Below are 451,860 nucleotides of genomic sequence, written 5' to 3' on the forward strand. Positions count from 1 at the left end.
TTTCTTTATATTATTAATATGTTCTTTAGCTCCAGTAGAAAAATAACAGTTGGTCATAACAATATATTCAAGAGGGAGGTTTACACGTTTGAAAATATAGCCAACTTGCCTTTTTTTTTGAAATTGACATTACACCAATTGGGTTGTTGTAGTGGCCATGATGAAAGTAACATCACAAGTTGATGAAAGTGGCGATCTTCACAAATCAGCTGATTTCGTAGCCGCGAGTTCCAACATTCAAATCCTAGTAAAGACGGTTAGTTTAATACAGATTTGAATACTAGATCGCGGATACCGGTGTTCTTTGGTGGTTGGATTTCAATTAACCACACGTCTCAGAAATGGTCTACCTAAAACTGAACTAGACTACACTATCCTCAGAAGTAATACCCGACTGTGATTCCCAGAAGCTAAATTGGATAAAAAGAAGAAAAAAAAGGAATTGAAATCAAGTTGTATACAGAGTGTATAAAAAAGTTCTCCCGGGATTTTCATAACATATTCTACACCTTACATTTATGGAAAATTTCATATAAATGTACGCCCTAAAATGCTTCGTTTGCGAGTATCGGCTAATGACAGATTTCACTCAGACTTCAGCAACCCCGGTGAATACTGGTCAGGTCATACTGAAATTTTTTGGACATTGATTAGGGGGCAGAATTAGTGATTTCAATGGTTTTTTATCTTAAAAATTAAATAAAATACGTAGGTATTTTATTTAATTTTACAAATCTGGGATGAAATTCAATAAATTAGGGTAAAAAACCCGTTTTTATGTTTAACGTACATTAACTTTGTTAAATGTGTAATACATCTAAAACCTATAAATAAAACTTGTAGAGAACTTAATTCTGAACAAAATGGTGTAAGATAATTCGAATAAACAAAGAAAGTTTAGGAAAAATTAGAATTTTATTTAGAAGTAATTTTATTCAGAAGATCATACCTATCAGTTTATAATAAACATTCAAAAACAAGCCTGCCAGTTTCAAAACATTTCTTGGCTCGCTTTTGAAGCTCTTCATAGTTCTTCAGGGCTATCCTTAAGTTACTAGGCAGCATCTATAATGCGAACAAGTAATTCCTCATTAGAATGCATTTTTGTTTTATATACAATATTTTTCATGCATCCCGAGACGCAAAAATCTAAAAGGTGTTAGATCAGGTGATCTTGGTGGTAAGGAATCTGAACCTCCACGACCGCTCCATTTTTCAGGGAAATGATGGATACATTATCCATTACGTTTATTTATTTTATCAATTTTTTTCTAACACAAGTATTTAAAAGACTATTTATATATCTTTGCAGATTTCATCAAATGTAGGATCATCATCACAGAGGGAGTACAGCACTTATAGTTAAGATTTCATCATATGATCATCGGGTTCAGAAATTAAGGAACCAAATCGTCGAATAACATGTGTTTAGTTGTTTCATATGACAATCGCAAATTTCATCAAATTATAATTATTTTTGTTACCTTCATCAGTTTGTAAATATCAATGGTCTTAAAGATTAACTAAAAAGCTGCTTACAATGTACTTAATATAAAAATATAAAAAACTTAAAAAGATGCATTAATTTAATAATACAGTGTAAATTCAAGTGAGTTGTATTACAGTAATATTATTTATATTTAAAATATTGATTCTTTTGAATACTTTTGTCGATGTATTGAAGAACTTACAATTATTTCTGATCGTAACGTTTATTTTTTTGTAATGCTGTATGGTTTAAAATATTGTCGATGTTCTGACCAAGGTTTTTCCATGGTTTCCCTTGGTTGTAAGGCAAATGCCAGAACAGTTCATTTTGCTTCCATGGTTTGTGCTTAGATTGTTTTGTGAGAACATATAGTTTAATCAGAATAATCAACCAATATTAATTTTCTTATAACAAAGATTTGTTTGTAAATATTTAATAATAATAGACATGTTATAAAACCATACAAGTATTAAGTGAATTCCTTTATCATCCCCTACTACACCTTTATTTAATTACCTTTTCTTCTATTTGAGTAGGTACTCAAATAAAATATAATATAGCACAAATATTTAAAACTTATCTCCATTGCCTATGAAATCTAAAAGCAAATGGGGAGGGCAGAGCTTTCGTCATTTCAACATTGTTGTGAGAACACCAAACAACTTTGTTAAAAGTCGCCATTGTTCATACAGTACAGTAGCACCACATGAAACATTAATGACTGTGTTGTTTTATTTAAAACCTTTTTTTTGTTTTCAGCCATTTGACTGGTTTGATGCAGCTCTCCAAGATTTCCTATCTAGTGCCAGTCATTCCTTTTTGGTATAATCCCTACATCCTACATCCCTAACAATTTGTTTTACATATTCCAAACGTTGCCTGCCTGCAAAACTTTTCCTTTCTACCTGTCCCTTCAATATTAAAGCAACTATTCCAGGATGCCTTAATATGTGACCTGTAACTCTGTCTCTTCTTTTAACTATATTTTTCCCCAATATTAAAATTCTTCTACCTCCATAATCTTTTCTCTTCCTACTTTTATATTCAGTGATCCATCTACATTATTTCTACACCAGTTTATATAATCTACCTATCGCTTCCTTACCTTCACTGTGCAGGTATTCCATTTATTCCAGGAGCCTTTCTGCCAATCAAATCTTTTAATGCTCTGTTAAGTTCAGATCTTAGTACTGTTTCTCCCAACTTCCTCTTTTTCCTATATAACACCACTTTCTAATTCATTTCCTCCATATAACTCTTCAATATATTCCACCCACCTATCGACTTTACCTTTCGTATTATAAATCGGTGTACCATATTTGTTTAACACATTAGATTTTAATTTATGTACCCCAAACTTTTCCTTAACTTTCCTGTATGCTCCGTCTATTTTACCAATGTTCATTCTCTTTCCACTTCTGAACACTTAATCCTATAATAATAATTTATAATTTGCTTCTCAGATACTCCGATTGTCCAAGTTTCACTTCCATATAAAGCGACACTCCAAACATACACTTTCAAAAATCTTTTCCTGACATTTAAATTAATTTTTGATGTAAACAAATTATATTTCTTACTGAAGGCTCGTTTAGCTTGTGCTATTCGGCATTTTATATCGCTCCTGCTTCGTCCATCTTTAGTAATTTTACTTCCCAAATAACAAAATTCTTTTACCTCCATAATCTTTTCTCCTCCTATTTTCACATTCAGCCATCTTTGTTATTTCTACTACATTTCATTACTTTTGTTTTGTTCTTGTTTATTTTCATGCGATAGTTCTTGCGTAGGACTTCATCTATGCCGTTCATTGTTTCTTCTAAATCCTTTTTACTCTCGGCTAGAATTACTATATCATCAGCAAATCATAGCATCTTTATCTTTTCACCTTGTACTGTTACTCCGAATCTAAATTGTTCTTTAACATCATTAACTGCTAGTTCCATGTAAGCAACTAGAAAAAAAGAACTGTGCAGTTATTGAATTACATACAAACTAACTTTTAAAAAGTTTGGAAATATTACTCAGCTGATATTTGAAGGGAAACAATTTACAGATTGGTCAATCATGAAGTACAATAATATTGTACTTGTTTCAATTAATTTGTCTTTGTTCAATTAATTTGCCTGTTTTGATTATTAAATAATTATCATTAGATAATGAAGAAATCCATATATATCTATAAATAAAAAGAGCATAACCTGACTGACTGATTGATTTAATCAACACTGAGCAAAAAATACTGAAGATAAATAAATTGATGAAAATTTGTATGCACATTCTTCTTATGGTGTAAGTGCACATACAAAAGGATTTTCTGAAATTTCAATTTTAAGGGTTAAAATGGAGTAACAATAAAATTATATATTTTACTCTTTTTGATTTTTGGGTGGTGGTGGTGGGAGGCAACTCAAAAATTTCAAACAAGACCAATGGTTGTTTGATATATCACTAACTTGATGAGAAAAGAAAAATGATACAATTAAAACTAAATTCTGATCGCTCAATCCAAAATGCTGGCCAACAATGTGTTTGTTTCAGAAAGCTAAAACTAAGATTGTATGCTACTGTTTAATATTTTTTGTTATTTGAGGTATGCTATTCTCTCTTTGGAAATCTTCTCTGATAAGAGAGGCTAACTCAGTAAGCCCCGATTTAAAGTATTCAGCCTTCAGGTGTGGCTCAAAAAGTTTAAATGGAGCATATGATCATGTGCTAACTTGTTTTAAAGGTCTTTGCAACATAAGCAAAAAAGTATAAAAAAAATTAAATTCCGACTATTTAAAACAAAATGATGACAACCACAAATGTAACTTTAAATAAAAAATTGAAAAAATTAATTATTAAAATTTTCAAATACTTCTGTTAATTAAAACTTTCAGCCTTGAGTTTAAAAATAATTAATTTATACATTTTTTAACATTAAAAATCTATTTCATAAGAAAATTTTAATCACGTAAGTTAAAAAAGTAAACAAATGTCAAAAAATTAAGAAAATGTAAAAAAGATTAAAGAAATCAAAATAAAAAAAAGCTTAATTTATATAAAAAAGTTTAACCTGACTTAGAAACCTGGTTCTGTTTTTAACATTAAAAAACCTAAATCTATGAAAAAACTCTTTGATAATAATAAATAATGGTTTGATATATAATATTTCTCATCTCATTAAGCTCTTTAAAATGATATTCTAATAACCTCTGGTTTCGTTTGACATTTTTGAATTTCTCCCTCTCCCCGCCACTCAAAAATAAGAAAATAAAATATATATTCAGTGAAGTAGCCCTTTGGTACTAAGATGAACACCGTAAATTGGATCCAGTTATTTCAATTATAAAAAAAGTTAGAGGGGGGTGTGTAAGTTACTTTTCAGCCACCTGGTATAAAATAATAATTAAAAGTAAGTAAAGTTGATAATGAATAAATATCAACAATAATTATTTAACACAGCTCTTTTTTTGGATTATGCAAGTAAATTAGTAGAAAGTAGAAATGTATATCACATTTTAAATAAAATTGTAACAAGTACATCTTGTTAACCTTATAATTGTTAATATACTGTTCTGAGATGATTCTGGGCTTAGATTAAAACCTATGTGGGTTGGTATTTTATTTATAATTAAATGCCAATATTACTGACATATAATGATCACTCGGCTGTACTTGAAAGTGTCTCAGTTAAAAATTTATTTATTAAAAACATGTCATACATACAGAAAAACTCTTAACTCTATTTGCATGATGATGAAGACTAGTTTCAAAGAAAATGGGAATTATATATTTTACCTTGCAACATAGTACGAATTAATAATTAGAACTGTTAAAAGATTAAGTCTAAAAACTTGAATTAAATTTTAAATTCTTGAACATTTCATCAGACATAAAAATTATATAATTAGAAAATATAATTGATTTATTTACAAAAAAATACATATCCATCAATACTGGTAAAATTATTTTGTTATTAATTTACTGTTCTATCAATATCAAGATCATCATTTTTTATCTCATTTTCAGTAACTTTAGATCTCCTTTTTTTGAGGCGAACACACCGTGGGCAAGATTGTTTAACAACCCAGCATGATTTATGATACACCCATTTACATTCAGGACAACTATATGCAAATGAATCAAATGGGTAAACAACATTTTTATCACCACACAATTCACAAAGATAGCCTTGAGCACTACATATCTGAAACACATATAATAACAAAATGTAAACTTTGGCATATAACTTTAGAATATTTTTAAAAGTAGGACTATATAATTTTTTTAGTTTCTTTTAATTTTAGCATTATTTGTACTTAAACCATGTAATATATATATATATTTTAACAATGTTATGTTTAACACTGTTTTATGAAAAATGGTAGATGAGATGGAACAACCTACTTAAAGAGAGACAAGAGAAACGATTGCACTCAAATTGATACTTGTCCTGTACTGGTAGTGGGTATTCATCTTGTCCACATTTCTTTCTTTGATGAAAGATCAGAACTACCTTCAGCAATATATTCAAGTTAATTGGTGTGTGCTGACAGTAAAAACTAAAATTTATCTTATTTCTTAAAACATGCCAAAAAGGAGATATTTCAATACAATCTGAATGTACATAATTTTTCTTTATGCATGAATTGCATAATAGATACTCTTCATCAAATGATAAACAAAGTATAATGATATTTTTATCTCTTTATCCAAGCATATCCCAGGACAAGAAGATCCTCTACCATTAAGAACCAACAGCATCCCTGGATAGCAGATATGCAAATGGAGAAATGACCATTTTGGTTAACAGCATAGGATGTGGAAGGCAAGGAAAACCATTACACAGAAGAATTTAATAGAAATTCCAGAAGAGCATTGTATGAATCTCTGGGTATAAGATTCCAGAGATAAAGTTTCCTCTCATTTGGAACCCTAGGAGGGGTATATATATCAAGGTGGTGTGTTAAATGGAAAAAGGAAGAAATGGGATGATGTGTACATCATCCAACACGAAATGTGCATACATGTTACAAGGAGAAAAACTGGAAAATGTCAAACAGGAGACAGAAAAGAATAATTAAGTTAAATTAAGTCAGGCAAGGGTGATGATTGTCGTCTACTCTGTTTAACCTACATCTAGAGAAATTGGAGAATGCTTTGATGGGGAAAGAGTGAGTATAGGTGGAAGGAAAGGAGATTGTCTATAATTACTGATGATATGATTCTGCTAGCATATAGAAAGAAGAAAGTAATTTGAGATGTTTGAAGACCTTGACAAATAGTGTGAAGAATATGGAATAAGAATACAATCAAAGTATGGTAATAGGAAAATGGAGATATAGTGAAAGGGTAAATATTAAATTGAATGGCAAGGATGAGTTTTATAACAAGGGTAAGAATTATAGTAATAATTGTGAAGGAATGTTTAAACAGAAGGAGAAGGTAATTCTGCACACCATTAAACAAAATAATTAAGGAAGAAACTAGCAAAGTGCATACAGTGAAACATAAGATTAAGGAAAGAGTAAAAATAAGGTAGGAGGATAACATAAGAAATAAAAATTCTGCAAAGGATCAAGGAAGGATGATAAATGCTTAAAAATATAAGATGAAAGATGATTTGGCTACGACAATGGTTTAAAAGAAAATGACTGCTGAAGAATACAGTCGAGGGAATGGTGAATGAAAATAAGAAGAAAGTATCAAAAGGTAGATTCAATTAAAATTAGAGAAAGACAAGATAACACTAAGACACTGGGACAAAATCATGAAGCATGGAGGGCTATAAAGCAATGACCAGAAGGCAGAACACAATTTACTGATTTGTATTTTGTAAAGTTACTCCGATGATCCTGTTGCAATTTTTTTCCATCTAACTTAGTGTGTGATTTTTTAAATGAATTACAATGTAAACGATTTGAAAGTATTTTTCAATTTTTTTTTTTATCATTGCTGGATTTATACATTTGGTACTTGTGCTTTAAATGGCATGCATATTATTTTACATAATCTAACCAAACATCTAACACATCAAAAATTGACATCTAACCTCAACTAATCAACAGTAATGTTTTGATTATTTAAATAATAAATTCTATGTACTGACGAATCATACATATATCAACATAACCTATGATCGCTTCACTCAATAACTTCATCTAAGTAACGTTAAATATTTGTATATTTTTTAGAATAATTACTTCAAATTATTTAAATTACCTTTAAGACTAACATTAGATTAATAAAAAAATACATAATAATAAGAAAATTATGTAAAATAATATGCGTGCCAATTAATGCACAGGTATCATACATTTAATTCTACATAGGATTTATAGATTGTAATGATAAACATATATAGGCTGGAATTACAACACACATACTTTTCTGGTATTCACAGTTTTTTCAATAAACATTCAAGACAGTTACTAGAAATGTTTAGAATAAAAACATTTTGAAGATCCTTAATTCATGCTCAGTAGTGTCTATTTATACAATTTTTCTAAATTACTTATCTTATTATTATCAAGAAAAGCTTTCTTGATAACTTTTTATACAGACAGTACTTTTTTAGGCCTTTCTGTTAAAATACATAAAATCAACTTAAAAAAAAGACATTAAAAGTAAAATTGGTACTTTCAATTTTTCTTTTAACTTCTGACTTTAACTTGATCTGACATTTTTTGCATTGATTTTAAATGAATTATAGTTATGAAAAAATGATTTTTTAACAGGACAAATTTTCTTTGAATATTATTCTTAATATATTAGTAAATAATAAAAAATGCCTGAACTAATTAAATAAAAAATTGTGCAATAGCCTACAGGTGGTAAAAAATTTGAAAAATATAATAAATTTTGTTACACAAATATGGATCACTTTTTATAAATTTACCAAGTTTTAGGTATTCCTACAAAGAGCGTATATTTTGAAAATACCAAAAATGTAATTTTTTTAGGTGATCCATAACTACTCAGAAATATAATGTATTCAGAATTAGCTCATACGTTTTTTTACTGATGTATTCTTTATAATAAATGCATTAAGTTAAACAAAATTGTGGCAAATGGTTTTGAGAAATTCAGTCTTGAAATTATATAACATAATGATAACAACTATAATGAAAAAAAATCATATTGACTTAATCTGGTTGATTGAAATTTATTGATGAGTAAATTATCAATAAAAAAAATTGTATGAAATTAAAAATTTGTGTGCAACCTTATAATTTATATAAATTTTTAGAATTAATCTACTGAAGATTCATGAAAATTGTCCCCATGAAACAAATGATTAAATATATATTAACTCATACCCTGTATAACACACACACTTTTCATATTTTTTTTGCTGTAAATTTATAAAATTTTGGCATATTAATTCATAACTTGTTACAATACATGTGTGTATATATATATATATATATATATATATATATATATATATATATTTATATATATATATATTAAAATGGTTCATATTTTTCTTTCGTTGTGTAAATTTATAAAGTTTGGGCATACTTATACTTACTTTACAATCTTTTTTAATATGTTTTTCAATTTTATCTCTAATTGCTTTCATTTTAATAATAAGTGTTGTATTTTTAATCTCAATTAAATCTTGAATACTATAATGTTCATTGTCTTTAAGCAAGTAATGTTTTGTTTTGACTAATGACCATGGCAGATCTTGTTGCAGAGCATCTTTGCATTGAACCAAATACTGTTTCATTAACATTAAATCCTCCCTAATTTTCTGAAAGTTAAAAATTAAACAATAAGAAAAATTAAAATTATTTGAATAAACTACAATTACATACTAAAATCAATCAAAAGTGTTCTGAATCTTTACTAAGTAAATAACTCTTTCACACAGTCATAAAAATAAACAAAATTTACAAAAAAAAATTTACTTTTCAACATTTTTACAAGAAATAAACTTCTACAAAGAAAGTTACAAATTTTAGATTCGTTTCTACAATTGAAATTGCTAATAAAAAAAAAATTAACTATGTAAATAAATGCATGCACTTGTATTTCTTTCCCATAAAAAAGGATAGTGTGTGGGTTTGTTATACGTGCTCACATTTTTATTTTAGCTGCTACTTTTGTAAAGTGAATCAATCGTAGTAGTGCATGCAGCACATGAATGATTTATTACTTCTCAAGCGATTCATTAGTTCAAACAATTTATACTTCTTGAACAATTCATTTATTTGATTGTTCTTGATACGAACGTTTTATCTGAAATTGTATTTGTGTTTTTGGGGATAAAAAAGAAAAACAACGGGGGTTAGAGCTGTGATAAAAAATCATAAAAATGTTCAGGATTTTGAAGCTTTTTGTGGTAAAAAGTTTTGTTATTGTTAGCATGCTAAATTCATGAATGTTATTTAGTTACAATTGGCAAAACATTTAACAAAATCATGTGTAATGAAACGTAACTATTTAACGGTGGCCCGCTTTTTTCTAGTGTCTAAATTCACATGTATTATTCACCTAACATAAAGAACTCGATTCCTAATAACATAAGATGAAGTGATCACGGGGAAAATACAAAAGTAAATAAAATCACAGCAAAGTATAATTTATTTTATTTTTAAATCAATCGCCTAAAGATTTGTATAGAAATATATGATTAAAGATTAATCAAGTAATACTTAATCAAAAATTTTTTATACTTTTTACTTTCTTGTATGAAGTAAAGGAAGATTGTGAAAAAATTTTGGTTTTCTTTTTTTAACGGAAATATCCATTTTGACTAGTTTCGGCATGATGTTTGTATGTACATATGTATCTCGCATAACTCAAAAATGATTAAGCATAGGATATTGAAATTTTGGATTTAGGACTGCTGAAACATGTAATTGTGCACCTCCCATTTTGATTGCAATTGACTGAACCAAAAGTGTCAGAAAATGCCTAAAATCCAAAAAAATTGGATTTTGGACTTTTTTCTTAACTCTAATAAGTCCTCATTGAGAGCTTTTCAATGATATATAATAAGTCATACTTACTTTCATAGGTTCCAGAGTTATAGCCAAATAAAATTTTAATTAGTGAACTATTTGTATCTTAGGGGAAGGCACATCGATTTGAATCAGACATCATTTCCTTTTTTTTTAAATTTAAATAAATCGATTTTTAATAATTATTAATCTCTCACTGTAAAAAATTTTTATGATGAATAATAATTCAATAATAACAAAAAAAAGAAAATATGAAAAAATTTCAGAAGTTTTTAATGAAATAAAATTTTATGTACTTTTCATTTTAAAAAAATGTGTTAATGTAATTTAATAGGCAGAAAGAAGTCATGTGCTGTCCACATCAGATTTTTTTTAACTAGCATATCTTGAATCTTTTCTAGTGGTTGACATTGTAGTTTCACTAGAGCTTATGTATGATTTAAAAGTTCTCTGGTTACATTAAATTTCTTAAAAATTTGTCATACATAGTGGCTTTATGGAACCAACATAAAATTAACTAATGAAGTTGATTCGGGCAAAATATTTCTGAAAACGCAGACGTAACATGCTTTTAATCTTCCACAATTCTGTCATCTACTGGTGATACACTCACTGGGGTCTGTATGCTGCTCAGGGCATCATTGAATGTAAATGTACCAGAAAGTGGTACATAATTTGCTTTACCATAGGCAAGGAGTGCATTGCAGATGGTAGAAAATGTAATTTCTGAAACTAGCATGTATTACCACGGCACACGATTAGTTAAATAATAAAAAATATGCAAGTTTTTTAACAGCCATAAACTTAAGTAAAATTGTAGTAGTAGAAGAGCATATATTCTACACTGGTTGAATAATGTATTGGAAAGATTAAAAATAATATTGACAATGAAAAATTTTTACTTCCAATAAAATAAAATTAGTAACTTCTCAATAACTTACTTTCATTTGACTTAATTCTTCAACAAAACCAATCAGACTAGAGTTTATTTTAATAATCGGCCTATTGCGTGCCAGACGTAATAATTGATAAGAAGCCCTTGATACAGGACGAGGTTCAAAATCCCAATTATGTAAAACACGTGCAGGTATTATGGTTTTATTGTTCCAGTGACATGACTGACAATAATATAACCCAGTATAATCACAAAGACGTGGTTCCTGGGCTTCACTTACTCTTGGCGTTGTTACACATCCTTTTAATGCTGAAAAAAAAAATCATTATTCAAATTCTGATGAAAGTTTAAATAAACAAACTATCTTTTTTAAATGGGATAATACACATACATATTTTAAATTCTTTAAATATAAAGTATTTATATTTAACAGTACAAAGGAATAATATGAATCTTAAAAGGATTAATTTCAATTCAATAGAATTATATATATATATGTTTTATATGAAATAAAAATCACAAAACACAGAAATTAGATAAGTTAAACTTACCATACTAATTTCACAGTATTGATTTTCGTGGGATCCCACATCTTCAATTGGTATTGAGTTCTGTAATTACATTAATATAAATCTTATAAAGCATATGCAAATTTTGCTGTCCAGTACTGTAATGATGTAATCTTTAATACTTAGTATTTACCTTTGTTCTATTGTCATTATTGCCAACTATTAGTTTATAATTTTATTATGTTTTTATTAAAATCACAATTTTCATTAAAATCATATGAACTGACAGTTCATCAATTTATATTTTTGTTTATCACTAATACACAAAATACTTGCCTTTAAAATTACTTGAGTATGAGAATAATTGTTATTTACAAATAGGAGATAACAATATAATAATACAATTGTTATAACAATATAATAAAAATAACAGGATCGCTTTAGTCAACCCATTATCCCATTTATTAACCCATTATTATAAATGGTTCTGAGTGTTCGCCTCTGAATTTCACTTTCGATTTAATGTTTGTGAGGGTCAGTTTTATTATGTTTATTAATTTGGGATGTATTCCAAGGTGTCTTAGAATTTTTAACAGAGATTCCCTGTGGATGCAATCGTATGTTTTCTTGGTCTACAAATGTTATCACCATGTCTCTGCTTCTTTCTCTGTTGTTATCCATTACTAGCTTGAAACTCATGGTCTGGTCTGGACAGCTCCTCCAGAGACTGAAACCTCCCTGGCTCCTAGTTCTTTCTAATTGTAAACCAATCATGTTGAGGATGATTCTTGAAAGAATTTTGTATGTTGTGTCTAGGCATGAGATCCCCCTGTAAATGTTACGGTCTGTTTTTTCTGCAGCAGGTGAATGAGGGCTGTCATCCAGTGTTCTAGTAGTTCTACTTTGATCCAGATGTTGACAAGCTTGTTGATGAAGGGTGATTTTTGCTGGTCTTCCTGCATGTTTCCAGACCTCTACCTCTGATCTTCTCCTGGCATTTTGTAATTCTTCATCTCACCCAGTGCTTGGTAGACTTATTTTATTGTGGAAGGGTTGATGTTTTCTGGTGGTGTTGTTATTATGGCCTGGTGTCCAACTTTAGGAGTTCCATTGGTTCTTTGCAATTTAGGAGTTTGTTGAAATATTTAGCCAGGATTTCTACATTTTCTTTATTGTTATGAGCCAGACTTATGGTTTTCATGCTTCATTAGTGGGGTTGGGAGTTGTTTTTTAAGGTTTTTGTGGTAGTTAACTACTTTTTGAAAAATTAAACGTCATGAATTCTTCTATTGATTTCAGTGTATCTTTATAGTGTTGTCTTTCAATTTTCCTTAGGATTCAGTTCTTTTATTTGTTTTACTAGATTTTGGAAGGATGTTTCTGATTTTTGGGATTGGTCTAATAGCCATGCTTGATGTCTCTTCTCTACTGTTTCATTGGATTTGCTGTTCCACCATTGATGCGTTTTACTGCGGGGGGGGGGGATTCTTTTATGATTTGTTTAAATTGTTGACTAGGTCTTTGAGTTTGTCTGTGTTTATTATTTTTCCACTTCTTTTATTTATTCTTTATTCTATCTTTCTTTTATTTTTTTGTTATTTTTTCTTGATTAATTGATTAGGGTCTATTTTTCTTTTTGTTTTAAGGGACTGGTTTTGTTGCTTCCTTTGGGGAATTAATTTAATTTTAATTTGACTACGTAGTGATCTGAGCCTGTCTACTCCTCAGAGGACTTTATGTTGTAGATCTCTTTGTAGTGGTGTTTGTTCATAAGACATGATCTAGTTGCCATTCTCCTTTAGTGTAGTTGGGGTGTTTCCAGGTTTAGGTTTTCTCTTGAAGTATGTGGATTTTGAGATTAGAATGTGGTTTCTGCAGTGATCGATGAGACTGCCCGTTTTCATCTGTTCTCTTTAGGGTTGGTCATTTTCCGTTGATTGTGTGGTTTCTCTTTCTCTGTCTGCGATAAGTTGTTTAATGTGATTTTTGTGGATGTTACTTAAGGTCTGATTGAGTAGGTTCCAGAACTTTTCTGTTTCTTTACAATCTTTTAGAGGTTTTATGGACATGAGCATTTATTATCATGTAAATTTTATTTGATGTTTTTAGGGTAAGTGTTGGGATTCATGGGGACTGTAATTTGGATTCTTGTACAAAATTATTGTTTTGAGGCTGACCAAAAAACCTGTTCCAAACTGTGGGACACTTTTCATCACTCTCTTCCCTGGTATACTTTTAGAGTATACTTTTAAGTATAGGCTTTAGAGCCTATTCCCTTGAGATTCTGTAACATCTAGGTCAATGTTTCTTATTTCTTGCAGTCACATGATGAGAATTTTGTGATGGTCCATTAAGTCGGTAATTATTTTTAGTTAACCATTACCATTCTGTATGTGTGAGTTTACATTGTGCATGGGAATGTAAGTGATTTCAGTTTGATTTTGTACTGTTCTTATTCATGTGTACAATGTTAGGACATTCTACTGCTTCAGATTGCATTTTATCTTTTATGTGGAAGCCCACCGTATCTGAGTGCTGCCTTCTCTAAACTCTGGTATATATTGGTCCAGCCAGTGCAGTATTCCTTAAAAGACCTTTCATGGTTGACTGTTAAGGGGTTACCTGTGGTGGTACTAAGTCCTGAGTTACAACTCTAGATGTGATCTAGTTAGGTGATAGAGGGGAATAACTTGACGATAGATGAAGTTTGTTTAGGATATATCCATTTGTTCTGGATATATCGAGGTGCACCTCATGGAGGCTTGATTTGACTTTTGATAGTTATTTTGAAGAAAAGTTAAAAAGTTTGATCCTTAAGATTTCACCCTACAAATATATAAAACACATCTCCATAAACATCAGTTTATGGAAAACCCACAATAAATAATATTACAATACATTTAAATTTTTACCACTCATGGTAACAAAAGATCATGTATAAAAGATATAGAAGATTACATATAAAAATATGATATTCAGAGATATTTGTTATATAAAAAACTACAAAAATAAATAAAAAGATAAATACATGAAAAACCAAACTAATTAATGGTTTTGATGATGAAATTACAGAAGAGGGTTATAAAAAGCAGAATAAAAAATACTATGATAATTATACTAAAATAAAACAATAAAAAATAACACGAAGATTAATAATACTTAATACTTAAAATAGAACTATATAAAAAAAATAATAGAAAAAATTATTAATGTATGTGATAAAAGTAAAAATAAAAATGCATATAAACCAAATAATCATATTACAAAATATCTGTAGAGTATCAATAATAAAAATAATAGAGGGGAATATACAAAATTAAATCCATCGAATGTAATAATATCAATAATGGTAAAACTAATAGATCATTAAAAAGATTAACACAACATTACACAAAAACAAAGAGGTATAACTAAAGTAGCTGACTATTTGTTAGAATACAAAATAGTAACTGATAATCTGCAAAATAATAATTAATAATCTGCAAAAATAATTTAGAGATTTTAGAAGTATGTGTAATAATGATAAAAAAATGTTACACTTATAAATAAAAACCGAAATATAAAATGATGAACCATCAATATCACATTCGAAAACTATGATTTAATTAAAAAAATAATAACATTACAATCTAACAGTTGCCAATAATGAAAATAGAACAAAACTACTATGTTTTAAAGATTACGTTCATCATTCCAGTACTGCCCAGAAAATTTGCATATACGTTCATAATAGTATTCAAAATTTTTTAAAGATTTATAATTATAGAATTCAATACCAACTGAAGATACAGGGGATCCACTGAAAATCGATTCTTGTAAATTAATATGTTAAGTTTAACTTATCTAGTTACTGGGTTTTGGTGGTTTATATTGCATATAATATTAACATTTTAATACTATGGTTAATATGTTAAGCTAGTTCAGTAGCTGAAGTACTCCACCTTCTAGATTGAGAAAAAAAATTTCTAATCATTAATTTTGAGAAATTAAACCAGACTTGATTGAATGTTAACAAAGGATGAAAAAACAAAATTCCTATCATATAACAACAATAATTGATATAAAATTAAAACTATTGAAGAATACTAATTGACTACTACACATTTTTTGACAAAAAAACATTATCTACAAAGAGTGGACTAATACATGTTCCACAATATACAACATCATTGTTGGCTGAAATATATATACAAAAATTTGAAGTAGATTACAGTTATCATTCACATGCACAACACATTCTTGTAGATGTGAGACATGTGGATATTAATTAAACAAAAATGTTTAATACATATGTGATAAACCATTTGAAATACAAATTCATGGAAAAAAAATATATATATAAGAGGTCTGTTCAGAAGATAACCGAATTTAATTTTTTTAATCTTCATTATTAATTTTACAGATTATTGGTCCTTGTCTCCTTTAAAGTAATTCTTCCCTATTCATACACTTTTCTCAGCAGTGTTTCCACTTCATGAAACAGTCCTGGATTGCTTCATTTGAAATCATCTTTAAGGAACATGATGAATTTGCTTTAATGTAATTAACAGCCTAAAAATGGCATCCTTTCATCACCGATTTTAATTTTGGAAACACAAAAAAAATCACTAGGAGTCAGGTCTGGTGAGTAGGGAGACTGAGGGAGGGTAGTCACTTGATTTTTGGCACAAAACTAATGAATTGACAAAGCTGAGTGTGGGGGCGCATTGTTGTGGTGGTGGAACCATGAGTTGTCTCATTGCTACTCTAGTCTCTTTTTGTGGATTTTTTCACGTAACTGTTGTAAAACACCTTAATAGTACACATGGTACACTATTTCACCTTAAGGCAAGAATTCAAAATACACAATTCCATTAAAATCGAAAAAAACAGAGAGCATCACTTTGACATCGGATCGAGACTAATGTGCTTTCTTGGGGCATTCAAATCCTTTGCCAATCCATTGTGATGATTGAACTTTATATACGATCCTCCAGAGCATCAACTATGTAAGCTTGTTTCAAAAGTTGAAAAGTTTCTGTGAAAGTTTTCTCTAGTTTCTCAAAAAATTTTACGTTGCATTGTTGCTCCAGAAAATTGCATATTACAAAAATTGCTATTCACAGTTAAACAGGTTGCACTCAATTAACAATAACACAAAAATTAACAATAACACAAAAACTAAACGAGATATCAAAAATCTAAGAGAACATGTAGTTATAGAGGAGGTTATGTGGAAGACAATATCACCAACCATACGTTACTAAACATCTGCTGGGCATGCAATTAAAAACGTTCAGTTATTTTCTGAACAGACCTCGTATACAGAATTTAGTACATTTAAAATTATATTTACACTAAACACATCATAAAATATTTCAACAAAATAAAAAATCTTTGTGTGAAGCTAGCATTCCTCACTGAACTAATTTAAGGAATATTTAGTTTAATTATATTTATTGTTATCATGTACTCTACATTTATTTTTATTAACTCTTTTACTATGGGTGGTAAACAATATCATACAAGTTCACAGAGCATCATCAACAGCCTAGTTCACAGTTTCAAGATTACTTTGTTCTCAAAATCTTTACTTGACCATTACCAGTTAAAAAAGTATAAAAAAATATATGTAAGTTTTCACATAAAAGTATCAGCAAAACATTGACCAATTCATATTATTATATTTATAAAATATGACGAATATGATATTAATAAAAATAATAGCTAACGTAAGTTAATATTCAATATCATGTAAAAATATTTTACATAAATGATAAAAAAGTTTACATAAAAATATTTGGAAATTTTATTAAGTTCTGAAATTTATTATGGATATTCTATATTTTCCTTATTGTTTTTTTCAAAATTTTCAAGACTGCATTTTTTCTTCTGTTCAAGAAACACTAAAAAATAGTAAAATGAATGTTAATGTAAAATAAAACATTAGATGACACCATATATGCCAATAAATAAAATTCTTTATTCTGATAGGTACATAATAATAATTATACAGATTGCATCAAGAATGGGTAGATATGCTACTTTATGGATTAAAAAGAATTTGACTGGATAAGTCAATGAAAACTATGGTTAAAAACTTGATCAGAGAAATTCATAAAATATAAAGCTGAAATATTCTTTATATTCTTTAATATATTGCTTTAATATATATTCTTTTATATTCTTTAATATATATTGCTTTATATTCTTGTATATAAAGCTGAAAGTTTGTCTGTTTGTGTGTTCTCACATCATGTGAGAACCAACCAACCTATCGCTTTCAAATTTGCAGGATACTTTCATTCCACGGTAGGTTTTAAGCCCCCTTGCGAATGAAGTTAAGAATTAAAGATAAATATTAAAGAAAAAAAAAATTAATCCTTTTACTTCATTAGGTCACTGTGGAAACAGAAATAAGTTACAATTTTTTCATCATCAAAGGTTTATGTATTTTACTTACCACAGTTACTACTATTCTGCCTTTTGTAATTTAGTTCCTTTTTCAGGTTTCTATATAGCCTGAATACTTTAATTGTTATTTATCAGTGTTATTTTCTATAAACAAGAGGGTAATGAACACTTGGGGGGTCCAGGGGACAAAGCCCTCCGACTAGATGGTAACAATGAGTGAAGTACACTCTGCAGGAATAGTGAAAAAAGCAAGCTTTGTAGTCCTGGGTTGGCTTGGGGATTTGCATAGGTCCCAGGATTCCAGGGAGGCCATCTCCTAGCTAGATGGAGGGCAAGCAAACCGAGCTCCGACCATCTGGTTAATTACAGAAAAAAAGAGATGTGATTAAAATCCAATTTAACTACAAACACTACAAAGCTAAATAAATATAATAAATATATAACAAAATAATTCGCTTCAGAAGGCATTAATGAAAATTATTTTATGACAAATTTATATACATAATGAGTGGAATACAGAATATAGAATTTTTATTTTTAATTAATATTATTAAAAAAATTGACAAAGTAATATTTTTTCTGTAATAGGAAATCTTTCAATTTTACTTGTGGGAAGATTTTTTAAAAATGATTCAGTAATTTATTAAAAATAAAACTTAAGAATCAGAAGTCATTTAGTTAGTATGGACCTGAATGAAGATTACATTTAAAAATCATTCGATTTCTGAATTTCTATTTTAAAAAGAAAAAAAAATTGCTATATAAAATCACAAGGGGGTAAATATTTTTATCAATAAAAATTAAATTATTGTTAGAAATCAGACCAGTTTTGCTTCATAATGCTAATGTACTGCATGAACTATTTATTATATCTAGCAATTATTTTACACAAAAGACATCACACAAAATTGCATATACACACAATCTCTTAACAAATTAATAAATGCTTTTTTATTTTAAAAAACAAGAAAAGGTGTATGTAACATACAGTTATTTCTCATATTATCTAACTAATGAATTAAATCACCAATTTTCTGAATTACTTAACTCTAAAAAATTATTTTTCTTTTTGACACATATACATATTTGAAATGATGTAGCTATCAGATAGTAAAATCTATGCAATTTATAACTCTTGAAGAAAAAATGCAGTTGATAATAAGGGCAGAAAGAAAGAAGAGGGTTGAATCTGTTGACATTCGCAGCAAATGCATACGAGTAATCTTACATAATGCAAGATGTTGAGTCTATCCAACATTTATATTTTATCAAGCTTCAGATGATAAAGGCTCATTTTACTTTTAAATCTAATATGTTAAAAAATCGGAATTTGTCCAGACATTAAAACATGTTTCATTTTGAATTTTAAGACAACTACACATGGTTATGCATTTTGTATGGCAGTTAGCTGAATTTAAGAAAAACAAGATTGTTTTAATAAGTTGGATAATTTAGGTGTGGTAAGTAGAGTATTGGTTTGTATTTTAGTTCAAATACTTTTAACTCTGACAGTTTAATTACAAGTAGCATGCACCAGACTTACTAAGCAAAGCGAGGAGTGAAGGGATTTCCAAACATACTACCAACCAAACATCCAAACAAACACCACCAAAACATACACCAACCAAACATACTATCACAAATCGTAATGCAGAGTCCTTTGAAACTGCAGGTTATATTTAGATCTACAAGTGACACCAATACTCTGTTCACTGCATGGACTAGTTACTAGTATAGTGAACATCATTATTCTCAGAGAAAGTAACCAAGACTAATGCTATCATACTTACGATACTTTATGGGTCTCATGCCCATAAGAAAGAATGAAAGCTATAGGGTAAAGCAACAAACCTTTTTACTACATAGATAGAATAAACTTTACATTTTACTACCTGATGAGAAGGAAATTGGACTAGTGAAACACTGCACACGCCTTCTGAAAACTGAAACCAACAACATGATTAAAATAACTTAGATTTATTAAATCATTATTTATCAGTAATACAAAATTTCATTCCTCAGTCAGAAACAAACATTTAAAAAAATAAATATAAAAAATAAAATGTATTTCAACATTAGAATTAAAAAGTTATAGATCTTTCAGATCTATAAAAGTTCAAAATATAGATCTTTCATTCCATATCCCACGTATAAGTTTCAAACTTACATGAGTTAATTGTAAATAAAAATATCTGCTTAAAAGAACTAGTGTCTGGTCTTATAAATACTGAACAACTGAACATAAAATTATTTTAAATATATGAAATTGAGCACCAAACAGCAAAAACACTTCTATCAATATAAGACAGAAGCTTTTAATATTATACAAGGTTAAAAAAGAAGATATAAATTTTAATTACAATTTAGAGCAGGATGCATATACAGAATGTTCAGGCTAAAGGTATCCAAAAGTCCTCACGTCTAAAAGTCCAAAAGTCATCAAGTCTATATTTAGAAAAGTAATAATCATAATCTCTAAAAAGCAGGCTCAATCAAGCATGTGCAGGCAAGTTGACTCACAATGCAATTGTAATCAGTAATAGTCTGTCGAGATGTGGATCCCACAACAGAAGGTTCAGTGCGTGCTTCGGTTAGTGGAGTTTCATACAGTTATGCATGTTCAATGGCATGTACAAGCTGAATGGAATATTAATCTTCCTAATCCAAGACTATTTGTCAGAGGGGATAGACTTGTCAGAGACTGGAATTTTGGTTTCACAAACTGGAAATTATCCAAAAGTTTCAGTAAGCAATTATCATGTATGCGATGCATTCACTGCCAGTCCTGGAAATTGAATTAGGCGAGCTAGTTACGAACTGCAAATTCCTAATTCCACTGTTTACATCACTGTTCATAAGCGACTCCATTTGTGAATGTACAAGTGAAAACTGCTTTATCATATTAACCAAATGATCGCCGCCTACAATATCATTTTGCTGAAGAGGTAATGAACCATGTCAAAAATAATCCTAATCATCTTGTTACATTGTTATTTCAACTGTGGTTACATACAATAATGAACAAATTAATCCGAACAAAGGGAATTTTTGTTTTGTTATAGGAATTTTCATTCTGTGACAGACTGCTTGCTGTTTGGTGTTTCAGGTTATGTTGTTAGTTCATACACAAACGGAATTAATGGTTTTTGTGCTTTTATAGGTCACTGTCAGTTAATTTTTTGTGACCTAGTGAATTTCTGTTATAAGTTTGTTATTCATTTCTAGTTAATATAATGGATGTAAACACATGAAAGCGGTAAAAAATTGTTGGTTCCAACACACACAAATGACCCAAAGACAGATTGCCAGTGAGTGAAGTGTGGGGTTAGGTACTGTAAATGAATTTGTGAAAAGGTTTAGGGAAACAGGCTCCGTCTCTCCAAAGAAAAAAGGAAAATGTGGATAGAAAAAGAAAGCCATGCCAACACAGGATCGATTACTATAAGAAAGCAAAATTAATCCATGATTGTCAGCTGTTGACCTTAATAGGGACTTGAGAGCCAGTGGGACTAATCTTTCTGATATGAAAGTTTGCAGAAGATTGTTCGGAAACCTATAATGCAGCAGTAACTGAAAAAGGTTATGAAGACCAAAAGAATTCTCCTGCCTCTCCAAATTAAGCATGGGCTAATAAAAAAACTTTGTTATACTATGGACAGAAAAGGTAATGATTTCAAGTACTTAAAAGAACTATTTTATCCAATTAAGTAATGCAAAATTAAAAGAGGCATCATTATTGCACCTCAAATAAGGAAATTTTTCAGAGTTCCCGTTTTTAAAGAAAAATTAAATGATAAAGAAATGGCAGCTTGGAACTGTTTTGTTAAGTGTAGTGAAGGGATTTCTAGGTAATAATAAATATGAGAACTATAAAACCCTTATAGATGAACTCTTAAAAGCCTATGAATTACTAGAATGTCACAAGTCCTTAAAAATGTATTTTTTGTACTCACTTGAACTTTTTGTGGAAAATTTGGATGTAGTAAGTGACAAACAAGGAGAGAGATTTAACCACGACATCAGGACAATAGAAACACAATATCAGGGGTGCTGGGACTCATCTATGATGGGCGACTACTGCTAGTTAATATGTCATATTTTTAGTCAAACCCCCCAACCCCTGCAACAAACAAATTATGTGTTATAGTATTTTGCATATTATTTTTAAATTTAGGGCCACAAAATATTTTAAATACAGCTTTTTTCATAACTTAAAGAAATTAAAATTTGTTGACTAGTGTAATCGACGTGCAAAGGGTCACGTTAACAGAAGACAAGAAACTGATAGAGAGTAAAGTTGCCAAATTTAAGGATCTGTTTACAGTTTCTTAAATATAAATGTACAGATGTAATTGTGAAGAAGTCATATAAAAGGGATTGGGTGATAAGAGATTTCTTAACACTATAATAATATAAAGGGATAGGATAGGAAAGGTAAATTTGTAGATATTTTGGATTAAAATGTTGTGAGTTTAAAAGTAAAAGAAGACAAAGGCATTTTTTAAAGTTTTATTATCAAAAAATATTATTTTTAGTTCAAATGAAACATTCCTAGAAGATGAAGAGCTGGATCAGTTAAAACATCTTTTCCTAAGTTTTATTTTGTTTATAGGACAATACATTAGGAAGCAGAGTATGGGACAGATGATTGAGGTGATTTAAAAATAATCCAAATTTAAAAAAATATGTAATTATGAGAAAATTGGTCGGGGAGTAATGTTTCAGTACTCCATCTTATAGTAATATTTTTATTTTGTCCCAGTATATTTAAGCTGCAGTTCATTATGGGAAGAGGACTGGAGACGTTTGTGAGAAGTATTTGAAATACTAGATGGTAAGCAAGTAATTTTAACTGGGGATTTCAACGGCAAATTAGCACCTCCATAGGTCCATTCCAATACAGTAGTGGTCTTTGAATACAGTGTATTCAAGGGAATAAGAAGATTACTGATATTAGGTGTTCAAACGATGTATTGTATGAGGGAGAGGCTAGGCAATTTGTATGTTGATGTGTGCAATGATTTTAGTTATATTAAATGGTAGTATGATACAAAAAATGGGAAGAGCATTTAATATTAAAAGAAACGCAAATAACAAGAAATCTCTATCAGGAACACAAAACTGAGACATTATCAAATAACGATTAGACCCGAAATACCTTATGCAACAGATACATTTTAACTAAATGGAATTTGAAATCTTGAAAAATTAGAAAAGGTTGAAAGGATAATTCTGAGGAAAGTACTAGAACCTAGAAGTAACAGTGAATCTGAATTCAAATTTCTAATAAAGAACTATATTTAACATCTGTCAGTTTTTAACTGACAGATGTTTTGAAGAAAAGAAGAATACAATCCTACGGATATATACACAAGATGGGTGACAAACAGATTAACTAAACAAATCTTTGACTTGCAAAGAAGTTACAAATCCAAGCCCACACAGTTTTGGGAAATACAAAAAGGCATTGAAAACATTAGAATCAACACAGACATAATAAATGACAGGATGCTTTTTAGATGGGTAATACAGAGAGAAAAAATTCAACCAGTGGAAGGAAATGGAAACAAGAAGAGAAGGAATGATATTCTCAAAGGATGAAAAAGTATGGGCACAAAGGAAGCACAATCAAAGTTGATTTATCACACCCTCTAAAAGGGTTATTTAAAAAAAAAAAACACAAGGATGTAGTAATTCAGATAAAATGGGGCAATATATTTTTAGAAGGCACAAGGATTTCAATAATCAATTACTGTAGTATGTGCCCATGTAAGTTAAGAGTGTGAATATGATTTTACAGTAAGGATTTTCCTTGGCTACACACTGATATGAGATAAATATATCAATTTTTAATGAAAGTGTATCCAAAATCATGTGTCAAAACTAAAGAAGTAAAATATATGCAGAGTACGACTGCAATGAATAATGATAAATGACACTGAGGTTTTGGAAAATTATGTAAATAAAGCTTTAAATGTAACAGTAACTAGTAGGTAGTAGTAGGTGACTAGTGTATGAATCAATGGGAGATTGTATAATTACAAGTAGTAATGCAATTAAAAAAACTGATAACTTGACTAGCAATGTTGCAAGGCAATAAAATTATGCTTTAAACTAATGAACATTTTTAGGGTAAATTCAAATAGGAAAGTAGAATATTTAAATGTAAATAAAATGTATTATCAGGTAATGAATAATATATACAAGCTATAACAGTAAAATTTCATTTTCAAATTGAAAATGTAAGCTTTAGGAGAAAGTACTTGAAAACTGGCTGAATATATAAGTATCAATTACAGAAAATTTAAGGAGAAACATATTCCACAAGAATAAATCAATAAAATATTAACAGAATTTTCTCTAAGCATCTACTAGGGAAAAAAGAAAAAAATCGAATGTTAAATCATTTAAACACCAAAAAACAGTTGTTTAAGAAATAAATTAAAATGTATATACCCATAGAAGGAAGAATAAAATTAAATTAGAAAGAATTCTAAAACTGAGAAAGGTATTTTAGAAAGGTTCTAAAACTCCAACATCAGTAATGGTTTATAGTACTATATTACATCAACAAAGCATTTAAAACTTGCTGCTGCTCCCTAAAAAAATCAATGGAATCAGAAATCTACTAGACCACAGAATTATGGGTATACAATGAGAATGGTAACCCCGATACCCTACACAGGTATCTTAACATACCCACCAGTTTGGTCTAGAGGTGAATGCATCTTCGCAAATCAGCTGATTTCAAAGTTAAGAGTTCTAAGATTCAAATCCTAGTAAAGGCAGTTACTTTTGTACGGATTTGAATACTGATGTTCTTTTGTGGTTGGGTTTCAATTTATCACACATCTCAGGAATGGTCAGCCTGAGACTGTACAAGACTACACTTCATTTACACTCATACATATCCTCTGAAGTAATACATTATGTGGTTTCAGAGGCTAAACAGAAAAAGAAAGAAAGGTATCTTAACATGGCATCCTCTAAATCAAAGGATGAGATTATAAAATGCCAATGGCTAAAGTGATGTTTAATAAACTGATTCCTGTAGACAACCAAATTAAAGAATTCCACTGCAGTTTCAATTTTTTTGTGGGTAATAAATACAGCACTCACTCTAAATTAAAATAAACTCACAATTAAAAATAAACAGCAGAATACAAACCATGACATATATGTGTTCTGCATTCAGCACATGCATATCCTTGATTGTCTAAACCAATTTCTGGACAAATTGCCTCTTCAAACTTACGATCTTCAGAAACTTTAAGGTGTGGACAAACTCTAGAAGTTTGAAGTAGGCAACGTACATGGGTTCTGTACTGACAATCTACAACAAATACAAAAATTAGCTTTATTTTGAAATGCTAACTTGAAATAATTTTAAGTTAAGAATTTTTGTCAATAGTGACTGGTATTAAACATAACCAGTAATCTATGAATAAGCAAGTTGACCTCATCCTCTATTGACTCATCCTGAATTGAATGTTACTGAGCTCTACAAAAAAATTGAATAATGTGAAAATTTTAAAAAATTTCAAGTAAAACTCAAAATTAATTTATTGATTAAGGCAGATCGACAAAGGCTTAGCCAGTATTGCAAAATCTTGTGTGGACACCACATGACTTCCTTGTAAGCCAATTAAATTACATATACAAATTTTTGAAAGTACATAAAATTTTATTTCACTAATAACTTCTGATTTTTTTTCATATATTTTTTTTTATTGTTATTATTGAATTATTATTTATTTATACATTTTTTTTATGATCACAGGTTAATAATAAATCAATATATTTAAATTAAAAAAAAAAAGAAGGAAATGAGGTCGAATTCGAACCAATGTGCCTCCCTGTGTAAGATCCAAATATTTCATTAATTAAAATTTTATTTGGCTATAACTCTGGAACCAATGAAAATATGTACCACTAATGTTATACCATTGAGAGACTCTCAATGAGGGCTTATTACTGCAGTTAAGAAAAAGTCCAAAATCCATTTTTTTTTGGATTTGGTTTTTTGGACATTTTTGGTCAAGTCGACTGCAATCAAAAGGGGAGGTGCACAACTAGATGTTACAACAGTTCTAAATCCAAAATTTCAACATTCTGTAGCTAATCCTTTTTGAGTTATCAGATACTCATATACATACATATATAACAATGAAACTAGTCAAAATGGATTTGGGGATGGTCAAAATGGGTATTTCTGTTGAAATCTGAAATTTTTCATGATCACAATACTTCCTTTACTTCACACAAGGAAGTAAAAAAGAATCCTACTATACTAGCAATATCACAAGTACTATTTTTAGGATCAGATTAAGATTAATTATATGAAAAGACACAATGCTGACAGTAGCAGAAGATGGTCTCAGAGACAAACATTATCTTTAAATATTGAGAGTTAAACATGGAACAAATACTTAATGTGGTGCTGCTACAAGAGATAGGGAATGGTGCTGATGTCAGAAGACTGTTGCATCAGGAATATAGAGCAAGTTCAAATGAGTTATGGTGATGGAAACCATTAATTCTACCTTAAGAAAATTAATAGTAATAGTTATTATTTTATAACAGAAAATTTTACAAAAGATCATTAAACATATGTTACTGCATCAAAAAACAAAAAGTAACGAAATGACATCAGTCATTTTTTTTCTAATGTGGGGAAAAATAACAAAATGCTTTGAATGGAATACAGGTTTTAACATGTCAAAATATTTTTATTTAATCATGGGCAGGCCCAGCGACTAGGCATTGTGATTCTAGAGGAATAGCTAATATTTTTTAAGTATACTATAACTTAGATATCAAAAATATTAACATATTGATATAAATCTTTGGAAAGTCATGTACTAATCTTTTCTGATCCTGTCATAAAAAGAAAGATTCATTCTCGTTAAGAGAAATGGCAATAAATCTCTTTATTCAACTAAAAGAAAAAAAAAAATTCTACTGGATAAAATTCTACTAGATAATTCTACGTTCAAACTGCTGGAATAAAGTATGCATTTAAAAAAGTCTGCCACAATAGAACAAGAGTACATTTTACCATTTAATATGTTCTTTGAGACTTTTATCAGTTGAAAAATTAGTGATTAAGCATGAAAACAGAAAGGTGAAAAAGTAAATATTCTGAAAAGAGAAATTAGAATTAGGCAGGTTCATTCTGAAAAAGAAACCTAAAAAGATCAGTGTGAGAGTAATTATTCAATTTAGATTGAAAATTTAAACCAAGAAAATAACTTTGTTGAATTCCATTGTAATTCAACAAATTTTCAAACATTTTATTGCATCAATATTTTTAATTTTGATGATATCTGGTATATGATAACTATCCACCTTGTAGTGACCAAAAAATATTTTTCTATATTTAAAAAAAAAAGTTTTTCTTTAGTAATAGACTATTCTCTAACTTGACAACAGGTAAAAGCAGGCATTTTCGTCACTTTTTCCACGAGTTGTAGCATTCTTAATTCACATCATACAGAGGGTCAAAAGAGCTTTTTGGAAAGGGTAAAGCTGGAACTTCAACTTAGTGTATTCAAAATTCATTTTATTGTATAACCAAATCTTGTAATCTTTACTGAAGTTACATTTACAAATTGTTGTTTTATCAAATTTTGGGTCCAAACTAAATAATGAAGGGCTTAAGGTAACAGACCTGTTTTTTACCTTTTAACTCTTAGATACTAGTAGTACTTTAAAAAAAAAAAATTGGACTGTTACCAGTGTCCTTCATTAAAAAAATGACCACCAAGTCGTACGATTTTGAAAATGTCTCATTTTTGGGACCCAAAAACCACATGTAGGGCAGGTGGCAAAAATCTGACATTTTTACAGCAGTAATTATGTTTTATGCACTTTAAAACCGTATAAAATTTATTTTGTTACTCAAACGGGTTGACGAGTAATGAAGCCATCAAAACCGATAAACACACCATTCCTTCTAACCGTGAACAATGTATACAAAATACAGCTGGTATTTTTTTTTTCAAATAATAATGTAGGCCTACTATACAAAATATTTTCATATATCTATAATGAGATAGCTTATAATCTAGATAGTTTGTTACTTAAAGTATGACTCACACACAAACTCATGTTTAAACACAAAAGTAAATTGACATGCATGGACATGAATGTTTGTATAATCCTGAATGTAAACATTGTAGAAGGCTCAGTTACTGTTTTGATTTCAATGTGATATGTTGTATTGTTACTAGTGTTAATACTGTGGTTAGGTAATGTACACTTCTTTATAAAAGTAATTTTATTATCAAAGAACTTCTCTTTTATGCAATATCTTTTATCTGCAATTTGTAGTTTTATAATTAATACTAACTGTATTATTATTATAAGAACCCTTGCAATTTATAAAAAAACGGATTATGGAGTATTCAATTGGCATTTACACTAAACAGTATGGCACAAATTGACTTACAATAGATCTTCAGTATTGCATGTTATTTTAAAGTTTACTGCAAATTACATTGATAACTTTAAGAAGTGGATATACTGAAACAAAAAAATATCTGTACTTTTCATAAAACTGAATATTCAGATAAATATTTTCATATTAATGGGAAAAGCTGTTCTGAATCCAATTAGCTGTCACACTAAACCAGTTAAGAAACCTCTTCAAGAAATATCTTTGAAACTTTTAACAAGCAATCCAAATTTAAAATTAATTCCAGGCAGAGCACTATGTACAAAATGCTTAAACAAAATACAAAAACCACAAGATGATGCAGAAAGCGAACCGAAATGTCAAGATATGTTTGAAAAATCTTGGAATCTTGATAATCTAGATGATGAGGTAAGAGTCTATGTTATGGAAAGTTATAAGAGAGTGGAGAGGACAATGTGTGCAGTTGCCATCTTACTTCCAAATATCAGGGGGCCTGGAGAACTCAGGAGGAGGTTGTTATCAACTGTGGTGTATTCTTCCCACTTATATGAGGCAGAGATCTGGGCAGATATTCTGAGGTATAAAAGGTATATGGGAATACTTACTGCACTGCATAGAAGATGCTGCCTCCGGATTTTGGCAGCTTATCATACAATCTCAAGAGAGGCTGCAGAGATGCTGGCGGGTGTTATGCCAATTGACCATTGTTAACAGAAGGAAGCGTAGAGAATTAAGGATGCATCCTTCTTTGGAGAAGAAGAGATTGATTGTGGTCAATTTACAAGAGTTGATGAATACTTGGCAAGAACGATGGGATGCAGAAGAGAAAGGTCGGTGGACTTACCATCTGATTGGGAATGTAAGGAGTTGGTGCAGTAGGACTCATGGATCAATTGATTATTATAGTCTTATACAATTCCTGGTTGGGCATGGAGGTTGTATCTTTTTAAATTCGTTCTTGACCATTCAGATTGCTGTCTGGCCTGCAATGTGGAGGAAACTCCGTACCAGGTCTTGTTCTGTTGTATGAGGTTCCAGGATGCATGGAAGTGCATGCTGGATGCCCTGGGTTAGGTGGACATGTTCAGACCTGAGGATTTTCAGCAGATAATGCCTCAGGGTGTGAAGCAGTGGAATATTATTGCAAATTATAACAGAAAAGTTTTAGAAGAACTTTGTAACACAGAAAAAACTAGTAGAGATTGTGAGCATTGGTGCGACCTGCAAGGGAATGAGGTGTCAGAGAGTGCCAGGTTGGACAGGTCTGCTGTGGCTGAGTCCCTTGGGGGCCCTCTTGTGCATGAGGGGGGGGGGTCGCTTTGGTGCGGTGAGATCGTGGACACTCTGCTCCCGGTGCCTGAGGGCATTGCTCAGTGATTACGGCTGACGGTCGTGTGGGTAAGTAGTTGAGTTGTGTGTGCGTTAGATGGAGGGTGTGTTTGTGTACTCTGGGTGAGATTGTGGAAATTTAATTAACTGTTGAGTGTGCTTTGGTGGATAAGTGATGTCCAGTGGCCATGTCTTCATGATTGTTGTGCGCTTGTCTTGTGTTGGATTGATTGTATAAATGTAAAAATGTGTCTGGTACGTCTTAGTACCTATTAGGTGTGCTATTTTTGTGGATGTTTTCTTCCTTTAGGTATTTGTGGTGTGTAGTGTCTGGTATGGATGATGTTTGCATGTGGAGACAGAATGTGTGTGTGGGTGCTTACCCTCCCACCTGAAGTATTGCTTTATTAGCAGTTTCCCAGGAGATACTGACAGTAGTGTGCAGGAATACATACGCATTTTCTGTAACAGGTTGCAGAATATGTTAGCGAGTCTGACACTGCTTTGGCGCTCATAAATGGGGTTCCTCTACTTAAAAAAAAAAAAGGTAGAGAATATGAAGAATTAATCATTAAAATAAAGGTTAAAATGAAAACAGTTATATCAACCCAGGAAAAAATTAATATTTCAAGTTTATCAACAAGCAGCTGGAGCATTCAAAAAATTCAAATTGAGTCTAGTGTTAGTCAGTATTTAGCCCGTCAATCCAAACAATTAGTTAAAACAAGTGGAATTTTGCAACAAATCGGCAAAAAGAAACCCAGTCACGTAGTTGTGAAAATCTTATTAAATGTGTATAAGATTTTTACAGGAATGATGAGCACAGCCGAATGATGCCAGACAAGAAGGATTGTGTCTCTGTAAGACAAGCTGACGGGAAGAAAATTAATATTCAAAAAAGGCTTATCTTATGTAACTTAGAAGAATTGTACATTGTCTTCAAAGAAAAACATAATTTAAAAATTGGTTTTTCAAAATTTGCTGATTTGACCAATATTTTATGTTCTGGCTGGTGGGTCACACACACACACACACACACAGAGTGCGTGTGTGTGACCACCAAAATGTAAAACTTATGTTATCTGCTCTAAAAATCAAGTTTAATTATAAAATTCTCCTTTCAACCATGGTATGTAATATAGAAAATGAAACGTACATGGTGTCACAGTGTGAAAAATGTCTAGGCACTAATGAAGTGTTCAGATTACTGCAAGAGAGCTGGCATAATATTGATTCTGAAATTATCTTCAAGCTGTGGGTTTCTGTTCACCATTGTGAACTACCTACTCAAATTCTTCCATTCCAAGGGTGCTTAGACAAACTTACTCGCTTAGACAAATTTAAATAATCTAAGTTATGTCAGTTAAGTTTGTTATCAAAAAGTGCAAGATTTATTCATAACTTCCAATAGCAGGAGTAAAGAAATGTAAAAGTAAATTGAACAACTTGTTAATGTAATTGAATTGTTTATCATTTTGCAATTATTATTTATCGTTCTGTAATTGACTATTTATTAATTTTCAATTTATTCATTCAAATGAGTTTAGTTGTAATTTTTATAATCTGAAAAAATACATAACATCAGTATTTTTGGATACATTTTTTATGGTTAGAAGGAAGGGTGTTTTTAGCGGTTTTGTTGGTGTCATTACTCGTCAACCCCTTTGAGGAACAAAATCAGATTTTTGCCACTTCTCCCACATGTGGTTTTTGGGTATCAAAAATGAGACATTTTCAAAATCTTACAGTTTGGCGGTCATTTTTTTTAATGAAGGACATTTGGTAACAGTTCAATTTGATTTAAAAGCACTACTAGTATCTAAGAGTTAAAAGGTAAAAAACAGGTCTGTTACCTTAAGCCCTTCATTATTTAGTTTGGACCCAAAATTTGATAAAACAACAATTTGTAAATGTAACTTCAGTAAAGATTACAAGATTTGGTTATACAACAAAATAAATTCTGAGTACACTAAGAACTCTTTCCAAAAAGCTCTTTTTGACCCTCTGTAAGATGTAAAATAAGAGTGCAACAGCTCGTGAAAAAAGTGATGAAAATGGTTGTTTTTACCTGTTGGCTATTTAGAAAATAGTCAAGAAAAAATTTTTTAAACAGTATAAAAAAATATTTTTTGGCCACTACAAGGTAGGTAGTTATCACATATCAAATATCATCAAAATTAAAAATAATAATGCACTGATCATTTGTTGAATTAAAATGGAATACCCCCTTTCTGACTATTCAAGAAAAAGTAAACATAATCAGCTTATTTACCTAAAACAGAAAATTATTTTAGTGATTAATGTACAAGATTGATGAGTGACAGAAATAATAAACTTAATTAAAAATGATGTAATCTTGCTGACCTTTCAAAGGAATAAATGTGGCAGGCTTTGTTTAAAGGAAAGTATAATAAAAGGTGTTCAAAAATTGTATGAAGATGACTGAAACTAATTGAACACATCCTGATAAGAAGTACTGTTTCTAAATTAGGAAGGAATTAAGAAAATAAAGCAAAAGTGAGACTTATCTTGTGTAATTTTGAAAGACAGAACTCTATGAAAAATTTAAAAAAACATTTCCTAGTATGAAAATTGGCTTTTTGTAACATTTAGATAATTATGGCCAAAGTTGTGTGTTCTTCAACCACATATAAAAAGTTCTTTTAAAACTTTATACAATATCAACATAACCTAATGCTCGGTTTGGTTGCTAACCTTGTCTAATTAACATTAAATATACAAATTATATACAACTTTTAATAACAAATATGATATTAAAACTAAATACAATTAAGATATTGTAATTAGGTAGATTTCACAAGAAAACTACCTATTGTAATGGGTACCAAGATTCGACTTCTGGAAAATTTTGACATATCTTCGCGTTTCATATCTCACAGACCCCAAAAATCACTGTCAGTTCAAAAGTTTGTATATATATATATATATATATATATATATACACTTTCTTGTGAACACGATAACTGTCATAATTTTGTGCCAATCACTTTCAAATTGATACATAAAATATAACGACCCAATATCTCAGTTGAGTTTGTTAATGGTCAAAATTGAACCATGGGGGTGGAAATAGGGAAGCTTTTTTGAAAAAACAAAATATTGTTGTAACTTTCTTATTAAGTAAAATACTGAACTCGTTTAAAGTCCTGCTATTCTTTGGATAAGGGCCTAAAAATTATCTAAGTAAAGTGTTTTGACATCAATAACCACTGGCTCAGGGGGTGGAAAAATGGGGTATTGAAGACAAAAAACCATACCTCCCTTAATAGGCACAACATCAAATCGGTTTAAAATGGCTGTTAGTCTTCTAAACATTACCTAAAACTTTTATCTGAAACAATTTTTGATATGACCAACCCTTACGGCAGGGGATGACCAAAATGTAGCTGGAATTGTAAGAAGATGGGGCTTGTCGTATGCTATACAGCTGAAACTTTTTTCACATGCAACCATTGTCATATTGAGTAAATTTTAAGTTTTTCTTAACTTTAAGGTGGAAATCTTTTTTATCCCCTACTTAGCACCGGTGAAATCTACCTCCACTTTCTGGTGTGCCAAAAGAGATTTTTTTTTATGGCAGACTATAGTCAAGTTAATGGTAGACTGTAAACATGATGGTAGACTATGTACCAAAGTAGTATCCTTGTTTGCCTAACTAAACATTTTTTCTATAATTTGTAGAAATCTTAATCAAAAAGTTTTTTATGTAATAAATTTTTGAATGTCAAGTCAAATCACATTCTGTGGAGTCATGGAAGAAAATTGGAAAATGTACAAGGCTTAGCTGAAAAATTTTGCACACTAGCGTGCTACACGAAGACAGAAGGTACTATCAAGTTGGGTGTGGCAGCATATGATAGCTAAAATCCCCTTCAACAAACCTGCGATAATGCGTTGAAATCAGTTAGCAGTTTGTTTTCAATAGCATAAAATGGAGTCTAGTATGGCCAATATGTCAACATGGTTAAAAAAGTGTCCAATGATCAAATTTTTAACAGCAGAAAATGTGACTCCTACAAATATTTTTCATCGTTTAACAAGCGGTTTATGGTAGTGAAACTGTTGACAGGCATAGGTGGCATAGGTGGGTGTTGAAATTTTGCGAATGTGAAATTAGTAAAGCAACAATTGAGGACACACCTTGCAGTGGATGATCAGTTCCTGTGACTGACGAGAAACGTCGAAAGGAGGTGGATGATTTGCTTCAAAGTGACTGGCGAATAAGCAACGCATCGCTATTCAGTTAGACATATCTAAAGAATGAGTAGTCCATATTATCGAGCAATTGGGTTACTGTAAAATCTGTTCAAGATGAGTACTGCGCAAACTCTCTGATGGCTCCCTGCAAGGTGAAGTTAGAGCCTATTCCGCATCCGTCATACTCACCAGATTTGGCCCTGTGCGACTTCCATTTCTTCCCTCATCTCAAAGGTAATCATTACACCACTGACGATGAGATGAAGGAAGCTGTGGCCACTTGGATCCAAGAAAGACCGCCAGGAGTTTTCAGTGATGGAATGCAAAAACTTATCACACATCGGGAAAAGCGTATCAGTGTAAATGGAGATTGTATTGATAAATAAATACTGCATTTGTAGCTAAGGTAATGTATTCATTTTTTATTTCATTCCAACATCTCTTTTCTTTCACATGCTATGCATACACGTGCAAAATTTATCAGCCGAGCCTCGTATCTTGGTGAAAATATACCGTCAGCAAGTTGTATACACGAGTGAAAAATATTTTTATAAGATTTAAAGATCATTTTTACAATGAAACATACCAGTCCAAGAGTACATCCATAGAGAAACTAAAACTGTTACTTTTAAGTTATTCAAGACCTTCAAGGTGTTAAAAATATTACAGGTGCCCTTGGGGGAATGAGAAGATAAAAACCACAATTCAAAACCAAAGAAATATACTTGAAAAATGATTTGCAACAAAATCCTGTAATTAATTAATTATCCATAAATTACTGTATTTATCTTTTTTTTGAGCAGAAGGTTTGATGTGAGGCTTTTAAGTATTAATAATGAAGATTATTATAGTGATATTAAAAAAGTTATAATTAATATTTACCTGAACATTGATACCATGGTTGGACCACGGACCAAATATTATAGGAGCATCTGTCACATAACCTATTAGATCCAGATGTAGGTTGATAATATAATTTTAAATGATGTCCTAAGACTACTCTTGTTTCAGCTATTTCTTTTATTTCTTCAAATTCCTCGCTTTCTTTTTCTAATGCTTCTTGTAATTGATATCTAAGTTCAATTAATCTACGTACAAGCCATCTTCTTTCTTCAGAACATTCTGCACTCTCTAAAACTAATTCTTTACACTGATCAACAGCAACTGATAATTCTTCAGCTGTAAGTTGTGCCAGACCACCCTGTGCATGTCAATAATAAATATATAATCCACAAATATAAAAAAAGTAAAATTCAGACTTATAAAGCTAAATATCAGTAAACAATTAAATAAAAATGGCTTCTATCTTAAATATTTTTGTTATTTGTAAATTGATTCATCTTAAGACTTCGGAAATCTATTATAGTTACTGAATTGTGACCAGGAAATACCTTTCCCTTTATATAAGGAGTGTAATTATATTATGTTGTATTCTTGCATTAAAGAGTCAACTCGACCACAAAGGAGTACTGAGAAATATTGAAATAATAAAATTAATGGCTTTAATGAATTATAACTTAGTTACTAATAATCATTTCCATGTTGTGTACAATGTAACTAACTTACAAAATAAAATAAAAAAAAACAAAAAAACAAGGAATCATCTAAGACAAAATAAATATATATAATCGATTAAGAAATATATATACAATCAATGATGTTCAAAAAATGTTTAACATCAACAGAGCAATGACCTCTACATAATACATTTTTTTAACAGAGCAATGACCTATGTTACAGGATTTGTAATGAAATTTATATCAAGGTAGCATAAGTTTTAAAAACATGATTGGTGTTCAACCATCAATTTTCTGACAAAAGGAAATTGCCTAACCCTCTGAGCAACTCCCAGTACATAATTACACATTAATGTTAAACCATCATAATTTTTTCTTCTACTAATCTTTAACTGATAGAAATCATATATCTGATTCGTAAAATATGCTTGTATAGTATCACAGTAATTTTTTAGCCATTCAGGAAGTTGCAAAGGCCATCAATGCTTGCTTTTACAAATTAACTAAAGAATCTCATTTTGCTCCAAAGACGTATTATAAATTTAACTTATGAATTTGATTTCATCAGGACTTGTAACTTGATAGAATAATGAAAATATTTCAAGAATTTTAACTGGAATTATGCCAGGAGAGGTAGATCTGTCTTGGCTAACAAATCTTAATTTAAGACACAAAAAAATTCCAAAAAAGTAGTTTCTGATCACGTTGGAGGCTTAGAAAAAAAATGATATCACCGAAAAAAAAAAACCCAAACTGTATCATTATTTTAAGCATGGCAGAGTAAATGCTGCCCATCATCACAAACATAGAGCAATGACCTCTATTACAGAATTCGTAATGAAATTAACATTAAGGCAGCATAAGTTTTAAAAACATGATCTTTATTTATATAGTACCATGCAAATATATAATATTCTTTCTTTAAAAATTGGCAGCAACAATCTTTACAGTTTGACTCAATCTCACAGATTTTAGCGGAACACTTAATAAAAACCTGCAATTAGAAATTTTAATTCCATCAATTTTTTTTTCATTATATAAAGCAATCATGAACAGGGAGTACAATCATTGTTAAAGATTGATGCAATTTATGGATGAAAAAATTAGTTATGCCTAAATTCATGGAAAGTTCAAAGAACTGTCCAGATGTTTATTTATTTCATTATACAGTAGAACTGCTTGAAAGCAGTTTATTGAAATAAACTAGGAACTCTATTGATAACTATAGCTGTCCATTTTAAATCTGTGAAATAGGTTTAATAATCATGAAGTCCTTGTGGGATTGCAGTTATATATGATTGCAACAGTTTCTTGGAGAGCTCCATCAAACCAGTCAAATGACTGAAGACAAAGATAATGCTTGTAAAATATAAAGAGAAAGATACATTTGTAATAAATATAAACTACAACTACTATTCAAGTAGAGTATGTAATTTAAAAAATAAACCGCACAAAAACACGTAAAAATAAGAACACAACTTTCTACGTTCCAACCGTTGAAAAGTTTTGACAGATGTATTCACACTAAAACTTTTACGGACGAGATAATTAACAAGTAAATTATCTGCATTGACTACTAAAAAAAAATACGTTCACTTACTTCTGTTAAGGTTATATAATTTTTAGCATTAATTAATGTGATCGGTGGCGGTCCTGAATTACTACACACTTCATCTCCAGAGTTTGAAGAAACTGGACTGAGAATTTCTGGAGTGAGTAACAATTCATCCTCTCCGATGCTCACAGACTGCTTTCCTTGGGCGTTCATAGAGTTGTAATAATCGAACTTTGCGCGTAAAAAAATGAATCTACACAAGTGAGAAAATAATTCAAATATTTAAAAAATTGCTCACACTAACTGTTTATGAACGTAACCAATATTACCAGTAACTACTTTCCCGAAACCAACAAATACAAACAATAAAACAGGTTAACACGAGCGGTCATATAAAAAGTACTAATGAACAGGTTACGAACATATGAATCAAACCCATGACAATCAGTTGGTAATAATTACTTCATTCAACTGCATATGTTTTAATTTGTAGACAGCAATGGATATATCAACACATAATTTCAAAGAACGCACAGAAACTGCTCATAAGTGTATACATCTCTAATCCAGATGTTTTCATCAAGTTCATGCTGTTGATTATTATACTTATTTTCGGTATTATGTTGCACGGACAAAATAATGAGACTACTGAAACAACTTTAAAATACAGGAATAAATGCTTCTTAATTAAATATATTTGTGACATTTCAAAACGATGTATATATTTTTGTAATATTAATTACTATATTGAAGTATTTTTTTGAGACATACTTTATATTATTTTTTATCAGTTTTATATATTTTTTATCAGTTTTATTTGTCTATTTTTTACTTCGTTTTGTTGAAGTCGTTTACCAAACAAATAAAAAGAAGAATTTTATGGAACGCCAGAAATAAAACGCAATTGCTTAGGCTTTGAAAGATTGCAAAGCAATTTTGTCGTGTTTCTCAATACCTAATAAATTGATTATGACATATGGTCATAGCAAAAAATATTGCCTATTAAGTATCTTCATTTGTATATTTTTAAATAAATTTTATTGTAATTTAAATATAATATGTATAAGAATATGCTACTTATGTCATTTAGCACAGGGAAAAGCGCAAAACTATAAGATTTTATTTCATCTCAAGGGCAATGCACTGTGGGTACGATTTGTGTACAGCGCATGCGCACATCAGTTTACAGTTGGATTTTGGCAGAAAATGGCGTCAGCTAAGTTTTTGGAGGAAGCTCTTAGTAGTACAGACGTGGATGAATCGGCGGTGAACGCGTTAGTTGGTTCTCTCGAAGACCAGTTAGTGACTACGGCTCCTGCTGGGTCAAATCAACAAGGAACATCAGTTACAGTGAATCAAAATCATATGACTACCTCTATTTCTAATGGGGGCACAGTAACCACTCAGAAACATGGTGTATCTAACGGTGGGTCAGAATCTATGAATATTATTGTAAACAATGATGGAAGTAAAGTTATTCCTAGTGCATCGCATCAAAGTGGTAATTCAATATCTACTAGTGTAGTGAATACTGTGGTGGCATCGTTACAAGGTGGTGTACCTTCTAGTGGCTTTCTTAATCAAGTAACTTCTAATATAGGCTTAGTTCAGTCAAGTCTTACAAACTTAAATAAATCGCAGGAAAGTGTTAAATTGGTGTATCCGTCGAGTAGTCAAGCAGTAACTACTAGTGTAGGAGTTAATATAAACAATAGAGTTTCATATGCAAATCAAAGTTCAACTTCCCTCCCAAATGGAAATATAGGTCTTGCAGCACATACTGGTTTAAATGCTTCGTCGTCGAGTGTACAGAGCATTGTTACTCAAAGCTATTCTCAGGCCAGTAGCAATGTTAGTAAGCAAATAGGTGGTGTAGTTGGAATGGACCAAAATAAACCCACTGGGACAGCATTGGTGATAAAATCTAGTGGGAATAATCATGGACCTCAAGGCACACAATTAGCCACTGGGGTAGTGTCTGTTCCAATGACTGTTAATACTACTATGACACTTTCTGGATCTCATGTCAATACAGCTATCAGTACAAGTACAACTTCTACTGTGCCTGGTGTTGTTACATTAACAAAACCATTAAATCAGCCTGTAGGATCTCAACAGACTATTGTTGGTAATAATCCTACCACATTAATACCAACAAATGTACAGATTCTTAATGTTAACACACTTAGGGCAGGTACACCAGGACAGCCTGGTCAAAAAACGTTACCTCCTAGGGTTATGATAGGTGCTCCGCAGATGGTTGGTGCACGACCTGGCCAGCCGGGGGTGAGTATTTTAATATTTCCTTCAAATAAAGTTAAAATTATAGTTATAATTGTTATGTAGCTAGTAACTGTTATGATCACATTAGTTGTTGCACCTTTATTAATGCCAAGTTTTAATTTTTATTTCAAAGTAATTATTCGTAATGGTTATTTTAGAGTTGTGTTATTATAAAACTAGTTATATTAGTAGTTTGGTATTTTAAAATTAATGAATTTATATGGTGATTTTCTGTAGATTTAATCTGGTTCTTTGTTGACTAATCTTTATCATCATGAAGAAACTTAAAATATTTATACAATTTTTTTTTTAATCTTGAAATGATAACTTTTTCCGATCAGGATCGTAAAATACCATATTTAAAATTCTTTTTTCTTCAGAATTCTTAATTTTGCATTTAAAATTATTGTTTATTAATATTATCTGTGCTATTAATTACATTTATTCTTAATAATTGAATATTTTTAATTTAAGTTATATTTTGTTTTGTGGGTGCAAGGTTTTAAATTATTATCCAATTTGCTTAGTGTTTAGAATGGTTGTTGTGATTGGGTTTGAATTATAACAGTGATAAACATTATTGAAAACTATTGTAATATAAATTATTTTAACCTAGGGTAAAACTGGTGTTAGGTTTGCCTAAGTTGTGTGTATAGGTTATGTTATTTGAAAGGGTGACATTTGATAATATTCTGTTTATAGAATGGTCTATAATACTTCTAAATGACCGGAAAATACTTTTAAAACTAGTTATGGTTTTTTTACATATTTTTTCAAAATTTGTTGTACACAGCTAAATCTTAGTTGAGTTAATGATTATTCAGCTGGTCTAGAATTAATGAATGATTAACACTTAAAGATTTCTTTGTTGTTTAGATTATCTACCGTAATTTTTTTTTAAAGATTTTTAACTGTAATTTGCAAAAGAAAAAACAATAAATAAAAAGAATTAGAAATTCTGTTTCACTGATATATCATTTGAGGTTTAAGATTTTTGTGTTAGAAAAGTTAGGTTATGAATGTGTGAAAATTTATTCAATACAAATGTGACTGTTTATAATTTAAGTACGTAGTCAAGTTTGGTGTTACAGTTTTGATTTAATTTATATTTTTTCCTTTTATTTAACACATCCGTAATAAAATTAAGAAATACTTCTTATCATGACTGTATTCCTTATATTTTTTACAGCAGTAATTTTATTATCCAACAAATTAATAGCACTGGTGAATTTAGTCAACTTATAAATTAATATTAGTTTTGTTTTGTCTTTCTGTATGTTTTCAGGTGAAATAGAAGTAGGTAAAGATGTTTTTGACTTAGCTTATTGGTGTGGCCCTGTTATTATATAAGCTAATTGGCCAGTTTTGTGTACCTTACGTTTACTAATTTATTACTATATTGATCTGTGAACAGATCAGTAGTGGTCTATAAACAAAAATTTGAAATTTTTTTTTTTATTTCTCTGTCAATGAATGTAATAAACATGAAATATTTTAATTTACACGTTTGTGCTTCTGTTTTCAGTAAATTGTATCTAAATTTTTCTGATATTGTTATATCCCATTTTTGTTGCAGCTTCTTTATTTAAATCTTTTTTCCAGATTTTATTCTTTTTTTAAAACCATTTTCTGATTTGACACAACCCACTACTGTTGTGGAGATTTTTTTTCAATTTGTTTTTACTTACTGAAGTTTCATATAATTATTATTTTAGGAACTTATTTTTAAATGAGCACAATTTTGATATTTTTTTTACAACTTAAAAGTAATGAAAATGTTTGTATTTTTGGGTTTATAAAATTTTGTGTTGCTATACTTTTGAATTGTGTAGTGTATAAGTGAGGCTTTATTTTACACCCTATATCAAACAACAGTCTAAGCAAAATTGTAAAAGTTACAGTATGCAAGTTTAAAATGTAACGGAAAACTTAATTAATATCAAAAAATGTTTAATTGTTTGTCTAGTAATGACAGAAATCTTTATTTTGATAATACTTTTTTAAAGTTTTAATAATATTCTAACCTTACTAATATGAACTAGCATGATTGCTATCAGTTTTTGAGTATGGAATTATGTTTAAAATTTTATTAGTAGTGTTAGTAAATGAATATTTTGTGCATATCATAACTGTGCGTTGAATAGATCATGTCAAGAATGGTAGAGGTGCTATTTCACATTCAGCAAAAAGTGATTCCATTATCTGGAATGGTTAAGGGGAAGTTTGGAAAAAAAACATGATTAGACTAGCCTTGCTAAGTATATTATTTCTATAAAAGAAGATACTCAGTTTTAATTAAGTTCTTGATTATATCTTCTAATTAAATATTTTATTAAAAATAGAAAATTAATCATAATAGGGTGATTTGTTGTAGGCAAAAGTATGTTATACAACAAAGACATAAAATATTGTCCAATTTGGTGTTTTTATTTTGTTAAAATGTCAGAATTTTTATTTGATGTCAATTTGTTTTTTTAAAATCATATTTAAAAGTATCCAGAAACTGTTATTTATGGATATTATTTAAAAGAAAAAATGTATTATAATATTCATTACTGTTTTGGTTCAAAATATGCTGTCAGAATATTTATTCAAGCACTTATTGAAACTACAAATAAATCTGTAGTCTTAAAATTAGTTGTAAAACAAAATTGTTCTTACTTTTGATTTATATAAATGATCATGTGAATAAAATTTAAGATGTTACTGCTCCAAAATATGTAAATATATAAGAACACATTAATATAGATATCAGTTCATTACAATAGATAATGTAGAGCTTTGTATACTTACAACTCCATCTTAATATACAGTGTAAACAAACATGAATCAATAAATCATTGATTCATTGAAATAAAATAAATAATCAAATAAAATCAATGAAAGGTGGAGACACTACCACTCGCTGGCTTTGTGGCGCGAATGGTAGCATCTCCACTTTTCACCTGGAGGTCCTGGGTTCAAGTCCCGGTCAGGAATGACATTTTTCACTTCCTACAAATTTCCATTCGGGCTAAATGATGAGAGCAGTTAATGCCTGCACATCCATTAAAAAAAAAATTAATAAATAATTGATTCTTGAATATATAGATTTGTTTTTTTGCATACTTTTTCTCATCAGTACTTTTCAGCAATTATGCTGATAAAGCAAGTTTTTGTGGCAGAGGAGAAACTATAAACACAAGTGTACAGATTACAAAGTGTTATTGTAGTAGAAGGAACTGGAGTTGATGATTGAGAATATGAATGGGGATAATATGGGTAATATATAATATTATTTGGATATTAAAATGGATATGAATGAGAAAAGAGTTCAGAATGAAGATAAACATAGGAAAAATGAAAGTAATGGCAGTCAAGAAAGACTGCTTTATTAATATTTTTCTGAAGGAAAGAGTATAGAAGAGGTAAAGTTGTTTTAATACTTTAAAAATTTGATCATATAGAATAGAAGCTGTACAGAGTATGTAAGAACAAATTATTTATGAGAAAAGTTCTTCAGTAAAGATTTAATTTTACTTTTCATGGTAAAGCATCTTGGGTGGACTGAAAGGACTTGTGGTTTTGATGAGTTGCTATAGAGAAGAAGAGAGAAAGTTAAATGGACAAAGAAAGTGAGGAAATATCAAGATCAGGAGAGGTACAGAATTTGATGAAGATAATGAAGAAAGAGGAAAACATCTTGTATGGGGCTTATTACATGTAAAAATTGACTTTGAGAAAGAAAATAAGAGTGCTTATAGGGGTTAGGATAGGAGAAGGTAGAAGGAAATGAGAGAAGGAAGATGTTAAATACATGGAAAAATGTTGGAGATTAAGATCTAACCAGTTTCACCAAAAAAAAAAAAAAAAACGTTAAAATACAAAATGTATAATAATTATTATGTGTAATTTAATATTAAGCATATAATTATTACATAACCTCAAAATATAAATGCACATTCTACTTAATGGACTTTATTTTGATTCTTTGAAATGATATAATGATGTTTTCTGTATGGTATTAATTCAGTTCTTTTGTTTATTTGTTGATTAACTTCTTGCCAGGTCTATTTTGTATTGATTTATATAAACAGGTCAAAATAATGCTGAAGAATCTCTTAGAGACGTTTTAGTTCGAAAATATAGTAATCTGGATACTTTTTCAGAACTTGAGAGCCATTTTTTCAATTTTTTCTTTCAAATCACAACATGGGAGATTCCAAATTCTAAGTGCACGTATTTTACTTATAAGTTCACTGTTAACTTTAACAAATATTTTTATTTTATTGTCTTACTGATAAGAAGTAGAACGTAGTTATTAAACTTGCCAACAGTCATACTGGTTATAACCTTTCAACCATAGTGGCGTAGTTATAATACACATAGCTACATAAACTAAAATTTTAAAAATAATTATTAATTTTTTTGACAATTTGTAATTAATTATGTATGTTTAAAAATAAATTTTTTGTAACTATATTCAAGTTTGAGATAGATTGTACTCTGTAATGTGTCACTAAACGTAATATTTTTGGATTAAATAAATTATTGCTTTTTCTTACCCACTTTTAATTTTTTATGTAGGGTTTGCAGTCTACATTTTTACAACACATCTCAGAAAACCATTGATTCATTATTACAAAAGCGCATAGAATTTCATCAATTTAGTTAATTGTTAGTCAATTATTTCTTGTGTTTAAAACTAAAAAGAAGCTGTGCTATTCATAGCTTCTTCTTAAAATAGGTTAAAAAAAAATGTTCTATTCTGAACAGTGCTTACATGAAAGTGATGGAAAATAGTGATGAAACTCTTTTCATCTTATATGTTGCTGAAATTTGAATTTTGCATCTTTGTGTACAAGGGCATGTTTGAAACATTTTTTGTTTTACATCAGTGTGTCCTATAATAGTGAGCAGTTCAGTAGTGTTGTTCATTTAACTTAAAAGTAGGAACATACAAGGTGTGTAAATAAAGTAATGAGACTGGTTCAGAAAAACTTTTTATTTACAATCCAATTATACATGGATTCTATCACCTTCGAACTAGTTCCCTTGGAAAGCCACGCAACGCTTCAAACGGTTTTCCCACTCTTCATAGCAGTGTTGAAACTCAGAAACCGGAATGTCTGTCAGATGGTTGTTACATTTTTAAAAATGTTTTCTACTGTTCCAAAATAGTGTTCTTTAGGTGTATTTTAGAATCGGGAACAGAAAAAAGTCACAGGGACTGAAGTCAGGTGAATAAGGTGGTTGAGGAACTATAGGAATGTTTTTCTTTGCCAAAAACTCATTAATTGAGAGTGCAGTGTGACAAGGTGCATTGGTCATGATGCAGCATCCAGTTGTTTTTGATGGCTGGTTTCACATGGGCAACTCATTTTTGCAGTCTTTCAAGAATTTCTCAGAAAACATATTGATTTACAGTCTGTCCTGTAGGAAAAAACTCCTTACTGATGGTCATTACTAATGAAGAAACAAATTAGTATGGTTTTGATTTGCTCATTTTTGCTTTTTTGGGATGTGGTGAGTTTGAAATATGCCACTCCTTGCTTTGGTGTTTCTGGGCCATACTCAAATATCCAAAATTCCATCTTCAGTAATAACATTTTTTAGAAAATCAGAATCAGTTTTAATTCACTATAGAAGATCGCAGCACACTTACACACTGTTGTTTTTCTGTTCAACAGTGAGGTTTTTTGGGACCAACTTTGTACAAATTTTTTCATCTCCATTTCATTTGTCAAAATTTGATGCACTGTCGTATGGCTCAAATTCAATTATTCTGCAATCATTCTGACAGTTAATTGCCGGTTGTACTGTATCAAGTCTCTGAATCGCTCAACATTGTTGTTACTTTTTGACGTTAACGGTCTTCTAGAGCATGGATGATCCGCAACTGATACCCACCATCTGAAAATGCTTTAAACCACTTAAAAACTTGGGCTCATGACAGAGCGTCATCTCCATAGCCCATTTCAATTTTATAAAAATTTCAGTAGCATTCTCACCAAGTTGAACACAAAACTTGATTGCACAACATTGCTCATAATTAGTATCACTCATTTTTGTAATGCACAACAAACACTCGTTTCATGAAAGGTTTGTTTATGTCATGTGGCAACAGTAGACTAAAAATATTAATACCTAATATAAATCAGCTGTTCATATAACCATATGTTTACTATTAACTTTACAGTATTGCCACTTTGGCTGCCAAAAAAACTAGTGTCATTACTTTATTTACAGACCTCGTTTGTAGAAACTAGCCATTGCTTTCAAGTAGAGTAAATTTCAAAGCAGTGCCATGTAATAAATATAAAACTTATTATGGAAGTTAAATTCATTTGCCAAATGTTGTTTATTTTTGTAATTCATTATATTACTGCAACTTGTCGCAGGTTAAAAAAGTTTATGATTTTTATTCATAATATGTTATATATTCTTGAACAATATTTGTGATTGCTGTTGGTTAGGCTGTACGTTAGTTTTTATAATTATCTATCATATTATATTTTCTATCTGTTATATATTATATTTTCACTAACTGTATATTGTTTGTCACTTTAACAGCTTGGTTTTGCATTTTGCAAATAACAAAAATATTTCTATTATTATTTTATTAATAATAATAATGATGACAGTATGCATTATTATGTTTTGTTTTCCTTGTTAACTCAAGAAAAAATCATCACATGTGTTTTTAAATTATTTTACATCAGCTTTGTTACATAAAAAATAATAATTAGCCTATGTTAATCTTTTTTTGTTTGGCCTGTAGTGTTAAATTTTGTTTAATATCATTTCTTTATTTTTGATATGTTATAATATTCAAGATAGTATAGACTGTATGAAATTAAAATAATGTAATACTATTATATATCTTTTAGAAGTTACAGTTGTAAAGTTGAAACATAGTTTTCTATTTTTTATATGTTTTGTGATCCAAGGAGTTGGGAGTGTGGGATTATGTTTAATGGCATTAAGGCAATAATGGCTACTATGATCTGCACTTGTATAATGATTTTCTGTTAAATATTTTTTCAGATTTTTTTTTTTAATATTTTGTTTACAAAGTTTATAATTATTATTAATTTCTTTTAATAGTCGTTGCATTTTATAAAAAGTTATTTCTATTTTGTATCTGAAGATCTTAGGTTTATCAGTTTTTTTATTAGCAATTTATAGTTTATTTTTTTATTTCGTTTTAGAGATAGTGTTATTGAATTTATTTAATTATAAAATGAATTTAGAACCCAAAAAAGACCTACAATTAATATAATAAGAGTACATACAATTAATTGTTCCTTGCTGCTTGTGGTGTAGCTGATAAGAGGTTTAATTTTATGCTAATGAGTATTGTGCTTCAAATTTAAAAAAATTTTATATTTTTTTTATTGGAGACATTGTTGATATCTTATGTTAAATATGTTGCCTTCTAAAATAGTTGGAACTCACAAATAGAAACCTGAAAATCTTACAGAATAATTATATATCATTGAATACTGTACACTATTCATAGTTTAAATTTGCAGTTTATATTAATCAAAATAAAATACTTCAGTGTTTTCAATGTAGATCATCACAGTAATTATGTGTTGAAATAGTGTAGTATTCATTTTTAATATTACTCATCTGCAGAATGTTTTTTCGTTCTGCATTTTTTTTTTTACTTGGAATAATTTTTGTTTTTTTTCTTTAATTTTGTATGTGCCTTTTTATTTATTAAAATATAGGTACATTGATTTATGAATGTGTTTTAAGTATTAATTTGTAAATAATGCAAAGTAATTTTTAAAACTTGATATAAACTCTTTTTTTGTTTTTGACTCTATTACATAATTTGGATGTAATTAATGTTTTGTTTTTCATTTATAAGAATATTATAAGGTTTCTAAATCGTCAGTGTAAGGTTGTTCGAAAATGAGAATTAGAACAGGATATTATATATCCTGAGAGTTATAACAGGATAATCTGGTAAAGAGTTTTCTGCAACAATTTGATTGTTCAGTATCTGAAGCATTGTCATTAAATTTTATAATTGGGAAAATAGTTTTCATTATGCTTAAATATTTAGTGGCAGTATGCCAAAAAATTAACTATTCAAGCAGTGCATTTAGAAGTTGCTGTTGAAAATTAGATTTAGCTAGAAAAAATAAACCAAATAAGGAGAGTATCCATTGAATGTTATGAGATTGTGGAACAGTGTGTTCATTTTATAAGGAAGTACAAGAGACATTTGTTGTATAAGAAGTGTGGTGTACAAGAAATGGTAACAAACATGAGTTGATTTGAGTCTTTAATTATTGTTAAAGATGACACCGCAATAGGTTCATTAAAATACAGGACTAATTTTTAAGTGGAACAAACATCTGTTATTATTCCCCCAGCTCATTGATTGTGAAAATTTCAAAAGGTGGTTTCTAGAAAAGTTAATTCCCAATCTTCTAGATGATAGTGTGGGTTTTGTTTAGAAAATGCATGTTATTACACTCTGAAATAATTTAAAAAAGGAAAAATGAATCTAGCGTTGTTTTTATATGGTCTTGCACATTGTGTTTTGTGTTGTTTTTATTAGGAGATGAAGAGCACCTCATTCATTATATAATTATAGAAGCGGGTATTATATCATAACTAAAATGTCATATAAGTCAGAACTAACTTTGTTCCTTATCTTTGTCAATACTTTTGTTCCATATATGTTTGAAAATTAAATGTAAAAACAAGTGTTATTATCATAAAAATTTCAATGATGAATCTATTTTCATTTATTCTTATTATTAATACAGTAGTTCATTCAGTAAGACTATGTGTATGGTATTTTTTTTTTTTACCAAAGTTGTGTTGTAATTAAGGCAGGATTACAATCACTGGTGGATGCTATGTGCATGTGGGCTTTGCTTCATCTAAGTTTTTCCTTTAACCCACTAGGATGAAGTAGTGGTGAATGCGTCTTTGCAAATCAGCTGATTTTGAAGTTGAGAGTTCCAATGTTCAAATCCTAGTAAAGGCAGTTATTTTTATAAGGATTTGAATACCAGATCATGGATACTGGTGTTCTTTGGTGGTTGGGTTTCAGTTAACCACACATCTCAGAAATAGTCGACCTAAGACTGTACAAGACTACACTTTACTTACACTCATATCACTTCACTTACATATCATCCTCATTTATCCTCTGAAGTAATACCTGTTGGTAATTCCCAAAGGCTAAACAGGGAAAAAAGTTCTTTGCTTTACCATAGCATTATTGCTACCCATTAAAAATTTCCATAGTAGACAATTTAAAACTGTTGTAAGAAGAAAATGTGTTCTGGTTGATGAGATTTAGAATAGAAACATGAAATAAACATATTTTTAAACATTTTTGGATCTGGGATTAGAAAGGAGGTGGTTCTTAGTTTTACCTACTATGTTTTTTTTGCATGTTCAAGTATTATCCAGATGATTTTTTTATATTCTGGAGGAAATTCCTCTGGTGGCCCCCATTAAGTTTTTTCAGGTAAACTGGAAGATGTCTTTTTTCATACGGGGAAATTTTTTGTCAGCCTATCAATGTTAGGAAAAAAGTAGGTAATAATAGTTTCTCATGTACTATAAAATTGTAACTTTAAAAGTTAGTGCTAAATTAAAAACAAATTTTTACTAAAACAAATATTTACTTACCCTTAATTTGACACTAGTTTTTTAGGTGTTTATTTTTATTGTTTAATATTTGGCGAATATAGTACTGGGTTTTATTTATTTAGATTAATGATTTATTTTCTTCTTCATTTCACTTGGAATGTTCGCATGTAGAAGTTATTGCAGTACAGTAGGGTATAAAAAAATACAAGTTTTACAACCTGATTAGTTTCTTGTTTATAGTAATTAATTCTCTTAATTTAATTAGATTAACTTTTTTTTAATCATAGTGTGCTTTATATTGTTGAATTGTAACCTATTATAAGAAAGAGACTTTTATGTAATTATATTTATGTACATGTTTGTATACTCTGCATCTATAAATTGCTTTCCTTAAGTGACACTTGTGTGGTTCTGTTTTGCACTATTGTTGTTTGTTTTAATAATGCATTATATTTTTAGAAATATCTTTTGCTATCAGTTTCTTTTTTTGTTATATTTTAATTATTGCATAATATGTTAATATTACTATTTGTGAATGTTTTTGTTAGATTTTATTTTAGTGTACTAAATTGTGCTTATATGTACATTTGTTAAACTAACTGAATGTGTCTTTTTTAAAATATTAAGCTAGTTTTACCAATTTAATTGTACAATAAATAAAATTTGCAAGTATTGTTTATAATGTGGATAGTGTATATCAAAATTTAGTTGGCATTTATTAACTAATCTAATGCACTTTCAATTTTTATGAATAATTATGTTGTACTTTCTTGCCAATGTGTAGGTATTAAGTTATTTCTGTATAATACTTACTGTCCTAATTTTTACTTAATTGGTTATATTTGATCAGTGTATATATATATATATATATATATATAGATAGATAGATAGATAAAAGTGCACAATGATGTGTTTATTGTTTATGCATGGCGTTAATACATGAATTTTAATTTTATGATAAGCTTTGGTTCTTTTTTTTATTACCCTTATATAAACAGCATACAACCTGCATTTATATATACATGTTTTTAGAACTTAGTAAATTAAATTTTATATAAAAACATAGTTAAAACAAAAGTGGCTGTTAAATAAAATAGGTTTACTTTTATGCACTTATTCTTAAAATAAATAAATCAGCATTAACAACTGGTGAAGTGGAAAAAACATACAAGCTGATTGATATTTATTGCTGTTATTTGAGAAAATGTTGTTCTGAGATTGTTTAAAATGGTTATATTAATGCTGAAATTATACTTTACTGTATTAATGTATATCACTGTGAAGGTAGCATTTGTAATGTATTATTTCACAGCAACACTCAAGTTGCAAGAAACATCAGGATTGCTTTTTCTGAAAGCAATGATGTTTTCAGTCAATCACTAGTAAATGTAATGAATTGCTAATTGTTAGATAGAGTGTCACCTATATTTTAAACATATTCGTGATAAATGAAGTCTAAAATTATTCAAGAAGGTATTAATTTTACTTTTCATTTTTCCTAATAAGTCTAACATGAATCTTGTTATTTTTGAGAATTATTGCTGTTTTCAGGAGTGTATTATGTTTATTGTCTGTGATAGTCCTGTTACTTTTATACCACCTGATAAAAAAATTTAGATTTAGCATAGATTTAGAAGAGAATAGACTTTTCATCTCAGGTTAGGAATTAGTTGCATACTTTTGCATGTTGGATATGAAGTACCTGAAGTTAATATTAGTTGTGCATTGTATTGAACTATTTTTTATTATTGAACACTCCTTCATTATGTACTGCAGCCAATTAACTGGGAGATTGGCCACTCATAAATCTCCATTCATGGTTATCTTACGTTAAGAGTGTGAAAAAAAAGGCACAATATTTTCAACCCATGTGATTGTTTTTGTGTCACTAATTTATAGTAGTATTAAAATTTGAATTTTATTAACATTTTGATTGATTAATAATAATTAATTACCTTGCTTTATTTATGAAATTTGTAAATTTGCAATACAAAATGTTGTGTCTTTATAAGTTTTTGTGATTTATCTATTTTTATTTTACTTTGTGATGCTGAAAAAAAATTAAGGTTAGGTAAATGAAGCAAAATTATTTATTCAATTTCATAATTTTATTATTCAAAACCCTTGGGGATTAATTATATATTTTGTTATGAGATGTATGTAGTTTCATATATTTTGCTGATCACAAATAAATTACAACTTTTTTTACGTATTTTTTAATCATGTAGATATTTATTTGTTAAAAAAAAAGTAATATAATTAAGAAGAGTTAACTTTTAATTAAAAGTTAAATAAATTACTGAAATTTATTTTTATGAATTATTGTATAACTGGAAAATAAATTTCAGAATAAATAAAAACTGTTAAGTTTTGTTTTATTAATTGATTTTTACTTTTGAAAATTATTTGAAGTTGAAATATTAATGACTTAAAATGTATAACAAACACGTATGTTTGTTAAATACCTTGTAAGCAGGTGTATTAGACTATGGTTATGTCAAACATAAAATATTTCTTCTAATGCCGATATATTAATTTTTTCTTAAAGTTTTTCATATTATTTTTGTAAAGTAATTAATTGATTTTAGTTAGCTGTCACAAATCAAATTATCTGACTTAATTTTCTCATCAATGAAGAGGTGCAAAATATTCATTCAAATAATGTATTTTCTGATAATTCATTCCTTTTTTAACACTTATCTTTATCATCATTATTAATACACACATATTAATCTTTGATCTATGTTTGCAGTAGGATTATTAATTATATTAAGAAAATAAATTTTTACTGGTTGATGGGATAAAAATATGTTCAATATTTCTAGAGTTTTTAGAAAAAAAATTGGCCCTTTACAAAATATGAATAATACTGAATGTGGTGAATTGAGGTACTTATTAATTTAATTGTTTTATTGAAACTAATGGTGTTTGTCTTTTGCTGTATGATACTGCAAGATGCTGTAAACAGTAATTCAATAATCACACAACACAGTTTATCAGTAAACGTTTTAAAACCTAAAAAAAACCTGATTAATAATACAAAAAAGGTAAATAAATATCTTCAAACATGTTCAGTGGGAAGCAGCTATCATTTGATTAAAGTTACTGCTCATCAAATACTTTTTATTGTAAGAAAGAATAAAAAATAAAATGTTCAGTTAAGTCAATGAAGATTAGTATAATAAAACAATCTATCCATACAAAAGCTTACAAAAAAATCTTGAAGCCGATTCTCAAAAAGCAATTAATAACAGAGTATACTAATAAATAAATTACTAGTTATCATTTGGTAATTTAACTAGTAATATTCCCTCGTTGACTTTTTCATAGTAGTATAATCATCTTGATTATTGTGTGTAATTATCTTGCTGTTCATAAAACAAGCTGCTGGGTAATTATTTTCTTGCGATAATTATTGTTTATCGCTTGTTCTGGTTGAAATATTTTATTTTGTAGTAATTTTTGAGTTTTTTACAAATACCATTTAAACCTGCCCATCATCTTTTATTCTACAAATTTTGGTACATAGCTTATTGTGTTCCTAGCTGATGTAGTTAATAATTTTAAAATCCTTGGTACAAAATTGTTTAAATTCTGGTGAGTTTCATGTAAGCATTAAGTAGGTAAAAGTACAAAAAAATACAAGTTTTTACGTCAGTTTTTTAAAGAAAAATTTCAGTAATGAAATTAAATTAAACAACTAAAGGGAAAAGTGAATGGAAATAAAATAAAAGACCATCCTCAACATTTCATCATTATTAAGATTCAAACTTATCAGTCAAGTCAGCGAGCCAAGTGTAGAAAAAAATAATGCAATTTGTTTTGAAAGAACCTATGTATTATCCTACAGAAGCTGAGTTACAAATTAATAATCATTTGCTGAAACTCGTGCTTTGGTGAAGCCAAAATTCAGCTACAATAAAATTGTGGAAAACTTGGCATAGTGGATAAATTGGGTAGAGAAAGTACAGTGTTCTGCAAAACAGTGTAATATATTACAGATTTGCATGTATCAGCATGTTACGAAAGAAAAATTGATTTCTGTATATATTAATAGAAAACAGTGGGGTATTGATAGTATAGAGTTTGATAAGAGTGAAGAACTATGTACAGATACTGAACTGTATAGAACAGAACTATACATACTGTTAATTCTTTTTTTAATACTGATAAAAATGTATCACTCAACATGAGAACATGCATATGTACTTTTATGCATGTTACAGTGTATGACTTTGGCAACTCTTTATACTGACTTTAACATGTTAAATAAAATACACGGTCCTATCCATTCAATTTAACATCCAGTAGAGTTGTAATACATTGCAGGTGAACAGACATCTGTAAGTTTTTCTAGCAGAGTACACAGAGCTTTTTTAGCTTCTGTAATTTTTAAATGCTTTGTCTAAGATTGCTACTATGTTTTGTATATCACAAATGGTTCCACATATGTGCGACATATATTTTTTCTTTTATGGCCTTAGTAATTTTATGTTGCTCAAAAGTTTCTGAAATTTAAAGCTAAATGTCTAAAAGATAGTGTAAAATGCCACCTGCTGTATAGAACCAATAGCTGATTTTAATTTTTATAAAAAATAAGTATGGGGAAAAAAGGAAACTGTACATCATGTGCGTTTCCTTATAGGTAATCACTTGACTGAAGTATGGGATTGTCTAATTATAGTTTTATACTGTCAGTATCTTAATATTGTCTGCCATCTCAGTCTGTCTGTATGTCATCATAGTCGTACAGTCTGGCTGCATTATCTTGTATTTGTATAATGGATAGCAGCCTGGCAATCTGATGATGGGATGCTGCAAATGTATACTATCACATTAGGTCTATATTAAACAGTAAAGTACTCTGATATTGATATTATATCTTGTGAATTTTATTACCTCTGGGTTGATACTTCTCTTTCCTTTATTATTAATATCTTATTCATTAGATAAATTTTATGATTTTTTTATTAAAAAAATATTATGTTTGCTGTTTCCATGATGGAATGATGACTCTATGGATTGTCAAAAAATTATATTTTCTTCGCCAGGTTGAATTAAAAAGTACCCAATTAGTGAGTGAAGTGCCATCTGTGTAAAGCTAGCTCAGCTTTTTTAATTCTATATTCTAATAATATTGCTTTGCCAGAAGGGATGTTTCTATCTAATGGTTCCATTTAATTTAGCTATATTGTGGATTTTTTAGAATATCAAGCACTCTTTTTTACTGTACTCTGATAATATATTAGTGATATTACTTGTTATTAGCTACTGCAGTTTATTTCTTCTCTTTTTTATATTATCAGTGAGGTAGCTGTGATAAGAAAGGAATTATCAAGGACATAGTATGTTTAGTTGTTTTTCAGCTTGGGTGAAGAAGGAGCATCTATGGTAATAGAAGTACAATTTTTAAGTGTAGATCTTGAGATTTGAAAGAGATTCTTCAAAATATTTGTATAGAGCATTAAGGTAGTGAAATGTGGAATGGTTGGTAAACCATACAAGAAAAGAATTCTTTTTACAGTGGTGTTAAAAATTGCGTGACTTGATGCAGTAACAAACTGGTGAAATATGAATAGAGGAGAGAAATTTATATTAAAATTTTGTAAGAGAAAAAAAATTGTTAGTTTAAAATTAAACTCTAACGTGGTAGGGAAAAGGATTGTTGTGTGTGAAAAATAAGGTTATAAGTTAACACAAAGTAGAAAAGAATGGAGATTAACATTAAACTAATTAAATGATTGATGATGAAGATTCAATGAGTGCATGAACCATCACTTTTTTATTTGTTATAAAAATTAGAATTATTGCATTCATAAATATCCATGAGTATAAAATCTGTGTTCTTTTTATTCATTTAAATTGTTGTTACAGCAATATGTGTAAAACTGTGTTGAACAATAACTATCCCAAAATTTTAAATTATTTACCAACTTTTGGATATTCCGGAAGAAGATTGAAAATTGCTATAAACAATATAATTTTAATATAATATAAATAATCCGAGTTTATTAATTATGAATTCTTAGAATTTATTGTTTCTTTTCTTTCTTTTTTATATAGCAAATAACATTGCAAACTCTGCAAGGATTACAACCAGGTACTCAGGGGCATTTATTAGTAAAAACTGAAAATGGCCAGTATCAGTTACTACGTGTTGGACCGGCCACTACACCAACAGCAGCAATTGCACCAAACAATGCTGCAAATACTGCCTTTCGTGTCCAACCTGTCCCTGCTGTGGTAAGTTTAAATTTTATTGTATACAATCTTTTTTTATTTATAACTGTTTATTTTAATTTTAAATAGTTGACAGATGACAATAGGTTGTAATCGTACTTATAGTCAGCGATCGCTTTTGTTCATATTATGCAAAGTATTTCCACATTATTACCTTGAGCTGAATAATTTATCTGAAATTATGTTTATTTGAAGACTTTATCTGAAATTATGTTTATCTTCTTAATTAATTGGGTGTGTTTTGAGAAAATTTAAAATTATGTATAGCGATAGAGCAAGAAAATAGAATTTTTATTTACAGATAATTGCTTTTGAAAGAATAGGAAAGAATTGATTAAAAGAACTGTATTTTGAGAAAAAATATTTATTTATTATCTGAGATTTTTAACTTTTTATTTATTCCACTTCAGTAAATTATTAACAGTGCTGTATGTTATGCTTCTTTTTTTTCTTTTTTTTGCAGCCCATAGTTATTTCTAGGTGATTTCTTTGCTTACTTTGTTTTACATGTTGACAACCTGTAATCTGTTTTCCCGTTACTTACAAATGAACAACATTTTGTAAAAAATGCCCTTTACTTTTTTTTTACTATGTATATTTTATTTTAGGCATTATCTCTTTACATTATTTCTTTGTAATCCCAATGTTTTTCACTAGTCACTTCTCAATGTTCTAGAAGATTGCTTTTCCAATAAAGTCAGTGCCTTTGGATGTGCTAAATAATCTGGGCAGAAAGCTCTCCAAGTAGGAAAAATGCTGTCTGTTTATAAACTCTTTGAAACTGGGGAACAAGTCAAAGTCTGTTATATACCTGACTGGGGATTGTATGGTGTGCGAGGTAACATTTGCTGTTTGTACTTACTCATTAAATCTGTTGTAGCCTTTCCTGAATGCAAGCATATTTCATGCAGAATGATTGGCCCAACTCTGAGCAAGCACTTTTACAGGAAGTTGCTGTCTTCACATAAACCTCAGTCTATAATGGTGGTTCTCATCATAAGCTATGATTATTTGCTTGTTCTTGTCAAAGTTTTTAAGTTGAGGAAGGAGACTTCTCTATTTGTTTAATTGTGATTTCTACCAAGATCTCAAGGTCTCTTGAGATCTTCAATGAGAAGTTTTTGATGTGATGCTAAAGTGATTTTTGCCTTTTATTTTGCTGTCAAATAATGAGGAAGCAACGGTCTTTCTTTATAGCAAAATATTTTTCAGAATATTAGAATATTGTTATTGCTGGGATCTCAGAAGTACTATACAAGTTGTTCAATTCTCTTATTTTGATTTGTTTGGCCTTCCTAGCTTTAGGTCATTGATATATTTGATGTCCTTCATGGAATCTAGTCACCCAACAGGAATATTAACTATGGTGTACAGTCTGTTCATCATAAATTTCGTGCAAAGCATTTTCTGTCAGGAGTTTTTGTAAAATGTCACTCTATGTTTGATCTTCAACTGTCACAATACTCAGTGTGCTTACAGGTGCCTTTTGTAATACTCCCGATTTAAAGTGGCTTAATTTACAGGAGTAATAATGACTGCATTTGCTAATTTCTTAAGTCTTTGAATTTAACCATCATCTTCACTGTATTATGATATTGTGAACTTAGAAAATAAATGTCCCTTGTACTTGTCCATCTTCCTGTTGACTCACTGTAGGTCCACTGTTCCATCTGGGAAATCTTTTTTCAAACACTGTCCTCAGTATATTTCAAAAGCCTGTTATTTTCCTATTCATTCGAGTGTTAATCAAAACTTGCTTTCTCTAAATAAGAACTTTCTTCCATACCCTATCTGATCATTTAATTTTTGGTGTTTTTTTTTTTTTTGTAATTTTTGGTGTATTGACATGTCTGATGCATGTTCTTAGTAGACTACCATAACTACCATAACCAAAGATAAAAAAAAAATGAGAAAAAGTCAGTTAGTAACCTCTCATCTTATTTTTTTTTTTGTATATGATCAATTCATCATATAAATATGAAGCTTGTGCATGATATGGACACGATTATTATAATGGAAATTTTAAAGTTACATATGAAAATGTTAAACTTGATAAAGATTTAATCCCTGGAAACTTCCATATGTGAAGTGAATACTCTAGTTCTCTGCCAAACAGATTTGTTGCTTTTTAATAAATTTGTAGCTTTTTCTCTGTTAACATGGAGAATTTCTATGCGGCCGAGTTGTGTGGGTTGAAACCTCTCATCGGTAGACTTGAGACTGTTGAGAGAGATATATATGATGGTGGGGTGCCTCAAGCTGAAGGGGGAATCCTAGTAAAAACAGTTTAACAACTATAGACGACATTAAGATAGACCACTAGCATCACATTCACAACTGCACTAGGCAAGACTTTGTTACATACATTGTCATAGAGTTAGAAGGCAAGTATCCAGTGCTGGATAAAACTGTAACCCTTACAAAACTGTACCCTTCAGCTAAAAGAGTAACCATGAAAGAAAGTCCTCATGAAAGGTAACAGAAAACTGGCATGGGGTAACTTCCAAGAAGATCCATCATGATATTGCATTTGGCTAAACCAACTTTGGAGGGGGAACAACTGCGAGTGGGACCTCGGCTATCACCAGTGGAAGAGTGTATAATACTGCAGGTTGGAATGTAAGAGAGTTAAAGAATTTTGGCAAGTTTGCAGGGTCGAGAAAGAATGTCAGAAAATCCAGATTCCAGTGCTGGGACTAGGTAGAGACTATAGGTTGTCTCACATTGGAGAGAGAATGGCCACCTCAGTACATCTGAAGGAAATGTTTATTTCTCAGGTGATGAACTTATAGTATCAAGGGAATTGAAAGATGTGGTTTGTGAATAAAGACCAATTAACGACTGACTCCTTGTGAAAAACATAAAGATTAAACATAAAGTCAGTGAAGCTCAGTTTAATTCAGTTATATGCTCGAACATCAGCAGGTGAAAGAAATGATTGCAGGGAATGATTATTCCAATTCTGTTGGTAGATAAGACTGTTGGTAACCAATAAACACTTTAGGCAGCATCCTTGTAGGTTGTATATGTGGGTCTCACCGTGCACCAAATATCGCAACCAAATCAATTAAACCTTGATTTCAGAAATTGGATAAAGATGGATAGAGCAATGCAACAGCTTATATTGTGATGACCAAGCAGAGCTCACAGAGGTAGATTTAATGTCCTAGAGAGAACCAGAAATTTTCAAAGAAGAGGTGCAGAAAGCAATAAAGAAATTGGGAGACGAAGTCACCAGGCCAAGATAGCGTCACTGCAGAAATGATCAAAGCAGTTGATGAATTGGTTGTTATGACTATGCATCAGATCTGTAAATATGTATAGTTAACCAGCTAATGGCTTGATGAATGAGTAATCTTCTTTATATCGCCACATAAAAAAGGCCACACACTATTGTGAAAATTATAGAAATATTTCTCTGATCTCACATGTAAGTAAAATTTTGTTGTATGTACCCCATGAACATTTACAATACTATCTGGACAGAGAAATTCCTGCAGAGCAAGCTGGATTAGTCAAAGAAAAGAGCATGCGTGAGAAAATTCAAGTTCAACAGTTTTCTTGTAATATGCTTCCCAGATTATGTGAAGGTCTTCAACTTATGCTGATGGAATGATCTGTGGTGAATATTAAAGGAGATGGGTGTTCCTTCCTGATCATCTTATTACCCTTGTTTGGAACCTATATGTAAAGAACAGCATGGTACTTAGATTGAAAAATGACACAATAAAGGCCTTTTACCCATCAACAGGAATACAACAGAGATGTATTCTGTCTCTGATCTTATTCAGAATTTATGGTAAATGTAGCAGTACTACATATTTAGCAGTAGTATAAATTTAAAGGGAAAATGCTACTGCTGTATGTGAATAACCAAGGAAGTGGGCATTTTGGCATGTGAATTGTTCATTTCAACTTCTAGGATTATACATGGACCTTACTCAAAACACATGAATTTAGTTTAAAATTAGTTTAACAACTCATGAGATGTTTAAATGGCAGTGTCAGTCTAATCAGAGGTGCCTGATGTTCACCTGAGTAGCCTTATACTAATGCAGTAGTGAATGCAATAACCAGACCTTTCTGTTTAATGAAAATAATTCATTGTAAATTAATAAAAATTAGTTTTGATAGTATGTAGAAAAAATGTACTTTTGTAATGTTTGACGTATATGATTACAATAAATTAAAAAGTACCAAAGTTTTAATGTGAGAGCTGTTTTTTTTTTTTCAACTGTTGATCATGTATCTAACTAAATAAGAGATAGGAGGGAGCCAGGTCTGCACTTCATACGATTGTGCCAACCCTCTCCACCACAACCTCTGCCATTGTCGGCTCCATTATATCAATGTGAGTCGAGCTACAGGCAATTGAACATCAATTGCCGTTCACGATCATTGCTCCCGTGAAGTGTGATACATTTTCTGCAAACAGAAGGAAGTAGTGCTACTGAAATCCATCACAGAATGAGCCTAGTGTATGGTGAAAACTTATGGTAGTGTATGGGAATGGTGTATGAAATTTAAAGAAGGGCAAATGGATGTCCATAACGAAGGTAGGCAAGGACAAGGTCTGTTGCTACTGTACACCTGGTTGAGCTTGTTGATTTAGTTACAACAAACAGATGTTTACGAAAAGTGAATTTTCTGCAGAAATTTCAAGGGCTTCTCTGTACACAATTGTGACTAAAGACCTGGGATACTGAAAACTGTGTGCATGTTGGGTCCCAAAAATGTCAAGTGATGATTACAAAATGCAGCGAATGGCATCATTCTTATTGTTTCTCATGCATTATGATGATGAGTGAGAAGAGTTTTTAAAGTCTATTGTTCTTGGTGATGAGATTTGGATCCAGTGTGAGAATCCAGAAACCAAAGAATATTCTAAGCAGTGGATGTACACTTCTTCTCCAAACAAGCTGAAAAAGTTCAAACGGGCACTGAGCAACAGGAAAACGATGGCTACAGTTTTTTGGGATCATAAAGATGTCTTGTTTGTGGACTTTATGGAGCTGAGGATAACAGTAACAAAGGAAGTTTGTTGTGAATCTTTGTCGTCTCCACAGAGCGATCCAGAACAAACGAAGAGGTATGCCCTCATATAACTGCTTTTGATCCAGACCATGCATGGCTGCACTGTGCTGACATGTCATAAGACCTTCTCAAACAATTCAAGTGGGAAGGTTTCGACCATCCACCGAATAGTCCAGACTTAGCACCTAGTGATTTTCACCTCTTGAGAGTTGAAGGCATGGTTGGGTGGACAACACTTTGCCACCAACGAAGAACTTCAGGAGTCTGCCGTGTACATTACCTCACTGGCAGCAAACATCTCTTAAGTGGTCTTAATTTTTTATGAAGTGCTGCTGAAATTCATCGCAGAATAAGCCTAGTGTAAGGTGAAAACTTTATGAGTGTTGGTAGTGTATGGGAATGGTGTAGGAGATTTAAACAAGGGCGAACAGACATCCACGATGAAGTTGGGCAAGGTCACAAGTCAGTCTACAGAAGAATGCTGTGCATGGCATGAATAGAAAAGAGGATGAATAACTCAATTATGAACGAGTGGGTGTGCAGAAGAGTCTGCAATATGCTTCCAGCGCATCATCTGATTTTTTGGTCATATATTCTGTAGGCCCAGTGAAAATCTTTAGAAGCTAGTTGTACAGGGAAAAATCGTGGGCAGCAGGTCACGTGAAGAGGGCATTGGTAAGCTGGTGTCACGATATGACAAATTCCTCAATTGTTTTGGTGATTATGTAGAAAAATAAGTTAAAATACTACTCAACTTTTAGTAATAAAATCATTTTGTTAGTCATGTGTCTATTTTTAGAGCCCATCAGAGTTTAAAAAAAAAACGGCCTTTGTATTATGCAGAATAGCCTGAAAGACTTGCATAGCGTGCGTGAATAGGAGGTGGGCATATAAACAATTTAAGGTTTGCTGACAATACGACCCTTTTGCAGGCTCTGAAGTTGATATAAAGGAGGTCCTCAACTGAGTTCAGCAAGAAAGTGATGCTCTAGGGCTGAAATTAAACATTGGGAAACCAAAATTTATGATGTTAGACAGAGCCAACAATCTTCCAGTCAATGATCTGATGTGTGATTTTGAAAAGGTGGACCATTTTGTATATTTAGGATTCACAATAGATAAAGATGGGGGCTTGTCGGCCCAAATATGAAGAAGAATTATCTTTGTGAAGAGACTCTTATGAAGTTGACCGCTGTTTGGAAGGATAAGGCAATCAGAAGGAATACAAAGCTGAGATTGCTTTAGGTACTAGTCTTCTCTGTAGTCGTGTATGGCTTGAGATCTGGACCATCAAGGTAGAAGACTGGAGGAAAATTGAAGCATTCAGAATATGAACCTACAGAATGCTCTGCCTCGCATGAATGGAAAAGAGTATGAACAACTCTATTTTAAACTAGCTTGGTATGCAAAAGAGGTCTGCAATATGTTTCCAATGCATCATCTGCTTTTTCAGTATTTAGACCCGGTGAAAATCTTGAGAAGCTAAATTGTACAGGGAAAAATCGTGGGCAACAGGTCACATAGAAGAGCATCAAATAGATGGCTGGACCAAATTGAAGAGGTTACTGGAGAAATTTTAGGCACATTGATTTGAATGACAGAGGACTGTGAGCTACGGTGGGAAATTGTCAGCAGGATATGAATCACGTTATAATACATTAGAGGAAGGATCACTGATTATAAACACGGTGAGGTCTCATGAGCATTAAACAGGACTTTCTTATTGGCATACTGTACACATGATGAACTAAATGTTTACAAAGGCTATTAAATGGACCATCAGCTGACATACTAGATTTTATTCATCTAATGTAAAGTGGTCTTAATTTGTTCATTATGTAAATGACTTATTTTCAATTATTTGCAACAAGTAGAATATCAGGTTTGTAATAATATTCATTTAGTACATTTACTATGTAAATGATTAAATTATATGTTGTAATAACCTTTTCTATTATTATCCATAAGGTGTTTGAAATAAAGGCTTTTAAAAAGAAGTGAATTTATTTTGACAAGTTTCATGTTATAAATAAAACTGATTTAAAAACTGAACCTGGATTTATTTTATTTGTTGAGGCACCCTGTTAATTCATAATTTTATCAAACATTTCTATCAAGTTAACCCTCTATTTGTACAATTCATGAGTAAAATATCTAATAAAGCTTGGGGCTATGAAAGTAGTCAAAACTTTAGGTCAAAAACTGAGAATAGATTTTCATTACAAGGCCTATATCACCTTTCATAGCTGAAATAACTATATTTGTTAAAATGCACAATTGTAGTTATTTTGTCCTGCATAGGTGAAAATTGGAGTGCTTTAATATTACACACTCCCTTTAAAAAATTGTACAAGGTTAAACATTTTTATGAGGTTTTGAATGATATGTAGAGGTTCAGAAAAATAAGGATTTTGTTTGTGTGTTGTTGATACAATGACACAAGTTTGTGTCAACAACATATATTCAAATTGGTTAGATCATTTGAAATGCATTAGCTAAAATGTTTTTTGAACTTTGATAAAACATCTTTTATTGTCTTTTTTAGGATATATTATTTTGGTTAATAAATATCTTTTTCTAGGGAGGTACCGCAGCAGGGACGATACAAACCCAAGTACCAGCTTTGTCTGGAACCACCCAGAGTACTACAACACCTGCAAGTGTAAGTAGTATTGACATTGGAATAATGTAAATGTTAAATGTAAGTAATGATTCAATACTGTCATAAAAGGAAATTTGGTTTTTCTCATGATTTTTCCCTTTTCTTTTGGTGAGAAATGTATGCAAGTTTTTTTATCCAGAGAACTTTAGTAACACCTGTCATACATAACATTTGTGATGGAAAACGCTATCTACTATTGCATTTATATTCTATTGATTAATTCATTGTAATCTTTTTATTTCAGATAATTTTTATATATTTGGTAGTGTAATTTAAGATTGCTGCTGTAGTATTGATGTCAAGAAAGTAACAGTTACTTTATATAATCATTTATTCTGCAATCTAATAATCACTAGAAATTTCCTTTCCTGGCTAAGAAACTGTCTGTTCTGACTTTTATAAAAAGAAAGTAAAATTAGATTTATGATTTTCAGTGCATCAATTGTTAAATATATTGCTTAATTCTTTTGGTTGATTAAAAAAGATTGTTCTTGTTTTATTATTAAATTTAAATCTTGTCACTTTTCATTTCTTATTTCTCAATTATATCTCTTTCTGATTTTTTGAATCAAAATTATTTTCTTCTATTATTTTCCAGTTACTGTATTGACAGAAGTATTACACAAATTTAATCACTTAATGTAAAAAAGGCTGAGATTTGAATGATGCGTGAGAAGTTCTTTTAAACAGGGTTTTCAATATGGCATTATTAAATAAGTATATGAAATATTTTTATTTATATATATATATATATATATATATATATATATAGTTTTTTTTTTTTTTTTTAATAAAATCTGTTCTTATAAGTATTTTATTTTACTTATTTGTGTCTTTTGTGTGTTTTTAATATGAATAAAGTAATATTTATTTCTGATAAAATAACATAATTTAAAGCTTTTTTAAAATAAAAAAAAACTGTTTAGTTTTTTACTAAAACTAAATAGATGGAAAAAAGTATGTTTATAGAAAAGTATAATTATGTTAGGTAAGTATATATAATTTTGGAAATGAAAATTCAAAGAAACTTCTTTCCTATGCTAAAACAAATGAAAATCGCTTTGTAATGAATCTAATTTATATAAAGGTGATAAATTTGTTTCCACTTAAATAAAGCTATGACCGTATTAATATGATAGATAACCTCCATGGCAGAATGGTAGCATTTTGGCCTTTTATCTGGAGGTACTTGTAAGGCTTGGCAAATAATTTTCACACATCAGAAATTTCATTATTAAAAAGAAGTAATAATAATAATAATTAATAATAATAATAATAAGTGATTATAATTGGGATTGAGCTGGCAGTTATTGAAGAATAAGTAAATAAATATTTGTACTGAACATTGTAAAAAAATAAAAAATAATATCTAAACAACCAAAAAAAACTTTATTTTTAAACATACGTAAACATTGATTTTTTTAATTTAGTATGATTTTTACGCAACTGTGGAATATTGAAATGCATTATTGGTAGAAGGGGGAGAGAAAGAGCATACTTTATATACTTTATTTGCTGTAATTTTTATAGGTTTCTTCAAATAAATTGAAACCTAAGAGAAAGAAAAGCTTCAGTGTGATAAAAATTTAATTTTTTCCATTAAGAGGGTCATAAGATATTGTCATTCTGTGTTAACCTTTTTCTTTTATGCCCTAAGTACTAAAGGAATTAACATTAATATATTACAGTGAAGGAATTACTTTCTTCAATGTACATATCAATATTTTTGATATTTTCATTATTTAATTGTAGTAAAGTTATCATTTATATAGATAACATTATTATTTCTGAACACGCAGTTTTATTTTGTGATTGTGAAGTGAATAAATAATTTAATTTTTGTTTTTTGAGTATAATTATTGATTCTTTTGTTCAGTAATTAGTGCATTTTTATTGTTAAGTGTTAATTTTCAGGCCCAGGCTAGACACGGTATGGACACAACAAAAGAAAAGTGCCGGAAATTTCTCGCTAATCTTCTTGAATTATCTAGTAGAGAGCCTAAGGCTGTTGAAAGAAATGTTAGAACCTTAATTCAAGAGCTGGTTGATACCAAAGTTGAGCCTGAAGAGTTCTGTGATCGATTAGAAAGGCTCTTGAATGCTTCACCTCAACCATGTTTAATTGGTTTTCTAAAGGTACATGTTTATTTATCTTGTTGCTATATGAACTAGCTGAGTTTTCCTCTATCTTTTTGTCTGAAGTATATCATTTGGAGCCCCTCACAAAGTCAGAATGAGCTTTCAAGAGATAAAAAGATGCTGTCAGATCATTATTTGGTGTTCTATAAGTATGAATAATGTAGATCAATTTATTTAGACAATGAAATATTAATTATCTATGTGTTTATGTATTCTTTGTTAAAAGGAATAGCCACTTATTCCTAAAAAAAAAAAATACCCACTTTTATCAAACCAACACAACTAAACTGCCTTAGTGTAACTCAACACAATACCTTGACTTATGAAAAAGGGCCTTTATAGTTCTGTTGCTATATTATTTAATTATCAAAACCAATTAAAAAAAGTTTTCCCACTAATTTATTTATTTAAAATACCAAATATTACTATGATGATAAATGTCTAAATAATACTAATTAAAAATACTGTGAATTTTCTGTCTCTCCATCTCTTTATAAATATATGCTCAAATAATTTTCATTAGCTTTTTCTGAATTGTGATCTATTTTTTATGTCTATCTTTTTTCAATTTTGAGGAAATGCTAAGTTAAAAAAAAAAAATGACTGAGTGTTTTTGTTTCATTGATTTTTAATGGGCACATCAGAAACAAACCATTTACAATGGTACAATCAACAATTCTCATTTAAGCTATTTAACAGTAGTGTAAATTTAAAGGAATGATGCTACTGCTATATGTGAATAACTTGTTTCAACTTCACAAGGAAGTGGAGATTTTGGTTTGTGAATTATTCATTTCAACTTCTAAGATTAATACATGGACCTTTACACAAAACTCATATAACTCATGAATTTAGTTTAACAACTCATGAGATGTTTAAATGGCAGTGTCAGTCTAATCAGAGGTGCCTGATGTTCACCTGAGTAGCTCTATACTAATGCAGTAGTGAATGCAATAACTAGACCTTAATAAAAATAATTCACTGTAAATTGATAAAAATTAGTTTTGATAGTACGTTGAAAAAAATGTACTTTTGTAATGTTGGTCTTATATGACTACTGTAAATTAAAAAGTACCACAAGCTTAATATGAGCTGTTTTTTTAACCTCCAATCATGTATCTAAGTAAACAAGAGATAGGAGGAAGCCAGGTCTACACTTCGTGTGATTGTACCAACCCCCTACCACAACCTCTGTGCTACTGAAATCCATCACAGAATGAGCTTAATGTATGGTGAAAACTTTGAGTGATGGTAGTGTATGGGAATGGTGTAGGAAATTAAAAGAAGGGCGGACGGACCTTCATGACAAAGGTAGACAAGGACACAAGTTTGTTCCTACTGTACACCTGGTTGAGTGTTTTGATGATTTTATCCGCAACATACGGAGGTTTACGATAAGTGAACTTTCTGCAGAAATCCCAGAAATTTCAAGGGCTTCTCTGGACATAATTGTGACTAAAGAACTAGGATAATGGAAACTGTGTGCACGTTAGGTCCCAAAAATGTTAAATGATGATCACAAAATGCAGCGAATGGCATCATCCTTAATGTTTCTCATGTGTTACAATAGTGAGGGGAAGAATTTTTAAAGTCTATTGTTACTGGTGATGAGATTTGGATCCGGGTAACAATCCAGAAACCAAAGAACAGTCTAAGCAGTGGATGTACTTTTCTTCTCCAAACAAGCCAAAAAAGTTGAAACAGAAACTGAGCAATAAGAAAACAATGACTACAGTTTTTTGTTGACATAAAGTTGTTTTGTTGATGGCCTTCATGGTGCAGAGGATAACAGTAACAGAAGGAAGTTTGTCGCCTCCTCAGAGCGATCCAGAACAAATCGAGACGCATACTCTCATCCAGTCTGGTTTTGATCCACGACAGTGCATGACTACATTGTGCCAACATGCACAAGACCTTAAAGAATTCAAGTGGGAAGTTTTCGACTATCCACCATGTAGTCCAGACCTAGCACCTAGTGATTTTCATCTGAGAATTGAAGGCATGGTTGGGTGGATAACATTTTGCCACCAATGAAGAACTTCAGGAGGCTTGTCAAGATATACCTTACTTCAGTGGTATAACTTCTTTGAAGAGGGCATTGGAAAGCTGGTGTCACGATATGACAAAAGCCTTAATTGTTTCGGCGATTATGTAGAAAAATTAAAATTAGTTAGGAACTACTCAACTTCTAGTAATAAAATCATTTTGTTTTGTCAATGTGTCTTTTTTATAGCCCAGCAGAGGTTGAAAAAAAAACAGCCCTCTTATAACTAAACGTTTAGTAGATAAGGAGTTTGAAATCCTTCAAAATTTACGTTTGGGTATGTCAAACAACTTATTTTAGTTTTTTATTGTAATGTTGTATTGTAGAGAGAGTTAAGAAAATGAAAAACAATTGTAAGATTAGATTAGATTTTTTTTTTTGTGAAAAGCAGTTTGCTGTCAATTTGTTACAGTTTATCATCCAATTTTGAAGTTTTAAATAAAAATCTCCTTAAGTCTTATTCATATTTCATAAATGTAGAGTGAAAAGAATTATTCAAATCAGACCTGTATTTTATTTAAACATTTAATACATAAATATAAAAAAAAAATGTAGGCAGTTCTGCTTTCTTTATATAAATAGTCAAATTATTATGTATTTATTTTAATATTTCTACATTGGTTTTCCTTTTTTCTCTTTAGTAAAATTTTTCTATTTAACAACTGTTTTATATAAGTATAGTTTGATTTATGTGCTTTCTACTGTACTCGTGTATTTGTGTAGACAAGATAGGGACTGCTCCATGCTATATCCTCAATTATGTGGTGTAGTATATCTGTTTCATCAGTCCTGATTGGGGTTAACACATTTGAATGCTTTGTTGCAATTTATCACCTAAAACCATTTCTTAAATGTTTTAGTTGGTTTTTAAAAGTATGTCATTTATTTACATCTAAAAATTTTTTTGTATATTATTTCTTTCAAGTTGAATTTTTGTTTATATTTCTAATTAACTTTTTTAAATGAATCTTTACAATGTTGTGAATATTAAGAAAAAAATCAGCTAATATTGTTCAGTAAACTGAATTTAGGTAATATTTTTAATAATATTAAAAAAAAGGTGCCCTTTGTTATTAATTTAAGAGGAAATCTAAAAACTTATCAATTTTTAAGCTTTTTGAATGCATGTATTTTCAGTATCTGTTATAATTGACTTATGTCAGTAATGATTTATATTACTGTTATAAATTATTATAAATTTCTATAGGTAATTCTTTGCCATCAATCATTATAAGAACTGAATTAAATATTAGTTAACAATAATTAAGCTAACTGTTAAAATAGGTGAGCTAATTTAAATAAAGTTATGTTCAGAGTAAAACTATGTTCATCCATCCATAAGTGTTTGTTTATATTTATAGTATAATATTTTTCTGAATAATGGGTATGCTGTTCCTTATTTCTAATAATTCCACATTACTCCCTGTATTTGTTATTGTCCATGTGTAATAAGGTGATCAGTTGATAAATTATCAACTGATATATTATTAGATATATAAAAATTAATTTTGTGTGTGTGTGCGCATGCGCGTGTGTTCATGTTTATTTATAATCATTACAATTAACTCTATAAATGCCACTACAGTTTTTTATTTTACATTGTATTTTTTTAATGATTTAAATATTATATTAAATTGTTTATTATTTAAAATATACTGTATGATACATTAATAGTAGTAATGGCAACATCACTTAATTCATTCAAAATGTTTTGGGATTAAATCCTGGTCAGCCTTGGCATTTTTTGCACTCTTCAAAATTCATTTCTCATTATAAAAGAGAGAGTGGGGATTGGTAGCTGAAATTGGACATAAGCCTGTTGGAGTGTTAAATACATTATGCTATATGCTGCACTGTCTGGGCTCACCACTTGGCTTTTGTGGAGTGTTAAATAAATTTATATAAGCGATACAAGGGGCGGCTGAAATTTAATGTGCAGTGGAAGTATTGAGAGGAGAAAATGTTGGACAAAGTGACAGATGCTTGTTATCTTGTAATTTCATTCTCTTTTACGAACATTCCAAAACTAGTTGACCTGTATTCTTTCATTTTTTGTCGGTTGTCATTTTTATTGAGTTGAGTATGCCTGCTATATCAATGCTCCTAAAGTGATATCCAGTGAAGGAATTTTTAACATTGGAAAAGTGAATGCTAATGACATTATCATCTTTTAAAAGCTGTCTAGAGTGATGAAATTGTTGATTGAAGTACAGTGAATAGATGGGCAATAAACGTTTGTGCATCAGAAGAGCTGGTAAAGTAAATATCAAGGATGAGCCTTGCAGTGGTGGACCAGTTTCTGTGATCAATGAGAAGCACCAAAGGAGGTGGATGAATTGATTCAAAATGATTGTCTTGCATTACATAACACATCATCAATCAGTTAGGAATATCAAAAGAACAAGAAAACATTGTACAAATGGGCTATCAAAATCTATTTCACATGAGTGCCAAACTAACTCGGAAAAGAACAAACAGCACCAAAAGGAATGTGAACAGTCTGAGAGGAAACTTGGGTTCATTATTACAATCCAGAAGAAAAAAAACAGTACTTGGAATAGTGATACGATGGTTTTCAACAATTAAAAAATTTTAAAGTGTTAAGTTTGCAAAAAAATTTTGCTTGGCAGTTATGGAATTCTAAACATGTGTTCATGACTGCTGGGTTGTGTACATGACCTGGAAGCTGGTTTGACATTAAATTCTGTGATACATAGTGATTTAAAACACTGTAGGAGATGTGTGCAATGTTCTGCTATTCATAGAGCCAATAATTTTTCAACATGATAGTGCTCAACTGCATACAACATGTACAACCACTGTGGCTCTTGTGAAGTTAAAATTTGACCTTATGCTACACTCCATACCCAACAGATTTGGCATGTTACAATTAGATAAAAATATAAATAACTATTTAACTATGTTTAAAATTGTTCGTTCCATGAAAAGAGTTACCGGATCAAGGTTTGGAATTTCATGGGGAAATATGAGGGCGGAAGATCATTCTCACACTTTGAGTTTATGCAGTCTGGCAGGTAAAGAGGATAGAAGTATAAATACTCAGGGGAAGACTAGTTAAAAATCAGTTCTGCTAATCAGTCTAAGATGTTATGATATCAGTCCATGAGATGTGAGTTCTACGAAGTCATTCTAAGTGAGATGTTAAGATGTCAGTTTGCAAGACTAGAGTCTGCGGGTGTGAGTTCTGTGAGATTTCAGTCTGTGAGGAGATTCTGCAAGAGAGTATTTGCAAGTTCAGTGAAGAAGCAAATTTCTAGTGAATTAAATTCAACATGATTAAGGTGACGTTACAAGTAATTCTAGTACATGAAAACAAGAAATGGTTTGGTGAGTTACTATAAGTGAAAGAGATAATGTACTAAATCTCATTCATAAATTGTTAGGGTAGTTTTATTTGTCAACAGCAAAGGTATTTGCAGTTAAATAACTTTATACTTGTCTTATCTATTGTACTATTATTGTTAATAAAAGATAAGTGGTTAAAAGTGTTAAGACTAGTAGTCATGCTAATATCTTTTTTCAATGGGACTGAATTCTGCATTTCATTATTTATCTACCTGTGAATAAATCCTGACGATTACTGTAAATTCTGTTTTGTAGTATAATCACTATTATTATTATTTTTTTTATATTATTACTATTATTATTGTTGTTGTGATTACTATGATCATTCCCTTGTATTATTATTGCCATTCTACTTGTTATTGTTGTTTATTATTGTCACTTATTATTACAATTATTACTGTTATCATTATTATTGATTTGTATTGTTTTACTTATGTTCTTTAACTAATAAATTGTAATTCTATAAACATTTTCAATTGTAAATCTGTCAATATCCTGATTGAGCCGTGAACACGCAACAATATTTTTATTAAATTGAGAATTGAGAATTTTTTTGATTAGTTTGTTAAACAATAATGCCTATCACAATATTGGATGTGTTTATTATTTTCTACTAATTTTTTATGGCTATGTAAACTGGACATTAACTATTACAAGAAAAAAAAATAATCAAAGTAATCATTAAATATAAAGTTTTATGAATGGTTTTTGGGCTAGTTAAGATGTTGAACTTAGTGAATGATAAATAATAAAGAACTAAGAAATAATTGTATTGATTTGGATGTAACTACAGCTGTTGAGAAGATGATGTGGTTTGAACTTATACAGATAGGTCAGAAAACACATTGGTAACATAGCATTGAAGGGTGAATAGAACTTGACTGATAAGGCAGTTAAGAAGATTTGATAAGAAAGTGGCAAGATGAAAATTTGTATGGACAAAATAAAGGTACAGATCAAGAAAAGTGATGAATTGTATGTTATTTACCATTATAGCACATGTACTTGAAAAACAAACATATATACATTTACAGTTAATATATTTACGATAATTTATCTAAAAAAAAATTAGCCTAATAATTCAGAGATAAGCCTAAGAGAGTGTTTATTAATGAAAGATGGTTTTTTTGTTTTGATTTCAGAAAAGTTTACCACTTCTTCGCCAATCTATGGTTACTAATGAATTGATTATAGAAGGCATTAGGCCACCTCCTCGGACTGTGGTTTTTTCTATGGCTACTTCAACTCCTCCTTCTGTTGTTCAACCACAAATCCAACAGGTTTGTGTATAATATGTTAATTCATGTTTTTAAATCAGCAGTTACCTCATCTATCATTGCAATCATTTTTCTGATTAATATATATAGTTGTCATCTGTCTTAATGTGTCAGGAAGGGAAATATTTTTGAAATTGTTATAAATTGAGTGTGGCCAGTTGAGGGATTGCAATTAAATTGCTGTCAGTTCACTTTTTTTGCAATTTCAGTATGCTAGTAGCATTAACGTTTAATAATGCATGTTCACTATTAAAGTGATAATTGTATTGTTTCGTTAAGCACAGCATCCTCACATCAGCAGAGAGATTATAATGTCCAATTTTCTATCAATAGGTAATTTTGCAGCAAGTAGAGAACATTAGGGCTTGTTCAGAAATGAGGAAAAAATCATCCAGTTGGGTAGAAAAAGGACCATATATCACATAGTATTTACATCATCAGGCAAGCTGTCTTCAATAGTCAATGTTGTTCTACCTCCTGGAGTGATGGTGGATTAGGCATTCATTATGCTGGACAAAGTTTTCAGTCAGATTTTCATTTACACCCCCTATAAACTGGTAGTTTAGAAAATATTTTAATGTGGTAAGACTAACTGCTAATCAGTGTAAATATTTTTGGAACATTATAGACTTTGGAATTTTGATGGTTAACACAGTTAATTATAAGCAGAAGTGTGTACGTTTAACTGGTTTTGTAAATTAGCATAATTTTGTTGTATGCTGTTAAGTGCTGTAAACAAAAAAGTTATAGGTAACTGGACAAAAGATTCCAGTCACTGTTGAATTAGAAAATAAAAGTTCCATTTAATTTTACACATTCTTATTTTGTTTTGAATGTAATTGTCTCATTCTTTCAGATTAAACATTTAAGTTAAGATAGGCCTGTATTCCTTTGAGCAGAATGAACACTGTAACTATAAGTTTAATATTACATTTTCATTACTTGAATTTAATATTACTTGATTTCTTTGTACAGACCTTGCCAGAAAGAAATAGAAACAGTATTCTAACAAGGTAGTGTGACCATGCATACTGTCATACAAAAAATTGCATAGATATTGATGTGAATAATTTTTTTAAACATCTTTACTTTGCTGATATATTAAGATTATTGAACCATCAGAACAGAAATTGCAAATGGTTCACTTATAAATATTATTTTTTTTAATGTAATGCAGTATCATAAGAGAACTAATTATCAGAATTAAAAGATATTTTGTTTACCAATCATCATGAATAAAACGTTATCATAATAAAACAGAAAAAATTGTTTCTACTTTTAGTTTTGTCTGTGCCACTGATTTATGTAAATCAGTTATTCTGATAATTATCAAATGTAGCAGAATACTTAATGTCGTAAGTACGTAATAGAAATAACGTAAAAGTTTTAGAAAATTTTAGTAACAATGAATTACAAAAAAAAATTAATGTTACAAAATACAACACATGAATTTATGAATTGCCAAATTAAATATGAAAATGATGGTTTACTTAATTTGATAGCTCTGATAAAAGTAACTAGTGTAGTAAATTTTGTATTAATCTTATTGTTCTGCTAGTTATAATTAGATCAGGTTTCATTAAATGATATATATCTAGATGTTCACAATATTTTATATTTCTGCTAGGATTTTCATTTGAGTGTTACTTTGTTGTGCTTCCTGGTATTAGTAGTTGACATGTTTTGGAGTACCTTTATTCTCAAAAATACTTTTAGCACTGATTCTTCCCGAGTTGCAATCGTTGTATTAATAGCGATGTTAAGCTCTTCCCATTCCTCATCCCTATTTTCATGGCCTTTTTGCTTTGTCCCTGCTCTAACAGTTATACAATTTCTTGAAACTAATCCTTCTGATTCTTTATTTAAAAAATTAAAAATTTTTAAATATTACATCAGATTTAGTGTTTATTTGTTCATTATATTTATATGTCCTGTCCTTTTAATTTAAACTTGAATTTGTCTATGTTTTCTAGAATATTTAAGCGTTTTCTTTTTATTTATAATGTAATATTTTCATGGATATTATAATTTCAATGGGAATACCCCTTTTTCTATCAAATTTGTTGTATAAATTCAAGTAAGATCAAAGGTTCAAATTTTTTCTCCTATGTACGAGAAAAAAATTCAAATCAATGAACACATTTGATAGAAAAAGGACATGTGATAATACATATCATCATAGTGATTATAACAGAAAAAACAATCAAGTTTTTGACAAATAGATTAATATTAATCCTTTATTATTTGAGAAGAACATCAGAACCTCAATTTAACCTCGCTTACAAAACAAGACTAACAAAGGTGCAAGATAGAATTACAATAACAAAATTGAAAAGTATTTTAAAAGATAAAGAACCACAAAATAAATAAAAAAATTGTAGAGAATAACAAGTATAAAAATGCATATAATTTAAAACTCATATGATTAATTGCAAACAGAAAAAAATAGTACCTTAGACAACACATGCTTACAATTAGCTGATAACACAGCAAACCAAAACGCAGTAGGTCTGAAAAGTTCCTGAACTAAATTTCTGTAGTGATACAAGTAGCACCATCTCTTAATCAACCAAGGAACTATGTAGTACGATATCTGATGAGTGTGTGTACAAAATTTCATCATGCTTCGTTGCTGCTGTCTCAGGTTATATTCGGTTGCATACATGTGACCTTGTGCGAGCTCCTGATGGAACAGAGAAGCACGATAAAATTTTCTGTTTGACTTAAAAAATCGTTTGCTGAAACTTATTGTGATACAGCAAGCATTTGGTGATGAATTCCTATCTCATGCTACAACACACATGTGGCGGAAGCAGTTTAAAGACTAGAGAATTTTGCAAAAGTGTGCACGCTCCTGCTCGAACAACCTCATCTTACCCTTCAGGCCATATCAGAAGAGCTAAACATCAGTAGAGATGTGGTACGTACAATTCTAGCAGAAAAAACGAACCGTCAAATGGTTCGCTCTCGTTTCATTCCACATTTCTTGATCGAAGAACAAAAACAGCTGCATCTTTCTTGCGCTCAGGACTTTGTGAAACTGCCAGTAGCCACCCTAATTTTTTGCAAACAACTATAGTTGGGGATGAAAGCTGGTGCTTCATGTATGATCCTCATATGAAGCGTCAATTTGCTGCTTGGTTGAGTCTGGAGCACAAAGACTAGCGAAAGTCAGCAAAAATCAAAGAGTGAAAATGATGTTGACTGCGTTCTTCAACTCAAAGGCTTTGATTCATTATGAATTTGTCCCAGTTGATCAAACTGTGAATTCTAAATTCTATTTGGAAGTATTGAAATACCCGATGCGTTGCATTTGTCGAGTCTGGCCGTAGTATGGGATCTGGGCAGTTGAACTGTCTTATACAACTGTTCTGGCAAACATGGCAACAGTTTTAACATGTTATTACGCCACAAATTAAATCTTATCCCACCTGCCCTATTCACTCGACTTGGCTCCAGCAGACTATAACTTCTGTTCCTGAAACTCAAGTTGAAGATGAAAGGCCACTTTTTCTATGACATTGTGGCCATCCAAAGGACTTCTGAGCAGTTGAAAGCGATCCCACAAATTAATTTCTCCAGAGCATTTGACAAGGATCTACCAGCACCGCAACGAGTGTGTAACTAGAGAAGGGTTCTATGTAGAGGGCTGATGTGAGTAAATTTGTTTATCTTTAAATCTATATTTTTATTTAAATTAGTTAGGGAACTTTTCAGACATACTGTGCATTCAAATAAAAGTATAACATTTATGAGAGATAAATGCTGAATAATGAAAAAAAAGAAGACATTCTGCAAGCATTAAATGCAGAACTTGCCAAGAATAATAAACATTACAAAGATAAATTACAAACATCAAGCAGCAACACTTTTACTTTACAGGGCTTGTTTTTATTGGAAGAGCTGACACTTGAGTGAAATTTTTCACTTGCTGTAACTCAAAAACAAAGCATTTCCAGACCTGTTTCATTATTTTCACTCGTAAAACATGTCCTGAAAGTTTCTCAGTTTCTTCGTGGGATACCCCCTGTATATATAACGTACTATATTACAATATATGTTAGAGAAGAAATTCTGATTCCACTCAGTGGTGAAGTCTGCTTAATTAATTATAAATCCAGGCTACTGGTATGTGTTTGCAGTGAGGAGCAGCACTTACATGATAAAAGTGCAGTAAATAAGCAAAAATTTTATTTTTCTCTTAAATATGTAATGTTATTCAAACTTAAAGCATTAAACATTAACATTTTCAGTCCCATTTAACCTAGTTGTATATATTATTTAGTCTGTGTATTAACTGCTGGGCTATATTTGAGCAGGGGCTTGCAGCTCAGTGAATAATTTCTTTTGGTATTTTCTGAACTCTAGTGGAATTTGTTGAATCTGTAATAGAACAAGGAACATTTTATTACTGAAAAGTAATGGTTTGTTTTTGTTGATTTTCAATGGTTCCTGGCTAAAAATAATACCAGGACCAAACAGTGAAAAAAATAAAATAATTTTTACACATTAAGAAACATACACAATGATGTATATGTATTTAAAATTTTTTAAATCTTCAAAAAAATTCTCTTTCATATGATCTCAACAAGCCGGCTATAAATATATAAGAAAATTTATTATTTAATTGAGATCATTGCCAAAAAAAAAAAAAATCAATGGCTTTAAAAGCTTACCAACATGTTAAACAGTTGAAAATATTAACACAGTCTAATGATAGTATCTCCCAACATTATCTCTTGGCTGAGGGAGTCAAATTAAGTAGGGAGCTGAATGTTCGGATTACATTTAGATTAGCTTATTTTTTTACAGCTTTGATTTTGTGTTATCTATGTTAAACATAAACATAACATTTTGTTTATTGAGAACATCAAGAGCTGCAGTTCAAGATCAGTAAGTTGGTTAAATGTAATATTTTGTTGGTTTAATGTAATATTTTGGTTGTAACAAATAATATTGGATTTTTTGTGATTAATATATTTTTCTATTTCTACTGTAGCCTGCTAACCAAACAACTGTTGGGCTTAGTGCTGTTAGGCCGCAAGTGCAAATGACAACAACACCTCAGATGCGAGTTATTGCACATCCTGGTACAACACTAGGTTCAACCACTACACGACCTGCTCAACCTATCCAACATCGTATAGTAACTGTAAGTTTTTTGTCATTCATGATTATTAGTTTTTATTTATTTAAAAAAAAGTGATTTATTTATTCATCTATTGATGCCCAGTTATAATAATCTGCTTATTTTTAGAATATGAATTTCATAGTGTGTAAAGAATTTCAGCTCTGACTCAGATTTGAATCCAAAACTTTTTGAATGAATACAACCACTTGGCTATGATCTCAAAAGTGGTAATATGTTACGTGGTCTGGTTAAGTTTTTAATTTTACTAATGCTTTAACCCCTTACCTGTGATGATAATTTCTAACAGAGTAAGTTAACAATTTTAGTCAGTATTTTTAAAGAAATTGTTAAGAAAAGTGCTGTACTTGTATTTTATATTATTCTGTTTTTATTAATTTCTGTAGGTAGATCCATGTTATTTTTTCTGTACTTTTTTTTAAATTAAAAAATTACTTTGCTGTTCATTTGAAATGATTTTTAAATTAGTTAAATTAAGTTTTATAAATAATAATTTAACTAAAGTATACTATTTTTTTCTATCAACCGTTCCTTGTTGATTAACTATTAATCTTAAAGTTCATTAATCCTTGAATTTAACATAAAGAAGAGATCCAAATTTTCTGTTTTATAGCATATGTAGAAAAACAAATATAAGTAATTTATTGTAATTTTTAATTGTTGATTGAAATGTTTTTCATTCTATAAACAAAAGAAAATGAAAAAATTGAAACTATCATTTATGAAGCATGAGTTTTGGTGATGGAATTTAAGTTTACCTAAGATTTATATATATTTTTTTCTGGTCACGAATTGCTTCAACAACTATTTATTTATTTATTTTTATTATATTAATATAAATTTTAGGTGTACTATTAATAAATTTATTAAGCTTTATAAATCATATAAATATTAACTTTTAATTATTAGATAGATTGATATGTAGTCAAGCATGTTTAACTCAATATAGAACCTAGTCTATAGGAATTAAATATTCTCTCCTGCAGGAATGATTTAACCCCAGTATATTATATATTTAACCCAATATGATGTGTAGCAGCCAGATTACTTTTACTTTTGTATTAAATTCTTAAAAATATTTTTATTTATTTAAACTAATTACATTTATTATGTTATATTAAAACTAATTATTCCTTCATTTTCAATAGTTCACTTGAGAAATTGAGAAGCATGCATTTACAGTAAATCATCAATTCTGCTGTTTATTGTTTCTCAAAAACTTGTACGACAGTCAAGTATGAAAAATGTTATTGTTCATTATAAAAATATATAATAATAAATAAGAAGTTTCAAAATAATTTGTGGGACTAGTGTATATTTTCAGTAGAGAAATTGCAAAAATTCAGTTTCTTGCTAGTATTTATTTGTGTATTATATGTTTTATTATTTATTTATTTGTGTTTTTATAGTTAAAACTCGTGAAATTTTAAACGTTTGTTTCGTAACAGAATTAATAAATGTTATGGTTGGTATGATGATAACCTTCTTTGGGCAGGTGGAGCACTTCTCTTTTCCTATTCGATTTTCATTCTGTATACCTTAGCATTCATTTATGAATTTATAGAATTTTTTTCATCCTGTTGAATGAGAGAAGGTATTTTTCTAGTATGTAAATGAAAAATATCCATTCCAACTCTATGTTAGGGAGATGAAATGGGTAGGTTTAGTGATCAAAATTTTACTTGGATACTGTTTAGTTAGGTCAGACATGTTATGCTTTTATTATCGTGCAAAAAGTTTTATATTTATTAATAAAACAGATATAAAACAAAGTTTTATACTTGTTTATTATGTCTTAAGTTTGTTGTACTCTATGATTAATGACCAGATTTGCTGGATATTTTATAATTCACCATGAATAAATATCAGTGGGTGAGGCATAGATGTTTTGTATTGTAATTTTTATTGAATGGTTATTGTTGATCTTATTTAACCTAAAGCTGTGATTTAGAATTGTCAGATTTTGAAATATAAATAAAAGTATGTTAAAAATTAATAAATAAATGAAAACTCAACATTTTATGTAGAATTTCATATTATTAAATATTTTCTTATGGAAAAAAATCAGGATGTAAAAAATCTGCTTTGTATAATTTTTGTTTGGATTGATAAAAATAGTAGCAATACAAGATTTACTGAATATGCACATTAAGTAATTAGGTAAAAGTAGATTTTCTGTGTAATGTTTTTCCTAAACTTATGCAAGCCCCACAGTTAAAAAATATTGTTTTGAAACTTCTTAATTACTATGATCATGTATTTTAAATGTACAATGATTTTTTTTGAGTGACAATTATACTGAGAGTGGGAACTTTTCAGTTAAACATGCATGTATGTGTAAAGGGATCATGATGTAGTATTTAAGTGTAAATTTTGGAAAAAAGGGGTTAGAGTAAATGTTGATGTTAAATTATTATTTGCTGGACTAAAATTTTGTACAATTTATTTCATGTACATTATGAACCTTTAAAATATTGCAATTAAAGATATACTCTGGAATTATTATTTTGTTTTGGTCTGTTACTCTCAAATTGAACCAAGGAAGTAATTTATGCTTTAGACCTGAGCGAGATTGACTGTGTTTTTTTTAATTTTACTTCTCTTAAAAGTATGTTTCCATTAAAAAAAGTAACATATGCGCATGGAATAATTTGTATCAATTGCATTGCTATTTAATTACTTGAAGTGCTAATGCATGCATGTCAACTACTTTCTTTAATGATGCAAACCTTAATATAAAAACTTATCTAAAATTTAACTGAATTTTATCTTGAAAAAAATTTACCATCTTCTAGCCGAATATTAACTTCAGAAGTGCTAAGCATGAAATATACAAAGACTAACTTCTACGAAGGTTCAATTATATAAACTTGTATACAGGGAGTTTACAAAATCTTTCATAGAGTTTGCTAGAGATTTGTATTACTGACCTTTTGGATATAGAAATTGTTCAAGATTAAACTGCTATTAATGAGTTTTGTAGCAATTTTCTAACTTTAACTTATTCAGTAGTTTTGTTGGGTACACTTATCCTGAAAATTTGTAACAAGAAATAGACTGGTATATCTTGCTATGTAAATAAAATATAATTCATTGAAAAATGCTGCTCTAGGTCTCATGTTAAATGTTTTATTAGTGACTAGATGTTTTGTAATTTCAGTTGTCTTGCCTAATATTTACATCAATTCCAGTTATATAAAAGCTGTACTCTCTTTGTACATTGTGCACATTTTGTGACAAAAATGCACAATGATTTAACAGTGGTGATTGAGGTTATATTACTTTGAAATAATAGAACTATAATTGAAGCTAAATGAAAGTTACAGACACGAAATCAACTTCCTTTATTTTATTATTTTTATAAATAAAATAATGTGAGGTTTGTTTATTTCATTCAATTTGTGCATATATTAAAAACAACTTTAAAATTTAAAAATGTTATAATTAATTATCTTCAGTTGGAGATTGTATGTATGTAATTGTTGTAATTTTTCCCTGTAATGGAAATAGTTATTTAGGTTTACTAAGTTTAAACTGTGTTGGGTGATCAGTGTTACCTGTTTCTTTGAACTTTTAAAACCATGGAGATGTTAATTGATGTGTTGAACTGTGCATTTATTGAAACTTATGCTGAATACATTTACAGTGGACTTAATTGTACAAACTGTTAAATGATTAAATCATTAAATTAAAAAAGTTTTACTTTGATTCAGTATTGTTAAAATGAACTATAATTTCCCTTTACTGAAATCAAAAAATTACTTTCTTTGACTCATTGAGTGAAAAATTATTAGATGCTGTGAAAATTGTAGTTATTTTTGTTAAACGTTCTATTTTAACATCCTCACAAGTTCTCTGATTAGATGCTGTGTGTTAACTACACAGTAAATTTTCATCATGACTTGTACACTTATCCAGTACAGCGTTCTTCATTTCAATGTCTACACTGATCATATTGTATTAGAGGTAGATTACAAATGAGCTACCCATCTGCAAGCATGCAAATGTACATGTATGTGAGATAATTTTTTCTCTATAATAGTTGTAATAAGTATCCTGATCGAAGTAAATGATATAATTGTGGGTATATTGACTATTGCTTTTACACAATTTATATATTTTGATTCCAAATCTATTCCTTTTTGATGGAATAAATTGCCACCATGGAAGTTGTAGTAATCAATGGAGATTTTCTACAAAATCTATAGAACCATTTTCTCAGAAGTGCTGTGGTAGGAATCATTTTGATATGTTTTTTGTTACCCTGAAGTGAATTGAACTAAAAATTCCAAACTTAAGGAATTGTTTCTAATTCATAATTGATGAAAACTACAGTTTATATAAACTGTACTGATTACTTTCCTGACTAATTAGTTCCAGAACTTATCTATTAAAAAAAATAAATAAATAAAATTAAAAATATAAAGGACATCGACATTTTTCAGGCATCAAATTGGATTTCATTTATTGACATAAATGGAAATTGTTTCATAGAAGATTAGAGACTGAAAAAATATTCTGAGTAGGTTACAGTGGTTGCTGTAGATTTCATATTATCAATGCGTTCTGTGTTTTCAGAACCAGAGAGGATGCTCAAATCATCTTCTTACTCTGACCCCAAAACAAAATTTTGTCAACTTTCATCACTATCTTCTAACAGCAATTAAATATTGTTATCGGGAACAGCCTTCTTATAATCAAGGTGAAAAGAATTACTGCAAATTAATATTTCATTATCTATTACATCTAATCTACTATGTTACTGTCCCAAAACCTGAAAATAAATAACTAAAAGATAAAAACTAACTGATGATTATATAGAAAAAATAAACATTTTGGACAAAAGCTTTCTACAAAATGAAAATATTTACAACACAAATTTGATATAATTTGCCTACTAGTGGTATTGTATGGAAGAATGAACAAACAACAGCAAAACAAAATAATTTTGTCCATTCTCTCAAATTTACATCACTTTAATTATGAGAATGGATATAAATAATTATATATAATGATCGATAAAAATTTAACTCCTCACATATTTACATAAACAAAATTTTACTGATTAATCACGGTGGTATGACTTCATAAGAAATATACACTTGCCCGAATTTATAATAGTAAATAGTCAAAATAAAAATAAAGAAATGCTGCCTGGATACAAAGTCGTTAAATACTAAGGAATATATATACATACATCATAGAAAGTGAGTTTACTAGTTTAAATCATTAGAGTCTGATTTGTGAATTTGCTTGACTGATAAATTAGTCAAAGTCACTAAAAGAGGAATTCTGTAGTACAGTTTATCTAGTCAAAGTAACTGAAAAGGTTAATAAGTAATTATTTTGTTATATTCTTTTCAGTTTTTTTTTAAGAGATATTTTTAGTGGTAAACTTTACACAGGTTTTTTCTTTCAAAATCAGTAGAGAATTATTTGAATTTAAACTGGTTGATACAGTTAGTAATGTTTTAGGTTTAATAAAAAATTGTAAAAAAAACTTCTTTCATTTTTTACTAAACGTAATCGTTTTACTAATTGTTTTGTAAAAATTAATGAAGTTTCCAGTCTGGAGCAGTATTCTTAAGTAGTAATGTCTAGTTTACTAATGTAATGTTAATCACCATTGATGATTTATAAAAAAATAAGTTAAATTTAATGTTTCATTCTTTATTTCTCAGCTAATATTGTTATAAAATTTTGTTCTTAAAAAATAAATAAATAAAAATCTGTCGTGAGAAATTATTGATAAGTTCCAATCTTTAAAGTGTTATTTTCTGTTCGAATAGAGACTTCCTTATCTTTTTTATTGGAATGATTGTTTTTTTTTGTTAGATAGTTAACATGTGAAGGATTTAATGCATCAGGATTATTTTTAAGGTGCTCCAGAAGAAATCATTTTCTTCTGCCCTATTTCAGGCAGAAGAAAACAAATAAAGGCATTTAAGATTTGGGTGTGGTGCAGAATGATAAATGCCAGCTAGCAAGGCTGTGTAACGAATGAGGAAGTATTAAGGAGAATCATAGAGAACAAGAAAATGCTAAATATGATTGAATACAGGAAAAGGAACTGGTCAGGACATTGTATGAGAAGAATGTGTTTATTAATAGATATGGAGGTAGAAAGGCTTGGTGAGTAGAAGGAAAGGAAGAGGAAGGAAGAGATTTCAAATTATGGATGGTATTATGGAAAAGGGAAAATATGCTGAAACAAAGAGGTTAGCAAAGAATAGAATAAGGTTAAAAGCAGTGGCTGTGACAGGACCTGTCCTAATGGCAGAGCACTATGAATGAATGAATGAATTTCAGTGTATTTTTGGACTATTGTATTATAGTTTTAATAGGACATTGCATGCATGTTCTTCAAGTACTTTCTTGATTTAAGAATCATATATGTTATAGGGGGCTAGATTTTATTGTCAGATATCAAATAATGTTTTTAGGTGCTGAAAGAATGAATTTATAATTTTTTCTCTGTTACTTATTATTTCTTTTTTTATTTTTATTTCATAGTTTTGTTTTAATTTTATTTGTATTATGATTATTATTATTAAAAAAAAAATACTGTTAATGAGTTTTAATTTTCTTTTTCTTTTCTTTTTCATGCCCACAGAAGTACTTACAGGTAACCTTTTTTAAGTTTATTCTCATAATTATTTTTAAGTTTTTAACTTTTTTTTATATTTTATAATTGGTATTTTTTTTATTTTATTCTTTCTTATATTCACTTATTATTATAAAAACTAGAGCGATAGTGTGGTTGATTATTTACCTTTTTCTGGTTAATTTTTGTGGTCTTGTGTCTTGGTTTATTTATAGAATTTTCATTTCAATTTTCCCCTTATCATTTAATAATTTGATATCATTTGATCAATTTGAAAATATATTTCCTTTATTGTTCTACTTTTTTATTAACATTTAGTATAATAATTTTCAGTAATGATAATTTATATATGTATTATGAGATCCTTTCAAAAAGTAACTGAACTTTTATTATTCCGTTAGGGCTTGTCAGGAAGCTGTTGGTCCAAAGTCACCATTGAAGATAATCCCTTTTCTGTTAATATATTTGTCCAGAGCAGTTAAAAAGCTTCAGTTGTTAGAAATCTCAGTTCATATGCCTTTCTATTTTTTTCTTAATAAAGGGTCTGCAATGAAATTGAAACATTTAGTCATTACGTTGAGAATTAAACCACTCGAAGGACGTTTATTAAAATTATGAAGATTTATGATTAATAACATTGTTGAAGGTCTTTTTGGTTATAAAAGCTTTATTTTATTTGTAGGTATTGAATATAGGGGGTAATGTTATGAAGAAAGGTTTTGAGTAGGGTAATGTTATGAAAAACAATTAACATTTAAACTGTATGCATGATTTTTTATTAAATTCTTAGATAGTTGCTACAGCTCTTCAATTTTTTTTTGTATGCAAAAAAATATGTATGTACAGTAAATTTCACCTTTTATACATTGCATGTTCAGAAATTATTACTGCATGCAATATAATACAGTGAAACCTCTACAAAACATTAACCTCCAAAAAACTGAAATCTTTTCAAAACATATGCTTTCCCAAGCCCTGATATATTTTTATAGAAATTAATCTCTTCAAGACGGAAAACTCCTCAGTACAGAAACAGAAAGGAAACTTAGATTTTTTAATTTTACGTATTAATTTTGCCCCATAAGACTGAAAGGAAATTAAAAAAAAAGATTGTACATTCCCATGATTTGCAAATTATAAATCTAGTATGATAATTACTGTATTATAGTATAGTACTGTACTCTTGTTTATCTAATTATACGCAGTCACATTCTTGGCGCCAAACTTCGCATATAAACAATCATTAATAAAATTTGGTTGCGGACGACAGCTTATGTAAACAATCCATGTACACTTCTGAGAATAATTTTATTCAGTGCTTGAACACCATGGAGCAGTATAGTTTTCATTATGCCATAAAACTAAATTGTGGTAGTTTCCTCTGTTTGTTATCTGTTGAGAGTTTAAATACAGTAAATACATTTCTTTATTTTTAGTTTAATCTAACACTTTAAAAACTGTAACTTATTTTATTTTTAGTTTTGTGCTTTTTCTTCTTTTAAAATTTTGATCATAATTTATGACAGTTTAAAAAATAAAGATAAAATCAAGGAAGAATGGTTTAAAGGTGAAAGGAATGATAATCGTAGACAGCAGAATAAAAGCAAACATGAAGAAATAAATTCAATTTTATTTCAGCCTTAAGTGAATTTTATTCACACATGCAAGATCAAAAAAATCTTCCTATTTCAGGGCCTATCCTGCAACAACGGGTGAAAGAAATCGCAGATAAGTTAGGGGTTACTACATTAGCGCTTCTAATGGATGGCTAGAAAAATTTTGTGTGGGGCATTCTATTTCTTAGAATCAAATTTGAGGTGAGGCTAAAGTTGTAGACAAAGAAGTAGTTATTGACTGGAAAATAAAATTAAAGAAATAACCACAGATTACAAACCAAAAAATATCGGTAATTGTGATAAAACTGGTCTATTTTTTCAAATATGTCATTCAATTGCCACTAGAATAGTATGCAAATAAAAAATCTTGGACGATGTTTAACATAATGGAAAAATTGCTATATAATTTAATTGAAAGAATGATTAGTGAAAATAGAAATATTCTACTGTTTTTAGATAATGTGTCGTTCACTCTTGTGGAAATTATTCTAACATAAAACTTGTGTTGTTTCCTCCAAACACAACTAGTGTAACTCAAGCAATGGATTATGTGGTTATTAAAAGCATAAAAATTCATTATCAAAAACACATACTGCAGTTGCTAGTCACCAATATGGATTCATGTTCATCTGTTCAAGAACTGACGTATAAAATTATTGTTTTTGATGCACTAAGGTGGTTCTCTTCATCATACAAACAAATTACAAATAACTGTGTTAAATATGCGTTTAAAGAAGCTGGCCTCTCCATGGAAACCGATGATTATGTTCTTGATACATGTACTTTGCACATTTGTTTATTAAAGTTGAATTTCTGTTGCAAGAAAGTGGTCAAACATACCGATGTTTGACCACCATGGACCGCCATGCTGAAGACTACGTGGGTATTGATAGTAATTTGGTAACCAAAGAACGATTTCAGACTGTAGATGAACTTATTTTGTCTGAAACTAGCAAGATTAATGACAGTTCAGAAGAAGAAAGACAAGAAAAGGACACAGAAAACAAAATTAACAGTTTCAGAGAAGTATTGGGTATGGTTGGACAGCTGGAAGAATTTGTGATTTGTATTAACAGCAATGATTCGTGATAGAATATGTTAACTGCTAGAAATATTATTGAAAACGAAAGTTCCAAGAGTAAATTATTGAAACAAAACTGAACTTGATTATTTTAGAAACTGATTTTATTTTAGAATTAGTGTTAGATCATGTTATGCTTTAAGTGAAGTATATTTCTTCTAATTAAACGTAACTTTAAATAAAAAATTACTAACTTGTAAAAATAAAAAACATCCTCATTTAGAGTAACTGAAAATTTTTTGAAAATTAGTGGTTAATGTTCTCTACGAGCAGTATAATTTCCAGATTATTCCAAACCTTTATTCTTGTCTTCTTCATTTTACATTTGTATAATTCATAGCACAGGACCTCAAAATAAATTTGCTTGTTTTTTAAATACTGCAAGATGAAAACCTTTTCAAAATGGATTTCTTACGTGGTCCCGTCAGATTCCGTTTTGGGGAGGTTTTACTGTATTAAATTTTTCAAAAGTAGTTATGTTAATACCTTCAAAAATTAGCAGTTAGTTTTACCTAAGTCAATACAGGCACCATCTTGAATGTTAACATTGACAAATATATCCATTTAATTATACTTTTAAGTGAATATATATACTTTTTTATTGAAATACATTTTATAATATTGTATACACGTTTAAATTACAATTATTACAAACATTCATGTTTGTAATTGTTTAATACAATGCATGTTTGAAAAGTATGTACTACTACCTAATATGGCAACTAGAGAGACCTCAGTCATCTCTGTTCTCATGTTTGCTTGTTTGCTGAGCTCCTTCATGGATGAACTAGGAACATGGAAGAAGTAGTTCTTGTTTGTTTGGTGTATTTAAAATTTAAAAGTGATCTAAAACCCTACTGATTGTAAAAGATCTGTTACCCATTTTTTGAATGCAAGTGTGAAACAAAAAGAGTTTCATGATAGATTAATGAAGTTGACAGTGGAAATGCAGTGAATGATGAAATTGATTATACAAGTCTGCTTAATGAAGAACAATACTTTGGTGAGACATGGATTAGACAGCCATCACTTGTTAATCAATCATTTGTCCGCCTTGTAAATGAAAATATTTATGGTAATAGGCAGTTAATGATTTGATCACTTTCTTATGACTTTTGTAAATTTTCAAAAATTGTTCTTAATTAGATTGTGCTAATTAAAATATCAAGTTTGCTTGGACCGGGTACCAAAAAAATGCACTTAGAGGGACAAAAAACAAGTGAGCTCATTGTGTGATTTGATGAGGACACAGATGACCACACTTCATTCATTTGTAAGAGATGATTTATTTGTCCTAACAAATGTATCATTACCTACTTTAGCATGCAGATTAATCCGAACAGATGTTATTTATTAAAAAGTATTTTTATGTAGAAAAAAAAATCATACCTGTAAATTTGTAAATATCTAGTAATTAATATGTCCTCCTTTATTTTTAATCACTTCATTACACGATTTGGGGTTGATTCAACAAATGTGCTACATTTTTTTTTTTATATCTTCATCATGAAGTCATAGTGACATTATTGCTTTAATGAGGTCAATTTTTGTGGTACAATTCACTTTGAGAGTTATTTTTTGACTACTGCTAAAGATTTTAAATTGGGTTTAAGTCTGAGGAGTTCACTTTAATGTTTGTTCTTTGAAAAATGTTTTCATCTTTTTGGCAGTATGGCATGGCACCAAATTTGGTGCCTTGGGTGGTGGCCTTGTGGGAATTTATTTTTAAATTTTGTTACAACCCTTTCCTTCAGAATATTGATATATCCATCACTTTTCAACATATCTTCTACTATCTTTTTCCTGTTTAGCCTCCAGGAATCACCATTGGGTATTACTAAAGAGAATGATTGAGGTTGATATGCATGAGTATAAGTGAAGTGTAGTCTTGTACAGTCTCAGGTCAACCATTTCTGAGTATGTGGTTAATTGAAATCCAACCACCAAAGAATCCACAATCTAGTAATTCAAATATGTATAAAAGGAACTGCCTTTACTAGGATGTGAATGTTGGAACTCTTGACTTCAAAATCAGCTGATTTACGAAGACGTGCTCACCACTAGACCAACTCAGTGCGTTAACATACCATGTACTGGAAGTAATGAACTCTAGGTCATTCAAATGTGAAACGACCCCAAAATGTCTTTTTCTGAGGATGTTTAACTGATTGTTGAATATGAGCCGGTGATGTATTTTCATTTATGCTTTTCTAACATATGGAACCTTTTGCCCTTGAACATAAAAATGTGACCTGTTGGAAAACATAACATTTTTTCCAGTCTTTTTTTAGTCCAGTTAGCATGTGCTTTGGCCTACAAGAGTCTTTGTTTGCCCATTGCTGGAGTTAAAAGCTGCTTTTTAGCTGGCCGAAGAACTTTCTGTTCAGCTGCAAGAAGTTGGCATCTAACAGTTGTCACGTGTAAATCTGTTTCACTGGCTGCTAATTCTTTATTTAAGTGTACAGTAGATAATTTTACTTTTACTTTTTCTCACTAATAACCAATTCTGTGTTGGAATAGTTTTTCTTTTACAGCCACGTTTTCCTTCAAGATAAAAAGGAGAACCAGTTTCTTTAGATTGTTTTAAAGTGGAATTCATTGTCCCCAGTCCAACACCACACTCAGTAATGACTATTTGTCATTGTGTCATACTGGTATACTCAAAAGGAGAAACAATTTTTGAACATGAAACAAAAAACAAAAAACATGAAAATATGATTTGGTAATAAAAAATGAAGTACTTTTTGGAAAACACTATTTATAACATGAAAATTGCTAATAACAAAAGAACAACCTCACATTACACAGGAAATTTAAAAAAATGAATATGTTGAAGCAGTGTAGCTACAACGTAGAAATGAACAAAAAATTCTGTGCATTCGAATTAATTTGAAGAAATTTTTTTCTGATGAGCACCGTGATGCTAGCAGTGAAATAAGAGGCATGCAACATTGGTTGTCTTCATAGTTGGTCTTATAATGTCAAGAAGTTGTTAAGATATTGGTTTCATGTTTCATCAAGTCTTATTGCTGGTAGAAAGTACTTTGAAAAATATAGGGCGTTTGTAATGTGTAACGTATTTAGTAATTATAAAATTGATTAAAAATAGATTTTCATTATTTTTTAGTAATTTAATGGTTTTTACTTTCAGATCATATTTTGTATTTGTAAGCATTATAGCATACATTTTATATTATGTAGGTTTTCATTTTATAGAGAGTGTATTTTCATTGCATTTAATAAATATAATAGTAGTATTATTTTTCACATCACATGTGTTGCTAATGTTTAATTATCACTAAACAGAACATGTACTGCTGTACGTGTTGTAATCAAATATTAATGGTATAAGTAAAAAAAGAATACTATAATGAAAAAATTGTGAATTGTGCCTGTATTGAACAATGTGATATCCTATACCTATGGTTGTAGACATCATTTTTTTCTTTTTTAAATAACTCATTACTTAGAAGAATAATCAGATAATAAATAACTGTTATTACGCATGATTTTTAATTTTAACACAAATGTAACTAACGTAACTCATTTTACTTCAAATTGCTGTAAATTTAATATTTTACAATTACAGTTCAAATAATATATATTTTTTCTTAATTTGGAGATAAGGAATTCTGTTGTAGTCTGGGTCTTTCAGGTGGTGTGATATTTCAAATTGTGAACAGAATATTTATTTCTTCCCATTTTATTAGTTTTATCTGTCATTATTAGTATTTTGAAATTTGTAAGATATGATTAGTGTATATTTTAGTAGAGATAAAGTTTTTAAAGTAACGTATGGATAATTAATTGTATAAATATTTGGATTTGATTTAGTATTATTATTATTATTGTTGTTTAATTTATTAGATTTACTGAATGATTTTTTAGTTATACATTTTATGCTAACCTGATTAATGTGGTAACCATTATTACCAGTGTTTGTTGTTTGTATGTTGATGTCCATAAAATAAGACTGGGTTAAGAGAGATGAAAGAGGGTCTGAAATTATATTTTAACTATTCTGATCAGATTATAATGATAATTTATTATCCACATAAAGTTAGCAATAAGTATAATGTCTGTGACAGTTAAGTGATTATTTGCTGATTTGTTGACTCTAAATACATATTAAGTTGTAACAGAACATAAAAGAAAAGTATTATATTCATTGATATTTTATGCATTATATTCATCAGTTTAAATATTTTATTACAAAGGGTTATTAAATTTTTACAATTCTTTAGTCAGCCTAAATTGTATTTTTACTATTTATTTGGCTGGTATGTTACTTTTTAATGTAACTATATCTACTCAAAAGCTTTGAATCAATGACATGTTTGTAATTATTTCTTGTCATTTTCTAAAATTTAATTTTGATTTTAAAATTTTTATATATGTTGCTGCTAAGGTTTCTTTTCTCATCAAATTTTTTAGGAGTTATTCCAGTATTGTTTTTTCTTGCATACTTTCTCTACCAGTACACCACTAGCTTATCAGAGTTTCATAGTGTTTTATGAAGTAAAATGAAGCTACATCTTTCCTTAAGTAATGAGTAGTTATTAGTTGAGAAAGCATCTATTGAAGTTGCGCACATCTTAACTGTTACTTATCTACAATCAAAGCAGTCGCCCATCTGCATAAGTCCTAAAATGATAATGCTAATATAAAAACATCACAGTGTTTATACTGAAGTAAATAACACATTGTGTTTCTGTGTGAATTTTTCAGTGTTTAAACATGAATCTAGTGTTAACATTGAATTTAGTTAACATAATAAGCATCAAGGTAACACAAAAATAAAACTAATATTAACAATTATTTACAGCCATAACTTTAATATTTTGTGGTACATAACATTCATTATGTAAAATTTTATCAGTTGTCTACCTCAAAAGTAAAGTAAAATTTTCTATTACTAATATCTGGAAATCTTTATTGATGAAATAGAAAAGTTAAGTTCAGTCATTTTTTTTAAATTTCACTATTTGGAGTATGTATCTTGGAGATACATGATACATATAGAACATGATTTAGTCAGCTTTTCAAACCATTTAATAGAAATGGAAAATAACAGTGTAAAATATGATGACATGTCTGTAAATCTTTCACTTTTCAGCTAATGGTGGTGGTAATATCTAGATAAATAAGTCTGAAATTTTACTCAATTTTCAATAAAAAAAAACATTGGTTTTCAGTGAGAAAATATTCACTTTGGCCCAGTTCTTATTTAGTTACGTGAACATCAATACATACATACATATATATGTGTGTGTATATATATATATATATATATATATATATATATATATATATATATATATATATATACACATTAGTTTTGCCAATCTGATTAACAAATATCATATTCTGTTGGTGCATTCATCTATCCTTTTATATTTATGATTCTTTTCTCAATTCATTTATCTAAACTGTCTATAAACTGTCTTTATCTAAATTTGCCAGTTTATGTAAACTGGCAAATTACACAATTTATAATTTAGTTACAAAACTAAATGTCCATATCTGTTCAACCAAAATGTAAGCTATAAAACAGTAGTTATTATTCTGGTTTAATTTCAGAACTAGGTTGTAGTTGTAATATTATTCAAGGGCCTTGCAATAGTGCAGATTATAAATTAAAAAATTATACTTTTCATTTTAATGTTGTTAAGATTGTACCTTTTATTGTTTGTTCTAAAATCATTTGTTTATTATTGTTATTTGAAATGAATTTAAGTATGGTTTTAGTATTGTGTCATTTTACTTATTTGTGTGCTAATTATTCAATTTATTTTTTAATTTAAAAGAGTTTTGTTAAAATTCAATTTATGAGATACATGTAGTAGTCTTACATAGATACGTATCTCCATTATATGTAATTATTAAAAAAAATTATATTTAATGCAGTCTGTCTAATTTTGATTTCTTCTTTTTAATTAATATATTATATTAATCAATTGATTATAGCCAATGAGAATGCCACCACCTGTTACAAAAGTGATGACAGCAACGTCTGGGATGGGAACTGTTACAGCGAGCAATTTAAGGCCAACGATGGTCGGTGGAGGTGTTGCAGCAAGAATAACAACCCCTATTCGGCCGCCGGCTGGTGGAACCGCTATAATTAAAACGCCTACCGGTACACTAGCTGCCCAACTGAAACCTGGTCAGACATTAACTAAGGCCACTTTACCCACACGACCTTCCTCTCTATCTACAACTGCCATTGTTACGTCTGCATCACCAATTAATAAGACTCATACATCTTCCTTCCTTCTAAAAGCTGTCACTGCCAGTAAAGAAAAAGAAAAGAAATCTTATTCGTCTGCTGGTTATACGTAAGTATTATAGTAATGAAAAGTTTTTATTGTACTAATTTTAACCCCTTTCTAATAAATAAGCTTAATTCTTGCAGAACTCTGTTTGCTTGAGGAAATTTATAAAAAGGTGATATTAAAATAAAATAATTATTATAATTTATATTCTTATCAGATTTAATAAGTAACTATTATCTTTTGCACCAAAAATAAAAACTAGTGTTTGCTTGAGGGGTTAATTAGAAATAAAAAATTCCAGAATTTTATCACGTTAAAAGCAGAATGTTATCTATAAAAAAAAAAGCAAAAAAGATAGCACAATTTTAAATTAGTGTATTGATATAAAAGATAGTAAAAACTAGAATTATTCATGATGACCGTCATAGTAGTTAGTGTGTACTGATACTAAAACTATACAAGTAAAAAATCCCTTAATGAAGTGTAATCCAGAAGATATTGTGAACTCTACAGATGATTCTAAAATTTTTTGGAACATTGAAATTTTTTAACTGGAAAAGTTAGAATGACACGTTCAAATGCAATAAAATGCACACTAATCTATATTGAAATCTTGAAAAATGCATAAGAGAATATGCATTTAAACAATCAGTAAATATATATTATTTCTGAAAATTATGCAGTCAATAAAGGAAATTGTGACACCATATTCAAGCTGATATTTAAACCTAGTTCAATATTGATAGGGATTTTTTTTGTGGGAAGACCTTGACAGCAAATAATATAAAAACGAATATCTCAGCCTATTACAGACTAAACTGTATTCAGTTATTAACTTATTAACCCTACTGTGTTAATTAAGTTAGAAGAATAACTTTGAATTCCTTAATGAGGTGCTGTAGGGTGCTGAAAATAATATTAAATACAGTCACATACTTATCACTTTAAAGTAATCCCCTTTGGAGCTCAGATACAACCCAGCATTTGTGCTATAAAGGGAATGTATCCTGATAAGTGTTTTAGGTCAAGCACTACAAATAGTTCCACTCAGTTGTGTCAATCTTCTTGCCTTTAACTTGATTTTCAATTTGGGAAAGGGAAAGAAGTCATACAGAGCCAAGTCGGGTGAATACGGTGGATGAGAAACAGCTGCCATGTTATTTTTTGCCAAAAACTGTTGCATAATGTGCAAGGCTGCATAATGTGCAGCCTTGAAATGTTGCGTTGAAGAGCTTGACATTACTGTGCCATTTCTTCTCTGTCTTCTCATATGCCTAGGACATTATGCATAGGATAGCACAATAGAATTCTCCATTAATTGTTTGATCAGGAGGTATGATGTCCTTGTAGATAATCCAATCAATGTCAAAGAAACAATTCAACAAGAATTTGTTGTTGAATTTCACTTTATGGGTTTTTCCACCTGTGATGTTCTTAGAAAGGAAATTGGGGGCAGTTCATTGCAGATATTTGTGATGTTGTTTTTGTTTCATCACTCGCAGTTGAGGGACAAATTTTTCAGTAATCCATCTCACTTTAATTTCTTATGTCAAAATCTGCTGACATATATCATCACAGTACAATCCCACAATGGTTATTGATGTCCCCAATGGTCATTCTACAAACTTTCACGTCACATTCCAACTGACAGTGATATTTTCTGATATAATGCTGGCAGTTATTAATCTGGAACATTCATCATCAACAGATATTTGAGCTTAAACTTTATTAAACATTATTTTTCGTAAAAAAAAAAAAAAGCTAATGATGTAGTTTAAAAACTTAATTAATTTCTAAAAGATGAAATATGTAGAATGATGGGTGCAAATAGTAAATTGGTGTATTTTTTCAAAATTCATGTAAAAGTGGCATTAGTTACTGATTAATTAGTTAAAAAAAAAAAAACGGTATTATTTTAAGATAAATGATGAGATTTTGATGACCTTGAATCAATTATTAGCATCTTTAATGACTGTTATTTATGATCAGAAAAAATAAACAATAACATTCTTGGATTTTATTAGCACATTTTTAACTGATGGGTAAAGTAAATTGAAAGGAAAGTATATACTAATAGTGAAATTTTGAAGTTTAAGTTTAAATGCTATGAATAATATAATAAGTCATCATTTGGGTAGGATGATTTTCTAAAATTTAATAAAAAGTTGTTTATTTTTTTGTTTGTTTAGGGTCTCACCTAATTATTGCTGTAATTTTAAATGATGTGTTTCTAGAAAGCTTGAAAATATTGTTGTTAGCCTATTTTCAAAAAATATAGAAAAGTAATTTCCTAACAATTCCTGGCCCACATTTCTTTTATCTTTCTTCTTCAATTAGATTGAAAAGATACTGCTACATAGGATGTAAATTTTGTTTTGAATCACTGTTATATATAAATAATTTAATGATTTTCAGTATGGCTTTATTCCCAGCAAATGTTCAATGTTTGTGCTAAGATTTTTTGAAACTACCACCAAAATAAATTTCTTAAGTTTTAATAAAAATACAAATTAAAAAAAATCAGACTTAAATAAATCCTGAAGATTCTGATGTACACACTAAAATTGTTTGACTGCAGTTTTTAAAATAATCAAAATTCAGACATTTTTTTCCCAATATTTAGTAAAGAATTAACCTTTGCATTGAAAAAAAAAAAAAAAAAATATGAATATTTTTCATTTTATAACAAATTAACACTATGTAAAACACTGATCTCTATATAACTGGATAGAGTATCCCACATATTGGAATTGGTAAAGTTTGAAGCATAAACTAGTTCCACCGAATGAGTGGCTAGAACTAAATAAAATGAAATGGCGCATGTGCAGGTAAGTGTAAGAGTAAGGCTAAAATCACATTTTAAACTAATGCAGTAGAAGTGTTCTGATTTTGTATTTTGAACACTGATCTCTAACTAACTATATATCTGATAATTTTCTACAACTGCGTAAATTTCTGCTTGTGTTACAAAAATGACCATTCTTTGGTTATTCAACTAGAGTAAAATAAACATCCCTACCATCACGATTATAGTTGTGCAAACATACAGTGGTTTTATTTAGTTCCCAGCCACTCATTCTGCAGTGCTGGAGTATGCTTCAGTATTGGACGCTTAATTGTATATTACCCCATAAGGAATTTTATTTAAAAAATGTAAAACATTTAAACATCTTCATCCCTGTATTCAGTGAATAAGTTTCATGAGTTAACGTATAAATTCTAATTTAATTTGTAAGTTGATAATTTTTCTTTACAATGAGCCAGCTATTTTGCTATTTTATAAACGATAACTATTTTATATTAGTTTTTAATATATGTGTGACTTCATGTATATATAAATTTGTAACTTAATATATATATTTATTTACATTCAAAATGTAATACTTGATAATCAAAATCTATAATTCTGATTAGTAATATTGTTAATATACTTAATGCTATTGTTTTGTACAATAGTTTGTAACATTTTTAGGGGAGATGATGATATCAATGACGTTGCTGCAATGGGAGGTGTCAACCTTGCAGAAGAAACACAACGGATATTGGGTTCAACCGAATTTGTTGGTACACAAATTAGATCATGTAAAGATGATTTATATTTACATTCTGCACCCCTTGTACAGAAAATTAGTCAAATAGGTTAGTTGTATTTATTTTTATCAGCTTTTATGTGTTCATATCTATACTTGGCATTATTTATTGCATTTTTATTTATTCTTAATTAATGAAATATTGTAATCGTCATTTTTTCCTTGAGATCTGTAGAAAATTATGGGTTTTTTTTTTTTTTTTTCTCTCGGCACCCCTGATTCAATTTCAAACAAGTTATATGTTATTTCACAAACGTTTTTACTCACAACAGCTTGAAAATTAGTAAATTTATTTTTTTCAGTATAATATTTATTATATTATTAACAAATATATGAAGGTTGGATGGAATTTTATTCACAGTTTGATTAACAAACTTCTACCAACAATAAAGTGAGATTGTGAATTTATTAAATACATTCACTTTTTGGAACATAGTCTGAACATTTTTTCGTACTTAATTTAACTTTATTATGTATAGTAAAGGAAGTTTGTACTTTATTTTTATAAATGTACATTGTTAGTTTTTAAAGTAAAGTAATCAGTCATGAACATAAACATTGTAATTGGTTTTTAATCTTATTTGTGTTTATTAGTCTCTTCATTTATAATTTCTTCCTTCAATTTTTAGTAAAGGCTAATGAAATGTTTCTTTTTGTAATATCTTATTTGTATTTGAGAGTATTAAGAAACATTTTTCTACGTATAAGAGTAAAATACAGCTCAGTATTAGAGAAATAGTATTCTTTCAGCCCTTAGCTGTCTTCATTCTTGGTTTTTATTATTAAGAAAAATATAGAAGTTTATTATTAAGTTGATATATTTTAAATATGTATAGATTATATTATTGTGCATTAAAGTTTATTTTTAATTGTTATTTATTGAATAATAATTATATTAATAAAAAAATTCATTTAGATACAGGTGACTTCCAAATTATTTTAATTGCTAAAAAAATATTGTGTTAAATATTGTAAATATTGTATAATTGTGTTGAATATTATTTATTGAGAACATTTTTAATGCGAAATCTGTTGTCTTAATTGTTAGTTGTCATACTGTTTTGTTCAGCAGTTTTTCCTGCTTAATGTAGTTAAATTTCTTACTAAACCTACCTTGTCTTTTCTTTTCATTTTATTTTTATATTTTTATTACTTTTGTGATTGATATTAAATTTTAAGTTTATTAAATATTAATTTTTTTTATCCACATTTTAATTTTATTTTTACTAATGTTTTTTTGTTATAGCTTCTCGCCATGGCCTTGAAGAACCCCCTGCTGATGTGGCAGCTTTAGTTTCCCATGCCACTCAAGAAAGGTTAAAAACACTTGTAGAAAAATTGGCTGTGATAGCAGAACATAGAATAGATCTTAATAAGGTATTATAGTTATATTAAATTCTAGGGTACTTTTCAAGAAGATGCTTGCAGCCAATCTGTAGTTAAGTCAGTTGTAGTGGAAGTTAGTTAGTTGTTAGGTGACACCACTCAAAGGAAAAAAATAAATAAATTAAAATTATAATCCAACTTTATATAATAAATAAATATAATTTAATCAAACTTAACCTACACTCACTTCGATTGCTAGTCAAGGTTAGCGAGCACAAGCATAGGATAAGTTTGTTTTGATTATATTTATACTTTTAGATTTATTTATTATATAAATTTATTATACAGTGCACTTTCAATTTACGCGGGTGTTACGTTCTGGAAAATTTCTGCGTATAATGAAATTGCATAAATTGAGACTCACATGTAATGCAGAAATACAGATTAAGGTTCTTGTTAAGTTATACAATAAATGATATATGTAAATTACTCTGTGCTCAAAAAATACTGTATGTTATTTTACTATTTTTATTATTACAGTATCATTATATTATTTTAATGATATTACAGTACAATGTATGTATTTAAAGAGAAAAAAAAATGTACTGTTTATTTATTTTCTTCTTTTAGTGGCGCCATCTAACAACTGACCTATCGACAGATTGGCTGCGGACATCTTGAAAAGTACCAGTTCTAGCAGTACAGTAATATTTTTATTTAAAATTCTCCCCCCTCTGTGTATATATGTACGCACACGTGCATGTGCAGAATATGCATTTAGTATTATGAACTATTTTGGGACTTGTTTACAAGTTTCATAGCTTGTAAACTATCATGAAAATAGTTTACAGTAATTTATGAGATATTAAAAGTTTAATTTTTTTTTTTTTTTGTTATGTACATGTGTATTTTTATTTTTTGTTTGGCAGGCAGACCCTCAGTATGAGGTTAGCCAAGATGTTAGAGGGCAACTTAAGTTCCTAGAAGAATTAGATAGAGTTGAAAGAAAACGACATGAGGAGCAGGAGAGAGAACTACTGTTGCGAGCAGCAAAGAGTAGATCGAAGTCTGAAGATCCAGAACAAGCTAAATTAAAGGCTAAAGCCAAAGAGGTATGATTTTAATATAAATTAATTAAATCTATATTTAATTAATGCTTAAATTCAGAAGTGTGAAGGTTTCAGAAACTGAATAAGAATGCTTATGAAAGTGTTGGGGAAGCTATTTTTTATACTTCACAGCTGTTTACGACAGGTAAGACATTGTTCCATGTAGAGTTAGCAGGGCTCATTTCTACTAGTGTTACGTATAGTGTATGTTAAAGTGTGTGTGTAGATGCAGATTTTTGGCTCTAATGAAGATGAATGTGTAGGTGAAATGGTGTTATATATTATTATTCCCATAATTAATGTTGGAAGAATTATTGTTTGTGATAAAGAAAGGAGTTGGAGGGAGAGATGGGCCATCTGTTGTCAGAAATGAAGTGTATAGAATTAAAGAAAAACTTTTATTAATAATTGTTTAACAATGCTCAGAGAAATCATAGAATGGCTATGATCATGGCTATCAGAAACTATGTTCATTGGATGCTGGAAAAGCTAACATATAACTGCCCAAAATATCAAGCTGTGTTGCAGAAAAATTGCTGCAATTTGATTATTTAATGAGAATATTTGGGTTGTCCAACCTTCACATAAAGTTACTATCACTTGTTGAAAGAAGATTAATAGCAAAATCTTGTGATAATGATGACTTTAATGATAATGATAATGATGACTTATCTTGTGATAATCTCATCACTTTAAAAAAACGGAATTTTTTTAGGAAAAATAGTTCAGCATCTTGATAGTACAGGACTGTGTTGTTAGAAGAGTGGATCTTGCTTGGTCTATTAATAATGAGATCTATGTCAGTAGAGCTTAGTCTTTTGAATCAGACAAGTCAGGGTGAGGGACCAGTTTGAGAACTGCTCCACAGAAGTGTCTGTTTTCCATGTTAGGGGCAGTGTCTGCTCTCTTTCTTAAAAGCGACTGTAGTCAGTGTTTGTCCCACATTAGAGGTGGTGATGTTTAGGTGAAAAGCAATGGAATACCGTAGTCTAATGATTATCCGAGTATTAGCATCATGGCACAACATTCTGTTAAATAACATCTCATTCAGGTCTTTGGGGAAAAAGGAACATGAAAAGTTATGACGGTCAGCTGCTAGAAAGCAATTGGAAAGAAGTACTAAGCAGATAAAAATAAGCTTATGGAATGAAAAAACACTTAAGTTATAAAACACGGTTTTATAACTCAAAAATGAAGGAAGGCATTTATTGAGAAACAGTTTTTACCATAGTTTTTCTTGTAAATATTTACATAACTTATATATCACATGTCCGTCTTCCTATTTAAAAAAAAAAGTTTGATATAATATGGCAAATAAAAATTTCAAAAGCACCATAAAGTAGTAAATTTATAACTACATAGATCTGCACTTGTTTCAACCTCCTAGTATCCCTCAGTTTTGAAATTAAAGTAATTTCCATACGTCATTTAACCCTGTATATATATTTCCTAAGAAAATCAAACTATTTTCTAACTACTATTTTTGTTCTTTAACCTTTAGTTGAATTCACCTTTAGATCACTGCCTTACTATTATGGCAGTGAAAGCTATTATTTCAGTCCCACGGTGTTTTGCTGTAATAGTACGTTTATGTATTGCTATTAACTGCTGTTGTGTAAAATAGACTCAGTTTATTTATTAATATAGGAGAGTAGTATCATTAGATTGTAAAGTGTTACTCATAGACCTAATTTCTGTAACAATTGCCAAAAGAAACAGCTGTTTGGAACTTTCCTTTACTGTAGCCTGTTCCTCTCCCCACACTGCCATCATTCTGATTTCAACCGTGTCGTTCAATGTTGTTCAGTTTACTCTTACATTTCGCAATTTTTTTTTAAAAACATAGTATTTACAATATGTTTTCTTTCCTTAACACTTATAGCGCTATTCCTGTCATTTGATGAGACAGGTCAACTACTGAGAAATGCGGATCACGTCATTTGATGGACTTTGTATTTTCACGTTATTAAATGTAATATCATGTCAAAAGACGGAGTCTGTTTAGTTGTAATACATACTGTGTAGTTTTTAGTATGTAAATTCACTGTTAGATTGCATTTTTGTATTATGGATTTTCTCTTTATAGTTTCATTTTGAGTCGTGACTGAGATTGATGTTATCGTGTTTGTTTATTTTTTGTGAATTAGTGAGTTACCATTTTGTTTATGTTATGATATAAAAGTTACAATGGCTAATAGTGCTTATGATTATACAATTGATGCTTTTTATGATCTTTAAAGTGAAGATGAAGAAGATATTCCTTTTGATGATGTGGGTTTTGTAAATGAAGACGGCACTAATAGTACAGGTAAGAAAAGTAAATAACCTAAATTAATTTTGTTTTTCAGGTTGTTGTTAATAAATTTTTCTTTTACATATGAGTTCCTTTTAATTTGGATTATTTTGTTTCTATTTCAGTTTTTGTAAATAACATGAAAAAGCTTAGGCCCTCTTGTAGGAAAAAGGCAAAACATATAAAAGAATAACCAATATCTGTTTTACTTGTTTTGTAACTTTTCTGTTTAGTAACATGTCAAACTACTGTAGTAATAAATAACCTACATTTATAAATGAATAGCCTGCATTTATTTGCACTTGCCTACATCTATTTACTTATATTTTTTCAAGTTATGTTTTAGTAAGACAATTTGTAACTAACAAACAAATTATAAGCCATTCATATGAATTGTTTTGTTTTCATTCATAAAAATATTATTGTCTTATTTTTACATATTATTCCCAGAAAAATACTATGTCTCTCATTCATAAAGTATTATTGTCTTATGTTTATTTTTTTATTTTTTTCACAGATTCTGAATAAAGTGAAGTTGATCAGAACAGGACACAAGTTGTTGGAAGTGATGATGGTTGGCCAACTGTGGATAAGATATGCGATATTGATATTTTTTATGGTGATTATGGAAAATGGCTGATGTTCCTGAGTTGGACAGTGAGAGTTCGGTTTTGGAATTTTTTCATATTATAATTGGTAATGATTTGCTTCATTTTTTGAAGCAACAAACTAACTTCTGTGCGCAGCAGTAACGAAGGCAGTTAAAAGTTGCAGAAAAATTATCACCTGGCTGTAGGATGAATAGGTGGAAGACAGTCACTGTAGCTGAAATAAATAAATTTCTATCTGTATATTTCACATGTCCATCGATAGAAAGCCACAGATATTTGACCACTGGTCCAAAAATCCTGTGCTATCATGTAATTATTGCCCTAATCTTTTGAGTAGAAACAAATTTTGATTGATTATGGGTAATTTTCACATAATTCACAAAGCAATAATAGTACTTTTGTGTCTGAAGGTGAGCCGGACCATGATCCTTTACATAAAGTATGTTCATTACTTGATGCCTTATAGAAAAAATTTCAAAAACTTACCTTCCCAGAGAAAATATAACCATAGATGAAGGGATATGTAAATTTTGCGGTAGGCTATACTTTAAACAGTACATACCCAAAAACCCAGCAAATGTAGCATCAAACTGTTTATGTTATCAGAGTCTACTAGTGGTTATATCTGGGATTTTAATGTGTACAGTAGACAAAGTAATACTATAGTTGATTTGATTAAAAATCTGCCTGGCTCTTTGGCAAATAATGGACGCACTTTATACACAGATAGATTTTACACTAGTCCAGCATTAGCTATAGAGCTAGAAAAGCTAAAAACTGGTTTAGTGAGCACAACATAAAAAAAAACTGAAAAGGCGTACCACTTGCTGTAAAACAAAACACTAGACTGCAGCGTGGACAAGTGTTTCATAGGAAAGACAACATTCTTTCATTATGCTGGAAAGATAAGCGTAATGTGTTCATGATTTCTGTGAGACATAAGGCTGATATGTTTACATACAAAGACAGGTTTGGAAGGGAAGTAACCAAACGTGCTTGTGTAATTGCTTATAATAAAAATAAGTTTGTGGGCGATTTATCTGACTAGAGGATGTCAGATGGGGCTTATGAACATAGGTCCATCAAGTGGTGGTGGAAACTGGCTTTCCATATGATTCTAATATCTTTAGTCAATTCTTATATTTTGTATAACCATGTGACTAAGAAAAAACATAGTACAACCAGTTCATAATGAATTTGTGCTTGGAACTTGGTGTGTCCGAAGAAGAACCAAGCCAACCAAGCACATCTGGAACTCTGTTGAGTAGACTTGCTACAGGAAAACACTTTTTATAAACAAAATTCCTGTACCTCCAGGAAAAAAAGATGTCAAAGAATATGCAGTCTGCTCTGAAAAAAAGACAAAAGAATGTGGGAAGGCAACCAGAAAAGACATCATATCATTGCTGTGAATGTAAAGTGGCAGTATGCAAAGAGCTTTGTTTCAAACTGTTTAATTAAACAAAATTATCTATAATTTTATTTTTGTTTTCCAAACCAAATTAGTATATTTTATGATAGTGTAGTTTTAAAATAAATAAACATTAGTTTCTGTGACAGTGAAAGTGTAAAGAAATTGAGCTGCATGCCTAAAAATTCTGTTTTAATAATAAAAACATGCTTTAGAAAATACATTATATCTTTTTTCGTGGTATTACAACTGCATATTATATATATGCCAGTATGGTATAGTATATAGTATATGGTATAGTATATACCATATACTATATAAAAGTAGAAGTAGTAAGGATAATATCAGTCATGTAACTACCAATTATGTATCTTTTTTAGATTTAATTTGACAAAATTTCAAATATTGACATAAAAGGCTAGCGTTCTATCAACAAGTTCCTTTTTATTCCCGAGCATTCTAAGCGTTAATGTAACTTATCTTGTTTTTTAGTAATGTTATGTTTATGTAATGTTTTATTCTTCCAAATGTGGTTATAAAAACATTGTATTTATAACATGAATTTTCTTTCTTTATTTTATTTCTTTTTTTTTTTTGTGAATTTGAATGCACTTGATTTGTTGTTTTCAGTTTGTGTTTAGGGATATTTTTTGTAAAAAGTAAACAGTTCAAACGTGGTGGAAAATAGTATTTATGATTGATAATGAAGTAGCAAGGTTATATAGATGACTTAGCATCAGACTCCTATTTCTCTGATTCTGAACATTTACATATTGTTACATTAGATGAGACTGATGATATGGATGAATTTGGTAGTATAATACATAATGGTTCTGATGATGCAGTAGACCTGCAAGATGAAATTTTTAATAGAATGACTGATTTATTTTCTGAGGGTGAATTACAAGTTACTGATAGTAAAAACTTGGGATTTAAGTGTGCTGGCTTGTATAACTGTGAAGCTGGGTTGTGCATAGATCCATGTTTTGAGATCTATCGCTCTAACAAAACCTTTTAAGCTAACTGTGTATCTCCTTTTTCATTCTAAAACATTTATTAATCAGTATTCTAGAATGTTTACTATTCAAGTTTGAAATATTATATACATATCTTAAGTAGAAGTTAAAATAAAATAAATTCAATTAACATGCTTGTTTCTGTATTTTTATTTTAAAAACCCATTCTGATAGGGGGGTTACAGTTACCTGTATAACGAACACGTTAAAGGGTTAAATGATCATTGGACATTGACTTATCCCACCTTGTCATTCTGAGCTTTTTTTTTGGCAATGCACTACTGAAGAAACACCATTTCCATTTTTTCTGTAGTAAGACCAATATTGAGTTAGACTTTTATATTAGAAGAAGTCACAGAACTGTTATATATTGCCAAAAACAAATGAAATCTCAGACTTGTTTTCTAATTCCAGCATTCTAAATCATACAACTCAATAAAATTTGATCAGTGAATATAAGAATACATGGACCCTCCCAACCTGAAAGTTGACTGAAGGTTTAGCAATGTCACAGGCTTCAAAACTGAGCAAGAACTACTTTCATGATGCATTAATAATTTTCTTTCTTGTAATACATCTTGACAAAAATTTTGTGTACCATCATGTTACAATAACAGAGTTTAAAGTTATTGTGCTGTTTTTTCATATCCGATGTTGTAAGCTTGCGTGTAATCACTATATTCTTTCAATTAAAACTTTCTTTTTCTTATCCTCATAGACTACACTTTACTTTTAATTACTTTACTGATTTTAAGAACAAACTGAGTTGTTAAATTAAAAAATTAAAATTAGAAAAAAATTAAAGATATTTATCAATTATATTTTGTGAAATGTTTGTTTACAAAAAAACCTTAATTGCTTAAAAACTCTTTTCATAGAATTTTTTCTTTATTTTCTTAATTTTTTTAAATTTGTATTTTTGTTAATAGATGCAAAGAGCAGAAATGGAGGAATTAAGACAGAGAGAAGCCAATTTGACTGCATTACAGGCAATAGGCTCTCGTAAGAAACCAAAGCTTGATAACAGTGATATTGTTGGAAATTCAGGACAGGTACATATTATTTTATTTATTAGCATACTCTATTAATAGCATTGTTAATAATTCTTTTCTTTGAATGTTTGTATATATGTGGTATTGGTATTGTTCATTCAGATTTTTTTCATATAATTTTTTTGTTGTTTTGTCATTTAGATTTGTTTTCTTGCTTTTTTGTTTGTTAAAAAAGGAATTTTAAAGTTATCTTGACTCACTCGAAACAATTATCTAGGTAAATACTATAATTTAATGATATTGCCATTAAGTGTTAATCATTTAATTATTAATTGGGGGATTTATTGCTATGAATTTTTTAAACTCAATTTCAATTGTGTGTGCTGTAATCTGTTTCTAAATGTTACATTGTAACACACAGTATTGAATGTCTGAGTAAGTGGGGTTGTAGGATAAAATGTATTATTAACTCTGTATAAGTTTAAAACATACGTAGTAAAGTTTTTAAAACATATATAGTAAAGTTTGGTAAACATACATAGTAAAGTCTGGTAAACAGAAAAGGAACTATTGTCATCAAATTAAAATTTAACAAAATTTTTTATATATAAACATAGACTAAACATAAATTACAATAATTAATTAAGTTTTAACAAAACAACAGAACAACTACTTCCATCAAACACAAATGTAAATAACTAACATTCGATCCTATAAACATAAATTAAGCAGAATTAATTGTAGAATAAAGTAAAATTGAAGAAACAGGCTAAAAATTAAATTATAAACAGATATTCAGATATGCAGGAAGGTTCATTGGGAAAGAGAGATAATTCGGGAACTGATTCTAGAGCTTGAAATAGGGAAAAAAGTTCATACAAACATAAGTCGGAAAATGCTTTGTTTCAAGTTTGGCTAGGGAAAATGTTCACCCTAATTTCAGTTCCCCAGTGAAATGAGGTCATACTGAAATTTTTAAGGCATTATGTAAGGGGTAAACTTAAAGGTGTCTTATGTTATTTTGACCTGAAAAATTACAACAGGTCCGAGAATTGTACCTTCTGTGATTTCTATCATATCCAACATCAAAACAGAAAAATTTGGGCCAGAGGAGTGCTTGTTAATGCTACATACAAATTAATTTGAGTTAAAAAGGGTTAATTTTTTATTTTTAACCTGTACAATTAAAATGATTTTTTTTGAAAATTACCATGCAATTTTTATTAGTAAAAAGGGTAGTTTTTTAAATGAGAGCTTTTTTGTGCAATTAATTTTGTTACAGAAGATCAAGGTGAGAGAGTTCTTTGTGTATTTTGCATGTTAAATTTTCATTGTATGCATGAATGATTTATTGTTAATGATAGTGTACTGTATATGTATAATTTTTTATGCAATTCATCTGTGTACTGTATTAAATGCTTCCGAGTGAATTTTGTATGTATGTTGTGCTGTGCTTTGTTAGTTTTTTTATTTATTATTATTATTTTTTTTAATAGAAATTTTAACATTTTGTCAACTGATGTTAATGAACTACCATATTAATTATTTTTGTAATTGATTTGTTAATTGCAAATTGAATTTGCAATATTTTGTTTCTAACTATAGAGTTATAATTTTATACGTTAGTCAGCATTCTTAACAGAACCACTGCTGTTTTGTGGAGACAAAATGAAAGATCTAGACAGCAGGCTGCAATAAAAACTTGTTAAAAATCAAAGTGTGTAATTTGTTGCCTGAAGTTTCAAACAATGTTGTTGCCTCATCAGCTTTTTAGTCCTTTGTCAATTTCAATTCAACTACTAATTTTACTGTATATATACTTATAATCTTTGAGTGCTTCTCTCGCAGATAACATAGTTCCTATACTTACTGTTTTATACCTGGATGAAATTATTTTCAGAAGTTGTACAATTTTTCTGAAGTAGTCTATGAAAATGTGTAGCTTTAAACCACATATTCAAAGTTCAGTAATCTTAAATATCTCATAATGAACAACAGTAATAACTTACTGACATAACAAAGAAATTTTTTGATAAAATAATAAAACAGATCTTTTTCTGATCCAGTTTAAAATAAAATAAATACAAAATAAAATATTGCCAATTTATTTAACGTTTACATAAAATAAATGTTTATTAATCAATATTTAAGTAGAACATTCCTTTGTGATCTACATAAATATTTTTATGATTAATCAGAATGAGAAATAAGTTGTTGAATGTGTTATGAAAAATAGGCTGCGTTGCTGTCAAAAAACTGAGAACATTGCATCCGCATGGGTGTCTACCGCCAACAGGAGAGCGTTATAAGTCTATAACGCATATAGTTGCTGATATTGCTACTTTACATTGGCCATCATCACACATTTCTGTTAATAGTTCTGTCTTGACTTGACACTAGGAAAGAGCATCTCTCTCTCTCACGCGCGATTGATTGATTGTGAAGGAAGTGCTTAGAAATAGGCAGATGAAATGTGAAATGTGTGAAGGTTTAGTTTCTCCAAGACTTGGACCTGCTTACTCTAAAAATATAAATTTGTTTTGAATTTAAAAATTAAAAATAGCTACTCGGTTAAATATAACATTTGCAGACAGTGTTATATTACAATTTTTATTCTTTTATGATATTCAGCATTATAGAAATGATAGAAATTTTTTGAGGAAACTTGCATTTATATTCTCAGTTGAACAGAGGGTAGCAGTGGACCAACATTTGTACGATACAGAATAATATAAGAAAATTAAAAAAATAAATAGTAAAATTTTTAAAAAGATCTTAGGAAAAATAACTCATTGCAATCAGTTCGTGCACTGAAGAAAATTTTAGCTTCTCAAATTGTGAAAGGAAAGTGGTAGGGGTCATATCAAGTAAAGAAATGAAGCAGAAACATAAGGCTCAACATCCACACCAGGCAGCCATGCAACAGTCATCATAAAGAAAAATTGCAAGATCTGGTGAAACTGCATAATACGATCGACAATGATGAGATGTGACCGAAAGACTTTTTTAAAAAACTCATGAGTCCAATCCCATTAAGCATGATGTAGTAAAGTGTCAGGATTACAGGTTAATTAATTTGTCACATTCTGCAAATTGATTCAGTAAAAATATAGAGGATCAGACAAATAACATGAATTCAGGAAAGGAAAGAGGGTCAATGGGTGCAATTAGGCTTATAAGAATGTTGTTGCTTGTCACCAGTCTTGTTTAATATGTGTGTTGAAGATGTGATTAAAATGTTATAGAAATGAAGGAATTTTCATAGGAGGAAGAAGAAGAAGAATAAATTGTATAAGGTTTTGGACATCTTGTTTTTAAGAGATGAAACATAGCATATTCAACAGATTAAAAGATATTAATAAAATATAGAATAAAAATGAGCAATAAAAAGACTAAAGTAATGGGTTTAAGAATTGATCAAGAAAAACAGTACAGGTATTTGGGTAGAATGTTAATAGAAAATTGCAAAAGAAAAAAGAAAATAAAAACTTTAATAGCATGTATTAGTTTAATAGTTATTACATACTAAACGGAGCTAGACTTCAGAGAAAACGTCTTGTGAAGTATTGTGATTGGGAGTATACTCTGTATAGGTGTTAAACATGGATTGTAAGAAAAAGAGAAAAGAAAGGCTGGAGTCATTTGAAATGAAGAGGTTGAACAGAGAAAGTGAAAAATTTAATATCGTAATGAAGTGAGTTAAAAAGAATAAAATTTTTTATCAAATTGATTTGAAATAGAAAAGCTATTTGGCTAATTCATAATGTGAGAGGAAAAGGATTGATTAAAACAATATTGTAAGCTCTTGAGTAAGGAAGTAACTACCTTTAAATGTTTTCTTAACCCATTTTCTTTTACCTTATTAGTTTTAAATTATATTTAATTAATTATGTAGTTTGTTTATTTTTAAAGGCAGCCTGTAATTTATATATTCAGAGTATATTTTTAGTTTAATTTTTAATAGAAATATTTTTTTTTTGTCTGAGATTTTTGTTTATATCAATGGTGCTGATAAGATTTTTCTTTTAATGTGTTTATGCTATTTGATGCATTAGCCTCGTCGATAGTGTGCATTTTTCTTACACAATTTGTTACTCAGAAAGTTTCATGTGTGTTTGTTGCGTGTGTGGTATGCACATATTTTTTTTAGCTTGTAAGAATTTTATTATTTACTTTGTAAGTAAGCTTTTCTTTTTAATTTAGTTGTCCTTTTTCCTTCTTTTTTTCATTTATTTTTACTTTTTGTGTTTTAATAAAAAGAAAAGTAAAAAAAATTTGTCTATTTTTAAAAAATTGTTAATTATTTTAGAACTGCTGTATGCCATTAACCCTTATTATTTTTTTCTTAACCTTAGAACAGTTAGCCTTCTAATTACAATACATTTGATAATAGTAATATACATTCTTTGATGCAATACTTTATTGCTACGCTATAAATTTGTATCGAAACATAAGTAATTTAAGTAATCGGTTAACATTAGCTGTATTAAGCTTAATTTTCTGTAGCCCTATTTAATCACTGTTAACTTACTCAGTTCTGACCCATCTTGCAACAGTGTGTTCAGTATGGTCTCTTGTCACAGTTTAGTGTGATTCAGCCTAGTGTATTTTATTTTTGTTTGCACTATGAGTTCGAGATATTCATTTGAAGTCATTTGGTTCTCAATCTTTAGTATTGTGCAAACCCTTTTTAAGTGCCAACAGGGTAGCATTATTGGAATTCAGTAAAGCATAAATCATCCATTTTATCCTCTGAAACATTGAAGATTTCTAATTTCCTTTCAGGGATTGTACAAAAAGCCAAACTAGCAGCTGATATGCCTACTGGTTATCACCAGGCATGTTATTCCTCTTAAAAAGTAATGTACTGTTTGTTGTCTGTTACATTTTTTTAATGACTGCCAATTAATTTTGGATGTATGTCATGCAATTTAAATATTAATTCTCTCTCTTCATTTATATTTTAAGAATAAGTATTTTTAAAATTTTGTCAGAAATATGGATAGGTTTTCTTTTTACTAAAAATAAAACTATTAATACTGTTTTAAGGAGAATGTTTGGTTATTAATTCTCTTGTCTTATTATTTTGTGCAAGTATGCACTGTATATGATTTTATTTAAAACATGATAAAATTGGTATTGAACATTTAGACTTAATTTTTATAATTCATTTGTAAAAGATTATGAATTAATGTTTCTTAAGTATTATATTTACAATTTTTTTTTTTACATAAAACATTAAAAATATTTTGTTATTTCTTCCTCTCAGACTTTTTTTTCTCCTTAATTATTGATTTATTAAAAAAAAAAAACTGCTCTGGTTCTTATTCTTTATTCAATAATGGGCGTATTATCGTCCAGGATAGATTGTGATAGAGAAATATTTTGTGTTTCAGTCATCTAATGGTAATACATCAAATTCAAGTAATAGTCTCAATCGATATCAAGTAAGTATTATGATTTAAAAAAAGTTTTTTTTTTTAAGACGGTGGTTTTATAATTTTTGGTGTACTACTATCTTATAATTTTTTATTGCACATAAATAGGCTGTAAGTTTCTTTTTTCTTTCTTTTTTTTTAAAGGCTTAAAAATTTGAATGGTTGTTTACTTTTATTGAATTTACAAAATAGTTTATAATGAAGTAGTCTCACTTCAAGTAGTATGTCTATGAATAATATGTTGCAAGAATGATTGTGGACAATAATAGAACATTTATAAATGAACGTAAACACAATACATTTTAAGCTCAAAAAGACATTAACATTAAACCTCTCCACACACTTTTTTTAATAATGTAAAGGAATTTATATTTCACTAGTTTTGGTTAGAAATAAACAAAAGTAAAAAAAGTTAAAACTGTTTAATCAAAAAATTGTGTTTGCACGTAATCTGAATAGATTAAACAAAACGTTTGTAATAAAATTGTTGTAGATGTTATCAGTATACTAATCAACAAAGACTTCCTCTTTTCTCCATTTTTAATTTTGTGACTTGAAAAATAGATTTTATGTATAAGACGCTCAGTTTTTGAATAAAATGTAATTAGTTTAGCCCTCTCTCAGATTGGTACTGATGATATCTGTAGACATACATACATATATCTGATTTTTTCCTTTGCCTAGGTGACTGCATAATCGTTTTCTTACCATTCATTCTTAACTATTAATCACACCACAAAACTTAAGGACACACAACCTGATCATTTAGTTATTCCTTCTGAAGAAGATAATTTATTAACTTTATATTTATTTACATTGTTCTCTTTATAATAGATTGAATATCTATTGATATAATATCTATATTGATTTAATATCTGTTTTTCAGAGCTAAGGTACATCATATCTACAAAAATTATTTATACGAGGTAGCAAATAAATTTTGATGTAGAAATTTCTATGTTTTAACTGCTTAATATTGGGGTAAGGAATTGTCTTCTGTGGTGGTCTGTCTAATCATTCCCAAGTAAAAAACCTATATTAATAGTCAGCTTCAAGTTCATTAATGCCCTACTATAACAATGATGACCTACCAGATGTCTTTAGCCACAAATTTTTCTCAGATTAGGTCTTATATGTTTTGGAGCTAAGCTGCTGTAACCTGATGCTGTTATACTATATTTCCAGTAATCTGTTAACAGCTCAAAAACTGTAAGATTTTTTTTTCTGTTAGTCCTCTCGGAAACTTAACTTGTGGATTGAGCAAAGTGCTTAGCCAATTAAACTCCCTGTCAGTTTTAAACTGTTAGCTTTATGTTTGCTACACATATAGGCATTGATCTAGCAAATTGCACCCTAATAGCAGAATATATTAGTTTGTGATTAAGAAGATAAACATACCTCATATTTAAAAATTTTGTAATTGGCTTTTTAATCTAAATTTTCTTCTGAGGAGTTCTTTGCAAAAGTGCTAAATATTAAGAAAGAAAAAAATAATAAAGTAGTAAGTAAGTGGAAAAAATAGTTTTTATAAATTGCCGTTATTCATTCCGTAATGCTTGACTCTGCATACCTAGGGCTGCATAGCCATGCATACCTTATAAACTACTCTCAGCTTATCTAAATTTAGGATTTAATGCTTGAAATTACATGCTAGTTAATTCATGAATTTATATGAATTGGAAAACATATCTTTGCTGCCTTTCTGACTTTGAGATATTGAAAATACCTTGCATACGGTGTCCACCAGAAAATGTGTCACTATCTTCTCTAAGCCCTCACATTAGTGGCTCACAATTAAGAAGCATTGTAGCTTAAAAGACAACCTAATACTGTAGCAAATTGCTACATCAATAAGATTCATACCTGAATAATATCTGTTTCTTGTAATATGACAATAAACATGAGCTCTAACTCACAAGAAAGTTCATAAAAACACAGCTCTCCATACATTCAGTCATAGCTATGTAATACAATTTTTACCACACCATCTTCAAATTCTCCCATCTTCAAAGCATATCTCAAATTCTATTGAGTCCTTGTCTTGTATATTGTACCATTTAAAAAGTTTGCGCAGTGCCATTATATAACTAGTGCAATGCCTATTCTGTACCATTTTGTTTGTAAACGTTAGTGTTTTGTTTGTGGGTAGGTTACTGGACCATCAGAATTTTATAATTTGACATGAAATGGATTATATTTTTATCATAAAATATTTTTTACAATTATGTACTAATTTATCTTAAAATTTGTCTAATTTATTTTAAAATAGTTATTCCAACAACGTAGATTTTTTATTATAAAAATCAAACAAAACATTCTGTACATTTAAATATTTTAAATCAAAAGACATGAATGAATAAGAAGTAAGATATTTGTATTTGTTTTTTTAAAAATTGTAACACTTGTCAATAAATGTACACATCCGTTCAAAGGTAGACTTTTTTTCTTATTACTTTGTACATAAATTTTTTTTTTAAAATGTAGAATATGCTTTGTTTAATTTTCTATTTTTATTTGCTGTATTTTTTTAAAAAACAATTTTGGGTATACTATCAATAGAAACAATGAATTTTTAGACTAGGTGTTTTTTCCATTTGTAGACATGCATATATGATGCATTACAACATTTGGTTGTAATTTTTCTTTCTGTATCATAGTAGTGTAGGTTGTTTTTAATATATTTATTTATTTCTGCTTTACTACTACTGCTATTGTTATGTATTATTATTATTATGACTGTTATTGTTATTATTAGAGTATTTGAAAAATCTTGTCATGGTTTTTTGCATATTTATTAAATTTGTTTTTCTGTAGAAGTGAGCATGTGTATGGGAATGACTGTATTTTATATTATCATTAATCTGGAATGTACACATTTATATTAACAATATTAATAGAACTTCCTAACTGTTAACTTTTTTTACTAACATTTTATCAGATTAGATTACATATTGTGTAAACTGAATGATTTAAAAAGTATATAAAATAGTATATAAATAAATAAATAAAGTATATAAATAGTATTGTACTGCTCCACATTTTAAAGTGCTTTGAGCCTTCTGCTTTGGGGCTTTTAATTTTCTGTATTTCAATGTAAATTAAAACATGCTACATTGTAAATTTTAGCCATTAAAATGGATTTTCCTTTTGTAGAAAGTATCTCTAGTTTTATAAAAAGATACACACACACACACATGAAAATACATGCATGTGGCATGATAAGTTTTCCTCATGCCACTCCTGGAAATTATTTGAAGCAGAAAACTCATGTAGCCAAGTAGACAAAGAAATACTTCATTTTTTAGTTAACAGGTAGCAAAATATTTTGCCCTTATTTTGCTTCAAGTTTCAAATGAAAAATAATGTAATTAAAATTGAAATATATATATCTATCAATTATATATATAAATTGAAAAAAAAGTTATATATATAGTTTATTTATTTATTTTCTCTTAAAGTAATTTTTTTTTTCAATAAAACAATAAGCAACGGTTTCACAACTCACCAGTGAATCACTTCTAGAAGCAGGTTTATATGAACATTTTACTTCAAAGGTAAAACAATGTTATATTAATAAAATTCCTTGAACTTAATAAAGAGCTGACTTAAGAGGTTTTATGTGATATTTGATCTGGGAGATTTTAAATGTGTCCTAGAATTACATCAGCAATTTCCAAGAAAATTTTTTTAAGCTGTTTCTAGAAAGTCAACAAAAAACTAGTAAGACTAAGAAATTTAGCTGTTTTACATGTTTGGCATCTTGACAAACACGTCATGCTAAGCAATATGTCATGCCCCACCAGCTCCATACTTACACTATGTGTACTGATATCTCACCTACTGCTGTACTTTGGCTTTCAGTTGCACTCTTTATTTCATTATGTTGAATAATTTATTAATAATGTGATAACATACTCAATTGCAGTTGTCTGCTTCACTTAGTATTATGCCTGATCATGAAATCGTGGTAATGTCACGACTGAAGATACATTTGTATGTCTTATGTGTACATTTTGTGTAAATTGTGTAGAAAATAATGTTGAAAATTAAAGCAAGATAAACTTTAGAAAACAAAAGCAGCGATAGAGATGACTCAAGTTTAGGGATGATAGTAATGATTATGAAAACATCAAAATAGTTATTGAAGATTAAAGTCCTGATGGTGAAGCTATTGAAAATATCATTTGACACAAAACACTGGTCAACAGACTACTGTTGCTGCTGATGACTTAATCCATTCAAAATTTCCAGCTGCTATTTTATGACAGATGAAATATCAAGTTTGATAACTACCCTTTATGCTGGAAATCCTGGTTTTCATGTACTTAAGTGAAGTGAAAAAAAATTATTATTTTTTTCTTAATCGTTGTACTTAAAAGATATTATTATAGAAATTCAACTGTTTATTCAAATAGTTCAATATCACCACCACTTGGCCACAAGTAAAGCAGTTATACAAGTTTCTGATAAATCCAACAGTATCAAGTATGCACTATTGCAAATTAAGTTCTAACATTATAAAATATTTTTTCTTTTGTCAATAAAAGTACTTTAGAAAAACATAATTTTTTTATTTTTATAAATTTTACACTTCTAATTGCATTGTTCATGTAAAGCTTACAAAAAATCACCATTACTAAAATTTAGTATCTGGAAATGATAACTGATTTATAGGCATTTTGTGAAATGATTTCCCGGGCTTTTTTTTTTTTGTAAAATACATAAGAGTAATTTAAAACTTAGCAGTATATCTTAAAATATAATTTTTCTTAAATTCAAATTTATCAAATTCCAATGATTAATTCTTAATTATTTGATTGTTGAATATTAATTAATATTAAAAAACTTAAAGTAAGAACAAAATAGAACCTTAGGCATTTTTTTTTCATAAAAATACAAAAAAAAATTGTAAATTTCGTAAAACAACTTTTTTGGCATCACTGAATGTAATGTTCATGCCTATAGAGTTGTCTTCACAACTGCATTTTGTTCAGCTGTACTGAAATCTAAAAAAATTAAATAACAAAGTGTGACCCAAAAACATTACAGTTATTCATCTGATTTTGACTTATTTGAACTTAGGAAAAATATACTCTTAAAGATAGTTTCGTTTCTTTTTTTTTAATTTTCCAACCAAATATCATGTAAAACTAATTTTATTTCATATATTGTTTTTCAAGAATTTTAGTACAGTAATATTTTAATATGATTAATCAGTCTAACAATTTTCCCCCATTAACACTGGTTACATTACTGTTACTGGATATACTGGTTACATTACATTACTTCATTATGTGAATTTAGTATAATATTTCTTTTTAATTTTAATAAATTATTGTTATTCTTTACCAAATATATTGTCTTCCAGGTATTGTATAAATATTTACATAATCATTACAGTGTAACCCTTCTTGTAATATAAATCAAAATTGTTTTCAATTTATTAGCAACTTTTACTTACATAATACAGTTCAATAATTTACAATAAACAGATTAATTTTGAACATGTTGTAGGGGTAAATAATATTTTATAGAAATATACATATTTTAGAAATAGAAAATACAGTTTAATAAGATTTTTAGATATTATCGTAAAGAGAGATAAAAATATACTAAAATTAAGAGTTTATAGAGAATTCAGATTAACAAATTTAGAACCCAAACTCTTGAAAAATTAGAACCCAAACTCTTGAAAAATTATATGTGGTAAAAGTACCAGGTAATTCAAAAAGGACTTCACAGGTTTAAAATCATATAAAAATTTATTTAGATAACTTACATATTGTTGCTCGGCTGCAGTGTTGTGTGGAACTGATTTTTAATTTTTTGAAAAGGAAGAAATTGAAACTGTTGAAAGGGAAGAGGTAGTATGAAGCTGAAGACTTGTTAACTCATTTGACTGACATCAAAAGGTCACTATACAAGAAACAAGCATCTAAGTCTGATAATGGCTCTCTGCCAGATAACTTGTACTGATTGGCCCTAAGGGTCCTGACATCCTACATACAGAGAATTTACCAGACCTACACCCACAGAATCGATTTCAGATAAGAAGGACTTGAGCATAAGGAAGAGCAGTAGGTAGTAAGAATGGACAGTTTATCCTTGTAAGGATCTTAGTAGGAGACAAACAAACCACATCCAGGAAGAACTTAAGATAAAAACCCCCTCGCAGTAAGGGTACATTCCACTTGCGTTTCCTCAAGAGATCACGACATTTTCACCTAGCACATTATTGATCATTGATTTTGCATTGAAGAATTTTAAGTATTTCCTGCAACAAAAATTATTCCTGTTTTAGGGATTAAAGATCCTTGTACCTAAGTAATAGGTACAGCATTCTTAAGGTACCTTGTTTGTCCCATCCTAGAATTGTATGGTGTAAGGAAGTCTCCAGCACAACTACTACAGGGTTTGCTCTGAAAGTAATTGCATTGGCTATGACGTGTCACACAGGCGCAGTGGGTGGGGAAATCTTGTATTGGGGGAATGCAGTGGGTGTGAGTGGATGATGAATCTAATGAACCTCTGTGTAAGTGATATGTCATGAGAAAAATGCAGTTTGATTGAGTAACGGTATGCTATGAAATTTTGTGTGCAACTTGAAAAATCTGGGATGGAGACTTTTGACATATTTCAGACAGTGTTCAGGAACAAATATCTACAAAGAACACAGGTTTTTACTTGGCATATGGCCTTCAAAGAGGGAAAAGAGGATGTACAGGACGAAAACTGAAGGGTCGACCATCCACGACCAAAACAGACAAAAATGTGCAGCGTGTGCATGTTGTTTTGATTAATGATAAGACATATGGGCTGCAATTAATCATGAACGACCTAAACTTGCCGAAAACGCAAGTTATAAAATTGTGATGCATGAATTGGGCATGCAAAAAATTTGCGCCTAAATTTTTTACCAATCTCAACAGACATGAGTGTGACAGTGTCGCGAATTGTTGGATGTGTGGCAACAGACCCAGACTTTATGCACTGTGTGATCACAGTAGGTAAATTATGGATCTTTGATTGGCACATGCCACAGTCACCTCACCTGAAGAAGGCTCAGATGAGGAAGTTGAAGATCAAAACAATGCTTATTTTGTTCTATGATTTGAAAGGGGTCATTTGTAAAGAGTTTATCCCTGTGAAAGACAGTGAATGCAGCTTTTTCCGCCGAAGTGCTGGCAAGACTTCGAAAATGCATAACTTGCATCCTTCCCGAGATCTTTGACAGCTAGATCCTCCACCATGATAATACACTGAGCCACACTGGATTGATAATTAGGCAGTTTCTGACCAACAAGAAAGTGCCAAAACTGCTACAGCCTCGATCTGTCTCCCTACAACTTCTTTTTGTTCTTCAGTTGAAAAGTGATAGAAGGACATTGATTTGCAACCATTGAAGCTTTTCAAGAGGCCATGAAAAGGAACCGTGACAACATCCCGCAACAGGTGTTTGTGATGTCATTCTAACAATTTAATCATCACTGGGAGTGGTTTGTGGCTGGGCAAGGATCCTATTTAGAAAATTATTAAATGTATTTGTTTTGTCAGTATCAGTCTCGTTACTTTTAGGACAAACCCTATATGAGATATTGAGTATGAAACCAGCCTGCAATTAGTGGAAGATATACAAAGAGCTGGTATTTTCCATTTAGAAAAATTTATTAAATGTTTGAGAATTTAGTAATAGTTTATTCCTTAGCAATTAAATTTATGTTTGTAAATTGTATGATGTCTGTATCAGTAATTTTTTTTTATTACTAGTTTACTGGAATGTATTGTAATTATGTTATGTATCTTTAGACTATTTAAAAAGTTTTGTAGTATAACATTATTAGGTTGATCCTCCCATATGAAAGTTCTGGTAATGTGGCTGCCTTTTGCAACTGTAGAAGGATTAAGAGAATACAGATGAAAATTTTCATTTTTAACATCACAAAAAGTATACAAAAATAATGTTCTTTTCTTTTTTTTTTGTTCTTTTTCTTTTGGCTGTAGCTTTGTAATAAATGTATTTTTTGTGGAGAACACAATAATATTTAAACAAAATTTATCTCTGAAAAGTAAATATTTTTTAATATATTGTCCGTTATTATATTTGTTTAAAATGGTCAAAAGTACTTTATTAATCCTTTAGGTGAAAGATGTTTTTTTGAAATTTAGGTATTTCAGAGTGAAAGACACTATTCAAAAATTTCAGCACTTTTTTTTAGCATTCATTCCTTGAGTTACCAATAATTGTTTTCTAATTTGAAACTAAATACAAGATGAATGTAGAATGTAACCTTTGTTAATTTTCTGTCATGTTTTTTTTTTTTTTAAAGTTTAACAGATTCTTGTGCTTATCTAATTTTTTTCATCAGTAATTTCATTCTTGCATTTGTTATCTGTCATTTTTTCAAATAGTTGTAGTTTTAGTTGCATGAATCTTGTTCTTATTAGAGTGTTGAATTGTTTTTATTTAATTACATTTTTAACAAAATATAAGGCACATTTATATTAAGCTTTTTTTAAATTTAATTTTAGAGGTAAGGTATTGCATGACATTGTAAATGTTGAATTATCTTATTTGTAAATCTGTTGTTAGTTTATTTTTTCACAAACTGATAGTTTTTAATTATAAACAAAAGGATTGCTAAACATGGCCCTTTGTAAGATTGCAGACTGCTTCCTCTTAATCACATACAATCAGATGGTCCATTACCTGTGGAATGTTTCTGGAAAGTTCTACTTTAAGATATAAGAAGACTTTAAGAACAGAGAGAAGAGTTGACTAGTTTGGGATAGTTTTAAGAATTCAGTTTAGTTCAAAAAGTTGAACCTCTACATTTGTAATTTTACTCTGAATATGTGGTTGCATTCTGTTAAAATGTAGCTAGCTGGTATCAAACATATTGGCTGATTCCAGTGTTAGAAAAAAAAAGTTGTCCACATTCTTGCTAAACTTTTATTGGCAGCGACAGATGTATTTGTACAGTTTGAACAAAAACCTTTTTTTAAATTTTGACTAAAAGCTTTATTTTTTAATTTGGGAGTCATTTTGGGAAAATTTTTATTCAGAAAAATAATCATATTTTTAAAATAGTCTAAAAGTTCACAAAGTTCAGCTCCAGCTGAACTTTCTGTCACCTTACCTATAAACTTTTAACTTTAGCTTTGCTGCCTCATTTGTATAGAAGTCTATATCAAATTTTAAGACTTTTATCAGCCGATTCCTAGTTCTTAACAAGCATAACACACACATATGTGTGTATGAATAGACAGACTATATACTCCTTCCTTTTACCATTTCTTGAGTATTTAATGACTCTGATAATGCAAATGAAATTGAAAAAGTGGAAATGTGATTTTTGGCATGATAATACTTCCACCACTTCACGATTTAATTGGCTGTAATGTGGGAGGTGTATGATAGGTAGAAGTTTAAATTTAACTACTGCTGATTGATTAAGCTTGAAGATGACATTTACTCTAATGACATTACTTATTATGAGGTCTGTTCAGAAAGAGGGTTGTTTTCTGCAGTTGGGTGTAAATTTATTAAAAAAAAAAGCCGTATAAAAGAGAAATAAATGCTTTAATCATATTGTGATAAATTATTTGTTAAATTTTATTGATATCCTTTTTTAAAACCGGCTGTGTGTTTGTGTATTCTGAAAAAAATGAAAAATTATACATCTTAAAAAGGAAAGAAATTTTTATTCATTGAATTTTTCTTGTGCTTGTTTTTTTATGGAGGTTTTCCTTTATTTTAAGAAAAATTGTAATGAAAAATATGACAAAACGTCACTCAGCAGCTCTTAAACTGATAGCATTAAAAAGTGTGAACAGCACTTTATTCAATCTTATAACATAATTTTTACATATTCATTTGACCAGTTATTTGAGGTGGTTATCATCACAACCAGTCAAATGGCAAAAGAATTCTCCCTTAGTTTATTTAAAGGTGATATTTTATATTTGAATTGCCATTTTATCATTGTTATTCTTTTAATTATTTGCTTTCTCAAGAATGATAAGTCTTAGAATCGGTGAGATAGTTGCTGAATAGTAATTTGGCTTACAGATTTTGTGAATTGATGTAATAATTAATATGAATTAAAGACAGACAGTACTATAATAACAATTTTTTTTAAATTAGAAATAAAAAGTAGACTCCCTGCTTAAATTATTTTGGGAGTGAAGTTGTAAATCAACTTCATAACTTCAAGGCCATAGCATCACTCAAGCATTTTGTTGTAGACTTAATTGCATGAAGATACGTCTCCTTCTTCAGTGAATTTGTTTTAGGTAAAATTAAATTACACAAATTATACAATTCTGTATAATTTATAATGATTGCAGCCTCACTTTTATTTATCTGCAGTAGTGTATATATTCCCAGCATAGGTCTATTACATCAGTAGTGAATGTAACAATATACTGAGTATCCATATTCCTTTCTTGCATTAGGTGGTGTGTTAGAATGGTGTTCAGCATTTTAAACATCTGCACTTTTAGCTTAATTCAGCATTATAATATTATGTCATCTTACTTATGTTTTAAATCAAACCATGCTTTATTGATGTGACCATGAGGAACAAACCATTATATATTTATATGAGGGTAAAACCATTACATCACATGTTTGATCATTAGTGTGAAGCCTTTTGCCCTCATTTGCTGTACAAAACGTCTATGCATTGCTGGAGAGGTATTCTCAGCTGAGTTTATGGAGCAGCAGCTAGTTCCTTCTTTTTAAAACCCATTCTTTTTTTTATATATAAAATGTAAACTTAACACCATATATTCTAATTTAAAGCATTGTTCAGCCAAGTTGTGATCATTATAAGGCTTTTAAATTAAGGAGGAGAGATTCATTTTGTTAACATTTACTTCAGCTGCAATGATGCAGTTAAAATAATGCATGAACAGATAGGAAAACTTATGGAAAAGGAAGGTAAAAATTGTTGTAGAATAACAGTGGAATAATGGGGAATCGGAAAGCTGTGATAGGGGAAGGACAGTAAGAACAAGTAATGGAAAAGTACAGACTGGGAACACTGAATGAAGGGAGAGAAGGCATAGATAGTAATTGTATACTTCTAGTAGGATAGATAAAAATTGAAGGGAATTAAAAGATAAAAGAAAATAACTAAATGGAGACTATAAAAAATAATAATTGGAAAGGAGGCAGTAGAAGAGAAGTCAGCTTATATATTGAAGAAAAGAAATTCAGAAGGCATTACTGCAAATGAATTTTGTTTGAATATGAAAAGTAGCATAAAAATAGCAGGAAAAAATAGAGGTAGTTTCATTAAATTAAAAAAAAACTCATGGGTTGTCAGAGAGAGAATTAAAAAAAAAATAGAACACACAAGAGAATAGATGAACAGGAATGATGAAGAAGGCTCTACAAAAAATTGAGTCAAATTAAGAAGAGTAATACAAAAAGAAAACTAAACTGGCTTGCAGGTGCATGTTCATATGAAGGATTTAGAAAGAAAAGAAGAGTATGAACTAACATATAAAAAAGCATGAACAGTAAGAGAAGGTATTTGGAGGAAGAGTACAGGCGTTAAAGGAATTATCAGCAGAGTGTCAAATTTCTATCCAAAGAGGAAGACATACATAAAAAGTGGAAGAAATATTTCGAGGAACAAAGCCAAATGAGGTGTATATAAAATAAGGCTAAAATGAAAGCGAATGATGTTGGAGCAGCAATCCTAAAATCACAATCATTGAATAATTTTTAGAATGGAAAAGTTGTAGGAATAGAATGATTAAATGTCTTGGATCATTGCAAGACTAGAGGTCTATGATGGAAGCCATAGGCAGTTGCTGGGTCCTGAAATCAAAAGATATGAAAATGGACACTTATTTTGATAAGGTATTTTATTTTGTAAGAATGTTCTAGAGAATATAGGTATAAATTTATTTAATAACTATTACAATAATTTAACAATTTCATGCAAAATAATTTATTTTAAAATTTTTATTCATATTTCATAAAAAATAATCATATGAAGAATTTTATGTACGTAAATATATAATCATGAATGTTGGTAATTATTATTATCAGAGATCCTGAGGGTTACTTCATCGTTGTTAAAGTGATTATCTAATCATAAATATAAATATTTTTTTATTATAAATAATTTCAATAGTTAAACACTTTTTACAAATTGTGAAAGAATTGTTTAGGTGCCTGGGCTGGAAGAAATGTACAGGTTTAGTTTCTCAAAGACTTGGACCCACTTTACACTAGTTAACGTATACTTGTTAATTACAATGTTAATAAATGATATTAACAACTACCATAAATATTAATACAAAATAATTTTGTTAAGAATTAAGCTGATAAATTAAATGTAATGTATAACAATACTTTATTAAACTATTTCTATTCTTTTATGATATTAAACATTATGAATTACTGTAGATTGATGCATGATGTTTTCGTATGAAGAATATGAAGAACTGAATCTTTTAACAAATTATATGCTTATTGTTCTTGAGCATGGCTGTTCAATTTTCAGGAGTTGCTTGTCATGTATCATGTTCTAACTTGTTTCGGTTTTGGTACGATAGAATAAGATAATTTTGTTTTATTTATATTTTCACATGTAAGTCTGGAGCTTATGCATGAGAATTTAAGAAAATCTTTGCTTATGAAATCAAATTCTGATTGGGATTCAAACCTGGGACTTTTTGTGAAAGACTGAGGTAGAACATCCTGCCACAGAGATCAGCATTGCCTTTAATGTGTTTGTTACCGATTCAATTTGTAGATAATTTTCCCAAACCTAATCTAAAATCTAAAATCTATTAATTGATTGAATAATTTTAGTAAGGTTCTTACTGAATGTCATTGAAAATTTATTGAAGACAGGTTTGTGTGCTACTCTCGAAAATAATTTAAATTTTTTGTAGTTCTTATCAATTTTAAGGGGAAGGGGTGGCCTCTTGTCATTATATAGATTTTAGAAATATTTTACAGAAACCAATATACTTATAAATATATTTTTTACTAAATAGAGTCTGCACAATAAAATTATTTTCTTTTAATTTTTAGACTGTCTGATTCTACCATTTGTTCTCTTTAAGAAAAGTTTTTTTGCCATTAAATAGCTTTTATTTTTCTTCATGAAACTGCTGAGAATTAAGAAGTGCAATGTAATCTTTGCTATTGTTTTGTTTTTGGAACATTGCCTTGTAAAAATATTTTTTTAATTAATTTTAATGTTGATTGACAAACTATTTTCATACAATCATAAAAAATTATATTTTTCATATTATAACTTTTTTTTCAATTAAATCTGTTTTTTACATAAGTTTTATTTACAAAAATATTATGTTTTTAAAAATAGTTTTTTTATTGTTTATAAGTTATTTTTTTTTTACAGCTTCCTAGCCGCCCAAGATTAAAACGCGTTAACCTCAGAGACCTTATCTTCCTCCTAGAACAGGAGAAGGAAACATGTCGGAGTAACCTGCTGTATAGAGCGCACCTCAAGTGATGTCCAACGTTAGAATTGTGGCCTCTTCTCAAATTATTTACATCACCAGCTGCTTAGCCAAGGGACCAAGTCAGTTCAATCTTTAGTTATTACTATCAATAAGTAATAAATAATTTTATTATTTGTACTAAAATTAATCATTTTTTTCTTCTTTTCTGTAAATATTTTTTTCTTTGTGAGTAATGTACATATTTATCTTATATTATTTTATGTGTACGAATTTTAGTTTGGTTATATGATTATAGCTATTGTGGTTATATGATTATAGCTATTGTATCAGTAACACAAAATTACAGATTTTTCTTAGTTTTTTCTCTACTATTCAAGTTGTGACAGATGATTAAGCACATTTATTCTGTGTTCCATTAAAGACTTTTCACCTCTGGTATGATGGCTGCTGTTATGTTTAATCCAGATTTTCTTCAAGTAAACTATTCTTTGAGGATAAGCATTACACATCACTTCATTGCTTGTAAATTTATTATATGTGGTCTCTGAATTTTGTGGATGTCAAGAGGTTGGTCCGGATTAATCAATCTGCTTTTTTCATATGCCAATTTGAAATGTGAGATTGTATAAAAAATTTAGGTGTGGGTAGAATCAACACTTTTAAATACGTGAAAAATAGCCAACTAGGTTGATATACATGTTTTAATCCCATGGTCATTAAATTTAACTTAACAGATTTATTATGTCACATTTTTGAAGCCAGAATGATTTATATTACAAATAATATATTAAAGTGGATACACTAAACAACCATACATAAAACAGCAAAACATAAAAAGATTATGTATCAACTTTAGTTGAACCATTTAGCTAACTTGAAATTTTAATCAGACAGAATAACATTCAGATTATATTCATGACAACTAGTAATTGAAATGAAAATAAAATTTGATTTGGTTGTTTTAATTAAAAAATGTATATTTTTTAACAATCGATTCACAATTAAAATTTTTATTTAATATCTCTTAATATTTAATCATGTAAGTTTACTTTAAGGTAATTTGAAGTGTTATATTGGTGTAATAAAGTGGGTTGTCCATACTAATGGAAACACTTGAAAATTTAATGGAAATTTTTATACTTTATATTTTAATTGCATAAGTTTATACTATATAACTTTTATTTTAATATGAATTATGTCCACCTTTATATTTTTCTCTTTTTTTTGGCAAGGATTGAATTTATTTACCATTTTTCTTTAAATTTTTCATTCCAAAACTATATACAGATTGCATTTTTCATTCTTTTCTTCTTTGTTACAAATCTAGCTTCTTCATTTCTATCTTAAACAAAAAACCGAAAATTGGTCCATGAAGATATGAAGGTGAATTTCGTGCTCGGTCTAGTAAATTGATATTATTGTCACTCATGCACTGTTTTGCCATTTTTTAAGAATGGCAAGAAGCAAGATTTTATTGAAATACTCAATCTTTGTGTTTTAAAGGAGGCAGAACTCTTTTTCAAAATCACTATATATTTTCCTGTACTCATCATTTCTTATAGAAATATGACACTATATAGAAATAGAAACATGACACAAAGGTCCATCAACAGAACAACATCCCTAAAATATTTTTTTGGTAGATGTTTCATCAGCTAAACAATATTTGTGGTAGAAAGTGATTCTCCATCTGCCCTTGGAAGAACTAAACTAAACTAAACTTTATCTTCCATAGTGAAATTGTTTTGTCAGAGAAAATCACTTTCAGTTAACCTTCAAAGTTCAATTTATGTATTTTTTATGTAGATTTTTTCTCTTTATATATTTTGTTAGGAGCTGTTTTCTCATTAGATGTTGTACTTTTTTACCTTGTTCAGACAATTTTCATTGCCCAGTAGAATCATGAATTTCAACACTGAAGTTAGCCTTTTTCCTTTGTAGATCACAACTTGAGTTTTTAGTATTTACTTCACTAACGTGATCAGCAAGATATTTATCTCAGTTGTCTCTTTTTCTGCTACACTCTTTCCATTTCTTCATGAATTGACAGAACTGGTCTCTTTTTCAGATGTATATGGAATTGACGGTTTTGAAACTCATAGTTGTGTAAATGAGTATATCTTGCTATGATGAGTCACACTTGGTGTGACTGCTGCCATGGTCAATGATAAATTGCCTTTAAATATAATAATTGTTTTCCATTCTTTCTTTCAGTTGTGTCACTAAAGCAATGAATTCTTAAATAAATATCTCTAAAAATTATACTATGTTACTGATAAATATACTATACTATATTGATGTCATATTCATCAATTAAAATAATATTGAAAGTAACGAACATATCTGGTTTTTTGCACTGCATAGATTCAATAGTAATATAGTTATACAAATAGAATAACAACTCTAGAACTGTTAAAAATACTGATATGAAATTTCATAGTTGATAGAATGGACTAGCTCATATAAAAATTTAAATGCAATTAATTTAAATGCAATGTGGCTTTTTAATAACAGCTAATCAAAAGTCAAGGTTCTCACAAAAGAAAAAAACAGTTCGTTTTCATTCCAACTCCTCTGTTGATAACTTATTTTTAAAAATGAAAAAAAATTAAACTTTTATGTATGGACACACACACACACACACACACACACTTAAATTGTGAAAATCAAATGTATATTAAATCTTACTTGGTGTTGGGTATCCCAAATTGTGTGGTAAGGATTAATAGAACTGCTTACTGTACACAGTCTACTAGTATTAACCCATTTAAAATGGGAAAACATTCTTCATCTGGTTTAATCAGCAGTGAAGCAGAACTTGAGTATGATGATAGTGGAAAACAATCATATCAGCAGAAAAATTAATACATTATTAAAAAAAAAAATTCCTTATTAAGAATTCATTATGTGTTCTAGTAGACCATGTATATGGGCTGGAATTTGAGTGTAGTATTTGCCATTAGTGATAAAAAAATTTTTAGTTTTAAATAAATTTTAATAGTATTAACAATCATTTAAAAGTAGTTAAATATATTTATATGTTAAATATATGTATATCATATATATATATATGATATATATATATATTTATTTATAGTAAATATATTATTTACTTTTCTCTCTAATAAAATTATAGCGAGCTAGAAAAATGCAAAATTTTACTCTAGTTGTGGAATGTAAGTTGGCACTTGTTATTTTAATTATATTTTTTTATTCTGAAATCTTGATGTCCACATCAGGACTTACATGTTAGTTGTCCAAAAATGTTTGATTTGTTGATCTCTTTCATAATTGGAAAAATAATAATAATTAATTTTACAATTTGTCATCTGAGTCGAGGCTTTAAATAATTATGTAATAAAGTTTATAGAAATTTTCTAATCATCATTATCAATATGAAATGACAATTTCTATAATTGATAGTGTTCAAATTTTTTTGCTCCCACAAATTTACATACATTTACAAGGATGGTTTGAAAAATCCATGCAAAGGCTGATATTTAGCACCACTGGTGAATATTAAGGTTATTTTCAGTTAGTAGTATCTTTTGGAAGAATGCACACCAAGTTTCAACCTGATCAGTTAATTTCTCTGTGTTTGGCTTTTGTTTGAATCGAGAAAGTCAAGTGATTTCTTTATAGATTACTTTATGAAGGGCAAATCTCCTCAGGAAACTAAAAAAAAACTTTATAAATATTGTGGTGAATATGCCAGTGAATATGGTATAATATAATAAGTTGTTTCAAAATTTTCAGTGTAGTTATATGAGCACAAGTGATGCCGAATGTTGACACATACACAAGTAATACCTCATTGAGTTTACTACTCCAAACATAATTGATAAAATTCATGATAGGGTTGTTGGCATCTCGACTGAACAGGTGCATAATATTTTGCATCAATATGAACATGAAAAAGCTGGAGTTGTATTCCATTTTAATTAAAAATAACCCCAAAATAAACAATGAATGGCTTAGGGTAACAGGCCTGCTTTTTACCTTTTAACTCTTAGGTACTAGTAGTACTTATAAAAAAAAATTAGACTGTTACCAAGTGCCCTTCATAAAAAATAATGGCTGCCAAATCGGCAGGTTTTGAAAATGTAATATATTGGAAAAAAATGCTGGATCGGTCACACATATTCCAACAAGAAAACTCTTTGCTGGGGTTTAAGGTCTTTAAAGATAAGTTAACACTTTTTACTTGGTGGAAATGCTTCTGGAGATTGCAAAATTTAACCATTTCTAATATACCACAGCGAAACCCCAAGAGCTCTAAAGAATGTTACTAAAACATTGTGACCTGTCATTTGGAAATCTAACTGAAGAGCATGGATGACTCGAGAAATTTTTGAGGACTGGTTTTTTCATAATTTTTTTCAAGAAATAAAAAAATATTGCTTTGAAAATAATCATCTACCATTTTAGATTTTGCTGTTGAAAATGTACTACTGGGATATCCGCCTTGTGATAATGAAAATATAAAAATAATATTTCTTCCTTCGAATACAACATCTATTATTCAACCAGTGGATCAAGGTGTAATACATACATTTAAAACGTATTACCTACGAAATACATTTAGGCAAGCAGTTAGAGCTGTTGATAGACAGAACGGAAAATCATTAACCCAATTTTGGAAAGCGTACAACATTTATAAAGCTGTTCAAAATATTGGTGATGCCTGGAGTGAAGTTGCAATATTTACTATTAATAATGGAATAAGCTCATCTCCAATTGGTTGAGGAGAGTAGTACACCAACTGAAGAAGTTGGTGTAGTTATTCAAGATCTTGTTGAAATGACCAAAGAACTAAATCTAAATCTAGAGGAAGAGGATTTCATTAGTTTGATTAACAGTAATTTAGCGAAAATGAGCAATGATGTATTGATGGAACTTGAGGATGGGTGAAATGAAGATTCCTTTTCAGAAGAAAAGGAATTAATTGAACAACCCAAGCAATTTTAAACTGTGAAGATGGGTGAATATTTAAATGTGATCTGGGATGGATTAGCTGGTCTTGAAGCTCAAGACCCTGATTCTGAATGATCTGCGAAAGTTACAAAAGCAGTGAATAATGATATTGCATGCTACACTTTAATTTTTGAAGAAGAGAAAATGACTAAAAGACAATTAACACTGGACCAATATTTGAAATAGTTTGTCCATAAATATATTTGTATGTAGATTGTGTTATGTGCAATAAATAATATTTTCTTGAATTTATATGTATAGATCTATTTTACTTTCACCTATCCTTTGAAACTAAAACATATTTTTTGCCAAAAATGCTAAATTTTGTGCTTTCCTTACTTGCGCGATTTTTTGTCTTATGCGAAAACCTCTGGAACCAATTAATTATTTAATTCAACGACTTTATTAAGTTACAAAAATAGCAGAGTCAGTTACCAGTAAATTAAACTATTCATTTGATTTAAATATTTCTTAAAAGAAAACTAAACTGGTTTCTTAGAAGAAACCAGTTTAGTACCACAAAATTATGCTGATTTAGGTAGGGAATATGAAGAATTAATCATTAAAATCAAGTATAAAATGGAAACAGTTACATCAACCCTTTAAAAAATTAATATTTTAAGTTTATTACCAAGCAGCTGGAGCATTCAAAAAATTAAAAATGAGTTTAGTGTGTTAGTCAATATTTATCCTATCAATCCAAACAATTAGTTAAAACAAGTGGAATTTTGCCACAAATCGGCAAAAAGAAGAAATCCATTCACATAATTGTTGAAAATGTTATTAAATGTGTCCAAGATTTTTACCAGAATGATGAGGACAGCCGAATGATGCCAGGCAGGAAGGATTGTGTCTCTGTAAGACAAACTGACTGGAAGAAAATTAATATTCAAAAAGGTTATCTTATGTAACTTAAAAGAATTGCACACAGCATTTAAAAGAAAAACATAATTCAAAAATTGGTTTTTCAAAATTTGCTGATTTAAGACCTAAATTTTGTGTTATGGCTGGTGGGTCAGGTACTCACTCTGTGTGTGTGTGTGTGTTTTTTTTTTTTATATAGCGAAGGAAATTCCTTTATGAATCTCTGGCTTAGATGTTTTGCCTGGTTGGACTCAAACATTAACTTAAAGGTGACTTGTTAATGCTAATACCGACTAAAACCTCCGCTATCCTCTGAGCTCTGATCCCCCACGGTATCCGCCGTTAGGCATTACTTCGCGGGGGGGGGGGGAGGATTTAGCTACTGCTCTTCCTTCTGGTAGCTAAGATGTTATTACTTCTTTCTTCTAGATGTTGTGGTCCTTTGCTCTTTTTCTTTCGATGGAACGCAGGTCTGTAAGGACGTCTGTTGCAAACGTGCTTATTGCGTTCCATGCGGGTTTTGACGACAACATTGCTTCTATTAGTGTCTCAGGTTGGATACTTTGATGTAAGATGTTTTCGAGTTGATCACGCTGTGGATAAAATCGTGGGCACACAAAGAAAACATGCTCTGCATCTTCATTGACTCCTGGGCAGGACGGGCACTCTGGAGAATTATCGTGCTTGAAGCGGTGTAAGTATTCTCGAAAGCAGCCATGTCCTGATAACATCTGCGTTAGATAGTAGTTGACCTCACCGTGATTACGATTCAGCCAAAAGTCAATCCGTGGTATGAGACGGTGTGTCCACCTGCCTTTCACGGCAACATCCCACTGTAGCTGCCAACGTGCGATGCTTTTCTGTCGCTCTTCTGTCTTGAGTTCTTCAGCACTCAGTAAGGTTGACGTCTTCCGATGGTAAAGGTTGCGTCGTTCTTCAGCTAGAACTCTAAGAGGCAGAGTTCCGGAAATGACACAAACTGCTTCCTCAGACACTGTGCGGAAAGCGCTTGCGACTCGTAATGCACTCATACGATATATCGGTCCCGCCTTTCTCCACGAATCTTGCGTCTCTAGTGCGTCAGCCCAAATAGATATTCCGTAAGTGAGCACCGATGTTACTACTGATGACAATAGTAGCCTTCTGCTCTGCTTTGGGCCTCCGACGTTCGGCATCAATCGTGCGAGACTAGCTCTCACTACTGACGCTTTCGTACAGACGTGTTCTACTTGCTGCTTGAAGTTGAGTCGGGCATCAAGCATCACTCCAGATATCGTATATGAGGTTGTGATGTAATTTCTTGGTCACCGACTTTTAGCTTAATTGTTTCAACTTTTTTTCGGCTGGTAATAAGCACTGCTTCGGTCTTCTGCTTGGCCAGTTGAAGGTTAACTGTATCCATCCACTGGTTGATCTTCTCAAAAGTAATGTCAAACAGCTGTTGAATCTTGTCGAGGTGCTTGGCGACGATCACTGCGGCAACATCATCCGCATACGCTACCAGTTTGACACATCTTGGAAACTTCAATCTCAGGAGCCCGTCATACATGATATTCCACAAAAGTGGACCGAGAACAGAGCCCTGTGGCACACCACCGGTTATATCATACTCTTTCGGACCATTCTTTGTATCGTACTTCAGCACTCTATCTGTAAAATAGCTAATCACTAGTCTGCGAAGATATACTGGCACGTTTTTCTCGTCGAGAGCTTGGATGATGCAGTCCCAATTAGCGGAATTGAAAGCATTTCTGATGTCTAAGGCAGCAACCACGCAGTACTTCTTCGTTCCACCCTTCCATCTAGTTCCTGCGATCGCCTCCTTGGCCGTATTGACAACCAGGTTGATCGCATCCAGGGTTGATCGTCCTTTCCGGAATCCATACTGGTTATCTGCCAGGAGTGGGTCAACCACTGCATCTATTCGCTGATGGATGATACGCTCAAATATCTTACCCGCCGTATCTAGCATGCAGAGTGGTCTGTAAGATGACGGTTCTTCTGGCGGTTTCTTCCCTTTAGGTAACAGTACTAACCGTTGCTGTTTCCACTTACGAGGAAAAGTCCCCTCCTTGAGGCATGCGTTGTACGCGTCTAGAAATAATGCTAGTGGTGCCTTTATGATGGTTTTCAAGGCTATATTCGGGATTCCGTCCAATCCCGGCGCTTTATTATTTCCTACACGATTACAGGCCTTCAGCAACTCTTCTTCAGTGACAGGTGGAATGTCGTCTAGTTCGCCTGGCGTTAACTGATAATCGAGACTGTGTTGCTGTGGAAACAGCGCAGTGACGATTTTCTGAAGGAGCTGAGGACACGTAGGTGACGGCATTTGTTGTTTCTTCAGGTGGGTCATGACCACTTTATAAGGCCTGCCCCACACGTCTTTGTCCACCTCGTATATGAGCTCTTTCCAGCATCTTCCTTTGCTCTCTTTTATGGCCTTATTGAGCTCACGACGAGCTTTTTTATACTCTGCAATCAGCACTGCAGAGTTGGGTCGTTGATAGCCACGCTGAGATAATCTTCTTTTCCTATGACACTCTTTACGAAGGTTGCTGATGTGATCGTTCCACCAGTGTACCGCAGGTCTTGAATTGATAACACGTTTGCGAGGCATACTGGCATCACAAGCTTGTGTTACTCGCATCATCAGGGCCTTAGTATGTTCTTCTGCACATCCAGTCTCTATCGGATCACTATCGAGAGCTGTTATCAATACTTCCGGGTCTAGGGATTTCACCTTCCAACCAACGATGTTAGATGGCTTGTTAGGCCCTCTGAGTTTCTGGTCGTTAGACGTTTCCCAGAGTATAGCATGATGGTCACTGGCAGTGTAGATGTCTAGTACCTTCCAGTTGGAGTTACCTTTAGCAAGGCTGGCACTGACAAAAGTGAGGTCCACAATCGAGCTTGCGTCACCTTTGGTGTAGGTCGGCCTGTCACCACTGTTGAGCAAGACTACATCAAGTGTAGAAAAAGCTTCTAGTAGTTCTCTTCCTCGTGCATTAGTCTGCCTACTACCCCAGTCGACTGCCCAGGCGTTGAAGTCCCCGGCTATCGCCACTGGATGATGTTGCTTCGCGTCTTCGGTCAGGCGATCCAAGAAGTCAGTAAATTCAGCAATGGAGAGGCTAGGTGGTGCGTAGCAGCTGTAGAAGCGGATGCCATCTATTGATGCTGCTACGAAGCCGGCGCTGCCATTGCTGTCTACATTCTGGAAGGAGAGTTTACCACAGGACCAAATGACAGCTTTAGCGGTGATGTCTGTCTCCCATGGTTGCCCGGTGAGATGTTTATATGGCTCCGATAGAAACACAAGATCAACCTTCAATTCTCGTACTGTCTACATGAGCAAATCATGCGCAGCTTCACAGTGATTAATGTTAAGCTGCAGTATCTTCATGTTCGTTTATTTGTCAGCTTCTGGAGTGCTTCCTGGAAGACCGGGCACCGACTAGCGCCAGACCGGTGAGCAGTATCCTGAGAACCAGGTTTTTCCGCACATAAAACACATTTCACCTTATTTGGGCATTGAGCAGCTTGATGACCTGTTTGCCCACATTTGATGCAAAGCCCAGATCGGTTGACCTCGCTTTTACATTGAACAGTAGTGTGTCCAAAGTGCCAGCACTTATAGCATCGTAGTGGAGTCTTCACTGTTCTGATACGGCAATTCACCCAGCCAATTCGTATCTTGCCTCTCACTCCGAGTATCTTCTGCACTGTTGCTGCTGGTAATCGTACCAAAGCAGTCTGTGTGCCTCTGTAGGCCGGAAGAATTTTAATGACCTCTCCAGGTATTTCGTAGTCATCGCCAGCTGCCTCTTGTAAGGCCTTCTGGACATCGTTCTTGGTTGTTTCGTCGTCAGTGTCCCGGATTTCGAGCTGTTCCTCTGGACCTTTACAGATGACGTCGGCTTCTTCTTTCAGGATGCTCCTTATTGTCTTCATTAGAGCTTGTCCTTTGTCTGTGCTCTTCCTGGAGAGCGTAATGAGCTTGTTTCCATCATTCGTCTTTTGGACCTTGTCAACTACGTCCCAGGCCTGCTCTTGTGGAACATCATTTTTAATCCGACGCAGTATCTCAGCATATTTCGCCTTCTCAACAGGTCGGATAATCAAGGCGTCCGGCCTGGTGAATTTTCGCGGTTTTTTCCGCTTAGGCTCCGGCCGAGATTTGTGCGCCGGTTCTTTTGGTAACCGTTCTTTGGCTTGCTTCCTCTTTTCCTTTTTAGACAAGACTGCCTGCCAAGCATTTTCTCGTTTCTTTTCGGTGTTCTGGACTGTCGTTTTCTGCAGCGGGCTGGGTTTTAAGTCCTTCCTTTTCTTGACTTTATTATCAGTGTCTGGAGAAGTTCTTTCTTTCCTCTTCCCAGACGCAGTAAGACTCTTTCCGTTGTCTTCCGAAACTAATCCTCCATTAGCTTCGGCTCCGGTTATCTTTGTCAACTGGGTCACGTCACTGCTTTGGCATTTTTGCTCTGGCATGGCACGCGGAGATGTTTGGGTAGTTGAAACCATCATCTGCGGTGCTTTGCTGGCTAACTTATATGCCGTAGCAATGGACTTAACCAGTTTTCTGATTTCATGATGCACGTTCTTCTTGTCTTCAATGAAATCAACAAGCTTCTCGATTTTGCCACCGAGCCGCTCCATCGGCGACTGTTGGCCAGTGACGGTCGGTAGTGAATTGATTCTCCCTCTTGGAATAACGGCGGGTGCGATGGGTTTTTCACCCACTGGATGAGCGTCACCCGACTCTCCTTCCACTTCCATTGACACGGTTGTTGTACTCCCTGTAACATTTCCTGACAGCAAAGCCATGGGGTCTACTTTGCTGTGCAAACCAGCATCATCTAATTTTTGTCTGTTTTCGAAATTCTGCATACTTTAGTTTTAGTTTTACCAGCGCATCGTACGGAGAGGAGCGGGTTGTCATAACTAGGAACGGGTGTACCCTCGGAGATAATACTCCTACCCCAGTTCCCTGAGGCCCAGTCGACACTTAGCCAGTCCCGGAATTCATGGACGGACTGGACTCACTCGGTGCGGTGAAGATTCCGATCTCTAACACTCACTGCGTACTTCCTGATCAAGGCCCGAAGTGGCTGGCTCCAGATCTACTGCTATAACTTACACGTCGGCAGAGCAAGCTCACATCAGTCATAAACTTGCATCGACAACAGACATCGACACAGTCACGAACACTCCCAGTGTGTTATAACAGCGAACAATCTTCTTCTTAGCAGGTCATATGTTATGACCAACCCATTGTTGGGGAGTTTTGTACACGGGAGCTATTTTATTTCACCCCAACCCTATGCCCCCTAAGGGGCAGGGAGGGCTTCTCCAATCCACACGTGGAGACGCGCCTGTTAGCAGTTTCTCCTCTGCTACAGGAATTGCACACAGCCTTTAAAGAAAAACATAATTCAAAAATTGGTTTTTCAAAATTTGCTGATTTAAGACCTAAATTTTGTGTTGTGGCTGGTGGGTCAGGTTCTCACTGTGTGTGTGTGTGTGTGTGTGTGTGTGTGTGTGTGTGTGTGTGTGTGTGTGTGTGTGTGTGTGTGTGTGTGTGTGTGTGTGTGTGTGTGTGTGTGTGTGTGTGTGTGTGTGTGTGTGTGTGTGTGTGTGTGTGTGTGTGTGTGTGTGTGTGTGTGTGTGTGTGTGTGTGTGTGTGTGTGTGTGTGTGTGTGTGTGTGTGTGTGTGTGTGTGTGTGTGTGTGTGTGTGTGTGTGTGTGTGTGTGTGTGTGTGTGTGTGTGTGTGTGTGTGTGATCCACCAAAATTTAAAATTCATTTTTTCTGCTCTAAACATGAAATTTTATTATAAAATTCTACTTTCAACTGTGTTATGTGATATAGAAAATGAATTGTGCATGCTGCCACAGTGTGAAAAATGTCCAGGCACTACTGAAGAGCTCAGATTACTGTAAGAGAGCTGGGATGATTTTGATTCTGAAATTATCTTGAAACAGTGTGTTTCTGTTGACTGTTGTGAACTAACTACTCAAATTTTTCTATTTCAAGAGTACTTATATAAACTTACTGAAAATTTAAATAATCTCAAAATGCATCGTTTTGTTGCAAAGAAACAAGCTAATTTCCTCAACATTAAAAAGTAAAACTTGGAGGAGGGTGAATATATTATAATGGGAGTCTTCTCAAGATTTTCATTTTGTGGTACAGGATGAAATTCAGTCATATCACTGGTCAAAAAATTGTGCCACAGTACATCCGCTTCTCATATATTTTAAAAAAGAAGGAAAATTATAAAGCCAAAGCTACTGTGTAATTAGTGAGTACTTGAAGCACAATATCGTTCTCCTGCTTCCAAAAGCAAGTTATAAATAATGTAAAAACACTGTCACCACAAGTTAAACAATTTTTTTATTTTTATTTTTCTGATAGCTTCTCAGCCCAGAATAGAAACAAAAAAATGTCATAAATTTGTGCTACCATCAAGAAGATTTTGAAATTGCAGCTGAATGACATTTGTTTTGTCTCATACAATGGAAAAGGACCATGTGAAGGTATTGGTAGAACTGTAAAAAGGACTGTAACTAAAGCCGTCAAAGGACAGTCAACAATCATTCTAGAAATCATTGAGGGATAATCAAACATGGGTTCAACTGGAAAATATTTTAAAGATTCTCACACCTTCAGAGATTTTTCTATCAGCTGCTGGAAGAGGACACAACATTACACCAAAGCTGAATGAGTTATCAGTTCTATTCAATAAAAAAATGGCAGGAGCACTGTGTTATGTTAGTTAAGTTTATATCAAAAAGTGCAAGATTTATTCATAACTTCCATTAGCAGGAGTAAAACAAGGTAAAAGTGAATTGAACTTGTTAATATATTTGAATTATTTATCATTTTGTAATTATTATTTATCATTCTGTAGTTGACTAATTATTAATTATCAATTTATTCATTCTAATGAGTTTAGTTGTAATTTTTATATTCTGAACAAAATACATAACATCAGTATTTTTGGATACGTTGTTTATGATTAAGAAGGAAGGGTATTTTTAGTGGTTTTGTTGGCTTCATTACTCTCAACCCCTTTCAATAACAAAATAAATTTTATATGATTTTGAAGTACATAAAAAGTATTTACTGCTGTAAACATTTCAGATTTTTACCACCTGTCCCGCATGTGGTCTTTTGGCCCCAAAAATGAGACATTTTCAAAATTGTACGATTGGTGGCTATGTTTTTTAATGAAGGACACTCGGTAACAGTCCAATTTATTTTTATAAGTACTACTAATACCTAATAGTTGAAAGGTAAAAAACAGGCCTGTTATCTTTAGCCCGTCATTATTTATTTTGGGCCCAAAATTTGAAAAACAATTTGTAAATGTAACTTCAGTAAACATTACAAGATTTGGTTATGGAACAAAATGAATTTTGAGTACAGTAAGATGAAGTTCCATCTTTACTCTTTCCAAAAAGCTGCTTTTGATCCTCTCTATGATGCAGAATAAGAATGCTACAGCTCATGGAAAAAGTGTCGAAAATGGCTGTTTTTACCTGTTGGTGAGTTAGAATTTCTCAAGGAAACATTTTTTAAAAATATAAAAAATTTTTTTTTGCCTACCTCAGGGGGGGTAGTTACCATATACCACATACCATCAAAATCAAAAATAGTGATGCACTGATCATTTGTTGAATTAAAATGGAATACCCCAGCTATCAACAAGATGGGTGCTGCAATTACTCCCAGTTGACCAAAAGGAAATCGTGAGATATTCCATGAGCAGTTTCAAGCTCTTTCAGCAAAATCCACAGGATTTTAAGCATCATTTCATCTTTGTAAACGAAGGATGATCACCACTACACGCCTGAGATCAAGAAACAATCCAAACAATGGGTTGTTTGGATTGGCAGGGAGTCTGCACTAAGAAGGCGAAGGCTGTTCCTTTGGCCGAGAAGATTATGGCAACTGCCTTTTAGCATTTGCTAGGGGTAATCTTTATCTACTATTTAGAAAAAGGTTCAGTGATTACAGGCAAATACTATGCATTATTATTGAACTGTTTGAAAATTGGGATACTAAAGTGGCCCACAAAAAAGTCATTTTCCATCATGATAATGTATCTGCTTAATTCTCTGCAGTTGTGGCTATAAAATTGATAGAGTTTAATGTAAATTAGTTCTGCATGCCCCCTATTCTCCAGATTTGGCTCCTTTAGACTTCTGTTTGTTCCGCAACATGAAAAAATGGCTGACAGGAAGGAGATTTTATTCAAATAAGAAAGTGATTGTAGGAACAAATGCTAGTTTTGCAAAGTTGGAGCTGCCCTATTATATGGAAAGGATCAACAAATTGTAGCAGCATTGGATAAAATGTTTAATCTTAAAAGGAATCTACATTGAGAAATAAAAAAGGTTTATCTCAAAAAATTAAGTGGTTTTTATTTTTGTGTGGACTTTTCAGACCACGGCCATATATTGTGAGATAGTGAGGGGAAAATTGTGAAAGAAAATTCTTTCAGAAATTGGTGAATGTATGGCTGTGAAGAAGAATTCCTCATTCATGTCAGTATTGGCACAGATCTATTGAGTATGAATAATCATATTGGACAAAAGGTTAATTATATGATGTTCAGCATGTGTACTGTTATTTTCTGTAATATTAGCCATTTTCTTCTTTGTTAAAATTTCCAGCTACTACAGTAAAGTGTCATTTAGTGTAACTAATTAGGATCTTGGACGGTTCAATTTGATTGGATTCTTTTTTTTTTTTTAATAAAAACTAGAGATATAATAATAGTACATTAGAATTAATTTTGATAAAGCATGGTACGAGTTGTATTTGGGTATTTTTTATTGTTAACCAATGAAGATACAAATTTGAGGATTTAATTTGAAAATTGTTTATTGCTAATTACAAAAAGTTTTATTTTTTGATAAATTAAAAATTATTTAAAGTAATAGCTAATTTTCTCAATGAAATGAATCTGTATATGGTTTGTGTACTGAATCATTTCATTGATGCTTTATATGTACCGTCTAGTATAGGGTCATGTTGAAGTAATTTAGTAATTCAACCAAACATAAAATAACATAGCATCTCAAGACTATTGAACAGTATTGAATAAAGGTCTTGTATCTTTTTTATGTTCTTTTTCATTCATAAAAGAAATAGAATTGCTATTTCATTTTCAGAATTCATTATAATTCAACATTTGAGGTGTGAATCTTAAAAATAAGTACTTGTATTTTTATGATAAAAATTGGCTGCTAAAACTAGACCATTATCTTTCAGATTTGTAATAATTTTATTGTTCATTAATGTAATAATGACGACTGATTGTTTTAATTTGTTGAGTCATACATATGAAAAAAATTTAACTGAAAAGTTGTAATATTATTAAACTACTGTAGGAATGTTTTACCATAGGTGTTGAAATGATAAAAATATATGGTAAAAAACCATTAATTATATTTTACTTCAGAACATTTTACAATACCTCAGTGATAAATCATTGGAACTTTAGTCATCAGGTTGCCAGTTAAATCTAGCCCTGACCGGTTATCATTTTTAACTTGTGTAAAATCATTGCCGGTAAGACGGACATTTGTTCCATATGTATTCCCAGAAAACCATACATACATTCTTCAATAATAGAGAAATTCAATCTGGTGTATTGCTAATTGCACAACTCCCATATTTTCTTGGCTGTGTTGCCTCATCACGTTTATATTTAAATTCAGTTTTGATAAAATAATGCAAGTTTTTAAAATTCTGTTAATTTGTATTGGTTCTATAATTTTTTTTATTTATTAATTTTATTTGTTTGTTAATATAGCTGCAGCCTGCTGCTGCAGCTGCCATCACCATCGAGAAGTAAGAAGAATTGAAAGAGCACCTCCATACCATCAAGTATCACCACTACCTACTAAGCCAGAACTGAAAATCAGTCGCTGCATTGTTACATTATTGTAACAAAAAAAAATGTTATCTATTAAATAAATATTGTATGATAAAAAGTACAACTAAAATTGAAAATAAATAACTCCTGGAAGAGGTGAAAAACTGAAACTTTATCATTATAATTTATTATATTTATCTAGTGATAATAATAATTATTATTGACTTACTATGAAAATGTTATTATTATTTATAATATTTATAACATTATTGTAAATAAATTTTGTTACCTGATTATCTAGATGATGAATTAATTTATATTATTATTAATTTTGTTGTAGGAAATTCTGTTCTATTAATTTATTATTTAAATAATATCATTGTTCTGAATATTATTATTTTTTTTTTTATTTAAATAATATATTATACTTATTTTTAATTTTTCTTTTTATTACTATAAACAAAGAAGTTACATGTTCGATATTTTCTATTATCATTATTTTTTTTCTATTAAATATATAGTTTTTAATAAATAAATGAAGTTGTAATATTTTTTTATAATTTTAATTGGAAAATTATATTTTTTATCAGAGTTAATGTGTAGTATAGAAATTTATTATTGAAAAAGTTTTATTTTTTCAGTTTACATAAGTTGTCAACTTTTCAAATTTTTAAAATATACTAACGATTGTGTGTATTTTATGTAAAAAAAAAGCCTTACCAAAACAGAAAATTTAGAATTAAAAACTAATTCTTTTATAAAATTTGTCATATATCTTTTTGACTTTAATTTTTTTATAACACATATTGTTCCTAAATGGGCAGGACTTGTTGAGTGGAAATTTTTCTTTACGATAATGTTAATTACATCCACTTTTAATTTAAAATAAAAAAAAACAACTATATATTGTTTTTTTTTACAAACCAATATAATTAGCTAATTGTATAATATTAGCTGTATGATATAGAAATATAAATAATGAAAAAAAGTGTTTTCTATGTATTATAAAGATAAAAATTCAGTTTTATATTATTAGATTGTTTAATCAGAAGATAGAATTCATCTACATGTTTTATGAGTAGATTATGGCATAGAAATCTGCAACACTTAGGAAGGAGCCTTTACCTGTTCCTGCATCAAATCACAACTTCATTTATAAATTAAAATTTACATTACCATGTGTTATTTATTGCACTGGAAATATCTTACAGTTTACTGAAATTTTGGATTTCTTTTTGTGAGATTTATTAAAAACTATTCTGAAAAGATAATGATTTTTTTTCTTTTGTAGGTTTTGTTTTTATTTTTAGGAAAATTAGGCATTTAAAAATAGAAAAATAAATTTCTAGACTCCTTCAAGATTGCATTGTTTAAGAGAAAATTTTTGAGGATTGGTCAGATATTAGTACTTTTAATATTGGTGTATTGTGCTTTAAATTATTACTAGCTGTACGTACGTGTGTGCGTTCATATATATATAAACAAGCATTTTAGGAACTGAGAATTTTCATGATTAAACATTATCTAATCATAAACCAATGTTATGATGAAGTAATAGTTTTGAGTTTTCATATCAAAACTTTTAATAGATAACTATTTCAGTCATGCTAAGACATATTTTGTGGGAACACCATTTCATGGTGTCATGTTGGAGCATTGGCTGGAAATGTTGAAGTGATTACAGTACATCTTACATCCCAAAATATTCTCATATGAAACTAAGATTTATATAAAATAAAATCATCTTATATTTAGACAAACATATAACATCAATGCAATGAAGTTAATTATGGAAAATAATATGTGTGATAAAAAGAGAAATAAATTAACATAAGCCGTTGTATTTAATATACTATACATATTTAAAATACATCATCTCTGAAGTCAAAAAAATTTGTCTTATTTTATTATAATTATCATCATTTTCTTTATCACTTTGATAAATTCTATTATTTTTTCTTCAGCAAGTCTTGAATGATTTATATACATCTGCTAAAAAAAAAATGGAAAAAATAATTTGGTGTGCTGAATAATATAGATTATTGTAAATTAGTTAATCGAATTAACTATATTATTGTACAGAACTTAAAAAATAATATAAATTGAAAACAATACAGAACTTACCAGTGATATGTAAAAAAAGTTTCAGTTTTAAAAGAGGATATGTTCATTATTAAATGTCCAAATACGTAATGTATTAGGATATTCAGTTTACATGGTGTGATGCAGCTGTGTATGTGTTAATTGCAATTTTAATCTTAATCTACACAGTCGAACTAATTTAATTTTTCATATTGAAGAAGAAAATTGTATGTATTTTAATTTTGAAAAGTTGGCAAATATGATGTTTTAATTTAATTTCATTTTTATAATATTTGTATTTTAATTTCATAAAGAAAAAGTATTTTTCTTTTGTATAAAATTTTGGTGAAGATCAGTCCTGTATCAGAATATTTTATTTTTATTTGAATTATGGTCTTAATTTTTAAAAAAAACTTGATTCTCATGATTTTAATTGACTACTAAGCATAATGATTTATTATGAATAAATTGTTTTTATAAATGAGGTATTTAGAACAGTCATATATAATTTTAAATAAAGAAAAACATTTTAAATCTTATAATAATATTTTTTTTTTTTAATTTTATTGTTATTTCAATGGTTTACTTATATCTAAACTACTGTATCTTTTTCACTGAGTTATTTTGACTTTAATATTTATTTATTTCATGTTTTAATGAAAATATTACAAAAAGAGTACCAGAGTATAGTGCTTAAAAAGATTCATTGATTTGTTTTATGAACTGGGTGTTCCAATGATTGATTGATTTTAAACTTATTTAGTGAGAAAGTAGATTGCATGGAAAAAAGGATTTAGAAAGTTTTTTATTTGCAGTTTACTGTGCAGAATTCACTTTTTGAAAATAATAGTAAAATGGCTACATTGGCGACAAAAACATAAATCTATTCTGTAGAAAAATCATCTACGACACACTCCAGTAAATTAATAATTATTTATCTTGTCTCAGGAGTAGTACGTTCCTTTAGATGCTAGACATTTTGTGGTTTGGTAGATAAAAACGTTTGACTTTTAAGTATACCCAAAGACATTGCTGCTAGATTATTTTCTCCGAATCTTGAAATTACTTGCCCTGGGAAAGGTGTGTGCACTATTTCCATTGAATCTTGAGTTGTGTGTACCTTTCTCAGTCGTACGCAAACACACTATGTTCTGTAGTGTGCTCACTCCTGCAATAATAATAATAATATTTGATGGAAGGTCTCTATTCCCATATTCGCGGGACTGTGAAGGAACTGGATCAGTTTATATTCCAGTTCCCCATGCTTCCAGAAGAGCCATCTCTGGAGGAGTTCCAGGTTCAGTTAGCGGGTCCATCTACCCTCAGTTTGTTTCTGGAATACTTACCATGCACTTAATGCTTACAAAGTAATCAGTAATATTCCTAATAACATCAAATTTTTTAATTCACTTTTATTTGGTATTCCTTAATGGAATGTAACCATCTGAGCAAGCTAAACATTTAATTGAAATGCTCTCCGTACTTGCACTACACTTTTATACTGTATATAAATGTTTGCAAAGATGCCATGCGCTGCCATCCAGTTCACAATGTTGACTAGAACATTGACTTCATAAACTGTAAAGATTGTTGATTCCCATGATGCGTTAGTTCTTCACTGCACCTCATATATTCACAAATTGTGCTCTATTCAAATCCATCATAACTTCCTAAGCCACTTGATATTTTATAAGGTTATTGAAATACTGATAATTGTAATTACATTTAAAAAGACAGTCTGCTATTAAAGTATAGTCTATTATAACAAACTGATTTGATTATATAAATTACTATATTACTCTTCTCAAAATATATTCTGGTATTAAAAATTATTGTGCCCCCTCAGTTCAATAAATACTTAATAAGTTTTTTATTTAAAGAAAGAGAATAAAGACGCAGATTATTGACTTTCCTACTGTATCTGAAATTATAAAAGGAAAGGATTATATTTGGGACTTATATTACCAATTTATTTGATTATTTTATTTAATTTTTTAACTACTCTCATAAATTGAAAACAATAAATATATTAAGTTTAATATTAAACACTTCAGTTTTAATATTTTTTTTTAAAAAACACTTTATATGTAAAACTGTATGTCTGGAAAAAAAAAATTATAAGTTGATGTTAAATATAATTTATTGTATTTTTCCCTGCAAATTCTTTGTTATTTTTTAGATGATGCTGAATATTTATAGTAGTTTGTACAATAGTGCGTGCAATTAAATCAATAGGTAAAAGAATTACTTTTAGTTACTATTTTTGAATCACAATATGTAAAATAACTAATCACAAAGAGACTTATGATCGTGACTGTTACTATAGGTATGCAGATATTCTTTCTCAGCTGATAATACATTTAAAATCTGGTATTAATTCTTATTATATCGACAGTTTTAATCAAAACATTGCATTTCTAAATTCTTAAGTATTTGAGAAAATATTTGTTTAGAAATGTTTTTTTTTGCATTCATTAACTAAAATTTTATGTATAATTCCGATTAAAAAAATCATAATGTTTTGATAAAACATGATAAACAAACTGTTGAAATAAAGTGTGACTTAACAAACCCTCAAAATTAAAATTACCTTATTCCTTTTTTTGCAAATTCCACTGAATAATTTTTTTTAAGAAAGATAATAGTTTAAATGTATTATCTTTTGCGTCAGTACATTATATTAGTGTATATCACTTAAAATAATTTTAAAAAATCCTAATAGTTGGAAATTTCTGCATGAAGTGCAGACTATTATTAGAATTCTATTAAATATTTAATTATGTATGATGTAAAATTTTATTTGTGTTTATACTTTATAAAAGTCCTCTTTCATATTTCCATGTAAAGTTAGAGGACTTTGGATTGGTGTGTATTAAACTGTAACATAAGTGCAGGAACAACTTTCAAAAGGTATTCTCAAATATCTTAACAGTGTTTTAGTGACAGATTATTTTCTTCAACAAAGAGGTATGTTATTAGTATAAAAATACATTACATGCTGATCATATCGACTTGAAATCTGTGTGTTTTGGACTTTCTGCTGTAATTGACTTGAGTTAGCAATAGTCAGCTAGCAGTTTTAGATTTCCCTTCCCCTGATAGCGTGTTTTCATGGTGGATATCTCTTGGCCAACCTTCTCCATGTTTTGTCACTCACAGCGCCAAGATTATTGGGTAAAAATTCCAAATATGAATGTAAGAAATGAACTTTGAAAACCGTGTTACAAACAAATTCTTTATAGTTTTGAAGAAGCTCCCTTAGTTGATTTTTTTTTACAGTTAAGTGCTTTATGGTTTGCCAGGAGGTTGTTTACATTTTGAAATTAATTCCTGCAGCAACTTTTAACTTTACTCAAATTCTCTTCAAACGCAGGATTATTTATTTTTCTTATTTGTGGTGCAACAAATATGCCTTCCTTTATCTTAGCATTACCTATATTCACTTGGAAATTAGCCTTTCAGAAGCGAATCCTGTATTATGATTCATCGTTTAAGAAAGGTTTTATCAAGTTAGCTTATCATGAAGTAGTGGAAGATATTTTTTTAACTTGTTACTCCCCCTCCTCCCCTTTTTTTGCTAATGTCATTTTACATAATGGTTTTTCCTGTTCCTGTCCAATCACACAAGAAGTAACAAAATTTTGTGTATCCAGATTGTATTTAAAAAGTGCAATCGCTTGCAGATCTACAAAAACATGCCATAACTATTTGTGAATCCTATTGAATACAAGTTTCATATTTTCATGTGAGCTGCATAAGCTAAAGGGAGATTGATGGTATTTATTAACAATATGAAGTAGGACTGCTTTCAAACTAAGCTTTAAATAATATAGACTCTTCAAAACATAATTGATAACACCTGACCCAAACTATACCATCTGATTTATCGGCCTAGTTGCAATGAAAAAATATAAACTTTTTACTTAATGATCATTTTTATATTTGAAGCATGTTGAGTTATATTACCTTTACTGTTAAATAAAAGAGAAATTATGAAAAAAGCTGAGATCAGTGCATTAATTTAGATTTTTATTCAGAATCAGTGTGAAATATATTTGAATCTGTAATAAATAAGCTTTTAACAAAGTTATTATTAACCAGTATAATTCAAAGTTTTACGTAATCAACGTCAGCCACACTTCATTTTCCCATAAACATTTAGATAGATTTTATCATTTTGTGAAAGGCTTTAGCTGAAAATATATATATAAAAAAAAAGTTTCTTATCAATTTCTGGATGTGTAATATCATAATTTATTATTTCAAGTATTTAAATTATTAAATTAATCTTTATAATTACGAAATAATTTTATAATTAGGGAATTTATATTTACAGTTCATAATAAGCTGTTGATCTATAAATTGTAATTTATTTTTTATTTGCTTTTGAAGCTGTTTGACATATCATCCAATTATAATCTTTATCATAATAAATTGGACACAATTATTTTTAACTAGTAATCCTAAGTGATGAAAATTTTCTTGAGATTTTCTCATTGTTACTAGCTCTTTTTTTTTTTAAATGTGAACCATCAACGTGTTTGGCATACTAATGATTAGCATTTGTGTGGATTGTTGTTATTATAATTGAACAATAATAGATTTAATAATTAATAAATACTAATTATTATATTAAAAACCTGTATTTAAAAAATGCTACATTTTAAATATATTTCATATTTAAAATTTTGCTTAACTATATCTGATTAAAATGAATAAGTTAACATGTTCATGTTAGAAGAATTTTATGCTATAAAATTTATGTTATCTTACTTCAGGATATTTCCATAAATCAAAATTAAATTACAGATTAGAATTTGGGATGATCACCTTCATCTGCTTGTTTAGCTAGCATAAGAAGAGGTTCATTTTGAAGCTGTGCAGTAAATTAAAATTTGTATTTATGTTTTAATATTATGTACTATTTAAAGATTTCTTTTTCTAAAAAATTATATTTTTATGAACAGTGCAAATTAGGACTGCTTTCAAACTAAGCTTTAAATAGTATAGACTCTTCAAAGCAAAATAATTGATAATGCCTGACCCAAACTATACCATTTATTGGTTTAGATGCAGTGAATAAATTAAAAGTATCTACTTATGTTAATTTTTAAATTTGAAGTTGTAAACTATATTTTCTGAAAGATAGAAAGGAAGTTATAAGAAAAAGCTGAGAACACTAGATTAATTCAATCTTATATTCAGAATTAGCATGGAGAACTTCATTTGAATCTACAATGAAGGAGCTTTTAACAAAATTATTACATTTTTTTATATTTTTTCGGTTTAAATATATTCATTATTTAAAAAAGATTTTTTACTTTTTTTTTTAATGGTGTATGCTTGTTTAACTATATTAGTAAATGTTGTATATATTAATTGTAAATTTTTTTTAATATAACCGAGGAGTTCTTAGGAACCACATTTGTAAAAAATTGGATGTAAAGTCTATCAAAAAAATTATACATTTGTGTTAATTTAAAGACTGATTTTTTTCTTAATTTAAGTAAAATATCACAATTAAACTGGTTTAATTAATAGACTGTTGAGTAGATAGCTAGCTTTGATCGATTTCTTTAAAGTTATTATGTTTTATTTAGTTGAGGATCTGTAATTTTTGCTTTTATTTAAAAAATCCATTTATTAAGTTATTTTATTTTATATGCATCATAGTTCAATAGTCATATATGTATTAAACATATTCTCTTATCGCAGCAGACCTATTTGCATTAATAATGGAAAAAAATGTAGTTTTAAAAAGCTATAAAAAACTCATCTTTTCTTTATTGCTTGCTAAGTATATGCTATTTAAAGAAAAGTCCTGCAGGTTTTAGCAATATACTGTTTTTCATGGTAGTATAATTTTTAGTATTTCATGATTTTGTTGAGATGGTATAAAACGTTAGTATTTCAATAATTTTTAAGAATAGAGTTTTATATTTGTTAAAAAGTTTTTTTTAATTTTCTCAACAGTTGATTTTGATCATTTTTTTACAGTACATTTATGATTTTAATTTGTAATCGGTCGAAAGAAGAGTTGCAGAGGAAAGAATTTTAATTAAAACTGGCAGTATTATTGGCCATTTTTTTTGTGGAAGAGAGTATAGTAGTTTCAAATAAACATAAAACTTAGTATGTATTCTCTTGTTTGTGTAACTATGGAGTACTATAAAGTAACTATATACATCTTTAAAAGGTAGCCAAAATAATTACCAGTTTTAATGAAAACTTCATTTTTTCATAATCCCTTTTCATTCTATTTGTAAATATTAAAAACATATACTTGAGTTTTATATATATATATGCGTGCGCACGCACACACATACACATACATAGATACATCTACCTTTATTTTAAGCCAAAATAATTTTTATAAGAAATAATGTTAAAACCAAAATATTAAAAAATACCACAACAAATAAAAAAAAGGATTAAATATTTAAACCCTAATTTTTTGTTGTATTGTTTTGTGATGAAGTTAATAGAACATTGAAATATCATTACAGGGGGAAAAAGGTGAAATCTTAGTACTTGTTTTATGTAATTTACCATATTCATATAGGTTTTCTTCAAATAGATTGTAACTAAAAAATGCAGAAAATAACAAGATTTAGTAATGTAAAAAACATTTTACATAAAGTTCAAAGCTTTATCTTTCTTAAATACAAAAATCTCTTACTTCACAGAGTTTATATATAATTTTTTTTCAGATAGAAGTACAGTGTTTTCTTTAATGTAAATAATAATAATTGTTGAAATATTATGAATATATCATTATTATAAAAATGTACAGTGAAAAAACATTTATATACTTTTATACTAGATGTATACATAAAGAAATATTTGTGATGACTTTTAAGTACAAATCCCAAATAATGTTTTATTTATTATTTTTATTATAATTATTACCATTATCGGTGATTTGCAAATATAGATTGTTAATATAATATATTGTGTAAATGTATATATGTAAATAAATTTTTTTATTATAAGCAAGAATATACATACTAATAAGAAAATTATTTTCCAGTTTAATGTTTAATTAACCATTTTGTATGCAATATACAAATTTTCTGTATTTTTAAGGATTATTATTATGATATTTGGAAGAATTTTATTAATTTAAAAAAGTAATTAATTTGTAACATTATATAGCATTTTATAATAACTTTTGTTTAATATGTAGTTTATACCTTCCAATTATTAAATTTTACAAGAGTTTCCAAAAATTAATTGTATTTTATAACCTTTCAAAAATGATTGTGCTGTAATCCTTTACATCAATAATTATATGAAGTATTTAAACTGCAAAGTACTAGCCAAATTCTATCATTTATCCTAAAAAAAAATAATTCAACCCACTTTTTAGCAGTTTCTGAAAAGTGGTATGATTATTTTAGAAACATGACCTAATGGAAATTAAACATAATATTTTGGTTTTCACATGGCCTAAGTTTTTCAAAATTTTTGTTTCTTGAAAAATCACATCTTTGGTGAATCTGTCTTTTGACAAGTGTAAATTGAATGCCTTTTATTTTTTCTGTTCTGATCATTATCCTGTATTTATTAATATCTTCTTCCCTTCATAATGTTTATTAGACTCATAATGCTTCTTTCACCTCATCTTTCATCTATTTTCCTTATATTATCTCAGGATGTGCCCCAACCAAGATGTTTTTTTTTCCATTCTAGTCTTCATCAAATTCTGTTCATCTCCTATTTTTCTTGTTCTTTTTGTCTGTTTCACCTTCTCCATAATCACATATCAACACTAACAAAGAACGTTTTTTCTTTCTGATCATCCTTACATAAAAAAAAGAGCTGTGGAATGCTAACCACTTCAACAATGATTTGCCAGTTTGCATATGTCTGTTACTTATCATGTTTGGTTATGTTCAGTTATGCTAATTGGATTAACCAAATAAAAAAATGCTTGCTTTATAATTTGTTGCTTTTCAGGTATTTTATAATCGAAATTGATTTGTTTTTATGTGTTAATTTATTTAATTTCATAATGGTCTTCTACATTCATTAATTCCTTCAACTATTTTTAATTGAAAATAAAACTTGATGGATGGATGTTATTCACTACTTCATAATAAACTCCTATGAATGAAATTCATTTCAATGATAAGAATCAAATTTTAAAGTCAAATTTGTAGGGCATGCACTGTTTTTTAAGACATTTGTTATAATGTAAAGTTTAATAATAAAAGTTAAATTGTACATCATATTTTCTTGTTCTATTTTGCAATGATTACTTTATTTTTGCACAGACATTTTTCATTTGTTTAAAATAATTAGGAATATCATATTAAATGATTCTTTCATTTTTTCACATCTTTCTACTTAAAACTACAGTAAAAAATATGATTTGTTAAAATGATGGTGTCTGGTAGTCACAATTCTTTTAAAAGTTGTACATATCCTGAAAGTTTATCTTTCCTCTTTCATTGGAAGATTACACATATATATATGTATAATTTTAACAATGTACATTAATATCCAGAAACAGTTGAACTCTTCAAAATTTTCAGAATTATGGTTTCCTGCTCCAATAACCTTAGAAAAATTATTGTGTTTGTGATAATATAAAACATAATTAACTCTATACTCCATTGTACCTTCTGCAACAAAAAGTGCCATTCACTATGCTTCAGATTTTCAGAAGCAATTCAATAAATCTAGAAGATTTGTGCCTCTATTCAGTTTTTATTTATATAAAATGAAAAATTACAATATTTTCATAAAGGGTGATAATGTATTTAACAATTTATAATTAATAGTGATTTTAAGCTAACACATGTAATCCAGTACTTAGCCTAGAACAGTTATTATTTTTGTTTTAATTTATTATTATGTACTTTTTACATATCTTATAACACAAACATTTCCCTATATAAGTTAAATATATATATAAAAAACTCAGCGGTCAATATATATATGTATTTATTTATACATATTATTTCTTGTTAATTTTCATACACTTATTATAAATAAATATTTCAGTGAATAATTTGATTTGATGAAATTATGAAGAATATTAGCTAAGTTATAAGAAGTTCAATATAATTAAAAGTACACAGCATTTTGGTTGGTCAGTGTGTATATTTAGACAGCATTTTAACGGTATTGTTATTTTATGTACATGATCTCAAACAAATGTTGTTTTTTGATTTGTTTTCTTCATTCGTTTGGTTTAATGGTGTTTTTCCATTCTTTTCTGTTTCAGTTTTCAACGTAGGAAGACTTAAACAAAAATTTTAACATAATGACAGTTAAAAAAAATTATTTATTTGTAAGTGCTTTAGATATTTCAGATAAACAAAAACGTTTTTTTTTTAACAGAAATGATAAAAATAATTATATTCTTAAAATGTATGATAAAACTATATTTTTCATTTGGTCAGTATATTTTTATAAAAAAATATATGTATAAAAAAATCAGACAAAAAAATTTATATAATAATTTTTTTTTTAATTTAACAATAATAAAGATTTTTTTTTGTTTTCAATTTCTTTTATGACCTTCAAGAAAAGTATAAATACTGTAAAACATTTGTCTGTCATAAAGACAGGCCATTAAAAAAAAAAAAAAATAGTTTTAAGGTAAGATGTCAAGTTCCAAGTGTAAGACTGCAGCAATAGAATATAACACATTTATATTGTGTTATGCCTCACATAAGTATATTACAGCATACAATTGTTACATGCAACATATTGATGAATTTTTATTATGAGTTTCAGATATGAGCTACATGTTGACTGGGAAATTGTTAACTGAAATAGATGTGTTTTTATACCAGATTTCAGCTCATCAATAATTTAAAATAAGTTTTGAAACATTTAATGCTATTATATTCAGTAGATCATATTCTAATTAATAGGGAAAGAGGTGTGGTATTCAAACAACCCTACTTTCTTAAAAATGTGCATTTTTTCTCTATTACTTTTACTTTTTTTTTCATATTTATTTTTAATTTTCAAGTTTATTTCCTTAACACATTAATTTTCTCAAATATTTACATTTGAAAAAAGTTGAAGGAGAACCTTTTGCTTATCTATCACTCCTTCCCATTGCTACTGACCTAATATGGGGTATGATTTATTAAAATTTTAATTAGCTTATTTTAATTTTTTTTTACAAAATGTGCTGTTTATGCAGGCATTCAAAGCCAGTCAAAAATACCCATATTTTCAACTGAAGTTGACTCGGCTGTACAGTGTTGAATAATGGTTTCTCGCTATTGCATTCATTCATCCATCTGATAAATTTTATATAAAATTTATGAATGATAAGTTATTTTTATTGTCACATCCAAATAACTAATTCAGTATTTGAAGCAATAATTATAAACAAGTCATTGATATTATAAGATTTACTATGTTTAAAGTAATTGAAGCAATAATTATTAACTCATTGGTATTAAACATTTTATTATGTTTAAAATAATTTAACTCTATGTACGGACTATTTCAGTTACTTAATATTCTTTTTTTTTAGATTTATTGTTTTTGGTTGGCTTTATTTATGTTATTTATGCACTGAGACTTTTTTTATATGAGATAAATAGATTTAAGTTTTGCGTTTTGTAATATGGCCTTTAGAAGTTCATTAACTGAACCTAAAAACACCATGTGATAGTGTTGTCTACATTGGTTGATTGTTTGTTATAATTACTATGATCCTTATAAAGTTCTAAAAAAAAGCATAATCTAGCAAATGTCCATAATACATTTCTAGTAAATTTGGAATATGTTTCAATTTATTGTTTTAAAAGTTATAGAATTATTGTGGGAAAATAATTTGGGGAAGAATCCCCTGTATGCTGCAGGGGTCTTCCCTCTGTTAAATGGATTGGATTGAGGATATATTAGTTCCTCTTGTCCCCAGCATCTATCTACCAGGATTAGTTCTCCTGAAGATAAAGATAAGGAAAAAGGGCATGAGTGATGAAAATGGGCATTTTTTTATTCTCTAATTTATTGCTACACAAAAGAAACAAAATTACCCAAAGGAAATCTCAAGATTTCCTTGACTGACACCTATTCCGCCCATAATTCTTCAGATTGGGACACTTTACCCAAATGGAAGCACAGCACATTATTGTTGTGTATCAAGCCTAAATATATGCTGCAACAGAAATTGTTTTTTTTTTTCACGTAGATTGATGAGCCACTTGAAAAGAGGTAAAACATTTCTACAGGAACAATCTTATTTATTCCTAGAGTTTTGTGGAATTTTACAATACTCAGTTAAAACCATTCAGCCAGTCTTACACTCATTGAGATATTATGATTTTTAGTTAGTTTTAATATCTTATTGACTTTTGTGAATATAAATGATAAAAAATGGTTTTTGTGAATAAATCTTATTATGGTGTACAGGATAAAAAATATGTAAATTAAATAATCATAAACATTTTTGCTGGGTGAATGAAATAAGTCATAAATTTATATATGTACATATATTTTTTTTTGCGCATTTTCTTGCTCATGTCCATTTCACAAACAAAATTGTGGTTAAAGTTAACCATAAAATTTCTACACTGTATGTTTTAAATTTATAAAAAAAGCTCAAACTACATTTTAAATTTATGCTGTTATTTACTCGTACCAATTCTAACAGTTGTAGAAACTTGATTGAAGCTTGAAATCGGGGCTGTCCTCCTTTTGGTAATTAAAAAATGCGTAGGCAACAATGCTTAGATTGTAGGAATTTTCATATTAATTTGGAATCATAAAACCGGAATTTCACATGCTCTGGCTGACAGGTACTGTCTAGGGTACTTGTCTTTAATTTTAATTTTAATTTTCAAGGAATTTTTTTTTTAACCCTCCGGGATCATTGTTGGATATTGCTTCAGAGGATAGATGAATGATTTGTAACGTGTGTGAAAATGCCATGCTTGACTGTGATTCGTACCTGCGACCTATGGATGAAAGGCAGAGCCACTACCACTCACACCATGGAGTCCGGCCAAGGAAAAAGATTGAAGCAAAATAAATTTACAACTTTCATCAGAAACTTCAGAATTTCAAATAGGCTTTTTCAACTCCTTTGCAGAAACACTTTTTATTGCGTGCTCATTTGGAGCATAGTTTAGTTGGATTTTTTTAAAGAAGAATTAAAACATGTAAAATTTGAAAAGTTTTTGTACATAATCATTCAGAATTTTGATAAGAGGTTTCGTTCTGGCTAATAGATAAGAAGTGGTAACTGGTTAAATGCAGCATGAAAGATTCATCTTGTTTTGTAAAATTAGTATTTCACTCATCAACATCCAACATACATATAATTGAAGTGCTTACAGAGATTAATTTGGTAAAGATGAAAATCCTGATTAAAATTAATTATCAATTGATATTAATCTAGCTGTAAAAAAGTACTGAATTTCCCACAGGAATGCTAATAAAAATTAATAAACATAAGTATGGTACCTTCAGTTCCTATTGTAAGTTTCGCTCTTTTCCAAGCTTTTTTCTATTTTTTTTACCTTCCACTTATCCTTTTATCATTGATTTAATAAATTCTCCTCTCATTATATATTCCAGCTAGTAGCTTTACTACTCTTGAATTGTTATGGTTAAGGATCAAGTCTTGCTCTGTAATAACTGTTGCTATTAAATTTTTTTCCTAGCTATTGTTACTGTTGTCCTTAACTCATCGCTTTTCTTGTCTTTTGTTATTATATTACTACTTTACATGTTCAATTCTTTTGTGCAGATATTTATTGAATTATTCTTTCTATCCTCATTAATTTTTATGCCACATTATGATATGGTGACTTGATATATAATATCCTGTGTACTTTCTATCCTAATAATTTTGTATTCTAGCTAATGCACTGTTATAATGCGTATTAGAATAACATCACAATAAAATGTGATGAAACTAACTACACAAATTGCCATTTACACACTACTGGCAAATTAATGCATTAAAATTTAGTTAATTATTATTTCATTATATAAATTTAAAGATAATTTTTATCATTTTTAGTACTATCCATCTAAATTTTCTTAGTAAATTTTAAATTCTTTAATATAAACCAGCGATAACAATATTTTTTTCGCATTTCACAATTCTTTTATTTTTTTCTTTTCTCATGAATATATATTTAATTATAATTTATTTTTTTTATTAAAGTGGTCTTAACTTTTAACTTTTAAAGTTATTATCCACCTAAGGATCCCATCATTGAGCAAAAAACTGAATCCAATGTTTTTAACTTGTGATCAGCAGGAACCAATCCACTGAATTAGTCTATGACTGTTGGCATTTTATTTTCATACCAATCAGTGTTTCAAGACGCTGCTCCTTGATATATTCCACTTATCTCAAGGATTACAGTTATCTGTCTTATCTAAGACCGTAATATAATAATGGTATTTTTTTAACAATATAAATATTAACCTTTTCAAATCTCAATTTTTAATAATTTCCTTCTGTGTTTTATCAATTATTTTTGTACAGGATTAGATTTAAAAAAAAAAGAATAATCAAAATCCAGTACTGCTATGAGGTAATGGAGCTTTTAATTTCTTATTTAGAGCTTACGCATCATAATACAAAAAAAAATTACAGCTTTTTAACTTTAAATGAATTGCCTTTCCAGTAAGACAAATTTTGAATGGTATATTAGCTTTTTGCATATCAACCCAAAAAGTTAGTATTATTTCAATAGTTTATATATGGTTTATATGATTAGGATAGATAGAATATTTTATTTGTATAAGTTTCTTTTTTTTAGGGTTGCAAGTCAAGTTCTGTGAATACCGTAAGACACTGTTTATGACAGCAATTTTGAAGTAAAAGTAATTAACTAACGTATCAAAATTAATTTACTAGCGAGTAGTATATGAGCTCAGTTTAATTATTAAAAGCCAGTTTTTTGTAATGTGTTCTAGGAGTCCAGATAATAAATTTTCTAAAAATGACGTAAACATTTCATTTGTGTACTTTGGTCAGATTAATCTTTAATAAGAAAATTCTATTTAAGTGGTTTTTTAAGCTTCAAGTTGATCTAGACCGAGTGTATTCCCACCCAGTCCTGGATTATCTGGTTTATACAGTACTTAATGCTTCTGTACACTAACATGAACCACTGAAATTTTATTATAAGTAATTTACGTTTAATAAGATTTCAATTTACAAGTTGTAATATCATATACTAGATCTAATTTTTTAGAAAACAACTAGATGAGGTTTTTTGTTTATTTAATTTTAATTTACAAACAATATTATTAGTTTAAGAGGTTGAATTTTAAATTGTAGTACATTGCTTATTTTGAATATATATGTTTATTTATTTGCTACCAAAACATTCTAATGTGATGATTTTCATGCTTTGATGCTTTGGCTGTTTTGATCATCTTCTTCTTATCAAATCATATAAATTTTATAAAAACCATGTCATCTTATTTAACTACTGCCAGCCACGCTTAAATACATATAACTGTATAATTATGCATCTCTTAGTAGTCCGTAAAGGTTTTTTAAACATTTTGGAATTTTATCTAATTTTTAATTTAATATTACAACCTTAAATGTGCTTATATATTTTAATGAGGAAATTGAGTTGAATAAAATGGGTGGAATAATGGTAACTTACTATTGGGGATTGAACTAAAGAAATTTGGAACAAAAGAAAGTTTATTTTATATAATTATTGTAATCATGACTAAGAAATTTAAAATAAATATGTTGAGTGTTTGCGATACTGTTTTTAAAGATTATTTTTTAAAGATCATTTCTGTTAAGCAAATTTTTTTTTTTACTTAAGTTCAGGTAAACTGGATTGAACTCAACAAATAAACCTTTTACTTTTTCCGATGAAAATTTGTCATTTCTTTTAAAACTAGACAATAAACAACATAATTCCCATATTATTAATTTTTTTTTATAAGTGCTTCTTGTGGTAGGAAATATTTTTATACTGATACATGAAATTAAAGAAGTAAAAAAAGATAATGGATTCTTGTCAGTGAAATAAATGAATTTTACACAACTTTTTGTTTAAAGATATCAAATGACAAACCTCATTAACCAGAAATACTATATCATATTCGATTACGCAGCCAAATGAAAATTAGAAACTACACATAAATATTTTTTTACCAACAGGAATTGATTTATTATACATGGCTTTAACCATAAGAATTATATTCATTCTTATACCCTTAAACAGCTGCTGTGTACTTTTCTATTCAGAAAACTCTCTTTTTAGTAACTGAAAGTATAGATTACAGTATCTAAAACCAATTTATTTCAAATACTAAATTTTTTTAAGACATTTCTGATGCTGATTTCAATTATTTAAATTGGCAGAAACCTTATTATGAATAAAAAAATTTGTATTAATCAATGTTTTTGTAATTTTTTTCAACAACATATAGTTAACCATCTCTGTTGATTCTTGTTTTTCCTTTTTCTATGATATTATGTTTGTTCACTTCGAGGCAGATGAAAAAAGGTGGTCAATTCTTTTTTTTTTTTTACTCCAAATAGTTTAATCTTTGATTGTTGGTATATGTATGTGTGTTTATTTATATATGTAGTTTTCCTTAAATACTCCATTTATATAAAATTTAGCACTGATTATGAGAAATATTGTGGCAGCTGGTATGCATGTGTGTTTATTTGTATATATATATTTATAATTCTTTGAATATTCAAATAATTAATCGACATATTGACCACTGTGTTAATACATTTTTTTATATTATACGATATATAAACACCAAAACACAATAATTAGTTAAGTTAAACTTCCAATAACTAGTTTTTGTGGTATCCCGCATCTTCATTTATTATTAAATTCTATATGTATTGTATTAAAATGTATTCTTTTAATTTACTTGAAATTATATTTAAAATTTTGAATAATATAATGAGCATACATGTAAATTTTGCTGTCCAATACTGAAATTACATATTCAAAATTTAAAACATAATTTCAAATAAAATGACAATAAATTAAAAGAATATGTTTTTAACGTAATAGATATAGAATTTATTACCAACTCAAGATGTGGGATTCTGAAAACTAGTTATTGAAAATTAATATAAGTTTAACTTACCTAATTTCTGTGATTTGGTGGTTTATATTTCATATAATATTAAAATATATTTATATATAGTTTTCTTTAGATTCTCCTCTTTGTGTAAAATTAAAACAATTGTTCTGAAAAATATTATGGCAACTGAAATTGGGTTCTCAAGTTTTATTAATCCTTTCAAATATTATTTTCATTATTAAAAAAAATATATATAATAATATTATGTATTTTATATATATATATATAAAATTTGAATTTCACTTATTCTGTTAAATCTATGTTCAATTTTGGAAATTAAGAAATAAAATTATTATTATTACATTATATTTACTCTTAAATATTCATCTATACATTTCTTTAAAGTTCACTTTTGTTTGTTGTGAAGGTATTATATTCAGAATACAATTATTGTACAAACACAACGCCTCTGGAGTAAAACTGTTTTAATTGCATAGTATTTCAGTATTAGTCAAATGGAAAGCAAGTTTAAACAAAGGTACATTTAAAAGCCTTCCACAACATCTTCTAACTGGTTCGTAGACAAAAATCTATCTATATTAATAACAATCTTGATTCACACACAGAAACAAAGGAACACATCTTATTACATTTAAAATTACGGAATAGATCAATTTTCAACAAAAATAATGTGAAATAAATAAGTGGATAAAAAATAACAAAGATAATCCAAATGAACAGGCGAATTTCAGTCGAACATACTTTTTGACCACATTCTTAATGCATATTTATCTTATTAAAAAAAAAACCATTGGCAGTAACATCAGCTGACACTGATGTGAAAACAGCAGTATCAGTCACTGAGGATGGCCACAAAAATAGTCAAAAATATTTTGAAGTAAGATTTAAAAAAAATGTTTTTATTGCACAATTTGATGAGATCTTTCAAAGTTTTAAATTTCAAAATAATTCTTGTGTTTATTTCTTTATTTTAACTTATATTTCTTATAGTAAATAGTAGTTACAATTTATTTCTTTACTCTTTAATTTGATTAAATATTATGTTTTGCATACATTACTGGGAAAATAATTTGTTTTAAATTTATTTTTACAATATAGAATAATTATAGTTAACTTTTTTTTTCTCATATTGTTCCTATAATTGTAAGTAAAAATTCAAATTATCTAAAAATAAATAAAACAGGACTGATCTTTCTCCATTATTTGTATCTATGCATTTTAAATTATAATAAAGTTTAATGATAATAGTAATATTTATATTAATACATTACAGTCTTATTAAAATACTGCCTGTACTAATATTATATTATACTATTTTCTATTGCTGGATAATTTGATATGCTGGAGTCTGTGAGAGTTAATTTTTTTGTTTCAGTAAACTGAATGTATCTGGACCCGGTTTTAATTAGTTAAATTTTGTATTCATAGAACTTTACTAGTATTGTTTTAACCGAGAATTTTAAAATAACTATTATTAAAAATTTGGCATGACATATAAATTCATTAAAATCAAGAAAAAAGTATACATCTTAAGTTAAATTAAGTTTTTAAAATCCATAATGTTAACTTTTTAATTTAAAATATTGATGATAATTGTTAAATGTTTAATTTTATTTTTTAATTGTAGTTTTATGTGATCTTAAATCATAATGAAAAAGTAGATTTTTGTTAAAATTATTTTGTGTACTTCTATTATTTTTATTGCAGTATATTACAAATTATACAAATATTATAAAAAATATTTTTCAGTATTAATTTTTATTTAATATTGTAAAAATCAGTTTTTTTATTCTTAAAAAAACTTTATTTGCAAAAAATTTTTTGATTATTAATGTTTATTAATTTTGTAAGTATGATGAAAAGGAAGTATTTAACATAATGTTACATACAGTGGAGGAGGATAAATATATTCTTACAAAGCAGCCTTCGTAAAAAAAAAATTCTTTTGATTGTCTATATTTTGTTGATGAAAATCTTAAAATTAAATGACTTTTAAACAATTGTATATAACAATTTTATTATTTTGTAATAGAAAAAAATAAAATGTTAAAATTCAAAGTAGCTACATAAATCCATTTAGTTATTATTCCATTTAATTCAGTTTTATGTATTAAACATGGAGGACATATATTATATATTGAAAAATAAAAACCAGATTTTTTGTATTTAAATTTTTATAAAAAATATCTGAAATTTAAGGATTCCTTGTTAAAAGAAAAGTATTGTTAATATATTTGCATCCTTTACATTTCATGATACATTATTTACTTCCAGAAATAATACAAAAAAATTGTTTTGTAGAGAAGATTTAGGATTTATTTAACTGATAAATGAAAATATTTATGAAATACTTAGGTTTTAACACAGTTGTAAATTTAAAAGTAATTTAAAAATAAATTTGCTCCTACTTTAAAAATGTATTCTTATATTACATACTAAGAATAGGAATTACATTCTAACCATAAGAATGGTTGGAAAAGGATCTAAGACCCAAAGTTTATGCATACATAATTTATGAATGACAGATTTTGTTACAAAATAGGATATCTGAAATAAGATATATATAAAATTTTTGCTGCTAATAAAATGTTTCTGTTTGTATTTTTACATATTGCTAGACTGTAGGCACTACATATTTCAGGCAATTAATAAACCATTGTTTGACTGCACATAATAAAAAAAAAAAATTTTTTAATTAAAATATAAATTTTACTGGAATAATAATAATTTAAGATGCAATATTAGGTGTCTACGTAAGAAATAGCATGTTATGCTGTTTTTACTCCCTCCCTCTTTAAATAATAAGTCGTAGAAATTAAATATGGATTATTTAATTTACATAATCTTGCAAGATTTAAATGATATTTGAGTATTGAAATGATACTTCTCTCTCCAAATAAAATTTTAATTTTAGAATTTTTAATTATATAATAAAGAAAGAGCTAGGTTAAAATAACGATTATTGAAGTAATATTGTCATTAGACAATATGCTAAATCACATAAGAAAAAATAAAAATTAAAACTAAATTCATGCATAGACACGCACAAACACACATGTTTTATATTTATATGTACTATATGAAATATAAACCACCAAAACACTGTAATTAGATAAGTTAAACTTACCATATTATATTATACATGGTAAATTTTTAAACTTACCATATTAACTTATATAATTACTATGTGTTGATGGTTTATATTTCATATAATATTAAATTTTATTAACACAGTGGTCAGTATGTTAATGAATTATGTGATTTTAAAAAATAAAAAAATTATATATTAATATACAGTAGTGTGCAAATTAATCCGAACACAAATGTTATTTAATAAAAAGTAACCTTATTTAGAAAAAAATCATACAAGTACAATTTTTGTATATCAGTAATTAATATGTCCTCCTTTATTCTAAATCACTTCACGTTCATGATTTGGCATCAATTCAACAAGTGTACTACACATTTTTTTGATTTCTTCATGAAACCAGGATTACAGTAATAATCATCATGAAAAATTAACCTCATTACAGCAATAATATTGACATTATATTATTGCTGTAATGAGGTTAATTTTTGTGGTACAATTCATTTTTGAGAGTCGTTTTCGGACAATTGCCCAAAAATTTTCAATTTGATTTAAGTCTGGAAAGTTGCCTGGCCATGGGAACACTTTAATAACTTTTTGTTCTTTGAAAAATTTTTGCACTTTTTTAGTAGTATGGCATGATGTCAGATCTTGTTAAAATACTCTGTTGCTTTGTAGGAATTTGTTTTGAAGTTGTGTCACAACCCTTTCCTTCAGAATTTTGATTTATCCATCACTTTTTTACATATATATTGGAAGTAATGAACAAGGAACTTCAAAATGTGAAACAGCCCAAAAACACTTTTTTCGGGGGATGTTTAATTGATTGTTCGGTATAAGCCAGTGATGTATTTTCATCTGATTCTTTTTTAATGTATGGAACTTTTACTCCTGAACATGAAAATGTAACTTGTTGGAAAACAACATTTTTCAGTCTTCTTTGGTCCAGTTAGCATATGCTTTGGTCCACAAGAGCTTTTTTTTTCTATATATTACTGGTGTTAAAGTTGTTTTTAGCAGGCTGATGAAATTTCAACCCAGCTGTAAGAAGTCTGTAAACAGTTGTCATGTGTAAATCTGTTTCACTGGCTGCTAATTCTTGATTTAAATTCACAGCAGATAATTTTGGATCAAGTAACTTTTTCTCACTTAAACCTGATCCTGTGTTGGAGTAATTTTTTTACCACACTTACCTTTTTTTTTTGAGGTGAAAAATAACCAGTTTTTTTAAATTGTTTTAAAGTAGCATTCATTGTCCGTAGTCTAACACCACACTCACAAGCTACTTGTTGTGTCGTACTGGTATGCTCAGAGATTGAAACAATTTTTGAACACTTTCTTGGAGTTATCTCCATGATTACATATTATATTCAAGATGCACAGAACAAAAAATACAAAAATATGATTTTGTAATAAAAAATATAATAAACTTTCGCAAAACACTATTCATAACATAAAAATTTCTAAATAACCAAATAACAATAATCTCACATTACGCAGACAACTTAAAGAATGGGTATGGTCAAGTAATATAGCCACAACATAGATGTAAACAAAAAGTTTCCTCTGTTCGGATTAATTTGCACGCTACAGTATATAACTTAAACAAAAAATGTAAAAAAGATTTTGACTGTGAAAACTAATAATAAATAAATAACCACTAATTACAAAATGAATATTTCTATCTTAAGATATAAAATAAAAATTTTTGTGAAAACAGTGCGTACAATATCATTTAGATGGTCAAAGTTTAAAACAAGAGGTTAACTTCATGGCAATCTAAACCACTTAAAAAGTCTTAGTGTAATCTGAGTTTGAAATTTCACATAATCTGACTATTTTAAGGTAACTTTCGCTTTTAACTTTCTGTAAAACCAATCGTATAATTATTTATTCAAATTGTTATTTTTATTAACTCCAGTAGAAATCCTCTTTGTAATGTTTTAGTAGTATTGGTTGCTTATCTTACTGTCATCATTACTTTTACATTATTTGTATTAAATGTATACTTTTTTGTTAATATTAATTTCTCTATGTCTGTTGTGAATAATTGTGTAACATTTTATAAGAAAATTTAAATTTTGAGCAAGAACTTAAAACATAATTGTTCAATTAAAATTGTTTTAAATTGTACCCCCTTAGTGAATCACTTTTGTCAAAAACTATTTAAAGGTGACAAAAATGTTTTATTATGCGATTTGGTTTGATTTATTGTTAAAAAAAAGAAAGAAGTTTAAAGATTAAATTAATATCATCACCAACTGTCATGGACAAAAGCATAGCACATTATTTAACTACTAAAATTAGCATTTATTTATTGGTTGTTATTTATATAAATGATTATGTTTTGTACTTATAAATTAATTTTATCATAAACAGCCTTGCTGAGGAAAATGAGCAGAGGGACAAGTTTTGTATTAATTTTGCAAAAATAGAGAAAACCTTTTTTACATTTAGATAATAACTTCCCAGGAAATCAAGCATTATTACATATTACATGTAATATAAAGATTTTAATTTAATTAATTTTTTTGTTGTCATGTTGGGTACTGCCTTTAATAGTAATGTTAAGAAATGTATCAATGTATTCGGTTAATTGGTACATGCTTTTGATATAATTAATTTTTGTATTTTACAAAGAAACTTATAAAAGCTAACGTTCTGAAAGTCAATTAAAAATAGCTGATAATTTGTATATTTAATTGATATATAATCACATACTTTTCAGTTTATAATTTTTTCGATTAATGTAATTGTTTTATTTATTTACATTAAAATAACATGTTAAAAATCGATTGAGGTGTAATAATTATGTATAGTAAACTTTTATTAAAAATGTTACAAAATTAAATTTTATATATCAAATTATTTTCATACTATTCAATTTTAATTAATCAATTCTATTCTTCCAGAAATATTTAAATAATTCATGACATACCTTATTGAATAATATATACTGCAGTCTACTGTTATGGGTGTACCGGGTTGATATCTGTACTTTAATGAGATATTTATAAAAAAATCTTAGAAAGTAATAATTACTTTCTAATTATTGATACGTAATTTCTTACATAGAAAAAATTTGAAATGAGTAAAACAAATAAAAAGAATATTGTTAGTTTAATTTATTTGTTCATGATTTTAGATATTTAATAATAAGATTATTATAAAAAAGAACTTTATATCTTTATTTGTTAGAATAATAATTTCTAATCATTTACTTTTGTTGTAATTTGTTGTATAAATGTATAATGTATATATAGAAAATAATACATATAGATATATAAATAATAAGTATAAATATACATATATTTTTATTATTGTACAGTTTAATTTAATAATAAACTGAAATATTTTTAAATAGTTTGTTATTAGTGATTTACCAAAGTCATATTATTATTATTATATTTTTAATTAATATATATTGGTTCTTATTTGTTATATAGGCACCATTTCAATGAAAGTAATATATACTTTTAAATTGTTTTTACATATTTTGCGCTTAAGTATATAATTATTATTTTATCTTTATTTTAGTAAAAATCTGAAATTGTACACCAGCGTAGACTTAAAATTTTATTCTCCTACGAAAAGGCAACATTTTTGTTTTTATAATTTGGGTATTTTCTTTGAGACCTTAAAAAAATTGCTCAATCTTGTCATGAAACTGTAGTTCCTTGCTGAAAGTCAAACTATGATTTTTAGTTTTGCAGTCATTGATGCTAAAATGTAATTAGTTGAATGCCCAAAATAAAATTTTGGTCAAAATTTCACAAAAATTCTAAACTGACTAAAATTTTCATAGAGTGGTGCTCGGCATCAAAGTAGTTTCTTTAGTTTTTTAAAATAACTAAAAATAAAATAAATATTTAAACTCCAGGATCACACAGTGAAAATGAAGAAAATTTTACCCAATAGAATTTTTTTAAGTAAATGCAAGTTTTTTTGGTGAAATGCAACTAAAAAAATATATTTTATAAATATTGCATGCATCAGGATACTAGAAATTCTGATATTTATGGATATTTTTGTAGTTTAAAACATTCCATTAGTTTTATAAACATTAGAGTATGTAAATAAAAGTAATACCAATTATTTGAGAGGAAGGATTTGGCTTCCGATCCCATTTATATGTTTTTCGCCAAACCTGATATGTTTGTATCTGGGCTAACCATATCAGAGTAGGCCAAACTGATATATCCTAATATTTTTTTTAATTGCTTCAGCCTATTCCAAACCTGTTTGCCCTGAAATGTTAGGTTAACTTGAAGGATAAACTATTTTGACATATACCAATTTATTGTGTCTTAATTTTTTAGGCTTAATTGCGGTTTGACCTTATCATATCCTGATTTTTCAAATGTGGCAATGAGAATGGCAAAAAGCTTAATTTTTCTATTGAAAGACATTATTTATTCTGAAAAAAAAAATGTTAATTGTTATTATGTGAACAATTATGATAGCAGTTTGAATTACAAAGAATGTATTTTTTTGCAGATATATTGTTCTGTGATACACTTTGTAGCAAACAAATCCTTGTCCTGTCTGAGTAGAATATTTTGTTGCCATGGTTCACAAAGATATTGTCTATGTCTTTATATACATCACCTTCAACTAGAAATTTCTGCACCCACGTAAAATTAAATTTTGAAAAAAATTAATAAAATGTTTTTATCATCTATCAGTCATATGTCTGGCTGGCGTAGCAGTATCTGAGCATGCAAAACCATTTTAAGCTGGTTACATCATTTTATATCTGGATATATCATTTTATCTTAATAGTTTAATCCTAGATTGAATCTGTTTATCCAGTAAGATGTAGGGTATACTATTTTCACCTAGTCATATTTAGGATAAATTAGAATGAACTAGGCTGCTGGGCATATTTATTCATTAAGCGTGTTAGAATATATAAATTCTGATTTAGTCCTATCAGATTTGGTCATTACATATATATCAAATCTACATTTTTTTTTATTAAAAAACAACCTTGAGCTAAAATGAACTTTATACATAACATTTAGTAATTCAGAAATACATAAGTCTCCTCTGATTTTTATCACATAAAAATTTCCTATATATTTACAGTTCATAAATTTTCAATTTTATAGGTATTGTGAAAAAGTTGATCATAATTAGAGTTAAAAAAAAGTTGTTTGGAACTTTAAATTAAAATTGTATTATAAATACCAATGTTACAATTTTTGAAAAGTTTTCCGCATACAAAATGATCTAATAATAGAATATTAATAGCTACACTAAATGATTACTGAACTTAATTAAAAAACAAGAAAACACTAAAAGCCATTTACAGAAAAGTTACTTGATAATGTTAAATCATCGGTAGATTCAGGAAATAGTGAATATCAGAAAACAAATAAGAGACTGAAAAAAAAAAGTTAATTGACAAACAGTACTTCAAAAGAATGTAAAATGAGTATTTCTAATGGTGTTTTTTGAATAAGAATAAACAAATGCAGACAATTTTGGTAATTTGTCGAAAAGTCTACAAAGAATTTAATGAATGCAATAGAAAAATCTCACTTCAGAACATTAGAGAAGGAAGAGTGAAGGAAATATAGACAAAAGAAAACTCTCATCATACACTCCTGTAAAAAAAAAACAAGATAAAAATTTGGCAAATTGCAAAATGTTTTGAAAAAATCAGACCATTTTTTATAGTTTTCATATAAAAAGAGTATTTGGAATGAAAAAAGGATTCCCTTGCTTCTAGATGAAATAAAAATCCAACCTAGTATTCTGATGCAGAATTTTTATAAAAATTGATTTTTACAAAATAAAGCATTTAATAACTTAGATATTTAGTGGAAAATTTAAACAACGCAGTTTCATAAAAATTAGATCATTACGTATTTATTGTTTAATATATTATTTAAAATAACTAAAAAAATAAAAAAAGAATTTTTTGCAATTAAAAAAAATGTAAATGTAAATATGATCCAGGGAACTGAAATACAACTATACCCCTTTAAAACTGGCTTTATTTTATTTTTTTAGCAAAAAAAAGCCATCAGTTTTTTTTTTTGAAGCAGCATCAGAAATCATTCAAAACTTTTTGTTTATAGGTAATTGTGTGAAACAATTCAGTTGGTTTGGAATATGTATGGAATGTTACTTGAGAATTGGGCTGATTTACTTAACTTAGATTTGAATTCATATGTTCAGTTCTGGATGCTAGTCATTTAATTGCTAACACAATATAGAAGAAATGGAACATTATACCCATCTGTTCAAGTAAGTTTAATATAATTTTGACAAGTTACTGCCACTCAATTTATCAAGCTGAAAATATAACTTTGAACAATTATACAGTTACCATGTGTGTTAGCAGTTAAGAAAGTCTTAATTTGTCTTTTCAATTAAAATTGTTCAATGCTGATGATTTAATATGTAGATAATAGATTCCTTGATTAATTTTATGTTTTAAAGAAGAAGAAATTAAATTGTGCCTGCATATCGGCATACATTTCTAAGTTTATGTTATTTTAAAGATAAATCATAATACTTTGAATACTATTAATTTATGTGCAATATTTTATCTTATAGAATATAACTTACAGAGGTATTATTTTTACTTAAAGTAGAAAAAAATTGAAATGGCAACCTTAAAATGAACAAGTATCAATCAATTATTTTTTATGTGAAAGTGTGAATGTAGATGTGTGATAGAGCAGGAGAGATGTTATTAATAATTTAGTTTTATATATGCAGAGTATTTTATAGTTTATTAAAAAACATATATGCAGGGGGAAAAATTACTTTTTCTGTTTATCAGCCAGATAGTATATTTTTTATTAAAAAGTGCAAATCCACCTTACCAGCAATTAAAATATATTTATATCTTTTACATATCATGTCATTGAATAGTGTAATTTGTACTTCTTATGAAGTCTGCTGTCTGCATGTTATGAGAAAACAACATAAATAAAAGTTACAAAATTTTCCATTTGTTTGCTGTAAAATAGATATAGCTAAATTAAGATATGAATGAATCTTCACCACTTATGTCACTATATGAACTACACTTGGCCTCATTCATTTCTGAATACAAATGCCTTACTGAGTGGTTGTCTACCAAAAGGTTGGATAGACACCTTTCTGTATGCTTTTATTTTATTTTATTATTTTTATAATTTTTTTTTAATATAAATAATTCACCACATAACCTCAGACAGAGGCTTATGTGTAAGAATACGACATGAAATTACATAGTAGAAGGGAAAATCCTAGTTTGTTAGGGATTCTGCTAAGTCTATTCCCTAATATTCAGTTCACTTCCTTCCTGGGTTAAACCGTCTAATTTCAATGCATTCTTTGTCTGAAAAATCCAATTTGTTTTAAAGCCTTAAAGATATCCAATGAATTACCTATATATTAAACTCATATCTTTTTTGATGAGTTTGAAGTACTTTAAAACTTACTCGACTTTACAACTGTGAAAGATGTTAAAAAATTATAAAAATATGCCTTATAAATAAATAATTTTCTTATTACTTTCATCAAATTTGGCATTCTGGATTGATGGTTTTCCAATTAATAACTAACAACTAATTCAATAAGAAATGGTTGTTTTTCAAATTGTAATAACTGATATGTTCATTTTAGTTACTCGAATAAGGAAATGTACACGGTCATTTAAAATAATTGTTACTTCAATGTGAATTAAATGAATTTAACCATTTTTTTTAAAATAATATCTCATTTTGTAGGCATTAATTTATTATATTTTTCTGATTTTATAGCCTTGGTTTCACATTCAAAATAAAATATGTAAAACAGAACGGATTGTAGTAACCATTTTTTTTTTAGTAGGATATCCTGTTTTCACATCAGAGAACCTAAGTTGTATCTTCTAGCTTAGTTCTGATATTTCTTGAACTTTAGGATTATTTGTCTTTAAAAGTTATTTTAATTCAGCTGAAATATTAAATAATAATGTAATTAAATTCTAATTATTATTAAATTTATTCAACAGCTAATTATAATTACCTGTTGAATATTTATGTAATTAAATTATAATTATTCAACGGGTAGATTCCTTATAGTTTTTAAAAGTTATGGCATGCAGTTATCTCTTATTGGTATTAGAATCCTGCATACATCATGTTTGTTGAATCAAGCTGAATAAAACTAAAATGGAGAAGATATTTGGGTTAGCCAAATGGGAATGTAAACATTTTCAGATTGCATACTTTAAGTTGATGTAACCACTTTTAAAATTTGTAATCTGAAGTGTTGGAGAAATAACTATTAAATAAATGTGAATTTAAAAAATTTACTAAATTAAATTTTTTTAATAAGTTTATAGCTTAATGGCATCGCTTAGGTTAACTTCAGTATGTAAAAATGCATCAGAATCCAAGTCTTAATAAGCCTCATTTTATCCATTAAGAAATGGTATTACTTTTTTTGCCACTTCATTTTTTAGATAAATCAAGGCTAATTAAGTCAATAACTTGCATCAATTTTGCTTAATTTATCAAAAAAATAAAGTTGCAAAAACATCAATTTCTCAACAGATAAAAAGATGGCTTACAGTGAATCAGATCTCAAAACCTGCATACCAACTTACATTGTTATTTTAAGAGGTCTTGTTTAATGTTTATGTTAATATGATTACAATTTAGAAAAATTAAAAAAAACGAGTAATAAGAAAAGCAATGAAAATTTATTAAAGGGTTAATCCTCCTTATTTTGGTACAAGTTAGATCTTATCATAAGCATTCTGTTAAATTATTCTAAGTGCTGCTGCTATCTTTATTCTTGCTTGGAGATCCTGTAAGTGTTTAAAAAATAAATTTCAATGATAAAATAAACTATGTAGTTCATTTAAAAGTTATATTTCAATAACTATATAACAAATTTAGTTATTTTAAGTAGTTCTAGGGATTGATATCAAATCAGCAGTGATTTAATTTATTTAAAAAATTTAACTACAGTTAATTTGTTTAATTTCACTTAAGTTACCATTAGGAAATTGCCAATTCTTACAGCAGTTTAATGTACAAATTATTAAAAAGAAATCATCAATTTAATTTACATTTTCAATGTATTTGTATCAATGTACATGATATTTATTTATATAATCAGGGTATCTTACTACTGTTGTGTCAACTGATAAACGAAACTTTCTGTATGAAGAATGTCTTATACCTTTCTTAGTAAAGGTCATTTTTCCTTAGACAAGCAGAAAGATGTTAATTTTTCCCTCTTAATATCTAGGTCATATACATAAATAATATCCATGCCTTATATTCGATTAATAATAAATTACTATATCAGGATTAAACATATTTGTAAAAAGTAATTATTAGGATAATTTCAAGGTAATTAAATTAAAAATTTTATATCTATTGTAATAAAGAGGAGTTTCTACATAAATAACATTTATATGTCAGATTAATAATGATACATTTCTACATAAGATTAATAAAGGAGAATCTTTTTATAGTTTTCAAAATAAAAAAGAATTGAAACGATTACATAATGTTATAATTGAATTTATATAAATTCTGCATCTTATAAATCAGTTTTGTTATTAATTTTTATTTTTATAAAAAAAAATTAATAAAAAAAAAATAGCAATGAAATTTAAATGATGTTATTTGTATCTATACAAAACATGTGCATAAAATAAATATGAATTTAAAAAAAAAAGGTTTTTGAAAAAATTTATTGTTTAGTTGGTATTGAAACATAAATCACACTTAAAAATTAGTAATATAGAGTGACTGCTGCTTTTTGAAAAAGAAAAAAATGTTATAGTTATTAAAATTACAATAATATTTTATGACTGGACTATCTTTCTCAAAATATTGTTAAATATTTTAGTAAATGATTTATGTGTTCAGTTTTTTGTCTTCAGTCATTTGACTGGTTTGATACAGCTCTCCAAGATTCCCTATCTACTTAGCTCTCCAAGATTCCCTATCTACTTCCAGTTGTTTCATTTTGATATTCCCCCATACATCCTACATCCCTAACAATTTGTTTTAAATATTCCAAACGTTGCCTGCCTGTTCAATTTTTCCTATCTACCTGTTCCTTCAAAATCAAAGCGACTATTCCAAGATGCCTCAAGGTGTGGCTTATAAGGCTATCTCGTCTTTTAGCTATATTTTTCCAAATGCTTCTTTCTTCATCAGTTTGCCATAACACCTCTTCATTTGTCAGTTTATCCACCCATCTGATTTTTAACATTCTCCTTTAGCACCACATTTTTAAAGCTTCTAATTTTTTTCTTTTCAGGTACTCTGATTGTCCAAGTTTCACTTCCATATAAAGCTATACTCCACATATACTTTCAAAAATCTTTTCCTGAAGTTTAAATTAATTTTTGATGTAAACAAATTATATTTCTGACTGCAAACTCATTTCGCCTGTGCTATTTGGCATTTTATATCCCTCCTGCTTTATCCATCTTTAGTAATTCCACTTCCCAAAAAAAAAATTCTTTACCTCCATAGTCTTTTCTTATCCTATTTTATATTCAGTGGTCCATCTACTTTATTTTTACATTTCATTACTTTTGTTTTGTTTATTTTCTTGTTGTAGTTCTTGCGTAGGACTTCATCTATGCCATTCATTGTTTATTTTAAATATTTTTACTCTCAACTAGAATTACTATTTCATCAGCAAATCGTAGCATCTTTATCTTTTCACCTTGCACTGTTACTCCAGATCTAAACTGTTCTTTAACAGCATTAACTGCTAATTCCATGTAGATCAAAAAGTAACTTTTTGATCGTAACTTTTGGCGGTGATGGGGAACATCATTGTCACGCTCCCTTTCTTATTAATGCTTCTTTCTTATGCTCTTTGATTATTACTGTTGCTGTTTGGTTCCTGTAAATGTTAGCAATTATTCTTCTTCTATCTCTATACTTGAATCCTAAATTTTTAAAATGCTGAACATTTATTCCTGTCTTCATTATCAAATGCCTTTTCTAAGTCTATAAATGTCATAAACATTGGTTTGCTTTTTTTTAATCTTCCTTCTATTATTAATTTGTATGCTAAAATGCTTCCCTTGTCCCTATACTTTTCCTGAAACTAAATTGGTCTTCTCCTAACAACCATTCTCCTCTCAATTCTTCAGTTCAGAATTCTAGTTAAAATTTTTGATGCATGTGTAGTTAAGCTAATTGTTCTGTATGTGTTTAGTTATTAGGCTAATACTGGCTGGATGAAAAAATAAACAAAAAGATTTATTGAAAAACGTTTCAAATTAAAAAAATATATAATGTAGCATACATTATTTTTCAAATAAATCAGCAGTGGTATTGAAAAACAAATTTAGTTTGACACACATAAACCTATTTTTAAGATTCATTTAGAAATTTGGGTTTGATAACAGAAGCGTAATTTTCTGCTGTAAATTTTTATTTATTAATGTCTGATAAATTTTTTTAGATGAAGGAATTGTTATTACAAACAAAAAGTGGTTAAAACTAAGAAAAATTATAAATATGAATGTACTGAGCTTAATTTTTTATGTGAAGGTAAAAAAAAAAACATAGGTGTTTTCCTTGGAAATCATTTTGGGTGATAATAATTATGCCACAGTGATGGTATCTGCAAATACAGTCAGTCTTGATTAATTTAAAACATATATAATGAATGATTAGTTTGAATGATCTGCCTCTTAATTTTTTGGATTCGTATCAGTGCTATGATTTTTTATTGTATCAGTAAGTTTGAGTCAAATCTGTTTAGTAGCTATACTAGTCTGTACACTGGATCACGTGGATTCATTTGATGACTCTGCTCCCTGTTCTGCTGGAACCACATGGTCAGCAGGTATTGTTTTTGATTTTAGTAGTAATGATTAGGTATGTTCTGGTTTCTTGTTTATTTCTCCAGGTTCCTAGTAAAGCTGAATACTTTGCACAGTATTCAGGTTTTAGTTTCTGAAATTAGGTTTTTCTATGGAATTTATATTTTTAAAGATTGTATTATATTTTTTTTAAATTAAGTTTTTTGCATATTCTCTTTTAAATTTATTTTTTTAACAATTACGTGAATAAAATGTAATTTATTTTCCAATTTTTATCATCTATAGCAAAAATACCATGCTCTACCAAACTCATACCATTTCTTAATTTCAGATTTTTTTATTGTATTTATATTTTTAATTATTTCTTGATTGATTGATGCAATGAAGAATCATCACAGTATTTGCTATGATATTTTTGTCAATATTTCTAAATTGAAATTTTTTCCAATTTTCCATTATTTTTTTTTGTAGTTCTGAATTTATTTTTATAATTTTCTCTTTGATTATGTTTTTTCGTATGTAAATTTCTAGGTTTCCTTGCTTTAATAAAATTAAAAGTCAGTTTTACAATAACAAATATTCCCTGAAAGAAAATTTAATTACAGTATTATTCAATTTTATTGTTCTTTTGAATAAATTTTTTAAACAAATTTATTTCAGAAACCACTTGATTATAGTTAAAATTTAATTTTTTCTGCTTACTGAAGATCAATGGCAATCTGGATATGAACTGATGCAGGCCTGTAGAAGGGTATAGAGGTAGCTATGTATTTCTTATAATAGATGGCTTGTTACGTCTAATGGATCTTGATGTATATAACCCTTTTGGGGGGGATTGGAGTCATTAGAAAATGTTTACTCATTTTTTCCAATTAACACAGCCCTATTGTTCAGATTCATGAAAAAAATTTATTTAAGTTAGTGATATAAAATGAATGAAAAAATCAGAGCTAATGTATTAAAAGGAATCTACATTCTGTAATATTTAATTCTCATACTTTAAAGAATAAAAAATAAATTCTTTTGCGATAATTATAGTCAGCAGCATACAGTACTTGAACATCTGAACAACGTAAACTAAAATATGATGCACTGCAAAAATTAAACATTATGCGTACGAACATTCTTGTTATAGATGTAGGTGACATCTTTATTTTAAAAAAAATTTTAATATGATTAATAATTACACTGGTCTATAAGAAAAGTCCTTTTCAGTTACAGTTACTGAATGCAAGTACATTCAGTAAGGTATGTCCTAAAATATCTTTTGTGCTGATTTCAAATCTGCAGATCAAAACTGAATGGAGGAAAACAGAAAAACTTAATGGAGGAAAATAAAAAAAATAATAAAGAATTTAATAGATTAAATAATAGCTTTAAATCTCTAGTGTTTTTTTAGTGCATTCTATATTTTTAAGTTATCAATCATTACATTATTTTATTAAGTAATGTATTTGTATTAGTTAGGTTTTGGTGTATACATTATAATTTATATGCACCTTTATTGCTTAGCTCAGTTGTTAGCTATGTTTTTATAAAATTTGTTCAAACAAGTCAAGTTTTATGTGGCTTTGGGGGCACATGAGCTCCGCTAGATATGATTTTAGTAATTCTCAATTGGAGCCACAATCCACTTTATTTTATTCTTTGGCTAACCTCTTTTGTGTTTTTAGTTTCTTGCATTAATGGAGATAGTTTGGGGTTTAGGGGTGGCATAAGGTCTGATAATTGTATTGTTTGGGCATATTTTGAATGAATTATTCTGCATGCATGCCATTCATCAGAAGTTATTTTAGACTCAGGTCTTAGTTTTTGTTTAATAATAAGCAGCATTGTTTTTGTACTGCTATTTTGTAGTCAAACGAGGAAACACTTGTTTTTCTCCTTACAATAACCTCTGAAGACTCATTATTGTGATAGGAACTAGCCAATTTGATGGTTTAGATCAGTAAAACAAACTCTCATTTATTTCTACTGATAGACCAGGTTCTCAATCGGTAATCAATTCTTTAATATACTATGGGTCCATACCTCTTGCATTTAATTGGACCAATCACATTTATTATTGTGATTTCCAACTTTTCCTTATAAAATAAGATAAATGTGATGGAGGCTATTTGACTGACAATAATTGAACAAGATATTCTTATGAAAGGAAACCCATAAAAAATGTATTCTGATGAATCTGTTTGAATCATGATCCTTTCTCTTTCCAATGATCTGTAAATGTATGTGCAATATCACATGCCCTTAAACACATACTTGTAAGTTATGTAAAACCTTGTACTCTTGCAGAACATTATTTTTTACACAGTCAACAAATCATAAAATTCATAACGTCATACTTATATGTACTGAGAAAGAAAAATGAAATAATCTATTTGTGTGCTTAATATATAAGTTATTATAACTGCAAATAGTTTGATATTGGTGAACTAGTTAGACACCCACATCTCAGTAAGTCTTGAAATGTATAATAATTGTACTAGTGTTGTGTATTTAATCAGTGTTATTTCTTAAATTTTAAAATCAATTTTTCTCAACATCCTGAAGACACTTGGTTCTCTGCACTGAACGTCTCATGAATAATAAATGTACACACATGTATAGAATACAGAAATTTTGCAAAGTATAGAAATATGGAATCACTGCATCACTAAGCTTATACTGATGCAAATACCTGCCTAAAAGATTATATTTGTTTCATGTTTAACAACAAAAATCTAATCAATCATTTTATGAAATAACTCTGTAAATTAAGAATGTAAAAAATAAACTAATTTATTCATATCCATTTAAAAGCAACTCTGCATTAACTTTAGTGTGTTTCCTATTTCATTCCAACAGCAGCACAAAACTGGAGTAGATTATGTTTGATACTTATCAATAGCTTTTTACTTATGTTTCAATAGTGTAAGACCTTTTTGTTACTGTAAGTACAGAATAAGATGAAATAGTAGTAGAAAAGTTTTGCAAATTTTTAATTCCAAAATTATTACTAGATACAAATCACAATAAAATTAAGTGTTGCATTTTATAATAAAAATATTTTAATTTTGATGACTTTTTTTTATTACTCATTTAAACAAAAAATATTACCTAAAATAAAATTAATAGTTTAAATAAAAAAGAATTGGTATTTATATGTGTTTTACATTGCTCTTCATTAAGTTAAAATTTCTTTCTGATTAAAATTGATTGAAGTGGTTGTTAATTAAATGATTGTTAGTTTTATTAAAATATCTGTGAATTTTTTTGTTGTCAATTGTTAAAATTCTTTAACGAGGTTTTTTGCTTTGATTATTATTTTTATTATCAAGCCTCCAGTTTTTGAATTGTAGTATCTCTGACTTTTATACCAAAGAGAAGGATTCTGGATTCAATTCTTTGTCAGGCTTTGCAGTTTTCTCATAATATTAAATTCATCTCAAAACAATTCATCTATAATTGAATGTAAGCTTGTAGTTATGAGCATAAATAAATAAACAAATATGTATATATTCTATTTTATGTAACATTTCATTGCTCTCATTTGAAGATTCATGTAGAGTTAATTAAATTTTTGCAGAATAAATAAAATTTGATTAATTTTGTTTCAGTGGATCTTCAATCCCAGTTTTTTTCTAATGAAAAAGCTTATTATTTTGCAGATACTAAAATCAAAACACATGTAGTACAGATTTTTATTGGGATCACAAAATTAACAAATTTAGCAAAAAAATGAAAATAATGTAAAACACGTTTTGTGTATAAAACATTAAAAAAAAAAAAAATAGAGATAACTTTGTTATTAACAATGCAATTTTAAACCAAAGAAGTATTATTTAAGATAGGTATCAGTAATGATTAATGCTTATTGTATTGACAAAAAATGTTTGTGTTTACAAAAGATGTTCAAATATAATTAGGAATTTCACATCTAATTTATTTTAAGTACAAATGGGTACTGTTTCTCTGTATTATTTCCTGTCAAACCAATAGATTTTTTAATAATTCAGGAAGTTTTTTGATCAAGAAAGTATTTTGGTTGCATGTTGATCTATCCTTGCACATCTTTACTGACCTCACTTGAATAAAATTTTTTTCTTTCCCAAAAATCTTTTAACTGGGCTGAACAGATGATAGTATATTGGTGTTTAAAACACTTCATTTAAAACATCAGTTGAAAGAAGCATTGTCCTCATCAACTCTCCTCTTGAAACAAATTTCAAACTTTATTTTATCTTTTTAAATTTCAGAATAGTACTGAGTGGCGATACTTCTTGTTCTGCGAGAAAATCAAGCTACAATTTCAAAAGAAAATTACTATTCTCCCAGTTCGAAAACAAAACAATACTGTTGAACTTATTGATGATAGAGAAATAGTATTTTCTGGTTTCCAAGGTGGTGATGCAAATGATCAAAAGGTGAAGGCCTTTAAATTAAACAATTCATTGAATGTAACGTTGGATGCAGTATCTTAAACATACTTACTACGACTTGTCTGAAAAATAATGTACTTGCTGTTAGCGTATGTACCGCAAAAGAAAGGAAACTCACTATCTCTTGTGTTGCAACCGATGGACAGAAAGCATGCTATGAGACCAATTTTGTTTACGACTATGGTACACAAACTACATCAAAGAGAATATTTCATTAATATTTAGTAGAACACAACAACAAGTGTTTTATAGTATGTCTCCTGGGAAGAGATTTCACTTGTTAGAAAAAAATCCCGACGCGCTGTGGTTGCTACCTCTTAGGTGGTGTGGAAACGCAACTAGCCTATATAACCATCCACGTTTGTGTGATTATATCATTCTCGTTTTGGATTTAATTATTAAAATGACATAACAACTGATGTCCAAAGATTAATTAGCATTTGCTGACTAAAATCGCAAATTCTCGTAGCCAATGTGGTAGAGCAGGTCTTCACAAATACCTTACGATAGCTACTGTACTCAAAAAAGCGAGGTACATTTTAATGAAAGAGACTTATCCTATGGTTCATTCACAGGATTATGAAATATCAGGAACAATTCATCAGATGAATTAGTCTCTAAAATTAAATAGTCATTTTCAGGAATTGATACAACACTTACACAACACAAAATCTTACATACTCAAAACAAAAACACGTTATACCCCTACACAATAATGTAAAACTATTGTATGATAAAGATAATAGTTATTGGAATTGCTGGATGAAAAGTTTCCAAGGCCTGTATTATAATCTGATATTGGATCCGTCCATGTCAAATTATATTACAAATGGTGAGGAGAGTGTTTAATACAAATATATTTTATTTAATTTATAAAAATACATCTTTAAGACATTTATCTTTTTAAATTAGGCTTGGTACTTTGTGCGCTAGCAGAGGACTACAATAGCTGATGTGCTACCAATGTTTAAAATATTAAATAAAATAAATAATTAATATTTAAAGTTAAAAAATAGTTAGGTTAGCAACACCCTGAGGGAAAAAAGGGAATTTCCAAGATGGCGGACTGCGACACTACCGCTCCTGAGTTTACAAGCTGGAGAAAAAATGATGAAATGTGTAGACTTTATATAATGTAACAAAAAGGATTGGGGGAATGGGATGGTTTGATAAATATTAAGTACACAATCATGAAGGCGTGTGTTTGTGAACTGATAAATAATAACATTTAGTTTGACTGCTTTTCTGTAAGCGTTTCCTGTAATGATAGATAACGATGTATGATTTATTGAAAAAACAGGATGCGATAACAGTAGTAAGTTGTTATGATGAGTGGAGGCGTTTCATGTATAGACAGGGCAGAAAATAGTATATCGGTTTGGCGGGAAGGTTATATTCATCAGTCGCATGGTAACGCTCGCATTGTCAACATCTACGCTGCGTTGCAAATGTATACACGCGCACAATCGCGCAATCACTGCCTCCTGGTGCTGCGGCTATGACTACCAGGATTCCTACAGGTACGATTATGTTTTATTTAATTATCTTAAGACATTTTTCTTAAGATAACTACGCCATCTTGGACCTTGAATTCACCTTTACCCGTTTCCTCTTAAACAAAAATATTTCCCTTTCCAACCCAAAACAACCCCCTTTCCTAAAGACTCCACCCCAGAAAATTCACTTCCAGTCGCCAAATTTGATCCAACTACCACCATTTCGTAATCATCCTTTCTCTTTCCACAGTTAGTCCTAAACCCAAATCTCACTCCCACTTCCAGTCACCATCTTTGATTCAACCATTTTGGATACATCCCTTCCCTTTCCGCATTCCTAAATCCAGATTTAACTCCCGGATACACTCTCACTTCTGGCCGCCAACTTGGATATCACTTTTGGGCGCCGTACCCCTATTTCCGTACTACTCGTGAGGATTTTTTGTTCCTTACATTTTCCCATAATTTCCTATTCCGGTCCTGTAACCTCTCATCGAACAACAACTGTTGGAGGTGTGCCATAGACAGTATTACAAAGAACGAACGTTAAACGGACCTATCAGCCAGAGAAAAAGCTTCTAGTACTCTTCTGGATTCCTTCGTAAATATTTTCTCATACTTTCTTTTTAATTGGAAGGAATCCATTTCTCAGGATCCTTACATTGGTCTTATTGCAATATTAATTTACTTAAAAGATAAAATCATTATTTTATTAAAATTAAAGAAATATGCAAAAAAATTACAAGACGTATTTATCATATCATTCATAGTAATGATCCACATATCAGAATAAAAAAAAATTATAAATCTCGAGTACATGAAATAAAGATGAGCATTTCAGTTTGTCTATGAAGATTTCGCTATTTAATGGTGTCGGAAAGACTAAATCGGCATTTTATGTAATTAAATTACCTTTAATGTAGTCAAGTTGCACGTGTTATATTATTTTGTTTATTTTTGCTGTATAGGAATTCAGACTTCTGAATTTGATGCGACATTTCTGAGTCAAATTAGCGACAAATTTGCTGATACTGTTTAGCTCGCGATAGTCTGTGGCTGTAAAATGGTTATCTATAGCCCGGATTATCGCAGTACCAGGTTAACGTCTAAGCAGGTCGATTTTTTAGTGTAAAAATCTCATTTTCCTATGATCACGTACGGTGCCGGATGTAGAATTTCAGGGGTCATTCGGAACGTTTAGTTTATTTCTTTCTAATGCTTTGTAAAGTGTAAAATTAGTGAAAATTACACCGTCCTCATTTTTCCCATACTAGCCGCTATCAACTGCTATACTCGTAAATTACATCTGCTAAAGCTAATAAAACGATTGAGGATGCACGTTTCTAATTAAATATCAGCAGGGGCAACACATTTTCCATTTAGTTTCAAATCTTCCAAAACAGAAATATTTTTTCCATTCTTTTTTTACGGACGGAACATCACTTTTACTATTATGGTTTGACTACCTCTTTCACTACATAATTCATCTGATCGATAAATTAATAATATTGTTTGAAAAGAGTTTCCAGTAATGAAGAATCTATAAAAAAAATTCCCCAAAAAAAGAGCTTAGATGTTTATTATTATTTCATTATATTGTTATGTAATATGAAATAAAACCCAGTAAAAGCTTTATGTGATCCAAAGAATGCATAATTGCATATGTGCAATTTTTCTGATTGAAAATATCTAATGTATTATTGAATGTAATCACATTTTAATAGCGATCTTATGACTTATTATTGTGATAACAGCGATTAATATTATCAGTAATAGAAACATTAAGTACATTATCGAGAGAGATAATATAAGTAAAAGGAAATATTTATATCGGAAGATGTTTATATTATTCAAAATATACATAAAAGTATTAGTCTAGAAAATAACAGTCCACAATTCAGCATTTTATTGTCATTTAGTTGATGATGTGGCCTCATAACTTGAAGCTTGTGCTTGGGAATATAGAAATGGAATTTTGTAGCGTATGAAAAATGCCACGCCTAACCGATCAGGATTAGAACCCGGAATTTTCAGATGAAAAGCCGAGACGCATATATTGATACTTTTTTTTATAAAGTAAGCAAAAAACTCTTTTCGGCACGCCGGAAGGCGGAGGTAGATTTCACCGGGGCAAAATAGGGGTAGGCGAACTCGGATTGTACGAGCTCGTATCAAACATTACATTTTATGTTTTACGGACATTACGTTTTCTCATTAGACTACAAGCCCCCATTTTTAAAAAAAAACCCCATTTTTTCCAGCCCCTGAGCCAATGGTTGGCGATATCAAAAATCTTTGCGTAGATAAGGTTTAGGCCCTTATCCAAAGAATAGTGGGAACTTTAAACGAATTCGATATTCTACTAATTAAGAAAGTTATAGCGATATATTTTTTTCGAAAAAGCTCCCCCATTTTCACTCCCATGGTCCGATTTTGGCCGTTAATGAACTTAATCGAGATTTTAGGACGAGTTATTTTTAAGGAACAATTTAAAAGTGATTGGCGCAGAATTACGGCGGTTATCGTGTCCACAAAAAAGTGAAATACAAGGTCTGTAAATAAAGTAATGAGACTGGTTCAGAAAAACTTTTTATTTACAGTCCAATTATACATGGATTCTATCACCTTCGAAATAGTTTCTTGTGAAGCCACGCAACGCTTAAACGGTATTCCCTCTCTTCATAGCAGTGTTGGAACTCAAAAACGGAATATCCTTCAGATGGTCGGTTACATTTTTTTTATGTTTTCTACTGTTCAAAAATGGTGTCCTTTGAGGTGTTTTTTAAAGTTGGAAACAGGAAAACGTCGCAGGGACTCAAGTCAGGTGTATAAGGTGGTTGAGAACTACAGGAATGTTTTTCTTTGCCAAAAACTCATTAATTGGGAGTGCAATGTGACAAGGCCCTTAGTCATGATGCAGCATCCAGTTATCTTTTGTTGCGTTTTTTTCTGGATCGTACTCAAATATCCAAGATTAATCACTAGAATAAAATTTTTTAGAATATCAGAATCAGTTTCAATTCGCCCTAGAAGATCGCAGCACTTTTTCTGTTCAACAGTGAGGTTTTTTGGGACCAATTTTGCACAAACCTTTTTCATGTCCAATTCGTTTGTCAAAATTTGATGTACTGTGATATGGTTCAAATTCAATTGTTTTTCAATCATTGTGACAGTTAATCTCCGGTCGTACCGTATCAAGTCTCTGATTCGCTCAACATTGTCGTCACTTTTTGACGTTAACGATCTTTCAGAGCGTGGATCGTCCGCAACTAATTCCCGGCCATCTTAAAATGCTTTAAACAACCTAAAACTTGAGCTCATGACAGAGTGTCATCTCTAAACGCCCATTTCAACTTTGAAAAAGTTTCAGTAGCATTCTTACCGAGTTTAACACAAAATTTCTATCACTGATTTTTGTAAAGCACAAAAAAACTCGTTTCACGAAATTTTGTTAACGTTTCACGTGGCAACAATAGACTAAAAATATTATTACCTAATACAAATCAACTGTTCATGTAATCATATGTTTACTAGTAACTTTACAGCGACCCACCGGGTTGGTCTAGTGGTGAACGCGTCTTCCCAAATCAGCTGATTTGGAAGTCGAGAGTTCCAGCGTTCATGTCGTAGTAAAGGCAGTTTATACAGATTTGAATACTAGATCGTGGATACCGGTGTTCTTTGGCGGTTGGGTTTCAATTAACTACACATCTTAGCAATGGTCGAACTGAGACTGTACAACACTACATTTCACACATTCATACATATCATTCTCATACATCCTCTGAAGTAATACCTGAACAGTAATTGTAGAGGCTAAACAGGATAAAAAAAGAAAGTAACTTTACATTGTTGCCAGTTTGGCTGCCAAAAAAAAAACTAGTCTCATTACTTTATTTACAGATCTCGTATAAATATATATATATATATATAAACTTTTGAACTGACGGTGGTTTTGGGGTTTGGGGGACGTAAAACGCGAAGATATGTCGAAATTTTCCGGAAGTCGAATCATGGTACCCATTAGAATAGGTAACTTTCTTATGAAATTACCTAAAAGCACATAAATTATAGATAAGAAATAGCTATACAGCTTTTGGATTTGGATTTCTAGTCATAATTATGATATTCATGTCAATTTTTTCTCTTAGTTAACCGCTTTAAAAAAACAAAGAAAATTGAATTCAGGAATTGATTATTTCAAAAAAAGGGGAAAAGCAGCATTCTTATTAAAATTAAAATTTTACACAATCCTATTGTGTATAATATCCTTATATCCTTATATCCTTCATAAAAATGCTGTGCTTTTAGCTTTTAAAATTTCAGAAATCTCCTAATTATTTTCATTTGAAATCTTAAACTGAATGACGTAGTGGTTTTTTTTATTTTAAAGGTGCGAAATGTAGTGTAACAAGGACGTCCTACTTGATCGATTAAACCTTAAAGATCAAAACAATTGGTAGTGAATTAATGACCGATGACTTAAAGAATAGAGGCATCAGTACCTGATGTCTTTTGTTATTTCATTTTTTAAGCGGAACTCAGGTGATGGGGGGAAAAGTAGTAGGTACAAAATACCGATTCGATTAAAAACATATCACAAATACGTTTAGAGTGTGAAATGTATCACAAATCACTTTCGGCCTCTGTCTTCAAAAACAACTGCTCCGCGAGTTTCTGAGATCAAGAAAATCTGCGGCACTAACTCTGCATCATCCGTTTTAACGAAATTTTAATAAACCGAATTCATTACGATCAGAGATTACAAGTTCCATATCATATTGTCATTTAATCGATGTATTTTTCAGCTGCTCCTGTAAAAAATTTCTGCTCCAATTTCTTTCAGTTCTATTGTAATGAGAGTATATTTTTCTATTTTCTGTCTTTCTTTTAATATTAAATTATTGTCATTTGGTATAGCAAAATCTATTACGTACGTATGTTCTGATTTCTTGATTAATACGATGTCTGGTCAATTGCATGTAATTGTTTTATCTGTGAGTGTTGACCTTTTCCAGTATAACTTGTATTTTGCGTTCTCTAGTACGTTTTCAGGGGTGTAATTGCAGTATGGCATCTGCTATTATTATTATTCATTTTTGCCCGTAAGGACAGAGTATGAACTTGAATATTTCATGATTATGTGATCATACGATGTTTTCTCCTTCTTTTTCTCCCCCCCAAAATCTTTTCATCTTTCGACTGTATCCTGCTTCCTTTGGTCTGTTCACTTTGCTTCTGTTTTCTTCTTTCTTTCATTTCAAATTTCGTATTCATAATTTTTTTCTAACTTTTCTTCTTTATCCCATCATTTTTCTGTTGATCCCTGCTTGTCTTAGGTCCTCTTCTATATCGTGATGCCAATTGGTTTCCTGATTCACTACATCAAAGATCCTCTTCGTGAGTCTGTTGTTGCTCATTTGCTGTATGTGCTTGTAGAATGTAAGTCTGCGTTTTCTGATCATGCCTGTGAGTGTGTTTGTTAGTTCATATAATTCCCTGGTTGGTCTCTTCATCCAATTGCCGTCTTTATGTACTACTCCAAACATTTTTCCAAGTATTTTCCGTTTTAATTTTTTATGTTTCTGTGTTTCCTGGTGCTCCAGTTGTGGTAGTTTCTGATGTGTAAATGCCTCCGGTATCACAACTGTCCTGTAGTATCTGAGTTTCGCCTGATTACATATACTTCGTTTGTTATAATGCGACCGTGTGAGTCTGAATGCTCTCTGAAGTTTTTCAGTTCTTTCCATGTTGGATGCTTTGTTTGATCCTCCTATTTATATGGATTCCCCTACGTATTTGAATGTTTCGACTATCCTTATGTTTCCGTATTTTGTATGTGTGGTTTTTGTGTTGTTTATTATATTATTCTTAGTAATATTAATTTGTTTGATTATATCTCTATCGTTTTTATTTAATTTAGTTGTTTTTATTAGTATAATTATTGTTATTTTTAATTTTTTAATTTGTATTCTTTGTAATAGGAAACAAATTAATCTTCATTATTTTCTAGTTCCTTTAATTAGTGGTTCCCAACCGGTGAGCCGCTACACAATAGTGTGTCGCTCGGTCCGGTGGGGTATGTCACGAAATTTTAGAATTTAAAAATAAATTTTAAGCTATTCAGAAAGTCTCTATACAAATTAATTTAAACTTACCGTGAAACCTTCGATAAGGTAAAATTTATTTTGAGAGAGACTGTACCAGTCAATATATGTTACAATGCTGAATTTAATTTTCTTTCCTGCCGATAATTTTGAACGATGCAGAAATGCTTAATTTATTCTTTCCACTCGGTAATGAACCGAGTGTTCATCGTTGCCACGTTGGGAGATTTATTCCTAAGCGTAGGAATTTTTCAAGAAAGCCAAGTCTCGAAAATCAGTTTACACAAAATATGAAAGAATGTCTGAAGAAGTCAATAAAGAACACTTAAATGCGTTAGAAACTTCAGTAACAGTACGATTCCTACCGTGTCCATTTCAAAGTTAGAATAGGTCATTTCTCCATTTGGTACATCTGATGAGGTCAACATACAAAATGCCACTAATTTAACTGTCAGTGAAAAAAAAAATTGTTAAACTTGTCATTTGATTCTACCAAAAACAAAATTTGTAGACATTTCAGTACAGTCCTTTTGGATTTATGCAAGATTGCAAAGAGGGCCAAAAATATTTTGCTACCGTTTTCAAGGTCATACTAGCAACTTGTGCGAATCAGCATTTTCTACAATGAAAGCAGTGAAACCTAAACAGATGATTAGATGTTAGCCTGTCAACCATAATACTACGTGTTGACAAACTCTGTGGAACACTCCAAGCGCAGACTTCACATTAATTTTAGCAGTGAGTTATTAAAAAAAAAACAATATAAAATATATCTTTTTAATCAGACTTTATATAGATACGTTGGTATTTCAGGCACTTACCTTTGAATTTTGTATTTTTTTGACCCCGTTTGACATGCTGCTTTATTTAGAAAAAATACGCCCGCTTGCGTTTAACATTGGTCTACGTACACTGGATGTCTGATGCTTAGAATTAGATGATATTTATTATTATTATTACTACAGTTATCATCATCATCATTATTATTATTAATTAAAAACAAATAAGTGTGTCGCGACAACGTGGGCGTTCAGTGAAGTGTGTCGCCGGTTAAAAAAGGTTAGGAACCACTGCTTTAAATTATGTGTGTTAAATAAAAGATTTATTTATTTTCTTTCAATGAATACGGGTTTTCGCTCACTCTTTATATTTAGGATGGTTGCATTTAGCTTCTTCCTCATCCACAATTAAACCAAATATTGATTATTTGTATTTATTGAATTTCGGGATCGATTTATTTGTGTACGAAATATAAAACAGGTTACTTTTAATTTTAATTCAACAACTGGCCAGAAAAAAGGAAATATTTACGTGACGTTGCCAAATACTTGATGTATAGTGTGAATGTAGAGCATAACTCATGTTACACTGCCAATATGGTCCTTGACGGTGACGTCCGTCTAGAGTGAATCGAGTTTTAGACAGATAATCGATAGTAGTAGTAATAAAAATAAAAAAAATAAAAAATAAACAAATAATAATAATGTATTGTGGAGAACACAATATGTTTTAATTGTATAAAGGAAATTGACTATTATTTAGTGATTTATTTATATTATTAGATAAAATTGTAATCGAACTTAATGAATGATCAAATTAATCGATTTAATAATAATAATAATAATAATAATTGTTATTATTTTGTAGCACATCCCTATCCCCAATAACGTCGATTATATTAAACGTGTACACGTCATCCGATTATTTGAAAGAAGATTATGAATCAGCAGTTTAGAAATTGTATTACAATACTAACCGTCTTATTTGCATCGTTGTCAGTTTTAATTTATGTATACGTAGTTACATAACGTTGGTACAGTGCGTGGTTGAATTTGTGTTAAAGCTTTTTTATTCAGAGCGGCAATTATTTAGTTTTGCTATGGTAAATATTAGTCGAAATCGAAGTAATGTTAATAACACAAACTATATCAACAATAATGGACAGAACTACGTAAGTAAAGAAAAAAAAAAAATAAGTAGAAGTAGAAAAAATTTTATTCTTGACACGCTGAATTATCCGGTGATTTTCTACGTATCTGTTCTCTTTTATCCGGAAGGGAGCCCTTGAAAAAGATTCCCAAAAAGGTTTTGTACGAAATTTTTTTTCACATTTCATTTCCCTTAATTTCTTGTTCCTGACGATATGTTTTACTAAAATACAATTTCGGGCTAATAAATAAAATCTGTTCTCTTAAGATGAAGGAAACATCAACTTTTTAAAAAGTTTCCTTAAAAACGTTCGAAAATTCAATTTTTAGAAATACTTTTTTAAAACGCGTCTCGGTTGTAAACTGTGAAAACTCCTGTAACAAATTAAAAATAACGCGTACGAAGAAAGATTTTCTTTAAATTTTATTTATTTTTTGTTAAATTCTTTTTCGTTTGCTAATCCTAATAATTGAGTTAAGCATTGTGATTCAAACCGAGAGCTTGTCTCTATTTTAATGCGTAGTTTTTGTTAAGTAATAATATTAGCGTGAATAAATCATGTTCTGTTAAATATAGGAGGGACGTTTTATAATTTTTTCAAATAATAATGGGTGTTAAAAAATCATTTCGGTGTTAAAAAATCATTTGTACGTCCTAAAAACCATTTACCATAACCGATCCTGCCGGTAGAATGACGTGGAGGAGGACTTCCGTCAGCCTTTTGCTGACGAATGTTTACCGATATATCTATGTTTCAGCGACTCGAAAATTCACTTAGATTATGTTGAAACGGCGTTGAACAACTATTCGAAGCGATTGATTTTTTGATCAGCTATGAGCGAAAAGGGCGTCATTTTTGGTGATGGCTTTATAGTATGGAAATTTCATTTAAGGTATTTATGTTCGTTCGAATTGTTCGCGGTGTTAAGATATCTAGTGTTCGTTAATTCAAACATCTTCCAAATAGATATGAAATCTTTCTGTGATTTCTACGACGTCGTTATCTCACTTGGACGTCCGGCGTGCGGTAGGTATTTTGTACTGTCCGACCGCATTTGAAATTTCTGAAACAAAAATAAATTCCTGTTTCTGATAGTGCGTTTTTGTCGAAAAATGATTGAGCTTCGTGAAAATATCTTGAACCGTTAGATCTTTAAAAAAAAAAATACTTAATTACCGCACGAAACGTAGTTACATAACGTCGGTTACAGTGCGTGGTTGAATTCGTGTTAAAGCTTTTTTATTTAGAGCGGCAATTATTTAGTTTTGCTATGGTAAATATTAGTCGAAATCGAAGTAATGTTAATAACACAAATTATATCAACAATAATGGACAGAACTACGTAAGTAAAGAAAAAAAAATTGTAGAAGTGTATAATTAAAGCGTAAAAAGGTTTATTCTTGACAAGCTGAATTATCCGATGATTTTCTACGTATCTGTTCTCTTTTATCCGGAAGGGAGCCCTTGAAAAAAATTCTCAAAAAATTAATAATTATTCTTTGAATATTAACGATAGATTACGCATATTTTGGACGAAATTATTTTTTACGGGACTATGCCAAGAAGTCAGGCTGTGTTCTGATAATACGAGTGCTCTTATATTTATTCATTTATGTTCCTGTAACTACCTAATCGCTGAAACGATTTTGCATTGAACGTGATGGAGATCGGATACATAATCGAAATAGAAATTAACAGAATAGCACATGACTTCGGCCGTCATTTTAAAGCATAAAACTAACATTTATTTGAAACTTATCGAAGAAAATGGTTTAAAAGAGAATTTAAAAAAATTACGTATTGTTAACTATGTTATGTATGAAAAGTAACTGTGGTTTTTTTGAAAATAAGGTAAATGAAGTATTAAATAAATTTTAATTCGAAGGTCACTGAATAAATAAATGTTTATAAAGAAGAAATTTTAATTTAAATCGATACTATTTAGAGGAAAAGGATAGAACCAAGAATTACAGGTGACAAGTAAATTAATATCCGGGTCTATGATGTAAATATTATTTTTACATTAAAAAAAACTTTCGTAAAATAAGTTTCAAACTTCTTACTTATATCCTTTAAGTTCACCGAGTTCGTAATATAAAAAAATGAACTTAGAAAAACCACTTAAATGAATAAACAGACGTTTTCATAAAGTACGGCAATCCTTCACTTTTTAAGAGTTATATATAGAAAATTGAAATTTAATAAATGTTCTCATCTCAAACCGATTTATTTTTCGATATGAGAACCACTAAAATCCAAGAAGCCCCCTAGCTGGGGCAACTCAAAAATTTTAAATGGAATGGGTAGGTTTGTGACAACATTATTTTAAAACGACATATCATTTAGAAAAACCCGTTTTAACGTAAAAATCAGACTCACCGAATTCAAATGTTTTTTGATAAACTATCGTGAATTATTTTATAAAAAAAAAAAAAAATTGATCTATTTACTCTACAAAGTGCTACTATAGAGATTGTGTTTGTCATAATTTAATCTTATTAGCTTGGATTTAAAATTCCAATTTTACGTTATCGAACAAAAAAAAATATTGTTACGTAAAAATGTATTTTTTAAATATTTTTTGTAACATTTAAATTTATTTTAAAATACACTCTTAAAAATGTTTATTTCTTGAAATTTTATTTAAAACAAATCCAGTTAGTTTTTAAAATCAATAAACGGAGATCGAAAACGTAAAACGAATAAAATATATTTATTACAGAATTGAAAACCTACTAATGTTATTAGATCTAAGAGATATTCTCGTTTTACCTTAAAAATTAATTTCTAATCTATCGAAGTAATTATTATTTTAGGAGAATAATTTGTTGGCTACAATAACGTGTTTTCTATTGTTTAATTTTTTCCCTTATAGAACTAAACACGCAATCAACTACGCCTTTATTAGGAGTGTTTTACTTATTAATTCCAATGGATAATATTATAATTACATCGATTATTTTCTTATTTAGAATAAATTAAATCAATGTCATGAAGGTAATTTTAACTAACAGACTTGTTTCCCAACTCACGTGGCTGAGCTGATACATTCCTTCAAGCCACAATACCGTTGTTATGAGAAAAAGAAAAAAATAACAAAGGGTTGTATAACTTTCGCGCTTTGCGCTTGACAGATTGCTTTTTAAAATACGACATAAGGTTTTTAAATATTAATGATTTAATTACGCATTATTTAGAGTATAGTTGAGAAAAAGATCAAAATGTTCAGTAAAAAAATTTAGGTCCGATTATAGGACCGATTAAGGTAAAAACAATTTATTTTACCTTAATCAGTCCTATAATTGGACCAACATTTTTTTACACTATTTTTTTTTTCACCAACAATTTTTTTTACTATTAAATGTATAATTGAGAGAAAAATCAAAATTTGTAGTAAAACATTTTGGGTCCCATTTTATTACCTTGACCGAATCAATTTATCTCGAAATTATACTGACTTTAGAGTTTAATTACTAAAAACCAAAAGTTTTATTAAAAAAATATTTGGCTCCCATTTAACCCTCGACAACGAAAATCTTGAAAATTAAAATTTAAAAAGATTGATATTTTAAGTTCGGGTCCATAACAGCCTTCTTGCTTTTGCCGTTTAAAAATTTATTTATTGAAGTAATTATTAATTTAATAGCTTGATTTGATAAATTCTTATTCAATGTCAAAAAATAAATTATAATTTACTAAAAGAAAAATATGGCCCCCCCCTTACCCGATGAGTTTCAAGTCAGCCCGATTCTAGAATATATATAGCCATTTATGTCAAATTTAAACTATTTTGGTCATCGGGTTTTCGAGATATGAATCAAAATCTGTTTTGAAATAATGTTGAATATCCGCCCACTTCTAAATTCGTTCCATTCCTAAAAATTTGGAATTTTAAATATCTTAATTCATCAAATATCAGTGCTTTCATCTAATTAAAGCTCAATTTTCTACGACTACTGTGAAAAACATCAACAATGCAAAACGGCAAAAATCCATATTTCCTATTTTTTTAAATTTTGTCCAAAATTTAATGCAATCAATTCCCAATATATAGAAATTTGTGGAGCCATTTCTGAAGAATTTATGAAGAAAGTAAATCTGGAAGTATTAATGTGTGTATGTATGTATATATATATATATATATGTGTGTGTGTGTGTGTGTGTGTGTGTGTAAGTGTACAGACTAATATGACGTTTAGATTAACAGCTTATGTTAATATTACATTTTTCACTAATTATAAAAAAGGCGTACTGCAGCCGATTGGTTCAAGGCGTCAGTTAGTCGCAACTTCTCATGACTGACTGGGTTTCGACTCTTAGACAACGAATTTTTTTTTTCACTTCGAATATTATTTATTTATTTAATTCAGATTTATTTATGGAATATTTATTTATTTAATACAGATCACAATACATGTACGTATTAAATAAAAAAATTTCTGGAAATTTTTATATAGTCTTTATAAACTGATGGGCTGGCTATACTTTTTCGAATTCTACTTGTAAAACTAACAAAAAATATACTTAGGAAAAATGACAATTTCTCCTTCGTTCTCCCACTGTCCGCCATTTCTTTATTTTTATATAATCATTTATATCTCAAGTTCCGATAGTCGAATCACATTAATATTTGGTAAGCGTTTTGGTAATAAAGTTTTAAAATTATCAAAAAATCAGGACTTAAATACCTTCGAAAATTACAAAATGGCGATCATGTTTATTTTTCAATCCTTATATCTCCATAAGTATTAGTTTTATCAAAATTTGTGATATTAGTAAAATACTGAGTCTTTTATTTTTAACAAAATGACATTTTATTTTTGAAAATCGGTTAACAAGTAACCAAATTATGGCAGAAAATTGATGATAATGTGTCTGTTTTCATGTCCACCACTTTATGTTTAGTTCGATGAAATATTAATTGTTTATATTTATTGTTAATTCTATTATTATAAATTAGTATCAAATTAAGTAATAATTTTCTCACAATAATTGACCTAATAACTATGACACAAAACTACATCAATTTTCTCCCATAACTAGACTGCTTTTTAACCGATTTAAAAAAATAAAATGCCATTTTGTTCAAAATAAAAGGCTTAATATTTTAATAACAACATAAATTTTGATAAAACTAATATTTATGGAGATATAACGGATTGAAAAATAAACGTGGCCGCTGTTTTGTAATTTTCGAAGGTATTTAAGTCCTGATTTATTTCTAATTCTAAAACTTTATTACCAAGACACTTACCAATTATTAATATGATTCGTGTATCTGAACTTGAGATATAAATTATGATATAAAAATAACAAAATGGCGGTCAGGGAGAGTTCGAAGGAGAAATTGCCATTTTTCCTAAGGATATTTCTTTTAGTTTTACAAGTAGAATTCGAAAAAGAATAGCCAGCCTATCATTTTAGAAACACTCTGAATATACATTATTTTTTTTACTAAATGTTCTTGAAACGGTGAAATTTCCAAGTACTGTGATGCCAAGAATTTTGGCCAGTACCTTTATAACTATGTTGCTATAGCAGCAATAAAACTTTAGAAGGAAAGTTATAATTTCCATCAGAATGAAGGATTTAGAGATGAAACAGGAAATAAATAGACGAATTTATTTAAGTGCTTCTTTTAAGAGATAATATTCGGACAGTGGAATTAGAAAAGAGAGAATAACCCAAGACCGATTCTAATAGATATATTATATTGGTAATAATATATATGCTCTGAACCGTGGTTACTGATAAATGAAATGATGTAAGGATTAAGAAAACAATGAGAGAATAATGGAAAAGGTGATAACTTATTATTCAAAGTTAAAACATAAGAACAGAAATAACTAGCAGAAAATTGAGAGTTTATTTAGAATTTTTGTCAAAAGATGTAAATAGATGAATCATGTTACTAGCATGAAAGATTTACAAGAGTAGTTCATCGGCATCCTTGTGACGGGGAAGAAAGTATTGTAAATCTACCACCATCAACGGGGTCTCACCAAACGGTTTATAGTTCAGATATTTCCATTTGCCATATTATTCGGGGAATAAACGAGATTATTCATTTAGAAACACCTTGTCTGTTCTCAGCTGACTCTATCATTATTAAGGAAAGGCAGGTTTTGTATGCCATAACTTTGTAAAACCACTTCGATTTCTCATGGAATCGTGGAAGCCGACTGAAGGAAACTCTGTCCGGACGAGGCCTACAGCGAAGGCAAAAGCTGAGTTTAAAAATCACCGATGTAAATGTCTATCGAGGCATTTATATCGGTGGTTTCCCAACGAGGCCTGGCTTATTACTATGTAGAGTGCGAAAGACGACTCCCGTTAAAGCTCATGTTGGCTAGGAACGGTGGTGGGGGGTGGCAACCGGAAGCATCACAAAGCGGGTATCTTTTCCTACGGGGTTGAAATGAAGGAACCTCTCTCTTTTTCTGTTTAGCCTCAGGAACCACCGTACGATATTACTTTAGAGGATGAATGAGAATGATTTGTATGAATGTAAATGAAATGTAGTTTTTTATAGTCTCAGGTCGACCATTCCTGAGATGAGCGATTAATTGAGACCCAATCACCAAAGAACACCGGTATCCACGATCTAGTATTCAGGTCTGAAGAAACCTGAAGCAAGCCTTGCGTTTTATTCTAAATGGAGTCGTCTTGTACTACTACGTTTCCCTATAGAGTGAATCGTTCCTCCCTAAATCCTCGTTTTCCGTTGTAGGTCTGATATTTTTAATCTCGTACTGATGATGCCGGTGCCTGGGAGTCAATTATCCTTGATTGACTCTGATAGGAGTCTTTTTATGAACCGATCGAGGAACTTCTTCCTTAGCGATTGAAGTGAATCTGGATTTAAGTCCGATGACAAGCCCGATGATAGGGATTTAATCCTTATTAGAGTACGAGCACAATTAGGAGATAGAATGGTGATATTGTAAATTCTGGAGGAAAGGTCTAGATTAAAAATATTAACAAAAAACTGAAGAAAATGTATAGAAATCTCTTTGCAAATGATATCCGAAGGGCTTGAAAGAAAAAAAGTTGATCTGTTTGTAATTTATTTTTAGATGGAAGGCGAGTAGTATCTTACATCCTTGATCTGATGAACTAGTTATTGCTTTGATCGCCTGAAAGGATTGATATCTCTTTGTTTGACATGCTGAAAAAATCAAAATGGTGGATCCTTTTTCAACTTTTTTTTAAAGTAAGCGTAAGGGATTAAGCGGGATTATTCGTACTCTGTTTTTCACAGAAAGTGACTCATTAAATAAATACTGCATTTAATTAATCACAGTATTTTTTTTATGGGTTTATGGGAAAGTTTCTTTCTATGAGAGTAATGATATTCATAGTACTGTTAAACTCTGATGAGATCAAACTGATGAAACGATTCGTTTGTAAGGGTGAATAAACTAAATCACCTGAATTTTGTTGGATTTATCATAAAATATTGTATTCGGTTTGGTGTAAATAAGTAAAGGAAACCTTTTTATTATCAGTTCCCTTAATAAATTCGATAAGGGATGCCTGTTATTCGAGTAATGTTGCGTCATTTTTCGGGATTGACTTGTATTTCAGGTTATTTTTTTACTCTGTTATGTGTCAATTGAATTGAAAGTGCCTAACATACTGTTGGGTTACAGCAAGTAACATATTTACAAATATAACGTATACCTGAATAAAAAATTAAAGAATAAATGAATCTTTATTCTGCTCGGTATAGAATAATAAATTATGTACATCACGTTAGGAATGAGTAGAAATGGTGCCTCAAAGACAAAAAAACCATGCTTTTCTTCAAACAAAAATAAATAAATAACAAAAACAAACAAAACAATTCATACTAAAAAGTAAAAAACATTTTTTTTGTCAAGAAAAATAATTTTAAAAAGATTTTATATTTATTCATGAGTAAAAAGAAAAGCGTGAGGGCGTGCCCTCATAAAGAACCACCTTATAATTAGAGCGCGCCCCAAGCCTTACTTTTTAGTCATGCACAAATAGAAAATCTTTTTAAAACAAATTTTTTTCAAAGTAATTTTCTTGAAAAAAATATATTTTTTAAATTTTAATACAAATTGTTTTTTTTTTTTTTTTACTATTTATTTATTTTTCTTTGAAGAAAAGAAAGTTAAAAAATTTTTTTAAATTTATATTCTTCACAGAACAACGTGGTTTGAAATCATACTTGAACAAATTAAATTCCCTTAAGTTATAAAATTTCTTCGTAAAATGTTAATTTTACCTCTCTCTCTCTCTCTCTCTCTCTCTCTCTCTCTCTCTCTCTCTCTCTCTCTCTCTCTCCCCAGTTTATTCTGTACTATAACCAAAACAATTAGTTTTTATTAATATAAATGACACCAATTTTTTATAACTAAATCAGATGATTAGGGTACATAAATTTTAGAAGGTAAATTTTAAACTAGTTATATTGAAATCCACTTCAACAGCTACTTTTTTTATTCTTATTTTTTTTAACCTCCGGGACCACCTTTAGGTATTGCTTCAGAGGATGAGATGAATGACAATTTTTGTAGCGTGTGAAAATACCATGCCTGATCGGGATTCGAACCCAGGGCCTCCGGATAAAAGTCCGAGACGCTACCACTCGCGCCACGGAGGCTGGCTTCAACAGCAACTTGATCTACTCGTAATTTATATGAATTTTAGTACTAGATCGTGGATAGCGGTGCTCTTTGGTGGTTGAGTTTCAATTTACCATACATCTCAGGAACGGTCGACCTGAGTGTGGAGAAGACTACACTTCATTTACATTCATACACATCATCCTCATTCATCCTCTGAAGCAATACCTTACGGTGGTTCCGGAGGCTAAACACAAGAAGATAAGAAAGGTCTACTCATACTGAATCGACAGTCAAAATCAATCTGATCGATAGCTACATCTTACTGATTTAGCTCAAAATGTTCCCCGTATTTTATAAATGGACATATTCATATATATGTATATGTTTATTTATTTATATAAATATAATCTTTTTTGCCTAATGAATTAATTCCATTCATAAGCTTGAAGCTTGTCCGTGAAAATGTGGAAATGGAAGTTTATATTGCATAAAAAATGCCTGACTGGGATTCGAACGGAGGGAGGACCTGCGGATGAAAGGCGGAGTCGCTGTCATTTCGCTGCGAAGATTGGCAAATTTATTTCTATGAAATATAGAAATATTTGAAATTAACAATGGAAGATTATTGTATTGTCACCTGATTTACGTCGCTGTGTAAACTTTCACCATCGTATGACGACAGGAAATGAGTTTAATTAAGGATGCAAGATTTGAGGACTCGGTTGGATTTTGTTAATGAAAATCATTTAAAAAGAAATTTTTCCCAGCGTTTGCTTGGATGGATCTAGAAAAACCGTGACAAAATCTTAACGAGAACATTATCACAAAATACAAAATTAATTATAAAATTAAAAGTAGATTAATAAAAAAAGTTATTGAATTAATTATTTAAAATAAAAACACAAGAAGATACTAAATATAAAAAATAACTATAAAATAATTCACAATTCAGAAGGCGTTAATGAAAATTATTTGAGCAGATTTATGTAGACGTTGAAGAAGATGCAGAAATCCCGTTTTTTATTACTTTTTTTTAAATAGTATTATTTATAAATTAATCGATCCGCATTACTGTTGCAGGAGAAAAAAAAAGTTTAATTGTATTTTAAATAAATAGGTGGAAAAATGTTTTAAATAGTTTGGTAAATTTATAAAAAATAGCAAGGGCATATTACGTATCTTTCTCGTAAGCCGAACCGAACTATTGAGTTATAAGAAAGAAGTTCTGTTAGACTGGTTTGGGACAGGTGAAATTTTTTTTTTTGTAATAGATGTTTATTCTTTTTAGTAAAGATTGCAGATTTATAAAAATACTATTAAATTAACATTTTTAATTTCCTATGTATAGGTGTACTTGACTCATGTTTACGGTTTCCAAACAATATAATCTGACAGTTCATTTTTATATCTTGGAAACTCATTTTGACTTTCTGGAGTCCTAAGAGATAACACAACATTTATCTCCTAAATCTGAGTTCGTTATGAATCACCTGAACGACTCGTAATATACGTACGCGTGAAACATGAAATTATACAGGTTCTTTCTTTCTTTCTTTTTCCTGTTTAGCCTCCGGTAACTACCGTTTAGATAATACTTCAGAGTGTGATATGTATGAGTGTGAATGAAGTGAAGTCTTGTACATTCTCAGTTCGACCATACCTGAGATGTGTGGTTAATTGAAACCCAACCACCAAAGAACACCGGTATCCACGATCTAGTATTCAAGTCCGTGTAAAAATAGCTGGCTTTACTAGGACTTGAACGCTGGAACTCTCGACTTCCAGCGTTATACAGGTTGTCTCGTATTTAATGGAACAATGTAAAAATGTTTACACATATTTGATTAAATAAAGTAATTAAACAGATTAATGAATAATCGATTTAATTAACTATCGTAGATTCTTTAACATACCATAATGAAATGGGAATTTTGTAAAATTTTAAGCGTCTATAAAACGTACAGAAGATTAATTTGTCGTAACCTACTTCTAAACATACGTGCAAAGATTTGAAAAGAAATATTAACCGATATAAAAATAAACACAGGCCGCTATTCTCAAAAGTTGAATCGGATTAAGAATTCCTTGAAGGCAACGGAGATGTTATGTTTTGTATTGTTATAATACGTGTTAGATTGCTTTATCATCAGCTTAGCTGTCGCCAGTTGTTTTAAAAACGATTAATTAATAATCTAGTTCTTTGTAGTACAGTTATAATCTGCATTGTTTAATAAGAAATGCGGATCCTGCATCAGTTTATAGCGCAAATACATAACCTATAAGTACGCGCGTGTCTAGTGTTGATTAAGTATGGGAGTCTTTAAATAACTTTTGAACAGTTAAACATAGAAAGATGAAAGTTCGCAAATGGCCCTACCTCAAAACGATCTATTTTTCGGTACGAGATCACTACTAGAGGTGTACTAAAGATAATTTTGGGACATCCTAAACGTTTTAAACTAGCTATAAAAAACATTAAATGGCTGGTATATTAATCAGGGTTTTTATACCTTGTAGTTTACGTCCGTTATTTTATTTCTGAATGCCCTTAAAGTAATATCACAATCCTACCTTGACCATTTAAAATTTTTGAATTGCTCCCTTCCCATGGAGGCCCCGCTTAAGGTGTGACAATATCCTAGCAAAAAAAAGATCGTTTCGAGAGAAGCGAATTTGCCAGATTTCATTTTTACTACTGTTAAAAGTTAATTGTTGAAAAGTTAGTTTCGATACTAATATTCTGTGTTTAAATAAATAAATATACAAAAAGGCTTTGTCTGGATAAGCAAAACTTGATAGCTGACAAGTTGAGTGTGTTGTCATGTCATTAATCATATTTCTGGTCGTTTGAATTTTCCTAAATTTAATTCTTATATTTCATTATTTATTAAAAGAAGTTAAAATAAAAAGATCGCATCCCTTAACCGATTCTCAATTTTAGGGTTTTTATATTTACTTTTTTTAATAGGTTTATCTATAATTATTTCGGGATTAATATTGATCCAACTAGAACTGATATAATCAATCCGTCTTCTGCATATAGTGAGTTTATATATATATATGGTCTCAGGAGTGGTCGGCCTGAGTCTGTTCAAGACTACATATTTACCGGTCCTTCACACTTATACACTAGACTGCAAACAGATGCCTTGGCATCTCTGTAGAGTACTGTTGACATCATGTCACTGTGCTGTTACTATGTAACCTGGTATTACGTAGTATTAAATAAATATATTTCACCTCCAATTTATGGAACTTTACACTTTACCATTATTTTTTATGTCATCAATGAAATGATACATTTTTTCATATTTTTGTATTTATATTATTACATTATTTGTATTTTATATATAAAAAATCTGATATAGACATCACATGACTTGCTTGTACGCCTATTAAATTACATATACACATTTAAAAAAAATGAAAAATACATAAAATTTTATTTCATTAATAACGTCTATATTTTTTAATTTTTTTTACTGGATTATTATTTATTGTAGTTTTTTTACTAGTACAGAATAATAATTATTAATAAATCAATATATTTAAATTAAAAAATAAAGTTAAAAAAAGGAAATGAAGTCGGATTGGAACCGATGTGCCTTTCCCTGGTAAGATCCAAATATTTCATTAATTAAAATTTATTTGGCTATAACTCTGAAACCAATGAAAATAAGTACCACTTATGATATATCGTTAAGAAGCTCTCAAGGAGGGCCTATTACTGCATTTAAGAAAAAGTCCAAAATCCAATTTTTTTGGATTTTGGGCTTTTTGGACACTATTGGTCCAGTCGATTGCAATCAAAAAGGGAGGTGCACAACTAGATGTTACAACAGTTCTAAATCCAAAATTTCAACATCCTACTGTTAATCGTTTTTGAGTTATACGAGATACAAACGTACTCTACGTAGGCCTACGTGCAGTAGTCACGCCGAAACTAGTCAAAATGGATATTTGCGTTTAAATCTGAAAACCGAAATTTTTTGCGATCACAATACTTCCTTTACTTCGTACAAAGAAGTAAAAATGCAGTTTTTTACCTTTAAACTATTAAAATATTTTACGCTTAGAATTTATTTACTTATTTTTTTTTTTTACAGTTTTACAATTCAATGTATAACTTAGCATTTTAATAATGATCCTTGTGATTTTACTTATAAATGTACTAGTTTATGTTAATGAACTGAGTGATAACTGTTTGTAGTTGTATAACACTTATTATTATAAAAAAAAGAAGTATTACCAGTTTTTATAATGCTAAGTATACATTTACACATTCAACTGTAAGTATTACAAAATCATCTATTTGTTGATATTTCCTTTAACAATAGAAAATGCTGTCTTTTATCTTGATGGAAGTAACTGCATTTATTCGAAGCCAACATATATATATATTTTTTATTTTTTACTAAAAACACATAATTAATTATCACATATAATTTTAATTATCGTCTTATCATACACCTACCATCGGAATCTCTTACATATTTCGTCTCATCAATGTATCAGTATCATCAGGGATGAAAATATTCGCAATTACGTTTCCTCAGTCCACAAAAAACACATCACACCACAATACTACACATTAAAATTCTCGTATATACAGGTCCGGCAGAAATAACTCCCCGATTTGAAATGTAAATAAAATTAACATTACAACAAATTTATAAAAAAAATTAAATATATTTTGAAAGAACAGTGTTTGCTATTTATCCTCACATACCTTTATTAATTTAAAAAAAATTATGTTGTTCATATGCCGACCTTCACTATCTATACAGGTCTTTAACCTCTGCCTGAAATTCTGCATTACTTTTCTTGTCATTTCCAATGGTATTGTAGTAATCTGTTGATGGCTAGCAGCTTTTAAGTGATCGAAGCTTCTGTTTACAGATTTCAGCCTTTAGATCTCCCCAGACAAAAAATCGCATGCTGCAAGATCGGGTGACCGTGCAGGCCATGGGACATTTCCTCATTGTGAAATAAAGACGTCTAGAAAATATTTCTCCGAGGAAATTCATTGATTGTCTGCGTGTGAGCAGTGACCCGTCTTGTTTAAACCATCAATTTTCGGTTTGATTTCTGGGAGTTCATTAAGTCTTGGTAGCAAGAAGTCGCGTAAAATTATTATATAACGTTCGGAAGTTACTTTAACTGATTGTCTTTCTTCCTCAAAAAATTATGGCCCTATTATTACAAATTCAGCAACTACGCATCAAACTGTAACACGCTTAGAGTTCAGAGGCGCTTATGAAATTGTATAGGACTATTTTCTGCCCAGAATCGAAAGTTTCGTTTGTTAACACAACTCGATAAATGAAAATGGGCTTCGTAACTTGGTTGAACGATCGAGTTCACTGGAATATTTTCCAGAATAGCCTTGCAAGAAGCAATGCGGCTAATCCAGTCGCGTTCGTTTAGTTGCTGCACGACTATCATTTTGTAAGGATTTAACTGTAAGTCATCGTGAAAAATTCTCCTTACAGTCCGTTCAGAAATTTGTAACGCAGCAGCATGGAGCGACGTGGAGATTGTGTAACTGCTTGTCTCACTAATTGAATATTTTCGGGTATTCAAACGCTTCGTGGCTTCCCTGGTGGCTTCTTTTTCAAATCTGAACCGGTAGCTCTAAAACTGGACACCCATTACTGAATTGTCTTCTTATCGGGTACCGCGGCATGTCGACCTCGCCGAAAGTGTGAACGAATTAATCGCTGCGTGTTGATAACAAAATTACCGTTTTTAAAATACGTTTCAATAACGGTAGCGCAATGCTCATCATTCAACGCCATGGTTGTAACTGAAATGGCAAGACATCCGCTACAAAACTGTTTACCGACACCACGCCGTTTACTATTAGCGCTCCACCAACAGTAGTGGAAAATCGAGGAGTTATTTCAGCCGGACTATGTATTTACAAAAAGCACGCAAGCAAAATTGCCGTATTATCCGGTCTAAGTACCTGAACTTCTACATATCTAGTATATACATGATTTTATTAAAAAAATAAAAAATATGTACACATCGTATGATAAAAAATGCTGATAACAAAGTTAATATTTATTTATACTGAGTATCAAGAAAATAGCGTGTCAAATTTTGGAAAATGATTCAGTAAGTGAAAATAAACGAAAAGGTTTGTAAGACCAGTGTTCAATATTCTGACTCATTTCGTTATCAACCATTTTGTATTTTTTTCAAAAATGATTTATATATCGCAAATGGATTTAGATATTTCGGTCATATTTGGTACGCGTGTTTAAACTGACATACTAATAAATAAATTTGGATGTTTTAGCCGAGTCATATTTCAAAATGGTGCACATTCAGATATCTTAATCTTTAATATATCAGTAATTGTACGGTTTTTAACATTTTTGTTGTTAAGAATGATTTTACGAACAAAATGGCAATTCTCGCTCTCAAACTGCCCTCAAACTGATTGCGCACCACAGCTTTCAGTTCAGGCTCCGCAGAGATGCCACCGATGCGGATGCCCCGAGGGACATCTGCATCGGTAAAATTCACCCCGATAGTTGTTTTTAAGTTTATGCCTTCAGAAAGAAGACAACGGACACCTGCAGATACCACGTCGCCCTCAGGAACCACGCTAGAAGCCTAACCGCGGAATGAAGACCCCGCGCCTAGCACTAACTATTAATGAGCCAACTTACTGAATGTCTCAGATCCGAGCAAACAACCTCTATAACAAAACTTCCCACTAAAAAGTTAACACAGCGAAATTTAGTCCTAGTTCCCTTAAAAAACCCCGCTTATTACTCGAAATGAGTTTCCTAACTGACTCCGCTCCGGTCTGCCCGGGAGAGGAGAATGAACGCCTACTCCCACACAGCTCCATCGCGGAGTCCCGCGTGACATTCACCATCTTTCGTAGACCGCCGTCGAAACGCCGCTGCATACCACCGAAGCGGCACCCAGAGACACCCCGCCGACAGTGTCGTTAGCTCACAAAATGCCCCCGTCGAAGCGCGACCGCACCCCCCGGGACAAGGATAACCATGCCCATTGGCAGCGGCCGCAACTCCGACGACAGCTTTATTCCAACACAAAATAACACCAAATAGATCTAACCGAGGCATGCTGCCTTAAGCGCCTACCTTCGGCCAGTCAACTGCCCAGGCGGTCCCTAGCCACCCAGGTTCCTGTCACCTACTAAATCCCTTCGGCAGTCCTGCTCAGGGCGAGGAAGCGAAGGAAGCCAGCAACTATTGTCCAGTCTCTACGAGTCCTCCAGTTGACTCGTAGATCCAAAACAGAATTTACTCTCTCGAGTTCCCTAGTAACTCTGGTACGCTCAGCTTCGTACCGGGGACATATGTGTAGGACATGGTCCACGGTGTCATCGACCCTACAGTCCGGACAGAAACCGGAATCGACCAACCTAAACCTAGCCAATTTATCCCTAAAGGCACCATGTCCGGAGAGGAACTGCGTCGTGTGCCGATTGGGGGATACCCAGCTAACCGCTCGCAACTCTCTAACATTGGGGAATATACCATGCGTATAACGACCTGTAGAAGAATCGTTCCACCTATCTTGCCAAGAGTCAAAACCTTGGTCTTCAATCTCACGCATACGCCCTGAACGAGAGGACTACAGTTACTTTTTTACACTTGAAATATTTTTATTCATTTTATTTTCCCGCTAACGTGTGAGGCCACAACTTAGCAGTCACAACACAAGCTGTACAACAGCAGCTCCAGTTCTACCAACCTTTGAAATATTTTAATATTTGAATAATTAATATTTAATGAAAAAAAAAATTAGGTTGGCAATATTGAGAGAGAGAAGGGAAATTCCAAGATGGCGGGTGTCACGTATCCAAAATGCGACGATCCTATTGGTCCAACATCAAAGATTGCGGAAAAGCGGAGCTTGCAAGGGGGGAGGGTCGGAGATAAATTACTGCAATCCTATTAGCTCCTGGCTGATGGAAAGAGATAATACAAAATGGCCGTCGTCACGAGACTAAAACACTGCAATCCTATAGGTTTGTGACGTCTTACCGGTATTTTTGAACTGCTACCGTAAATTAAAAAAGTGTACAGAAATTATCGATAAAAGATCTAAATGGCAGAAAATATTACTCTTTGTTCTTACAACAATTTTAACAACGTTCTTGTTAGCAGATCGTTCTTGCAACATCTTTTAGGGTAAATTTCGTTGATAGATGAAATAAGATTTAAGCAAAAACTCTGAACTCGATATCTGAGCTTACTTCTTTTTTTGTTTTTTTGGGGCACACAACGAAGGTTCGTTATTACCGCCCGAAAGCAATGATTCTACGACAAACAAAATAATTCTATAACAACATAAGCTATGTCGAACTGATATATAAACAAATAACAGAAAAATAAAATTAACACACAAAACGCACAATAACACAGGAAAAAAGTAAAATACTAAAAAAACATATTACAATAATTATTAAACAATCGAATAAAGGTATACGGCTTTAAGAAACAACAAGATATTCAATAACATCCTCATATTGTTTCCTAGAATATCTCGTAGCTTAGCCCCTAATTTAAATTTCCGACGCAATGCCAGATAACATACACAGTCCGCAAGGATGTGGTGTATCGTTAGTTGTAGTCGAAGTGGACACAAACGGATGCATCGGTCTGATTCATTAGGTGTCCATGAGTAAGTTTAATTTACCCTATTTGCAGAAAAATGACCATTCTCCAAGGTGACACTACTCGACATAGAATCTCCAACATGAACACGGAAAGTTCGTTCATTTTAGAAATTCCTAATAAAGGGAAGCTGGAGAGCCCTTGGTGCCCCATTTTTTAAGGATGTTTAAAATACAAGTCGTCAGGCCGCGTCGTACGCCCTCCTGATGTCAAAGAAGATAGCGACGAATTGCTGGCGAAGCAGAAAAGCTTTAAAAAGCTCTGGATAGCTGTTTCCAGTAATACCAGATGGTCAATGGTTTCCTTGGCGGAAACCAAACTGTTCTGTAGATATAAGGGCATGTTTTTCTAAATACCATGTAAGACTGAGGTTCACCATTCTCTCAATTACCTTGTACAAAATGCTTGTCAAGGAAATTTAATTTTTTCTTTTTTTTTTGATTGACAGTTCGATTCTACATAATCGATACCTTTTTTTTTTACTTTTTTTTTAACCTCCGGGATCACCGTTAGCTATTGCTTCAGAGGATGAGATAAATGACAAGTAGCGTGTGAAAATGCCATGCCTGACCGGGATTCGAACCCGGGACCTCCGCATGAAAGGCCGAGGCGCTACCACTCGCGCCACGGAGGCCGGCATTGATAATACCTTGTTTCAGGAAACACACAGTAATTCACCTTGCCATAATGCAGCTATTGTCATTAAAGCTATTGATTTTCTTTTTACTTTGACTTATAATGAATCACAAATGAAATGAAAAAGTAACTCATAGTTTTTCGATAAAAGTATTCAATGTGATCACCGTTCGTCATTCGGCATATATCCAACCCCGTAGTAGAGTTTGTCGCATACTTTAAACGTTGACCAGTATGTCTGTAGTAATGGAAGCGACAACTGATTCTATCGTGAGCCTGAAATCGAATAGATTAGCTGGTAATGGGGGCATAAATACAAGATCCTTTATAAAAAATCAAAGAAAAAAATCATGTGGTGTCAGATCGGGTGACCTTTGGGCCACCGCAAACAAACATCGTCGGTCCATCGGCACGGACCCGAAGACAGAGCGTAATTTCATTCAACCGACCCTGTATAGAACTTTGCCAGTGAGGAGGCGCATATCTTGTTACCAAATAAAACTCTCTGGTTCATCTTGCAGTCAAGGAAAGAGCCATGTACAGAGCATATCCAAGTAATAAACATTTGTTACGCTCGCTTCAGTGTAAAAAAATGGGGCATAAACTTTCTGTCAGGATATCGCACAGAAAAATTTTAGTTTGGAAAATTCCTCTTTGTAAGAGTTCATTTTTAGAAAAAAAGGATAATAAACTTGTATTTTTTCACGAGTTGAAGAATTTGGCATTGCTTATTTTCAGATTAATTACTTTTATTTATTACTTACTTTTTTTTTTGCTAAATATTACCCGGGTTTGAAGAGGACTTTTTCAGTAATAAAAATCGTTTACTTAATACTGAATAATGAGTTGTAAAACATCTGTCTAGTGACAAAATGATCATATTAACTTTGAAATTAGGGCTCAGGAAAAAATGTATCAGAAAAAGTTTCAAATTCGTTTTATTTAAAATAAGAAGCTAAACGGAAATATGCATATCCGTTATTAAAAAAGGATTAATAAAAATATTAATATTTTTAAAAAATTGTTACAAAACACTCCACAAGAATTTTGGACTAAAACCAAGCGAAAATAAAAGCTTAATTAATTCATGTAACTCTTTGTTCACCTGTTATTATTTTTTCAGTTCTCGTTATTGCCTATTAATATGTTGTCAATATCTTGAATTTTATAACTATTTTGTCTTTGGTTGTTAGTCTTGAAATTTACGACGTAATTCTTAAATGGTGTAGTCTAAATTAAAAATAATTTAGAAGATGTTTTGTTTCGTTTTTTTTATTTAGTGAAAAAAAAAGTATTTAAAAGAAATACGCATAATTTCCTGATAAAAATAAACAAAAAATAAAAAAGTTGACATTGAAAATATTTTAGCAAATTGAACATTTTTGGAATCGTTTTATTTAATTATCTCTTGAATCAAAACAACTTATGACCGATTAATGTTTTTTTATAAAACTAATTTTTTGATTAGAAAAAACTAAAAGCAACTTTAAACATCGGCCGAGAAAGTGAAGAATACTATTTCAGTTCTTTAAATCTCAATTTTTCGAATAATAAAGTGGATTGTAATTTCTTCTACCTATATTAAAAAAAGAAGGCAGATGCTTACTGAGGGGGACATATCGATCGTACTTATATCCATACTCGTACGATGATCGTACTCTGACTCATTTCTTCATTGAGATCTTCAGCTGTATAGGATTGTTATAATATATCCTTTAGAACATAACCAGAAATATATCCAATAAAGGAGATTTAAAGTAGATATCTGCAAAAATTGAATCAAAATACGAAATCTATTTCTTCGCAGCAATTACAATTAGACTTATGTAAACTACCTTCTTGTCAATTAAATGCTCTGAAAAATTGATTCTTAAAAAATAAATTAATTTTAACCAAATAGCTAAAAATAACACCCGCCTCTTCAGTACTCGATATATGAAGTCATGTGTTAATGGTTTTCTCCTACTGTTGAATACTGCCTCTAGCCGCTGCATTTTACTACCGGAAAATTTAATTATAATCTTCGTAAACCCTTCATCTACTGACAAACGAAAATAGTGTGAGCGACATTTCCTTGAGATCCGTAGTAAAAAATGTCTGTCATCTTTAATTTCTATTCAATTTTCTCAATATAGTGAACCGGAATAGAGGAGCTATCTACAAAATACTATGTTTACTTCCTTGTACGAAGTATTGAAATTGCGAAAAATGTCGGTTTCACGATTTCAACGTGAATCCATTTTGATTATTTTCGGCGTATCGTCTGTACGTACGTACGTATTTATATCGCATAACTCAAAAACGATCAGCCGTAGAAGGTTGAAATTTTGTATCTAAGACTATTGTAACATCTAGTTGTACACCTCCCATTTGATTGCAATCGAATAGACCAAAAATGTCCAAAAAAAGCCCCAAAATCCAAAACACTTTAGATTTTGAACTTTTTCTTAACAAGCCCTTATTGAGAGCTTTTCAACGATAAATCATACTTGGCACTTATTTTCATTGGTTCCAGAGTTATAGCCAAATATTTTTTAATTAATATCTGTATCTTACAAGTGGAAGAAGGCACATCGATTGGAATTCGGCTTTATTTCCTTCTTTTTTTTAATTTCCTTTCGGTTTTCAGATTTCAACGGAAATATCCGTTTTGACCATCCCTGAATCCATTTTAACTTTTTTCGGCGTGACGTCTGTATGTTTTATCTCGCATAACTCAAAAACGATTAGCCGTAGGATGTGAAATTTTGGATTTACAACTGCTGTAACATCTAGTTGTGCACCTCCCCTTTTGATTGCAATAGACTGAACCAAAAGTAACCAAACAAGCCCAAAATCCAAAAAGATTTGGTTTTTTTACTTTTTCTTAGCAGTAATAAGCCCTCATTGAGACGCTTCAACGATATATCATAAGTGGTACTTATTTTCATTGGTTCCAGAGTTATACCCAAATAAAATTTTTATAATTGACTTATTTGGATCTTACAAGCGAAGGTACATCGGTTCGAATCAGACTTCATCTCCTTTTTTTTAACTCTTTTTTTTTTAATTTTAAGTATATTGTTTTATTAATAATTATTTACTTGTGATTGTAAAAAAGTTAATAACAATAAAAAAAAAAGAAAAAAAACCAATAATAATAAAAAAGAAAAAATATCAGAAGTTATTAATGAAATAAAATTTTATAATTCTAAAATTTCCATTAAAAAATGTTAAAAAGATTTCTTTAAAATTTAAAGGTTTCTTTAAAATTTCCATTAGTTTATTTCATTTTATCAGGAAGAATAAATTTTCCGTAACTGTAAAACATGCACTTATTTCTTTATCATGGTCTTTCTTTAGACTAGGATCCTTTGTTTTAATCATTTTTAAGATTTTTATGCGAGTAAGTTTAATATATTAAAAGATAATATATAGAATGAAAACTGAGAATTTCATTTCTGATGGTCAATATGACGTTCTATGTTTCTATTTTAAACAGTTAAGGTTGGTATCGGGAATATCTATTCTTTAATTAAATACTTAATCAAAATTTTGTTGAATGTTTAAATGAAGGTAAGACATAATGAAAAGTATTATCGATTATCGCAAGCTAACGGGTTTCGAAATTTATGTTTTATTTAAAAATTTACATCTGTATTGAATTGAATCTATTTTTAAATTCAAAGATATTAACGAGATATTTATTGCCAAGTTTGATTTAAGTAAAGTATTCGAAGCTAAATTACCTATTTTCAATGGTGGCATATAACAAATCAAATATTTTTCTCAAACACAAAAAATGTTTTTTAGATCTAGAATATCATAAAAAAAACAGGAGTGAGTTAAATCTACGCAAGAGTTTTCCGTGGTTATTCTGCCTGTAATTAATTAATTTTTTTCAAGAACTATGAGATTCAGGCGATTTGTATAAACAACAAAATTTGCATTACATCCAAATACATCAGCCTTTAAATTAGATTAGGATATTTTCTAGAAAACGAATTCGGAAATATTTTTTTAGCTATTGACTTGTTCTTCGTTTGTTGATTCTGTGGCTAATGTTTTCAAGATATTTATTGTCCTAGATGTTCTATATTATATATTCCAATCGCTGCCTTCTTTTTAGTTTTACTTTCTCCTCGTTCCTCTGTAATTTATAATACAGAAATAGAAAAATGCTATTAAGTGATTTTCAATCCAGTTCAGCATATAAAAATAATAGGTCTATAGATTTGTGAAATTGGATCATTAAAATGGGAAATCATTAAAAAAAGACTAAAAACAGGGACGGATACATTATTAATTTTCTCCTCTACTTTTTCCTGTGAGTTTTATTTTCCGAAGTGAATTTTATAAAAATTGGTAAAGAAATTTAATGACCGTTGAATCAGCGTTAAAATTATTAAAAGTAACGAAATATGAACCTGATATGAAAAGCATTCGCCATACGTTATACAACAGCAGATTTTTCATTAATAAATAATTGATTCGATTCGATTTAAATACGATTAACTGTACAAGTTATAAGTTCATCTTTATGAAATTGTAGTTAATTTTATTCCTGTGTCAGTAAAATTTTGCAACAATTAATATTCTATTACTGAAAATTGTTCAGCATGTCATAAACTTGAAAGATATTATTTTGAAAGTTTTTGTTCGCGTTAATAAATTGTTTTGTCACCATCGGTTACAATATTTTATCACCATTGAACTAAATTCCTTCATAAACTACTTTCATGCATTTCATATTAAAAACCTTGTTATGAAGGTCTCTTATTTATATACATATTTTTTAAGGTAAATTGTTTTGGTTCTTTGTATTAGTAAATTTGATGGAATGTAATAAAAAGTCAAAATAGATAAGCAAAAAATAAACTTATTTTGTCTTGAAACATAAATAAGGGATCTTTACATAAATATTTTTTTGATATTGTTTTTTTTTTTCACCACCATAAATATTTTATAAAAATAGTTAAAAAAAGTTGTATTAAGCTATTCCATTGTGTAAATTTCTCGTTGGTATTTACTGTACTGCCTTTATTGTTAAATGCAATTTTAATTAATTTATACAAAAGCTCCTAAATATATTTAAATTTATTAAGTATTTAATTGCTTGAAAAATAAATAAGTAAATAGGTAAAAACAATTTCAATCCATTTATTTAATTTTTTTATTTTAATTTACATATTAATCTGCCAGATGTTTTTAAACAGAACATCGTGTAGAAAAAATCAGCACTAACAAAATTAAAATGGGAGTTTCATATTTGTACTTACTGATGTTTTATACTAAAAAAATCTAATGTGGACACCACATGACTTCCTTGTAAGCCTATTAAATTACATATACAATTTTTTTTTTTAAATGAAAGGTATATAAAATTTTATTTTATTAATAACTTCGAATAATTTGTCATATTTTTTTTGTTATTATTGAAATATATATTGTACATTTTTTTTTACAATCACAGGTTAATAATTATTAATAAATAAATATATTTAAATTAAAAAAAAAGGAAATGAAGTTGGATCCCTTGTAAGATCCAAATATTTAATTAATGAAAATTTTATTTCAGTATATCTCTAAAATCAATGAAAATAAGTACTACTTATGACATATCGTTGAAAAGATTTCAATGAGGGCTTATTATTGCAGTTAAGAAAAAGTCCAAAATCTAAATGTTTTTGGATTTAGGGCCTTTTTAAACACTTTTGGTCCAGTCGATTGCAATCAAAAGAGGAGGTGCACAGCTAGATATTACAACAGTCCCAAATCCAAAATATCAACATCCTAAGGCTAGTCCTTTTCGAGTTATGTGAGATACATACGTACGAACAGACGTCACGCCGAAACTTGTGAAAATGGATTCAGGGATGGTCAAAATGGATATTTCCGTTGAAATCTGAAAACCGACATTTTTCGCCATTACTGTATTTCCTTTACTTATTACAAGGAAGTAATAATTATTTTTACAGACTTGGGTTATAATGCATAAAACATTTCAAAGAAAATTCTCTAATATTCGTATATACACCGTTTACATATTTTTACATAAAAAGATAAATCCGTGCATTCCTCTGATAATCAGTAACTAGTTGACCTCGTTCATTTTGTACTAAATTTTTAATAAGTTGACCTCTACAATAAAATTAAAATTAAAATAAAACTCAAAACGAAATTGTCGGTCGTAATCTTAAAACCAGGGAAAGATATAATCTTAAAATATATACAAGATCTTAGTACAGGATGCTGTGCAGTTGCAAAAGACAAACGTTAGGTTAAAAACTGGAGTAAAAGATAAAGAAAGGAGTAGCTATCGCGTAGTCGCTAGAAACAGACTGTAGTTGTGTAACATCAGAAATAGTCATGCCAAATAGGGAGATCCTTCCACTTTTGATTGTAGTGTGCGCTGAAAATTTCCCTTCCGTCGTATTACGCCTTCATTCTCTGTCAACAAAAAATATTCGTCCCAAATTTGAAATGAAAAATTTCATAAAACATCGTTTATACTTATGTTGCACATATCAGTAAGGAATCTTATAAAATTTCATAAAAATTTGAAAACACGTTTGGCGGTAACTGCCTGACAGTCACATAAATAGACATTAAAGAAATAGCAAACGATCAGGTAAAAATAGGATCTGTCTGCTCTCTCGAATATTTTTTTTATACGATACACAGCTTGTTCAGATCATTTTATTTTTTATGTGTAATATAATCAGTTTTCTGTGTTATTCAGTTAAAACAGAATATTAATGTAACATAATCATTTTCTATTTAACTCTCCGTCTCGTGTAACATGTTCACTTTTCATTTTTTAAATTTGATTTGTTTTCTTCGACAATAATAATTCTGTAAAGTCCTTAGTTTGCTTTTTTTACATATGCACATACATTGTCTTTACATATTACATACGCTTCTCGTATTTGCTCGTATACGATGCGTTGCTACTTAAGCCGTACATTCTAAAACACGGATCTAATTTAAAAAAAAAAAAATCTCTCTTTAAATTTCAATTTATTTTGCTTACTTGTATCAGTTGTAATTTTTAGGGTTTAAATGATAATCGATTAAGCAATACCCTTCATACTGTAACTTTAGGAATACTCCATTCTAAGCTGGCGTGTCCCGTAGATTTACCTGACTACAAATGAATGTCGCTGCACTTGTTCGATTGCCGCTTCAGAAAGATCTACCTTGACCTGGTGACCTATATGATACACAACCTGTGTATCAATGAAACGATTGTACCATTCAATAATAAAAAACTGTCTTTTAAATAGGTGCTTGCGATATTTGGTCATGAATTTGCCTCCAAACGGTAGTAGCCTATTTGGATTCATGAAACCTTAAACAATACTGATCGCACTCTGCACCGGTATACGACTTAATGATGACTGTGGAAAACTCATTCGCGTGTGCCACCTAGTGAGAACATCGGGAACTAACGGTGTTAGGCGGGAATGAAAATTGAAGATATACTGTTTTTAGTGATTTATCAAACAATTGTTTGAAAAAGTAAATAACTTACATAATTATGTAAGTTATTTACTTTTTTCACTATTAAAGGTTACTTTTCTATAATTAATTTAGAAATGTCATTTATAATCAAATAATGCTATCTGTTGATTAATATCTTACTTAAACGCGCTGTTTTATATCACAGCAGTACACACTAACATCGATATTAAATGTTTGAAAGATATAGTGTATAAAAAAAATCTAAAATAAAAAAATCGAGCCTACTGTGTAGTAACATCATACGATTATTTTAAAAAATTAAAACGATAATGATAAATCCAAAGTCGTGTATCTATTTTTAATCTTCATCTCTCTTTAAATCTTTTTCGGAAAAGATATGATGTCAAACTCCTGTCTGTGCAACCAAAGTCCAATCACAAATTTAAGTGAGACTAGGCTTTTTCAGTCCTTTTGTAGGAGTTGTTTGTTTCATGGACAGAAAGAAGTCTCCGACCTCTCTGAATAAAAATTTTTAAATGAGCTTTCATAGGCCGATTTATACATAAATCAAATGGTTGTTGTTAAGATATTATTACATACAAACATGTTCTGTTTTATCTTCTCAAAGAACTTTTTTTAGATAATGAATCATATATTCACAAAACTGCCTATCATTAACATACTTTAATTTTTAGAACAACAGGATCATGCTTCCGTACAGATTTTAAGCGGTCTAATAGTAACCCGTTATCCATCCATCCTTTTTCTTGGTTGGTAATTTTTCACGTTTCGGAAGGTTTTTCTTTTAAATACAGTAAATGGCGGAAGTTTTTTAATCACCTGCAAGTACTGTAAGCGTGATTTTATATTCCTGTTTTTCATAATCGCAAGTGCGTACGTGAAGAAAGAAAACGAAGGATGAATCATTTAAAGATGTTATTTTATTGTTTCTCGCAGGGTGGTAGAATGAAGAGGCAATTATAAGCGATATTAATAACGGGTGTGATTCATAATTATTGGGGCGTTCACAAACTGCGCACTCTCTTAATCTGTTTTTACATCTTGCTGAGTGCACCTATAGAGAACAACGCAACTAGCTCTCCAAGTCTACCGCTAGTTTCTTTATTACTTGTGAATAAAATTTATTAAGACGGTAGGTATGATTCACTGATGTCTATATAACTTGATAGAGGATCCCATATATTGGAATTGGTAAAATTTGAAGCATAAACTAGCGCCACTAAATGAGAGGTAGAACTAAATAAAATGAAATTGCGCATGCGCAGAGATAAGTGTAAGAGTAGGGATAAAACTACGTTTTAAACCGATGCAGTAGAAGTGTTCTGATTTGTATTTTCAACACTGATCTTTATATAACTATATATCTGATCTCTATACAGATTTTGTACAACTGTCCGTAAATTTCTGCTTGTGTTACATTCTTTTGATTTTCTGATTCGAGTATAATAAACATCCGTACCATCACGATTATAGTCGCGCAAGCGTACAACGGTTTTATTTAGTTCCCAGCCGCTCATCTAGGTCGTTGGAGAATCTTCAATATTGAACACTTAATTGTATTTTACGCCATAAGGATACTCTATCCAGTTATATAGCGATCAGTGGTTTGACTACTGTTTGAAAATTTTCGCAGTTATTTACTTTTCAAATAATAGAAAATTGTCATTATGTGTCTTTCTTTAGCTTAATGCATCTTGCCAAATAAATTTACAAAAACCTACCGAAATATATTTCAACTATTTAAAAACTAGTATTTAAATTTACATTTTAACTTAAATTCTACATATGTAGTAGTTGATTTCGAAACTAGTATTCAAAACTCATTATTATCATCAGTTTGGTCAGAAGTGCAGTTAATCGATTGTCGTTTTCATCTCGGCCAAATTTTTTATCAGAGTACAAAATTTCTGAAAGTGAAGTAGGGAAATGGTTGAGCTATTTATTCGGTTTATAATTTGTGGAACTTTTGAAGTATCTGCTTTTTCTATTTTCTATTTAGTAAGTGATCAACCACAAAACGGAAAGATATTCTGATTATTTGATTGGTAAATACAAATCGGATAATCCAGTGTTTCCATCAACAATATGGAGGAATAGCGATTAAGGGAAGTTTCAAAGCGACAGTAGTTTAAAAAGAACGAGCAACTGCTGCGAATCGTTTCAGTCACGATTTAATGAAAGGATTTACAAACTCCACCAATCTTTAAATAATTTTGTAAATATGCTTTTAGAATTACAACCAAATACGTATATCAAATTGAAAAGTATAAACGAACCTGTTAGAATTAAGGATTCTGTAATCAGGCGTCGAAATAACGACTTAAAAAACAAAATAAGTAAAAATCATGCAACGACTAGACTATAATATGTGAAATATTTTGTGTACTTTAATAGACAATTATTTTAAAGGTATGATTTAAATTTAAATCTTAAATTACATGAGTAAAATTTTATTATCATTTTAATGGTATCATTTGTATTATTATAATTTAGTATTGCGTTCATTTTTTAATTAGTGATTTTTATTATTACAATATTAGCTACATTAGTTTTATAGTAATATTACCTACAATATTACGCTAATCTAGAATTCAATGGATTTCTCATGTATTGAATTTTATACCCAAGTACTTGGTGCAATTTGAACAGTAGCCGTAATTTGTGGTCAATTTGAAATAAAAAAAAATTACCTATTCATCAAGACGGTTTATCTAAATAAACTTTATTTAACAACACCACGATGTGTGGTACAATACGGGTATTAATATCCACTTGGAAATCCTCGTTCATTCATGATGGTTTCAAAGAAAAAAGATGCGCGTCGTCGTAAATAAGATATTTCTGAAATATTCTACAGTTTTCAGGTTCATGTTTACCTGTTCTTTAAAATCTTTCAGTTTTTATTTTCGGTATATTTCGTGTTATTAGCATCAAGAGTATTTCATAACCGTAAACTTTATTTCATTTCTGAACAAAGTAATAAGAAGATAATAAATATTAATACCTGCATTTACCATTTTTACAATCTAAATTCTTTAATAAATAAATTACTAGCTTTAAAAAATGTTTCTCTATTTATGTTTTCTTTCCAGAATTATATTTAACGGTTTATAATAGATAGCTTTAAAAGTAATTTTTTATTTTGAAATACTATATTCATTTTGGTACATTTATCTTATATGTAAAGCTGAAAGTTTGTCTGTTTATTTGTTTGTTCTCGCATAACGCGAGAACCAACCGACCGATCCCTTTTAAATTTAGATACATTCGTGTTATCTCAGGGGAGGTTTTAAGCCGTACATTGAGGTCCTAATCTTCTTGGGGGTAAAGTCGTCAAATAAAGATATTCATTAAAGATGAAAAAAATTAATAATTATTATTTTATGTCACCTTGACAACAGAAATAATTTGTGAAGTTTTCCTCGTTAAAGGTTTTTGTACTTTAGTTACAATAGATACTATTATTCTGTCTTTTGTAATTTAGTTTCTTTTTCAGGTTTCTATAAAACATGAGGGTAACAAACACTAAGGGGTTTCAGAGGGCGGAGCTCTCTGGCTAGACGGGAATAGCGAGCGGAACGTCCAGGGGCCGGTTGGGCAAGTAAAGCAAGATTCAACCGGTTTGGGGGAGTCCCCTAAGATCCCGGAATTCCCCGGGAAGGGCCGGTTCCGGACCCAGGGGTCTAGGGGTGGACTCCCGACTGGCTAGCTAATATATAAATTATTAATTAATAAAATAGATCGTTGCAAGCTTTAAAGAAAGTTACAAATTAAAATAATTATGGAAGTTACTGAAAATAAAAGGTTATTAAATACAGTATTTAGATTTAACATTTTTTTACAAAACTTTACAAACTCAATAAATCTTTAAAAATCAGTCAATCTAATTACAAAAAAAGGATTTTAATTTTAAAAAATAAGGTTTTGCAATTTTTTAATTAAATAAAAAAGTCTGTAATATTATTGTTGTTATATTTAATAAATTAAAATGAACATGTGTTATGCTAGAAGAAATCCCTTTGGGGTTTTATTCGACAAATAACAATAATGATGATAATTTATTTTATCTTTTAAGAATCTCTCTTCATAGGACTTCAACATAGATTATTAAAATTAACGAGTCATCATTATTCGATTAAGTTAGAAGCTTATGCATTGTTCGATGAAGAAATAAAGCCAGAAGTAAAGCACGCATATCTGAACTGCGTACAATAGAATATCTAACTCGCTTTAGTACTGCGTATCTATCGGTAACAATTTAAAGTAATTTTTTTAACGAATTATTATAAACATTTTTTTATTGAATTTATTCATATGCTCTATACTTTCTTTTCAATATTTTTTTAAACCCTTTAAGGCCGTTAATAAACGAAAAGATGTGTCCGAGTTTTAATCGATCTTTAAAATAGATGGGACGATGTAACGCGTGAAATATCTGGATAAATAATTTCACTTCGGGATTTTTACTTCTGTATTTTTTTTGTTCGGAAAAGTATTACCTTTTTAAAGTAACAGGTTCAGAAGTCAATAATAGTATTAAAAAAGAAAAAAATAATTTGCATTCCTCGAACATTTAATTAAATCGTCGAAACGGTTGTCATCCTTTCATTACCGAGGAAGGTAAAAAAATTTAGTAACCTTGATTTTTTGTTTTCGGAATATTGAGGAAAGCAACAACAAGTAATCGAGCAAGTTGAAAATGGATAAGTCGTATAAATAATAAATATAAGCTGTATAGATATAAGTTTTATAGATAATAACCTGTTTTCAAGAACTTTAAAGGTTTAACCTCGATAAAGATATAAAAAGAATTAGATTCCACTTTGGAGGATTCTTTCCCTTCGTATTCGACAGTAAAAAAGTGGACTGAAATTAAACGTGGTCGTACATCCATTCTAGATGATGAATATTTGGATCGCCCAAACACCGCTACGAACGATGAAATCGTCACAAAATATCCACTCCCTTTTAAATGATAGCCGACTGAAAATATGAGAGCTTGCTGACACGGCAAATATCTCGATAAACCCTGTTCAGTACATTTACATAATATTTTGAGTGTGAAAAAGCTTTCCGCTTAATGAGTGCCGCATTTATTAACAGTCGACCAAAAACACATTCGACTAACGATTCTCGTGGGTGGTTGCACTTAATACACTCATTCCGCTGAGTTTCTTCGGAATTTAATAATAGTAGATGAAATATGGACTTACCATACATCAGAAACACATATACATCAGAGATATAAACATCTGATATACATTAGAGAGACCAAACAGCAGTCCAAACATAGTTGAGAGCAGTTGAAAGTGCGTCAAAAAAAAACGAAAACGGTTCCATGTACAGTAAAAGCATGTCTATACTATTTTTTTGGGATTCTCGTGGTGCACTGCTTATAGACTGCCTGGAAAACGCAGGACTCTCACCAGGGAATATTAGGCTTCACTACTGAATCGATTGAAGGGTACTATTCAGACTAACGTTCATATATAGCCCAAAAGAGTGTTCTTTCATCACTATAATGCGCTTGCAAACACGTCTCGAGCAGCTTTGTTGCTCCAAAGCTGTATGATCTACGCTTCAAAGTTCCAGATTCGCTCCTACGCTCCTTATTAGCCGGATATGGTTGCTAGCGATAACTTCTTCACAAACCCGAAAAACGGGTGGCTGGATGAAGATTCATTTCAAATGATGAGATCAAAGCTGAGCAACCGCTTATTTTCCAGACTTGCACCGATAGCATTACATAAAAGGGATTGAAAAGACGGAAAATTGTTGATCTAAATGTATAGAATTGCAAGGTACTACACTGAAAAAAAAAGATCTGAAAAATGTTGTTTTCTTCGTTAGCCCGAGAAATTTTCGAATTATCCTCATTTGATTGCCTAGTAAAGTGCGGTTTACATAGATGCTAAACACAAGTGGAACGGATTTATGAGTTACTAGATGATAGTTAAAAAATAATTTTATAAAATTTTTTATTACAGGTTGTTATCTAATTATAGGAGTTTACAAAGAACTAGAATTTAACTCGTATTTTTGTATCGCTCACGGTTTCTCGGAGTGACGTTCAATACGGTAATCGTTTTTAGTTGTTCAAATATGAATGTGCAACAAAGGGAATTTAAACAGGTTATAATTAATGCACCTCTACCTCAACAATATACAGGTCGTAGTTTAGTCAGTCTACACATATATAAAATCTTTTGAAAGTCGAATGTATCCCGTGGTAGTAATCCTGATTAGACTTAACAGAGCTTAATATTAACTTTTCTATTTCTCTCAATCGATTACAGAAACTGCAGTAAAATTTCTCCTAGAAATTTTATTTTCTCCTTTTAAATTTATTTAAAAAAATTTTTTTATTTTAGTTTCTCTCGTTTATTTACAAATAGGATGGCAGCGTCTGAATTATTTAAGTGATTCAGGAAACAAAAATAACGCGTACTATCAACAAATAATGCCTTGCCTTGCCTTATGTTTTCAGAAAATTTAAGTATACAGTGTGTATCACAAAATTCTCCCGGAACTTTCATAACCTATTCTATTCGTGAAAATAATGGAAAAAAGTTCATATAAAGAGATGTCCTAAAGCGCTCCGTTTGCGAGTTACGACTAGTGAAAGATTTCGCTCGGATTTCAGCTACCCCGGTGAAATAAGGTCGTATTGAAATTTTTAAGAAGTTAATTAAGAGATAAAATTAGTGATTTCTTGTGGTTTTTTATCTGAGAAATCGAATAAAATAGGTCCCAGAACCTTAGCTACAGTAGGGTTTCAGAAATCTGGGGTAAAAACCACTAAATTGGGGTAAAAAACCCTGTTTGTTATGTTTGACGTACAATAACTTTGTTAAACGGGTAATAAATACGTAAAATTTTTAAACAAAACTTTAGAGAATTTAATTCTGAACAAACTGGTGTAAGATCAGTTGAATAAAACAAACAAGCATTAAACGTACCAGTTTAAAATAAATGTTCAAAAATGAGCTCGCCATTTTTATCATATTTTTTGGCACGCTTCTGTAGTGCTTTTGTTGCTCTTTTTAGTTCTTCAGGGCTTAATTCAATTTAAACAATTTCAAACATTCATTTCAAACAAGTACATAGTTCAATTTTTATTAGTTTTATTATGCACAGGTGTGATAATTGTATTAAAGGAGTGCCCTCTTAAAAGGTAGAATACATATCGATCATGTTTACGTTTAACTACCTAACCTGGTCAAAGAATGTTATAATTTCTGCTGATATTTGAAGAAAAGAAGCTTTCAATTAGATATAGTAAAAACTGGATTACTAATGAGTTTATTTCCATCAGATTCTTTTATATCACTAAAACATGAAAAGGCCATATCGATGTGAACGTTACATAAGTATTTTCTAATTACATTATGTTGAAACATAATGTTTCAACTTCGTCAATGACATACCAGTATAAATATTTCAATCATGTAGAGGTCAGGAATTCCTTGCCGACAAAGGTCTTCATTTAACTAAGATTAATTATTACTCTTTCAGTTATGAAAAATTTGTCATTCTAAATTTTACAATCATTTTTGAAAATGTTTGTTTCTGAAAAGAGTATCGTGTCGCTCTACCAGGTGGCTCATGTCTGGGCCTCTCCTCAATAGGCTTCAATTACGTAAAATTTGACGAGCATATTTAATTATTATTATTCTGAAATAATTTTTGTAATCTGTTTATATAAAATTAAACTCTTGCTCGGCAAAAGAGCTTCCAAGAAAGATAGCATTTGTTTTGAAAGGTAAACAAAACCAACTTCTTGAATAGGATTAAGTTTTTAAATCTGTCTGAAGATATGATATATTTTTAAATAAAACAAACAATATTCATTATTATAGTATTAACATTTTTGTTAATTGTGGAGAGTAGAGGAAACATTAGTTCTTTTGATGCCAAGAAAGCAAATATGTTTTATTTTCGTAAATGATTATTTAATTTTTTAAGGTAAAATACGTCACGAAATAGAAAAGCACGTTTACAATATTCATTTTTTTTTTATTTAGAGAAAAGTAGACTCAATTGGGGCTAGGGAGTTTGAAATACCCCTTTACTCCCCTAGTTTTATATTTTAATATTATATTTTTCAATATTTTCTTATTGTAAAACACATTTTGGAGAAAAAATGAAACAAAACTGTACACTGAATTGTAGGAATGTTTTTATATTTCAAATTACGTTTGTCGAGGAACAATAAGAACAAAAACACGTCCACTAGATCTTCATCTGCATGATTTTAAAATTTTTTAAAGGTTGACTTTACACACAATACTTCAGTGTTTGTTAATTTACCGGTGGATGGGAGGATTTTAAAGGCCCAGCGGATAAAGGCGACTGGGGATTAAACACTTCCTTCTCCTTCATTGATTGTGTTTTTTTCTTTGAGGTTGAACGAACTGTAAAAACATAAAAAATGAGTAAAATTTGAATGTATATACTACTTCATTTTTTTAACAAAAATAAATTGGAAGAATATTGAGAGGGATACAGGAGTTGAAGAATGTTTTAACCCTTTTGGCGCCATGCTTCTGGTCTCATAGAATAAGATTTTAAAATATACATAAGATGAATTTGTGATTAAGCTTTTATTGGAATTACGCTATAAAGTTTTTGTATGCTTATAATAAACACATAAATGGAATAATGGAATACAGCAAATATTTTTACGTCAAAACGATCTATTTTTTGATATGAGACCACTATTTAAGTGTGTTGAAGACACCTTTTGAAACTAATTGTGAAAACGTTAAATAGCTGCCATTTTGGTTACAGTTACCCGATGTAATTTAGCTGGCTAAAATTTTTGTTTCTATGTTCTTTAAAATGGAGTGTATCCATTCAATATAAAATTGTTTTTTTGCCCTCCATAGAGGACTTGATTTCTTTGAAATGCAAGATTAAGAACCCCATAATATACAAAAAAATCTAATTCGGCAGAAACTTTCTATTTATTGCAAGGATGGTTTTTATGTTTTTCTTTTGTATTCTCGATTACCTGGTTGTCCGGTTATCAGGTCAATCTCTTTTCCGAAATTCAGTTATATCTAAGACGGTATGACCAATTTTAAAAATTCAGACGGCTTATTTTTTACCATGTTGGATGCATAAAAAATATGTATGCTGGATGATTCGGTTATCCGTTGATTTTCCGTAATTTACTTATACCTCTGGAACGTACGACCAGTTTTAAAAATTCAAACAACACATATGCTAGCAGTACAAGGGCTAACATTTGCATACAAAAGATATATTCTCGATAATCCGGTTATCCGGCCATTCTCTTATTCCGAAATTCAATAATATCTACGAGACAGTATGACCAATTTTAAAAATTCAAACAGCATATTGGCTAGCAGTACATCGGCTAACGTTTGCATACAAAAGATATACTCTCGATGATCCGGTTTTCCGGTTATCCGGTCATTATCTTATTCCGAAATTCAGTTATATCTTCGGAACGGTATGAGTAATTAATTATTTATCGATGTGTCAAATTAAACACACATGTTGACGATCGTTACTTAAAGTTATCAGTTATCATAGATTTTAAAATTTCTGTTTTTTTAAATAACTTTTAAATGAAACATCATATAAAAATGAAATTCAAGACAACTATACATCTCGATTTTTAGGAAATTTTGAAGTTTCCTTTCTACACCTAACTTTCTACACCTAATATTAGGCCGTAAACCGCGAAAATTTACTACGCAAACACTATTGAGTACAAATATTTTTAAAAAATTGAAGATGTCTCCTTGAAAATGTCTTGCATTTTTGGTTCCATATAAGTTTCGGATCGATAAATGGAACTGTAGCTAAAAAATCACTACAATTAGTTCATCGCGGCGAAGTGATAATAAAACATTAAACATTTTATGAAAGAATGTTTTGTGATCATTTAGAAACAAAAAAATAATATCAGTAAAATGTGTTAATACACCTTCTTTTTTTTAAATACGTTGAAATCGAAAATACTAAATACATCATTTAAAATCTATCAAAACCACGTTATATATCGTGAAAATAATTTATGTTTAGTGCTTTTTCAAGGTGCTAAACTTTAATTGTGTTTGATAATTTTATTGTGATTGTGATAGTTTGAATTTCATCAATATTCAAAATCAAATAATCATCGAATTGAAAAATTTGCTGGTATTTTACAAGTTGAACTTTTTTAAGTTTATTGTTTGCATTGCGGTGAAAAATGTATTATTTTAATTCAAATTTTCACTTGACCTTTTTTTCAATCAATTTTCTTGATCTTTTTTTTATTTAGAATTTGATATGTTTCTGCCACTTTCTTTATATAAAATTAAATTGGTATGAGAAAAAGCAGTATTGATAGGACAAATCGTAACCAGCAGTGAATTGTTAGACACTGTACTCGATTGAATGAAACATCGAGCTCCAGGCCCGTAATACAGCATGAAAGAGCATCACTTGATAGCGGAGAAGTGTTACAATAGAATCCAACTATAGTTTATTCAAATATTTTAGAATTGTCAGTAGAAAAAATAAATTGTATTTGTTCATTTTGTGAGGCTCATAAATTTAATTCAGAATCAAAAAGAATGCGTTGGCGGGGATGAGAAATTTTTACTGCCAGAGTTATCAGAATTACCTCCAGAGCTAGCATCTGGTCCAGTAGGTAGAGTCTCCTGGCTAGACGATCGGGTGGCCGAATCGAGCCCTGACCGGCGGGTAGTATAATATAAACTACTATAATAAGGGAAGAGCAACTATAATTAGTTAAAACATTTGATCCTTTTTTATCACATTTTTTGAAATTTTTAAGTAGCTTGAATTAAAAAAAATCGTTTATTTTTCTTAATGTCTTTGGAACGGGTGAACGTGTATTTGTGACATTTTTCTGTGGGGATTCGTGTATCGTGTGGATATTGACTTTTAATGAACCCTTTCACCCGCGACTATTCTTTCATGATAGGTGCATTTTGATGAATACTTCACCCGGGAACGTTTAAAGACTAACATCTTTTTCACTCTAGTTCTTACCTAGAAAGAAAAAAGCTTTCGATGAAAAGTTTACTCGGTAGTAACTGTAAAAAAATGTAAAAATTACCTCACAAATCTCCTCACACCCCAACGAGTCTAAATTATGAATTTAAACTTTCAGAGATTTAAATTTTTCGGTTTTTAAATGCAAAAATACATGAACAGGATGAAAAATTGTAAAGGCACAGCTCCTCTCATAGGTAGGGAGGAAGGTGAAAATAACATTGCTTTTACTTTTATAACTGTTTAGTTGTTTAAATATTGTAGGATTTTTTTATTATTTTTCATTAGTTATGGAAATTATTAGAAAATAAGTAAGTTCAGAGGTTAATAATATCTTTAAAATTTATTACCCGAGAAGAATTAATTTTTAATCTCTGTAGAAATACCAGTAAAGTTCAGCGGCATCGTTATCAGATATTTATATACATTTTCACATATGTCTTTCATGCAGTCCTTTTATACCTTCTTAGTGATTTATGTACTTTCCTTCTTTTTCAAATTTTTTTCACGTGATGTACTGCTTCGTAACACATTTGATTTTTCATTCTTAAATTAATTAATAAAGAAAATCTTTTTAAATACGAAATGTTCTAAATGGAATTTACTATTAAATAATTGATTAAAATTGTTTTCAAAAGGTTTGCCGAGTCTTTCTAATATAATTAACTTTTTTAGGGAGGATTTACTTGTTTTGTAGTCCTGTTCAGTGAAACGTTTAAGTACAGTAGTATAAATAGTAATTTTGTCAAACATTTATTTATATAATTTTATTAATTCCATTTTAAATAATATTAGAATTCGTTTACTAATAATCGATATGAGGATCTATTTAAAAAATTTTACTTTATGTAAATGGTATTCGGGTGTTCTCTTAGATACCTTATTTACATAAGTTCATTCGTTTCGAATAATTGACATACAAAAATTTTACACAGTGTATTACTTTTTTTCACGAAATACTTACAATGTTTGTTGTTCCGTAATTCATGTTTTCGCGATTTTAAATAGGTAAAGAGTTTTTCCAAATCAAAATAATTTTCTCGAAATATTATGAAATCTGTAAAGTTTTTTAAAAATTTAAGCTTTCTCCCTTGCCAATAAATGTTTTTGGTTTTATTGGAAAATCATGGATTTTAGCATAAAATTTCGGCGGACAAGAATAAAAAAAAAATCAAAAGAAGAAATAATTAAAAACGTTTCAGGAGAAATAAAAAATTTTTTTAAAAAACATTTCGACCAGGGTTCCTTTCCGGGTTAGCGTGTAAGAACTGATACCCGGAGGGATATGAGATAATTAGGCCAGTATACAGTATAAATAATTAACCCATTAAGAAGGTGTGGCTAAGTGAATAATATTTTAATTTTACAGTTTAATTAGTAATTACCTAGCAAATTTAAATTAGTGGATTTAATTAAGCAATTTTCCTGTTTTGTATACAAAAAAAAAACCATAAAAATAATAAAACAATTCTGAATAGCGGCTAAGTCACAAGTAGTTTTTTACAAATAGGTTTGTGTGAATACACTTCGGCCATCAACCTTGAATAAAACACGCAGTGATAAAAAAATTTCATTTACCAATTATAATGATTATTAGTACATTACCACCACTATCATTCTTATTATCGCTCGCTAACCGTATCCATAATTTCGTTTGCATATATTTTCAAACGGAAATCTTTTTTGAATATATTTATAAAGTAAATTTTCTTCTGAAAAATTACTAAGAATTAATATTTAGTTCATTAATTAGTATATTTTGGAAGTTCCCAGGATACCAACTTTTCTGATTTGAGGCCTATACGCAGCTGTTATTCTCTCGCCGTTTTTGTGAGTGTACTTAAAGCTTGTTGCATCGACGGATCGCCAGGTCGATATTTTTCGTTCATTACAACTCTCAACGAACGGTAGCCAGACAATACTATAGGAAACCGTTAACGTTAAATACAACCGGTTCGGTTAGGCCTCGAATTATCTTATCGATCTCCGAGAAAAGCTGCTAGTTCTCATTTGTAAAGATGAAGTTTAATCGGATTAAAAAACATTTTTTTTTTTTTTCAAACGATTTGTACGTAACATATACATTGTTAGTGATCATTTGGAAATACATTTTTGTAAAAGATTGACGTATTCAAGATTTCTATAAAACGCAACGCATAAGAAAACATATTTTTCACTGAGAGAAATTGACCCCTTGGTCAAAATTTCATAATTATTTTTTCTTATGTTGTTTCTGATAATAAGAAAAAAATAAAATTAAGAAAAAAAAGAAAACTTAATAATAAAAAAAAGAGAACATTCTCAATTTAATTCATACGTATGTGTATCTTTTTTTTGTAAATGTATGAATGAATTCAAAGATTATTTGTTTCAGAATGCAACACTTGTTTTTCAGGAAGCTTTTCTGTTGGGCCCTAATAAATTATTTTCTCTTTTTCCCCCATAATGAATTGTTTTACGTTACCTATTAAGTATTAGTAATTGCTCATGTTATAATTATGTAATATTTGGAGATATTTACAGAGAAATTATAAATGTAATCTGTCCAAACTTAACCTACGCTCGCTAGTCAAGGTTAGTGAGCGAACCGAGCATAGGTTAAGTTTGGTTAGATTATAATAATTATATGGTATTTGCAGAAAAATTATAAATATAATCTAGGCAAACTTAATCTCGCTCGCTAGTCAACGTTAGCGACCGAAGCGAGTGTAGGTTAAGTTTGTTGAGATTATATTCATAATTATAAACATGATAAATTATAACATGAGCGATTACTAATACGTGAATACGTAACGTAAAATAACTATTGTGGATGAAAACAGAAAATACCCTAAATTCCCTTCAAATAACCTAAATGGAAGATTTCTCAGGCGAAAAATTACATTATCGGTAAGAATAATCTGAAGATTATAATAATAATAAACCATTATTCAATCATAAATACCTACAAATTGTGAAAATTAATCATCTTAAACATTAAATTGTATATATACATATATATATATATATATATATATATATATTATATATATATATGTATATATATATAAACAAAACCAATTATTATTTAAAGCTCTTTTTAATGTTCATTAGGCCCATCTCATTAGGGCATAGCCTCTTCCAACCTATATATATTTTTATAATAAAGTTCTTTTTTTAACCCAAATTTGAATACTTTATTACTCTAATATATGTGACATTCATTCGTCAATCACAAGGTCCATCTAAGGGTAAATGCCTTCCTAACCGATCCCAAGAAAATCTGTTATATGCTGCTCTCTGCCAAAGAAATCCATCAAAATTAACAATACCATCTCTCCATATGGATTTAGACCCGCCCCCTCTTCTTTACATTGGTTACAGCGTACCAATCTGTAGTTCTCTTGGCCCACTTGTCTGGATCCATTCTGGCTGTATGGCCCACCCACTTCCATTTAAAATGAAGAATTATCGGTTTTAATTTCCTGAATCCAGTCCTTTCTCTGATACTGACCGCTATCTTCTTTTCCTTCTTTTTAATCCCCGACATACTTCTTTCCTTGGCATGTTTCGTCTTCTCCAATTTAGTAAGAATTCCCCTTGATATTGGCCAAAATTGGCATCCAAAGATTAAACAAGCAATAATACAGCTATCAAACTTTTTAACCTCATATCCTTTTTTACTTTTTAACCCTACTTTGAGAATGAATCTAAGCGTCCAATACTTCTTTCAACTTAAGGTAATTCTACTTTTAACTTCTGTCGTCTCTCTTTCGTTAAATGAAATCCGCTGCACAAGGTATACTGCTTCCTCTACCTACTCCAGTTTCTTTTCCTCTAACTTTATTTCTTGTTTTGCTCCACTACCATTAACACTGGTTTTTTCCCCACTTATCTTCAACCCTACTTCTTTTCCGGTATTATTTAATTACTCTATTAAATCTGCTAGTTTCTCAGCAGTATTTGCAATTAATATCATTTGATCAATAAAACCTAAATTATTCATTTTACCTTGCTATATTTATCCCGTTCTTGCTCCAGTCAATTTTCCGGCAAATTTGCTCCAAAATGGCATTGAAAAAGTCTGGCGACAAGGGTTTTTTGCCTTAAATCTCTCCTTAAGTGAAAATCATTATAATTACTTTTTTGTTCTCGAACAATTCTACAGTAATATATTCACTTCAAATCGAAACAATTCCCTCAACGAAAAGCAATCCCCGAAAAAGTCTGGCGACAATGGTTCATTACAGAACAAGAAAGTAATGATGCATTGCGTTCTTGTTCTAGAAAAATTCTATAGTAACTGTTTCCATACCACACTTCACAATCTTAATGAATGCCTGCTCTTTTAAACTTTCAATGAGAAAGTCATAATCGACAGAACCGATGGCTTTAGCGCAGTAAATTATAGCTAAATAAACATTTACATGATATTCGTTCGTTTTTTCTATTATTAGGTTGGTTTATAGCATATATATTATCTTGAGTAGGGGAACCTTTTCTAAATCCGACTGTTTCAATGGCTGATTCTTTGCTAGGCCTGGTCAAATTCTTTGTTGGACTATTTTTAAAAATATTTTTCCTACAGCCGGAAGAAGACTGATTGGCCTACAGTTTCTAATATCGGAAGTTGAACTTCTTTTTTATGGAGTAAAACGTTATCCTAGTAAGACCACTGCAAGGGTGCTGTTCTACTTTTTACTACATTACTGAAACGTCTGAGAACTGGAGGCAGAATATCCGTTGATATTTTCACTAATTCGTTTGTTATTTCATTAATATTTTGTTATTTAATTAATGGAAACTCATCAAATGTTTTGAAAGTCACACAGACAAATATCAATATTTTATAATGTGGATTATTTTGCGACATTTAATAATTCGATTTTTAGCTTTTCTGGACGGCCAAAGAATATTATGAGTGTGCGTACCTACCACAATTCCTGTGGAAATATTACACCGTATGATATAAAATAAAATTCTGTAGTAGTAAGTGCACCAGAATGGCGGAAACTGATTTTTTTGAACACCAACCCCTTTCCTTCATACCAGATCACATTTCGGATTATTGCAAAACTGAAGTACTTTAGCGAAATTAGTTTTATTTTATTGTAAAAGCGTTCTTTTTTTACCGACTTTTCGAGGAAAAATACGTTATTATTTATAGTCGCACGGGGAGAGTGAGGGGGGTAAAAAAAGTTTTCATTACGAGTACGAAAATATTCAATTAAATTGCGATTTATATATATATAAATTTTGATAAACTGTAGTAGTGTATTTAAAATTGTGCATTTGAAAATTTGATGAAGATTATTTGTGTTGTTTTTGAGTTATGCTCAATTTAATATTGAAAAACAATCTTATCCATTATCTGTAACCTTTGAATTAAATCGTGTACTTAAACTGGTGCTTTTATGAAAACTACGGCTTCATTTAAGTGTAAATCAAATATGCCAGATCGTAGCAAATACAGTTTTATTAGAAGTAGACTATTTTACCACAGATTTCTCTAAAATACTTTTTACTAAATTTTTAGTTTTATTTTAAATAGTATGCTAATTATTTTGCGTTTTTATCTGTTTTATTTTTATAATTTAAAAAATTATGAAGTTATACAATAAATTTTAAAACAATTAGCTTATATTTGATGTATACTTAAATGGAGCTGTAGTTTTCATGAAAGCATTGGTTTAAGAGCAGTAGTGCACAATAGCACAAAAAACCGTTAAAATTGTACCCAAAAACCCCGTTTCTGGCTCTTGCTCCGGTTCCTGTGAATCGATTCTCTTGAAAAAAATAGGGCTCTGTTCCCAATAGGTTTAATATAATAAATAATAAATATAAATAAATATAATATATATATATATATAATTATATATTAATATGTACAAGTATTATTAATAAAGATGTAAGGCAATGAGAACTAGTTTTTTTTAGGGGTTTTAAACTTTTTTTAAATACAAGCTAGACTTTTTTTAAAAAAAATACTGTCCTTATAAAAAGCTGAGCTAAGAAACAAGAAAATGATTCTAGAGAAATACATTAACATAATAATACGTTTAAAAGTTTGCAATCAAAGGTGAGCAAGCCTCTTTAGAATGCGAGATGAGCTTTTGAAAAAATTTTTTTTACTATTTTTTTCCGTTAAATTTCCTTGAATTTTCGATCAATAAATTACAACGATTAAAAATAAGCGATGGTTAGATACATAGTGATATCATTCATTCATAGTGTTCTACTATTAGGGCAGATTCTGTCACGGCTACTGCTCTTCACCTTACTCTATCCTTTGCTAACCTCTTTGTTTCAGCATATTTTCTCTTTTCCATAATTCCATCCGTCATTTAAATTCTCTTCTTTTGCTTCAATTCACCAAGCCTTTTATCGTATCCACTAATAAACAACTTCTTCTCATATAATATCCTAACCAGTTCCTTTTCCAATATTTAATCAAATTTAGCATTTTTTTTTCTTTTCTCTCCGATTCTCCTAAATACTTCATTTGTTACTTGGTTTTGCCATCTGACATTTATCATTCTGCGCTATTTATAGTGATCATGTGGCAAAAATAAGGCTCGCCAGGTGCACCTTAACAAGAAGAGATTATTTCTTACTTATTTCAATTCTAATATAGTTAAATTTATATTATTATGCCGATTATAAGGCCAATTTCATTTGTTAAATTGACGAAGGCGGTGGACACACATTTGACTCGAATCTAAGGCCTCTCTATATGTTACTCGACTATTTAATTTAGGATTCCCCACCATTTTTTTCTACTGCTGGGTAATATGATAAGCGTTGTCGCACCGGTCGAATTCACATCGTGTTGAAACGTCAATATGTCTTGCATTCGTGAAATTTTTTTTTAAATGTTTAATTTAAAATTTTCAGTTTTAATTTGTTCGTCTTAAAATCATCACTGGCGTGAAAGAGATCACTCGACAACAAATGAAATATTATATCTCAAGTTATGCGGAAATTATGTTAAAATTATTACGGTGTGTAGATTCGCCTCCTACTGCTCGCCTGACCGAAACCCGACAGATCGGTTCATTTGACCAACGTATCAAGTAATGTTCAGCGTCTTCTATTAGGTCGCATTCTCCCTAACCTACTTTATTTTTAAATGTTGTTACGTTTTAAACTTAATTTTAATAATAAAATTTAATAGTAATGCTATAATCGATGACAGCTGCTGGGAATAGAATCCGGTTCACTGACATAAGGTAATCCAGAGCGGAGTGTTGGAAGAAATGTCGGGTAACTTAGAAAATATATTTTTTTGTGTTCTAAAATACTTCATGCACTAAAATACGTTAAACGTATTATATATTAATTAAACAAAGGTAATTTGTCAAAGTCGCTAGGTAGCGGTAACTGGAGTTCGGGTAAGCTGATCGCTTTTCAAAATGTTTGTGTCTTCACAACTTTGAAGTGTCTTCGCCGATACAATCTACACTGTTGTTAATAACTCTGTGTTTAAGGTAATCTCATGAACGAAATGAAAAATTTCTGTGCATTTTTAAAACTTAGATCATCCTGAATATGATGATTTAAGCTGTCTATGTACTAAAAATATACATCCCCGAATTCCCTCTCTATTTTGCGCCCTTTGATACCAATTCATAATAATATGATCTATAATAAAAAAGCCAAAAAATAAAGTCCAATTATGAGAAAACCTTTTTTTGACTTCCAATGAATGCTCAATCGAAGTGGTTCAGTCTTCTTTTCAAGGACTTTTACTTATTCAGAAATTCAAAAATTAACAATTTGGTAATCTTCTTTTCAAAGAAGGCATGACTTCTGTGTCGAAAAGGGTTTATGCCAGCCCTGCATCTATCGACCTATTCTCAGTTACGGTATGTTAGAACCACAACAAAGAATGTGGGTGAAGTGTATTGGACTGCTGGACGTCGCATGGCCGAAATGGCCCTAGACAATCAAGGCGTAGGATAAAAAAAAAAAAAAAACGATTCTTTTCAAAGAATAATGCTTCTTGGGGACCGGTAAAAAAATTATTATATATATATATTAAAATATATATAAAAATTATATCTACTTTCAAATTAACATTATGATACACAAACATACAAAACTTCACTGATAAAAAAGACCAGAGGCTTAGCATAATTAAATTGAAATAAATTATTTTCCGCCTTCAAATTACGAAAAAAATTGTTTTTTAAAAGTTTTTTTGTTCAAACTTCTGCTTTCGGAGCGAGTAAAAACTCAGTCATGTCGGTCATCTCTGGACTTTCCTCAATTATGAAAATTCTGATAGGATTTGCGATCGAAATAGACTTAATAACATATTTACTTAATAATTTACTTATACAAAATTAAATTTACATGACTTACTCACATCGGTATGATTTCATGTCTTATTATAAAAAAAAACTCTGATGGTTGCAAATAATCCCATTATCATATCTTTCATTATTTTCATAGGTTAATCTTTTTTATGTCGAGTAACAGTTTTTATGCCTGTTTTAGTAACATTTTAATCATTTAAATTTAAATGTTTTATATATATAAAGTTGAAAGTTTCGACTTTGCAAAGACAATCCTGTTTCGTTTCGACCGCGATCCCTTTACAAATTTGTAGGATACATTCGTGCTATCTGAAGGAAGTTTCCCCTGGGAAACAACGGATTCCCATCGAGAACCTAGCTCCCTTTAAGTTGTCATTTAAATATATTCATTAAAGAAGAAAAAATTTAATTAATTTCTTTCACCATGACAACAAAAATAAGTTGTGAAGTTTCTTCTTCAAAGGTCTTGTTTACTTTAGTTGCCTTTTCTGTCTTTTGTAATTTAGTTTCTTTTTTTTAGGTTCCTATAAGGCTAAATACTTTTTATTTATCAGTATTATTCTCACAAGCATGAGGGTAACAAACACTGCGGCGGTCCCGGGGGCGAGGCTCCCTGGACTAAGGGAATGACAAACTCTGCGGCCTCGGGGTTCGCCTGCGCCGATTTGTGTCACGGGGGTCTCGGCTACCAACCGGCTAGTATATTCTATAATTTAACGTAAAATATCTATGAAGCCATTCCTCTAATATTCTTCAGATGATCCTTTCTGCGCATAACAAAAGTTATAGAAATATTTTGTACCTATTTTTTATTATAAATTTATTCAGGTAAAATATTTAACGCTCGTATGTATGAAAGTAATTAATTACACCTTCAGGGCCACTACTGGGTGGTTCCGTTAGTATATTACACACGTAATTACAGAAATACTCTCATTTATTTACATTTATATTCAAATAATTAAACTACAGATTTAATAATATAATTGTAGAAAGGTTTTTAAATATTTATAAACGGGAAGGATGTATGATTTTTTTATTATGGCGTCGGATAATTAGTAATTAATGGATAGTGAGTTTTGAAATTCTTTTTTCTGTATCTGTAAAAGCAAATTCGCGATTCAATGGGTATTTATGTACAGATTATTACGTGAATCAGTTATATACATTTTCCAGCGACAGCTACTTAATTAACAACTACTTTGTACAGTCTCCGTACGAATGAGTAGAGCGCTTTGTGTCTTGCTACTACATTTTATTGTTATTTTCTACTGTATAATTTATTTTATCTATTTTTAAATTTATACTCTGTACGTGTATGTGCGCGCGGAATTGCTATTTATTGTTTTGAAACATAGTTTTTTTGTTTACTTTATTCTATTTTGCATAATTATCATTTTTTTTGTAACAACTAAATTGTAGTGTAAGCAGCCACTAGATTTTATAACATCTTGTGTAACTTCTGTAATTTATTACAATATTTTCGAATGTGATTTTATTTTCTATTTTAATTATTTTCTTTAAAAGGCAAATAATGGTTCGGTTTTTTTTTTAGTGTTTATATCTAATGATGTAACAAAAGATTTTTACTTGTATCAGTGAAACACTACAAAACGTTTTACAAAAGTTCCGATGTGGATAATAAAACCTTAAGTATTTAAATATTAAATTATTTAAAGTTGTTTTCATTTCAAAGAATCTAATTTAAAAGAATAAAAATTAAATTTTTGAACCTTATTACTATTAATTCATCAATAATAAAGCTAAAAATGATTTTAAAGGCTACTAATAAGTCGAGCGCTCATCAATAAATAACAGTGTACGATCGGCCTACCTGCAAATAGTTTTAGCTAAACGGTGTAACTTTCACCGAGCTACTTTTCATAAAATTTAAATTATAGTTGCTGTTTTCCTTAAGGAAGCTAGATGGATACTCTTCTAGAGGGAAAGAAAAATATGTTTTGTGTATTTAAGAAGCCGATCGACGTAAATTTATGGAAAAGGGGACCTGCTGCTACCGCCGAGAATAAAAATTTCCTAATCTCCTCAAGGACCATACGGCAGAATTTCTCAACCACCGATCCGCAAGATAATGCTACTGCCAGTCCCTGAACAAACTGGCCCGCAAAAAAAAATTCAATAAAATGCTACTTCCCTTTGCAACCACGTATTTGTATGAAGCTGAATTCTCAACTATGACGTTTATTAAAACCAAAACAAGTAATCGTTTATCAATAAATTCATCTCTTCGATTAGGTTTAAGTAATTTACAACCCGACATTGAAATAACTGTGCAAAGTGAACAACAGATTTCTCACTAACTTTCATTATTTGCAATTAGTTTTTAATATGATTTTTTTCTAGTTTCTATTTTCAAATAAAACAACCTACATTTATTTTCTGATTCCCATTTAAATATTGTTTTGTTTTTTATAGATAGAAATGATATTAATTAATATTAAGTATATGTAAATTTAATTACTAATAAAATACAAAAATGTAAGTGTTTATTTTTTCACGTCAAAAAATCTAAGCTGAGGGTCTGCCAGTCCCTGTATATTTTTCTATAATTTTACCGGTCCGCTGTAAAAAAAAAAGTTGAGAAACACTGCTACAACAGGTAGATTCTCGCTCCCTGAATGGTACCTATCCATCGGATACGAGTCACCACCTTTCTCTTGTTACAATTTCGCTTACTTAAGCAGACCGTCCATCCGTTTTTCTATCCTTAATATTATCTTTTTCAATTTAAGTTTTGTAGATTTTGATCGGATCCCCAATCAGTCATTACTAAACATGACGGAACTTGTAGCGTGTATACACATATATGAGGATGCTAGTAGAACTACGGGGCTCTCCTCTTTGTTCGATGGCTATACAATAAGAAAAATAATCAATTTACCTCCTGATTGTTTAGAAACATTTATTAAAATACGATGACCGATCCCGAGTAAGCTAGCTAAATTATGCTTAATATTCTTCTGTATTCTTTCATACGACTGAAAACATTACAATTTTAATCTTTATAATTTTTGTAATTAAAAGATAAAAAAACAACATAAATATACACAAAATTAAAGCAATTTTTGAGCTCTGTAAGTTCCATAATCAAGTTAATCAAATTTCTAGTCAACATTTATTAAAATATGGACTCTCGCATAGAATTTCAAGTTTTTCCTTGATTATTTCGCTGTATTAAAATTGATATCTCCATTAATTCTTATCTCTTATGATTAAGTTCGGTAAGTATAGAAGTGTTGCTCTAACATTATTATAAAAAAAAATTCTATTTTAGTTTAGAGCCATCCTTTCAATAGAAATTTATTTCAAACTTCCTACTTACTATTTATCTACGATCCTTCAAAAGAAAGGAGAAGGTCAAACTGATCGATTTAGAATTCAGTAGGACGTTTCCATATGGCACAAAGTTCCTATAGAAACACCACTGGTAGCAGTGGTGTTTTCCTTGGGAAAGCCTTAGTTCTACGTAACGAGGCACTTTCGTAACTGAAGGAGAAGCGATTAGTTATAGTATGTATTTTATGAGACATATATATCTTGCATTAATAATATGTTTCTCTTACGGGTAAAGATACCTTGATTCCCAGAGAATTATGGCTGAAATGAATATTTACTGGCTTGGTTAAGGACCTTGAAGAACTTTTTTGAGCGAGGATATTCTTCTTATTTGGTGGGTTTTCTGTGGTAGATCGTTACATTCTTTCTATCTCTATTTCCTTTAATCTTGATTCTTTTCTCTCCCAAAAGAAAGTAAGGAACAGATAGTTTTCAGTGTATTTTTGGCTCAATACCCACTGAATTCGTGCTTAACATGTTGGAAATCTCTCTATGATTTTTCGAGGAATACTCTGTCAACGGAACTGTATGAGTCCTCTTTTTCTTATGATCGTGGTCGGTCGACCAAAAAGCCGGAAATTTTTTTTATTTTTCTGTTTAGCCTCCGGAATCACCTTTAAGGTATTAACTCAGAGGATTAATGAGGGAATATATATGAATGTAAATGAAGCGTAGTCCTGTACAGTCTCAGGTCGACCGTTCCTGATATGTGTGGTTAATTGAAACCCAACCACTAAAGAACTCCGATATTCACGATCTAGTATTCAAATCCATATAAAAGTAACTGTCTTTACTAGGATTTGAGCCTTAGAAAAAGCCGGAACCGAGTCTGAGATACTTAACCGGTGAAACCGAACGTCCGAATCTCTGTTAATACAAATACAAAATCAACCTGCGTTTTTATTACAAAAAAAAAAAAAATCGATATTAGAAACCACTTAGTTTTCATATTTAATCTCATTAAAAAATAATTCCAAGATTTTTGTAATTACAGAATAAAACTGATTAAACTCCTATCAGGCACTTCAACGAATACATATATTTTTAAACTAAATTTATACATAATTAATATCACTGCGCACAATAATTGGGCAACAATTTGTTATAGGAAACTCAAATAAATATATTAAACTATTTCAATATTATGTGAATATTTGTAAATTATCATTAAACCGTCAAGATGATTTATGACTGTTAAATAAACTAATTCAAGTAAATAAAATTCAGTTTTAACAATTGATGTTTTATTGATTGATATTGCTGTACATTTCACGTAAGGGAAGAGTGGTTCAATATAAACAATATGTCTAGCCGTTATATACTAATTAGCGTCAACTTGCTAATTTGTTGTAGGTCTTTGAACGTTTATTCACTTAACGGTTATAAATACATCAAGGGCGTAGCTGAAGTTATTAGAGTAAATGATAGATTCTTGTTTATTTTATACGGTCGTACAAGAAACTACTTTTACTATGTAAAAGTTGTAATACTACATAAATTCTGAAATATGGATGGATTTAAATTAGGACTAAGTCAGAATAAACTAATCAGTTCTCCATATTATTAATAAAAAGGTATGTTACTTATTTAATACACATCATCTTTTAAAGAGCTACCCCCTGCTCTCATGCGATCATGATGGTATTTAACCAATGAATTACAAATTTATGCCAGTTATGCAATATTACATACATATTCTTGATCGGTATAAGTGGAAATGAGATCTAGTTCCTGATCGGTTGCGTTTTTGGGAAAATGTTCAAAAAAATAAAAATCTATTGGATTTCTATATATTGTTTAAGAAAATGTTCAAAAAATGAAGGTTTTTCGTTTAAAAAAATTAAGTTGCCATATTATCGAAAAAAATGGCAGAGATTTAAAATATGCCATTTCGGTATGTTTAATGTATTCAAAAATCAAGGAGAAATTCCCAGAGTAAAGTTGTTGATAGCTTTTCTAGTTTACGAAACCCCGATGATGGCATACTTAAAATGAACACTTTACGCTTTTTTAAACTATTTTTATACTTTAGATTATTTTTTACTTCGTTGTACGAAGTAAAGAAAGTATTATAATCGCGAAAAATTTCGGTTTTCAGATTTCAACGGAAATATCCATTTTGACCATCCCTGAATCCATGTTGACTAGTTTCGGCGTGAAGTATGTACGTACATATGTGTGTGTGTGTGTACATATCTATCTCGCATAACTCAAACACGATTAGCGGTAGGAAGTTGAAATTTTGGATTTAGGACTGTTGTAACATCTAGTTGTTCACCTCTCCTTTTGATTGCAATTGATTGAGCCAAAAGTGTCCAAACAAGCCCAAAAATTCAAAAAAGTTTGGATTTTCGACTTTTTCTTAACTGCAGTAATAAGCCATCATTGAGTGCTTTTCAACGATGTATCATAAGTGGTACTTATTTTCATTGGTTCCAGAGTTATAGCCAAATAAAATTTTAATTAATGAACTATTTGGATCTTACAAGGAAATGGCACATCGGTTCGAATCAGACCTCATTTCCTTTTTTTAAACTTTTTTTTATTTAGATATATTGATTTATTAATAATTATTACCCCTGATTGAAAAAATATATATTGTTACAATAAATAGTAATTCAATAACAATTAAAAAATAAATCAGAAGTTATTAGTGAAATAAAATGGTATGTACTTTTACAAATGTGTATATGTAATTTAATAGGCGTACAAGGAAGTCATATGGTGTCCGAAACAGATTTTTTAGAACTGAAATTCCGAATACTCTGGCAGAATTTAAATCGTGAAACAATAACCAAATATGCTGCCGACTTCTGCAGCGCAGGAATATGGTCTCAGACTTTCATCCAAGGGTTCCGGATTCGAATCTCGGCCAGTTACAGTTATGCTTTTTATGAAAACATGTTATCTCTACAAATAAAAATGCTTACAGAAATATTAGAAACAATATATTGAATTTTTTTACGAATTTTTTTCATTAATCAAATATTATTGTGAAGTTGTGTAGAGGAGTTCATAATTTATCGGGTCGTACATTATTCACCCGAGTTAATTTAAAAGTAAAAAAAGGCGTTTGTTATATTTATAACCATAACTGCTAGAGGCGGTTTGATACAAATGATTCCTGAAATAGTAGAAACTTTCTCAAGAATAATCTTTTACATAATAATTATTTGAAAGCAGGTAATATTTTACCCTTCAAGTAACACCTTCACGTTGTTTATCATAAGGGATTGGATGTGTAATGAACATCATTCCTCACAGAGAATGAGACTATGACCGATGTGTTTTGCATTTGTGTTATTTTATATGCGTTATAAGGAGTAGGATAGTTATTGTTAACTACTTATATGTATCTTTTTCTGTAGGGAAATAAGGAATTATTTCTAATACGTAGGAAGAAAGTAAAGATTAGAGGAAGATAATTATTAGAATTCATAACGCAAAACAATTATATAATTATATTACATAATAATTATCTTATATATGCAGGATAGAATAGCAATTTTATGGTTGAAAAGTTAGTACAGTGCTGTATAGAAAGGAATCATAAAATGCATCAAATCAGTCAAGATAGTTATATGAAAAACAAACTGTAATTTCTGCAGGTAAGCATCTTTATAGCATAGTGGAAGGATAACAAATTATGACCACGTTTATAACGATCATCCAAAGATATGGACTTCATTGAACGAGTGAAACTATGAGATTTTGCAGAAGGTACTTCGCTATTATTTGGAACAAGGCATGTGCAATGATTTTTCCTAAAATATTCCATCTTTTTTTAGGTAGGGGAAAAGTAGTGATGGAGGGGAAATTTCCATCTCCAAGCCAGTTCTGCTTGAGACTAGAGTCACGAGTGGAGTTGTCTATTTTGTATTCTTGGCACTACCTTTTTCTAACGTCATACGTCGTTTATTCTGTCCCTCGGTGACTATGCCTTACTTCAGTAGTTCTCAAAGAGTGCGCCTCAGCGTCCTAGAAAGCCGCCACTTCCTCGTAGGGACGCAGCAAGATATTATACAATTTTCATAATTTTATTTCCATTTTTAATTCATTGTCATAAAATTTGTTCAGTTATATTTTTTTATGATCTAAAATGTGTTTTTATTTTTACCTAACCGTTGACCAAAAAATTATTGACTGTTTCGCATAGTGTACTAATGAAATTTAACAAAGGACACCTTGGGAAAATCTGGATTCAACAAGGACGTCGAGAATTGATAAACTTTGGAACCTTAGATAATTCTCACGTTTTAAATTATTTTTAAACCTTACTTTTGTCTTAGAGATCGTTATCTTACTACTACACAGCATCGTACCTTTCTCAGTCCACCGTTAAATATTTTTTTTTTATTTTATCTTATTTATTATTTTATTTATTAATTTATTTTTTTTTAATAAACTAATTTGATATAGCTTTACCATGAAACATCTAGTTAAAACAAATATATAAAGAATAAATAATTGAATGATATAATTACTTTAACTAGTTAAAATTTTCACAATCACCATTTATAACTTCGTTTTTAATTAATTTTATTTTTCATTTTATTAATTGAGAATCGCTTTAACCTTAATTTATTAAATTCAGTAACAAATTAGCATTTCTACTGTTCAAAGAACTATTAAAAAATGTATTCTAATGAGGAAGAAATGAAATTTTTACCTAATAATATTTGATCCTTGACGGTGATTGATCCCAAGACTGACTGATTTAGAAGTCAACATCTACAGTAACTGATAAATGTTGAAAAACGAAGTGTAGATATTGAAACGTACTTTATAGTCGTAATTTATAATAACATAAATTACACTAATCAAATTTGTGATTATTTACATTTATAGAAATTTACGTATAAAATTATTTACAGATCAGTTCACAATCTTACTAACTTCAAGGTAAATTATTGCATGTCTTCTAATGCGTATATTATTTGGCCTTCTGGCAATTCGAAGCGATTCTCATTTTACAATCTATTTTTAGTATTAATTTTATTTCAAAATAACTGAATTAACTAAATTTTTATGTTTATTATTACGACTTAAAGTACAGATTTACATATATTTTAATGAAATCATGATTGATAAATGGATAAGTGAACATATTCCTAACCCTTACCGGCGATCCTTCCTTCGGTTATCAGTACTAATTTATATTAGGAAGGCAAAAGGCGTTCAAAATTTCGAAAATTTATAATATATTTGCTTTAATTACTTTTTCCCTTGAATCTTCACGTTCCTAGTTGCTGGAGTTTATAAAAGAAGAAAATGTCTCCTCTGGTCAAAACCGTCAAAAAAACCGTCCTCTGGTCAACCGGTCAAAAAATGAGTCCTCTTCCGAATTCTTTAAACATTTTGAATTTATAAATTGAAATATTCCGGTAGAAAATTTCTCTTTCTATCTATGTGTACTGATCTTTATTTTTCTTTATATCTCAGGAACAGTTTAACATAATGATCATGAAATTTAGTATGGCACTTGTATATTAGAGGAATTTGTACAGAAAGTATTACCGGTTCCCGACATCTACTCCTACTCAGTCGATCTCAATCACGTGTCTTCTTCATCTGTTCGAGTTATCATTGCGCCCTTTACATTCATATTGTTTCTGTGCATGTTTAATATAAATAAGAAAATAGAGAATGCTTCCGCATGTGAAATGACATTCGATTTTTTAATTAAAGAAATATGCTACGGTGTTAAATTCTTCTTCAAATCGATGAAGTTACGATGGTTAGGTCATCCCAGTCATGGTCAGTACGGAGATGATATTGAAATTTTAATGCGGGGCGAGAGAGAAAACACGATGATGAACGAACCTATTCATTACCATCAGTCTGTCAGTCGACTGGTGCCTCGTGTTCACAAATTTAAAACAGAATTCAAACAGGATGGCGTCTGGTACTCGAGAAAATTTTGATTTGTCTGTTATACCGTTATCCATGATGATCTGTGGTCTCATGGTGTTGAGAAAAGAAAATAATTATTCGTGAAATTTAAGTGGTAAATTTTATGAGCGTAAACCATAAGCGAGCATTTAGCTTTACAGACCCGATCTGGTCCATAATGATTATTGTCTGTTTAGCAAACTGAAAAACATTTTAGGAGGAAAGCGTTTTAAGAGAAAGGAAAACTTGAATAAAACTACTTATCTCAATGAACTGGCGACGGACGAGTACAAAAACTCCTAGGACGGTACGATAAGTGTTTAGATATACACGGTGACTTTAAGGATAAGTAACTTAAAGTTAGTTTACGTTAAATCAAATTTTATTCAAAAATCGGTTGTCGGTTTTTTTCATTATAAAATGGGTACTACTTTCCGGGAGACTACATTCTGTTCTATTAAACTTCTATTATATTGATCTCCAGAAGATTAATGTTCTATTAAACTTTTAAAGAAATCAAGCGAGAGGTGGAGATATATTGAGTATAAATGTATCTCATGGGGGGGATTTCACTTACGAGAAATTTCTTCAACGTTTCATTTTAGGTTATAAAAAAATAATAATAAAAACACTCTGAAAATAAGATATCGAAATAAATTTTTAATAGCATTCTGATCATAAAAATTTCATTATAAAATGTTCGAAATATTTTTTCTTCTTTAGTTGAAATTGTTAAAATAATTACTTTTCTCTAAACAAAGATGGGGGACCTGGATATACGAAAGTGAGTTACGGGTACCTTTTTTTTCTTTTTCCTGTTCAGCCTCCGGGAATTACCGTTCAGGTATTACTTCAGAGGATGAATGAGGATTATATGCATGAGTGTAAATGAAGTGTACAGTTTCAGTTCGACCATTCTTGAGATGTGTGGTTAATTGAAACCCAATCACCAAAGAACACCGGTATCCACGATCTAGTACTCAAATCCGTATAAAAGTAACTGTCTACTAGGACTTGAACGCTGGAACTCTCGACTTCCGAATTAACTGATTTGGGAAGATTCTTTCACCACTAAACCAACCCGGTGGGTGAGTCATGAATCACGGGAACCTGTCGATTTTTAAAGTAAAATAAGTTGGCAACACTGGCGTGTAGGCGGGAATAGAAATAGCTGTGTCCTTCGTATCAGATCCCATTAAAGAAACAATAGAGCAGCGGACTGGTGTGCACCGCTCTGTTCGTTGTGAAAATATATTTTAAAAATATTCATAACTATTCGGTTGTGATTACAAACCCGGCCATTATTCTGTCGGTATTTCAGTATTCCACGTCTTATATTGTTCAATAAAATTCGTGTTCAGTACAATAAAATTGTAGATAACAAATTTCCGAATTACTGTATCTGCAATGAAAATGCAAATGAAATACTGTATCTGCAGGTCCTGTGTGTCCCGTGAGAACTCCTCCAAACATCAAAGAGTCAGGCAGGCAATAATGAGGAGTCCTCAGCGCTCAACCAGAAAACACGCTGCCAGCCCTTCGTTTATCAAAAGAATTTTACTCAAGGTTTTCAATTTTCATACGTATAAAATGATGGTGGTACAAGATCCAAATAAACATGACAAACCAAGTTGATTACGTTTTATGGAAATTTTATTTACTTCTTTACCAGTGAAATGTTCCTACTAATGAGTGACGAAGTACACTTCATTTATCGGGTACAGTGAACAGCAAAGGTTTCGTTACTGGTCTAATATGAATCCTTAGCAGCTTTATATGAGTCATTATCACTGTTCACTTGTAACTGTTTGGTGTGTTCTGGTAAGTTTAAGAATCATAGACCGTTATTTCTTCGAATAAGAAGATACTCATTCTTGACCGGTACACAATGATATTGCAAGGTTTACTTGCTCCTAACGTCATGGGATAGATTTGGGCTCCAGTAGAATGGAGCAATAGCCATCTCGAACCACTACCAGCATCAATGGTAGTGGTTCGAGAGATGTTTTCAGGCTACGTGCAAAAGGGGAGATGTCACATGGCCGGCATGTACTTCACATCGGTCAGTATGCGGCTATTTTCTCTAGGGGGGGTCTATAGAAATCATCACTAGACCTAACAGCATTAATGAACTCAAAGCTCCATACAAGAAGAAACCAGAGCAATCTCAGACAACATGGTGTTAGCAGTGATGCGAATTCAGCGTAAAAGACTTCAACAATGTATAGAAAGTGGTGGGGGTCATTTGTTTGTTATGTAAAAAATGAAGTCGCAAAAATAAATGGCATTATAGTATTTGCTATAATTACGTATTAAAGCATACTTTGTGGACAATCAAAAAATTACTTAAAAATGTTAAAACTAAATCCTCGCCATCTAGTTTTAAATTAAAATTTAGTATTGTTTTTTTTTGCATACAGTTTTTAAGCGTTTTATAGTTTCGAATTTATAACAATTATTTAAAACAATAAATAAGTATATTCTACTTAATCAAAAAACTGAACAAGTGTCATTTTTATAAAAACAATAGTATAATTCAATTATTCGATTCAATAGAGGAGTTAAGGTTATAAAATTACGATCCTAACAACACAGTTTAAATTTTTTTTAAATTTCGTAATCCAGAATATATTTTACGCTTAACAATTCAAAATATAACTACTTTCCACGGAACAGTTATTTTTGTATGATTTGTAGAATAAAATCTATTTAAGTGATGAAGTACGTTTTTTTATTGATGGATTTTCCAAAAAAAAATTATATAAATGTGTTTTTTAACTTTTAACTGGTGTTCCAAAAAAATCCTTGTCCAAACTAAGATATCTAAATATTATATTTGTATTTCGAAAGATTTTTTTTAAGTTCCCAGAAATAAAATTTAAAATAACTGGAAGGACACCAACAACCACGCCCCTCCAAAAATAAGAAATAATACTTTATTATTCTTAATGAATCTGCGTATAATGAAAATGTAAATATTATACTAAACAATTTTTAGTGGGCAAACCTTACCATGTTATTCATACCAAACCATACCATTAAAAGTATTCTATAATACAAGTCTAAGTAAGTTGTAGACAACGGATTTAACGAATAAAACAGTGTGTTGTCAAGTGCTTTAGTTACTATTGGTATTCCAACGACTCATCATGTCTAGGGCCAAGATTTAAACCGGTTTCTGAAAAGAATATAAGATGATGTTAAAATAGTAATAGAGAAAAGATTGATTATCAGTTTACATGTTGTGATGTTAATCTTATTAAAAAAATTCCCGGATGAATAATATACAAAAATATATTAGAAAAAACAAAGAAAATAAAAAAAATCCTTTCGGCACCCCGGAAGGCGGACATAGATTTCACCGTGCTAAGTAGGGAATAAAAAAGGTTTCCGTCTTAAAGTTAAGAAAAATTTCAGATTTACTCAATCGTTGCATGTTAAAAAAAAATTCATATGTTTAGCATACGACAGCCCCATCTTCGTACAATTCCAGCAATATTTTGGTCATCCCTTGCCGCAAGGGTTGGTCATATCAAAAATTGTTGTAGAGAAAGATTTTAGATAATGTTTAGAGGACTAACGATCACTTTAAACCGATTCGATACTGTGCCTGTTAAGGGTGGTATGATTTTTTTGTCTTCAAAACCCCCATTTTTTCCATCCGCTGAACCAGTGGTTGGTGATATCAAAAAAGTTACTTATATAAGTTTTAGACCCTTATTTAAAGAATAGTAGGAACTTTAGACGAAGTAGGTATTTTACTTAATAGGAAAGTTATAGCGATATTTTTATTTTTCGTAAAAGCCCTTCCCCCATTTTTACCCCTTGGTCCGATTTTGGCCGTTAACAAACTAGATCGTGATTTTGGGACTTGTTATTTTTAAGAAACAATTTGAAAGTGATTGCGCAAAATTACGGCAGTTATCGTGTCCACAAGAAAGTGAAATATATATGTATGTATATATAATATATATGCATATATATGTATGTATATATAATATATATGTATATATAAAATTTTGCGCTGATGGTGGTTTTGGGGTCTGGGAGATGTGAAACGCGAAGATATTTCGAAATTTTCCTGAATTCGAATCATGATACCCATTACAATAGATAGCTTTCTTATAAAATATACCTAAAAGCTCGATATATAGCTTTATGCGGCAAGGATGAGAATGAATTTATTTTGCCTACATTCTCATATTTAATTTACATCTACTTTTTGATAATTCAGCTGTTTATCGAAAGTGTACATAAATGAAATAAAGTAAAGAATAAAAATATATTTTAAAAATATGCTAAAAAGAAATAATTTTTACTTCCTTGTACGAAGTAAAGGAAGTATTGCAATCATGAAAAATTTCGGTTTTCAGATTTCAACGGAAATATTATTTTGACCATCCCTGAATCCATTTTGACTACTTTTGGCATGACGGCTGTTCGTACGTACGTATGGAAGTATGTATCTCGCATAACTGAAAAAAAATTAGCCATAGATGTTGAAATTTTGGATTTAGAACTGTTGTAACATCTAGTTGAGCACCTTTCCTTTTGATTGCAAACGACTGGACCAGAAGTGTCCAAAAAAGGCAAAAAATTCAAAAAATTTGGATTTTGGAAATTTTCTTAACTTCAGTAATAAGCTCTAATTGAGAGCTTTTCAACGACTTATCATAAGTGGTATTTATTTTCTTTCATTGGTCCCAGAGTTATACCCAAATAAAATTTTAATTAATGAAACGTTGGGTCGTACAAGGGGAAGGCACATCGGTTCGAATCCCAGTTCATTTCCTTGTTTTTTTTAATTTAAATATATTGATATATTAATAATTATTAACCTTTCTGATTGTAAAAAAATGTGTATATGTAATTTAATAGCCGTACAAGGAAGTCATGTGGTGTTCACATAAAACGTTTTTAGATCGGTACAAAAGGGGTTATAAGTTGAACAAAAACGGAATTGAAAACTTCTCAGTGGTAAATAAATAATGGAAAAAACGTAAAGGACCTTGAACCAAGTTTTGCGATTAAGAAAAATTAAAAATTCTCCCTAAATAACCTAAAATTAAATGAGAAGAAAATAAATATAAATTAAAAAAAAATAGCTTCTTAAAATCCACACTTATACATCGATATATCCTATTATCTCTACCGACACCTGCTAGTTTGATATAGACAATATTTATGATCGGGTTTTGTGCGTTTCGGAAGGTGTAACTATCCAACGTATTTTCTTTTATAGCACAGAATACAGTGTAGCGCACGGTAACGATGGAAACCGGTCTCGTCTGTAATTTAAAATTGTATGAATGAAAAAACTCTTAGGTTTTTATCGCAACTTACCGTAATTTTTTACTTGAGGAACTTTGTCAGTCACCGGCCGCACAGAAGTTAGCCGATCAGAATTAAATTTCTAAATACTTATCTAGTTGCATGTATTTTGTTTATAATAACATCGACCTCATTGGGGTTTTATCCGATGTATAATCTTTACACGCACATACTGAAAACATACAGAGAAATAATAACAAAGAAACATAACCTTTAGATTACTGAAGTCAAGCAATAACATTTATATAATTAACGATTTAGATTTATTATTAATTTGAATTCAGTAACTTTTAAATAAGACATCAAAGATTTCTTCTTTTTTTCTTTTTATAAACTTGTTTGTTTTTATAACTTGTATTGATTATTTAATTGACTTTATGAACATCACTTTGTTCAGAATTAAATTCTCTACATTTTTTTTTTTTAATTTTACGTATCTATTTCTCATGTAACAAAATTGAATTGACAAAAAAATTAATATCGATAATGTCGATCTGCAGCGGTGTAATTGCATCTTTGTCTTTCACGCGGAGGTTCCGGATTCGAATCCCGATCAGACATATTAACTTTTCACACCACTACAAAATTCATTATTTTCCATTTTAGTGATTATATCGAATGGATCATCAACCTGTGTTTTTCATTGTATGAATAGATAAATAAATAAAAGTCAATTATAAAATTAATTAACTCCTTTATCTGATTCGATAGGCAAGTAAACAACTAATACATTCATAACAAAGGAGGATAATAAATATTCATATTAATAAAAAAATTAAAAAAACTGAAAATATTTTTCTATTATTATTATTAATATACAGGAGGTAATTTTGAACATTTATTGTAATAGTAAGTTCTTAATATGTTTTAACTATTTTATTTTTGTCAAACGGCTTTATTTTTAGATATTCTCGGATGTTAGAATTAAAAGTATTATTCTTTCTGTTCAAAAATTGATGTATTTTTCAGTTACGTTTCGGATATTTTGATGTTAATAAAATTCGTTTTTTATAACTTCTTTTATTTACATAACTTTGTTCAGAATTAAATTCTCTACAATTTTTTTTTTTAATTTTACGTATCTATTTCCTATGTAACAAAATTATTGTACGTAAAACATAAAAAACGGGGTTTGCAACATAATTTTTTGCGTTTTATCCCAGTTTTCTCAAAAATCACTTCAGATACACTTCTGAAACCTTTCTTATTCAATTTTTCAGGTTAAAAACCATAAGAAATCATCAAGCTTAACCCTCGTTAATTTGGGTTCCTAGAATTTCAGTATGGCTTTATTTCACTTTTGCCCAGGAATCATGGCGAAATCTTTCACTAGCCGTAACTCGCTAACGAAGCACTTACATAAACATTTTACATGTTTATGTAAAAGTTTTTCATTATTTTCACTAGTAGAACTCGTCCTGAAATTCTTTTTGTTTTTTTCGTGAAACACGCTGTATAAACCATTTTGTTGATTATTAGGTTAATTGATAGCATAATAACCCAGTTCATAACAACGTTAAAAAAAAATCACAGACTATTTTATTTCCCAGTTTGTTTTCTGTTAACTTATGAGATACCATTTCTTTAGTATAGAAGTTTTTCTTTAATAATCTGAACGAAAATAAAGCAATTATTAAAAATACATAACTAAAATTTACATCAATGTGAAATGCGAAATCATTGCAAAAAACAACAGATATTCTGATTTATTGAAATGAATGTTGTTATTATTACTATAAAAATATATACGAATAGTAATTAACATCATAAAGTGAACTTTTTAACTAAAACACTGCGATAGGAAATTTGATATGCGGATGTAATATCTGACCTTAATATTAAACTAATTATAATACCTGAAAACTAATATTACTGTTGGGTTTTTTATCATTAAAGAAAAAAAAAATTTAATTCAGCATACATGTTTAATCACGGTAAGCAAAATTCACACTAAAATATTCTGTTACTGACCTTGTTTTTTTAGAAGTTTGCAATATAATACAATACAATAAAAGTAGACGAAATTCGAGAATTATTATCCTGTATAATTTATCGATTCTAATAAGAAAAAAAATGTTTGAAATATTTGTTAAAAGGTTGGTTATTTACTAAATGAAAGCGGATTATTTGTGAACCGAAGATTATTTTTTTAAATCTAATAGTGTTACTTATAGGGGGGTTACACGGCAAAAAAGTTATAATAGAAATAATATTTTTATAATCTTTTTTCCTGTCTTGCGTTACAAATTGACCAATTCATTTTTAGTAAACTGTGTTATTATTATTTTAATCAGGAGCTTAAAGATTACTTAAAATTTTCTCAGTAGATTTTACTCACTCCTTTGACAAAAATTTAATCTGCTGTACCATTCTCATTAAGGATGAATTTAATTAAAAACAATTTTGTTTAGATTAATATTGAAGTCGGTATCCTACAACTTTTTAATCTATAAAATATTTTTTTTTTTTAAGGTTTCATATAAAATGAGATTTTTAAACGCTTTCTCACTAATTATCCTCTGCATTTTAAAAAAGCTTTTTATTAAATTAAATAAAAGTTATTTTTATGAGCCATAATTAAACACAAAGAAAATGTTAAAAATTATCAGAATTAAAAGCTGACCGTAGATAAATCTCACATTACGATAGATTTTTACGAAACTTTTTCTTCTCGTACAAAGATTAAAAAATTATATTTACTGCTAATCAAACAACCGGCGTAAATAAAAGGGGGCAAAGATTTGTATATCTTTTTTGGTTTTGACCTTGACAGACTTTTATCTCAAATGCGCTATTGGGCTTTTAAATCTGAATGAAATAGTTACGCAATATTTAGAGTACAATTGCGAAAAAGATTAAAATGTACGGTAAAGTTGGGCTCGATTTTAGCACCTTGATCAAATGACGCTTAAATACTATGGAGTATTAAAACTATAATTGAGAAAAATATTAAAATTTTAAATAAAAATTTTGGATTACATTTGACTTTCTTGACAAAATGACTTTTTGTCATCAAAATTATATTGTATATAAAGTAAAATAGTTAAAAAATAAAATAAAAATCTTTAGTAAAAGATTTGGGTTCCATTTTATCCTCTAGCTCAACAGCCACTTCACATAACAGTTTTAATAACAGCCACAACTAGAAAAACAGATATCATAAAAAACCTTTACTTCTATTTCGGAACCCACGAGACCCCTTTTTTTTTAAAAAAAGTTCTCATGTCTCTACATTACCGCCAGGTGTTTTTCCACAAAATAAAAAATAAAGTTTAAAAATTTGATTGATTTTTAAGTACAGAAACCATCCAGCCTCTTGTTTTTTAGGGATTAAAAGTTTTTATTTTTTGGAGTAATTTACTCTAATAAATCGGCCCGATTTCGTTCAGTGTTATTTAACAACGTTAAAAAAATATAAATGTAAATATAAATATATAAATGTAAAAATATAAATATAAATGTAGTAGAAATAACAAAGATGGACCGCTGAATGTGAAAATAGGAGGAGAAAAGATTATGGAGGTAGAAGAATTTTGTTATTTGGGAAGTAAAATTACTAAAGATGGACGAAGCAGGACCGATATAAAATGCCGAATAGCACAAGCTAAACGAGCCTTCAGTAAGAAATATAATTTGTTTACATCAAAAATTAATTTAAATGTCAGGAAAAGATTTTTGAAAGTGTATGTTTGGAGTGTCGCTTTATATGGAAGTGAGACTTGGACAATCGGAGTATCTCAGAAGAAAAGATTAGAAGCTTTTGAAATGTGGTGCTATAGGAGAATGTTAAAAATCAGATGGGTGGCTAAAGTGACAAATGAAGAGGTATTGCGGCAAATAGATGAAGAAAGAAGCATTTGGAAAAATATAGTTAAAAGAAGAGACAGACTTATAGGCCACATATTAAGGCATCCTGGAATAGTCGCTTTAATATTGGAAGGACAGGTAGAAGGGAAAAATTGTGTAGGCAGGCCACGTTTGGAGTATGTAAAACAAATTGTTGGGGATGTAGGATGTAGAGGGTATACTGAAATGAAACGACTAGCACTAGATAGGGAATCTTGGAGAGCTGCATCAAACCAGTCAAATGACTGAAGACAAAAAAAAAAAAAAAAATATAATTTACTTAAAATAAAAACATACATATCGTGCCCATCGTCGGATGGGCTCCAAAATCAGTCAAGTGGAATATATATATATATAATATGTATATGCATATGTGGAATATATAAATATATGTATGTAAACCAAGTTTTGGCGATCTCGTGGCGTAGTGGTAACATGTCGGCCTTTCATCCGGAAGTCCCGGGTTCGAATCCCGGTCAGGCATGGTATCTTTCATAGACAACAAAATTCCATTTCCATATTCCACGTAAGCTTTCAAAGCTTCTGTATAGCTTCACCAATTAAAGAAAAAAAAATTATACTTATATATATATATATATATATATATATATAGAAACCAAATGTTTTTGCTAAATTTCTACTTTTTTGATCAACGTTTTTCGAGATATCAAGGAAAAATTGTTTAAAAATAATGTTGAATATCTCCCACTAATAAATCCGATTGACTTTAAACTTTGTTTAAATACCTTAAAAAATACTTTCATCGTAATAAACCCCAAAAAGTTTAAAAATTCAACTAATGAAAATTACCATTACCCCCATTTAATTTTTTTTAATGTTCCCAAATTTTAATGTCATCAATATAGAAATTATTTGAACTATTTATGAAGTATTTATTTTAAGCGAATCCGGAGATATTAGTAAAAAAAACAGACCAGCATTGGTAAAAGTATCTTCCTTAAATTATTTATTCTTATTTATACTTTTTGATAAATGGGTCTTGAAACGTCGTTATTTGGAAAAACTCCCATAACTAAACTTTTGGCCGATCATTATACTTTTCCTCCTTTATAGCTACGCAGCTGCAGAAGCAGTACAGGTATAGCCGAGAAAGTAAAAATTAAATGCAAAATAATAGGGGTTACAAGGAATAATAATTATTAATTTTTCTTAAGTTAAATTCACATCGTAATATTATTAAATCTTAATGTTTTACTTATTGATAAAGGTTAGTTACTTGTAATTTCTGTACTAGATTTTTTTATACAATAAATACAGTAACATCGACGCGTAACTTACACTTTCGACAAAGAGAGTGAATTTTGTCATGTTTAGTCATACTAATTCCATCCCCACCTATATTATATTCAACGAAGAATACCACACCCCACTTTTGTCTACTATGTTTTTACCACCTCTCTTTTACACACACATCTAGAGTATCCATTCATTGTATATCGGTGTACCATAACAACTAGCCGTCAACATCGCTGGACCAAGAAATACAACCGGTAAGAAATGAATTACTTTTCATTTCAATAACATTTTTTTCTTTATTAATTACTAATATTAATTAATAAATGACAATTGTTAAATGTTTATTTTCTAATTAAAAAAAATATATTAAATTTGAACACTATAACGCTATTTAAAGTAATATTTAACGAATGAAGTTATTTATTTTAGATTCAAATTTTTCTAAAACGGGGCTTTTTTAAAATATGTTTTCTGTGTTTTTTAATTCATTCATTAAAACCATGAGAAGCTATAATAATGCAATCAGAATTTACTGAAGCCTTTTTATTTTTGTTATTATTATTATTATTATTACATTTTTTATTTCTTGACATAAGTTAAATAAATAACGAAATTGAAAATGGAAAATTATATTTTATTTTCTTCAGCGTCTGTAATATTTTGAAGTCACAAAGTCATGTAAATATGTTAAGTGCCAGAACCAAATATTTATAAAATCACCCACAAAATCACCGAAACGCAGAACATATTTATTCTATAAATATCAACTTATATTCTGCTCATCATAGAAACTGAATGCAAAATAAACATCATTACTCTCATAAAAAGCAATTCAGATTAATGTTTCTTATACCTTGGGTATTTTACTTTAATAAAACCATAAGAAAAACGGCATGGTTAAGGTAATGCAAAAAATTAAAGGGGTTTTCCGTTGTGAAAAAATGCATCATACTTATTTTCTGTTCTCAATACGGGATAGTCATTTTCTATAATTAATAAATGGTAAATATTAGAAATTTTTAAAAGTTTTCAACTTGACTAATCTACATTTCTATTTTTCCCACTTTGAAACCTTGAGCTAATAAAACGATTTTGATTATTGGTTTTTTATTTCGTATATCAGATTCTACTAAAAATATGTTCGTATATCATTCTATATAAACTTCATGTAAAAAGCGCTTACTGAACTATTTAGTAAACAAGTCGAGGGTTTTTATTTGGACCCTCTGCTTCGGAAATTGTGGAAGTAGATGTTTCTATAAAAAATGGTTTCGCCAGTTAATATATCGCAAGGTACGGGCGGAGAGGCCATCGGGCGTGCCCCGGATCTTTGAACCTCCCTGGGCCCCTCCAGTTAGCCGCTGGAGGGGTCCATCCGGAGGAAATATGAACAATGGAAAGTTCTCTGTTACACTTACAATCATATTGACCCTGGCCGCCATATCGCCAGCTCTAAACATGATATAAATCCAGTTCCAAAACACGTTTTTAAATCTACATGATCTGCAGATGGCCAAAAAATACAGTCGGTACAGTGACTTGAAGATGGAAGTCAGGGAAAAAGAATGATCGCATTTCCAAGGAAACTACTTAGAGCCCCGTTAGCCATCTATATGTATTGCACTTATGTACAGCTAGCTGCTGCCGCTCTGGACGTGGAACAAAAATAGTATGTTTCGAACTTGGGGATTGTTATTATTACATATTACTACAATAATATTATAATTTTTGTTTGTTTGTATTGTTAGTGTTTTATTGTTTTTGGTTTGCCGTATTACCATGTCTTTTGTAGTTTGTAGTATAGTATCATATTTATATTCAGTTTAGTGTTATCACGTTCCCCAGTCATATACGTTTCCTTATAGTATTAGTGTGCATAGGAAAGTTTTATTTACTATTCTATGCACTTTCTTCACATTAGACTAGGATCACTCAGCTTCCCTATAATTAGAATTTCTTCATGAAGATTGGAATGGCTGTAAAGGGAAGTGAAGGCCACTAAAAAAATAATAAAACATTTATTATAATTATCATTACTATTATAAAATAGAGAAATATTTAGCATTACTCCTATGCAATAGAAAGATTGCGGATTCCATTCACTAGCAAACTATTACATCTATCGATATAAGATTTTCTTTGTAGTTTTCTACATCGATAAATGCCAAAATAGTAACTTCTGTTATAACGTAATTTGAAAGATTGCGGATTCCATTCACTAGCAAACTATTACATCTATCGATATAAGATTTTCTTTGTAGTTTTCTACATCGATAAATGCCAAAATAGTAACTTCTGTTATAACGTAATTTAGGCAAAGATAAAGAGAATTTGTAATTTACATGGCATAACATGAAGAATAAAATTTAAAACTTATATCCTCCAGATATATATGTAAAAGTATAAAAATTATTTAAGAAAATATAAATTAAAAAAAAGTAAAATCATTTTTAAGAAAAGCACCCATTGATCTTTAAATGTTGACTTAAAAATCGGTGTCATCTTAAACATTTTAATCCATATTTTATTATTTTTTTGTGTAATGTTTTTAATTCACCACATAATCTTCGAAGTTTGTGAATGAGAATATGAAATGGAAATTTTATAACTCTGAAAAATGCCATGCCTATCTGGAATTCGAACCCGGGACCTCCGGGTAAAAAGCTGAAACGCTACCACTTCGCTACGGAGATGCAAAGGCTTTAAATTTTAGTTTATTTTAATTTAATTTATTTTTATTTAAGATATAAATAGAACTAAAAAAAACTTGCTCACATAATAATACATTATTATTATTATTATTTGCAAGAAATAATGAAAATTAATAAAAATTATATTACCAAAATAAATATTATATATAATATTGTAAAATTATTGTTTATGCATATCCTGAAGGGGAAAATTCAGATTAAAAAGATTTTTTAATAGTGTTATTTAAAAACACAGTAACATTTTTTTTTGTATAAAAGAAAATTTAATAGTTTAATTACTTTATAAGAACAAAATTTGTTGTAAGTTTTCTTCACGCTATTATTACTTGATTTTCTGTTTACGTTACACTACTAGTAAGATCTATACGGGTTTTTTCTCAAAGGAGTGCTCAACTATTATGTTCAATTACTGTTGTCGTAAGGAGAGGAGTGATCCGTACTAATATATTTAAGATTATGAAATGTAAACAGAGAAATATTAAGAGCCGAATAGCATTATGATACGAAAATATCATTGAATTCTATTACTGTACATATAAAATACTGTAGCTTCAGAAAGCATCGATAGCGAATACCGCTATTCAAAATACAAGGTTTCTTTGTTTATCATCGCCCTCTCTCATAACTGCGATTGGGTTATTCCGTTTAACACTTTGTATGGAATAACGACCTAGAACAGCCGGCAAGTAATGGAACCAGCGGCGCCATTCTTTGAGGTACTCAGAAAAAAAAATCAAAATGTTCCTGGTTTTCCCTTTTAATCGAAACATAATAAAAGCGATCAATCGATACGATATGTAATCGCTTTCAATCCAGTCACGATACAAATTCGCCCAAGAATACCACACAACGCACTAACTGGCAAATACATCTTGTAGACGGCTCCCCGTCAGCAAACATGTGGCCATGATAGAGTCTTTTTATGTATATTATTTTCATAATGTACTTTTGCCTAACTGATATTATATTAAAAATTTACATTCACAACTAGATAAAAACAACTTTTGATAAAATAATTAAAATAACGAATAATTTTGTTTTAATAAAGTTTTATTAAATAAACATATACATTTAGTTAAAATGTAATATATAATAATTACAGTATGTAATACGGTTATAAATATTCTTATTGTGATTTTTATTTTACAAAAACTATAATTCCACTATTAGTACTGAACTCGACATAGAAAAAGTTTCCAAAGTAGATTTCAAACTGTATTTTCGTGAAACAAAATATTTTTCATTTAACAGCACATTAGTTTTCGTAAAGCCAATTTATACATAATCGTACTTTAAGAACGTTTACTAATCGATATGATTTAGATAAGATTAACGTCGGTGTAGAGTACATACGTAGTGGTGGTTGAGGTATGAAGCCTATGTGTCGTATTTACTCTAATCCATGTGCTTTAAACACGAGACAATATAAAGTGCTAAAAGAATTGTTTCGCGAATTTATTTATATTTTTCAGGGTTATCAAAAATTATATCGTTATAAATAATTATTATAATTTTATAACTTCAAAATAAAAACTAAGCGTGATTTAATGTAATCCATTTGTTTTTTTAAATTAAAAATTTATGTTTAAATGATCCGACATCTTGTTCATTATTAGTTATTAAAAACGATGATTTAATTATATTATATGTTAGTGTTATCAAATAAACGGCTATATTAGGATTATTTATAAATAAATGACGGATGATGTAATTACTAGTAAAGCTACCAAAAGTAACAATCGGTTCAGTAAAGAAGATAATTATATATGAATGTAAAAGGAGCAGAGATACTAACTGAAGTATCTTAGCCTATGACAGAAAGATATTTCTGATATCGATGTTACTTGGGACGTGATATATTATATTTATACATTAAAAAAAAAGTACAATTTAAGAAGCAAAACAAAGTTTCAGTCTCAAAAAAAGGAAAATTAAGTCTTTTGAGAAATTAAAAATCAGTATAATTACCACTTATTATTTGTTTAATAGTTATTTAAAATACGATCCGTTAAAAAAACAAGTAAAAACGAATTAAACAAAGTAATTAAAACACAAGTAAAAATAAGTAAAAACAAATTCTTTTATAGTGATCTGTCGTCTAAAATTGTGAAAAAAAAGTAATATTAATTAGTGTACAGGAAAGAGTTTAAACCGCACTCGCCAGTTTAATAATTCATAGAAAGCTATCTATGGTAACAACATTTATTCATACCAAAAAAGAAAAATTCTAGGATTAAACAAACTTTTTCGCTTAATCCGTCCATTTTAACCGAATCGGTTACAGAACCGTCTACTGAAGTAAAATCCTTACACCCCGTTCCGGTTATCCGATGGAAATAAAAAGAAATAACATTAAAATATATACCCTTTCTGGTAAGGGTTCAGATTCTGGCTAGACGGGCCGGCTAGTAATTTTTATATTGAGTACATATATCTACTTTTTTAGCTTCGTCATAACTAAATCACATGTTGACATGTTTTCGGATGTATTCCAATTTCAAAAATCACTGTACTAGCAGTAGTTTTGAAATATATTTAGAAATAAGTTTTAAATTTATTTTGAAACATTTATAGGCAAGTACAGCGATTTTTAAATGGAATATATACGAAACGCGTCAACAGGTGGCTTAGTTATGACAAAGTTGAAAAAAATAGATAAATGTACTCAATATAAAAAAAGACATAACATTAATTAAAATTTTTACACTTAATGAATTCAAGAAAAAAATGTTGATTAATGAAGATGATTTTTCGTTAGGAACCGCATTCTATTATTTAAATGTATCTATTCATTTAAAATGCCTTGTAGTCGGTATTCTTAGAAATATGTGTCATGCAATTTCAAAAGTTTGATTGCCGCAGGCTCAGGTTATTCGTTTGGTTACATTTATTTTGTTTCTCTCTTTTTTTATTTTACTAACATGAATCGTTTACATACATATATATTAACTATCTACGATTTTTTCTTATTTTTACGTTTTATTATTTCTACAGTTAACTTACGTCGAATAGACAATTTATTAATACGCATACATTTACCGAGGATGTATGAATTGTACGATACTGTAGAAACTATTATTTAATCAAAAGTATCATCATTATTATCGAAGAAACAATTCAATTCGGTAAGAATCAATTAACTGTTTTTGTGTGTCCTGTTGCACTGGATTCTATAGAGTGTATCACGAGTTCTCCCGAGACCTTCATAACCCATTCTACTCGTGAAAATAATGGAAAAAATTCATATAAATATATTTCCTAAAATGCTTAGTTTGCCAGTTACAGCTGGTGAAAGATTTCGCTCGGATTTCAGGTACCCCAGTGAAATGAGGTCGTACTGAAATTTTCAGAACATTGATTAAGAGACAGAATAGGTGGTTTCTTACGTTTTTTGACCTGAAAAATTGAATAAAATAGGTCTCAGAACCGTATATCCAGTAGTGTTTGATAAATCAAAACTAATAAATTAGGATAAAACCCTGTTTTTTTATGTTTGACGTACAATAACTTTGTTAAATGAGTAATAAACACGTTAAACTTTTAAACAAAACTTGTAGAAAATTTAATAAAATAAAGAAAAGTTAGAAAAATTTGAATTTATTTAGAATATTTAATTATTAATTACTTAGAATTTATTTATTAATTTATTTAGAAACAGCACATTAGAAAAGTATTTACATCAGGGAAGTACTTATTTAACAAAAACCAAATTCTTTTTTGGCGATGTGAAACTTTTGTAAAAACAAAATTTACTGTTAAAAAATTTTAAGAAACTGGAAATTCCACAACAAATATAAAATAAAAATAAATGAATAAAAATTACATAGTTAATAAGTTTCTTATTAATGATAGAAATACAATAAAATTATTTGAAAAATTATTATTTTAATTTTGGCAATAAAATAACAACAGCTGATCAACAATACGGAATACTGTATTAGTGTTTAAATCATCGTATAAGGAACAATAAGTATATCGAGTACTGTTAACTGAGCTGTAGTTAGCGAAGGTTTTCTGTGGTTTTTAGTTTGAACGTGATTGGTTTGCCATTGAACTAATGACGTATTTATTTACAACAGAGGAATAAACTGGTATGGTATTCATTTTGAGTGATGCTACAGTAGAATTTTAAATTCCTTTTTTCAAATTTCAGGATTCCAGATCCTAAAACAATTAGCGCGTCTTTTCGTAATCTTCGAAAAACAGGTTTATTATGTAGTATTTATACCAGCTACGAACGATCTGTCCAACATGACGCTGTTATTGATGAAATTATTATCTATGCAGTTCAGCGACGTCTTTCTAAGAGGATCAGAGTTTCGCATTCGATGGTTTGGGGGATACTAAAACGAAATAAGTTTTATCCTTATCATAAACAGGCAGTTCAACATCTAACCCAGGAGACTGTACGCTTCGCTTGGATTTCTGAAACTGGTGAAATACAAATCAAAAAATTTACAAGTATATTTTGTTTAGCGACGTGGCAAATTGCACTTGAGATTATGAAAGTCTCGGGAGAACGTCGTGATACATTCTGTGTAACAGTTAAAAAAAATTGTAATCAAAGAAAAGAAATTAAATAAGATTTTATCTTGAGTTGGCGACCGCGTGGTCTCGAAAAAAAGAGTACTTACAAATTTATGTAGTTTGTAGAAATTTATTGGTAAGAAATTGATTTATAATGTAGAAGCACTTATAAATACTTAAAATTTTGCATTAAATGTTTTTCAGATCTATTTTCCACCTTTTATTTTTAATTGAACACGTCGAGATTTTGGATATTACAGTTTACTGATCGATAAAAAATTTTAATTAATATCCATCGATCTGTAAAATATGTTTCTCCCTCTGATAAACGTAGCCATAAAAACCGTGTTTATATTTTTTTGTTTTCACACGTTATTTTCTTTTTAGCGAAGTTATGGACTACTAATGCGATTTTTAAAAGTTATTTTTCCACTAATGTGTAAATTATGAATTTATTTTTTCGTTCTTAATGCATAATTAAAAAATTTAACTCACGAGCTGTTTCATTTATCACTAGTTAAAACGTTATGATGTATTTTTAATTACTAATATTTTTCTTAAAAACAATACAGATATCATCAATACGAATTTAACCTAATAAAAATATTCCTAGAGAATATTTTAGTTATAAATGTATAAATTGTAAATGTATATATTTATCTTTATTTTTATCTATAAACTAATATGTTAGCGAATTTGGTGTAATTATATATTAATAGTAGATTACTCTATGAATAATAAACTATGCGTAGTATAATCTGGTGACTATTATGGTATAAGAATATTTGGTAAAAAAATATAATTAATCATTAAAATTATAAGTATGCTCAATGCAAAAATATATAAAATAACGTTTAAAAACTAACAATAAAAATAGCCTTCAAAAAATCATTAAAACTATAATATTTTTTCAATTATTTAAATACTAATTTTTTTCGCTAGAACCAAATTAAAAACAGAAAAAATTATCTTACCCTTAAAAATAATATAATTTGAGGCTGATTTTAAAAAGTATACATTTAAAAAATAATTAAAAATCATTATTTTGATTTTTTTGTTGTGTTTTTGAGATTAGATTTTTTTTTTAATTTTTTTAAATTGTAAAAAAATTGTCGAAGTCACTTATGAAAAATGTAAATTTAAAACTACATGCACTTTTCGCTTGATATAGACTCATCATCAATAGATGATGAGGGAAATTTGCAAAACTAAATGTGAATAGATACATTAAAATAAACATTAATGATAAGAAAAATTATTATTAATTAATCTAAACTATTATATAAAGAGGAAGAGATTTTTTTTTGTTCGGGATAAACAAAAAAACTACCCGATCTATCGATACTAAATTTTTACCCATGTTTCTTGGCATAACTAAGAAGATTTCCGGGTATATTTCATCAACGCAAAAAAATATATATGAAATAGTTGCCGGTTTAAGCAAAAACTTTAATGAATTGAATTAATGAACTGTGAACAGGGTTTGAATTGAATGATTCGAAACAATCAAATGAATAATATTACATAACAGTAGAATTAAATTTACATTAAATAAAGTAATCTATCTATACTATTATATAAAGAGGAAGAGGGTTTTTGTTTGTTCGGGATGAAAAAAACTACCCGATCAATCACAACTAAATTTTTATCCATGTTTCTTGATATAACTGAGAAGGATTTTGGATAAATTTCATCTCGAAAAATTTACAACAAAAAATGTATTAGTAGTGGAGATTTGCCGTTTGAAGCACAAACTTTAATCCATTTAATTAATGAATTTTGAACTGTGAATGTCTATCACTGTATGAGCTTGGTTTGAACTAAATGATTATGAATATCTAAAAATCAACTTCTAGATTTTTTGAAATTTCGAATTTCAAAGATTAAAATGGATTTTTGAATTTTTTTTTGTAATCTTGATGTTGTTTTAATTTTTCGGTAACAAATTAAGAAATAAACCTGATTTTTAGTCAGTGTAATCTTCATGTTAATAAACCAATTTCTAAGTTTTTGTAATTCGACCTTGAAAGGTGATGAAGAAAGGTAAAAAGAATTTTGAACAATGATTGTAAATTTTTCCAATTCCGACTATAGTAAACGAAATATTCAGTAGATTCGGGCTTGCAAATATTCTTCAGATAAATATTTAAAAACCATTTTAGGGTTTTTTTAATTCCGATTTTTTTGAGGGGTGAAAGGCATACGTGGCTCAAATAACATAGCCACTGCCACTGTTACTGCATGTGTGACTGCCTGCACCGGTTTCTGCTTACTTGACTAAAAAATATAAAATAAAAAGATTGACCGCTACGGAAAACGCAAGTAACCGTATAGTGCGGGCGAAGCTGCGACGGTTAGCTAGTTATTAATATTGTATTCGTTCACTTTTCAGATTTTGTTATCAATTTAATATATTTTGTTATCCATTTACGATTGTCAATTTACACTTATAAATAGCAATTAAAAATTTTTTGTATGTAATTTTTTCTACTTTTTATTTATACGATTCTGTTTCTGTAGTCCTTTCCTTGTATCGCAGTAATAATTTTGTATTACGTTTTAATAAGGCTGTTTCTGATGCGAGATTACCTGTTATTTTTATCTGAAGTTTCCCTGTAAATTTGTTGAATTTTATCTTGAACTTTGTATAACATCGGCTACATACTTTACAACAATTCAATTCGAAGAAATGATGATAAAAAAATTTCAAATAAATAATATACAAATTTCCCTTCAAAAGTTAATTTACTTAATATTTATGAGTCATCACTCAGTTGAGCGGTTTGATATTATTCTCCATTCCGTTCTGTTTTGCGGTAACTTTTTATCCTGAACAGAAATTATTACATTCTGCATAATCACTGATCTATTTAATTCATTCCAATTTCTGTCTTTCTCTATAGTTTTTACTTTTTACTCATCCCTTTATCACTGAATTACCTGGATTGACCCACCGACCTAATTCGTCTCTAAACGATTCTTCCACAAATTTCTCTCTTTACATATTCATTTTTAAGATTTCTTCATTTTGTTCTTCATTAAATTACCTAAAATTCAAAATTCTCCTATAACATCACGTATCAAAAGAGCTTACATTCCTTTCCTTTTTGATTTTCCTATTGCTCTTATTTCCCTATATATATTTCTTATTATATATTTCCCTATATATATTATTTTAAGAATTTCTTTCAAATTTGCAGATCTATTCTTATCATTATTATTACTTATTTAGCTGGGTTTTTTTTTGCCGTTAAGGCCATTTCCCGCATCCTACTCTCCGAGCCTTCTTATCCTGGGTCGCTTCGTCCAAGAAACCACGCTCCTCCGTACTCTTCACCACATCATGATCCCACACCCTCCATGGCCTTCCTCTCTTTCTTCTATTTGATGGCTGCCATTCTCAAACTTGACGAGGAAATCTGTCTGGACCCAACCTGCGCATATGGTCATAGTAGCCGTTTAACTGCTACATTCTCGATCAAAGATGATGTAACCTTCATAATTTCTTTTACTCTATCACTTCTGACTCTATGCATCAGTGTAACTTGGCAACATCTACGCCAGTACATCATTTCTACAGCCGTCAGTCTCTGTTTCATCATTTCACGTAGAGTCCGTAGCTCAGAGATATACGACACACTGCTTTCGACTAAAGTTTTTAAAAAAATATTATGTTTATTTTTCATTGATATATAGCAATTCTACAAAACTGATTTCAACCTTCTTACATTTCTCATCCTCTTTATAATCTTGTTCATAATATCCGTAGTATTTCATAATATCCTTAGTATTTCTTTCACCGTATGTTAATGTTATTCCAAAATATTTAAATTCATCAGAACGTTTCACAGTTCCTAACGACTTTTCTAAATCCTCTCATTTTCCTCCGCCCACCATGTATTGTGTCTTTTGTATATTAATTTCCAGTCCCCATTTCTTGTATTCAGTAATTAAGCTCACTATCACATACAAAATATCATCCTTATTTTCTGCCAAAATAAGCTGATCATCTGCAAACAATAAACTGTAAATATAATTTTCCTGCATCAGAACTCTCATTTGACCTCTTTTACGGGTCCAATATTTCAGAGACTTCTGCAAATAAACTTTTTAATTTGATTTATTTTGTGTTTTGCGTGACCAAAAGTCACAAAAAATAACACAATAATAGGAGAGTTCGTTCCATACTTTAACTAGCATGTAATGGAAGCGACAGGTTTTTCAGTACTCGAAAAGACCTGTAGGTAGCGGAGGCACATACACTAGATCCTTTATAAAACCATAAAGGAAAAAGATCAGATCGGATGGACCTATTAAAAATAGATATTATTACAAATAGATTATAAAATTAAATTATAATTGAAAAAGAGATAGTTATTATTGTATCGATTATTAAACTAGTCATATTTTAATCTTTGCCTACGAGTTTGAAACTTACGAAACTCGTAATAACTCACATCATAATAAAGATAAAAAATCCTAGGTGACCATATTTCACTCCCTGATCACCTTTTATTTTTATGTTAATGTATAGGATTTCATTTCATTATAAAAACATCTCTTCAGACAACGGTAGATAAACTGAAGAAACACACTCTCCTTTTGTCTAATTTTTGAACTATTTTATGCTATGTTAAATAATCAAAACGTTTTGAAAAAAAACCGTTTTATCCACCGAAAAAGTTCATCTTTTATCATTCACTTCACAGAATTTGGGCGTTATTAGACAACAAATTTATCGGTTATTTACTGTTTTCAGTGTAATAGTTTTTTCTGCTGGAAAGTTTTTTTAAAATTAAAATAATTAATAATATTCGTTTTAATTTTATTTGTTGAAAGAATATTACGTAAGTAAATCTAATAGTTTTAATTAATAAACGGGGATTATGAAATATATATTTTTTACTTCCTTGTACGAATAAAGGAAGTATTGTGATCGCGAAAAACTTCGTTTTTCAGATTTCAACGGAAATATCCATTTTGACCATCCCTGAATCCATTTTGACTAGTTTCGGCGTGACGTCTGTACGTACGTATGTATCTCTCATAACTAAAAAACGATTAGCTGTAGGATGTTGAAATTTTGGATTTAGAACTGTTGTAAAATCTTGTGCACCTCCCCTTTCTCCTTTTGATTGCAATCGACTGAACCAAACGTGTCCAAAAAAGTTCAAAATCCAAAAAAAATTGAATTTTTGACTTTTTCTTAACTGCAGTAATAGGCCCTCGTTCAGAGCTTTCCAACGGTTGTTGTAAGTGGTACTTATTTTCATTTCATTGGTTCCAGAGTTACAGCCAAATGAAATCTTAATTAATGAAATATTTGAATGTTAAAAGGGGAAGGCACATCGGTTCGAATAGGACTTCATCTCCTTTTTTTTTATTTGTTTATTTTAAATATATTGACTTATTAATAACTATTAACTTCTGTAAAAAAATAATTTACCATAAATAATAATTCAATAATATCAATAAAAATATGAAAAGTTATTAATGAAATAAAATTTTATGTACTTTTCATTTTAAAAAAGATGTGAATATGTAATTTAATTGGCGTTAAGAAAGTCATGAGGTGTTCCCATCAGATTTTTTAAATTTTAACTGAATCCATTATGCATCATAAAATTTGGTTAGTGACTTTGGCGTGTTACTGTGTGGTTAAAAAAGTACACAGAGTTTCAACTGAACATACATCTTGCTGCAAATAGTAAAATTTGAATTAAGTAAATAGTAAAATACAAGTTACTGCATTTTTATAATCCATTGCAATCAGATTGTTCTTGAACGAGAGAAATGCCTTTCGCGTGCCCCTTATTAATTCCTAAAATAGTTTCAAATTTATTCCATCACATGATTATTTTTGATTTCAGACTGTTATAATCAAATTCGTGTTATGATGAAAATTACAATGATACCTGATTTAACGCAAAGAGCCCGTATCAAACCTCAGAATGCGCTTTTTTTTTACAAAAAAAAAAGTCGGAGTTTTATAAATCAAATTGTTATTCGGGACAGTTAAAAATAAGGATCAGATGAATAACATTACAATATCAATTTTTTATCGCCGTCTTTTAGTTTCTTTACAGTTGTCCAAATTTTCCTTTTTCAAAAATTTCCTGAAAAACAGTGTTTTTTTCAATTTTCAGGTCAGTAAACAGAAAAGTTTTTTTAAAAAATACATTTTGCGCAGAAAAGTTTAATAATTTTTGTAATGTAACTACATTTTTTCTATGGTTTTTTTTTCATAGTAATACGACAAAGTAATCCGCGGTTATACGGCGTTTAGTGTAAACATTGGGGAGAGGAAAATAAACAGTAAATATTGCGTCATAATATTAAATATATTGTCGCGTATTCGCAGTTCGACAAGGAAACTGAGAAAATTCAAACGTAAAAATTTCTTATAAATACAATTTCTTACCCTAAAGACATATAAACAAAATAAATTATTTTTTTTTTTTTTGTGCAATGGGACAGCTACATAAAGCCTCTGTATATTACACAGTAGTACATAAAAACACATACGATAATTATAATAAAGTTACAATAATTATAAGTTAAGAATTTATATATAAATTAAAAAATCAAAATTTAAAATATAAACAATTCGAAATACAGTTTTTTTATAATAATACATTTTCAGATTAATATTAATTAGAATTCATAAAAATGAAAGTAATAATTGGTGTTTTAATTATGTTACACTATTTATTATTATTATATTAGTTTTTGTATGTATACAAAAGTACAGATAAACATGTACACATAATTCAGTATGTAATAATTACATTGTTAAAAATTCATAAGAAAATAAAAAATCACATAATTAAAAATACACGTAATTCAGAATACAATTTTAAATAATACATTTTATTAATAATAATAATAATAATAATAATAATAATAATAGTTATAAATTCAAAAACAACAAAAATAATAATTAGTTTTCATTATGGTAATTATTGAGTGATAACTTTAATAATAATTTTATTTATATCTAAGTAGAAGTACATCACAGTTTCACATTTACATCTAATCTCCTTCATCCAATTACATTTGTATTATAATTGAAATTTAATTGCCGGTAATTACACAACACTATCAATATATTAATATATGTGCAGGTAAAAATAATCAAAAAATAAATTTATATCACTATCAACTAAAATATTTATTTATTTATAAATAGAAAATAATTTTAATTTACATTACTTAATTATGGTCAAGCAGAAGAGGGTCTATGTCTGTTCTATAGAAATCCAGTTTTATAGCTTTATATATTTTTAATATCGTTTATCATAGCGGAGTATAACCTTCTCAGTTCAAAAACAAAATTCTTCCTTGATTGGAAAAGTCTATTTTATCGTATTTGTTTACAGAAGTTAAACTGCATCTATCTGCGGGTGAAATAACTTGCGTAGAGTATACAAGAGGACAAAAGTTTCTAATATTGCGTCCGGGTATTCGTAGCTGTATTTCTTTTTCCGTAGGATTACACCCATGTAATGCTTTATGGAAAAACAATAAATCAAAGAATTCTCTTCGACATACAAGAGATGGTAAATTATGAAGTGACTTAAGCTGTTGTTATAATAATAATAACAATATTAATAATAATAAAAATAATGATGATGACAGTACGTATTTATAACGAACAAAACAGTAATTCAAATAAAAGGAATGGATTTGTTTAATGACAGTTAAATTATAAAAACTAGAACTAAATCCAATTTACTAAAAACTTTATAATGACCACTAGAACCTGATACTGGGTTAACAAGATAACAGTAGAAAAGTCTAAAGTTCAGACAATTCAATTTTTGTAAATATTATTACTTTTATTGTTTATAAAATAACTACCTTATACTTTATGAATGAATACAATTCTGTCACTTTTACTACTGTTTACATAACTTATCGAACAACTTCTTGTATTTATCCATTGTCTACAAAGGAATGCGCGTGACGTACATTTTACTCGTTGTTACCTAACACTTACTGTTAACGCTGTCACCGCAACCGCGTCAAACTCGCGCTTGCAAAACTACGCATTGTGTGTCGTTAGTTATCACGACTGCGCCGAACTACTTTCTGAATTCTGATCCTCTGCCGTATTTATACTTCAACCTGACCTGCAGAACCAGAATACTTTGACCTGCAGAACCAGTACCCGATTCGTCGTTTTAGTCGTTGAAGCGTAATACATTTAATTTTTCCGCGCCTTTACGTTTGATTGAACAACTGATTTTGGAGGTGCCACTGTCTGTATTACAAAGAAAAAATTTTTAAACGGACCTTTTATTTTAAGAAAAGAATCCCTTTTAGTCACTTCTAGATTCTTTTTTCATTCTTATTTTCACTTTAATTCTTCTTAACCGGAAAAAAATTCGTTACCTTGGTCCGTTATACTGGTCCTGTTACAATATTATGTCGTGGAGTAACGCTCAAAAAACGATAACTGGCTAATCATTTTCTTGTTATTCAACAACTGATGCGATATAACGTATTGGTTATCATAATTCCATTTGCAGTTAAAAATTCGTCCGCGACACTATAATAATTGCGTATACTTCTATAAAAATTAATTATATGCTCATAAAAATAAACATATATGATCGTAATAAATAATGATGACCTTTAGCTATAAAACCTTCGGTTCAAAAAATTGAAATAGTTATGAGAACAAAATGAGGAAAGGCAAACTTGGAAAAAAAATTTCTTTTTTTAATATTACCATGAAAAATAAAATTTATTCCCCCCCCCCCCCAATAATACCATAAAATAAACAACGATTCTAAATAACGCTGATACTAAACCATTATATATCAAAACATTATTTTCATTCAATTAGGGGAGACAACCACTATTAATTCATCTTGCAAGTTTAATAAAAATAAGCGTTTTTATTCATATAAAATAATGAACAGCCATCCGATTTTTTTACTAATATGAATTCTTTGTTAAACACAAATAAATTTGTTAAAACACTCTTCTTTATTTGTTAATACATCAAGCATTAAAAAACAAATACATATTGAAAATAATGGGATAATATTTTTTTTTTACATATAATTTGTTTAAACAATGAAAAGACGTCAGTGAATAGTCTAATGTATTACGTCAATAAAAACTTAAATTTATTTTATTTCAGTCGATTAATATTAAATATCGATTTTAATCGGTAAAAAAGAAATCAGTGAGAATTGAATAATAATAGTTATTATTAAGTCGATATATTTAACAATTGGTTTTCAACTTTTAAGGCAGGTTTGCTAAGATTTCTCAAACCACATTAGTATATGACACAAATTTTTTCATATGCTTGATTATATTATTCTGGCAGAATTGCCAAGTTATTTTATGAATCTGTGTATTGAAAGTTAAAGATATTGTTTTACTTTGAACCGCCTTCGTAAAACGGTTTGCCTCATTACTAAATATTTATTATTCTTACGTACATTCCCGTCTGAAGTATAATATAATCTCTTGAGCTCTCTCAAAAAGACAGAACGAATTTCCAAAATAAAAAATTGGATGTCAGATCATTATTTGACGCCAGTAAGTATGAATCATGTTAGAGAATTACAAGTGTTAATTTATATTTACAAGAAAAAAGGCGGGCCTAAGGCCCGCCGCGAAAATGTTACATAGTTTATGTTTCATTACATATGACTTTGTTAAATGATTTTTCCAATTGTAACGAAGTAACATTCATGATGTACTAAAACAACAAAAACCTTTACAACGAAAAGTTTTAAAATCCTAAATAGTTTCAGTTATTTCTTGAGTTCTGATTTTTTAATACAACTCAAATCCTAATGTTTTCCTTTTTGTTATCCCCAACACACAAATATAATTTTAGATAAATCGTTCGAATCAAAGTAGTATAATAAATCGTTTGAACAAGTGAATCATTTGGGAAGTATAAATCGTTCGAACGAATGAATCCTTTGTTCGCTGTGCGCAGTCGCCCGTGCCCGACGCACCACCATTGATGCGCTCTGCGTCAATTCCAACTAAAATAAAAATGTGACCACATACAACCAACAAACAAACCCACGCACCATTCTTTATTTATGGAGAGTGATGAATTAAAAAAAAAAAAAATAGTCATTTATTCCTAAAAAAATCAAATCTATCAAACCCGGCAACAGAACTTTTTATAACAAAACGCAATACTTCCCGGTTTACGAGAATTGGCCTTAATACTTCTCCTTTGTCATTTTTAATAAATTAACGAACCGTTTAAAAAATCATCCCATCAATTTATTTAAAATTTTTCCCGTCAATTTTATTTAAAAACTTCTTTTTTTTTTTTACTAAAACAATCTTACTCTATTGATGAATTTTTAATAATACTAATTAAAAAATTAAAAAAAAGGAGAATTTCTATAATGTTGTACATATACAGATTTGTTTTATATAGACTTGTACAGAAGTAGGTTCTCAAATAATTTTCATTAACGCCTTCTGAATAGAGAATTATTCGTAGCTGTATTTTTACATTTAATAACTTCATGTAAACATATTTTAAGTAATTAATGAGGATTTTAATTACATCTATTTTTTATCTTATACTTAAAGTATTTTGTGATGCTGTTCAAAGTATTACCACACGATTCATCCAGGCAAATGCGGGAAATTCATTTTTTACCCGTTCCTGACTTTTTTTCGTTAATTTATGTTCTATGTACTGCGTTTCGAAGATTTATGTTTTATTTGAAAGTAATATTTTAAACACGATGAAATTCGGACTTTAGTATTATTATAATTTAAACTATATGTTGTCTTTTTTTTATTTTTGATGTTTGATGTAGATTATAACTACGTTATACCGCGTTTTATATGTTATATGAGTAAGTATAACTCTTATATTTGTACAAGTATATTTAGACGAGAATTGCTGTTGTGGTCGTACTTATGTAGGTCTTTCCAAAGTATTGATCTATATCATTTTTTCCCCTTTTATGTAATTTATAGCATCCGGTTTGGGGTGACACTGTGAGAGGAGAGAATGTTGGGTATATAATGATGTATGGGAACCATAATAATAATAAAAAGTATTATTATATACTTAATTCATAAATATTTTGAACTAATCAATTATACCTCTATTTAATATTACAACTCAATATAAATTAATTAATTAATTTTTTTTATAAAGATATTCGAATAAATATTAATTACAATATAAAAATTTAAAAAAGACTGGTTGTTAGAAAAATAATATTTTTAAAGTAATTTCACCTTGTCCGACATAATACAAACAACACTTAAATAAGATGAAATAATCCTGCACGGTTTAATGTAGCCAGGTATAAGTAATAAGAAAATTATGTATATATAAGACTATAAAGAGTTACAAGTCCTTGAGAAATATGAAAGGTATATATATATATATATATATATATATATATATACATAGTACGTATATATATGTACTTTCCAGTATTTTTTTTAATTTTTATTTTATGCAAGGGTTCAATATTTGGTCAACAACAGGCCAATAAATTTAATAAAAAATAATTATTTTGAATTTCGTTAACATTGATCCGGTTATTATTTTTCTTCCTTTTATATCCATGGTCCATCACAGTAAAATATTTCTTATAATCTTAAAAAAGCGATATCACTAAGTTAAAAATATTCTATTGTCACTATAATAAATAGAACGAATAATTAATTTTTTTACCCGAGTCAAATGTTAATTTAACAGAATAAATAAAATAATTTTTTTCGTTAGATATTATTAATAAGTTAATAGAATTATTAAAATTACATAAATGAAATTAATAAATAATAATAAATAAAATAAAAAATAAAAATATGAAATATAAATAAAAATAATTACGCTTAGAAATTAAATTAAATAATCTGTAAATTAATTGACAACGGACTGCTTCTAACGAATAAAATTTAGCTGTTTCTTGAGTTGTGATTTTTTAACACATGAAGCATTTCATTCAAAAGGGAGCGGAAGAGAGTCGGCTGCGCGCCGATCTATCTTTTGTAATTTAGTTTCTTTTTCAGGCTTCTTGTAAAGCCTAAATACTAATATTATTATTTATCAGTATTATTCTCATAACCATGAGGATAACGTGCAGTGCGGGGTTCCAGAGGTGAAGCTCTCTAGATAGATAGGAATTGCGGTCGAAGCAAGGCTCTGCAGGTGTCCAGGGCATCGGTCCCCCTGGCAACACGGGAATGACGAGATCTGCCACCACCACTTGAGTTGCCTCCGACTGCCACCACTTGAGTTGGCTCCGAGATTCAGCTTGGTTAACCTGAGCTCCGAGGGTCCAGGTTCTGGCTAGACGGGCCAGCTAATTATATATATATTTTTTTTTTTTAATTTATCAAAAAATACTAAGACTAGACAAAAAAAAAGTTGTGTAACTATCTCATCTTAAGATTAGTAGCTCGTCTTCATTTTTTTCTAATTTAAGGGTTAATCATATTTTACAAGGGTCGAAATAATTTTTAACCTTTATTATAAAGATAAAGGGTAAATTGTATATTTTTTTTTTATTAAAGTGATTTTTTTAACTCGCCCGACATATTTAAATTAGGACCCTTCATAATTAAATATAAAAAGCCCTGTAAGTGTTACTGTAGATTAAATTTGTGAACATTTTTCTTACTTTTTCTACAATTAATAAATGAATCCAAAATATTTATCATTACATAAAAATGAGATAAAATAGTAAAGGTTAAAATAATTTCCAGTTTTTATTATCGATAAAGGAATTTTTTGTTTTAAATTCAAAAACGTTCAACAAAGATTTGAAATGCCACTTTTTAATTTTTAGTATGTTTATTATTTTATTTTATTTATTTATTTATTTTTGAAGCCGGTTTACGCATATGAAGTTTTTTTCTTTCTGTAGACCATTTTTACGCCTATAACGAGAACTAAAACCAAGTAATCCCAATCTTGTTATAGTAAAAAAAAAAAAAAAAAAAAAAAAGAAAGTAGATTAAGTTGGAATATTTAAATAAATCACATCTTTACTTGCTCGGTAACTTTAGATCTCTATAAAAACCTGAAAAAATTTATATTTTTGAATGATCTAACATAAATATTATACATTACATATGCCGAATAAAAACAAGTTCTAAATAATAAAAATATTTTTTACACGTTGATACGAGATAAAATAACTGACTACGTGTCAGTTATTTGATCGACTCGTGTCAAGTCGGCTATAACCGTAAATGTTAAGGTTACTAATAAAATTAAAAAAAAATTAAAATTAATATTAAAAAGGTAATTTACCTTCTTCCATTATGATTTAATTTAATTAAATTTTTTTAAAATTCGTTGGATTTAAACATTAAAATTGAGTAGCTTATTTTAAAGAGGGAAGACTGTTGGGGAAAAAAGATTTGTTTGTTAAGTGCAATTATCTAAATACCAGTAGTTGTAGGTGATTGTAACACATGTCTCGAATCACTGTTGAAAATTATAACCGTTCTCAAGAATCAATAAACGTCCGGTGTCAAGCTTAATATAGAAACTGAGGAGTTTAACGGTTTTCCGTTTCGGTAAGACTTTGGATCTTTTTTCTATTTCGGTTTTAATTTTTGCGGCGAATATATTTGCTAGCTTAAGCTTTAATAGGTTAACTTTGTATTCTTAGTTAAATCATCAACATTTTACTATAGCTTCAAAGTTTTCTTTCAACGACGAACCGCATGCAAACACGCTTATTATACGTGCCTCTTGACCCGTAATGATAGTTTTTCTATGGCTGTGCTATAACGTTTGAATAATGCTGCTGGAACCTACGAGGGCTGTCCAGAAAATAACTTACATTTTGAAATAAAAAACCAACCAAATAAAATGGAGAAATTTTATTGTAAACATTTGAAAGAGACAATCTTAAACTATTTTTGTACATAGTCGCCATTTAAATTGAGGCACTTGTCATAACGATGCACAAGCTTTTTAATTCCTTGTCTGTAGAAATCTGCCGCCTTAGAATTTTGACACAAAACTTGTGGTAACCAAGCTTCCCCGATTCAGTTTCATGCAGTAAACTTCATGAAATGAAGGGAGAGTTCCGTAATAGTAATGCGGCGATTTTCACGAATTTTATCGTTGATTTTCATTGCCAATTCATCAGTCACAAGGTTAGTTCGACTTCTGTATAATCGACATAACACTTGTTTTCTACAATTCTGTAACGATTTTAAAAAAAAATAAGAACTGATTTTTACCAAAACAACATAAAATTAAGTGTAATAATTACCAGAAAAAATATTTAAAAAATTATAAACAGCAACTGCATTCAAATTTCACAGGACTACCAACCTGCATAACTTGAATGATTTCTGAATTAGGTTTCAAAAATCTCATTAAAATGGTAATAATTTACGTAAAGGAATTTCCTGTACAAATTATTAAAAAAATTTATCGAAATAATTTCATTTTTACTAAGGTTTACACTTGAAGATTTGTTTTAAATAAAAAAAGATACATTTTTATTTTATAAAAGTTAACAAAGATTATAAAGGAATTTCGTTTTGTTTGAAATCCGTATGATGTAAGATAAATAGTTGAGTTAATTAATTGAATTTTATAAATAAATAAAATAAGACAAATATTCTTACAATTCTTCAAATGCTTTTACATTGATTATAATGTTGATATACGATCACGAAAGTAACCTTTTGTAATTGATTTTTTCAAGGTTACATTCGGGTATGTCTAGACAATATTGTTCTTTTATAATCGATAAAAAAGGATTATTTATGTTATTACAAATGTTTCCTTTATGAAATCTTTGAAGCTGTGGTTTTCGTAATTTACATTTTTTAAATTATATTTTTATTAAACGAATAAAAATATAATTTTTATTAAATTATATTTTTATTTTTCAATAATTTATACATATTTTTAAAAATACAGTAATGCTATGCCAAAAATTTTGTTTTCAATACAATTTTAAATCGAATACTAATTTCCTTTTGATGAAATTTTGAGTGTCGACTGAAATTGTGCTCTGTAGTACGTAGTTAGCGAAATATGATAAACGATTTTATGATAAAAGAATTTGAAATATTTATGATAAATATGATAAAAGAATTTGAAAGAAAATTGTAGATTTTATTTGGGTTTTACTTTCGTTATGATCTTACAATCAGATCAGGAGATATTTTGAATTGAAAGTATCCGGCGGCAGATCTTTATTTATGTTTTTCTTGTCCCTATTTCGGACCTTCCACGCTCGATTATTTATGCGGTTTTTGAGAATTTTCAATGGTTTTAAAGATCTGGTATTACATATTCTTATTAGTTTTTATCGGATTGGGTCAACTAAATTTACGTTAATTTATTCAGGTTAAATGGAAAACCTTCTCCGTCTTATGAAATCAGTTTAAAACGTCCGTTAACAAGAGATAAAATATTAAAAATTAAAAAATACGACTGCCAAAATTATCACTGACAAACATTGCTTCTTAATACAGGATAATTAAAGAGCGTGCGAGTGACATAAGTATAATATTTTTTTTTTAAACCTTTTTAAATTTATTTAAACATATGTGTATATAAATAAGACACTGCCAAGGAAATAAATTAATAAAATTTACTACCGTGATTAATTCATTATTCAGTATCTTAGGAAACCTTAAAACACATACTACATCGTAGATACCGATGTTTTTTTTTTTAACCTCTGGGATCGCAGTTAGGTATTACTTCAGAGGATGAGATGAATGACAATTTTTGTAGCGTGTGAAAATGCCATGTCTAACCGGGATTCGAACCCGGGAAATCCGGATAAAAAGCCGAGACGCTACCATTCGCGCCACGGGTTCGGCTTTCTTTGGTGGTTTGGTTTCAATTAAGCAGATATCTCAGGAGTGATCGACCTGAGACTGTACGAGACTACACACCATTCACCTTCATACATATCCTCATTCATCCTCTCAACTAATACCTTACGGTATTTGCGTAAGCTAAAGAAAAAGAGAGAAGTTCTTAAAACACAATTATTTTTAACACAAATAAATCGATATTGAAAATACTATCGATTATCAATTTAGAATCGTATATATTTTTATTTTTTTTTTTTTTTTTTTTTGCTTTTAGTTATAAGTAAAAAAACATATAAACGTATTTATATAGCCTATGACACTACCGTAACGTAAGGATTTCAACGCGGGGTCACTTCCAAATCGTTTTAGTCGTTGAATTGCTTGATGGAACATACACCCTAAATAAATTACACTTTTTTTTTAGCAGTCGTGTAAAAATACATCTGATCTGGTTTAATTCGATAGAATGTCTAAATAAAACAATTAATTAAAAATAATTATTAGATAAAATAAAGAGGAAGTGATAAATAGTTGTTTTAATACAATATAAATTTGTGTACAATTATAATAAAAAAATGGCTATTTTCCACTCTAAATTAATTTCAAGAATAATTTATTTAGAACACGAAGGTTGTGTATAAGCGATGCAGTTTTTTACTAGTTTTTTGCATGAATTTAATCCAGATAACAAAAAGTGACTTTAATCACATAATTATATAGAGCTGTACTTTTTTATTATTTATTGCTTTTTTTATAGAACATTTACACATGTTTATCTTCTATTTTTTTATTATAATTTTTTTAGATATCTGTAGCAAAACCTCGACGGTTTTTTTAAACTTTTCTATCATTAAAATCTTTTTAAAATTTGTTTAAAAATTCGTTTCAACGCATACATCACCATCAGTTGTAATTAAAATACTAATTAAATCATTTTTTAAAAACGAATTGTAACCTTTTGGTTAACATTTACTAAACAATTAAACACATAAATCTATTTTTAAACATTTTTTTTATATGCAAAAAAAATGTTCATTATTTTTATAAGAATATAAAAAATATAATTAATTTAATTTTACTCAGTGAAGGTTATTACCCTTTCTTTAATATTTAATTTTATTAATTATTTATTATATAGAATGAATATTAGTCGTAAATAATACATGAGATTAATTTATTGTACGGTATTTATGAATGCCAATCTTACTTCCCTTATCTAAGATAGGTAGAAGAATGTGCAGTGATATTCTTTGTTTTAAATATTCTGTCGAACTAATAACAATTATTTTTATCAAAATTTATTTTTTTTACATTTTTAAAAATTTTTATACAAATTTTTAGTGTAAGTTTAACAAATTTTTTAGTAAATCATGAGAATATTTTGTATAAGGTTTATGTCCTTGGTATATGAAATTAAGAATTTTTTCAAATCTCTTTTTAGGATTTTCTGAATCAAATCAAAAGCAAATAAATTAAAAAAAAAAACAAATTGTGTAAATTTTTTACGCTTTCATTTTCAGTGACTGAGAATTTACAGAAAAAAATTCATATTTTAAATTAAAATTTTAACTCGGCAACAAAAGTCTACTTTAAAGTTTACACTGTTCCTGCTCGATTTAAAATAAAAATATTTTAAATCATTTACTTTCTTATGATTTTTTTATTTAAAAAATATCAAGTTGGCCGCAGTATTATTTGATTTTCCCCGTCATTTATGTTCAACTTAAAATTCAAATCCATTCCGACAGATAAAATTAAATATTAATTCGTAAAACCCTATCCTACCCTGATTGTGACTTGGTAATGCCGCGTGAGACTCCATGATTGGTTGGACCGGGTGGTGGTGCGGGGTTTGTCCCCGGCTCCTGCGCGGACCGGAATGAGGTTACGTTCCCCTTGTTAGGTGACTTAATATGATCGACTTATTTGGGTTTAGGTTTGAATGTCTATGTTGCGTAAAACATAACTTTGATTGGTACGAGTGTAGCACTGATTTAAATTTCAACTCGTTCGTTTTCTGAGTATTCTTAGTCACGAACGGTGCTGTCAAATTTGGACTAGGCGCGGAGTCCGGGCTTCCGCGGTTTCGGTCAGTTAGTTTGAGGAAAACATGTTAGGTTGGATGTGAAGATATCCGTTTGAGGCCTACGTGAAGGCAAAATTTGATTTGTATTTTACTGATGCAAATGTCTACCGAGGCATTTACATCGGTGGCATCCCGACCGAGGCCTGGCTGATGACTGTGAGATGTAATCAGTTAGAGGGTCTAAAGACGACCTCCGGTAAAGCCCCTCAGGGCTCGGAACAAAGGAATGGTGTGGCGACCGGTAACTTCAAAAGGTCTTCCCCCTACGGGGTTGGGATGTCCATCTTTGAAAATTTGTGTTTATCTGTGATATAAATGTTAAAGATGGATTTTCAGTAAATCATTTCAAGTAGCAAATTTTTTTTTAATAAAATTCAATTAAAGTTTTTAAATCTAGAATTTTAAATAGGAGCTTTAACCCATCTGAATAAAACCCTTTATTATCTATGTTTAAGCCTTATTTTTCTGGAATAAATAGTTTTCCATGATTTTTTTTAATTTTATTTTAATCAATGGGTTGTAAATATTATTTCAGATTTACGATTTTAATCGAAAAATTAAATTTCCTATATAGATTTTTTGAACTTTTTTTAGTTATTGCGTAGTAATAGATTAATAAATATCGCTAGCGCTAGATCCCGCTTCGCGAGATTTTTCGTCGCCTTTTTCGTTCATTGGTATTGGTAGCTACTTGGTGGTGAGGGCTGATCGGAAACGGATAATTTCTTTTAAAGTAAGTTAATTTTTTGTATAATTTAGTACCCTGGTACTTCTCTTCATACTTCATTCTCAGTATACTTTTCTTTTGGTTTTACCAAAAAATGTACTTAAAATGTTTTAAATATCTTGCGCTGGCATAGCCACTTCAGCTGTCTTCAGCTGTCCATGGCTGGTTCTGGTAAGAAGACTCCAACTTTTGTATCCAGTGTCTGTCCTTATGCCTTATTTACGGTCATACAGAAATCTGGGCGCACAGGAAATTTTCTCCTCTTGAATGAAAATGTAAAAGTTAAATCTGCTGGTGAAAGATTAATTTTAGGGAGCAGTAGTCATTGGCCATTTTTTTTTTCTGTTTAGGATCCGAAACCACCGTAAGGTATGTATAAAGTGTAGTCTTGTAAGTTTCAGGTTGATCATTTCTGAGATATGTGGTTAATTGAAACCCAGCCACCAAAGAATACCGGTATGCATGACCTATTATTCAAATCCGCATTAAAGCAGCCTTCTTTATTAGGATTAGAACCTTAGACCTCTCGATCTAAGGTTTCACCTTGTCTAAAAACAAGGTTCTACAACTTTTTCACAGATTCCTGCATAAAAGTTTTCACATCCATAAATACAGTATCAGATTACTCTAAAAAACAGTTTCCGTTATCTATAATAGGTATTTTAAGATATTCTTAAGACGCCATGTAAATTGTTCAAATGGCAAGCGCATACAGTATACTGATTAAAATAAGCTTAAACTGAGGAGCATTCTGATTCGTTAGCTGCACTTGCTCCTTAATGGTTACAAAATGATGACGTAATACTGTCCACCCTTCTCTCACTGCAATACTGTTGGGCTGAAGATGATGTAATCTTTATTTTTTCTTAAATTAAATTTTTTTAATTTTATTCAGTGGGAGATCAGCTGATTTACCAAGTTCACCACTAGACAACCTGGTTGGCTTACTCTATGCCCACTATTAACTATAGTTATTATTTCCAAGTTCAAAGCATTTTTGTACAATTTATGAACCATTAGTATTGCACCACTCAATAAAAATAAATACACACGGAAATGTTAAAAAGTATGCGATATCAAATGTAGATATTTAATTTCCTTTTCCCACGGCTGACCGTGAACTGTAATTAAAAAAGAAAGAAATAATACTTGAAGTCAACCCCACTTAAACAACAGTCTCAACTAAACGTGTCATTTAGTATACTTACCAAGCAGTGTTTTTTTCTACCTTAAAATATATGACAGAACATGGTTGGCAAATATGTGACAAAGTACCAGCAAAGAAAATTTTAATATCATCAGTCTGTAGATTTGGTTTCTAGCGCACTACTGAAAAACTAGTTTGTGTGATTTCGTAGCGTAGAATTCAAAATGTCGAGATTGAAAGAATATCAGAAATTGTATTAATAATGCGTTTTTTGGGATTATTTTTTAATTTTTACACTAGAAAGGTTTAAATAAAAAATAATTAAAAAAAAAAAAGTTTAGCAAATGTCACAAAAAATATTTTCCGGAATTATATTTATTTATTCCTGATAATAAATAAACATTTAATAACAGAAAATAGCAGAGTAATTCAGTCAAAAAATTGTTTTAAATAAAGGAAGGGTTTATACGATTATTTTCCTCCTTTCATAACCTTCACTCGATCACGAAATGTAATTTTCGATGAATATCTAAAGATAAAAGTTTAAAATTGTTATACTGAATTTTTATTGTTGATTTCCTGTTCCATTAAAATTATTAAATTATTACAGTATTACATGTATTACAGTACAGTAAAATTATTTGTACAGTATTAAACGATTACTCGAGTTATGATCGACTACCCAATTACCCTATAGAAGGTTATTCTCTAATCGTATCAATTTTAAGGAAATTAGAAATTCTAAAAAAGTTGTACAAATATCCTTTAGTTAAAAGCACCTTAACGATAATATTTTGGTCTATTTTAAGCAATAATAATAAATAAATTTTTTTTATACATTTTAGCTTGCTGGTACAGTTGACTGCTGTAGACAGTATAGACGTTTAATAGTTATAACAATCAGAATAGTTTCCGAACATGTCACTAAGAGTTCTGCATGTAAATCGGCTAGTATTTTTCAACAGTCACACAATTCCGTGCTTATTCTTAGCGTCCATTTACTTTACCTCTTCATACTTTCGGTAAATATTTCTCTGTTTCACATTTTATTCCAATCTTTAAATCTAATAATATTTACCTCAGGGACCGTACTTCTACTTCTTTACGGCAACTGTACTCTACGTACAGGTGGCGCAACCAATCTTGATGCTTGCTCCTTAATGGTTACAAAATGACGACGTAATACTGTACATCCCTCTCTCACTGCAATACTGATGGGCTGAAGAAGATGATGTAATCTTTATTTTTTACGAAAATAAGTTTTTTTATTTTATTCAGTGGGAGGAACCAAGTTTACCACTAGACAACCTGTTCCACGGCAGCGACAGCTGCAATTCGAATTATTCTACTATCCTTTTAGCATAACGATTGCTTTATTACCTAACAGCGAATGGGCCTTCTTTAAGATGTAATGTGATGTTAGTACTGGATTGCAGAACACATTTTTTTGAAATTTTAATCACCTTAATGTACAGCTAATATTTTGAACATTATAACATTTTAAAATTTAATCTGATTTAATTGTATATATATAAGTCAAATGTAATGGCTCACTGAAAGATTTTTAATTAATATCCGACCATTTTCTGCGAAAAAAGTATGTTATTATGCATTTTTCAAAATGGTAAACGTGACAAGTATTACAGAAGCGCTTACGTGTAGCTGGGAATTGTACAATAGTAGAACTACACATAAAATTTTATAACATGCAAATCAAAATGTATTACCTTCACTGAGTGCTGGTGTTCCATTTTATTTTCAAATAGATATTCAAAATTTAATGCAAATAACGATTAATTACACTAAATAATGAATGGGAAGTTACAGCAGAAACTAACTCTTTTTAAATGTTAGAACAAAATACAGTACCATAATTGAAGAAGGTGAACGCCATGCACTTCGCAAGAAATATCAGAATTTCCGGGGTTACTGTCATCAGAATCACCAACGTAGTCATCATATCATTTTCACTATCTTCTTGTAAAGAAATAATAAATGATTCCATAGTATTGTCAATAATGTGTTCTTGTCTCATACATTAGCTTCTGTTTCCTTAACTTTATCGCAACACACCTTCCAATTTTTTTCATTCATGTCGGCCACTAAATTTTCACATAGCCTTTGAACATCTTTGATATCAAAAGTTAGGTTTTGACTTGTCACATATCCTTTAACTTCTGACCAAACCATCTCGATAGGATTTAAATCCGGTTGATATAGAGGTAGACGGAGAACGTCATGCCCTTTCTTTTGTAAAAGTTCGTAAAACACGTAGACAGTAAACTTTTCCCTGTTTGCTTTTACCAATTCGTACAACTGTGGAAGAATCGAGGAAGAATGAAGAACAGAATGCTCCTGAAACAAATTTATCTTTTTTTTTAACTGGAGATTGGTGACTTTTCTAAAACAGCATTATGATAGGGTGAGTTATCAGAAATTACCACAGAATTATCGGAAAGGTTTGGAATTAACATCTCTTCTGATAATTTTAAATAATTTTCCGCTTTCATTTGACCTCTGTAATCGAACTCACCGGGTTGAACTAGCGGTGAACTCGTCATCACAATTCAGCTGATTTCGAAGTCGGGAATCCAAAGGTTCAAATCCTAGTAAAAGCGCTTACTTTTATACGGATTTGAATACTAAATCTTAGATTCGTTCTTTGGTAGTTGGGTTTCAATTAACCACACATCTCAGGAATGGCCGACCTGATAATGTACAACACTACACTTCATTTACATATGATCCTCTAAAGTAATACCGTACGGTGGTTCCGAAGGCTAAACAGTAAAAGATAGATCTCTGAAATCGCCAATTTTAAACTTGCTTGCCAAGTTAAATAAGGCGTTTGATATAAAACTATTTCTCCTCCGGCGTGCGCTATGTCTGCTACCTTTTGAAATAGGAACTTTCAGTCCGTCACCTGATTAACTACACCACGATTTATTTATAATGTAAGAAGATAATACATGATTCCTATCGGCCTATTTTCGGTTCAAATTTTTTTACAGCAGTCAGATACTGAATACGCTTAAACCTTATGTCGTGTCGCTCAGTGAGAACCTTCCTGTTATTTTCGGTTTTTCTCCCCAATTCTTTTATTATTTTTCTCAAACTCGTCTCTTTTCCTTAATAAACAATGGCATATTTAAGCGTTAACATTTTGTTTTTTACGGTAAACTTAAATTTACTTATAATTATAAAATTCTAAATATACATAACCGATGATTATAAAATTTCATACTTTTTTCAATCAAAACTCGGATAAAAAGAAACGGAATTTGTCTAAATGCTCTTTTAGGATTAACAAATACAGGACAACTATTTAATTAGATTATATTCAAGCATTCATTAACGTAGGCTTATGGGTAATTATTTATTTTTACATTCGCCTGGCTGTATTTGAAATCTATAAGAATATACCAAACAATATAGCTCTATTGTTTCTTAATATGATTATAAGAAGGGTGAACTCATTTCCTGAGTTAATATTTGGCTTGTTCGTGTATATTTCTACGATAAATCACGGTTGATTATAATCTATGTTTATATATGTCAGACAATTATAATCTTAGTTAATTATAATTAATATTTAGCTTTTGTCTGCTGAAGTAATTATAATACTTGTTAGGTTTACATTTTTATAGCATTTAAATATATACCAAACATTTCTTTTTACGGCAAAATACTTAATCATTTTTTAAGTATAAACAATAAAATTAAAACATATTTAAAAGTAATCAATCCGTAATACCACTCGGTAACATAAAATAATAAGTTGTATTTACAAGAACGCAATGTACTTCTGCGGGTGAAAATTAAACTGAATGTTTTCAGTTCGGATAACAGGCACCGTATTGTCGTAGTCCAAGCTTCAAGATACATTGCGGCAGCTGTACACTACCAACACTTAATCTTAAGTAGGCTTTTGATAAAATTATTTTTCGAGTTTCCTCTGTAGCTTATTTACTAAGTAACACTGTAAAGAGTTATAGTTCTTATTTTAATTGCAACAGTATAATAATACCAATGTTACAGTGGAACAATGGTGGAAGAATTTCTTCAACAGTTATCGACCGGTATTCCTTCATATAGCGCCTATAATATTCCTAATGCAGTAACATTATTTTTGACATCGGCTAAACGTTCCCTAATAAATCACCGTCGAATATGTCCTTCATTATTTGGCTTTGGTTGCATTAACTCGACTTCGTTGTAGAGCTTAATTTGTTAAATTCGGTTGAAAGTGATCAAGGTCTGCTGTTTAAAGAACTACTGATATCATTAACTGCAATAAACAAATTGATTTTTTTTCTGCTACTTAATACCGTACGAGTTTGATTTTATGATTAATTTTAAAATGAAAAAAATAATAACAACCGAGGTCAACAATTAATATTAATACAGGATGTTGATAATTAACTCACCAAATTTCATCCTACAGTTAAAACATGAATATTTTGTTAAAAGTTACTTTTTATAATTCATTGTCTTTGTTCGTTTTTTGCTACTTTAGTTTTAATTTTTAAATTACTGATTTTTAATATTCCGTTCTGAAAAAGCAGAGACAACTTCCGCTAAAGAATTTAACGAAATAATTAATAAAATAATTAATTATTAGGATAATAGTTTAGTTAATTCTGTCGATAAACCAGAACAACATCGTTTGATGAATGATAATAATCTGTAATTTATAAACTACAATCATTACGTACGACGTTTTTTGTTAACGATAATTTTATAGATCGTGTTGTTAGCAACGGAGACGAGTGAAGGAAAATTTTTTATATTTATTAGGAAATTATATTATAGATATAAATCTGTGAGTGGTAAAATATCGATGTAAAAAGATTATTGCGTGAACTAACCAAAACGCGGATATGTTATTATTTTTTTACTTTAACTTTATAAATGCCGGTTACATTTCAATAAAATAAAAAATCTGATGTGGACACCACATAACTTCCTTGTACGCCTATTAAATTACATATATATTTTTTTAAATGAAAAGTACATAAAATTTTATTTCATTAATAACTTCTGATTTTTTTCATATACATTTTTTTTTTTGTTGTTGTTGAATTATTATTTATTGTAAAACCTTTTTTACAATCAGAGGTTAATAATTATTAATAAATCGATATATTTAAATTTAAAAAAAAGTTAAAAAGGAGATGAAGTCGAATTCGAACCGATATGCCTTTCCCTTGCAAGATCCAAGTATTTCATTAATTAAAATTTTATTTGACTATAAAAGCCCTAAATCCAATTTTTTTGATTTTGGGCTTTTTTGGACACTTTTGGTCCAGTCGATTGCAATCAAAAGAGGAGCTGCATGAGTAGATATTACAACAGTCCTAAATTCAAAATTTCAACATCCTACGGCTAATCGTTTTTGAGTTATGCGAGATACATTCGTACAGAACTCACGCCGAAACTAGTCAAAATGGACTCAGGGATGGTCAAAATGGATATTTCCGTTGAAATCTGAAAACTGAAATTATTCGCAATCACAATAGTTCCTTTACTTCGTACAAGGATGTAAAAAAGACTCTTTTTTAAAAATATATTTTAAATATACAGTTTGTCCCACGAACAGGTATACGCTTTTGATTTAGTATCACTCTCCTATTCAACCCCCACTTACTCTATTGAAACTTTACAGACCTTTTAACGAAGGTTCTATGAAAATTTTAACCTTCTAGATTTTATAGAAACAAAATGGCGGTTTCCAAATTAATCATCAATTTCAGATAAACCACATTTTTTATTCATTACAAAATAGCTGGTAAACATGATTAACAAAGACAGATAATTAGTCATGGTTATGACTAACTATAACTTTTTTTATTCAATTTGAACAGCTGTTTAACATACATCATCTGTTTTTAATCATTTTTTTGCAACTATTTTGTAATAAATGAAAAATGTGGTATATCTGATATTGATTTTTTTTATTTGGAAGCTGCCATTTTGTTTCTATAAGTCCTAGAAGATTGAAATCTTTCGAACCTTCATTAAAAGGTCTGCAAAGTTTCAATAGAATCGGTGGGAAATGGGTGAGTGATACTGAATCAGAAGCGTATACCTCTTCGTGGGACATACAATATAAGTTACATTAAGGACACTTTAATTCGAATTTTTTAAGCGATGTTTTAAAAATTTTATTTATATAAGTTCGAAGATTTAAGCGATAATTGAAATTTGTTACTCAATGTTTTTAAATTAAAATAAAATTTTAGATTTCAAATGAAATTTCACCCTTCAGATATTTTTATCGAGATGTGATATTCCCCATCCTCACAAATTCCTCCACCTCCTACACAAATTTTTTTTAAAAATTTGATGACATCAAATGCCCATAAATAATTTCTAAAAAGAGGCCAAACTATACACACACGCGCGCGCGCACCCACACAAACACACTTTTTTACATAAGAATTATTGGCCAATTTTGACGTTGCATGATTCCCTGACCCAGAAGACGTGTGTGAATATATACATTTATTTTCCTAACTTGTACATTGTAGTCTCTTCAACTAGTGAACAATAGGCTACCACCCCATGACCCAATGATATGTATCACATGTAAATGAGATATAATCTTCTACAGAGTCAGGCCGATCATTCCTGAGTTGTGTGGTTAATTGAACACCAACCAGCAAATTACACTGGTATCCACTATCTAGAATTAAAATCCGTCTAAAAGCGACTAACGTTTAGTAGGATTTGAATCTTAGAACCTTCGACTTCGAAAAATAAGCTATTGAACAACTGATTTGCGATGTAAAGCAAATATATGTATACATATGCAGAAATAAACTTAACTGAGAATCTATTACACTTACCAGATTCACCATACAGACTCACTGATTACAAGCGGAGCAATAAAATGTTATGAAATATAAAAATCACTTTGAATTATGACTGAAACTTTTTTTTTTTTAATAATCTTCTTAATATAATTAATGTGTTGTTTTTCTTATTATTTTTTTTTAGATTTGTATTTTGTAATCAATTTTTATCCTTTTTATACATTTTGTATTTACATAAACTTTATGAGACTTTATAGTTAAGTAATTTTTTTATATCCCTATAAAAAATGGACCTATTATTGACAGATTAAATCAATTTATCAATAAGGGTAGTAATTTAAAATAACAGTTAAAATTCTATAATATAATGCCAGAAAATAGTTAAATTTAAAATTAAAAAAAAAAAAATACAAAAATATCTGTAGAATTATGAGGAAAATATCGAGTCAAATATTTTCATGGGGTTCACACATCGATTGAGATATATATTTTTATAAATGATTCGTATGTAATAATTTACAAAATAAAATTATTATATTATTATTTTCCTTTCACTATAAAATGTAATATATTATTATGTACAACTGACCTGAAAGTAAAGATAAATTTAATAGATTGGAAAAAAGGAATAACAATAATAAAGGAAACGGGATGATTAAGAAATAATCGATTAAAAAGTATAATTAAACTTAAATATAGTAGTAAAAGACGTAACTGTTATAAAATAAAATGATATAATTAAAGAAAGTAACACTTAAAAAAAAAGAGTTATCGTAATTCACTTTTTATGTAACTAATAAATTTAAAGTATTAAATAAAATTACTAGAAATGAAATTTTTTTAAATTTTATTAGAGGAAAATATTAAATAATTTCTGAGTGAGATATTGTCTCTTAACAGAATTAACATTAATTAACTGGTGGCTTTTTACTGTCATAATCATTATTACGGATTTGATATATATATATATATAAAGTACCGAGATTCCAGCGATATTAGTAATAATCAATTTCTATGAAAGCATTGTTCTTCACTATGTAGCCAGTCCTTACGGTGAAAAGGGAAAGGTATTACTGGTTGTAGGACCTCCATTTTTTTTAGCACAGTACAGAGTGTTCAACTTAAAAGAGGGCTAATCACTCAGTATACTCAATGGCATGTTTAGCTGAGATTACGGAGTTGCATAAACCGTGACTTTCCTACGGGAGTAACTATTATTCAAAATAGCAGTTCATCTCATCGCCGCCCAAGTTATCCATATAATTTCAACATGTTTTTTATAACACATAATAATAACATTATAATAGAAAAGTATAAAAATATCGATTAAGGAGATTTAAATGTAAAGGAAACGATTTGTTTATAAATCAGAATACTGTAATCAGACAATTAATTGTCGAACAACTTATAAATAAATACGTACTAAATATTAAGACGTAATACTTGCTAATAATAAAAATAAATACACACGGAAATATTAAACAATATGCGGTATCAAATATAAATATTTCATTTACTTTTTACACGGCTGACCGTGAATTGCAATTTTTACTTCCTTGTACGAAGTATTGTAATTGCGAAAAATTTCGGTTTTCAGATTTCAACGGAAATATCCATTTGACTATCCCTGAATCCATTTTGACTAGTTTCGGCGTAACATCTGTACGTACGTTCGTATTTATCTCGCATAACTCAAAAACGATTAACTGTAGAATTTAAAATTTTGGATTTAGGATTGTTGTGACATCTAGTTGTGCACCTTCTCTTTTGATTGCAATCGACTGAGCCAAAAATGCCCAAAATCCAGAATATTTGGATTTTAACTGCAGTAACTGCAGTAACAAGCTCTCATTGAGAGCTTTTCAACGATATACGAGGCGTGGTTATTAAATAACGAGACTAATGCTGTTACAGAAGAACTGCGCATGCACCAAATTCGTACGACCGACAGCTGTGTAGCATGAAGCCTTCTCTTTCGATTGTTGCCATTCCAGTTTCTGTAGACATATTAGTCCTGGCCGTGGCCAGACATCTATTGGATAACATCTGTTTTTTTTGTTTTGCCGAAAAATTGTGTTTTATTAGAGCAAAGAATTGTGAAATTTCATATGAAACTTAGAAAAACTGCTACTGAAACTTTTATTTAAAAAAAATGTATATGGCAATGAATGTTTATTTTGTGCACGGGTGTTTGAGTTATTTAAGCGTTTCCAAGGTGGCTGAGAAGACGTTGAAGATGATGTTCGCCCGGATCGCCCTTCCACGTCAAAAACGGATAAAAATATTGAAAAGACTGGTAATCTGATCCGATTTGACGTCGGTTAACTATTCTTGTCTTTATTCAAGATTCTTGCTCAATTCCGTGAAAAAATAAGAAAAAAACGACCCGAATTGTGGAAGAACAAGTCACGGGGTTTTCGTCAGGACAACGCACCGGCTCACACTGAATTATCTGTCAAGACGTTTCTAGCCAAATATAACATCCCAGAGTTCAGCCTTATTCGCCTAACCTGACACCATGTGACTTTTATCTGTCCGCAAGGTCAAATCTGCATTATAAGGAACAAATTTTAGACCGTTGAAACTGTGAAAGAAAAAGCGGCACGCGTCATGAAAAAGCTCACCGAAGAAGTGAGACACCGGTGGAGTCCAAATGCCGCATGTTAAATATTTGGGCGTCTGGTTTTCTCTCAACGGTCTATTCAATAAACACCTTCAAGAAGTCACAAACAAAGCAGAAAAGTCTATTAACTCACTCAGTCATTTGATTGGCTCTAAATGGGAACCAAGAGCAGAAAAATGTAGAGTATTAATGGCAGCGGCTAAAACTATGACCCTCTATGCTGTACCTACATGGTACGTCGCTTTCGATAAAAAAATAAATGAGCGAACGTTGATCTCATTGCAACGTCGGACCACTCTAAAGATTACGGCTGCGTGCAAAACGGTTTCGGCTGTTGCGGCAGAGGTACTGGCGGGAGTTTCTCACATCTGACTGATGGATTTGCAAAGAAAAAAAAGATACGAAGGAATGTCGAAGGAGGACACCAAGACGCTTTTATACCAAGAATGGCAGGAAGCGTGTGATGTGGTACGCTCGGGTGAATGGACTCGCCTGCTAATTCCCAGACTAGAGCTTTGGCTGGAAAGGGGTCATGGGGATGCCGGTTATTACGTTACCCAGTTCTTACGGTCATGGAGAATACGGAGCTACTTGCATAGATTTGGGCGAAGAGAACTGCCCGATTGTATATATTGTGGGTTGATAGACTAGCTCCATCATACTTACGTGTGTCACAGATGAAAAAGACTCAAGCAAAGACATGGCCTGGGGTGGATTGCTGCCGAAACTACTGTGGCATACATGTTACAAGGCACCGCGGAATAGGAATCAATTGAAACACTGGTTACGGAAATAATACAGAAGAAGGAAGTTGAATACCGAGAATGGCGAATGGTCTGAAAAAACATAAAAAAGACCGAGTCCCGGCGACTGGGGCGGGATCCGGGAACGGCATAGCTGAGCCCGACCTCTCAAAGCTTGAGGCAGGCAAACAAAGTTAATTAAAGACCAAGTCCCGGCTGGCGGGACGGGGACCCTGGTAACGGCATAGCAGGTCCTGGGTTCACCCCTATCCCGTCAGTTAGAGGCAGACTAATGATTGTAAAAGATCCAGAACCGTTGGCCTACCTGCCGTGCCGGACATACTGCCGGCGGGTGGCCCATTAGAGTTACAGGACACTCCTCTGAGTTGGGTTAGTATCCACATGCTTGATTGCAGGACCAACCCAGGGGAGCAGAAAAAAAAGATAAGAAGATCCGCTTCTCTTTTTTAAACCATAAAAGTTTGGTTTTCTACCGAAAAACTAAAGCCCTGAAAGGTATTTTCTTCAACTGCTTTTCTGTGGAACACTTTTTTGGTGATTTTAAACTTTAAGAGGGAAGGTCCATCCTTCTCATAATAAAAACCAACTTTTTCTCTGCTTTGGGTTTCATAAAAATTATGAAAAAAATTAATTTCAATTTTCAACTATACAATTTGAATTTTTGACCGTTTTTTTACGATCACAGGTGGTACTAACAAACGGTCTTTAGTGTATCCAAATTTCTTTTTAATACTCATTAAGTATATATTTTAACTTTAATTTTATGTTTCAAATAAAATTACTAAAGTAGAAATGATGACTAAAAAAAGTAGAAAATGAATATGAAAGAAAAGACTGAATCAAAATTAATAGGAATCAATCTTTAAGATTAGTAACCGATTTAAATAGAATTAATTTAATTTAACTTAGTTATTGTTATTGTGCTTAATACAGGTTAAGAAATATTTTATTTATTCACCTGCGATAGCCAAATAATTCCTTTTAATTTATGAAAGTAGACTGCTTACTTACCCACACACTCGCTTTTATAAACATGCTGTTTCTACGCATACACACAAATATTATATAACCGTAAAAATTATTTAAATATCTTAACAATTAAAGTTTTAATAAAAATATAAAATAAAAATCCGCTAGATAATAATTATAGAATTATAATGGAAATCAGTTTTTTAAGTATTAACCTTGAAGTAACCTTGAAAATGATAGTCTCAAAAAAAAGAGCGCTACCTTATATCTTTCCCTCAAAAGCAAACAATTTTTGTTTAAAAATAATTTTTTAATAAATAAATCAGTAACATTTTATTTAATTCATAGTGTGTATTTTCACTATATCTGTTGCAATTTTATTGAAAAAATAAAAAATTCCATTTTTTAAATGTTAATATAGTTTCGTTATTAATTATGAATTTAATATATAAATATTTCATTAACAGTTCGAATATTAGGCTGCTTTCACACTGATTACTATCGCACCACAGCATGTGGTACGTTAATCCTAGTGAAATGGTTCCAAAAATCTACACACACATTTATAAAGTAGGTTATTATGATAGAAGGAATAAAATTTATTTTTGTTTTGTAGTTATGAATTTTTTAGTTGCTTTTGTGATACTACTGACTCAAACTTCTGGTATTTCCCTTGTAAAATTCGACAATGTTCGAAAAAAAGAACTATAGGTTTATAATGAAAAAAATTATGTTACCCTCAAAGTGATCTTGAAAATATATTAATTAAAAGAATAAGTCGCACCCACATCTTAACAATTCACAGATTATTTGATGTGTTTTCTTGCGATTTTGTTTTCTTCGTGGTATACGACCACTAAATAACAGAATTATCCGTGCTGTACGAGACAGCTTTGTGCGTATTCCTACACTATCTTCCTTATTGGCCTCGATGGTCATTCTTCTTCTTTGAACATCTTTTTTTTATAGCGATGTTTTAATAGTCACCCAGATCGGTAGTTCGATGAACTTTTCGTAAGCGACCGGATATATTCTTGAAATTTATTGTTATCGAGCAGCTAGTACAGGAATGGATCTGATAAGGGTGTTAACAGGATTTATAATCGGCCCTGTAACAATAGAAATAAAGCATCAAATCCAGTAATTCTCGACAATTATAGCTGCGTTCAGCGTCCCTATCCGATTGCATGACCGGATCGGGCCATCTAATAGAACATAGTCTAGAAGAATACTGTAGAAAATATCAGCTAAATTATTGGTAGCAATTTAAATCTTTGATGTATGGATTAATTCCGAATATTGAGTGTTTTTCAACCAACGATCTTATCTTTAATCACGAGGAAACAAATGTTCATTCTCGTGTACATTCAAGCGTAAATCTTCTTCATAAATATTCCACCCCTGGATAAACCAAAACAGCGGGACAGACATCGTCTTCACGATATCTGTCCCGCAGAGATGTAGACAGAGAGATGTTCCACTTTGTTGTGGAAGAGACAGTATCAGCAGTGCCTTAACCGCCATCACAATATTAGCGAGTATAAATCCATTTATTTTTGTTAGGAATTGACGTAAACAAACCATTCCAGGATAAGGTCTGATAAGTAAAATCAATCTCAGTACATTCAAAAAGAAGTGTTATGTATTATACATTTATGATAAGTTAAATAAAGATAATCAACTTAAAATTAAACAATTTAATATTATGGATTATGTTAGTATTATAAACAAAGTATATATATATTTGTGTAATAATATTGGATGGACCGCGCTAACCACAAGAACACAATCCACCAGTAACTGTGCAGAGCACTTGTCTATATTTGTTCCAAACACTAACTGCGAATCCTTACGACAGTCGTGAACATATTTTTCTCTTGCAATTTTAAACCAAATAGACCGGAGTTATACACACTAACGAACGGAATCGCATGCATACAACTATTACCATTATTTTTTATTGGTATTACTATAAAGAAACACTTTTAAATTACTTCATTAACAGAAATGGTATTATTGTAACTGAGTATGTTAATAATTCTGACTGAAAATTACAGGTAATTTTCATGTAGACGACTAATTTAATTTACTTTTGCTTGTTAATAAAAATTCGTAAATAAGTAAGTATATAATTATTAATATTTTATAACATAAAAATTTTCGTTAACTAAGTTATCTACTCTTTATTATTCATTTAAACTGAAATACATATATATATATATATATATATATATATATATATATATTTGATTATGTAAGTAATTAAAGTAATTGCTAGCGTAGTATCAATTATAGTATTAACTTATAATACATTATTGATGATTACATAACAATCCCATTAAGTGAAAAAATGTAAGTAAACATATTTTTGTTAAATAATGTGCATATTTTGAACTTAGCAGTATAGAGTAGTAACTAATAATAATAATAATAACGATTATGCATTTATTATACGTTTTGTTCTAATTACTTGTATTTATTAAAAGAAAAAAATAAAGTTTACGATATAAGCCAAACTGACAAAAAATTAAGAAAACGGCGTTTTTTCTATTTGAAAAAATAAATAAAAGAGAAAAAAATTATAAAAAAACGTATCCCGTAGAAACTTCCAAACCTTTACTTTGTTGGCAGTTAAACTGGTTTAATAGAATTCTCTAGTAAAGGCACACCCTCCGCAGCTAGGCCCTCCGAGCGGATTGCCTTGGTCGGAGGCGTCTTGGAATGTATTATTATGTCCAAAATTGATTACCTTTTGTGTAAATTTTTTTTTTTTTTTAATGATGAAACTTGAACAAGGAAAACGCGAAATAAGGATTCGTTTTCCTTGTTCAGAAAACGTGAAATAAGGATTCGTCATCGTTCAGTTAAGCACCCGTCCTCATTAGGAAATAAGTTTTAGAGTGGGTTACCACCATCGCGCTTTCTAAAACCAAAATAACTTCAAAACAAAATATCCGTTTGGACTTTTCTTCAATAAACAAAAAATCACTGCTCTATTTATCAATCTGATATTTTTTCTTTTTTTACTGTTATTGTTAAATTATTATTTACGGTGAAACTTTTTTTTTTTACAATCAGAGGTAATAATTTTATTAACAAATCAATATATTTAAATTAAAAAAAAAGAAATGAAGTCGGATTCGAACCGATGTACATTCTCCTTGTAAGACCCAAATACGTCATTAATTAAAATGTTATTTGGCTATAACTCTGGAACCAATGAAAATAAGTACATTTATGATATATGGTTGAAAGGCTCTCAATGAGCGCTTATTACTGCAGTTAAGAAAAAGTCCAAAATCCAAATTGTCTGGGATTTTGGGCTTTTTCGGGCACTTTTGGTTCGGTTGATTGCAATCAAAAGTTGAGGTGCACAACTAGATGTTACAATAGTTCAATATTTCAACATCCTACGACTAGTCGTTTTTGTGTTATGCGAGATCTGCACGTACATACGTACGTGCAGACGTCACGCCGAAGCTAGTCAAAATGGATTCAGGAATTGGCAAAATGAATATTTCCGTTGAAATCTGAAAACGTAAATATTTTGCGATCACAATACATCCTTTACTTCGTACTAGGAAGTAAAAAATCTTATATATGATTCTAAATGAACAATCGATAATATTTTTAGTATCAATTTACTTTTATCGAAAATAGTTGTGTTTTAAGATCTGTTACGATATTGAATGAATGAATTACGGTAGTAATTTTTTTTGTTGTAATTATTATTACTATCTTATTTATTGTTTATAAGCATTTAAGAAAAATTCTTATGATTTTTTTTACGGGCAGTATGTTCAACATGTAAGCAAGTTCTTTATGTTTGCTTTTATTTGTTGGTACTGCTTCTTCTTACTCCTTTTTTATAAACATTTAAAAAAAAAAATGATTTTTTGATCAGCAGTAGTGTTCGATCATGTAAGTATGTTTTCAGGTAAGGGGGCGGACAGCCGGCCTTCGTTGCGCGAGTGGTAGCGTTTCGGCCTTTCATCAGGAGGTCCCGGGATCGAATCCCGGTCAGGCATAGCTATTCCACACCCTAAAAAAATTGTCATTCATCTCATCCTCTGAAGCAATACATAACGGTGGTCCTGGAGGTTAAAAAAAAAAGAAAAAGAAAAAAGGGGGACGAACACGCATACAAATGCTCTTTAGTAGGGTAGGTATTTAAATGTTAAAAAATATATATTTATATTTTATAAATATACTTAAATGAAATTATTAACAAATTATACACCTACATGAATGTTTGTCTCACAGTTTATTTGTGTAGTAAAATCAGACCCGTAATTAAATTTATAACATGTCTTGTGTGTGTGCCCTAATAACTCAAAAATTACTCAACCGATTTCGCTGAAAATCTTACAATTTATTATTATACTTTATTTATTATTTATTTGTCTCATAGTGTTTACATGTAATTAGTTCAATAATATTTAATAGTAAAATAATTTAATTACATAATATTTAATCGCATAATAACTGTGCGGAAATCGATATTGACATAGGTAACAATCGATATAGACGATTAAATTTAGTAAAAAATGTTTTAAGTTATTTATTTATTTATACTTCCCCGTCTAGAACTATAGCAGTAGAAGGGAAATTATTGTAATCGGTCCAATTTGGTGATATGCGGTTTCATCAGATCTTGACGTTTTGACACCTAATGATCCCAGAAAACCGTAAAACCGGATGGAAATTTTCCGGATGTTCGTATCTGTGTTGTGTGTGCTCGGTGTCGCACTCTAAATCGGTGTCATAGCTTATATCTCCAGAATTACTACACAGATTTTGACCAAACTGGGTCAGATTACTTCTATATACGGGGCCTCCGTATATAGAAATATAGAAACTTTTATTCAAAATAAATCGCAATTGAAATGTTCATATTTAGTTGCACTACGTATAGCCAAAACAAAAAATCGTAGAAACAACGGTAGAAAATTTAATTAAATTGATGTTAATTGATATTTGCAATGAAATGTTTGAACCCTCAGCTGCAAATCAGATCAGATCAATTCTTCTTTAATGATACATTTAGGCGTCTAATTGAAAATTTATCAGAAAATATTGAATACCAGTTAATAAAAAGTATTAAAGAATCACCCATGTTTGCCATCCAGATCGAGGAATCATGATGTTTGTAAAAAAGCTATTTTACTCTGCTACGTAGGGTATGTTGACTATTCTTCTAAACAAATTAAAGAAGAATTATTATTTTGCAAAAATTTAGATTCCCACACAAGTTCCGAAATTCTTGATTCATTGAACTCGTATATTAATAACCATTCCTTAAACTAATACCTTATAGCTATAGTTAATAAGCAATGAATTAAAAACGGCCATATTTTGGGACCAAAGATGAAATGAATGATAATTAATTATTGTGTTATTTAATGTGTCTTTACGATATATTTCTAAGTTTATTTTATCTATTTTATCATTATATATTTTTATATCTAAAAAGTTCAAACAATTATCATTTTCAAAAAAATCGCAAAAGGTCTCAAAAGATGGCCGTTTTTTATTCATTGTTATATAAAGCCGTAAAATACCTCGAACATGATAAAATTACCTTAAATAAAGAAATAGAAATAATTAAAAACATTGCCGTTGCTAACGGTTATAATGTCGGTATTATAAACATTATATAATAAAATTAATTTAATTACAATACAAAAGGATGAAATACACATAAAAAATGAACTTACACCTTTTAGTCAAACAATTTTAAAAAAATAATTAAAAAATGGCTTAACACCTGCATATTCTACTAATAACAAATTAATTAAATATATTAATAATAATTTTAATAAAAAATTATATGATAATGATTCCAAATTTGATAAACCGAGAATATACAGTTTCGTTTGTGAGGATTCTGACATGATATACGTTGGCATGACCAATCGCAAATTTTCCACACGTGCAAAAAAGCACATAAATAGCATTAAAAATAATAAACCACAAAACTCTAATTTTGCCAGACATAAATAGAATTCGGTCATACATACAATCATAACAATTTGATGAAAATCTTAGGTATTTCTTATAAATATATAATACCTCTAAGTTTGAAAAATATTATGTACAGTGTAATAATAAAAAATTAACTAATCAACAAATTTTTTTTAAAATGATATATTGTTTAAAAACATACTAAATATAAATATAAACTAATAATAATGTGGTTCCGTTTGATTTCATTTTAATCTACCAGAGTACGTGTATATTCCTTCAGTGTACTGGTAGGACCGGACAGTCATGACTGTTTTACATTTGATCTTTTAAATTGTTGACTTTAATGCAATAATTTTATCTCCTGATTTCAAGTAAGTAGAAAGATCTTGACTTTATATCAATGTACTGGTAAGGTGAATTTCATTAATTGTTAATATTATTTATTTAACATATCAGCTGTACCATGCTCGAGTAATTAAAAAAAAATTACTTTATTATTATTAATTGATCTGCTATTCTATTTGAATTGTATTTCTGTTAATCTTTTTCCTAATCCTATTTAATTTTATAAGTGTTTTTCGTCCTATAAACTGTATAAAGAATATAATTCATTTATCAAACAGTAATTTTGTGTACTTTACTTAATGAGTTTCGAGATATTTTGGATTTTTCACATCGCGAAATATTTTCAACTAGAGTTATATACTTTGCTCTTTATCATTCGCGCTATTAAAATTTTAGTTAAAAATAAAAGATTGGTAACATTAAAAAACAGTCATTATTTAAGAGGTACTTTAAACCACTTTTGAAATTAAATGTGAAAAATATTAAGTGGTTGCCATTTTGGTTTGGGTTGACGTAGCTTGAAGTTTTTTATGTTAATCTTTTTCAATATCCTTTAAAATGATATGGTACTAAACTCCCGTTTCCAATGAAAAGTTTTAAGATGTCCCATGGAGACCCTTAGCTACTTGGAGTGTGGTGTCTCATATCGAAAATAGATTATATCGAGGTAAGAGCGTATACTAAATTTTATTTTTTATGTTTAACGGTTGAACACTTATTTTCAATCGGGTTATCAGTCTTTGTTAATACCAATATATGTACATATTGATTACAAATAAAAAATTGTTTTCATTTCTGTTTTTTGTAAGTTAAAATCTGAGTGAAACATGAATAAAATAATTTTTTTAAGTTTCGTTTTATTGGTTAAAATTAACATTTTTTCCAATTTTTTTTTTTTTAATGCTCTTATTTACAGTCGCATCAACAATTACAGTCATTACCGACCAAAGTAACACTATCATGTAGTGATACATAAAACAACAAAAATAAACAATAAAGAAACAGAAACAATAAAGAATAAACATACACAACAATTCCAACTAAAACACATAAATCAGACAAAAACCACTAATTTTATTTGGAACACCTATTGAAATTTGAAAATTCAATAGATGTAATTAAATTTGTGGTTCAGTATGAGGAAATCTTTTAATCGGTTTTTATAATGGATTAAAAATATTATTTTTTTAAAAATTCTTTATGTAATTTTAAATTTTGTTTCATATCGGTGCCTTTTTTCTGGATCAGTGAAATGAATCAAGGAAAATTGGAAAATACTATTTTTCTAAAAGTCGTACGATTTATTGGACCCGATTATAAAATCTACACTAGGCCTTAATCAAAGTTTAATGCACAGATTGCTGTAATCTATACCCTTAGTTCCCCTTCTGTTAAAAGAAATAAAATAATAATTATTAAAAAAATATGCCAGCATAAATAAAACAGGAAATAAATAATAAAATATGTGCGTAATCACCGCAAAATAAAATTTATTTGTTTATACCACATATCTCTTTATAAAAAACTTAAAATCATCATTTTCGGTCATCTTTAATTTATTTATTGCTTTTAGAGGAAAAAAATACTTAAAATAGAAGGTAAAATAGAGTATTATATTTAAAATAACATCTTCATTAAAAATTATTAACGATTACAAAACAAAGTAAGAAGTATATTTGAATAAGAAAAAGTTATATTAACATTTTTTTTAGAATGCGATTTCATACTGTTTTTGTTAACTTTTAACTGATTTTTTTTTTGTCAAAAATTATTGTGAAGGTCTTTACATTTCAAAAGTTATATAACAATCCTTCACCTATTTGTGACTTTCTAATTACAAAATCTCATGTTATGTGAGTGTAATTTTCTTACATATACAATTTATTTTAACTATATATTTATTAATATTTCTGTTATTAGAAATAATTAATCATAAAACTAACCCGTTAAATTTAAATAATTATAACTATATTATTCCGCTTTTTTAGACGTAAAAATGACTAAGCCCACTTTATACTTACCGTTTTAAATGTTTGCCAATCACTTTTCAGCTTTAATAGCTTAATTTAATAATGGTGGTAAAAAATCTATGGTTTTTTTAATATTTCGATCGCTCTTCTTTTTACTTGCTCGATTTAATTTAATCAACAAAATATTTTCATTATACCAAAGAAAATATAAAAGAAAAGTACCGTTTTTACTCTTTAACCTGACTCGATTTATGATTATAGAGATTTATTTATTTTACTCGATTATTATTATTTATTTTTTTTACTCGATTTATTTATTTAAAAAAAAATTCTATAATTATCTTTCTATAATACGAGAAGTATATAATAAAAACTCTAAAACAAATAAGTTTTAGAGTTATAGCCACACCTAATAATCCAAATAGACTTAAGATTTCTGTACTTTAAACATCTCATATACTACCACCGCTGTACCGAATTAATATATAAACCATGTAAAATGTTGTTATTAAAACCTTATATACCAGGGTGTATTACGCATGGTCGGTCTGCCCATGGAGTTGAGCACAAGAAACGAACATACAACTACTTTTAATAAAATAGAAAACAAATTAAATTCTTTAGACTTTGAATACTTCACCTAAAGAGTTTATAAGAACGGATTTCAATAAAAAATAACCAAAAATCAAAACAAAGTTTAAAGTAAGTGAAAAAGAATACAAAATTACAAAATCCAGATTAAAAACACAGAGACATATGTGAATATATATTAGCATCACCGTCGCCGCATCGCCCGTTCTATATGAATACTTGTGTTTCTCGTTGCGGTCAGGATGATATTTTACAGATCAGATCTTCCCATTTACCCAGAGAGCTCTGCCCCCTGGATTCTCCTCCCCATTAAACTCATGCTTAGGAGAATAATTATGATAAATAGAAATTAACGTTTGTTCAATTTATAAAAAATATCAGTGTATTTAATTTCTTCAGAGCAAACGTTTGGTTAGTACAAGAACTGAAACTTGTCTGAAGAATACGGGTTTCAAAACAGTTAACCTCCATCTTAAAAATATTAGTTATCGCAGGTTACCTTTAATTCGTCGTTGTATAAATAAAAATGTATTTTTCCCGGTTCTTAGCGTTACCTGACAAACACCACTAGGAAATGACCGTACTTCGTTTGTGATTTTTTTTAAATACTTAATTTTATCTTTTTACTTTCTTGTACGGTAAAGGAAGTATTATGATTGCGAATAATTTCGGTTTTCAGATTTCAACAGAAATATCCATTTTGATCACCCCTGAATCCATTTCGGGGATTCATTTCGATTTATCCATTTCGGATTCATCCCTGAATCCATTTGACTAATTTCGGCGTGACGTCTGTACCTATGTACGTATGTATCTCGCATAACTCACAAACTATTAGCCGTAGGATGTTGAAATTTTTTATTAAGGATTGTTGTAACAGTTACATGTTTACAGTTACGGTTACATCTAGTTCTGCATCTCCCCTTTTTCTTGCAATCGCCTGAACCAAAAGTGTCCAAAAAAGCTCAGAATTCGCAACAATTAGGATTTTTTATTTTTTCTTAACTGCAGTAATAAGCCCTCATTGAGAGCTTTTCAACGATATATCATAAGCGTTAATTATTGCCACTGGTTGCAGAGTTATAGCCAAATAAAATTTTAATAATGAACTATTTGAATCTTACAAGGGGAAGGCACATTGGTTCGAATCCGACTTCATTCCCTACTGTTTTTTTTAACTTAAATGTATTAATTTAATAATATATTAACCTCCTCTGATTATAAAAAAATTTTACATTAAATAATAATTTTAATAGTAATAAAAAAATCAGAAGTTATTAGTGAAATAAAATTTTATATACTTTTAAAAATGTGTATATGTAATTTAATAGTACACGGAAGTTTTGTGATGTTCACATCAGATTTTTTAGTCAAGTAACCAGAGGCAGTAGCAGCCAGTCGAGTCGCACATACAATTGGTTGCGCCGTACACCGGCGCAAAAAAATAGCCGGATTTCTAAAAAATTCATAATCCATTTTTACCCTTTACGGATTTTTAAAAATCTAGAAATTAGTTTTTATCTATTCAAATGCAGATTACACACAAATGAAGATTACATCATGGTATGTCCGAAAATTTCGGACATCCCATAGTGTCTCCACATTCTTGCATGTATGTTCTCATAAATATTTCTCAGCATATTTGTCAGTTAAGATGATACGCCAATTTCATATAATTTGTAGCATAGCGGATACGGAGTAGCAAAGTCGGATGTTGTACATAGCGGTCTATTCAGTCAAAAGCTGAAGGCAGATTTACGAAGAAAGCGTACAACTTTTGTCTTGTATTACTACATTTGTTTTTTTATGATACTTGTCAAATTTAAAATGTTATCTGTAGTGGAATATATTTTCCGAAAACCAGCTTGAAATTCTTTCAAAATATTATGACGGTCAACCCAGTTTTCAAGTCCTTTTTTTAGATGAACAATTTTCTGATTGTTTTAAAGAATACTCAAATATCTCCCTGCAATTCGTTACCTGGCTCCTATCCTTGTTTTTAAAAATTGAATGTATATTTATTCTTTTAAAACTTTCCGGAGCATTACTCGAATCAAATACTCGATTATAAATGTTCAATAATTTTTATTTAAATTATTAGCAGCATTTTCTATAGATTCATATGAAATCCTGTCATCTGGAGCTTTATCTCTTTAACCTTTACCAGGATTTTATCCAAGTCCCGGATAATAAATGGAGCATCCATTACCTGAAGCTCGGGGTAAAGTATCCTGTCATTAGTCGAGTAATTTCTTTAAATATTGCAACCAGTAATGCATTGAAATATCTGCGGCCGAATAAAACTTTGGCTTCTTAAAACAGCGAACAAGTTCCCAGAAGTCTTTAGAGTTGATAGTTTTGAAATCATTAATATATTTATCTCGGTAATTTCTTCGCTTTCCCCGCATGTACATCAGTACATATGTACGGTCAGTCACATCTATTTATTGAGCTTTAACGGTAAGATATTTAGTTCTATATACTTTCAACTATTCGTAGTCTTTATCTTGTTTAATATTGCGCTCAAAATTAAACAGTTCCTGTCGAGCCGAGTTTCTTTGACTATTGAGAAATTTACTTACTGGTGCACAATCATAAATTATACGACTTAAATATTTTAAGTTTTCTTCATAATATCATTCCAACCGAGAATAGGACCGGCTGTGCTGTATTTCTATTCTCTTAAAAAAATATATAAATATTAAAATACGGTAAATACACCACTCACTTTGATAAATTTGAGAAATTAATAGAATCATTGTCTCATATATAGAAATATTTGAACCAAATTTATAATTTTAATTCATTAAGTCCTGAAATATTTATAAAAATAAAGACCAACATACATATATAGTTACTTCCTTCCGAAATTTCTCACGGGTCTTCTGTGTTCTTCAGTTAAGAGGGGGTAATGAAATGTCGAAATTTGTAAAAAAAAAACTACATCAAACATTTTGACCGATCATCATAATTTCCCTTGTATTTGAGCTTAAAAGCTTTTTATAGCTTTTTCCAGGAAATTAATTAATACATAATGATCGAATTAAGATCTTTATACCTTTTAACTTCATCGCTCAAAAAGCCATTAACGGAACAAATATAAAGAAACAAATTCTAATAATTGTCAGTGGAAACGCTTTTTGACATTTTGAAAAGAGCTCTTTTGGCAATATTATTTGCAGTTTTTATTATAGAGATATTTCTGCAATTTTAATAAGACTTCTCATTTTAGATTTCTGGTATAAAAAATGGTAATCCACCTAATTACAAGTAACGTGAAATTAATTTATTTTAAAAATAGATGTAACGTATTATAACTTATGCGCATATTAAAATTAATAATAAAGGAATGATATGTTTGCATAAGCAAAAAACATTTCGCAAGTTGTATTTTTAATTGTATATGATTACTGTTTTAGGATATTTATAACACATAGGCTTGTGTATTACACAATGATAATAATAAGCATATATATTTACACATACAGCACATAAATATTTCTCTTTTCTAGTAATTATTTTATAAAAAGAGAAATAAAAACGTTAACAATGCCAGTATTAAATAAGTAGGCAATTATATTAATATGGATTATAATAATCAGTAATTATTTTTACGACTACTGTTAACTCATAGAAATAAAGCCTGATTATTCTTGTATTATTTTTCAATTATTTTACATTTCCATTAAAGAAATTATAGTACAAACAAAGCTCTAATTTAAGCTTTTTTCTTAATTCTCTGTTGCTGTTTCAACAGTATAAAGGGAAAAAATATAGCGACAGGTAAAAACTTTGGATGTCAGGATTTTTACATACGTAAACGTTTCAAGATCCCATTTACCCAAAAATCTATAGAAAATTCCTGAAGATGAATGTACTTATGTAACTACTAGTATTTGTCCGTATTTTAATTAATATTTCCGGACTGGCTAAACATATTCTTCGAAGATGGCTTAAAATATTTTTATATTTGACGCCCTATATTGATGGTATAATATTTTAGACAAAATTAAAACAGGGAAGTGTATTTTTATGGAATTTTTATTTTTGTAGAATGTTCGTGGAAAATTGAATTTAGTATGTTGAAAGTACTTATTAAGTTATTTAAAATTCAGTATTTTAAGTCAGTCGGATTAAGGACTAGGCAAACATTCAACATTATTCCAAAAAAATTCTAGGGAATTGAAGTTCAATTCTTCCACTCGTAAATAACAGCCACAGTCCTTACTGCTGACCGAATGTCTGCACTCTTTGCGCAACCTTTTATAGTGGATATTTGACGCAGGGTGGAGTCTCCGCTTTCTGCGGACAATCTTCACACTTGTGACCCTCCTCGCCACGTTGCGCGCAGACTGACGCATACATACAGAACTTGGCCCTGTGGCCAAAACAACAGCACTTAAAGCCCCTTTGAACATCAGTGTACTCCCTGACCCGACAGGACATGAACCTCGACAGAAACAACCTACCCTCAGGCATAAACTTCTTGAAGAGACCAGCACCAAGTTCAAAAACACCGTGATACCTTTGGGCATCACGTTTTCCAGTCTTGAAGAGTAGTCTACACTCTTTCTTGAACGCGCCTAATCCAACTCAGTGTTCTACTCTCTAATAAGGAACAGAATATCCTCGTCAGATAGCCGTCGGTCAATGTCGTAGACAATGACCCGGGACCTACGCTTTCGCTTCGGGTCCACCTTGATCTCAAGCTTTTTCACCTCAGAAGACTCCGCGATGACTCGGACTGTCTCCTTGTCATTGGCAACCACTACTATACCCTTGCTGGTGTCTTTGATTTCCCTAATCTTGAAGTTCTTCCGCTTGCCACGAAGGACAACCGTGAAGTCCTCCTTGAGCAGTCTACTATTTTTAGTAGACCCCTCAACCTTATTGACAAATAATACCTCGGGCTGCGGCGAAGCTTCACTAGATTCACGTTTGCCCCGCACAACGTTGGCGTAACGCCTCAGCTGTGCAGAAGCAGGAACGTTTGGTGCCTGAACCTCTTTGACCTCCTTGGACCGGGAGGCCAACTTCTCGAAACCTTCCGCCAGAGCCGAAAGAACTCCCTTAACGTACCTAAGTCTAAACAAAATCCTGCTCCTCGTCCCTGCACTGACGCTGCGGGGGCTTTCTACGAAGTCCAAAAGGTTATCCAGACTCTGCTGAGCCGCAAGAAGAATCTGGATAGAACTGCCATGTCTACCCTTAGCCGGACGAAACTCTTCGACCAATGGGTTGCCTCTTTCTGCCCGGGTGGATGTCCCTACATCTATCTCGGAGAACTCGCCGTCTGACTCTGAGGAGGATGGGGAAAGTTCCGCCCTCCTATTCCTCTCGGACTTAACTAACATGGCTTCCTCGATCATGTCTGGATGTCATGCCGGACAGCCGGGGAACTTCTATATTCCCCTGGCACTCGGCTTCTCTTGACCGCTTCTGGATCGGTTACAAAATTACCACGGATTACGGCCCTCGTACTAAAAAGAACGCAAGCAGGACTAGGGAGTATTCCCTTGTTTGTCACGGGGACTGATAACCAGGAGTCGTTACCACCTTTCAGCCGCGATGAGGCGGGTACGCCTCGAATAAATAACACCTTTTTACTTCCATAAAAATTAGATAGGACATGTCTAAACTCAAATTGTGCTAACTGTAATTGCAGTCAAAACCCAAGAAGCCCTATACTGCTGGAGGGTACACACTCAACCAACAACTCGAAAATCAGACTCAGTCTTACAGAACTTTGGACGCACTCAAGGGGATCAAAGTATTACCAAGTAAGCCCAATTGTACTCTAAATATTGCATAATTAAGTGATTAATATTTAAAAACCTTCTGGTCAAACTGAAATAAAAATCTGTCAAGTTCAAAGCCGAGAAACTTATGTAACCCTTTGTCGACTTTTTTTTATTATAATTATCATAAATCTAATTAAAATTTCATATTGCAGAAAAAATATAGAAAGTAAAAAACTTTAATCCGTTAAGGAAATTGTAAAAAAATTAAACAAAACTTTTTTAATTGACATAAAGCGTATATTCCTTCATTTTTTGTTACTGATTTCCCAAAAAGAGGAAATTTTCAATTAAAAATCGTTTTTCTTTTTAAATGTTCATACCTTGTTTAGATCGTTATTCTACCTGGATGGTTCAACAAGCCAGTCTGTCGGGTTCCGAAATACTGGAGGTGATTCTACGTCACTAAATTTTTAATGAAATTTCTCTGATATAATTGAGTTTTATGATTGAACCCACGCTGTCTAAATTCCAGAAAATTGGAATTGTATTAACAACTTTAAACTTCATTTCAATCTCAATGAAGAAACGAACAGTTTAGGAAGGATAAAACAGTTTGGGTAAAATGGGAAGAAATTCCTTCGCTCAATTTAGTAATCGTGTTACAGAGAGAAACGAGTTTAGAACATTTCTAAGAATTGACAGTGAATGTACCAGTTACGTCATCAATATTTAAAAACCTTCTGACGAATTTAAAATAAAAATATGTTCGGTGCAAAGCCGATACCAACTTAGCGCTAATATTTATCGAAAGATAAAATACAAAATAAAAAAACAAACATTTTTTCGGTTGGATACTACAGTTTAAACTTTTCGTTTATTTTTTGTTTATTTATCTATATTATCCCAATATTTATGATAACATCTACTAACTGGCCGATGGTTTTGTGATGTCATCGTACTTCCTACAAATTTGAAGGCCGTATACTGACAAGAGTCAGTAACTGAACTATACGGCAATGAACGTGACCGGTGCTGACTGAATAATAATTATCTAAATTTACAATTTAAGATTGTACAACGTTTCGTGTCCTTTCTTCGATGGTTTAACTGCCTTTAATTGCATTAATAAAATCATACGATAAACAAATATATAATAAAATTAATAATAGTTATTAAAAAAATAAAATTCCTTGTCACCTTAACGGATATGTGACGGAACATATCCAAATGTGATCATTTTAAAATAGATAACATTGGTATTTCATGATTTTGCTGATTTTTATTATTCCTTTACTTGTAATTTAGGAGGAGTCAGGATACCTTATATTACCTTATAGGCCGGTCAACCGTTAAGACTTAACGTTCAGACAACGGACAGGAAACGATTTCTTCTAACCTGTTAACAGATAACATCGAGATAAGTACTTATCATACCAGGAATGGTTCTAACAGGGTCCGACAGAAATCTAAACAACCCGAATTGTAATTATATAAAAATTATTTTTTATGTAAATAAATAAAAAATGTAGGAATAAGATAGATCGGGAAATCCGACTATGTAGTGTAAGAAAACAAGACGGATGAAAATAAATATTTGATCAGCTAAAATTTTGATTTATTTACGTAAAAAAGTTGTAATTTTCTAAAATGTCATGAATACAACGCTAATTTTCAAGGTCACGTTTTATGTTATAGAAAATTTATATGTAGATTTTCTTGCCGAACTAGAAAGGAATATATCAGGAATTACGACTATTTTTATAAATGTAGAGATTTTTAATCTTGTTTATTAAGAATAAATGTCTAATTTATATGTAAATTACAATATCACAATTTGATCATAATTTCTAAAAAGTTATCGTTTTGGATTCTTCAACCAAAAAAGAACAAAAAAAAAAACATGAACCACACATACATTTCCAGAAACTTTTATTTATTTCTACCATCTCAAATACATTTATAATGTCCTTATCATCAAACTCAAGAACGATCAGATAATAAATATATATACCAACGCTCTTGAGAATTGGCAAGAAACCTTTCTTGTGTCTAAATAATTTAAATATTATTTTTTACCAACCTTGCGCATAATTTTTTTTGTTACTTTTTCTTACCATTTATACATGTATTTTTTTTTTTTTTGGCTTGATATCGCCACATAAGCTTCGAGCTTGTACGTGGGATATGGAAATGGAAGTTTGTAGCGTATGAAAAATTCCATGCCATAACAAGATTTGAACCCGGGACCTCCGGATGAAAGGCCGAGACGTTACCATTCCGCCACGGCATTCGGCAAATTCAACATTTTGAATTTGCGAATTTTAAAACAAAATAGCAATTCATATAAAATTAGAATGAAATATCTGATAAAGAACTAACAAATCGTCGGTTATTACTAATACATTCACTAATAATGTTAAAACAAATCGTCAGTTATTTTTAAACACATATAAATGTAACCAAGTCAGTTCTTGGTTACATATAAGTAACGAGGAAATAAATCGATTGATTCTATTGTAAACATTTATTTATAAGTGGGGAGTCTATCTAATAATAAGTAGCCATGGTGACTTAACTTGTAAAACATACCTATAAGGGACCGACTAGTTTATATAATATAAACAAACACGAACGAACGTGAACATATCTAAGCAATTTGATCCTTAATGAAAAATGTTTTTTACAAAACTCATGTTTTACACACACACACACACATATATATATATATATATATATATATATATATATATATATATATATATATATATATCTTTACTGATGAGTGTAGAACTTAATAATTTACTTCATTATATGGATAAAAAAAAAAATCCAGAGGTAATTTCATTCTGTATTGATTTTTAATCGCTCGTATATTTTTTTTTGTTTTGATAATTAATTCACCATATAAGCTGGAAGCTTGTGCATGGGAATATGAAATGAAAATTTTGTAGCGTATGAAAAATAACATCCTGATCAGGATTCGAACCCGGGACATCCGGATGAAAGACCGAGACGCTACCACTCTGCCATGGAGATCGGCCATTAAAGATCTACTCTATTGTTTAATAGTACTCATCATCCGTTTTGGGTGATTTTAGTCGCCCAAAATTAATCAATAATAACTTCAAAATTTTCTAATAATAGCTTCTTTAATCAGAAGTGGTTATTTGAAAACAATATCCTGTAAATATGTTTTTCTACGGCTGGATTATCGTAATGACAGTCATTATAAAACAGATTTTCATCATGATACAGGTGTTCAAACAATCAAAAGCCTACTCTTTTAACTGCTGACCAATCAGAAGCGGGTATTGTTTATCAGCTGTTTTTTTTACTTTGATTTTAATCCGATTTTGTAATTAGCAAGAAGAGGTTAATTGGCCGCCCTACGTGGCGCGAGTGGTAGCGTTTCGGCCTTTCGTCCGGAGGTCTCGGTCAAGTTGGCATTTTTACACACACTACAAATCATTCATTTCATCCTATGAAGCAATACCTAACGGTGGTCCCGGAGATTAAGCAAAAAAAAAAAGAAAAGGTTAATTTGATATACACCGATATGCAACTAAGTTTCTATATTACATTGTTTATCCTTTTGTTAATTATGTCAGATTCTGAAGAAGAAATGTCTGTTAATATCGACCAATATTGAAGAAAAGGGAGAATTTATAACATATTAAGCCAACTAATAACATATTGCCACAGAAATTCTCGTCAAGGCTCGTGTCGTAACTTACTTCGCACTCTTGCATTAATGACTATCATTGCAGACTCGTTGCACGAGTATTATTATTGCGATTTTTTTTTAATAATAAAGTGTATTTTCGTAAATTGAAATTAACTTTTTTTTTAAACAGCTGCCTTCTGAAAAAATTATACCGACGTGTAATCACGTAATAAACAAAACCAGATGTTGTAGAATTGCCTAGAGCTGTAATTTATAATTAAGTATTATTTTCATTTTCTTTCAAAAGTTATTCTACATATTTTTCAATTAGCGAGATAAAATATTTAATTTACATTTATTTCCAAACAATACTTCATCCGTGACGTAATGATTGTTTTTCGTTATTAAACATATAATGCAAATATTCATATATATATTTTATGAAATTACGGGATCAATTGCTATGATCATTATTCCAAATGGAAATATGTAAAATATAAAAAATGCCCTGCTTAACAAGTATTCGAAGCCAGGACCTCCAGATGAAGGCCTGAGATGCTATTACTCCGCCACGGAGATCGTCAATTTAGTCTAATAATAACAATAATAATAATAACATATTAATTTTTAGTTCCTTGTACGAAGTAAAGGAAGTGTTGTGATCGCGAATAATTTCGGTTTTCAGACTTCAACGGAAATATCCATTTTGATCATCCCTGAATCCATTTTTATTAGTTTCGGCGTGACGTCTGTATGTACGTACATATGTATCTCGCATAACTCAAAAACGATTAGCCATAGGATGTTGACATTTTGGATTTAGGACTGTAGCAACATCTAAATGTGCACCTTCCCTTTTGATTGCAATCGACTGGATCAAAAGTGTCCAATAAACCTTTTCTTAAGTGCAGTATTGTTGAATGTAGTATTCTAAATGATATATCGTCGAAAAGCCCTCATTGAGAGCTTTTCAACGATATGTCATAAGTGATACTTATCTTCATTAGTTCCAGAATTATAGCCAAATTAAATTTTAATTAATGAACTATTTGGATCATACAAGGGGAAGGCACATCGTTGCAAATCAGACGTAATATCCTTTTTTTTAATTTAAATATACTGATTATAATAATAATTAACCTCAGATTTAAAAAACTGTTTTACGATAAATAATAATAGAAAAAAGAGTTATGAATAAATATCAGGACTTATTAATGAAATAAAATTTTATGTACTTTTCATTTAAAAAAAAAAAATGTGTATATGTAATTTAATAGGCGTACAAGGATGTCGATGTCTATGTATCGCATACACCGATGTTTAGAAAATTCAAACTTTTATCTTATTCACGCTTTTATGTTTATAAATGTGCATCTTCGCTAAAAAAAAAAAATAAAACATAAAAAATAAAAAAACAATATCCATCTCTTTGAAGTTGGATAATCGAACTGTTTTCCAGTTAACTCAACAAAATACTTCGGCTTACTTGAAAGGGCCTTATTATGCTTCTGTTGATATTTTCAATAAATTACCAAACCACTTAGAAAATCTTGCATTTTTTTTAAATTACAAGATTTTGTTTACAGAAACAAGTAGTATTACACTGGCAATGAAGTTTTTAATAATACTTATTAAATAATTTGAATCTGCAAAATTAATTCTGCATCTCGGTGCAATATGTAATCAAATACTTTTTATAACCTGCATTTCAATTATTTTATAGTAATTTCTTTAATACGTGGTATCTTCATGTATTTACCGTAATATTATCTCCTGAGTTTATATTTTTAATCATTAATATGGACTTTAATCACACCTATTATTTTTTCATTTTATAATTTAGCGTTATTTTTTATGCTATTCTGATCAAGGTTTTACCACGGTATTTCAATCCAGACAGATGTGGGGAAGTTATTTTTTTTATTCGTGGAATAATATCTACCCGTTCTGGTGTGATTTATGTAATGTATCACGAACTTCGTTAGAACTTCGCCGGTAAGAGTCCGCAGAACAGGACGGCACGGCGAGGTCAACGAACTATGTTTACAGTTCTAAACATGACCTAACTTAAAAGTGAAATAAAAATGGGTAAAAAATAAAAAAAATAAGCATGAAAACATTATATTTCATTTCAATTAGATTTTTTAATAAAGAATACATTCAAAAAATACTTTGAATTTTGTTTAAAATACATCGAATCACATTTACAGAAATAATACAATTCTTATGATTATTTGTTGTTTAATAAATGAGATCGGGCCGGTAAGAGTTTTGTAACAAATTATTCTATTTTTTACTTATTACATGGAACACTTAAACATTGTTTATTATCTAATGTCTTTTACATATATTTAACATGTAATTTTTTTTTAAACAAAATTCTGAAGTAATAACTGATTTTTATAATAGAAATGTAGTGTCTTACCTTTTTTGATATCAGTATCACTTTCTTAAAAACAGTTTTATTTATATTACAGAAATTTTTGTTTTTTGAGCGGAAGAAATGATATCTGTGAGACTCTTACCGTACGGTTTACAATTTCGTTGTAATTTTTTTAGATTATTATATACCTGTGAGAATTTTATATTAATAAAGAAAATGAATATAAATTTTCTTTATATTCAGCCTACAGATTTTATTATGCTGTTCCTTGTTTATGTTTCGTAACAAAGCAATATTAGCCTGATTAATTAATTATGAGAAGAAATAAAAAAAACCAGATGTTTTAGATTACTAACATACAAGTGAATTACAATTAAAAAAAACATACACATTAGTAAAGACAATTATTCTGCTGTATTTAATTAATGGTTCAACCTTTGACTTTGTTTTTTTTTAGATAGTTCTACTACTTTTTTAAAATGATTTGTTGTTTTTATAATACATTTTACCTTCCAACAAAATATCAGTAGAAAATCCAACAGAACTGATTAAAATAAATTCACTTAAAAGTAAAAAAACTTGTTTAATTATTCCTTAAATTTTTAATTACTTGTTTGTAAGTCGTTCTAAGTTAAAATTTAAAGAATTGATTATTTCTAGTGCATTAGATCATTTAATAAAATTTTATATTTATACTTTTTATTTTTATTTAAGTATGAACAGACAAAAAAAGGTCGGCAAGGGTTTTTCCGGCTTCGACCTTTTGACAGATTTCAATTTCAAATACGCCATAGAGTTTTTTAAATTAGTATTAATGACTTTATGACTTTATTATTATTACTTAAAATCGATTTTGGTTAACGAATGTAGTAAACGATTTTAGAGAAAATCTTTAGAAATCGATTACTACAGCGTGTTTCTAAAAATAGGCAAAATTTCATAAGGTGATAAGGAGGGTCCCGTGTGATCCTTTGACCAATAATCCCTCATAATTCACAGTAGTACAGTAATATTAATTTTATGTAATACACATGTTTAAAGACATGAAATTAAAAAACGAAGTCTAAAAAATCTAGTTTTACCCACTTTAGGTTTACTTTTCTTAACATGGCACCGTTTGAAAATTCAGCTTTCCAACAATATAAAATGTTAAAACCTACCCAAGCGCTTTCGGGTCTTGATCCATCCTCAGGGATATTCATTTGATTAAATATAAAAATATATATACATATATATTTTTTTACAACGTACATTTAAAATTAAATAAAATAAAATTACCAAAAGTTTGTATTCATAACGATTGATCGTCATATACTAAAAGTACAACAACAATAATAATAATAATAATAATAATTAAGTGTTCTGCCCAAAGGCAGGTTTTCACAAGGCTTTCCTCCATTCTGCTCAATTCTGTGCCATCCGTTTCATTTTATAGTAACTGCCTTCCCTTTTTTATATTGTCTACCATTTTCATTCGCCTCCGACTTCTTGCTTTCCTCCCCGTTACAAATCCCACCAATGCCGTCACCAACAAGCAGTCACGTCTCAGCCAATGTCCCAACCAATTCCATTTGTTTCTTTTTATTATTTCAATAATCGCCCTCTCTTCTTCCACTCTACAAAGCACCTCCTCATTCCGAACTCTCTCCGTTCAGTTGATCTTTTCCATCCTCCTCTAAACCCACATTTCATAGGTCTCCAATCTTCTCTCCTCTCCCTTCCTAATAGTCCATGTCTCTGCCCCATAAAGAGCCACGCTCTATACAAAACATTCCGCGAGTTTGTTATTTACTATACTATTAAAAGTATAATATTATTAAATATAATATTATAAAAATATTAAATATTATTAAATATAATATTTTTAAAAGTATAGTAGCTTTAGTACTAACAGTCATATGTAAAAATATAAAAATGTCTTGCCGTAAAAAAATCTCAGTTGTTATGAACAATTGAGATTCTTTGTCAATAGATAACAACTGCGATTCTTTTACAGACAAGACATGTTTATACTTTACTTATGACTGTTAGTACTAAAACTACTATACTTTTAATGCATGACGATCAATTGCTACAAATATAAAATTTTGGTTATTTTATTTTATTTCATCTTAAATGTATGTTGTAAAAAAAAAAATTATATTTAATCATATGGATATCCCTGAGATTGGATGAAGATTGGAAAGTGCTTGGATAGGTTTTAACATTTTACATTGTTGGTAAGCTGAAACCTCATTATTTATATTTTACTCATTATGTCTGGGCTCTAGAATCCTTAAAATTAGCATCGTTTTATGATTTCCTTATAAGGAAACACTTAAATTAAATTTTTCTTTTTAATATAAAACCTGTTTAATAGGATATTAGAATAATATTAATGATATGTGAAATAGATTACCGCTCCACCCATTCTTCTATAGAGGTTTAAAACTTAATTCAATTAATCGTTAAGAATGTGCTGTACACGACAGAAGAAAAATCTATATTCACTGCATGTCGTGATACCATTATTGGGATGTGTAAGAACAATCTAATCTCGTTAATATTAAATAAAGTTACATGATTGTTGAATCTATTTTTTATCCAACGTAAAAATTTGTTTTTTACAGCCTTAGTAGTGTATGTAGTATAAGAAGTACTCCAAATTACACTATTATATTCTAAGGGATTGCATAATAAAGATTTAAATAATAAAGATAACATGTATTTATACATATTTTAAATCTTTCGCAATCCACTTAACAAGCCCAAGCTTTCTGGATTTAGCAAGGATGCTTTCAAGAGGTCTATTAAAATATAATCCTGAATCAAAACGAGCTCAAAATCCCTCACAACCACTTTCAATAACGTACAGATAGATTGAAGATTTATTTTCCTGGAATATGTACCCACCATAAATTTCCTTACATAATGTTATCTTAGATCATTTAGCACATGTTTAATATTTTTTTTGCAAATAAAGGTGTTCATACGGGTTACGGATTTGCTGGTATATTTTCACATCTTTGGCATAAATTTCAAATTTACAATCTAAAATACTTTTAATGTAATCAATAAACAGTAAAAAAAGGAGTACAACCAGAATTGAATCTGCGCACTCTTAAACCCGTTGTGAAAACTTCATTTGAAGTTGATCCTCCAAATTTTACAGAAAAATGCCTGCACGTTAAGTACGAAACCATTCATTTTGACAAATTTTCGTTAATACCAAGTTTTGATGGTGCTTTACTAAACCTATCCTAAACCTATCGGGTTGGTCTAGTGGTGAACTTGTCATCGAAAATCCGCTGATTTCAAAGTCGATGGTTCTAAGGCTGAAATCCTAGTAAAGGCAGTTCCTTATATGGATTTGAATACTAGATCGTGGATACCGGTGTTCTTTGGTGGTTGGGTTTCAATTAACCACACTTCTCAGGAATGGTCGACCTGACTGTACAAGACTACACTTCATTTATATTCATACATATCATCGTCTGAAGTTATACCTTACGGTGGTTCCGAAGGCTAAACAGAAAAAAATAGCTTCTTTACTAAAGCGTTAATAACAATATTTATTAATTTTCATAGTAACAACAGGCTTACGCCCTCTTACAGTTAAATTAATTTTGTAGCGTGTGAAAAATGTCTTGCCTGACCGGGATTCGAACCTGAAACCTCCGGATGATAACCCGAGACGCTAGCACTCCGCCACGGAGATTGGCAAGTAGTAATAAATACTTAGTAAAGATTATAACAAAAAGAAGTAAAAATATTTTCAAATCTTTAGTATATATTATATACTCGTTACACAATATGTATATAATTTTTTTTTCAAAAGTCGTATACTAAAGTTAGTTTGAGAATAAACTTTAACCAAATTTCTTCTACAATACAAAAGAAAAGTACGAAAAGCGGTCGATTTATTAAAGAATAAGGCTTCAACATACGTTAAAATTTTTTTTTATCGGTTAAAAAAATATTTAAAGTTAAAACAGTAATATGTTTTTAACATAGACATAGCCTTCTGTAAATAATAAATAGTGTCGGTAACTTTTATAAGGAATTTTATTCTTGTGTTAATTTACACTTAATGTTAAGTAAATATATGTATGTATACTACAAATGAAGATTCTTTAACAGAATAAGTTCGTTAATTGATTTTATGATCGTGTTTACTGAGAAAAGGATTTATAATGATATGCTTCTTAATTATCAATAAGAGAAGCGAAGTTTAATTTAAAATTTTTCTTTCGATTGAATGTTTGATTAAGAATTTGTTTAACCACTCCGAGGTTATTCATCATTACCGTACATCGCTCTTTTTTTTTCTTTTATCCTTATTTTATTTGATTAAAATCATATATGGAAAACAGAAATATCATTCTTTTTTATTAGTTTATTTTATACAGGTGCGGCATAAAACCTATTGTCTCGTGTTCGTGGCTCGATCAGAATATTGAGTATTGATAATTGAAAATGTTTATATAATTACAATATATTGGTTTAAAAACGTAAGTAAAACAGACAAATCAATAATAATAATAATAATGATAATGACAATGGTAATAATAATAGTAAACGACAATAATAATAATAAATGTCAATAGTGATAATAATAAACTGTGATTACATACAAATCAGAATTTAAAGTAATCGTCAGGATTTATTCACAGGTAGATAATATTGGAAACCAGAATTCAGTCCTATTGACTAAAGACATTACCATTACCGCCAGTCTTAACACATTTGACCAATAGTCTTGTATTAATAACAATAGTAAAATAGAAAAGACAAGTATAAAAGTTATACTGCATATACCTTTGCTGTTCACAAATAAAACTACCCTAACAATTTTTGAATGACATTTAGTGCATTATCTCTTTCACTTATAGTCTTACAGTAACTCACCGAACCATTTCTTGTTTTCGAGACTGTAATTACTTGTGATGTCACCTTAATCGCGTCGAACTCGGATAATCACTATCGTAGCACTCTCTGGTAGACTACTCACAGACTCAGATCTCGCAGATTGACATCATAATGTCTCGCTTAAACTGATCGTCAACTGGTCTTCCCCGGAGTATTTATACTTTTATCTTCCTTACCTGCATGACCAGACCCTAGTTGAGCGTGAGAGCCCATTAGGGCTAGGAAAGAGGGGGGTGTGGCAACCGGAAGCGTCACAAGGCCGATGTCTTGGCCATTAAATTTTCAACCCCTACGGGGTTGGGATGGGTACATTGCGTGCGAGAGAGATAGACTGATAGGACGGATGGAATAGTTACTCATTTCTTTACGAAAACATCTCGTATAGCTCCGTATACTTATATAGTATGCATTACACTGTAAGATATTTTCAGGATAGCTAATAGTGTCGTAAGCCAGCCGTCAGTTTATGTGCATAGCAATACTTCACCCGCTATACTTATTCATTATCTAACTTAGATAATTAACCCGTTGGTCCCCCCAACCTGTTTTGAAATCGCGTGCCTGGATGGAATTCAGGTTTCTTTGCTATTTGATGATGCATAAAACTTTTCTGTCCTTTAGACTCATGAGGATAGCAATATTACTATTATTTTCCTCAAAAAATATTGATCGAATAATCCAAAGTATTTTTTGGACACTATACAATGACTTCAGTATTGTGTACTGGTTTTGATGTGTTTCATTAGAATTGTTTGAGGCCCCTTACAGAAGTTTTGTTTAATCATATATCTACATAAATGAAAATGGGGTTTACATATTATGAATAACGTCTTCATGAGATTTAAAAGCCGTACGATAAATTCTACCGGCATTGTTTAATGCCTACGCGTATGATTTTAATAAGGAATTATTTGTGAATCCTTCGATCACCGGTGTTTGACAATCCGAGTAAAATCAAAATACGAGAGGGAGACCATTTGAGGGTACGTGTAGCCCCTACCGCGTTTAATTTTATCCATGTTCATACATTCCTTCGTTTACATTCCTCTTCAATTCTGAACTGGTTTCTTGAGGATTCTACTCCCAAACTTTAACGGCACGGACTGACGCCACAGTATCAATTCGATAGGTATTTAAGTAGCGTCAAAGTAGAGATTATGTAGCCGTAAAACTATGATAATTTTGTAGAGAATTTTAATCGTAAACCCAGGCTGTTTCTTATTGTTTATTAATGGCTTACCTCAAAATCTTGAGCCATTCTCTTCGCAGAAGATTGTATCAATATCTTAAGATAATTATTTAACAGAAATTGAAAATTCTACGAAAGTTTTAAGAATTATTCGCTGGATAGATTGTAACCATCTAAATTTAAAAATGGGTATGACCGTTACATTGGGCTTGTCAGATAGATATAACATTGCTAATCACGTGGATAGTTTTTCCATTGATGATAATGTTAGTATTTCTGTTGCCCATAAAACGAAGTCCGTGGGTTCTTTGTTAGATAGCAAGTTCTGTAAGATGATGAAATCGATATCGTTTACTACAAAATCACGGCGAACTGTTTTTCTTTTGAAGCGTTATAATAAAATTCCAAGGTTGTCAGCATTATTAAATATTTTTTATGGTTACGTGTATTTCATAAATGTATTTAAAATAGAATTTTTTTTCTTTTACAGAAAAAATATTATTTTGTAGATAAATCTTTAAATAATACTAATTGAAAAATTATTAAAAAAAACAGACCTTTCTGCTCTCCAATAAACCAAAAGTACATAAATATGTGTTTAATATAATTTTCAATAGCGGTTTCTAAATTATATTTACATTATTACTACAATCACATCTAATTTTTATCGTAAAGTTTATTATGTATTTTATTACGTACCTATCAGAAAGATTCAGATGTTTAAACTGCAAAATTAAAAAAAAAACTCATCTCTTTGTAATCTGAATGTACCTAAGAACGTTAGTAATAGATTTATTTGACAAAATTAAAAATTCAAATTTTTGGACGAAATCTCAAGATTAAAGATTTTTTTTTTTTTAATCTTTAAAAACTCTCAATTATGATTTTTTCAGTCTAGTATGTAACAAAAAATACTTTTGTCAATGTTTAATGGATACAACGTGTTACGTTTAATTGATATAATTTTTTGGGAATTAATTACAATAAACTGCGTGTCTTAACACTCTTGTACTAAATATTGAAATGTTGTTTGAGATCAAAATTGTTTTCCTTCTGTTGTTATGTTGTTACTACTTAACAATTATTATTAATAGTAAAATTAGTTTATTGTAATTTTCTAGGTTGGTTTTTTTTTTTAATAAACAACAAAACTTTAAAGAAAATTTTATGCTTAAGAATTTTCTTGAAAAAAAATATTAGGCGATTAAGAACAAACTTGTACAACCTAACTTAAAAAGGTTTTGTAAGAAAATTGTTACAAAATAGATACTCGTTAACTTATAGAGTAACCGAAAGAAAGCTGCGTAATTCTGTTATTATTTAAATCACTTCAGTAAAAAAAAATTATTTTGCCGTAAAAAACCATAAAAACTTGATCCAACTGTAATAAATTTTATAACTTAAAATGTTTAAGATAAATAAGTAGTGATTGTAAAATTCCTGTTTTATTAATAATCTAAAAACCTGTTAATCGGATCACTATGACAAAAAAAGAGTAAGATTCTCCATTTATATATTAAATAATAATCATATTTAAATAAAAATTACTGAAAAAAAAAATTAGATTTACATTTTAAAAAACGTGATCAAATCCAGTAACTACATAATTTATTTCTTATTAAAAATTTCATAAAAATGCCAAAATGGTATAAAAGGTATAAATAATTTTTCAAATATTTTTTTTTTCTAATTGAGGACTAAACATCAAGACACTAAATTTATTTTTAACTTTTAATACCTTAAACTGGTTCACCTTGAGTTTACATAATTTATTAAAAAAATGTTATGTATATAAAATTAATAAATCTAATGAACAGAGTCAGAAACTTGTATAACAAGAAAAACCTTTCAAGAAAAGCCAAACTGAGGCACTACACCACAGTCATCAAACCAGTAATACTCTATGGATCAGAAACACTCTCACTAAATACAGAATCAAAAAACCTTCCGAAAATAGAAAAGAAGGTACTATGAATAATATATTGACCGGTGAAAGCCGAAAAATGTTCACACAAAATTATATGAATACAGAGAAGACTATAAACAGACGAAAACTCAAATTCCATGGACACATAAAAAGTATGGAAGACAAAAGGTAGATCAAACAAATCTATACCAAAATGATAAACTCCAAAACCAACTAAATTTTCACCAGAACAACGAAAGAGCTATAAAAAACAAACACAACAACCCGTATGAATTACGCAACAAACCAGAACACAGTAAACAGCAGCACGTCAAAGAGAAAAAACAATTTCACAGAACAGAAGAAAGTCTACCGGAAAAAAGAAAGATGAAAACCAAGAAACCTCCAATTAATATTTGCTAGTTTATTTAGCAGGCTAGATCGCAAGAGAAAAAAAATCTGACTGCCAATTTATTTGACTTGGAATTAGAGTACATATTGTATACAGAATCTTCCGAGATGTGTTGGCCAAACTTAAAAGGCTGATTCAGAAATCGAGATAAACAAAAATATTTATTTGGAAAAATGCCTCCAATTAATTTTTACTTTCCAATCTAGCGCTATAGCACAGCTATAGATTTAGAAGGGAAAGTATTGTAATCGATCCAATTTGGACATATGTGGTTTTCACCGGATCTGTACGTTTTGACACCTAAGGAACCCAAAAAAACCGGATGGAAATTTCCTGAATGTTCGTATGCACGTGTGTGTTCGTTGTTGCGCTCTACTAATATCTTCAGAACTACTCTACCGATTTTGACCAAACTTGATTATTTCTATAAATGGAGCATTGATGCCATTAAATTTTCAACTTAAAATAAAAAAAAAATTACCTTTAAAATTCTAAAATGGCAGTCATTTAAATTTTTTAATCATTCATATTTTCGTAAATATTAGGTTTATCAAATTATTTTTCATTAAAAATAATGTTAAGCATTTTATTATGAACAAAGTGATACTTCATTTGTACAAATCAGATTACAAACAGCTGAAATACTCATACGGATAAATGATTAATAGAGCATTTTTATGTATCAGTTTTTATTTATTTTTATTTTGATGTCCTGAATTAATCTCTTAAGTTTGTTATTATCTCCCGGGATACGTCATAGATAATTTCAAGGTAAATGAATCGAAACAATATTTAGGAGGTTTTTGGTGTCAGCAGTCAGCTGGTTTATTACCTAATGCTATTTTCCTTTTCTTTCTCTTCTCTGCTAACCAAAACATTATTCCTCGATCTACATTCTTTTCCAGTCTTGTCTTCCTCTACAGTTTGAACCTTCGTCATCACCGAATTGACTAAACCTGGATACCTTAATTCATCGACCTACTGTCGGCGCACAATTTATATATTTGTCCAAGTTTGAAGCTTTATAAAATAGAAATTGTCCGACTGATATCAAAACAATTCACACTATATTTTAGACAATTTTTTTTTGGATTTGATGGAGTTGAACGGTAATCTTCTATTACTTTTTAAAAGTTTGTTATTGTGGTGAGAATCAAAAAGAAACCATTCTCTGGGCCTTCTGTCTCGTAGCTTGACGTTGATTGTTTGCCACTTAATATTTTATCTTCGTTCCTAATGGACATCGGGTATCGGCGTTGCTTTTATATATTTATTATAAATTTTTACTCTAATATATATTTTTCTTACTTTTATTAATTATGTCGCGTTTTGCATAATACAACAGCTGCCACTGGAAATTTGGAGAGCAGTTCACCCGATTGGTGGGGGGGGGGGCTTAATTTTAGAACAATGCGTGTTTTATAAAAGGGTATATGTGAATATAATGCTATATGCTGCACCTGTTTATACTCATCGAATAAGGTATTACTGTTATAGGAATATTTTGTTGAGAGGCCAGCGTCTCCTATTGTTATCCGTCATTATTGTCTGTAGAACTGTCTTTTGAGAGGCGGTCCTTGTTATTTCTACTATTGATAACCTTGCGAATGAGCGTCAATTACGTTATGATACCATGAAGGTAGGCCAATTTACCAATGGATTCATAATAGAAATAGACGTCCAAGATTCAATTTATGGCAGGACAATTAGACTGAATCGTCCGATGGCGTGGTACTTTCCTCATGTGAGAAGTATGCAAGTTGTTGGTGGATTTTGCCAAGTCGGCATATTACGCTGTTTCTTTCTGGCCTTAGTGTTTTGCGAGATAGATTAACCGGATTGGTTTGATTAATTCAGGCTTGTGTTTAGAGCCATTGATGATTTACGCCATGTCTTATATGTTTGCTCCAGGTACAAATACCACGTGCTGTCCGGTGTTCGATGCGGGTTTGGTCGTCATGACCAAATTTTAACATCTGTGGCGACTTACTAGGCGTTCCTGGATACTCTGTTTCCAGATGCTCCGGAGGGTGAAGCAGAAGTCGGCGTTAGGACGGGGGCTATGCCCTTTCCTAGCGTACGGGCTGTGGATCCCGTTGATATAGACTGAGTGGTTTCTCGAATTGCAGTGAAAAGGAACCGGCGATTGACCAACTTTGACCCGGCAACCGGTGCCCGAGTGCTCACTAACCACGCTAACTTGAACCGATATCTGTTTCGATTCCGCCTGGCAACTGATGATCTGTGTATCTGCGGGGAGATCCAATCAAATGAACACCTGATGTTTGCCTGCCCTTCTCTTGGCGGGGGGGGGGGGCAGAGACCGGGCCACCCTGGAACTTAGAGGTCAAGGGGAAAATTAGCCACTCACAAGCGGCGAGTCAATATGGCGACAACCGCATTGTCGGACCGCGTGGGAGTTCCTAGATGTTGTTGCTTTGTTCAACCGGCACTCGTAGTTTGCTTAAGGGAAAGACTCTTACCGCAGGGTAAAATTTAGCTTTTTCGTGGGAAGCTAACCCTGAGTACGGCTGACCAGCAGCCAATTATAGAGGCTCCAAAGGCTATAAAATGGTGGACAGATACTTGCTGGCATTCAACGACCTAGGCGTGGCAGCGAACTGCTGCCTAGACAAAATAAATTTTATTATGGATATCATACATTTTTTTTAGTAGTTGACGAAGTGCGCCTACTCATTTTAGTAAATATATGACACGTAGGCAGATGGTGTATAGGATCACGCTTAGTTCCCTCACGCTGTTAGCTAAGCTCTAGGAGTTATGTTAGGATACTGGTCGCTAAACTGTTCGAGGCTCAGTTGCCGTATGTGGCAAAGACATTCGGTCTTTTGCTTTAGGGTGATCGAATGGGTTGTTGGCGGCAGAAATGCCAAGCATGCCTAGCTAGGTACAAAGTGAACGTACAGAAATAGCCAGAGAGCTTGCGAGGATAAATTACGGTTTGATCTGCAAGTTAACTGGAAAACCGAAAGGGAATGGAACATAATTGTTGTTCCTTAGATTCTTAGACCTGCGGAGGATGACTGAGGAGTCTAATGCTGTTATAGATGTAAAGATAGAACAGCTACCCGGCTAGCTATTTATTTTTATAAATGTATAGATGGAATAGCTACCCGGGTAGCTAGGGGCCCGTCTGATTGCTTACTTCGCCAAGATAGGCGTTTTGGCATCGAGCCTCGGTTACATGAGATATTCGTTTTTAGGATGAGAATGAATTTGCTGAAAATGATGGAGCTGCGGTGTGGGAGGTCAATGCCAACAAACTCCGAAAGCGGACCAGAGCAGAAAAATATAGGGTATGTTTTCATTAGAAGCTTATTGAATTTAAATCAAGAGGACTTTGAATAAATTGAATTGTAGAAGAAATTTTTCCTTATTGCGATCAACACTCGTTTTGTAGGGTTGAGAATACTATTTTTAGTGTTTAAAAGAATCAGTCACATAATGCAGTCTAAATTAAATTAGATATGGGAAGTTTTTTGTGTGAAACTTCGTGTTAGAAGAAGGCAGGGAGATCGCGCTTTCGCGAAGCGTTTAATTTGATAGTTGAGAATTTAAGTTATGATAGGTGGTCGTAGTTGGATGAAGCCATACAAAGGCGATAATAATTTATGTAAATATACTGATGGAAATGTCTTCCGAGTCATTTGGATATGTGGCATCCAGAGATCAAACTGATGACTGTGATGTATTATCAGGTTTAAATATTCTAAAAGACAACCTCCGTTAAAGCCCATCAGGGTAGGAACGGAAGGGTTAATGTGGCGACCGGGATCATCACAAGGCGGGTGTCTTCACCTTTGGTTTGGGGGGGGGGGGGTTGAATGCCATTGGAAGTCCAAAGTGCTCATGAGAAAGTTCTTTTTAAATAGCCCTTTAATAACTTACCATTCAAGAAAAGTAGAATATATTTGTAAATGAAAAGGAAATAAAAGCCAAGCCAATATCTACTACCTGTAACTTGTAATAGAATTAGTTCGGCAACATCGTATCCGTAGGTGGACAACCAAGATAAAGAACTGACCTTCTCAACATGATTTCCCTCTTATAGCAGTTCACAAACGATCTACTTTTCCATAAAAATACTCTTAATAAAATTCAGGTTAGCAGGAACTTTTATAAAATATCATAAAATAATGACGAACATAAAAAACCTTGACCCTTGTTTCTATATCAAGATAATATCTTATCTTGATTTTATCTTCTATATGAAGATAAAATGGTTTTCATTGGTCCTTTAGTTTTGGGGTTAAAAACAAAATACTTTCTGCAAAATCTAGTACACCATTTTCCTTTTGATATATATATATTAATTCAATATATATTGATGCCCAAAACGATGAATTTATATTAATTTGTATTTACAATGTTTTAATAAATTAAAATCTACTTAAGTTTTCCCTCTACTGTGTGAAAATATGCCGCTTACGGTAGTCAAAGAATATAAATACAACCACACGTAAACGATCAAAACAATCTTCAAGCCATAAGTTGTTTTATCCTTGACCTACAGTAGCAATCAACTGTCATTTCGAGTAAGCGACCCTATTTTTAAAAGTCCATAACCCGTCAGGTTTCCAGGATTATACTAACGAACAGGTTTTCTTTTTTACGTATGAATATGGATAAGTTTTGTGCATGAAGATTTCATAATTAATTTTTTTTTAATTTTAAAGATAATGTCCTACTGGTTAAACGGAAATTAACAATGTTTAAAATAAACTACAGCAAATGAACTGAATAGGATATTAACAATTTTATTGTTTATGAGATGGCAACTGTCAATTACTTTGTTAAACTGTAGATATTAAATATTTTATTACCTGTAATATTTACGGGTATTTAACTTTCAAAGCAATTAAATTAATTAATTTTTAAAGCACAAGTAATTACTGATGTGTTTTTCCTGCAGTGAAGTGTTAGGTTTTGTGTAAGTTTATCGTTTAAAGACGATGAAATCTTGTAATACTTTAAAATATTTTGCAAAAATTGTTTACGTTTATATAATTTACGTAATACTTTCCTTGCATAGATATGATCTGCGTGGTATATGTATACATATCAAATTACCGTGTTCACCTTCTGCAATATTTTTATGATGTCATGATATATTATTATTATTTTTATCTTTTTTTACATCCAAATTGTTTGTAATTGGTAAATTTATTTGTACATGATGTCGTATTATGAGATCACATATAAATTTAGTTACCTAAATTAATAGGTAAAACATTTATCAAAACTTTTAGAATTTTGTTTTAAAAATATTGAACCTATTTACTCACTATAATATCTTGCGTTAAGTAATTTTTTAAATTTATTTTTCAGAACCTTAATAAAAAATTCAAAGATAAAGATTAATTTTTTCCGATAAAAAATAAAAATAACACAATTAAAAAAAAACAAAAATGTTATTTCAAAGTAAGGAAAGAAATTATTTTTCAATTTGACAGATAAATAATATTACCGGTACTTTTGTTTTGTGATGAAATTTAAATGCTACCGTAGAAGGATAAATATTTATATAAGCTAACGAAATTAAGTTTTAAATTAGCTGTAAAATGCACAATGAATGATCGATAAATAACGAATCGATACAAGATCGACATTAAGAAGTCTATTCATGAAGATTCAGAAGTTTATTGCAATAAATGACAAAAACCTTAATCCAAACAAGCACAAACAAACTAAAGCAAAAAAAAATTAAACCTGGTACACCTATAGTAAAAATTGTCTATCCATAAACGCAAAAATAAGATACTACAACAGAGTTATAAAACTAGTACCCGCATAAGCAGCAGAAGCACTCTTCCACCTGAACGAACAATCAAAGACCAACAAACTCCAGAAAATCAAAAGAATAAGTGAAAGAACCTGCATCAATAAAAAGTGCCAGAAAGACGGGCAGTGGTGAATCGTGTCCAACAAAGTCGTGTGCAATGAATTAGAACCCATCACTGATAACGTGCGTAAAAGGATACTATTTGGATATATCATGAGGGTGCAAGATTTGAGACAGGATGCAGATGGATCAGAGAAATAAGAGAGGGTCTGAAGGAAATTGGTCTTACACCAGAAGACACCACAGAAAAGATAAAATTAAAAGAAACAATCAAGGACAAAAACACTCACAAGAAAGAAACTCACAATACGAACCTTTTCATCACCAGAAAGGGTACAAAGATTGGAACGTATGAAAAAGAACTGAGACTGCAAGGCCCGAACAGTCTGTTAGAAGAAACTTGGATGGTGGACTACTATAGTGATCCTATGCGGTCATAAAAGGTAAAAAAAAATATAATAAGCGATAAATTATAGAAATATTTTTGTCTTTTCATAATCGAAAGAGAAAAGTATATAAGTCAATACCTACTTTCAATTGCATCCTAAGTGGTGTGTATATAGATTTAGCATGTATGCGGTTATGGAAGCGCTTAAACTTATTACCATTCCAAATAATTCCCCTTAAAATTCGAAATAAGTCCCAGGATTGTCAATACACTTCTGAAAACATTTCGGTTTATTATCCACGGCAGAAATTGTGGGGGTATTACCTTCAAAATATCATGGATTTTTTCCTCAAGTTCATCAAGAGTTCTTGGACGAGTCTTATAAACTTCTTCTTTGTCTGAACACTACAAGAAAAAGTCAGGTCAGGGCTTCTAACAGGCCACTCATTTGGTCCAAAATGCCCTATCCATCTTACTGAAAACTGAATGTCTAACCAGTCGCGAACAACAAGAACAAAGTATGGAGGTGCATGAGCTCTTGCATAAATATCAGCTCTGCACCGTTATCATATTGAGTAATAAATAGGTAACACAAAGTTCAAAAGCATATCCAATAGCGTTCACTGTTCTTTGTGTTCCATAAAAGATGAAAGGACCCACCACATCAGTCGATGTCATTCCACATTACATTGTTACTTGTGGATGTGACTGCTGTTTTTCAACAGTAGCACCTGGATCAGGTTCCAATAATGACAGATATGCCTATTATTAAAACCACCGATATGGAAAATTGTCTCATCAGTCCATAAAATGTTATCAAACAGATTAGGATTATCTTCCTTCCATTTTAGCATGATCTCTGAAAATTCCATACGGTGGTCGCAGCCTTCGGAAAAGAATTGCTGGACGTGATGGGGCTTCCAAGAATGGAAATTTAAATCTTTATTTAAAACAGTATAAACGGTATAGCGTGTTATCCCTATTTCTCTGGATGCCTCAAGAATTGACTTCGTAGGCCTCTTTCAAACATAGACCGTACTTCGGTATCATTTTCTTCAGACTGTGAAGTTGTTGGCTGAACAGTACGTGGTAAATCCAGTAGAGAACCTGTTGTCATTAATTTACGGTTGCAGGTTCTAATGGTTTTTGGATTAAGTGTTGCATTTCTACCTTTCTCAGCTCTCCCACCAACGCGGAACTTGAACCACTGATTTCCATATATCGTACCTTGATGCGATTTTCACTCTTTATCCTTTTCTAAGGACTGGAGTCATTTTCAATTACCTGAAACATAAATAGTAAGGAATAAGCTAGTTTTCTGTACGACTTAAAATCACTTTCCAATGAGATGTATTATCAACTTAAAAGTAGGAATTGATCAGACACGCTGTAAATCTCAAACGACTAAAAAGAAGATAGGCAAATTAAATCTTAGACATAGATATCCGAACTGAAAAAGAAAGAAAAATAAACTAAGAATAAATAATAAAATAAATGATAATTGATCTCATGGAAAAACGCCAACGACAGGGATCGTACACAGAACCTTGTGAGTTACATAATATAAAACAACCCCTACAAACCCAGGTAAAAAGCTATAATAGCAAGAAAAAATTTTTTAAATAATTTTTTTCTTAAGAAAAATAAAATAATAAATTAAATTACACTTGTAAATAATTTTAAATAATTAAAATTCACTTGAATAATGAATTGAAAGAATATGTTTTACGAGTGTAATTTAATTGTTTTCTTATAAGAAAAATAAAATAATATATTAACTTAGTCTTGTAAGTTGTTTTAAATAATTAAAATTCAATTAAGTAATGAATTGAAAAAAATAAATATTTTACGACCTGTAATAAAGTTGACGGTAAGATTACTAAAGTATTTTTAAAAACAATCTTAATTACGAATCTACTTTTCATTACATAGAATATTAATTTTTTAATAGTGTAATATTTTATTGTAATATACAATAATGTAGATTGAAATGGACTATTAATGCGTAACTTGTGTACATTGATGGGGGTAAAGAGCTAAATAGGCAAATGTACACTAGTACGTCAATCACATGATTTTTTACAAATATTTTTTTTCTCACTCGGATTATTGGTTACATCTCACAAGTAATTTCATATTCGCGTAGTAGTATCACCTAACGAATAAAATTAGTACTAATTCATCCCATTATTAAATAAATAAAAGCCATATAAAAATTATCTGTAAATATTCAAAATGTTATTAATATTTATGAATCAATTATTTTGTGAAACTTGTTTCATATTATTTCAACGGTTAATTTTAATTTTTTTTTACATTTGAGAATGAAATCGCTTTGTTTATTTGATAACATTCATATTATTAATACGTTGTATAATAAAATACAGTACTTCTTTTGTTATTGATTGCAGTTTATGATTTCAGCAGTCACTAATAGTTACAAGATAATAATAATAAAATATATAATAATGCACAAGAGTAATAAATAAGTTGGGGGGGGGGCGACTTGGTCAAGTCCGGTTCTCCCTGCTCAGTGATTAGAGGCCTGAGGCATTAAAAAGTATAGACCGAGATCCTGTCTCCGGGGAGGGGCCCGGGAATTACGTAGTCGGGTTCATATACCTCTTCTCAGCGATTAGAGGCAGGCGATAAAGAAGATCCATCTTGCGGGCTGAACTGCCATGCCGGTAGGTGGGGATGCCCTCTTAAGAGTTGAAGGACACTCCCTTGGGCTGAGCTTTACTTGATTGTATGTCCGGTCCAGGTGAGTAAGGGATAATGAAAAAATTGATATATATATATAAAATAAATGTAAATACGTACTTCAAAATTTATACATACTTAACAAAAAAAGGTCTGGCATCATTTCTATAATATATTTTAAATATTAGAAATTTACATAAATTATTACGAAATTAATAGTAGTTAAATATTTTTTTTTTAATTCGAATTTGCATAATGCTTCGAACTGTATGTTAGATTATTTTTAGAATTGTTGGATCAAAAAATTTATTTCTTCATGAAAATGCATAATTTCCTCTTTCGGGTAACATTTGTGGGTGAGTAAAAACAGTAAAAGTTAGAAAATTATACCAAACTCAGATTTACAGGTATTGGTACTTTGATTGAAATTTTCAATTATTATTCAATGATATTTTTGATAAAATGTTTCTATAAACGAAAAAATACGCTCAAGTAAAATTTACCATTGCGTCTAACCCTCTTTGACAAATAACACCTTTTGGATTATCTTACTTAAAAAAAATATGTGTAACCCAAAGGGTGTAGACGACCACAGAAGGAATCAGTTTCAGCCTTAAACCCATATACTCCGTACCTACTAACCATAATTATAAATGCCTTTTTTTTTGGTACTTCTTTTTCCTTACATTGTTAAACTACGTAGGCTAATTATCTTTCCGAAAACCGGATACACTTTTGAAATACATTGTTATCAGACAGGAATAGATCCGGTAAGGGCATCAACAAGATTTCCAAACATAATATTCAGAGATAGAAACAAACCAAAAAAATGGATATTTCCCACCTATAAAATTATAGTCAGAAATTATAGTTTCCCGATTGATGGTTCATCTGAAAAATTCTGCTTTAAAATCCCTGTTAAATTTTATTCCATTTCTTAAACATGTGATATATGACATCGCCGCAAATTTGGAATATTTCCGTACTATTCTCATCGCTTTGCGAAGTCGTAAGCATTATCTTGTGGGTTTATTAAAAAAAAACCTTTCTCCGGTAAAGCATCAGCTGTGGAAAACAAAAATGCAGGATTCACTTTCACGATCCCCACCTGAATTACATGAAGTATCATTGACAATTCCTACCTTTCCTAAATAACGATTAAATTTCCCTCGACCAGTCGTGAAAAATGCAGAGGGAAGGCGAGATCACCTGTGAAATCTTGCAGAACGATGAATATCATCATCGTGTTTGGAGATATCTTAGAAAAATCGTTTAATCTTTTTTTTATAGATCGTCCAGTTAAGCGACCAGATTCCTGATCCTGCTAAAACCACGTATCGATTTAGATTTCTCTGCTACTTGAAAACATAAAACCTTTTCAATTATTCTGGACGTGTCATTTTAATGTGACGATATCCCATCACGGTCCTCACAGAAAAATTTATTTATTTTGTCCTTCTTTATTGATTGCTTCTTCGATTTTGTATTACGGCCGTCATTTGCCAATTTCTTTAATTAAAATATTTATCCTGGCTTCACTAACCTGCAGTTTAATTCTGACATGTTTTTATATTCAATCACTTCATGAATAAAAATACATTTCATATCCTAAAATTTCTTGATTAACTAAAAGGACTGAGTCGGTATTAAATACTTTGTTAATTCTTATATGATGGCCTTCTGTTCTTAATTCTTTGTTCGTGGAATGTAAAGAACACAATATAAACTACTGAAAATATTTAAGAAATAATTTCCATTTTTAATTTAAAATAATTTCTATTCTACATTCGTGCGTAATTGCATATAAATTATTCTACGCTGTATTATTAATATACACTTTTCTATAATAGATCGAAAAATCGATTAGAATATGTAAATCACAAATGACAATAATAAATATATTTAGAAACAGTGTTTCCAAGTAAATATTGTGATAGTATTTACATTACACACTGGCATAATTCCAAACGAAACAGATAAAAATATTTTTTCAAAGAATAATTAATAAAAAATAATTTATTTTATATTTTATTTATTTTTTTTTTTTTTTTTTTTTATCTTTATTATCAAGAAATTTTAAGAAATATTTCTAAATTTAAGGAATACACTTGAGACGGAATTTTATACTGAAGTTGAATATTTTCTTGCGTTTCCCGGGATTGAACTTAGGAATGTACCGTTCCTTTAGGAACACTATATGGATTTCCGATGGCCTTCAACAAATAAAACAAATTATTTCAGTCGGTACTGTCGTTCGGCTGTAATGAAAAGTTCTGATCTCGAACAGATTGTTTGTGGAATTGATGTCCGCTGCTTGAAAAGAGCCTTAGCATCATCTTTCGAGTGGATTTGGAATTTTTATTTTTCTTGATGAAATCGTCGCATAATCTTGAAGTTTGTGCGATAAAATAATATTTAATAAAATAATATTAGAGTAGTTAAAAAACTAAATTTAAGATTAAATTTAAAAAATATAAAATAAGAAATTTCTTAGTTTAATCCATATGTAACTTTTATAGATTGCATTTTAAAATAAAAATTTGCTAACCAAGCAAGAAAATAGCCATGATAAATTTCATTTTAACGAAAAAAATTAATTAAAATAAAAAATATAAATAATTACATAATTAATTAACAAGTAAAATCAAGTTAACCCACCTGATTGGTCTAGTGGTGAACTCATCATCGCATATCAGCTGATTTCAAAATCGAGAGTTCTGAGTTTGAAATTCTAATAAAGGCGGTTACTTTTATACGGATTTGAATACTAGATCGTAGATACCGGTGTTCTTTGATGGTTGGGTTTCAGTTAACCACACACATCTCACGAACGGTCGATCTGAGACTGTACAAGACTATACTTCATTTAAATTATACATATCATCCTCTGAAGTAATCTTATGGTGGTTCCGGAGGCTAAACAAAAAAAAAGAAAAGAAAAAGAGAGAGATAATATCAAGCCGAATTTCTAGCTTCACCAAGATTTGTAACAACTTTAAATATTATTATTCAATATTTGATTTTTTATTATCAGTTTGTTTTATATATATATATATATATATATATACATACACACACACACACATATATATATATATATATCTGAGAAAATATCTCATTATTAGTAAAAGAATTTGAGTTTAATTTGACCTCTTGCTTGATAACCTTTTGTAACAGTTTTAATAAGATCAGCAACTTGATAAAAGAAGAGAAACAATTTAAAAATTCAACAAATCTTTTAATTCTTCAGGTTTAGTGGAACCCTCACTTATTAAAAGTTCCCTGTCATCTACATTAATACTAGACCAGAAAATAGGCAGGCCTATGGCCCGCCGCGAAAATGTTACATGGTTTACGTTTCATTACACATGATTTTTTTAAATGTTTTGCCAACTGTAACTAAATAACGTTCATGACAGCAACAAAAACTTTTACAATGAATAGCTTCAAAATATTGAGCATTTTTAGCTGTTTCTTGAGTTGGGATTTTTTAACATAGCTGTAACCCCAGTGTTTTCCTTTTTTTATCACAAAAATTGAAATAAAATTTTAGAAAAATCGTACCTATAAAGAAGTGTAAGTCATTTGAACGAATGAATCGTTGGTGCGCTGCGCGCAGTTGTGTATCTGCCCAGAACATCACGTGGTCCGCTCTGCGCCAATAACAGCTAAAATAATGATGTGCGCACATACATCAAACAAACCCAAGCATCATCATTTTTACTTCCTTGTACGAAGTAAAGGATGTATTGTGATCGCGAATAATTTTTTTCAGATTTCAACGGAAATATCCATTTTGACTAGTTTCGCCGTGATGACTATACGTACATACGTATGTATCTCGCATAACTCAAAAACGATTAGCCGTAGGTTGTTGAAACTTTGGATTTAGGACTGTTATAACATCTAGTTGTGCACCTCCCCTTTCGATTGCAATCGACTGAACCAAAAAGGTACAAAAAAGCCCAAAATTCCCCAAAATTTGGATTTTTGATTTTTTTCTTAACTGCAGTAATAAGAACTCATTTTCAAAGATATATCATAAGTGGTACTTATTTTCATTGGTTCCAGAGTTATAGCTAAATAAAATTTTAATTAATGAAATATTTGGTTCTTACAAGGGAAGGCACATCGGTTTGAATTAAGACCACCTTTTTTTTAAATTTGTTTTTAATTTATTTTTACAAACTTTTTTTTGATTTAATAATTATTAAACCGTGATTGTAAAAAATCGTTTACAGTAAATAATAATTCTATAATAATAACAATAAAATAATATATGAAAAAAATCCGAAGTTTAGTGAAATAAAATTTTATGTACTAAAAGTATGTAATTTAATAGGCATTATTACATATGTATATATGTAATAGATTTGGTGAAATATCTGATTAAATATTAATTGAAAATTATAATTTAGAATCGTTTAATTTTATTTAATTATTCAGGAATTTCTGTTTAATTTTTTTTTATTCTCCTTAGATTTCCCCGCCCCTTGGAGCCGGATCCGCGACTAAGCATAAGCTCAGCTCTAAGGGGTGCCGTCGCCTCAAACTAACTCGGAAGAGCACGAGGCCCCGCCCAGGCAGCCGAGATCCGGTCTTTCTTGCTTGCCATGCCTCAAAAGAGGTGATCCCAAAGGGTTCCCCTCACCCGGACTCCGGTCTTAACGCCTCGTCTCTAATGAAGAACCCCAAAGGGATACCCACCGGTACTTACTTCCCCCCCCCCCCCCCCCAACGGCACTGGAAGAGAGTCCCCACCTGATCATTGAAGATGAGACGCCAGAGCCTCCCACTCCTTCCGGATGAGGCAGGTACTACAGCGTAGCTGTGCACATATTCATGTCGCTGGTGCAGGTGGGGCCACCTTACATCCTCGACCCCCGGGTGCATGTCCGTGCGATCAACAGACAAACAGCGGGGTCTCTATTTGCAGTTCTTCCCTATGTAGCCGGCCGTACCGCAGGTAAAACAATGACCATTTCGGTCTGGACCAAGACAAAACTTGGCCCTATGCCCTGTACCCCAATACCGAAAGCAAAGGTCATCTGAGGCTCATTGAGTCACCTGGCAGGTCACCCAGCCAATGCGGATACGCCCGTCGGATAGTAGTTTCTCCGCAAGAAGAAGTGACACGGCCAAAGTAACCACCTGTATTGACCCGTAGGCCGGCCGCATAGACAGAATTTCCTTGGGCACTGACTTCCCAATGATCCAATCAGCTCACCCCGAAGATCCAGAAAAACAGACCGAGTGATCTCGTACCTCCTTCAACACTCGTGGAACTGATCTGCATAAGACCGAAGCCATCCCACGGTCACCAACCACGGTATTAATCACACTATAGTGTAGTCCGTCTGGTCACGATCAATTGTACCGCCGCTGTTTTCTCCAGATAAATCACGGGCAAAAGACTACACAGCCAGGACCTTACCTGCCTTCAGCCTTTCCGCGCGATCCAAGTCCCGGATCCGCGAGGCCTTGGGATAAATCGGCACGCGTCGCGAGTGATCGACACCAGCAGCCACATCTAAAATCCATGCGGACCCACTCCCTCCGCCAAATCAGTAATGTCCTGTATTAATGTGGAGGATTAGAAATCGTCTTCCGGCCAGCTCTTCAAGAAGCTGCTCAATATCTGTGTCCGCTACCCCACTGTCAACCACCCGGCGAAGCTCATCAAGTGTCCAGGACACGGGACACTCCAAGCCTCCATCCGGGATCTGTGACGCCACATCGCTGATTATATGGTAAGTTTGAGTAGCCTTCTTCGTTGTCGTCAGCCGGAAAAAAAGTCCCGCCCGTGATTCCTGAGATACCGTATCCAAAACAAGCACTGCCGTCCAGTCGGTAAGAACACTCTTTTATTTCTACCTTGGTAGTCACGTGTTGCTTAACCAAAGTGTTCAATTCCTTAACCTCACGCAAGAGAAGCATCAGATTATGTTGAAAGCATTTCTTCCGTGACGAAAGCGTTCTTACGGGTCCTGCAGCACCCATTTCCCCTTCTGGTACATCCTCCTCCATGTCATAGCCGTCCGTGAAGGACTCACACCCTTCCGAATCAAAGGGCTCACCCGACAAATAAAGATCACTCCAACTACCAGCCTTTGATTTTTTCATCTCTTCACCAGTAAGCGGGGAGCCACGTAGCCGTTGTCTCCCAGACGATTTCAAGTAACGTCGCCTTTCACCCACATTGCCATCGGATTTAGTTGGGAGAGACGGAAAGCCTTTCCCAAGGTCTCCGCTGGTCGAGACTACCAGATTGACAGTCTTCCGCCGCTGCCGAGTCGACTTGTTTCCCGCCTTCTTCCCAGAACACCTGGAGATTAAACGGCCCGCACGCCGCAACTCTTCCACAACCATGTCAGCAAAACTCTCAGCTCCACTACTATCAAAGATAACTTCCCGTATTTGGAAATAGGAAGCTCCTCTCCCAGCAGGTCGACTCCCCACAACTTGAGAAAACCCCTCTTCTTCCGGTGGGGTCATTTTCTTGGACCGATGCGAGTCGGCCATGATGACAACAGTAAATATTTTCTAAGTACAAATGTAAATATTGCAGCTCTGTCGGAGGGAATTTTTTTCAAAATTTCCCTCCGCTCAAACAGCTGATGATTATATGAAAGTATTCCAAACTCCAAAGTTTTTTTTTTTTTAACCTTTGAGACCACCGTTAGGTATTGCTTCAAAGGATGAGATGACCGATTTGTAGCGTGTGTGAAAATGCCATGCCTGCCCGAGTCGAACCCGGGATTTCCGGATGAAAGGCAGAGACGCTACTACTCGCGCCATGGAGGTTGGCTCCAAAGTTAAACTAAGTAAAATTATTCGACTAAGCTCCACTGGACGAATGTAAACTACAAGATAAGTCAAACAGCTGTGGTTACCAATAAATAATCCATAGCAACCGTAGGTAGAATATTAAATATAAACACAAAACACTAATTTAAATAAAATAGTTACAAAACATTAACTAAACACTAATGTTAATTAACAAAACAAAAATGAAACTTGACGCAATAAAACTCACGAAAAGCGAATAACACGCTCGGTTAAGTGTAGCCTAACACAACAAAACAAAAAACCATAATAAAAACTCAAAAGATTAAATAATAACTGAACAAAACTACTAAAAAGCACGAAAAATCGAAAAAGAAAGACTAAAACGTAAGAACAACAAAACTGGAACAGTAAACCGTAATGATAATCACAAATGCACGGAACATTAAAAACGCGACTTCATCCAAACAGAGCTAGACACCAATTCTTCTGTTTAATTTTATCTACGTTACAGTTAACTACAGAGTGACTGAAAAATAGACCCGCACAAGAACAACATATACACTGAGGCATACATGCCCGATCTTTAATAAATTGCAAAAAATTCTTATCTTTTAGTTCATTTCTCCTCTGATATTGTCGGGCAATATTCTTCCTAAGTCGGAGTTGATTATCATTTCATTTATTTGTTGTTTGTTGTCAATCATTTAATCGCTCTTTGGTTTGATATAATTTTTCTGATCTTAATTTGTGTACAAGTTCTCTAGTTTTTTTAATTTTCTCTCTCTTTATATTCTTCATTCTCTCTTAATCTTATCATTCTTTCCTTGGTCTTAACGTTTTCTTCTTCCTTTTTATAGTTATCATCTTCTCTAATCCTGTTATTCTTTCTTTGGTGTTAACATTTTCTTCCTCTTTATATTTATCATCTTCTCTTAATGTTTTTATTCTTTCTCTGGTTTTAATCTTTTCTTTCTCTTTATATTTATCATCTTCTTTTAATTGTTTTTATTCTTCCCCTATTCTTCTTGTTCTTTACATTTTCTTCCCCTTCATATTCATCTTCTTGTCGTTTTTTTTGAGTTATATATTTCTCACGTTATCTTTATTTTTCCTGTATGAAAGGAACACAAGATGCGAATAATACTGATCTAGTAAGACAAGTAATAAAGGGACTTTTACTCTATCCTAATATTTCATGTAAGATTGTTAAATTAATAATTGTATAAAGATTTAATGATAATAAAAACTGATATTTCAGCAATTGTGTTACTGTCCACTTTATTAAAGAATTGGAGGATCGTATATCACTTTCAACTGAAATAAGTTTAAATGAAGTGCAACAAATGTGTGTATGTAATTTAATAGGCGTACAAGGAAGTCGTGTAGTATCCACATCAGATTTTTTGTAAAGAGTGATAGATTTTCAATCTTCAAAATTAAAATTTAAAAATAAAATATTTCAAATTTGTCTCCCATTCAGCCCCACTCCTTTTTTTGTAGATTAAAAATCTATTTATTGGAGTAATGATTTATCTTAATAAGTGAGCTGGCCCAATTTGGTGCAACGTTATTCAGCAACACTAAAAAAAAAAAATATAGTTTACTAAAAATCAGATATACGGGTACCATGATATTTCTTGTGCTATTGTCGAAAATCAGGCCAAAGCCGGGATATATATAAATAGCCAAATATTTGTGCAAAATTTTCGAGTTATGAGGCAAAAACTGTTTAGTAAAAAGGTTGAGTATTTCTCGAATCGAATCACAGGTTTGGAATTTTAAACAAATTAATAAGTTCTTTCACTTTATTTAAAATTTTCCTTTCACTGAATTTTTTTCAAAAATTTAGTAGAATTAGTACTCTGTATGTAAAAGCCATCCTAGCAAATTTCAAGTTTCTCCACAGTCTATGGGAAACAAACATCCACAAGAGAGAGAGAGAGAGAGAGAATGAGCGTGCACGTACACACACACACACACACACACACACACACACTCACTCACACACAAAACACTCATATATATTTGTAAGTGTTTTTTGTCTGACCTCAAGATTTTGTGGTCCCTTTTATAAGAAAATACTACTTACATCTGGATGGGTAATTTTTGAAACATAACTATACTTTCCTTTTGTTGCGTTATATTGTTCCTTGTGTTGTGTTTGTTGCAGTAAAAAAAAAACGAGTTTTTACAGTAGAATCATTAATGTAAAACAGGGGCTTGGGCAATAATAAAAAATATATTTTAAATTTCATGTATAAAATGAATTTACATTATTAAAATGTTGATTATTTAACTAGTTCTTGATAAACAAGATAAACAATTAGGCAATCTATTTTCTTCAAAAATATTATCGATATTAATTGAACGCAAGGATAATAAAATTATTTAAACTGAAATGATGCTACTTTATTGCAGAAAAGTCGAATACGGATTAATAACAGAGAATGTATTGTTGTAGATGTTGACTGCTTAGACAAGAATTACGCAGGTTTATGTTGCAATGTAATTTTTTTTCAAGGCCATCATCAGACCCAGTATCTGCATTAATGTTTATTTTACACAACTCGTATTTTGAACTTCAGCCGTGAAGTGAAAGTAATATTTCTTCTTTTAAATCTTACATCTGACTTAACTCTACTATATATATTATTTCTATTTTCATCTGTATACTTGCAGACAAATTATTTTGCGAATATCCTTATAAAGGTTTTAATAAATTTACATTAAAATTTACGCATCTTAACTGTTTGTTTGTCTACTTGTAATCTTTTTAATATATATATATATATATTAAAAAGATATAAAGATAGTATATATATATATATATATATATATATATATACTACGCTCGCTTCGCTCGTTAACCTTCTCTCGCTAGTCAAGGTTAGCGAGCATAGGTTAAGTTTGGTTAAATTATATTTATAATTTCTTTGCAAATATCTCCAAACACCCACTGATTTGGAAGAAAAAATGTGCAAACAATTGGACATTTTCAAATTAGCCTAAAGTTATATGGATTCATTACAGTAAGCCTGAAAAATATCAGGCTGATTAGAAATTGCTAGATAATTTTCCAAATTGCCTGGCGCATTGCAAAATGACGGCGCTCTTTACAATAAGCTTGATTTTTCAATTCTCCTATGACATATATATGTGTATATTAAATAACTTATTTTATATGTTTTTGAAAAATAATTATAGGTTTTTACGAGAAAAGAAAATAAAACACATCAATTAAATAAAATTGAAAATAAATGCCTTAAATTATCATTTATAAGATTAAAAATTATTTTCTCTAATTATGTTCTTTGAATGATACCAGATACATTTTGAAAGTAAAGAGAAAACATTTTTTTAAATATTCAAAATAATATTATATATAAAGCAACTATAGTTAATTAAATTTTTGTGAGCTCGAAAGGCTAATAATCAGTACTCTGCCTTATTTTATAACTCGCAAACTGTTTATAAAAAAAAGATAAATTTATATAAAATATTTTTTAAAAATCATTTTTCTAGGATAATCCTGTAGAATGTTTTTGATTAACAACATGAATATTACAGATCGAGAATTTTTTATAAAGTGATTTTTTTATAAAAGGAATGCCATTTGTATAAGGGTCCACGGACAATTAGTACTATATATTAGTAACGCAGATAAATATTCAAAATATTTTCACTATTCTTAACATGTACTATTAATTTTTGTATATTTAATTTTTTTTTTTTTACAGGGTGATATGGAGCTCCAGTATACCCAGCCAATGGTGGCTGTATACGGGGCTTTTAAGAGATATTCTTCAAATACCGCCCCGCTACTTAAAGGTTACAGCATGACAGTACCAACTGGAACTATGTAAGTTTTGTTTTATGTATATTTTGATTTAATTAAAAGGAGAGTTCAAATAATTCTTAATTAGAAAATTTCACTGATATAACTTATTTAGTAAATGTAACGAGCTGATTTATGAGCATTATTCTCAATCGATCATAACTCAGTCGACTAGATAGGTCATTCTTTTTTATTAACCTCAATATAATTTCTACATTCTTCATCTTCAGTTATTTATAATGTATTAATTACGTAACGATTAGGGGAATAAAAGATTTTTTAAATTTATTGAAGCGAAGCTTCCTAACGCAGGTTTTGAGATGGGAGTAAACTCATAAAAAACAAGCGTCTCGTACTATTTATATACATCGATACTAACTACATATCGATACTAACACGCGTGTTCGGTAATCTCTCTCCCCCCCTTTCTCATTCTCTCTGTTTCCCTCTATTTATCTATCTCTCCCCCTCTTTCTCGTCCTTATACACGGCTTATGCGTATACGCGCGTTCTCTCTTTTATATAATATGTATATTTCACTGTTAGTTCATATTTAATAAAAAATAATTAAAAACGTTTTTAACCACCTTACCAACAAAAAGTTTATTTTCTCAAGAGCTTGCGGTTTTTCAAATTATCATCAGGAGATTAAGAAAAATATTATGATAAGTCAAAAATTAAAATGATAATACAGTCATGACTGTTTGAATATCAACAGTATACTGTTTTAGTAATAATTAAATACATAAATTGCTCTGGAGCTAAAACGGTTTATTTAATTAATGTGATATTTTTTCATTTTTCAACATAACATCACATACACTAGTCCCACCTCTGAATCATCTTAGTTATGTGTAAAGAAATTTTTGTCTTCATGTCGGAGCAAATTTAACATATTTTCTTTGACGTCGTCGTTGCCATTAAACTTCTTATTACGTAATGTCTCCTTGAGTGGACCGAAGAGTATACTTTCAGTATACTGTTGAGTATAGTATACTGTTTAGAGAATAGCAACTGTTGAATAGTATACTGTTTAGTTGACATTCAAACGATCATGACTGTATTATCATTTTAATTTTTTACTTATAATATTTTTTTAATCTCCTGATGATGGTTTGAAAAACAGAAAGATCTTGACAAAATACATATTTTTGAAGTTAAGATGGTTAAAAATATTTTTTAATTTTTTTATATTATTAAAATATCTCATCGGAAACCACGTTTAAGAAATTTAGTTCATATTTCTCATTAATAAAAAAAATTTATCATTTGTTTATATTGCGAATACGTTCTTTTGCACCATTAATAGTTCATATAATATTGTGTAACATGCTTCGCTTCCGTAGTGTGTCCACGCACCGACGCACTCGTTTTAATTTTTTTTATATATAAGACTTTTATTCAATCTAATGTCGGAGTACACGTTCAACTCAACAGAAGCCGTATTGTGGGGGAAAAAACTATTGTTATAGTGATTATTTTATAATTCTATAATCGACTTCATCGATCGACTAGCAGAAGAAGGGATAGAGTACAATCGGTTACAACAAAATGATTCGTACAGCCATATTTGATCTAACCGACATTATTTCGTGTTATTTTTTTTTTAAAGTTGGACTTTTCGAAGGTTTTTCAGCTCTTCCGATCACCGGATCTGAATTGATTTACTTCGTAGCTTTTTTTTTGCAATCGACAAAGCACAGGGAGTCACAATCGATAGGGAAGACTTAAATAAATGAATTCAAAGGATAATTGTAAATAAGTAATGTTTAATAAAATCAACTAATCGGAGTAATGTCCAGGCGTGTACATCATTTTTTTTTTATAAGTGCTTCTATAAATACGAAATCTATCAACGGTAATAAATATTCTTTATAAACTAATATCGTTCTCTGAAATCAAATACAAAGACTTTTCGTACGCAATTTAAATTAAAAATATAATAATAATTATATATACCTAGGGTCAAATGGAGAACATACTTTATTTTTTTTAAATTAAAGAATTAATTTAAGTATCCAAGATAAAGTATAAAAAAAATAAAGATTATACATTAAATAAACACGAAAAAAATAGAAATAACCGTTTAAACTATATTTAAATTAATAAAAATAAAATCTTCACGTGATCGCAAACTGCATTCAGACGCAATTAATAATGTTTAAAGTTGTCAGTATGTCAGTATATCGTGACTTATCTATCTTACTATAAAACAACGATTAAAGAGGTAGTATATTTATTGCATTATCCTGGTCAAGGTGAACTTCAATAAAAAAGCAGCCTACCTATATTTATACACACACAATCTTGCTCATTCATTTCATTTGATTTTTAAGCAAAAACTCATTTTACGACCGGTGTACTGACTGTAGATATTTGTTGACCTCCACCTTATTCATCCAACCAGTTCATTCACTTCTTTATTATAATTATTTTATCATTACCTATTATATATGCAGATTACCAGTTTATCTCTCCGTCTCTCAATCTTACATCAAAGTATTTATTGAACTTCTATATATAAATAATTAAAAATTTATTCGTATCAATGTCTTAAATATAGATGATAACGGAATCGAGTTTTAAGTTTTTATATCAACGAAGTTTGAAGGTACGAGCAATAACTGGAATTCTTAAAATCCCCATTCTTATTTAAATATTCATCAAATTAAGATTTCAGCGTCCCAATTTAATTTCAGTAGAATTAGAGGAAACCAACTCTGATTGAAATTCGTATATTTAAAACATTTGCGGGCGGAGGAAATTTTCTGGAATTTTTTTTTTTAAATATTATTTATATCAAAGAGGTAATATATCCTCAATCCAATCTACAATTTTTTCAAAAATTTAATAGGATCAATAGTTCACATATAACAATTATCTGACCAAATTTAAAGTTTTTACGTCAACTTGTTTCCAAGATATTAAGCGAAATAGAGAACGACACACATATTTTCATAAGTGAATTTTTGCCTGATTTTATGGTCAATATATATCCACATATATCATTCAATAATTAAAGACATAAATTGCTCTGGAGCTAAAACAGTTTATTTAATGAATGTGACATTTTTTCACTTTTCAACATAACATCAGTACAGTTGTCCCACCTCTGAATCAACTTAGTTATATGCAAACAAATTTTTGTGTTGATATCGGAAATTTAACATATTTTCTTTGACATCGTCATTGCCATTAAACTTCTTATTACGTAGTGTCTCCTTGTGTGTACCAAACAACTGGAAATCCGATGGGACCAACTCAGGTTGTATGGGGGGGAGAGGTAGTACTTACCGACTCAATTTGTCGATGGTTTCTCGAATTACCTGAGCTTGTGAGGCCGGACGTTATCGTAAAGTAGAATGATGCCTTTGCGCTGAGATCCAGGGCGTTTTTCAACACTAGCTGACTTCAGTTTGTTTGTAATCATGTCACAGTAGTATTAGCTGTTCAATGTTGACTGATCTTCTTGAAAATCGACAAAAACCGGGCCTTCTGCATCCTAAAAGATTGTTATCATGGATTTCCTTCGGATGGTCGGGTTGGGAATTTTTTCTCGACAGGTGAACCCGTTTGCTTCCACTCCGTGCTCTGTCTTTTTGATTCTAGTTCGTAATGATAAATCCACGTCATCACAAGTTAGAATACTGTGTAAAAAAAAAAAAAAAATCATCTTCCTGCTGATACCATTTTTCCATTCTAGCTGTTATCCGTGGTCTTTTTCGATGAGAAAGTCTATTTAATTTTTAAGCGTTGGAGTTGAAACTTCGACTGGGCTTGGAGAACGGTGCTCATCAGTCACTGAAATTCGACAATCTAAATTTTTCTACCTGCTTAAAAAATTTATACGGTTAATACAACTTTTGCCGTATTTTTTTGCACATTAGAGTAAATGTTAATCGGTTTTTCACATTCGGAAAGAAAAAATTGGAAAACTGCATGCTGTTCAACTAATTCGCAAACCTCAAGCGGACTCGTCGTTGTAAAATGAGATTTCGAGTTCATAAACAAAATCTTACTCAAACAGCTAATCAAAAGTCATCACAGGGTTACCAACTTACTGTTCTGAAAGTATCATAAGCCTCTTCCAAGTGTTTTTTCTCACACAACTATTGTGTCTTTAATTATTAAATGACCCTCGACGTAGAACTTCCTGGGTCATTTTTGATATGATAGAAATGTTTTCTATGATATGATATCTATTTCTATCATATTCCTGATTATATAATAACCAGGAAAGTAATGATTTTTTTCAACAATTACCGACATAAATTTGAATAATGAATCCAAGGGAAGGAGGCTAAACATCTAACATCTGAGTTTAGCCTACGAGTTAACCCTTAAAAATTTTAACGGAAAACATATTAACAATACATCCTGGTTCGGCGATCCATGAATATAGCAAGTTATATGTATACGAACCAGGAATATCTACGGCCCCAGAATCAAGAAAGCTGCACCTTATAATTGAATACTTTCATGATATAAGATATATCAATCAATTTGTTAAATGCTGTAATATGGCAGTTTTTACTTCGAAAGTAGAGTACTTTAGAACGCTTTTATCCTTCTGATCCTAAGGATTCTGATTCTAAGGATTTAAAAAATAACCGCAGATCTTCCTCTTTAGGTACGGGTCTTCAGTTACTTTCTTTTTTCTATTTAGCCTCCGGAACCACCGTAAGGTATTACTTCAGAGGATGCATAAGGATGATATGTATGAATGTAAATGAAGTGTAGTCTTGCACATTCTCGGATCGACCATTCCTGAGGTGTGTGATTAATTGAAACCCAACCATCAAAGAACAACGGTATCCATGATCTAGTATTCAAATCCTTATAAAAGTAACTGCCTTTACTAGGATTTGAACCTTAGAACTCTCGACTTCGAAACCAGATGATTTGCGATGACGAGGTAACCGCTAGAATGTATTTAATATTTAGTGATAAATTTAAATTCAAATTTCAGACTAATTAGTCACATCTACGTTATATTATAAGAGGTAAATTCCTTTTAATAATTCTTCAACATCAAAATACTATGATTTGACAACGGGTCATATTGTTTCTGAAAAAAATTATAAATTTCTCATGAATATGAAGATATTTAGGAAGGCGTTAGTTAATTTGATTATTCCCGTTATATAGTGAAATTTACGAAAAAGTTTTCAAAATTTTCTACGAAAATGCTTAATTTACTTTCCTCGTTTTATTTTTAGAACACTATTAATCTGAAATTATTTAAATGTAATGTTTTATTTTTTGTTTATCATATACAATATTTATTTGTTTGACTTATTAATTTTTTTTTCTTATTGTTAATTACTGTTATAACTATTGACGTGGGTTAGGTGTCTAATGAATTAAACTTAAATTCTATAGGCAGAATAATGAAATCAATAATACCGTTATATTGTATATGTTCGAATTTGTGTTTCACATATTCCAACTTTTGTTTTTTTTTATTCTTTTTCTTTTGTTTTAATCCACTAAACAACCTTTTAAAATCAAATTTGTTTATCCTTGATGACTTTCTTATAACCCATCGGCCTTGTCCTTCTTTTGTTATCCTACCACAATTTTCTCTACCTCCAATTATCTAATTATCTTAATTTCGTATAATTAAAAATTTTAATTAAAATTTAATTACGTATTTTATCCACTTTCCTAGTTTTCCTCATTATTTTGTAACACGGCATTAGTAAAATTTCTGTTCTTTGTTTCTATACCAACTTTATTGTTAATTTTTTCCTGCTATAAACAATTACCTGCTATAAACTATATAGGTATATTTTTAAAATTTTCTTTCTAATCCCTAAATTTATTTATTTACAAATAAAAGCTACACTTTTATAAATATTAAAAAGGTTTTAGATATTAAAATTTCCTGAAAAAGGAAATTCCATTGTTAGTAATGCAATTCTTCACACCTGCTAAAAAATTTTTTTTGTTTTAACCACTAAAATTTAAGCTTTGGTAATTTTATAGCCGGGAACACGATTGCTCAAATATATCTGAAATCACGCCCAAAGAGCTTAAAAATGGAAGTTCTTCTTCTCAATACGATTTTATCTTCCTTTTATATATATTTAACCTTTTACTTTCCCGTCTAGATAGCGCTATAGCAGAGCTATAGATCTATAAGGGTAAGTATTGTAATCGGTCTAATTTGGGCATATGCGGTTTTCAACGGATCTTAATGTTTTGACACCTAAGGAACCCAAAAAGCCGGATGGAAATTTTCCGGATGTTAATGTACGTATATACGTGTGTGTTCGGAGTCGCACTCTAAATCACCTTATATTTCCAGAAATACTGGACCGATAATAACCGAACTACATCAGATTACTTTTATGTATGGGGCATTGATCCCGTTAAATTTTCAACTTAAAAGTTCCAGAGGCTGTAGAGCAAGGTTACCTTCAGTATCTCGAGATTTCGCCTAATTAAGGTCTTATTTTCTTAGGCACATTCTTTAACAATTAAAAAATAATATTTAAAAAAAAATTTGTAAAATGGTACCCCCACCCCAAAAAAATCTCTAAATAAACTAGTAGCTAATTGGGTATACTGCGTCGTTAGTTCTCCCTCTCACCACAAGGAGCGTTAGTGTAACGCTGACGTGCAACTGTTGTAGACGTCTGCTATGTTGTGACATCACAGATATGCGGTAGAATTAAATAAATGAATAATATTTAAAGTGTAATAAAGTGACTCGATCTGGCTGGGTCTCGAACTCGATCGCCCGGTTGTCTCGGTACCTGGTACGTTAAACCTCGCAGCTCTACCAGTCTGCCAACCGTACAAGCGAAATTTGTTCTGTGTAAGTTAGTTTAGTTAGTGCCGATCGTCACCGCTAGTACCACCACACCCGCGCAAATTAAATACGGTATACGCGTGCGCTTTAGTTAGAATCATTGAATTACATAAAAGAAAAATATTATATTTAAAAAAAATGATAAATATTTTTAATTAAGTTGTGTATGTTTGTTGTGTAAGCCATGCATCAGAGACAACCCACAGTTGTCAGCTTTTTTCTATTAACACCTAAAAAAAGGAAAAATTTGCAACAAGAAAATCTATGTACTGGTCTCCTTCAAGCTCTACGTAATAGGAAAAAATACATAATCGTTGTAGTAGTATCCGAATGCGTTTGTATTAATAATATTTTACAAAAGATCCGTTTATAGTATTGACTACTGTAACCAGATTCACCAACTGAAATTCAAGAACAGCATAAATACTGTTAATCAAATGTCGTATAATTATTGTAATATTTATATTCATGTATACTGTAAACTATGACGCTACGCAGCAGATGTACGATTAGATTGATGTGATGTTACGGAAAATACATCCACATTGAGTGGATAAAAGTAAAGAAAATGGTTTTCAGAAGAAGTTTGTGGTTATGATATCCACAAACGGGCTGAGACATTTAAAAGGATTTTCACTGACTAGAAACAATCGATATACTTTTGATATACAGCATAGTTTTTTGGTGAGCAGAGTAGTACTGGAAGATTGTCACTCACTCTTAACTAAACAGCTGACCTCTGCGTACTTAACAAAGTACAAGAAATATATAATATTCAAATTCGTGCAAAATGTATATGGAAGCCGATAAACATTTCCTTATGGGTAGAATAGTATATTTTTCCGATTAGCATAATCTTAAACCCCTGATTATTTCTACTTCCTTTTACGAAGTAAAGGAAGTAGAAATCGCGAATAATTTCGGTTTTCAGATTTCAACGGAAATATCCATTTTGATCATCCCTGAATCCATTTTGACTAGTTTCAGCGTAACTTCTGTACGTACGTATGTATCTCGCATAACTCAAAAACGATTAGCCGTTGAATGTTGAAATTTTGGATTTAAGACTATTGTAACAGCTAGACGTGCACCTCCCCTTTTTTATTGCATCGACTGGACCAAAAGTGTCAAAAAAAGCCCAAAATCCAAAAATATTTGGATTTTTTACTTTTTCTTAACTACAGTAATCAGCCCTCATTGAGAGCTTTTCAATGATATGTCATAAGTGGTACTTATTTTCATTGGTTCCAGAGTTATAGCCAACAAAAAAGTTAATTAATGAAATATTTGGATCGTACAAGGGGAAGGCACATCGGTTCGAATCCGACTTCATTTCCTTTTTTTTTAATTTAAATATATTTTTAATTATTAACCTCTGATTGTAAAAAAAATGTGTATATGTAATTTAATAGACGTATAAGGAAGTCATGTAGTGTCCACGTCAGATTTTTTTTGTATTGTCATTCAATCAGAAATAGAATCCCGGAACTGTCTGTTCCTACCAAAAAAACATCAATATCAAAAGCTCTAGAACTAATCAGATCTTCAGCAAGGATTCAATCGGTGTCTGGTCGAAATTCACATACTCGGAAAAGAAAAGGTAAGGGCTAAGTTGGGGAAAAGGAGTCCTTGACAAAAAAAAAATAGTATCTTTGTATTATCCTTTAAATACAAAATTATTAAACTGTGTTTTTCTTTAGATTATATTACATTTAAAAAAAACGTTCTTAGACACACAGTATTTAATTAATTTTAAAGACTACTTGTTTATTACGTATATAATGTTTCGGGAAATGTAAAACAAGTAATTGAAATAATAGATTTGTTACTGGTTTTTAAAAAAAATAATAATATAATAAAATTCTATTCTAAATTATAAGAAATCAGATTTTTATTTGACTAATATCGATTTTATAAAAAATTATCAATGATATTTTTTTCATCGACTGGCCTTGATATATAAGCCCACGCTAACAAAAACTTAATATAAATTTTTTTTCGCTTTTAAAATATAACCTTGTATCCTTCTATAGAGAAGGATTATTGAACCAAAAATTGTGTGTAATAATAAAGATTCAATAGATTATTTTCTAATATAATGTAAAAAACTTGATTATTTTTAAATTAGGCTAATTGTCTTTTAAAAAAACGGAAATATATTATTTTTTTAGTTTTTAAAATGAAGAGGTAAGAAGCTAATTTATTTTAAGTAATGGATAAACAGTTTATAAATTCATACAAATGGTAGTTTTCTTATGTTATATTCGGTTTCCGTCTTTCTTAAGGAAACATAGTCCAAAAAGTTAAAAAACAAAAAAACACAAAATTAAAATATTATAACAAAGGATAAACCAAGATGTATTTGTAATCGACTTAAAAAAAAGACAATATGATTAATTCGTCTTTGTATCTACGTACCTACTTCTATATATCTATATATTCAAATCTTACCGGCAGCTAGACGCAATGACATCGATGATACTTTTAGAGAAAGTCCCGTTGATAGTTCTTTGGTAAGTTTTTCCGTATAATATAAATTGAAGGTTTTTTTTTTTAAAGAAAAAATATGATATCTATACAAACGATTTGAAGAATTTAAAAAAAAATGTTATCATTTCTTAATAACCGGATTATTATAGCTAATTATATACATACTTTTGTCGATATTTAAAGAATTTTTGCGTAAAAATCATTTGAAAACTTAAAATAAAATAATCATATTTTTCCTTCTTTTATTTCCTATATTTATTTTATTTCTTCTTTTTCCTTCTTTTATTTCCTTCATATATTTCCTTCTTTCCACTAATCTTTAATAAGAGCGATCATTTTACATATCATTTCTCCGAAATTTTTTTTTCATTTATTTTTGAGATTAAGATTTAAGTTTCCTGCAATCGGCTTCTCTTTTAATACACTCATTTGTTTGTGTATACTTACTCATATTCTAAATTAAAATAAAATATTTAAATAAAATAACTTTAAAAATTCCGACAGAGTTGCATAACTTTCCTCGCTTTGTCCTCGATGGATTTTTATCTTACGCTGCAGGGTTTTAAATATTAATGTCTTTTTTTATTATTACTTAAAATTGATCGAATCAATTATAAAATATAAAACGGAAAACGATTTTGGAAATCGATTTCTACAGTGTTTCTAAAAGTTCTGGTGATATTTTTCAAAGTAACAGAGGACGCCGTACGTAGCAATGTTTATTTCATGTAATTTTTGTTTCAGCCTAGACTTTAAAATATTGCCAGAAAGTTTTTACAAAAAAATATAAATCAATAATGACAATATGAAACTGAAACGAATTTTTTTCCTGCAATATTTTAAAAGATTAGCGGAAGACATAGACTTTGTGAAGATCTCGGTCAACACCCCGCCCCCCGTTCCATTCTTCTTTTTCTGTTTAGCCTCCGGGAATCACCGTCAGGTATTAACTTCAGAGGATGAATGAGGATGATATGTATGAGTGTCAATGAAGTCTTGTACAGTCTCAGATCGACCGTTTCTGAGATGTGTGGTTAATTGAAACCCAACTACCAAAGAACACCGGTATCCACGATCTAGTATTCAACTCCGTATAAAAATAACTGCTTTTAATAGGATTTGAACGTTGGAATTCTCGACTTCGAAATCGGATGATTTGCGAAGATGCGTTCACCACTAGACCAACCCGGTGGGTCTTCTACTCCGTTTCTACCCATAATGGGCTTTACCGGAGGTCGCCCGTCAAACCCTCTAAACCTGACAACACATCACAGTCATCAGTTTGGCTTCTGTTAGGACACCACCAATGACGTCGAGATTTACAAAACCCCCGCATCCAAGATTTCTATCGATCATCATACTTTCCCTAATAGCTATAGTTGCTGCAAAAGCTACATGCAGCAACTATTAACGAGAAATGCTATTAAATATTAAATAAAAAATAATAAAAATATAAAAACCTTGTCAAATTTTTTAATATTTCAACTTTTTGAATTCGGTGCTGAATTGAGAGTAAGTGAGAATAGTTGTTTCTTACTTTGGTATCTATTTTTAAAGAAAACTTTTTAAAAAATGACAAAAAATTTTGCATTTTTTTAAAATCAATTTAACTATTTTTATTTTTAGTTATGTTATCAGTACCCTGTTCTAAATAAAAGTCTTATTCCAACTGAATGGCGTTATTATTCTAAGATGTTATCGAAAGAATATTTATATTGTGGGGAAATATGTAAAGCAAATTTAATAATATTTCAATTTTAGATTTCAAAAATGTAAAATTAAATCTGATCAATCACATATTATTTTCTCCCTGTTACATGTTTTGCAGCGAGGAGGCCACAGTAGAGCACACCACATTTGAGTGTGAATAATGGCGAATCCAAGCAGGTATTGAAAGATTAAGACCCGAGAACTTGATATACTTCATGTTGGCCTCAGAAGATAACTGGAGGGCTTTTGACACGATTTCAATGAAAGTTTTACGCGCTAAGGACGTTGAGGGGAGATGTCGTGGCTTTTAGCGTAGGGAAGGGTGGACAGCCCCATCTGTGAGGGCCGAAATGCCCAGGTGTGCCGGTTCCGGGGAACGGGTGGGGATTCCGAGGAAGATTACTAGGACTGGAAAATAAAAGACCGAGACCCTGTCGCCGGATGGGGTTCTGGGACGACATAGTCGGGCCTGGTTCCTTTCCTCGGCGGTTAGAGGCTGGCACGATTTAAGACCGAGGCCTGATCCCTGGAGGGGGAACGACATAGTCGGGCCCGATTACTCCCTCCTGGGGATTGGAGGCAGGAAAAGAGAGAAAAGATTCAACCGGGGAGGCCGAACTGCCGGTGGGTGGGGAGGCCCCCTTAGAGTTTAAGGACGCTTCCCTGGACCGAGTTTTACTTAACACTGTATGTCCGGCTCAGGGGTGCAGGGGTAAATAAAATCTCATGTTATTGTATTCTTAATTAATATTAATTTATTTATTATCAAAATATTCATAAAATTCCTAATTTATAAAAGTATTACCTGGTATATTTCTACTTTTTATCCGCAAGATTTTTTAATTCACTTTCAATTTTGTCTCTCAGAAAATTTTTGCTAAAATATATTTCTAGCAAGTAAATCACAAACTATCTCAAAAAGGAGTACTCTCTTGTTTGAAAAAAAAATTCCTTGTGAATGTTGTTTTCTCCTTTTAAAATACATCCTAAAAATAATTACAAAATACGATTTTGTTAAAAAATAAATAAGATTTATTTTTAAAATTACAAAAAAAAATTACCAAACGCCGCCATTTGAAACTTTTAAAAAATCTACAAACAAAAGTTGATAAAATTCTTTCAATAGGAATCAGAATTTCTTCTATTTAAATTTTATGTTCTTATGTGTAACTTTTCAGATTTTTTAATAGATGTATCAAATAACTCAGCGTTTTAAAATATTCTGATTGTATTCAAAAATATTTTTTTTCTACGTTTTTCACTTTAAAGCGAAGACAACATATACGAAGATAACATAAAATTCTATCATAATAAAAAGAAAGGTATTAATAAATTTAAAAGTTATTTAATTTTTATTTCATTTAATTTGCGGGATAATTGAAATATATTTTATATCAAATATTTAATGTCAGTGTTAAGAAAAGAAAAAATGTGTTTTATTTGATAAACGGAAGATATTTTTTACTGCACGTTCGTAGAATCGCATTATACAAATATATGAGCAATGGGTTTTTCGCCAAATCGGAGTGATGCCAAGCATGCATTCACACAATCCGGTAACGGTTTTAATAAGCAAATGATAACCAGACAGTTAACGTTAATACAACTATTTATATAAGTACAACATGTTTACAATTACGAGTATGTTGTATATCTAAATGCAATGTAATTGTTAATCATTAATTAAATGTTTCAAATAAAATCTGTAAAAATTAAAAATAATTAAATATAAGTAAAATATCTGTAAAAATAAGTAAAATTTGTCAAAAAGAAAAACAAACTTACATCCAAATTTTAAAAGATAATGAAAAAAATTTAGGATTCTGGAACATGTATAAACATTTTATTAAATTGCAAAAATTCAAAAATAAGTTTTCTCTACTTTTTTTTGACTAAGAGCAGTAATTAAAATTAAAAAAAATCTGTCAACACAATTACAGAACTTTGATCCTTTGTTTTATCACTGTAAGAAGTGATAAAACAATTTGGAAACGCTTACTTAATATTGAACCAAAAAAATTACTAGTAATTAATTAATATTGGTGAGATATGTAACAAATTTCATGCCTTAATTTAATTACAGATCAGTATATCGGTTTGTAAACCATATAATAAAGGATTGCAGTGTATGCAATTAGAATTTAATAGTAAAAGTGAAAATGACCTTTTAAATTCTTATTATTATTACTTTTTAATGAATAACATGAAAAAAATTTATATTTATTGAAGGGGTTTTGCAATATTGCTGATCACACGTAATTAATTTCTTTCTTTTCAGTGTTATATTTGTGTTTTAAGTCACTTGGATACGCCGGCTACACAAAATGTGATTTATTACTATACAAAATATCAAAAAATGAAGGCGACCGTGTAAATACCACTAAAATAAATTGCTAATTGCGTGGATATAATTACGATATGTGTAATTCTTTTTCTGTAACACGCAGTCTGAAATTTGAGGGGGCTTTGTTATGTGAAAAATTCTCGTCGGACTAAAAAATCGCTTATTTCTGTAAAGAAATTTAATTGTATTGTTTTGTTAAAGAGTTACAATAAGACGCTAAATGCATTTTCTTTAATAAATGTGTATTATACCTAATCATATTCCTGATTAAAATACAATATTATTTCTTTGACCTCTTTCAAAAAATTAGAACGAGTTTTCAAAATACAAAAACGGGAAAAATTAGATCGCTATTTGATCCCCATAAGTGCTAATCATATTTAGTAAATTTTCCGTACTTAGAGATTACCTTTAATTACGTTAGTTTCGCATCACAGTTTAATGAAAGAGTCCTACGTTTGACCTTTGTTCGTAATAAACTCATTGTTTTGCTCCGCACGGCACATCACAACTTCTTGCTGAATACAAATATGTTGCTTTTCCTAAATGAAAGTCATATATAGTCGTGCGGTCGAGTTTGAAGTTCACCTAAGCGGTTGATCTCTTTCATTTTTTTTTAAATGTAAGGTTTTGATAATGGTATCATATTAACGGTAACACACTGCACATAAAATACCCGTTCGCGGATTTAACTATACATTAATACGGAAACGGGCTTCGTCGCTAAAAATTATTTTCCCTGCAAAAATCGTGGTTAAATATTTTGTTTCCAAGCATGTAATCGACAAACGTACGACATTGCCATTATTTACTCACTTTAATTTCTACGTAACTAAATCTTATATATATATAGATACAAAGCCGAAATTTTCCTTAAAATTTATCACCTCAGTTCTACGTAACTCCTACTGCCGCGAAGTGCACGGAATCCTCAACTATTTAGTCTTCATAACAATTTCACGAACTGCAGCGATGTTTTCGAACGTCTGTATATAGTTTATTGACGCGGTTTGTTTGAATTTTATATATTTAATTAGGATCGTTCGGAAAGTTCTCGGCCTGACACAAAGATGGAAAAAGTATGACCAAACGACTACTATATTTGTCAAGTATGATCCTTTAGATGGAGTGCTATGAAGTTTCAGAGTGTGCGTTTAGTTGCTAGTTTGTGCGATCAAATAAATCATACAATTTTTGGCTTTTTTGAAAGACGTATAAAATTTTGAAGTTTGATTTATTATAGAGTTTTCGATGGTAAAAACAGGGAATCCTAAATTTAGACTCGATCGGACATCCAATCAAAATGAACACTCGGTCGCCCAAAAACCGCTACGACCGAAGAAATCGTCACAAAAATCCACAAAGTCGTATTAAATGATCGCCGACTGAAGACATTCATGGTTACTGACATTGCAAACATCTTTAATATCGTGTCCACTACATTTTGCACGATGATTTTGGCTATAAAATAGCTTTCCGCTCGATGGATGGAACAGTTGACCAAAAATGCATTCGACTGAACAATTCTTGAGGATGTTTAAACTTATCTAAACTGGATTCCACTAAGTTTCTTCGAGTTTTAAAACAGAGAATAATACATGAAATCACCGATACACTCTTGAGACCAAACAGCAGTCGAAAGAGTGGGTGGGAGCAGGTGAAAGTGCACTAAAGAAAGCGAAAAAGGTTCCGTCTGCAGCAAAAGTTTCAGCTAGGGATTTCTGGGATTCTCATGGTGTAGTGCTCATAAACTACCTAGAAAAAGGCAGAACCATTATTATCAAACTTCACGACTGGACCGATTGTAGGCTGTTATTTAGGCTAAACGTCCACATCTGACCGTAAAGAAAGTGCTCTTTCACTAGTAATGAGCCTGCACACACGTTTCGAATTGTCGCTGCACAACTTCATGACCAACGCTTTGAAGTGCTCCCACATGCCCCGTTTTCCCCGGATTAAATTTAAAAACTCAAAACCATTCTGAATAATCATTGTTTTCTTTGTCAGGCCGAGAACTTTCCGAACGGTGCATGCATACTGCGAATTATGTATTCCTAGAACAAGTAAAATAAATAATATAATAAATCTTTGTAATCTTTATGATAAATTTTCTTCTAATATAATATAATAAATCTTTGTGTATACAATATTTTACCTCTTTCTAAAATTTAGTTTTTTAATAGAACTAGTAACTGAAATAAAAAGTTATTGGATTTATCGTAAATTTTGGAATATTTTTAACGGTTATATTTTACTGGATAAAAGAAACGAGCGTATTTTCTATAATATTACTGATTTTAGAAAAAATTGGTTTTTGATGGTTAGAAAAAACAAAAAAAAAACAATACTTAGTTGTGTGGTTTCAGTGTTACTATTTGTGAATTTTGTTCTTTGCTTTTACATAGCAAAGAATGCTAAATGACCAAAAAACTATTGTTTGGTCATATATATGTAAAAAAATAACCTAACAAAGGATTTTTTGGTCATTATGTAGGGATATTATTTTCTGTGTATTTGGTTATTTCGACTTTTTTTGCTTGCATAGTCTTAAGTCTATCTGGGCTATAAGAAAGTTGGGTGTTTTAATTTATTTACTGTAAGTCATCCTTCTTGGTGGCTTTTCTTTTTGTTTTGGTGTTTTTTTTTAATAAAATACAGATGCTTTAGCTGTTAAATATAATTCAAAGAAATTTGTTACTTAATCAGTTGTGATTTTGTTTGCATTGGCAACGGCCATACGGGCTCTTTGTGATTGGTCGTTGTGTTTGACAGCGGCCATCTTGTATTGATCTGATTGGTTTTCCTTTGTTTACATTTCCAAATTAAAAATGTACAAATTAAAAATAGATAGATAGATTTATTAAAAATAGATGAAAACAATCTTTGATGCGGATTATATATCGTGCTAAAATTTGAGCTCAATTCGTGCAGAACATTTTGAGTTTTTGAAGCGTACACAAACGAACTTAACATTTTTATATATATAGATAAATGTATATAAACTTTTGAGCTGACAGTAGTTTTGGGGTCTAGGAGATGAGAAACGCGAAGATATGTCAAAATTTTCCTGAAGTTGAATCATGGTACCCATTACAATTGTTAGCTTTCTTATGGAAAGCTAACAATATGTGTTAGCTATATATGTGTTAGCTCATATGTGTGCTATCTAAAATAGCACACATATGTTTTATTCGTGTAAATTATATCTGTAGCATTCGCTATAAAAAATTTCTTCCTGCTTATTTAAGAAAATTGTAGTATTATGATATTACCTATTTCATAACTGATGTTCCAAGCAAACTTGAGAAATGTTTATTCGATTTTGATAAATGAAATACTAAAATAAAATTTAGTCTCTTTTTTCTAAATTTCATTGGTAGGAACTACGTAGGACGTGATTCAGTTAGTGACTCATAGTAATAACACAGCTAAATGAAAACTATTGCTGAAAAATTAGACACAATCCCAGTTTAAGTTTTACTGCCCACCCAGTAAGAAGTTACATAAATTTAAGCGTAAAATTTCTCCACATTTCAATAAATAAAAAAATATATCTATTCTGACTTGAATTGTTTTCATTGTGATTTATTGTATGATGTTATTTGAAAATTTATAAATCACATGAGACTTTTCTGGAAGAACAATTTTTCTCTCTCTAAAAAAAATACTAAATTTTTAAATTTATCTTCAACCCCCCCAAACTTTGAGAAGGATCTAATAGGTAACATCTATTCATTGTCACAATGTGCGCTAACAATTATTTTTTATTTATTTGTCCTTTTAAATGCTGATGTATCTTTTACGGAGTTATGCAATTTCTTTTATGGAGTAAAATATTCTGAGCAAATTACATTTTCATGGAAATGTAATGGCAATGTTCTTGTTACCTTTAACATTAGTGTAATACACTATAACAAACTGTGTAACTACAGATTATGTAACTTAATTTCTTTCATTAATTTGTTTTTTTTTTCTTTTGTATGTGTTATTAATTGTGTTTGAATGTATAAAATATAAATTAACATTTCTTTCATTGAGATAAGATAAGTTTTGAGTTCTAACTTTGATTAGTTGGCAGTAGATGTGCAATTTGTACAGTTCACATTCATTTCTTAATCATGATGTTTTTCTTAATAATATGCATCAAGTTAATAGGTAAATACTGTAATAAAATAACTTCAAATGTTAACATTAGTTTTAATAAGTAATTAGCAAAGCTAATAATATCGATATTGTTTTGAAAAACTTTGGTTTGTAGTATGTTATAATTTTTCAGTCTATTGATAGCAGCTCTTTTATGGTTTCAATTTTGTTAGTAAGTAACTGTACAGTTTATTTTTATGATTATTTTCTAACAGTATTATAAAAAACGTGCAAGCTATTTAATGTATAATATTATTTTGTAATGATAAATTTTGTTGATATTTCAGATACGGTTTACTTGGTCCAAGTGGATGTGGGAAAACAACATTACTCAATTGTATTGCAGGTTGTCGTAAATTAGATAGTGGAGAAATCAAACTAGGAATCAGAAAACGACATGAACTTGGATATATGCCTCAGGTATTTAACACATTAATAACATTGTATGTAATTTTAAAGGAACTGTTAATTGCCTGTTTTTACTAGTTATAGTTTTAGAACTGATTCTTTCTATAATGACTATTTTATTATTATTACTTTTCATTTATCAACAGTTAGGAGATAGATATTATTATTATTAAAATTGGAATTGTATTGACAGTTTAAAATGAAACAGAGACAATATCATAACTATCTATATTAAATAAATATTTAAAATCATCTATTGAAATAATATTACTAACTTAATAAAAATCAACAATGAGAAATAGCTACGTGTTTTTATTCCAAAAATATCTTTCTTCAGAGAATTAACAAATGCTTAGTTAATTCAAATAAAAGATTAGCAATTGTATAAAAGGTTAGCACCCACAATAGAATTAGATGTAGATAAAAATCTCAAGGACAATTACCAAGAGTAATCAAATACTGCTGTCACTATTACTGATAATTAATTTATTGTATAAAGAAGCCGATTTATTAATTCTTTGTTAACTTGTCCCATACTTACTTTTTCAATAACAGAATCATCTTGGCAACAATGTACATTACTAAGCACAGTGTTTATGGATTTAAATATTGTTATTGGTTTTTAACAAGGTGTATTAGTTACGTGATGAGTAATCATCATCATCCACCTGTCAATGTCAATGTAATTGTAATCCAAAGTAGGTGTATAACACTTACTTATCAGGTTTGTATGCCATGATAGTAAGCAATTTTAACTCACAGATCTATATGATGTTTATTTAATTTTTATAGCCATCAGTTAAAGATGGCTATAAAAATTTACTTTATTTATTGTAAGAAATTAGATTTATTTAAATTTATATAGTAAGAGTTTCTAATCGTAAATATCTTATTAATTCAGTTCTGTCACTGTATTTCTGAATTGTGATAGGCAGTGCTTGGTTTGACATCATATGATGTTTAATTTAAGTCCATTGATTTATTACTGTATCATACTTGCTCTGTAGCAATGTATTATTATTTTTTTTTTTAATAAATTTAAACAGCATTGTCAGACATAATTGTTAGTTCCAAACAAATAGCAACAGGTAGGAAACACCATTGTTGTTTAACTCCAGTGATCAATGAAAACCAATTTCTTTTTAACTCAATATAGGCTGACATTACATTTACTTCATACTTTTCAGGATGTAACTCCCTGAGATGTACCAGATGTCAAAGAACTGTCAGGTTATAAGGGTTTACTAACTAATCCAGGTTCCAGTAGGTTTTTATTATTTATTGCATTATATTTGTTCATATTGCTCTCTACAATACTTAATGTAATAAGAATACTTAATGTATTATACTTAACTGGTGAGCTGGATGGTTTTATTTGCCAAAATCCAAGCTTACCCGCATACTATGCATTGTTTTAATTTATTAGTTTACTAAAGTATGATTTTATTTTTTATAAATCAGATGAAATATTAAAAATTTTATTTTTAAAAATTGATTACTTTCTAAATAATTGGAAACAAGCTTTCAAAAGATCTTTTTTAAGTATGATGTAGTCAGTGACCTCTTTATTAACAGCATAAAATGGTCAGGTACCAATTTATCTAGTGAAATAAGAGTATTTGATTTGCATTTTTATCAAATTGTACATTTGTAAGTTCATTTTGTTCATGTGTTTTAAATTTTATGGGCTATGTATAAATAATGTATGTTGTGATAAATACTTGTATTTTTATATGAATTTCAATTTTTATGGGATGATACAGATTGTGTGGATGAATGTGTCCAGTTCGCTCTTTGTAGTACTTTTAAGTCTATTTGAATTCTAGGTCATGGATACCAGTGTTCTTTGGTAGTTGGGTTTTAATTAACCACACATCTCAGAATGATCAACCTGAGATTGTACAAGACACTTCATTAGCATTCATACATATCATCATTCATCCTCTGAAGTATACCTTAAATGGTTATGAAGGCTAAACAGAAAACGAAAGAAGTTCTATTAAGTTACTGTAGTGTAATTTGTGTATTCCTTGATTTTTGTGTTTACTATTTAATTCTTTTTAGTATGTCATGTGATCTTGTAAGTTTTTTTTTTAATTCTGGAAACACAAAACCCTACCTGAAAATCTCATTTCACTGTAGTGTAATATAAAATTTTATTTATTTTTTAATAAATAAATATATAAATGTTAAATGTTCTATTGTTTTAAAATAATTGTAAAAGTAAATAGAAATTTGAAAAATTCAGTGCTATAGATGAAAGATTAATGAATAACAAAATTTAATTAATAACAATTTCTTTAGTAAATTAATTAAAATTTCTAAGTTTAAAAATATTTACATTATGTCTATTGCAGACCTTTACAACTTTAAATGTAATTTAAATACAGATAGTAGATGTTAAAGGAATGTTTTATTTAAGAGTAATATCCAAAACATTTCACAGATAGCCTTCTTTGCCATGTGGAAGTGCCATGCACTGCCACTTCATAGAATGAACTTCAATTTCTATAAAAATGCATAATTTCAGTTGTAAAAGATTGTGAAAAATTATACAAATTTCAATTTTTTTAAATACATGATATGAAAAGTTAAAGACTACAGGAAATGTTGAATATGAGAAAAGTTACGAACAGCTAGGTGTATCTGATGAAAATGTTGAATGAGTGCAGCAGGCACTTATTTGCAGTCTGCACAAGTCACACAATTTAAATAGTACTGTAATGTGCATTTAAAAATATGTCCTTACTAACTTATTACTAAGCAATCGCGCAAGAAGTTATAGTTATTCATAAGAATGCTCGATAGTTTGAAACATGATGATAATAAAATTACTTCTTCTGATGAGACTACTTTTCATTTATCAGGAAATAAACAGAAACAAAACATCCGAAACAGGGGTTCAGAAGACCTGCATTATGTTGAATGTTGCATTATGTATTGGAAAATGCTGCCCATCCTAAGTTACAACATTTGCAACCTAACATCATTTTCCTGTAAGATGGTGCCAGACTACATTTAATAACTATACTCACTCATGAATTTCTGAGTAATGAATTAATTTATTATTGAATTGGTTGCTATGGTCCAATAGCCTGATCACTGTAGTCACAGGATTTAATGCCTTTCAATTTCTTTTATGGATTTTCATCGAGGATTGTTTCCAATTCTTGGTTACTGTCATGGAAGTAGAGAATCATCACTCCACTTATTAACATTGATGCTGATGTGCTGCATCATAATTTGCAAGAGTTTGATTACCATCTAGACATTGTACACATTACCAATGAATCACCTGTAATGTGCCTTTGAATTTTATATTAACAAAAAAAAACTAAACATCTATCTTACTATAGAAGAGTAAAAATTTTAGATTATATAATAAATTTATTATAATCATCAAATTTGTTAAGATAACACCTGTATATATATGTCTTCAGTCATTTGACTGCTTAGATACAGCTCTCCAAGATTCCCTATATATATATATATATATATATATAAATATATGAATAAAATTTGGTGGCCTGATTTTGGTAGCATTTAGGCCTAAGTGATATTAAAATAATTATTCTCATAATGGTCCTGTTTAATGTAATTTAATAACATCAATTATCTGATAATAATATTATTTAACTGTTTCTATTATGCAATTATACTGGTTGATTGAACTTAACATCCTGTTTCAGTTTCTAGTCTAATCTGTTTCCATTTGTTCTATTCTCTGTTAAATGTAAAGCCTACTGGTATTATTTTATTTGCAATACTAGTAGAAGTTTCCATGAACTGTAATTAGATAAATCGATCATTTAAAAATTTGTTCTATTTTAAATTGTAGAGCCTAAAAAGAAATAAAAGAAGATTAAATAACATCAAATATACCTAAATGCACTAACTCTTTTCATAATCATATATCTAAGTTATTTGAGTTAAAGATATTTATTAAATAAACACATTCTTATGTAAATCATTTTTTACAATCTATTTTTATGAGTTTTTCATTACAGTCCTTAAAATATATAAAATCTGTCACTGTAATAGTATAGCTACTGTATGTAGTAACATCTTTTAAAAGAGTTTATACTCTCTGATAATAACTCACTTCTGCATTTTTTATTTGTTTTTTGTTTTGTTTTTGTAAATAATGAGCAATGCTTAGTGATTATTGAAAAATCTCAAAACGAAAAATGCATTTAATTTTAGATCTTTCATAAATGGTTATTCTTTTATCTAACTTGTATTTGTTTTTAAATGGATTAACACTATTTTATTTAGTTTAGTTTTTCATCAATTTATCTTTTCAGTTGACTAGTTCAATGCTATTTTCCATTAATGATCTGTACTAATCTTTTAATTTCAATGTATTTACATATACATTTTCAGTTATCTTTTTATTTTTTAAAATATATAAAATGTCACTGTAATAGTATAGCTACTGTATGTAGCAACATCTTTTAAAGCAATTTATACACTGATAATATCTCACTTGAGCATTTTTTATTTGTTTTTTTTTTGTTTTGTAAATAATGAGCAATACTTAGTGATTACTGAAAAAATCTCAAAATTGCATTTAACTTTAGATCTTTCATAAATGGTTATTCTTTTATCTAACTTGTTTTTGTTTTTAATTGGATTAACACTATTTTATTTACTTTAGTTTTTTATCCATTTATCTTTTCAGTTGACTAGTTTAATGCTATTTTCCATTAATTATCTGTACTAATCTTTTAACTTTGATGTATTTACCATATCATACATTTTCAGTTACCTTTTTATATAAATTCTAATCTGCTTTCCTCTACAGTTTTACCATTTGTAGAATTTGCCATTGTTTTTACCTCTTTTTAGAACCATATAAATTAATCCTGGATGTCTTAATATACATTCCTCTAATTTGATTTCTCTTTTAACAAAATTTTACCACATTCTCTTTTATTGTTTATCTTAAGATATAACTTCATTTTGAATTAATCAGCCTGCCCAATTTTCTACATTGTTCTGTACCAATTTCAAAGTCTCTATTTTCCTTTTTCCTTTCCTAGTTATATCTTTATTGCTTGCTGCTGCTGCAGCAGTATAGTTAAAAAGGTAAAAGTGATCAGCCAAAAATTTGGGTAGTGAAGCTTTTGCAAATGTCAACATTTCAAAATCCTCTTAATAAAAAAATAAACAAAAAAAGGTTTATAGAAATTTCAAGAAGATGCATATATGTATGTTAGCCTGTATTTTGATTATATCTCCAAACTGGCTCAATATAAATTCTTTAAAATGGCTCAAAAATTTCTATATAAGGGGCATTGAAGCCATTGAATTTTTTACCTTTTGTATAGTCACCGTAGAAAATTGAGCTTTAGTATAATGAAATACTTATTAAATTATTTAAAATCCTAAGTTGTAAGTCAATTGGATTTAGGGGTGGAGGATTTTCAACATTATTTCTTAACAGTTTTTGTCCCACATCTCAAAACCCAATAAACCAGAAATTTGAAATTTGTTTTTATATATAATATATATTCCAGCTTTGAGCTGAATTTGGAGTGATTTTACTAAAGTAAACTATAATTTACCAAATTGGGCTGATTTATTGAACTAAATTGTTACTGACAAATAAAGTTTTAAATCTCAAAAATCAAAGAGGCTGAATGAAATTTGTATGTAAAGTATTAATTATTTTAATGTTTAATTTTCAAGACTGAAAATCAAATTTATTTGTTGTTAACATGGACAACATGGGAACATTTTTTTTTTTTTAAAGGGTATTCCATGGACTGACCCAACTTAAAATTTAAAAATTAGTTTAGAAAATTAAAAACGAATTTAAAAATTAATATAATTTCTATAACTGTTTTTCAAGTTGTTGCTGTTATTCAAAATGATGTATGAGGTAGTTGTCAAGCGGGATCAACTGGAACCCAAAAGTTTTTACTAAGAATTTGGATTTTTTTCTGAATTATACTTTTAACCTCCATTCTAAGGTAAAAATCTCATTTGATCAAGGAGGTCAAATCGAATCCAAATTTTTTTACTGAAATATCTTGATAATTTTACAATTGTATTCTAAATATGCTAGAAAGTGTGAAGAATGTTGGACTATTAGTCTAATTTCGCTTGCAGCAAAAGTCTTATTAAGAATTCTGAACAGGAGATTGTACAATAAATTGGATGAAAATATTGCAGAAGAATATGGTTTCAGTTGATTGATGGGATTGTGGAAAGAGGAAAATATCTGAAAACAAAAGCACTTGCACAGGATAGGAACAAGTGGAGAGCAGCCATGGCAAGACCTGCCATATTGGCAGAATACAATGAATGAATGAAATGAATTCTAAATGTAGGATAATTAAATAATTAATATTAGAAAACCCTGTGATGTATTTGAAGTAAAAATCTGTCAATTGCAAAGCCAGTTATTCAACTTTTTGTCGATTTTTTTCTCTAACTGTTCAAGTCATTATTATAAATACATTTCATACAATTTTTTTTTCTAATTTCTAAACTACACTTAATTCTACAGATTGGAGCACAAAATGATTGTTTAGGCAATAATTTTTTAGGTCAATAATGTGTTTTATGTTGGCAAAAGTGACAGCAGTTCATGAATATTAGTTTGTTCTATTTCCAAGTGCGTTATTTGCATATCGTTCCAAGATGGCTGGCAAAGGAAGACCGACTGTTGAACAGCACGTAAAGTCTGTGTTGTTTTTTTTAATGAAACGAAAAGTGTGGTGCTTACACAAAGACAGTTTTGTGCACATTTTCAAATTTTGTGGTTGCCCTCCTTTAAAATAATACGTAAACTTTACGAAAAATTTAATAGTGATGGTTCAGTATTTGAGAGTAAGTGTGAACGGCCTGCCAATGTTCATTCTCCACAGATTGTCGCAGCTGTCATAGCAGCATTCCTGAGGACCGCAGGCAAATCAACAAGAAAAGCAGCAGCACAACTTGAGATTTCTAGATGATCTGTGCAGCAAATTTTAAAAACTGATTTTCTTTTGAATCTGAACAAAATAACAGTGTTGCCTAAATTAACAGTTGACAACAAACATCAAAGAATGGCATTCGCTGAATTGGCTGTGAACCAAGATGTATTGTTGAACAATGTTTGGTTTTCAGATGATGCACTTTTTCACCTAGACGAGGTTGTTAATAAAGAAAATATGAGTTTTTGGGCTTCCAAAAATCCATTCATTTCAAAAGTTGCATCATGCTCCAAGAATTATGGTATGGGCCGCTACTCAAGTCATGGGGTAATAAGACCATTCTTTTTTGAACAAACAGTGAACAGTGGACGTTATCTAAACATGCTGCATAATGATATTGTTCCTCAGCTTTTGTGAGTGCTGATCATTGAGGCATGCAACAAGATAACTGAGGATGAGTGTGATAAAGTTATTAATAACATAGGAGTTCATGTTGATGAAGTTGCTGGACGTATTGATGGTCCTATTGAACATGTGATGAGCAGAACATAATCTCCAGGTATATAGAAAATATGTATTTTACTTTTCTGCATTGCGATTCAAATAAATATTTTTTAACAAAATCAAACGTTGGATCATTTCATGCGCCACTCTGTAGTAGACTTCTTTTCTGAAAAAACTTCCTGTTTATATTAATTGTTTTTACATTTTCCACATTGTTAATGTTTTGTAATTTTACTAATTAAAATGTTGGATACATTTAAAAGTCTGCTCAAATATTTATAATGTACATTCATACTTTTTATATACATATCTATGTATACATATGCTGATGATGCTCGGGGTCGTATGCAATGTTATAAATGGTCTTCACGATTTAAAAAATAGTCCTCGACCAGGAAGGCCTTTGACTTCTACTAATGACATCCATGTTCAGAAAATCAACAATCTGGTGAATGCAAATCGCTGATTGACTGTCAGAAAATTCACAGAAGAGGTTAGCATCTCAATCAGATCATGCCATGATATTTTTGACTGAAAAATTGAGCATGCATCAAGTTGCAGCAAAGTTTGTTCTTCATTTGATGACCGATCAGAAAAAAGAATATCGAGTGAACATTTGTTGGCAACTTGAACAAGCCAATGACGATGAAAGATTCATGTAAAGGATCATAACTGGAGACAAAAGCTGGATTTACAGCTACGACACTAAGTTCGATCATCATAATGGATTGGCAAAGGATCTTGATGCCCCAAGAAAGCACATCAGTCTCGATCCAATATCAAAGTGACGGTCTCTGTTTTTTTGATTTTAATGGAATTGTGCAATTTGAATTCTTTTGTTAAGGTGAAACAGTGAACTGTGCGTACTATCAAGGCATTTTACAATGGTTATGGAAAAAATCCACAAAAAGAGACCAGAGTTGTGGTGAGACAACTCTTGGTTCTTTTACCACGACAATGTGCCCGCACACTCAGCTCTGTCAATTCGTCAGTTCTGTGCCAAAAGTCAGATGACTGTCCTCCCTCAGCTTCCCTACTCGCCAGACCTGGCTACTTACGATTTTTTCTTATTCTCAAAATTAAAATCAATGATGAAAGGATGCCGTTTTGAGACTATTGATGACATAAAGCAAATTCGTGAAGGATCTTAAAGGCCATTTCGAATGAATCTATCCAGGATTGCTTTGCAAAGTGGAAACACTGTTTGTGAGAGTGTGAATAGTGAAGGAGAGTACTTTGAAGGGAACAAGGACCAATAATCTGTAAAATTAATAATAAAGATTAAAAAAATAAACTTTGGTTATTTTCTGAACAGACCTTGTATTTAACAACTTTGTTAATGTAATTCTTGTTTTTTCAAACTAGTAATTATCTCTTCCATGTACTGCTGAACTCATTCAAACTTACATGAAAAATTTGCAATGGTTTTCCAGTACATTACATCTTCCTTCTAACATTCAGCATCTCATTCTTTACCTAATAACTAAACTATGCTTTATTAACTGTTTGTTTAATTCTGCTAGTCTTTCTTTCAGATTCAGTTTCCTCTCCTCAAATTCCATTATATCACCTACATACATCTTGTTAATTTTCCCGATTCTTTCTCTTTCCTCTTAATATTCTTTTTCTTTTATTGTATGAAAGTATTAAATAAAATCCTTCCTTGAATAGAATACTTTCCTTGAATAGAGTAGAATACTTCCTTGTTTTAATTTTTTTTCTTCTCGTCAAACAAGTCTGCAATCCATAGGAAAAACTCTACTTTTCTTAGATCTATGTCATTTATTCTCCTTTCCTGCCAAGTTGTCCAACATAGAGTTGTTTTACCCTTAATATAATTTGTCAGTGTTTAGAAACTTCAAAATCAATTTTGTCTTGAATGACTTCAATTCAAAGAAAATTATTTAAATTGTCATATAATTTCGATCTTAATTTTTCTAAACTTTTATATGTGATAGCCCTTTAATCTTTTTTTCTTTTTTTGCAAAGATTAAAAAATTATAAGGAAAACCTGTACAAAAAATCCTCATATTTTGAAGTTTGTAGTAGAATAAATAGTTAACATGTTACATATAATAGTAATTTTACTTTTATTTTTTTTAGGATGTTGCATTATATGAAGAATTTACAATAGCTGAAATATTTCAATTTTATGGTAGAATATTTAACATGAGTAAGAATAAGATAAACGAAAGAATGATTGAATTACTTAAATTCTTTGAGCTTCCATTATCAGGAACTATTTCAAAGTTAAGGTAAGATATTTAATACAACATTTATCTAATGTATTATATTCATTAAAAAATGTATTAAATTGACATTATAGGTTTCAATCTTTACTGTGTGAAAACAAGTTATTAATTGACATGTAATGTAAAAAAATAAAACGTGTTAATTTGCACTTTAACACTAACCCCTTCCACTTGATTTAATGCGTCTATTATTTTCAATTAAAGAATATTTTATTCCAATAAAAGTGTATTTATTTCAGTAAAAATATTTTACTTTTAAAAAAGGATTTATTCAGACATGTAACAAATGAAAATAACAAATTATGGGTTTTATTGCTGGCAACTATATGCTACATTTTTTTAATTCTTATTAAATTTAATTATTTTTATAATCGAAATGAATTTAACAGTTTTTTTGCATGAAATTAATATTACTGTTAAAAGATTAGCTCATGAATTCTTAACTAATGTATTTTTTCAATTAAAATTAGTTTTGTATTACCAGCCAGTAACTTTAGCTGATGCTATGAAAAAAGTACACTTAATAAAAGGTATCATTCATTATTATTTTTTCATTTAAAAATAGAATATTTTGTAGTACTTCTTTTTCTTATATAATTATTATTTCAATTATTCCTAGAAAAATCAGGGCTTACGGTAGATTTACCAAAAAGGGGGATTTTTATCAAATTTTTCTGATTTAAGTTATCTAAAATTTTAATTAAAAGATAGTAGTAATTTCTTTCAACATACTTTGCAATTGACAATTATGAAACATAATTGTGCAATTATCAGAAACATAAAAGAATCAAACATAAAAAAAGAAACAGCAGTTATCAAGAAACATAAAAAAAAAGGAGTGACTGAAGATCATTAGGCAAACAAACCAAAATTTGCTGTTGCATTAAGCCTTCCCCCTATTAAAAAAGGCAGCATACGTATAATTTGCTGTTTCATAATAATTATGTTAATTTGTTGCTTGTACTCTTTCACTATCCATTACAATTGTGTCAGAACTAGAACAACCTGGAGTACAGAAGCCCCCTGATTGCTTCCTCTGACAATTATGATATTCAATATAGAGCTTGTGTGTATAGTGAACATATTAAAGATCTCTTATTAGTATGAATGTTATTTGTCTTTCAGATGGCCTAGCATACTGATAGGCCTGTTGTATATTTGATTCTTTGTAAAAGACAACAGAATTCACTTTATTGCCAGTTTGTCATAATAAGTATGATATGGGCTACTTTTTTTTCCTGAAAAAACTATAAGACTTGATAATTTCAGATTGTCTACTACTGTTCAATTATTACACTTAACAGACACATTAAACTTGTAGACGTTTATTATGAAATGTTTATTAATGATCTGTGGCCATATCCAGATGTGGTAGTAAGAAAGTATTTTTATCTAACTTAAGTATAGTATTATACTTTTTTCAGTCTTGTATGTACACAAGACAGATAGACAGACTGTATAATTATATGTATACATTTGTTTTTATGTGCCAGTAACTCTGTAACAGTTATCTTGATTGTCACAAAATATTACATAAAAAAAATTCATAAGTAACACCGAGTAGTTACATTTTGACTTAAAATTCTTCTCAACCTATTGAAGAAAGGAAGCTATCAAATGCAGCAATATATATATATATATTATTTTACTGAAATTAATCTTTTTAAGATTCAAATTATTCTATTAAATTAAATTCTGTACTGTTAAATTACATTTGTAATTTTATTATTATAAACCACCTAATACAGAATTTTGATATAAGACATCTTACATTAATTTTACCATGAAAATACTTTCATGGGATCTTGCACCAGACAGTGTTTGAGGAAGATAGTCTTATAAAAACTGCAACAGATAGCAGCACTCAATAACAAGTTAATACGTCATTTTCATTATTTTAATATTTTTATTTTTAATTTTTATTATGCAGTTTAACTAAATTATTTCTCTCATGACTGAGGATGCAGGATCCCAAGAAAGTACTTTCATGGTAAAATTAAGGTAAGATATATCTTATCTCAATTTTCTGTACAAGACGGTGTATTTAATAGAATTTAAATGTAATTTAACAGCACAGGGGAATAATATGAATCTCAAAAACATTAATTTCAGTAAAATATTTAAAGTAATCTGTAACTTTCAAATAATTGAAAATTACAGATTAAAGTTACAGATTGCTGCTTGTAGTAAATGGTAGTAACATTTATTACAAGCTACATAGTATTAATGAGAACACACTCAATGTTTTCAAACGTGAATAGTTGGAAAATACTGAATCACCTCCACTACTAAGTTTAAAAATTCTACTGAAAGATTATTCTTTTGTCAGTTAGTATTGATTTATTTTTTTTATTTTGTTTTAGTGGTGGTCAACAGAGGAGGGTATCATTTGCTGTCGCTTTATTACATAATCCTAAGTTATTAATTCTGGATGAACCAACTGTTGGAGTTGATCCTGTATTATGTTCAAAGTAAGTTGGAAATAGTTTCTGTGAAAGTTTATTATATATATACTAATTACTATTTTTGATAGACATAACATTAAATTAAATTAAATTAAATTCTAGCTAAATGTGATAAATCAGAGCTAAAAAAAGGTAATTAATAAAAAATCCATACATATCAGCATAAAATATAACCTCAAAATATAAATATAAACATTTGAAATTTGTTTCATAAATTAAAGGTAATAAGGCAATATTTTAAAACAAGTTTTAAACGTAAATAAATTCTGCAAAAATCTATTATAAGTTTGCTGCTGGGTTAATCTCATGCTGTTTATAAAACTCATAAATAAATCTTATAAATAAAACTTTTATTCTGATCATTATATTATATAGATAACATCAAATATGGTTAGGTTCCCATTCCATGTGTAAAAAAGGAACTATGCCCCAGCATTTGTCTAGCTGATAAAGCCTTGACCAGAGCAGAATCACAAAATATACACTTAATTATAATATAAAAACAAAATAGATGTGATTAAAATTCATATAAATTATTTAAAATATAAGCACATAAAATAATATTAAGGTACTTACTTATACTTGAAAATACTAAATATAAAAAAAGTAATTCAAGATTTAGAATATGTTGGAAAGTTATTTGTGAACACATTTATATAATATTACAATAGAGATGCAGAAATTTAGGGTTTTTTCTCTTTCTATCTCTTTCAGTAATAATGTCTGGTTTACAGAAATAAAAAAATTTGTGCCTGATGTCCCAATTTCCTGATTACAGAATGTTTACATTTTGTGCTTAAAGTTCTGAATTTTACGTGGAAAATAGAGAAAGTAAAATAATTAAAATATGTTTTCCAAATGTATTTTATTCCAGATATTATTGGAAACAAAGATTCTTTCTGCAGAACAATATGGAAAATCTCAGCGATATCAGAGTTTATACAACTGATTAATTTTCAAAAATACTTGAATATTTTGAAAATATTAGTTTTAGTATAAGTGTTTCAAATGTTTTATTTTTGGAAATAAATAACATTAACAAAAAATGGTAAAATAATATGACTCCAGTTGCCAGTTACTGCCTGTGCAAAGTTGTTGTATAAAAGTTCAATACTTTTTATAATACAATTTTGTCTGCACAGAATTTTAAAAATTTAATTCATTAAAAATGTTCAGAAAATTCTAAAGTTTGAAATTAAAAGAAAAATTTGACATTGGAAGTTATAAATGTGAATAAAAAGGAAAAATTAAGTTTCCGTATCATAGTGGAATGCTTCGATGTTGGGAAAACTCAAATAAAAATTATATTTTCAAGTTGTAAAAGACTAATAAGTTAACATTCATTTTTTTAAAAATGTTTAAAAAGATTCTCTTTAGTAGGCCAGAATCTGATCCAAATAAATGTTAGTAGTTGAATGGCAGGATTATAAAAAGGGAAATCTACAATAAATAAATTAGTAGCTTGTGCAGAAAAGATGATGAATGCACTGGATTCAGAAGGCGGTATCAATTTTTAAATTTAAATACATCTTTTGACCATGTAAATTTCAAATCCTTCAAAGAATTAGAAAAAATAATGTAGACAGAATTAAAAAAGGATTGTTGTTTATAACCTGGAAAACCCCTGATTAATTATGAGACAGTGTAATTTTAACAAGTGTAACTAACTGTTTATTTAGATCACATCTTACAAGTAGAAAAGTGAGTAGAGATAGCTTAATGTAACAGGGTATATATATATATATATTTTTTTTTTTAATATTTTACTAAAAACTCATATATAATTTTTTATTTTCTTACCATAGAAGTACCACAGGAATATTTTTCCAACATGTTTCACCACATCATGTGTCAGGGGATGAAATTTCCACATTATGTTTCATCAGTTTTACACTAAAAAAACACTTAACATCACATCACTATATTACATATTAAAGTATACATGGTATGTAAGTTAGGAACTTAGACTGAATAAAACAGCAATTTTCCTTGTGTGCTTTTTATAAATATATACTTTAATATGTAATATTGTGGTGTGATGTTATGTGTTTTTTGTATGTAAGACTGATGAAATGTAATGTGGATAATTTTCGTTCCCTGATGGTGCTGATACACTGATCAGCTAAACATGTAGGAAAACATATTCCAGTGATAAATGTATGGTAAGTTAATCTTCCCATACATTATGATTTTTAGTGTAGAAGAATAATCTTAATAATCATGGTGTTTTTAATAAAAAATACATATACACCATACAATAAAATAAAAACAAATGCTGATATATATATACACGAGGTCTATAAATAAAGTAATGAGACTAGTTTTCTGGCAGCCAAAGTGGCAACACTGTAAAGGTACAAAAATATGGTTATATGAACAGCTGATTTATATTAGGTATTAATACTTTTAGTCTATTGTTGCCACGTGAGACGAAAACAACTTTTCATGAAACGAGTTTTTGTTGTGCGTTACAAAAATGAGTGATACTAATTATGAGTAACGTTGTGCAATCAAGTTTTGTGTTAAACTTGGTAAGAATGCTACTGAAACCTTTTTCAAAATTGAAAAGGACATATGGAGACAACGCTCTGTCACAAGCCCAAGTTTTTAGGTGGTTTAAAGCATTTTCAGATGGCTGGGAATCAGTTGTGAAAGATCCATGCTCTGAAAGACTGTTAATGTCAAAAAGTGATGACAATGTTGAGTGAATCAGAGACTTGATACGGTACGACCGGCAATTAACTGTCAGAATGGTTACAGAACAATTAAATTTGAATCATACCACAGTCCATCAATTTTGACAAACAAACTGGACATGAAAAATGTTTGTGCAAAATTGGTCCCAAAAAACCTCACTGTTGAACAGAAAAACAACAGAGTAGAAGTGTGCTGCGATCTTCTAGAGTGAATTGAAACTGACCCTGATTTTGTAAAAAATGTTATTGCTGGTGATCGACCTTGGATATTTGAGTAGGACTCAGAAACAAAACGCCAGAGCAAGGAGTGGCACATTTCAAACTCACCATGCCCCAAAAAAGCAAAAATGAGCAAAAATCAAAACCATGCTAATTTGTTTCTTTGATAGTAATAACATTGTCCATCTGGAGTTTTTGCCTACAGGACAGACTGTGAATCAATATGTTTACAGATAAATTTTTGAAAGACTGTAGAAAAGAGTTGCCCGCATGAGATCACCCATCAAAGACAACTGGATGCTGCATCATGACAATGCATGTTGTCACACTGCACTCTCAATTAATGAGTTTTTGGCAAAGAAAAACATTCCTGTAGTTCCTCAACCACCTTATTCACCTGACTTGAGTCCCTGTGACTTTTTCCTGTTCCCGACTTTAAAAAAACACCTCAAAGGAACAGTAGAATACCATTTTGGAACAGCAGAAAATATTTTTAAAATATGGATTAATTTTTATTAATTATTATATTAATAAAATATTGAGATAATATACCTTAATTTTATCTTAATTTTTAAATAAAATATTAAAAACATTTTTAATATGCAGTTTAATTAAATAATTCAATATGACTGAGGATGCAGGATCCTGCAAAAGTACGTTTATGATAAAATTGAGGTAAGACATATCTTATTTCAATATTCTGTTATTGGTGGTTTATATTAATAGAATCTAAAATATAATTTAACAATACAGAGGAATAATATGAATCTTTAAGATTAATTTCAGTAAAATAATATATATATATATATACTTATATAAATGAGCTATCATTAGTGTTAAAAGTATAAGTTATACTCTACACAGGTAATACAATGAGATACAACAACTCACTTAGTATAATTTAGTAATAAATGAAAATAAATCAAACTTTATAGGTCTTAAAAGTAGATTTAGCAATCAAGAGAAGTGTCATTATCATGGTAATAGAAGAAAGTCATTAGATACATGGTAGGGATAAAGAGATATGAAATCTATAAACAATCTTTCAAAGAGCCAAAATTAATGATTGTCCCTTAATTGCATATTGATGAAGTAATAATTGGTTGGAGGTTGACAGACTAATAGAAGTTTAAACACCCATTAAAGTAACAAAAGAAATGAAACATAAGAACTAGAAATCTAAAGAACACTTTTTATTTAGATGTAAGCTGTCTTTAAAGCCACAGTTCATGGACAAATGTATGTATGATGTTCGTACCTGTGAAAATAGACATTTGTTTTAACCAAGCTGAAAAAGTTGTTTCTTGTCTTTTTTTCTCCCTAGTAATAGTACTTAAGGTAATTTAGGATTGGATTATGAAACTTCTGTCTCATCACATGCCACATCACCAGAGTTTAGTAAAGAATGCAGTAAAACCCACACATAACATCTTGATCCTCCCCTGTAGTGCTACCTTAATCTGCATGGAAATAACTACTTTCATTAACCCTTTGGCTTAATAATCTTTGAAAATAATTTTCAAAAGAAAATTATAATAATTTTACAAATTTACAAATGTTTTTCTGAAAAGGTTTCTTTTTAAAATTTTTCTCATCATTACTTTTAATACATTAATTCTTAGTAAATTTATTTTATATCTAATTAATTCTAAATCTGAAAGATCACTTTTACTAAGTAATAAAAGATAATTTTCAAATTTTTTTGTCCTAAAAACCATCCATTTTAATGAATGCATTTTATTAAGCACAATAAAGAAACCATATACACTTTTATTTTCTTATTTTAAACACACTTTGAGTGTGTGTGTGTGTGTGTGTGTGTGTGTGTGTGTGTGTGTGTGTGTGTGTGTGTGCTCTAACAAATTAAATGTCCGTCATATGTTTATGAGGGACACTAACCATAGCACTGTAATGAAACAGGTTAGCCATGATTTTTTTTTAGATTAAATCTTAATAATTTCAACAAAAAATGATATTTTGTTTTGTTTATCTGACACTGAACATTATAAAAAATTTATTTAAAAACACAAGTTGGCTTCAGTGAAGTAAACATAAGAATTATAGTGACAAATGAGACTTGTCGAAGTAACATACGGCCTGCAATGAATTCATAGCAAATTGTAGTCCACAAAGTTAGGTGATGTGCTGAAGAGGGGAATACTGATGCACTGAATAATTTTTGAATTCTTTTAAATAAAGTAAGAAAATAAAACAAAGTGTATTAAAATCAATTGCTATACAATAAATGTTATTAAATAATGTAGGTGAGCAAGTAAGCTAAATAAACATTAATTAATAAATAAATAAACTAAAATAAAAATTAATTGAATAAATATTGATATATCTTTTACATAAAATCAAAATACAGAAAAAAAATTAATTAAAATGAATTTTAAAAGTAATCTTAAAATCAACTGTAAAACTAATTTGTTTCTTATATCTATTCTAATGAGGAATATTATATGAAATGGTAGGTCAATTATGACATACAATTCCCAGAGATTGGATCTATGATCAATAATGTTGGAAGTTAGCTTGTTGAACATGTTATGAACTAGCTGGCCAGTTTTATAAATTTTTTTTTTTTTTTTTATTTTAATATTTATTATTTTTGTTTTATAAGAATATTTTTAAATTACAATTATTATAATATTATTATTATTATGCTTTTACGGCCAACATGGGACCACTTAAGTCAATTTTAGTTGGATCTTTTCTGAGAAAAGCGTGTTATTTTACTCTTCCGAGCTGCCCAGTATTTCTTCATCCGTTCAGATCTTGCTTTCTTTTCTTCATCCGTAAACACCCTCTTCGTTGTATTTTGTCGTTTGTCTGTCTTTTGTTTAAATCTAATGCTATTATATAATCTAATGCTAATATATATATAAAAAATACAATTTTTTTAGGATTTGGGAAGTGCTAATTAAAATGTCTGTTGAAGAAAAGAAAACCATTATAATAACTACACATTATATTGAAGAAGCTAGGCAGTGTCAGTTGGTAAGTATTTAAAGTTTTGACATTCAATTTAATTAGTGGTTTAGTTGATGATAATGCTCATTTTGATATCTTTCTAAGACAAATACATAAACCTAAAAGTATATAAATCAAATTGTAATGGCTATAGCAAATATTACATTAGACAGTTTCGATATACATTAAATCACAGGTATCAAGAATATATCCTGCATAAAAACAGAATGAAATTTTTAAATCACTTAATAGAAATAAGATAAACATATGTAAATGTTAAGCACAACAATTTTATACAAAATGCCATAACTTGAACTTAATCATGCATTATAAAATATACAACTAAAGTTACAAAAATAGTACTTTAAACAAACCAATACAACAAAGCCAAACACACTACAAGGGTCATTCAATAACTAGAGACAAATGGCAACAGTGGAAAAACTATCTAATAAAGTATAATGAAACTGTCCGATGTTAAAGTTGGCACTCCCGAAATAGAAAATATCATAGAAAAGATTTCCATTATTGTAACTTCTTTTGTTTATTTAAAATTTTCAGCTCCACTTGCAACTTGTGCCGTGGAAGAACAGCATGTCCTGATAAGGTTTTTATTCTCTGATGGTGCAACGCTGGCCAAAATTTACTCACAGATGTTAAAAGAGTATGGCAAAAAATTATATTAACCATGTAAATTTTTATAAGTGGATTGAAGTTTTAAATTGGGCAGAAAACACTGATTTTCATTGTAGTGGAAGACTAGGGAAGGCTTCAACTAACACTTTTGAAAAATTGCACCAACGATCTTATTCACAAAGACATATTCACAACTTAAAAAGTTTAAGTTTCTTAAAGTTTAAAGACTTGAAAAATTGCTGAAATTTGTAGTGAGACTATTGGTGTTGCCCCATTCCATTAGCCATGATAAGGTGAATACTGCAAAATGAGACAGTCGACTTGGAATCACAAACACAAATAAATTCACATCTGTATGGAACTTAAATGATGGTTTTTCATAATCGTATAATTACTTGCAATGAAACTTGTATTCATCATTTTGAGCTGGAATCCAAACGTCAGACTATGGAATGGAAACATCCAAGTTTGCCCGCCAAAAAATAATTCAATACCTATACATCAGCTGGTAAATTGATGCTATGGGACCATAAAGGTCCAATTCACTGCAATTATTTGTAGGAACAACATGCAATCAACAGTATTTGGAAGAACAATATACAATTAACAGAGCATTGTTATGACATGCTAGAAATTAAGTGAAATTTGCAATAAGGAGGAAATGCCCTGTTCTCCCAAAGTGCATAATTCTTCATCATGATAACTTTAAAAGGCCATCATACAATTCAAAAGATGGAGAGCTATTTAGAAGTTAGATTTGGAAGTGTTGCCATGTCCACCTTGTAGTCCCCTTCTTTACAATCAGATTTTTGTTTGATTATCTTAAAGAGATAATGTGGCTCAAAATTTGGTAATAATGAGTGAGTTGATAATGCATTGCAAGAATGAATCAGACACCAAGGTGAAAAATTCTTTACTACTGGAATAAGAAAGCTCACAGAAAGATGGCACAAAGCCTAAATGAACCCAGGGAGTATGTTGAAAATAAGCTTAGTTTCATTGCCATTAAATAAATATTTTTCTACAGTCATTTGTCTCTTAAATTACTGAACAACCTTAATATTTATATTTCAAAAAACATGAATAAACAAAAATAACATAAACAATTTAGTGAGAAGTTAGAAAAAAGTGGAATAAAAGCTCTGAATAAAGTCTTATGAAATTTCATTTCAACATAAACTATGGAAATGAACATTTCCTGGAGTATTTTCAGTTACCACAGCCTGAAAATATTAAAAAGAATATTCCAGAAGAAAATTATTCTTAATTGAATTTTTCACTTGGTATATACTTTGATTGCTGAAAGTCAAAATGAACTTTCATTTTTATTGTTTTTTTCAATAAACTTAAAATCAATTTTTAAAAAAATAACAATATTTTAGTGGAACCTGTCTTCTTTCATATAAACCTTAAGAAAATAATTACTTTATTTACATATTATTAATATTCTCTTTTTAAAAAATATATTTTCAGCAGCTTTTTTAAAAAAAAAAAGACATTGAACAAGAAGTAATTTCTTTTAATGTCACTTAATTGTGAAATTAATTTTCTGTTACAGTAACAATGTTTTTATTACAGTAACTTGCATTAGATACAGCATATAAGAAAAAATTTAAAACAAGATAATCATTCACATTGCCTACTGAATACATTAATTTACTTTTTAATGTTATAGTATAATGTTCCTATTAAATCTAAAGAAAAGGCATAAATTTATACATAGGCCAAAAATTATGTTTACTCTGTTAGCTATATTGAATTATATAAAATGTTATTCTTTTTTTTAATTATTGAGACAAATTTTTAAGAATTTGGAAGAGATTTTTCAATTTCTTACTGAATTATAGTATAAACTTCAATGATCATTCTTAAAACACAATCATTTTTCCTTACTCTATGTATCTTCAGTAATTATTGTAGTATTTAATAGAGGAAAATAATTTATCTTTCATTTTAAACTTTATAAACAGAAAGAGGATTTTGTGTTTTTTCTCAAATGTGATGTGACATTTTATAAATCAGTACACATTAGAAGTATAAGTAATAATAAATTTAATACTCAACAAAACAAAGTGTGTTTTATTATTATTACTACATATCACCAATATCAGCACCATCAGAAACCAGTTGCAAACTGATATTGGTAATATAATGCAAGAAACTACAATGGAGAAGATGCTTACCAGCGAGTATAATTGGCAGAAAGTTGTAAGTTTTGTAGAATCGATTCTAAGAAGGAATAAAAAGGACCTGGATTGAAGAGGAACAGTTGAACCAGGATGAAATAATAAGAAAAAGCAGCAGGTGTATGAGAAGGTAAATCTAGGGACACAACCGTGAAGCAAAGCGGTGAGTGGTTCTGGGTTGGATTAATTGTCTGCAAACAGAGGTTAGGTTTTTAATGGGTGGGAGTCCCACACACCGGAGAACAATGTCATAAGTTCCCTAATGGTGCATAACACATTTTTCCTCCTCTAATAAAAAAAAAATTATTATTATTAATGCATATATTTGTAAAAATGATTATTTTTTATTTTTGTTACTCGTATTTAATAATATTCAAATCAATTATACCATATGAATAGTAAAAGACAAAGAAGACATTTTACTTTTTTTTATTCATCCTGTATTTTTTTAATTAATAGTACATTATTTTAAGAGATACCTCCAGCATCAGTTCATAATTTTATATGTAATAATATTTAAAAAATTAAAAATATTAAATCATTAATATTTTTTCTGTTTTAATCATATTTAACACAATTACATTTGCCTAAATAAACATATCATTTAATAAAATAATTTTTAATAAGCATAGAAGAATTATGTAGAATATTTAGAAAAGTCATACTGTACACAAAGGGTGATTTTCACCCACATTCACATGCAGGAGTCTTTTAATTAATTGAAATAAAATTGCAATTAACTCTATAAAAAATAATATCTCTTTGTATAGTAACTATAAAATTGAAATAAATTTATTTTTACGTTATCATAATGCAATCAGTTAATTTTATAAAATTAAATAAGTTAAATTACCACTAGAAGAAAGAAATCAGTTTCTATATTTATCAATAGAAATCTTAAATCTACTTAAAAAATTACAAGACTAAATAAAAGGAAGACTTCTGTTAAAAACTTTTGATCATAAAAATAAAAATGTTTTCTTATATTGAAAACTGTGGGGACAATCAGTCCTGATCATAGTCAACTTCCCAGTCACAGTTCTATTTTCATCCACGATCAAGAACAACAACCCCCTGTTCAAGTAATCATATCCTTTTTGAAATTAATGAACTCATTACAAAAAAACTATAAGCATTCTTAAACACAGGTAAGTATTTTAAAGAAAGAACTTTAAAATGAATTGAAAACAGAAAAGATTGATTAAACATAAAACTACTATCAGTTAAGTGAAGAAACCCTCTTAGTTAATTTTTGTAATTTAAAAAGATAAATAAAGAAAATATTCTTTTAAGTTAAAGAGTTCATGGACACACTAGACTGTTAAGAGATATTTTATTTAAAATAGCTAAGAGATAATATAAAATTTGATGATGAGTCATCTTTGACATTAAAAAATATTAGCCATTATTTTCACTTGCAATTGTTGAAGTTCTCACTTCCTGAATTACTGCTTTCTTTGGACTCTACCAAGTTGCAGAGTGATATTTTTTAGTGAATTTTGCTTGAAGTACAACTTATATATTTCATTACAATCTACATAGTTTAAAAAATTTATTGATTCTATCATCATTTACCATTTTAATGAATTTGGCAGACAATGCAGTTCATTGATATTTTTATTTTGTTGTACAAAGAGAAACAGAATATAAATATGCTTTTTTCTTTTTCAAATCATTTACTAAAATCTTATTTTGCTGCCTTTCTATTAATCCCTGTAATTTCTTTTAACATCAGAACATTTCACCTTCAATCTTCATCCAAATTTTTGGCTCATTATAACCAAAAATACATACAATGCTATTTAATTAAATAGTTTAATAGTTTACCCTATCCCAGTTAATATTATTATTTTGAAGTACTTATGCAGTTCTTATGCAGATCTTATGTTCAGGAAAATGAAAATTGGACTGTTTATTCATCATCCTGTGCTGACTTTTGTCCCTTTTTAAACAATTTATGTTGCTCAAACATAGTCAATAAATATTCTTCATCCTATGCAGTTTTAAACATTTAAAATGTTTTATTATCTGTTTTCTGTAATTTTATACAAAATTTAATCACTACTTTGTCCTGACTTTAAATACAAACAAAAAAGCAAATCTCACCCCAATTGTAATTCTCAACTGTGTCAGGCTAACAGGTTGAAACTTGCACTTTTCATTTTATATTATAAAAAAAAACTATTCTCTTTAGTACCATCGATTCCTGATAAATAGCATCATATAATGTAGCCACATTTATGAGCTATTACAGTAGTAATAGTCTCAGTCCAGGGACATAATTTTCACAATGTGAATTATAATTTATTATCTCAAGTACATATTACTACTAAAATTATATTAATTATTTAATATATATTAAAAATTTATATATTTATATAAATTTATATATTAAAAATTATATTAATATTAATTTGTATTTCGTTTTATATATTTATTTGTTCTATGATTTTAATAGAATTACGACATGTAGATTGTATGTATGTTTTGTTACTTTTAGATCGGCATGATGAGAAGTGGCATACTACTAGCTGAAGATTCTCCAATGACATTAATGACTGCTCATAACTGTTCTACACTTGAACAGGTGTTTCTTGAATTAAGTCAGAAGCAACAAGAAGCTGTCAACAGAAATAATGTAACTAATGTTTTTTAAAGAGTTTCTAAAGAGTTCGTGTCTGATTCTGAATTCACATTTATCACAAAACTGTCAATGTGTACTTCACATAAATGTTCATCTTCAATGTATTTTTTTTCAACCTTGACAACTTGCTCACAGACTTGTTCTACTCAGCTTCAGACATTTTATGAAATTCCTTTTCAGCTAACTTAAGAACGTCGGACATGTTAAAAGTTGTATTTTTTTAGCTACTTGCTCTTTCACTTGACTTCAAATCATTTCAATGGCATTTAAGTCAGGGTGATAAGGTGGTAACCGTAGAACTGCATGACCATAATTTTCGAAAATGTCATCTATTAGAAATTTCTTTTGATTTTCTTTGTGTAATTTTATATTAAATAATTCAGTCTTCATCATAACAGGAGAACAGTTAATTCGTTGTTCGGCTAAACATTTTATCATATTGCTTTTTAAAGAATTAAAATTTGGCTGCTTTTGTAGCAGAACATTGTGATACAATACGTTATCTAGTACAATGTCTGACCAAGCTGGCAAGTTGGGAATACACTTCTCCCATAACCATTTTGTGTACTTTTCAGAATCCATCAATTTGTGATAATATTCTTTCTTATTTGACTCATATATATGTAAAGCATTGTAATGAATCCTTTATTACAACTGGCATGAACAATTATTAATAGTGAGCCCTTGGATACAGATGTTTTTAGTACCTCATGGTTTATTGTGTGTACCCACAATTTTGTTGTCACATGACTACTGTGAATGTAGGTTTCATATGTGTATACAATCGTTCTTCCTTCTTCACAAAACAGGGAAATTGTCATAGAAATCCCATTCTTCACATTTTAATATCATGCCGTTCTATCAGTACTTTCCAGCTGTCTTCTGGTTTTTCCATTTAAATCCCATTTTACGTAATATTCACCTGAAAGATCTTTCACAACCATTGAATTTAATTTCACTTTCATGGACTTTTTGCGTACTGGGGAGATTTACACATTTTCTCAGCGAAACAAACACAGCTTCTTAGTTACATTTGATCGCCCTACTGCAATAATCCTCTGGCTCGTTTGGATGTTGTAAATAAAAATCAGTAATTACTTTTCTTGACTGTTTTTAAGAAATTTCTGATGAATCTGAGAATAAAATATCAGAAATTGGTATACTTTTATCTTATCAGATATTTCTTTTCCTTATTGTAATTGCTGATAACTACACACAAATATTGATCCTGCATAAGTAATTTCTTAAAAGGGTGTGAATAAAAGGGACAAAATACTTATTCTTATAAGAAATTACCTATTGATTTTTAAGGTACCTCCAGACCAACCTTATAATCACTTATGGCTGTATTTATGAATGTTCATAATAGAAAAAATTACAAAAAGAGACGGTATATCAGTCCAAGTCGTTGCAAAGAGCTACTCCATTTTGAAGAAGTATCAGTTAATCGTTTATATGACATTTTCCTAGCTGACGAAGTGAACGAGAAAAGGGGAGGAGCATTATGGTAAAAGCAGAAAATGTAAATATTTCTTCAATGCCTTGCAAATCCAGGCTTTCAGAATGGAATGAGAGAAGATTTTGGTGTTCACCAGACGACAGTAATCGATTATGTTTTAGACAAAATAATGTCAAAATTAATTAATCTTACAATGTAAGAATGTAGTTGTATCTAAAAAAAATTCTATGTAAATAAAGTTAAAAAAAAATAATAATTATTATTAAGCACGTATTGGCTCATGCAAATGCATAGGCTGGTAGAAGCTATGTACGTAGACTAAAATGTATATTTGTATATATACACGTACATACCTACGTATTAATACATACGTAAGTCTACGTATATGCCTCATTGTATGAAGACCACTAAACGTGCATGGTTTTTTGTTTGTTTTTTTTTCATTAGGATAGAATGGGATAAAAGAAAACGAACTTAGTTACAAAACACTTTTGGCAAAATATCACAAATTGAAATAAGATACGTCGAATTCGTCATTAATTTGTTCCTTCAAAGATGCAAATGAAGTGATGTCAATTTCCTTGCCGTGACCCGCTTCTTTTTAAAAATTTTTGAACTCCAGTAATTCTTTCTGCAATTTTATTTCTTTTCCACTTCTTCTCGTTTCATTTCAGTTTCAGTTTCATTTGAGTTGTAATTGTTCATCGAAAACAATTCTCTGTAATTCGCTATTTGACAAGGGAGCCGTTTCATCAGTGTCACCTGTTTTTCGTTTCAAAGTCGGCTTGGCATTACGACTATTAGCATCAATTACAGAAAGTACCGGTATTTCACATTCTTCTGAAGTATGTTTACCTTTCCCATCTTCAACTCCAGCACTTGCTGCCCCCGGGACTTGTTTGAAATTGGAATTTTCATATTCTTCTAGAAGGCTTAACAAATCCTTCTCCCAATTTAATAATTTTATCGCCTTGTTGCCTGTTTTCTGCTTGTCTGTTTCTTTTTAATTTCATGCTTCATATTGTTATACATTTTTTTATTTTTGCCAGTAACATCTTTCCGGTGCTCTGTTCAAATCCTTTCAAAATGTTTGCCCATGGTTTTTATTTAGCGTACATAAATTTAAAGGGCAAAGACTTATTTAAAACAACTATATGATTTCTTAATACATTTACTAACATCAGCCACATTATTAATATCGTCCGAAACCTGTGAAAATTATTTGTTTTTCTTCTTCACTTAATGACATGTTTAACAATCCATTTGAAAAGTAGAATTGAGGAGCAAGGATACGTGATATACTGAGATGATTAACTTTAACGGAAATGACATCATCATGGACAGACATGAATCACCAGCCTCTTTCCATTTCTGTACGAACGATTTTAAACACGCAGGCTTGTGCTTGATTTCTAGGCACCGGCAGCAACTTCTTAAGAGAAAGAAATACTTTTACGTAAACTGCATGCAAACTCTAAAGACTGTAAGTAATTACTTATAAGAAAAAGAAAATGTTTATTCACGAACTTCTAAAAGAATACTTTTCTGAATAAGTAATTACTGACCATAATTCAGTACAGTTATTCACATCACTCTTTGTTTTGATACTACTGTCACTTGAGCAACCGTATTCAGCAGTTCAGTTTCCCTCATTATTCCAGCTTTGGTGGCTCCTAACATTGGCATTTTAAAAGAAAATAACTGTAAAGAATTATTAAAATTTAAATGACTGAATTTATGACAAAAGCCTTAAATGAAAATAACACAACAAATAGTATTAATCACTAACAGCTATTCACGTCAGTAAGTAAAATTTATACTGCAATAAATTTTTCTATAATAAACACTTCTAGAATATAATTACAAGCGATGTGTGACATATGATTCTTCACAGAGCAATGATTGGAGTAGATAAAAAATAAGTAAATAAAATTCTTAGAATAACGTGTTGTGTTTACAATTGATAAATAGCACATTATTCATGTATGATTAATGAATGATTCTACTATTATTAGTGCTAAACAACAGGAAGTAGGCCTACATCACAACATCAATAAAAAGTTGTTAGTTATTATTTATTAAAGTTATTAGTGAAATAAAATTTTATTTTATATACTTTTAAAAATGTGTATATGTAATTTAATAGGCATTATTACACATGTGTATATGTAATAGATTTGGTGAAACATCTGATTATTTAATATTAATGGAAAATTATAATTTAGAATCATATTATCTTTGGATTTTCTAGTTTAATCTCATATTAGTTTAATAACATAATAGCATTTTCTTCCTCTTTATATTTGTCATCTCTTAATGTTTATATTCTTTCTGTTTGCAACAGTTTCCTTTTTTTTTTATTTTCTTTGGTTTTAACATTTGCTTCCTGTTTATATTTATCATCTTTTAATTTTTTTATTCTTCCCTTGTTATTAACATTTTAATCCTCTTCATGTCATCTTTAATCCAATTCATCTTCTTGTCATTTATTTTTTTGAGATATATTTCTTCAAATTATTTTTATTTTTCCTGTATGATTGTTTCTTTTTCATTTTTGATTATTCACCAAATAATCCAATAATAAAAACTAGATATGTTACACCCTAAGGTTAAAATTAACATTTGTAACCAGGAATTCACTAAACGGAATTAGTTTAATTATTTATTATTAACTTTTATTTATACAACACACCAGAAATTTGAAACTTTTGTTAATTAGCAACTCACGAAGATATAAATAATACTGATCGAGTAATAAAGGGACTTTTACTCTATCCTAATATTTCATGTAAGATTGTTGATTTAATAATTGTATAAATATTTGATATTAATAAAAAACTAATATTTCAGTAATTGTCCACTTTATTAAAGAATTGGAGGATGTATCTCACTTTCAAATAAAATATGTTTAAATGAAGTGCAGCAAAAATTGTGTATATGTAATTTAATAGGCGTACAAGGAAGTCATGTGGTGTCTACATCAGATTTTTATATATTAACATACCATAAAAGACATATAGAAAATGACAATGTTTTTAATTTGCTTGTAACAGAGGCCAATGCATGCAAAATGATACTACATAGGCTTTCAGTCCCTGCACCAACATATGTGTTGATACATTTACTATGTACTAATCTGAATAAAATACTAATTAATGATTTGACAGAAAAATAGTTTTACAAAGTTAACACTTTCTCTTTTCTTCTCATTCCTTTGAAAAGATACATCTGGATTTGAAGATTTTTTTTGGTTTTATAAGTAAAACCTTTTAAAAAAATAATCTATACTGAGACTAAAACATATTACTTTTCTTCTATACAATTCTTCTGTAAATTTAGAGATTTTAAAAGTAAGTGTTTTATAAAAATAAGAAAAGGAATCGAGAAAATTATGTGAAGACTGCTTTTGAGCATGACTAAGCCTGAATGTATATATAATTATAATATACATATATGTACAATGACCATACATATATAATAATTCTATATATATATAGACATTTAAATTCATTTTGATAAAAAATTATTGACAGAAACAACATCGAGATTACTGACTAGCTAAGGCTTCATGAAGTGTGTGACAATGTACGTATTTTCTTTTATTCTAAATTTTCCAACTAATTTTCATGTAAATATCAGAATTGCATCCAGCTGTACATCATAATCTTATAATGTAATCACATTAACACTGTAAAATAAAAAAAAAGATGAAAATTAATGCTTTAACATGCAATGAAAAATGCATTCTGAGTGGAATTGATAAATTTTTACCTTTTATATGAATCTTCAAAATATATTTTTCTATTCATTAAATGTTCATTACCAGTCTAGAGAATCCTACAAAATAAAATCTTTCTATTCTTCTTGTTTCATAACAAATATTTTATTTAAATTTTTTTATAGATGTTTTGATAAAATTGTAATGGCATCCAGTAGTGTAGACAGTATCTAGATCTCTGCCATAAAACAAAATACCACTGACCAGAAAAATGTTATCTTTACCAAAACATAATATTTGGTAGAAATCTTTCAAAATTTTATGACAATTCTAATTAATTTTTATTTTAGATGATATTGAAATAAGTTATAAAAAAGGTTTGACTAAAAGGTGGAAATGGTTCCCTCTGGCATACACTGAAATGCTGTATAGCTTAAGTTTAAATCAAGGCCATTACCAAATTGACTTGGGTCATTAAAAACAGATAAGTTGTTTACAAGTGATGCATGAACAAACTGATAGACTTTCATTTTTTATATTTAGATATAGAATATAAAACCTACCAATTCAAACTTAACGTTCAATTGTGGTTACTGTAAACAGAATATCTGGTGTACTTGTCATATATACTGTCTTGCTCAACTGTTATACCTGTTTCTCAGATGAATGAATAAATTAAGGTTTTATGACAATGATTTCTGCTGAGTGTAAAAGTAAAAGAAGAAACCTTTTTAAAATACATTATCACAGCTGAATATAATCTCTGTTATTTATTAAATTTATTAAAAGTAACTTCAATAAGATTAAATCAAGGCATGTTAGCATGTCTTCAATATCAGAAAAAAAAATTAACTTTGACCTTGAAGTTAAAAATGAATAAAATTTTGAGACAAGTGTTTATTTTAATAAAGCGTATTTATTTCTATGTACATGAATATAATTATTTTTAGTATCATGACTTGTAATATTATTATTACCAAATTTAAATTCGTTATAACAATAAAAGTGCTTCATTATTTATTAAAATTATAAATCATAAGTGATTCTTCTTATTTGATTTCAATAACAGCCATTTTTGGATGACACTTAATCTTTTATTTACATAAAAAGTTATTATGCTGTTGATTTCATTATAAGTTCTTTCATCTCAATAAGATTATTACTAATGCAGCCTTGATCCCTAATGAATGCTATTATTTCTATTTAACTCTTTTTTGTTCCATTATTATTGTTATTCGCCAGTCACCAAGGTGGAGTCTTAGTGTCTCTGCCTTTTATCTGGAAGTTCAGTATTCACCTAGTCAGGAGTGGCATTTTTTCACATGCTACAAAATGCATTATCACTCATCAGTAAATGATGTTGTAAATATTGTTTTTCAAAATCTTATGACATGACAACTTTGTTAAATAAACAAATAAATTTTTTGTTCAGATCAGAAAAATAGTTATATATTATGTAGATCACATAAGGAATACATTTTTTTGTTTCAAAAAAAAAAAAAATAACTACTTCACATTAGCCTGGAAGGATCAAGGGAAATGTAAAAAATACTTTGATCAGAACAGTATCACAAAATACAAAGTATATAATTGAAAAAAAAACTGAGTAAAATATAAAATGTTTTTATTTCATTTTAAGCCCTTTTTTGTGGAGATGGGCTAGATGTGATATGAGATTGATGTTCTTTTGGACTTGAACCTAATAGTGGGAATAAAATTTAGAGATTTGTAGCATAAGAAAAATGTTATAGATATGATCTACATTCATATCCAAATCTTTCAATATGAAAGAGATATTTTCTTAGCATCAAGTAAATAAAATGAGTTTAAAATAAGAATTTTTGAAGTGTTATGAAGCAATTTGTATACTTATTACTTCTATATAGTGAACAAGAATGAAAATTATTATTTTGTTGTTGAGTATATATTTTTTTATTTATTAAAATTATCACCAATGTTTTTACTGTGTTTTTACAGATGTTTTTCATTTTAAGTAAATTGATGGAAATATTTATAAAATGAGTTGGTAATTTATTAAAATTGACCGTGAAATAGTTTGCCAATATTTAACCCTTACGTCATTAATAATATATTCAATACTTCATAATATTGTATTATATTATTATTTGAAATTGTTCTGTTGTCTAGGGGTAGTAGAGATGGGATTTCTCATTTCATCTTTTACTATTTTTAATTAATATTCAAACCTTATTTGTAAATTATATCAATAAGTATAGAAGTCCAGGAGGTATCTGTTTTAAAACAGGCATATTTGGACTTTTTCTACATGATCGCTAATTTTTGCTTTAAGACCCCTGGAATAACATCAGAATTGATTATATCATTAAGGTGTGTATAAATTTTTATTAAATAAAATGTAAAAAAATTGCAAAAATATCAATTTTTTTCTTTTCCTATTTTCCTAGATAAGTGGGATAACTTCATTTTAGAGAAAATATCGATAAAGAAAAATGTTTTGTTATTAAATTTTACACATAATATCATCGGTTGCAAATCAAAATATACTCGTACGTTATTTTTTATGTAAAACTAGCAATAACTGTCAAAAAAATTTAAAAAAAAGAACAACATATTTTAGGAATTTTTTTGAGTACTTATATTATATATAGGACCTTCTGATTTTGTCTCAAAGAAATTTCTGATACAATAAAACACCACGTCAAATTTCAAAAAAATCAGTCTGACAGTTTTTGCACAATAATTTTGCAAACCAGATTTTTTCAAATTGTCAAGAGCCTGAAATAAAGTTTGTAGGTACTTTAAAATTTAATACACTCAAACTTTCAAATGCATTTTGGAAAATTTAAATCGGTTAATTAGAAGATCCTAAGGAATTTTTCAAACATAGTTGCAATTTTTTTACTTTTAAACAAATTGAATATCTTCACAAATTTTTATATAATTTAATTTTAAAAAACAAAGCTTAAAAGTACTCCAAAAGACGCTTCATAAGAAAAAAAAAGTTTCGATTCGTTAACCATCTCCGAAGATAACCGATCAAAGTTGACCGCCATTATGGAATTTTTTATATAAATTTTTATTGATAAACTAATAGACCAATATCTGCACTAATTCGCGTTTGCCAGTATGATATTTGAACTTTTTAGCTTACAAGACATTGGTTTTAAAAAAGCAATAATTTTGTTTATTAAAATTGCAAGTATGTTTGAAAAATTCCCTTTTTTTAAGCCTTTTTTCTCCTGTTTAGCTTCTGGTATACCGTTTAGATAATACTTCAGAGGATGAATGAGGATGATGTGTACGAGTGTGAATGAAGTGTAAGTCTTGTACAGTCTCAGTTCGACCATACCTGAGATGTGTGGTTAATTGAATAATTGAAACCCAACCCCACCCAATGAACACCGGTATCCACGATCTAGTATTCAAATCCCTGTAAAAATATCTGTCTTTGCTAAGACTTGAACGCTGGAACTCTCGACTTCTAAATCAACTGATTTGGTAAGACGCGTTCACCACTAGACCAACCCGGTGGCTTTTTGAAAAATTCCTTAGTATCTCCTAATTAACCGATTTAAATTCTCAAAATGCATTTGAAAGTTTAAGTGCCCTTTTATATATGATTAAATTTTAAAAGTATCTGGAGACTTTATTTCAGGCTCTACACAATTTGGAAAAATCGCATTTTTTTTTAAATTTGGTTTGCAAAATTATTGTGCAAAAACTGTCAGACCGATTTTGTTGAAATTTGACGTGTTGCTTTATCGTATCAGAAAGTTCTTTGAGACAAAATCTGAAGGTCCTATGTATAATATAAGTACTCGAAAAAAATTTCTGAAATATCCTGTTTTTTTTTTCATTTCTTTCACAGTTATTGCTAGTTTTGCATTATTAATAACGTATTTTTCGATATGCGTCCGATTGTGTAAAATTTAATAACAAAACTTTTTTCTCTCTCGTTCTTTTCTCTAAAATGAACAGTTATCGTGTTACCTAGGGAAATAGTAGAAAAAAATGGGTATTTTTGCGATTATTTTTACATTTTTTTTTAATTTAACCTTTTTCAACTGGCGCATAACGAAATAATCATTTCTGATATTCGGGAGGCATTAAAACAAAAATTAGTGATCGTGTAGAAAAAACCCAAAACAGACAAAGCCTGGACTGTAGTGAAACTGTCTTATTCAGCATATTTGATGCTCAGATGTCCATTTTTTATGCTAGTTCAGCTTCTGCTATTAGCATTATATATTTTTTTTCAAAAAGGCAAAGAAAATATCAAATTAAATTTATTAGAATGTAACTGTTTAATAAAATATGAATTTATTACATTTATAATAGCTTATATTTCAGTTAGTTTCACAGTTACTTTAAATAATTTTGTCTTAAATTTCAGTGTGATACAGATTATCCACCATTTAACAAGCTACATTATATTCCACCTTTAATATCTAGTCAAGCATGGAATGTCAATAGATTTATTGCTCAATTACAAAAGAATGTTTACTGGTTGAAGAGAAATTTTCCGTAAGTAATAAGTTTTGTTATTTAAATTTTACTAACTTCTTTTGATATTGCTGTTTTAACAAGTGCATTACTTAAAAGTTAGTTCAATTGTGTAAATTTTATCTATCATGAAATGACTATTTTAAGTAGATAAAAAGTTTCATTATATTCAATAAACGTTAAAATATTCTACATAAAACATATTCTTTGCATAACTCAAAATCTTATTGCAAATTTTAAAGCAATATATGAAACAATATGTATGATTTATTTGTGCTGTAAATATAATAGTTTTAGAAGAATTTTATTTAATATATTTCATTTTATTTACAGGATACTTGTATTTTTATTGCTATTACCACTTTTATTATTCTCAATATACTGCTCAACTTTTGGAAAGAAGCCCATTGGTTTACCTTTTGGTGTTGTCACGTATGAAGTCGATAACATTCGTGATTGTGGTAACAATTTCACTACGTCATCATTCGTTGAAATCGCTTCAAGACTTGACTGTTATGTGACACAACCTCTTAGTTGTCTTTATCTTGAATATATGCAAAAAGAGGATGTAAAATTGGTCAGTTTTAATATTTTTGTTTGCTTTATTTTTATCTTTTGAATGTATGAATATCAGGTTGTACAACTTAATTTTAGGTGACCTGACATGAGATAAAAGGCATTACCATTTGCAAGATTAGCAAGCATCTCACATCAGGCTTAGTAGGAAAAATGAGGAATAATATGGTTTTCTTTGTCTTCACAGAACTGAAAATTTTCTTATATATCTCTGCATGGCAAGCCCTTTAAAATTCAGATGAAATTCTACCCTACAAGCAACACATTTATTCTATTCACTATAGTAACTTATAATCTATTACGTTACTCTTAAAGCAACCTTGATTGATACCACTTATACTTGAGATGTTTTACATATCTCAAAAAAAAAACCAGTTAGATATTATAATGAAACAAATTAATACACCTGTTTATCTCGTTATGTGAAAAGTGAAAAACAGTGCAGATATTTATAATAATTGTAACAGTACCTTGACAGTATAAAACTCTGTGTAAATATACATGTTATAAGTTTATTGAAATAGTAACTTTTTGAATTCATTGTTGGGCAGTTCATATCCCTGATATTACGCTGGTCTATAATGAAAAATTACCAATAAATGAACTTTACTGATAAAAATACAGTTATAATGATATGGGTACTGAAATGTTTTTCCTTTCAAGAAATCGACTTGAATATTACTCATATAATTTGGGGTTGCTAAAAATTATTTACAAAAATGTTGGGGGAAAAGAATGGTTGATGTTATTAACTAGACTTTATTATCAGGTGTATAATATGTGTTTTGTAATACTACTTAGCAAATTAAGGCTGAAATAAGTCTTATTATGTTTGAAAAGTACTATCAACAGTGTCATATGATACTATTAGAGTATTAAGTCTCTGAAGAGAACTATAAATAATGTAATGCTGGTAAATTAGGAAGGCAGTAGTACCAAACCCAGGTTAAGTAGTGTGGACAGTGTGAATTTTCTTTATCAGTAGTTTCAGGTCTTTTGTTTTTAGGTTCTATGATTGTATGTACTTTTAATTGTTATTTATATTCTTTAATTAATACTAGATATTTATTTTTTCTTATTAAGATATCAGTTTTAAGACAGAGATTCACAGGAGTTTTTTGAAAGAATTTATGACTTACACAGTTGATACAGGATGAAAGGAAAATAATTTGGGAAATCATTCTACAGCTTAAAATAAGTAAAAAGTTCATACAAACATACGATCGAATCAAGTTATCAAGGTATGGCTAGCGAAAGATTTTACCTAAATTTCAGTTCCCCTGGTGAAATGAGGTCACACCGAAATCTTTAAGGGTTATATAAGGGGTAAACTTAATGGTTTATTGAACTGGTTTTATTGAACTGAAAATCGAATAAAACAAGTCCCAGAACTGTATCTACCATAGTTTTCATGATGTCCAACATAAAGCAGAAAATTTCAGAGACTAGATTTTCAAGAACAATAACATTGCTAGATGACTAATAAATGCATAAATTTTATTATCAAAACTTGTTGAGAATTTTATTCTGAGAAACTTGATGTAATGAAGTCTATAAAAAACAAAAAAATAATCAACTTTTATTATTAAAAACAAAACCTAACAGAAAAATGTTACATATTTTTAAAAACTATAAACAACTATTTTTTGTATAATAAATCTAAACATTTGACAAATTAGGTTGGTCACTTTAACTGTATGCTTCAAAATTAATTTGTATGCTACTTGTAGAATTGTGGTTAAGTGTTAATGATAAATGTTAGGCGATTTAATTGTTTTTAACATAATTTTGATTCTGTTTAATTATTTTTGAGAATCAAGTTATGCAGTGTTTTTATGTTTTTTGTACTATAAACTGTACCTACATTTTTCTAATTGATTACGGATTTAAAAAGTGAAATTCTGTTTTGAATTCTTTGTTTTGAAAACTGCCGCATCTCTTCATGCATGAAGAAAATGGTGATATGATTTTTGTGTTTAGGTTTTGCAATGGAAGTACTCCAACTGCAGTGAAAGAATACCTATGTAGGTATCCTGGATGAGTAGTTCAAACTGTCAAGTATTTTGTAGAATTTTTAATATGCTTTGTGAAAACACTTCCCTACACTCATGTTTCATCTGAATGTTGACCAGAACATGGTGATGAAAGAGAAAAAAAATATTCTTCAGGTAGTACAGGTTAGTCCTACAATGAACACATGAAGAATTTCTACACAATTCAACATTCCACAAAATAAATTATGGAAGACATTACATGTTCTCAGACTGCATCCTTAATCATGTTCAGAAAGTTCAATACCTCCAGCTTGGTGACCATCCCATTAATTCCATTCATACTGTTTTTGGAGGAAGCTACTTTTACCTGTAATGTCATAAGTGAGTGGGGAAAAATGCAAAACCTATGCAGATTTAGTTGAAAGCTCCCAAAAAATGGATTCCAATGCCACCAAAGACATTGCAGCTAGAGATTAATTTTTTCATTCTGTACATGGCAGAAACCTTTTAAAAATGATATGAGTACATGCCCTATTTCAGTAACCATGCTACTCATCTTGTATTTTTTTTTTTACTTTAATGACACAATGAAAAAACCATTAATGCTAAATATTAATCCTAACTATTAAACCATTAATGCTAATAATTAATCCATTGCTCCTATTTCCAAGGAAAATGTATTGAAACTGAAGGAAAAACATTAAGTGAAATGTTAATTGTAGATGAGAGATTTTGTTATATTTTACTTGATTGTTTCAACTGATCAGATAAAGTTATATGTAGACTGACATTTAGGTTCTTTTGGTTGAGTTCTCCCCATGGAACTCCTATGGCTTCATGTGTTGTCAGCTGGTACCAGTTTATTACACCATGACAGAATTGGTTGTTCCTAAAACCTAATGTTAAGGACCAGTTGTGGACCAGATCCAACAGGAAAAATTATTGCTCCAACAATGACTGGATGAATAATTTATTTGTAGAATATACTATAGTCCATTCCAAAACCCAACTCAGGACAGTAGTCCTGAATGGACATGTAGAGTGCATGTCAGACTTTGATTTGCAGCCAGAATGCTAATAGTTGGGCTACATTAAGTCTTGTTCCATAGCTCACAGAACTATGTGAGTAGGAGAGGATACCCTGTAGTATTTCAAGGTAATTAATTAAAGTCTACTAAGATATTGCATCATCACCGGTGTGACCAATATTACAACTATCTTATTGTTCAGTAAACTAGGTATGATAGAAGTGTTTGGAGTACTACTGGTACTGTCCTCTCTAGTGAGCATATATTTCCTCAAGATTTTTTTTTTTTTTCAGAAAGGGGAAACCTTTTATAGGCACCATTGGTCTCATATTCCATAGTAGTATGGGACTCTTGCGAGCAACCCACTAAAACCCCTCCTCCTCTACAACATGGGATGTTGGGCCCACCTTATGGTATATCACGGCACCCCATATGACTTATTTCCATCCATGCTTCCATTGCTGGCTCCATGCTTCAAACTTGTCAGAACTTTTTTTTTAATTTTTTTAAAAATTTATATATTTTTTTAATCTTCAACTTCTTGGGACTGGGAACGTATCTCAGGGACTGTCAGAGGTAGCTATCCACCCCTGATCATCTTCCGCCAACTTGGTGCAGATTGATCTTAACCAGCATCTTGGACACCACATCCAAGGTTGTTCTGTTTGAAGCATAGTCCCAGTGATGTTCTCTGGGACAAGAATGCTGAATTCTCCCCTGTATGCTTCAGGAACTGATCGCAAACGAACACTGTGTTTCACGGTGTCTTCTTCCTGCAGTAATCGCAATCCACAGAGGACCTCAGCATCTGTGCACACAAGTATGCATTGAAACATCCATGACTGGTAAGAAACTGGGTCAACTCGTATCCTAGTTCACTGTGATTTTGGCACAGCCATCTCTGGAAGTCCAGGATCAGTCTGCAGGTCCATCTGCCTTTCGTTGACTGATTCCATCTCCTGCCATCTGCACATGCATGTATTAGGAGAGACTAAAAGACCTACTTAGCCTGCAGAACACCTTGCATCTACCACTTGAATACCTATCACACAGGAATTCTCAGACAATGCATAAGCGGATTTTCTTGATACACCATACAAATACCAAGGATACACTAATTCTCTAAGTCTCTGTATGCTTGCATATGAGTAGATAAGGTGAGTATTACCTGACCAAAACTTATAGAATACTTCAAAAGTAAAAATCAAAGATAAGGGAGAGAGATAAATAATGATAACAGATTATCTAGAAAGGGACAATGAAAAGGGATAAATAATCCCACCAGAGTGTTTCAAGGTTTATCCAGATTACCAAATCTGCTAAAATTCTTCAGGAGATGGGTCACTTTTTTGCAGAATGAGAGCAGATTATTACTAATAATTGAACTCTAAAATGACTGATTTAAATATAAACTATGAAAAAAATTTCTTTTTAACGTAATTTGGAGCCATCCAATTTATTAACTTTATGTTTAAATTATTAATATTTTTAATTGCTTGTGAGAAATAAAAGTGCAAAAATATAATTTATTTCTGATTTGAAGAAGCTGTAGAAAAAACCCCATCTGTTTTAGTGAAAGAAAACAGAACCATGCAGATTTTCTAATACTTTCAATGTTGTTGGATGTGTGAAAGTTATAGTTACAAGTACTTTTGAATGAATATCAAACCACAAATTTACTTTAACAATGCTGGTATACCATGTTAATGCAAACATAAATAAAATGTCATAGCAGTAAAAGAGTTAAAGATTATTCTTCCTTGTTATATTGATATTTTATGAATATTCTTTCATTAATTTATCATATTTATTTCAGATAGAATACCAGAGTGTTGATGATGCTCAAATTGCACTATCAAAAAACAAAGTATGGGGCGTTCTTCACTTTTCCAAAAATTTCACATCATCATTATTAGAACGAATCGATATGGGATGGGTTAGTGATGATACAGTCATTAACTTCAGTATTGTTGATGTTTGGATGGATATGTCTAGTATGTAATTTTTTTATTATTTTAAGCTCTATATTTATATCGTGTTAAACTTAGTTGTCATCCTAAATTTTGATTTAAATAATCATGTTGTCATTGTTACCTATTATATAAGCTTATTTTTTTACTGAAGAGATATATTTTAGACAAGAAGATAAAATAATTTTTCATCTAGGTTGAAAATTCCATTTTATAATGACAAACTGTTGCTATCGGAGCATGTTCATATTTCTAACATAACAGGTGTACCTCCACCATATAAATGTCTGTGGCAGAATGGTAGTATTTCTGACTTTATCTGAAAGGCTGAAGATTTTTAATAATCAATTATTGTTAAGAAGGAAAAATTGTTCTATTGGTATGTTTACATTTTGCCTTAAGATTTAGATAATGTGTGATTGAACTGATGTATTGTGAGCAATATAATCTTAAAAATAATTTGGGTTAATTTTTATTTATTTAATTAAAAGTGTAATTTACATTGTTACACTCACCTGCTGATTAAAATAATTATACTATAATATGTTTAATGCTCCATGTATTTTAGTATTATCAACATTTATTTCATGTAATCTCTTTTTCTTACAAAATATTAGATGAACATTTTTATTACAAAAGAAGCCTAAAATTGAAACAAATACTGATCCATAGATGAACATAACATTGCAGTCACAATTTAACAGATTACATCAGTTTATCAATTGAATAAATAAATCAAATATTTATTATCCAAGAAGAGGAAGATAAAACTGTCATCAAAAAATAACAGTTCTCTATATTAAGCAAAGCAATGCAGATAGCAATGACTTTTTTTTGATAGTCATCATACAAATATCACTGTTGGTGTTTACTTAGCACATGCATTCACTACTGTCAATTTTGAGTCCAACTAAATGTTTTGTAAATCATAATATTTTACAATTACTTAAGGCTAAAATTATCAAATAAAGATTAAGCAATTTCAGTAAAGAGATATGTTTCATTTATAATTTTAAAAGACAATTCTATCTGATGAAAAGATGTAACAAAAACAAATTAAAAATTTGTCTCTGTTAAAATAACTTATAAAATAGAGTTTCTTTCACTAGGATGTTTTTATTTTCTTTAATAACATTAAAAATAATTGATCTTGATTTCAGATAGCATTATCGGAGAAACGTTAAAGAGATTGATTATAAAATCATATGATCAATTTATAGGCGATGTTTTTGAATATTGTGGAGGAATCCCTTCATCTGGTAGAATCCCAATAAAAGTGAGTTAAATTTAGTTATCAAATTATCATGTTTAACTGCAACATCCATGTTTTTTTTTTCACTTTCATTATAATTATAATTAGTTTTACAAATATTGTTGGCAGACACAGGAGGGGGAATAAGGTCAAAACTGTCTTGAACAAAAGAAAAGAAAGATATAAATAACTTACAAAGGTCTTAGCAGTACATTCATGTATTTAATAATAGACTTGTAAATCATAGAATACTTTCACTCACCTGTTATAAAACATATGTAAATTTATGTACATTTAAATTATTTATACGTACATGTAATTTATGCTCCTATCTCTAGGAGCATAAATTATATAAGAATGGAAGGATGGAGAGATGTTCTGCAAAAGGGTGTGTAACATGCAGCATTAGAAATTTAATTATTATGCCGTTATTAATTTCATTGGTTACTTTCATTCCTTGCTGCTTCATATATAAGGACCTCTGTTTGGAGTTTCTCTACATTATTTTCTTCAGCTTTGTTCTCTGTAATTTCCTAATCTATAATTCAGATTAATTTAAAATACTAATAATAATTATACGCTAGATATTTATACTATAAATTATTAGTAATAGCAAAATTCTGTAAATCTGAAAAGTAATTAAAAGCTTTTAACGCTTAAGTTTTAAAACTGTAGAGAGATGAAATTTCACTGTGACTAGGATCATTAGTCTAGAGATTGGAAAAAAGTACAACGTACAAGAGATTTTCTTCAGTAGTGTATGGAGCAATGAACTGCAAAAAATTATTTCCTAAAGTGCACAAATTTTGATGCTAAAACAGGTTGTTACAGTACAGGTGGAAAGCAGGTTGTTGTAATAAATGATTCTTCTTAAAAGTAGAGACTTATAATAAAGATTATTTAAGAAATGTGGAAGGAAGAGAATTAACAAATGCAAAGCACTTGTAAGCTAGGATTTGTAGAATACTATTAAAATTATTTGTTTGTGCAAGGAGGATGAGTAAAGAAAAACGTGAATTGAAAATATTGAAGTGGGAAGTTAATGAGAAAAGGCCAGGTGATAGACTTTGAAAATAGTAATTGGGGAATGTTTGGATGATGAGTATGAAAATAGATGGACTAATAGAAAAAATGGTGATGGAACAGAATGAGGTGTTAGTGGAAACTTACGGTTTGGGGAATGGGTTGTACTCAGAAACCCCTTAATTCCATTTCACTGAAATTCTGAAGAAAACAGATCTCATATGACTAATAATGGAGATGCAAGGGTCACCCAAAGATTGTTTGATTGCCGGCCTCTGAGGCGTGAGTGGTAGTGTCTTAACCTTTCATCTAGAGGTCCTGGGTTTGAATCCCAGTCAGGCATGGCATTTTTACATCCTACAAAATTGCCATTTCATCTCATCCAATGAAGCAATACCTAATGGTGGCTAAAATAAGAAAAAAGTGATTATAAAAATTTTTTTAATGAAAATATTATAGCTTTTTTTTTGTACCATGTTCTTAATTACACTACAACTATGTGTGTGTATTCATTCATACCTCACCAACATAAATATATGAACAAATCTTTTATTCTGATTGGTTTGTAATACAGATCATGGATAGGTATTCTACTTCATGGGTAAAAAAGAAGTAATTGTACCAGCATTGCCTGGATGTTTCAAGGGAAACTGTGGTAAAACCTTGATCAAAGCAACTTTACAAAATATACAATTAGTTATAAAATGAAAGAAAGTATTTAAGTCAATAATAATTATTTGAAACATAAACACTTAAACAGTTTTAAGATAAATATATGAAGATACTAAATATTAAAAAAGTAAATTAACATTCATAAGCGTAATGAAAGTTATTAGAGCATATTTTTATGCTTACGTAAAATGGAATGCAAAAAATTCCAGGTTCTTTTTAATCAGTATTATTTAAAAATTTACTGCAAAACAATATTATTTCTGAAGAAAAATTTTGTAATTGTATTTTAAATAAATTGATAAAAAGATTTTTTTAAAATGGTTTGATAATTTAGATGGTATGTAAACCATAACAAGAGGCCCTATTTCATAAGCACAGAATTGTGTTGAGTTACACAAAAACGGTTTTATTGTTCAGTTTGATAGATGGAATTTTTTTTTTTTTTTAAGAATATGTAACTATTCTAGTGACTTTCTGGTGCAGGTTGCACATTCACAAATACTAACACATGGATTCATGTTTCAAAATATCCTCGTTATGGTAATACTCCTTTGCCACCAGTCCATTTAAATACTGGAAGACAGCTTTTTTCACAAAATATTTTGAAAGTCCAAAATGTGTTACATTGCCTGAATTTCACAATTGACATTAATGTCAATTCTCTTACCCTCATCTTAAAACTGTTCAAATTACATATAAATGACCTGTAAATAGATGTGGTAAGTGTTAGACTTCAGCAAATTTATTGATCGAATCCTGTAGGTGTACCAGTATCTGAAGAGAAACTACTAATCATAGTTGTTATTTTCAAGATGCCCTCATATATTAATTTTTATTTTTACATGGCTAATATATTAGTTAAGTGTAAATGAAAACTTAGTATTTCATAAATAACAGAGTATAAAGTTTGAACTACCAAATGGGTTACTCCCTTTGATAATGGGATCCCTTTATAGAGAGAGACCACCATTGAAACCAATAATCATTAATTTGGGTATAAAAAGTAAGCATTATAATATGCATTTAATTAATATTTTATTAAAAAAATAGATAAAAAATTACTAAGTTATTTGTTGGTTGCAATAATTTATGGTTGTCTTTTACAGATGAATGATGCTGTGTATGGTGGTAATGATCCTGTATTTATGCATAGTACTCTTCCTGGATATGTTCTTTCGTAAGTAGTTTTAATTATTTACGTAATAACTATTATGATCATAAATAAATATTCATTTTAATTTTTATTCATGAATTAAATTTAGTAATTTTAGCTAAAATGATATTTTTAGAATTTTATTTATCTTAACATTTTTAATATCATGGTTCTAAAACTACAAAATCCAATTGTGAACTACAGATTTGATTCCAAAAACAATTCTTATTTTCATAATTTTTTGTTTAATTATTCTTAAATATGTTGTATCCTTTCTTTAGTTCAATTTTAATTTTCAAGTCCACATATTTCTTATACTGATGTTAATGAATTATTATGAGCATATTTTGAGGATAAAAGAGCATTTATAAATGATTTTTAAAAATCTGGTTTTATACATGTGGGTTTTCATAAACAGATTTAAAATGGTGTTTAAAAAATGGTATTTTGAGTATGTTCAAATGGTTTGTTTTACTTTCTTGATAGGGGTTCCTGGGGTTTCCCAGATAATATAGAGGTTCCTGGTTATTTCCTAGAAACCCTAAATAAACAAATAAGGGGGCATTGTTTATATGTAGTGTATGTAGGCATGTTTGAAGCTTAAATTTTGACTGGATAAACCAATTTTGCTGAAATTTTATACAAAGACTCATGTATTTGTTGGTAAAATGTTAGGTCAATATCTCCAGGGGGTGGATTTTGGGAGTCAATGTTCTGAAAATTTTACAAACATAACCCCACTTTATATTAAGTTCAGTACATGCATACATGCTTATCTTACCATTTTTTAAAAAAAATCTGTTCCAGAATCTCCCTTCCCCAAAAATAAAAAAAAAATATTCTGGTGAAAGACTTCACCTGCTAAGTGATATGTTAATAAAAGAAACAGCACCTTGAAGGTCAGTATAGCCTTGATAATATTCTAACATCACTAAATTTCTTCAGATGTGAAGACCCAAAATTTCCGTTTGGGAAGATTGGGATTTTGTTTATAGGTTATAAATCATAGCCACAGATTCATGTCATGGCATCGCTGGTTAGTCATTTTTAGCAAATCTGTACATTATTAACAGTGGACAAGATAGTCTTCACTTTCAAGACTTTAACATGAAATTTGCCTGATATTGAGATAGAGAACACTAATCAAATATTGCCATAATACAATCTATATTGATATTCTTTGTAAATACAATAATCAGTGGAATACTCAAATTTTCTTCAAATTTACTTACTGTAATCACTGATTTTTGTTTGTTGTTATCCCAGTCTACACAGTTTTACATTAACAGGTGTTCTGCTTGTTAAAGACTTTTCAAAAACATTTCCTGCCCATGTTTCCTTTTTTTAATTATGTAGAATCATTTTCAAAAAATAAATGATCTTTGTTGTTGAAAATGTTAATACCATAATTTTATTTAAGGTTATTCTTTGAATTATTCCTTAAGCTACCTTAATCATCTTTAATAGTTTCCATACACAAGGATCTGATACTTTGTTCAAGTTAACTGAACTAATCACTTAATGTGTAAAAGAGACATTCAAAGAGAGAATCTGCTCACTTAAGGCCAGATTACGGCTGATGTTTATATCTACAGAGAGATTTTTCATTCATGTTCAGGGTGTTGTATTGCCTCTATTATCTGGTTGCCAAGTTACATCAAAGTCAAACAATCAGTTTTCAAAATATTCCAAAGGCTCAGTGTTCTACACCCATGTTAAATCACGTGTTTAGACTTGTTTCTCAACCTTTTTGTTATGGGGGACTGATAAAATTATACAAAAATATACAGGGTCCGGCAGACCCTAAACTTAGTTTTTTGATAAGCAAAAAAAAGATACTTATAATCATATTTTTATTTTATTAGTAATTAAATTTACATTTACATAATATTAATTAATATCATTTCTATTTATAAACAACAAAACAATATATAAATGAAAATTAGAAAATAAATAAAAAAAGTAAATGTAGGTTGTTTTATTTAAAAACAGGAACTAAAAGCAATTCATATTACAAACTAATTGTAAATTACTTAAACCTAATTGAAGAGATGAATTTATTGATAAACGATTGTGATATTTATTCATTTTTACTGCAATCCAAAATTTAATTAAATTTAATTGAAAATTTGTTTTTTAATGTTATGTATGAACTCAGTTCCAAGACACTTCTTTACTTAAATTTATATTATTACAATTATTCTCAATAAAATAATTAGTTATCCATTAATTCATTTCCTGCAAGTTTATGTTTGTGTGGTAATATTTTTCAAATCCATCATGTGACTGTAAATGTTGACTTATTACTACACTATTAATAAGTAGTTATCAACTATTAATTCCTTTTGTGTAGTAATGAAATTGTAATAATTAAATACATCAGGATTATTTTCTTCAATTTTTTAACCAAATTTTATTTGTTTTTAAATGCATCAATTTTGTTAAATAAATTAAAGGTAATTGTCATACTTCCTTGCAAACTTAAATTTAAGTCATTTATGTAAGAAAATATGTCACTTAAATATGCTAGTTTTACAATTCAATACATATTGGAAAAACATTTTGATAACAAAGACTGAGAAACACTGCCATAGACAGTCTTGTTATTACATTTTTCCCTTTCATTAAAATTTAATTTTAAAGTTAGGCATTTATACTTTTCTTTATATTTTTTAAACAATTTTAAGTATTTACCAAGTAATTTTTTCTTTTGTTACATTCAGGTTTGGATTTTATTTATCAATGATGTTTACATCAGGTGCATTGTTGCTGGAGAAACTTTATGGTCATTTAGAAAGGAAGCTTGTTGCAGGTAAATTATTCAATGAAGTAATTTTATATACTTTGTTGATTATATCTGCCTTAATCTTTCCCAGTTTTCAATTGTTAATTAACATGTTCCACTATTACTATAGTTTTACTGGCAATAATGACTATTCTCACTCAATTTGTCTGTATTTCTTTGGTGTCAGATTTTTATCATTCCTTCAACCAGGGCAAGTCTGAACGCATATTATTATTGTTGCCCATCTCCATGATACAGTGTAACATTTTTGTCTTTCCTCTGAAAGATTCTGGTTATGAATACTGGTCAGGATTGGCATTTTCATGCACAACAAGAGAAAAAAAAATAGGGCAATTGTAACTGAGCATTTTGTCAATACAGATACATTATTATTATTATTACACATTCTAAATGTCTTGAGATATAGCCCTCAAAATCAGTAATGCTGAATGTAAATTTAATGCTCATTCATCTAGCTTCTTTAAATAAAGTAAAAACAGTTTTATCAGAATTAAAGATTGGTTAAACAAGTAGAATTGATGGTAACTTATATCGATGTAGATCTGTCACTCGATTCTACAGATCTGTTTGCCAGACTGAATATGAATACTATAATGAAGATTTGCAGTTATTATTTCACCAATAATAATTAAAGTAATCTGAGAATACACTGCACCAGTCCTCTGTTGGCTCTTTAATATTGAGTTAGTAAATGCTTGGAAAACTGCATTAGTTATACCAGTTCAAAGAGTTCAACATATATACCAGTTCAACAAAAAAGAGATCATCATGAGATTAATAGTGATTAATTAACCTTTTGCGTGTCATTTAATTATTATTTTGCATGTAGCAATCAAAACCATAACATTTCAAAACAAATTTATATTTTCATTTCAGCTAGATCAACTATGAATCCAATTTAGCTGATGTTATAAAATATGTTGATTTATTGCATCTAAGACAAAGGCTGATCTACACATCTTGATATGCAAAAGACATTTGTTATTATTCCAATCGCAATTCTCATCACTAATTTCAACCACTTATTTTTTTGATTTAATGTTACTTGACTAGAAGAAATTTTCATATATGAATTTAAGTATTATCTCTCAGGAATTTCATGTAACATTAGGAGTCAAATCTTGGGACTACTACTTTTCATTCTTTACATTATCAATACAGCTCATGACATACAGTCCTGTTTCTACATACATGCCAATAATTTGAATCTGTGTTGTGAAGAGAAATTTGTAGTACACTGTGAAGAGGATATAAAACTAAACTTTAGGGTGATATAAAAAAAGTAATGAAATAAGTTGATAAAAATAAAATGAGGCTCAATAGTCAAAAAATTATTACTTATTAGCATAAAACACTTCCTCTGAGGTTTGACTATTTTGTCAAGGATGATAAAGTTCATAAACTTCATTATACTACTGATCTCTAATAATGCTGTATAGTAACATATTATGTTCATAACACGTTAATAGTATAGAATCAAAGCCAGATGTAATCTTGAATTAATTAAATAGATAAGCTATCACTTTCAGGAGTTAATACCATAACAAGGTTACATCAGATTAGCATACAATCAGTATTTGAGTGTTGCTCTGTAGTTCTGTTGTTTGGAACTTGACCAAATATCCTCATCAAATAAAGTACACAGATGGTTTGAAGAAAATCTAAAATCATATAGAATAGGATTCTGTCCTTACTGTAAATTATTAAGAACATCATAAGAACTTTAAGTTTACACACTTGAAAACAGGAGTAAAACATTTGATCTGCTATACCTCTACAAACTGTTAACATTTTATGCAAGATGGTGGTGATATAGGGACAGTGATTGGATCGCCTTCAGTTAACTTTCACAGATACAGATTAATTTCCAGCAAATAAACAAATCATTTATCCAGTGAAATATCAATTTATTGCTGTACTGGAACTGTCAATGAGATTGTAAATGGAAACTGATTTTTTAACAGAAAAGTTGAAATGCTCAAGAAATGAGTAAATATTGTTAATTAATCAACTGTAAATATTTGAATTAGAATGTTTGACTGTACTTATTTATATTTAAATTTTACATATATATATATATATATATATATATACATATATATATATATATATACACACACATACCTTTGATCTACACAGGTATTGAAAGGGAAAGGCTCTTTTTCGAAAAGAATACCATACATCATGGTTTTATTTTGTTATATTACTTCTTGGATGAGAAGTATACAGTGCTGATTTAAGACTAGAATCAAAGAGCAAAAAGAACAGTTTTAATTGTACAACTAGTCATAAATTGATTCCCTATCTCTGTGATAGCACCACTATCAACGGGGCAGCAATTTCTGAACAGAAAGTCTTGTGTGTTTTGTAGTTAGCTGAATGTGAATCTGTAGTTACATTCAACAAGTGTTTTGTAGAAAAATTAATTATAATCCTCCAAATGACAATAACATTCGTCAGTGGCACAATTGATTTGAAACGACCAGATGACTATATAAAGGGAAAAGTTCAGGATGATCGAGACTCTTTGAAAGAAATGAAGAAAACTGAATTAACATCAGGGAGTCGTTTCCTACCTGGTCCTAAAAATTCTGTTAGGAAGGCCAGCTCAAAATAGCAATACCAGTGTGGAATGTTTTACTCCTCAATTATACTATTTACAACTATTACAGGCTTTGAAGCCTACCGAATATGCTACACATGCCGACTTTGCAATCAAAATGTTGCAGCATCAGATAATGACTTTCTTGATTGTATTGTGTTTAGTGACGAGTCAACAAAACTAAATGAACAGTTAGCAAACATAATATCTGTATCTGGAGTCAGAAAACCCCTGTAAACTCTTATGATGCAAAAGGGTCTCCCCAAAATTAAATGTTTTCTGTGCAATATCTAATGGCAAGTTTAGAGGCTGTTCTTTTTCATTGAAGCAAGCATAACAGTTGTTGCTTATTTGGATATGCTGCAAAGACAGTTCTTTCATTAAGTGCTAACAGACCAGAGAATTTTATTTGGCAACAAAATAATACGCCTCCTCACAGCGTGTCTCTGGATCAGTTGAATGATGTTTTCCCCAATCACTGCATTGGTTAGCATAGACACATGACAGAGGTTGTTTATAAGCCTTTAAGGTCACCCAATCTGACTCCCATATGATTTTTTCATTTTTTTTTTATAAAGGACATGTACCTCCGATACCTACTGATTACTTGATTTAAGAGACAGGATTGTAGTAGCTGTCATTTCCATTACTCCAGACATACCAGTTGTCTGGGATGAATTCTTCTATTGGTTGGATGAGTGCCACATGATGAAAGATGCTCAGATTAAAGAGTTACTCTTTCATTTTATTTATGCCAGTATAATAAGACTCCTTAGGTGAGTGGGAGCCGGCAAAAAAAAATATATATTATCATTATTGTGTATGAGCACGGAGGTTTGGGCCAGTATATCATTAAAAAATATAATTTTATAAAAAAAGGTAAATTAAATGTCCTCTACATAAGCAGAATTTAGGGAGATAAGTTAATTTTAGAGTGAGTACGTTAATTAGGGGTTGCCAGAAATCTTATATGGCATAAACATCTTTACTGTTTGGCAGCTGCTCAAAACATGAACTTCATTTAGGTTTAATTGCTTTTTTTTGTGACAGCTGAAATGGAATTACAGTCAGTCAAATTTGATGTTTACCATATATTAAGTTATATATATATATATATTACCATATATAAAGTTAATTTAAAGAAATAATCATATAAATAAATGTGTAACAAATATCTCTCACCATGCATCTAATGAACGTATTGATAAAAAAATGATTTTATATGTAAATTATTTAGTTTACTTTGTAAAAAAAAAATAGACCAACCATCCAGTATTGTTCACTAACATATACTTAAGCGGAAAGGAATTGGCCACTACTATGTAATTCTTGGTCAAGAATACTTCACTTTTGTTGCCTAGATTTTGTATAGGTGGTATGACTGATTCAATTAAAACTATTGTTGGATGACAACTACACACTTTTGTAAGCTTTTTTAAGGAACACCTAAATTTAATGTGTCTGAGTAATAGTAATAATTTAATATTAATTTTCATTCATTTTCCCAATTTAATAGTTTTTAATTTTTTTTAGGAATGACTATGTTGGAAATAGTACTGGCACATACTGTTGTTCAATTCATTTTAATGATTTGTCAAACGGCAATTATTTTATGGACTGCATATGGACTGTTTTATAATCCAATGGAAGGCAATCCATATCTTGTTGTATTGCTTCTACTATTAGTTGAAATTGCTGGAATGTGTTACGGTAATGTAATTTTAACTCACTGGTTTTATAAAATCAAATGTCCATGAGTTTGTTTGTATGTATGTATGTATGCTGATTTAATTATTAAAATTGCGTTAACTATTCTCAAGTTATCAACAGTTCATTGGAAAAATTGTTTCATAATTTTAATAAGCAAAGGTTTAATTTTTTACAACAAATCAGCATAATGTTAAATCAAACTGCTTCTATACTTCTATATTACTAGAAGTGATTTGAAGAAGGTAATTTAAAAAAAAAAAATTATATATATTTTAAGTGCTTATATTACCAAAAGAGATATGTAGACATATGTTTGTTTACAAGGAATTATATCACAATTTTCATACTTGGCAAGCAATGTAATTTTTCAACATGATCATTTATTAAAAATAATTAAAGATTATTTTAATATTACCTCTGTATTATACCCAAAATGAAGCAAAAATTCATTTTTAATTGTGCTCATTATCTCAGTTTTGCAATTTGTATAGCATTACACATGAGCAATGAAATTTAGTTAAATAAAGCTTACAGATTTTTTGTATCAGTTTATTACTGAAGCATTTACCTGTTGTCTTCACTTAAATTATTTATCAGCTGACCATCTCCTCTTGACAAAAATTTAGTTAATGGTTACTAGTTGTAAATTTAATGAAAAATTTCAAACATTGCAAATTAAACTAATTTTTTTTTTTAGAATATAGTCATTCTTAGTCATTCAACATCCTGTCAATGGAAAATTATATCAATATGTCTTTGATGGTAAATCTATACTGTTTTAGTTAATGACTAATAAAAAAGCATTTGATGTAGTACTAGTACTTCTTCAAGTTCGGCATGCCCCAATATCAATATGATATTATGTTATTTAATGAAAGAACACTCTTACAAGTTGTATAAAACTAGCTTATGCAATACATTTTAATGTTATGAAGTAGTAAATAAAATTTTGTGCTTACTAATTAAATATAAAGTGGTAATGTAATTATGTTGTCTTTATGCATTCAGACAACACAGTAACTAGAGCCATTATAACTTCATTTCAACTCCCCATGGTCTGCAAGATATTTCCTCTGCTTGTAATGTATATAATCAGATTTGGGGTATAAATTTTATCAATAAGCAAAGAAAAAAATATATATATATTAATTTTTGTGTGTAAATAAAAATGGTGTGTGTGTGTGTGTGTGTGTGTGTGTGTGTGTGTGTGTATATATATATAATAATTATAATGAAATGAACTATATTATTTACTAATTCAACATTTTTATAAATTAATATGCATCTAACAATAAATAAATTTTGTTGACGTTGAGAGTAATATAATTTAATAATAGTTGGAGATTGGAATGCAAGCATTGGAAAAGGCAAGGAAGGAAATATAGTGGGTGAATACGGGCTGGGCAAAAGGAATGAAAGAGGGGACCGACTTATAGAGTTTTGCACGAAGTATAATTTAGTAATTGCCAACACCCAATTTAAAAATCATAATAGAAGAATATACACTTGGAAAAAGCCAGGCGATACTGCAAGGTATCAGATAGATTATATCATGGTTAAGCAAAGATTTAGAAATCAACTCGTGGACTGCAAAACTTACCCTGGAGCAGACATTGATAGCGACCATAATTTGGTGATAATGAAATGTAGATTGGGGTTTAAAAACCTGAAGAAAAGGTGTCAGATGAATCGGTGGAATTTAGAGAAGCTTGAGGAAGAGAAGGTAAAGAAGATTTTTGAGGAGGACATCGCAAGAGGTCTGAGTAAAAAAGATAAGATAGAAAATGTAGAAGAAGAATGGGAGAATGTTAAAAAGGAAATTCTTAAATCAGCAGAAGCGAACTTAGGCGGAATAAAGAGAACCGGTAGAAAACCTTGGGTTTCAGACGATATATTGCAGCTGATGGATGAACGTAGAAAATATAAGAATGCTAGTGATGAAGAAAGTAAAAGGAACTATCGGCAATTAAGAAATGCTATAAACAGGAAGTGCAAACTGGCGAAAGAAGAGTGGATTAAAGAAAAGTGTTCAGAAGTGGAAAGAGAAATGAACATTGGTAAAATAGACGGAGCATACAGGAAAGTTAAGGAAAATTTTGGGGTACATAAATTAAAATCTAATAATGTGTTAAACAAAGATGGTACACCTATATATAATACGAAAGGTAAAGTCGATAGATGGGTGGAATATATTGAAGAGTTATACGGAGGAAATGAATTAGAAAATGGTTTTATAGAGAAAGAAGAGGAAGTTGAGGAGGATGAAATGGGAGAAACAATACTGAGATCTGAATTTAAGAGAGCATTAAAAGATTTAAATGGCAGAAAGGCTCCTGGAATAGACGGAATACCTGTAGAATTACTGCGCAGTGCAGGGGAGGCGATTGATAGATTATACAAACTGGTGTGTAATATTTATGAAAAAGGGGAATTTCCGTCAGACTTCAAAAAAAGTGTTATAGTAATGATACCAAAGAAATCAGGGGCAGATAAATGTGAAGAATACAGAACAATTAGTTTAACTAGTCATGCATCAAAAATCTTAACTAGAATTCTATACAGAAGAATTGAGAGAAGAGTGGAGGTAGTGTTAGGAGAAGACCAATTTGGTTTCAGGAAAAGTATAGGGACAAGGGAAGCAATTTTAGGCCTCAGATTAATAGTAGAAGGAAGATTAAAGAAAAACAAACCAACATACTTGGCGTTTATAGACCTAGAAAAGGCATTCGATAACGTAGACTGGAATAAAATGTTCAGCATTTTAAAAAAATTAGGGTTCAAATACAGAGATAGAAGAACAATTGCTAACATGTACAGGAACCAAACTGCAACAGTAGCAATTGAAGAACATAAGAAAGAAGCCATAATAAGAAAGGGAGTCCGACAAGGATGTTCTCTATCTCCGTTACTTTTTAATCTTTACATGGAACTAGCAGTTAATGATGTTAAAGAACAATTTAGATTCGGAGTAACAGTACAAGGTGAAAAGATAAAGATGCTACGATTTGCTGATGATATAGTAATTCTAGCCGAGAATAAAAAGGATTTAGAAGAAACAATGAACGGCATAGATGAAGTCCTACGCAAGAACTATCGCATGAAAATAAACAAGAACAAAACAAAAGTAATGAAATGTAGTAGAAATAACAAAGATGGACCACTGAATGTGAAAATAGGAGGAGAAAAGATTATGGAGGTAGAAGAATTTTGTTATTTGGGAAGTAGAATTACTAAAGATGGACGAAGCAGGAGCGATATAAAATGCCGAATAGCACAAGCTAAACGAGCCTTCAGTAAGAAATATAAGTTGTTTACATCAAAAATTAATTTAAATGTCAGGAAAAGATTTTTGAAAGTGTATGTTTGGAGTGTCGCTTTATATGGAAGTGAAACTTGGACTATCGGAGTATCTGAGAAGAAAAGATTAGAAGCTTTTGAAATGTGGTGCTATAGGAGAATGTTAAAAATCAGATGGGTGGATAAAGTGACAAATGAGGAGGTATTGCGGCAAATAGATGAAGAAAGAAGCATTTGGAAAAATATAGTTAAAAGAAGAGACAGACTTATAGGCCACATACTAAGGCATCCTGGAATAGTCGCTTTAATTTTGGAAGGACAGGTAGAAGGGAAAAATTGTGTAGGCAGGCCACGTTTGGAATATGTAAAACAAATTGTTAGGGATGTAGGATGTAGAGGGTATACTGAAATGAAACGACTAGCACTAGATAGGGAATCTTGGAGAGCTGCATCAAACCAGTCAAATGACTGAAGACAAAAAAAAAAAAGAGAGTAATATTTTTTTATCATTTATGTTGTATTCACTCATGAGCAAGTAGCAGATCTGCTTAATAAATAATAACATTTGATTATTAGGTTTATTTAAAATAATAGTAAAATTTAACACAACTTATTAGTTTTATGTATAGTTCTTAATAATTAATTTGATAATTTCAGGTTTCCTTTTGAGTGAGATTTACGATTCTGACAGAAACTGTTCTTATGCTGGTATCGGGACAGTTCTTGCTCTTTTCTTGACAACTGGTAATGACTTTAAACATAATTGGTATAATTACAGTTTTAGTTTGTTTATTATTAATTATACAACTATAAGAAATTTATTATTTATTTAGTTTCCTTCTGCTAAAAAAATATTAAACAAAAAAATTTTTAAATAATTCATACTTATGCAATGTACTGATTTATTATAGTATTGTGCTTATAATACATATATATCTTTTACCACTAGATCTATGCCAGCCACTTTAGTTAAATTTTGTTTAACTTTAGTCAAATGTTTGCTTCTACAATGTGAAATGAAATTCTTAACAGGTAAACCTTAACAGGTATATGAAACCTGAATTTGCCCATTGATGGTCCTAGCTGTCAATGTAGTTACCGTCAAACTGCATCATTGGCACCATTTTCTTTCTTTAACAGCTGACAAAGATTTTCAACTCACAACAGTACAAGTTTCATACAACAGCATAGTTTTAATTAGCGCTGAACATGTCAAGACTTGTACCTACAAACTACGATCTGTAAACAGCACTGACTTTCTCTTACCATTTAAAGAAAACTGCTGCAGAATCACATTGAATGCTGTCGAAGCTTACGGTGAGCATGCTCTTGGTAAATCATAGTGCTTTGAGTAGTCTAAAAAATTTAGAAGTGGTAATTTTGATGTGAGAAATGAAGTGGAAGACCACTGAAAAAGTTGTAAAACAATGAATTGCAAGCATTGTTGGATGAGGATGATGCTCAAATGCAACAACTCGTGGATCAATTAAATGTAATATGAGAAGTCGTCTCCATACTTTTGAAAGCCATGGGAAAGATCCAGAAGATGGGAAAATGGATTGCACATGAACCCAGAAACATGATAACAGAAAACCAAAAAACCACTTGCGAAATGCTGCTCGCCACGTACAAAAGAAAGTCATTTCTCCATCGAATTGTGACAGGTGATGATGAAAAGTGGATGTAATTCAAGAACCCTAAGTGTAAAAGATCATGGGTAACTTCAGGCAAACCATCGACATCGATTTCAAGGACAAATCGCTATAGAAAAGAAGAAAATGTTCTACATTTGGTGGGAACAGAAGGGTGTGATCTATTATGAGCTGCTAAAATCCGGTGAAACCAATGCATCATCACATACAGCAAAACTGATCAAGGAAACGATTGAAGCATGCATTAAGTTGGGAAATACTTTCACATGTGGCTTACTCACCAGACTTGGCTATGTTTGACTGTTATTTATTTGCATTGATGGGACATGCACTTGCTGAGCAGCGCTTCACTTCTTATGAAAATGTACGAAAATGGCTCAATGACTGGTTTGCCTCAAATGAGCAACAGGTTTTTAGGTGTGGCAATCATAAATTGTCAGAGAGATAGAAAAAATGTATAGCTAGCGGTGGACAATATTTTGAATAAAATATTTTCTATCATTTTCATAAAATAAACACGTATTTCCTATACAAAACTTCCAGTTCCATATTTACACACCTGGTACAATGGGGCATTAGAAGTCATCCCTGTTATTACGTCTTACTAGTATAGAGGTTTTAGAAATTAATTACGAAAGGCAGCTGGGTGAGATGAAGTTACATTTGAAAAGATTGAAGTGGGAGAAACATTAAAAATAGTAGTTAACAATAATTAAGATTAGTGGTAAATAAAAATAAATAGGATGATCATGTAGAGAAAAAATAATTCTCTTATTCAAGAAGGGAGATAACAATCTGCAGGATTACATAAAAAACAAATCTATTTACCGGATATTTGCAATGAGACAAAGAGTGGGGAAAGATATGGTAATGATATTCATTGATATCATTAAAACTTACAATAGTAGTAGTCCTGAGGTGTATAGTAAAGGGACCACTTCTAAATAAAGAAATTAACTGAGTGAAGATAGGAAAGTATAGAGAATGTTGTTTGGATGAATACAAATAAAAACTGGCGTAGCTGAATAATTTAAGAGGGACAGGTTTGAAGTAGGGTAATGTTTCCACTTTTTCTAATACATATAATAATGGATGAGATTCACAAGAAAGTGACATAAAATTGGAAATACATAATTATATGGATGAAAATATACATTAACATAATACATACATATAAAATATATAATTCATATAAGCAGTTTTCTTTAAATTCATTCATCTGTTAATTAAATCTAAGAAAAAATTTAATTATTATAAAGTTGCATAGTATATAGATTTTTCATGTAGGAAACATAGGTAGATGCATTTCCTACTCATGTAATGATAGCACAAAACAGTATTGAAGTGTTCTTTCTTAAATTATTAGTACTATATTGAAATAATATGCATATATACTAACTCATATTAGTTCACAAAAGCTGCAAGCTCAGTTAACAGAGCTAGAAGTAGTTCTATCAGCTAATTGCAAAACTCTGTTTTGTCTAGTCTGTCTTTTAATTCTGATTAATTGCACCTTAAAGACGGCAAAAACATTGTTACATTAACAGTAAAAATGTTATGTTAAAATTTATGGTAGAAATTAATAATTTTTATTAACAAAATATACTTCTATACTTTCTGTTAAACTTTTTATTAATAAAAATAAATTTGCTAATTTCTGAAAAATAAATTATGTATATCAGTGTTCTGTGCCTTTATACCAGACTAATATCATTTTTTTGTCAAACAGGTGTTTTGTGGCCAGTTGAAGGAGCGCATCAGATAATGAAATCAGTGATGTGGGCACTACCAGTAAATGCAGCTACAAGCACTTATCAAAGCGTGTCGCTTAAAGGATTTAAGTTTTACCATCCTATAGTTTATAAAGGATTTATGTCTGTTACTTTTTGGATATTGTTATTTTCAGTAACTGCTTTCATAATTAATAGAATTAGAAGAAATTGAGAAAGTTTTTACAAATTTATTGTCATTTCAAATAGGTTTAGATTGTTTTTTAATTATATTTATTGTGTATAAATTATTTTATAAAAAAGTTAAGATATTTATTTTAATAAAAAATTGTTTAATTTAATTTTATATAAATTCCTAACATACAGATTTCAGTTCTTAAATATTAATTTGTTCATTACTGTTACTTTGCAATGAACACCAATTTAACATCTTGATAATTTTTTTAATTTATTTATTCTAGCTTGCAAATTGGAAAATGTTAAATTTTAGCATTATTTATAAGTTATAAAACATTTTAAATTTAGAAAAGGAATAGTGTGCAATACATTTTCAATTCCACAATTTTCTTACTTTGTTGAATATGATAAAAATAAATAACTCACTATTGCAAATTAATTTGCGGAAAGAATTTTACATCATGTATGAAATTATTAATTTCATAAATTAATGCAGTGTTATAGCAACACCAGCAAAATTTATCTTTGTAAATTAATTTAAATAGTGTAAAGAAAATAAAGTAATACTCTAGAAATACATCAGAACAACAAGCACACTGACAGATTTAGAAACTGGCCTCATATTGACTGTCATACTTTCAAAGTATTTTATGATTTATAATTAGTGTCTACAATCCAAAACTAAACAGCAACAAAAAATTTGTACACTGAATTTAAGCAAAATATTTTTGACTAAGAGACCTTCAGCTATTATACAGTAAAATTATTTAATTGCCTATACTCACCCTGCCGTAGCTCTTTTTAAGCCAACAGAAGGCTGTCTACTAACCTTCTACACTAATTATCAGATTATTTCAGTACACACATATGTAGTCATACAAATTTTTATATGAACAGAAGTAACATTTATTTAAAAATTAATGTAGTAATTGCATCTTATTTTCGTGCATGTTTTATTATATCCGTTTATAACATTTATTAAAAACTGAAACTTCTACTACTAATGAAAGTTAAATTAGTTCTTAAATATTATGCACAGTCTCAGTAATGTTGTGAACTTAACCGACCAAGATTTATTTTAAAATGATGCAGATTCATATTAAACCGAAAAAATTTATAAATTATATTTCAACTTAATTCAACACTAAAAGATCCCTCATTCTAGCGTCTGAAAATGTGAAAAATCTCTTTATTTTTTAGTGTATTTTTTACTTAAAAAAATACAGTTTCCCTTAAAAACTGCTTCTTTAATGTAACATTTTAACTTGATTATGAGAGATCATTCGATACAAAATGAGTTTACTTCTGTAAAGAAGTTGATGCTAAAAATACAAATGGGATGAACAATGAATATGACCAACTAACGAGGAAAAAACAACATTCAGGGCAAAGACAAATTTATTTAAAGTAAAAATTATGTAGAAACTTAACAATGATCCAGTCTTATTATGCTCCTTTATAAATAATGTTATTTAGATCACAATAACAAGTTAAAAAGAAAAAACCCACAAAGGATTGCTAAACTTCCAATGCCCCTTATTTCAAAAAACGATTTTAATGAAAATACAATAAAATTAAGTTAAGTAAAATTTATATAATTTTAAATAAAAAAATGTAAATAATAATATTTGGCTTTTAGGAATGCCAATTTCAAACAATATTAATTTAAACTAATTAAATGAAAATAAAATTTGTGAAAATGATCATTAAATATAAGTTATTAATGACTTATCATTATTATTAAAAAATAATAGTGAAAATAGTGTTTTTATTGGGTCTGATTTGATCCAAAATTACAAAATATACAAATGATCCCTTTGATCAAATGGCATTTTTACCTAAAGGTAAAATTTCATACTGTATAATTAATAAATAAATTATGCAGTATTAAAAGAATAGTCGACGGAAAAAATTCTTAGCAAAACTTTTTGGATCCCAGCTGACTCTCTTGACTTTTTATACTGTATCCAATTATATTGTTTTTAAAGTATAATTGTTAAAAAATTTGGATTTTGAACTTTAACTGCAATAAGTCCTCATTGAGAGATTTTCAACCATATATAAGTGGTACTTATTTTCATTGGTTCCAGAGTTATAACTAAATAAAATTGAAATATTTGGTTGTTACGGGAAGGCACATCAGTTCGAATCCAACTTCATCTCAATTTAAATATATTGATTTATTAATAATTATTAACCTGCGATTGTAAAAAAATTTTTACAATAAATAATAATTAAATAACAAGAAAAAAAAAGAAAAAAATATAAGAAGTTATTAATGAAATAAAATTTTATGTAGTTTTCATTTTAAAAAAAATGTGTATATGTAATTTAATAGATGTACAAGGAAGTCATGTGTTGACCATATCAGATTTTTAAAAAGGTTTCCATGTCTATATACAGTTGGATTTTCAATCTTGCAAATTAAAAACTTAAAATATTGATATTTTAAGTAAGAATCCCATTCAGCCATCTTGAATTATGGAGCCTTAAAAATGTAATTAATGGTATAATTATTAATTTAATAAGCAGGCCCAACTTGGTATTCGACAAGGCTAAAAAAATATCAGCATTATGATACTCCCTTGTTTGACGGGATCAAAAAGCAAAGACTGGATAAATATCTTGTATGTGTGTATTATATATACACACATGTACAGACTAATTTAAACATGTTTGGTCAATGGGTTTTCAAGACACGGGGTAAAAACTGTATAAAAATAATGTTGTATATCCCCTACCCATAAAAATGATAAGACTTAAAAAGCTTCTAAATTTTAAATAACCTACTAAGTTCTTTCATTGAACTACAATGAATTTTTTTTATACAACACTATACAAAAAGTAAAAATTTGTGAAAACTACCTCTTCTTTATTTTGTCCAAAATTTAATACATCTATCCTCCACAAAAAGAAACTTATTTAGCCATTTTAAAAGAATTTACGTTGAGCCAGTTCAGAGATATTAATCAGAATATAAACCAATACACACCTATGTATGTGCATACATCTACCAGAAATTTCTGTAATTTTTTTGTGTTTTTTTAACTAAGAGGTCTTAAAATGTCAACATTAGCAAAAACCTTGACAATTCCTTAACTATTGGACTTCATTTAGATCCAATAACTATTTCAGTTTGAATTAATGGACTCAAAACAAATTTTAACCCAGTATGTTTTAAATTATGTCTCTACCTTTCTTAAGGTTTATGATGCATTTAAAACACCTAGAATGTACTAGTCAAAATTATTTTCTCAGAAATTAACCATGTTTATTTATTTTACACTCTGTAAAAACAAGCTTACAGCAAATTACAATATCTAGTGCAATTTTTTTATAGTAAGAAGTTAATTTATAGCACAAGACAAAACAGTCTAGCCTGATGGATGTAAACTGAAACTTCTGGATGAAGAGGGAAGACATTACTGCTCCACTACAGAGATTGCCATGTTCATTATATACCAACAAAAAAGACACTTGTAGGGCTATATAAATACCTGCATATCAGAGGGTTTACATGCTGATAAATCTAGCAAAGATTTCTCTGTTAAATTTTGAAGATAGAAAAATATTATGGACCAAGATGAATGTACAGTGGCATGAAATTAATCTGAATAAACATAGGGAATTTTCTGTTTACACTATTTGACCGCTATATGGCTATAATGCCATATAGCTATGATGCTCTACTGCTCTGTACGGCTATACTGCTTGACCTCACCCATTTTTAAGTTGGTGTAATGTGAGGTTATTGTTTAGTTATTTAGCAATTTTCATGTTATATTGTTTTGTGAAAATTAATTTCATTTTTTATTACAAAGTCATAGTTTCATACTTTTTGTTCTGTGTCTTGAATATATAATAATTGACATAACTCCAAGAAAGCATTTGAAGATTGTTTCACTTTCTGAATATACCATTATGACACGACAAATAGCTTCTAAGTGTAGTATTGGACTAGGAACAGTGAATGCTATTTTAAAACAATTTAAAGAAACTGGTTCCTTTTCACCTCAACGGAAAGGCAAATCTGGCTGTAAAAGAAAAACTACTCCAACACAAGATCAATTATTAGTGAGAAAAAGAGTAATCTTAATCCAAAATTATCTGCTGTGGACTTAAATCAAGAATTAGCCAGCCAGTGAAGCAGATTTACATATGACAACTGTTAGACACAAACTTCTTGTAGCAAAGAAGCTCATCAACCAATTAAAAAGCAGCTTTTAGCACCAGCAATGTGCAAAAAAAGGATCTTGTGGTCCAAAGCACATGCTAACTGGACTGAAGACTGAAAAAATGTTATGCTTTTCGACAAATCATATTTTTATGTTCAAGGCAAAGGACTCCATGTGTTAAAAAAGATCAGTTAGACAGCCCCTAAAAAAGATTATCTGGGGTTGTTTCACATTTGAAGGCCCTTGTCCATTACTTCCAGTACATGATATGTCGAGAAGTGATGGATATATAAAGAAAGATAACTTCAAAATTCCCACAAGCCAACATGATTCTACAAGTGTTCCAACATGATTTGGCGCAATTTTATTTTTTATAGAGAACAATTCTTTTTGTAAAAAAATAAACTTACTTTTCTATTTGATTATTCATTAGCTAATATTTTTCAATATCACAGATCATAATAAAAAAGAAAAGAAATACAGCTTAATTGTTTCATAACTTTTCTACTTTATTTTGTAAATAAAATATTAACAAGAATTAATTCTAAGATAAAAGTAAAAGAATTATGTAATCACCGTTTATACAAATTTAATAATGTGGAATAGTTAACTTTTTATGCTGAATTTAAAAACATAAAACTACAAAAATAAGGAAATCACAGTACATCAACATAATGTTAGTACGCAATCGATACAGGTATATTTAAACAAATAAAGATCAAAAATTTACATTTAAATAGAAGAATATTTTTAAGTACTAAAAATTTACATTAAAGAGTCAATATCAATAAAGAAAAGGAACATTATTCAGTTTATAAATTTATTCCTTCATCAGATATCAAATGTTACAAATTTTTTCAAGTAAATGACAAATTTTTTTTCATTTTCATAATTTTCCCCAAAATTAAACAAATTATACAGATACAAATGTATGAGGTCATATTGAGGCTTAAGGACCCAAACACACAGTAATAAATTTCTTTTTTTTCTGCTTCTTGGAAGGGCCTCTGAGTTGTGTCCTAGTCAACAAACAACTCTGAACGTAATTTTATTATAACAATACTATAAGTTCTGTATGTTATACAATTAAATAATACTGGATTTGAAATATTCAATTTTCAGCAAACACAAAAAATATTGAAGTAAACTTTTCTAACGGAATTATGAACACATTACTGATTTACTACTAAAAATTAATAAGAAAAATGAGTACAAGGAAAGGCTAAGGTTATTAAATATAAGATGGAGATAAAGCACAAGAGATAGATTAGAAAACTATTGCTGCAGACATTAGGCCAGAAAAATAAATTAATAAATTAAATAAAAAAATTTGAGAATTGCATCCTTAAGAATTGCATTCATAAGAATTAAATATAATAAAAATTATATTGTTATGCTGCAGCCAGTTATTTAAATGTGATGATGTAAAATATATGATAAATCTAAAATGCAAATAAGACAATTTTACGATATGTATAAAAACTGCCATTTATACAATGACAGCCATTTACAATACATCCTGAATAGAATTAGCAGGATGAAACAATAATAAATTGCTGTATCAAACAGAATAATTTACAAATATGTTTTGTACTTGTTCAATCTATTCTGTGAACATAACATTCATGGTAAAAATACATTTTTACTTTGATCGTGATTTTATTCACAATTTTGCAATTATATATTCCTCAGCTTTTTGATACATTTTTTGTTTTCTTTTTTCCCACTTATTATAACTTACTTCATTTTATTTGTACTTTATCAAAATTAGTACCTTTTTAATTATTATTTCAGAATAAAAAATATATTTTTTATATAAATTAAATTTTTTACAATTCAGATGTAATATCTCTGCATCAACAAAAATAAAAATATAATTTTTTTTACAAAATAATGTACAATATGAAATTCCTATAATGCACAAATAATTGTAAAAAGTAATAATTTAAAAAAATAGAAAATATTTAACAAAAAAAGTTATGTAAACGATCACTTTCACAGATGTAAATAATCTCTTTCACTTCCTGTATTAATAAGCAGAAACTGAAATATGGTGCTACTTATAAAAATTGTGCTGTTAGAATGTTCTGAAAATGAATAAACACAAAATTGCTTTGGTTTATCATCCTGCAATTGTAATTTTAGAATATGACCATTTTACATAACCCAGAAGGCAATATCATATTAATTGTCTCCATTTAATGTGATATTTTTATAATAGTACATCAAATAATTTTTTCACAAACATACATCCAGTATCTACAATATGCAAACTTAGATGAATTTAAAAATAAATCACAGAATATGTAAATTTAAGTTCAATACATTAACTGTTTTTATTATGAATGTTATATATTTTTTTTATGGGATGTGCAGCACTAAATTTTTTATGTGTATAACAGCTACATTAATGCATATAAATTCTACATAAAAATGACTCTAGATAAAAATTCTGTGTGCACTGTATCCCTATTACAACTACAATATAAAAAAAAAGTAACTGAACAAAACCTTGAACTGTGATAACCAATATGATACATTATATTTTCAGAATCTATAAAACATTTTGAGTTCCATATTACACCAAAACTACACATTTATTACATTAATAAAATGCACAGTCTTAATTAATAATAATTATCTTCAATGAAAATTAATTTAATTATGGACAAATAATATAAAAAGTATTTACTTTTGGTGGGAATAAAAAATACACTTTTAATAGTTATTAATGAAGTAGGTATGGGTACGTTTATGTAAACACACAACTTTTGCTGAATAATCCATTGATATACAAATAGTATAATAAGCTGACAGATTATCGTCTACCTCTACCCCTACCTCTTCCACCTCGTCCACCTCTACCACCCCGACCTCTACCTCTTCCTCTTGTAGCACCTACAAAATAAAATAATTATGTAGAAGACAACCACATATGACTAGCATGAATTTCAATATAAAATTATTTTTAACAATAGTGAATATCACTGAGAAGGGCGATAATAAAAATGATGATCAAGATTAAATGAGGAGATTAACAATAAAACAAGGGTTCAGGATACTTAAATTAAGTTCATTGAATCTAATTTTAACTCCAAACTGATGTCTTATAAAACATTAATAAACCAAAGGTTGTAAAATGTAGTTTACATGCTTTAAGATTTATTTTCCTTTATGCTCAAACAGAAAAGAATGTGTTTAAAGCATCTTACAAAATTATAAGGATAACGGTAGTGCTAAATTAAAAAAGACCGGTGGAGAAAAGAAAAGATCAAGTGAAGCAATTTATAAACAATGAAGATATTTTACGGTTCATATAAAGGATACATTTTTCATAAACAAAAAAATAAATGAGACATCCAAATCTCTTTTTACATCATCCACCTTTTTAATTATACAGTTTGGTAAATAAAATTCTTCAATTTTTTGTACACAGTCTTCAACTTCCTTTCTTAATCTTTTTACCATTGAACAACCACACATATAGTTTTTCTGCTGCAACAATCTCATACTGGAGTTATATGTGCGGTTTTAAGTATAATTTTAAACTCCAAATTGCTTTTCTTTACAGCAAAACAATTGTTTAAAAAAGAACAAATTTTTTATACACGGATAACATCACCTATGAACTTTGATAATAAATCTTCATAATAATAATAAGGTCTTTGATAATAATAAATATCCTTTAGTGTAACTCATATTAAAATCTTATTTCAGATTTTTTATTGATTATTCTAATACAAGCAATGAAGGCAGACAACATCCTTCACTCACTGAAGAATGCTCTGGAGCTTGCCTTTTCATACATTTTAACTCTTCTCAGATATTTAAATCCTATGCTTCCTAGAATTTTTAACTTTTATTCCATTTAATATTTTCAAATACTTTTCAAAATCTTCAAAATCAACATAAAGAAAAGTTAAAGGTCTTGGAACATCTACCAACATCAATCTAGTATTAACAACTTAGCTGCCGGTGCGAGACGCGGGGTGTACGGTCTCGCGGCAGCGCAAGATGTCTACCTACCAACTTTTATGAGCCAGTATGGTGCCGGCATCACGCGAAGTAATATGCAAACGTGTCTGCACTGCGCTTGAACGTTTTAACTTCGTTGGCGAACTATTGGTTTTTAGTTATCTTTTATAATTTTTTTTTTATTGCGCCTGCAATATGAGTACGAGAAAGGGTCTGCCACCGGATTACGTACAAGATAGTGATATTGAACAGGAATTATTTGGAAATTGTGACAAAGAAGATGACTATCACCCGGGTAGTGATTCTGAGGAGTATTCGTCAGACGAAGACCGTAATCAGGGCTTGATGTTTGAGCAATTCCCACTAGTAAATATCGAGTTACGGCCTACTCCTTTACATGCGAGGCCGAATGAACCATCTACTAGCGAATCTACATCGAACAGGACGAGTACAGGTGGCATTAAAAACTTGCATTTTAACAAAATCAACGCTTTTTCCGTGTGGTCAACGGACATGAACCAATTAATTATTTTGATTTCTTTTTCGACCAAGAATTACTTTCTATGATTTGTACGGAAACAAATGCTCAAGCTGAAAGATTAAAATCAGTAAATGAATCTGTAAAGGGCAGAATAAAAGACTGGAAAGAGCTAAGTATCCCAGAATTGAAAATTTTTCTTGATTTACTGCTTTATATGGGTACAGGCAGGATCAACTTCTTGCATTTTACCCCTGCGAGAGGAAAACCCTTAGATGGTATTTGAAAATTGCGATTCACACGCTACAACTCCTTTTTATAAACTCTATAACAAATACTCAGGTCAAAGAAAGATGACCTTATACGACTATCGTTTAAACATAATAAATGCTTTGCTGCCAGTAAAATCAGAACCAGAAGTAGGCGCCTCATCAAGATCAGTCGGGTCACGCCATTACATTCGTAAAATTACCGAGATGAATGCAAGAGGCAGGATACAGCGAAAAATGTGTCGTCAGTGTCACAAGAACAAAAACGCACAGACACGTCCTACCAATGTGCAACCTGTGTTGAAAAGCCTGGACTTTGTGCAGAGTGCTTTGATACATACCACATCGAACACAATTTATTAGAATAAGTCAGCTAATTTTACTTTTTTATGAGTTTCATTTAAATTTAAAATGATTTTGGAAGATTATTGATTAATAAATAATTATAGTTTTGAAAATGATTACAAAAATATAAATAATAAACAATTTATGTGAATTAAAGTCTGTAAAATCATGATCTCGCACTGGCGCGAGACCCGGCACTGATAGAGAGAATTCCTTTCGCAGTGCCGGTGTGTGATATTTTTGATTTCTTATGTTTTTATTTTAATTACGTTATATATGCAAATGGTACTTAATTAATAACATTTGAATCCTTTTTAAACAAATAAACAACAAAAAAGAAAGTTGGCTTCTGACTGACTCCCATGTTCAAGACACTGGCAGTGAAGTTAAAATTTTAAAACATCTCCCATGTACTCACTTTCTAGAATCCATGCCCTTACATGGTTTTCATCTAGAACGCCTTCTGCCACACATCCTTCATCTAAAAAATTATTCTAGTATTTTAGATTCCTGAGATTTTGAACTGATGCTAATATAGTAATTGATTTTATCTGTTACCGCTAAATTTAGGATTACAATTGTTACATTGTTATAATAAAGATTCTTTTCCAGCTTCACACAGTGTTTTTCTTCACTACATGACATTGCAATTCCAACAGTCTTTCATCTATACCTAATGTAACACTTTATCAAACTCTGAACTCAACAAAAAAAAAATCTCCTCCGACTCATAATTTTTTTTTCTCCAGCATGAATTCATGTTGAAATAACACAAACTAAATTCACATTACAAGAAGCATGTATAAGACCTTTGCCGATCACTGAATACATACTGGTTATTACCCAAGTTCTTGGTGAAAATACCACCAAGGATGCCTTATTAGAATATGTCAGCTTTTTGACATGCATGACTTTCTAGAAATTTACCCTTATCTTAAGCTATGTTCCCTTGCCTTTTTACTCCAAACCCCCATCCCGCCCCGAACGACGACCACACAACTGAGCTGGAGTCCTTCCTCATAGATTATTTAGCACAGGTGGAGGACGCCCCACTAGAAATAGACCAAGTCACTGAGACGGAGGTTTCCGCTGCAATCAATGCCACACACCCCGACAAGGTTCTGGGTGTTGACAGGATCGGTGCCCGTGCATTCCGGAATGTTCCACCCGCTCTTATAGCGACCATAACCACAATATTCATGTCAATTTTGTAGGTTGGATATTTTCGGAATTGCTGGAAAGCTGCAAAGGTGGTATATGACTACCTAAACCTGGGAAAAGTCTGCTCTTTCCCCAGAATTACAGGCCAATTTCCTCATTGCCAGTGTTTTCAAAACTATTCGAAAGGATTTTCCTGGAGAGACTTAGGTGACACTTGGGAAAAGGAGTACGGCCTGAGCAATTTGGGTTCAGGGAGGGCCTCCAACTGGTTAAAATAATTGACAGTCTTGTCGGAGGTCTAAATAGAAAAGCAGTAACTGCAACCGTTTTTCTAGATGTGGCTAAAGTCTTTGACAAAGTTTGGCATAGCGGCTTGTTGTATAAACTCGCACACATGACGATTCCCTGTCGCTATGTCAGATTGATACGGTCTTATTTTCTAGACCGACAATTTGTTGTATGCGTAGGGGGAACAATCTCCTCCACCAGAGACATAGCCACTGGAGTCCCCCAAGTAGCAGTGCTTTCGCCGTTCTTGTACACAGCCTACGTCAACGATATGTCGCTGTCAGAAGGAGTCAAAACAGCTCTATACACAGACAAAATGGCATATTATTATTAATCCAGAAGTGTAGATTACGCAATCGAGAGACTCCAATTGGAGTCTCTCGATATGCCACTAGATCTTTTAGAGCCGTGGCTCAATATGTAGAGAATCACGGTCAACGGTGAAAAATCGGTGGCAGTGATGTTCACTTACAAGACAAGTACTCCAGCCAGGCAGCGGGAAATTTCAGGAGAGAAAATCCCCTTTGGGAAAACAGTCAAGTACCTGAGAGTAGTCCTGGACAAAAGGCTTACCTTAGGACAACATGTTAAACCAAAGGGTAAAGGCCGTCAGGGCCTCACTATACCCAGTACTGAACCGTGCCAGCCCATATCCACTGCCAACCAAATTGCTCATTTTTCAGCTATACGTCCTGCCAATTCTAACATATGCTTACCTGGCATGGGGAGCTTTGTTGAACTTCACGCTTCAAAATAAATTAGAAGCTGTCCAAAACATAGAGTTGCAGACGATATTTGGAGCACCGTGGTTCGTCAGAAACATCACTCTTCACTACGATGCAAGAGTACACACCGTATTCGAGGCGGGAGTGGTGCAGGCACACAGACTGTTTGGGAGAGCGGCCATGTCCGAACACGGCCATCTGCCAAGAGGATCGTACTCCACAGGGTATAAGAAAGTGGCCTCATGCCGTATTAAACAAACCACCATGAAGGGGCAGTACGAGAGTGAAATAATGACAAATCAGGCTTAGGAGCCTCTATATTGCCTCTATAAATGGAAACCGAACAAAAATTCCGGCCGCGAAAGTGACCGTTTTCGCAATTAAATTTTGTTAAAACTATAAAAAGCTAGACATCATCCCACACCGCCCCACAAAGAGACCACAATTTCATTTAGTCAGCATATGCGACTCCCTCTGGAGAACGGGGTGCATTTCTCCCTCAAATTAACTAGAGCTCCGGTAGGCGCACTCCTGCTAGCCCATAGGTGCTGATACCAAGAGTACTTCAGTGGATGGACTGAAGGGGAATCACACCAGGATTACTAGGCTCACAAGCTTAGTCTATCACGGTCAAAACCAGTAAATAAATTACACCATGGTCTATATGGATAGGAACCAAATCCGCCCATAAATAAAACTTAAAATTTATAACTGCCACTAAATAACCAATGAAATCTGCCCGATAATAGAAAGATATAGCAGCAAGGAACATTGTCCAGGCTCTACGATTTGTAGGGAGAAACATTGTAACTCCCGCCATTCTTGCGTTCCATTCCGTTCCCTTGCCTTTTCAATTGCAACCCAGTTGGATTATGGAAAACACCTAATAGCAGTACAGTCCTCCAAAGAAGATATTACTATACTAATTACACATGTAATAATTTTGTTTTTTTGTAGTCTCAGGTCGACCATTTCTGAGATATGTGGTTAATTGAAACCCAACCACCAAAGAAATTAGAGGTATCCACGATCTAGTATTCAAATCCATATAAAAGTAACTACTTTTACTAGGATTTGAATGTTGGAACTCTCAACTTTTAAATCAACTTATTTGCGAAGACGCGATCATTACTAGACCAACCAGGTAGGTTAATTAATTCACACCTATCTAATTTAAGTTAACACACAAAATCACATATTAATATTAAATTTACAGATAAATGATTCAATTACCTCTTGCAGCATCTTTTTTCTTGGCTCTCGCTTTAGGTGTGTCATCAATAAGTAATGTCTCCAAAGGTAAAGAATCTGGCAGAATATAATATCTAATATTATTTCCTCTTATACTTAAGGTATCCAACTGAACTGGATCCCTATTCTTTATGGTCATTTTAACCGCTTTCAAATGGGTATTCATTGCCACATCCACTCCTACAAAAATTAAACAACTTTTAGTTCATGAGATTTGTGAAGTTTATTTTATGGCGGAAGATTCTAAGTGCCAACATCCAGCTAGACTAGAAAGGCTTCACTTTGAAATATTTAAAAGTAAATATAATATTTCAAATCCATAATAATTTTAATAATAATAATCCATAATAATTTTAATCCAGAGAAAATACTGTTAATACCAGTGGTTTTTGTAGTTGTTGGGCACATTTTCTTTGTAAATTACTTAACACTTCTGCAAAAATATTAAACTTTTGGATGTGGTTGTGGCATTCTTCCTTGTACTAAGCGGCTACCTCAATTAACATATATTTCACTCTTAAGGATTTTCAGGTATCCCCCTGCCATCAATTCAAAATTAGTATTTATAAAATTTTAATAATTAATCTTTTCAATTTTTAATTAATGTAATTGGGCATTTCTGGTTGCCATTTTGGTTTACATAGTCAGTTTAATTTTTTTATTACATTTTGCTAGTTTTTGGTCTTGCAAAGAACTTTAAAATACGGTATCACAAGACATATATCCCATTTTTAAGCCACCCCTGCCATCTACCTATCCTGAAGGCCAAATACTCTAAACTGGGGCTTATTGAATCAGGCTCCTTATCAAGATCTTAAAAAAGAGAATCAGGATACCTCAAGTAACAAAAAAAAATTAAAGGGAAGCATACAACCATAGTTCCAGCTATCTGAAAGAAACACATATTGGCTGCCACTTTGTATTAGGCAATCAGAATTTAGTTATAATAGCATAATTTTCTCATCTCTTCAAGCTCTTTGAAATAATATATCATAAGACCATATTTTCTGAGTTGCTCCTCATCCTCAAAACTCAAAAAGAGAAATATTTTTACTGAAGTATCCTCTCCATACAATGAAGAATTCCAGAAACCAAATCTAGTTATCCCAATAAATAAAAAAAATAAAAAAAAGGGTGATTAAGTTACTTTTCAACCATACAGTATATACAGGTGATTCCAAACTGCATGGTAATTTCTCAAGAGATGATTTTATAGAAAAAAAAAGAAAAAAGTTCATGTAAACATAGGTCAAAAACTGTTCATTAGAGAATTTTAGCTTGCAAAACATTTAGCCATGCTTCCTGAGAAATTAAACCACACTAAATTCTTGGGATACATATGAAGGGTTAAATTTTGTGCTTCCTTATGGTTTTTAATCCAAGAAATTGAATAAAAGTGGTCCCAGATTTCTATTGCACTTAGGTTTTAAGAAAAACAGCATAAACATGAAAAAGTTTTGTCGGAAAATACATTTTTTAGATTTGGAATAAAATAACTTTGTTACTTTACCAATAAACAAATAAAAATTCCTAGTTAGCTTTGTAGAGAATTTAATTCTGAGAAAATTGGAGAAAATAACGTCTATTAAAATTAAATACAAATTTGTGAAGTTCAATTTTAATTAGAAATAGAACTCACAAACTGAATTGGAAGAGAGATACAATTACATAGAACAATTTTCATTAATGTTTGAACAACTAATGTAAATGAAAACAAATACAAAACTTATCATACAAAAAAAAATTTTTTTAAATAAATATAATTTTTGGTTTTTTCCAAAGATTATTAAACATCACAATAGTTGCTTGATAAAGCTGCAAACATTTCTTCAAACCAGTTGGTCAATGTGGCCGCTATTCTGTTCAATGCATAGTTCAGCTACATAAATCCATGCTAGCTAGGCATGTCTAATAGCATCATTATTATTCCTAATAGTACCTCTAGCTTTTATTATACGATCTCTCAATTCTTCTTGTGTGCCAATACAAGCGGAATAGACTTCATCCAACCCCAAAGGAAAAAGTCCACTGGCATAAGACCAGGAGATCGAGGTGGCCATTTTACTTGTGTTTAGACCAATCCATTATTTATTAAATGTGTTATTTAAATGATTCATCACATCATAACATTAGCGAGCAGGTGCTATATCTTTGAAAAATCATATCTACACTCTAACTGCAAGTGGAATATCTTCCAGAGTGTCATCAGATTTGTTTGCAAAAAATGCAAGTGCTGCTCTCGATTGAGCCTTGGCAGTAAGAAAAAAGGGCCTATGAGATTATCACCAAGATGATCACAAAAAACATTAAATGGAAAAGTATGTTGTAAATGACTTGCAGCTGTCTCATCGGGATTTTCTTCTGTCCAAGTATCACTGTTTAGATAATTTACAATACCGCTACTTGTAAAACAGGATTCATCAGCAATTAAAATATTACTTAGGAAATCAAGGATGATGTTCATATTTTCTAATTAACAACCAGCAGAATTTCATCCATTTATCAAAATCAAGTGGTAATAACTCTTGGAAATGTGTTGTACAGAATGGGTATAATTGTTGCTCATATAACGTTTGCCATCCACTTGCTTGCGAAACATGAAAGCGATACAACAATCTTCTGGTGCTTGAGGTGGGAGATAATTGTACCAAATTCAATATTGCTTCTTCAACATTGGCATTTCTCTCAAAACATTCACGGCCAGCATTGAATCGTGGTTTCAGCATACCTGTTTCTCAAACTTGCCTCATCAAGGCCTCATATGTTTTACGATCCAGTACTCTTTGATCTGGATAATTTTCCTGGTATTCATGCACAGCAGCCAATCCATTTTTATTTATTACCACAGACTAACAACATATCTGTCAACTCTCCAAATGAAAACAGATTTGTGGTATCATTCATTGTGAATGTCTGACCAAACAATAACAGCACAAACATGAATGAAAATTCAATTGCTAGACACCAAACTTAATTGTTGATTATCTTTTATTGCCATCCTACAAAAAAATAAAAACTTTTAATATTTTAGAAGGATGTCTTTCAAATTTATTTTTATAATTTTTGGCAACCTGTATGTAAATTGTTCTATTTAAAATCATATCACTTCCGACTCAGTTTCTGTGTTTTGTTTCTAATTAAAGTTGAACTTCTCAAATATGTATTTAATTTTAATAGATGTTATTTACATTAATCTTCTTAAAATTAAATTCTCTACACAACTAAAATGGAAATTTTTATTTACTTATTGTATTTATTGATAACTTAACAAACTTATTTTATTCCAAATCTAAAAGTGTATTTTTCCACAATCTTTTTCATGTTTTATCTGGTTTTTTTTTCTTAAAACATAAGTGGGATAGAAGCCTTGGACCACTTTTATTCAATTACTTAGATCAAAAATTACTAGTAAGGACCAAATCTATCCCTCAATTTGTACCCCAAGAATTTTAATACGGTTTAATTTCACTGAGGTTGTAGAAAGCAGGACTAAATGTTTTGTGAGCCAAAACTCGCTAACAAACAGTTTTCTGATGTTTATATGAAATTTTTTATTTGGCTATAGGATCATCTCCCAAGAGATTGCCGTGCAATTTGTAATCACTATATATATATATATATATGTATGTATAAATTTTAAAGCCTGTACTACATTTTAAACTAAATTTATAAAACTTATAACAGTAAAAGTTGTTCATATAAATATAATTAAATTTATTTTCCTAGTACATAGCATAAGAGAAATTACATTTTAAAACTGTTTTTTTTAACACTTAGTGAGGTTTTAAGTGGAATTATTATCCAACATTTATAAGAATTTTTTTATTACAGTAATTACATACTTTCTTTGCATTTGTTGAGAAATGAATATTATCTACATTTTTTTGGAAAGACTTGGTCGATAAAAAGTTACTTTCATTCACTCCAATTACCAACTAGGACAAATTTTTATAATTAGTTTTAAAAAGCAGACATCACTTCATGTTATTTATACAAAAATCAGTAATAAGATATTCATAAAAAAAAGATTTACTAAATTAATTACATAAATACTAAAAAAAATCCACTTAAATCAAAGTGCAGTACATAAAACAAATAATAAACATCATAACGTGATGGTTACCATCATAACGTGAAGGTTATTAATTTGTTTTATGTTACTGCACTTTGACCAAAATTAGTAATTAATAATTACTACAAATTAGTAATTACTAAATAACTAAATAAGAAATTACTAGAAATTAGTAATTAATACACTATAAACTACAAAATAAATATTAATTATTCATCAAGGTGGTTTTAATCATCACTATGTTCAAAATTTTGATTTTGGTAATATTTATCATTAATTCAATCAATGTGATATCAGTTTAAATATGGCAGTACCTTACTCAAAATCATATTTTCATTTAAAAAAAAAGCTTGAAATTCAATCAGATTTCATTATTCAAGTACAAAAAGAATTATATAGAATCTCTGAAAAAAATTATGAAAATGGCTGTGAGACAATTTCAACAAATTAAACATTATTTGCTGCTAGATGCTTCAACAGAAGTATTCTGAGGTTGACAGAAAACAATAATCTTGCACTATAAAAGTAATTTCATTAATTCAGCCAACAAAAAAGAACTATTAGACCTCATTATATTGTCTTACTTATTTTTCCAAAAAGCAGTAAATATTTCACTTTTTTCTCTTAATTTGATTTGAAAAGTATCATTCATCAATAGAAATATAATTTAATTATTTCAATTATTTAGCTGTTATTTTCTGTAATTTTATTAATTTTTATTTTGTTATCTTTCAAGTTTAAATCTGCAAGTTAGATCACTTTCCTTGTATCCATGCTGTTTTTGAACCAGAACTGGTCTTGATTTAATCGGCTTTCTTTGAGGTTGAAAATTATTATACTTGAATTAAAATACAAGGTAATATATTAAATTCCATTATATTTCTCAAGGCTGTACCATTTACAGCCTTTTACGACATATTTCACTTATGAGTAGTAAAAATAAAAAATAAATAAAGTTTAACATTAACAATACCTGTAATTGTTCCATGTACTTGAGTACCATTTTTTAATTCGATTGTAACAGTCTCATGACTTAACTTCATTAAAAACCTGCCAAATAGAATGAAAAAACAAGTCAATAACATGTGCAACAACATTTATCTTGCTTGACCTTATTAATCAAAAAAATCATCAGTTAGTTTCAACATAAGAGTTTTATCACTACCAGTTATTATTCAGTTTCATTTTATTTTTTGCTGAACAAGTGAGAAATTTACAATTACATCAGAGATAAAAATAATTTTAAAGAAGACAATATTAAGAATAAATATATAAATATTTGCAGAAAATTTGCTTGATTAATAACACTAATAAAAAGTATTCGCTATCACAGAAAATTTGACAATAACAAATAGAACCTTAATAACAGAGATTACATAACAGCTTTTAAGAATGAGGGGTTATATTACACAATGAGCAATGAATGGGTGCAATGCATTCAAGAATAACATTAAAAAAAATTTATTCATTATACAGATACATATAATACAAAATTTCCCTTCTGGAGTAATCCATTTTAATTCAATAAATGATCAATGCATCACTATTTTTGATTTTGATGATATTTGGTATATGATAACTACAAATTTTTTCTTGAGTAACAGACTATTTTTCTAACTCGCCAACATGTAAAAAACAGTCATTTTCATCACTTTTTCCATGAGCTGTACCATTCTTATTTTACATTATACAGAGGGTCAAAAAGGGCTTTTTTGGAAAGAGTAAAGCTGGAACTTCAGCTTAGTGTACTCAAAATTAATTTTTTTTATATAACCAAATCTTGTAATGTTTACTGAAGTTATGTTTATAAGTTGTTTTTTTTTTTTCAGATTTTGGGACCAAAATAAATAAATAATAGCTTAGGGTAACAGGCCTGTTTTTTACCTTTTAACTCTTAGGTACTAGTAGTAGTTATAAAACCACATAAAATTTATTTTGTTACTCACAACGGGTTGACGAGTAATTAAGCCAACAAAACCGCTAAAAACACTGTTCCTTCTAACCGTAAACAACATATCCAAAAATACTGATGTTATGTATTTTTTTCACACAATAAAAATTACAACTAAACTCATCAGAATGAATAAATTGATAATTAATAAACAGTCAATTACAAAATGATAAACAATTCAAATACATTAACAAGCTATTCAATTCACTTTTACCTTATTTTTCTCCTGCTAATGGAAGTTATGAATAAATCTTGCACTTTTTGTTAACAAACTTAATATAACTTAGTGCTCCTGCCATTTTTTTTGTTGAGTAGAACTGATAAGTCCTCATTCATCTTTGGTGTAATGTTGTGTCCTCTTCCAGTAGTTAATAGAAAAAGCTCTGAAAGCGTGAGAATTTTAAAAATATTTTCCAGTTGAACCCAAGTTTGAATATCCTCAATGATTTCTTGAATGAAGAACCAGGACCCTGTGGATGGAAAAAGTGTATTCGACATTCCTCTTCATTTTCATGTATTTTGACTTCAATACTTTGCCTAACCACCACTTGCCATCCTATACGCAGCAGACATAATTTTTACATTTTGGCTTTGGTAAACTACAAAGCAATCAGAAACACTAATGTCCTTGAATGCTGATACTAACGCAAATGTTTCTGATTCAGAGGTCGCCTGGACTTTCAGAATACATTTCTGACTTGTTGGAACATAATTGTGAAAGGTTCTTGTTTCTGAGACTGTTGTGATTACCTGAGAACTGTGATTAACTACAAGAACTGAGACTTCTTCAGTCTCTTGAACATCTTTATTAGGGTACAATATAAATGTTATATATTTAATATTGTCTTTGCAATAATTGTACATTTCAAAAGGTGTAACAGTTTGATTGTTGAGTGTCCTTTGAAGGCTTGCTTTAGTCACAGTCCTTTTTACAGTTCTACCAACACCATCACGTGGTCCCTTTCCATGGTGAGGCAAAAAAATGCCATTCAGCTGCAAATTCCGAATCTTCTTGGTGGCACAAATTTATGAATTTTTTTTGTTTTTATACTGGGCGAAGAGCCATCAGAAAAAAAAATTTGTTAACTTGTGGTAACAGTGTTTTTACTTTATTTATAACTTCCTTTTGGAAGCAGAACGGTGTAGTGTTGTGCTTCAAGTATACACTAATCAATCACACAGTAGCTTTGGCTTTGTAATTTTCATTCTTTTTTTAAATATATGAAAAATGGATATATTTTAGCATAAGTTTTTGACCAGTGATATGACTGGACTTCATCCTGTTTCAAAAAAGGAAAGTTTTGAGAGAAGTTTCCCATTATAATACATTCACCCTCCAACAAGTTTTACATTTTAATGGTGAGGAAATTAGTTTGTTTCTTTGCAACAAAATTATGCCTTTTTAGATTATTTAAATTTTCATTAAGTTTATGTAAGTACCCTTGAAATGGAAGAATTTAAGTAGTTAGTTCACAATGCTCAACAGAAATCCTCTGTTTGAAAATAATTTCACAATTGAAATCAAAACAGTTAAGTGAGTGAGCTTTCTATAATGTTCACATTCAATATCACACGAAACATTCATGTCTATTCACTTTCGTGTTTAAACATAAGTTTGTGTGTGTCATACTTTAATAAACTATCTACAATATAAGCTACCTCATTATAGACATATCAAAATATTTTGTACAGTAGACCTACATTGTTATCTGAAAAAATACATGCTTTGAATTTTTTGGATACATTGTTCACAGTTACAAGGAATGGTGTTTTTAGTGGTTTTCATGGCTTCATTACTTGTCAACCCTTTTGAGTAACAAAATAAATTTTATATGGTTTTAAAGTACATAAAAAGTACTTACTCCTATAAACATTTTAGATTTTTACCACCTGTCCCACATATGGTTTTTGGGTCCCAAAAATGAGACATTTTCAAAATTTTATGATTTGGTGGCCATTTTTTTTATTGAAGGAGACTCGGTAACAGCACAATTTTTTTTATAAGTACTACTAGTACCTAAGAGTTAAAAGGTAAAAAACAGACATGTCACTCTAAGCCCTTCATTATTTATTTTGGGCAGTAAACACAAGATTTGGTTGTGTAACAAAATGAATTTTGAGAAAAACTATGATGAAATTCCATATTTACTCTTTCCAAAAAAACCTTTTTGACCTCAGTATGATGTAAAATAAGAATGCTACAACTCATGGAAAAGTGACAAAAAAGGCTGTTTTTACCAGTTGGCAAGTTATAAAATAGTCTATTACTCAAGAAAAAAAAGTTTTTTTAAAAATTTTAAATAATATTTTTTGTCCACTACAAAGTGGGTAGTTATCATATACCAAATATCATCAAAATCAAAAATAGTGATGCAATAAAATGTTTGAAAATTTGTTGTATTAAATGGAATATCCCTTCTATTTAAAAGAATTAACTAATTTATACATGTTAACATTTAAAAATATTAAATGAGCATACACTGTCATTTTATTTTTGTGTCAATTCTCTGTAAAATTAGTTCAAAATGTTTTCTAATAGAAATATATTTACATTTGATGTAGCTTAATTGAAATATACAGACCATAAAATTAAATACCAAATTGAATATTAAAAATAAGAAAAATATTAATTGTGAAAATTTTTATTGCTATACTTAAAGAGATACATTTCTAAGTATAAATTTTTAGGTTTATATGAAACATCAAGAGGAAACTTATATAAATCAATGATTTATGTAACAACAGCTAAAAATAATTACATATGTCAATTAGAAATAATTACTTACAAAAAAAACTTTTTCGCATAGTAAAATAAAAAAATATTTTATTTAGTTTACTCCCAATTCTCATAATACAATAGACTTCTGTTAACTTACAGAAACATAAGTGCTGTTACATTTTCTACCTTTCAAAATATGTAATTTTACTGAAAAGTAATTAAAAGCTGCTATTAAAATGCAATTATTAAACATACTAATGAGTCAAAGTATAAAATCAAAGTAAGATTATTAAAATACTTCTACTGTTAAAATAGCTTCTTGCTGTTAAAAAACTTGGAACAGCAAGCTTAAAGAATTAAGAGACATAGGTAATAAAAATGAAGAGCAGTTATTAAATATTGAATATGTTTGTCATGAACTCATACAGCAAGCGAGAAACGGAAATTATTGTGATTACAATATTCATTTTTGATGAATGTGCAGATATGAATGTAGAGAAAAAAATCAAGCAAGATAATGAAAAAAGAAACAATAAATAAAATTGATGATTCAACAGGTGTTGTACAGATGTTAGGATTAGAACAGAGTCACAATAAGGGAAAGCCAATTAAAGTAATTTTGGCCTGATAAGAGATGATGTACATAATATCCCAAAAAAATAAACTGAAACTAGAGGGTCTGCAAAACAAAACTGAATTCAAATAAACAATGGATGCAAAGCTTATACAGCAATTAAAAAAAAACAAAAAAAAAAACTAAAACATGTTTATTAAATACAAATACATAAACAACATCCCAAAGGTTATAAGTTCAATTACAAAAATGAATCAACTATCATAATGTGCTTAAATATACAAGGGATTAACACATAACTTGGGCAATGTAACACCGGGTGATTCCAAAAGGACTTCAAAACTTTAAAAGCATCTAAAAATTTATTGAGGTAATTTACAGATTCGGTTGAAGTCTCATTTCATAGATAAACGCATCAAGTTTGTCAACCAATAATTACTTAGGTTGGATATGGCTTCCATTCCGTTCAATTTGGTTCTATGTTGGCTATAGTCATTTCAGACTGTAGCCAACAAGTAAGTCATTAATTCAGTCTCAGCTCAACAAGATCAGCAAGTAAAGGTGGTAAATAAACCCAATCTTTAGAGAAACCCCCCCACAAGAAAAAATCTAGCAGGGTCAAATCTGGGAGTGAGGTGGCCATGCAATTGGTCCTTCACGGCCAATCAACCAACCTGGGAATCAAGTATCAAGAAAATCTCACATTTGTAGGTGGTATTCAATATTGCTGATGGTAATGGTGTCCAGGCTGGTCATCATCATCATCTTAACTAAGAAAAATTTTGAAACAAGTCCAAATAAGCGATAACATTTACAGTTGCCTCCTGGAAAAACAGGGTGTATAATATTTGTTTGCTTAAGTTAAGGCTACCATAAATGTGTTGCAAAGTTTCATGAGGGTTTTTGCCACCCCATATTTGTCAGCTATGATTGTTCACCTTGCCGCTGATGTAAAACGTTGAGTTATTATTAAAAATTACACTGTTTGCAATTCTATCCATCATTTCCACACAAAACTGCAGCCAGCAACTTTGTCATCATCAGTAATGTGTTGAACCATGGTTAGTTTGTATGGCTTCAAGTGTAATCATTTATGTAATACATGCCAAACAGTTCTTTGTGAAATGCCAATCTCACATAACACATGTCAAGTTGATTTGTTAACACTATGTGTAAAGCTTTCTCTGAGTTATTCCACATCAGCTTCAGAGACATGTGGGCGTTCTGGTGATTTTGTATGTTTAACAAAACAACCTGTCTCAACAAAGGTTTGGTGCCAAGAGTAAACTGTATGCCTACTAAGAGGCTCCCTACCATACTCTCTACGCAAATTATGTTGAACTGCAGCTGCTGACTGCAAACCATGGAAACCAAAACACACAGCAAGCACATTCCGCACCAGTTAACATATCCATTTTTAATAACACTGGTGAGAGCAGTGGTGACCAAATTTGGTACTAATGAACTACCTTAGTCAAAACTTGATGTGTTTTCCTACAAAATGAGACCTCAATCGAATCTGTAAGTTATCTAAATCAATTTTTATCTGCTTTTAAATTTGTGAAGTCATTTCTTAATCTTCTGTATTTTAATAGACAGAAATAAAGTAGTAATATTCTGTTTTGACCAAGACACTTGTCATAAGTTATGTAGATGACAAAGAATTTCTTAATTTCTTAATAACTACAAACAAATAAAATGAGATTCATAAATATTTATATTAGAGCTTTAATGTAATACATTCAAAACATAAAATACTACCTTGTACACTGTTATCAATAAATATACTAGGCCCAGTCAATGAACGAGGTTGTGATGTCACGAGCAGACTGCATATTACTACTTGGCCGGAAAACATCAACTCCACGTATCAAATTGAAGTATTACTTATAATATTGTATGCGGTAATAACTATCATATTTATATTTACTAATTATAAACAAATGTAATTAATTGTTTTATAATCTTTATTTGTACTAAATTATTAATCTTTAATAATAAACAGAAGCTAACTTGAATTTTCTTCATGCATCTAATTCAAACTTCTAGCAGGTTTACCATCCTCGCTAAACAAATCATTATTACTATTACTATCACTTTCATTTTCACTTTCACTAACAGAATCTACATGTATAATATAACGTTCTGTCATTTCATCTATCATTGGTTCCAGTTTTTCATACTCTTTTTCAATATTTTTTACGTTTTCACAATAGGGTTTCCAGTCATCTTCATTCATGGAATTAATTTTCTCCGTAGTTAATTTTTCAACATTTGTGAAAGAAAATGTTTAGTTACGACTCGCCACATGTCTTTTTACAGCTGACCATACCATCTCAATCGGATTCAAATCAGGATGGTATGGTGGGGGTCTAAGAACACAATGCCCATGTTTTTTTCAAAAGTTCATCTAAGTAATATTTTTGTACTTAAATCTAACTTTACTAATTCATATAACTGTGGTTTCAGAATTTTTGAACAATATGGAATATGGGTTTTCTGTAGCCAATCGGTCATATATTTTCTTCTGGAGTTAGAATTTGGTCCTTTATCAATACCTGTATTGTGATAGAGGTGTTATCAACAACTACTACTGACATTGGTGGAAGATTTGGAATCAAATTTTCACGCCCATTTCATGAAATTGTCTGCATTCATGTTGTCATAGCAGTCACCACTTTTCGAACTGACTTTCCAAGTTAGTAATGTGTTCGAAATAAAATCGATTTCCCCTCCGGCATGAATCACTATTAAACGGTCACCTTTATTAATCGGCACATGAAGTCCATCAACAGTATAATCAGACCACAGCTTTGTGAAACAATTTGAACTTAAAATGCACATTTCATCCAAATAAACAATTGTAGCATAGCTTTGCCTGTACTCGGCCATTGCCTGCAAATATTCAATTCTCTTCAACCTGATATCAGACTTCTCAATTAAAAGTTTTCTGTTATTTTCTGTCAATTAAAAGGTTTCTGTTATGATGCCATTTGAAACCTAACTCTTTCAAAATAACAGCTAAAGTTGATTCACTGCCTTTAAGAATAATAGATGACTGAAGTTCTTGACTTATTTTTTTAATGGGTAAAATTCATTCTTCTTTGAATGAAATTCATTAACTGTTCTTTTAACTACACCTAAATCAAAACTGTCCAGTCCACTGACAGGTTTCAAACATCATTTATATTTTTTCAGAGTGATGAAAGAAGACAATTAGGATGTTGACTGAAGAATCATGTCTTTTCATCGTTTCTGAGTTTTTGAACCCGTGTTCTTGATATACCACAAGCAGCAGCAGTTCTTTTTTCTAAATTTTGAATGCCAATTATATGTATGTCATAAGTTAATTTAACTACTTTTAAAACTTCTTTTTATATAGAATCATAAACATTATTGATAATTTCACATGCTTGACTCTTGGGTTTTTTTTCTTAACAATGGATTTAAATTCTGCCATAACAAACTGCACTAATAATATACAAAACAAAAATAAAACAAAAAATTTGTGAAAAACACATTGAGTAATTATAAAATAATATGATCGCACTAAAACGCTATCCAAGTACCTTCACTGAACACAATATAAACTGGACTAACATTTATTTCTTTATACTCATATTGTGTACTACAAACAACAGATCTAAATATAATTGTGATGAAAGCCATCATTTCTAACTGCAGGTACAAATTTTTATAGGCCTGTACATAATACCAATCAGAGCTTAGTCACTGGCTAAGGAATTGTTATTGTTTACAAGATTGAGTCATTAAACAATTTTATACACGTTATCAACTCAAGTGGAAAGAATTGAACACACCACAACATAAATGTATTGTTTGGGTGCCCATATTGTTTGTAAGTCGAAAAATGAAATAAAAATAATAATTACATGTAAAAATAATGTTTTGGAAAACAATAATGTAATAAGAAGTGAGCACGTGACATCACAAGCTCGTAGATTCGCTGGGGCAACTATACTTATGGTATGTGAACATTAGTCTTACCATAGATAATGAAAATTTTATGTTAGTTGAAGTACATAGATCTCTTAGTTATAACCTGTATCAATTTATGAAACAAGTAGTAGAGTAACTATAAACATACTTTGTACTCAAAAAATAAATTATCGCATGAGATTTATAACTAAATGTATTAATATATTAATGGAAAAAAAATTATCATTTATATGTAAGCTGTATTATATGAAGAAAATTGCATTAAACTCTGTTATATGCCTGGCAAATACTACATTACTTCAAGATCACATCTCAGTTTTACCTGATAAAATTAACTTACACACTAATTCACTACCATTTTAAATATCACTTTTGTTATTAATAAGTTGTATATAGTGTTATATTTAACTTTTATTAGACAAGTGAAGCAAGCGTTAGGTTAAGTTAGGTTAGATTAAGGATATTAGATACCGGTGTTCTTTGGTGGTTGGGTTTCAGTTAACCACACATCTCAGGAATGGTGGAACTAAGACTATACAAGACTACACTTCATTTACACTCATACATATCATTCTCATTCATCCTCTGAAGTATTATCGGAAAGGTAATTACGGGAGGCTAAACAGGAAAAGAAAGAAGATTAAGGATATTATACTAAGTTTAGTACACCGAATTAACTTAATAATATTTTTGGTGCTACTTTAGTATGCGGTCTACCGTCATCATTAGTTCTAAAATAGCAGTGTATCACCTACTTGATTAGTATCCCATATAATTTATTGTTAATGATAAATTGTTATTATATATTATATACAAATTGTATATAATTTGTATATTTAAGGTTAATCAGATGAGATTAGCAAACAAAATGAACGTTAATGTCATTTCCGTGCACTAAACTTCGTATGATATTTACATAAGCTAACCTAATGCTCGCTTCGCTCACTAACCAAGTCTAATTAACATTAAAAATAAGTAATAAAACATGATAGTATACTGAGATAACATGATAAATGTTTGTTTGATTAATGAACTGTGAATCATTATTAGATAACTAATGCCATCTAGTGGAGACTTAAAAAATTGAGAGGTAATAAAGACATAGTACAATGTCTAATGGAGTTTAACTGGACATTGCAAAAAATTCTACTAGAGTTACACTGTTGATAGCTCTACGCTCATTCCTCATGTTTTTCAAATGTTAATAACACAACTTGCGTAGTAAAAAAAAACTGATCCAACTCGTAGAAATCAATCATGAGAAAATCAAAACCGTAACGAAAAAAATTGTTTATAGAAACAAACAATTTGAGGGTTTAAATAATAATTAAAAAAAAGAAAATATCTTCAAAATTATTTGAAACCAGTTATGATAATCACGGTAATTTTAAAGGCAGTGTATGGTCATTGTATGTGCAGTGTCCCAAGAAGTAATGGCCGATCATTTAACACATTCAGGATATTAAAATGCATTATCTCACTTCATTTTACCAGTTTCTGCCACTTCGAAAATTGACAATATCTGTAATATTAATTTGTTTATTATTCATACCAAAGGAAACCAGTTGAGTATTATTATTATTAATTTTTAAACACAATTTAGCAATTAACTAAACCGCTTTCTTTATTTTTACCATGAATATACAGTACGCCATTCTGAAATTTATGAAGATTCCAGGTTTATGAATTTTAGTAATAGGTAATTCAGAGCAATTATTCCCCCTACCACAATTTTTCCCATATTGCAATATGTTTATAGAGGTCAAAATGATGAGAAAACAAGGGAAAAACTTACCATAACATGAATGAGCAGTTGAAGATAATGAAAAGGACAACTGCTCAGAATTACCTCCTAAACTATCTATCTATTAAAAATCCTCTATAATTCTGAGCAATTAATCAAGTCTGTAAAATGATGGAAACCTAACCTAACACACTTAACTTTTATCTTTTTCCTGTTTCTTTTTGTTTTTACTACCTGATTGTATCATTGAAAATCACCTTTATTTTTGTCCTGTCATAGAGTCCCCACAATCTGCACAAGTTTTAGAATGCAGCAACACATTGTGATCAAACAAAAACTTTTCCAACTTCTCTTCAGCTTCAGATAAAATAATGAAACTAGTTATACCGTACTCACAACCAGCACAAAGAAAACGATTCACATCAGACCATGACTATCACTACACAGACTGATTACAGTGTCTCTCATTATCTCATAACCGAACAGTGCCCTTTTCTTTATCTTCAACTGCTCATTCACATTACCTACCAACACTCCGGCAAATATTTTTTCTTCATATTCACCTCTAATATAACATTTTACAATATGAAAAAATTGAGTTTGGGAGAATAATTGCTTTGAATTACCCAGTAATACCATCAAACATCTGTGCCTAAGAGTAAATCGATCTAATGCTTGGATGCTTTATTTCTTGGGAATTATTTATATCAGTAATCTATTTTATATATGTATTCTTTTATCAATAGCTGTAGGATGTGTTTGTTTTATATAATAATGAGATTATTATTATTATTATTCTATTATTGCTCTAATTTGTTAATATTCTATTTTAAATATCATTTAAAAAATTATCATCTGCTTTTAGAAATATAACAGCAAGAAATGTTTCACGATGCACGAATATAAAATGTAAAAAAAATTAATGATGAAAATAACTCAAAACATTTTATTTAAAAACCATAATTTGCAGGTGATCCTGAAACATTACAATGCTATGAAATTTTATTTAACCTACATAAAAGTGTTGTAGGCTTAGTAATAATAATTCCTGATGCAATTGGCTTTAAAAACGATTCACAAGCTATTCATTCAGTTTGTCATCAGCAATGAAACGCAGAAATTTTATAACAGTTTTATTATGTCTTTTCAACAAAAACAATGTTGAGGTAGTCTTATATGAATAGATAAAACCCAATAAAAAAGTTTCCTTTCAGTAGGCTACACTCAAAGCAGAAGGCGCACCTCAAGAAAATGAAGATTTAATTGTTATTCATAAATATACATAATACAATTACTAAAAAAAAAATCAAAATAGAACATAAGACAGGTTATGCATAAGTAAACAAACGTACTGGGACAGATTTATCTGCGAATTCTTACACTTAAATTTTGTAATATTGCAACGTTGGTAATTAATACGGAATCTACATGCAGTATTTTAAAAGTTATGCGGTAATCAAGAGGTAACTAGAAACTTTAGCGGTATGAGTAAACTGTTGTTGCTCACAAAGTAAGTTACTAACAAATTCATATCAGACGGCCAAACTTTCCGCCATTTCTAACCTAAATGTAAATAACACTAAGATTGTATTTTCCAATTATACCCATCGTATTCGAAATCTTCTAAAACTTACAACCCACAAAACATAAAAACAGACAAACTACCTTCAAAAAGTAAACAAAAAACTAAATATACGTTCTTATAACAAAATAACCGGCATGCTGCCGAATTCAAACAATTACACTATTCAACAAAAAAATTAGTAGAAAGAATAAAAAATAAATACAAAACTCAACAAGTACTCACTTCACTAGTTTCATCGCAAAAAAATACTGTTACACTACACAGAAAAATATGTATATTTTTATATATATATATATATTCCTAATTTTATCAACTAGCGTAACTAAAACGCAAACAAGTACGACTGCCTACAAAATCACAAGTATTACCAACATTAAAATTAAAGGAAGTTTTTATTGTGGAAACTTACTATATGTCAAAACAATTAAGATTTAGATAAAACTAAGAAGAATTGTAAAAAGAATTGATAAAATTAAGAAGAAACTAAAAATATATAACCTAAGAAGTTCCGTCCAAAGACAAAAAAATAAAAATGTTAGTTTAAAAAAAATAATGTTTGGCTTTATTTTTATTTAAACATCTAGTAAGGCTTACAAAAAAAAAACGCGCGTCTCGACACTTGCAAAGTTTGAGCTAAGGCTGCCAAGATTAGAAGTTACTTATTCTTATTTTATGATAAGCTTTTTGTATTTTTTAATTAAATTGTATATACATAAATATTTCTAACAATTTTTTTTGAAGTTTTGCAAAAAAATTACTTTAATTATAGAATAATTCCAGGCGTCATATCATTTAACAATAACTATAAAGATGTCAAATAAATAAGAAACTAAAAAATTCTTTTTTGGTCATGAACATGGTTTGAATGAATATATTAACATATCAAATTGAAAAAGTTTTGCTTATTTTTACTTCCATGTACTAAATAATGGAAGTATTGTGATGGCGAAAAATTTCGGTTGTCAGATTTCAACGGAAATATACATTTTGACTAGTTTCGACATGGCGTCTGTACGTACATATGCATTTCGCAATAACAAAAAAACGATTACCTGCAGAATGTTGAAATTTTGGATTTAACATCTAATTGAGCACTGGCCTTTGGATTGCAATCAGCTGAACAAAGTGTGCAAAAAAGCTCAAAATCCTAAAAAATTTGCATTTTGGACTTTTTTTAACTACTGTAGTAAGCCTTCAAGAGCTTTTCAAAAATATATCATAAGTAATATTTATTTTCATCGGTAAAGTAAATGGCAATTACTTTACTTTTCTTAAAAATTTTTGTTAACTTAACCCTTCACAGGATATCACTATAAAGATTTAAAAGCAATCGTTTCATAAATTCAGGATATATGTTATCTAATCCAGCTGCTTTTTTACAGTTAACTGACTGCAGCATTGAATTCTTCCATTGTGATATGGTCCATAATGAGGAGGAGCTGTCGATGACTTATGAATTTCATCAATTGCATACCTTGCTTCTCTCTTCTCAATAGGTTTTTAATTCTTTTGGCTATGGCTTCCAGCCTACAGGTGTTAGTAGTAGCTACAGATATTTTTTTGTCCAATAAATTCCATGCTGTCCTGCTTAAAGCTGAGTCTTTCCATATCACTGATCTGGGCTTCTAACAATTGCTTGGTCTCTTGTGCATTCATAAATATTATACAGTTCTTGGCACTTTTCATTCCAACAGGGAATGTAGGATTTTCTTTTACTACTGGGGGAATATTTTTTGGCAGAGCAGACTACCAGCGCAGCAAATCTTTGGTAGTTTATTTTTTATGGTATCCACCTGATGTCATCCTCTAGTTGCTTGTTGAATTTATCTCAGTTGGTTTTCCTAAAATTCCATCTAGGGAAGAGAACAGTTGATGGTTATTGTTATGCCTAAAGTAAAGATGGGATTGTTAGATGACTAACAATCTGTGTTGGGAATTTGAAAAGTTGTCAAGTATTTCTCTAACAGTGTGGCATAGTTGTGTGCCTGTGGTTATAAAAATTAGATAAGGATTGTAGCCTTTCCTCCATCTTTCGGAATTAAATGTAGGTTACTGCTTAGCATCAAAAAGTAGTTTAAGGTTGCTTCTCTCTGCCCAGTCTACTAGGTTTACACCTTGTGTATCATCATTATATCCCCAAATTTGGTGGTGAAAGTTAAAATCTCCTACAAGCATGATTAAAAATGGGGATTACGCAGTTAGGCCAATGTGCATTTGGAGGTTTGTAAATATTGACGACTTTCATTTCTTCGACCTTCACAGCTAGTACAAACGTTATAAATACCTATTCTAACATATGTAGTATTTCCATATTTTGGATGATTTATTGCTGCAGCAAGATTACAGCCTGGTGATTGAATTTAACAATTTTCAGCTGTGCGTTTCCTGGATTGTAATAATAAAAAATTTTAATTTAATTGCTAACTTACTAATGTACTTACTTTTGCTGAGGCTGTTGCCTTCTGTGTTAATTTGGCATACTGTTATTCTGGAGCCAATTGTCAAAACATCCTTAGGACTGTTTCAAAGTTTGGTTTGCCTTGTTTTCATCAGAAGATCAAGAGAATGAAAATACAGTCTGGCGATTCTTTATTGCTGCCAATTTAGTGTTAACTTGGGAGCAAGTGTAACACTCTGTTATGGATGCAAACAGCTTTAAACCCCCCCCCCCCTCCAAGGAACATCTTTAAACTAACTTCAATATTGTGATTCCAAGCAATTTACAAACCAGATTATATCTGAAGTAAACATTATTTTTAGTTATTTTGGTCTGTCACATTTGACATCAACTAGTTTTTATGAAATGTGACTGTTTTTTGACTTAATATTAACATTTTTCAGCTTTGTGAATGATAGTTTTTTATTGATCTATTTTATATTATACAATTCTATTACCATAAATTATGAAGCAATTTATATATCATAATTAATTAATAAAACAGGATCTGATATTTAATTAATAGTCCAAAGGACAAGAAAAGAGTATAAAGGAGTTTGTTACTAATTATCAAACAGAACAAGATGATTCTGTTTATAACAGTTTAGGATAAAGCAAAAAAAAATACCTTGTTTCTTTATAAACAATGAATGATCACTGTGGATAAATATGTTCTAAGACAGTGAGAATAAGAAATACTGATATTAACAACTTGCAGTTGTTAAATCATTAAAAAAAAAAAAAATCCTATATAGTAGTCCCTATTTTGTGTATGTGTAGAATTTTAAGACTATTTTTAAAGGTGGATTAATGATTTGCATTTAGAGAGATGATCGACAGATGTTGAATCCAAGTTGCTATAAAAGTGTTTACTATAAATTTGCTTAGCAATTTTCAAAGTTGTGTAGTAACAGTTCAGTTTATGTATTTCAAAGGCTTTGTATTTGAAGACTATTCTCTGAATATAACTGCTTGTTTTGTATTGTTCTGAAGGTCTAATTTTTTTAAATCTGTCAACTGTTGAGTATATTTATTTTTTTTAATCTTGATTTCTAGTTTTATTTATTTTATATACGAGTATATCAATAAGTGTGTAGGTACTTTGCAATTTTGAATTCTTCTAGATGTGGATATATTAAGTAGTAGTCTGTGGTTCAAACTTCTGAATATAGATAGTTTTTAGTGTTTTTTTTAATGTTTGGGTGGTTTCATGTGATGTGGATGAATGTGAAGAAAAATTTGTAAAGTCAGTACTACAGTAACATGAAAAAAAATTATGTATATTCCTCAAATTCATATATACATATTATTATTATTATTATTAACTGTGTTTGTGTGGTTAAATATTGTTGCCAGATACATGCTGAGTGCACGCTAACTGCTCAGGTGTCAGCAGGAGTAAAGTATATGATTGTGCCTGCAAAGCACCATTCCCACCAAGGTAGTTGACCATGCGCAACCCTACCACCACAACAGCCCCACCACTTGCAGACTCCTATCTCTCTTGGGCACAGATGCTACCTTCCCGTCCCAGCAGCAGCAGGAGCTGGCCCAGTGTGGGATCACTCAGGGAGAACCGCCTCTGCTGCACCAACAGAAGACTATTTACCTGACACTGCAGGGTTCTGGGGGCCCCCACTGACAGTGAGGAGAAGCTCAATCCAATTCCGATGGATGAGTCACAACTCCCTGACTAAGCTGAGCCAACATCGACAGAGACCAGCTTCCAGACCCAACAACCCTTTTCAGGGCTACCAGAAGGTTTTAAACTGCCATGTTCCATTGAACCATTCAGTGATAAGTGGCACCCAACTTGGGGCCAAGATCATCTGGACGAGAAGACTGGACCTTGCCATGCCAGCTGACAGACCAATATACATCACCCAACAACATTGACTGCCTGATTGCGGGCATTCGTGCAGGTTTTCCACCTGTGGTAACGGTAACCTTCTGTGGTCTGCCACATGAGCATCCAGAACTGTTCCTCTCTTGTCTAAAAACTCAACTAAAAGAGTAGAGAGTGCCTGTTGATCAATGGGTCGAGTATGCTGAAGGGCAGCTGAAAGTAGATGCTCTGTCCTAGCCCAGGCAATACAAAGACCTATAACTCAATTATCCTGAGTTCATCAACCAATTTCAACATCAATATAACCGCCCGCAGACTACTGCCAAGCTGTGGTCCCAATTTTATGGATGTATGCAAAGGACTAATGAACCACAGGAGCTTTTCCTGTTACAGACGAGGAAACTCATTCACTGACTAGCTCTATGTAGTGAAGTTGCCTTCCTACCAATACTGCTGGAGCAGACCACAGATTCGACTTTCAGTGCGAGCAGCAACCATCCATGATATTGACAACCTCTTGCATTGGGCCATCATCATTGAAGCAAACGAGCAGGATATCAAAGCTACAATGAAGTTGAAGAGTACTAATAAAAGTCACGGTAATTCTGTCTGGAACTCGCTAGATCGAGTAGGTGAGCTTTAACTGGATACTTCCGTGGCTAGAACAGATGACAAGGCAATTTGACATAGAAGAAGCTTGGCTCTGTGGTGTTATTAATGCCCAGAGCACCATTTCCACAGGGACTGCACAATAAAAATATTACAGCAGGAAAATCAACCTCAATCAACTAGGTTAGGACATCCCTAGAATCACCGTTGGAAGTTGCAGGATAACTCACAAAGGCAGCCACAGATTCTGCTGGCAACTTCAACTTGAAGAGCTTTGCTGTTGCCATTGCAAGCCAACCCCAACAAACATCCAGATAGATCTGGCATTGAATTCTAACCATACTAACAGATTTCTTGTCAATAATTCTTGCCATACTAACAGAGTGGTGCAAATAGAGCTTCTCGTGGTGACATGAAAATTCCCACCATGCTTCTGCTAGTCTCGGGACTTCAGAAAGAAATCATCTTAGGACACAAATGGCTGAAGGGCAACAACAAGCCGTGTTGAACTACAGTCGAGGCTGCCTCCATCTGGGCAGTGAAACCCGCAAAACTGTTTTTTGGCATGATAGACCCGGACCTGCAGCATAGAAACTGGACTGGTTCAGCAGTGAAAAGTATGCACACCTTGAGATGAAGACAAGATTGGAGACGATGTTGAAGCGGCACCAGGGAGTATTTTCCAGCACTCCCTTGCAACAAACTCAGTCAGCAGTACATGAGATCCAACTTCGAAAAGGAAGCTGTCCACTTCACTTACTGATGTATCAGCACAGCGAAGAAAAGAAAGGGATTATAAGACAAGTGGAAGAGATGCTGAGGCAGGAAGTGATAGAGCCATCGACATCACTCTATAACTCTCCAGTGGTCACTGTTAAGAAGGCCGCTTCACCACTTTTTTGTGTAGACTTCTGGCACCAGAACGACATGACGAAAGATGTGGGCTCACCACTGCCACTCATCTATGAGACTATTGACGTGGGAAGCGCCCGCGTGTTCTCGACAACTGACCTTATTATTGGCAGATATCCTGGGGGAATCAGTCAAACAGTTTACAGCTTTTGCAGTTCCAGATGGCGACCGATACCAGTTCCAAGTCATGCTATTCGACTTGAAAAACCTAGCACATCCCAGCATCTAATGCAGGATATTCTTACTGGCCTCCTCTGCCAGTGCTGCTTGGTCTACCTGGAAAACATCATTGTTTACAGCAGTAGCTGGGAAGAATACTACGCCACCTAGACTTGGTACTGGAACGCCTAAAACTTCACCACCTGACGTACTCTTTGGAGAAATGCCAATTTGGCCGAGATAAGCTGTCATTTTTTGACCATGAAACCACATCCACGAGTAATACTCAACAGTAGCAACACTTATGGGCCATCATCAAACACAAGACTCCCAGGTCAAGAAAAGAGCTGCTAATATTCCTCGGCACCTGTAACTGGCTGCAAGAATATATCCCATGATTCTGTTTTCTGCGCAACTGATTGACCTGCTGCGGGAGAAACACTGGAAATGAACAGGCACTGACTGCACAGCAAGCCTTCGAAGCTACTGGGCAGGCTTTCATCCGACTGTTGAAGTTATCTAAGCTGGATCTACAGCTTCCTACAGTCTTGCAAACTGATGCCAGTCAGCAAGGCTTGTGTGCCAGCACGAAGCTCTCAGAGGCAAAGGAAATATCATTCCAATGGGGGTCGAATGCCTCGCCCTGGTGTAGGCAATCAAACACCACCAACTGTACCTTGAAGACCAAAGTTTCATCCTCAGAACGGACAACAAGGCTTGACATGGCTAAGGCAGGCGACCGGGCAGAAAACAAAATATGCTTGCTGAGTCTTATTGGTTTAAAGTTCAAGTTTACATAAGAGCACTTTCCTGGCCGGGAGAATGAATTGTTATTTTGGCATTTGTTCTTGATTTATGTTATTTTCTGTATTTTCTTTATGATTAGTTCCCATTTCTGTGATCATAGCTATAGTTATTGTTTTGTTTGGGTTATTTTGATTGTTTTAGTTTAGTTATAATATATTGTTATCTTATTCATTTTGTTCTTTGTTTTTGATTAATGCTCTTGTAATGTTTTTGTTTTGAGTTCTTTATATTTAGTTCCATTTCTGTTGTATTACGTTTTTATTTGAGTTCTTCTTTATGTTTAGTTCAGTTTCTGGTTGTATGTTGGGTCAAACTTTTACAGTTAGTTCATGATGATTTCAGCTCAATCAGTTTAGTCTTGTTTAAGACTATATTTTGCTAGGGTTCAGTATGGTAGGATCTGTTAGACGTTTACACTGATGGGAATGTCACATGTGGCATTCGCATTGGTGGCCAGACTGCAATATGTCTTGAGGCTTTGAAAATTACCTCCAGTAAAAACCCTAAGGGCTAGGTACGGAGGGGATGGCATGACGATTGGATCCTTCACATGGCAGATGTCTTCCCTTAGGGGTCAAGATGGCTGGGAAAATAAACTACCACACCTATAGTCAAGAGAACTGGTGGAAGAAGAAAACACTGCAAAGGTGCAGGAGAAAGATAAACTACACCCAAGTTAACATGGCCAAGAAGAGAGTGGAATGGTTACACCCTGACTGCAAGAAGTCACTTCTCTGTTTCAGGAGGTGCGGGAGGCACAAGAAACCGATCCATTGCCAATGATTACGCCAGTATTCAAATTTGGCCTCAGGCACTCATCTTGGAGTGGACAAAGACAGCATTGTATGGACAGCAGGACTTAGCGCTAGGGCAGGATCCCAGCCGGTGGGAGTGTACGACCCATGTGGCAACCACTTGGCTGTCATACGACGTTTCCACAGCATCCCAGAAACCGGTCAGTCACCTTTAAGCAGAAGAGACCTGTGGGCGATCCGCCAATACTACAATTGACAGAAGCTACAAAGGATGTTCGGCAGTATATCCAGCAGTGCTGCACATGCATCCATTACAAATAAGGGCCAACCCTCCACCAGACAATCAGCAACCTCGGAGGCCTACAACTTGTTAGAAGCATGTGGCGATTGACTTAATGGGTCCATATCCAGAAATGGAACAAGGCAACAGATTCCTAGTGGTGGCGACTGATCTGTTTTCCCACTGGGTAGAGGCTAGATCCGTTTCTCGAGCTGACATGGACACAATCTTCAGCTGTTTGGAGGAGGAAGTGTTTTGCCACTGGTGCTATCCTGCAGCCCTCCTGACATAACAGAACTGCACTCACAAGCTGGAAATGGAAGAAGTTATGCTGCCAATTACATATATCACACTGAACTACACCCATATACCATCCACAGGTGAATCCCACGGAGTGTTTTAATGCGGAGGTGATGAAGACACTGAGGATAGCCCTTGATCAGGATGTCCAACATCAAACCTGGGATAAAAGTTACCGTGAGTGCTGTTTGCATTAAGAAATCAAGCCAATGCTGCGACTGGCACGCCACCAAGCAAACTGCTCATTGAGAGACAGTTAAAGAGACCCAGGATTGGCAGCATCCAAAAGCAGAGGAACCCCCTCAACTCAACGTGGAAAGAGAGGAGAAGGCAACTTTACACCAGGAGGTCTACTGTCAAAAGAAGTTCATAGACAACAGAGAAGAGTAATCGACATTTAAGGTGGACGATCAAGTGTTTGTCAGACAGCATGCCGGCCCTGCACATGAAGGTCAATACGGAGGATTCGAAGCAGCATGGGAAGATCTGACACCATCCTTCAACATACAGAGAAGTCTATGAAACTGATCGGAAAGGCACTCGGCTAAAAGTACACTTCTCCAGGCTCAAACCTGCACACCACACCCTAACAATGAAACTACAGCAAAATCCATCAGAACTAGACACGGATGTGCCCGCCTAGGCAGGGGGGAATTGTTGCCACATACATGCCGAGTTTCATAATGGTGAGCAGACGCTAGCCACTCAGATATCAGTGGGAGTATAGTATATGTACATGCCTGGACAAGCACCACTTCCACCAAGAAAGCTGATCGGCATGCAACTCTCTCACCATATACAGGCTCCTAAAAGAACAAATGACAGAATGAAGTTTCAAATCGTCACCGACCACCGCCTGGAGAAGAAGCAGAAGTTCCCTGGCTGGGTCAACATGGGAACCTCCTGGTGAATACCAACATCCTCGCCCAAGCAGCAGGCCCGATGAGGGAGCCACTGGGCACGGGCCCAGTGGCCTCTCCCCGCCTCAGCTCGCTGGACTTCATGCACCTGGCCGGTAAGCCCAACAGCAGGAGCTGGCTCAGCACGAGATCTTTTGAAGAGAATCCCCTTGGCCGCACCAGCGGATAACAACAATGAGTACCTGCAGCATGTTTTTCAGACAAGGCTACTTTCCACACCTCAGGGAAAGTACAGGCATAATATGAGAATATAGGGCTCAGAAAATCTGTACTTTACCGGGGAAAAAATTAGATTCCCTAAAGTGAATATTTGATGCGCAATAGCATCATTGGTCCCTTCTTTTTCATTGAGCAATCAATAACAACTAACATTTACCCATATGCTGCAACACATTGGTATAACTCAACTAAATGACTTACAATCTAGGGTGGTTTTCCAGCAGGATGGCACACCATCGCATTGTGGATTATTAGTTCTGAGATTTCCTGAATGAATCATTTCATGGCAGATGGATTGTGTGTGACAGACCTAGTCCCTGGCCACCAGACATACCTCACTTAAGACTTTTTCCTCTAGGGTTATGTTAAGAACAGAATCTGTGCAACACCCGTACCACATCTGGACACATTGAGATGGAAAATAACTGAAGCTTGCTAGTGTTACCAAAGAAATGTTGACCAACACATGGTATGAAATTATCGGTTGGACATTCTAAAAGTGACAAATGGCAGACATGCAGAAGTTTATTGACATGGTAAAAACAACTTAATAATTTTTTCTTTCTTTTGTCACAAATCACACAGGTGTAATTGAAATAGTTTTTTTGTAATAAATGTTGTAATCATGGAAAGACTTGAAGAACAACCTGTCCTATTACTCATTAGTTCAAAAATTTAATTGTTTATATGTTTAAGTATTAAAAAATATTCAAAAATGTTATACATCTGTATAGTAACAAAATATGTCTGAATTAGTATACTTATATGTTGTTACAGTTGGCCCTCGATAATCCAACATTCTTCAGACTGACACCTTCAATAATCCA

The 451,860-nt window shown here is 30.0% G+C and overlaps 4 protein-coding genes across 8 annotated transcripts; 2 read left to right on the plus strand and 2 right to left on the minus strand.

Moving 5' to 3' along the window:
• Window positions 1-5,373: 5,373 nt before the first annotated feature.
• Window positions 5,374-37,873, minus strand: DEF8 (differentially expressed in FDCP 8 homolog). Of its 2 annotated transcripts, none has more exons than XM_075373234.1 (7): window positions 37,325-37,873; window positions 35,090-35,408; window positions 25,412-25,576; window positions 20,136-20,186; window positions 11,388-11,650; window positions 9,009-9,233; window positions 5,374-5,681 (listed from the first exon to the last, which is right to left on the minus strand). In XM_075373234.1, exons 1-7 carry the CDS (start codon window positions 37,490-37,492, stop codon window positions 5,451-5,453), a joined length of 1,422 nt encoding a protein of 473 aa, XP_075229349.1. In that variant the 5' UTR covers window positions 37,493-37,873; the 3' UTR covers window positions 5,374-5,450. The 2 variants fall into 2 exon arrangements, with proteins under 2 accessions (XP_075229349.1, XP_075229350.1); XM_075373235.1 differs by having other exon boundaries at window positions 37,742-37,865.
• Window positions 37,874-38,466: 593 nt separating this feature from the next.
• On the plus strand, window positions 38,467-139,885 carry LOC142329210 (transcription initiation factor TFIID subunit 4-like). 2 transcript variants are annotated; one of them, XM_075373610.1, is made up of 14 exons: window positions 38,467-39,565; window positions 55,232-55,411; window positions 63,024-63,104; window positions 65,019-65,240; window positions 71,796-71,933; window positions 76,930-77,082; window positions 92,348-92,718; window positions 96,128-96,294; window positions 97,492-97,622; window positions 98,501-98,683; window positions 104,941-105,063; window positions 110,400-110,450; window positions 123,830-124,012; window positions 139,557-139,884. In XM_075373610.1, the coding sequence occupies exons 1-13, from the start codon at window positions 38,486-38,488 to the stop codon at window positions 123,941-123,943; spliced, it is 2,994 nt and encodes a 997-aa protein (XP_075229725.1). In that variant the 5' UTR covers window positions 38,467-38,485; the 3' UTR covers window positions 123,944-124,012; window positions 139,557-139,884. The 2 variants fall into 2 exon arrangements, with proteins under 2 accessions (XP_075229725.1, XP_075229727.1); XM_075373612.1 differs by lacking the exon at window positions 110,400-110,450 and having other exon boundaries at window positions 139,557-139,885.
• A 46,526-nt stretch (window positions 139,886-186,411) lies between these two features.
• On the plus strand, window positions 186,412-412,681 carry LOC142328934 (ABC transporter G family member 23-like). Of its 3 annotated transcripts, none has more exons than XM_075373111.1 (16): window positions 186,412-186,602; window positions 337,706-337,827; window positions 355,595-355,727; window positions 365,246-365,397; window positions 367,758-367,865; window positions 373,681-373,774; window positions 379,070-379,207; window positions 388,766-388,896; window positions 389,209-389,452; window positions 394,290-394,467; window positions 395,604-395,719; window positions 398,497-398,567; window positions 401,267-401,355; window positions 405,485-405,661; window positions 409,616-409,702; window positions 412,340-412,681. In XM_075373111.1, exons 1-16 carry the CDS (start codon window positions 186,531-186,533, stop codon window positions 412,552-412,554), a joined length of 2,127 nt encoding a protein of 708 aa, XP_075229226.1. In that variant the 5' UTR covers window positions 186,412-186,530; the 3' UTR covers window positions 412,555-412,681. The 3 variants fall into 3 exon arrangements, with proteins under 3 accessions (XP_075229226.1, XP_075229227.1, XP_075229228.1); XM_075373112.1 differs by lacking the exon at window positions 186,412-186,602 and adding an exon at window positions 187,793-187,923; XM_075373113.1 differs by lacking the exon at window positions 186,412-186,602 and adding an exon at window positions 251,136-251,212.
• A 4,495-nt stretch (window positions 412,682-417,176) lies between these two features.
• On the minus strand, window positions 417,177-442,148 carry SmD1 (small ribonucleoprotein particle protein SmD1). Its single transcript, XM_075372611.1, has 4 exons — window positions 442,012-442,148; window positions 430,230-430,306; window positions 425,167-425,364; window positions 417,177-419,590 (listed from the first exon to the last, which is right to left on the minus strand). Exons 1-4 carry the CDS (start codon window positions 442,023-442,025, stop codon window positions 419,511-419,513), a joined length of 369 nt encoding a protein of 122 aa, XP_075228726.1. The 5' UTR covers window positions 442,026-442,148; the 3' UTR covers window positions 417,177-419,510.
• Between the last annotated feature and the right edge of the window lie 9,712 nt (window positions 442,149-451,860).

This window comes from Lycorma delicatula, chromosome 8 (assembly GCF_047948215.1).
Source record: "Lycorma delicatula isolate Av1 chromosome 8, ASM4794821v1, whole genome shotgun sequence".
In the NCBI taxonomy this organism is placed as follows: domain Eukaryota; kingdom Metazoa; phylum Arthropoda; class Insecta; order Hemiptera; family Fulgoridae; genus Lycorma; species Lycorma delicatula.

Bases quoted from the DNA above. Each gene is read 5' to 3' on its own strand.
- DEF8 (XM_075373234.1), bottom strand. From the start codon at position 37,492: ATGAACGCCCAAGGAAAGCAGTCTGTGAGCATCGGAGAGGATGAATTG. The intron at 9,234-11,387 runs GTAAGTTATTGA...TTTAACTTTCAG, and splicing joins AAGAATTAAGTCAAATGAAA to AAAATTAGGGAGGATTTAAT. The intron at 5,682-9,008 runs GTAAGTATAAGT...TATGTGTTTCAG, and splicing joins ATATTAAAAAAGATTGTAAA to ATATGTAGTGCTCAAGGCTA.
- LOC142329210 (XM_075373610.1), top strand. From the start codon at position 38,486: ATGGCGTCAGCTAAGTTTTTGGAGGAAGCTCTTAGTAGTACAGACGTG. The intron at 55,412-63,023 runs GTAAGTTTAAAT...ATCTTTTTCTAG, and splicing joins TCCAACCTGTCCCTGCTGTG to GGAGGTACCGCAGCAGGGAC. The intron at 77,083-92,347 runs GTAAGTTTTTTG...AATTGATTATAG, and splicing joins TCCAACATCGTATAGTAACT to CCAATGAGAATGCCACCACC.
- LOC142328934 (XM_075373111.1), top strand. From the start codon at position 186,531: ATGGTAAATATTAGTCGAAATCGAAGTAATGTTAATAACACAAACTAT. The intron at 388,897-389,208 runs GTAAGTAATAAG...TTTTATTTACAG, and splicing joins TGGTTGAAGAGAAATTTTCC to GATACTTGTATTTTTATTGC. The intron at 395,720-398,496 runs GTGAGTTAAATT...TGTCTTTTACAG, and splicing joins CTGGTAGAATCCCAATAAAA to ATGAATGATGCTGTGTATGG.
- SmD1 (XM_075372611.1), bottom strand. The intron at 425,365-430,229 runs GTATTGTTAATG...TAATTTTTGTAG, and splicing joins AGTACATGGAACAATTACAG to GAGTGGATGTGGCAATGAAT. The intron at 419,591-425,166 runs GTAATTGAATCA...TTTATTTTGTAG, and splicing joins GAAAAAAGATGCTGCAAGAG to GTGCTACAAGAGGAAGAGGT.